Here is a 576,716-nt window from a genome sequence, read left to right as displayed (position 1 = left end):
CTTTTCTATTTTCTAGAAATTCTTAACAGATTTTAGATTCAAGTCCTTTTTCCAATACATGAGTTGAAAATATCTTGGGCTGGGGCTGTAGCTCAGTGGCAGAGCACATGCCTAGCATGTGTGAGGCACTGGGTTTGATCCTCAGCACCACATAAAAAATAAAATAAAATAAAGGCATACTATCCATCTATAACTATAAAAAAAATTTGAAAAAGAAAATATCTTCTCCCACTCTGTGGGTGCCTATTACCTTTCTCTTAAGATCCCTCTTTTTCTTCCCCTCTTAAGGTGTTGGGAACTGAACCCAAGCCCAGGACCTCTTGCTTGCTAGGCAAGTGCACTGTCACTGAGCCACACACCCAGCCCAGCCTATTTCTTCTCTTAATGGAGTCTTTTGACAAATGGCAGTTGTTAATTTTATGTGGTCCAATTTGCCAATGTTTTCCTTATGGCTAGCACAATTTTGTGTGTGTACTGGTTCAAGCGAACTTTGCTTACTCCAAAGTCATGAAGATTTCTCCAGTTTTTCTTTTAAAATCTATGTTGTTTTATTTTTCACATTTAGATCTGCAATCCTTCTGGAATCAGTTGTTTGCATATGATGTGAGATAGGCGTTAAAATATGTTTTTTTCATATGGATGACTCCCCTGTGCCATTTACCGTATTGAAAATATCATCGTTTCCTCCACTGTATGGCAGTGTCACCTTTATCACAAAACCAGGTGACTATGTCTGTATCTATGTCTTTCTATTTATCTAACTTTATCTGTGTTTGGACTCTGTTCTATTACATTGATCAGCTTATTTATTTTTATGTTTAGAAAACTTCACTAAAATAGTATTGGGGCTGGGGTTATGGCTCAGCAGTAGAGCGCTCACCTCGCACATGCAAGGTCCTGGGTTTGATCCTCAGCACCACATAAAAATAAATAAATAAATAAATAAAAGTTATTGTATACAACTACAAAAAAAAATTTTTTTAAATAGTGTTTATGAGTTTGAATTTTGCCTCCTGGAACCAAGACAACACTTGGGGTGTGATTTCTCACCTGCAGCCCTCGCCATGCCATGGCAATTATTAAGGCACCCATCCTGTGGGTATATATGCAACACAAAAAATAGCACCATCACTCTCTCCTACTCTTTCTTTCTCACCTTTACCCCAAGTCTTCTTTTAGTCTCCATCTTCTCTCTGTATGTGTTTGTCTCTCCATAATTATGAAAGTATGTTTTTATCGTTAATCTGTTGAATATCTTCTCTTATACATCATTTTAAAAGCAATTGAATACAGAATTTACCATATTATTTTTAAAAATGGAATTGAATTACACTTACCCATATAGCTTTCAGTGCATATTTTCTACTATAAATTCAGTGGTTTTTGATTTTATAAAAAGATTCTTCACTCTTACTATTCTTCCTCCTATGAGAAGGAGATTTTATTCCCATCTGATAATTTTATTCCCATCATGATAAAACTACATTCCATTTCTATTGTAATATAAACCCTTATAATAAAAATACATATTAAATATAATTGTGCCTTCCTAGAATGTGTGGAGATCATATTATCACATGTTGGGAATAGAGTCATGCAGTAATATAAAAAGCAGATTCCTTGTTGGAATGTCAGTTGTCTCAGTCTGGCTCACTTATGGAATAATAACCTGCCCAAAGCAGAGACTGTGGGTCATGCTCGACATTTCTGTATTTCTGTTAATTATTAATCAATTTCCTAGTTACCAGAGCTAAAATCCTCAGGACCATCTTTTACTCCTCCCTTTTCCCCATGGTGCAACGTTATATACACTTAAAAGCCCTTTTCACAGAATCTCTTGTCCAGTTCTTTCTGTGAATTCACTGTTACTATCTTCTCTTGGGTTGGTTGGTTTGTTTTTTAATCAGACTCTTCATATTGGCTTAAAAAATAAGAAAGGTCATTATCTCATAAAATAAGAAATGTACAGGTAGAATGACCTTTTCAGGTTCTCTGAAGTTCTCTTGGTCCCACCCTACTGGTCTGTTGACTCTGTACCCAACCTAGTACCAAGATGGCTGCACTGGTTCCAGGTTACACCCAGCAGACCTCATCCCATCTAACTTCTGATATCATCGACTTCGAACATTATAGTAATTTGTTGGTCAGGGAGCACAGATGTCTTCATTCTGATTGAACCTTGACCTCCCCATTTGAGATTCCCACCATCAGACTCCAAACTATCCTTTATCCTTGCTTCTCCCTAGTCCTTTATAACAGTGGTGTGGGCAAATGTTTTCTGTAGAAGTCCAGATAGTAAATATTTCAGGCTCTGAGAGTCATGTGGTCCTGTCACAAATACTTATCTCTACCCTTGTAGTATAGGAGCAGCCATATACATACAAGATAAGAAAAATGAGTGTGTCTGTGTTCCAATAAAGCTCTGTTTACAAAAACAGGCAGTAGAACAGATTTGGCCCATAGGCCACTCTTTAACAAGTCCTTCCTTATAAGATCCCACTCCTTACCCTAATAGGCTCTACACAGGTAAAAGCAACACCTTCCTGGAGCTACAAAGATGACAAGGTAATGGTGTAGGGAAGTCCCATGCAGTCTGTCAAGCAGGTTTGTGTTTCAATATAGCCGTGACACTATTTGTGGTTATTTGTAAATTTATTCAGTTAAATCATTCAGTTGATTCATAGGCCAAGTAATCCTCTAGAGCTGTTTCTTGATCTTCTTAGGCTGTGTTACATGTATTTGTTTTTCTAACTAAGAAAAATAAGTGGTTATTTTCCCACTACCCAAATAATATCTTGGCATGTCAGTAATTCAAACTCTTCTTCCCACCCTTATCCCCAGATCTATACCCTACTCAGAGAATCATCTCTCTGACTCCATATCCTTATTAAAAGACTGATGAAACAAAAGGAAGAAATGCAATAGTAATGCACCCAATATTACACCCCTAGACTTACACACACCAAGCTTGTTGACAAACAATGTCTTAGTGATCCAAGATAATCCAGGCCAATGTCAAAGTATTTCCCATGATCTTAAGAAATATAAATATGTTGGAAAGACTAAAATTTGGTTTGTATATTTCTTTAGCTAGTTGTTTTATACCTTTGTCAACCAAGAATTTAACAAAAGTCTATTAGAGAAATAAAAGAGTAGAGTGATTAAGAACATGGACTTTAGCATTAGTCTGGTCTGGTTTGAATTCTGGCTCTGCTACTTCCTAGTTATCTCACTGTGGATAAGTTACTTAACTTGTCTGTGTCTCTATTTCTGCATCTATGTAATGGAGTCAACAATACTATCTGACTCCTAGAGTTGTTAATGTTGCTGTCTAGGGGTGATGGATTTGTCATCTCTGCTCAGCAAAGAATTGAAGAATAGGACACAGAGATAGCAAGCAAGAGCAGGTTTATTATAAAAGCAACAGTAACAGACTTCTCCAAGGAAAAGGGGCACCAGAGCCAGGAGGCTGATGGGAGAATTTTGGCTTGTTCTTTTTGTGGTCTCTGGAATTTCCTCCTTTCCTTATTTATATTCCCCTGTCTAGGCTCTTCTTACTATTGATAGGTGCCTCCTGTGTCCACATGTCTATTTTATTTTTTCTATTGGATCCCCTGCTTAGGGGCATGAATACAAAAGTGACTATCTAATTGGGTCCCCACTTGTGTCCACAAGCACTTTCGTCAACCAGAAAGTTGACCTCATTAGAAAACCTTTCTATGCTCCTTTGTTCTGGTATTTCCCCCGACTATCTCATTTGTCATCTTGCCCTGGCTGACTGCACCCTTCTACACCTCCCACATTAGGACAATTGCATGAGTTAATATATGTTAAGAATGTATATAAGTTGATAAAAGAATACACATGTTCTGTTTTACACATGGAATAAAATTTATATATATATATATATATATATATATATATATATATGAATTTTTTTAGTAAATTTTGATCCTTCCATATTTATATGGAAGGATCAAAATTTACTTAGGCAGCAGTCTGCCCCATATAGTCATTCAAGGACTGAGATGGACAATGACTCTGCTATCTTTAACACATGGTTTTTATGTTTTCTTGGAAAGCTCCATGTGACTAGTTGGACTAGGAGGGCATAGAGAATCTCATTGGAAGAATTTTACAAGCTGGGTTTGAAAATAGTGCAGTTTCCATTAGTTAGCATTTAGTCACATGACCATATGTAATTGCAAGGGGGGCTGGGAGATGCAGTCTAGCTTCCCAGAGGGAAAGAGAGTGGGGGAAAAAAAAAAATATATATATATATATGGATGTAGATATATAGACAGAAAGACAGGCAGGGGAAAGAGGAACAAGAGTTAGCTGTAGCTGAGCATTTAAGCAACACCACATTGTTCCTGGTATTCTAATGCAGAGAACACATTAAATTGTAATGTCTATAACACTATTGGACTCTACTGAGGTTATTTTAATAAAATAACTTGTTTAAACTGATTATTGAGTATAGTATAAGTATATTGATGAGGAATCCTTCATTTCACTACATAGTGGACAGAGGACATTAGGAAAAATCTCCCTTTCATCTTAAGACCAAAATAGTTGTTTTATCAAGTAACAAGTTGCTTTGCTTTGACCATCAATCTTGGAAATTTTAATTGCTTAACTGTCCAAGATTGGCTTAGAAAGCTTAGAGATGATATTCTTTCATTCAAGTAATATTTACTGAGCATTTGATACATGCCAAGCTTGGAACAAGACCCTAAGGATACAAAAGCAAATAAAAGAAGACCTGGCTCCTACCTCATAAAAGTCACATTCCAGTCAGCAGGTAGGTATGGAGATACAAAGTAAACAAATGAGTAGCTATGTAAGTGCAAAATATTAATCAATAAAGATCCAACCTAAAGGATAACAGAGTTGGAAACCAACGTAAAACAGCATGGGTGGGACAGGGGCATCTCTGAAAAGGTGACATTTAAATGGAGCTAGCCATACTAAAGGTAGTATAGCCCCAGCAGGTAAGTGCAATGTACACCAAAGCACTAAGGTGGAGTTGAATTCAGCAAGTTTAAGGGAGAGAATGGAGACCAGGGAAGCTAGGGAGTGGTGAGCAAGGGGATGAGGAGCACAAACAAATATTAAAGCTCATCATATAGACCCGCAAGGACTACGATAAGAGTTCAAATTCTGTTCTAAAGGTGATTAGAAGTAGTTGAAGGTGCTAAGTATAGGAATGGTTGATCTGACTGTTAGGAGACCATTTCACTGTGATGTGTGGGGGTGTGCACTACAGGGGCATGGGAGCAGAGAGAACACTAGGGGTTTGTTGTCACAGTTTGGAAAAGGCTGACGGTAGTTCAGCCCTGGAAAGCCAGTGGGTCCTGGCAGCAAGCACAACCTCTTCTTGGTTCATGCCCAGGGAAAGGAGCAGGCTCTGGCTTCAAGTTCTGTTCTTATTTCCCTCCTCTTTCCAGCCCCACTTCTTATCTGTGCCCTTTGTTGCATATTATAGGCCACTGTCAATATCCTTAAATCTTTCTGAATATCCTGGGCAGTCCTAGAATCCTAGAACAGATTCTTTCTTTGTCCTCAAAATAACTTCATTATATTACCTGAAAAGAAGAAATGCCCTGCCAGGTATAGTGACACAAGCCTGGAATTCCAGCAGCTGGTGAGGCTGAGTGAGGAAGATCACTTGAGTTCAAAGCCAGCCTCAGCAATTTAGCAGGGCCCTAATTAACTCAGTGAGACTTTATCTCAAAATTAAAAATAAAAGATCTGGTGATGTGGCTTAGTGGTTAAGTGCCCCTGGGTTTAATCCCCATTACCAAAAAGAAAAGGGGGTCGGGGGAAAAAGAAAAGAAATGTCCCTCATGTTTCTCCAGTGTGTTGGTGTTTCTCAATTAAAAGTATTAAGTTGGGAAAACAGTTGGGACTTGAGAGAAAGTCGATCTATAAAATCCAAATTGCCACAAGGATTAATTGATGATTGTAGATGATAGATCTCAGAAAGAAGTTTCTCTTTGATATTTTTTCTGGATTATATGAAAGGGACACAATTGTGTAGACAGAATCAAGAAAGTCTGGGACTGGAGATATGGCTCAGTGATAGACTGCCCCTGTGCTCAATCCCAGTACCTAAAAAAAAAGTCTCAAGTTCTATTGCTATGAAGGGAGGAGCTACAACTAGAGAATTGAGGAATGAATGTGGACAGGGTGAAGTAAAATAGGAAGCTACTCCTTCAAAGGTCAGGGTGATTATGAAAATGCTTTGGTTTGAACTTTAAAATGTTACTGGAAATGAATCATTACACACGCATGTGTTCATGCATGCACCCCCACCCCCACCCACAGGCACACACATCAGAAAGAAGACAAACATCTTTTGTGAGTGGGCTTGTGTCAAATCAAAATACCATGATTATCCTTAAAATTTCTTGGGAGTGAATACAGAAGCTGTTTTATCCATAATAAAAATGTGGTCCCTCTCAAGACCAACCCTCCCAGCATGCCAGTCTCTTTCCTGTCCATTGCAAAATGGCTTGCTGGCTTGTCCACTCTTTGGTCACTTCTGTCTCTCTTCATTCTTAGTATATCCAGTGATGGCTCAGCCAGTCTGATGGGGTCCCTGACAGTTTTAGGTACCTCATTTGACCCAATCATTTATCTGTCTTGACAGTGAGGTCATAATTTCAAACATGGTATGGAAGTAAAATGTTTATTAAATTAGATGACTTACTAACACTTCTAGAGCATTAAAAATCTGTGGAGAAAATTTTTGTATGTCACACACACACACACACACACACACACACACACACACACAAATAAAACATGCACATACAAAACAAATCCATGGTGTGTCTATTGTATACAATGTAGTTGCAGCCTATGAAGAAAGGACACAAGAAACAGGAAGGAAAGGGGTAAGAAACTAGAGTTGACAAAGAGTAAAAGCAAAGATGGACCATGCATTCTACTTTTGGTGCAAATCCTCTAGCTGGAATTTCCATTGTTTTCTAAAGATGCTGTTGTCTTTCCCAGTCGCAGGCCAGGTAGGGCTCCAATCAGTACTCTTGTTGGATCAGTTTTTGATCACTTTTAGGAGACTTCACTTTGATCAACTGGCTCCAGATTAATCCCATTAAGTTCTCTAGAGTCACTGGCATATCTAATCTGTTTTTCTTGGGAGTATTTGATCAAAGATAGAATGACAGATGCCCATTATTACCAACACTAACATAATGAAAAAGAGAAGCAATGGTAAGTAAAAGGAACCTGAAACCAGATTATAGGGGTTAAATCTCAGTTCTCTCATTCACTTGATGTGTGACCTTCAGCAAATTGTCTACCCTCTCTTGCCTCAGTTTTCCTATTCATAAAATGGGAGTCCATGAGGGCATCTCCCTCCCAGGATTGTTGTGAGGGCTCGATGGATTAAAACATATAGGGCACTTGGAATTGCCCTGGTGATTTTGTTTTGGACCCCTGTAGATGTTAGCCTGAACTTCTGCTTTTGTCTTCAGTTGGGAATAACTGAAAGTGAAGGCAGGTAGCACATCCCACTGGTCCTCTCTGATCACCCCTCAACCATCCCAAGCCTGTGTGACACAATGCTTTTACCCTAGGTCTCTCTCTGAGGGGTCAGGAAGGGAGGCTGAAGAGAAATATGTAGACTGGTGGACTTCTGGTTTCCACTGGGGGCTCAGGCATTTCCTCCCCTCCCCCACCTATGAGAGGAGCCCTCAGGAGCTGGCCAAGCCTTGAGGCAGTCCTCCTCTGGCCTTTCCTCCCACTCTCTGTCTACCCTTTGCTAATCTTCAGCCAGTAGAAGCTGGTGGGCTTCCTGGCCACCACTGTTGTGTGTTGCTTCACACTCCAGCTTCATGTGCTGAGGAATATGCTCAGGATTAACTACCAGGAGATAAGGAAGTTTGATGCCTACAAAAATCTGCCCTAGGCTTGATTGGAGTAAAATACCCATGGACATTATACCCACAGAAGGTTCCTCAAAAGTTATGTGACATTTTTTCAACCAATTGAACTTCCCTAACCTGATTTCCTAGAAAAGCCAGAAATTCAGAGAAATTGTAGGGCACTGGACTGACAAAGAAGTCAGTAAATTCTCCCATAGACTTCCCTCTCAGGTCTGAAAATTTACCTGATAGCACAGGAACGACATCTCTGAAACCTATAGGCAAGGACAGATTGTAAGAAATTGCCCTCCCACAAATTGGCCATCAGCCCATGTGTGTTCCCACAGCCAGACCCTGAGTGGTTGCAAAAGCCACACCATGTCAGTTCTTGTCAAACCAGCTGACTAGCTGAACTGTTTTCCCAATATGTGAGTTCCTCTATTGGGACATGTGTCCATAGGTATCCACCCTTGATCCACTTACAGCAAGTTGCCCCAAGGAAATACTCAGACAAGTTCCCAGAGCTGGCTGTGCAGAGTTTTTTGTGGTCATTGTTTTGTAGTAGCAACAGTACTGTATTGGAAACAGCCTAGATGGCCACCAATAGAGAATAGCTTAAGTAAATTATGGCACACCGTACAATGAAGTACTTCTTAATCTCCACAAATAAGTATGAGATCTGTAACTATTGACATGAAAAGGGTCTATAGAACCTTTGCTGAATGATAAAAGCTGTTCATTGAATTGATTCTGATATAATGGCACTTATTAAAATTAAATTTTTATGAATGTGTCCAAAGAATCATAGAGAGTTATGTTTATAAAAATACTAATAGCAATTACCTCTGGGGCTTGTTATTTAGGTCATCTTTACTTGCTCTTTATACTTTTTTTTTGAATTTTAAAAATATTTCATAATAGCACAATGTGTTATTTTGTGCTCTTGGGAATAAAGAAACTTTTACATTTATATTCTTAATGAAAAAAAATGAGCTAATTTAATCATGGTTGGGGAATGTGATCTTGGGATAGCCACACCAACCAGGTAATAGCATAAAACTAAAATAATTAACATCTTGAACACTTACTATGTGTCAGCAGGCCCTATTTTAGGTACTTTTTCTGTATCCATTCATTTCATCTTCACAACAACCCTATGAAGCAAGTTTTTTATGATCCTCATTTTATAGATAATGAGAGAGGTACCAAGAGAAGAAGTCCTTTTTTCAAGGTCTCTGTGACTGGTAAGGGATAAAACAGATGGGACAAAGCTCTGCTTCCAAAATGTTTAATCACAGCCAGGCATAGTGGCTGGCGCATGCCTGTGATTTCAGTGACTCGGGAGGCTGAGGCAGGAGGATCACAAGTTTGAACCCAGCCTCAGCAACTAAGCAAGGCCCTAAGCAATTTAGCGAGACACTCTCTCAAAATTAAAAGACAAAAAGGCTGGGGATGTAGCTCAGTGGTTAAGCACCACTGGTGTTCCATCTCTAGTACCAAAAACAAGAAAACAATGTGTCTGATCATGATTCCTGTGCTGCTCAGCATACAGCTCACCTGGTCTATCTGCAGGAGATGAAAGGAAGGTACTCAGGTCTGAGCAGGAGCCAGAGTGATAAGGGAGCAGAGAAGGCAGAAGTGGCTGCTCTTCAATCTCCCACAAGCCACCTGTTTACTTGACTCCACGGGGTTTCAGATTCATCTTCTGTATAATGAAGCAACCTTTTCCAAGCCATTCCTTTTAAAATTAGTCACCTTACATACTAACTAGGGACCTATTAGATACATCTATTGTGCACCCCCCCCCACTACCACCAACATCCCATTGTTTCAGGCTATGAGACAGGTCCCAGTGTCCCTCAGAAGGCTGGCTGTCAGAGAAGGCTGAGAGAGGTATTCTCTGTCCTTGCATTCACCACCCTCTATGAAAATTCTCTTCATTTGTCATTCTCCCCACTGTCCCCTGGAGTCACGGACAATGTCTCATGAAGTTTTGTGTTCCCAGCTTCTGGAATATAACATTCAATAAACAAACATCCTCTGTTGAGTGAAGCAGAAATACAGTCGCATGGCCTTGTGATAACAGAGTAATAGGGAAAGCAGCACTTGCAGGCTGGCCAGGCATGGAGGCGAGTGCCTGTGATGCCAGCTACTCAGGAGGCTGAGGCAGGAAGATCACAAGTTCAAGGTCAGTCTCAGCAACTTACCAAAACTCTCAGCAACTTAGTGAGACCCTGTCTCAAAATTAAAAATAAAATGGATGGTCGATGTAGCTCAGTGGTAAAGCACGCCTGAATTCATTGCCCAGTACTGAAAGAAAGAAAGAAAGAAAGAAAGAAAGAAAGAAAGAAAGAAAGAAAGAAAGAAAGAGAAAGAGAAAGGAAGGAAGAAAGAAAGAGAAAGGAAGGAAGGAATTCTAGGAATTATTTACAAATTATAAGATATAATTTATAATTACAATGCTCTGTCTCTTAATTCAGGCATTTTAGCACCAAGAGGGCATCCATTTATATCTGAATATTTCCCTCCTCAACCTCTTACTACCATTGGTAAATTGCAAATCATGATACCAGCTTGTCTTGGAAAAAGAAATTCTAAGTATATACAGAGAAACATAAGCTACATCTTGAAATAGGCACAATTTGTCTTTGGATGTTCACCTTCCTTTTCTCCCTCTTACTTACTTCTCTTCAAGAATTGCTGTTACCAGCAAAATTAAGCCCAGGGATTACCTAATGCTGATCCCCAAACAAAAGCAGGGCTGATTATTTCAGAACCACCTGACATTTTGGAAAATGCAGATTCGTGGAACTCAGCCCTGGATATTTTGAATTAGGAGATTTTGGTAGTGCCTAGTAACTCTGTTTTTGAAGTTTCCTAGGGGGTTCTGATGTGCAGCCAGAAACCATCAGGTTTGGGAATCACTGACCTAATTTCAAAACACGAGTCAACTGGCTACATTTCACCTTTGACTGTAAAATTGACTGAAAAAAAAAATTTTTTTTTAATCTCAGCTGACACCAATGAGTCATTATGAGAACCTCTGGTTTCCTTTACCTGAATTTAAGTTTAGAATTCTCCATGGCCCAAGCACTTCACCTTTCGACCTGGCTTGCCCAGGTCAAAAAGCCAAGGGATGTCGGTCCAAGCTTCAGGAGATGAATTTCTTCCTCACTTTAATCCTGCGATCACTCGTAGTCCTGATTATCTCTGTCAAGGCAATACCTTGGGGAAGTGGCTAACTCTGGAATTCATCAGCCCCCAGTTGCTGGGCTCTCATCTTACAACATACCCTGATGTGGTGTTGATGTCCCGTCCCATGACTTTGTCTCCCTCTGGCCTTCCTGAGGCAAAAATCAGGAAAGAAAAGGAAAGGCTCCAGATCATATATTTCTTGGGTCTACCTTGATCTCACTGCTCTACAAATTAAGTTAGGCCTGGGTCAGCATGGCCTCCACTACTCATCCAGCCCTCTGATGTCACAGCCAGCCACTTGAGCAGAAAATGGATACATGGTTATCCAGCCAAACCTGAGGCTGGGACCACATCCCCGTCTGCAGAAGGGACTGGAACCAAGACCAGGATGCTAGTCAGGCCTGCTTTCTTTCTGTCTGCTTCTTTCTTTGATCTCTCTCTCTCTCTCTCTCTCTCTCTCTCTCTCTCTCTCTCTCTCTCTCTCTCTCTTTGTCTCTAAGCTACATCCTCAGCCCATTTCATTTTAAGAAAGGGTCTCACCAAGTTCCCTAGGGCCTGGCTAGGTTGCTAAGGCTGGCCTCAAACTTGCAATCCTCCTGCCTCAGCCTCCTGAGTTACTGGGATTACAAACATGAGCCACCACACCTGGCTTTCAGCATCTCTCATAGGTAGAGATGAGCAGAGGGGAAGAGAAACTCTGTGAACTGTGAGAGGTAGCAAGGGAAGCAGATGGCATTGGTATTACCTTATTTCTGACAGTTTCAAGTCCTTCCCATCCTCGTGTCGCCAATTGGACTGAAGGAACTCAATTCATTGAAATATTTTATTTTTCTAATAACTGTTATCAGTAGTATTCTGTCAAACCCTCCTAGCCTATAGGATAGTGAGTGACCTTCGCAATGTACAGGTCACTTATGACTCAGACCAGTCCCATGTTTCCTATGCTTTTGGAATATAATTCACATACCACACAATTCACCCATTTAAATGTTTTTTAGAGTTGTACAACCAATACTACAATCAAATTTTAAACATTTTCATCCTGAAATGAAACCTGGTACCCTTTCACATCACCCACACTCACCTACCTGCTTCCTCTCATATCTTCCAATATTAAGCAACCATTAGTTATTTTCTGCCTGTATGGATAGATCTACTCTGGAGATAAATGGGATGATGTAATATATGGTCTTTTGCAACTGGCTTCTTTCATATAGCATAATGTTTTCAATGTTCATCCCCATCAAGTATCAGAACTTCATTTTCCTTTTTAAGACTGAGTTATATTCTATTGTATGGCCATAATTCATTTTTCCCCATTCATCAGTTTCTGGACATTTGGGTTGTTTCCACTTTTTGTCTATTATGAATAATGCTGTTATGAACATTTGTGTAGACATTTTTGTGTGGACATATATTTGCACTTCTCTTGGGTACATATAGCTAGGAGGAGAATGCTGGGCCATACTGTAACTCCATGTTTAACATTTTGAGGAGTCCCATTTAACTGAGTCCCACTTAAAATTCTAATCCCGTATCTTTTCCAAAACTCTTTCCTCCCAAAACAAACTACACTGGTGGCCCTGTGGTCTTGGAGTGAGAGAGAGAAATATCCAGTCTCAGCCTGATTCCATTTACTGTTAGTAGCTTCTGATAAGCTCCTTGCTGTCTATACCACTGGCTTCCCTCCCTTCTGCATAACCCAGAGCCATACTGACTGTTAGTGTCTTGGTAGTTCCTAGGTTTCAGGTGCCTGGGATGAGAGCTGTTCTCATTTTCTTCATCCTTAAGTATAGGTTAAGTATAACCCCATATCCCTTCACACTCCCTGGCATGGCAGATACAGTGAACTTCCTACCATGAGAAAATTTGGGTAAAAAGTTAGTATTAATATATTTGTTAGGCACTCTCAAATTTTAGGGGTATATGCATAGCACCCCCTTTTTCTCTCCAAGAATGACAGGGGAAGAGGACAGTTTGCATCTTCAAGCACCTAGAACCTTCTCCCTGTCACAAGAGTCCACTCATTTCCTTGTTAAAGGCCAGTGGAACTGTTTTTCCTCTCATTCCCCCCTCTCTTCTCTTACCATCACTCCCTGCTCCACCCCTACACCTGAAAGACTCAAGAAATCATGAAATTTGACTTATTGAAATTTGGCCTTTGTAAGCTCTGAAAACTTTTTCTTAACTAAGAACTATCTCCCTGGTTATTTCTTCACTTTCAATGACTTGGAGGTAGGGTGGAGCTGGGACAGGAAGAGTGTTTCATTAGTGCCTCATCTCACTCCCTAACTTATTACACTTACAATAAATCTCCTTTTATTTTGAAGTTCTCTTCAATGAATAAGCCAAACCTAGACTTCTGTCCTTTTGAAAGCAAGCATCTCAATTGCTCTGACCAGAACTCCCACCCACACCTTTCCTTCCTTTCCCTTGACAACAGGTTGCAAAGACCTGGTGGGATCCCAAGCCTTATGTGCTTCAAGTGACTAACCCTACCTCCAGTTTCTGGGCTATGACACAAGGAAGGCCAGTTTTCAGGCTGGCTCTCAAGTGAATTCCTCCCTCCTCCTCTCTTTATCCCCAGCTACTTATGATCTTCTCCTAGCCATGAATCACCTGTCCCAATTTTCAATGAGGACACTGACCTTTTATCACATTTCAGATTAAATTCCCATCAGAACCTTGGTTCTTGACTTTGGAAAAGTTGCTAAGGCTAGTTCTGAATAAAGTGCTGATTCCTCAGCTGTTGCCCCTTCCTTAGGACTTGTTTGCCCATTTTCCCAAAACCTCAGTGCATTTCTTTCTTATCCTCGTCACTCTGTGTCAGACTATCTGTGTGCAGCCTCAGGCTCCACGCCCCCCACCCCACATGTTCAGGTGAAAAGGGAAAGACTGGACTTATTATTTTTCAGATTTAAACTAGTTGATATTGATTTAGTGGCTATGGTGTGGCAGGCACTGTTCTAGGTGCTTCACATAAACATATGCATCACATCACATTCCATTAATTGCATCCCTTGTATTGCACTGTGTTTAAAAACGAACACTGAATTTAGAATGAAAAAAAAAATTGTTGTAGCATTTTTTCTTCATGCTACAATACACTCGATAGGTAACAGACAGATATGAGCAGAGGGAACATGAAGTTAAAGGGGGTAATTCTATAGACTGGGCCTTACTCCTCACAGGGTTGCTTTTCTTTCTTTTTTTATTTGGTACTGGTGATTGAACCCAGAGATACTTAATCACTGAGCCACATCCCCAGTCTTTTTTTTTTTTTTTTTTTTTTTTTTGAGACAATTTCTCTAAGCTTCTTAGGGCCTCACTAAGTTACTAAGATTGGGTTTGAACTTGCAATCCTCCTGCCTCCATCTCCCAAGCCTCTAGGCATGCTTTCTTTTAAAAAGCAATTTACTGATCCTGTGTGGTGGCACACATCTGTAATTGCAGCAACTCAGGAGGCTGAAGCAGAATCAAAAGTTCAAGGCCAGCCTCAACAACTTAACAAGACCCTTAGCAATTTAGCAAGATCCTGCCTCAAAAAATAAATAAATAAATAAATAAATAACAAGAACTGGGGGATATGGTTCAGTGGTAGAGCACCTCTAGGTTTGATTCCAAGTACAAAAAAAAAAAAAAAGTCAATTTACCTGAGACCACTCTGGTCCTGCCTGGTTCAAGTCAATAGGCTATGCTATATTCCTCAGCAAACAACCTGTTATCTGTAGGAGAAATGCAGTTCAAAACATTCTTCCCTACTGATAGGAAGAGCACAAGTTACCCCGAAGTGGGCACTTTTGTGACTTTACACAGACCAGATTGCAGATTCATGGAGATAGGATAAGCAGAGCAAAACTCCCAACCATGGAATCTGTAAGAACAAGTTCCAACTAGAACTGGTCAGCACAGTCCAAAGTGACCCAGAGTTGCCTGGATCTTTAGCATGTCATTATAATAGTAAAATCTCCTCTCCATGTGGTAAGACCATGCACAGTGGGGACCTGAAAGTCTGACACAATCTTGCTGTTAGTCAAAAGTCAAAAGGTAGACCTGAGCCAGTTTTTGGGAAACGTCCTTGGGATCCCCCAATAAAACAGGAGTGTAGGAAGAGGGCTGCCCTCACCTCTCTGAGAGGACCCATTCTCTTCTTTTCTCTCTTGAGAGTGCCCCTCTTTTCCCTTTCCCTTTCCCTTCTAGTAACCCCGTATCCACGACTAAAGTGCAATGCCCTGAAATTCAGGCAAGGTTGCAAGCACTGGTGGTGGCAGACCCCACTACCATTAGACTCCAGGGCATAGCTTGCTCTCTAACAGAGTGAGCCTGGTTAAGCTCTGTAATTTCTCCATGCCTCAACTTTCACTTCTTTACACAGAAGGGGCCTAGTAGTCTGGTTGCGAACACCAATGAGATGATTATTATGCATATTATAATATGATGTTTTTATGGTCTAAATCCTAGTGTTTGTATTACCAAGTATCAATGCAGTATGAGGGTTCTAGTTCTACACACAATACACACAAACACACACAATAGCTATGCCTCTCGGTGACCTTCATTTATAAAGCGAACAAAGAAAAGAGCATATGTGTGTTTCTAACTTAAGAACTTAGCAAAGGACTTACGGATAGTTTATTAAGTAATTAAAATTAATTAGAAACACATAAACCCTTTGTGAGTTCTTAAAATGTTTTCCTAGCTTGTATTATTCAGTAATCTAACTATACTCTCCATTGCTGCTTTTTAAACATTATTTCTATGTAATTTGTGTTCATGGAGGCAATAAATGTAAGGCAATTTTAAAAGGCAACTGTAAAATCACATACAAGGCCTCTACTCACAAGTGCCCCCATCAACCCTTAGTATCTACCCCTCTGGTAGTTTTTCTAGACATATAGATTTTCTGAGGCAGGCCAGTGTGCTGAGACATTAGTTTGAGTTTTGTTTGGCCCTGATATGAAACTACCTGGGTTTTCCCTTGCTCCTAGATGAATCTGTTTCCTAAAACATAAGCATTTAGAAAAAGAGCTGAGTTGCCCAGAGGAACGACTATAGGTAAGATAGCCCTTAGGAGGAAGTTTGCAGTAGAGGAAGAGGAGAGAGGGGTATGTAGAGGGATCGGCACTCTGGTGGAGTGCGGTGTGGACGCCAAAACTCTAAACTCTCAGAATCAGGGACTGTGTGTCTATTCTTCAGCCAGTCACTGCCGCTGAAAAAGGAGGGTGGGGATCTCCAATCAGGTTCACACATAAGCCCTGGGTGGAGTCCCCAAAGGAAGGACAGCTTCCCAGAACAGGGACCCCATTCTTGTGGTTAAGGCAGCCATTCCCATTTACAGTCATTGCAGCAATGAAGAGTATAGTTATATTACTAAATAATACAAGCTAAGGAAACATTTAAACCATTTTTCTTGCACAAGGGATGGAGTGAAAAGAGGATACAGAACAAAGAGGAGAAAAAAAGCACTACTTTTTCAGAAGGAAAATAGAGGGTCCGCAAATATAATCAGTTTAGGTAAACTCATACTGGATTAGGGTGGGCAATTATCCGATGGCTGGTGTCCTTATAAGACGAGGAGAGGACATACAGAGATACGCAGGGAAGAGGCTATGTGAAGAGAGAGGCAGAGATTGGAGTGATGCCCCTATGAGCAAGGGACTCCAAGGACTGCCAAGTGAAGACTGCCAAGCACCACTTAAAGAGGAAGCCAGGAAGAGGCAGGGAAGCCTTCTTACCTAGATCCTTCAGAAGGAGCATGTGACACCTGGACCTCAGACTCCAGCTTCCAGAACTATGAGAAAATAAGCATGTGATGTTTTAAGCTACCCAGTTTGTGATAATTTATTATAGCATCCCTGGGAAATGGATAAAAACAACAATACAAAGTTCCTGGCACATGGCTGGGACCTGCTGGTGTTCTTTTTCCCCTCCCTTTCCCCTATTCCTGGTGGAGAAACTGATATACCAGTTTCACCAGGGACACAGCTCAAGGCCATCTGCTTGCAGAGAAGCAATACTGAAAGCAAAACTAACCTTGTCCCCAGTCCGGGCTCCCATCAGTTAGTTCCCCAGAACCTGTTCTGGTTTTAATTACCCTCATATTACAGGAAAGCAGAGCAGGGCTGACGTGATTGATTGCATCTTTTCTTGCTTACTATGTTAACCCCAAATTTTTACAGATCTTTATTACACCTCCTATATCCCAGCAAAAGAGGATCCTGGGCTGATGCTACTTCTCGCTGATTGCTTTGGTTTTGGTTTTGTCTACTCTGCTTGTTGGTTTCTTTAATAGAAATCTGATGCCGATAGCAACTCTATGTTGCTTTTCTTTTGTGTCTTTTCCTGAGGAGCTGTACACAGTGCCTATGTGAGTACTGAGTGGGTTGAGGTTTTCTTGTACTTTCTGAGTTTGTGTTGTAGACTGTGGTGAGGCTACTGTGGCGGAGGAGGTGTGGGCATATCTTTGCTCTCCATTGTTAGAGGCAGGAGGAATTCTGCCTCAGAAATTATGCTCAGGGGTATAAACAAGCAAATTTCCTTCTGTTCCCCAAATAATAGGATTTCTCTCACTTGCCCCAATGCTTATTATTCTTGTTGAACAGTTTTTTTGAGGTACAATATTTTCAATACCGAAAATGTGCACTCTAGAAAAATTTTTTCCTGATATATCTCTCATCTTAGAGGTTTTGAAGGGTTAATGGTTAAGAACTTAAAAATGTTTTTCTACAACTGACATCTGTTTGTGATTACCTTTTGGCAGACAGGCCATACTCTAGGCTGGCCTGTGTTTATAAGCAATGCTCTAAGAGTAAGCTGTTAGGAAACAAAACAAAACATAAAAACTATTATTTCACTAACTTATAGAGGTAACTACTATATAACAAAAGCATGATTTGGGGCCAACTTAAAGACTTATTTTTTTCATATAAAATGATCAGAGGAAAGAGAAAAATTAAAGATAATTTTAACTCTTGTTATTCTGGATTTACATAGTAGAGGAGTGAAATAATAAATTCACATGGGAGGGGGTGGAGGTGGAGAAGTGAAACTTGATTACTTACTAATCAGTACATCTAGCCCTGAAATTCTATGGCTCTGTGGAAGGGAATCACAGACACAAGTTGCCAAAATGCAGAGTAAAATCATTCAGTGTAAGCCATAATCAGATAGTTTTATCAGTGTTACTGGCATCTAAGTTAAGGGAAACTATCTAGATCTTGGTTGGCTGGATTCAGCCACCTCATAAGAAGTAAACAAATAACATAAAAAGAAAAAGCAAATTTTATGCAACTTAATCAAACTGGAGAGAAATACCTAATTCCTTCTTTTCTGGTCCTACAGAAGCAGTTACAATTTATAGAAACAAAAGCCAGGTGAAATAAGTATGTAGATCTAGCTGTGCTGTGCCAGGCAGAGAACATGTCACTGGTGCCCAGGTGGACCAGGGGACAGTACATATTCTCAGCATGAAGAAGTTCAGGAGCTCTCTGTTTCATCAGAAGTCAAATACTGATTGACCGTCCTCCAAGTTCTCTTACAACCTATAGTCCCACAAATGGATGAACAACATTGCTCTGGCCACTCTGGCCACAGGAATCTGGTCTGCGTGCCTTCCTTACTTGGCTTCCCACACATCAGCAGGCTCTTCCTGGCCTACTGCTTCCAGATGTCTTCTCCCCAGGTTCCAATGAACTGGAGCTTCTCAAAGACAAGGACCACACTTTTAAGATTTTCTGAGTCCCAACTACCTGGCCCATAGCAATACCTAGTCATTGGGAACTTGTTAAATTGCTGCAATAATTTATTTGGTCTAACAGCAGGCGAATTACCAAAATAAAATGTTTGTTTAATATACACATCAACATAAAAATATTCAATGTTTGATGTTGATGTTAAAAGGAGATGGTGGAAATGTCCTCAGAGATAGTATTATAGGTCATGTTTTACAATGCATTAAACACTGACCCATAGATTTTGTGTCATTTTTATTCCACATGCCAATGTCAAAATATACCATGTGCCTTGATTGTACCTTGCTAGGGTTACTCTGTAATGAGGCAATTGCAATCTCATCTCCTAAATTATCTCCCAGAATCTAGACCCACATTTTTCTTGAATGCCGTGACTCACATCCAACTCATTGCCTTCTTTCTAAAACCAACTCCTCGTTTTATATTTCTTTCCCCTACCTTCCACGATTCCAATATTGTCTCCATAGTCTTATCTTAAAAACAGTCTCTGTTTTTTGTTTTTTTGTTGTTGTTTTTTTCATATTTTGTTTTTTTTAAAGAGAGAGAGAGAGAAAGAGAGAGAGAGAGAGAGAGAGAATTTTTTTCAAATTTATTTTTTAGTTTTTGGCGGACACAACATCTTTCTTTGTATGTGGTTCTGAGGAGCGAACCCGGGCCGCCCCTGTTTTTTTCATATTTTGTATTTGTTCTTTTTAGTTATACATGACAGTAGAATGTATTTTGACATAACATGCATACATGGAGTAAAACTTCCCATTCTTATGAAAATCACAGTCTCTCTTATATGACTGATCAGTTGCCAGTTGTCCTGCCAGTTGTCTTATAATACGTTTTTCTTTCCTTTCCTTTGCTTTGCTTTTCTGACTCAGTGTCAGGGCTTGGTTATCAAACATGTGGATGAATACAGTGACCTCCTAACTGAGTGCATGGTTTCAGTTCCATCCCCACCCCCCAAAATCTTAAAGGTGTGCTCCTTTTTATTTTGGAAAAAAATAATAATAATCAGATTTAATCTTTTCCAAATACTTCTTTGGTATTGTAACTCTATTTTTGAGTGACTGTCACTCTCTCCATTGGAGGTTCTGCCTGGCATTAATCCCTTGACATTCTCATCTTGACCTAAATTTCATTGTCCCCTCAACTCCCCTGTGCATTTGCACCTGCAGTGACCACTGAAGTACTTTAACTCCAAATCTCACAAGTGTTTCCAGGGCCAGTTCAAATTCCACCCCTCTGGGAAGTCTCCCTTCCTATAGACAGCTTCCAGGATTTTTGTACTTCTATCGCTCTTTTTACACAGTTCTAGTAAGAATTGTATTCTTCATGTTTGCAAGGTTTAACCTTCTAACTGTTATGATATCTTCTAGGGCAGGAGACTCTTTCTTTTTTTTTTTAATTAATTTTTATTGTTGGTTGTTCAAAACATTACATAGTTCTTGATATATCATATTTCACACTTTGATTCAAGTGGGATATGAGACTCTTTCTTAGATGAATCTCTCTGTAAATTTTCCACAATCTAATATAAAGGCTTGCAAAAACTGGGAGCCCAGTATTTATTGACTAAAAAAATTAAGATGCAATTTGAACTTAAAAGTGCATCACGAAAGGTAGTCTCTTCCACAGGTGGTTTAAAGATCAAATAATTACATATACATCAATGAGAGGAGAGCACAGGCTCTAACAAAAAACTCTTAAAAACTTAAATGCTTATAGGGACTGGCAGGTAACAAAAAATATTTGAATAGAGCTAGGTATAATACAATAAGGAGTGGTAGAATCTGGGATCCATTCTGCATTACTTGCCTAAAGGCATTCAAGGTCAAATTATTTTAAAACATGCTGTACAATTTATGCCTTAAACACTTGACTTCAAAAACAGTGGTCAGTTCAGTTTGGTGTGTATTTACATAAATCTCCATTAATACCCAAGGCAGTACTGGACGCTTATGGAGAGGGAAGAGCCAAATGAGATAAGCCTGGCAATATTCAGTAAAGAATGAAGCATTAAGCAAACTTGTTCTGATCACTTCTCCTGTTGACTAACGCCAAGTGAAATGTGATCCTTTATGCTGGCTATCATTATACAAAGGAATGCTTTGCTAGGATTCTTGAGATATTTTCAGAATGTTTATACCTGAAATCATTGGCTCTGTCTTATTTTCTTATGTAAAATGGAGTTTGGCACATAGTAAAGAACAAATAAATGCTTTGAATTTAAAAAAAAAAAAAAAAGAAGAAGAAACGAAGAAGAAAATAAAGAATTCACACTTTCTACTGCAGCACAACAAATTTCATTGGAAATAGATTTCAGCAGACAGTAGAGAGAACACAAAGCAAGGCCTACCGAAAGCAAGAAGTGAAACTGCCAGCACCTATTATGATTTTGATACTTTGCAAATTGGGCTTGAAAAAGTTTTTCTCAGGTTCTGTTTACAAACCTCTTATCAGAATGTACCAAAGTTTTCTGGAATTCTCTGGAAAGATAAAAATTCCCAATGCAATTAAATAAAGTGATATTAGTACTTCTTGGATAGAAATAGGCAAAATAACAGCTAAAATTCTCCTAGGGAGAAAGTTGAATATAAACCAATAAATATAAAGCAGATAAAAAGAAATGCCCTAGAAGTACCATGGTTTAGCAAATATTTGCTTAGGAGAATCAGAGTAGGTTTAATGAAGGAGGTGGGGTCTTGTGAGTCTTAAAACCACGTAGTCTTTTTCCTTAGGTAAGATCTTAATGTGGCCAGTGAAAAACAGTGGTCGTATAGGAATTAGTGTAATTTTTAGATCAAAGATCACTAGTCACCCTCCTTTATAATTAATAATGACAATGAATGTGAAGAATGCTTTGCTGTTTACCAAGTATTGTCCAAAGATCCACAAGAATTTCTGTTCTATATCTGTAGTTTAGCTGAGAGACAGAGATGATGGACAACTTTTTGATTTACAGTCTCTACCCCCACCCCCATACAGTTAAGATGAAAATGGACAGCCAAACAGGAAGGGACAGTAAGAGACTTACTTATAAAACACAAGAGAATTTTAGAAGGGAAGACCTAGGAGGTGGAGTGGTTGTTTGAATTTGTTTGTTTTGTCTCCTGGAGAAGTACCATCACAGTGTTCATGCAGCTGAAGGAGTGCATGCTCTACAAATTATGTGATGAAGTCATCAATTTTGACCATGTATCTGATAAGTTCTCTAAAGAAACTCTTTCAGGCATTGCCTGCCTAGGTATTAAAGAGTTCATGCTTCCATAACTTTTTAATTTTATTTTTGCTTCCCTAACTTTAAAGGCTCCAAAAACCTACTCTTTCAGAAATCATGGCTCCCATAAGGAAACTGGAAACCCTGGCCAATCTGGAAAGATTTTATCTATATGAGATAAGGTTTTATCCAGATTTTATCCAGATTGGCCAGGGTTTTAAGATAGTTTGGTAGGGGGCTTGAGAAACCTGAGGAAACATTCTGTAACAGGAATTAGAGAGGCTGACTTTGCAAAAGCAGTGTCTCTTTATTTAGGCCTACAGCTGCCCAATGAGTTACTGAAAACAGCATAAAGCCTGAACTCTCTGCCTTCATTTTGTATTTCTCCTTTATAACCTTAAACTTTGTGACCTGCTTAGCTCTGCACGTAGGCATGTTGATCATTTAAGGAGTGTTCACCTAAACTGTTAGTACAAGGTTTATTAGCCCTAAATTTACCTCGTCTATCTTCCTTCAAGACTGAGACAAGATTTTCAGGAATATTCTAATGTCAGCTTTTACATCAGACCCCTGGAGTGCTACCTTGAGTCTTCAGTGGTTGTCTGACACCTTCTAGAAAATCCTCATGATGAACTTCCCCCTCAAGCAGGAGCAGTCAATTCACAGGAATTCAATTGCCCCTTTCAGAATCACAGGTCTCATAGATCATCCTGAGTAGCAAGTGGAAATTGCCTCCTTAAGAGACAAGAACTTTTCTATGTCATCAGCAAATAGTGATAGTTCTTCTTTTTCTATTTGTATCTCTTTAATTTCTTTTGTCTGTCTAATTGCTCTGACTAGAGTTTCAAGGACTAAGTTGAATAGAAGTGGTGAAAGAGGGCATCCCTGTCTTGTTCCAGTTTTTAGAAAGAATGCTCACAATTTTTCTCTATTTACATTGATGTTGGCCTTGGACTTAGCATAAATAGCTTTTACAATGTTCAGGTATGTTCTTGCTATTCCTAGTTTTTCTAGTGTTTTGAACATAAAGAGGTGTTGTATTTTGTCAAATGCTTTCTCTGCATCTATTGAGATGGTCATATGACTCTTGACTGTAAGTCTATTAATGTGATGAATTACGTTTATTGATTTCTGTATATTGAACCAATCTTGCATCCCTGGAATGAACTCGACTTGATCATGGTGCACTGGACTGGGGATGTGGCTCAAGCGGTAGCGCGCTCGCCTGGCATGCTTGCGGCCCGGGTTCAATCCTCAGCACCACATACAAAACAAAGATGTTGTGTCCGCCGAAAACTAAAAAATAAACATTAGAAAAAAACATTCTCTCTCACTCTCTCTCTCTTAAAAAAAATCAAATATGATAAAAAAAAATATGATCATGGTGCACTATCTCTTTAACATGCTTTTGTATGCGATTTGACAGAATTTTGTTGAGATTTTTTGCATCTATGTTCATCAGGGATATTAGTCTGAAGTTTTCTTTTCTTGATGCATCTTTGTCTGGTTTTGGTATCAGGGTGATACTAACCCCATAGAATGAGTTTGGCATGGTTCCCCCCTTTCCTATTTCATGGAATAATTTAAGGAGTATTGATGTTAATTCTTCTTTGAAGCCCTTGTAGAACTCGGCTGAGAATACATACTTTAATAAGTTCAGCAAGGTAACAGGATATAAAATCAATACCTATAAATCAAATGTATTTCAATACATCAATGATGAATCCACTGCAAGAGAAATTAGAAAAACTACCCCATTCACAATAGCCTTAAAAAATAAAATAAAATACCAGGGAATCAATAAACAAAAGAAGTGAAAGACCTCTACAATGAAAACTACATAACACTAAAGAAAGAAATTGAAGAAGACCTTAGAAGATGGAAAGATCGCCCATGCTCTTGGATAGGCAGAATTAATATTGTCAAAACGACCATACTATCAAAAGCATTATAAAAATTTAATGCAATTCCTGTTAAAATCCCCATGACATTCTTCACAGAACTAGTAAAAGCAATCATGTAATTCATTTGGAAAAATAAGAGACCCAGAATATCCAAAGCAATCCTTAGCAAGAAGAGTGAGGCAGGTGGCATCACAATACCAGACTTTAAACTATACTACACAGCAATAGTAACAAAAATGGAATGGTATTGACACTAAAACAGACATGTAGACAAATGGTACAGAATAATAGACACAAAGACAAACCCACATAAATATGGTTACCTTGTGTTAGACAAATGTGCCAAAAACATACATTGGAGAAAAGATAGCCTATTTAACAAATGGTGCTGGGAAAACTGGAAATCCATATTTAGCAAAATGAAATTAAACCTCTATCTCTCACATTGCACAAAAATCAATTCAAAATGGATCAAATACTTTGGCACTAGAACAGAGACCCTGTACCTAATAGAAGAAAAAGTAGGCCCAAATCTTTATCATGTCAGCTTAGGAACTGACTTCCTTAACAAGACTCCTAAAGTGCAAGAAGTAAACTCAAGAAATAATAAATGGGATGTATTTAAAGTAAAAAGTTTCTTGTCAGCAAAGAAAACAATCAATAATGTGAAGAGAGAGCCTACAGAATGGGAGAAAATCTTTACCACACACACCTCAGATAGAGCATTAATCTCCAGGATATATAAAAAACTCAAAAAACAACACCAAAAAAAAAACCACAATAACCCAATCAATAAATTGGGCTAAGGAAATGAACTAAGACTTCACAGAAGAAAAAATACAATTGATCAACAAACATATGAAAAAATGTTTAACATCTCTAGCAATTAGAGAAAAACTACTCTAAGATTTCATCTCACTCCAGTCAGAATGGCAATTATCAAGAATACAAGCAACAATAAATGTTGGCAAGGATGTGGGGAAAAAGGTACATTCATACATTGCTGGTGGGACTGCAAATTGGTGCAACCACTATAGAAAGCAGTATGGAGATTTCTAAAAAAAAAAAAACTTGGAATGGAACAACCATTTGACCCAAGTATCCCACCCAAAGGACTTAAAATCAGGATACTATAATGGCACAGCTACATTAATGTTTATAGCAGCTCAATTCACAATAGCTAAACAATGGAACCAATCTAGGTACCCTTGAACAGATGAATAGATAAAGAAAATGTGGCATATATGAACAATGGAATACTCAGCCTTAATTAAGAATGAAATTATGGCATTTGCAGGTAAATGGGTGGAGCTGGAGAATATCATGCTAAGTGAAATAAGCCAGACCCAAAAAACCAAAGGCCAAATGTTTTCTCTGATAAGTGAATACTGATCCATAATGGCAGGTGGGGGACAGTAGGGAATAATGAAAGAACTTTGGATTGGGCAGAGGGGAGTGAGGAAGCGGAGGGGGTTTAGAGGTGGGAAGGATGGTGGAATGAAGTGGACTTTATTACCCTACATACATTTATAACTACACTACTGATGTGACTCTGCACCCTCTTCAGCCAGAGGAATGAGAATTTATACTCCATTTGTGTGCAATGTGTCAAAATGCATTCTACCATCATGTATAACTACCTAGAATGAACTTAAAAATTCTTTAAAAAGAAGAGAAAAGGAATCAAACAATAAATCCATTTCATAAATTAAAAAACAAGGAAAAGAAAACTTTTCCAAAGCCACCTCACAGAACCAAAACTGAAATAATTATCCACCAGACAACAGTTTGACCAAGGGTTCTTAATTATGCATATCTCTTGTTCCCTGCCCCAATTCTTCCTCTGCTTATACCTAAAGCTCCTGTCAGCACCCTGAAGACAGGGCTAAGGTGCCAGACCTTGCTTTGCCTTCCCAATATGAACATATTAATCTAAGTTTCTTTCCTTCTTTTCACCATTACTTTTTCTATTCAGTTTTGGGGACAAGTGGCCAGACCTGATTTGTTAGAACCCCCAGAGTCAGGCCTCTGGCCTAGGACTGGTGACAATTTCTCTGGGTGACAATGTTGCAAGTTATCTTACTGTTGAAAGAGGATCACCATCCCTAAAATTCAACATTGACTGTTTTCTTCAGTTTGAAACCCTTGTTTCAACATGGACCCTTTTCTTAAAAAGTCCAGGGATGATGACCTCCCATCCCATTAGTGGCCCATTCCATTGCAAGTGGCACTAGTTGATGGAAAGTCCTCTCATAGGTTTTTCCAAAATAAGTAAATAAATTAAGGTTTCTCTTAAAGAGGAAGGAGCCAACCAAAAGTAAGTCTCAGACTCCTGAGTATGATGCTAAGTTGTCATGCTTGTTGAAAGCAAAAATAACCAGAACAAGGACAGATCTCAACAGATCAGTGACGACTTTTATTAAGTGGTGAAGTTAAGCATCAGAGGGCACATTTTCAGGAGAGAAAATGGCAACTGGTTACAAGAGGGGTCTGATTTTTATAAGGTTTAAGTGAGACTTGAATCATAGCAAAATGCATCAGTTGGATAAGCAGGGGTAACAGTTGTGCAAGTTCAAAGCCCAAGTTAGGGGAAGCAGTTGTGAAAGTTCAAAGCCCATTGTTGCTGGGAAATGGTAAAAGTGCAAAGCATATTGTTTTGCTTCTCTCCCTGGGACCCATTGTCCTCCTTTCTCCCTAGGGATAGTGGTTCCCCTTTTCCCCTGGGGAGTTGTTGTTTTCTATATCCTTCACATGCAACCATTCATTTCTTTGTTCATTCAACAAAGTTATGAGAACCTAATTCAGTATTAGGAGCTCTTGTTCTAGCAAGGATGACAGAACTATAGCAACTTATACCAGCAAAGAGTAAGGTACTAACACTAGAAGGAAATAGGATACATTTGAGGAGGAGGGGATCCTCTAAGGTAGTTGGAAGTAGAAAGATATAAGTCCTCTTAACAAAAAGTATAATATGCACTACAAATTTCTTTAAAGTTTATGATAAAACTGAGGTACAGGAAAAATAAATTAGTAAAAGTAAAGTGAGATTAGAATTTTCAAAGCAGCCATGAGGTCCTATTCTTAAAAAATGCTTATATTTCCATGTGCATGAAGCCAAAAGGCCAGATTAGGGAAGGTTTTGCAGGCCATACTAAGGAAGACTTGACTTTTTAAATAATGAGAGCTGTTAAAGTCCTTCAAGCAGAAATTACATCGTTGGATTTGATTATTCTGGACATTATTTTGCCTACTGTATAAAGGGGTAATTCATTCAACAAATGCTGAGGGCCTACTTACTGTTCTAGGAGATGAATGCATAACAATGAGCAAAGCAAAGATCACTACCCTCTTTGTACTTATATTCATATGAAGTATGATAGGCAACAATATCATAAAGATGTAAATTATATGATATATTAGATGATAATGAAAGCTTTGGGAAATTAAGAGATGGGTAAGGAAAGTTAAAAATGTTGAGGTGAGGGTAGAGTTGCTGTTGCAATTTTGCAAAATACAATATTACCAGAAAGAGCAATGAAAGTGTCTAGATTATGGAACCTGGTACACTGCAAGATCCATCCTTGGGAGATAGATCTTGGAAGGAAGACACATAGGCCTGGGAGCAGGCTTAGAGCCATTCAGATAGGGAATTTGATTGTGAGGGATGGGGGTGGGGAGGTAAAAGCTTCCAGTGGAGCCCTCTTGGTTCTTCAAACACCTCACACTGCAGGGAGAGGAATGGCCACAGTGGAAGCTTCCAAAGCATGGAGCCCGAGACAGAGGTCTCTCTTGCTTGGGCTATTGGAAGGATTTTGGACTCTTCACTGTATGAAATATTAAGCCATCAGCACACACGATTTGGCTCATATTTTTGAAGAATCATTCTGTCTGCTATGTTAAAAATCAACTTTAGAAAGCTGAAATTAGAACCATAGCATCCAGTTATCAGACGGTTGCAAAACCATAAGAGATGATAATGGCTCTGACTGATAAGGAGGCAGAGAAGACGGTGAGAAGAGGTCGTGTTCTGGATATAATCGAAGGAAGGGTCCTCAGGACTTGTTAGTGAATTAGATATAGGGTAAAAGAAGAAAAGAGTTGAGGATGACTCCAATGGTTTTGTCCTCTACTTCAGTGAATGGAGAATAGAGCTGAGGGAAGCAAGACAAGAAGGGAAAGCAGCAATGTAGGGTGAAAGAAGAAAAGAGTTGAGGATGACTCCAATGGTTTTGTCCTCTACTTCAGTGAATGGAGAATAGAGCTGAGGGAAGCAAGACAAGAAGGGAAAGCAGCAGTGAGGAGCCTCTGCGATGAGATAACGAAAAATGACAAGAAGATGAATGGAGGTTATGGTAATGGGGTGCAGAAAACAGAGGTCATCTAAGCAGCATCAAAGAGGTAGAAATGTAACCGGAAATTAAGCAGTTGGGTTCTTCGTCTCACAAATTCAAGGAATGAAATCCAGGGACACAAGGATGAGAGCAAAATAATAGGATTTATTAAATTAATAGAAAGAAGCAGAGCTTCCAAAAGGGAGGGGCCCCAAGAGGAATGCCAACAGGTATCTGTTGTCTCAGGGTTTTTAAAGGCATGTCTGATGACCCAGCAAAGGGTGATTGGTGGGTTGAGGGATATCAGCATGGACCAATCAAGCTCTTCAAGATCTGGGCTTAATAAACCAATCAGGAATGCATAATTTCAATCCTTTATTTCCATCATTAAGAGATCAGTTCTCACCTGGTGGTTTTTGACACATCTATTAGAGGAAGCATTTCAGGTAGAGGTCTGCTTGTGGTTGGCTGTTGCTAGGGGTAAGGGCAAGAGTAACTAAGGAAGGGATGCAGTGATTAAAGATGTGAAGAATAGAAACAGGTATTCTAGGTCAGAAGAAGATATAGTGGTTAAATGCATGGAGAGCAAGTCACAGGATGTCCTTCAGACCCAATGTCTCTTTCAGGTTGGCATGGTGTCCCCTGTCCTTCTTCAACACCCTTATCTTGGCTATTTATGGAAGATCTATCTTCCTGCCTTCGAAATAACAGAACCAAGGGATGGACTGGATTTGGCAGATGAGAGATGAGTAGGTTGAAGATGACCCTCAAGATTCTGTCTTGAGGTGGCTATTATTATTATTCCAGGAAAATAAAACACAGTTTTCACAAGTTGTCCAAGGTGTTAGAGGCTAATAATTTGTAAGCCCAGACTTTGAAACTAGATGTGTCTGATTTTAGAGACTGAGCTCTTAACCATTTCACGGAGCACATTTTTTTCTTAGAAGAAAGTTTAATACAGGAGAATTGTGGTTGGAAAGTACTTTTGTAACAATGTCTGTCCCTCAGTTTTGCCAAGGGCACAGTGTGTCAGGAAAGTCCCGTTGGATGGGCGAGGAAGAAGGAGAAGTTAAAGCCAGAGATGGGTCATCCAGGAGTCCTTTCTGTTACTAGCACTATGTTATGTCATCCTTTCATGTTCGAAAAATAGGAAGTTGGTAAGCGCTGCTCAAAAGTGCTTAAAAGTGCTAATCAGCTCATAATTGCTAAGTGCCTATGATGATACCTTTTCAAATTACATTTTCTTTAGTGTGGGGGGGGCGGGGGGGTACTAAGAATTGAATCCAGGGGCACTCTACCACTGAGGTACATCCACAGTCCTTTTTATTTTATTTTGAGACAATGTCTCACAAAATTTCCCAGGCTAGCCTGAAACTTGCAATCCTCCTACCTCATCCTTCCAAGTCACTAGTATTATGGGCATGTACTAGAGGGCCCAGCTGGTATACTTCCATTTTGATGAGGAAGAGTATTGTCAAGAGTATTGTCAAGGTGTGCCATGAGCACTTCCCTGTAGAAAGCTCCCATTTGTTACCTGTCTCATCCTTCTGAAAATAAAACCAAGAGTACAACCAACTGTGGACCTCACATTTCCCTCTAGTTACTGAATCATTTCTCTTCATGGTTTTGTAACACTCTTCTCTAAAGAGTTGGCTACATTCTATCATCTCCACATCTTTACCTCTTGAATGTTACTAGAACTTTCATGTGCGCTTGTCAAGATCATTGATGACTTCCATGCTACTAAAGCCAACTTGCAGCAACACTTACCTCTGTCAGTCGCTCCTTCCTTGTAGTGCCGTGTTTTAAAATGTTAGTTTTATTTGTTTTATTATATATATGGTGAGGCCAACAGATCAGGAGGCAACTGTCATTGATACCAAGCAAGGTCTCATTGCCTGTGTACATAAAAGCTGATATTATGGCAAAAAGAAATAGCTTTCTTGGAAGGTCACCTGGCAAGGAAGTCAGGAGCAGAGGGGGGAAAGGCTCAAATCTGTCTCCCTGATGCGTAAATTACATCCTTAATGATGTAAATTGTGTAAATGCAAATTTACAGAGAGGGAGAAGGGAGAAACTGCTTGTTGATTGATTGTCAAGAAGAGGGAGTTTGAGATTCCTCTGCAAGGCAAAGATGGTCACTGTGCCTCAGAAGGAACATGTTTCTTTCCTGAGGGAGTTATGTGCTATGCAGGGAATTTGGAACATTTGACGTCAAAAGGTCATTGACCAGGGGAGCTAGCTGCTTCTGCCCATGTCCATTCTTGAACAGCTGATCACATCGTCCTTGAGGGGATTCGGAAGGCTTTTCGTGAAAAACAATTTAAGCACTTTGTTACTTAAGGAATTTATGTCCCATGTGGCCAACCCTCAGCCATTGGAAAGATAGTTTGTTATACTCAAGATCCCAAGAAAAAAAGATGCAAGTGCAGGGGCTACATAGGGAAGCGCCAAGATCAGTCATGGGGCAAAGGAGGTAGGTGGGACACATGGGCAGGCACCTTTACTGTGGTTTCCATAGGAAGGAGCAGGTGAGACAAGGAAAGCAGATTCGTGGTTGACTAATATGAATGATTTTTGCAGGCCCTGGATCATAGGAGCTCTCTCTAGTTTACTGGGGTTGGGGTGATTAGGGCAAGTGATTGGTGACTGTAAATGTGGAAGGGCACAATAAAGGAAGTGGTTGAGAGTATGAACTCTGGGTTGGTTGGTTTGCAATTGAAAGGTGTGTTCATGTGCACAGTGTTTCCTACCTCTTGTAACTGGCTAACCTAGGGAAGGGCAACCCCTTTAGGATCAGCAAGCCTCCAGGAAATCAAAGCATTAGAATACAGAAAACGAAGGATATGGTTAATATTACTATCATTTGCCCTGTTCCCTTCTTCTCAGTCTTCTTTGCTGGTGCCCTCTCTTCACCAAGATCTATAAATGTTGAAATGCCGCACATTGTCTACTTTCACTTCCCTGTCTCTCCATAGGTAATGTCATGCAGCTTATGGATTTAAAGAACACTTATGTGTTGATGACTCTTAAGTTATCTCTTTCTCAAGCTTTAGACCTGTTACCCAACTGCCTCCTGAACACCTCCACTTGCCAGTCTAACAGACATTTCAAATCATACAAACATGAAATATAACTTGTAGTTTCTTCTCCTAAACCTGCTTTTCCTTCAGGCCTCTCCATTTTGCTCTCGAGACAGTCTACATTCTCTCTTGAATGTGTATCTTCTTCCTAGAAAAACTTCTGTCTATGCCTTTGTATGGCTCGTGCTGAAATTCTTTCCCATCACTTATGCCAAGAACCCTTCTTGTTCTGAGTTGAGTTCCCCTCTCCTCTGGGAACTCCTTGGACCCTTCTCCAGAGACATTTCTTCTCCTGTGACAGATCTACAGATTTGATACAATTCCTACCAAATTTTCAACTTTTTTTTCCTCACAAATAAACAAGCCCATTCTAACTCATATGGAAATTCAAAGGAGCCAGAACGGGACGGGGTGGGGTGGGGGGATTGAAAAAGAAGTACAAAGTTGAAGAACTCATACTTCCTGTTTTCAAAACTTACTGCAAAGCTATTGTATTCATTACTGTGTGGTACTCACATAGGAGAAATAGAGATGAAAACGGAATTGGAGGTCCAGAAATAAACCCACACATCTCTGGTCAAGCAATTTTTTGCAAGGTGCCAAGCCAACTCAATAGAGAAAGTATAGTTTTTTAACAAATTATTCAGGAACAACTGGATGTCTATGTACCAAAGAATGAGTTTAGAGCCTTACCTCATATCATATGCAAAAATTAATTCAAAATGAATCAGAAACCTAAGTATAAGAACTAGAATATATTTATTTCTTAGGAGAAAACATAGATGTAAATCTTTGTAACCTCAGACCAGGTAACAGTTTCCTTGATATGATACCAAAAGCACAAACAATAAAGGAAAAAAGTAGATCATTTGAACTTTATCAAAATTAAATTTATATGTTCTTTGAAGTTAATTTTAAATTAAAACATTTATGCTTGGAAGAATTCTATCAAAAAGCTTTGAAGACAATCTACAAAATGGGAGAATATATTTTCAAATATATGTTTGATAAAGAGTTTGGCAGTTCCTCAAAGACTTAAACACAGAGTTACCATTTGAGCCAGCAATTTCATATATATATATATATATATATATATATATATATATATATATATATATATATACACACACACACACACACACACACACATACACACACACACATACACACACACACACACACACACACACACATACACTATGTATCTGGATCTGTTATCCAACTGCCTCCTGAACACCTCCACTTGCCAGTCTAATAGGCTTTTCAAATGACTATTAGACATACACATACACACACACACACACACACACACACCACACACACACACACACACACACACACACACATATATATATATATATATATATATATATCCATGAGAAGTGGAAGCATATATACACAAAAACTTGTACATGGATATTCATAGAAGAGTTTTTCAAAATAGTCAACAAATAGAAAAATTTGAATATCAATCAACAGATGAATGGATAAACAAAATGCATTATATTATACAATTTAATATTATTCAGTCATAAAAAAAGAAAGAAGTATTGATGTGTTACAACACAGATAAAGTTTGACAACATTATGTTCAGTAAAGGAAGCCAGTCACAAAAAGCCATGCATTGTATGATTCCATTTATATGAAATGACCAGTATAAGCAATTGATAGAGACAGGAAGCAGATTAGGGGTAGTTAGAGGTTATGGAGAGAGGGACAGGAAAATGGGGAGTTTCTTTTAATGGTATGGCTCCTTTTAGGGTAACTGAAATGTTCCAAATGTAGATAGTGGTGTTGGCTGCACAACTCTGTGAATATATTAAAGACGACTGAATTGTATTGTAGAATTTTAAAAGTCTGTTTTAAACACACATACACACAGAGAGATTACTTTCTCTTTTTTAAGAAATTGCTTTCTTTTGTATGTCATCTATACTTTCATAAAGCTGTTGAAATTTTTAGAATAAACTTAAAAGACAAAGAAAAATGCATAAATGCTTCAACAGACCACTTGTCACCTTCATTAGCCCCTACACTTAATCCAAGCTATCACCATTTCTGCAAAGATATTCCTAACTGATCTTCCTGCTTCTAATGTTACCAACTGCCTCTCCTCCCAACAAGTTTGTCATCTAGCCAAAGCTGAGCCCTCTTTTAGAAATGTAAATGAGGTCATGTCATTCTGCTGGTCCAAAAGTTCAAATGACTTTCCATCACACTCAGAGTATCTCTGCCATAATTGCCTCAGATATATGGCTCCAACAGATTTTCCTTGAGAAATGATCCCTTTGCTAATAAAAGTTGTAAAGTCCCTTTGAGGAAAAAATAGCTGTGTGTGCCCTGTCTCTTTTCCCTTCAACCAAAGCCATCCTTTGGATGGAAAAAGCCTGGGATCAAAGGTAGAAACACAGGAGGTAGAGCAGGACCAAGGTGGGCAACCCCCATCAGAACCTACTCTCCATCTTCCCCATTTAAACCTCTTGGTAAGAGATAAGTCACATGATGGGCATATGGATTGCAGCACTCAAGACAGCTTACTATTCTACTCAGCCAACTAGCAAGTATTTACTGAGAACCCAGCTCTATTTCTACCAAACCCTGTTCTCAAATATCCAATTCCCTGATTTCCAATCCAGCTAGAGAGGGTGGTGTACATTATCCATTTGACAAGACACATCTGGTATTTGAGGGCCTGCTATTCGGGGGATGGGGAGTATGATGTAAAGTTTTGTGGCAGACATAAAGAGGTGCGGATAACCACCAGTGTGGGCAACTCATGAAAACTAGTTCATCTTCAGAAAAAGCCATTAGAATAGGAAGAATAGCTTCTCGTTTGGACTGAGAAAGACTGTCTCACTTCCTTCTACACTACATCCCCTATCCTCCAGACAGTCAAACTACAACTTCTCTTTGCAGTTCCGCTCCCCTGCCATTTATGCCTTCCCCCAAAATATTTATTTATGAGTCTTTACCCTATTCTCCGGAGTAAGCAAATCACCAAATCATGAGACCCAGAAAGGCTGTGTTAGGCTCTAAAACTTTCAATTGTCTATTTCAGATCAAATACAGAACATGTTCTTCCTCCTGCTAGTGTTGAACCTAGGATCGCAGCTTCATCAGGCAGCAGGTAAGAAAAGACAAAGGGAGGGAGGGGTCCTGGAGGGGAGCAGGTAGTGGCCCCTCACTCCGGCCAATAATGAGCCTGTGGTCCTCAGGCTGAAGGCTTTCTTTGAGGGGAAGTATGATCACTGGCTGCTTCAAGCAAAAGAATCGTGTCAGGGTGGCTTGTGTATTCTAATGTCCCTTTCTTATGAAAATGGGGACTGAGGATATTGATCCATCCATCTGCATTATCCAATAAGAGTAATGACAAGAAGGCATGACTACTCAGGCCACATGCATCTGAACTGATACTAGAGATCAGCAACTGAGTTTCTTTAAAGGTGAAATGCCAAGGGGCTTTCCCCTTCCATTGTGGCAGGGAGAGTGAGTAGACAAGGTCCAAAACATCTAGAGGACTTTATTAGTACAGAGTCTCTCGAAGACATTCTACCTATTATTATACTTTCATGTGAGTTGCTCTTTTAAAATGCAACAGTAGCAGCCTTTGTTCATTCTTACCTTAATGTGGACTACTTGAATTGAAAACTCAGAGTCTTCCTAAAGCCCCAGTGAACAATGCATCTGAAGGTTCTGCCTTTAGACTTGAAGATGGGTCATGTACTGAAGGATGTGGGCAAGTGGAAAGGAGCCATTTAAGAACTGATTGTTTTCCTGGCAAACAGACTTCAGACCCTTAGAGTGCACAGTAAGGATCAGGAGTGCATTATTATGGTCAAATGACAGGAGGTAAGAGAGAAAGAAGGAGGTGGAAAGGGGGATAAAGTCCTTGGTGGTAGCAGCCCTAATCCCATGGAAACCACCTAACATTCTGCTCTTGGTTGACAAATAATCCTTTGACACTTGATAACCTTTTGAAGAGCTTTCTTTCCCAGTCCAGGTGGCCCCAGATGGTTCTTTTCTCAGCTATGTTCCACTCTCTTACTTGGGCTGCCCAGCCTTTTCTGGTCCTGGAAACATAGATTTGGCACCCTCCTCAAAAGAAGACTCAAATATTCTGCCTCCTCCTACCCTGTGCCAGCAGTACCAGCTAAAGAAGCACTTTGTTTCCTTTGCAAGGAATCCTACTTGGCTGGGATTTTAGAGACATGCAAAAGGTGCAAGCACCCGCTTTGTACAGAAGGGCTTCAAGTTTCATAAAATAATTAGTGTGACCAGAGTTCAAAAGAAGGGTCTGAAACTAGAGTTCCCTGTCCCCCTGAGAGGACTGAGTGCTTCAGGTGAAACCTTGGGGATTGTGCAACCTCTGTGGGCTTGTAGTTTAAATGCCCAATGGTGTTTTTGTTTTTGTTTTGTTTTGTTTTGGTCTTTTCTCCTAGAAAAAAAAAAAAGAGATAGAATTTTTAATCCATCATTGATCTTTCTGAAGAGAAAGGATTTTTCTTTTTAAGGGAAACAGCACAAGGCAATGAGAAGGCACTAGCTCTCCATTAGGTATACTAAAGGGCATAGGGAATAGAGATCATATTTACTAAGGAGATGAACTAAATACCTGACACTATGTAGGCAATTTACCAATGTTATATGTCATGTCATCTTCACAATAACCATTGGGAAGATGGAGAAACAGACTTGAGAAAGTTATTTAATTTTCTTAAAATTACATAGTTTTGTGGCACATGAAAGATTTCAACAGATTTATTGTCCTTTCTACTTTACTGGGCTACGACAATGGCGATAAGCAAATATGGAAGACAAATTCATAAGTCTTCCAACTGGGGAATGGATTTTGTACATAGATCTGAATATAGATATTTATTGAAAGTTCATTCTGAACATTTCAAAAAAATAAAACATATGGATGATAGTTAACAAATTAACCAAAAAGAAGTTAAAATCATTACTTCCTTGATTTTCTACAAACTCAGAATTTTACTCTGTTTTCCACACTGCCGATAATTTCAGTTCAGACAAACATTAAATGCCTTAATTTTAGAATGCTTTCTCCTCAGGAGTTGGTTTAAAACCTTGTCATTTCACATCTCCCTAATTAAAGAATTTGCATTTCAAAGGAGAAAGAAAACTGAAACACCTAGAAATCAAAGAATCTGAGTGTTTACTTCTGGTAAGGGAAAAAAGATCTGGGATGCTGTAGAAAGGACAATTTTATCCATCATGTTTACTCATTTTAAAACTTTTAAACAAAAAATTGAATTTAGGAATTATTTGTAGCGTAAAAATATAATTTTGAAGATAAAAGAAAACCCTTAAAAAAGCATATGAGAGCAGTCAGGCTACCACATCCTGCTCCTGGGAGAGTCATACCTTCAGTGGCCACACTGAAGACCCCATTGCTTCATTGTTCCTTGTGCAACCTTCCACCTGCACTCTTCATTGAAAAGGAAAAACACCATATTTGAATTGTGTCAATATTATGCCTTAGTACTCTCTCTGCATACATTTCTATTTTTAAATTTTAAAAATAATGCTTATAGCAGCATTTCATCATTTCAAATAAAAACAAACAACCCAGGCATTCTGGAAAATAGATAAGGAAATTATAGATTATGAACAAAATAGAATATTATACTGTGAGCAAATAAATTAATTACAAAAACATGCCACTGGCTCTATCTATGTGAATTGCATAATGTTGAGCCTAAAAAAAAAGTCAAGCCCAGAAATATAGCACAATATCATTTTTATAAATAATATATTACTTAAGCATACTTATACATATAAGACAAAGCACAATATGCAGGTGTCAATTACCTCTGGTAGAGGTGGTAGATATGTCTTATTGGTAATGTTCCAGTTCTTTGGGTGGGTGGTAGGGTCACAGATGTACATTTTACTTAAATAAATAGTTTTTTAAAAAATATTTTTTAGCAGAAGATGGACATAATAACTTACTTATTTTTAGGTGGTGCTGAGGATCAAACTCAGTGCCTCACACATGCTAGGCAAGTTCTCTACCATAAACCCAGTCCTAATTAAATAGTTTTTTATAATTTTTCTTTTTAAAGCCTTTCTAGTGATAAAACATACCATAGATGCAGAAAACCACATGAAGCAAATGTAAAGCTTAATATTACTGAACCCTTTAATAAGTACCACCCTTGTCAAGAAGTGGATCTTTGCCAACTCCCCAGAATGTCTTCATCTGCCCATGCCTTGATTAATCTATCCAAACACTCCCCATAGCACTATCCTTTCTGTCCCCCTTTAAAAAAAAACTTTAAATGACTATATATTTCATTAAACATGCAGTGATTCACTTAACCAATTCCCTACTGATGGGCACTGCAGTAATTTCAATTTTTTCCTGGATTAATGCTCGAAAAACAAAATGTGCCTCCCAAAGACAGCAACAAAGGTTGACTAGAAATATGATTCCAGTAAACTACTAATCATTAACTCTTTTCTTACTTGTAGGCTCCAAACATGCTGTACTGAATTATCTATAAAGTCTGAAGTAAAATGTTAGGAACATTTTCATATTTTTAATTTTTAAGTTTACATACATAAAATTCATCTGTGAATTTTGACAAATGTGTGTAGTTGTATAAACCCCCATCACAATCAAGATCCAGAACAGTTCCATCATTGGCCAAATGAGAAATCCTCCTCCAAATTAAAAAAAAAAAATTACCAATACATAAACACATAAAAGATGTACATATTAATGAGATACTATGTAATGTTTGATACATGTATACATCATATAATGTTTAAGTCAGGCTAACCATATTTATTTCTTCAAACATTTATCATTTCTTAGCAGTGAAAACTTTCAAAATCCTTTCTTCCAGCTTTTTGAAATGTATACTACACCTATAGTCACCATACCACGCAATAGTAATCCAATGAGTCCTATCTGAGTCTTAGATATGTTGATCAACTCTTCACAATCCCTCCCCCTGCCCTACCTACCTACTATTCTTGGCCTCTGGTAAACATCATTATCTTCTCAACTTCTATGGAATCAACATTTTTTTAGATACCACATATGAAGACAAGTCCACATATGTGACACTTGTCTTTCTATGCTTTCTATGCTTTTATATCTTAATGATCTCCAGTTCAATCCATGTTGTTGAAAATGTCAGAATTTTTCATTTTTTATGGCTGAATAGTATTCTATCATGCACGTGTACCACATTTGCTTTATCTGTTCATCAGCTGACAAACACTTAGGTTGTTTACATTTCTTTGCTACTATAAATAGTGCTGCAGCAAACATGGAAATACAGATTTTTCTTTGACATACTGATTTCATTTCTTTTGGATTATACACCCAAAGGGGAACTGCTGGATCACATGATTATTCTATTTTAATTTTTTAAAGCAACTCCATACTGTTTTCCATAATAGCTAACTTACATTCCCCCCAAAAGTGTTCAGAGAATTCCCCTTTTTCCACATCCCTGCCAGCACTTGTTAACCTTTTGTCTTCTTGATACTAGCCATTCTTACTGGTTGAGGTATTAGTCATACCTCACTGTGGTTTTAATTTGCATTTCTTCAATGCTTAGTGATGTTGAGTCATTTTTCATGTACTTGTTGGCCGTTTGTAAGTCTTCTTTTGAGGAATGTCTATTTAGATCTACTGTCCATTTTTAAAATTGAGTTATCTGATCTTTGCTATTGAGTTTTTGGAGTTCCTTGAATGTTCTAGATATAAACCCCTTGTCAGCTGTATACATTGCAAACATCTTCCCCATTATGTAGGTTGCATCTGAACTCTGTTGAGAGTTTCCTTTGATGTTCAGAAGCTTTTTAGTTTTATGTTACCCCATTTGATTATTTTTGCTCTCATTTCCTGTGTTTTGAGGGTGGAGGACAAAAAATCCTTACCCAGTCCAAGGTCCTAAAGCATTTCCTCTGCTTTCTTCTAGTGGTTTCATAATTTAAGGTCTTATATTTAAATCTTTAATATAGCATGAGATGATCTTTGTGACTGATGAGAAATAGAGATTGCATCATTCTTCTGCATAAAATCGGATACCCAATTCTCCCAACAACATTTATTAAAAAAGACTTTGCACCTTTGTAAAAAATTCATTGGCTATAGATACATGAATTTACTTCTAGGCATTCTATTCAGTTCCATTGGTTTGTGTGTCTGTTTTTATGCCAATGCTGTGCTGTTTAGATTACTACACATCTGTAATAGACTTGAACTCAGGTAGTGTAATGTCTGCTGCTTCATTCTTTTTGCTAAAAATGACTTCAGCTATTAGGGTTTTTTTCTGTGGCTCCATGTAAATTTTAGAATTATTTTTTTCTAGTTACATAAAGAATGCCATTAGTTTTATTTTTCTGAGAAGAAGCTTTTCAGTTTGAATCCATCATATTTATTGATTCATGATTTTATTTTTTGTGTTTTAGGAGTCTTGTTAAAGAAATAGAGGCCTAATCCAAAATGATGAAGATTTGGGCCTACTTTTTTTCAATTAGACACAGTGTCTCTGGACTAATTTCTAGGTCCTTGTTCCACTTTGAGTTGAGTTTTGTGCATGATGAGAGATAAGGGTTTAATTTCATTTTGCTGTATATGGATTTCCAGTTTTCCCAGCACCATTTGTTGAAGAGACTATCTTTTCTCCAATATGTGCTTTTGGTACCTTTGATTAGTATGAGATAACTGTATTTATGTAGGTTTGTCTCTGTGTCTTCTATTCTGTACCAATGTTCTACAAGTCTATTTTGGTGCGAATAGCATGCTGTTTTTGTTACTATTGCTCTGTAGTATAGTTTAAGGTATGGTATTGTGATGCCACCTGCTTCACTCTTCTTGCTAAGGATTGCTTTGGCTATTATGAGTTTCTTATTTTTTCAAAAGAATTTCATGATTGCTTTTTCTATTTCTAGAAATGTCATTGGGATTTTGATTTAAATTGCATTACATCTGTATAGTGCTTTTGGGAGTGTGGTCATTTTGACAATATTAATTCTACCTATCCAAGAACAGTGGAAATCTTTCCATCTTCTAAGGTCTTCTTTAATTTCTTTGTTTAGTATTCTGTAGTTTTCATTAGAGATGGTCTTTCATCTCTTTCGTTAAGTTTATCCCCAAATATATATTTTTTGAGGCTATTGTGAATGAGGTAGTTTTTCTAATTTCTCTTTCAGAGGATTTGTCACTGATGTACAGAAATGTATTTGATTTATGGCTGTCGATTTCATATCCTGCTACTTTGCTGAATTCATTTAATAATTCTAGACGTTTTCTGGTGGAATTTTTCAGATTCTGTAAGTATAGAATCATGTCATCAGCAAGTAGTGATAGTTTGAGTTCTTCTTTTCCTATTTGTATCCCTTTAATTAGTTTTGTCTGTCTATTTGGTCTGGCTAGAGTTTCAAGGACCGAAAGTGTTAAATTTCAAGGACTTAACACCAAAAAATCAAATAACCCAATCAAAAAATGGGCTCAGGAACTGAACAAACACTTTTCAGAAGAAGATATACAATTGATCAACAAATATATAAAAAATGCTCAACATCTCTAGCAATTAGAGAAATGCAAATCAAAACTACTCTAAGATTTCATCTCACTCCAGTTAGAATGGCAGTTACTAGGAATATAAACAATAATAAGTGTTGACAAGGATGTGGGGGGGAAAGGCACACTCTTTCATTGCTGGGGACTGCAAATTGGTGCAGCCAATCTGGAAAGCAGTATGGAGATTCCTTAGAACATTTGGAATGGAACCACCATTGACCCAGCTATCCCACTCCTCAGTTTATACCCAAAGAACTTAAAAACAGCCTACTACAGTGATGCGGCCACATCAATGTTTATAGCAGCACAATTCACAATAGCTAAATTGTAGAACCCACCTAGATGCCCCTCAGTAGATAAATGGATAGAGAAACTGTGGTATATATACACAATGGAATATTACTCAGCATTAAAAGAGAATAAATCATGGCATTTACAGATAAATGGATGGAGTTGGAGAATATAATGCTAAGTGAAGTAAGTCAATTCCCAAAAACCAAAGTCCAGTGTTTTCTCTGATAATTGGACACTGATCCTATTAGGGATTGGGGACAGCATGGGAGGAATAGACAAACTTTGGATAGGGCAAAGGGGAGGGAGGAGGTGTGAGAATAGGAAAGATGGTGGAATGAGATGGACATAATTACCCTAGGTACATTTATGAAGACATGAATGGTGTGAGTCTACTTTGTGTACAACCAGAGAAATGAAAAGTTGTGCTCCATTTGTGTACAATGAATTAAAATTCATTCTGTTGGCATGTATAACAAATTAGAAGAAATTAATTAATTAATTTTAAAAAAGAATGCCATTGGTATTTTGATAGGAAATACATTGAATCTCTAAATTGCTTTGGATAGTATAGACTATTAACAATATCAAATCTTACATTAACATGGGATGTCTTTCTCCCTTTTTGTATATCTTCAATTTTTTTAATCAATGCTTTATAATTTTCATTGAAGAAATATTTAACCTCTTTAGTTAAATTTATTCCTAGGGATTTTTTTTTTGCAGCTATTGTAAATGGGATTTCATTCTTGATTTCTACCTCAGATATTTCACTATTGGCATATGTTACTAACTTTTGTATGTTGGTTTTGTATTCTATAACTTTTCTGAATCCATTTCTTGCTTCTAATCATTTTGTAGTGGAGTTCTAGGTGTTTCTATACACAAATAGTGAAGATTTGACTTCTTCTTTTCCAATTTGGATGCCCCTTATTTCTTACTCCTGCCTTATTGTTCTGCCTAGAACTTCTGGCACTATGTTGAATAAAAGTGGTGGAAGTGATCATCTTTGTCTCATTCCAGATCTTAGAAAGATTTTAGCTTATCTCCTTTTCGATATAATTAGCTGTTGACTTATTATAAATGTCCTTTATTATGTTGAGGCATGTTCTTTATATGCCCAATTTGTTCAGAGTTTTTACAAGAAGGGATGTTAGATTTTATTGAATGTATTTTCTCTATCATTTTGGAAGTCCATCTGTCCTTTATTCCATTGAAATGGTGTTTATGTTTATTGATTTGCATATATTGTACTATTTTTGCATCCCTGGGATGAATCCCACTTGATCACAGTGAATAATATTTTTAATTTGCTCTTGAATTTGATTTGCCTGTATTTTGTTGAGGGTTTTAGTATCTATATTCATCAACGATTTTAATTTGTAGTTTCCATTTTTTTAGAGAGAGAGAGAATTTTTTAATATTTATTTTTCAGTTTTTGGTGGACACAACATCTTTATTTTATTTTTATGTGGTGCTGAGGATCGAACCCAGCACCCCACGCATGCAGGGGAGCTCGTTACCGCTTGAGCCACATCCCCAGCCCGTAGTTTCCATTTTTTGTTTGTTTATTTAATTGTTTGTTGTTTTTCTTTTGAACTGGGGTTTGAACCCAGGGGCTCTTTATCACTGAGCTACATCCCCATCCCTTTTCATTTTTTGAGATAGGATCCAATTAAGTTGCTTAAGGCCTCAGTTACTGAGGCTGGCCTTGAACTTGTGATTCTTCTGCCTCAGCCTCCTAAATTGCTGGGGTTCCAGGTAAGCACCACTGCACTTAGCTAACAATTCTGTAGATGTTTGTTAGATCCATTTGGTCTAGGGTGAAGTTTAACTCTACTATTTTTTTTTATTATTATTTTCTGTCTGGAGGATCTGTCCATTGCTGAAAGTGGGGTGTTAAAGTCCCCAACCACATACACTGATGCTCTGATATTTGATATTGTCCTCTCCCAATTCTTAAATCCAGAAACCATTGACCTATTCTTTGTCCTTAAAATGTGAATCTTTCTAGAATGTCATATAAATGAGATCATTCATTTGAAATGCTTTTAAATCATTATCTTTTATTATTAATACAGATTAATGATACAAATTTATGGAATTTGCTGTGATATTTCCATACATGTATATAGTGTGTATTGTATATTAGCTTTTGTATCTGTCTTCTTTCACTTATCAAAATGCATTTGAGATTTATTCATATCATTGTATGTATGTATCAATAGTTCATTTCTTTTTGTAAGTATGTAGTAGTCTGTTGTATACAGGTACCATATTTTGTTAATCCATTCCTAATTGAGGGACATTTGGGTTGTTTCACATTTGGGGTTATTTTAAATGCTTGCATCTACATTTCTGTGTGAACATACATTTTCAAATCAGTTGGATAAACAACTAACATACATTTTCAAATCAGTTGGATAAACAACTAGGAGTGGGATTGTTAGGTCATATGGGAAGTATAATTTAATTTATAGAAAATTATTAAACCTTTCCATAGGTTTGATTTTTAGATTCCCAGCAGCATTACATGAGAGTTTTCATTTCTCCTCATTTTTCGCTTACATTGTTTTCTTATTTTACATCATTCTAATAGATGTGTAAAAATATCTCATTATTGTTTTAATTTGCATTTTTCTAATAACCAATAATGTAAGGCACAATTTCATGTGCTTATTGGCAATCCATGTATTTTCTTGGGTAAATTGTGTGTTAAAATCACTGAAAAAATTTTATCTGGATTGTTTATTTTCAGGAAAAGTTTTGAGAGTTTTCTATATTACAGATCTACATCCTTTATCAGATATGTACTTGGTAAATACTTCCTCACAGTCTGTGGGTTTTCTTTTCATTCTTTTACAGGGTCTTTGCAAAGATTTTAATTGTAATGGACTTGAATTTATGAATGTCTTATGTTTCATGCTTTTGGTGACATATCTAAGTACTCTGGCTAGCCACTGGACTAAAATCTAAAAGATTTTCTTCTAAACATTTTATGTTTATATATTTTGCATTCAAGTTTATAATCTATTTTGAGTTAGTGTTTGTATAGGGTGTGAGGTATAAGTTGAGACTTGTTTATTTTTTCCATATAGATATCCAGTAGCTCCAGTCTGTTGAAAAGTCTATCCTTTCTCCATAGAAGTGCTATTGAATCTTTGTCAAAAATCATTTGGTCATATTTGTGAGGATCTATTCTTATTTTGTTCTTAATTTGTTCTGATTAGTTATACATGACAGTAGAATGCACTTTGATACATAATATATAATGGAGTATAATTTCTCATTTTTCTCATTGTACATGATGTAGAATCATACCAGTCATACAGTTATAAATTTACATAGGGTAATAATGTCTGATTCATTCTACTGTCCTTCCTACCACCAGACTCCCTCCCCTCCCTTCACTCCCCTCTATCTAAAGTAACTCTATTCTTCCCTAGCCTCACCCCATTGTAAATTAGCATCCACATATCAGAGAAAACATTTGCCTTTTGTTTTTTGGGGGATTGGCTTCTTTTGCTTGGCATGATAATCTCCAGCTCCATCCATTTACCAGCAAATGCTATGATTTCATTCTTCTTTAAGGCTGAGTAATATTCCATCACATACATTTTTTTATCCATTCATCTGTTGAAGAGCATGTAGGTTGGTTCCATAGTTTAGCTATCATGAATCGAACTGCTATAAACATTGATGTGGCTGCATCACTATAATATGCTGATTTTAAGACCTTTGGGTATAAACCAAGAAGTCAGAGACTGGGTCAAATGGTGGTTCCATTCCAAGTTTTCTGAGGGATCTCCATACCACTTTCCATAATGGTTGCCCCAACACGTAGGCCTACTTCTAATATCTATTCTGCTCCACTGATTTGTATCTAGCCTTTTTGCCAGTAGCACCCTCTTTTGATTATTGTAGCTTTATAGTTGAATCTTTTTATTCTTACACATTTGTTCAAAACCCAATTATATCTTGTAACCCAAAAATGATTAAAGGGTAATATTTATTTTTACATTTTATTATGTCTTGAAGGGAAAAAAGCCTAGTCATCCTTCTCTCAGTTGATGTTTCCCTCTCTTCATCCTTCAGAGAATGAAAACAAGAAGTATTCATGATCATGGGTAACGGAGGTTACTCTGGGGCTGAGATTAGATCCTGGGTTGTTCTACTTGTCCTATCTTCCACTACTTTTACTGACTGCTGAGAGATAGAAAAGAGAAGAATCAAGTTGTGGAGAGGATTTCTAAGAGAGCAGGATTACTGTGTCTCCGTACAGTGCTCATACATGGAATATAGCATGAGTCAGGTGCACAGAGCAGGATTTTGTCCTAAACCAGAAACTGCAGAATTTTCTGAAGAATATAGCTGTGTAAAGCAGCCCTCCAGCCCCCTCTCATCTTTCAAGTACATCGTATAGGAAGTCTGAAAAATAAATTAAGCTTCTGATGTTAAATGAAAAATATATAATTAGCTTAAAGAGGAAGCTATCTTGGGAGAGAAAACTATTTGGGGAAATAATGCAAATGATTTGTTTTGTGTTTCCTGGAGATGGGACAGGTGCTGACTCTCATTGATGACTGGTTGCAAATAAAATGCAAAGTTTCCCTCTGAATTTTCAAAAAGACTACAGCATTATTCAAGTTAGCTGCTTTAATCTGACTAAGAGACTTGAATATATGAATTTTTCATGCTTTCACTAAGTCCTTTGCCCTTTCATTGATTTAAGAGCCCCAAATGAATGAGAAAACCTGTGTTGCCCACTAAATATGCAGTTGTAGAAACTTCCCAATGTTCTCATTTGTTAACTTCAGAAGTTAAACTAGCTTAATTTAGTAACTCATGTGGTGGGACATGAAGTGAAAACAATATCTTTTCTTTAACATAAAGCTAAAAAATATATTTATCTCACTCATGGGTATAACATACACATGCCAGTGGAAATATATCTATAGAGTCATTAGGAACATAGCGATGATGTGCATTGAGGACACACAAATGATTTTGAATCTAATTACATGGCCATCATTCTTTGACAATGAGTAAATTGTATCACTGCTTTAAGCCTCAGTTTCCTTATCTTTAAAATATGAATAGTAACTCCTACTTTGCAGAAGTGTTGGCAGGATCAAATGAGATGATGACATTAGGGTTAGCTTAGCAGTTGGCTCATTGTGTTTAAAAAGTGTTAATTATTACTCCAATTCCTAGTGGTAACAGTCCAGATGCAGACAGGTTTTATAATGCTGCTACTCAACTATTACTGTGCATATAAATCACCAAATGCAAGATCCTGATTCTCTAGATCTGGAGAAATCCTGAGATTCTTCACTTCTAACTAGTTTCTAGGTAAAGCTGAGGACAACCCTTTAGAAAGACGGTAAAAAGAGTTTGCAAGTACATGTATTTTATTAGTCTAATGTTACTCACTATTGTCTGCACATTATCTACTCCCAGGAAAATTGTTCTTAAAAAATTAATGCTGGCCCCACCCCTGAAATAATTTAATTGTAAAGGAGCCAAAGCAGAGTCTAGGCATTAGTGTTTTTTAGAAGCCTCTGCTATGATTTGGATATAGTTTACTCCCAGAAGCTCACATCCAGCAGGTCTGGTCCTCCATGTGGCGATGTTAAGGTGGTAGAATCTTTAAAAGGTAGGACCTAGTAGAAGGTATTTAGGTCCTGGGGACTCCACTCTCATGAATGTGCTAAGCCTGTGTCATGAAAATGGGCTGTTATAAAATGAAGCCACCCTGATCACTGTGCATGAGTGCTCGGCCTCTTGTGCATGCAGCCAGTTCCCTTTCTGCTTCTCCTCCACGTTGTGATAGGGCCAGGAGGCCCTTGCAAGGAGGCTGGTGCCAAGCTGCTTGGACCCTCAGGTCACCAGAACCAAGAGCCTCTTAATAAAAGACATGGCCTTAGGTATTCTATTAAAGAAACACTGAACAGACCAAGACAGCCTCTCAGTGATTCCAGGGTCAGCTGAGGCTGAGGCCTCTGTTTAGCGATTCTGATGCGCAGCCAAGCTTGAGAAAAGCCTCTTCACAGAATTGCTTGCAAAAGTGTTTTGATTTCCTATGCAATTTATAAAAATCAAGAATGTTTTAGGATTTCAAGTGTGTTGCATTTCCTAATCCCCGCATTTTATAGGAGGCAATCAAGCCCAAAGCTTTGCATATTGGAAGCTTTGAAACAAAGTTATACAAAAAATAACAATTAACCTCAGTTGTTCCAAGGTACTCATAGACATGATTTATGTTCATTCATTACTCTTTTCTCTTGTGAATACTAGCCAAAAAATATCACCAGTCTGAAAGGTAGCATACTTTATGTCTACAACCCTTAACATATACCCTGTACAAGGCAGAGGAGAAAAACAAGAAGAAAACAAACATTTATCTAGAGCTCAGGCAGTAAAGAGGGGAGTTCTGCTGTATTCTAAGGGGAATTCCAGAGGAAGTTACAGATGTTCCCTTGTTCGTGTGGTAAAGAAAGCATTATGTGGTAAATAAATTTGCTAAATGCAGTCAATAGAATCGACAACCAAATCTCTAATTCTTCTTGTTAATAAGACATAGCAACTAACTTTCCCTGCACACCCCCATCACCTTCCATTTTTCTTGCTTTATCATGTAATATAAAATAAAAGAAGGAAGTACTGAGAAGAGTGAAAGTAGTAGAAAATTCCTGAACCTGACAAACAGAAGATAGTTAATACATCTTTGATAAATAAATATGATTCTTTCAAGCAGGGTGTCTTAATTATAAGGGAAATGAGGATGTAGAGATGGTACCCATCATAAAGGGGTCTACCCTTAATAGGGCCCCATTAAGGAGACTATGGTCCCATTATGTGAAGCCTTGTTGTTACAGATGCAGGGGATTCTACAAAGTGGAATCATATAAGAAATCCTGAAGCACAATGTCCCCTTTCATAAATATTATCCCAAGGTCTTCTCTTCTGGGTCAGCAAGCACAGATGTGATTAGCATTGTTGTATATGAAAACACTCACCTGATAGCCTTGGCCTTGATCCCATCTTGCACAAAAGAACAGTGGTCACATGTGAACCTCCTCTCTATACCATAGATCTCTGTAGAAAGAGTCGAAGTTGTGGTTATAACAGGGAGTGTAGGCAAAATATAAACATATCTGTCATTTTTTTATTAAGCCCATTGGTTCAGATAACTATCGATTGTGCTGTGTGGTGACTGAGAATGCCAATTCATACCATCTCTGGTATTCATCCTTTCTCTCTCTCTCTTTCTGCCATTTATTTGCTAAACCCTTATATGGAACTAAGCATGTGTCAAGAACTGAGTGATATCAAAGCAAACTCAACTTGGTTATTGCCATCCAAGACTTTCAGTTCAATGGGAGGAAAAACTTGAATCCAAAGAAAATTGTACTGTGAATCATTCAAGCAGGAAACCCAAAAGTTACTGTGCTGTGAACTCTTGTCAGGAAAAAATTATCCTGATAAGTAAAAAGAATTTTGACTAATAAAGAATGGCCATGTTTTCATATATAGATTGCTACTTTCCCAAGAATTAAAACATGGTATGAAAGTTTGCCAAGTACCTACTAGTTACCAGACCTGAGCCCTACACATGTGATATCTTGTCCAGTTTTGACCATGATATTGAGAAGTAAATATTAACCTCATCTTACAAAAAGGAGACTGAGATTCATGGAAGTGTTGAGTTCCTGATCAAAGACTCCTAATCCTGAAAAAGGCAGAATTTGAACACACTAAGTGCTGTGCTCTTCCCATACCATGTTTTATAGAGAAATGGCCCTTGAAAAGCAAATGCTTAGGTGAAGGCCTCCCAATATTTTTTGAGAGAATGATTTGATTTGATTGATTTCAATTTGATTGAATAAATTCATGAATGAATGAAGCAAACTCTACTGAACATAATTTGATCTAATCTGTGATGATTCGGAAACTACTTCCAGATCTTTCCATACTCCATCATAATGATCCCTATTCATTAATGATGGAAGCAGTATAATTTGGGGCAGTGTCTCAAGCTTTATGATTGCAAACACTGCCTTCACTAGTTTTGCCATGTTTGGCTACTCTTTATACTATTGATTTTCACAGAATTATTTAAATCAATTCAGCTTTTTTTTTTTTAGCTAGACAGGATGCTCCTTTGTACTTGGAAATTCAGTCTTGCTTGTACTAATAAAATGTAGGCTAGAAACACAGTAAATGCAATTAAAATAAAGTAGTGTTGTTAAACTCCACCCTGATAACACTTATTTGCCTGGAAGCTTCCTGTTTTATTAAAAGGAAAAAGAACAAGCATTAAAGGTATAAGAGTCTGGTTATAAATTACGTGTACTTGAGGGATTGAAGTGCATTCTGAAAGGGGATAAATGTCTCTCTAAATAATTCTTTCTTTAGGCTTTGATTCTACCCCATCTAGAATTATATATACTTCTATTGATAGGTGCTTCACATTTGGGGAGATACTATCTAAGCAGAAACTACAGATTTGAAGTCAAACCCTGACTGGTTATGAATATTAACCTTACTAACTATATATCAGGAGCCAATTTCTTTGAGCCAGTTTCCTTAACTATTCAACCTTAATGATTATATGTTTTTCATGGTCATATTTTCAGGGTTAAATGATATAGTCATAAAGTGCCTAACAGTGCTTGGCACATAGTAAATACACATTAAACATTAGTTTCATTTTTTTCTTTCCCTTTATTAATAGAAAATAGCATCCACAGTGGGTTTGTATGATGTGGTGTTCAACAGCATTTGTGACTTAAAAAAATCCCTGGTCTGATCTTTGCTGTGCAATCTTGAGCAAGCTGCTTAACTTTAATGTGCCTCAATTTAATTTTCTAAAAAGAGGATAACACTATTGCCTACCTCACTTCCTGGGAAGTCTAAATGAGATAATGTGTCAGCAGAAATGTTTAAGAACTCTACAAGTGATAATTTTTATTACTATCACTGGCTAGGGAAGTAATATTTAGCAGGGAAAGGCATGAATTGATCTGTATAGATTGAAGAAAATGAGCCCAGATAATAGGGTGTGAAGGCCGTTAAGGACATGGACTCAGACTTTGATGGCCAGGGAGTCGGAAGGAGAGATTCTGTTTTCTCAAGAGGGACGATCTGGAATGACCACAGGGTACTAGAGAAGTAGGTGGGAGATGCTATGGAAAGCAACCACTGCTATCCATCAGAAGCTCATGTTGGGGTGCCCAGGAAAGAGCAGGAGGGCAATCAGCTACATGGGTGAAATGTTCACCAACTCAGAGCAATGGACCAAGAATTCCACCCTTGCTCTGCTGGAATGGGCAAAAGAGAAAGAGGAGCCCAAAAGAAGGCCCGGATGCCAATAGGTATCTCCCAGAAAATGGGGGAGGAATGGGGCTCAGATCCCTTTCCGGAAGAACTGAACCATCAAGTAGAGGCAGGCAACAGTGAGCTGACTTTCCCTTTCAGCTTTATTCACAGTGACAGTCCCGAAGAAATTGTACACAGTAGACCATGGCAGCAATGTGACCCTCGAGTGTGATTTTGACACTAAAGATTGTACGGAACCTGAAGCAATAAAAGCCAGTTTTCAAAGGGTGGAGAATGGTACATCCTCACCCAGCGAGAGAGCCACTCTGCTGGAGGAGCAGCTGCCCCTGGGGAAGGCCTTGTTCCACATCCCCCAAGTGCAAGTGAGAGACGCAGGGAAGTACCTCTGCCTGATCATCTGCGGGCTCGCCTTGGACTACAAGTACCTGACTGTGGAAGTCAAAGGTGAGTGTTTTCAAGGGCTAGAATTCATGGAGTCGCCTCTCCCGCTGTGTTAGCTGCAAATAACAGAAACCTGTTTTAAGGAGACAGCTGTTTCAGAGGGGGTGGAGGGAAGCACCTGCTTGGAAATGTTTTCTGACACCTGCATATAAAGCAGCTAAGTAAGGATAAACAGGAGTAGGATTTGTAGAAATAAAATGAGGCTAGAATAAGCCAGGAAAACAAGATCCCAAAAGGTGGGAAGGTGCCAAAGATAAGCTTTGCCTAATTCAGTTCTTTCAGGGAACATTCCCAGCTTAGTTAGTAAGCTACTCTTTGTAGTTATTCCTATAGTCCTGAAACCATAGTTCTCCAACTACAATTGTGATAAAATATCAAGTTAGTGAGAAGCAACCAGATGGGTGTTTCCTCTCCCCTCGCCCAAAATAAATAAATAAATAAATAAATAAATAGGTCAGAGAGTATTACGGAGCAGGGCTAAGTGTTATTTTAAAAACTCTTGTTTCTGGCTGAGCACCTTAGCAAGCCCCTGTCTTAATAATAATAATAATAATAATAATAATAATAATAATAATGTACGGATGTAGTTTAGTTGTAGAATTCCCCTGGGTTCAATCCCCAGCAGTATGAAAACAAAAACAATTAAACTCTTGTTTCAGGGGTGTGTGTGTGTGTGTGTGTGTGTGTGTGTGTGTGTGTGTTTTGAGTCATGGCTTAAAGATTTCTTTCCCTCTCTTTCTCACTTTGGGTTATAAAAAGTTTGGAAAACATTGTTCAAGCCCAACTCCTATCTATCACAGATGAGGCAACCAAAGTCCAGAGAAATAAAGTGGGTGGCCCAAGAGAGCCTGGCTAAGCCCATACTTGTCCCCGTTTCTCTGGTTTGGATCTCTTTCTACCCTAAAAAAGCCAGGAACCTAAATCTGAAGAGACTCTTCATGTTCTTGTTTATTCTAGGAAAGGTCATATTGAGCAAGACTCTTAACAACTATGAAAGATTGGAATCAGCTTGTTGATTGGCTTGTTGATAGACTTCTGAGCTAAACTGCCGGCAGCTCTCTAGCCCTCCCCACCCCACTCATTAGGCCTCTGAGGACCTGCCTTCTGGATGTTCTGTGGGTTTTGGCCCCCAAATACTATTGACCTAGACAGCAATGGTGTGACTATGATCCAGAACAAAGAAGGACATAAGAGAAGGATTAGGCACAAGGATGAACATTAACTTCACCTGTGTCACCTTTCATAACCTTCTGTTTTTCCTATCAGTGAGAGGATAATAGAAGCTCCTACCACATAGGATTGTTGTAAACATCAAAAAGATAATAAACACAAAGAACTGGACATGGTGGCTGGCATAGAGAAAGTATCCAGAGATTTACTTTTAAAACCCAAATCTTTTTTGACTATCCCATCCTTCAACCATCGGTGTGTCAAGAGGAAAGCCACATACCTGCTTTCTCTTTATTGCTTTTCCTACCTCTTGGCATCAGCATGGAGGAACTTGAGAACACTGATGTTAGTCTGAATTCAATTCATATGAGGAAAGAAAGCCGTGCAGTCTCAGGATCCCCTAAAGTCCTAGAGTATCTGCACCCCTGACACCACCCCCATGTTTATTGATCCCTATTTATGGTATGTCTAGGGTCTTTGAGAAGTTGGGGGATGGCTACACCATTCTTTCAGACAGACGGCTGCCTCTCATTCCTGGGGAGGCATTTCGCCTACTACCTCAGCTAGATCAGGGATTTCTCCAGTGTGGAGAGATTTATTCCTTAAGGCAATGCACATTGGAGCACATGAGGAACATGAAAACTTTCTAAGCAATGCATGAGCACAGTCAGTTTTAGGAAGTAAGTTTCTAGAGTCTCATCTTCCCCAAGTCTCTTTCCCAAAATTGATGAACCTCAGAATATGTCTTCCAGGCAAGGCTGTTGGGGTTCCCATAAAAACACTTCCTTTTTTTATTGCTTTCTTCCACTTCCTAAAAAGTTCACTTCTACCTCATCATAAATGTAGTCCATTGCCCCAGGGTTTAAACCTCCATAGTACCAAACAAGAGTGAACAGAAATACCCACACCTTTTGAAAGAGACGCAGGGCTCATGACTAACTGGTCATTTTGCAAAGCAGATGGTGTCAAATTTTCTGCTTTCAACAAAATGGATGAAAGCACAAATAGAATGATGATCATATAATCAAAATTGAGTAATTTTTACCATATAAATCATGTCATTCAAAGAATGACATTCCTAAGTAGAACAAAACCGTTCCCAGTTTCCATCAACTTACTCATATGAACAAGATCCCACAAATCTTCTAGCTACAGAAAATAAAAATTAGAAAGAGAATGGATACTGTATACTACCATGTTGGAGCAGTCCAACCCTAAGACATATGTATCCTCAGATTCAGAAATAATTTGAAAAATAAGCAAAACTTTCCCAGGAAATTTGTATCTTTCATGTTGAATAATTACCAATATTCATAGCATTTCACATTGTAATCATATATATGCTGATAATGGAAATTCGATTTCAGTGCAGAAGAAAACTTTGAGTACTTAAAGCCTCGTAGTTATAAGAAAAATATTAACTTCAGTAGCTATACATATTTTATTGCAAGGTGCATAAGGATAATAAATCAAAAAGCTGTCAAATATAAACATTTGTCTCAGCAAGATAAACTTCTGGAGCTAGGGGTGTGACTCAGTGTAGAGTGCTTGCCTAGCACGTTTAAGGCCCTGAGTTCCATCACAGCACTGGAAGGAAAAAAAAAATAACTTCTATGGGGAAATTAAAATAAGAAGTGAGATTCAAGAAAAGATACAATATAAAGCTCTGACCATTAGAAAACAATTTCTCTCTGTATTTTTCAGTGGATGATGGTGTGTAAAAAAAGACAGCTTTTTTAATATTTAGATGCCATTAGGTGCATATATAAGAATGAAATAGTTGTTTTACTAAAAAAAAATACAGTATAAATATTTATTAAAATTCTAATTTTCCAACATAGAAACTTATAAAAAAAATTCTAAGAATTAATGAGGGACCATAGTGTTTCTTAGTTCTTTTAGGAGTAATGCAAGCAAAATAAATAAATAAATAAATATTTAGGACCAGCACCTAAGAGTATCTTCTCCTGATCAGAGACTTCTAAAAGAAGCAGGATAGATCTGGTACCCCAGTGAGGGTTCCCATAAATGAAATAGGACTGGAGGAGAACAGACTTTTGCCTTAAAATTTATGGCATAAACCTTGAAAATAGGTTTATATTACCTTCTTTAATGTCCACACAGCAATTCACATTAAATATAGTGAAGAGAGAGTTGATTTCAAAGGGATAGGAGAAATGTGAAGTGTAATAGCTAGAGCATCCAGAAGAGGTAATAATAAAGGGCTGTGGTTTCTGAAAACCCAAGTGGTGACTATCTGACTGGGAGCAGTCTATGGCAGGAGGCCTGGCTGAAGCAAACAGTACACAAGACCAAACAGACCAGGAGGGGTATGATGCCAAGGACCCCACACAGGAACAGAGTAAGGTGGAGATGGGTACAGGAAAGAGCTAACACCAGGAATCTTCTGATGTTTTTGGAAGTACTTTAAGCCAAAAAAAAAGAAAGAAAGAAAGAAGCCCAAGATGGACAAGAGGGTAAGTTCAACAGGTACAGGAAGAGACAGCATGATTTTCATTTAAAGAACAGGAAGACCAAGGGCTCAGGACTAGCAGTGGAAGAAAAGCAAGGCAGACGTGAAAAGGTCAACTGTTAAGTCTCTAAGGCCAGGGAAAGCATTTGCTAACATGACTTACCATAGAGGTATATCTCTGTTCTCAATGTCTATTTTCCCTTGAGGAAACAAGATGATAAGGAAATTCGGAGTTAAGAAAATAATGTCCTGAATTTCAAAGGGAGAAAAGCCCTGGGAATTGCAAACTCTAATCAAATTCTTCTCTCGGGCTGTTTAACAAGCGAATGGAAAACAATTCTAAAAGATTTATTTCAGTGATTGCTAGAAATTTGCCTGGATCCTCAAGACCAAGACATGCAAAATTACATTTTTTCTTCTCATTTGCGTCAATGTGATAGAGAGTGAGACAAGGATCAAAGGTTCAAAGCTAGCCTCAGCAACTTATTGAGGCCCTAAGCAACTTAAAGAGAAAAAAATAAAACTGGCTGGGGATATGGCTCAGTGGTTAAGCATCTCTGGGTTCAATCCCTGGTACAAGAAGAAGAAGAAGAAGAAGGAGAAGGAGAAGGAGAAGGAGAAGAAGAAGAAGAAGAAAAACCCTCAGATTCTGAAGTCCATGTTGTCAATTACTGTGCTTACCTTATGTTGTTATATTAAACCAAATAATTACCAATGGGTTGAAGCTACAAAGAAACTTTGTGTAAGGATGATCTTCCCAATAAAAGTTTAACTTGCTTATTAGTCCTGATCAAGACTACCTAATCCAGGCAAAGACTGTTTCTAGATAAAAGAGGAGCTTCCATTTGAGGTTGTATTTAACCAAAAGTTAATTATCCATCTCATTACTAGGATTAGAAAAATAGGTACTACTAAATATAAAAAGTATTTCATAATGATAAAAGAATCAGTCCTACAATAATGCAATTCCATTTTTCAACAGTAAAGTGACTAAAATTTTAGTGCCATTGGCAAGAGTATTGAGGTAAATCACTCAAAGTCTTGGTAAAAATATTTAAGTCATACTCTTTCCTTTTTTGAAAATAAACTGCAAAACTACATGTTTGCAAAAAGACTTATGTTCAAATACGTTTGTTCTAGAATTATGTATTACCTGGGAACAAGAATCAACTTAACAAACTGGTATATCTATGTAAATGACAATTATGAAAATAAATGAAGTAAATATGGGAAAAAAGAGAATCCATCCTACAAGGAGACACAATCTTAAATGTGTGTTCATCCATCAATTTACTATCAAAATTTCAAACAAAAATTGGCAGACTGAAAGGAGAAAGAGACGAATCTACAATCATATTTGAGCTTTCAACTCATCTCTATTATAATTGAGAGAACAAACAAACCAGAAAATATAGTAGAAGAAGTTGTGAATGGTAGCCACATGCCTGTAATTCCAGCTACCCCAAAGCCTGAAGCAGGAGGATCCCCAAGTTTAGGCCAAGCTTGGCAATTTATTAAAATCCTATCTCAAAATAAAAATTTTAAAAAGCTGATGATGTAGCTCAGTGAAACAACACCTCTGATTTTAATTCCTAGTACCACACACAAAAAAATAAATAAAAGAAAGAAAAGAAAACATAGTAGAAGATTTAAACAATACAATTAGCAAACTTGAACTAATTGATATTATAAAATTTACACTCAGCAACTGCAGAATATACATTATTTTCAAGTGCACATGGTACATTCATCTAGATAGTTATCTAGCAGAGTTACTGAAGAAGATATTAGGAATTAGGAAATTAGAATTTTAAGACCACTTCCATCTTTGAAATTCTAAAATTTACTCATCTTTTCTGAAGAATATCAACCGCCATCCAGCTTCCCCATCATGTGTTGCTGATATAATACCTCTTCAGCCACTTCCCAAATAAAATAGAGACTGTAGAACCATCTTGGATGTTGTAATGTAGGATGTGGGCTTCTGTCTTTTCTCCAAACTTTGCTGATTCTTTTAGCTGAACCTTTTTTCCATCTGCCCCATCATTTATATATCTCAATTAAAGCTTCAGACAAGCTCCTAATTCCTGGCCCTCCTATTTCTGAAATCACCACTCAATGGTGATTTCACCTCAGCTGCTAAAATAAGCTTCTTGTCCCAAGCCACCCTATAGAAGTTAGCAGGACCCTCACACACAACACACTGCTCTAAGTTATCCATTTTCTTGACTTTGTTCTGCAAAAGACCAAAGAGTTTATAGAAATACAATAGAATAGGATTAAGTGATTATAAGAGAATCAAGAGAAAATAAATGTAGATAAATAACATAAGAGATAAAGTGAACACTCTAAATGCATGCTTCAGATACTGTGTGATTGCTAGAGATCAGCCAAAATTTGGCTCTAAGGAGACTGATGAGTCTAACTAGGTCAAGTCCTTTGTTTCAAAACCTAATTTCCTTCAGCTGCTAGTCCTGGGTCCTACTAGATCTCTCAGGAAAACAAATTCTTTTTCCTGTTCATGTTGCTCCACCCTAGGCTTCTGTAACTACATGAAGAATCATCCTGCAATGTGTTTCTAACGCAGAAGGCAGGAAGCATATACTCAAGTCCCCCTGATGTTTCTCTGTTTACAAACTAAGAATATGAATTTAATTTACCTCCAAGGTAAATTTTTAATATTTAATAGTTTAATATTTAATATTTAATAGTTTAACTGAGATAACATCTGTGTTATGGGGCTGCAGCCAGGTATTAGAGTCACTAACCCCAGCTCCTCTCTAAGTTCTGGAATAAGTAAGTGATGCACATGAGAATCCAACACCAAATGGGAAATGAACACCATGTCTGGTTTGATGAGCACATGATTTCCCCCTTCTCTTCTCCCTTGGGGTTTTCTCTGGGGTAATTTACACAGGAGAATGTGACTTAGAATAGGAAACCTCTTCTTTCTTGCTCCCTCATCTTAATCTAGGAACCCAGAGTTGCAGATCAGACTCAAAATTCACTATTCACTCATCATGGATAAGAACATCTGCCCCAGGGTTGGAGAAGTATAGCTCAGTGGTAGAGCTCTTACCTAGCATGCAAGAGGCCCTTGGCTTAACTCCCGCCCCCGCCCCCACCAAAAAAATGCTCCAAGCTCAGATGGAAGCCAAAGTTTAGTTTTTGGTGTTTTGTTTTGGCTTTTGCTTTTTGTTTGTTTGTTTTACCTTGAACTTGCTATCCTCCTATCTCAGCCTCCCTAGCCATTGGGATTATAGGTTAGAGCACACCCCTGTGAGGTTTTGTTTTCTCTCTCTCTCTCTCTCTCTCTCTCTCACACACACACACACACACACACACACACACACACACACAGTAGACCCAGTAGGGTTTGCTTGCCCCGTGGAGATTAGAATTTCAAGAGAGAGACCTAAGACCTATAGGCTATGAACAGTTCTTCATGGTGCAGAACTCAGTTCAGTGGGTGTCTTTGAGTATAAGGAATCAAATTAGCACATCATTAAATGAAGTACACAAAGGAAGGTTAGCAGAGGTCAAAATGTATGGAGAGCAAATATTTATTTCCTACCTAATAAAAGCCAATACTGGCTCCCTCACCCAAAATCAACAGTTTACTTTCCACATTCCCTGGTATCTCTAAATGGTGTTAATATTTATTTTCAGAAGTGGCCTAAGTTGTTGAATAGTTTGCCCTTATATCTTTCTGTCCCTTTCCATATCACCTTTGTCCATTTTAGATCTTAGTTTTTTAGAGGTTAGTGAACCATATGTGGTTAATTCACTTAGCATGAACTGCACAAAAGTGTGTGTGTATGTGTGTGTGTGTGTGTATGTGTGTGTTGAGAAGTACATAATAAATAAATCCAACTCTTGACTATAGACATTACCTACATATTTGTTTTTTCTCCTAATCTCAAACAGAATAGAGAAAGGGACAAATTATAAAGTAAATTTTCCATTGATTATATTCGAAAAAGCACTGAATAAAATGAGATATGGGATTATATAGTGATTTTGTTTATCTGCCCCTTAGCCTCTCTCCAGCCCCCAGCTGTGAGATAAGTTATAGCACTATATGAAGTCACATTTTATGGTAGCTTGGAGCGCTGCTCAGATCAAATCACAACCATCCAATATTCAAATATTGGTTCCCCCAGTTATTATCCCCATGACTCTGGGCATGATATTCAACCTCTCTATCTTCAGTTAACCTTAAAAAATATTCCTGTTCATGTTGTTCCACCCTAGGCTTCTGTAATTACATGAAGAATCGTCCTGCAATGGTGTTTCTAACGCAGAAGGCAGGAAGCATATACTCAAGTCCCCCTGATGTTTCTCTGTTTACAAACTAAGAATATGAATTTAATTTACCTCCAAGGGTCAGCATATAGTTTAATTTTTTATTGTATAGTAAGGATTAAATAATTCAATGTATGTAAACCAATATGATATTCAAGACAGAGAAAGGGTTTTTATTTTATTTATTTCTATTATTTAAACTTTATTTTTTTATTTTATTCATTCTTTTTAGTTATATATGATAGTAGAATCCATTTTTACATAATTATGCAAGCATGGAACACATCTTATTCTAATTAGGACCCCAGTACCTCTCCTTCTCCTTCCCTTTTCCCACCCCCCACTCTCTTCCCTCTAGTGTTCTTTTGGCCATTTACTCATAGTTTATTTTTTTAATTAATTTCTGTGGATGTACACGATGGTGAGATTCAATGTGGTGTATTCAGATATGTACATAAGAAAGCTATGTCCAATTCATTATACTGTCTTTCCTATTCCCATCTCCTCTCCCTTCTCTTCATTCCCCTTTGTAAAATCTACTGCATTTCTATTCTCTACCCCACTCCCCTTATTGTGAGTTAGCTGCCACATATCAGAAAACATTCAACCTTTGGATTTTTGGGGACTGACTTATTTCACTTAGCATGACAGTCTCTAGTTTCATCCATCTACTGGAAAATGTCATAAAGTCATTCCTCTTAATGGATGAGTAATACTTCATTGTGTATATATGCCACATTTTTTTATCCATTCATCTGCCAAAGGGCATCTACATTGGCTCCATAACTTAGCTATTGTGAATTGAGCTGCTATAAATACTGATGTGGCTGTACACAGTAATATGCTGATTTTAAGTCCTTTGGATATATACCGAGGTGTGGGACAACTACGTCAAATGATGGTTCCATTCCTAGTTTTTTAGGGGGAAAAAAAAAACCCTGCTTTCCAGTGCAGTTGTACCAATTTCCAGGCCCACCAATAGTGTGTGAGTGTACCAAGAATAAAAGTGAAAATATTATTAGTTAATATTAATAATTAATAAAATTAAAATAATTTTATTCATTTCACATGGTATTGGGTATACACACCTCTACCGAAATAAGAAATGAAAGACTTACTTCTTTTTCATTATTGTCCAGCTTCCTACAAGAAAATAGATACTGGCATCCTCAAGGTCACAGGGACAGATGAGGTGGAACTCACATGCCAGGCCAGAGGTTATCCCCTAGCAGAAGTGTCCTGGTCAAATGTCAGTGTTCCTGCCAACACCAGCTATACCAGGACCCCTGAAGGCTTCTACCAAGTCACTAGTGTTCTGCGCCTAAAGCCACAGCCTGGCAGAAACTTCAGCTGCATATTCTGGAATGCTAAGATGAAAGAACTTACTTCAGCCATCATTGACCCTCAAGGTAAGAGCTGTCCTGCCCCCACCTCCTAGCTCTATCAGAGTTCAAGCAAGAGCAAGGTGGCACACTCAAAGTAAGTCATTTGAGGAGGGTGTAATAAAAGGACTATTTATGAAGGTGTGATCAGAATTTAGGAAAACTACAAAGGATAGTGCAGGACATAGGGCATCAATATTGAGGGAACTGTTACCACTGTTGAAGAAGCTGCTGGAACCAGGAGGAGACAGCTGTAAGAACAGCATTACTTAGGAGATATAACCTTCAGAAGAGGGAGACTGCCAGCTGCAGCGACTACAAAGGGCAGAAGCTGGAAGAATGTCACTCCAACCTTGTTCTCCTCCCACCTCCAATTTCCTGCCAGTGCCTCCCATTGACTGAACCCATTGTTCTCTATTGAGAACAATGGAGTCTACTGATGGCTTCCATAAAGGTCAGCCATACCAGGTCTCAGAGCAGAGTATCGAAATGGAGAAAATGGATGTGGACAAGAATTAGAAAATACCCCGTCCCATAGCTAGACTAAATGAAAAGCAGAGTACATTGCCTTTAATAATAATTGTTCAATCAATGTTGGGTTGATGGGTTCGAGACTTGGTTTTTGTCCCATTATCTCAACTACCAGACTATATAGGAAGTCGGATCAAGGCAGCCAAATGATGTCCCGATTTGTGGCACAAATACCAGCAACAAAACCCAAAATTCACACATCCTCCAACAGGTGCCTTGCTTCTTTTTCTCAAAGCTATTTTCAAGTTTTCTTATGACTGTTCCCTTTCTACTCATTCTTATAAATCAAGCTGCTCACTGATGGTTGCTGTGAACCACCACAAGCTTCTCCAGAAGTCAATGAATAAAACACAGAAATGAGAGCGTGTGAGGTGTGCCTGAAACTCTAGCACAAATGACTGAACATCCTAACTTTCAATCAGAAGTTAGGGAGGAATGAATTCATTAGGATTTCTTGTGCTTAGCCAGTTATTGCATATTCCTTGGAAATGTAACTGGACTACAGCACAGGAAATGACTATAAAAAGACCTTTGTGGGACTGGCAGAAAAGTGAAGGCCTCCTAGGACACCTAGAGGTGACTCCAGGCAGTGGTCAAGAACATGGTCTCTAAAGTCAAGACAGAATTTCAAATGTTGAGAACTTGAACATACTACTTAGTCACCCTAGAAATTAGTTTCTCAGGTGTAGAATGAGGGTAAATAATGGTGGATACCTCAAAAGGTTATCATGATGATTTAGGGAAGTATCTTGGAAAGGGCTTAGCACTCAGAAAGGGAGGAAACAGGAAAAAAACATGGCACCTCTAGCAAGATTATGACTTCCTTATGAATGCATGGGACTGGGGTAAAACAAGACAAATATTTTTGCCACTGCATCATTATATCATTGCTAAAGAACTTTCAATTATTATGAAACAATCTACAAGGATATATCTTAGGACACAGCCTAAGCTGCTATAATGAAGAGAGCCAAAAATACAGTAACTCAAACAAGGCAGAAATATACTTCTCCCCATGCAGTATTATGAGATAGAAGGTAGTTCAGAGCAGCTAATCAACTACATCCATAAATCTATTCAATGTTCCGGATTATTTCTACTCTATTGCTCTTCCATTCTCAAGAATGTTGAATTGTCAAAGCAGAGTCACTGCCAAATCTGTGTTTCGATCCTCAAAAATGAAAAAGAATGGAGATATATCCAATATTTTAAGGCTGAGATCCAGAAGACCACTTCTCTGTTAACTTCAGTGGGTACCGGAAATACTGTCTCTGAGAAGCTATGTGTTCAGATAATGCACTAATACTAAGGAAGAAAGATAGGATGGTCTAAAGGGATAACCGTCAGTCTACCACAAGGTAACTAATAGCTAGGAAAATCAACTAGGTGGACTAGACACACAGCCCATCAATTTGGCCTGACAATTTTTATTGATATGTAAATACACATGATTGGTGCTACAGTGCAGAAAATTCAGAGGTGACTTAGATAAGGCCTTTATCCTCCAAATACTTAGAGTCCAAGTAGATTATGTCCTAGCATGTTCAATTTTGCAAAGTCTTTAGGAATGAGTAGAGTTTCTGCATGTGCAAGGAATTCTGAGGGAACCTGTCCAGGCAATGAGCAGGGACCTCTTCCATTGTGGGGACAATGAGGAGCCCAGTCTTCTTACTCGCAATGTTAAATGCAACAAGTGCCTCATAAGCACTTCCTAGACGTGAAGAAGATTATAGTCAATATGCATTATCCAACATTGCTTATCCAAACAGGTTCTTTATCCTTTTCTTTCTTAACTCTCACTGCCCTATGTTGGATGGGGATGGTATCTGAGGGGCCTGAGCTCTGGGTCAGACATGGCTGGATATACAACCCTGGCTCTGTTACCGACTTGAAAGTGAAGACCGCAGGTGGGTTATTGGGCATCTCTGAGGCTCCTTCAACTAAAATGACAGTCTTAGGACTAAATAATGTCTAATTCCTTCTCAGCTAAAACAATCTATGGTTTTCAGATGACACTTGGTCAGGACAGGGAAGGAAGAGGTAGGAGGGAGGCAGGTGGCAGGACTGAGCCCTTTCTCCTGAACAGTTTTGTCCAGCTTCTCCTGGATGAAACTGTTATGTTTATTCTGTATAGGTTGCTCCATGAGACAAAACTCAGACTTTTGAAAATGATATGACCTAACTTGGTAGTCTTTCATCTCCCTACTGTGAATACCCCTAAAGTCCTGTCCTTTATCCATCTGAGACCCCTGTTCTAACCTGTAGCTACCCAGAGCTCTCCCTCATAAGGCTTTCCACAGCCTCCAACACTGCTCTTCTCATCTCCCTCCTTTACTAAGTTGATATCTTCCTCGGTTCCATGATCTTGATTAGCCAAGACAAGGGTCATTTCTAGTCATTGTACTAAGGCAGGAATCACCAAATTTACTAAATTACCACTGCCTGGGATGTTCTACTCTTTCAAAAGGATCTTGTTAATCCTTGAAATTGAGCAATGGTAGAGATTCTAAGCACTTGAATGCTTGTTAGTGTGGGTGTAAGGGGGGTAGGGGGGGTAGAGATATTTTTGGACTGAAGGACTTTCCCACCAGAAAGAGGGAGGAAGGGTGATGATGATAAAGGAAAGGAGGAAAGAGAAGGAAGAGAGGGAGAAAAAAATAAAAAGAAAGTTGGTGGTTGGTTGATTGATAGATAGACAATAGATATATCAGAGTGGCAAAAAGCAAGGAGTCTGGAAGCAGACAGCCCAGGTTGTATCTGTCTAACTTTGGAAAAGTTCTCATTTCATCACTAGTAAAATTACAGTTAAGCCTACCTCATAGCATTGTCGTGAGGATACATGAGCTGAGATGCACAGAGCATTTAACAGTAACTGAGAAAAGACTCAACACAGTGGCCGTGTTGGTTAAAACCCACTCATATGGCAAACTTGGTGTCTATTTCTGAACTGCCATGTAATAAGATTCTGGTTCTTTCCTTCACCCAGGTCAGATGAAACCCAACATCCCTACTACTTCTCTGCTGTTCATTCTCATCCCTTCCTGCATCATTATTTTAATTTTCATAGTCACAATGATAGCCATGAGAAAACTACTCTGCCAAAAGCTGTATTCTAGAAAAGGTAAGTTTTATTTACAGTAATCAAGTGGGCTGGGAAGTCTGCATGAAATCCAATCAAGACAGGGCTTTGAGTTCATCCTGATGATTTTTTTCCCCTACAAGAAAATAGCTCTAGTCGTCAGAGAGGTAAATTCCATACACTGAGCTTTTAAAGAGAAAGTTTTGTTCCCATAGCTAACATGCTAGGCTTTATTCTTGGAGCTGAAAACTTTCATTAGACTGATGAGAGTAATGTCATTTTGGCAATGCAGACAGCAACGTGATCAGATGCAGGTGAGAGGTGTCCAGGAGTGTTTCTGAAGATTCATTCAGTTTTATACCTCTTTTCCCCATCCTGGGCTTGAGCCAGGTTAAAACTTTCCCCTGTCCTCCAGGAATCTGAATCCCCTGTTTGAGTAAAGGAAAAGAGAACCGATTGTGAGGCTATTTGAGGCTGGGGAGTCTCAGCAGTTCCCCCTGGCATGCCTCCTTAACCCAGTGTGTTCTCACCAAACCACTCCCATTCTGCTGTGCTGGCTGGCACAGGGCATGCTTGTAGTCTTTGAGCCCTGAACAGAGCATTTGTTACTCTTGCTTCTGTCCTTTTGTGTCTGACCTTGGTTTCCTTGGTGTCCTTGTCCTGGCTGCAAAAATCCCAGGATGTACGCAGGCCTGTCTGGCTATCCCTTCGTCAGCACCTAGTGAACTTCTCCCAAGATCTACACTGGCCTTGTCTATAGAAAAAGAAGTGACATACGAGAATGATTCGATAGGAATTTGGGGCAGCACTAGTGCAGATGGTTGGGCAGGTTTTTAGTGACTGTTATTCTACATTTACTTCTGTATTCTCATCTGCAATGAAGAATATAAAACCATCATCTATATTATCATCTATCATGCTCTGTTAATCCATTCTGCTATGCATATTAGCTTGAATGTGACCATAAAAACCCTCTAACTATAGAATTCAAGAAACTTTTATCAAAAGAGAGAGAATGAAGAAAGAAAAAAGTGAGAGAGAAGAAAGAAAAGAGAGGGGAGAGAAAGAAGGACTAAGGGAGGAAGGAGGAGAGGGAAGGAGAGAGGGTGAAGGCAGACAACGAAAGTGGAAGGGAAGGGTGCTTCGTGGCAAAAGAGGAAGAATTACAGTGTTTGTTCAATATATGTTTGACTTTTAAATAAAATCATTTTACAAATCTATGCTCTCAGAGGGCTGTGGCAGATGCGACTCACTAAAGTCTAACCTTCTGCCTTTCTTCTTTTGGCTCTTGAAAACAAGGTTCATGACTCTTGTAAACAAGGTTCCAGGCCTGAGACCTGCGGACCCTTTAGTCACTTCTATTCTGGCTATCTTTGGCGGAATGGAATAGAGTCACACTCAAAGCCAGAGCATGTTACTACCTCTGTCTTGAAAATTACTGAGGATATCAGTAGCTCAGAGTTACCGGAATATAAGACTCAACTGTGATTGAGAAAGCTTTGTTACTAATAAGAGTTAAGTGACTAAATTTGTTAACATTCCTTTTTAATGAACCAGAGGGAAATCATGGTTGTCCATCTAATAACACCCCTTCATATCTAGCTCATTTGCATTCAGATCTGCTTTCTTGTATGGAAGATACATGGATACATGTAGAAATGTGTCTGCCATGCACACAACCTTGAGTGCCATGGACTAGAGCAAAGAACTGTAGATTCTGTGGACAGATTTTCTAACCAGAGTCAGAAAGCTAGGCGGATCTGGCACTGCCATTTATTGGCCCTACAACCTTAAACAAATCATTCAACTTTGAGATGGTCTTTCTTTTATTTATTTATTTTTCTTTTGGTATTGGAGATTGCACCCAAGGATGCTCTATCACTGAGCTACATCCCTCACCCCTTCTTTAAATGCTTTTATTAGTACATTATAGTTATAAATAATAACTGGGTTCACTTTGACATAATCATATGCATGGAATTTAATTTGCCCCATTTTAGTCCCCAATATTTTCTCTTTCCCTCCTCTTCCCCTCTCTCTTATTCCCTTTCCTCTACTCTACTGGTCTTCCTTTTATTTTTAATTTATTTATTTTCAAGTTGGTGCTTTATAAACATAAAGTTGTAATTCACGGTGGCATATATATACATAGTGTAATTTTGTTAAATTTGTTCCATAATTCCCAGTCAGTTATTTATTTACTTACTTACTTTTACTTTTTTTAATATTTATTTATTTAAGACAGGGGCTTGCTAAGTTGCCCAGGCTGACCTGCAACTGACAATCTTCCTTCCTCAGCCTCCCAAATCATTGTGATTAAAAGTGCATTCCACCACGACTAGCTTGAGATGGTCTCTCTACGTGTAAATGGGAAGCAGCAAAAGAAGGAACATTTATAGCTTTTTAACACAACCTCACTGCCACATATGTGTTCAACCTGGACCACAGCAGAATTCTCCTAACTGATCTCCATGCATCTAATTCTGACACTTCCTTAATGATCTGTTCTTCCTTTCTAGATGAGAATAGGCTAGAATAGGCTTTAATAAAAGTCTACCATTCTCCTTTGTCCAACCTCTTCAGTGACTTCTCTTTGCTCAATGGATGAAGTCCCAATGAGCCCTGGGCATCTGACTTATATCTCCAGCTTTGACTACAGCACCATCACCCGCCCTTCTTGCCCAAGCTCTCACCATAGAGGATTTTCTAGTCCCCAGAGGCACCCCACTGTCAATTCTGAACTTTCTTTTATGATGTCCTCTGTTCTTAAAATGCCTTCTTCTTGTCTACCTCAGTTATAATCATCCTTTAAATTTCAGCTGTCATTTCTTCAGTCTCCCAATTCTACCCCCTTGCCGCACCTATTAAATTAAATCCTCTTGTTGTATGCTTCCACAGCACTGACTTCTTCTTTCAATACACTCAGCACAGAAGTAAATGTCTAGAACCTGCTTTTAATAGCTTTGGCTACAAATGCATTGCATTCTTTTTAGTTTTCTAATTAATCCCTCAAGCACCCACTTGCTCATCTTAGCAAGAAGATCAATGTCTCATCCCACACATACAGTATGCATTTCTCCACCTCCCACAAACTATCAGGAGGCCTTCTCAGTTTACAGGACCAGTGCTCTTCCCAAAGAGGCAGAAAGCCTACTGGAGAGCTAGGTCAGTCCATCAGAGAGCCCTAATTTTGTGCTGTTTCTGACTCTACTCTTGCTGTACAGAATTTTTGTTCTCTTCTGATGTCTCCATCCACTGCAAAAAGGTACCCTTGCAGGTCCAGATTCCCATGCAGACCATGATGATACCAGATTACAATTCCTATGGCTCACCCTCATGTGCTTTACCATTGGTCCCAAAGCAAGACCCTCATGGGCTAGAGAGGCAGGGGAGGCTTCCTGCCTTAACCACAGCTGTGCACAGCCAGCCTCTTCCACACTTGTCGTGTTGAACATGAGACACTTGTCCTCACTTCCTTCTCTTGAGTTCCTCTTAGGGCCATTGTTGTCCTAAACTTATTAATCCTTTGAAGACTAAAGTTGATAGGTAGTAGTCTCAATTTCTTTCTTTCCAGAAGGCTCCTTGACTCTTAAACAGATTTAGCTACCCAAGCCTCACCACCAACTCTGCACACTAAGGTGGATTGGGAGGGCAGAAATTGTTGGTCCAAATTGTTGGTTCTATTTACCATTTCCTCCTAAGATAACCATTAAGGGCCCCCAGGTGATCTGTTGTGTTCCAGAGAAGAAGCTAACAATTTCTGTTGCAAAAGTAGTGTCAATTTCTGCTTTCAGCTAGTCCTTAAGTTTCATGAATACAGGGACTGTGTTCCTCTCATTCATCAATATGTGCCCAGTGTTAAAGCATTATCTGACTTATTTAATATTTCAATAAAATTGTAAACATTGAACCTACTATATGCTGATGAATATGCCAGACCTGTCCTATCCAATATAATGACTATTTAAATTTAAATAAAAATTCAATTCATTAATTATATTTTAATTGCTCACACATTGTTACTGCTCAAGAGCCACTTGCAGCCAGTGGCTACCATATTTGACACTGCAAATATGCAAAATTACATCACAGCAGAAAGTTATTAGATGGCACTCAGACTCTTTAAAAACTTCTTTTTACTTAATCCAACCAAAATTGCTTGAGATGGAGGTGGTGTCTTTACAGATGAAGGAACTGAGGCTCAGAAAGGTTATCTGACATCCCAAAGTCATCTGGCTTGTATGTGAACACGGGTCCACAAGTGTGACTCTAAAACCTGTAGATTTTTTGTTGAAAAAAAATAAAAATTGGCTCAGTCTAAATAGCATTATCTTTGGGCAATTGAAAACAAAAGCAAGTTCTCAATCCAAAAGATTTGAGTGACTTTATCATTGATTTGTTGAGCTAATAACGAGCCAAGTTAGAATCCAGAAAGGCCACCTGCTATAGAATCTAGATCTCTGGAACAAGTATCCAGATCTTGAAAAGTGTTTCTCAAACTCTGTTGAAGGATTAGTTTGTTTTAATTTCCAGTATGTTGATATTTTATAATAAGCACTTACTAAAAAATGTAATGGAAGGAACAAAAGCATAAAACAGTAAACCTTATTTTTTATTAGATGCAATAAATATTTCAAAAAATGCCATCAGAGAAAATAATAAAAGAATTATTCCAAAAGTTTCTAAATGTTTACACTCAATTTCTATGTTTATCACAGACTGATAACAGTTTGCCCACACTAGCCTATAGACCAGACTCTGAGTGGCACCACCTAGAAGAATGAGCCAGAGCTTTACAGGAATCTATACTAAAAACCACAGCTGCTGGTTTATGGTTGCCATAGACCCACAGAGAATAGTGGCACTGACCTGTGGCATTAAGAGGCCTCCAATGAAAATGTCAGCATTCAAGATCAATTCTTCTGGGGTAACCACTGAATTCCTTTCAAATGCAAACATTAGGGGAGGCTACAATGCTGGGTAGAGTCCCTCAAATTCTGAGCAAGATCAGGATAGTTATGATGGAATTACTAAAAACCTGGTGAACAGAGCAAAAGCAGAAACAGTGATGGAATTCAGGAACCCAGGCAAGGGCAAGAGTTGAGCATCAAGCCCTAGAAGGGAATCAGAATGGAAACGACATGTAAAATCAGGGGAAGAAATGAAAGCAGGGGATTTAGTGGTGAGCAACGAACTTGTGCTTTTGCTATATTAGTCACTTTAAATCATCAGTCATTTACATCTTACTTCAAATTAAGCAACCATACATTCTGCTCTGTGCCAGGGAAGGAAGGCAGGAAGTGGCAGTTAAGATAGAAGGAAGGGAGAGAATATTCTAGAACCTGGCATTTCTGGGATTACATACCAAATTCGCAGCCCCTCATCATCTAAGTGCCTGGGGGAATCCAAGGGAAAACAAAAGAATAGAAACTTAACTATTTTTGTTGTTGTTGTTGTTCAGAGTGCTGGCCTAGAGTCCAGATTTTACATTATGTATTACCCAGTCTGAGGTCCCAAACCACAGTGGACATCTGGAACTCTATATATGGATTTACTTTCGTTCTGCCATAGTTTAATCTATAAACAGAATAATTTTCTCATTTTTCAACACCAGGGTTGCAAAAGCCCAATATAATGTTTACTAATCTCAAAGAAAGAACTTGGAGGACTCAATGGAGAGGGTTTAGATATTTTATTAATCACATGGTGTTCCTCAGCAGTAGCAGGTTGGGACAAAATCAGAGACCACAGCACATCTAAGAGCAAGGGGATGGTGTAGGGTAGGTTGCATGCCCACTACACAGATGCATTTTTTCAGATGTTTAATGAGGACATTCTTTTTCTTTACAACCAAGGTTGCCCTCTTTGATCCCCACCTAAAGATTGGAGACAAGGAAGTGGCCAGTTTTCCTTCTCCTTACTTTCCTTATCACATTCTTCAAAGACCTTCATATCTGATCACTAGGAACAACAGCTTTCCTAAGTACTGACTGAGGTTTACCCCAACGCTCATTCTATTTCTGGGATTTTTATTAATTCAGGCACAACAAAAAGATCTGTCACCACAGTAAAGAGGGAAGTGAACAAAACTGTGAGTAAGCATGAGTTTGCTTTTCTTTTTCACCCCCTTTTCTCTCTTAGTGTGAATTAAAAGATACAACGACCCCTCTGAATTCATAAGGGATTGGTTCCCAGGACCCCACACCCCACAGATACCAAAATCAGTAGATGTGCAAGTCTCTTTCATAAAATGGCATAATATTTGCAGATAAACCTGTGTATATCCCCCATATACTTTTAATCATCTCTAGATTACGTATAATGCCTAAAGCAATGTAAACGCTATATAAATAGTTGTTATACTATATTGCTTAGTGAATAGTGATAAGAAAAAAAGTCTGTACGTGTTCAGTATAAACACAATTTTTAAAAATATATATTTTCAATTCATAGTTGGTTGAACTCACAGACATGAACACCCATGGGTACAGAGGGGCAACTGCAAGCCTTCTTCTATTAATTCATGAAAGGCAACTGAATAGCTTCAGCATATACACAATCTCCCTTTTCTGTGGCATTTCCCCTAAGGCTTGATCTTGCTATCCTGCATTGCTCCTTATATTTCTTGGAGAACAAAGATGGTCTCTGATTTTCAGCCCCAAAGCAAGCATGCTATTTTTTGCTAGGTCTTTATTCCTAAGCTCTCCTAAGCCGTACTACACAAGAGGTCTGGGCTCACAAAGTTAGCATGGTTAAAATTTGCCAACAAAGAGTAGATACTCAATCTAGATACAGTCAACAACTTATTTTACAACAATGATTAAGAGGGCTATGATTCAAGAGCAATACTGGGTGAACAGAAATCTCTTCATGAGGCTAACAGGCTTGGAGCTGGAATTTGTGGAAGAAGAAGAATGAATGTGGAGGTCAGAAGAGGGTGCTGCTGAAGTCATTCAGGCTGGTTGAAAAGAAAATATAAACCATGTGGAAGAGGAGCTCTGGGGTCAGGTGGGCCTGGGTCCTGTTGGAAAATGGATACTTTGAGCTTTCTCGGCAAAAGCTTCCCTTCCTTTTGTGATCTAGGAATCCATGATGCATGGATTTACGTCATTCAAAATGACATAGGAAAATCAGAGAAACTTTAAATAACTTTCCACCAGTAACACAGAATATTCAGAGGTACTCATTTTAGCATTTTGCTGAAATATGGTGGAGCACACCTGTAATCCCCACTATCTGGGATGTTTGAAGCAAAAGGTTCACAAGTTTTAGAGCAACCTGAACAATTTAGCAAGACCCTGCCACAAAACAAAATAAAAAGGGACTGGAGGTGTAGTTCAATGATGGAGTGACCCTGTGTTTAATCCCCAGTACTAGAGGGATAAAAAGTGCTCATGATTCAAATTCAGGAGATTTAGATTTGAATTATTCTGTGAGCTGGCTACAGAACCATAGGTAAAATCTATTGCCTCTCTAGATTTTAGTTTTGTCATCTGTAAATTGAGAAATTGGGACCAAATCCAGAAAGGTAAATAGACCTTATCTCAGGCCAAGGATGCTTGAAACAAAAATGAGGATGGTGTGATGGACCACTTCTAGGTGAGGAGTATGGTGATGGATGAATGACATTGCCTTAGGTTTGGGACCAGAATAAGTCATGGGGTATAGCAATGAGTAGGTATTCTTTTCTTCAAAGATAACTATGTGCGCATTTATCAGTATTTTCATTCTTGTCATGTACATACATATTTTAACACTTATCTAATACATTTTGTGTTCTATATTGTTTCAGTTGCATTCAGTTATTTTCCGATTAGCCTAAGTCTTTGCAATCCTGTTTAGATCTGCATACAATTCAGATATTGATTAATAACCAGCAATGATTAAAAAAAATGGCTCGATTTAATTCAGAGTAATGTTTTATGGTTTTTGTCAAGACAAATACCAATGTGTTAAATTTAGTAGATACTTTTTAAGTTCCTGTTATATTATTCACCAGTCATTAACTCTTTGGCAAGAACTAATTTAGCATTTTGGCCGATATCTCCTGGGAAAGAAAAGGAACAGGATATGAAGATAATGATTTTGAGAAGAGATTAAATCTAGACCCTAGTATTTGAATAGCCAGGAAACTGGTGTCTGTTTTTAGGAGTCAAGGGCACCCCATAGAAATGGTGTCAATAGTGGGGGAGGCAATGGGAAAGAGAAGGACAGAGGGAGAGAGACAGATTGACTGATTCATTTTTAAAAACTGGTTCACAGATTGTGGAGGTTAGCAAGTTTGAAATCTGTGGGCTGGGCCAGCAAGCTGGAAATTCAGGCAAAATCTTCATGTTATAGTCTTTTTTTTTTTTTTCCAAAGAGAGAGTGAGGGAGAGAGAGAATTTTTAATATTTATTTTTTAGTTATCAGCAGACACAACATCTTTGCTTGTATGTGGTGCTGAGGCTCGAACCCGGGCCGCACGCATGCCAAGCGTGCACGCTGCCGCTTGAGCCACATCCCTAGCCCCCTTTGTGTTATAGTCTTAAGACAGAATCCTTCTTCTGTAGGAAATATGTTTTTGCTGTGAAGGCATTCAACTGATTGAATGAAGCACCTGTGTTATGGAATGTAATCTGTGTTAATTAAGAAGAGTTTAAAAATAAAAACTAGCTGATGGTAAATGTTAGTCACAGCTACAAACTTTCATAATGACATCTAGACTAGCTTTTGACCAGAGAACTGGACTCTGTGACAACCAAAATTAGGCAAGAGATGGGAGGTGGGAGGTTGTGGGGTGGCAATCTAGGTCTCAAGGTTAGCTAGAGAAAGTTGCCTGGTTAGACCTTTAAAATTGCACAAGCCTTTAAAAACAGAAGTTAAATAACCATCTATTATCTGGTCACTGTAATTGTCTAACAGGCAACTGTCTAATACCTGCTCATGCATGAACCTGCCACTCCAGATTTGCATGAAGATTGTTTGGGGTTTTATTTAGTTCAGCAGAATTTTTTTCTCACTGTCTCTCAGACTCTCAACAATAAGAAAACCTCTGTCATTCCAGAGTCTACTACATATTTCAAAAAATGAATATCTGAGTAAATCTAGAGGGGAGGAAAACTTGTAATCAAAAGGATTTGATAAAATCAAACCAAAATTTTGAAAATTATTTCTCAATAAAATGGATGTCATGAGATAGTTTGACTTATTTAATATTTTATTTTCTTTGACAACACCTAATGAGGATTTTAATTTTTTATAGAAAGTTTGGGGAAGAACCCTTAAGGGAGAGTCAGAACACCACTGCCAGATCCAAGCCCACCAAACCTTGTTTTCGTTATCATGTCAGTTTCTTCTCCATTTAGATGGACCAGATCTAAATTTCTTCCCAAGATTTTTCAGTCCTTTTGACAGCCACATTTTACTAAGTCAACTTCATCTATACCCCTCAACAAAAATTTTCCTCAATTCAAGCGTTCCCCACCGCTTCTACCATCGCCATCCTTACTCCTTCCCTTGCCAAACTCATTCCCACCTCTGCTTTTGCCCATGTTGGCTCTGCTGCCTGGAATGCCCTCCATGATCCTCTTGCTTACCCGAATTCAAACTTCTTGCAGGGCCAACTTTAAGATACCATAATAATTAACTTTATGTTTATAATGCCAGGCTACTGTTCTAACTACTTTGGAGATACTAACTCATTTAATCCTTTTGGCAATTGCTTAGGTACATACTCCTCCACCTCCACTTTATAGATGTCAAAACTAAACACAAAGAGGTTAAATAATTTCCCCAAGGTCTTGTAAGTACTAGGCCCAGCAAATTGACCCAAATACTCAAGTGCAGAAACCACACCTACCTACCACATTATCCTCCCTTGCTTAATCTATAAGACTGTCTCCCAGCTCATGCCTCTACCTTGAACTCACAGACTAGCCCACTCTGAAGCACATGATTACAGCATTATTTTCTGGCTGCAACCACGTTTCTATATTTTATGTTTACTTGGCCAGTGTAATGAAGTGAGATAGTAGTGTTAATGCAGCTATCTAAGTTTGATATTTTCCCATTATCCCTTTGCTGTGTATCTTATAATTTATTCTGCAAAAATTTTAAAGATGATTGATTTTGACTGAATTTGGCTCTCTACTATATATATTTTTTTCTGAGTATAAAAATGAAAAATAATGAAGGAAAGGGGAAATACTGAGGAACAATATTGAGCAAATTGTATTGTTATATTCATGTGCATGCATGAATATGTTACAAGGAATCCTACAATTATATATAATTATAATAAAAATAAGGAAAATAAAATAAAGAAAAAAATAAAAATTATAAAGTATTAAAATAAGGTACAGGGCTGGGGTTTGTGGCTCAGTGGCAGAGCACTTGCCTAGTATGTATGAGGCACTGGCTTCGATCCTCAGCACCACATATAAATAAATGAATAAAATTAAAGGTTCATCAACATCTAAAAATAATATTTAAAATAATATACGATGTATTTTCCAGAAATTGCCACAGCTAATGTTGTGATATTGTTTAGGCCTTGCCAGCCGTAGACTCTCAATCTCCCATACCCATTCTCTGCAACTCAGCTCAACTTGACCATAAAAATCCTCCATTGTGAGGAAGTGTCCACTTCCGGGCTGCCTGAAAGTCATTCTCTACCCTCATATTCTGACTCAGCATCATCTTGAGAGATGGGTTCTTGGAACTTGTCCTGGGCATGTCCATCACACATACTTCTGACAGACTTTTATTTAGGTGATTATTCTCCCTTCCCACTAAAGAAAGGAAGGGCTTACCAGTTTTACTTCACAGATTGGTCAGCAACTGAAGCCAGATCTGGTTATTGTGAGAGTGCCCAGCAGGGCTCAGTTGCTCAGTGGTGTTTTCCACTCTGTGGTTCTACCCCTAACTTTCTAGGTAATTCTGGGAAAATTGCTTCATGTTCTTATTCTTATGGAAATCCACTCTCCTCAATTTCCCCAGATGGACCTTCAAGGCTTTTATTTTCATATTGTAAAGGGAAAAGTCTCAAATAAAACTAGAGATTGCCAAAGAGATAATCCATTCTCATCCTCCTCCATGGTGGGCATGGAGGATGTTTGTGCTATTTCATCATTTCCTGCATCTCTTGCCTGTGTACATGATAGAATTGAACTTCCCTGCAATTGTAGTTATGTGGTCATGTTACTTGCTTTGGTAAATTAAATGAAAGCACCTGAGAGCCACTATGTGCTTTGCTGTTTGTTTGTTTTTTTTTTATCTGACTTAGTAACCTGAAATATTTGAGATAATAATTGCTATATCAGTCTCAGCCTCTTAGAAACTAAAAATTAGAAGAAAAACTTTGCTGACCTTCAGTTGACATGGAGCATGAGCAAAAAATAAAACTTTGTTTATTATATTGAGATTTTGGAGTTGTTTGTTACTGCAGCATAACCTCATATATCCTGACTGACACAACAGGGGAAAGCTAGAATCTTTACTCAATAAACTATATGTTGTCATTTAAAATTTCCTTCCTGAAGAATAATAATGTAAGAAAATTCTTTCTATGTAATAAAAAGTAGAAAAAGGTAGTATATAAAAATCTACTATATCATTTGTGTTCTATTAAAAGTGTTTACTTGTTCACCTTACCACTTTCTTCAAAAAGAAGAAGGAAAACTATGAAAATGTCAAGAATTATTGTCTTTGGGATATAGAATCTTGTATGGTTTTCTACTTTGTAAATTTTCTTCGTATTTTAACACATTTAATACATTTTTAATGTCCCAACATATTCTATTTAAATACCCAGGGATGCCTCTTAGGTAAAGAGAGATCTCCTACTCACCTCTCTATATCTCAGCAGTTAATACATTGTATAAGACTCTTCCTTAGGTTCCCTATCAACTCTAAAGAAGTCAATGTTATACTTTCTTTTAAAGATACAAACCATGTCTTAGTTTTCTTGCAAAGATTTCTAGCACAGCTACATTAAAAAAGATGAATATACTGCAAAGACATAAGAGATGAGGTGACTTGTATAAAATTATCTCAAAATTTAGGGGATAGAATTGGATCTGCCACACAGGCCCTCTGAGTTCTCATCTATAGTACAATGACCTTTGCATTTGTAGAAGTTATTTTTCATCTAACCTCACTTGTGCTTCTTTTAAGTTTATGCCTTCTTACTCTGATGTAGACAAGTAGGCTGTCAAGCAGTAATACTTTAGGAGTCAATCCTGATGCCATAAATATGTATCATGGGTCTTTTTAAAAAGAGATTATTCTGGTCGTCAAACCATGCTTTGTTAGAGCTTGTAGAGCCTGTAATCTAGCTTTCTTATTTTAGAAATAGTGATATTGGAACTAAGAAATAATAAGTTAATAACATAGTCATGGAAAAATAGATGCTGCAATTCTCAGGATAGTGCTATTCTTTCATTTATTCTTCTGCTCACAAACTTGTACTAAGCATCTACTATTTGTAAGACTCTGTTTCAGGTAATTCTTATGGAAATTATAAGAATGAATTAAGCATAATATCAGTCATCCAATATTCTTACAATCAAATATTAGAGATGATACTCAATAGACTATTCTCATTGGTATAATTTGGCTAAAATTCAAATAAAAGGAGCCAGCTTTCTATATACCCCTGGCAAAAGGCCCATTGTTTTGTTCTTCCACCTGGAACTAACTGCAACCTCAGCACTCTACCACCAGTGTTTCCTTTCTTCTTTCCTACTCCAGTGGTTCCCAATTATTTTCTTTTTCCATTACAAAGTAAATTATGAGCAGAAGTCTTATAGGAATGCAGATTTAAACAGTGGTAGAGGATACATAAGGAACTCAAACAACAATGGGAAGAATCTAACTTTAAAAATGGGCAAATAAACATATGAAAAAATGTTCAACATCATTTACCTCCAGAAAAATGCAAATCAAAACACAATGACATGTCACATACCTACAGTAAAAATGAATGACTCTTAACAAAAAGACAAAGTATAAGTACTGGCAAGGATGTGGAGAAAGGGAAACTCTTGCACCCTGTTGGTGAGAATATCAATTAGTAGAGCCATTATAGAAAATAGTATTCAGATTCCTCCAAAATCTAGAAATAGAACTACCCTATGATCTATCAATTACTCTACTGTGTATATAGCTGAAGGAAAGGAAATGAGCATGGTGAAGAGATACCAGCACTGCCATGTTCACAATAGCTAAGGTATGAAATCCACTAATTTTCCATTGATGGATGACTGGATAAAGAAAATGTGCTGTAATAAGCAATGAAATCTTATACAGCCATAATGAATGAATCTTGTCATTTGTAGGGACATGGCTAGAACTGGAAGACATTATATTACATAAAATAAGTCAGGCACAGAAAGACAAATAGTGCATATTCTCACATGTGGAAGCTAAAATAGTTCATAACATAGAAGTAGAGAGTAGAATAGTGGTTATTAGAGACTAATGATTATACATGCCATGCTTCATGGAGATCGAAAGAGAATGGTTAATGGTTAACGGTTGCATAGGAGAAATCATTTGTTCTATAGCACAGTTGTATAACTATGGTTGACAACAGTATTATATATTTTGAAATAGCTAGTGAGAGAAGTTGAATATTCCCAAAGCAAAGAGATGATAAATATTGGGTTATATTAATGGTAATGGGTATACTAATTACCCTGATCTGATCATTGTCCATTGAATATAATATTGAAAATCACACTGTACCCCACAAATATATCATTATTATGAGTCAATTAAAATTTCTAAAAAATTTTAATTAAAAAAGTGATGAAATTGGAGTAGAATATAAATACCCTACTATATTTTTCTGCAAGGGTCTTGAGCTACTTTGTGCTTCTCAGAACATATTTGGAAAATCATATAGCCCTCGTGTTACCCTTTTATTCCAAAGCCTACCTTATTTAGCCTCATAATCCTCAGAATTCCCCCCACACATACACACACACACATCAAGAGACTTCAAGTGCCCTTTCCTTTCTGTTTAGACCTAGGGAAGAGGAGCAGAAGTCATTAGCAACCATCTACAATGTCATCATCCTGGGGCATGAACAGGGAGAGTGGGTGGAGAATGGATCTGCAGGAATTAATAAAAAATATCTGGTGCAATAAGGAACTGTAAAGGATTTTCAAGAGCAAGCCCCATGAAATGTGCTCCAGTATTACTGAAGTGTCTGAGACTCTTATAACGGAGGGACAAGCTCCTACAATATATCTGGGAGGAGACTTGGACTAGGGCAGTGGTAGAAAGGGTGGGATGAAAGGTTTTGAACTATGCTGGTTCCAGACAGATGTGTGTTTTCTAAAGTAATTTCTTACTTCAGTCTATTATTGAGAGGTGATATATTTTTCTACTCAGGAATGTGTTTTGTTTTTTTTCCTAATTGTGGACTTTTCTCCCTAGATCTGAACCTATAGTCTTAGGAGCTGGAATGCTGATACCACATCTTCAAGAGTCTTCCAGAAACTGAACAAGGATCCCTTGGCAAGCAGAGTTTGCCATTTGCACTTTTCAAATATCTTTGGATCACCCAACACTTTAATCAAGAGCCTGCAGCAAGACTGGACAGCACCTAGCCATGGTGTACTTAGAGGAAGGAACTCTATAGCCCAGCCTTTCACTGCTTGGGGCTCTGCAGCCTGTGGCTCTGAACAAACACTACTACACTTTAGAAAGTTACTCCATGGAGTATAGGAAGGGCAGCAGAACACAACAGACACTAGTATGGCAGTATGTAAAAAAGTGGATGTGTAACCCATGTGATTCTGCAATCTGTATACGGGGTAAAAATGGGAGTTCATAATCCGCTTGAATCAAATGTATGAAATATGATATGTCAAGAGCTTTGTAATGTTTTGAGCAACTAATAATAAAAAAAGAAAATAATCTAAGAAAATCTAAATAAATGAAAAAAAAAAAAAGAAAGAAAGTTACTCCATGGGAATCTGGCCCCTAGTGAGTGTCCTGAGGCTCCTTCTTGCTGCTAGACTGAAAGCAAAGAGAATCACTTCCCCCTAACTTTCCAAAGCAAGTCAGAAGCAGATGTGGAAATTTCCAGTTATAGAAAAAAAAAAAAACAGATTGCCAGTGGTTATTTTTATCTATCGCTTCCGCTGGAGACTGGAAGCTCACAGACAGGGCTTTGTACCAAAATGCCATAACTGGCATTCTTTCTGGCTTCCCAGAATCTTGATAGTATTTGAAGTTGTTCTAATGATTAGAAAGCATTTAAGTATACATTAAGTACATAAATTATAGAGAAAAGGAATTGAGTCTTTTTTTATTAAGGTCTAAATCACAAAATATTTTTTAGTCCAAATGGTACCATGTAAAATGTTTTTTTTTAACTATATCTTCCCTTAAGAAAAATTTTCTTTAACCTTAGAAATAAATGGTATAAAGTAAAAATACTTAACAGGCAGAGACTTCAGATGAGTAGTAGTCAAAGCTCCAAACTAAGCCTCTTTTCCTGATCCTTTGTCTAATTTTAAACTTAGTTAAACTCAGTGACTCAGTTTCCATGCTGTTGAAACAGTGGTGCTCTCTAGTCAAGACGTTTGATGATTAGTAGTATGGAAACCCTGTGGGTTCCTATCATGTTTCTTGAAGGGAAGAGTGACTGGTCTATACAACAGGTTATTTGTCTTATATTTGGTCTTTATGCTGGAGCCACAAAGCTCAGGGCATTAATTGATCCATGAACTGTCCAAATGTGTACATGAACTAGTATAACAGTCTCAGGTTAGCAGGTCTAAAACACAGTCTTTAACTGATACATGGACTGAGCAGAATTTGGGTTAATATGAATGAAGGAAGGTGGAAATGAGTAACAAATTAACCTCCTAGTTTCTTCAGTGTTTGTCTATATAAGTCAGAAAATGCCTCTGAAGAATGAAACTTGGAATTTTTTTTTTTTTTTTTTTGTACCAGGGATTAAACCCAGGGGCTCTTAACCATTGAACAACATCCCCAGCTCTTTTTATTTTCTATTTTGAGGCAGTCTTGCTAATTTGCTCAGGGCCTCCCTAAATCGCTGAGGCTGGCTTTGAACTTGCAATCCCTTCTGCCTCAGCTTCCCAAGCCTCTGGGACTGCCAGGGTGCACCACCACACCCAGCTCAATTGTTCATTCTTCAGAGTGTTTTAAATGTTCTACTTTGGGCTTCATGGCTCCCTGAGGCCCCTTTAAAGTTAGTACATTTAATATTCTGTCAGGCCATTTGGCTCCCATTGATTTGAAAGCCTTGGAGACACTCTTCAGCAGCACCTTTTTCAGCAGAGTAGGGTTCCTGGGCTGCTTCCCAGGCTTCCCGTTTGGGGCTAGGAAGCAGCCCAGGAAGCCCATCCTGCTGCACTTTCCAGTGTCACAGAGAAAAGGGCAGGCAGACAAGGTTTTCTCCCTGGGAAATAAGCACATCCATACACCTCCCAAATATGTGCTTGGCATGTTGAAACCTGATTGACAAATCAGAATTAGGTGATTGTCTTTTACTCTAGGAACCCAACTACATAATGGATTCAAAATACTGCAATCTTTGGTCTTACACTGGGGCCATTTTCTGTACTACAATAGCAAAAGGAGTACTCAATCCGGTACCCTAAAATTCAGGATTGTCATGGGAGAACATAAGGCAGTGTGTTCCCATGTGAGAAATGCTCTATACCATAGTGTGCTATCTTAACATTCAATATTTATCAAGCACTTATTATGTGACCAGTGTTGTTAAGCACTTTACACATACTATTAGAATGAATTCTTTCAAACCTCACTGGAAAAGGCACTGTTAATGTCTCCACTTTATAGATAAGTTAAAGCTACCTGTTCAGTGGATAGGATAGAGCTGGGACAATGAAACTCTATTTATTATAACCCTTAATGTTCCCTGATTTCCTACCAGACGGGACTCTAAGGTGGGATTTTATAAGTCTCATGCATCCTGTGGTCTCTTCACTGGTCCAGGATTAATTTCACTTTTACTCTTTCTAAGAAGATGTACAGAAGCATGGATTAGAGTGCAGGTTCTAGCATCAGAAATTCAAACCCAAGATTCACTATACATGAGGTATACTACTTTGGATGTGTCAGTTGTCCTTTCTAGGCAACAATTTCCATATCTAAAAAATTAGCAGCATAAGAAAGGTACCAAAAAGAAGAACAAATCTACACCCAAAGCAGCAGAATATAGGAAATAATTAAAATCAGAGCTGAAATCAATGAAATTGAAACAAAAGAAACAATTGAAAAAATTGTTGGTTCTTGGAACAAAAAGTTGTTCTTGGAAAAAAATAAATAAAATTGACAGACCTTTAGCCATGCTAACCAAGAGAAGGAGAGAGAAAACTCAAATCATAAACATACATGATAAAAAAGGAAATATCACAACAGACACTACAGAAATACAGGAGATAATTAGAAATTATTTTGAAAACTTATACTCCAATAAAATAGAAAATATCAAAAGCATCGACAAATTTCTAGAGTCATATGATTTGCCCAAATTGAATCAGGATGATATACACAATTTAAACAGATCAATTTCAAGCAATGAAATAGAAGATGCCATCAGAAGCCTACCAACCAAGAAAAGCCCAGGACCTGATGGATACACAGCTGAGTTCTACAAGACCTTTAAAGAAGAACTAATACCAACACTCTTCAATTTATTTCAGAAAATAGAAAAAGAGGCAGCACTTCCAAACTCATTCTATGAGGCCAATATCACCCTGATTCCAAAACCAGGCAAAGACACATAAAAAAATCAGACCAATATCTCTAATAAACATAAATGCAAAAAATGTCAATAAAATTCTGTCAAATTGAATAAAAAACATATCAAAAAGATCATGCACCACGACCAAGTGGGATTCATCCCACGGATGCAAGATTGGTTCAACATACGGAAATTAATAAATGTAATTCATCACATCAATAGACTTAAAGATAGGAATTATATGATCATCTCAATAGATGCAGAAAAAGCATTGACAAAATACAGCACCCCTTCATGTTCAAAACACTAGAAAAATTAGGGATAACAGGAACATATTTCAACATCATAGAGGCTATCTATGCTAAGCCCCAGGCCAACATCATTCTAAATGGAGAAACATTGAAGTCATTCCCTCTAAAAACTGGAACAAAACAGGAATGCCCTCTTTCACCACTTCTATTGAACATAGTTCTTGAAACACTGGCCAGAGCAATTAGACGAAAGAAATTAAAGGGATACACATAGGAAAAGAAGAACTCAAATTAGAACTAATGGTTGATGATACAATTCTATATCTAAATGCATCCACAGAAAACTTCTAGAACTAGTAAATGAGTTCAGCAAAGTAGCAGGATATAAAATCAACACCCATAAATCAAAGGCATTTCTGTATATCAGTGACAAATCCTCAGAAAGGGAAATGAGGAAAACTACTCCATTTACAATAGCCTCAATAAAATACTTGGGAATCAACTTAACAAAAGAGGTGAAAGACTTATACAATAAAAACTACAGAACCCTAAAAAAAGAAATCAAAGAAGACCTTAGAGGATGGAAAGACCTCCCTTGTTCTTGGATAGACAGAATTAATATTATCAAAATGACCATACCAAAAGCACTATACAGATTTAATGCAATTCTGATCAAAATCCCACCTAATAGCATTCCTCATAGAAATAGAAAAAGCAGTCATGAAATTCATCTGGAAAAATAAGAGACCCAGAATAGCTAAAGCAATCCTTAGCAGGAAGAGTGAAGCAAGTGGCATCTCTATACCAGACCTTAAACTATACTACAGAGGAATAGTAACAAAAACAACATGGTATTGGCACCAAAACAGACTGGTAGACCAATGGTACAGAATAGAGGACACAGAGACTGACCCACAAAATTCCAATTATATTAGATAAAGGTGCCAAAAACATTCACTGGACAAAAGATAGCATTTTCAACAAATGGTGCTGGGAAAACTGGAAATCCATACACAACAAAATCTCTCACCATGCACAAAACTTAACTCAAAATGGATCAAGGACATAGGAATTAAACCAGAGACTGTGTCTAATAGAAGAAAAAGTAGGCCCTAATCTTCATCATGTGGGATTAGGCCCCAACTTCTTTAATAAGACTCATATAGTGCAAGAATTAAAACCAAGAATCAATAAATGGGCTGAAATCAAACTAAAAAGTTTTTTCTCAGTAAAAGAAACAATCTGTGAGGTGAACAAAGAGCCTACATCCTGGGAGTAAATCTTTACCCTTCACACATCAGATACAGCACTAATCTCTAGAGTATATGAAGAACTCAAAAAGCTAAACACCAAAAAACAAATAACCCAATCAATAAATGGGTGAAGGACCTGAACAGACACTTCTCAGAAGATGATATACAATCAATCAACAAATATATGAAAAAATGTTCATCATCGCTAGCAATTAGAGAAATGCAAATTAAAACTACTCTAAGATTTCATCTCACTCCAGTCAGAATGGCAGCTATCATGAAGACAAACAATAACTGTTGGCGAGGATGTCAGGGGAAAAGTACACTCATACACTGCTGGTTAGACTACAAATTGGTGCAGCCAATATGGAAAGCAGTATGGAGTACTGATTCCTTGGAAAATTGGGAATGGAACCACCATTTGACCCAGCTATCCATCTCCTCAGTCTATATCCAAAGGACTGAAAAAAAGCATGCTACAGGGACACAGCTATATCAATGTTTATAGCAGCACAATTCACAATACCTAAATTGTGGAACCAACCTACGTGCCCTTCAGTAGATGAATGGATAAAAAAAAATGTGTCATATATACACAATGGAATATTATTCAGCAATAAAAGAGAATAAAACCATGGCATTTGCAAGTAAATGGATGGAGATGTAGGGGATAATGCTAAGTGAAATTAGCCAATCCCCAAAAAAACAAATACTGAATATTTTCTCTGATATAAGGAGGCTGATTCACAGTGGGATAGGTAGCGGGAGCATGGGAGGAATAGACGAACTCTAGATAAGGCAGAGAGTTGGGAGGGGTGGGGAGGGGGCATGGGGTTAGAATGATGGTGGAATGTGATGGCCATCATTATCCAAAGTACATGTATGAAGACACAAATTGGTGTGAATATACTTTGTATACAACCAGATATATGAAATAGTGTGTTCTATATGTGTAATATGAATTATAATGCATTCCACTGTCCTATATAAATTTTAGAAAATTAATTTTAAAAAGATGTAATAGCAAAATATCCATACCTCACTGTTAGGAGTCTGGGGCTTCTCCTGGGTTCCAGGCTACCAATCTGTAACCAAAAAATCCAGGACTCTGTATTCTACAGTAAATGGGAGAAAAATAAAGATGACAAAGATATTAAGATGGCTACAAAAGAAGAAAGAAAGGAAGGAAGGAAGGAAGGAAGGAAGGAAGGAAGGAAGGAAGGAAGGAGGGAGGGAGGGAGGGAGGGAGGGAGGGAGGGAGGGAAGGAAGGAAGGAAGGAAGGAGGGAGGGAGGGAGGGAGGGAAGGAAGGAAGGAAGGAAGGAACTTAGCACCTTTCTTTATCAGGCACTTAGCATGTGTGGTGCATAGTAAATATCTGATAAATATCAAATATCACTGGTAATCCCCATACTTATCAGCCATGATCCCTTGCCAATAGGTAATGCTCATGACGTTATAAAGCTAATTTGTCTGCAGGGAATTTCTTCTAAGTCCTAATCCTAAGGGAACCTATATTCTCCAGGAAATTTCTAGTCTAACTGTATAGCATGGGGTTTGTTTCCCAGGCTCTCTGATACACGCCTCAACTTCCAGCAAAGTCAAAATGGTCACTGGACTGTAAGTATGCTTGTACTGTCCTCTCTAGCCAGAATACTTCCTTTCTTCAATACTCCCTGGAAAAATCTTGTCCATCATTTAGACATTATCTGTCAGTGAATATTTTCCAATTTTCTTCAACTATGAGCTCTCTTTCCTTTGGACACAGCAATGCTTTCTTTTCCCTCTCTGAAAAGCAGTTTTTTTCTGAGTTTGGGATCAGAGGGATTTGAGCACATGCTTTCTCTTCCCCCTGCACTCTGGAGGGTAAGGGAGAGAGTAGGGTTTTTTCACTCGCACAGTACCCTGTATGTGTTTAGTGCCTCCTGCATGATTGGCTCTGAGACTCGTTACATGTTAAGGAGAGCAACTATACTTAACTTTCTTACTTTTAATGACTTTAATATGATTGGTTAAAAAGTATATAATAGCAATTCTTTAAAAAGGTAGATGAGTTCTACATCTTTTTTTAAGTGTTTTTTACAATGGGAGCAAAAATAGTGTTAGGGAGAGTTTGAGGAATTGTGAAAGAGCAAGCAACAAAAACCACCTGATCTCATCGTCCAATCACAAGTATTTTCATTTTAGCTGTTTATTTTTGCTTTGTTCATCTATGAATATAAATTTAAATAAAACTGTAACATATAATTTTTTATTCTTTTAAAAATTTTGTCTTGTACAATAAGTTTATACTTAAGTTGCTGGCTAGTTTTCCTTATTATCATTTTTAATGGTTGCTTAGTATTCTACTGAGCGTCTGTGACACAGTTTAACCATCTCACTATTGATGGAAGGTTATGGTTGATGCTGATGTTTTTGCCACTTCAGTTGAAAGTTTTGGGACTGTATATTTTTCATCAGCCCCTGCAGATTCCACTCTCCAGCATTCTCCACCCTGCTCTATGCCCCGTGAGACTGACTTATATGGACTATGGACTATAACAACAGGATCTCTTGCCCTTTGGCTTCTGATTAGGTTCAGCCAATGGAAACACTGATAAGAGATCAGAGGATGAGAGAAAGGGGATGATGGGTATTTATTACTCAGGCTCTTCTTCTACTCCAGGATTATTCCTCTTCTACTCCAGGGTCACTCCTAGCTGGATAAATCTGTCAACAAACGGTCAGAACTCCTATCTGATGACCTCCTCTATGTGGATAACTCCTGTTATCTTTCAGTAACTGCTCCCTTTTCTCCCCTTTTCAAGCTTGGATGCCTGAGTAACACACACACACACACACACACACACACACACACACACACACATACTTTCTTCCTGCTAGCCCTGGGGTACTGCAGTATTCCTTGGAGTTCCCTGTATTCAGTCCATACCTTTGCAAAGAGTACCTTCAATTATTGCTCAAATTATCCAGTTCAATGCCCTCATTGATATATTATACTATTTCAGATAATATATGTCTTTTTACATCAAATTTCCTTAGAATGGATGCCAGAAAAGGGATTTATAGAGTTAGAGTATGAACACTTTTCAGGCTCTTGAGTCAGGTTATCAATTTGCTTTTGATAAGTATCCATTTACATTGTTATAGGCATATTCTCCCAACAATGGATTTTTTTCAAATATAATTTCACTATTTAAACAGGTTAAAACATTGATACTTCCTGGTAATTTAAGTCTTCATGTCTTGGGTTACTCTCAAGTTTTTTTCTAAATCATACTTTTTCCTGTGCCCACTCTTAAATTTGAAGTTAATTCATGCTTAATCTACTCCTCCCCTCTCCCACTCATTCTCTAGTTGTGTGATCTATTTACTTAATAATTTAATATTTTAGCAGATTATTTAACTTGTTTAAGCCTAATATCTTTATTTGTATATAGATATCCTAATAATAATACCTCTCTCACAGGATTATTTTATTGTATGCATCTAGTACTTAAAAATCATCAAGAAACATGATTTCCTTTCACCTTAATAAATATATGTTGAGCTCTGTTAATAAATTATGTCAATTTTTGCGCAAAATAATAACAGCTTTCTTTCAAGTTTATACAGCTATGCTGGTGTTATGTGCCGGTAATCCAAGCCCTCAGGAGGCTAAGGCAGGAAAATCACTTAAACCCACAAGTTCAAGACCAGCCTGGGCAACACAGTCAGATCTCATCTCAAAAAAAATATTTTTCAAGTTTATGTTGAAACTTACCTATGAAATACTAGTATAGATGATCTGGATAATTCAGGGTTATTCATATTTATTTTTATTTTTATTTTTTTATTTTTTAATTAATTTTTATTGTTGGTTGTTCAAAACATTACATAGTTCTTGATATATCATATTTCACACTTTGATTCAAGTGGGATATGAACTCCCATTTTTACCCCGTATACAGATTGCAGAATCACATCAGTTGCACATCCATTGATTTACATATTGCCATACTAGTGTATGTTGTATTCTGCTGCCTTTCCTATCCTCTACTATCCCCCTCCCCCCCTCCCCTCTTCTCTCTCTACCCCCTCTACTGTAATTCATTTCTCCCCCTTATATTTTTCCCCCTTTCCCCTCACCTCCTCTTGTATGTAATTTTGTATACCCCTGAGGGTCTCCTTCCATTTACATGCAATTTCCCTTCTCTCTCCCTTTCCCTCCCACCTCTCATCCCTGTTTAATGTTAATCTTCTTCTCATGCTCTTCGTCCCTACTCTGTTCTTAGTTACTCTCCTTATATCAAAGAAGACATTTGGCATTTGTTTTTAAGGGATTGGCTAGCTTCACTTAGCATAATCTGCTCTAATGCCATCCATTTCCCTCCAAATTCTATGATTTTGTCATTTTTTAATGCAGAGTAATACTCCATTGTGTATAAATGCCACATTTTTTTTATCCATTCGTCTATTGAAGGGCATCTAGGTTGGTTCCACAGTCTTGCTATTGTGAATTGTGCTGCTATGAACATCGATGTAGCAGTGTCCCTATAGTGTGCTCTTTTTAGGTCTTTAGGGAATAGACCGAGTAGGGGAATAGCTGGGTCAAATGATGGTTCCATTCCGAGCTTTCCAAGAAATCTCCATACTGCTTTCCAAATTGGCCGCACCAATTTGCAGTCCCACCAGCAATGTACAAGAGTACCCTTTTCCCCACATCCTCGCCAGCACTTGTTGTTGTTTGACTTCCTAATGGCTGCCAATCTTACTGGAGTGAGATGGTATCTTAGGGTGGTTTTGATTTGCATTTCTCTGACTGCTGGAGATGGTGAGCATTTTTTCATGTACTTGTTGATTAATTGTATGTCCTCCTCTGAGAAGTGTCTGTTCAGGTCCTTGGCCCATTTGTTGATTGGGTTATTTGTTATCTTATTGTCTAATTTTTTTAGTTCTTTGTATATTCTGGATATTAGGGCTCTGTCTGAAGTGTGAGGAGTAAAGATTTGTTCCCAGGATGTAGGCTCCCTATTTACCTCTCTTATTGTTTCTTTTGCTGAGAAAAAACTTTTTAGTTTGAGTAAGTCCCATTTGTTAATTCTAGTTATTAACTCTTGTGCTATGGGTGTCCTATTGAGGAATTTGGAGCCCGACCCCACAGTATGTAGATCATATCCAACTTTTTCTTCTATCAGATGCCATGTCTCTGATTTGATATCAAGTTCCTGGATCCACTTTGAGTTAACTTTTGTGCATGGCGAGAGAAAGGGATTCAGTTTCATTTTGTTGCATATGGATTTCCAGTTTTCCCAACACCATTTGTTGAAGATGCTATCCTTCCTCCATTGCATGCTTTTAGCCCCTTTATCAAATATAAGATAGTTGTAATTTTGTGGATTGGTTTCTGTGTCCTCTATTCTGTACCATTGGTCCACCCACCTGTTTTGGTACCAGTACCATGCTCTTTTTGTTACTATTGCTCTGTAGTATAGTTTGAAGTCTGGTATAGCTATACCACCTGATTCACACTTCCTGCTTAGCATTGTTTTTGCTATTCTGGGTCTTTTATTTTTCCATATGAATTTCATGATTGCTTTCTCTATTTCTACAAGAAATGCCGTTGGGATTTTGATTGGCATTGCATTAAACCTATAGAGAACTTTTGGTAATATCGCCATTTTGATGATGTTAGTTCTACCTATCCATGAACAGGGTATATTTTTCCATCTTCTAAGATCTTCTTCTATTTCTGTCTTTAGGGTTCTGTAGTTTTCATTGTATAAGTCTTTCACCTCTGTTGTTAGGTTGATTCCCAAGTATTTTTTTTTTTTTGAGGATATTTTGTGAATGGAGTGGTTGTCCTCATTTCCATTTCAGAAGATTTGTCCCTGATATACAGGAATGCCTTTGATTTATGCGTGTTGATTTTATATCCTGCCACTTTGCTGAATTCATTTATTAGCTCTAATAGTTTCTTTGTAGACCCTTTTGGGTCTGCTAGGTATAGAATCATGTCATCTGCAAATAGTGATAATTTGAGTTCTTCTTTTCCTATTTTTATGCCTTTAATTTCTTTCGTCTGTCTAATTGCTCTGGCCAGTGATTCGAGAACTATGTTGAACAGAAGTGGTGAGAGAGGGCATCCCTGTCTTGTTCCAGATTTTAGAGGGAATGCCTTCAGTTTTTCTCCATTCAGAATGATGCTAGCCTGAGGCTTAGCATAGATTGCTTTTACAATACTGAGGTATGTTCCTGTTATCCCTAGTTTTTCTAGAGTTTTGTACATAAAGGGATGCTGTACTTTGTCGAATGCTTTTTCCGCATCTATCGAGATGATCATATGGTTCTTATTTTTAAGCCTATTGATGTGGTGAATAACATTTATTGATTTCTGTATATTGAACCAACCTTGCGTCCCTGGGATAAATCCTACCTGATCGTGGTGCACAATTATTTTGATATGTTTTTGTATCCGGTTCGCCAGAATTTTATTGAGGATTTTTGCATCTAGGTTCATTAGAGATATTGATCTGTAGTTTTCTTTCTTTGAAGTGTCTTTGTCTGGTTTAGGAATCAGGGTGATGTTGGCCTCGTAGAATGAATTTGGAAGTTCTCCCTCTTTTTCTATTTCCTAAAATAGCTTGAAAAGTATTGGTCTTAGTTCCTCTTTAAAGGTTTTGTAAAACTCTGCTGTATACCCATCCGGTCCTGGGCTTTTCTTAGTTGGTAGTCTTTTGATGGTTTCTTCTATTTCCTCAATTGATATTGGTCTGTTTAGGTTGTCAATATCCTCCTGACTCAATCTGGGCAGATCATAGGACTTAAGAAGTTCATCGATGCCTTCACTATCTTCTATTTTATTGGAGTATAAGGATTCAAAATAATTTCTGATAATCTTCTGTATTTCTGAAGTGTCTGTTGTGATATTGCCTTTTTCATCCCGTATGCTAGTAATTTGAGTTCTCTCTCTTCTTCTCTTCATTAGCATGGCTAAGGGTCTGTCGATTTTATTTATTTTTTCAAAGAACCAACTTTTAGTTTTGTCAATTTTTTCAATTGTTTCTTTTGTTTCAATTTCATTAATTTCAGCTCTGATTTTAATTATTTCTTGCCTTCTACTTCTTTTGCTGTTGTATTGCTCTTCTTTTTCTAGGATTTTGAGATGAAGTATTAAATCATTTATTTGTTGGTTTTTTCTTTTTTTAAGGAATGAACTCCAAGCAATAAATTTTCCTCTTAGAACTGCTTTCAATGTGTCCCATAGATTCCGATATGTTGTGTGTGTGTTTTCATTTATCTCTAAGAATTTTTTAATTTCCTCCTTGATGTCTTCTATAACCCATTGATCATTCAGTAACCTATTGTTCATTCTCCAAGTGATGCATGATTTTTCCTTATTTCTTGTATCATTGATTTTCAATTTCATTCCATTATGATCAGATAAGATACATGGTATTATCTCTACTCCTTTATACTGTCTAAGAGTTGCCCTGTGACATAATATATGATCTATTTTTGAGAAGGATCCATGTGCTGCTGAGAAAAAAGTGTAACTGCTTGATCTTGGGTGGTATATTCTATATATGTCAATTAAGTCTAGGTTATTAATTATGTTATTGAGTTCTATAGTTTCCTTATTCAACTTTTGTTTGGAAGATCTGTCCAGTGGTGAGAGAGATGTGTTGAAGTCTCCCATGATTATTGTATGGTGGTCTATTAGACTCTTGAACTTGAGAAGAGTTTGTTTGATGAACATAGCTGCACCATTGTTTGGGGCATATATATTTATGATTGTTATGTCTTGTTGGTGTATGGTTCCCTTGAGCAGTATGTAGTGTCCCTCTTTATCCCTTTTGATTCACTTTGGCTTGAAATCTATTTTATTTGATATGAGTATGGACACTCCTGCTTGTTTCCGAAGTCCATATGAGTGATATGATTTTTCCCAACCTTTCACCTTCAGTCTATGTATGTCTTTTCCTATCAAATGCGTCTCCTGAAGGCAGCATATTGTTGGGTCTTGTTTTGTGATCCATTCTACTAGCCTGAGTCTCTTAATTGGTGAGTTTAAGCCATTAACATTTAGGGTTATTATTGAGATATGGGTTGTTCTTCCAGCCATATTTGTTTATTTATGTTACTAAACATGGTTTGTTTTCCTCTTTGATTATTCCCCCCCCCTTTACTGTACTACCCACGGCTGTTGGTTTTCATTGATATTTTCCATTTCCTCTTCCTGTAATATTTTGCCGAGGATGTTTTGAAGAGATGGTTTTCTAGCTGCAAATTCTTTTAACTTTTGTTTATCATGGAAGGTTTTAATTTCATCTTCCATCCTGAAGCTTAATTTTGCTGGATACACAATTCTTGGTTGGAACCCATTTTCTTTCAGTGTTTGAAATATGTTATTCCAGGATCTTCTAGCTTTCAGAGTCTGTGTTGAAAGATCAGCTGTTATCCTGATTGGTTTACCCCTAAATGTAATCTGCTTCCTTTCACTTGTAGCTTTTAAAATTCTCTCCTTATTCTGTATGTTGAGCATCTTCATTATAATGTGTCTAGGTGTGGATCTCTTATGATTTGGCACATTCGGCATCCTGTAGGCTTCTAGGATTTGGGATTCTGTCTCATTCTTCAAGTCTGGGAAGTTTTCTCGTATTATTTCATTGAATAGGTGGTTCATTCCTTTGGTTTGGACCTCTATACCTTCCTGTATCCCAATGACTCTTAAGTTTGGTCTCTTTATGTTATCCCATATTTCTTGAATGTTCTGCTCATGGTTTCTTAATAGTTTTGTTGAGCTGTCTATGTTCTTCTCCAGTTGAAATACTTTGTCTTCATTGTCTGATGTTCTATCTTCTAAATGTTCTACTCTGCTGGTAGTATTCTCAATTGAGTTTTTAAGTTGGTTTATTGCTTCCTGCATTTCTAGGATTTCTGTTTGTTTGGTTTTTATAACCTCTATCTCCCTGTATAATTGATCTTTTGCTTCTTGGATTTGTTTATGTAATTCATTGTCAAAGTGGTCAAAGTGGTCTTTCATTGTCTGATTTTGCTGTCTAATGTCTTCCTTGAGACTCCAGATCATCTGAAGCATGTATATCCTGAATTCTTTATCTGACATTCCATCTGCTGCAGATATTACCTCTTCTAAAGTTGAGTTGAACTGCATTGCTTGTGGTTCTTTCTTTCCTTGTCTTTTCATACTGATCGTGTTTCTTTCTGCTTGGTGAAACTGTTGTGTTATTGATTTTTCCCCCTATATATTTATATTGCTCTTGTCTAGTTGCAAAGTCTCCCTCACAGGCTTTTGCGGTGGTTCTGCCCCTCCTCCAATTGGGGCAATGTGCCTACCACGCAGGTAGGCCGCTGGGCCTGTACTTTCGGTGGGCCTGTTCTTTCGGTGGTCGCAGGTCTGCCTACCTTGCAGGCGCGGGCAGCGGCTCAGACCCTCTGCTGGCCGCTAGGCCTGTTCTGTCTGTCGGTTGCAGGTCTGTCTACCTAGCAGGCACTGGTGGCGGCTCTGCCCCTCCCCCAACTGGGGCGATGTGTCTGGCGGGCCACTGGGCCTGTTTTGTCGGTGGTCACGGTTCCACCTACCTTGCAGGCGCGTGGAGCAGCTGTGCCCCTCCACGGGTTTCTGGGCCTGACCTGCCGGTGGGTGGCAGATGCACCTACCTTGCAGGTGCGGGGGGTGGCTCTGCCGCTCCGCGGATCGCTGGGCCTGATCTGCTGGTGAGTCATAGGTCTGCCTACCTTGCAGGCGCGCGGCGGCTCTGCCCCTCCCCCAACCGGGGAGGTGTGTCTGGCCGTCCGCTGGGCCTGTTCTGTCGGTGGTCACGGTTCGGCCTACCTTGCAGGCGCGTGGGGCAGCTGTGCCCCTCAGCAGGTTGCTGGGCCTGACCTGCCGGTGGGTCGCAGATCCGCCTACCTTGCAGGCGCAGGGGGTGGCTCTGCCGCTCTGCGGATTGCTGTGCCTGTTCTGCTGGTGGGTCGCGGGTCCACCTACCTTGCAGGCACCCGGCGGCTCTGCCCCTCCCCCAACCGGGGCGATGTGTCTGGCGGGCCACTGGGCCTGTTTTGTCGGTGGTCACGGTTCCGACTACCTTGCAGGCGCGTGGAACAGCTGTGCCCCTCCAAGGGTTGCTGGGCCTGACCTGCCAGTGGGTGGCAGGTACACCTACCTTGCAGGCGCGGGGGTGGCTCTGCCGCTCCGCGGGTCGCTGGGCCTGATCTGCTGGTGAGTCGCAGGTCTGCCTACCTTGCAGGTATGCGGCGGCTCTGCCCCTCCCCCAACTGGCGAGATGTGTCTGGCGGGCCGCTGCATATTTGTTTTTATATTATGTGATGTTAGAAGATTTTTAATCCTCTTAGAATAAATTTCTAAAATCATATTTTAAAAATTTTTTATTAGATGTGAAATGGTTAAATAAAATATATTTTTATTCATACCAATTTTGTAATTGAGGAAGAAGCTCTGCTTTTCAACTGTGGCATGTCAGATCTGGTTTGTATTCTATAGATGAAGTAATGATTCAGTAGTTTGCTCATCTATTTAATTCTTAGAGCCAGCCACTACCAGAGTTCCTAAGAAATAAGTTCTCTAGGATTTCATCATTTCCACTGAAACCAGGAAGCCCATCTAAGTGGTGACATTTCCTGGCATCATTCTTGGCCCATAGAAAACAGACACATGAAAGTGTTTGGGTGGCCAGGGACTCCCCTCAGTAATTCATTTCTTGGTGCTTTAGTGAAGCAACTACTCATAGGCTCCTCCAGGGCCCAAAAGAGTGAAGAAAGATGTGTAAATTGCTCCACTATTTCTATTTTTTTATCCTTCACAATCCTTCCTGTACATTATTCCAGAAAAGTTCTGCCCACTCAATATCATCAAATGTAGCCTACCACTGAGTCCAAGTTTCAGCAAATACATCCATTTCTTTTCAAGTTAGTATATTTCTTTTAGTTAGTTTTGTTGCAGAACAAATTAAGTCACAGAAACTTAGTGACTTACAACAATTATGTATGTATTCTGCAGGTTAAGAACTAGAGCTAGGCTTAGTGGGAGCAAATCATTTCCACTCTACGTGGTGTGAGATGAACACACTGACATATTTGCAGCTAAATGACAGTTCTACTGAAGGATGGTGACCACACTTCTGTCTTAAGAGTTTGTGCTAGTTGTTGGTTGAGCTCTATGTCTCCAGTAGGTTAGTCCAGGTTTTTTCATCATGGAAGTTTGTCCAAAAATGAAAATAAAAGGAAAGTTGCAGTGTGCAAGTACATTTCAAGTCTCTACATCACATTTGTTAATGTTCTGTTGGCCAAAGAAAGCACATAGCCATGCCAAGAATCAGTGTGTTAAGAGATGACATGAAGACATGATACACAAAATAGTATGATTTTTTTCAGAGTCAGTACTTTAACCATCTACAGCATTAAATCCAAAAATCTCTGGAAAGTTTATTATATCAGGGCTACCTAAATTTGGTCCCAATCCAATATTATTGGTCTAATACCTGTAGGGTCCATCTCTACATATATTGTTACTGCAATTTTTTTTTAAAATCTTATGATTTTTTTTGGAATTTAAGTCTTTTTCTCCCAAGTCAAACTCTGCTCTTGTCCCCCAGAATATGCCTGGAACTAATTCTAGGAAAATACTGAAGACCATTGGAACTTAAAAAGAATAGGGATCTCACCAAGGCCATTGTCTCATACGTGCTTATAACAGGTTTCCAAGCAAGGGAAGGTTAGCATCTTCAGAAAAGAAAGAGGAGTGATGAATGCACATAAAACCAGTGGCTCAGGAGGCTGAGGCAATGAGGATCAAGAGTTCAAAAACCAGCCTCAGCAACTCAGCGAGGCCCTAAGCAACTTAGTGAGACCCTGTCTCTAAATAAAATATAAAAATGGCTGAGTATGTGGTTCAGTGGTTAAGCACCCCTGAGTTCAATGTACTGTAGAGGGAGGGAGGGAGGGAGGGAGGGAGGGAGGAAGGAAGGAAGGAAGGAAGGAAGGAAGGAAGGAAGGAAGGAAGGAAGGATCTAAGCAATATTCTTTGGGCTAAGATACTGGAAGTATCCAGATGCTTCTGTGGACTTCTGCCAGAATATATGAGAAGATGTATTCTTCTTACTCTAAGAAAAACATCACTATCATACCAGGACCCTAAGGAAAAACATTTCTATATTTGAGACAAATTATCATATTTTCAGAAGGTGATCATCCTATCTTTCCTGATAATGTACTTCTTACGTGTCATGGGATGTGGATGTGTTTAAGTGCTAGGAAAGATTTGGACCACACATTTCTCCTTGTTCTGGGATTGAAACATTAGATTGCCATGTTATATTGCCAATATACATCATGATTTTTAATTAAGTTTATCATTATAACTAACTTTCATACTATGTGATAGACATTGTTTGAGTAACTTTGCAAGAGTCATCATTCAAATTTCACAATTCCATGAGATAGGAACTATTATCGTCTATGTTGCACATGTAAGCTAACTAAGGCCTGGTAACATTAAATTACTCACATCATAAGTAGCATAGCCAAATATTAAGATCCTACAAGCCAGCCATGACAAGAGTTCAGATATCCTCAACCTGTAACACAGTTAAGCCCTCATCAGTTAGTATTTTGTAATTAGATTTGTCTTTTATTTCTACAACAGCCTGTGAAGTACCTAGGAGCAGGAATTACTATTTCTATTTATTTTTGTAGTCCCAGAGCCCAGTAAAATGATTAGCACATACAAGATACTCAACAAATATTTTGGAATTGAATTAAGGCCTGTATGCATGAGTCTAGGGAAAGAGGCCAAGATGGAAAAATGTAATAGTGAATCTTGAGTATAACCAATGGAGAGATGTCTCTCTACATGAGGACCACTTGTTCTACCACCTATCAGTGTTGATGAATGCATTGTATTCATGTAGCCTGATGAAATCAGCCATTAAAATCATTCCAGCCACAGCTGCCACCACCTCCACCCCATCCTGCTTATTCTATGACTTCTGAAAAATCTGATTATAATTTGACTTCTCATATAGACTTTTCTAAGGGACTGAGATATATCTCAGTGGTAGATTCTTACATAGCATTTGCAAAGTCCTGGGTTCAATCCCTAGTACCAGAAAAAAAAAAAAAGTAGAGGCTTTTCTATAGGAAGAGGATTCTGAAGCAACATTGCATCTGTATGCCAATGGCATTTGTCATTATACAAATGTATTTTAGGAGTTTGGTCAACACAATCCAGTTTTTGTTTGTTTGTTTGTTTTTTGTTTTTGTTTTTTGTTTTTTTTTTTTTTGTCTATTTATGAGTTTATTGACAGAGCAAAATTTTTTGACCTTTTAGAAAAGAACTTGAGATGCCATTTTTATAGAATCTGTTATTCTATAAAGATGGTATGGTAGACATCAGTTGCCTCTATAACATATCTTGTCTATATTGTGTATTCCCAAAAGCCAGAATCTTCTTAGGAGAAGTAAACTAAAAGAGAGTAGCATTTTTTTCTGCTGAGTTCTGTTTATCCTATAAAAATAGAATTCCATGTTAAAACAGCTGCAAGAAGTACAGAGGAAGCAAATGATGACCAGAATGTTGAATTATAGCTACTGAAGAAGAATGAAATCAGGCTGTTTGTTAAATCAGGCAACTTTCCAATATCTCAGTTCCCCTTACTTTAAAATTTTAAAAATGAAATGCTAAACTTCCCAATTTAAAATTTAAATGAGAAAAAACTTAAACAGGTCCTTTCAACCATTCTATTGGTAAATCCTTTTAAATTGCAACAAATAAATGCTTTAGAATATGTTGTTAAATTGGTAGACCATAAATTGTTAATCATATGAATCAGTATAATTCTTTTGGAAAACGATTTATAGATAGAGGCCATACAATTTTACATACCATTTGTTCAAATAATTTTATGCCTACAGATATATTTTAATCTAAGAAAATAATCCAAATATAGAAAAAGTAACAAACTCAGACAGGTTCTGTGCATATATATGTGTGTACACACACATACACACACACACAGAGACACACACACACACACACACACACACACACACTTTGCCATAACATTAAATGAAAAGAGCAAGGTACAAAACTCTTACCTTGATTACTCCTAAACTATATATTTAAAAAGTGATCTATAAAATATATACTTTGATATGTAGCAAGACCATGTCAAGGTTTTAGACCCAACTATACCCAGAAACATCATTTCAAGGATTTTTCTAAAGAAAATAAGTAGACCAAAGAGAAAGGAGTATTATATGAAAAGATATATTAATTACAGTACTATCTATATTTCCTCAAACTGGAAATAACCTCTCAAGTGAAATGAAAGTGAGTTGGTCATAGCATATCATATTTGTATTACAAACTACTACCTAGCCACAACAATAGTTATAAAAAATCACATAGAAATACAAGTGTTATATCACTTTTAAGTGAAAAAAAAATAGTTTCTATATATTGAGCACATACTGAGATCAACACAAAATTACAAACATTATCTATTTTCATCCTCACAACTCTGGGTAGAGAGGATATGATTCTCACTGCACAGATGAGAAAAGTGAGACAAAGTTGCTTTAAATTTTCCCAAGTTCACACTATTAGTAGAGCCAGATTCAAATCTAAGCTAACTAAGACCAAAGCCATGGCTCACAATTGTAATCCAGCCACTCAAGAGGCTCAGGTAGGAGGAAAGCAAGTTCAAGGCCAAACTGCAAGTGGCAATAGAAATAACCTATCTCAAAATAAAAATTGAAAAGAACTGGGGTATAGCTCAGTGGTAGAGCATTCCTGGGCTCAATTCCAAGTCTCACACACATGCACAAAAGCCATATCCTCTTATCCAACATATTATAAAAGTTCAGGATCCCAGAAGATAATAAGCAAAGGTTTTTATATAGATATATATGGAGAGAGAGAAAAGGAGGGAGGGAGAATGAATCAGTGGAGCAATGATGTGAGTGATTTTATAATTATTGCTTTAGAATCCTTTCAAGTACAATGTTAATTCCAAATAAATAAATAACAAATAAGAAAAAAATTAAGAATGGGACAAAAGGCCAGAAAGAAGCATACTAAAATATCAAGAGAGTTTTTTTTCAAGTAGTAGGGTATGAATTTCCCCTTAGAAGAATTATAATTTTTTGCAATATAGTTATAATACCTTAGTAAAATATTTTTATTAAAAATTTTAATTGTTTTAAATTATTTAAAATGTAAAATTTGGGGGAAATTCCTCCAGAGAGTCCTGTTTTAAAAGTTTAGGAAGAAAGTCAAAAGCTCATCTACCTTCCTTTTCTCCTTCCTTCTTCTCCTTTGCTTTCTCAACTATAAAATTAGAATGGTAAGAACAGTGACTCTTTGTCAGCACCATGAAATTGTGAGCAATTTTTATTTTCTTAATATTCATTTTTCAAAAAGCATAAAAAAAATCAAACATTTTTAATCTGAAAGAAATCTTTAAACAGTAAGTGATTTTTAAAAAACATTCTGACATTTTATTATTATTATTTTGTGTGTTGGGGGGGACTGGGGATTGAACATTCTGACATTTGAGAATTTCAGTGTCTGCCTATTGAGAATCAAAAGGGCACCCAAATACCAGATATAATGGGGTTTTTTGGCAAAGTTTTTATATGCTCAACTTGTGTTTTTTCCCTTCTGGCAGGCACAAGCTTTCACCCGTATTTTCACAAGAATCAAAAGAGAAACTAAAAGAAAAGTTGACCAAGTGAAAGTTTGAAAAGGCACTAGAGTTGCCAGCATCCTGCCTGCCTCATCAGCATTGCGTGGGGGGTAGGGGGGGGGTGCACACAATGCGTGACTGGGCTGCAGCAGAGCATATGAGGCCCATGTGACAGGAGGAGCTGCAGGCGTCCTTTCTGTGAGTGCTCTGGGGAGAAGTCCTAAAGAACCACCATGCTAAAGGCAGTAAATTCACAGGCTGGAGGGGGTGAGAGGGGTCTTCCCAAAACACAAAAACTCTTATAAATATTTTCAGAATGACATAAAGGAAAGAACAACTTCAATGCATGAGAGCTAAATTGGTGGAATGTGATGTTTGAAATCTATTAGTGAAAAATTCTAGCCTGACAGGCTCTAGCTGCATCCCCAGAAAGCAAAATGAAAAGTTTAAATCCTCCACTTAGACCACATACCTCAAATACATCACACATAGTTGGTTGTGTAAAAAACAAGACCAGTCACATCCACGTTTGACAAATGGAAAGAAATTTTAAGTCCTAGAAGAATTCAGAATGGGTGGGATGACCCTAGGGGAAAGAGCAACACAAGAAAGCAGAGAAGGGAATGAAAGATGTACTGAGCCGGAAAATCTCCACAGATGAGCAAGGTATAGATACGTAGTTGAGAGCTGGGCTGAAATTGAAAAACTCAGTAACCTGCCCAGCAGTGGCTCTGGCCAATCATGAGCACTGGCTTATACTGGAGAAGCATCCTGGAAGCTCATTACTGAGGCAGGAGTTACTCCTTTGTTTGATAGATTTCAAGGAAATCTGAGGGTCCTGGAGGAGGGACAAGACCCAGGGGATGGCCAGGGCAATGGAGAACACTCTGGGTGCTTGAGTTGGTCAGCACTTCCCATCCAATTCTATCTGCTACAACAATGCAGCCATGTCAGCGAATACCTGTTGAAAGTCAGCCACAAATGAGGGTCAATGGCAAAGCAAGAACATTTCAAACTCTCTTTCACGTATGGTATTTTATTTGATCTGCCTGTCTTTCTGTCTACTTATCTTTCTAACTATTCATCTGGCTATCTCTGTGGCCATCTGTCTGTCCACAACAGTACAAAAACAGGCAAAGATATAGAAGTGGGAATGAAGGCAACCTTGGCTTGTTTTTCATTTGGTCAGTTTGTCCTTGGAGAAATTCAGTGCCCTGAGTGCTGGGGATGCAGCTGGACACCTCCAAAGCTCCAAGTGGAGAAGTCAGTCCAGAGATGAAATTACCACATGGCAATTGTACCTCCCAGCAACAAGTCCTGATGCCAGGCCAGGTCAGAAACTGCAAGTGGCAATAGAAGGAAACAAGTAAGTCAGAATCTGGGTATGTGTTGGGCATCAGAGGAAACAGATTTGAGAAGGAGGTAAGGTAGATCAGAAACCCAGTTACTGATAGGCTGTCAGGCATTGCAAACAGGGGTAAGCAGGAAGCACAGAAAACCTCAACTAATTTCACTCAACATTAGTAACAAATCATAAAGATAAAATTTAGATTTCTGTGGCACGTTGAAGTTTACTAAGATTTTCAAACTCTAACACTTGTTGAGCCTCACTAGGTTCACCTGGTAAAGTGAGTAGAGCAAATATTCTTCTTCAATGGATGAGGAAACTTAGGTTTAGAGAAATTAAGTAACTTTCCCAACTTACTTCATCTCTCTCTCTCTCTCTCTCTCTCTCTCTCTCTAAGAATTTAACTTTTATTTTATTTATTTGTTTGTGTTGTTTATTTGTTTTTATGTGTTGCTGAGGATCAAAACCAGGGCCTCACTTATCCTAGACAAGCACTCTACCACTGAGCTACAACTCCAGTCCTCTGTTTCTTTTTAAGTGAAGTTGCCAGTTTGGTAGCTTAGCAAGATTTCATAGACACAAAATACCTCAGCACAGAGCTAAGTGTTGCATGTATATACTTGTAAATAAGTTAATATGGTTGAGAAAGGAGGTTAGGCTGATAAAGCAACTATTAAAAATTTGTCTTCTGTTAACCTCTCTCTTAGCAGTGACTTGGATGAAGACACAGAAAACGAGCTTATAACTTCTGAAGATTAATGAAGAAGGAGGGATAGTCAGTTGGACAGAATAGTTTCTCACTTAAAGTACCAGGTTGAGTCATTACGCCAAAACCAAGAGGTGGAATATAAAGTCCTGCTTTTGATCCACACACCTAAGATGGAAGAAGCTTGTTTGCTATCAGCTAACATGGAAAAGTTCAGGGCTTAATATAAAATAATACAAATGTATCTTACTTCTGAATTTTCCATACCTATAAGTGCAGGTCGAGTAGAAATCCAAATGCTAAAATAACTAAGGTGAACTTCAGCAACACTCATAGTAGAATATTGTTCAGAACTGGGAACAATATGTGCTGTACCTGGCACATCTAAGCCAGTCTGCCTCTGGGGTATTTTGTCACTTTTGGCCCCACTTGCTAATTGGAACATTAATAAATTGAAGTTGAGAAACTAATGTGACTCTATTTTAAAAAATAAATAATAGCAGCTTCTACTTCAAGGCCTGTCCTTGGAAAAACCCACAGAGCACTCCTAGGCACATACACACCCTACTGAGTTGTTTCTCTACAAATAACAGGAGAGATCTGCGGTGCCAGGTGTCCCTGACTCGGTTAGCCTAGATGAGGACCCATAGCAACCCCCCTAGCAACCTCTAATCAGCATGAGACAGGGAAAATACCTAGAATGCCAGATGACCCCCTAGTAGTTTATGGTGGTTGATAACATGTTGGGAAACCATGTAGTTTAGCACGTACACCCCTCGTGGCTTAAACCAATCAGTTCAAAGAAATCCCCTTCTTGTACTAACCAATCACCCCTACCCAACTTGTTCCCACCAGTGAATGTGTTAATCAATGTTAAGAGTTGTTGTTTGACTTTCCCCCAGTATGGAGTGATTTGCTGTGTGGTTATGACGCATAGAGTATCCCCCCAAAATCTATAAAATCTCACTGGACAAAGGACCAGGACTCACTCCCTGGGACTGCTTGTGAGTCCAAGCTTGAACTTGCAATGAAGATTCTTGTGTGATTGCATCGGATTCGGCTCCTGGAGGTCTTTTGGGGTCCCACGAATCTGGCATAACAGAGTAGATCTGGAAATAGGCATCCAATATATCAATGGGGCCATAAATCCCCTTTGACTAGGAATGTACTTCTCCTGGAGAAGGATTCTCAAGGGAAGACATAAGAACCAAGATTAATTGGTGCAAGTTACATTAAAGTAGAATTTCCCCAAAACTGGAAAGAACTCACTAACAACTGTTACTGTTCATCAAAGATTAACTTCCTGGTTCCTGGAAATATTCACATGGCCTAAAACTGACATTTTCTAGGATGTTCCAGAAGGTATTCTTCCATTAGGTGGTGAATTTATAAGATTTTCTTACCCTAAGTTTATATGATTCTTAAACAAGTCATTTTACTTCTGAGATTCAATTTCCAGAGAAGAATAAAATGAAATAGCCTGTAAATGCCCTCCTAGCTCTACCTTCCCCTGAAGACCTGGTCCTGGGTGTAGCCTTATTCATGTGTCACAGAGATAACAGAGACAGAAATCTTTGATCTTCGACTTGACTCTTAAGAGATTATCCCCAAATAAAATTTTCTCAATCAACTGAAGTCAGTGAGAGCCATATTGTTTTCTGAATATAATTCTTCTTTTTTCTTCAACTCCATTTTCAACCCAAAGTATCCTGATTTTAGCCTTCTTTGTAATCTAAGAATAAAATGAGGCTGATGAAGCAGGATGGGAAACTTATAAAGAATAGAAAATATTCATCTTTTACTATATGATGTCAGGGCTAGAAGAGTATGATGTGTAATTCTAGGCTTGGTTTTAAGGCAGTAACTAGGGGTGGTACTGCTTCAATGAATCGCCTGCAGGAAGAATCAGTCATTAAAATAAGTGACTACACCTGGGCATGGTAGCGGGCATGCTGGGACACCCCTGACCTTCCCCTGTACAGTCTCTTCCCTCATTTTTCCACTGTTATGCCTCACCACTCGGCTTCAGAGATAGTTTCTTTTAGGATTCCAAGTCTTTTTAGACTTTAAGAAGCTCTTTAGTTGCTATTTATTAGCCCCACAAGAGCAGTATATCAAGACTTTGGGGAAAGGACCATTTCTAGGTAAGTAGAGTCCAGAGCTATCCTGGAAAATTGCATTCATGCGAAAACCAGCCTATCGTCCATCTTCATTTGTATTTTATCTTTCATTTGTTGCTAAGCATTGTGCTAGTCACCAGGAATGCAGAGATAATAAACATCACTCATCTTCCAGGCTTGCTGATCGCTGATGACGGAAGAATTCTGGGATGTCCTAAGTTAAGATACAGGCCAGAGAATGGAAGAAGAGAAGAGATGAAAAATTCTTTTTAATTCAGAGTTTCAGCTAAATGAACCCATAAAAAGAAAAACTGTTCTATGTTCCTTTCCTGTAAGCTGAGATCAACCATGAAGGCAGCCACATTCTGCCTTTAGAATAACCAATCCAGAAGCAGCAAAAGCTTCTCCTTCTGGACTATCCTCGGAGTTTGCCCTCTTTTTGTGGTCCTGCCCCTCTTGTCCATAGCCAATATAGCTCAACATAAATGATTTATGTTTCTTCCCCCCAAAATTTCATCATAAAACACTCTGACTAATGTCCAGTGGACTTTTCCCAAGAGCTATCTGGCTAGGAGATTAGAGAATCAGTCACGGTACAGTCCTTTCACCTTTGGCTAGCATTTCTAACAGTTCAACAAACCCTTTATTTCATAGATCTCTTAGTCTCAAAAGTTCAATATAACCTTACAAAATCTCCCTCTCTGACCTTTTGTGTAGGTGATGTCTTACCATACCGTTGTCACAGGATGAATAAAATGAGCAAAGTAGCTGGGGGCCCCATTTCAGGCTTTAACCTGGTGAAATACTGGCTGTTTAGTCACTGAGGCTAGTGTAATCAATGGAGGCACCAGAACCAAGGAAGGAAAGGTGATCCTACAAAGACTGGAGGTAAGTCAAACAGAACCTTGTGTTCAGCTAAGTGCCATGAATTTCTGAGATAGGCTTCTGTATTTTCTGCAGGACTTTTATAGAATTAAGTGGGGTTTACCATGGGCAGTGTTGGTAACCATGAAGAGCTAGAATTTCTCAGAACTTTCTTTTGGAGCCTCAGACAAAGGAAGGCAGATTAGAGACGTGGCATGTTGTGGTGGTTCTTAGACATTTTACCACCCAAAACACTGAAGGATAATTCTACCCTCTCTCACCAGAAAAAAAAAAAATAGCTGACTTCTACAAAGATTCATAATCATTAACAGGTAATGTCAAGGAAGTGGGAAATGGGGAATCATTTCATAAAGCTTCTGGTTGAATCTAATATGACCCTTTCCCACTGCCTTGAGAATTTAAAGTTCAGACCTGGGTCTGCCACTAACCAGTCCCATGACAGGAGACAGCCCAATCACTCTGAACCTGAGTTTCCTCATATATAAAATAATAAAATTTACCTGGCAACATTAGTGGGAAGATTGAAGATAATGTACTAAAGAACCTATTACATTTAGTGGATAGCCATATGGACAGATCTCAATGCAACAATTAGCTACTAGTATAATAATTTGTCTAAAACAAACTATATTGTGGTATATCAGAGGCTGCTCAACCAGTCTTTATGTAAAAGTGAAAATTCTGGAATTTTCAGAAATACACTGTCAACAGTAAAAGCCCCATGAAATGAAGTACACCAGCTTAGACTGAGGCCAAATATTTCATGAAATTTTAATTGGCAGAATTAAGAAGTCGGGTGTGAGGGTAAAGAAAAGATATTATTTCAAGTTTTATATTATTTAAATTATTTATGTAGAAGGAAAATTTTAACCCTCTAAATAGATTTTTAAGTGTACAATAAGTGGGAAATTTAAAATTTACATTTGAGAATGATTGAGGGGAACAATATCAGTTGTTTTTAATCACATAAATATAAAGCCATGATCCTAATTTGGAATAGGCAGAACATTCATTCATTTATTCAACAAAAATTTATTGAGTACCTGCTGCATTCATCAGATAAAACACTGTACATAAAAGGCACTGATGATATAAAAAAAAATTGTCTTGGGCTGAGGTGGCTCAGTGGTAGAGTGCTTGCCTTGCATGTGTTAGGCACTGGGTTTGATTTTCAGCACCGCATGTAAATAAATAAAATAAAGGTCCATTGACAACTAAAAAATATTTAAAAAAAAAAAAGTGTCTTTACTGTGAGTATAATTGCCACACCAAGACTGTTTTCTCAGGGAAGGGGAGGCATGGTCAATAGATTCTTATTGTCTATAGGAACATTGATCCTTGCTACTTGATAGAGGGACAAGAGCTGAAGGGGACAGGAGCTGACAGGGCTTCCTATAATGTAGAGGTAGGGCGTATGTTAGAGGGCCCAGTTTGATATATTTTTTTCTCCCTTGTTATTTGTTTCCTTCTTTGTTTTTAAGAGAGAGAGAATTTTTATTTTAATATTTATTTTTTAGTTTTCGGTGGACACAACATCTTTATTTTATTTTTATGTGATGCTGAGGATTGAACCCAGCGCCCCACGCATGCCAGGCGAGCGCGTTACTGCTTGAGCCACATCCCCAGCCCCCCTGCTATTTCTTTATGCTAGTCCCACATCTCCCTCAAGGAAAAAAAAAATTGTTTTAAATGTTACAGTCTGTTCTCTGGCATTACAAGTGGAGCTACCAATGGGGTCCCAATAGTTGGTGGTAAGCATTCCTTAGGAATTCCTTGTGGAGAAGTCATAGACTGACCTTATTTCAGTTATGGAAGGGGATGAAGTTCAAAGTTATTTGGGAATTAATTAGAAGCGTGGCCCCTTAAAGGCTAGAGAGCTCAGAACACCTCTATTGCCACATGGGTTTTGTGGATGGTTTGAATCAAACTCACAAAGTAGCTGGGCAGACTTCCATGACACTAGGACCCTGGGCATTAAAAATACAAGTGACACATTCTGGGATACAATGTTCTGAACCCGCTCACTTGAAAGGACCTCAGTTAGCCAATCCCAGGCAATGTGCTCTCATCCTCTCTTTGCCTCTCTTCTTTACCATTCATCCTTCTCCCAAACTTTTGGGCCATAGTGCCCAGATGAAATGAATATGAAATTAACACATAAGGAAGCGTGCTATGCTAAATACAGAGTAGGGTGTTCTGCATGAATTATTTCATTTAACCCCTTACAACAGCTTGGCAAGACAAGTGGAATTATCTCAGTTCTGCTGATGAGAAATAGAAACTGAGAATCTATTCAAAAGTAATACAACCAGTAGGTAAGTAATTATCTGGGGGCCCAACACAGGTATAACCAGTTCCAAAGTTCATGATACCATCCCACAAAGGAAAATGTGTTTTAGAATTAATCTAATCAAAACATAATTAAGTCAACAAAGAGGACCAGAATCACAATATTTCCCCTAGTTAACAAGCTTAGGGTTTCACCAAACCTTTCGAGAAATTACACGACATGAATAGAACACTTAGGTCACTATCTATCATCTATCCACCTCTGTGCACATTATCTCTAGGGCACAAAACATACAGTCCCTAACTATACTCTGATAAATTGGGTTGTTTTAAATGTTTTTTTCCCATCCACATATATCCAGGTGGTTCTCTTATCTGTATCCTATAGCAGTTTATATTTAAGTTGCTAGATTGATGTACCATGGCTGCTAAGTTACTTATAGACCCTTTATTTCCGGTCTGAAAAGTTCAATGTTAAAGTACTGATTTTTTTCCACTGTGCATATAGCTCAAAGTATAGTTTTTCTAATTAACTTTTGAACTTTTTTTTTTGCAATTTGATGAGTTTCTCCTTTAAATTGTTATATAAAATGAGCTATTAAAAAATAACATGAGGGACGGTTCCATTTTAAAAATCATAATTAAGAAGAAAAATGCATTGAGAGAAATGCTTACTATTTCTAAGCAAACATAAATGGTTACCTGTCAGTGAACACTGACCTCAAATTTTAACTGAAAGTGCCCAGGTTCAATCAAACATTCCACAAAGGAAAAAGTCAGTTTTAGCCAGATCATGGCAAGACCTTGTAGGCTTTCTTATGTGATAGGCATAGAAAGGTGATATCTTTCTGTATTGGGGACTCAAAACAGTTGCCAAAGCTTAATTAAAAACCAAGGTTTCAAACACAAGTTGCTTTATACATCTGGACCTGACAACTTACGCTTACAAAATATCTTCTGCTCATTCAAAATTATGTTTACATGTAAAGGTACATTTGCTGTCATAGGTGGATAATTCATAGGCTTCCTATCATTATCATGATAAGAAGTCAGAGCCATTGGACATGGGGATGGTGTCCTCTGGTGTTGTATAGTGACATAGCCCTGAAAGCACAAGCTAGACTAGCCATCTCAAGTGGACTGTGGTAGAGAACTGTACTGGATTTTCTCAATCACCAATACTTCATAGACCAATGTTTATATAAATTACACTAAAAATAATTTATCAGAAAAGAAATAAGCCAATACATATAAAACAGAAACTTTCTATCATTAGATTCAGTAGACCTAAAATTGCTGTCACATCTCTTCAAAAATATCTAAACAGTTCAGTTTCTGCCCTTACATCTTTGTAGACCAATAAGTTATGGATAGTCATATACGCATGGATCACACTTGGACACACATTTTCAGTTACAACAGCCTTCCCACAACTTCTTTCTAAGGCGAACTGAGCCCCTTGACCCTCAACGTAGTCTCCATCCTCTACTAATTAGTTTTCAACTATTTCTTCCTGCTTTGTCTTTTTTTTTTTTTAACTCAAGCAATCTTCAGTCCTGTTTAAACAACTCTAATTACTAAAAATATTCTAAGGGAAATAAGAGAGATTTGAAGGCCTAAATTATATTTCTGTCTAATGATTGCTATGTAAGTGTTATTTTTAATCTTAAGAATTAAAATTGACTCTGGTGGCACTAGGGTAGAACCTTGTTATTTGCATGTTCTCTCCCTAATTTTTCCCTCTCCCTGGCCCTGCACACATACTTTTTAGAGAAGCCAGATATCAGAGGGAAAGAGAGAAAGAGAAACATAGCAAAACTACAAATTTCTGGTAAGCATTCAAAGTAGTTTTTTTGTAGTTTTATTAAAGAATTTGATGTAAAAAGCCAAAAACAAAACAAAACACTATACCCTCTCCTCTATACTTTTCCTTTGTTCCTGTTTTGTAGTAACGTGATTTTCTATCAGACTAATGACACTATTACAACCTTATGAGTTTTCTATGCTGATATTCCAGAAATTGTTTGGAGGGAATTAGTGTTATTTCTCTTTTGCTCTTTCTTTGTGCACCTCAAACTTACTTAAATTTCTTTGTGGGGGGGACAGTGGGGAAGTTACTGGGTGTTAAACTCAGGGGTACTTTATCACTGAGCTACACTTTCCCCAACCCATTTTTTATTACGAGACGGTGTCTAAATTGCTAAAGCTGGCCTAGAACTTGCAATCCTCCTGTCTCAGCTTCCCAAGTCATTAGGATTACCCAGCCTTCTTTTGAGGGAAATTAATCAATGGTTTGTAGGACATACCTAAGCTCTGACCTCAGTGTCCTACCAAAACCACACTATTCTCTCACTCAATCAACTCAAATAATAATCTCTCACAGGTGCTAAAGCTCTGCTTAAACCTGGATTTTTTCCCACTTCAGTTGAAAAAGAATCCTGGAAGTTCACATGTAGAGGATTTAGCAGAAAACAGAAACCTTATATCTTTCTAGATTAGTGTTTTGATGAGCCACCTGGGACCAGAGAGGAAAGTATGGTCTAGGAAGGGCAGGATGGAAGATGCATTTAGGGGCTTTGAGGAAGGGCTAGGGTCTCTTGGGAGAGCTGAAAGTGTAGAAAGTCCTGTGTTTACTAGGAAAATGCAGACATCATTGTCTGAAAAATCTGAGGTGTTCAATACATATGTTATATAATGAATGGCTGGATGAATGGACAAAGCAGAAGAGATGAGAGTGAAACTGAGCTAAGTAGAGATGACAGTCACCTTTCTTTCTTCCTAGGATATTTGAGGGATGTTTCTGTTTTTTTTGTCCCCAGCTGCCCCAGGTATGCTCAGATACTGCCTCCTCAGCTGAAGACTTCTTGATCATTCCTCCTTCCAACCAGAGTGATTTCTAGACTAGGGTTACTATTCCACCCAGGAAGAGATTCAGGTTAAACAAGGCTGGGCAGTAAGAAAAAAAGAAGGCGAGACGAGGAAAGGAAAAGCATAAAATTCTTTCATTTATTTTAATTTGCTTGTTCACTGTTAAAATCAAGTTAAATTCTTCATGTCTCTGTCTTTCATAACTGGGACTTACACTTAATTTCACTGAGATAACCTGAAGGTAAATCTACTGACAGAAGACATATGAAGAATAAGGGAAATTCAGTGTTTGGCAATACTGCAGAATATGCTTCAGAGCAAACCTCTGGTTTTTATAAGCTCTCACCTAAACCAGTGCTACTCAGACTTTAATGTGCATGTGAATTACCCAGAGACCTTATCAATATATAGGAGCTAATTCAGGAGGATTTGAGCAGGGTCCCAGATTCTGCATTGTTTTTAAGATTCTGCATTTCTAATAGGTTTCCTGGTGATGTCAGCGTTGCCCTGTGCCACACTTTGAATAGCAAGGACCTAGAGTCTGTGTCCTAGATCATTGCTATAATGTCTTCCAGCTTCATTTGGTAACCATCTCTCTCCCACCTTCATCCTTCCGCCCTGGGGATGGCATTCTAGCCATCATCAATGACTTGAAGAGTCCTTTAAATGCTTTCACACCTGTGAGGCTTTGTACATTCTCTTTACTTCGCTCCCTTCCCTTTCACTGGATGAGCTCCTTTGTGTCTCAGCTCAGCAGTGAAACCTCCCCTGGCTCTCCATCCTATCAATTAGACTCTCTATCTTCTGTGTTCTTCACACCACACTATAATACACTGTTTCCATGTCTGAGTCCTTAGCATGGTGTTGTTCAGATTATGCTCTACACAAGGGCTCTAGGCCAAAGAGGAAAGAAGGGACTAAAATCCATCCTGTTTTTCACCTGCCACGCCTGAGCCCTGGCACAGAGCTGCCTCCAAGAAGAAGGGATGACTTTGTCTAATTCACACTTGTTTTTCTCTACAAGATGTTAGATCCTTGAGGAAGCAATCAAGTCTCATCCATCTTTATGTTTCCATCTCCAAGCAAAGTGCCTGTCACAGTGAAGTGTTCAATGAAATATTTGTTGAATGAATGAATGATTAAAGAAATACAGAGCTACTGAGAGAATTCTCAGAAAATAATTCCATTTGGTCCTAAAGGTATGCCAACTAAATTGTAAAAGGTCAGGGACATGCTAATGTTGCAAGGCAAAGTCACCAAAGCTCCATTTTATGAAAAGGATCGTCATGAAGATCAGTAAAAAGAAGTATAAAGACCAAAGTCAGAATCTCTAGAAGACTCAGAACCAGCATAGAAATAGGCTGCCCAGGATCGACACCAAATTTTCATATCTCTTCAGATCTAAGGAAAGATGAAAAACTCAGAGGATGTTATTTTGGTCATAAGATTTAAAGTGTAATGAAAGCACTTTCTACAGCAAAGTATTCACAGAACTAGAAAAGGTGATCATGACAAAACTATGGGTTTTTTACATTAGAAATGAAAATTTATATTTTTATTCATTCATAGGGGCTGTGTGATGTCACAAGAAATATATATTTAGTTTCTGCTCCAGGTTCCTGATACATAATTCCTAAAACCCTTGTAATTTTCTGAATGATGGAGGTGTCAGGAGTATCTTACATAGTGCTCCTATGTCCCTTAGAGTTTCCTGAGTCCAGGAGCATCTTTTGTTCTTGTGAGGTGATTCTTGGTGGGTACCTAGGTAGCTTCAGGATGGAGGCTGATTCCCAAAAAAACCAAGTCATAATTAGAAGCTTGGAACTTTCAACCCCACCCCACCTCTGAGGAAGGGAGAGCTGCTGGAAATAGAGTTAATAATCAACCATGAACTGGGCATGCTAGCACATACCTGTAATTCCATTGCAAGTTTGAGACCAACCTCAGCAACTTAGTGAAGTTCTAAGCAACTAAGCAAGAACTGTGTCAAGTTTTTAAAAAGAGCTGGGGATGTGGCTCAGGGGTAAAGCATCCCTGGGTTAAATCCCCAGTACCTCCCCACACAAAAAAAAATCAATCATAACTATGTGAAAACGACTTCATAAAAAATCCCTAAGTGTGGGATTCGAAGAGCTCTGGGTTGGTGAACTCATCCATGAGCTGAGAGGACACTGTATCTCCATTCACCGGGGCAGAAACTCCCATGCTTGGGATTCTTTGAGATCTTACTCTATGTATCTATTGATCTAGGGATTCATCTCTATCTACCCTTTCTCATAGACCTCATAGTGAACAAGTACATGTAAGCAGTTCTTTCCCTGGGTTCTTGGAGCCAGTATAGGAAGAAATTAAACTTGAAGAGAGCGTTATGGGGACCCATGATTTGTAGCCTGAAATTAGCCTGAAATATTGAAGGCCTGACTTGGGATTGGCATTTGAAGTGAGGGAAGTCCTGTAGGACTGAACTCTTAACCTGTGGGGTCTGATACTAATCTCAGGTAATATAAGAAGTGAAGTAAACTGTAGAATACCCAGTTTGTGTCCACAGAGTTGGAGAATTGGTTGTTGACATGGAAAGAAAACCACAGATTTGGACACATTTGGTATCAGAAGTATTGTCAATAGTGTTATATACTTTTTCTTTTAGGTTGAATTTGGCAACAACAGAGAATTTGTTAGATTATAATAACTGAGTTTCCCCCAGCTGCTGAGGTTCTTGGCTTTGTTGAGGCACAACCCAGATGAATCAGTACCTTAATACAACCTTTAAATAGTCTTTATTTGGTATGCTTTGCAAGAGCTCCTCAGTTGTGTCCAGGTGAGTGTCTCTCCGAGAAGACTGTAGACTCTCAGAAGTTGGGACCATGACTTAGTCATCTTGTGTCTACCTGGGACTTGTGTGGTGCTCTGTGAAATGCAGAAGGCACTGGATTTGCAGGGAGTTTACAGCTATCAATGACGTTGATAAAATAAGGAAGTGCAAAAGGTTAACCCTCCTTGGCCAAAATATCCAGAACTTTACTTTGCAACTCTGAAAAAGATTCCTCTGAGAAACAAACTGACATCTTGCAAAACCCCAACCTGGGCTTGACTTTCTTATATCACCTCATTCTCCTTCAGGCTGTTTACTAAAGATACAACTGTGGTTCTGCAGTAAGAGGAACTGAGAATCCTGAATACTGTATATTATCATGTGACTTCAAGATAAAATATTATTCAAAACAAAACCCGAGTTAAATACGTTCCCACACACAGAAAATAAAATAGGGTAAAATATCAAAATTTCCATTTTTCTCTTTTCAACATTTAATCCCAGGTGTCCATAGCTTCAGAACAAGCATAGCAATCTATTTAACAGCACTTGGGACTTCATATTATCTCTTCAATCCTTACATCTAAAAGACTTTCTAGTCCCCTTTTCTAGGGGTAATATGAATGAATTACTAAAAAGAATAGAGATTAGATATTTTTGAGATATTAGCATTATGAAATTCAGCACTGATGACCTCCCAAGAACCTACCTATACTGGTATCAAGAACTGGACAATTGCAAAATTTCCTGTTTTTAAGGCAATGATAAATGCTGACTTCGTGTACTTATTTTCTGTGTCATTTCTAGAAGGCAGTCAAGTTAGTTCATTTCCTTTCTTCTTTTTTAAGAAAATAAGCCAAGTAGCAAATATTAATTTTTAAAAGTTTTCAATTCTTAAAAATGCTTGTTTATTTTAGAAAAATTTAGAAAGAATAGGAGGATTCAAAAGATAAGTAATCCTGGAAATGCCACCAGCTAGGCACAAACTCATCAATATCTTGCTGTAGCTTTTCAAGTAACAAAGAAAATCAACACACAAAAAGCCATGCTCCATATTCACTAAGTGAACCAAATGCAGCCCATTCTCTCATCACTCTGAGGATCAGTGGAATGGCGTAAATAAAATAATACAGAAATCTTACATAGCAAAATAAACAATTTAAAAATATGCCAATATTTGTATTTATTTACAATGGAAGAGAGTTCAAATCTTCTGTCATATGATTTATTTTTTTTCTAGCAGATTAAAAAGGTTTAATGGTTATTTGCTGTTTCTACATCTTGGAGAAGAGACAAGTAAAACTTCTCAGATACTATTGGGCAAACACCACACACACACACACACACACACACACACACACACAGACACACACATCCATTCGGGAAAGTTAAAGAAACCCCAGAACATTATTTAACAAGTAATTCAGATTCATCCTTTCAAAGAAGATTGGGTGGAAAATGTATTACTTATAATTCCAGTTATGATACATTTCTTCTGATTGTTGTAACATTTTCCTTATAAAGTAGCTCCTCTTTTTTTGCTTCTTTACCTAGTTTTCAGAAGAAATCTGAAGTGATAACTACATAATAGACTGCTGAATTTCTTCCTGTATGGCATGGAATTGCTTTGAAGCTGTATTCTGTATTCTTGACATGTAAAAATAGTACCAAAAAAAAACATTTTTTATTAAGTTCTTACTGCAAGTCAGGTGCTAATCTATGTGCTTATTTAATCTTCATAACATAATTGTCCTATGAGCTAGAAACCACTATGTCCCCATTTTATATATGAAGCATGGAGAGTAATTTTTCCCCAAGTCACAGAGCTAGCAAGTAGCAAAGCTACAATTGGAACCTAGAGGTCTATCTCCAGACAGAGTCCAACATTCCTCCAACATACTTGATCATCTCTTCTAGCAATCTATTTCCCCAACTGAAAAATCACATTGATTCCTTCTGCCCACCCTCCTCCCCCAATCAGCTGCTTAAGTCATTGAATGCTAAATTCAATAAAGTCTACTAATAATTCCCTTTCCTGAGGTCAATGGGAGAAACTGGCTTTTTGCCTAGGAAGCCTTGTTTCCTCCCCATCTGAGGAGATGAAGACTAATACTTTATTCTTGTTGCTAGAGGGAGAAAAGGGAGTTTTCTTTTTCATTTTGCATGAAGAGTCCCTTAGGTGTGGCATTTCCTTCCCCTGCTCTCTACTGCAGCCAGCCAAGGAAAGAAGGTCTTCTGGGTATTGATTTCACATGATCTGCCTCAAACAAAGTCAGGTCATGTGCTCCCAATATAGAAGTTCCTTGCGTGTACTTTACAGCTAATAGCATGTTTCATATACAGGAATTCACCAAAATGATCTTGAATTATTAAAAAAAAAAAAAACTGCTACTCCGTGACTTAGCATTTTCTCTGCTGAGCATGTGACCAACATTACTAAAGCAAAGAAAGAAATCTTCAAGACATTGTATGAAAAATTCTGTTCTTTGGAAGAGACAACATGAAACCTTGGGATAATAGAGCTGGAATGGAAATTAACATCATCCCCTTAGATTTTACAAATAAGAAAAATTGATGTGCAATGTTCATGATCAGATAGCTAACTTATAGCTTGAAAACATAATAGTTATTCCTTTTTAGCTTAATTTATTTTACAAAGAAAAAGAAAAAAAATTAACTAGCCTGTCTGTCCTTCTGGAAGTGACCCAGAGAATAAGGCTCGGGACATAAAGTGAGTATTTTTTAAATTACCTATGTATAAGGTTATTCCTTATAACAATGTTTATAATAGCAAATAACTGGAAATAACCTAAATATCCATTGATAGGAGACTGACTAAAAAGTGAGACCATATCTGTAAAATAGAATATAATGCAGCTATAAAAAAATAAGGAAAATTTTCTCATAGAATGATTAATAGGATGTTTTATGTGGAAACCAAACTATGGTACAGAACTGGGTATAGTATCCTATAATTTCTCCTTAGTTCATGTATGAGGAAAATGAAACTGAAAGATATTTAGTAATTTGAGTAAGTAAGGGTGAAAGGAATGTATATATTCCTTTTTGCTTTTTCTGTACCCAAATATAGGAAAGCTAAAGAATTTGTTGCTTTGGGAGGACAACTGGATAGGTATGAAAGAGAGAAGTGAAGGAGATTACATCAGTTAGGATCCCAACAAGAAAAACATGGCATACTCCAAAAGCATAACTGAAGAGGGTTTAATTACAGAATTATTTCCAAAGGTGTAGACAGGGCTAAGGCACCCAACAAAGGATGGTCACACACTCTCCACTGGGCAAGCTGGACAAAAATCAATGCCATCCTAGGTCCTAGGGAATGAGAGGAATAAGTAGACCTGAATCTAGAAAGAACTGTAGGTGTAGAAGAAGCTACTGGATAGAAGCCACAGGATCCCCTAGATGAACCCAGCCACTACTGACCCACATACTCTGTCCCCGTGCATTTATAACCCTTGGCTGTCATGCTAAGTGCTTCTCAGTGTACAAACATTTGTTAAATTCAAAGGCAGAGGGGATCATCAGTGCATCCTTTTAGATGAGCTTCTCATATGTGGGGTAGAGTGGATGTGGAAAATCATCCAGAGAATTCCCTGTGCCGACAGTATTGCCTCATTAGTTTGTAAGTTGCAAACTATTATGAATACATAACTTATAGGAAAGTATATGGTTTTTGTTCACACAAAAAAATTAAAAAACAAATGAGGGATTAGAGTATATGGTTTCCAATTCTCTTTCCCTTTTTCAAATTCTAACTATATTTCTTTGAAACACCAGTTTTTCACCTAATTGCAATCCATGGCTCCACCTAGTGTCAAGGCAATGCTTCACCCAGCTCTGAGACCCATTCTTGCAGGGGAATTCTGGGGCAGCCTGGCTGTCTCTGCCTCACATCACTTGGTATGTGAGTAGTTTTCACTGTGAATTACACCCAGTTGGTGAAGGATCTTGTCCCTTAAAAAGAAAAAATATATATATTTTTGGATGTAGAATAGGTGTTCTTTTTTCTTTTAAAATGACAGAGGAAATTAATTGAACAACAATTTCTAATTGTGATTTTTTTCCCCCAACATATTTCAAACTGTTAAAGGTATAATCTACATGTAATGCAGGACTAAATATTCTGCAACTCCACTTTTGAGCTTGTCACTCCCCTCTTCATTCGTCCTTAATATAGTGATTCTCAAACCTGACTACAAAATATCCTCAGTGAAGAAAGCTCCTACTGGAGATTCTAATTTAATTGGTTTGAGGAGAGACTTGGCACTGATGTTTTTTAAAAGTCCACAGGGGTTGTGATGGAGAGCTGGGTCTGGCACTTCTTGCTTAAGTGATTCCTTGCTGCCTGCAAGGCTTATTGCCCTCACTATACAGGTTGTGCTTACTTTGCTTTAGACAAACTAGGTTACTTATGAGCAATCAACTACCCTCTGGGCTCCTGCTCGTTGCCATACTCTGCTTCTTCCCTTGCCTCTGTCTCAACTGTCATAATTCTATTATTCCAGGGCCTGTTCAAGAACTCCCCACTAAGAGAATTTCTCTGCCCTGCATTCCCAGATGTTTCTTCATCTTCAAAAACCCCTGAAAAAAAATTTTTATCTTTATTTTTGGTACCAGGGATTGAACCCAAAGGTGCTTAACCACTGAACCACATCCCCAGCCCTTTTTATTTTTTAATTTGAGACAGGATCTCACTAAGTTGCTTAGGGCCCTGATGAGTTGTTGAGGTTGGCCTTGAACTTCCAATTCTCCTGTCTCAGCTTCCCAAATCACTGGGATTACAGGCGGGTACCACCCCACCCAGCTCCATTGAAGATATAACCTCTTTTTCTTAGAAGAAAATCAATATAACAATGATCTTCTTTTTAATTTATCACTTTATAACAATCAAAAAGTATATTTCTGTGAGGAAAATGAGCACTTTCTATATTGATAAGAGTATTGATTGGTGCCATAGCTTTTAAAAACAATCCAGCAATGTCGGCCAAAAATACATACTGTTTTACCCAGCAATTCCACTCATAGGAATTTATCCTACGCATATAATCATACATGTGAGCAAAAACGCCTGTAAAGGAATAATTATTGCAGCATTGTTCATAAAAGCAAGATATAGAAAACAACCAAAATGTTTCATTAACAGAGGACTGCCTAAATAACTAATGGTATATCATACAATGGAATGTTGAGCAGTCATTTTTAAAATGAAGTATATCTATATATGTAGATACAGAATAATTCCAAGATACATTGTTAAACAGACAAATGATCCAATGCAACATTATAGAATGTTTTCATTGTGATTTTTACAAAAGAATAAATGTGTATTTATCAACACTTACAAGTCTTCAAATATATGGAAGGATACACAAGTTCACAAAGGATTATTCTAGGGAATCAAACTACAATTGATAGGTTGAAAGTGGCAAAATTCTAAAATAAAAACCATGAACCCATCACTAAATGTAAGAATTAGAGCATTACCAACACCTGTACATCTATCCAAAGTCATGTTTAGCCCACCCAGAACCTTCGCGAAAATTAGGAAAAAGCCTCCCCCTCTTCTTTGGGTTGGATACAACCCTAAGCCAGGACTTATTGCTTGGCAAACAGAGCATGGGGTGTCTTTCATGCCTTTCTTCCACAGTTTTGTGCTTTTAAATGTGTGTAATAAAATTTTACCATATATATTTTCCTGGAATTTATCTTTTTTTTACTGAAAATTATGTCTATAAGATACATCAATATTGTTGTATGTGATATGTTCATTGTCACTGCTGTACAATATTCCTTTGTGTGGTTATTTTAATATAGTAGAATTAATCTTATATTTCATAATTCAATTACAGAATAGCAAAGGGTGAATGTGACTAAGCTAAGTGGAAAGTGAATATGACCTAACCCAACAGATAAAGGAACTTTGAATCTTTTATTATTATTTTATTTATTTATTTATTTATTTATTTATTTAGTAACAGGGATTGATCCCAGGGGCACTTAACCACTGGACCACATCCTCAGTCCTTTTTTATATTTTATTTAGAAATAGGGTCTCACTGAGTTATTTAGCACCTCACTTAGTTGCTGAGGCTGGCTTTGAACTTGTGATCCTCCTGCCTCAGCCTCCTGAGCCACTGGGATTACCACACCTGACAGGAACTTTGAATCTTCTATTAGAGAGAATGTTGGCGTGCTTTCATTTGATGAGGGATGGTTGTGTTACATGAAGGCATAGTGAGCTAGAAAAGAAGTGAGTATAATAATAGTAAATATCTGGGGCTGGAGATGTGGCTCAAGCGGTAGCGCGCTCGCCTGGCATGCGTGCGGCCGGGTTCGATCCTCAGCACCACATACAGACAAAGATGTTGTGTCCGCCAAATACTAGAAAATAAATATTAAAATTCTCTCTCTCTCTCTCCCTCTTTCTCACTCTCTCTCACTCTTTCTTTAAAAAAAAATAGTAAATATCTGGTGTTCATCCTTGTTTGAATCTTTCAGGTTTATTTTCATTCTTTATGGAAATGTCTGCTTTCTATGACAGTTAATTATTTTAATAATGTAGGAAATATTATAGTTGTATAACCTACAAATTTAAATAATGGGAGCACACAAGATGTGAGATTATTGAGAGAAGAGCTAAGATATGACTATAGCAGACTCTCTGTTCTAAACTTGGATTTACACAAAGCTGAACATAGATTTAAATTCACTGTAGCACATTTTCTTATTAGGCTAGGGAAACTTGGGTAAGGCTTTTTCTAAGGTGTTATAGTGAATTTTCAGATAAAGAGAATTTAAATAACTTCTAAACTGGAAAAGGAAAAAAACTGGAAAAGGAAAAAAACTGGAAAAGAAAAATACCATTATCAATGAGAAAGAAAGCAAGAAAAGAGAAAAAGAAACAAAATAAAAGTAGATAAAGTAGAAACTTGAAAATGGAATAATAGAAAAGTCTAAATATATTAATAATTGCAAACAATAAAAGTGCAAAAAATACTAAATTTTATGGTTTAACCATAAAGATAGCTTAGACCAAAAAGCAAATTTAAAAAAAAATCTCCAAATACATATTCTTTCAAAAGAAATACCCAAAACTTAAGATAGAGAAAAGATAAAAGTTGGGAAAAAAAAAAAAAAAAAAGGTCTGGGGAAGCCTGGGATTGTGGCTCAGTAGTGGAGCTCTTGCCTAGCACATGTGAGGCACTAAGTTCCATCCTCAGCACCACATAAAAATAAATAAATTAAATAAAGTTATGTGTCCATCTACAACTGAAATATATTTTTTTAAAAAGCAAATATTATCCAAAAAATAAGGTGGGAAATATTATATCTTAAAAATCACACAATTGACTTTGGGGCCGACCTGCACAGGAGCCAAGGCCAAGGTTTGGCCCAGGACCACATTGCCAACTGGCAGACCCACCCTGCAGCCCAGAACCAACCTGTCAACCTGCAGACTCAACCGGAGCCCAGGCCTAGCCACCTCCATCTGGGACACTACAGCCATTGCCATAGCCCTCCCCACGAAGTAGCTTTCACCTTGGGACAACAGATAGGGCCTGGAGGTTATTGCATCTTCAAACAGGCAACCCACTCTTTCAGCCCCATCTCTAAAAGTGGTTACAGCCATCTTGGGACACTCCCACTGCTATCAAGTTACCTTTGCTATTGCCTCCACCACCTTTAGTTGTAGTACCATTTATCTCGGAACACCAGCCGGGGACTAGAAGCCCAACATCAAGGTGAGGTGCAGGTAATCTGCAGGGACACTACAAGATTATAGGATAGAAACTGTAATACCTCAGATCCGCACTATAAGAAAGGGAGGAGACATATACAAAACATGAAAAAACAAGGGAGGAATGTGCCCCAAACAAAGCAAGATACAATCATAATAGAATCCATGGACAGCACAGTTGATGAAATGTCAGAGAAGGAGTTCAGAATTAACATAATTAAAATGATTTGCTAATTAGAGAATGACCTAAGTAAGCAAATACAGGCAAAAATTGATCACTCCAATGAAGAGATAAGAGAGCAAATACAGGCCACTGTTGATCACACCAACAAAGAGGTAAAGGAGCAAATACAGGTAGGAAAAGATTACTTCAAGAAAAAGGGATTCTGAAAAAAAAATCAGAAATCTTTGAAATGAAGGAAACAGTAAATGAAATAAAACACTCAATAGAAAGCATCACCAACAGAAGAGATCACCTGGAAAATAGAACATCAGATAATGAAGACAAAATATTCAATCTTGAAAATAAAGTTGACCACACAGTGAAGATAATAATAAACCATGAAAGAAAGAATAACCAAGAATTATGAGATAGCATCAAAAGACCAAATCTTAGGATTTATTGGGATAGAGGAAGGCACAGAGATTCAAAACAAAGGAGTGCACAATCTCTTCAATAAAATAATATTAGAAAATTTCCCAAACATGAAGAATGAATTGGAAAATCAAATACAGGAAGTTTGTAGGACACCAAATGTACAAAATTAAAACAAATCTACACCAAAGCATATCATAATAAAAATGCCTAGCATACAGAATAAGGATAGAATCTTAAAGGCCACAAGAGAGTCAAATCAGATCACATATAGGGGGAGACCGATCTCAAAAGATTTTTCAATCCAGACCCTCAAAGCCAGGAGATCATGGAACAACACATACGAAGCTCTGAAAGAAAATGGATGCCAACCAAGAATCTTATATCCAGCAAAATTAAGCTACACATTTGATTACAAAATACAAACCTTTCATGATAAAAAAAAAAAAAAAGTTAAAAAGAATTCACAGCAAGAAAGCCTACAACACAGAGCATTCTCAGCAAAATATTCCAGGAGGAGGAAATGAAAAACAACAACAAAAATCAGCAAAGTGAGGAACTACACTAAAGGAAAGGCCAATCAAAGGAAAAAGCAAGTCAAGTTGAAAACCAAAAATAAACCAAAATGACTAGGAATACAAATCATATTTCAATAGTAACACTGAATGTTAATGGCATAAACTCATCAATTAAAAGACATAGATTGACATATTGGATTAAAAAAAAAAAAAAAAGACCCAACAATACGCTGCTTTCAAGAGACTCATAGGAAAAGACAACCACAACTGAAGGTGAAATGGTGGGGAAAAAACATGCCAATCACATGGACCAAGCAGGGGTTTCCATCCTCATATCAGATAAAGTGGACTTCAAACCAAAGGTAGTGAAAAGGGATAAAGAAGGACATTTCATACTTCTTATGGAATTTATACATCAACAAGACATAACAATTATAAATATCTATGCCCCAAATGATGGGGCACTTATGTATGTCAAACCAGCCCTTTCAACTATAAGAACAAGATAGACCACAACACAATAACACTGGGCGACTTTAACACACCTCTCTTACCACTGGATAGATCTTCCAAACAAAAACTAAACAAAAAATTATAGAACTCAATAATACAATCAATAAATTAGACTTAACAGACATACATATGTGTGTGTGTGTGTGTGCATGTATATATATATAATCCAGCCAGCCATGAGCAAATATACTTTCTTCTTAGTAGCACATGGATTCTTCTCCAACATAGACCATATGTTATGCCACAAAGAAAGTCTTAGTAAATGCAAAAAATAGTTACTACCCTGCATTCTATCTGACCATAATGGAATGAAATTAGAAATCAATGATAAAATAAAAAATAGAAGCTACTCCAACACCTAGAGACTACACAACATGTTATTGAATGGTGCATGGATAACAGAAGACATCAGGGAGGAGATAAATTCTTGGAGCTAAATGAGAACTTTGATACAATTTATCAAAATCTATGGGACACTGATGGAGGCAGTGCTAAGAGAAAAGTTCATTGCATGGAGTTCATTCATTAAAAGAAGTAAAAGTCAATAAATAAACGACCTGACATTACATCTCAAAACCCTAGAAAAAGAGGAACAAACCAACACCAAAAGCAGTAAGTAGTCCTTGAAACTAGCCAGAGCAATTAGACAGATGAAAGAAATTAAAGGGATATGGATAGGAAAAGAAGAACTCAAACTATCATTATTTGCTGACAACATAATTCTATATGTAGAGGATCTAAAAAAACTCCACCAGAAAACGTCTAGAATTAATAAATGAATTCAGCAAAATAGCAGGATATAAATACCCATAAATCAAATGCATTTCTGTACATCAGTGATAAATCCACTGAAACAGAAATTAGGAAAATTACTCTTTCACAATATCCTCAAAAAATAAAATAAAATACTTGGGAATCAACAAAAGAGGTGAAAGACCTCTACAATGAAAAACTACAGAACACTAAAAAAAAAAGAAATTGAAGAAGACTTTAGAGGATGGAAAGATCTCTGCTGTTCTGAGATAGGCAGAATTAATATTGTCAAAATGGCCATATTACCCAAAGTGTTATACAGATTCAATGTGATTCCAATTAAAATACCAACATCATTCCTTATAGAAATAGAAAATACAATCATGAAATTCATCTGGAAAAATAAGAGACCCAGAATAGCCAAAGCAATCCTTAGCAAGAATAATGAAGCAGGAGGCATCACAATACCAGACCTTAAACTATACTACAAAGCTATAGTAAAAAAACAGCATGGTATTGACCCCAAAATAGACATGTAGACCATTGGTACAGAATAGAAGACACAGAAACAAACCCACATTAATACAGTTGTATAGACAAAGAAGCCAAAAACATACACTGGAGAAAAGATAGCCTCTTCAACAAATGGTGCTGGGAGAACTGAAAATCCATATACAGCAAAATGAAACTAAATCCCTATCTTTCACCATGCACAAAACTCAACTGAAAGTGGATCAAGGACCTAGGAATTAGACCAGGGACCCTGCACCTAATAGAGGAAAAAGTTGGCCCAAATCTTCATCACATCAGATTAGGCCCCAACTTCCTTAATAATACTCCTAAAGCATAGAAAATAAAATCAAGAATCAATAAATGGGATGGATTCAAACTAAAAAGCTTCCTTCTCAGCAAAAGAAACAATCAATGAGGTGAAGAGAGAGCCTACATTTTGGGAGAAAATTTTTGCCATATACACATCAGATAGAGCACTAATCTCCAGAATATATAAAGAATTCAAAAAATTTAACACCAAAAAACCAACAACCCAATCAATTAATGGGTTAAGGAATTGAACAGACACTTCTCAGGAGAAGATATACAACTGATCAACAAATATATAAAAAATTTTCAACATCTCTGGTAATTAGAACAATGCAAATCAAAACTACTCTAAGATTTCATCTCACTCCAGTCAGAATGGCAGTTATCAAGAATACAAACAACAAAAAGTGTTGGCAAGGATGTGGGGCAAAATGCACACTCATCCATTGCTGGTGGGACTTTAAATTGGTGCAACCACTCTGGAAAGCAGTATGGAGATTGCTTGAAAACTTGGAATGGAACCACCATTTGACCCAGTTATCCCACTTCTCCATCTATCCCAAAAGGACATACTATAGTAATGCAGACACATCAATGTTTATAGCAGCTCAATTCACAGTAGCTTAACTGTGGAAGAAACCTAGATACCCTTCAATAGATGAATGGATAAAGAAACTGTAGCATATATACACAATGGAATATTACTTAGTATTAAAAGAGAGTAAAACTATGGCATTTGCAGGTAAATGGATAGAGTTGGAGAATATCATGCTAAGTGAAATAAGCCAATCCCAAAACACCAAAGGCCAGATGTTCTCTCTGATACATGGGGGGGCATGGGAAAAATGGAGAAACTTTGGGCAAAGGGGAGGGAAGGAGGGAAGGAGTTATGGGGGCAGGAAAGATAGTGAAATATGATGAACATCATTACCCTAGGTATATGTATGGCTGCACATACAGTCTGACACTACATCATGTACAACTGGAGAAATGAAAAGTTGCGCTGCAATTATGTACAATGAACCAAAATGCATTCTGCTGTCATAATTATCTAATTAAAATAAATAAACAAATTTATTTTAAAAATAGAGTTTGACACAATAAGTATCATTAAAGAGGAGCCACCATTTAATAATAAAATGTTGTACTTATCAGAGAGATACAGCAAAATAATTTTTAAATTTACCCCTAGTAAAATGGTTTCAGTTATATGAAGGAAAAATTTATGAAACTACAAAGAGAAATTATAAAATCTAAAAACTGAAATGAAGAGATTCCAATATATTTCTCAAGTACTGGTGATTATACTAAGCAAAATATTAAAAATATAGAAGATTTGAAAGGAACAACAACTAAATGAATAGATTTTTTAAATCCTACATTTAATACTTGAAAAATGCACATATTTTTCTCAAATATTCATTGAGCTATTACAAAAAGTGCTCATTTATCATTCCATATAGGAAGTTTCAATAAATTATTATACAGAACTCATTTTGTGCTCACAAAGCAATTAAGTTAGAAAACAATAATAAAAGATATTTGTAAGTTTCTCCATAATTTGAAAATATTGAAACAAACTTATTTAATATATAATTTGGGTCAAAAAATAATGCTGTAAATTTTAAAATAGTAAAAACCAAATGCTAATGCAAATACTATCTACCATGTTCTGTAAGATACAGTTGAGGGATTCTTTAAGGGAAATTTATTAATTTAAATGCTTATTTTAGACAAGGAGAAAGGTTGAAAATTAGTAAGCTATGTTCAACTTAAGAAATTAGGGTGGAAACAATAGAATAAAAACAGAAAATCAAAGTAGAAAGAAATAGATTAAAAAGATAAAAACAGAAATTCACACACAAACACACAAAGTAAATAAAGAATCCACAAAAATTAAAAGCTTTCTTTTTGAAATATAGAAATTTTTGCTGAAATTAACCAAAGGGGGAATAAAGAGAAAGCACAGACAGACAATATTAGGATTTGAAGAAACATAATTAAAGGCAAGTCAAAGATTTTTTTTTCTTCCTCTCTTATTGTTGCCCAGACTGGCTTCAAATTTGCAATCCTCCTGACTCAGACTCCCATGTAGTTGGAATTGCAGGCTTGTGCCACTGCACCCAACCAAAGATTTATTTCTAATCAACTATTTTTAATCAAATTAGACCAAATACTTGAAAACTTGAGTGAAATGAAAAAAATTTCTGGAAAGATAAAACTTACGAATACTTACTAAAAAATAAAAGCCAGAATTTTCTTGTAACTACTAAAGATATGCTATCAACACTTTAAAATATTCCCACAAAGAAAACATTTAGTTCAGCTATTTTTAAAAATAACTTATACCAGGCTTCCAAGAAAGAGATTGTTCCAATTTTTAAAAACAACTCAGAAAAGAGGGGGAAGAAAGGACTATGATATAACTCATTCTATAAAATTAACATATCCTTGATATCAAAACCAAAGAACTGTGCAATAAAGAAATATTTTGGCCAGGTACAGTGACTCATGTCTATAGTATCAGCTATTTGGGAGGTTGGGGCAGGAGGATCACAAATTGGAGGCCAGCCTGGGCAATGTAGGGAGACTGTGTTTCATAATAGAAATTTAATAACAAAAGGACTGGGGTGTAGCTTAGTGGAAGAATGCTTGCCTAGCATGTGTGATGCTCTGTGTTCAGTCCCCAGTTCTGCAAAATAAATAAATAAATAAAGGAAGAAAGAGATTAAGGGCCAATCTTAATCATATATAGAACTGCAAAATTAAAATAAAATACCAATACAACAAATCCAAGAGTTTATTTCAAATAGATAATACACCACATGTTGAGTTTATCCAGAAATACAAGTGCAGTTAAACATTAGGAAATAGAAAAATAAAATTCATCACATTAACAGACTAAAGGGGGAAAGCATGATAATCTCAAGAGATGCAAAAAATAGTCAGAAGCAGACTCTATAAAATCAGTAACAAGACAAAAAAGTTCTACTTCTATTCAGTATTATTCTGGATTTTCTAGAAAGTGCCTTAAGGCAAGAAAAATAACAAAGATTGGTAAAAGAAGTAAAAGATAGAAGTTATCAAGTATCTTTACTTTTTAAAATAAAATTGTCTACATAGAAATTCCCAAAGAGTCAATAGATAAATTATTATTAATAAAATAATTAATTAATAAGAAATTTAATTTCTTATTAATTAATAAAATTAATAAGAGAGCTTATCAATGTCTGAATAGAAAACCCATACACGAATATATTTCTTTTTTTAAAATATTTTTTTAGCTGTAGATGGACACAATGCCTTTATTTTATTTATTTATTTATTTATTTATTATGTGGTGCTGAGGATGGAACCTAGTTCCTCCCACATGCTAGACAAGCACTGTACCGCTGAGCCACAACCCCAACCCACAAATATATTTCTAAGCATTAGCAACAAATAATCAGAAACTATGATTTGGGGGAAAAATGCTCTTAGTTCATAATAACAATAGAAAAGTACAAGTCAAATCTTATGAAGTTATACAAGCCCTATTTGGAATAAATTCTAAAACTCTATTTAAAACATCAAAGAAGTTCTAATCCAGAGATAAATAAAAGAATGTCCAATAGGAAGACTTTCTATTGTAAGGTTACAAGTTCTTCCCAATTTGCTCAATAGATTGAATGTAATTTAATTCCACATCACACTGAATGTTTTTCCTAAGAAACTGACAAGCTGATTCAAAAACGTGTATGGATGAGCAAAGATAAAAAGTACAACAAAGACTTTTGGAGAAAAATAAGAAGATTTACCTTTTGCTACTTAAAGACTTTATAATAATGAGGAGAATGTGGTACTCATGTTGCAATAGACAAGTGCATTAATAGATAATGGGAAAGAAATAAACCCACACATATGTGAACATAATATGCAACAGAGATGGTATTTTCTGTGTTGTGGAAAAGAAGGATTAGTTAGTAAGTGGTGCTGAGACAACATCAGGAAAAGGAAACGAACTCCTAGCTGACACAATTACATAAAAAGTCATTTCTAGATGTATTCAAACCTTTGATGTGAAAACTGATATTTTAAACAACCAGAAGAAAATATAGAGCAATCCCTTTATGATTTGTGGTAGAGAAGACGACAGACAAAAACGCACATATGTACACAACTTACCTAAAACAGAAGATTGACAATTTTGAATAGAGTAAGGGTTTATGTTCTTCAAGAGAATCCACAAAAGAATTTGTGGATATGCCAAAAACCAGGAGTAGATATTTGCAACCTATGTAACTATCAGTACACTGGTAAACGTTTACAACTCAGCTTTTGCTAGAGAGGAAAAAGGGAAAAAAAGTGTGTGTCTGTGTGTGTGTGTGTGTGTGTGTGTGTGTGTGTGGCGGGGTGGGGGAGGGGCAAGAACGGGGTTTAGTGGGGGAAGGGTTTCATGAAAATCCAAGGGAGATCAGTAGAATAGTGGAAAGAAACCAGGGAGTGGGAGCAGGGGAGGGGGTGGGGCGGGGGGCGGGGGGCAGGGCGGAGTGCTGGGGAGTGATGTTGACCAAATTATATTATTACATTGCGTACATGTCCAAATCTGCAACAACAAATTCTAACATATGTGCAACTATAAAGTACCAATTTAAAAATGTGAAGAATAAAAAAGAAAGAAAGAAAGAAACTTACTAGAATGCAATGTTGTGTTTTGTTGTTTTTGTTTGGTTTTGTCCTTGTTTTTCATTGGATCATATCAAAGACATGTATTAAAAATTTCCATAAGACATTAAAAATACTATCTGCATTTCTCCTCTAGCCACTGTCTATACACATAGACATGTACTATGCTTTATAATTAAATAATTTAAAACTAAAAAATAAAAAATATAAACAGAATACAGCTTTTTCAGAGTGGGGAGCTATTGTCTGAATTTGATGATTTCCAAAATGGAAAGACTTATTCCAAGCCACCAACATGATGGTACAGTTGGGAAGAAATACACAAAATCTCTCTGCGGAGATTGTTACAAGCCAGCTCAACACACCATGGCACAAAATTCCAAAAGGTTTGTTTCCAGGATATATTAAGAATGGTTTTTATATATCAATAATTAAATGGCCAACAATGCCACAGAAAAATGAATCAAGGGCATGAATAGTTATTTTGCAGAAGAGAATATATGAACTAATAAGGAAAATATTAAAAGTTTCTTCATTTCATTGGTCATCATATAAATGTAAATTAATGTTAAAAATAAAAATCATACTCTTCAAATGGATGAAAATTAAGAGGTATTGTGCTGGTTGTAGAGGCACACACCTGTAATCCTAGCAATTTGGCTGAGGTTTGAGGCCAGCCTGGCAATTTAGCCAGATCCTGCCTCAAAATGGAAAAAAAAAAAGGGGTGGAGAATGTAGCTTAGTGGTAGAGTACCCCAGGGTTCAATTCCTAGTACTATATATATATTAAGTAGCTGCAAAAACATCCTTCAAGGGGAAAACTTAAGCAATGCTAGTATGAGTATCTGTTGGCACAATCACCCTGTAATGTAACTTGGCAGTATCTTACCAAATTGAACATTTGCATATCTTACAATCCAGCAATATATACTCTCAGGTATGTATTATAGAGGAATTCTTGTACGGGAAAACACACATGAATATTTGTAGTAGCACTTCCTGTAATAGTTAAAAAATATCCCAAATGTATCAATGTGGTTTGGTTCAGAATTACTGAATCATTAAGAGAAACAGGCATAATAAGGGGTTTTTATTATAGCAATTTGGCTTATGCAATTATAGGAGCTGGTTATACTTCATATGTGAGGCTGTTGTTTCTGTGTCTGCCACTGGAGCTTACATCCACAGGACAAGCAATAAGAATGTGGAGTGGAAAATCGAAGACAGACTGGAACCCTTGAGTATAGATGGAATACTTAGTCCCTAACCTCCTCCAAACCTCTATTGCCATTTTTTTCAGTGCTGATGATTGAACTCAGGATTTTGAACATGCTAGGCAAGTTCTCTACCACCAAGCCACATCCCCAGCCTGTATTACCATTTATCAGGGAGTTAAACACACACCTGACCCAAGAGTTGGAAAAGATGAAGATCCAGAAGGAGTCAGCGGAGTCATGGACCCTGCACAGAACTCCTGAGTATAAAGAAATATCGTCATTTTTTATTTCCACTCTCCATGTTAGGCACAAAATGTCTCTAGAAGTTCAAATGTTCTATTTTCACACAAGAAGTCTCCAGGCCCAGAGAAGTGAAGGGACTTGTAACCTGGAAGCATATTTTTAAAATTTATTCTTATGCAACTGAAATTCTTCTCAAAGGAATGCATGTTAGTTATTTCAGATCTGGGTTCAAGCTATGCCTCCTTTCCAAGGGATCTTGCTGGCTCATGTGCTTGTGCCTGTTGCCTTCAGTAATAATACATAAGAGGGATTAGGGAGCTTTGCAGGAATAATTCTACTTATTATTCTCCAAAGGAAATTCTCATTCCATTACAAATAGATGTGAACTTAGGACTGATTTCTTCCAGAATCGTTGCAATTTAATCTTATACCTCAATTTGAGCACCCAAATGTCCACTTTATTTAAGTGTGGATTGCTAGATTTGAGCTAAGGCTGAGTTCACTATTCTTTATATAAATTTGACACCAATTTGGTAATCATAATCCATAGCTACTCTGTGACTACTAATCTCAGGTTAAAAGAAAACACTAACAGCAGAGAAAAAGTACTTAAATTTTATTTTCATGTTGTTGGCTACTCATCTACAACAAGGGCTAAATCTATTACCAAAATGTAGCTTTAGAATTAAGACTTTTTTGTTTAAGAAGAGAATAAGTCTTGATGTTAAGAAAAGTAAACTATTCATTTACTTTGAGCAATGATATTATAACAAATTTGGTTAATCTGAAGAACATCATAGTAATATTAACTTGAAGTGACTTTTTATCTAAAAACATTACATTAAGAGTAATTAATCAGAAATTGAATGAAATTTCATCTGAGATGTTTTTTCTGTGATGTTTAGATTTTCAATAACACTTTAAATCATGTCAGTGAGTGAATTTAGTTTCACAAAATAACAAATTAGAAAGCAATGATTTAATTTGCATTTTTCTGCAAAACTCTTATGAAATTTTAAATGATGAGATTCACTACTGCTTTAAAAGAAATTTTAATATGAAAATGTGGTTCATAGCCACCTCTTTCAGCAATGTGTTTTTTTTTTAACAAAATGAAATGTATCAGTATGTCTTTCACTTCTAATACTATGAAGTCACTATCCCTTTTCTTTTTTACTAAGTGATTTTTACTCTATTCCTAAGATAGTTTACAGAAAAAAAAACGTGTGGCCCCACATTTATGAATATTGTACTTAGTGTATTATAAACTGGTATGGTTACTATGTACAAGATAGAAAGGCAAACTTCCCCTCAAAGCAGTGATCATTAATATCAGCAGTCAATGGAGACATGGTTCTATAATGTCTGCTTAGGACTTTTCCTTACTCTTGCTCTTTGGGGCTTAGACTTCAGGAGTGGTACGTGCAGGTTGGCTCTGGGTAGCTGCCACAAATTGGGTTCTCAGGGAAGCAGCATCTGATACAGAGTTTAAGCCTGTATTACCATTTATCAGGGAGTTAAACACACACCTGACCCAAGAGTTGGAAAAGATGAAGATCCAGAAGGAGTCAGCAGAGTCATGGACCCTGCATGACTAGGGAGTGCTCCTGAGATCAGACCAATCTATTGTCTAGGCATATATCAATATTAAAGAGAGAAATCATTCCCTCCACTCAGGACCACGGGAAGACAAATTCAGAGGGATATAAGTTCCACCTCTTCCTTCCTAGGCAGAGATTCTCCTTCTAGTGCCAATTTTGGAGACGTGTTTATTTTTATTAAGAAAGGAATCAAGCCAGAAATGGTGGCATGTACCTATAGTCCCAGCTACTCAAGAGGCTGAGGCAGGAGAATTGCTTGGGTCTAGAAGTTCAAGCCTAGCCTGAGCAACACAGCTAGGTACCCAACTCAAAAAAATAAAATAAAATAAAATAGGGGTTTGTAAATATTAGACTCCTGATAAAATTTTTTTTAATTTGGAATTTAATTTACAGTCTTAATGATCAGTGACTGATTTAGAAAAATACTGCATTGAACTGAAATAAATTTGCTATATGTTCATTTCAGTCACTATCTTAAGAATTAAAAATTTAGTATTTTCTGTTCTTTAGAAAATATAATGAATTTTCTTCACCAAGTTCTCTTTTGTTGTAGTTTTTATGTCCATCATGAGGGCTTTTGTGCCTTTGTATCCCTTCTTCAAATTTGTTCTTGTTTTTGAAAGTACAAATGTTTAACAACAAAGCAAAATCTAAGCAGACCCACCCAGCTTTTATATCCTGCATGGCTGAGCTTTAATGAAAGCTTGAGTTTTTCCAAAAGTCTGGTCTGCACTGACTGGGAAGGAAATGCCATGAGCATATGAACCATGTAATTTCATTTGAACTAAGGAATTCCAAAAATATTTGCTTATTGAAAGGGCAGTTATGTTTTTGTGTTGGAACTCGTTATGGAGAAGGGTAAGTACTAGTTCTTTCCTCCCTTAGAAACAAAAAACAAAATTAAAGACTGAGTGACTGAGTAGGAAAATAGCATGGAGAGGGTGAGCTAGCCCACTCTTCCTTGGAAGATCTATCTACTTTACAGAACCCCATCCAGCTTGAAGCCACCCTCTCCCCCACTGATTTTAATGCAGAGCTCTATCTGGCCTTGCCTTTAAGACTACTTGAACTGAGACCCAGATGTTTTGTCAGATCTGCTCACTGATGCCAGTGTAAATGCTGTGCCAGTAGCAAGATTGGAACTTCTGGAACCCTGCTGGGCAACCTGGTCAAGCAAAGCACATTTAGGTCCTCTTCAACTTTATGTCTCTGCAAGATAATCAGGTGTTAATGATATTAATAATTAGCATTTGGGGGAATATGTGCTATGGTTGCAATCACAATACTGGGTACTTTTACATGAATTGCATCATTTAACCTCTAAGACAATCCTTCCTGAAATGTGTGGGGGTTTTGTTTGTGTACCAGGGATTGAACTCAGGGATGCTTAACCACTGAATATTCCCAGTCCTTTTTATACTTTAGAGACAGGGTCTTGCTAAGTTGCTAAGGGTCTTGCTAAATTGCTGATGCAGACTTCGAACCTCCTGCCTCAGCCTTCTGAGCCATGTGCTACCACGCCAGATTCCTTCATGCAATTTTGAAGTTTAGAGAGATCAAGAACCAATGTTTTAAAATCAGTGTGTCTCCAGAGCCTTTGATCTTCTTCCCTATTTTATAATCCCTGGCTTTGGATAGTGAATCTTAGTATACTAGATTGGAATCTCAGATACTAGTATAGCAGATATAACTGGTGCCCTTGCCATGTCTCTTGGGCCTTACCAACTGCTGGCATCTAGACTACCTTGCTTAATGACTTTCTCTGCTGAATAGAGCTTCAGCTATGGGCATGAGTGTGTGAAGAGGTAAAGCCCTTAACTAATGAATGATAAAAGTTGGTATATAAATTTTCCAAATTCTTTGCTTCTCTGGTGGATTATTCAGAGGCCTGGGTTCTACACTGGTATTCAGAATTCCCCAGAGGGATTATACCTCAGTTCCTATAGTACTACCGGGCTGGAAAACACTCCCTTCTTTGGTTGCCCTTTTTATTTGTCTTCTTTCCCTTTGCCAGCACTCCCTAGGATCACCACCAAATCAATTCTCCCCTTGGGATCTGCTTCTGGGGAACCAAAACTAAGATCATAAGTAAAGGAAAGATGGATCTAAGAAGGAGAAGCCAAGTGGAGGCAGTGCTGTGTTTCTTGAAGGAGAGCATGGGGTTGCAATAGTAGGAAGCAGCTGACGGATGGTTCCCTGTTCTAGAAGGTGACTGTGTCTTTGTGAGGAAGAAAAGAAAGGTTTTGGAGGATTATGGAATGTGGAGACCCTGTTGAGTCTTGCCTGGGGACGTATGGTTCTTGCTGCAGACTGGCTGGGCACAAAATCACGAGCCACTTAAGCAGGAACAAACTTTATTTTTGAAACTGCCGCCAATGCCCTGTACGCTCCCGGGAAGATTGCCGACCGACGTACGTGGCATTCTCCTGGATCCCAAGAGGAAGTTCCTCCTCCGGAATTCCTCCTACTGCACTTCCCCAACCAATGGAAACTCTCCAGGAGTCCCGTAGCAGGCAGAGGTGAACAGCAGGAGTCCCATATCCATATGAATGCAAATCTTAACATAATCCTATCATCTCAATGGCTTGCTGGCATCACCTTTCAACCAAAAATGCCATGCATCATATTACTTGGCTGTGGCTCTTAGCAGTTCTTTCAGAAGTCATCTTTTGCTCCATACGTCTTTAACTTATAGTTGTCCAAAGTTCAAAAAGAAGTAAGAGAACCCGGGAAATGCAACCATTAATAACTGGGATAATAAAACAAGATAGGAATGCCAACATATTACTAATAGAGCATTGAGGAGGGCATAAGTAAATGAACGAAGGATACACATATAATTTTGGAGTATTTATAACTGAATATGTTACTATCTAACATGTTTCATTCAAAGTGAAAACTGAATGAAGGTTTTTCATACCAATTTTACTACACTTAAAGGATTGTTTCTCAGCTTATGACTCTATGGCCTTTGTTCATTAATTGGACTTCCATTGGTTTCCAACCATTAACATAAACTTGTTTTTACCTGCTTGAACATAAAAGGACATGGGCTTAATGATAAAGTATATATAGGTAATGACTAACTTCTTTTTCTAACCCACACATGACTGATCTAAACATGTGGTTTACCTCACCTGTTCAAGACAAAAGGATGGAAGGAGTCTTCCCATCCTTGACAATTCTTTTGGTTTTTATTATAGATGAATCTTGATAAGATTTCTGAGAAGGTTGTGTTTGCTTGGGGTTGGAGAGGTGTAGGTGAGGGGTAGAAGTTGGGTCACTGTTCTTCCTTGGAGTCCTACAGAAGATTGCCCTCTAACGAGAAGCAATAAACAGTAGCAAAATAAGACAAAAAATATAATGGACTCCTAGGAAACTGGGGAGGAGTCAATGAGTATATTTAATGAGTGTCTTAAGATAGGGTAAGGCTCTTCCTTTGATTTATCAAACATTAAATGACACATTTGAATTAATGTTGCTAAATATATGATCTTAGCCAGGTACCGTGGTGGCACATGACTATAATCCCAGAAACTCAGAGGCTGAGGCAAGAGGATCACAAGTTCAAAGCCAACCTCAGCAATTTGGCGGGGCCCTAGCGACTTATCCAGACCCATCTCAAAAGAAAAAATAATGAAGCTCAATGGTAGAGCACTCCTGGGTTCAATCCCCATTACTCCCCAAAAAAGTCATGGAAATTGTTTATTTCTAGAGTTTTATTCAATGGGGGTTTATACTTCTTGAGCAATCAGATTAAACCTAGCAGAAAACACAAAATAATGGATAAGAACAGGACAGAGGCTAAAACTACTAAATTCTGGAATGGTTGTTAAAAATGCACAGAATTTGCCAGCCACAGTGGTTCACACCTATAATCCCAGTGGTTTAGGAGGCTGAGGCAGGACAGTCACAAGCTCAAAGCCAGCCTCAACAATTTAGCAAGGCCCTAAGCAACTTAGCAAGATCCTGTCTCAAAATAATAAATAAAAAGGGCTGGGGATGTGGCTCGGTGGTTATACACCCCTGGGCTTAATCCTTGGTATCAAAATAAAACAAACAAATAAAATAATTTGACATTAAGTTCATTGATATATACAGGAGACAGAGGGATAACACACTGACTATGAAATCTTGGCTAAATTAATGAAGACTTATATGTCTGAAAAGAGAGGGATAGGAATGAAGATTGAGAGAGGTGTCTGATCAGAATTATTGTGCACTCTCTGTTGTCTCATGTTATGGAGTTAAAAAAACTTTCTCTTTCCAACTCCTTCAGCTATTTTAATAAAAAATAAAAATTTTTTCATGTATTATACTGGGGAACTGGTTGAGACATGGTCAGACAGAACAACTGTTGTTGTTGGCTAATTTAAGTCTGTGTCCAACCAATTTTCATTTCTAAGAAGACCAAGTCAGGTGCTGTGGTGCCAGCATTCTGAGACTAAAGCAGAAAGATAATTGAGTCCAAAAATTTGACACAGCCCAGGCAATATAGTGACACCTGTCTCAAAGAATGAGGAAAACAGACCAAAGTGAAAAGAAAACATGGTAATTCTTTCCCCATTTTTCTAGGTTAGAAACCATAAGCTCTTCACTTTATTTTCTAATTTGGGCCAATGCTCCAGCCCAGAAATCCCATTTCCACCCACTAAGGCTTAATAATAATAGGCTGCCTTTATGGTTAATTAAGTGATTCCAAGTAATACTTAACACTCTGATCTGTGACTAGAATTGTGGACAAGATACATTGGTTAGTCACATGTAATCACAGTTACTGAGATACACTTTAAATTTAAATGTCTGCATTTTTAATATTGAAAAGTTTGCTTTTACCAAAGACCAACCAACTTGTGCTGTATTTGCACCATGAAGAAAGAGGCCCTGGTCATCACTGAGAACTACTCTAAGCACTGTTCTACACAAACACATACTTGGGTAAGGATATCACCATTATTAAGCAAGAAGTTCCACAACAATATAGCAGATTACATCATAGATCTGATGAAGTGGATTGAGAGAGGCCAGGTAAGGCATATCTCTATCAAACTGTGGGAGGAGAGATAATTATGCTCCTGAAATCTCCACCCTGGATCAGATCATCAGATCAAGCTCAAAATTAGCCTAGGCAACAGAGTAAAACCTTGGGGGGAGGAGGAGAGGAGGAGGAGGAGGAGGAGGAAGTGGAGGAGGAGGAGGAGGAGGAGGTGGTATCTGCAGGGGTAAAGATTCATAAACCAAATTAGTATCATCTTCAGTGCATATTATCATAGGCTATTATAAAGGTCCCCAAATATTAGAAGTGGTAGTCTCAGAACTAAAATCCAGCCACAGTTCTGTCATCAGAAGCCTATGAATGTACACAGGTCCTACTTTTAGTCTGGTGACTCAGGGGACCTTTTTATCCTAATCCTTCTCTCACTATTCTTGGGACTATGCCTGAAACTCCACATTACTCCCTTTGATTTGCCAGAACTGCAAGGCCTATTTAAAGCAGGCCATGTGGGACATTATCAATCATGAACAACTTCACTGTTTTAAATACCTTTTTTCTCATTACAAAAGTAACATGAATTCATTATAATTTGGAAAATATTAAAAATCCCAGGAAGGACATACTAAGCACCCAAAAGTCAAAGAACTTTTAAACACCAATAGAATTGTCTTCTTTTGGTAGGCATATAAATGCATTTTTTTTTCACAAACAGGGGATATTTTATGTCTTTATTCTGTTTTCAGTACTTTATAATATATAATAAATGTACTTCTATGAAATTATTCTTTCCAACACACTTTTAATTTTTTTTGCAAAACATATCATTGTAAGAGGATAATACTTGATGTCTTTTGGAAGACCAAATATTTTCTCTCACACCTTTGTGGGGTACAGTTTTAAAGCTACAACTCTATACATATCAGGATTGATTTCCTTAGAAAATAAGCATAAGAAAGAAATAGTTTGTTCCAAATGTATGCATATTTTTAAGATCTCTTTTTTATTTTATTTTTTGAGAGAGAGAGATAATTTTTTAATATTTATTTTTTAGTTTTTGGTGGACACAACATCTTTATTTTATTTTATGTGGTGCTGAGGATTGAACCCAGCTCCCCGTGAGTGCCAGGCAAGCGCACTACCACCTGAGCCACACCCTCAGCCCCTTAAGATCTCTTTTTTATATATAGAACACCAACAATCCTTTAGGAAAATTGCGCCAAATTATTCTCCCATCCACAATATATATGTATGTATATATCTTCCTTCACTCTTTAGCAATTTAAAAAACTTCTAAATAATTTTTATTGTTCTCAAGTTTGACCTCACTTCCCAACTTTACAATCTAATTCCCCTGCATCTCCCTTTGTAACATTTAAAATTTACAAAATAATTTTAATGCATTTGTTGCACATAACAAGTGTAGTAAAGGTGCATGATCCTGTTTCCATGAACTCTTACAAACATCATTTCTTGTAATAAAAAGTCTTAGTTTGACAGGTATAAATATGCACCATTTAACTTTTGCTTATCAACTTGAATCTTAGCTCAGAATGGAGTCCAATAAGTTTGACTAGACAGTGTTGGTGGTAGAATTCAATAAGTCTGATTAGACTGTATTATGCTCCTGTATTATGCACCCTGGATTAGATCATTGGAGTAGATCCCCATACTAAGGAAATACTGAAGGTTTTGGACTTCTGTTGTCTGTCTAAACTGCAGGTCACTCAGACTGAATTTTAAAACATCACATGGAGTCATTTCAATCTGTTTGCTATGCTGTGATATTTTCAGTAAATTTAGGACAAAAAGGTAAGTAGAAGAGGGGGAGGAATGGAAGGAAGAAAGAAAAAGAGAAAGGAAGGAAGAAAGAAGAGAGGGAGGGAGGAAGGAATATGCTCCCAGAGAGAAAGGTCTAGGTCTCCATCCCTCTCTTTCAATGACCAGAAACACCACCACAATTCAAAACAATCCGGTCAAAAGAACACTATATCTGTAGAAGATCAATTTCTTTTTCAGGTCATGTGAATATAGGCATATCCATCCCTCTGCTTCTATTTCCTTAGTAAGAAATTAATAACAACATCCCAGCAACCTTACCTATCTTGAAAGTTTACTAAGGAATTAAATCATACATATAAAATTATTTTGTAAATTTTAAATGTTACAATGGAGGATGCAGGGGAATTAAAGTTGGGAAGTAAGGTTAATATTGAGAACAATAAAAATTACTTAGTTAAGAGTGCAGGAAGATATTCATATTTAAGAAGCTCATGAGAACAAAGACTGTCCGAAGAAGTGCTAGGACAAATATGCTTTCTCGGTGAAACTGCCAGTGGAATTGCTGCACCTTTAACACTTAATTTCCTCTCTTTTTCTACCAAGGACACAACGGAATTTAAGATGAAAAGTATGATGCAACTTTGTTGTTATTCTACAATTTTACTTTGGCAAGTTAAAAAATTCCTCTGGGCCTCTTTATTTGCCTAATGGTGTAATCCAGCTGGGTCAGCATTTCATACAATGTTTCACTTATCAAATATTTTCAAAGTTTATGCTCTATTGGTTGGGGCAGGGATGGGGGGAGAGCACAAGGAAAGAGACACAGTCTGACCACAAGAGGCTGGTGAGTGGTGAGACAGTTCTTTTATCACTTTTACGGAATGCAGCAAACGTTTAGAGAAATTATGAAAAATTTCGTGTTTCGTTATAGCAGTTTCAATGCTGTATCTGATACAGATTGTTACTTTGTTTCCTTGTTTGCTCTTAATTTTGCTAATAGTTAATGTTGGTTAATTTTTTTAAAACCTTGGCTTTTTTAATTGAAAAACTAATATAAACACTGGTAAATTCAAACTAAAAAAAAAAAAAAAAAAAAAGACAACGAGAAGCAAATCTGTCTTCTATTCCAGAACCCCCTTTCTCCACTCCACAACCCTCTCCCGACTCAAGTTAAATACCAAACTACATTATCTCTAGTCCGTTTCAACTCTAAAATTTAAGTTCCTGTTTTTTGCAGAACATTATTGTGAGAGTAAAAGAGACAGTCTTGTCTTTGTCTCACAGAGTTGGTAGAGGGGAAGAATGCAAACTGAATTCCTGAAGTACAGAGGACATAACTCAGTACTTTCATGGTAAGATGGTTTATTATCTAATTGAGTAAAGGTCCTGTCTAGGACGTAAGCTCCATAAAGACAGGAACCTCATCACCAGCTCCCTACGTTGACCCTGCCCGGTACGCAAAAGGTGCTCACTGGATACACAGCTCTAGCCTTTCCCAGGCGGCTGCCGTGACCTTAAGATGGGAACCCGAGCGGGTGCCGTCACCCCCCAACCCCCACCCACGGCGTTGCAGCGTTGGGCCCGCCCCCAACCGGAGGTGCCACCAATCCAGAGAGGAAGTCAAATTTGGCCAGTCGAAGGGCGTGTTCCGCGGGCCGAGGTGCTCGGTCCCCACGTTCTCTCTCAACTCTGTCCACGGCAGCCCCGCCCCTGACCATAAGCTCCAAATTGCAAGTGGGAGGTGCAGAGGAGCAAGAACAAAGTTAAGTCACAGGCATGTGGACGCAGCGTGGCAGCAGCCAATGAAGATTGGGGCGGAGCTTCAGAAACCAGCAAGGGGGAGGGGAGAAGTCGCCAGAGCGCGCGCGCAGCGGCCCTCCCCGCCGACCCACGCGGCGCGGCGTGGTGACGCCCGCGCGGCCCGAGGAAGGGGCGGGGCCGGGGCGGGCCTCTACGCTCCTCCCGCCCTCTCTGGGTCCCGACTCTCCCTCCCCATCCCTCCCCCGTCTTCGGCCCCGTCAGCGCGGGGGTGCCTTCGTCTCGTAGCACCGAGTCGGCCTGGCCCGGCCAGGCCAGCGGGCAGATGCCCCGAGCTGCCGCCGTCGCCACCGCCGTCTCGGCCGGTGGCGGTGTGGGAGGCGGGCGACCGGCCCGCGGCCGCTGAGTGTGACAGACCGGGCCGGGGGCCGCCAGGGCTCCGGCGTCTGTGCCTTCTCTTGGACCATGTATTTCCTGAGCGGCTGGCCCAAGAGGCTGCTTTGCCCTCCAGGGAGTCCGGCCGAGGCTCCTTTCCACGTTCAGTCCGACCCTCAGAGGGCTTTCTTCGCCGTGCTGGCCCCGGCCCGCCTCAGCATCTGGTACAGTCGAGTAAGTAGAGCCCCCGCCGTGCTTCGCGCACTCTCCCTGGCGTCCTGGCACAGACCTGAGCCCGGGACCCCGGCCGCTTCGCGCCAGACTCTCTAGCTCTTGGTCCGCTCTCCCAGGTGGATGAAATCGCTGCCGCCGTAAATCCCTGCGCCTCCCCGCGTTGGACCGACAGCCGCGCACCGTGCAGACCCTGCGCGCTCCCTTAGCCGAGCCCAGACTTGCCCTCACTTCCCTTCCCTCATTCCTGAGGAGCAAATGTGTTTAAACTTTCCTCAATTAGAAATCCGGAGACTGTGGTCTTCCTTGCTTTAAAGGTCGTTGTTTTGGAGTTAGGGAAAGCCTGTTGGGCTTTCCCAGTGTCAGACTTTGCAGGCCTTTGATAACTTAATTCTAGGAATTTGCAGCTGGAGTTATTTTTAACCAAAGGTCTGGTTTTTCGACTCCCTGCTTTGCTCCTAACATCCCTTACCCACTTTCAGGCCAGGTCCCTCCCCCCCCCCCTTTTTTTAAACTGCTTTTGCACTCTTCAGAGAATTGGAAAGGGGTTAGGAGGAGCGGAAGTAGAACTCATTTCTGTCCGCGCTACTTACAACACCTGGAAATAATAAGACTTGGAGAGGGCATGGGACAGTGCTGTTTTTGCTTTGGATCTTGGTCATCTTTTTCCTTCTTGTATCTAATTACCGAGTAGGTAAGAGAAATAACTTGAAAAATAAGTGATGGATGGGATACTCCCTACTCTTCAAATGCTGCTATAGGTCTGTCTGTAAAGACAACAGAATTAAGAGTATAAAATACTTTTCTTTTTCCTCCAAAGAAGACAGTACTAATCGATGTTAGAATGAAGTTCTCTTCAAAGTTAATTTGACCATATAAAGATATTAGAACTGTGTGAAATACTGATTTAGTTTGGTTAACCCCCCCCCCACCAAAAAAAAAAAATCTTTATTACCTTTGGAATTCCTTAATGTCCTTGACTGTCCTCACAGCCTTAGTAAAACTGGTGATAGGATTTAGGTAATTCTTATTATCTCCTTTGATTATCATAGTTGGACTGTAAATCAGACTATTTGCCATAAAGTTTTGCCTTATTAGTTTTTAAGTATATATCAGAACAAAAGAGAATGTTATAAAGTCGTAATACCAGCAATAAGATAGTCTGTTCAGTGCTTAATTGCATTTTCAAATGTGTACATTGTACTTCATTTGGTTCGTAAATGAGATATTCATTTACAATGTATATGCCAGTTAAATAATTTTTAATTTTTTAGGTATATGCAGCTATTAGTTTTAAAAGTGCATGCAAAAAAAAATGATTACATGAATTTTAAATTGTTTTTTGAATTTAGTATGTAATTTCACTTGACTGTAACATTGTTTGCAAACTCTAAAATTTTTCTTATCTCTACAAAGGCAGACCTGTCATAATTTTAGATAAAAGAGAATTTAATATGAGGGATGAATAAACCAGAAGACTAAGCCACTTTGTCTCCCACAAAAGGAATATAAAAGTGGGCCTCCACTTTCTTAATGATGTTATGAATACTAAAAGTATCTACTATTTGGTATTTAGATACAATATAAATACAAGGAAGTCCTGGAATTTAAAAGTATTCATACTCCTTTTTCTTTAAAGTCCCATTCTATATACAACTCCTATTCGTGGAAATCTAGGGGGCCACTATTATTAAGATCTAGTATATAAAAAAAAATTCAGGTAATCAATGGGTTCAGAGGTAAGAAGTAAAATGAAATACAGGAATACTTTAGGCAGCGGCTACATGGTACTGTTGGTTTACATGATAGTTAACTCTGATCTCTGGGGCATAAGCTTTTTTTTTTTTTTTCCCCTTGTAGATGAACACAGAGTATCTTTTATTTATTTTTATGTGATGCTGAGAATTGAATCCAGTGCCTTACACATGGGAGGCAAGCGCTTTACCACTGAGCTATAGCCCAGCCCAGGGGCATAAACTTTTTCACTTAGAAGGATCAGATATTGAGCCAGATTTTTTTTTGTTTTTTTGTTTGTGTGGGTTTTTTTTTTTTGCTTTTAAATCAGAACTCCAAGATTTTTTAAAAATCTTTTTTCCATTTTTTTAATTGGTGTGTTATAATTGTACACAATGGTAGCATTTGTTGTTACATATTCTCTCTCTCTCTCACTCTCTCTCACTGTCTCTCACTGTCTGTCTCTCTCTCTCTCTCTCTCTCTCTCTCTCTATTTACTGTTTCCCTCACCTCTTCCCTCCTCCTGGACCCTTTCCTCTGCTCAACTGATCTCCCTTTGATTTTTATGAGCCTTCATTCCACCACCTTTTCCTTTTTCCCTCTAGCTTCCACATCTGAGAAAAACCATGTGACCCTTGGCTTTCTGAGTTTGGCTTACTTCACTTAACATAATGTCTCAAGTTCTGTCTGTTTTCCTGCAAATGACAAAATTGCATTTTTCTTTATGGCTGAATAAAACTTCATTGTGTGTGTATCACATTTTCTTTATTCATCTATCAGTGAATACCTAGGCTGGTTCCATAGTTTGTCTATTGTGGGTATGCATGTATCAATATGGTATGATAACTTTAATTCTTTAGGATAAATTCAGAGGAGGGGTATAGCTGCTGGGTCACATAGTGTGAACCAGATAATTCTAAAGTCTGTGATTATCTGACTGGGTTCGAGAGGAACAAGTGCCTTTCTGGGATGTCTTTTCTCTCACTGTGAAAGCTCCACTTTTATTTTCTAGATAATTTCTAAACTTCCTGAAACTATGTAAGTTAAAATAAATTTAGGTTAACAAGAAATTAAAAGTAAACTACCTCTAGGTAATTTAAGGAACTATTAAGTTATACTCATATAATTTAGAGTGAATTGGTTTAAAATGTTTGCACTAAGAACATGAAAGCTTTTGAGTTTTAGAAAGGTTGTAGATGCAAGTAATTTTATGGCATCAAGTGAATTTTGAAGATCTAAAGGGCTTTATGTAGTTGAAATCTTACAGCTGCTTTGGAGACAGGGAGAAACATGTTCAAAGAGATGAGAGTATATAAGATTTGCTTGTTTAAAATTTTATTAGAGCTCACTTAGTAAATTAAACTTGCTAAGGAGGAATGCGTTTTTAAAAAGAGAAAACTAGTTTTGTGGAAGGAGCAAACATTAAATAATCTAGACCATTTTTTTTAATGTCCAAAAAAATTGCTATGTGGAAATGTTGGTTACCCATGAGACTATGGAAACATTAAATTTAGTCTCTAAGAGTAACTTCTAAACATTTTGAGTCTTTGAACTTTTATGTACCTCTTATATCTACTATTATATATACTAAATAGCTATTGGAACTCATGTTATGGAGTCATATCTCTCCAGACTTATTTTTCTATCCCAAATATGAGAAATATACCATGGTGCTGTTAGAGTGTTTATGAACCAGAAGAGTTTCTGTAGATAGTCACTTGACTTTTTGATAGAGATCTTAAAATAGCATATTTTATTGTTTGAAGTTTTTATTGCTTCATTTTTGGTACGATGTGTTAATGTAAGTTTATTTTCTCTACATTGTAATTAAAAAAAAAACCAAAAAACCTCTAGAGTCTAAAAAAGTAATCATCCATATATTTTGAAGCCCAAAAAAGGGTGTTAAAAACAGGTATAGTATGTATATGTTAGTTTGAGGTGGTGGAGGTAGAACTTTATTGATGGAACAATTGATGTATTTCTGTCAAGGGTATTATAAAAGGGGTCTTAAGATGGATACAGCAGGGGTGCTTTCTGACCAGAGAAAAGACATAGACTGCTGCCTCCTGGCCTAAATGAAGGTGATATTGAATTGAATTCTGAAGATGAAGCCACACTAGAGAAGTCTGAACTGAACTTACAGGAAGATAAAGAGGATGGGACTCTTCAAGAAACAGAAATCTCAAATTTCTCTGCAGATGGACCAAAAATTGAAGCAGAGGCCAATGCAAATGCATATGGAGAGCGCCCATCTGGAATTTCCTTAAATTTGTGAAACAAATTTCAAGAGTTGCATAAAGATATTCTGAACAGAAAACCTCAAACTTCAGAGGGAAAAAGAGAAAACATGCCAGATAATGAACAATCCTTAAATGAAATCCAATGGAAGGAGCTTACTTATTACTTAGTCTTTGGTTGTAGTGATAGGTTTGAGCCCCCTGTTAAAAAGAAAAAGATTGACAAGTCAGGCCTTGAAAAGAAGATTGTCCAGGCTGTGGAGGAGTAAAATGTTGAGAAGCCTGAAGAGTTCAACAACTGGCTTGCTACTTGGAAGCTTGGTGTAAAAATTGCCAAAGCAGATGTTTGCCACAAGTTTGTAAAAGCCAAAAAGGAGGCTGGAAGGTCACAGGCTACTCAAAAAAAGGAACTTAACCGTGGGGGTTTGAAGCAATGAAGAGATAAAAAGCCAAAAGCAACATGGGATATATGTAATTTGTCAAGAGTTCTTCAAGATGCTTGTTAGACTCATGTGCTCAATTTACTGAAAAGATTTTCTTGACTACATTAAATATGTCAGGAAAGTGATAGAAATAGAAAAAAGTAAGCATAAAACTTTGGAGTTGATTATCAACTCTTTTTCAGTCTTTTTCTAAGGAGTTCATTCTATTGAAGTGAATGAAATGAAGCATTTTGTTACTTGTGTAAGAAATTTAAGCATATGTACAAGAAAAAAAGATAGGATTTTATGTGTATAGACCTACAGTATAAAATCAATTTTGCTTTTCATGTGTTTAGTAGCTTGTGATCTGGGAGGTCCTTGTACTTTCTTACTTGGCTAACTAACTTTTGGCTAACTACACTTTTTGTGAAATTGTGTTTTTAAGACTGGGTTTTGTTTTTAATGGATTAGTCATACATGCAAATAACCCTCAATTGATACTGTCCTCACAATGTCTTTAATTACCTTGATGCTATAAGAACTTTTTTTACTCTTAAAGTGTTGTAAAAGGATTCAACTTTGAGGATTAAGCTGCTCTGTAAAATGGGATATGGTTTATGATTGACAGGGTGTTGACTCCAGGGGCCTTAGGATTATTCCTTTAATATACTGCTTACCAGTGAATGTGAAGGTCTACATATATGAACTACAAAGTGATACCCTAGAGTGTTGTCATTCTAAATTAGATAGATAGGCATATCTCAGTTTTCAGGTCACAGATGATTTCAAATATTTATCATACCCTCAGAAGTATATCTGAACATCAGTTGTGAGAAATAGCATAAACAGGCAGTATACGAAAGGGATGAAGAGGCTATAATATTTTCTAATATGTAGAAAATATTATATTCAGAGATGTTAGTGTATTAATGTGATAAATCAAATTCTTGTGAGTGACTGTTTTGTTGGTTGCGATAAAAAGTTGAAATGTGCACATGATCACTAGGCTTATAAATAAATTGTATGTCTTTGAGTAACCCTTAACAGAAACTTACATTCCTTTTGATATGTTGTAATAATGGCAAAAACAAGAGATAGATATCTAAAGAACCAAGCTATAGGATCAGATATATGATTAACAGTGCACTCTCAGGAGGCCATTTAATTTATATCTCCATTTTCTCAATATCCCCATTTCTTGCTCTTTCAGCTCTATTCTGTTACTGCCTCCAGAGATCTTCTTTATAAATTTACTGCTCTGAAAGCCTTCCAGGGTTCTCTTTTTATTAAAGAATTAAAGCTCAAACTTGTGAGTTTGATACCAGAGATACACCCCTCCTGGGCTGTTCTCTTCCTCCATCTTTACCATTAGAATGTTATCTATACTTGGCTTTTGTTGAAGCCCTTCTTTCTCTATGAGTCCTTCTTACTATAACCATATGTTGATGACTACTGTTTTGTTTTTCCCCCAGCTTTTTGAGATATAATTGACAAAAATTGTATATACTTAAGGCATACTGTGTGATATTTTGATATATATATACACATTGTGAAGATCTATTCTCTTGGGCTGGGGTTGTGGGTCAGTATAGAGCGCTCACCTAGCATGTGTGAGGCACTGGGTTCGCTCCTTAGCACCACGTAAAAATAAACAAATAATAAAAAAAAAAAGAGGTATAAAAACAAACAAAATAGTTTTATAAAAAAAATCTATTCTCTTAGCAAATATGTATGTAACATATTGTTATTAACTAGTCACCATCTTGTGTGTGTGTATAAATATATATTTAATATTTTTTTAGTTGTCAATGGATCTGTATTTTTTTACTTATTTGTATGTGGTGCTGAGGATCAAACCCAGTCCATCACACGTGGGAGGCAAGCCCCAGCCTCACCATCTTGTATATTAAACCTTCAGAATTTATTTACTTTGAAACTGAAGGTTTGTACTTTGACCAAACACCCACCCTGCCCCATTTCCCCACCCTCTAGTTTCTGGCAACTGCTGTCTGTTGTCTCTTTATATGTGTTCACATATGAGATCATGCAACTTGTGTGATGATGCAATCTGTTCTGTGTTTGGCTTCCATTAATGTCATTATGGTTCACCCATGTTGTAGCAAATGCCAGGATTTCCTTATCTTTTTAAGGCCAAGTAATATTCCATTGTGTATATACTGTTGCAAAATGTGGATACTAAGAATAACAACTTACAGGGTTTTGTGTATCTTGATGTACACCACATTTTCTTTATTCATTTGTTTACAGTTCTTAGCTTGTTTCCTATTCTGTATGGAAATATTTCCATATTTGAATAATGCTACAGTAAATATGGGAGTACAGCTGTTTGAGATACTGATTGCAGTTCTTTTGGAGTACATATGTAGATCTATCTGTGTGCGCGCACGCTAGTGTATGTGTGTGTGTGTCCCTGAAAGTGGAATTGCTAGAGCATGTAATAGTGCTATTTTTAATTTTTTAAGATACCTCTGTAATGTTTTTCATATGGCTATACCAGTTTACAGTGTCACCAACAATGTGCAGGAGTTCCCTTTTCCTTCATCTTTACCAGTTTTTTTTTTTTTTTATCATTTCACTTTTTGACAAAATCCATTCTAACAGTTACGAGACAACATCTCATTTTTATTTGTGTTTGTATTTCCCTGATCATTAGTGATTTTGAACCCCACTGCCCATTTTTGTGTTTCAGGTCTTTTGCGTTTTTTAAATTTTATTTTATTTTTCCTCCTATTGAGTTGTATGAATTCTTTAAGTGTCTTGGGAGCTAATGCTCCCTATCAGATATATGGTTTACAGATATTTTCTCGCATTCCATAGGTTGTCTCTTCGTTTTGTTGGTTGTTTCCTTTGCTGTGCACTCATTCTTTAGTTTTATGCAGTTTCGTTTATTTATTTATGCTTTCCTTGGCCTGTGCTTTAGGAGTCATCTAAAAATTATTACCAAGGCCAATATGAAGGAGTTTTTCCTGTTTTCTTCCAAAATTTTAGTGGTTTCAGGTCTTAAGTGCTTATCTTAAGTTGTATATGGTGTAATATGAGGGTAGTCTTCTTCTTTTTCATATAATTTTCCATTTTTACCAAAATCATTTATTGAAAAGACTGGTTTCCTTGATGTGTAATTTTTTTTTTTTTTAGTTTTAGTTGTAGATTGACACAATACCTTTATTTTGTTTATTTAGCTTTTTTTATGTGGTGCTGGGATTGAACCCAGTGCCTCACGCATGCTAGGCAAGCACTCTACCACTGAGCCACAACCCTAACCCTGATGTGTAATCTTTTTTTTTTTTTTTAATATCTTTTTAGTTGTTGATAGACCTTTATTTATTTATATGTGGTGCTGAGAATCGAACCCAGTGCCTCACACGTGCCAGGCAAGTGCGCTACCGCTGAGCCACAGACCCAGCCTTTGATGTGTAATCTTGATAACCTTTGTTGAAGATTAGTTGACCATATATGCATGTATAGGCTTATTTCTGGAATGTCCTGTTCATTGGGCTGTGGTTTTCATTTCAATATCACACTATTTTGATTATTGTAGCTTTATAATATACTTTGAAATTAGGTAATGTGATGATTCCATTTTTTTCTTTCTCAAGATTGCTTTGGCTATTTGTAATTCTTTTTTGAGTTCTCTGTGAATTTTAAGATTGTTTTAAAATTTCTATGTCATTGAGATTTTGATAGAGATTGTATTGAATTTGTAGATCACTTTGGGTAGTATGGATGTTTTAGCAATATTAATTGTTTCAACCCATGAACATGGCATACCTTTCCATTTATTCATATATTCAGTTTCTTTCATCAGTATTTTAGCGTCACCTCCCTGGTTTATTTATTTTAAGCATTTTATTTTTGAGGACTAATATAAATAGTATTGTTTTCTTTCCCTCATTCTTTTTTTGGGAGAAGGGTGGAACAGTGATGGGAATCATACCCATAGTGTTGTACATGCCAGGCAGACACTTTACCACTGAACTACACCTCAGCCCTGTTTTCTTAACTTCTTTTTCAGTTTGTTGTTAGTATATAGATTATAGAATTATATAGTATATAGAGGATTGTAGATTTTTTATAATGATTTTGTATTCTGAAAAATTTAGTGTATTCATTTCAGATTTTTGTGTGGTCTTTAGAGTTTTCTAAAGAGCATGTCATCTATGTTCTTATATCTAGAGACAATTTTACTTTCTACTTTGAACTTTTGCTTTGTCTTATAAGTTTCACACTCATGCTTTATTTATCCAACTATATTATAAATTTCTGAAGGATAGAAATTACCTTATTTCATGTTATTCCTAGTGCCTCCCACAAAGCAAATGCTGAGTAGCTTTTTAGAAATTAATTCAAAATATATCACCTTTTGTGTAGCACAGAATTTTGAAAAGATTTAATAATTGGAAGATTTTTTAAAAATATGATGTAGTAACAAAAACAGTAGTACTAACTTACAACTTAAGTTCAGAAAACCTAAAATTAGAGTTTATAGGAAGTGATGGTGAATTAAGTGCAGTTTTGTTTCATGCAGTTCAAATTATATTAGAAAAGTGTTAAGTGATAAAAGATTCTACTTTAATTATTAGGTAATCTGTAGTCTATCAGAGTTTAAACTAGTATATTATAGTCATTCATATAGAGTCAAATTTCTGGTTCCAAGAATGTATTTTTATTGACCTGATTTATGGAAAAAGAAAAAGAAGTATTATAAACAGATTTAAAGAGGATATTTCAGCCATCTTCAGGTACTCATGAATCATTGACATGGTCCATATTATGGTTGAGCACTCATCTGGAGTTTACTGTTGACCAGAACCAAACTTAGTTTTTCCACATGCCTCATTCATGATTTTTGTTCTATTCTCATACCACCTATTCATTTTAACTTTTAAATATAGAATTCTCATTAAGCCAGGTTTCCTCCACACTCTTGTATTCCCAGCACTAGGGAGGCTGAGACAGGAGAATCACTTGAGCCCATAAGTTGCGACAAATCACGAATCCTGTGGGGAACTCCCACAAAATAATTTATACTTTTGTCATAAATGGAATGCTGGGACAGTTTACAGGAATAAAGATTACCATATGAAGCAACGCAGTGAAAACAATGTTATGAAAATACAGTTTCTAGTAGAGGCTCTTTCCTCTTTGTTAAAAAGGGGAATTAGCAGATAAATGTAAGGTGTTTATGAGTGAACTATCACCTTGTACAGATTTCCTCCTAAATCAACAGGATTGAAGGATTGAAAAAAAAATTCTCATTATTATGTATCTAATAATAGTGCTTTTATGTCACCTAAAATAGTGATATAGGAACTGCATTAAAACATTTTACCTAACAAAAACAAAACAATAAAAAATTTACCTATATTAGTTTATTAGGCAATTTAATTACAATAAATAAGTGTACAACTTAAAAATATTTTAAAATGTTTAGTTCACACTTGCCACAAAATGAGACAGTTCCTTAATTCAAATTTCTTACTGAACAGTAGATGTCAGTTGGTTGAAATCATGGAAGTTTCTTACTTTTAAGTTCATTATACTTGCTTTACTTGGAGTTGCTGTTTGTTTCTGCAAGGGATTTGCTTTAATTTCAGTCATAAATCATACATAAATTTGCATATGAATATCCAGATATAGTAGAATTCACTGTAGTTTCATTTTTTAAAACAGATTTGAGGTATATAAAAATGCATGTACTATAAGTGCTCAGTGACTTTTAGTAATTTTTAGAGTTGTGCAACTATCACCACAGTCTAGTTTTAAAACATTTAAATCAATCCCATTCTGCCCATTTATAATCAACCTCTGCTTTCACTCCAGCCTCAGGAAACCATTGGTTTGTGTCTGTCCCTTTCCATCTGGCTTTTCTGGAAATTTCAGCTCAGTGAAATGCCTGACTTTTATTTATTTATATATATTTAAATTTTTTATGTGTTCTTTTTTAGTTATCTATGACAGGAGAAGTATTTTGACATTTCATACATGCATGGAATATAACTTCCCATTTTTGTAGTCGTATTACATGATGTGTCAGACTTTTATTTAATATAATGTTTTTGAGGTATGTACAAGTGTAAGGCTCATTTTCATTACTGAATATTATTCCATTGTAAGGATGTGTCACATTTTTAAAAATTCATTCACCAGTTAATGGTATGTGGGATGTTTCTAGTTTTTTGTCATTTTGAATAATGCTGCTGTAAACATTTGTGTACACACCTTGTGTGGACATATACTATCATTTCTTCTGGTGGGACACCTAGGAGTAGAATTGCCATAAGTTTATGTTTAACTTCTTAGGAAAAGTGTCAAACTGTGAGCCAGAGTTGCTGTAGCAGTTTACATCTTCACCAGTAATATAGGAAAGTTTCTGTTTCTGCACACTCGTTTTAGTGGATTTGTAATGGTGTCTCATTTGTGGCTTTATTTTGTATAAATACAACTAATAGTATTTAGCATGTTATTATATACTTATTAATTGTATACTTTATTTGGTAAAAAGGATTTTGCCCATTTTGGATAATATAGATGATTTCTCTAATCTTTAAAATATTATTCTAAGTATCATTGTTTGTTTAAGAAAATACAACCTGTCCCCATTATTTTCCTATAAAATTTTATACAAATTTTAAAACTTACAGAACACCTAGTTATCACCTAGATCCCAAACAGTTGTCCACATTTTGCCTTATTATTTGCTTATATTTGTGTTTATGTCTGTATATTTGTAGAACTATTTAGAAGTTGCAGATATCAGGATGTTTCACTAGTACCTAAATATGTCCATCTTCTAATAATGACAATAATATGTAACCATGATATAGTTATCAGAAAATTCATCATTCTTTAATTTCTGCTAATATGTAGTTTAATTTGAAATTTCCCAAGATATTCCACATATTACTTGTATAGACTTTTTCTAAAAACTAAGGTATATACAAGATCCATTGCATTGCTATATATTTTTTTAAACTCTCAACCTAAAAAGGTAGTCTTTCCTTCTTTCTCACTTTGTTATAAAAATTGATTTTTGGTAAATTGGGCCACTTTACATGAAGACTACCCCACATTCTTTTTTTTTTTTTTTTTTTTTTGGCTTATTCTTTTTAGTTATACATGACAGAATTTACTTTGACAGAATTTGATTATACAAGCATGGAATACATCTTATGCTAATTAGGACCCCATTCTTGTGGAGGTACAAAATGGTGGGATTCACTATGGTGTGTTCATATATGTACATAGGAAAATGATTTGGCATTCATTCCACTGTCTTTTCTTTTCCTGTCACCCCTCTCTTCCCCTAATTCCCCTGAATATCTATTGAATATCTTCCCTCTTATTATCAGCAAAAACATTCAACCTTTGGTTTTGGGGACTGGCTTATTTCACTTAGCATGAGATTCCCCGGTTCCATACATTTACCAGCAAAGGTCATAAAGTTATTCTTTTTAATGACTGAGTAGTAAATACTCCATTGTGTATGTATACCATATTTTCTTTATCCATTCATCTGTTTAAGGGCACATAGGTTGGCTCCATAGTGTAGCTATTGTGAATGGAGCTGCTGTAAACATTGATGTGGCCACGTCACTGTAATATGTTGATTTTAACTTCTTTGGATATATACCAAGGAATAGGATAATTGTGTCAAATGGTGGTTCCATTCCTAGTTTTGAGGAATATTCATACTGCTCCAGAGGGGTTGAACCAATTTGCAGTCCCACCAGCAATGTATGAAAAACCATTTTCCCCACATCCTTGCCAACATTTATTATTACTTGTATTCTAATAATTGCCATTCTGACTAGAGTGAGGTGAAATTTCAGTGTAGTTTTAATTTGCTAGAGATGCTGAATATTTTTTTTATGCATATGTTGACCATTCATGTTTCCTTTTTTTTTTTTTTTAGAGAGAGAGCAAGAGAGGAGAGAGAGAGAGAGAGAGAGAGAGAGAGAGAGAGAGAGAGAGAGAATTTTTTTTTTAATATTTATTTTTTAGTTATCGGCGGACACAACATCTTTGTTTGTACGTGGTGCTGAGAATCGAACCCGGGCCGCACGCATGCCAGGCGAGCGCGCTACCACTTGAGCCACATCCCCAGCCCTCATATTTCCTTTTCTGAGAAGTGTCTGTTCAGTTTCTTTACCCATTTATTAATTGAATGATGATGATGATGATGATTGGTGTTAAGTTTTTGAGTTCTTTATATATCCTGGAAATTAACACCTTGTATGAGGCAAAGATTTTCTTCCATTCTGTAGGGCGCTCTCCACATTCTTGGAATGCTTCACAAATTTGCATGTCATCCTTGTGCATCCTTTGTATCACTCCAGTTTTAGTGTATGTGCTGCCAAAGTGGGCACCATCCCACAATCTTGATTTAGCTAATTGCTAAAGTTTTCTTTTATCTTTTTCCTGTTGTAAACTAAGTTAAACATATCTTATGTGAATACTTCATAGATGATGTTGCATAAATTTATTTTAAGAAGTTTATATTCAAAAGTATTTGTTAATGGATAAGTAGTATTTCATAGGATAAAGAATAGTGTAACAAGGTGGGTGAGAAAACAGCCTAATTTTAATAACAGCAAGGTAGACATAAAACAGGTTGAAAATGAGCTTTAGATATACTTTGAAAATTATTCATTTCTTGTAGGAGAGAAAAAAGTTACCAAAGATATTGGTAAGCTGTTTCTTATAAATGAAGTTGATCATCTCAGTTTAATGCCAAGAGCATTAGTGTTTGCATTGAGAAATTAGTCACAGTTGCCATTGGCTGTTTCCCTTAAAAAAAAAGGGCCTTTTGAAGATCGAGGAATGTTTGAAGTATGAAGTTAATTACTTGTCATTACTGATGAAGTGACAGTAGAAGAAACTGCGCAGTACTGATTCTAAGTGCCCTGTGTCTGTTTTGAAAGCAATAAGTAATGGATCATCAACAATTAACCAGAAAATCTTTTTGGGAAATCCTCTAAAGTATATTAGAAATCTTTCCTGTCTTTAGAAATAGCATTCAGTATAGTTGAATAATGGCTTATTTTTTGGGGGGGACATATCTTCTTAAGGTAAATATTATGTAATATGTGAAGTGTTGAATTTAAGTAAAGTTTGACAAGTGTATATACTTATGTAACCACTATTTCAATCAAGATTCAAAACATTTTCAACATTCCAGAAGGTTCTCTGTACCCATTTCAGGTCAGTCTGTTGCCCTTTCCTCCATGCAAATGGTAGTTTGCTTTGGTCCCAGCCCTGTACAACCGGAGAGTTTGTCCAGTCAAAAAGCTAGTAAACAAATGTCAGATCCAGTACTTCAATCTTGCATTCAATCTTTAGTCTGTATTCTTAACCCTAATATTGTATTCTCTAATGGTGTTTTGTTAGGGTCTGTAAACAAGTCGGGATGGCGCCTGGCATTTTGCCAGAGGGAGTGGTTTGTGAAGTAACGCTAGCGAGCCATTAAGTGTGGAGATTCCTTATTGGTTGACTGCTGTATCTAGTTTATGTTAATTAAGATAAGCTGTGTGTAATGTATATATACCCCTCTGGTCCTACAATAAACGGCTCCCACTCCTGCTGTATCAATGTACACAAGTTGTTTGTCACCCCCCAGTTATTTTGCTGCAGCCTGACTGTGGCAGATGGTGGCCCGTCCAGGGAGCCCCAGGACACTCGGGGGTAAGTGACAAAAAAAAGCTGCCCGTCCCTAGATAAGACGGGAGCAAATCTGCTCATCTCTAGATAAGGCGAGAGGAAAAATGGCCATTTTGAGAAAATGGAGAAGATTGATACAGTATGTTTGTGTCTTGTCTTGAAATGTTGTATTGTCTTTGTGACGAAAATATGGAAGGGGTGTTAAGTAAATTACTAAGGGAAGAAGGCACCCCAATGGAACCAAGAGCAGTTAGGGCATGTGTTGATAAAAGCCCAGGAACTCTAGTCAGAAAGAAGAAAGTTCAGAAGAAGAAAGATTATCAGGAAAAAAGTTGCAGCAAAAGGCTATTACCGGAGGGTGCGTGAATCGGTGCAGTGGCTGTCACATGCACGAGCCAGTCATGGCACAGCAAGGACTTTCCAAGCAGCGGCAGCCGGCTCTTCCCCACCCCCGCCCAGGGAGCGGGACTCCACTCCTGACCCGGAGTCAGAGTCTCTGAGGCTCTTGCTCCCTGTGCCCAGTGGCAGTTTGAGTCCGGAACACTCCCGGATTCTCCCCGGGGCCATCTGGGGCTGCCTGGGACTCTGCAGGCGGAAGACTGGCCGGGTCCCTGAAGTTTGATCATTTCCAAGGCCAGTAACTACAATGGTTCTCCCACACCTGGAAGCTAATGAGTAATGAGTGCCATTAAGGCTTATTTCAAATGTAAAAAACCTTGAGATAATGTACTAAATTGTTCAGAAGGTTGTTTTCTTAGTGCCTGCTGGACTACTACAGGATTTTCTTTAGCCATCCAGAGTTCCTGCCTTCGTCCCAGTGAAGACAAAGGTGGAAGAGTTTCCAGTGTTGCTGAGAACCGGATGAGACTTTGGATTAAGCTAGCTGCCTGCAGAACTTACCTGGACTGTGATTTACCTGGACTGTGAGTTAATCTATTGAGACACTGCTTTTTACCTGGATTGAGACAACAAACTAATCTACAACAAATTGTAACTCGGTATCTTTGCTAACGGTGTCATTGCTGGTATAATTTTTCCAAGGGCTTCTTGCATGGAGCCATCAATTGGCTTGGTATTGTGGCATTTTGTATCCTCCCCTTCTGCTTGTAGCAGATTGTTTGTGGTGTTTGTGTAAAAACCACTATGGTCGTTATTTAAATTAAACAAAAGGGGGAAATGTTAGGGTTTGTAAACAAGTCAGGATGGCGCCTGGCATTTTGCCAGAGGGAGTGGTTTGTGAAGTAACGAGCGAGCCATTAAGTGTGGAGATTCCTTATTGGTTGACTGATGTATCTAGTTTATGTTAATTAAGATAAGCTGTGTGTAATGTATATATACCCCTCTGGTCCTACAATAAACGGCTCCCACTCCTGCTGTATCAATGTACATAAGTTGTTCGTCACCCCCCGGTTATTTTGCTGCAGCCTGACTGTGGCAGTGTTTGTGGTATGAATAAACTTTTGTAAGCTGGCCAGGGAATCTAACCACCACATATAAGGAATTTTCTTGTAGAAGAAATTATCTTAAAGAAGTCCAGCAATCAACTTACAGATTCAGTTACTAGAACATAACCTCTCTTGAAAAGTTGGTTAACCCAATTTTAAAATGGACAATTAACTTGAATAGGCATCTTTAAAGATGCCTACACAAGTAGTTCAATATGTTTATATTGAACATAAAAGATTTCCAATAGCATTCATTTTTAGAGATGTGTAAATCTAAACTTCACATTCACTAGAATGGCTACCAAAAAAAAAAATAATAATAATAACAAGGGTTTATAAAGATGTGGAGAAGTTGAAATCCTGTGTATCGTGGAAACAGTTTTACAAAAAGTTAAACATAGAGTTATCATATGGCCTAGCAATTCCATGCCTAGGTATATATCCTAAAGAACTGATAGAAAGTATTCAAACAAAAACTTGTGCATGAACTTTCATAGTACACTATTAATAATAGCCAAAGGTGGAAACAACCCAAATGTCCATGAACAAGTGAATGGATAACCACAAAATGGTATATCTATAAAGGGGAATATTATTCAATCATAAAAGAAATTAAATATTGATATGTGGTACAACATGTATAGAACCTTAAAACATTATGCTAAATGAAAGAAGACAGACACAAAAGGCCATATATTTTATAATTTTATTTATATAAAGTGTCCAGAATTGACAAATTCATAGTCTCAGAAAGAAAGATTATTAGAAAAATTATTAGTTGCTGTGGGTCAGGAGAAGGAGGGAATGGGGAGTGACTGCTAATGGATACAGAGTTTCTTTGAAGGGGGTAATAAAAATATTTTCTTACTTGAACTAGCCACATTTCAAGTGTCCAGTAGTCACATGTGACATATCTGTTATATTGGAGTGTACCAGAGGTAAGACATTTCTGTTATTGCAGTAAGGTTTTATTGGACAGTGTTAGTAAAGACATGCAGTTTAACATACACACTAGGATGTTTTTATTTGCTCTTAATACCCCAGTTCCCAGTTATTATGGATCATTTACAGAAAATGTTATGAGTAGAATCATGATCACTCCCTAAAAGAGAATGTTGATATCCTAAACTGTTATTTCAAAATATGACCTTATTTGGAAATAAGGTGTTTACAGAGGAAATCAAGTTAAAATGACATCATTAGGGTGGGCCCTAATTCTACATAACTGATGTCCTTGTAAAAAGGGGAAATTTGGGCACAAACACACATATACATAGAAGAAAGACTATGTGAATATATTAGATCTCTCAGATAAAGGAAACAGAGCAGGACTGGAGGTAAATTTCTGAGCTAGTGGCTCACCACATCTCACCTCTCCAAGTCCAAGCAGCAAAGCTCAGTCCCCATCAGGATTTTTGGGACTGAGTATGCCAGCTGTTTTGTATGTGAACCTTGTAGCCTGCCAAATGTCTGGGAATGAAGAGGAAAATTCCTAGTGCTTGCAGTGGTGACAGCTAGGAGGTAGGAGTGATACATTTTCAAGCCAGGAACACTAAGGATAGCTAGTAAACACCAAAAAATAAAAAGGAAGAAGGGATCCTCCTTTAGAACTGTCAGGAAGCATGATTTTGCTGACACTTTGATTTCAGAGTTTGAGCATCCAGATGTTGAGAGAATGCAAATTTTTGATGTAAGCCACCCAGTTTTTGGTACTTGAACAGCAGGCCTAGGAAACTTCTACAGAGAACATACTCAACAGTTATATAATCTTGAGTGAACTTTTTTTTGGGGGGGGAGGGGAGTGCTAGGGATTGAACTGAGTGCCTTAGGCATGCCGGGCAACTCCTCTTACTGACCTACATCCCCAGCCCTTGAGTGAACTAATTTTGAAAATGAAGTTTGTTATTAAGATTTAAAAGATCAAGCTGAATCTCTTTTGCAGATATTCTCCAAATACAGCCATAACCTTAAATCTTAAAACATTAACAAAAAATACTAGTAGGCATGTAAATATCATGAATAACTGTAGGGTCATTTGTAATCATCCCATTTTACAGTTTATACAGTACATTGAATTGAACCACATGATTGGAGACCCCTAACCACAACATTACTCATTTAGAAATTAATTTTCTTTATCAGAAAATTTAGTTTGTAGCTGGTCATGGTGGCACATGCCTGTAATTCCAGCAGCTTGGGAAGATTGGGAGTTCAAAGCCAGCTTCCGCAATGGCAAGGCACTATGCAATTCAGTGAGACCCTGTCTCTAAATAAAATACAAAATAGGGCTGGGGATGTGGCTTAGTGGTTGAGTGTCCCTGAATTCAATCACTGGCACTCCCCTCCATACCCCTCCCCCGCCCAAAAAAAGAAGAAAAAGAAAATTTAATTTGTAAATTTCTTTCAGAATACATATCAACAGAATAGTGAGTAAATTATAGAAGCATATGTATATGATTTCAGAATTGAAAATAGTGGGTTAGTTCTCTGATAGCTACAGGTACATATATTTAAGAGTACTCAGGGAACTTTAGAGTTGTGAATAGCGAGTCATTTCTTAATCTGACTGGTGGGTTTTTAGGTGTTCATTATTTATCATTTGTATACTACATATGTTTATATCAAATATTTTGTCAAAAACTTTATACTATCTGAGTCTATGGAAAGAACTACATTGACGAAAGTGGTGTATTACTGGTAATTACAGATAGGTATTTCCTTTCATATTCTTTATGGATAATCAAAGAATATGGAACTCAAATATTAGTTGGTGTAACAAAATTAGTAAGAATGTTTTAATAGTATGAAACTTTACAGAAGGATTTGTGAATACTCTATAGAATATATTTTTATGTTGCAAAATTATGTTTCTTATTGAAAGAAACTGCATTTTAAAATAACTTTAGCAGACTTTACATACACATGTATTTAGAAATAGAGTGTTGTAGAGGGTAAAATTGCTTCTGAGAAAAGTTTTTTTTTTTTTTTAATAGAATCAACAATTAATTTAGAGGCTTTAAACATGTTGATTCTTGCTATTTAGAGAGTTAAAAATAGTGCTCATTAAAATCTGGGCAAAATGCAAGTCACTTAGGAAGAGATGATACTAAAGAATACTAGTTATCTGCTTTACATCAAGATTTAGTAGTCTTAGAAACCTACATTATTGTATATTATTCTGTTTGTTTCAGAATGGGTGTGTAGAGTAAAAACCTCAGATTTGGTGTGCTTCTGACTCGCCAAACTAATTTACTCTTTTTTTTTTTTTGGTACCAGGGATTGAACTCAGGGCAGTTAACCACTGAGCCACATCCCCAGCCCTTTTTTGTATTTTATTTAGAGACAGGATCGCCTTAGTTGCTAAGTGCCCAGCTAAGTTGCTGAAGCTATCTTTGAACTCTTTTTTTTTTTTAGTTGTAGGTGGACACAATACCTTTATTTTTTATGTGGTGCTGAAAATTGAACCCAGTGCCTCAGGCATGTTAGGCAAGTGCGCTCTCTCTGAGCCACAACCCTAACCCTGTCTTTGAACTCTGGATCCTTCTGCCTCAGTCTCCCAAGCTTCAGGAATTACAGGCATGTGCTACCATACCTAGCCTAAATTACTCATTTTTAAAAATAAAAAAATTATAACATATTTAAATATTGAAACAATAAGAAATGAGAAATTAGTAAATAGTAAAACATATTAAGATTTTTAAATAAGTGATTAAATATTGTCACTCAGTGCCAGACTAGTTTTATGTTTATTAGACAGCTTATCATTAATGCCAATTATAAGAAAGGTCAGTTTTTAAAAAACCCTTTTCTGTTGGAATTACTAATCTCTCCTTGGTCTAGTATTTAAAAAAAAAAAAAAAGCTTTCAAAATTAACAGGTCAAAGAATCAGAAAGTTGAAAATCACACACACACAACAAAAAGGTAAAATAAAAAAATAAAAAATAAATGTACTACTGATTGTATCTTATATATATTTATTGAAGTTAATACACAAATTATATCTTCTTTTTTAAAATTTCCATCTTCTCCTTTCTGCCCTCTCCTCCTTATGTACTAGTTCAGGTTTCTTTTCTAGACTTTTATAATAGATTCTAAATTGGTCTCCCAAGCAGTGTTTTCTTCTGTATTCAGTTTTCCAAAAGGCCATCCATAATATCTTGTTTTTAACTTTTAATAGCTTTCTTGAGATATAATTGACATAAGTTGTGCATGTTTCCAGTATAAATTTTAATAGTTTTGACATGTATACATATATCAAACCATTCCCATTATCATAATAGTGAGTATTACCCCTAAATGTTTCCTCATGCCCCTTTGTAGTTGTTTCTTACTGCCCTCCTTCCCCCAGGTAATCACTCCTCTGCTAGCTTTTTCTCTATATAAATTAGTTTGCATTTTATTGAATTTTTATTTAAATGGAATCATATAGTGTATACTTGTTTTTTGGTGCATCTTTCACTTAACAAAACATAAACATTGGTATACTATTATTAACTAAACTATAGATCTGATTGAAATTTCCCCTAATTTTTCAAATTGATTATTCTTTTTGTATTTTAGAATTCTATCCATGACCTCACATTGCATTTAGTTATTTCTTCTTTGTCTCTTTCAGCCCTTGTTTCTCTTATTCTCCTTTTTATCATTTTGAGCCTTTTTGATTATTTTGTAGAATGTTTGTCATCTTGGGTCTGTTTGATTTTCTCTTGAATGGACTGAGTTTATGTAATTGTTGACAAGAAGACAACAAAAATGTTCCTTCTCAGAGCTTATGATATTCTTACTGGTAGGTGATGTTTACCTAGATCACTTGGTTAAGTTGGTGTCTGCCAGATTTCTCTACCGTGAAGTTACTGTCTTTCCTTTTGTAGTTAAAATTTTTGAAAAAGTAACTTGGGGGGAGATAATAGGCAAATCTTATTTCTTCTGGAACGCCTTCCTTCCTTCCTTTCCTTTCTTCCTTGGAACCCCTTCCTTTACTTTTCTTTCCTTTCTAAAACCCCTTCCTTTCCTTTTCCTTTTCCTTTCCCCTCTTCCTTTTCTTTCCCCTCCCCTCCCCTCCCTCCCTTCTTTCCATTGAACCCAGCGAGACTCTCTACCACTGAGTCTCATCCCCAGCTGTTTTATTTTTTATTTTGAGATAGGATCTCACTAAGTTGCCCAGGCTAACCTTGAAGTTAATGCCAATGCCTATGCCTGGCTTCCTGGAACTTTTTCTTATTAATTTTAGCATCACTGGATCATGTCTGCAACTAATAATATGTGGTGGCCACCTAATTATGAATCTCGCCTTCCTCTTTCCTACTACGTTTACTAATTGGAATTCTAATGTGAGGATATGCTGTCCCTTCTCTTTCAGTTATTCCATTAGTTACATCAATATGGCTTCATAGATAATTTATTCATTTACTTATGTCAATATGGCTACATAGATATTTATTCTACCTGGGCAGAATCCGATACTGTAATTATTTTGTTTAAATCTTTTACCTCTATTTTTTAATTTTATTTTTGTGTTTTAAGAGTCTTTTGGGCTGGGGTTGTGGCTCAGCAGTAGAGTGCTCACCTAGCACGTTCGAGGCCCTGGGTTCGATCCTAGCACCACATAAAAATAAATGAATGAAATAAAGTTATTGGATTGGAGCCGGCTTGGCTTGCGAGCCCCGCTGAGGAGCCGGAGCTTGGGCCGCAGCAGCAGCCACCGCGTCCGCCCCTGGTCCCTGGCCCCTCAGCGACGCTGAAGCGGCCCATGGAGTTCGAGGCGGCGCTGCGCCTCTCTGCCCGGCCCCACTCCGGGCCGCAGGCCCCCAGACGTGGAGCCACCGCCTCCGACTCTCCAGCAGCCCGCCCCGCCCAGCAGCGAGCGGCGCCTTCCAACTCCGAGCAAATTTTTCAGAACATAAAGCAAGAATATAGTCGTTATCAGAGGTGGAGACATTTAGAAGTTGTTCTCAATCAGAGTGAAACTTGTACTTCAGAAAGCCATCCTCACTCCTCAGCACTCACAGCACCTAGTTCTCCAGGTTCCTCCTGGATGAAGAAGGACCAGCCCACCTTTACCCTTCGACAAGTTGTAATAATATGAGAGGCTTTTAAAAGACTATGAAGATAAAATTCGGGAGGAGTATGAGCAAATCCTCAACACCAAACTAGCAGAACAGTATGAATCTTTTGTGAAATTCACACATGATCAGATTATGCGGCGATATGGGACAAGACCAACAAGCTATGTATCCTGAAGCTTTCTTGCATTATCTGGGTACCAGGTTTGACCTCAAGAGATGGCTGCTGTATACTTTTTGCAACTGGTTTGATATCACATTTCAGCTCCAAAACTTTGCATCCTGAGAACACTTAAACCTTTCTGCAGGTCCATTTTATACAACTTGAAAGACCTTAAAACTTTTTGGTTGCCACAAGCATATCTATCTTTTCTGCTCATCCAATAAACAGCTGTGCCCTACTGTGATAGATTTTCCAAACAAAAATACCTGAAGCAGCAGTTTAGCAAAATATGCCTTCAGTGGCAGCCAACAAATGGAGTTTCCCTAAGCACAGTTCTGTAAGAAGTGTATGTGAGAGTCTGTGTATGTGTGTGTATGTATGTATATTTTAAGTTATTATTTGTATTGTGCAAATTTCTTTTTTGATCTTGGGGATTCTGGCTGTGAATTTGATGCACGACAATTGTGGTTAAAAACATTTGCTTGGTCTATAGAAGACCATTAATGTTTTGTGACCATATAAGTTGTAACAGTGGATTGTTTTATGTGTAGGTATTATTGTTAAATACAGGGACTGTTTCCAGGCACAGAATATGAATCATAAGTTAGGATGGACATTACATGTGATTATGATGATATAGCAAAGGTCTCCTAGATCTACAAATGTGTGGTAAGAAGTTAGAACAAACTGGAGACAGGCCATTGACACATGGACTCTACCTAGTCATGTTAGGGGAAAAAAAAAAAATCTTTGACTCCAAGCCTTAAAATACCCCGTGGAGTCGCAGCTCACCTCATTTATACAATCAAAGAGCTCCCTGGACACTGAACCTCTAAAGGGAAACAGTCTCTCCTGGAGCAGAAGCATTGGGGTTTGCTCGGGAGCATAGTATAAGTGAGCAAGGGACTGGGCCAGGCCCCAGCAGCACTGCTACTTGGGAGGACCACTTCACCTTTGTATTAGTTATTAAAAATACAATTCAGATTCTTTGGTCAGGTTCCCCCAAATTCTTCTGAGGTGTCCATGTTAAACTGCTTGAGCTTTGTTTTGGCAACCTCCTACCCGAAGTTGCTTATAGGCTGTTCTTCACCTTGTTTCCAAGGCTGCAGAGCAGAAAGTAGCCTCTGTTTTGAGGAGGTGGAGTTAAATATACGTTTATTTTTTACTGTGACTTGTTCAGAACCACATTTTACAAAATGCCTTGTTTCCTTTATTGTTTCTGGAAAGGAAAGTTCTATTAAAATTGTTTTAGTTTGAACATAGAATAGTTTTTTAAATTATGGCTTATTTTGAAAATTTTTGAGTTTAATTCAAATGTATGCCAATACCTTCCAAAGTGAGGTAATATTCAGAGACAGTTGTTCTGATCAGATGGCTTAGAGAAATTTCTGGAATATTCACATTCAAAGATTCCTTATTAATGAATGTCTGACTTAAATCTAACCAAAAACTGCAACATTATTCTTTGTACATTTTCATTATATAGTGTTAACAAGCTTAGTTGCAAATAAAATACTTAAGCTAAAAAAAAAAAAAAAAGAAAGAAAGTTATTGGGTCCAACTACAACTAAAAAAAAATTATTTATTCATTTTTTTTACAAGAGTCTTTTATATATTCTGGGTACAAGTCCTTGATGTAAATATGTGGTTTGCAAATATTTTTTCTAGTCTGTGACATATCTCTGTCAATAATGTGTTTTGAGGAGAAGTTTTGTTTGTTGTGGTACTGAGGATTAAACACAGAAGTACTAACCACTGCACCACCTCCCAGTTCTTTTTTATATTTCATTTAGAGATGGGATCTTGCTGAGTTGCTAAGTACCTCGTTAAGTTGCTGAGGCTGGCTTTGAACTCACATTCTCCTGCCTCAGCCTGCTGATTTCTGGGATTACAGGCATGTGCCATGTTGCCCAGCAGGAGAAGTATTTTTTATGAAGATCATTTTGTCAGTTCTCACTTTTAAACCAGGTCTTTTGTGTCTTATGTAAGAAATCTTTGCCTAACCAAAGGCCACAGAGGATTTTCACCTGTATTTCTGAATTTCTATGGATTAGGTTTTACATATAAATCTATAATAATCTATAAATTGATAGGTGCATAGAACAAAGTATGAATTGAAGTTCATTTTTAGAAAATACATTACGTGAAATATATTTAAATATATCTATATATTAACTGTTACAAAATATAGTATATAGATGTCTTATTGTTCCAGCACCATTTGTTGAAAAGATGCTCTTATGACCATTGAATTAGCTTTGCATCTTTCTATTGATTTTTCTATTTTTTAAACTATTCTGTTTCATTGTTCTGTTTGCCTCCCTTGATTGCCAACACCACACATTCTTGATCACTCTAGCTTTATTAAGGATCTATCCAGGAAGTGTAAGTCTTATAAGTACTTTTTTTTGGGGAGGGGGGTACTGGGGATTAAACTAAGCCCCCACCCTTTTTTAAATTTTTTTTTTTTTTTTTAATTGAAACAGGGTCTCGATGAGTTGCTTGAGGCCTTGCTGAGTTGCTAAAACTGGCTTTGAACTTGTGATCTTCCTGCTTCGTCCTCCCAAATCACTGAGATTACAGGCTTGGGCCACCATGCCTGGCTTTAAGTACATCCTTTTAAAAAGCTGCTTTGTTATTTTAACTTCTGTTGCAGAGTCAAGTTTCTTTTCTAGATAGTTACAATAAATCCTGATTTCTATCCCAAACTATGTTCTTATTTTCATCTTATGCAAATGACACCCAAAGTACTTATTTTTAACCTTTACTTGATGGCTTCTTAGAAACTTATATATTTCACTTGCAGAGATTAACAAAAAGCCTTTAAAGGATGACCTGTGAAACATGGAAAACAGTATTTCAACTGTTTATTGTAAGGCTAAAATAAAAGAAATACACAAACACCACATTCTAGTAGGCAGATTTCCCACAGGGATGCAGTTAGCCATTCAAAACAACTTGATGTATATACTAGGCTTGAACAAAGTAAATAAATTGTGTGAAATTAGAGCAGGGTTTCTCACTGCCAGAAACTACAAATAATCAAGGGGACATTCTAGAATGAATGCTAAATATTCTGGATTATAGTCAGAGATGATAGTAGGAATTCCTGTGAGATACACACGCATACATATACACACACATACATATACATATATATATATATATATATACATACACATGAATAATATATTTGCATATAGAAAAATTAATAGATCATGCATTGGAATATTTTCACCACTGTGCTACATCTCCAATCCTTTTTATTTATTATTTTTGGAATTTTGAGACAGGATCTCACTAAGTTACTTAGGGCCTTGCTAAGTTGCTGAGGCTGATCTCAAACTTACAATCCTCCTGCCTCAGCCTACTGAGTTGCTGTGATTATAGGTGTAAGCACTGTGCCTGGCTTCAGATCTCATTTCTAAAAAGTATTTAATAAAAAGAAACAGAAAACTGGGCACAGTGGTGTATACCTATAATCCCAATGACTTGGGTGGCTGAGGCAGGAGGATGGCAACGTGGGCATCTCAAAATAAAAAATATGAAGGGCTGGAGGTGTAGCTCAGAGTTGAGTACCTCTAGGTTCAAAAGAGGACTCCCTGGAAAAATGGCTGACTGAAGGGCTAAGGCAGGGAAAGTACAAGATGACCTTAGAGCACATTATGGTGCCAGAACCTTAGAAAATGAGGGTATGCTTAAGGGAGACCCAGGAGTCAGCCTGAAGTATAATAATTGCTACAGAGAAGATCTATTAATGAATTCTAAAATTAATGTCTGTGAATTTATAGGGAAAATGGGATAAGAAGATCTATTAATGAATTCTAAAATTAATGTCTGTGAATTTATAGGGAAAATGGGATATTTGCATAGGCTGAGGGGCATTCTTTAAAAAAAAAAAAAAAAACTGCCAGAACTATACTCTTTAAAAGTGGCAAAAGTGAAAGACTATGAACCTGTAACAAATTTGATCTTAATTAGTGAAAACCATAAGTGATGTCAGGATTTAAATGACTAAGAACATCTTATATTCTTCTTGAGCTAGGAAAGTCCTAAAAAACTAAACATTTGGTTCAGTAGGGCAACAGAGAGAAGGAATCTTAGCAGGGAGTAATAATAAGGGAATGAATGACAGAATAGTGAAGGGTTGACACAAGCTGTGGCTTTGGTGGCCTGTTTTTGTATAGCCTGGAAGCAAAGAATAGTTTTATGTTTTATATTATTTGAAGAAGGAAAAGAAAAGAATATGTGGCAGAGTCTGTATGTGTCTCACAGAGCCTGAATTGTTTGCTCTTTGATTCTTTTCAGAAAGTTTGCAGGCCTTTGACACAGAAGAATGAATGAACATGATTGTAATTCTTCTCCAATTTTATAAAATTACTGGGAGAGGGGTCCTTGATTATAATTGTATATATTTTTTCCTTTTAATGATGTTATATTCTTTTATATATTTTGAAACTTTATTAATAGACATGTATAATTGTTTGCCTTCCTAATGAATTTACCATTTTAATAGGAAATTTTTCCTTATATGTAATGATGTTTCTTAAATTAAGCACTATTTTTTCTGAGTTTAAACATTCCAGCTTTTTATGGTTTACTGTTTACATGGTACATATTTTTCTATTTTATTTTTGATCCTTTTGTATTATTGTATTCAAAGGCCATTTCTTATAGATAACATATAGATGAGTTTTAGTTTTTTAAATTATATTTATCATAAATATTGTTATGGTTAACTGTAGCTTTCTGTTGCTGTGACAAAATACCTGACATGAACAGCTTAAAAGGAGGAAAGATTTGCTTTTGCTCATGGTTTCAGAAGTTTCAGTACATGGTCAGCTGACTCTGCTGCTTTTAGGCCAGTGGTGAGATAGAACATCATGGCAGGGAGAACATGGTGAAGCAAAGCTGCTCACCTCATGATGACTAGGAAGCAGTGGGATAGAGGGAGGGTAGTAGGCACTGGGGACAAATAAACCCTTCAAGGACATGCCCCCAATGGATTACCACTTCCAGCTAGTCCGTGCATCCTAACATTTCCACCATCTCTCAATAACACTACTAGCCGTGGACCAAATTTTCAACATATGAGCCTCTGGGAGACTTTTCAGATCCAAACCATAACAGTCTACCAATTTGCTATTTATTTTCTAATTATCTCTTCCTTCCCCCCCCCCCCCCCCATTACTTTGGATTGCCAGAATATTATCTTAGAATTCTACTTTAAATTTCTTGGTTGGCTGTTAAATCTGTACTTCTTTGCCTTGGGAAGAGAGGTGGTGATGGTTGTGATTACAGTATAGTTCATTATCACCCTGTATTTAGAAATAACGTTTTTACTGTTTAACATAAAATATAGGAACTTTGCATTAGTATAGTTCCATTTACCTCTCTTTTGTATGTATATGTGTAGTACATATATATACATATATATATATATAATTATATCTCTTCAATTTTTTATCAATCCAAAAATTATAACAGTTTTTTCTGTTCACCCATATTAATCATTTCTGGTATTCTGTTTCCTCTTGAGGATCTGAAAAATCATATTTCTGCCCCACTCTCTTTTTTCTTCTTGGACTCCTTCTATTAATATTGCTTGATATGATCCCTCTTGTTTTTAACAATGCTTACTTTAGTCTTTTTTTTCTCTGTGATTTTCAGATCAGATAATTCCTACTAATTTTAATACAGATTCAGTCTATATAATTCATAAAATTATGAGTTTCCCTGTATATGTTTTTCAGCTCTAGAATTTCCATTAGATTCTTATGGGGGGAGGTATGAAAAGTTGTTTATGAGGGGAGGAGCAGATGAGGAGGGAGAGCCAATTTCTTTTGTATGGTTTCATTTTCTGTTTTGAGATTTCTCCCTTTGTCTTCACTCATTATGAGTATTTTTCCTTGAACATGTTTATAATACCTTGATTTAAAAATTTATGTTAAGTTCAACTTCTGGGCCATACCTCTTTATCAGTTTCTCTTAACAGTTTTTTCTTTTAAATATGAGTTATCCTTTCTTGCTCCTTCACATGCTTATTAATTCTTGACATTCTTTATAAATTATAAAAACTAGATTTTGTTGTGTTCCTCCAAAGAGTGTTATGTTCATGCAGGCTGTAACTTTTATCTCAATTCAATTATCTATTTCTCTTATGGTAGGCAATATCTAGTATCTTCCTTCATTTCTCTCAACTGCCACCTGTTGCTTTTTCATCAGATGCAGTTTAGTCTTTCCCATGAAGGGGAAAGTCTTTCCCATGTAGTTTAGAGTAGTTTAAGTGTGATTTTTGAGATTGATTTTCCCTGAGGCACCCGTTCTTTTAGAATTTCCTCCAGAGCTTTCCAGCAAGAGTAGCAGGTCTGAGCTTTATTTTCTGTTTTTTGCCTCAAGTAATTAAATCTGCCACTTTTTTTACCCCTGAATCAGATACAGATTGGATTGCAAATTTAGGCAAAAAGCAAGATTTATAAAATATATATAATATGTTTATATATGTATATATTGGTAACACAGATTGAACCCAGGGGCACTTATTCACTGAGTTATATTCCCCCCCACTTGGTCATGGTGCATAATTCTTTTTATACATTGTTGAATTTGATTTGCTAATATTTAAAAAAAATTTTATAGTTGTCAATGGACAGAATGTCTTTATTTTATTTGTTTATTTTTATGTGGTGCTGAGGATGGAACCCACTGCCTCACTCATGCTAGGTAAGTGCTCTGCCACTGAGCTACAGCCCCAGGCCTGTTAATATTTTTTGAGAGTTTATGTAACTATATTCCTGAAGGATTTTGATATGTAGTTTACTTTTCATGTAATGTCTTTTTCTGGTTTTGGTATTAGGATAATGGTCGCCTCACTAACCTTCTTAGCGCCTCCCTAAGTTGCTAAAGCTGACTTTGCACTTGGGATCCTTCTGCCTCAGCCTCCTGAGTCCCTGGGATTACAGGCGTGTGCCATTGTGCCTGCCAGATTTACAAATTTTACCTGTGGCGTGTCATGTCTTTCAGGATAGCTACCTTCCAGTTTTTGCCTATTTTAGGTTGATTTCCAATGCCTTGAAATACTTCATTTTCTAGATTCTTGTCCGTATGTCCAGGAGGGTTAGTTCAACCAAGTTTCTCTGGCATTGCCTGAAGCCTCTTCTAAACAAACAGCTTTTGAATTTCCTTTTCTAGATTCTTTACACATATATAAAGATTTACATAACTTTTTGTACCTTTATTTTATTTATTGATTTTTTTTATGTGATGCTGAGAATCAAACCCAGTGCCTCACATGTGCTAGTCAAGCACTCTACCATTGAGCCACAACCCCAGCCCTCTAGTTTCTTTTCCACTTTTATAGTGCAGATTATTAGTTAAGTATGTTTTATTTAGATAATACTCTTTGCTTTAAAGTCCAGTTTATCGATCATTTCTTTCAACATTGTGCTTTTGGTGTCATTTACAAAAAGCCTTTGCCATACCTAAAGCTGTTTAGATTTTTCTACTGTTTTCTTCCAGGGGTTTTATATTTTACATTTAGGTCAGATTTATTTTAAATTAATTTTTTAATTAGATTTATTTTCATGAATGTTGATGTTCATTAATTCTAGCACTATTTGTTGACAAGACTATCTTTTCTTTCTTATATAGCCTTTGCTTCTTTGTCAAAGATCAGTTGAGTGTATTTGTATGGGTCTATTCCTAGACTCTGTGATCTTTTTCTTTGATTGATTTGTTTCTTCTTTAACCAGTAAGTTTTGAAGTTAGGTAATAATATCATGGTCTCCAACATGTTCTTATTCAGTATTGAGTTGGCTCTTCTTCATCTATTGCCTTTTCATATAAAATTTAGAGTGCATTTGTTGATGTCTACAAAATAACTTACTGGGATTTTGACTGAGATTACATTTAATCCATAGATCAAATTGGGAAGAACTGACATGTTAATAGTATTGACTCTTTTGTTTATTAAAGTAGGATATCTTTTATTTAGTTCTCAGAGTTTTATGATATTCCTCATGTAAATGTTATATAAAGTCTGTTAGATTTATACACCAAATATTTCATTTTTAAAAAGCTAATATAATGGGAAAATATTTTTTATTACAAATTCCATTTTTTCTTTGCTGGAATATATGAAAGTGATTGGCTTTTTTATATTATCTTTGTATTCTGCAACTTTGCTATCATTGCATATCATTTCCAGAGGTTTTGATGTTCTTTTGGAATTTCTACATAAATGATCATATTACCTTATAAATAAAGATAATTTTATTTCTTCCTTCCCAGTATGTATATGTTTTATTTTATTTTCTTGTCTTATTAAATTAGCTAGGACTTGTGCTATTATGTTGAAAAGCAGTGGATAGCAGGAACATCCTTGCCTTTGTTCCTGTTCTTGGTGGAAAAGCTTGGAATTTCTTACTACAAAGTATAATATTAGTTGTGGATTTTTTGGTAGGTGTTCAGATTGAGGAAGTTCCCACCTATTCCTAGTTTGGTGAAAGGTTTTTGTTTGTTTGTTTTTATCATAAATGAGTGTTGGAGATATTAAATGCTTTTTCTGCATTTATTGTTATAATCGTGAGTTTTACTTCTTTAGCCTGTTGATGTGATTTATTAATTTATTTTCTAATGTTTGGCCAGGCTTGTGTGCCCGGGATCTAGCCCACTTGGTTATGGTACATAATTCTTTTTATAAATTGTTGAATTTGATTTGTTAATATTTTTTTAAGAGTTTATGTATCTATATTCCTAAGGGATTTTGGTGTGTAGTTTACTTTTCATGTAATGTCTTTTTGTGATTTTATTATTAGGATAACAGTGGCCTCACAAAATGTGTTAGGAGGTATTTTCCCCCGTTTCTATTTTCTGGAAGACCTTGTAGAAAACTCGTATAATTTCTTCTTTAAATATTTTGTTGAATTCACCTGTGAGCACATCTGGGCCGTTTTTTTTTTTTTTCTTTTCTGTTTTGTAATGTAATTTTATTAATTATTGACTCCTTTTCTTTAATAAATAGAGGCCTAACACATTATTTTTCTTTTTGGTTGATTTGCTTAGAATGTTGAAAGCTGATAGTTTAATATTAGATTGTTTATTTCTCAAATACTTCATAGTGTTCTGTTATTTTGTTTGTATGTGTTTTATGGGATTAATAAAAATACAACTATTTTCTTCCAGCCTAGTGTGTTAATTGTAACCTACAAGGAACCTACAAAATCATCTACTCAGTTCGGATCCTACAGACAAGCTGAATGGAGACCAGATAGTACCATGATAGCTGTGTCAGTAAGTAGATTTTTTAATTTAAATAGTGTTTTCTTATAAAATCATTATATTGCATCTACACTTGATTGTCTTAAATGACTTCTTTCAATTTTCCACACATCTAAGTATTTATCTTTTCATAATAGGAATTGCTGTATTGATTCTTCTATACTGCTACTGTGTTCTCTATTCTTCCACCTAATATATATCTTTGTTGATTTTACCACTTCCTGTCATCCTTAAATATAGCATCTGTATCCTTTTCTATGTAATCATCTTACTTTCTTGTTTTGTCCTTGACATCTAATCCAGCTTTTAAAAGATTTGTCCATATTCACATGGTACTTCTGAATTTATATTTTAAGTTCTGCCTTCCAGTTTTGGAGGATATCCTATAAAATAATAAGCTTTGTTTCTCATATCTATTGGAATCTATTTCTGCATTTCCATTAGATGTGCCTAGAAGTGCTTCATTTTATCTTTTCAATTTTTATTTTTTCAGTATCATCTTTAGGGATGTCATTATCATCTAATTTTCCATAGTAATAATATGTATGGTTAACATTTACTGAGTCTATGTAAGTACTATATTGTAATAAGTTTACATGGATCATCTCATTTAATCTTTAGGTCAATGCTTTGAAGTATGTACTGGTATCCTTTATAATAAAAGAGTAAATTGAGACTATGAAAAACTAATAAGTCCTATCCAAGATTATACAGATAGTGTGTACCAGAGAAATAAGATATAAACTTAGGAACACAGATTTTGTGTACTAGACTACGACTAGACTAATCTCTCTCTCTCTGTTTTCAGTCTTTTTCTAGTCTGTGCTACATTATGCTGACTATATTACTTATCAGAAAATGCCCCAAATAGACAAAAATATTAAGTAGTTCTGTACTGCTTATAGCAGGAGTTGACAGACAACCACCACATATTACCAGATCTATCCTGCTGCCTGTTTGTGTGTAGTCCATCAACTAAGAATAGTTATTACCTATTTAAATGATCAAAATAAATCAATCAAAATAAATCAATTTTATACTTGAAAATTATATGATAATTTAATTTCTGTGTCCATAAATAAAGTTTTATTGAAGCACAGAAATGCTCATATATTTATGTATTGTTTGTGACTTCTTTGAACTATGATAGCAGATTGAGTTGAATAGTGTGGACAGCAACCATATGTGAGGCTCTCAATGCTTTACTCTTCTATTTGGTGTATTATAAATTATAATTATACATTATGAATTAGGTGGCAAAGTATTTTGCTTATTAATGCAATGAATTACACTGTAGCTATGCCTAAAGAATAAAAGTTGATATTACCAGACTAAGCACTCATCACAGTATTTACTGTTCAAAGTAATAGTCACAAAATTAAGGTATTTAAAATAATAGTCACAGAATTTATTCACAAAAAATGAAATATAAAAAGTGCACTCAATATAAGCTTGATTCTTGGTGAGTTAATAAATGTTAGAATTGCTTCTAGTTTATTTGAATGATCAATGCTGAGTGTGAAGTAACTGAGAATTACTCTGAATAAATATCCTATGTGGAACAACTTCTGATGAAAAATTCTCAAAGAAGTTGAGAAAACTCTAATTCAGTACAATCTGAAGAGGAATCCACTAAGGTGTGCCTTAATTGATGTTGGTAAAAATACATGTAACAGAAAAAGACTTAGTTGGGCAGACTTACAAAGCTTGTGAAAATGTAAGGCTTTTTAAAGCCTGTGGTTATTGTAAGCTTTTGTCAGAGATCCAAGGTGAGTACCCTGCCTTGCCCCACCCCACAGCTACCTCCTAGATGGCCAAGAAGGAATAAAGGATTATTGAAACATTTTTAGCTTATGACTGAAAATGAGATTTTTCTGAACTTGAAAGAATCACCCAGCTGGGTTTGGTGATGCACACCTGCAATCCCAGTTGCTCTGGAGGCTGAGACAGGAAGATTATGAGTTCAAAACCAGCCTCAGCAACTTAGCAGGACCCTATCTCAAAATAAATAAATAAAAAAAAAAGGACTGGGATGTGACTCAGTGGTTAAGCACCCCTGGATTCAATCCCTGGTACCAAAAGAAAAGAATCACCCTTCACTACTTAACAGACACTTAATAATAGCTTTTTTACCCTAGAGCTGGGGTAGAACTTAGGGACTCATATATGCAGAGCAAGCATTCTAATGCTAAACTGTATCCCCAGCCCAGAAAATAGCTTTTGCTGCAGACTTGACAGAATTTCCTAATGAATTTAATCTATAAAGCTATAAAGCAAACAGTTTTATCTGTGAAACTTATTTGTAGTAAACTCATTTCAGTTAACAATTAATAAAATTGTTCGAATTACAGGTAATGTCAGGGTGTTTTTTCTTTTCTTTCTTTTTTTAATAGTTTTAGTTATAAATGGACACAATACCCTTATTTTATTTGTGGTTTTTTTTTTTTTAATGTGGTGCTAAGAATCGATCCCAGTGCCTCACATGTGCTAGGCAAGGACACTAACACTGAGCTGCAACCCCAGCCCATCAGGCTGTTTTTTTATACTTACAAATTTAGAGAAGATCTCTAACCCACACACATTAGCAGTAGATATATTTTATGAGCTCAAGCCACAGTTGTAATAGCATTTTAAATTTTTGTATATAAAACCCAGTTGTGCAAAAGAGAAGCTTCCTCATAACCTTCAATTAGAAATGATTAATCTTCAGTGTTAAAGTAAAAAACCAGGAGAAGAATTCTAGAATACCCTACAAGGTGACATATATTCAGTTAAAATTACATACTCATAGATTGATATCCATATTTGGCTGTACTTGTATGAAAAAAATTTTCAGATATGAAACCTATAAGTTCTCATTACTGACCTGTATTAATAGATAAAACTTTACAGTAAGTTTTGATGATAGGAATGATAGGAAAAGGTCACTTTAATCACTAATTAGTTAAAAATGTTATCATCATAAAAAGAATTCCATTCTCTCTCATTAGTGGATGTGTACTACCAAAATATACACACACACACTCTCTCTCTCTCTCTCTCTCTCTCTCTCTCTCACACACACACACACACACACACACACACACACACGGTTGTCATTATAATTTTATTTAGACAATCATTACTAAAACTTATACAATTTTGGTTCTTTTCTTTGTATTTATTTTTTATTTTTCGGTATTTCATTTTGACATCTTAGGGCTCCCTTGTATTTGGACAAATTACACCCTCCTAGGAGTAGCCTATTTCTAGAGATAGTAAAGGACTTGCCTACAGCTGTACCTTAGTATGCAGACCAGTCTATCCAAAGCCCATGCTCCAGCCACTTTTATCATCCTTACCATCTCTGACACTCTGGGCCACTATTCCCCTCTCCTACTAACTGCAGGGACAGGTACTATGTAACTAAAGACCACTACTACAGTTTAGAGCTCACTGAAATTATTCAGACTTACCAGTACTAACTCTCTTTACCTGTTTTACTCATTCCTTCTAATGGAAATCACAGTAAAGGCTCTTAACACGTTTTCCCTTTGCTCCTGTTGCTTCCTTGCTGACCTTGGTACTTCCCATGTAGCCTTTTACGTAATTTGTCATTCTTCCTCCTCCTGGAACTGAATAAAATTCTTAAGTGGTATTTGCCTTCTGACCTGTTGGCCTCATCATACCTGCACAATAATAAAACTTACCTTTTAAAATACTGTCGTGGTAAGCTGGGGTTGCGGCTCAATGGTGGAGGCCTTGCCTAGCATGTGAGACACTGGGTTTGATCCTCAGCACCACGTGTAAATAAGTAAAATAAAGCTATTGTGTCCGTCTACACTAAAAATATTTTTAAAAAGCTGGTTGTGATGTGTTTGCCTGTAATCCCAGCAACTTGGGAGACTGACGCAGGAGGATCGCAAGTTCAAAGCCAGCCTCAGCAAAAGTGAGGTGCTAAGCAACTCAGTGAGACCCCGTCTCTAAATAAAATACAAAATAGGGCTGGGGATGTAGCTCAGTGGTTGAGTGCCCCTGAGTCCAAACCAAAAAACAAAACAAAACAAAAAAAACAACTGTCATGTTATATAAGTACCTATCTAATATCCTTGGTTTTCCTTTCTTGGCTCAGAGATCCTAAAAATATATACTATCTAGCCCTTCACAGCTAAAGTTTGCAGTTCTGTGTTCCACATAATAAAGTCCAGGCTTCTTAGCATTGCATTTAAGGTCCTTTAATCCCTAAAACCCTACTTCATTATTACTTTTCCGATGTTATTTTTTCATTTTTCTTCTTCAGGGACTTTCCTTTAGCCAACCTGGCTTCTTTATTATTCATAGGAATATCCAAGGGAAAAAAAATTTGCTAATTGTAGGGAATAAATGAATATGAGTAGTTGAAGATGACTGTGGTTTCAAGCTTAGATGAGTGTTAGGAGAATGTTCATGGCAATTAGTGAAAAAATGTAAGAAGAAAAAGCAATTTCATGAAAGAAAATATGATATTCTGTACTTGGTCTCATTTTTGGTATACTGCATAATAAATTTTTTAAAATTGTAAGGTGTATATAGCATAAAGTTGCCATTTTAAGTGTGCAATTCAGTGTTATTAGTCACATTCACTGCATTACACTATCACCACTGTTTTCTTTATCATCACCCCAAACAGAAACTTTGTAATCATTAAGCTTAAGTAAGCATTCCTAATTCCCTCCTGCCCCTGCCCCCTGGTAACTTCTAATCAACTTTCTGTATCTATGAATTTCTCATACCAGATACCTCTTGTAAGTAGAATCATAATATATTTGTCCTCTTGTGCCTAACTCATTTCACTTAGAGAAATGTTTTCAAGGCTCCTCCACATTATGGTATGTGTCAGAACTTCATTTTTTTATGTCAGAGTTATATTTCATAATATGTATGTAGCATATTTGTTTATCCATTGATCTATTGATGGGCATTTGTGTTGTTTCCAACTTATGACTATTGTGAATAATACTCAATTGAACATTATCATAGAAGTATCTGTTGGAATCCTTATTTCCAGTTCTTTTGGTTGCACACTCAAATGCAGAATTGCTGGATCAATTTCACAGGGGTTGCACTGTCTCATTCCCTTTGGCAGTATAAAAGTTCTGATTTCTTCTTATCATCCTTAGCATTTATTTCCATTGTTTGTTCTTTTGAGTTTTGAGGAGTTTGAAGGTGTATCTCATTGTAGTTTTGATTTGTATTTCTCTAATGACTGATGATGTTGACTATTTTTTCATCTATTCTTACATATTTAGAGAAATTTCTATTCATTTTTTTTTTTATCACTTTTTAAATTGGATTGTTTTTGCATAGTTCTTATCTATAGTCACCCTATTGGGCTGTAGTATAACAGAACTACTTACTCCTGTCTAACTGTAATTTAGTACTCTTTCATCAACCTTTCTGTATCCTTCCCTGACCTCCTTATTATTTTAGTGTCTCTAGAATCTATAATCCTGTTACTATTCTCTCTCTTGTATTTAGTTTTTTTTTCTGATCAGTTTGAGTAGAGGCATGTCAATTTTAGTGATTTTCTTTTCTTTTTTTCTTGTGATTTTCTTTAAAAACTCATAATTTCTTTCATTGATTTCACTTTTCTCTGTTCCATTCCATTTCCACTCTGATCTCATTATTTTTTCCCTCCTGCTTAGTTGAGATTTCATTTGGTATTTTGTTACTAGTGTAAAATAGAAACTGAGATCATTGGTTTTTAGATTTTTCTTTCTTTCTTTTTATTTATATATGACAGTGGAATGCGTTACAATTCTTATTACACATGTAGAGCACAATTTTTCATATCTCTGGTTTTATACATAGTATATTCACGACAATTCATGTCTTCATACATGTACTTTGGATAATAATGATCTTCACATCCCACCATCATTAATAACCCCATGCCCCCTCTCTTCCCCTCCAACCCCTCTGCCCTATCTAGAGTTTGTCTATTTCTCCCATGCTCTTGCTCTCTATCCCACTATTAATTAGTCTCCTTATATCAAAGAAGATATTTGGTTTTTGGGGAATAAGCATTAACTTCTCTAACTCCATCCATTTACCTTCAAATGCCATGATTTTATTCTCTTTTATTGCTGAGTAATATTCCATTGTGTATATATGACACATTTTTTTAATCCATTCATCTATTGAAGGGCATCTAGGTTGGTTCCACAGTTTAGCTATTGTGAATTGTGCTACAATAAGCATTGATGTGGCTGTGTCCCTGTAGTATGCTGTTTTTAAGTCCTTTGGGTATAGTCTGATGAGAGGGATAGCTGGGTCAAATGGTGGTTCCATTCCCAATTTTCTGAAACATTTCCATACTGCTTTCCATATTGGCTGCACCAACTTGCATTCCCACCAGCAATGTATGAGTGTGCCTTTTTACCCACATCCTCGCCAACACTTACTGTTGTTTGTATGCATTCTTTTTTTCTAAACAGGTATTTAAAACTATAAATTTCCCCCTAAGTACTGCTTTAGCAGAATCCCACAAATTTTGGTATGATTTGTATATTTTTTAATTTCCCTTTTGATTCCGTCTTTGATCCATGAGTTAGTTAAAACTATATATTTTAGTTTCAAAACACTGAAGGTTTTCCAGAATCTTATTTTATTGGTCTCTAGTTTAATTCTGTTGGGATTAGGGAACGTACACATTTTATTTTACCTATGGTATAAGCTCCAGTATACATTTCTATTATTATTTAAAAGAAAATTGACATTTTAAAGAAATTTAAGTGAAGGAAGTGAATTTTAATTAAATTCAATGGAAATATAAATATTATCATTTGGGGACTTTTTGTGTATATGCCTTTTGGGCCATATGAAGTTCCACAGTTTGTTGATCCCTTTCTGTTTTATTACTTCTTTTCTGTTTCATTGTGAAAAATTTTTATTGCTATACTTTTATAATCAGTAAACTTTTTTCCTGCAGTGTCCAACTTATTCATCCAATCCCGTATGTTTTTTGACTCTCATATTTTAGCTTTTATCTCGAGTTCTGTTGGGTCTTCTATATTTTTGTAACCTTTTGAAGGTAAGGAATATAGTATCTGTTTTAATGCTCTTTTGTGCTAATTTCAACAATCTTATTGCATTATGGATTGTTAAAATTGGTTGATTTTTCTTTTCATTGTGTCTTTTATTTCCAGCCTCCCTATATCTTTTAATTAGATATCAGAAGTTGTGACTTTACTTTGTTATATACTGGGTACTTTTGCGATCCTATAAATCTTCCTGGAATGCAGTTAAGTTACTTGGAAGTAATTTGATGTGTTCATGTCTCATTTTAAGCTTTTCTTTGTGTATGTGTGTGTGTGGGGGGGGGGGGCTGGATTTAGAGCTCAATCCTGAGCTAGTTCTTGCCCACTACTAAGGCAATACCTTTCTAGAATTACCACAGGAAGACCTGAGAACTGCTTTCCCGAGTATTCTATCTAGTGTGCTGTAAATTATGACTTTTCTTTAGTCCTGCTTATGCACTGTTTACTTTACCAATTCTTTCAAATTGTTCTTTCTTCTACCATGAGTAGTTTCCTCACATATATGTCCTTGTTGGTATTCTTGAGTACTTCTGTATGTAATTCTTTTCTCTCTATTATGGTACTTTGTCACATGAATTTGAGTTGCCTTACTCTTCTAGAACACCGAGCTTTAACTTCTGAAGCCAGAGAGTCTATTAGGCTCTGTTTCAGCTTCCATTCTCAGTGCTGTAACCTGTAAATTATCAACAAGGCAATAAACTGGGCAAGAGGAGTAGGGCTCACCTTCATTTCCCCTCTGTTAAGGATGACCAGCTTTCATTGCTTGATGCATGTTTTGAAAATCATTGTTCAATATATTGTCTGATTTTTTGTTGTTGTTTCAATGCAGCATAAATCAACTTCAGTTTAATATATTTTGGTTGGAGTCTTGCTATTTTTGTTGTTTGTTTTGGGGGTTCCCCCCCTTCAAATTAATGCTCTGATTTAAAACATAAAACAATGTGGTAATATTAGGAAAAATAATTTTGAAGGGTATGTCAAAAAAACACTCTACCTACATTTAAGAGTGCTTGTGATTTATAGTCTGTAATCATTTACCCTTTAAGTATAATCATTGTATGTATGTACAAAGTCTAGAAGTTTATACAAAAATATTAAATTATTATCTTGGTATGATTTAGGGTAACTAATTTTGTTTTTTCTCATTTGAACATGTGTCATAAATAAAAACAAAATATCATTTATAGACCAGTGTAAAGAATTTGAGTGCTAGTCTCTTATTCCATCCTTATTTGAAGACTGACATAACAATATGTTGGAGTAGAAGATATATATATATATCTAAGTCTTCAAACCCTTTATCTCTTAATTGTATCTTTGTGATACATCATTCAGGTCATTGAAGCTAGATCCTTAAATGTGTCCTTAAGAAGGAAAATGTATTTAAAACAAGTCATGATAACAGGAAAAAGAACTTCAAGATTATTTTTTCATTTACTTAAAAATTTAGGTGACAGTATTTATGTATGTAAGAAGAGGATGGTGGGATTGTTTCCTATAGATTAAGTAATAGTCATGCTTTATTTGCATTATTTTGGGAGCATGAAGAGAAAGAAAGATAAGGTCATTATAACCCTATATCGTGACAGATTCAGTGCAAATTAAGAGACTGCTTTTTAAGGATAGTTTACTCCCGACTTTTTAATTTGTTCAAAATCAAGACTGTTTAATAAAAGATTGGTGATAGATGGTCATGAGATCCAGAATTATTTGGCATTTGGTTTACATATTAAGTTGATATAAAATATCAAAACAGTAAATCAAGATATTATTTGTAATTTTACCTAGTATTCTATGTATATAAAATTTCCAAATGCTAGTGCAAAATGCTGTGTTCTTCCTGACCTTGTAGCCTTTTAACCACTTAATTTGATTTATAATATTAGCATTTGATACTCTGAAATGTCAAACTTTTGGCCTTCAGTGACTGATACTTGGGACAGAATTTGTATGTCAATGTTATCCATGATATCATACTATGTTACTCTTGTTATGTTACTCTATGTTACTAAGGTAACAGTACAGATTAAAGTTTTTGAACAGTCATTTTTTCTGTAAAGGAACAATGATATGTTTGTATATTTGTATAGTTTGATTTAAAGCCATTTTCCTTTTGTTTTCTTGTTTTCCATTTGGTAAGAACATAAAACTGCTTGTGAAGATTTAGAAAGGTGATCTTATCTGAACAATCTTCAACCTTTTTCTTTTGTATTCTGATAAATTGAACTCTAGTTTTTGAGAGCACATTAAAAAATAGTTAAATTTATAGTTAAGAAACAGACCTGGCCTTGCTGAAGAAACTGAGTATTTTTTTTCTTTGTCCTTTCTCTAAATGAAAAACAGGAAGTTAGTACTGGAAAGAAATTTGAAACGTTGATCTTTTCTTTGGTTCTACTTTGGGTAAATGCTCACTTGCCTTTAAAATGATAGGAATTCAGTGTTAGTATAAAAAAGTTTGGGGAAAACATTTGCCACTTTGTTCTGTTCTGTTTGAAAATGTTTGGTTAGAAAAAGCTGTATATAGTATTTCATATATAAATGTAAAATGGTTGCTTGAGTTTCACAAGTCACAGATGTATGCTTTGATCATATAATGGCATTGTTTGTTTTTAATATAGCTTCTGTCTTAAAAATATTTTGTTAACTTAGGAAAAAAATGTTATTCAGACTATGCTGTGTCCAAGTACAAATTTACCCAATGTGAAAACCTGCATATATATAATTTAACACACTAATTAAAAAACAATGATAGAAAGGAGATCAGTAGAGTAGAGGAAGTAGATCTGGGGAGAGAAGATTGGAGAGAAAGGAAAGGTACTGAAGAATGAGATTGATCAAATTAGTGCATATACAAATGTGACATAATGAATCTCACTATTAAGTATAAATACAGTATACCAATTTAAAAAAGAAAAATGATGTTCAGTTTAATGTTCAAATGTTTACATTTTTGGAAATTAAAGTTTAGCACTGCTTTTCTTTGATTTAGACTGTATTTTATATAAATCGATTGATTTTGAAGTATGTAAATAGGCTATTTTGAGATTAGTGTTATATAAAGTTTATTTGGCCAGAAGCATTTTACCTACTGTTACTTGCTTTAAAGCTTGGAATAATTATATGCTATATTATTGCAGAATAATAATTTACCCATTCAATAAATGTAATCATTGGAAAATATTCACATTTAAAATGAATATTTAATGAGCAACTGATTTCAATTATACATTTCTGAAATATTTGTAAAACCTTTTTTTCACAATGGATTATATTAAAACAAGTTGTTTTATTTACATACTTAGGCTAAAATTATTCAAAGGAAGTTTCCTAAGAATGAGATTTTTTTTTTCATAGTAAGAAGATATAAAATTAAAATTTAGCGGACCAGTCATAGCCTTATTCTTTAATTCATGCTTAATAAAATTTCTCTTTCAGACAGCAAATGGCTACATCTTATTTTTTCATGTTATATCTTCAAGAGGTGACAAGTACCTTTATGAACCAGTATATCCCAAGTAAGTTTGTTGGCTTTTATTTTTTTAATATAAATCTGCATACTTTATATTCACAGAAACATTAAAGTTTTGGATTGTCTGAAGTTATTAAAATAAAGATAAGCCAGCATTTCCAAAATAGCATTTCAGAAATTACCAGGTCTTTGAACCATAATTTCTTGATTAAAGAATTCTGTAATTAAATAAGTTTGGAAATCATTAGGAATGTATTGTATCCTTTATAGCCATTCACAATTACTATTAATATACTCCAGATCTGACATTCTGCAGTCTTTATTAGAGAGGAGCTAAGAAATCCTGAGTGGAAGAGGTAAAATATGATTACTTATATGTACTTTTATAAGTTATAAGTACTTTTGCCTGTATAAGTTATAAGCTATAAATATAACTTTTATAAATTATAAGTACTTTTGCCTGTATTTTTGTATATGCATAGATTTAAAAAAAAAGAAGAAAAAACAAATGTCTAGGGTTCTTTTTTAACTCTTGATTAAAATTTGAGGGAACATGAACTTTTGCTCTTTGTGTAGTTATGTATATTTTATGTTTTTTCCTCCATAGCATGCCTTATTTTCAAAATAAAAGGATGTATAGGTTTAAAGCTTGACATCGTTTTTAAAAGATCAAGTTTTGAAGCTAGGTATAAAATATTACTTATCATGTTTCTAGATAATAGAAAACATCCAAAATTTAATAGGTATGTAAGGAATTAATGAGAAAAATAGATTTTACTATTTGAAAAGTTTAAATTTCTGAAAATTAACAACAAAATTAAAACATTAAAAATCAAATAACAAACTTGGGGGAAATATGTTTAGTAAATGGGGCCTCAGCTTATTGCTTTTAATAAAGGAATCATATAAATTGTCAATAAATACAGTCTATAATTGATAAAACAGTCTCAAAAAGAGGAAATGCAGTTACTATAAACAGAAGAGAAACTGTTCAAGCTTAAGATTATTCAAATAAAATATCAAATTCAACAATTTTTTTTAAAAAAACTCAAATTTTAATATAAAAAAAGTTTGCTGAATTATTGTTTCACTAGCAGAGGTATAGTAAATGTTGTGTTGCTCACTTTTGATAGATGTTATATACCAAAGTATGATAATAGGGAGTTAGCAGGTTAATTGTAATACATCCTTCTCAATGATGTAGTTATTAAATATAAAGTCTCAGAAAATTTTGTGTACTCAAAAACCTGATCATATTAAAATAAATAAAGCATACACAAAATTACATGTATAATATTACCATAGCTATTTAAAACAAAACAATAAGAATCATAAAAAATCCAGAACAATATAATACAAATTTTTATAGTATTTTGCCCCTAAGTGATAGAACTGTAATATAGATCTTTCTTTCTTTTTTTTTTTTTTTTTTTTTAATGGTTTTGGGCATTGAAACCAGGGTCTTGTGCATGTGAGGCAAAACACACTCTACCAACTGAGCTATATTTCTAGCCCTGTAATACAGCTCTTTATAGTATTTTTTGCTCCTAAACGGTAGAACCAGAATGATTTTTCTGCTTTCAATTCTAAAATTTTTTTAAACATTTTTAAAATATGGAAATTGTATTTAATTTTGTTAAATTGGGTTTGCAAAATCCCAAAGGAAAAGAAACCCATGATTTCCCAAGAAAATGGTACCATGGAAGTTTTTTGTTTCTGTTTAAGAAACCTTTGTTAATATTCTTGAGAATACAGCTTTGAAAAGGCTAACTAGGTCATTTAGAATGTAGGTCAGATTCTTTTATCATAGATTCTAGAGAACTATCTAGACTTGCCTAATGGAAGAGCCACTTCTTTTTGTGACAAATATAGTGTTAATTAAAGTATTAGCTGAGTTTTGGAAAACTTTTGTTAAGTACAGAAAAATTTTAATGATTTGGTTGTTTTTCAATATAAAACTTTAAATGAAGAAACCCTTTCAATATTGCTTATGGTATACTTATATACCATAATGGGCATTATGGTATATTTAGAACTTTTATATTCTTTTAAAAAATATTTATTTTTTAGCTGCAATTGGACACAATATCTTTATTTTTATGTGGTACTGAGGATCGAACCCAGGGCCTTGCACATGCTAGGCAAGTGCTCTACTGCTGAGCTACAACCCCAGCCCTTATATTCAGTTTTGTGGATATTAATAAAACTAAATTTTTTTATTCTAAGTGATAAATTTGTGAAATACTTTTGTAATCAATGTCTAAAATTTTATTGACTTGTGTATTTTGAACTATTGTGTCTGACTTCTTTTTTTTGGCTTGATTCAGACGTGTTCCTGTAAATAAAAAGCAATAATCACAGTCAACTGAATTTAACTTGATCAGTCTATACAACTGTGGGCAGAGTACAGAAATAACTTCTCTTAAGATAGTAAAAAGACTCTTTTCTTTAGCTCACTAATATAATTTACATATATTTACATGTTTCAGAATAGTACTTTTGAGACCCACTTTTTGTATCACAGAATTTTAAAAAATAGTGTCTTACCTTTTGATTCCAAAACTACACAAGATGCCTCTTAACTGAATCCTGACAATGCATAATCTTTGCTGTGCTTAACTATGTGTGTTGGGGTAGAGAATTAAATAAAGAATATTATTCTGTTTTCAGTTTGGACATTATTTCCTTATATTGAATATTTGGGGTTTTAATACCTGGGCTCAATAAAATGTTCTTAGAACAACATGAATCTTGGTTTAAGAGATAAGCTTTGGTGGCAGATAGACCTGGAATTGAACATCAGCTTTACCATACCTGATGTATGATTTTTTTCAAGTTTTTAATACTGCCCCAAACGGTTTCATTTGTAGAATGGGATAACAGTACAAACCATTTCATAGAATTAAATGAGATCATTTATATTTTTTGCTTGGATAAATACCTGGCTTATGAGAAAATTAACAAAGGACAACTGCTGTAATCACTAATGTATTTTTCTTTCACAAAATTTTTACTTCATTTTTAAGATTTTAAGTGATTAAAATATATATACATATAAGTAATTTGTTGATGCTGTGCCTCTCTGCTAGCATATAACTTCTAGTAAATGCTACATAAAATCAAATAATATCTCATATACAAAACAATTTTGTAGGATACTCAAGTCTATTACAGATTTGTGCATTGAACTACTTTTAGGTTAGGTTAGTTTAATAAGGTCCCCCCTGCCCCCGCAGAAGTCATTTGTAAAATGGAAATAAAAATATCTTAAATTGTTAGATGTTCATATATTTAAAACCTGAAAAATAGTGGTTATATAAGTAAAAAAAAAAGTTTGATTTTGACAATATCACTTGTACCATTGTAAACAATTATGTAGTTCACAGACACTGTTGTAAGTACTTTCACTACTCATTTAATTTCTGTAGTAACCCAGAGAAGTAATTAGGTACAACTAGTATACAAACTATTACACAGAGAGGCCAGGTGACTCATCATAGTTGTATTCTTAAGTGGCACAGCCAAAATTCAGATATAAGTGTTATAGCTCCAGAGTTTGTGCTTTTAATCATTACTACTATACTGCTCCAACCTTGTTGTGCCCTATCTAGCCATCTACTAGGACTTACTGGGGGAATAGGGATAGAATAAAGGAGAAATGATCTGGAGTGCTTTATAATGGTCCTGAAGAACAGAGGTAGCATAGTTAAGACCAATAGTTAATTGTCTTCTCAATTATAGAAATGCTTTTATCTCTTATTTCACTTCTCTAAATCTTAGCAGTATATCACATGATTTTTTTCTAGAGGATCTCAGCTTTCCTGTATTATATGATAGCATCTTAACTTCAGGCTGCGTATCATTTTCATTGTGTTCCATCTGAGAACACAGGTCAGATACCTCTTTGATCTTTCATAGTTTCCACCTATAGTAGTTGCTAGCATCCTTGTAGATACAGGGAGTCAATCTTTAAAAGTAATGGCAGTTTTATTAAATGACTGTACCTCAAAGATCACTCATTTATAATAACATTTTCTATTTCTTTGTCTTTCGTGTCTTGACAGATTGCATTCTGCATAAAATATGTCTTCACATTAGTCATACAAACCAGTGTGCAGGCTGTTGAAGCTTATCTTTTTTTTTTAAATTTCATGTTTTAGAATATGTAGTGAAATTAATGAAAGAAACTGCCAGGGATAAATCAGAAAAAAAATTGTTTTTAGATGGGAATGTGTTCATGTACTTGTATTTAAATGAGTTCAGTCAATCTTGAAATTGCTAATTATATTTCTTCATAATGAAAATAATTTCAGGGGTTGGGATTGTGGCTCAGCAGTAGAGCACTCGCCTAGCATGGGCGGGACCTGGGTTCGATCCTCAACACCACATAAAAATAAAGGTATTGTGTTGTGTTCATCTGAACTTAAAAAATAAAAAGGTATTTTTTAGAAAAAAGAAAATAACTTCAGCAAATATATTATAATGTATATTTTGTTGAGAGCAGAGAACCTCCACACTTCTCTCACTTCTGTTTCTCCACCAGTACCATTAAGTTCTCTCTCTCTCTCTCTCTCTCTCTCTCTTTTTTTTTTTTTTTTGGTTAAGAGACAAGTCTTATTGAGGCCCAATTACAGGAGCTGGTGTTGTAGTTCAGTGGTAGAGTGTTTGTCTAGCATCAGTTAGGCTCTCGCTTCAATCCCCAGCACCACTGAAAAGAAAAAAAAAATTACTAAAATTGAGTGTACTTAATTTCAAATATCTAAGTTATAGATCATCATCTTCTTCATAGAAAAAAAATAATCACGCCAAACAAAAGAACAAATCTCCCTCTCCTTTACTCCTTTCCTCCCCAACATAGTTTATCTTACAAGCTCTCTGTTAATGAATTAGTACTGACTGGAAAGGAAGAAGAGACTGAGTGAGGCTATAATTTCTGATTTCAATAGTTTAGCTCCAAAAATCCAGTTTTTTTTTTTTTAAGGAAAATCCTATATCATAAGTCATAAGCATCTGCTGAATCACATCAAATGTACAGGAGAAAAGACGTCTGAATTAGTCATAGAATGAACATTTCCCTCAACATATATTTAGTTGTGCATTGCTTAAGAACAGGATAGTTCTGACAAATGCATCCTTAGGTGATTTCATCCTTGTGTGAACATCATAGAGTGTACTTATACAGATTTAGATGTTATAGCCTATTATAGATGTTTAGAGCTTTTGTATTCCAGGCTACAAACCTGTATAGCATGTAACTGTACTGAATACTATAAGCTGTTATACAATTATAAGTTGTTTGTTTATCTAAACATCTAAAAATGGAAAAGGTATAGTGGTTGGATTTTTTTTTTGCCTTTGTATTCTTATACAAGTGGTTTTGATATCTTCAGATTTCCAACACCAGAAGCTGTGAATACACTTTCCTATAACTGGCACCTCAATAGGTTTGTTTATACCAGCATCACTACAAACATCGGTAATGAATGTTTTGTCTCCTATGACATTACAGTAGCTGTAATACCACTGGTTGATAGGCGTTTTTTATCTCCATTATAATTTATGGGACCACTGCTCTGTGGAGTCTACCTATTACAGTTTAAATATAAGGTATCTCCCAAAGGCTCATGTCTGAGACAATGCAAGGCTGTTCAGAGATGAAATGATTAGACTTGAGACTTTAACCTAATCAGTGGATTAATCCACTGATATGGATTAACTGGGTGGGAACTGTAGCCAGGTAGGTTGTAGTTGCAGCACGTAGATCACTGACGGCATGTCTTTTGGGTTTATATTTTGCCCCTGGTGAGTAGAGTGCTGTCTGTCTCTCTTTGCTTCCTTGTTACGATGTTCTGAACTCTTTTTTTCCTGCCATACCTGTGCACCATGATGTTTGGACTCACCTTGGGCCCAGAGCTATGTTGTTGGCTAATCAGGGACTGAACCTCTGAAATCATGGGCCAAAATAAACTTTTCCTCCTTTACATTGTTCTTGTCAGTTCTTTTGGTCACTACTGTGCAAAGCTGACTAAAATACCACCTTTGATTGAAATGTTGTGTGTTGCATGACTCTCTGACAGCATAATGATATGAGCAATTGTTAATAGGATTGGTAAGAATATTTATGTTTAGATTCTGGGTAGTGCAGTCTTTTCCTTTATTAGCCACACTTTGAGTATGACACCTGAACTCGGAGGATAAAATCTAATGATCTGTACAATTCACTTGTTTAAACTTTTGTAGTCTATTTTTTGATTTTTAAAATTTGTTTTAAATGACAGTAGAATACATTTATGCACTTTGATATATCATACATGGATGGAATATGATTTCTTATTTTTCTGAGTGCACATGTTGAAGAATCATATTGGTCATGGAGTCATATGTAAACATACAGTAATAATGTCTGTTTCATTCTACGATCTTTCCTATCCCATATCCCCTCCTCTTCCCTCCCACCACTTCCCTGTACCTAATCTAAGGTAACACTATTCTTTTCTAGTGCCCCCCACTTTATTGTGAATTAGTATTCGCATATTAAAGAAAACATTCAGCCTTTGGTTTTGTGAGATTGGCTTATTTTGCTTAGCATGATATTCTCCAGCTCCAACCATTTACTGGCAAATGCCATAATTTTACTCTTTTAAGCTGAGTAGTATTCAGTACAATTCAAAGAGCCCTGCACATTGTTATTATCAGACTGAAGGCCATTTGATGTGTTCATTTGCAATTTTTTTGGATTGGGGTGGGGGTAGTTAATAAAATATCCAGTAGTCAGAGTAATACCTCTTTAAGAAAACTCTTCCAAAAATTTTCATGCATTTAAGAAGTATTCAGTTTTGTCAGGCTTTAAGAACTATTGTTTATGCTAAAAAGATGCATCGGTTAAGAAATGGAACAAAAAATCCTCCCTATAGAAATTGTATTCCCCTAGTGTAAAGGATGATAAATAATATTTCACAAATTAGAAAATACATTTTAGGCAAAAATATAAAGCCAGATAAGGGAATATGAAGTTGGATCATAATTTGATATAGGGTCTTCATTAATTTTCACTGAGAAGATAACATGTAGAAGAATCTTAAAGAGTTTTGAGGGAACAAAACAAACCTAGGAAAAGAGTAATTCTGAGTTGGCGAGATTTACCAGGTAAGAAAATTCATAAGAAAAAATTGTGAATAAATTCCCTTGAAGCCATTAAATAAATAAAACATATAAGTGCTCATGTATTTATGATGTCAGTTAAGGGAAGCATGAAATATGCAAAGTTCTGCAGCTAAAGATCATAGCATATACATCTACAGAATATACACATAATGAAATCAGATTCAACATGATGTTTCAATAGGCGCAAAGGGAATAAAAAATATTGAGATCGCTAGTGTACATTATCAAGTTCAAGAACTGAACACAGAATAATGTATGTTAGTCTATTCCCATAGAACTTTCTTTTTTTTTAATATGTATTTTTTTAGTCGTAGGTGGACATAATACCTTTATTTTATTTTTATGTGGTTCTGAGGATCGAACCCAGTGCCTCATGTGTGCTGGGTGAGCGCTCTACCACTGAGCCACAGTCCCAACCCAGAACTTTCTAACTTTTTAACTGGTAATCCCTGAATCTCATTTAAAAAAAAAAAATCAAACAGTTATATAAAGAGAAAATATGGACAAATTGTCTGCTTTTTCAGATTGTAATCTTGTGTCACTGTCCAATTGTCTTAAATCTCTTGGGTAAATAATTAGGAGTAGAATTACTGGAACATATCATATGCCTAGTGATTGTAGATTGTATGCTAGACATTATTAGTAGTAGTCTGATTTTTGTATTTTTCCTTTAGAGAGTGTTGAAACTTGTTTTGGATGGCAGTTGTTCGGCGTTCTTGATTATTTTGATGTGTGTGTGTGCTTTTTAAGGGTGGATTTAAAATTCACTTGGGCTAATTTATCCCCCTGAGGTCTTTAATAAGGTCTCTCCACTTGAGCCAGTTAGAATTGAAATTCTTTCAGCCCTATATGAGCTGGACAGCCAAAAACCTTAGCAGTTGCCAAGCCTTGTGGGGTGTCATAATATGTTTTCATAATTTAGTATTCGGTAAGACTCAGGAGAATGTGGATTTCTAGAGCCCTTTATATAATACCTTCCTGGTATTCTGCTCCATAAATTGCTGCTTCTGCTTCCCTGAATTTTAATCTTGCTCTCCTCAACTTTTACTACCATCCTATGTTGGATTCTCTCACCCTAGATGATAGTCTGAAAGTGACTTCTGCTAGAAAACCTTATTTGCTTACCTTTGCTCATGATAACAATTTTGTGCTACCTGTTATTTAATTTCTAAATATAGTTGTTTCATATATTTTGTCCAGGTTTGTTTCTAGGGGGCTAGAAACTAATTATTCTATTAGTGGAATAATGAAATGAGTACTTACATGCTCATCAGTCAGCTTCAACAGTTTTTGGTCTTTTTCCATTAGAGTATATTTATGAACATCCAAGAAATCATTATTTTATTTCACCCAGAATGCTGTCATTATTATGGGCATATCAGTAAAAATATTGCAGTGGTGTGGCTCAGTGATAGAGCACATGCTTAATATGTGTGAAACTCTGAATTCAACCTCTAGGAACCCCTTGCTTCTCCAGTTGCATTGTCTGCAACTATGAATGTAAGATATGGGAAAAGAGATAATTCTGAGCCTTTCTAGAACTATGGTTGGAGAAGCAAAGCCTCTTAGTCCCAGAGTTCACCGAGGATTGCCAGAACCCCCTATATCAAGCACATTCTAGAATGAAAACCTAGAATTGGATTCATCCTCATTGCTATATTTAAACTTATGCCTACTATCATTTGTAGACATTAGGTACATACTCAGGCTTAAGAGATATGAAATACTAATGAAAATAAATATTTAAAGTTAATGGCAATGTAAAGTGACAAATGACAAGTGAATGAATATTATGAAAAGTTACAATAGTAGTTCTGGGAAAGTGCTCACTTATTAGGGGAAGCTTTCTTTAAACTTTATTTAAACTATATGCTTAAAGGAAAAGATAGGCCATAGATAAGTTACGTTAAACAATTAATAATTAACTATATTCTTGAAGTTCCTGTATCCCCGCACCCAAAATCTATCAGTTTATCTGCCACATTATTTTCTTTATCTTGTACTTAGAGTATTTGAGATCTTTTACAAAAAAGAACTTGTTGAATCGTATAGTAACAATTTTCTGTATCATCTAGTGTAATTCCCAAAGCATATTTAACATTTGAGAGAACTGTGGTTTGGTTTGCAGGTTTTTTTTTTTTTTTAATCAGTTTAATGGGAACTTATTCCCTTTTCCAAGGATATGATAGTAAATTTGAATAATAATTGATATCCCATTAAAGCATTTCAGTTTTTATTGCCCTTTATTGACATGAATGTCTTGTGTCATTCATTAGAATTGGTAGGTGGAAAATGCTACTTTTAATTTATATAAAATATATTAGTAAAATAAATCTCTCAAACAAGTGTTCTTGATCAAAAGCAAGTCTCAGATTGAGTCATGTATTAAATGTAAGCAATCACAAACTTGACTCTTCCTGACAACTTTATTAAGAGTATTTGTTTACAAATACTTGAAAATGTAAAGTGTTGACAAAGATAGCTTCTTTAATAGGGATAAACTCTTATTACCAATAGCTGTGTACTTATATTACCATAACTTGCTTATTTGCATTAATAGTTGTTCATTTAAATAAAGTTAATATTATAACATTAAAACTTATTTACTGTATGTTAAATATAAAAGTGGAATTTTATGAAATATTCTATGGAGACTTCTATGCCAAGTGGTAAGGGCAACCTAGTCTCTAGATGTTTTACTTCATAAACTGAATTTTAACAAATCTTAGATAAATCATGTTTTTTGAATTAAGATTGTTGGACTTTTGCAGAAATCTGACACTCAATAGTTTCTGATATTCGCCCACTTTAATTAACTGAAACTAAATTAACATTATTATATTTCATGTATCAAAATTAATGGCAGTTTTCCATGATTAAACTTTAAAGTATATTCAAAAATTTGTTTGTTTGTTTATTTTTATGAATAACCTAATTGTCTGCAGAGGCTTTGTGAACTTCCACAATTTAAAATGTTAAGGAAACAGTCACATAGTTGATCTGACATTACATTGAGAGGAAAAAAAAATCAAAAATACTTAAATGGTAACTTCTTATCATTTCCTTTATTCATTGACTATTTTATTTGAAGAACTATTTATCAAAAACTCAAGGAAGGGCTGGGGATGTGGCTCAAGTGGTATCGCGCTCTCCTGGCATGCGTGCGGCCCAGGTTCGATCCTCAGCACCACATACGAAGATGTTGTGTCTGCCGAAAAATAAAAAAATAAATATTAAAATTCTCTCTCTCTCTCTCTAAAACAAACAAACAAACAAACAAAAAAAAAAAAACTCAAGGAAGAGGCTAAGGCTTACTCCATTTAAAATTTAGAATGGATATTCTTTTGTATGCAATGAACAATCCTTTCAACTTTTTTTTTTTTTCCTATTATTAGTTTCTTGATCCTCAGGTTACCAGCTCTCCTGGATTGCCACCCCCACAACCCATTTGCAAGAAGTTCATTTGGTTTCCTTTGAAATTTCTGTCTCTTGTATCACAAGTTCCACCATAATTTGCAGGGGGAAAGCACCTGATTGAACTATCCAGTACTGAACTGGGAATGATTGAGCTCTTCAGCTAGTTACACAGATTTTTAGTTTTGTTGGCCCTATTCAATCTTCACTGGATAGAACTTTAGGACATTGTTGAGTCATTATATTGAAATTAAGCCCTTTTTCCTATCCCTTAATTCATTCAGCTGTTTTTCTCTTTTTGTTAATATGTGATTGTGTTTCAAGGTCAAGAATCTGCACATTAATTCAGAATTTTGATTTAAAAAATAGATAATTTATTAAAGTTTCAATATAAACATAGCTCTTAAACTTTCAAGTTCTATGTAAAATTATTATATTTATAAATCTATCAAATTTTAATAATTACTTTTAGAGAGAACTTTTACAACTTAAATTCTCTTAAGTATATTAAGCTATGCTGTACAAATTTTATTTATTGTATTTCTTTATAGTCCTTCATTATCTGACTAGCAAGCTTTTTAACTTTTCATTTGTAGTTTTTTTTTTTTTTTTTTTGGCTAATGCATGGAATGCATTAGGTAAAAAGTTTCATTCCGCAAAATTGCATGTTAAAACCAGTTTGTGGGAAAATAACTGGAGATTACTGAAAACATTTTAAAACTGAATTAGAATATTCACAATAACATCCTAATAAACATTCAAAGATAGTGTTTTAAATATAGGTCTTAAAAAGAGCAAAGAACACTTTATGAGTAAAGGAATTTAAGGAAAGAATTGAGCTATTAAATTATAGTGATAATTGCAAAATGTACAAAGATAAGCATTTGAGCTAAGAGGAAGAGAGTACTAAGTTCACTTGCATCTTTTGTTTCTCGGTGTATTTTGCTTTTAGTTGATAGTGGTGCAAAGCATTAGCAAGATAGGAGAAACTCTCTTAAGGAAGTCTGTGAAATTGGCAGTGAAACTTTGCAGATTTAGATGAGAGGATTCATCTAATATATTTAGATGTCTTATAAGATTTTTCTTTTCCATGTAGTTTTAACAAGACACTTAGAAATTTCATTTTTTAAATTTAAATAGATAGAAATTGATTTCCTACTACTGTTTTTCTGTTCATCATATTCTTTTTCCCCAGTTTAGCTTTTCAATTCAGATCAACTCAGAATTGTAGAGTCAAGTGTTGTGTTTCATTTTTTTCCCTCTAAATTTGTCTATTGTAAGACTTGTTGACTGGGTTCTGTTTCATTAATACAAATTAGCAAAAAATTTGTTATAACACATTCAAAAAGTCACTAGCTGGCTATTCCTTTGGGACTTGTAGGAATATTTTGAATTGTTTTATTCTATTCATCAAAGGATGTGTACATAGCACTCCTGATGTATTTGTCTCTTTTTAATGGGCAGATATATTTAATCCTCTTATAATAGTTTAATTTAAATACAAAGTGTAACTTAGAACTAAATTTTCTTTTGAAAGTTTAGGTTTTTGTTTTGATATCCATCTTCCTTTCCTTTAAATTTTAGCTCTGCAGAATTTACACCATAATGTTGATTGTGGATGTGGTAATTATCACATATCAAATTTTTTTTTGGTTTCACCAGACAATTTGTAATTTTTAGTGATAAAAGCTAAGGTAACTAAGAATATCAAAGCCTTTTCGTTTTTAAAGTTCATGATTGGAATAAAAAAATAAAATGAATAATTATTAATATTTAATAAACCAAAATGTCACAAAACATTCTCATTCCGCTTATAGAAGGGTCATATACTCAGCATTCATCAGTAATCTGGAATAGCTAAGACCCAAGAAATGAGGCCTCAAAGAGGATACTAAGCAGCAGAATAAATATATTTATCCCATAAATGAGGTGCTCCTCATCATTTGCACTGCTGATAGCATGGATTATTTTTTTCCACTGTGCAATTCATAGTTTGTTAAGGAAAAAAAAATTCAGATAATATCAAGTATACTATAAATATGATGAGAACAACAAATGAGGTGTAACTTAATGGTAGAATACTTGCCTAGTATGTGGGAGGCCCTGGGTTTGATTCCCAGCACTGTCCCCTCCCCGCAAAAAGGGTCATCCATTTCACTTTAGCTATTTGTTCCCTTGATTACATAGTTTGACCTTATCCCCCTCAACAACATTAGCTCTAATTATATATATATTTTAAACATTTCATTTGCTCTAAAATTCCCACTCTAATAATTCCTCTGTCTCGTGGAGACAGCAGTCTGTTTTCACTATCTTCATACCCTTCATGTTTGTGTGCTTCACTCCTTGATTAAGTGACTTTTATGCTGGGAATTGTGTAGCATACAGAGATGATTTTGTATATTGATTGTATCAGAAGGGTTTTAAGATACTTTGCAAGGACACAGCCATGACTTTGTAGCAAGAAGGAAAAAACAAGGATGACAGTTTCAACCAATGGAGCTGGAAACTGGTTATCCACATGTAGAAGAATGAGACTAGATCCTTCTCTCTCATCCTGCACAAAAATCAACTCAAATTGGATTAAAGACCTAGGAATTAGAACTGAAACTATGCAACTCCTAGAAGAAAATGTAGATTCAACATTCTAACATAAGAGGCACAGTCAACAACTTCCTCAATAGGATTTCTAAAGCTCAGTAAATGATAACAAGAATTATTAAATAGAATAACATAAAGTTTAAAACCACCTGCACAGAAAAGAAAACATTTAAGAATGTGTAGAGAGAATCTACAGAATGAAGGAAAATATTTGTTAGCTATTCTTCTGACAAGATTAATATCCAGAATATATAAAGAATTCAAAAAACAACATACAAAAACTGAATATTCTAATTAACAAGTGGGCAGTTTAAACAGATACTTTAATTCTAATTAACAAGTGGGCAGTTTAAACAGAAGAAATAGCAAATGTCCAACAAACATGAAAAAATTTTTCAACATCTTTAATAGGGAAATGCAAATTATACCAAGATTTCATTTCACTCCAATTAGAATGGCAGCCATCAAAATACAAGAATAATAAATGCTGGAGAAAAAGGAACACTTTTACACTGTTAAGATTGTGAATTAGTTCAACCCATGTGGAAATAGTATAGAGTTTCCCCAAAAGACTAGGAATGGAACCACCATTCCTTTACCACTCCTCAGTATGTATCCTAAAGAAATAGTTATCATACTATAGTGATACATGCATTCCTGTGTTTAGAACAGCATAATTCACAATAGCCAAACTATAGAACCAACCTCGGTGTCTGTCAGTGAATGAATGGATGAAGAAAATGTGGTATATGTACACAATAGAGTTTTATTCAGTCATAAAGAGAAGGAATGAAATTATATCATTTGCAGGAAAATGGATGGATCTTGAGAACATTATGTTCAGTGAAACAAGCCATACTCACAAAGTCAGAGTTTGTAAGTTTTCTCTCATATGTATAAGCAAGGTTCTCTTCAAAATTGAAGAGAGATCAATGGAATACGGAAAGTTACCAGGAGGAAGGTGGAGGGGAGGGATGGGGGGAAACTGGTAAACACTATTGACCAAATTATATCGTTGAATCATGTGCATATACAAATCTGTAGCAATGAATTCCACCACAATGTATAATTATAATGGAACAATAAAAAATATGGGAAAAAATACAAGGGTGACAAAATAAAATGGAGTCAAGAACATGACTTTAAGAAACATACATACCAGGATTTCAAGATGGTGGGATAGAGGAGGTCGCTTTCCTGGCTGCTCTATGGCATGAAAGCAAGAAAGAAGAGATGCAGCTTCTCAGCAAGTAAGGTACTAGAAACTTTCAAGGACACTATAAGTCCACAAGATAAAAACTCTACTGTCTCAGATCCATACTGTTAGATGGGTAAACACACAAACAACATGAAAAAGCAAGGGAACAAATAGCCTCAAACAAATGAAGGTACTCCAGTAATAGAATCCATCAACACCACAGTGGAAGAAATATCAGAGACAGAGTTAGAAATGTATATCTGTGAGGTAAAGGATTATATAAGGAGTGAAATCAGAGAGACAATACAGGAAGTGAAATATCACTTTAATAAAGAGATTCTGAAGAAAAAAAATACTCAAAATGAAGAAATCAGTAAATCAAATTAAAAATTTAGTTAAAAGCATCAACACAGACTATACTTCATTTAGACAATGAAGACTATAAATATTTAATCTTTGATGCCACTCACTTTCTGGGAGGAGTGTTGATTAACTGAGTCCAACAATTTGAATGCTAATCTCATCCAGATACGCCCTCACAGAGACATATCCATAAATAAGGTTTAATCTGAGCACTCTATGGCTAAATTGACACATAAAATTAATTTGTCAACTATGCACCCATGCACATCTCTTTAAGCCATACTGATCCCCAAATAATTACAATAACAAGGTCCTAATTGTGCACAATGTGAAACAACTATTCTGCCTACAACCAAAAACATGCTTTATCTCTTTTTTGAATCTATGTGAAGAGTTACCTCTGTTGCTGCTGTTGTTGATAGACCTTTATTTTATTTATTTTTATGCAGTGCCTCACATATGCCAGGCAAGTGCGCTGCCGCTGACCCACAGCCCCAGCCCGTTTTTGTCTTTTGACAGTCAAATATAATGTGTCTCACTGCGGATCTTTTCAAATTTATTGTATATCTAATTTTTCTATATCTCAGACCACATAGTTTATAAAACCACTCATGTAGGGCTGGGGATATGGCTCAAGCGCACTCGCCTAGCATGCGTGTGGCCCGGGTTCGATCCTCAGCACCACATACAAAGATGTTATGTCCTCCGAAAATTAAGAAATAAATATTAAAAAATTCTCTTTCTCTTTCTCTCTCTTTCTCTTTCTAAAAAAAAAAACAAAAAAACAAAAAACACTCGTAGAATAGTTACAAACTATTAACTTGGTGTTTTGTTTTGTTTGCAGCACTGGGGATTGAACCCAGGGCCTCACGCATACTAAGCAATAGGCAAACACTCTACCAATATCCCCAGCCCTTTTAATTTTATTTTGAGACAGTCTCACTAAGTTGCTCAGACTGACAATTTGTAATCCTCCTCCAGCGTCCTCAGTGACTGGGATTACAGAGCAGTTTGTTTTCCAGTGCAATTTGTTGGGTTTTACTGGACAAAAGTCTAACAACAACAGCGTTCAGTTATTTGATTTAGTATGCTGTGTCATTCAGCCTAAACTAAATCCCTATCACAGAGTTTAAAAACAACATGGTGTACAGAATAGCAGATCTTAAATCTTCTACCTATAAGGAATACAAATTCTTTATTCTTATATTTTGACCAAAGTAATTATGGGGCCATCCCTAATTTTAAGTAGGCAAGTAACCACCATATTTGTTTGTGCCCAAATGTAGAAACGTAACTGTCTTCTAATTAGTCTACAATCTCCACTCCCTCTCCTGTTTCATCCCCATCTATTCTTCAGCATTATCTCATTATTTATTTGTGTAAACAAAGGTTATCACGTTTCTTTCCTTAACTATAATTTTCATTTGCTTAGAACCTAGTACTGAACCCAAAAGCTCAATTGTCAGCTCCTTTACTTATTAGCTCTGTGACTATAAAGTTCTCAGTGTTTTTAAGTTTTAGTTTTTTCTCTTGTTAGAAAAAAATTTCAAAAATTAGAATAATAAAGCTTATCTCAAAAGATTATAAATGGTTGAGATAATGTGTCTAGAACATTTTGTACACTGTTTCATGCATAGTAAATGCTTGAGTTATTACTATTTTCCTAGCCTTTAGTGCCTTTCATAATCTGGCTTCAACTTATCCTTTCATCTTCAGTTTTGTCTTCATCTTCTTTGACTCTCTTATAACCATTTGATGGTTATACTTTATCAAATTATTGATAAACTATAAGTAATAGTATTTTTATTGTGTGTGTTTTTGTTTGTAATTTTTTTTTTTTTTTTTTTTTTTTGGTACCAGGGATTGAACCCCAGAGGCATTTAACCACTGAACCATATTCTCAGCCCTTTTATTATTTTTATTTTGAGACAAGAGTCTCAACGTTCCTTAGGGCCTTGCTGAGTTGCTGAAGCTGGCTTTGAACTTATGATTCTCCTGCTTCAGCTTCCCAAGCTGCTGGTATTATAGGCTCACACCACTGCACCCAGATGCTAATGTTGTTATTATTTAGTTGTAGTTGAACACAATACCTTTATTTTATTCATTTTTATATGGTGCTGAGAATCGAACCCAGTGCCTCATAAGTGCCAGGTGTGCCTTCTATCACTGAGCCACAACCCCAATTCTTGTTAATGTTGTTTTTGATTTTGCTGTATTTTAGTTTGTTTAGAAGAGAGAATGGAATTTTTTCTGTGAAATTTCCCACTGATTTTATAAGAAAAATCAGGATTTATTTAAAATTTTTTCAGAATTCTTATAATACTTCACTATAATAGAGGAAAGTATTTATATAAAGAAAAATAGGCTTCCCTGTTTTAAGATAGATAGTGAGGTAATTTCCTCTTGAAAATCAACAGAACAAAAATTTGAAATATTTTTTATCTTTAACAACATTTAGAGGTCATTAAAGGTAGTCATTGACCTAAAAATTGGAAGAAAAAGAGTAAATGACTTAGGAAGAGTTAATTAAACCTGAGGGCTTAAACCTGTAGGATACAAAAATCACTTTGATTCATTCATATACCCAAAAAAGCTCAGGAGTTAGATGGACTAGTAAGTACCACAGACGTATTGCTTTTAAAATTCAGATATGGATAAGGACCCATTGTTTTCATCTCTTGGGGACAGGAAGTACATTGTCTGGTTGAACCAGAGGAATTCCAAACACAGAGTGGGGTAAGTGTGAGGCACTGAACTAAAGATCAGGATTAAGTGAAACTTGTCATACTGAATAGTAGTTCATTAAGCCTCCCTTCCCTGCTTGGCTCCAGATGTCTGTCTTTCATGCCTAAATATCTTAGGCACAATTAAGAGCTCTTTCCTATACAAATTGAACTACTGCAGAAAAGCTGCTTAACAGCTAACTAGTATTTGAAGACCTCAGCAAAAAAGCCAGCTGGACATCACCCTGAAGCCCATAGTCGGCAAGCCTGGCCTATACATATATACACAGCATTATTGTTAGCTTTTTAATGTTGACCCTTTGAATAGGAGCAACCAACCAAAAATTGTTAGCTATCTTAGGAAATTTTCTAATATAAAAGAAAGATACATAACAGAAAGCTGGGGGTTGGGGCATTTTAAAGGAGCACACAATGCAGGAAACAAAAATAGTTAAAGAAAATGAAAATCAATTACCTCAGACAGTATTGCTTCATGAAACAAAACATGATGCCCTAAGAAGAAAAAGGAGAGAGCAACTAAGAAAGTTTGTGGGATGAAAAGAAAAGCATGACACAGTTGAAAGGCTGTCTCTGGACATAGAATTTAGAACAAAATAGAGAAAGAGGTTAATAAGAGGCTCAGTATCTAATTGAACAAGAGTTCCAGAAAGAGATAACAGGAAACAAAGAATCCTATTAATATATTAAGGAAACAAATATGTAAATTTTGTAGACCTAAAGACATCATTGGTTTAAACAGGTCAAGTGCCCAGCACAGTGATATAAATTCACATACTTGTGTAAAGTACATCATTCTGAAAATTCAGAACGGATAATAAAACAATTGTAAGAACTTTGAGATAGGAAGAGGGGAAAAAAGGGTGAAGTCTATGAATATGAATATCATTGAGGGCTAGGGTGGATCCCTAACACTATAAAAAGAAGGGTGTGTGTGAGATTGAATCCCATATCCACTCCTGAGAATATAAGACACTGCAACAAAACCTTTTAAATGAGGAGGGAAATATATTGTTACAAAATTTGTAAAAATATACACTAGAAAGAACAAATGAAAACCCATATGTTCATCTCCCAGAGTCATTAGCCTTACCCTTTCCTCTATGCATACTTATAAAGTTTTAAAGCAAATTTCAGATATTTTATCATTCAATACTTACTACTTCAATTTTATCTGTAACAGATATTTTAAAGAAACAAAATCACACTATTACTAATCTAAAAATATAGGAATTTATTAATATCAAATATTTAGTTTTTGTTTTCTCCAGTTTAACTCAAAGCTGTCTTTAGGAGTTGGCTTGTTCTAATAAGAATCTCATGCATTTAGTAGATATATCTTAAATTTCCACTGAAAAGACTACCACTATGTGTATATATATATATATTTTTTTCTTTTTCACAAGCCTTCTAGTAATATTTGAATTTTAAATACTGTCTCTGTACTACTTTGAAAAATACAAATTAACTCCATAACCAGTTATACTTAGAGAATGTCTCAGGAGATTTACCAGAGTATATGATTAGCAGTTTAAATGTTACCCATGTGTATTTTACAGACTTTCATGTTGATCAAATATTAGTTGTACATGAGCTTGTGTAGCTAACTTAATTGGCTCAGCCATTCAGATATAGAAACAAATATTCCATGTTGTTGCAGTAGCAGGACAAGATGGCAAAAAGCCACCACCAAACATGTGAAAAATAGTCCAGAAATAAAAAGTAAGCAAGCAAAGTTTCTAAGCAACAAAATTTTCACAAAGCCAGGAACCTTAAAAGCCATTGGGTCTGTTCAACTTTTGCATGTAATTTTAAATAGTACCAGGATTGTAAGTGAGTGGAAAGGAAGAGAGGTGATGTCAGCAGGCTAATTATTGCCAAAATTGATAGCCAACAGTAAGAAAAGGGACAGATTATATTAAATCCCAACTCAGGCATTGAGGAAGAAAAGTAGTGTAGTGAATAATAGCCTGCTCTTATGCCACATGGAGATAAAGAATCCAAATCAACTCATGTAGTCCTTTTGAGGGGGGTTATATGGCAGCTCAATAATGTTGGCGTTGACCTAGCAACTATAGTGCAGCCATTTAACACCCATGGGTTTTTTAAAAATTTAAGATATTTTGCTTTTTATTATTACCAAATAATTTTTGAAACATCTAATTATATTCCTGAATCTGACTTAGTTCTAACATAACCAAAGAACAGGAATGAAAAATGAAGTGTGGAGTAAGATTACATGAAGTAACAATGTGGATCTCTTAGAACATTTACTATATATGGAATAATACATTTCTTCCATTGTTTTCCAATCCACAGAGTTTCCTTAGTCATTTTAAACAAAATGTCTGTTGGTTCTCTTGAGACTTCACTTTTATTTTAAGTGCCCCCCACACATGGAATCTCAACTTTCAGTTCTCCAATATAAGTTACATTGATCAAACTTAACTTTTTTCCAATTAACAAATAGATATGTCTATTACAATAGAATTTATCTGTTTTTCTTTTTTTTTTTTTTTTGAGAGAGTGAGAGAGAGAGAGAGAGAGAGAGAATTTTTTCATACTTATTTTATTTTAGTTATCGGCGGACACAACATCTTTGTTTGTATGTGGTGCTGAGGATCCAACCCGGGCTGCACGCATGCCAGGCGAGCGTGCTACCGCTTGAGCCACATCCCAGCCCAATTTATCTGTTTTTCATTTGAGAATCTAAAGGATAAACACCTGACTTTTAAGTTTAGTTATGTTTATTTAATTGGGTGTAAATTAGCCACAATATTTCTCTTTAACCCTGTGCTGTTTCTTTTAGAGGAAGTCCACAAATGAAGGGGACACCCCATTTTAAGGAAGAACACTGTGCTCCAGCATTAAATTTAGAGATGAGGAAAATATTGGATTTACAAGCACCCATCATGAGGTACAGTGCTTTGGTTAAATTTGGCATTTTGTAATGATAGTAGACAATGTAGTGGTTAATAACATGATCAGCAGGAAAATTGCTTGCATTTCTTATAATTCAAATGGAAATGCTTAAGACATTTGAAGTTTTACAAATAGTACATTATTTTACTTGTGACAATAAAGCTCATATATTGGGTAATTTTACTTTGGAATTTACAGTTTTTGATAAGGTCTAGAATTGTTTGACTAAATAATATTATCCATGTCCCTCTAAAAAATACTGATAAAAATCATTATGTAATCATAATTTAAGGAAAAGAGAAAGTGCCTTTGTTTTCAAAGCCTTCATATATTTCTAGGAAATGTATTTGCATTTAGAAGAAAATTAAGCTTTCTGATCCAAGTATGAATAAAGATTTTATGACAAGTCAGCCAAAATACCAAAAATCTGTTTTTACACCAAAAATCTATTTTTACATCTATTGATGAAATAAGTGGTCTTATTTATAATTTGACATTATTTCTTAAAGTGCTTCATGGTTGACATTTTAGCTGCCACTTAGTTTAACTGCATATTGTTGCCATTGTGTAAATGTAAGAAACTGTTTTTAAATAATGTGCAGCTGTGAAAACAGTGAGGATATTCTTTACTGAAAAAAACTTTCTAACTATATTGGTGAGTAACAAAAAACAATGTGAATATTATAATATATACTTTTAATATTAATATTATGATATATATAAGAGAATATGGTAGTATTAGAATATTTATTGTTCTAGAAGAATACATAAGAAACTGGGGATGAGAACCAAGTAGCCTCGAGACAGGTTTGGGAAGATATTTTTACTGTTTACTTTGTAAAAATATTGAGCCATATGAATATAATATGAATATATTGAACTGTAAAAATGTAATACATATTTTTTGAAAGATCCTCTTGATTTACAATTTTAATGAAATGGCTTCTTTCACCATTTCTCTTATTAGAATTGAATGACACTGGAACATATTACAGAAAAATCGTGTGCAAGTGGTTAGCTATTGTCCGCCTTGCTTAGTCCATCTTTTTTATATTCTCATAGAAAAGAATGCTGTTATTTTCTTAAATGTGGAAGTGTCACAAAATATTAGAATTCAGGATAATCATCACGTTCATCAAAAGGTTACTCATCGCTTAAGATTTTATATATTTCAGCATTGAAATCCTTTTTAAGAATGTAACTTGATGTAGAACAGATTTTTTTGAGGGTTGGGATGATTACTGTTTTATTGCATTAGAAAAAACATTAGCAATGATGACTAATTTATTTCAGTACAGTTTACAAAAAAGAAAAGTGGTGCTGTAAAACAGTTACAGTATAGTTTGCTTTGACAATGATCATCATAAAATTTGGAAGCAATATCTCTTTTCAGGATAGATTATTATGTAGAAGGAATTTTGAACGTATGGGTACCATGCGAGGTGAAAACTACAAACTTGGCTTTTTACGTCCACTTGGTGGTAAAACCTGTTTGGTGTATGGAAATAGGATAGAAAAAGAGCCTATAAAAAAAAGAGTCCCAGCACAGTGGCACACACCTGTAATCCCAGTAACTCGGAAGGCTGAGACAAGAGGATCATGAGTTCAAAGTCAGCCTCAGCAAGGGTGAAGTGCTAAGCAAAAGTCAGTGAGACCCTGTCTCTAATAATAACATTTTTGGAGTTTTTAACATGTGAGTTATATAATTCATATAATGTTTAAAATAATTTTGATTAATCAGAAACACTCTTCTACTTCAAGGTACACATGGAAGCATATATGTATTATATTGCTCTCTAACCATATTAAATTCTTTAGAACTCAATAAGATCCTAAATTTAAAAATACATACACATATTTGGGATACCAGATAGTTGTTATAATGCCCATGCAGCCAGTGATTGAAGAGGTTTTCTGAGGACATAACTTAAGTGTATTTAAATGTATCTTGTATGTACTTAAAACCAAGGATGATATTCAGAATATTTGAGAACCCATATAGCATGAAAAGTTGTGGGTTATTGGTACAGGGTCCTGACATGTATGCCAAGAATTAATCCTTTAATATACTAGATCTTCATGAGGGCACTTGGATGGTTTAGGGCAAGCCCTATATTTGCCATCATTTATGAAAATATTCATTACTTTAACAACTGACATCAGCCTTTATTTTAACAATTTTGTTTACTTTTAATTAAACAAGCTATATGATGTATCTGTCTTTTCGTATAGATTCTTTATCATCTTTAAAATCATTATCCGCTAATTCTATTGCTCATTTATTATTTATTTATTGATGTGTTTTTCTTTTGAAATTTGGGTCACATTTTCCTGTTCATATGTCTGGTCATGTTTTGTTGCGCCATTGTTAATTTTAATGTAGAGATTATATATGCTATTAATTTTCAAGTGTATATTCACTACATAAGGCTATTAGCTACTATTATAAGATAATACCAATAGAGAACATTTGCATCATTATTGAAAATTCTTTTGGACAATGCTTGAGTATTATTACCTCCACAATCCATGGCTCTAGATTGTCATCCTGTTGTTAATGTCTGTTCTTTTTATGGTTTCCCCTCCTCTTTTCCTTTCATGTCATTTATCACTTGTGCTTCTCTTTACTAATTTGCTGTTTCAGCATTTCTAGTTTTTAACCCAGTTCATCAAGTTTGTAACTGTGGCTACACATAGTCCATCATTTTTCCCTGAATTTCTGAATCTAGATTGAATTATACATAGGTAAAAGTCATAGCTAAATTGCATATAAATGGAAATGTCGTGATTCTTTTGCATTAGCCTTTTCCAGAGTAATTATATTCATAGTCATTACTTTCCTAGCATGTTTTTAAAAGTGATTTAAGTTGCTTATTTCCCTACAGTTTGCAGTCTGTACTGGAAGATCTTCTGGTTGCTACTTCTGATGGACTTCTTCATCTTATTCACTGGGAAGGAATGACAAATGGAAGGAAAGCCATTAATCTTTGCACAGTACCCTTTTCAGTAGATCTGCAATCATCTAGAGGTAATTACACTTTCTACAGAAAGTAGAACCAGTTGTTTAATATTTGATATAACCTAGTTAGGTATTTTCTTTGGATGAACATTGATTTTAGTTTAATTGTTTAGGGTCATTAGGTCATAATTTTTGTCATTTTAACTATTTTTAGAGGGTTTGCAAGCAAACGTGTGATAGTTTTATTATACTCATAAACCTATTTTGTGCACTTATTTATTCCTCAGTAGGTTCATTCCTGGGCTTTGCCGATGTGCACATCAGAGACATGGAATACTGTGCCACACTTGATGGATTTGCTGTTGTGTTTAATGATGGTAAAGTTGGATTTATTACACCAGTGTCAAGTAGATTTACTGCAGAGGTATGGCTTATTTACTTTGAATATTTATTTTATTTTGCATTTAATAATGTTAATCTTTGTTATTAAATCCTTCCCCATTTTCTATTTTCATATAAGATTTTAGGAGTTATTAATTTTTAACTATATACACATATATATAAACAATGTGTGTAGACAAAATTATATTAGACATATTGAAGAAAATTAATGGTTTCTATCCAGAGGCATATGCCTTTTAATTCTTGTACTAGTTATTTGGATATTTCCTCTACTGCTCTGAGCATTTTCTTTAATTTTAGTTTTTAGTTTGTGTTATTGACTTTCTCCTATGGAAAATGGCCGGCCATTCACTTCCCGCTTCCCTACTCCCAACATACTCATATTCTTTCCATATTCTCAATGAAGTTTTGTCTTTTTTTTTAAGATATTGAAGGACTTTTATTTTATTCAATGAAGTTTTATCATTTTGACTTGTTTACTATTCATTTTTTTAATATTTTTATCAGTATGTAGACCCTATTAGTTCCTGAGCCCTGTTGTATGTTTAGTTTTCATGTATGATTTCTTTTCATTTCCTGCAGATTTTCTGTCCCTCTAGGAATTAATAAGTGTTTTTTACATTATATGTATTTACCACTTAACTCGTTTATTCTTTTAACATAGCTGTTTTTTTTTTTTATTTTTCATCATCATCACCCTGAGGGTTCCCATTACTCTTTTATTTATATGAGATCCTTGGATAGCTAATGGTTATTATTATATAGATTTTGCTGCTGTCACAGAGACCCAAAATAAAACTGGATTTATTGAAAACTGAGTTTTGGTGAATTTGGTTATATGATCTTCACTATGGGATAATCTTATTTAGTTATTTACTTGGGGAGCCCCCTATCTTTATGTTCATTACTTTTTCCTCTCCCCTTCTTTCTCTTCCCCTCCTCTTCAATCCCATTATCTTTCTTTCTCCACTATTCCTTGGAAGAGTCTTAGTTCTTTCCAGTGGATGTATACCTGGCTCCTGTAGTGTTAGAATTTGAGTTATGAAAGAGTTAGGCTAGAGGGTCCAATTTCAAGGTGTGAATTTTATCTTTGACATTCCTGTTTTTCTCCAATGAAAAATGTCCAGTTTTCTGTTGGAGTATAGATTATGTATTTCTTGGCTGCACAGCATTGAGAGAACCAGGTGCTTCTTAAATGGGCTTTAAGCCAGTTCTAATTTAGTTTCCAAGCCTTTCGTGTATACTACAATGTAAAGTTAGCCATTTCTCAGTATTCTTTACTGCCAGTGAAGGGCTCTACTTATCCATATGCTTCCCAGCTTCCAAAGTTGTCTAAAAATTCTGCCTTCTCTCCCATTCTTTGTCTTTGTCAGTTTATGCTTTTGAAAAAAATCTTGTATGAAAGTTTGGGCTTTAGGAGTTATGGACACTAAATATTCATTTTCAGTCTGCTCTCTAATGGTAAAGAATTTCAAGTTTTTAAGGGGAATTTTGTTGTTGCTCTTCTTCAAATAGTAAGATATTACATAATGAATTTTTGGTAGCTTAATGTTAACATACAAATAAAAATAAAAATCTTTTCTACAAGATGTATATATATTTATATTTAGAACTTAAATGTTTATACTGAAAACAAAAATATTTGAGCTGAAATGGTAGTTAATATTTTTCTGAGTATTTAAAATTAGTTCAGTTATTCTCATCATTTATTGGTTATGTGGTTAAAGAAATTTCCAATAAGGATTTAAAAAATAAAAGCAGAAAAACATTATTAAATGTTATAACTGGAAAATATAAATTATAAGAGTATAATACATATGGATTACTGATAATTGGGAAATACACAAAATGACATTTAATAAATGTGTTAAAATGCATACATTATACCATTTCTCTGTTCAATAGAGCTAGAAAATTAGGGCAAAAAATCCTGCTGAGGATCCAAAAAGTTGGATTAAAACTTTAAAAAATATACATGAAGACTTTCAAAAGGTAACATAATAATAAAGAATTACCTGGTTAGGGGAGGCCAGAGACTCAATGAGCTAAACCCAGTGTTTAAGTGTATAGTAAACTTGAACAAACAATGCTGTGTGCAACAAAATAGATCTCACAAGCATGTTGAATAAAAACAGACCTGTGATTTTATTTTACACAAAAGTAAAAGGAAAGTAAAAATATAAGCAATTTTAAATTAGAGAGTACATGGAAATATGTTTAAGGGGCAATAGTCTAAAGGAAAAGGGTTGTGGCTCAGTGGTAGAGCGCTTGCCTAGCATGGGCTAGGGACTAGGTTAGATTCTTAGCACCACATATAAATAAATGAATAAAATAAAGATCCATCAACATCTAAAAAAATATTAAAAGAAAAATAAGTAAAATCTCTACAAAAGAGCAAATATAGTCATGTGCTACATAATTACATTTTGATCAATGATATTCCACATATATGATAGTGGTCCCATAATATTATATCACCTAGTGATGTCATCACAATCTAAGATTGTGAAGATATACACTGATATTTGCCTGGTGATAAAATTGTGGAACAACACATTTGTCATTCACACATGACTGTTCTCTGTTGAGATAATAGATTATGCAGTTCATTTGGAATTGAATAAAATCTGTAATAGTAAAGTTAAAACAGTTGTGATTATATTGTATGCATCTTCTAACATTTACTTTGGGGATCATTAAAAAACAAAGTGCACAAATAAAATAAATAAATAAATAAAGTGCTTTATTATAGCTCTACTTTGTGCTTCTAAACTAATGTCATGACCTTTCCTTTACAATTTATAAGCTAAATATCCTTGTTTTGGCAAATAAGAACTAACAACTATGGGCAAAATTTATTCTGTATATACAGAATTAAATAGAGTATGAAATTAATAATAATTTCATTCATTTATGGAGTACTTAAATTATTGAATTGTATGCATTGTACTAAGTAGTGTCTATGGACATTCTCATTTAATCTTTGAGCCACACTGTGAGGTAAGAAATTTAGAGATAAGAAAATTAAAGCTTGGAAAGGTCATTTGAGAGAATCACCTGAAATAGATTTGCGCTTTTCTGTCAGGCTGTTGGATATAATGCCATTAGCCTTACTACATAGTAAAGAATAGTAAGCAATTGACAGATAATGAATTGCTTCTAATAAGCCAAGTAATATTCACTACTTTCCACTGCCTGGGAAGTTAAACATTCCGCTAGGTAGTGAGAATATTAATATTGAACAAGAGAGATGCAGTTTTTGTTATCAAAAGCTTTACATTATAATAAGCAGGTCATTGTTCATTTAGTTTAAGTTTTGAGATTGGATATTCATTTTTTAGTGTTTTAGATTGACTCTTATTGGATTGAGTTCACTTGGGAATATTTATTGAACAATTAATGAAAGATTTGACTTTTTTAAGGGAGAATATTCAGATGGTAGGTCTGATGGGATATTTCCTATGTGATGAAACCAAATAAAATTTTAGGAAACTTCATGTTTATTGGAGAAGAATTATACTGGCTACAGTAAATTTGAGGAAATACTTTTTAAGCTTTAACCATTTTTCTTTGTTATAGCAGCTTCATGGAGTTTGGCCACAGGATGTTGTTGATGGAACATGTGTAGCAGTAAATAACAAATATCGACTAATGGCATTTGGTTGTGCAAGGTATTTATATAGATTTCTGAATTTTTAAGTTATTATCAGAAATAATTTTTTAGACTTAAAGTTTCTTTCCATGAATGAATTAAATATTAAATATAACTTTCCCATATTCATGTATGAATACATGACCAGTGTAACTCCACGTATGTAGACCACAACTCCACGTATGTATGATATATCAAAATACATTCTATTGTAATGTATAACTAAAAAGAACAAAATTTTAAAAAGATGTCTTTCCACACTTGGAAACTTTATCATGCCTATTATAATTTATCATAAAGTCTAAAGGTATTAGATTGAAACAAAGGTAAAGGGGCAGATTTGAGAGGTTGGACATTTTAATTTGTAAAAGCAAGCTTTTCTTTAATTGTAGAAAATTGAATTACAAGTTAAAAAGAATAAATCAGTTAAAATTTAGGTTTTTTATTGTTAAAAAGAGGATCTGAACCTGATACAATGGTTTATTCTTATAATCCTTGCAACTCAGGAAACAAATGCAGGAGGATTTCAGGTTTGAGACCAGCCCTGACAACTTAGCAAGAGCCTGTCTCAAAATAAAAAAGACTGGGTTTGTAATTCATTGATAAAGTACCCCTGGGTTCAATCTCCAGTACAGCAAAAATAAATAAAACTAGAAGATGTTTATTTTTTCTTAATAATCCCTTTTAACACATCAATGTTGCTATTGCCTTTTTAAATTAGTAGATGTGCCTTAGTTAAGAAGTGTATTTAAAGCTTAGACGCAAAATCAATTTCTTAGTTTAACTTTAATGTAATAGAGGTTTTAAAAATAAAATGGAATAAAATTATTCAGTTAAACAATGTCTTATGTGCTTATCATGTATTGGACATGGGTCTAAACACCTAGAATACCTTAAAAAACCAAGGATTCCTGACTTTGAGCTTATACATTAGCTTAAATTGAAATATTTAACATAATTTTTTAAAAAATTTAATTCAGTCAGTTGTAAAACTACATTGCAATGTGTATAGTGCTTTTTAAAAACTTTGTTATATATGAAATTCCTTTTTGCTCTCAAAATGAGACTTAATTATTTTATAGCATGTGCATCTAGTCTGGTCTCCAGCCACATCATTTCCACCCAAATAAATATCAAAGATGTTTTTATTACAAATCACTACCTTGATTACACTTTCAGTAACCTTTGTAGAGTGAAGGCTCTTCATTTTATTTTTATTTGAACTTGTTCTGAACACATTGCTTCTCATTGAGTTAAATGTAGATATACAAGCATTTTTTTATAGTTGTAGATTCAGTTTATTCACATTTTTTTGAGAATTTTAAAACCTATGTTCATGAGTACATTTCCTTCATCTAATACTCCTAGTCAAGCAAGGTTATAAAATAAGTTGAAGAAGGGTTTCTAATTTTTCTCTGTTCATCTTTGAATATGTGGCAGAATTTGCTAATGAAGCCATCTAGGCCTTAATTTTCTTTTTGGGGTAATTTTTGGTTGCCTGATTCAATTCAGTTTTTAAAATATATTTAAGAGGATTTCAATTTCTCTAATTTTGGTAAGTTATGTTTTTCTATGAATTGGTTTCTTTCATATAATGTCAAATTTATTGGCATAAAGTTTATAACATTCCTTTTCACTTTCATATTATAAATTAAAAACATACATTCAGAATGGTATGTAACCCAAATATTCGCACTTTAAAAGGTAATTGTAGCAGATGTGGTGGCACATACCTATAATCCTAGCGGCTTAGGAGGCTGAGGCAGGAGGATTGCAAATTTGAGGCCAGCCTCAGCAAATTAGTGAGGCCCTAAACAACTTCGTGAGACTGTCTCAAAAGAAAAAATAAAAATGGTTAGGGATATAGCTCAGTGGGTTCAATCTCCAGTACCAAAAAAATGAAAAAGTAATTTTAATATAAACAATCATCTATCTGTTCACAACTAGATTGCTTCTAATTGTAACTCTACTCCTTCCCTAACTTAGTAACAGTATTTTGGCTTTTTTGATAATCATTTATTTTTCATTATGGTTTAGTTACCCATGTATACATTCCTAAAGACCATAATTTAGTTTTACCTGTTTATGAACTTTAGAGAATCACATTTTACATTTTTTATCTTGTTTGTATCAGTCAACATTGTGAATTCATCCATAGTATTTGCCAATAGCTATAACCATTTTTAGTTGATTTATGAATAATGTATCATATTCATCAGCTTTTCTGTTGGTTGACCTTTATATTATGTCTTGGTTTCCAAAAAAGAGAGACATTTTTCTAACATGAACCCACTATCTTTATCACATGCAAGTGATTAATGATAAGTACCTAAAAACAATACCCTAATAATATCTAATATCATGTTCAAATTAACTCAGGTGTTACCCAAATTTCTTTTTATAACTGCTTTGTTCTAAACCAGAATCAGTCAAAATTCATGAATTATATTCAGTTGTTATTTCTCTTTAGTTATCTTTTTCCTACAACAATCCTTATGCCTTTTTTCTTATTTTCATGGCATTTACTTTTTTAAGTCCAGATCAGTTCTTTACAGAATGTTCTACATTCTAAAATTTGCTTCATTGTTTCCTCATGATGGTATTTAATTAGTTTCTCTAACACCTATAATGACTAACTTGAAAACTGGTTTTGTTGAGCAAATACAGTTAAATGACTGGGAAGCTCACACAAGTTTGGAACAGCATTTAGAGAAAACTGACAGAGACAGGAGTAGTGGTAAGTGTGCAATTCTTCCATTACCTGTATTCAGGTCTGGTACCCAGGGGTCTAGCAGAGCCAGACGTAGGATCCAGAGCTCTGGAGCTGACGTGTTTAGAGTTCTGTAGAAGCCAGCTTTCTTTTAAGATGCCATTTTGCAATAGATCAGTCTTGGACAACCTAGTTCTTCACCTTTATATTTAATGTCTTAACCATTTAAGTAAATGGTAAAAAATGTTTGCCCAGAATCCAATAATAATTGGATTCTGGGTAAACATTTTTGTCCTGGTTGATGATATGTACTTTCTGTGGCATCATTCAACAATAATATCAAGTTGTCCCAATATTAATGATGCTAAGTTTGATCATTTTTGTTAACAATAGCCATATTTCTATCATAGAGATGTTTTTTTCAGTTGCTTTAGGAGCAGTAGTCTTTTTTTGGTATAATAATCATAAGTAAATATGAGGTGCAGCATGATATTACAACAGATGTTTATGTGTACTAATCAAATCGGGATATTAACATTTTCATTTCCTTATCATTTCTGTGTTTGGCATCTTCAAGCTCTTCTAATTCTTCATTCTGGCACTCATCTGCAAAAGCAGACTTGTACTAAAAAGTATTTTGAAAACAAACTTGTTTCTCTTTTTCATTTTAATTTCATTGTATAAGTAATGTAACTGAATTAGCCAACTCACTTTCCAAAATGAGTGTGTGTTGAACTTTTGAAGTGAGAATAATCCTATAAACACAAAATGATGCCCCCCTTTTTAGAAGTAATATAGAGATTTTAGTTTTGGTTTTAGGCCCTTTGTAAGTTTGAAACGTATAAATATTTTTAAATGAACTATTTATATATATCATATATACAGAATAACATATATAACAATAAGAATCTGTATTACCCAGCATAAGAAACAGCACATTGCTAGTACTAATAAGCCTTCTTTTTGGCTTTCTTTAATATTCCCCTTTCTCCATCTGGGCAATCACTTATCTGAAATTTATGTTTGTTAGCTCCTTGTCTTGCATGTGGCTAAAGTTCATTCATTTTTTTTTCCAATGCTCTATGGTATTAGCACTATATAAATATGCCAGTTTATTTTCCCTTACTCATGTTGTTTTATAGTCAGTTTTTTTTTCTTTTACAATTACACCTAGTAAAGTGGACATTGTTCATGTCTTGTAATAAACATTAGACAAGAGTTTCTGGGGTATATCTAGAAACAAAATTGCTAGAATACAGAATATGCAACTGCGTAAAGTCATGAGGTGACTTGAAATTATTTACAAAACAATTTTGTTCTACTTTTTATTCAAATTAGCAGAACATAAGAGTTCTCATAAAATGCTCTATTTATATTTGTCTTTTTTCACAAAAAAGTTTTTTTGTTTGTTTATTTGTTTTCACAGTGGTTCTGTACAGGTTTATACAATAGATAACACCACTGGAGCCATGCTGCTGTCTCATAAATTAGAGCTAACAGCAAAACAATATCCTGGTAAGTATTTTTTTAAGAGTGTTTTTAGTTTAGTCCTCCTCTGTCTATAAGGAATACATCCCAACACCCCTCCTCACCCTTCCAATGCATGCCTAAAACCATGAATAGTACTGTATGTGGTTTTTTTCCTATATGATAAAGTTTTACTTATTAATCAAGCATAGTAAAAGATAGTCAGATTTGATAATTACACATTGATTAAATGTATTGAATTGTCTATTCCATAAGTATATAAAATTTAAAATTAATAAAATATTTTTTAAAAAATAATAAACTGGAACAATTATATACTGAAATAAAAGTTATGTGCAAGTGGCCTTTCTCTTTCCTGTCTTTCAAAGTATAATTTTTGTTTTTGAATGTGAGGTTTAGTGCTCTAGACATTATGCTTGGCTTTAAATATATGCCCTAAGATATTGCCACTTAGTACCAGAGTTATTCTGCCTTTCTGTGTTTTCTGCCCTGGTACCTCCTTTTTACAAGTTCTTTGGGGCATCTTACTCCAGTAAGCCCAGTTTCTTCTCAACTGAAGATTTGCTTTGAATGGTATTCTCTCTCCTTGATCAATTTATTCACTTCTGAATAATGCAGCAGCAGCTTCTTCATTGGCAGATGCAGCAGATCCAGTAATGTTTATTATTTTTCAGTCCAAACTTCTTCACAAATCTGTGTAACCATCTCTTGCTTCCAGTAAATGGATCATTATCTCTTCGGAAAGAGGATCACTTCTGAATTCTTCACATAGGCTTCAATGCTTTCTGGGGCAACATGATGCTGTTAATTTTCTGTTCATGTATTTCACAAATTTAATATCTTTTCCATCTTTGTAGTGCATATATTACATATTCCAAAAATAACTTTTGTAGTTTGAGGTGCAACAGCAAAATTAATACAGATTTTTTCATTACTGTTTCACAGATAGAACATTGATTACTATCACAGATCTTAGCGACCTCAGCATATGATTTTTTCCTTTCCTGAGAACTTTGACCTTCCCATTAGAGGAAACATTTTCCAGCTTTTCTTTGGTATATCTGAATTTCCAACATTACTGCTTTTGTGCTTTGGGGTCATTATTAAGTAAAATAAGGATTATTAAACACAAGCACTGAAATACCACAACAGTCAGTCAAATAGTTGAGATTCTACTAGGTGACAATGAGTAAATAGTGTACACAATGTGGACATAATGGACAAAATGATGATTTATACCCTAAGCAGGACAGAGTGAAATTTTATCATGCTACTCAGAATGGTATGCATTTTTAAATTTATGAATTATTTATTTCTTTAATTTTCCATTTAATACAATCAATCAATAAGTATATGAAAAAATGCTCACCATCTCTAGCAGTCAGAGAAATGCAAATCAAAACCACCCTAAGATACCATCTCACTCCAGTAAGATTGGCAGCCATTATGAAGTCAAGTAACAATAAGTGCTGGCGAGGATGTGGGGAAAAGGGTACACTTGTACATTGCTGGTGGGACTGCAAAGTGGTGCGGCCAATATGGAAAGCAGTATGGAGATACCTAGGAAAGCTGGGAATGGAACCACCATTTGACCCAGCTATCACCCTTCTCGGTCTATTCCCTGAGGACCTCAAAAGAGCATACTATAGGGATACTGCCACATCAATGATCATAGCAGCACAATTCACAATAGCTAGACTGTGGAATCAACCTAGATGCCCTTCAATAGATGAATGGATTAAAAAACTGTGGTATCTATACACAATGGAGTGTTACGCAGCACTAAAAAACGACAAAATCATGGATTTTCCTGGGAAATGGATGGCATTAGAGCAGATAATGCTAAGTGAAGCTAGCCAATCCTTAAAAAACAAATGCCAAATGTCTTCTTTGATATAAAGAGAGCAACTAAGATCAGAACAGGAAAGAAGAGCATGAGGAAAAGATTAACAAGTGGGGTGGGAGAGAGGGAGAGAGAAGGGAAACTGTATGGAAATGGAAGGAGACCCTCAATGTTACTCAAAATTACATATAAGAGTTTGTGAGGGGAAAGGGAAAAAAAAAAGGGAGAGAATTAAACAACAGCAGATGGGGTAGAGAGGGAAGATGAGAGGGAAGGGGAGGGGGGATAGTAGGGGATAGGAAAGGTAGCAGAATACAACAGTCATTAATATGGTATTATGTAAAAATGTGGATGTGTAACCGATGTGATTCTGCAACTTGTATTTGGGGTAAAAATGGGAGTTCATAACCCACTTGAATCAAATGTATGGAAGATGATATGTCATGAGCTTTGTAATGTTTTGAACAACCAATAAAAAAAAATTTTCCATTTAATATATTCAGACCATAGTTGACCTTGGGTAACTGAAAATATGGACAGCAAAATCTCAGATAAAGGAAGGTAACACATAGTAGTAATAACTGTGTCTAACAAATACTGGCTTTAAATTAAATGATACCTGCTATATGTAAATATTATTAGAACATGTAACAAGGTTTTATGTAACCCAAAGATTTCTGTGTAACAGGATAGACTGCTAAGATTTTTTTTTTATTCCTTCACTTAGTTCTTTCTATCCTTAGTTTTAACCCCTGTATTCTTTATCTGGATTTTGCCATAATCTCTTCCCTGATTTCATTCCCACTGTGTGTCTTCCAATTCAGTTTTAAACAAATACATGTTAGACACTTCTAACTGATGGATACATAGCAATAAATAAGAATTTCTTTTTGAACCCTTTATTCTCTGCTATTCACAAAATTAAGCCTAAACTTTGCATCATTGAAGATGCTTTTGACTAAATTAGCAGAAAACCCAAATTACTGTGGCTTAAACAAATAGAATTTATTTTCTCAAAGAGCATAAAATCCAAAGGCAAGCTTCTACTGACCTTCATTTGAACTTTTTGGTGGTCACAAGGTAGCTCCAAATCTCCAGCATAATGCATTTGAGTCAAGCAGAAAAGATGCACAAAATCTGATTTTTTTTTCTTTTTAATGAGAAAAGCAAAAGCTTTCCCAGACATATCCCTGCCTCCTACTTACTTCAACTGTCTTCTACTTTCATCTCCTTTATGGCCATAAAGCCTGGCTACTTCAGGCTTCAGAGAAAACTTGGAAATGATAGCTTTTTCTAAGCCTTTATTAGAAGTGGAGAAGGTAGATGTCAATAGGTATTGGGTTAACTGACCAGCTGGGCTGAAAATGTTAGCTTAGTGGTAGAACACTTGCCTGGCATGCACCAGACCCTGGTGCCAATCAGTATCACTAAATAAATATACATATAAATTATATATGTGTGTGTGTATGTGTATATATATATATTTTTTCTTATAAATGGAAACATTCTTAAACATAGGTTTTATTTGTTTATTTGTTTGTTTAACTAATGGAGTGTGTATGCCTTTTGGAGACTGCACAGTCTCAACCATCCACATTTCTGGTTTCACATTGATTTTCACAGAATACTTACTTTGTATTACAGCAGCTCCTGAAAACCCTTCTTCATGAAGAGATAACATCAAAATGAATTGCAGTTGTAAACTACTGCAGCTAGGTATTTACATTGTGTCCAACACATGCTGTATATCACTATGTTTCTTTTGAAAATTATTTTATAGCACCTCTGTAAGTCTTTTGCCCTTTTCTGGTATACATTGGCACACAGGCTGGGAACTATAGTCTTACACTTTACTTAGTTGGCCAAACTGTCTACAGATCCTTGATACCTTTATATCTCCATGCTGTTTTATACCTTTGATTCTCACACTGTTCTCTTGTCTAAAATGTAAAATGTTTCATAAACCTACATGGCAGACATATCGTCATATTTCCTGACATAGTTTAAATGAAATATCTTTTTGTTAACTAGTTAGAATACTATTCCCTCCTTTGTTTCATTATACTTTGCACATTAAGTCTTTCTTAACATCTATAATGCTTTACTGAAACTTAATCGCTTACAGATATTTCCCCCTTCTCAACTATAAGCTTGAGTAGAGAGTGGTTCTTATTTCTTTACACCAATTTGATTCAGTATAGTGAGAAACACATAATTGACATGTGATGAATGAATCTATTTTTAAGTCAAGGCCAGTTACCTTTGCAGAATTGTATATAACAGCAGTATAATCTCATTGCTATATGTCTTCTGAATTTTGTAATGTATTATGCCTGTATCCATATTAGTAATTGGGAGCCTTAAGATGTTTGGGATCAGAAAGAGGTTGAGCGTACCCATGTAAATCTAATCAAACTTATTAATAAAAAAATCTTATTAGTTTCAAGGAAGAAACAGAGATATCTTACATTAAAATTTCAGTTAAATATTAGAATACTTAACTTTTCTTGTTGACTTAGTTCTACCTCACATACTTATACCAATATTTTTGTCACCTCTCTTTCTTACCTTCTTAGATCATTTTCTGCCTGAAATACATCCATCAGAATTTCTTTCAGTGAAGTTTTTGTTTATTTGGTCTTAATGGCTTATTGCACCCTGTGACTTAATTATAGCTTAGCTTGTTATACAGTTTTAGTTTGAATTATTTCTTTTATATTCACTGAAATTCCATTGTCATTGGGTTTTCAGTGCTGCTAACTTAGAAGTCTTCAGTCAAGTTATATTCCCTTTTCAGATTTGTTGTTTTTTGTCTAGCTACTTGTAAGAGTTTTTCTTTGTCTTTTGTGTTCTGTGATTTGACTATGATGTGAATGGTGAAGGATTTTGTTTTTTAATCCTGTTTGCAATTCAGATTTGCTGGATCTGAGGATATCTTTCATATGTTCTAGAAATTCTCCATCATTATCCTTATTTATTGCCTCTCCTGCAGCTTCTTTTTCTGGAACTCTAATATATGTTATGAATTTTTATGTATTTATTTATTTAGTTAGTGTGTGGGTTTGTGTGTATGTATGTTTGTTTTTTTTTATATATACTGGAGATTGAGCCCTTTGAGCTATACCCCCAGTTCTTTTTATTTTTTTATTTTAAGATAGGATCTTACTACGTTGCTTAGGGCCTCACTAAAGTTGCTGAAGCTGGCTTCAAACCTTGATTCTTCTGCCTCAGTCTTCTCCCGAACTACTGGGATTACAGGTGTTCACCACTATACCCAATTTTTTCCCATGTTTCTTAACCTGGCTTTTGAATTTTTAAATTTCTTTTATTTCTCTGAACTGCATTTTAGAAAAAATTTCCCTGTCAATCTTTGTTTCACCAATTCTGTCTTCATTTTTATCTAATATGTGGCTAGATCTGTCCGTTGAGTTTTTAATCATTTTTATCTCAGAAAGTTAAGTTTTTTCTTATCTAGGCTTCCTGCTCCAACTTTCAATCTTGTGTTTCTTTAAAAGACATGCTTATATTGTGTCCATTAATTTTAATATCTGAAATCTTCCTAAGTCTGTTTCTTGTACTTGGTTCTTTAGGTTCTCACTCGTTTCTTTATTATTTTAGGATTTTTGACTGAGAGCCAATTATTTTTCTTGAAAGTTATTTATGTGAATACTTTGAGGCCTGGATTACATTTGACTTCTACCAGAGAGGATTTGTTTGTATTTCTGCTGGTCGTTTGAGGGTACTACAACAATCTGGAACACTTTGCATTTTGTAGTTTGAGGGTTTTTTTTTTTTTAACCACACTAATGGCACAAATTGCAAATCAGGGCGAAGGCTGACTTGTGGCTGAAGATCATCAGGGAGCTTTAGTTTTTATTCAGTACCATAGGTGAAACATGGAAGTGTTTCTTGCTATTTCTTTTTCTTCTCCTTGGCAGGTTTTTTTTTTTTTTCAATTGCCTTTGTACAATGGATATTGTTCTTTACAGTCTTAACTTTACACAGGTATCTTTTATTAAACTCCCTGCTGGGGCAAGCTCTTGAGTTTCTCTCCTATCCCTTGCACACCTGAGTCATCAGAGGTGGTAGTCAAGCTTCTCAGGGCTTAGCAGATAAATTCAGGTAAAAGGAAAAAAAAAATTTTGTTCCAATATTTTTGGTTGTTTGGAGATATTTAAATATTTTATTCGACATCTTAGTTGTTTCATTGTAGAGTTTTGGGGCATCATTTACTTTACTGCCAGAAATAGAAATTTGCCATTCTACTTGTATAGCCTTTTCAAAGGCCAGCATATATTTTTCTCTAAATATAGTGTTTGCTTCAACCTTATCCCTGTTCTACACAAGCTGATTAACACAAACCAAAGACCAAAGATTACTCAAGCTAATAGCGGCCAGAAACATCTTTCACTTCTTGCAATCACCTGTGCACTGAGTTCGTTCTGATTAGATCAGGCCAAGACTGGTGGTCCTTGTTTTAAATAACTTTACATGGGCAGATTCATCTCATTGTGTGAAGCAATGATGCTTCTGCTTGTTTATATTTGAAGATATGGACTATAAAAAGTACTTAGTATTTTTGACGCAATTGTTTGTTTTTTAACCCTTCTCACTGTTTCTTAACAGACATTTGGAACAAAACAGGAGCTGTTAAATTGATCAGATGGTCTCCTGATAATAGTGTTGTAATAGTGACATGGGAATATGGAGGACTTTCTTTATGGAGTGTGTTTGGAGCCCAGCTGATTTGTACACTGGGAGGAGATTTTGCGTGAGTCAAAAAAACAAATTTAAATAAAATAACTTCATTATCTCCCAGACAGTATATGTATACAGAAACCTTGGATCATGTAATTACCCTTTTGCCTTATTTGACACTTACCCCAAAATAATTTGTGAGATTCAGAATTAGTTTGTTCAGAATGTATTGGTTCTCCAAACATCACACTCTTAAAACTGACAGTCCAGTCAGTAAAACTTACTTAACGATCCCCAACACTGAAAAAAAATTCACTTATTTATTGAGCCCTGTTGTGTATTTGACCTTATGTCAGATTTAAGGCTGAATCAGACAAGGTCCTGCCTTCAAGTAGCTGCTTATACAGTATGAGTGATAAGCCACATACGTAAGTAACTAAATAGGAAGTAGAAAGTTACATTATCTCATTGAGTTAATGTAGTTTAACCCAATGGGTTAATAGTAACGGGTTGATTGATATGTCTGCTATCTTTATATTTTATATTACCTTTAGCTACAGTCCTGATGAAGTGAAATACGCCTTCCCAAACTTCATGATGCTATAAGAAGTTAGTTGAACCTAGAAAATATGGCTGAGTGATGTGCCTATGTATATTATCCTACAACTTTTTATTTCATGCATTGTGTATTTCTGTTTTGAAGGAGCAAAATTAATGTGGTTTCTAAAAAACTAAAGCTATTGTGTGTATTATAGATAATTGTTAAGACCCTTTCAAATTAAGTTTCTATTCTGTTTTAGGTATAGGTCTGATGGTACTAAAAAAGATCCCCTTAAGATCAACTCTATGGTAAGTACTTTCTATTTAATTGGCATAGTATAAAGAATGTAGATTTCTTTTCCTTCTTTTCCTCTCATATTGGTCTGATAGAAATCACAAAGTTATTTTAATCTTAGCACAGTGTTCCTTACAGCTCTTGCTTTAATGAAAGGTGTTTTTTGTTTTTTTGTTTTTTTGCTTTTTTTGTTAATTGGTAGCTGCCTGATTTTTCAATTTTGTTTAGAAGTGTTCACTAAGTACCTTTACAAAGATGACTGTTCAAACAAGGCTCTTCTTTTTTCAAAGCATACTTCCCATTCTTGTGTGACTCACAGGCACTCACTCTTACGGCTTCCTTTCTTTTAAAATATAGTAAAATGTACTTTGAGCATATTTCCTGGAAGACATGTACCTGTGCATTACTTAAACACATTCTTAAAACTTTTCATAGATGTTTGTCAAGAGAATTATAGTCACTATTGTTAATAATTAATTTATTACTTATTTTCAAATTTCTGAAAAAATAATGATATATAACCCCTGTCTTTACATAAAACTATTTTCTTGCTGCATAGCATCTCTTAGTATTATCCTTATGAAATTAGTGGCTATGAGACTTATCATTAACCTTCTATTTTATTATACAGAGGAAGGCATTTTCTAATCTTGGATTTCTCCAAGAGTTAAAATCACTATGGTTGCCATTCACCACCAACAAGCCCTTTTGCTGTTTCACCTTGCCTCCTTATTTTATTTTTATTTGTTTGTTTGTTTATTTACTACCAGGGTTTGAACCCAGGGGCATTCAACCATTGAGCCACATCCCCATCCCATTCGATTTTTATTAAGACAGTGTCTCACTAAGTTGCTGAAGCTGGTTTTGAACTTTCGATCCTCCTGCCTCAGCCTCCTGAGTTGCTGGGATTATAGCCCATCTCCATATTTAAAATAAGTTTTCTACCAGAGAGAATTTCTGTGACTGCTAGTCAGTGCTTCTGAATGGCATATAGTAGTGTTATCAGCCTTGCTGAGTTGATATTTTAGCTACAAACTAAGAATCTGAACATTTTAATTAGCTTGTATAAGTTTATCATGGGAAAACATAAAAATTCTGTTAAGATCTTGAAATTTTGCAAGACTCCCTTCCTGCCTCCACCATTACCATTTTCTTACAGATCGAAAATAACTAATCTTTTAAAAATTATGTCATGAAATTTAGTTATAGAATATTAAAACTGAATATGCCTAGAGAATTTTATTTGAAACTTCTCATTTTACAGAGGAAGAAACACTTTGATAAACCAGATAGCCTGGCCATGATAATATAACAAAAGCCCATCTAAAATGAAAACTGTAGTCTCAGCTTCCACTCCACTGTTCTTTGCTCTATATAAAACTATGTCTTTTGCCAGGTGCGGTGGCGCACACCTGTTATCCCAGCAGCTAGGGAGGCTGAGACAGGAAGATCATGAGTTCAAAGCCAGCCTCAGCAAAAGCCAGGCACACTAAACAACTCAATGAAACCCTGACTCTAAATAGAATACAAAATAGGACTGGGGATGTAGCTTAGTGGTCGCATGCTCCTGAGTTCAATTCCCAGTACCAAAAAAATAAAATAAAATAAAATACATCTTCTGTATTTAAGAGGTTAACTAAATTCAATTAATGGAGAAGTTACAGAAAGCAATAGGTATTCCTTAGGATTGTGATACTGAAATTGAAGCTAAGAATGGTATTTAGTGGTTTGACCATTCTAGGTAGAGGACAGTGGTAATGATTTCTCTGAAGATAGCTAAGGTGTACTAGAAAATATCATTCTTATCTGTCATGGGTTCTGCAACTTTCAGAAGTCAGTGCCTCATTGGTTATTTCAGATATTGACTAAAGTTAGGGAAGGATAACAAGACCCTTTTAATGCTTTTGCTTTTTTTCTCCCCCTTCCTCCCTGCAAGAGCTGGGGTGCAGAAGGATATCACCTATGGGTAATCAGTGGATTTGGTTCTCAACACATTGAAATTGAATCTGACCTCAGAAATATAGTTAAACAGCCCAGCATTCTGCTATTTCAGTTTATCAAGAGTGTCCTCACTGTAAACCCTTGTATGGTAAGTGTATTTAAAACTCTGGTTTCTTTAGTGTCTTTCAAATCAGAATTCAGACCTTTCTTCATAATCCATGGACAGAAGTATATTCCTAAAATTGAATATTACCTTCCTTTGTGCATATTCTTGTGATTCTTACACTTTATAATAAATTTATACCAAAATCATTTCTGAACATACTTCAGAGTTTTGGTTTTTTGTTTGTAGGGTTTTAGGCAGGGTGGGGGGGTTGTTGTTGTTGTTTGGTATTTTGTTGTTTTTTAAATAGGGTAACAAGTGGGAAAACAATGTTTGTGTGTTGAATAACTTTAATAATTTAGTCTTAATCGGAATAGAATTTCCCAAAGAATTTCACCACACTACTCATGAAAAATATTAGCAGTTCCATGGGATTTAAAGAAAAAAAAAGTTCCATTTTTACCTAAGTATGAAATAAAGGCCTTAAGACAAAGCTGTAGAAATGTAATTATTGAAGGGATCAAGAGTTTCAAATATGCTCATATGCATCATGAAAACCTAGGAGTTGAAAATATAAAAAAGCACAGTTACATCAGGCCCAGTCATTCATGCCTGCAATCCCAGTGACTTGGGAGGCTGAGGTTGGAAGATCACAAGTTTGAGACCAATCTGGGCAGTTCAGTGAAATCCTTTCTCAAAATAAAAAGCAAAAAGTTAAGGTAGTGTCACTACCTCTGAGTTTAATCCCCAATACTTAAAAATAAGTAAATAAAAGACAGTGTTCCCCATGCCTAATCAACCATCAATTCTTAATGAACACTTGGAAGAAAGTATGTCTAACATACTGCTTCAGGAAACATTGTCCCAAATTATAAACTCCCCATGCTTGTCAATCTGAAATAATATATAGTAATATTATATATTGCTGATATATAATGATAATATAGGTTACATGTTGGGAATGCAAATCTTAGTACCTTAGTATTAAGGGCTGTTTAAAGATGTTTAGTAAAACAATTGAATTGAATTTGCATTTATAATACATTGAAAAATATTATTAAAAAATAGTCTGAATCTCAGATCCCATTATTGCAGTTGAAAATTAAGAAACCCCAGGAAAATAAGAACAGAGTATTTTCCCTCCTTAACAGTAATTTTATAGCAACCTTGAGTTTTATGTCAGTATAATATTTGGACTATAATGGAAAGGTGAAGGGATAGGGTGCCAAGAATCTACCCACTTGTGAATACACTGGCCCTTTAATTGAAAACCAGAACATATTAAAAAGTAAAACTCCTTTATTTGTCTGGCTATTCTTAGACCTGTAAAGTGTCCTTGACACTAACTAAACATTCACTGATATTTGAATTTTTCTGATCCCAAACTATAGGCTTAGGCTTTTCCTCTTCCGCATGGTTTAGAAGATCCTCCAGCATCCAATTATTCCTGATCTATCCCCCTTGTTACATGTAAGCACATGGATAAGAATACAAAAAGAAACACATCTTTGATCAGACAGTTTCTTAAAAGCATACTTTGTCTAAAACTAATTTGTAAACTAAATAATGAGTAGTCTTATTCAATTTTTCAGATGTAAAAATCTCTTATCATTGCTGTTTTCAAATAGTAATGAAAGGTACTATTATAGCAGTTATAAACTTAGGCATGTTTACAACTATATAATAAAGCAGACTTTAACAAAGATTTTATTTACACTGGAAAATAAAATTAAAACATTGCCTATTCTCTCTAAATATAACTGTGCTGAGATCATTATGTAGTCTTTGTCCTCTGTGAAGAAAATTAACATTGAGGTACATAATATGTTTTCTATAATAAAAGTGAATCTATGCATTACTTAATTTTCCCTTCCAAATATTGGGTTATTTTTATTTGCTTTTCTTCTTTGCTCTTCTTCTTCCTCTTTCCTTATCTAGAGTAACCAAGAGCAGGTATTGCTTCAGGGAGAGGATCGCTTGTACTTGAACTGTGGAGAGCCCTCTCAGACCCAGAATCCCAGAAGTTCTTCACACACTCAGCATAAGCCAAGCCTGGAAAAGAGCCCATTTGCAGATGGAGGTTTAGAGACCCAGGGTTTAAGCACTTTACTTGGACATCGACATTGGCATGTTGTACAGGTAAGTGTTTATTTACTGATTACTAGTGATTCATTCCTTAGTAAGATATCACTTGGAACAGATTTTTAAGTATTTCATTTGTTGTAATTTTAGAAAACTAAATATTTTTAACCTTTTTGACTATCACATCACTCTTCTGCTTTTCTATGTTCTTGTCCTCTTGTCTTCTCTTTCCACTTGATACAAATTGTTTCCTCACCTGCTTTTAAATTCATTACTGTCAAAAACTGAAAGTTTTATTTTGCCCTCTCATTGAAGATAACTATTTTATTTTCAGGACCTATTTTACATAAGATAACTCTGTGGATTTACAGAGGCAAAAGTGTAGTCACTGTGAAAGTGGCAATGTTGACCCTCTACAGCTGACTTTATAATCCTGATGGGGCCAAATTGAGGTTAATCACCTGACAGTGGACCCAAATTGTAAAAATTATGATCATTTTAGAACTTTATTATTGATAATTTTACTAATATTTAATCTTGTTCCAAATTATTCACTCATTCTGATCACTTTTAGCAGTTTCTTTTAATAATTCTGATAAATTGGCATTTAACATGAAGATTAATTCTGAATTTTCATGACAATTAAAATTAAATTGGGGAATTCAATAAATTGAAGTTTTTTAAGAGAAACTTGCATATATAATTTCAAAGACCTGAATGTTTTTTTTTTTCTCCTTTTATACCACAATGCCTCAGAGCCTACTCTTGGATGAATTTACTTCAGTTACTTTCTATTTCCACAATTCTTTGCCTTCCGTTCTCTATACCTATACCTAACTAGCTTACTTCAGCTTTCATATTATTTTCAGTTGACTTTGGAGATAATAAGAGACAGAAAAATGGTTATTACGTGAAAGGTCAAAGGAGAAATATCTCCTACATTGACATGTGGTATACACTAGAAGAAAATGTATTTAATTTACATTAATAAACAGACTCAAACAATGTACATACCATTTTATAATTAGAACAATTTTTAAATAGAACTGCATCAGCTACTTCCTTGACTAAAATTTTCCACTGCTCCCTTCTCTCCTATAGCCATTTCTCTGCTATTTTCATTTCCCCATACTTTGAACTATTCATTCTACACTGACCTAGCATCAATGCCAGTTCTGCCTAGCCAGGTCTGTGTTACCAGAGAGCCAAGTAGAGCAGAGGATCAAAGAAGGTAGGTCTGGAACTCAAAATCCATGAGGCAATAACAAATTTGAATTTCCTTCCAGCTCAAAAATTCAGTGATTCTAGCCATCTGTGAGTCATCCAATAAGAAAAGCATATGACACTGATTTTTGAAGACTTTAGATACTAACAAGATTTCTTCTATCATTCTGTTTGTTAGGGGAAGACATCTAGAAAGATAAACTTTACAAACCTGAGTTTTAACTCAGTTTTCCAGTTTCCTAGAAAACATTGCTACAGTTGTACTTCCAAAACAATTAAATTATAATAGATTCATAGAATTTTTAGAGCTGGAAGGACCTTAGAAATCATAGTCCGACTGGATTTTATACATGAGGAAACCAAAGCTCAGGGAAGTTATGTGACTTAGCAAGGTCACACAGCAGAGTAATGGCAGACCTATCTTTACTGTGACCTAACAAGTCTAATCTATATTCAAATGTAGGTACTAAATGTTGAATCATATACTATTAACCTTGGGCTAAAACTTAGAATTTGCCTAAAAGGCAATATGTTTATTTGGAGTTGCCCTATACTTTGCTAACACAGTGATTCAATGCAGAGTTAATGGTGATCTTTTAGTAGGGTGCTTTACAGTGTCTGCATAATGCTAAATCTTTACTTTCTAGGCTTTAAAGCCAGTACTGATGACTCTGAGGAAACATGAGTGCCTGGTTTGATTCCCCTTTCAACATATCTTTTCTAGGATAAGACTACATTCTCCATCAAAGTTGATTTGTTTGTGTGATTTGTTCTTTATATGCTTCTTGAATAGCTAGAGTTCATCTAATGAGCCCCAACTAATTCTACTGCTGTTTCTGTTCCTTACTTAGAACACTGGATTTTTTCTTTTTAAAGCCCTATCTTGTACTTCGTAACTTCCTTATTAGAAGACTCTATGTTCATTGTTTTCCTTTAAAGATAAAACAAAAAATACACCCTTGTCAGAAGCAGTGTTCATAGCTGGCAGCAAAGCATGCTTTTATTTGTTTGTTTACTTATTTGACCTGATTTTTCATGGTTAAAATTTTAGAAAGTAATGAGAGCACAATATGAAAAGTTTTAAAAATGAAAACCTGGTTTTTTTGAGGGGGAGGGGGTACCAAGGATTGAAGTCAGAGCCACTGAACCACTGAGCCATTCTCAACCCTATTTTGTATTTTATTTAGAGACAAGGTCTCACTGAGTTGCTTAGCACCTCAGTTTTGCTGAGGCTGGCTTTGAATTTTCCATCCTCCTGCCTCAATGTCCCGAGCTGCTGGGATTACAAGCGTGCACCACTGTGCCTGGAGAAAACCTTCTAGTTTTAAGCTATGTTTCTTCTCAGATGCCATTTATTTTAATGCTCAGTATTTTGTATGATTTCTGAAAGATGCATTAATTATTATCCAGTATTCTGTGGTTATCGGTTTTTGTTAACTGGCTCTAATACCTGGAAAGAATAACCTTCACAAAATGTGGGTAGTACCAATGGTATATCAGACACCATGTTAGGTATGTCAGCTGTGGATCTTAAAGGCTGTTTTACTTACAAATGATTAGCTATCCTGCAATATGTATCAAGTATAATAGGTGTGGTATTTGTCACAGATCAAATTTGCTAAAAGGCTGGGTTACATGTCTCACCATTTATAAAACTAGTCTAGGCAGGCATAGAATTTTAGAGAATGGCTTTAAAGAGAGAGAGAGAGAGAGAGAGAGAGAGAGAGAGAGAGAGAGAGAGAGAGAAAGAGAGAGAAACTGGAGGCTGGGGATATGTAGCTCAGTGGTAGAGTGCTTGTCTAGCATGCATGAAGCCCTACGTTAAATGTCCAATAACTACCCCCCACCCCACTATAAAAAAGAGACTGGAAAATCATACAGTAAGGGTAAAGATTCTTTCTGTACCTTAGCACACAGTTTCCCAATGATGTGGCATGACTTTTGAGCTCTGAGTATGTGTTCTTGACCTCTGTTTCTTCATTATTCATTAGCTACATCTTATTTCTACCATTTCCTATTCTCCATGTTAGGTATAGAGTTCAGAGTTCAGATGACATGTAGATCAGTAAAGGTGACCTACTAGGGAAAATACAAGTTTTTGTTCCAGTGTATTTTATAATATCTTTAGACAAATACCTGCATTCATTTTAAACTTATATATCTTGAGTTTTAAAAATAAACCATTTGCAGTTTTTGGTACTTCTTACTTAGACTTTTTTTTTTTGTATCAGGGATTGAACCCAGGCGTGCTTAACCACTGAGCCACATTTCTAGCCCTTTTTATAGTTTATTTACAGACAGGATCTTGCTGAGTTGCTTAGGGCCTCACTCAATTGCTAAAGCTGGCTTTGAACTTGTGATCCTCCTGCCTCAGCCTCCCAAGGATTACAGGTGTACACCACTGTGCCCAATACTTCTTAGACTTTTTCAAATTAAAATAATAAATTGTTTTCATGTATAAAATATTCATTGGAGTGCAATCATTTGGTAAGGTTTAACTTTGACTTCCCATAATTAGAAACTTTATGTTATACACCACTTTTGCAATGAGATTCCAGCACCTGCATTACCCTCTCTCACATGTTTCATAAGTACTAGTGATACATCAAAGTTTGGGTAGTTACAGGATTTTTTTTTTTTTTTTTTTTAGCATCTTGGGTAACAGGGACAATTGTACTCAAGAACATCTATTATATCCTTCTTCACGTAACTATTGTTCTTTTCTTAATTTTAAGGGAAAAAGGGAGTTTTACTTACAGGCTAATAAAAAGTGCTCTCAACTGGGGCTGAGGATGAAGCTCAGTACTTTTTTACTTGCCTACATGTGTAAGGCCCTGGATTCAATCCCTAGCTCTGCAAAAGAGAAAATTGCTTTTAACTTTTATTTTACCACCATGTTATTACCTCAAGTTTACCATTATTCTGCACTAATTTTTCCCATCATAGTGAATTTTACACTGAACAGTGTAGCATATTTGTTAAGATTCAAGTGAAGCATTCTTCTAGCATATATCAATGACACAATTATCTTTAATTCTATAAGTAGGCTTGCACACACAGTACTGGGGTTTAAGAACTTCCTAATGTATTAACAGCTATTTAATTTAGTTAATTTAGTAGCCAAGAGAAGTTTAACAAATAGTTTTATGAATAAATTTTATCAAGGTTAAATACAGTTTCAGCATTGTTGTTACTTGATTTTTATTTTGTCTTCACATTACACAGTTTTCTTAGATTTGATTCATGTAAACATGGCTTTCTAATTTTGAGTTCTTTTTAAAATTTGTATAATCATTTTTTTCCTGAGTAAAATTAAATATGAATGAATTGAAGCTTTTTTTTTTTACAGGAGCTGAAGATTCTTCCCTTTGTTCTATTTTTCTGTTAATTTACATTCCACTCTCACAAGTGCTCATGAAAATTACGGAATTAGTGGGCCAGTAAAAGATAGGAGTCTCAATAGAACTAGAATTTACTTAATCCACATTTATGTCCCACAGATAGTTTTGTTACAATGATACAAGGATACCACCATGTACGAAGATGGAAAACAGATAACATGGAAAATATATTTACCAATGACGCTGAAAGTAAAAACTTATATCTGTAATATATATTAAGAGTTCTTATAGTTTAAGTTGAACATTCCAAGAAACTAATAGTAGCTTAAACATACTCTTACCTTTTTACAGATGTTTGTTTAGAGGATAGATTAAAAACTAACTACTAGTTGTCCCTAAGCAACAATTTTATTTTGTACTTTGTACATTTTTGTATTATTTATTAATCAGAAAAACACAAATGTAATCAGAGTATTTCCATTAAAAATCAAAACTCTTGCTGAGGCAGTAATTTTATTTGATGAGGTTGTGGAAATTTTTCACGTTAGCAAACCAAAACTGCTCATCTGTGCAGTTCATGGCTACTCTCAGGAATGCTTCTCTAAATAACTCATTGGTCTATGTTTATTGAGTTTAGTACTACCCCCCCAAAAAAAAGCACTGTGAAGGGGAAAGATGAAAACTTGATGTCTAGAATTTGGAGCTGTTTAAGACATGAGATGAGAAATATTGACTCATATAAAATGGTAAATTCCAAGTGCTCTGCTACTAATAGCCACTCTCAGGAAGCCGAATCTCATATTGTGATAAATTAATGCTTTAAATTTTAAATATAATTCATAAATCTTACCAAACTGATGTGTTATTTTCTGTAGATTTCCAGTACCTATCTAGAAAGCAATTGGCCTATACGGGTGAGTTGTTATTTTGTTGGTGTTAACTTTGTTGAATAGCATTTTTTGCAAGAGGCTTTCTGAGAATTGAGCCCTTCAGTGGGTATATTGATAAGAGTAAAATTTTAATACCTGATCTTTTATACATTTCTAGGGTATTAACATCTAATTTTGTCATATATTATTATAAATATTTGGATTTTTAATTTAACATTTTATGTAAAATTCACTTAGCAAGCACTTATTAAGTCTGTTTACCTTACATAGTATTAACCACTGTATGCCTATTAAAGTGTATAAGTTTGCAAAGAGTTCTTAATTTTTTTTTTAACAGTTTTCAGCTATTGATAAACTTGGACAAAATATTGCTGTGGTTGGCAAGTTTGGTTTTGCACATTACTCTTTACTCACCAAAAAATGGAAACTTTTTGGAAACATTACTCAGGTTAGTATTTTTGAAATTAAAAACCAATTTTCCAAAGTATAGAAGAATTATAATATAAAATAATTATACTGTACAGTAAACTACTATTTACTGAAAGTCTTATATGAGAAACTGATGTTGGATAATATCTGTGAGCTGATTTTAATAAAGTATTTGATAATTTGATAATGGGTCTTGTATTGAAATGGCTTAATTTTTATTCTTGTTAAGATCAGTAACAATAATTATTTAGTTTAAGAATTTAATCTCAATATTGTGTCTATCAAATGTAATGAGAATTAAATTTCCACAAAATTTTGAGGTCATTCTCTGCTTAGCTGTGTGATGTAATTGTAGAATATATATATGTATATAATCACACATACATATGTGCATGAAGTTGGATTTTGCAAGAATCAAATTGGAAGAAGAGAAGAATATGGGCCGGGCATGGTGGCACATGCGTGTAATCCCAGCAGCTCAGGAGGCTGAGGCAGGAGGATTGCCAGTTCATAGCCAGCCTCAGCAAAGGCACAGTGCTAAGCAATTTAGTGATACCCTGTCTCTAAATAAAAAACAAAATAGGGCTGGGGATGTGGCTGTGTGGTTGAATGTTCCTGAATTTAATACCTAATACCCCACCCCACCCCCCAAAAAAAGGGAAATGGCATTTATAGTTGCTTTTTTGTGTCAGTCATTTTAGGGTCCTTTCTGTATATTATCTCAACACAGGGCATTATTGTTATTCACCATTTGATAAAAGAGAAACAGGTGTTGCTCATCTGATGAATGATAAAACCAGAATTTTAACCCATGTTTCTTGGATGTGGAATAATGATGCTAAATGATACATCAGTGTATTTGCTTCCTTACAGAAGTATTTATTTTTAAACTTAGAATATGAAGCGTTATTATTAAAGTTCCTGGAGTAATAATTCAAGGGAGAGAGAGTAAAGCAGAAATAATTTGAGCTTTCTTTGCCTAAGAATACTTTGTTACTTTATAGTAATTTCTGGTAACTTAATTAAAGTAAAAATATTTTTTAAATTTTTCTTTTAAGGAGCAAAATATGATTGTGACTGGTGGTTTAGCCTGGTGGAATGATTTTATGGTACTTGCATGTTATAATATAAGTGACCATCAAGAAGAGGTAGGTTTTATTTTCTCTTAGAAATAATAGATCTTTATATTTTAGACCTAATAAGCACTATGTAATTTTATATAGAAGATAACCAATTGAAAACTAAATATTTTATTTTTAATTAATAATTAACATTTTAGCTAAAGGAATTATTTTTTCAGGTAATATATTTTAAATTTTTCAGGTTACTATATTTTTAAAATTTTTTAAGTAACAAATGGGATTTCTAAGATAGCCTTTTCTAAGGATTGTATCTCATAGACATCCCCTATAAGATTTTTTAAAAATTGTTTTTAGTTATAGATGGACACAATGCCTTTATTTTATTTATGGTTTTTATATGTTTTAGGCAAGTGTTCTTACCACTGAACTAAAACCCAGCCCCTCTCTATAAGATTTTTTTAATACCTTTATTTATTTATTTATTTTTATGTGGTGCCGAGGATTGAACCCAGGGCTGCCGCCGCCTTCTTCTTCCTTCTCCTCCTCCTCCTCCTCCTCCTCCTCCTCCTCCTCCTCCTCTTCCTCCTCCTTCTCCTTCTCCTCCTCCTCCTCCTCCTCCTCCTCCTCCTCCTCCTCCTCTTCCTCCTCCTTCTCCTTCTCCTCCTCCTCCTCCTCCTTCTCCTTCTCCTTCTCCTCCTCCTCCTTCTCCTTCTCCTCCTTCTTCTTCTCCTTCTCCTCCTTCTCCTTCTTCTCCTTCTCCTCCTTTTTCTCCTCCTTCTCCTCCTTCTCCTCCTTCTCCTCCTTCTCTTCCTCCTTCTCCTCCTTCTCCTCTCCTCCTTCTCCTTCTTCTCCTTCTCCTTCTCCTTCTCCTTCTTCTCCTTTTTCTTCTCCTTTTTCTTCTCCTTTTCCTTCTCCTCCTCCTTCTCCTTCTTCTTCTTCTCCTCCTCTTCCTTCTCCTTCTCCTTCTTCTCCTCCTTCTCCTTCTCCTCTTCCTCCTCCTCCTCCTCCTCCTCTTCCTTCTCCTCCTCCTCCTTCTATTTCTTCTTCTTCTTCTATTTTTTCAATTTCTTAAAGACAGGTTTGTTAACCAGACACACACCTGTAATCCCAGTGATTCAAGAGGCTGAGGTAGAAGCAACACAAGTTTGAGACCAGCCCTCAGCAACTTATCAAGACCGTGTCTCAAAATAAAAAAGAAGGAGGCCTGGAGATGTAGCTCAGCAGTAAAGTGCCCTGGGTTAAATCTCCAGTACCAAAAATAAATAAATAAAAGATAGCTTTATTAATTTATTGATTATATGATTGTTTTGAGAAACTGCTGGGTTCATTATATTAGATCTAAATATACAAGTCTAATAAGAATGTCTCATAATATTGCATTCACAGTTTTGATCACTTTATCTTTTATCTGTAAAATGAGCCTAGCTTGCCAAAATATAAACAGGACTCATTTATTGTTAAAGCTTTCTTAGATCTTTTAATTATTACTTGAAAAAAGTAAATAAATAAAAAGCAGTTTGGGGGACTGGGGATATAGCTCATTTGGTAGAGTGCTTGCCTCACATGCACAAAGTTCAATCTCCAGCACCACCCCCCCACCAAAAAACACCGATTTGTCTAAAGTATTTAGCCATTTCATTTTTATAATTTTCTTCTGCAGCTCAGAGTATACTTGCGAACATCAAATCTGGACAATGCCTTTGCTCATGTTACCAAGACACAAGCAGAAACATTACTGCTGAGTGTCTTCCGGGACATGGTAATAGTATTTAGAGCAGACTGTTCAATATGCCTTTACAGTATTGAAAGAAAATCTGATGGGTAAGTTATAGTATACGACAAGTCACTTTCTGTTCCTATTTATTGTTTTTCCTCTGTAGGTTTGTTTTTTTTTCCCCTCAAAACAGTTTTTCTATCTTTGTATTTAGTTTCCCTTTTTTAGAAGTAAAAAATGCAAGGAGTTTTAATTAGTAATATTTATGTAGTAGCTGTGAAAAAAAAAAGAAAAAGAAATAGCATAGCCTGCTCTATCTTCAGCTAATCTTCCTGGATTTATTTTTTTTAAATCTAGTTTCAGCTGAGGTAAACCCTAAAATGCTAAATTTTTCACAGCCTTGAAAATAAGTTCCAGACACTTGGGAAATTTGAAGGCATTCCACGGTTTTATAGCTTCAGGAAGCATATACTTAGCATACTCAGTTTCATTTCCACTGTGCTAGATGATAATAGTCTAGAACAGGATAAAGCAAAAGTCCTGCTGCTATTACAAATGGCCTCATATTGTTCTTGGCATCTGGTCCAACTTGCAGCATTTAGACAACATCTCTTGAGTTTTATTTTGTTCTTGGAGGTATGCTTATTTGTTTACATAGCTGTGAAGGATGTATTTGCTGAAGTAGCCCAGTGATTGGTAATGCACATATAAAAATTAAGATATATTATTAACCTCAGTAATTCAACCTTTGTCCTTCCTCAACCATTCAGTTTTTATCCCTTAAATATTTCTGTTTTTACAGATTCTTCCTCAGTTGTTGTTTTGTTTTATTTTTTCCTTTACTCCAAAGTCTTGTCCCTTCCCCCCCGCCCACTCTTATCCCCATATGTGTTCTTTGGGTCTTTCATTATTGAAGGACAATATTGTTAATCATTTTTGAAGGACATTTAGGGAGGAGAGGACAATAGGAACTTTGGGGTCTTTCTAAACATGAATTCTACTACTATATAGTAGCAGAAAGGAAAAAAAAAAAAAAACATTGTTAGCATTGTTGAGCTACCAGAGTTTCTTTTTGTTTTTACAGTTCAAATACTATGGCTGGTATTCAAGTTCTTCAGGAAGTCTCCATGTCACGCTACATTCCTCACCCTTTCCTGGTAGTATCTGTCACTCTGACATCAGTGAGTACAGAGAATGGAATCACCTTGAAAATGCCACAGCAGGTACCATCCCATTATCAAAACTCCTTGAAGTTTACATCTCAGTCTTTAGTATTTTAAGTTGATCATAGAAACTATTTATTTGTTCAACAAATAAATATTAAATATTTAGAATGTATCTTGTATGAATATGCCAGGTTACAGTAGCAAATTAAACAGACCTGATTTCTGCTCAATATTAAATTACACGAATAATTAATTGTTCTTGTAATATATCTATCTACGTATGTATGTCTTATGATGTTTGTGTATATGTGTGTATTATATATTATATATATATATATATCAAAAAGTAAAATATAGGTTACTGTGAGAGAATAAACCAAAAACCTGATATAGTCTGAACAATCAGGATTTCTGTACCATTTAAATTGAAACCTCAGCTGGAAGTATAACTCAGAAGTAACTGAGTACTTGCCATGCATGCAGAGGCCCTTGGTTCAATCCCTAGCACCACCAAAAAAAAAAAAAAAGAAAAAAAAAAAGAAAGAAAATGTAAATTGAAACCTAGAGAATGAGTAGAGATTGTTTAAGCAAAGAGGAAGAATTTCAGGCAGAGGGAACAGTAATGCAAAGGCTTATAGACAAGAGAACATTACACATTCTGGAAGTTAAAATTTCTGGGATATAGGGTATGCGAGAGAATGTGAGTCTTATAGATAATATTGATAACTTTAGACTTTATCTTCAAGTTTAAAGTGTTTTAAAGTTTTATAATGTTTGCTCTAACTGTAAAGAAATGAACTGGGCAAAACTGCATGAAGGAAGAGCAGTTGGGAGACCATTATAATGATCTAGGTTAATGGTAGTGGGAGGCTGAGGCAGGAGGATCACAAGTTCAGGGCCAGCCTCAGCAGTTTAGTGAGGCTCTAAGCCACTTAGCAAGACTCTGTCTTAAAATTAAAAAGACTGGGAATATAATTCTGGCAAAGCACCCTTCGATTCAATCCCCAGTACAAAAAAAACATTCAATCCTCAGTATTGCCAAAAACTAGGAACTTTGTATATTCCAGATATAGAAGGCAATCAGTGGTATCAGTAGTACTGGATACACCATTTTAACCTCTTAAAAGAGGCCTTTCTTGAAGAGAAGATGCTTAACTTATGAAGAGCAGATTAAGTAGTAAGTTGAAATATAACAGAAGTGAGACTGTTTATATCTGGTGTGGGAGGAAGACCAAGAATACTACAGCAAAGAAAGTCTTGATTTAGTAGTAAAGATTTTAAAAAGTAGTAACAGTGAGAACTGTTCAATAGTCAAATAGCCTGTTATGAGAGAGTGAGCTCCTTCTTGAGCTCCTGAAACTCCCACAGAGAACCATCCACCTGGAAGTTTTTAGGCTAAGAAATGGTGTTTTGAGTTCCTTCAGATTTAGGATTTTGAGCATACAGATACCCCTGCTTGTTCTATAAGTTCAATAAGGTTTCCTGGGAGTACTATTGCATATACCTATAATATTTTCAATAGAAAGTACTGATTGAGTAAATACTAATAATATCTACTCTGTGAGGAAGGAGCATCATGAGTTCAAAGCCAGCCTCAGCAAAAGCGAGGCATTAAGCAACTCAGTGAGATCCAGTTTTCAGATAAAATATAAAATAGGGGGCTGGGGTTGTGGCTCAGCGGTAGAACACCTAGCACGTGTGAGGCACTGGGTTCAATCCTCAGCACCTCGTAAAAGTAAATAAATGAAATAGAAGTATTGTGTCTACGTACAACCAAAAATATATTTTAAAAAAAATAGGGCTAGGGATGTGGCCCAGTAGCAAATGCCCCTGAGTTCAATCCCCAGGACCCCCCGCCCCACAAAAAAGTCTACTTTGTAAAGAGGAGAGAAGTATATTCTTTTTTTTTAATTAAATATGTCAAATGTAGTGGTAAAATCTATCATCTTAAATTTTAAGATGGTCATTATGAATATTAGTCATTATTGTAGTGCATTTCAGTAAAAAGTTTTTAGGGTCTTTTTGAAGTATTTGAGGGATATGACTATATGCCAGTTCCGACAGTCATCTTGATTCATGTTTGTATTTATGTTTTTCCTCTATCATCTAGCTACTTTTTACTAAGTGCTTAACTCTTAGAGGTGCTCTACTTTTTTCCTTTACTGAACCCTAGGTAATACTGGCAACTTAAATTCATCCAGCCAGCAAACATTAGAGCCTGGGAAATAATCCTACATCTTGTGAATAGTTACTCTTTCCTTCCTGAAATTCTTTCTTGTTTTAGTTTGTGTGCTATTGTGCTTCCCTATTTTTCTTCTTGCCGTTAAAAGCTCAGACAATGGCCCTCTGCTTTCTACCTCTCACCTCCATATACTTTGCCTCATCTGTTTCCTTCGGTTTACCAAACTTACCCTTATGCTTATTATGGTGGCATGTTCAACTCTGATCCAGTTGTTACTCACAATAGTTCTACGAGAAAGTTGCAAGGTTCTTTCAGTTTAATGGAATGTGAAGGAACATACTTTTTCACTCCCCTGACTTGTCTTTTCTAACTTGTGTTGGTGATAACCTGAATTTCTGTGGTACCTCACCTAGATTCAGTAACTTGAAATAATGTTTGGTGCAACACTCTTTTTCTACCTTTCATGCCTAGTATAGCAGTAAATTTTTGGTTTTTGTTTTTAAGTCAAAATGCTTTTCCTCTTTTTAGGCGAAAATGATTTCATCTGAGATTTGCTTTGAAACAATGCTTCTCAAACTTTAATATTCATAATTGTTTAGACTGGGTCATAAGTTTCAAGAGAAAATCATTATGCTAGGCTCTCTAAAATTAAGCTGTCCATAAAAGAGACAAAGAGAAATCCCTGTCAACACCCCTGGTGTCTTCTTCTCCCCAGTAATCCATCCTGATTAACTCGGATTTTTCATTAATTCCCTTATTTGAGAACCATACATAGTGAGTTCTTTCCTGTTACTTTTTTACCTGGATTTCTAAGCCCTTGAAGATCTGTGGCTCTCCAGCTTTATTTTCATAATATCCCTAGTCTTGCAAAATTGTTCTCACTTTACCATTAGAGCTGTTCTATCCTAGCTCCATGTCTTCATTTACATTTCATGCTTTAACCAGAGTACCAACCCTTTCTCTTCTACCCATGTATGTTTTCTAATCTTTCCCACCTCATCCTTTATGCCTTCTTAAGCAGTGCCAGCTAGAATAATAAAGTGATATCTCATTTTTTATGAACTACTTAAGTTCTCTTAGATTTTCCAAGATTCAGCTCTACTTTCAATTTTATGTTCACTGGTATGGTTCATTAATTAGCCTTGTTCCACTCTAGCCAGAAAGCACCTTGTATTCCCACAGAGCTTATTAGTACAACCTCAATCAATACTGTTGGTTGTTTCATCTATATAACTTATGGATTGAGGGGACACCAAAAAAAAACTATAAATTGGTATGAACCCATTTTTCTTTTCTAAAATTTCAGGCACGTGATGCAGAGAGCATTATGCTGAACCTTGCAGGGCAGCTCATCATGATGCAGAGGGACAGGTCAGGTCCTCAGATCCGGGAGAAGGACAGTAATCCGAACCAAAAGAAACTTGTGAGTAAAGGGAAGGTCATTTCAAATCTTGAGAAAGGTATGAGATTAGGGTGAAGGAAAAGAATTAAAAGAGTATTGTGATTTAGAAACTGAGAAAGTATATAAAATTTAGGTCTCTGGGAATAAGGCTGTTTGTGAAGAATAAGTCCCCAAATGACAATAAGATGTCCTGAACTCCAGGCAAGACATTACCTAGGTATTGTTAGTTACAAAACTAATGGGAAATTAGTGATAGTTTGGTGGAATTTATGGGTTTTTTGCTTTTTAGATTTAAAGTTATATACTTTAAAAGGCAGGGTACTATTACTAACTCTGTTTTGGTTGTTAGTTATATTGCTTTGGTTTTCTCAAAGTTATTGTACTCTCATTTTGGCGGGGGGAGGGTGGAGGGGTGGGGGGGACTAGTACCTACAAATAAGGACCTGCAGATTTAACAGGAAAATACCCTGATTCTTGTGTCTCCTTCTCCAGCTGCCCTTCTGTCCTCCTGTTGTACTAGCCCAGTCTGTTGAAAATGTTTGGACTACGTGTAGAGCAAATAAACAAAAACGTCACCTTCTGGAAGCCCTCTGGCTGAGCTGTGGTGGTGCAGGGATGAAAGTTTGGCTCCCCCTCTTCCCTAGGGATCACCGCAAGCCCCATTCCTTCTTGTCCCAGAGAATCATGCTGCCTTTCCATATCAATATTTATCCATTGGCGGTTCTGTTTGAAGATGCATTGGTCCTTGGTGCTGTCAATGACACTTTACTCTATGATTCTTTGTATACTCGGAACACTGCTAGGGAGCAGCTGGAGGTGCTCTTCCCTTTCTGTGTTGTGGAGAGAACCTCTCAGATCTACCTCCACCACATTCTACGTCAACTTCTGGTCAGGAACCTCGGGGAACAAGCCTTGCTCTTGGCTCAGTCCTGTGCCGCATTACCTTACTTCCCTCATGTGCTGGAGCTCATGCTCCATGAAGTGCTGGAAGAAGAAGCTACCTCACGGGAACCCATTCCCGACCCACTACTTCCCACTGTGGCAAAATTTATCACCGAGTTCCCCCTCTTCCTGCAGACAGTTGTGCATTGTGCTAGGAAGACTGAATATGCCCTGTGGAATTACCTTTTTGCAGCTGTTGGAAACCCCAAGGACTTGTTTGAAGAATGTTTGATGGCTCAGGATTTGGACACAGCTGCCTCTTACCTTATTATCTTACAGGTAACAATTCTATTCTTATAAAGATACAAGAATAATGAGCTTAAACTTAGAATAAAAGAAATGTTCTGTTTTGGTACTGTGATTATGTTTAAGGAATAGTCAGATTTTCTTTACAGTTTATATTTTTCATTTTGAAGAACTCAATCTTGCCAGATTTTTCTTAATTGTTTTGGTTGTTGTTTTTGTTTTTTGGTACCAGGGATTGAACTCAGGGCCACTCAACCACTGAGCCACATCCCCAGCCCTATTTTGTATTTTATTTAGAGACAGGGTCTCACCGAGTTGCTTAGCACCTCCCTATTGCTGAAGCTGGCTTTGTACTCGAAATCCTCCTGCCTCAGCCTCCTGAGCCACTGGGATTACAGGCATGCACCACCATACCCAGCTTTTGTAGTATTATTAAGGAGCATTGAAGGGTATTTTATCCTGTTTTGTTTTGTTTTCATGTATAAGCCTAAAACAAATCAATTCCAAGTATTATTTTAAATAAGATTGAAGAAGTGTTTTATTGTATGTAAAACATTGCTATGTACATATTACATAGGAAATATAACATTTGATTACTAAAATACTACATAATAATGAATACTACTACATTGTGAAGAAACTTTGTTTTGGACATTAACATATTTGTCTGAACTCCCCACAAATAATAGATTTGTTTTCTTATAGTGTGGAATTGCTAAGGGAATTCTGATTGTACCTCATTTATAACACAACACCTATTTTTGGCTTCACATAGCAAGCTGGAGAGACTCAGGCCTGCCACAGTAATGACCCTCATCACACATGATTTTTCTCAAAATAATTCATTCTTTGAGACTTCTGAAAATTTGTTTCATTACATATTTGACAGATAGGCTTCATAGTTTGTTATTCACATAAATCTTGTATGTATTTTATAGTCTACACTTAAGGTTATTTAAATTACAGCAAAGTTGTTTTCATTGATAACAAGCTAACCATAAACTTGATTTGAACTGCAGATTTTACATCAGCTTATTTGCTTTTTGACAGCTGATTAAAACCAGCGAATACAGTCAAGCAGAGATTAGTGGCCGTGAGATTCTATGGTTCCTTGGCTAGCCCTAAAGAACATGGGGGAATTATAGAAACTGATCAAAATAAACAACACACAATAAGCAGGGGAGGGAATAGTTCATTAGATTAGACAAAGGGGAATGAAGGGAAGGGAGGAGGGATGTGATTAGGAAGGACAGTAGAATGAATAAGACATTCCAATGTTTACATGAATATATGACCAGTGAAATTCCGTATCATGTACAATCACAAGAATGAGATCCTATTTAGAATAAGTTATACTCTGTGTATATATAATATGTCAAAATATACTCTACTGTCATGTATATCTAAAAAGAACAAATAAAAGAAAAAAGAAACTACTCAGGGATAAAGCAAGGGTGTGTGTGTGGTGGTGGTGGTGGTGGTGGTGGTGGTGGTGGTGGTGGTGGTGGTATAGGTGTAGGTGTAGGTTTACTGTTTGAAATTGAATCTCTTGATTAAATTATAATAAGTAGACTTCAATTTTCCAATTACTGTATCTCCAGTAAGTACAGTTTGAGAAACATTTGTAATATTACATTGATCAATGTTTATATTATTTTTAAATGCCATGCAAAACACACCTAATGTAAATTGTTAATTCTATGATATCATTGAAATGGAATGATCCATTAATCTGAATAAAATTTGATGTAATGCCTAAATATAAATATATACATATATAAATGCTGCTGGCATTTTGTTCTAGGTCAATCCTTAAACCTGCAGCAATCTCTGTAATGAAATTGGAAATTTTTTCTCCAGAATAATTCCTAAATGAAATAATGTATGTAAGATATCTGCATGTCATGGGAGTTTAGGAAATCATAGTTCATATTATAGCAGCAGAGACCTGCTTTACTTTTCCTTGTATGGTACTTTTCAATGCTTCTTTAAATCTTATTGTTAAAATAAGCCCACAGTACCCCACAGTATTGTAGGTACATTCCTCAGGTTTAGGTTAATGTGAAGAAAAGAAGTGCTCAAACATTCCGAAATCATGTATAAAAGTGATGCTATCTTCCTTGCTTGTTTCTGTAGAATATGGAAGTTCCAGCAGTAAGTAGGCAACATGCCACCCTTCTGTTCAACACAGCATTAGAACAAGGCAAGTGGGACCTATGTCGACACATGATTCGATTTCTTAAAGCCATTGGCTCTGGAGAATCTGAGACACCTCCATCCACACCTACAGCTCAGGTTAGTTGTAAAATTGTATAACTTCTTTATGCCATGTACCTACAAGGCATCTTTGTCTAACTTTATTGCACTTTGTAATCATAGGAACCCAGTTCAAGTGGTGGATTCGAGTTCTTCAGGAATCGAAGCATCAGTTTATCCCAGTCAGCTGAAAATGTTCCTCCTAGTAAATTCAACTTACAGAAAACACTAAGTATGCCATCTGGTCCTTCTGGAAAAAGGTAAAAGAATAAATAGCCATTACTGATTTAGGGTATCTGTGACACATTGCATTTCAAGGCATTTATAGAATTAAGTCTATAATCCTAGAGACTTGGAGTTTGAAGTAGGAGGATCATAAATTTGAGGCCAGCCTAGGCAACTTAGTGAGATTGTGTCTCCAATACCCCCTGTTTTTAAATTAACTATTATGTAAGTTAATTAATATATCATTATATAAATTATATATCTTATGGAAACAACTACTTAATCCGAGTGTGAATCCTTTTTTCATTCCCAAAAGTAATAGAGACCCCACAAAAAGCTTCCATTTGTCCTTCCTCCAGAGTTAATTTTTGTACTTTTGTATAATTTCTGTGCCTTTGTACTAGAGTAGGACTTGATATATCTGTTCTGAATGCTACTGACTTTACCTCTGATGACAGAGGACCAGACAGTCCACAGATAATCCAAAAGCAGAACATCAGTAGTTTTACCCTTCTTTTCAACTACATAAAGTTCTTGACAAAAAAATAAAAATTTTGTGCCCATGTATTTGACGTTCATGTAACTTTTTGATTAGAGAAGTCATTAAACAGCCAAAGGACTTGTGTTCTGCAGACCAACATGTACATCACCCAGAGTTAGGTTATTGTTCTCCAGAAGGGTGACTATGAACTTACACTGAACCTTATAAAATCATTAGAATTTCCTCTGGTATGTAAGGTCTTTTGTAATCCTTCTTGTGTTGTTACATGTTCTTTTGTTTATCTCTTCCCTAATCCTTTCTTTTATGTAGTTTGTATTCTTACTACAATACCTGTCTTTAATGTAGTAAGAATTTATCGAACATTTTTTACAAGTTTTTTAATAAGAAATGAATAAAGCTGGATTTTTCCCCACAATCAAAATACAGAACAAATGGAAAAATTATAATATTTAAACTTCACAAGTCTGAGTCTCCACAAATAATATAGCCCACTTTTACATTTTTGACAGCCCTTCTTTATACATTCTGTCTTCTTCCTCTTGGTTCCAAGTTTTATCATTCCCAATTATGCCAATTCCGTTGTTATTTAAACAGAAAAATTGAACACTTTTATCATGGCATTTTATTGCTCTTTTATCACCATAAATCTCCCCACCAACACACAGAATTGTGGACTATGTACAAGTAAAATGTAGCCATGGAGGGCTATAAACAATTGGCAGGAAAATAGTATCTTTTCAGCCGAACCCTGAATTTAAATATTGGTTAATAACGTATCAAGTGCTCACTATGTGCTGTTCTAAACATTTACATACATCAATCTTTTAATCCTTAAAACAGCTCCATAAGGGTTGGTACTCACTGTACAGATGAAGAAACAGGCTCAAAAAAACAAACATAATCACATAACAAATCAGTGTGTTGATTTGCTATGTAATTATAACACATAACAAATCAGAGTGAAGATCTGAATCCAGACAGTCCTACCGCAGAGACTGGGTTCTTTACTGATCCACTGTACTGCTTCTCAGTGACAGCATTTATTTATTGCTTTTTTCCTTCAACCACTCACTATTGCTTCCTGGTCCTGTTTCTTCTAGTCCATATATTCATTCCACATATCAGTCTTAAGAACCTACATGCTCCAAGTTTTCAACAGGTCATGGTATATCATCACATCTTCTTCCTCTTCAGTCAAATAATAAATAGATCACTAACCTTCTTGTCAGTTTTATCAAAGCTACTGCATAAAATTATGTGAAGTCCTCCAATAAAGATTGTTTTATAGCTTTCTTCTGTTACCACTTATAGATGGAGCAAAGACAGTGAATGTGCTGAGAACATGTATATTGACATGATGCTCTGGAGACATGCTCGGCGTCTCTTAGAAGATGTGCGGTTAAAGGACCTTGGCTGCTTTGCTGCCCAGCTAGGCTTTGAACTAATTAGCTGGCTCTGCAAAGAACGTACCAGAGCTGCCCGGGTAGACAACTTTGTGATAGCCCTCAAGAGACTCCACAAAGATTTCCTGTGGCCACTTCCCATCATCCCTGCCTCTTCTATCAGTTCTCCTTTCAAAAATGGAAAATACCGTACAGGTAATGTAGACTTCTTGCCACTTTTATAAGGAGAATTTTATTTTACTCTAAGTAGCTGACGTTCATGGAAGTCTTCATTTCACCCTCAAGCAAATAAAAGCCAACTTTCATTTTGAGTTAACATTCACCATTTGGCCAAGGATATAAATAAAGGAGAATCTATATCTCTGTGCCATTTGACCTTTAAGTCTAATTCATAAATCTAACCATTATCTTAAACTATAAACAAGTTGAGAACTGGCTGAATGTAAAAGCTACCCACACTTACCTTATTGTGGGAAGGAATTTTGGAACTGATTAGTCATGGACCTCAAGGTAATTTGTGATTTACCTCATGGAACTCATTCCAGGAAAATAGTAAAAATGCATCTTTGACTTCTTGGGTCATATTCTGCACTAGAAGACTAAGTAAAACTATATATTTGAGTGAAATAAAAATTTAAATATAACATTTTTTTAGTTTAAGTCATTTTAGGAGGACTGTTAAACAAAAACTTTTATGGTATTTGGAAACTTCGTGTCACCTTACGAACCAAGGCAAGAACCTTAGAACTTTCTCATAGACCTTAGAACATACCGTAGATATGACTTAAATGTTTTATATGGTCACTCTCTTTTGTTATAATTCCATATTTTTAGTTGAATGAATGAAACAATGTAGGATAGTAATTGACTTTGCATTGCTTAGTATTGAGGAGCAGGTGGGGGAAGGTAGAAGATCTGAATTGGAAATGACAGTGGGTAAATCTTTGAGGATTCTCCCCACCTCCATCTCTTTGTTTTTGTACCTACCTCGCAGTGGGAGAGCAGCTGTTAAAGTCTCAATCAGCTGACCCTTTTATGAACCTTGAGATGGATGCTGGTATCTCTAATATTCAACGAAGTCAGAGCTGGCTCAGCAACATTGGCCCCACCCATCATGAGATAGACGCAGCTTCATCCCATGGACCACAAATGCAAGATGCTTTCTTGTTACCTTTATCTAATAAAGGTAAATGTCATTTTAAGTCCTACTTCTTCTTCAGTTTCTTTGGAAAGAAAGTATGTGTGCTGTAGCATTTCAGAGAGATACCGTCACTCTTTTTTCAGTATCCTAAAGGAGTAGTCAGTAGTGTCTGCTGGAGAGGTGCTCAGGAACTTGATTGTATTTTGCCTTATTTTAGATAAATGTAAGTAGGTAAAAATCTCAGTACAGATCATCACTAACAGATGAATCTTTGCAATAAGATAAAGAAACATTAACTTTTAACCCCAAGTAAGCAAAATGTTATCTCCATAAGAATTCCATTTTTATTATAAGTAGACTTGTGTCACACACACATACACACAAAAAAAAACTATTATTTTTTTTTAATTTCATCAACAAACTCCTGTGGGAATTTGTTCTGTATGTAAGTTCCTCATAATATCCTTGATTTTGCCTCTTAGCCTTCAGAACATTTGTTTACTGGCTGGATATTTAACAAAAAACATACACCAACCTCTGCTCTGCAGTAATGGGTAAAATACAGAGGTTTTTAAGCAATTTATTTTGGCAAAGGGTTATAAAATACAGGAGTTTAAACAGTAATTGGTTTGATATTTCTTGTTTTCTTTTTACAATCATTTTGATGACTAGGCATTCACCTAATGTTTGGATACCTGAGCTGCCACATGAGGAGGCTTATAACAACCATTAATTAAAATTGTAAAATACACATAAAATTTATCATCTTAACCATTTTTAAGCATACAGTTCAGTAGTGTTGATTACTTCTATCCACACTGTTGTGCAGTCACTCTCCAGTTTTGTCTTGCAAAACTGTAAACTCTTTTTTTTTTTTTAAACTGTATTTTTATCTTTTTATTTATTTTTACCATGCACAACAGAAGGCATGCTCAGTATTACAGGAGTGGGTTTGTGCATGCTTATTTCATGTGATCCACAGCTGTAAATTCTTTATATTAACTCCCAATTCCTCCCTCCAGTGATAGCCACTGGCAACCTAATTCTATTTTGTTTCTATGAATTTGACTACTCTGGGTACTTTATATATGCTGTAGCATGTATCAGAATTTCCTTTCTTTTAAAATCTAAATAATATCCCACTGTATGTATGAACCATTTTGTTTGTCCATTCATCTATGGAGGGACACTTGGATTGATTGCTTCCACCTTTTGGCTATTGTGAATAATGCTGCTGTGAATGTAGGTGTACAAATCTCTCTTCGAGATTTAGCTTTCAAGTCTTTGGAGTAAATACTCAGAAATGGGATGACTGAAACATAGTAATGCTATTTGTTAACTTTTTAAGGAATCACTATAGTTTTCCATAGTAACTATACCTTTTTACATTCCCACCAAGCATTAAGAGTTCCAATTTGTCCACATCCTCACCAACACTTATTTTCTGAGGTTTTTGTTGTTTTGTTTTTTAAGTATTATGATTCGCAGCTGTTTCATAAATGTTACAAATTTTTAGTTTTTAATGAAGATCCAAATAAGATTCAAACATTGTGATTGTTTTTAATTTTTAAGTGATTAGAATGTTGCTTCTGTGGATTTATTCATGAAATGAATTTTGCTGATTGCATCTTCATGGTTTGGTTTAAACCAAAATAGTTTCCGCTATTTCCTGTAAATAAATAGTTGAACCTAAAGACTTGATCAAATTTGAGCTAGAGGCTTTTGGGGACCAAGGAAGACTACTTCCTAGTGATAGTATGTCTTTCTGTTCCAAGCTTTATTGCTCCACTGATTTTTTTTTTTTTAGTATTTATTATTGTTCATATGACATGGCTATTTTAGTAGATTTCATGTTTTGGTTTCAAAATCCTAGGAGAGAAATCAACATCTGAGAAACAGCTAATATTTAAGGAAAACATTTTCTAAACTAAACTGGTTTATAACTTTGGGAAATTCTCCATCAGGTGATGAATGCAGCATTGGTTCAGCCACAGACTTAACTGAGAGTAGCTCCATGGTGGATGGGGACTGGACAATGGTGGATGAAAATTTCTCTACACTCAGTTTGACTCAATCTGAGCTAGAACATATCTCCATGGAGCTGGCAAGTAAAGGCCCTCACAAATCCCAAGTCCAGCTTAGGTGAGTTTCTCAGCTATTTGAAAGTACAGAAAGCTTACTCAAGGTATTTGTATAAATGGAGTACTGAAGCCACTTTTCTAATAATCATTGCCTTCTCTACACTTGAAGATCCTTTTTAGCATAAATATTTTGCTTCTGCTTCATTTATAGGTATTTGCTACACATTTTCATGGAGGCAGGATGTCTGGACTGGTGCATTGTAATAGGCTTGATTCTTAGAGAATCCTCAATAATCAATCAGATTTTAGTTATTGCACAGTCTTCAGAGGTAGATGGAGAAATGTTACAGAACATAAAGACAGGGCTGCATGCGGTGGACCGATGGGCCTCTACAGATTGGTAAGTGCTAATGTCCACAGGCTTCTTGTATTCCTTTGGTGATCTTTGGTAATGTGTTCTTTCACATTAAGGCTTAGTTGTAGTTTGGACATTTATTTTTTTATTTTTTCAGGCTAGTAGGATAAAATTGCTTATATATTTTTGTTGTCATTGTTGTTTATTGTACTGGATGTTGAACCCAAAGGTGCTTTACCACTAAGCCACATCCCTAGCTCTTTTTATTTTTTACTTTGAGACAGGGCCTTGCTAAGTTGCTTAGGGCCCCCCTAAGTTGCTTTGTACTTGCAGCCCTCCTGCCTCAGTCTCCTGAGTTGCTGGGATTGCAGGTGTATGCTATCATTTATTTTTATTTATTTTTATGTGGTGCTGAGGAGCGAACCCAGGGCCTTGCACATGGGAGGCAAGCGCTCAACCGCTGAGCCACAACCCCAGCCCCATCTCTCATGTTCACTTTTTTTTTTTAATATTTATTTTTAAATTATAGTTGAACACAATATCTTTATTTTATTTATTTATTTTTAGGTGGTACTGAGGAGCGATCCCAGGGCCTTGCACATGCAAGGCAAGTGCTCTACCACTAACCCACAATCCCAGCCCCTCTCATGTTCGTTTTTAAGGATACTTTAATAATCATTCTATACCCAACCATTTTGTTAATGTAATAGTTGGATTAATCTGTTTGAAAAGACAAAAACTTACAGTTGTGTTGATTTTTAAACTAATAGGAGTAGATCAGAGTTCAGAACCTTGAACTTTGCCACCAGTTATATATGAATTTGGTTCTATTTATTTCCCTTATTTAGATCTAGTTTTCCTATTTGCCAAATACTATGTTCTCTAAAGGTCATTTTTTTTTAATCTAAAGTGGTAGTATGGTCCTTCAACTATAAAAGTATTTTTAGTTATAAAATGGCCTTAAATGTCAGTCCTTGCTCCTACTGCTCAGGAATGTAAGACTCAGCCTATGCTATGTACAGCTCCCTCTGTGCTGCTAGGGAAGGCACTCAAGAAGCCTTCTTTTCCCTCATAATCTTTTATTTTCCTTATTGTATCAATATTTAATAGTTTACCCATAACGATTTACCAAGTCTTTTGAAATATGGCAGATGAGAAATAGTTTTTTTTCTCTCTACTTAGCCCTGGATATAAGCCATTTTTAAACATCATTAAGCCGCAACTGCAGAAGCTCAGTGAGATAACAGAAGAGCAAATCCAGCCTGATGCCTTCCAGCCAATTGCTGTGGGTAAGACTCCTGAACAGACCAGTCCCCGGACAGAGGAGAGCAGAGCCTCCTCCAGCCATGGAATCATCCCCCAAAGTGAAGTTGGTGTTAGCAGTATGGTCAGCAGGAAAGAAGAGGACACAACCCGAGCACAGGAGGAAGAACCGTTTCAGGATGGGACTTATGACTGTTCTGTGTCCTAACAACATAGAGGTAACAACATGACAGGCAGTATTAATTAGCAGCAGTGTGCAACCATGAGTACATTGTGACCTAGTTGAATTATTTAACGGGAAAGAACTCAGCTCAGAGACTATGGTTAAGTATTATCAGATTTTAATGAACTCTTTCTCTAAGAAATATCTTTGACTCCATAAAAATGTGATATCAAATAAAGTATCTTTCATAAAAATTTTTAAGCTACAGTGGAAAGTAATAAAAGAGTATTGTACAGATGTACATGAGAATATTTTGATTTTATTCAAAGGTTGGGGCCTCTTAAACTATGGGATTGTTTTGCTCCAGATAAGCATACTTTTTCAGTACTTACAGATTCTATGTTTTCTGGTTCTGTGTGTGTAGAATGCTTTTTAAAAAATAAATGCTGAGGTGCTTGCTGTAGCTCATTGGGTTCTTGAGCTGCCTGTTTGCTTCCTTGAGTACAGCCTGCTGGACTCCGTAATTGGTCCTTTTGAGTAGAGGGCCTCCCCTTGCACAATATGTGCCAGTGTGATGGAAACATTCTTTGGCTTTACTAGCCTGTTAAATATCTGGGAGTTAATGTGCCTGCTTCAGCAAGCTTGATTCCTACTAGATAATGTGGGCAGAGGTGTGAGGGGTTCTTATCAATTATGCTGATACCACTAAACTATTTTGTATCAAAGAACTATCTTTTTGTGAATATTCTTATGTAAATATACTCAAAGGCACTATTCATATTTTTTAAGGCTTGTATCATAATTTGTAAGGTTTTATGCTGGATTCTGCATGACTATAGTAGATGCTCTTGGAACAAAAACTGGGCTCGCTCTTCTTCCAAGAAATAAGCAGTCTTCATAAAGGAATACAGATTTATTGGCTCAGTCATCAAGTAACAGCAATGGTCCCATTGATCATGAAGTATAACAGGTTTCGTGCAAATTAATGTAATTTCTTATTTATTGCTTTTTTGTAAATTGAATAAAAATAGGCTTTTATGTAAATAGATTACTGAATCCTGTATTATCACAGCTACTAAAAATTAGTATGTAAATAATGCATTCTTCATTGTAAACTTTAAAAAGATTTTATGTGTTTCTAGATATGACTTAAATTTTAGGTTTTTTTACATTATGAAAACAAAACTGCATACTCCTTAGCTGCTTCAGACTAAACACATATCCACTGTAATTATAATTACTTAATAACAGTATTAATTTAGATAGCTTGTTTGTACTGTGCAATTTGAACAAGGAATGCAATGTTATTTTCTATGAAAACTTGTTTATTTTTATAATAACAATGTATTTGATGTGGACCAAATTCGTACCACTATGTAAAAAAAACCTCTTTTCTCACAGTACAGTTATAATTTAGAAATAAAACTTGGTCCTCTGTCCTTGTTTTTAAAAAGTAAATAGTTATCTTAGCTGAATTTCCTTTGAAGGGAAACTCAAAATCATTTTAAAATTGCTTATTTCAAAATTCACCAACCATTTAAAATTATTGTTTGGTAATTTGCTATCATTTACTTTTTACAAGTGCAATAATTTCACATAATAAAATTCCTGAATAGGTGGAGTGTGTGACAATTGGTACCTGGTCCTTCTGGTGCTATTTTTATTTAAGTCTTTGTTTCAAACCGTCTTTCCTCTGAACCTTTTGACAGAATATGTTTTTGTGTGAGTACATGCAGCACACCAGGAAACTAAACTGAAATTTCTTCAGTCCTGTTCCATTAGGGAGATGAACCAGCATCTTTTGTGTTTGGTGTGAATAGTCAATCAATAAAAATGGTTTACCATTATGAACAGCGATCTTTTCAAATATTCTAAATAAAACTGTGCTGAGTTCATCTCATTCTGGAAAGCAGAGCACCAATCTGTTAATGTTATTTCCATAGTTGAGACTGTAAATGAGTATTTTCTTCTATAAAATATTCACTTTTCAGTTAATACAAATAGGAAGCCCCAGGGCAAAAAAAAAAAAAAAAAAAGGCAAGTTTATTGAAATTTTCTGTTTGGTATATAACCACTTAATTCTTTTTAAAAACTCATATTTTATTTTGCTGTACTGTTTGATTTATGTATATGAACTGTTTAAGCCATAGTTTTAACCAGTGAATTTAAATATTTGGTATAATGATTTGAAAGGTTACTGGATACAATTAAGTTATTTGCTGATACCAAAACAAGAACTCATTGGGGGATAGAGTCAACCTTCGCTTGTAATTAAAGCTGCTACTTCTGTAATGTGTATTTTTTACTTGGCAAAGGGCAATAAAACTATTACACAAACTTCTGTTTATTTATCATCTCAGGTTACAGCAAAAAGTATATATATACATTAAAACAACAAAAATCTTCTTTTGATCCAGGTGTGGTGGCACAAATCTGTAGTCCCAACTACTGGGCAGATTAAGATGGGACAATCTCTTGAGCCCAGGTGTTCAAGATCAGCCTGGGCAACATACCAATACCCTGTCTCAAAAAAATTTCTTATTTTTACAATTTTACCTGGAGTTTTTCCTTATGAAATACCTATAAATTCAGGCAGATATATTTAGAATATTCATATGTAGATGTAGAGCTGGCAGCATCCTAAATGCCAGACAACAGAATGTTAGAACAACAGTTAATATAACATGGAAAATGTTCAAAATATAATAAATGATAGAAAATTATGCCATATGACCTCATCGAGCAAGCAATTTTATATTGAAGTGTACAGGAGACTGAGCATCTTTCTCTAATATGGGGGATTAAAAATTATTTTGACTTTCCCATTTTTCTGCATTCCTAAACCTGCTGTTGCTATGAATTTGTTTATTCTGGACATTTCATGATCATATAAAACATGGACTTTTATATCTGACATCCTTTACTTGTGTATCCTTTACTAAGGTACTATTTCATTGTATCAATATAATTAATTCATCAATTCAGCAGTTGAGGGTTTACTTGGGTTTTTTTTCTTCTTTGGGGCTATTATAAATATGAACATTCAGATACTGTAAATTCCCCCCCTTAACTGCAGTTTTACTTTGAGTCTTCAGTTACCATCAGTCAACTAGACTGAGGTCCAAAAATATTAAATGAAAAATTAAAAGAAATAGTTTTAAATAACATTATTATAATTGTTCTGGTAGTTATTAATATCTTACTGTGCCTAATTTATAAATTAAAATTAGTCATGGGTGTGTGTATGTGTAGAAAAAACATGGTGTAAATCAGGTACCATTATAATTTCAGGAATCCACTTCGTAGGGATCTTGGAAGGTAGTCCCATGGATAACAAGGGTCTGACAGTGGAACTGTGGGTCATATGATAATTGTTTAATTTTTTGTTGTTTTTGGAGTACCTGCACTAACATTCCCACTACCAGTGGATGGAGGTCCCAGTCTCTACAAAAAAAAAACTTGTCGTCTACCTTTTTGGTCAAAGCCATTGAAGCTGTAAATGAAATGGGTATGGCAGTATAATTTATATTTTAACTTACTATTTACTGATTACATCTTTTCATATATCATTGAATTGCAAGAGTTTTTTCTATATTTTGAATACTAGGCCCTTACCTGATAAGTGATTTGCAAGAATTCACACACTGTCTTTTTTCCATTGACAGTGGAAACAATTTCCCTAATTCAAATTACATTTATTTATGTTTTCCTATCTATAAAAATTTTATAATTTTAGCTTGTACAGTTAGATTTCTGAACCATTTTTAGTTAACTATTGCAAATGGATATTCAGTTGAGCATCATTTATTGAAGAGATTTTTTTTTTCTCAGTGAATTGCCAAAAATCAATTGACTCTAAATGTCTAGGTTTATTTCTAGACTCTCAATTAACAGTCATCTGTATGTTACAACGATCTCAGTGTTTATTCTTTACAACAGTAACGTGCTGTCTTTCTTGACTGTTCTTGCTTTCTAGGAAATTTTGAAAGTGTGAGTCCTAACTTCATTTTTTTTTTTTTTTAAAGCCATTTCAGCTATTCTGGGTCCTTTGAAGTCCCATATGAATTTTAGGATCAACTTGTGATTTCTGCACTAAACAAAAAGTCAGCTGATTGATGACAGGTGTTATATTCAATCTACAAATCAGTTTTAGGAATACTGGTCTTTAATTTCTTTTAGCAATGCTCTTTGTAGTTTTCAGTTTAAAGGGTTTGTGCTTTTGTTAACATATTCCTAAGGATTTTGTTCTTCATATTCTTGTAAATGAAATTCATTTTTGTTTTATTTGTATAGAAATTGATATTGAAGACCTCAATAACTGTAAGGTTGTTGTTCCACTGGTGTGTGTATGTATGTAGATTCCTTAGATAGATAGATTTCTATATAGATTGTGTCATTTGCAGATAGTTTGAACTCGACCTTTTCAATCTGGATGCCCTTTCTTTCCCTTGCCAAATAGCCATCAGGACAACAATGAATAACAATGGCAACAATGGACATCTTGTCTTCTTCCTGATCTCACAGGGAAAGATTTCAGTCTCTCATCATTAACTATCATGTTAGCTTCAGGTTTTTTATAGCTGACTTTACCACGTTGAGTTGCCTCCGAAGTTTGTTGGGAATTTTTTTCATCACTGGCAGGATTTTCTATTTGTAAACACTGTTGCATCTACTGAGATGATCATGTGTGTTTTGCCCTTTTTTAGATTTGATTTTGAACGTTAACCCAACCTTGCATTCCTACTTGGTCATGGTGTAGAGCCAAATTAGATAAAAAGAAATTTTTTGCATATCAAATATGGAAGTAGTAATTTCAAAAAAAATTGATGTACTTCAGAATTCCATAAATATTTCAACTAAACAGATACAAGGCACAAGTACATCTTGAGTTTATTTGCCCTAAAAGAAAGGGAGGTATATTAAGAAATTGTCTGGCCATTTCACCTTGAAAGAATTCACTCAGAAAACCTGAATAGAGATCTTTGAATCAGAAGTGTGTGCTCTGTTTTGGTGAATGGTGCTGCCCTTCCCTTGGCTGGAGATTAAACGGTGTGTTACTACTGTCACTGAGAAGTAATTTCTTCCCTCTCTCCTAGACCTACCTCCCCTCCATCATTCATTATTAGCCCTTTGATGATTTAAAACTCCTAAATATGCTACAATTCAACATTTACCAAACAATTTCATTTAAGTTCTATAAAATTCAGATGCATGAACTTCATTCCAAGGTATAAAGATTTCACCTGAAATAATCTGAGTTATTTGCTCATTTCATTCATTGAAATAGCAATTATACCCATATAAGCCATGTCTTTAGCATTAATTAAAAGCTACATAAAACATGAAATAACCAAAATATGGGGATAAAGTAAGCAATTAACAAAGTTTTTTTCTATTAAGAAGATACTAACCAGTATGTTAAAAAGTTTATTTCAGTAACATTGTAAGGCAACAATTAATCCTCAACAAGTCAGCAAACCAGCAAAAAGAAATAGACAGAAACAATCAGTCATCCGAAAGCTTCCTGAGTCAGCAGGCTAGCTTGTGCACCCCACCCTACCCCACCCCAACCCTTGGTGGTAACATCTTAAAGTATCCTACCTTGTTTAATTTCATCTGCTAAACTGGGGAAACAAATACCATGCAACAATCATTCTTAGGTCACATAAGAACTACTTTGAAATCAATTCTTCACACTTTCCCTGAATGTTACAATACTGTGCTACTTTTAAGTTTTGTAGAAAATGCTTCAGTTAGAGTTTAAAAGACCCTTTTAGAAATGTTATTCAAATGATCAGATAAAAGCAGGGGTGGACCTAACAGGTTTATTAGTCCCAGAAGTTACTAACATGATACATTATGTTTACTAACAGGACTGAACACTAATTACTTGACCATTTCTGCATTAAAACAACCTCCCAGATTATTAAGCAGGCAGTAAGAGTAAGTGAGCATCTTGTTATGGGCTTTGCACAATATAAAAGCTTCATAATGCTAAATAAAACAATTGTTTGCCTAGAGAAACAACCCCGAGGCAAACCATGATTATTACTGAAAGGAGAAACAGTAGCCTTCCCCATAGTGGGGGCGGGGGAATCACAGAGAACAGATTTTTCATAGTGTTCTCAACATGGTGTTTTACTTTTTTCTATAAATAATCTCTAATAATCTATTTCAGATTAACCACAGGGACAGACTATATGCTTAATTTTGAAATTCATAGAGAAACTATCATTGTGTTACTTTTTCTCTGAACGATGATTCTATACAAGCTATAAGTCCTGCAAACCTTATGTACTACTAAGCATATGCAGCAGGAGCCACACACTTCAAGCACTTGAGTCTGATAAAATGATTTTTACTAACTCCAGGAAAAGCAATGACTCCAGTGTTAATGCATGTGAAAGCTCTGGCCAAAGCCCTGCTACCTACACATGAGCACGGTTTTTAGGAAGTCATAAATTAGGCAATCTGAGGAGCATGATTTAAGAGCACATTGTACACATCACACAAGCAATTTCAAGAAAGTTATCTCTTGTGATGCACACTTAGTATGTTCTTGCTATGCAGACAGATCTCAGGGCCGCTTTTCAAGAAGCATTCCTCTTGTTCCTGCATCACCTGAGAATTTTTTTTTTCTATGGCTTTCAACTGGTTTTGGCCTGTGCTTACTAACACAGAATTTGTCTTATTACGTCTTAATGAAAAAAAAAACAACTTTAGTGCTATTTACCAATTATCTCACCACACTCTATTTGTTGCTTTGTTATACCTCACAAGCTAGACACCCCCCCATCCATCTTCAAAATGAAAAGCACCTTTAAGGCCTAGTGCTGCCGTGATACAGGATTTGAACACTAACAGTTCTAGTGGTCTCATTCCCATGTAAGCCACAACTTCAAGTCTCAGGAAAGCCAGTCTCACTGGACAGTAAGTTATCAGGAAATTATGCAACTGGCTAGAAAACAAAAAAGGACCCAGTGTATCAATAAAATCATCCTAAAGGATTAACCTTGTATAACAAAAGACTCCTACAAAACAGAATATTTGTAAAATACCCACCATTCCCTATCCTCCCCACAGCTCGCACCCCAGAATAGCCACATTGGCAACTCGGTGCTCTGAGGAAGGATATTCAGGCTGTATACTTCCATAATTTTTCTGAACCAAAAGAACCATAAAAACCCAGAGGGAAATACAGCTGAGCAAAATATTCCCCTTCTCAATCTGCTAAGATGGAAGCAGAGAACACGTTTCAGAGGACAATAGGAAACCACCTCAGGAAAGTAGCATGGCAACAGCTCTGACTATTCGGCTAGCTCTGCACAGGGCTCCACATTTACACCAAGCACACTCTACAGGCTGTCTGAAGAAATACAATACTTAGGGCTTCCAGAGTCCCACCCTTCTTCCACAGTCCTTATGGGAGTCATTACCATAATGAACGGTATTTTTACCCACCTCTACTAATAAAACAAATGATCTTGGGTTTTAAGTAGAAATGACTTTTATCTTGTTAATGGTGGTCTGACAGTCTAAATTTTGTTGATCCTAGAGAGGCAGCTATTGGAACTGGTTTGTTGGCTCTTGTCCTTAAGGTCATAAAAAATGACATTATGTGTGTAATGGCAATACCCACATGTGATTAAGTACCAGAAAATGGCATTTTCAAGTGTCAAAAAGGTCACACTTCACAATCCCAATTTAACCCATACAGTGGCTGGCCCTAAAGAGTGTTAACCCAAAAAGCTTTTTGAACATATGCTCATTAAAATTCATTGACTTACGTTACAAATATCCATGTAACTGTCACATGAGTATCCCTTGGGCACGTACTTAAGAGCTTATCCACAAGATTAAAACACAAAGAGACTGTAGGTGCACACCCAAGCAGAGGGAAATGTCCAATCTGGGAATTTCTCCTTCAGAGCATCTAACTGAGAGGATCTCTTGTCTTCCCCAGATAAATAGTGGGCAGCAATGGCTACAGTAACCATTCCTTCAGGCTGTTCTTCTACGACCTGCCGGAGATAATCAGTTAGTTCTCTGAAGCCAGATAACTGAATTCAAGGTTTTTGTTAAATATCACCTGGAAAATTCCAACCTGCACTTCTATCCAGAACTGCCATGCAGAGGCTTGGAGTCCATGGGAATAAAATACAAAATAGTCACCTCCTTTGCTTGTGACTGGGGTACCATTACCAAGAGACCACTGGAAAAGTGTTGACCCTTTGTGGGGTCTAACATAGAATGACATATGGCTTGGTCCTATAAGAGAAGAGGAAGAAAGAACAGTTACATCTTTAAAAAAGCATCAAGAAAAGGCAATAAACCCACCTCCCAAACTCTACTATGAAGGTGCGTGCCTTGTATCACTTTAAATGTATTCACTACAGACCTAATGGAGGCCTACCAGTTTGGACATTTGATGCATTATCCAACAAAGTTAAGCAATGAAGCACAGCAGAAAGGGCAAAAAATCTAAACAAGAAAGCCTATGTTAAGTATTGATACTGTCAAGTGCTATATGATATTAGGAATTCATTTAATCTCTTCATCTATGAATTTTTTGAGAGGATTATATTAGAAAAAGCATGGGAGGGCTGGGGTTGTGCCTCAGCAGGAGAGCACTCACCTTGCACGTGTGCAGCCCTGGATTCAACCCTCAGCACCACATAAAAATAAATAAATTAATAAATGTATTGTGTCCGACTACAACTAAAAAATAAATACATATAAAAAAAGAAAAAGCATGGGGAAGTTGGGAAGACTTCAAAGTATTATAAAAGTACTGAGACAATTATGAATCAAGTTGTAATTTCAGAGAGTTGATATTAACAATTTAAAATAGTTGACACTAGGGGCTGGGGATGTGGCTCAAGCGGTAGCACGCTTGTCTGGCATGCGTGCGGCCCGGGTTCGATCCTCAGCACCACATACAAACAAAGATGTTGTGTCTGCCGAGAACTAAAAAATAAAAATATTAAAATTCAAAAAAAAAAAAAAATAAAAAATAAAATAAAATAGTTGACACTAATTTTTCCCTTTTTGCAGTACAATGAAACAGTTAAATTTTGATAATTTAATTAGCACTAGATACTTCCAAGAAACTAACAACAGTGGTTATCAAACTAAAAATAAAACTTAAAAAAACCACCCCCTCAGCCAAATTTTAACTTTATTTTCAAATTTGACTGAGGGGGTGGTTTTTTGTAACTCAAATTTGAGAAGAATAAATAAATAAATTCATATGCTCCTGCCTGCCTTGTTCCTGCTACAAGTTTTGTGGCAAACAAAGGCAGACCAAGCAAGTCCACCCTAAATCTGAGAATAGCACATGACCAGTTAAAGCAAAGTTTATGGGGAAGCTACTTAAAGGACACACTATTTGACCTATCAGTTTTCAAAAGCGAAGCTTCTAAGGGAGAAATAAAGCAAAGAAAAAAAGAAAGGAAAAAGAAACCAGGGATGGGAGGGTGGAGGTGTAAAGAAACAAAAAGGGCAGATTTATGGTCCAGCAAGACCAAAGCAAAATAGAAACGGGAAGACATAAAACCTATCCACACCAAAACGAATTCAAAAATTTATTAAAAAATCTAAACTTTGTTATACTGACAGAAGAGCAACCCATTGGCTAGGAGTCTTACAAACACCCAATAACCACAAAAGTGAGGAAGAAAAGGACAAACAGGACTATATAGCTATTAGAAAACAAAATGAGAACACACCTCAAAACAACCATTAAGTAAAAGAAAACTAAGCCAACATTCTCAACTAAATATGATAACAAGAACATTTTGGATCTATGGGGAAAACAGTAGCATGAATCAGAAATTCTAAACCTTAGAAATGCATATACTACAAGGAAAAATTAAAAGAATTGATAGAACTTCCATTTCTTTTCTAAGGTCTAGAAAAAGAAATGGAAGAAAAGGTAGACTAAATTATAACATGCCCAAGGCAAAAGAGTCTCCAGATCTAAAGAAAGGTAGCAAAGTACTAAGAAAAGAAAAAGGAAAAGAAAGAAAGGTCAAGAGAGGTAAAGATGGAAGGTAGGTCAAAAGGAAGCAACATTCAATGTATATCACTAAAGAAGAAAAATAAAACAATGGAACATGGTCAGTATTCAAATCGGTAATCCAAGGAAACTTCCCAGAAGTAAAAGATCTGAATCTACACGTTACAAAGTCTTACTGGTAACCTTATTATATCAACCTAGAATGAAAAACCTAAAAAGAAAAAATAGCAAAGCAACCCCCAGGAACTCCAGAGACTTGAGACAAGATTGCAAGTTCAAGACCAGCCTCAACAACTTAATGAGACTGTCTCAAAATAAAAAAGAAAGGATTGAGGATGTGACTCAGTGGTAAAGTGCCCCTGGGTTAAATACCCATTAACAAACAAAAATTCAAGGTCTTCAGTAAAAGCATCAAATACTTTATAGGGCTAAGAGAATTAGACTGGCATCAAACTGCAAAATCAATATACAAAGCAACAATGAGAAGAATTTTTTAAAACAATATTTTAGAGTATGAGCAACATTTTTATGTCCACCACTTGTCCTTCAAGTATCATGCTATATATAACATCACCAGTTTTAAACAAACACACCTAAACATAAACACAGCACTCAAGAGCCCCTAGTTGAGAAGGCAAGAGGATAAGATTCATCCAACAAAGAAAGAACTGCAAAAACTGCAACAAAAGCACTTAGAGTGGGTGTTTTAATATTTCTGAATGCATTGCTAAAACATACTCAAGTGAAGTTGGACAAGACAGATATTACATGTAACACAAATCAGAAGAAAACTGAAGAGGCAAAGAGAAAAATGGAATAAGCAAATTTTGTAGGAGTTAAAATAATACACCATTTAAAAACCAACAGATAGTAAAAGGTCAAATAAGGGCTTAAAACAAAAAAATTTTATAAATGCCAAGTTTTTAATAAGCAAAGAAGACATCATAGAAACAGGTATATGGCAAATAAAATAAACATAATTCCATGAAATCATGACAGTAGAAACCAATGTATCAATCAGCTAGAGGCAGAAGAACTGGTATAGCAGAAACAGAACTATATTTGCAGGTGATATGCAGTAGTCAATAAATCCCACCTGAGGTCTATTTTTTTAATGGGCCTCAGGCTAAGAATGGTTTTTACATTTTTAAAAAGCAGTTAACCAGGGCTGGGGTTGTAGCTCAGCAGTAGAGTGCTTGCCTTGCAAGCAAGCAGGAGGTACTGGGTTCAATCCTTGGCACCACATACAAAAATAAAGATATTTTTTTTTAAAAAAAGCAGTTAACCAAAGAATTAAAAAAAAAAAAAATCTGTGACAGATATATATGGCAAAGCCTAAAATATTTACTATGTGGCCCTTTAGAGAACAAAGTTGAATAATCCCTGGTACAACTGAAGAATCTGAGAGTATTAAGGATAAAACTAGCATAAAAATAGGTAGTAGGATATAAAACTGACAGAAATAAACTGCCTTCATACCTACAAAAAAACAACGTAAAAGGATATAATGATAGAGACAGTCCCCAATTACAATACCAATAAAATCTAGATGAGGAAAAATTTAAAACATTCCTGAAAGACATAAAAACATCTGAACAAAAGACAAGTCACTCCCAGTCGATGGACAGGGTGATTCAATAACAGTTATCCTAAAGTTAATTTATGAATTTATCATGGTACTCCAAAAAATACCAATAAGCAATAAGGAGTTAAGACAAATTATTACTAAAGCTCATGTGGGAAAACATAAATAGCATGAAAAATAATGGGGGGGATTACAAATTTAACTCTTCAAATCACAAATTTAAACTTTATAAAGCTTGTATAATTAAAAGTGTGATAAATGGTACACAAATAGATCCATGCAAACACAGATAATTGTTGGCAAAGGCACCAAAGGAACTCAATGGAGAAAGTGTGTTCAACAAATGGTGCTAGGACAACTGAATATCTATAGAGAAAAAAGCCTTGAACCTACACCTCACACCATACATGAAAATTAAAAGTGGGTCAGAGGCCTATAAAAGCTAAAGCCATAGCTTCTAGGAGAAACAGTCTATTTTCATGACTTCTGGGTAGGCATAGATTTTTTTTTTTTTAACACAGAAAATCCTGATAAATTAGGCTTCATAAAAATTTAAAATTTCTATACACCAAAAGATAAAATTAAGAGAATGAGTAAGAAAATCTTCACAATGTGTATCTCATGAAGGACTTTATCTAGAAAATACAAAGTCTTACAAGTCAATAAGCAACTCAATTTTACAAAAATGGGAAAAGACATAAAGAAACAAAGCAAGATATGTGAGTGGCCAATAGTACTTGAAAACATGTGCTACACTATTATCAGAAAAATGCAAGATACACCCCCCCACTAGAAATGATAAAATGAAAAAGACCATGGGAAGACTAGAAATTTCATATATTACAAGTTGGGAGTGAAATGTAGAACAATCTTAAAAAACTAAACATGTCTACCTTATGAACTCAGCAATTCTAATATATATTTGTCCAAAAGACACCTATGTCCAAAAAACACCTATTTCCCACCCCCCCCCAAAAAAAGCTTTATACAAGAATGTTAATAATAGCCTTATTTACATCAACCCCAAACTAGAAACAAATTAATTCAAGTGTCTATCAACAGGAGAATAATAAACTATGAGATCTTTGTATGACTACTATTCAGCAACAGAAAGGAAAAAAATACTGATACTCAAATAACATAGCTGAATCTCAAAAGCCTTTGCTTAATGACCTAGACAATTACATACTGGATGATTCCATTTATTTAAAGTTCAAGAACAAGCCAAATAACCTGTGAATGTAAAAATCAAAATATGCATTAGTGAAGTTCAGAGAGACTGGAAACATGCATAAAAGAAATATTCTGGGCAATGGAAATTTCTGTATCTTCATGGGGATGAAGGTTTCATAAGTAAATATATGCTTTTACCAAAACTAATGAAACGAAATAAGATCTTCATATTTCACTGTATGTAAATTAGGTCTTAAAAATACAAAGTGAAGGGGAAAGTCATATTTGAAAATACTTTTCAATCATGAATATTCTAGGCATCTTTTTTTTTAATTGGTGCTTTTTAGTTATACATAACTAGACAACTTTCTACCATGTGAGTGGTACTCAATAAAGAAAGTACAGAGCAGAAATTGTGGAACCAACCCAGATGCCCTTCAGTAGATGAATGGATAAAGAAACTCTGGTATATATACACAATGGAATATTATTCATCATTAAAAATATAATCATGGCATTTGCAGGCAAATGGATGGAGTTGGAGGATATTATGCTAAGTGAAGTAAGCCAATCCCAAAAACCAAATTCCAAATGTTTTCTCTGATATAAGGATGCTGATCCATAATGGAGATGGTGGGGAGCATGGGAGGAATGGAGAAACTTTAGATAGGGCAAAGAGGAGAGGGCAGGCGGGTAGAAAAGACGGTGGAATGAGATGGACATCATTACCCTAAGTACATGTATGAAGACATGAATGGTGTGACTCTACTTTGTGTACAACCAGAGACATGGAAAATTGTGCTCTACAAGTGTACTATTAATTGAAATGCATTCTGCTATCATATATAACAAATTAGAAAAAATTTTTTAAAAGGGATGTAGTCCAGTGGTAGAGTGCTTGAGTAGCATAAATGAGGCCCTGGGATCAATTACCAGCACTGCAAAACTTAAAAGAAGGTACAGAGTAAACAACTATACAAGTGATCCTAGAAAAACAGAACCAACTAAATGTATGGTGAGTATTTATTTTTTAAATTTTGCTGACATGATTGTGGAGGCAGGCAAGTCCAAAATTTGCAGGGTAGGCCAGCAGGCTCAAAACCTGGGAAAAAAATCCTACAGTATGAGTGCAAAGGCAGTCTGCTGGCAGAATTCCCTGGTAGTGATTTCCTTAAGGATTTCACTGACTGGATGAGGTCCTGAAAGTCAGTCAATCTGCTTGACTCAAAGTCCACTGATGTTCATGTTAATCTTATCACAAATATTTATTTTACAGAAATATCTAGAATAGCTTTGTCCAAATCTCAGGGTTCTGTGACCTAGCCCAAACTGACACATAAAGTTAACTATCACACTTCCCAAAGACAAGTCACTAGAAAGGGAAACAAACAATCCTCATTTGCTTATTCTTGTTTTTTAATATTTATTTTTTAGTTTTAGATGGACACAGTACCTTTATTTTATTTACTTATGTATTATGTGGTGATGAGGATTGAACCCAGTGCCTCGCACGTGCTAGGCAAGCACTCTACCACTGAGCCACAACCCCAGCTCATCATTTGATTATTCTTTTTTTTTTTTTTATAGTTTGCTTATTCTTAAAAAAATAGCTAGTAATCATGCAAACTCTGTCAGCTACTGAAGATGAGACAAATTTCCTATATCATATATTTCTCTTCTTTGTCAAGCATCTGTCTCCCTACTAAGAGGAAAATGTTCAAGCAGGCTGCTTACTTAAGAGAATAAAACTGCCAAACTAAATAATTCAATGTATTTGGAGTACTCTTTAAAAGTACTGGATGCCAAGAATAGAGAAACCATCCACATCTGCCTCCCTTGAATTCTAATGGAAACAAAAGCATGAATTAAATAATTAGTGCTACCACAGAGCTGTACAAAGGAAAGAAAAAGTGGAAGGATGGCACTTGCTCACTTTGATGGAGAGGAAGACCAGAGAAGTCTTCGTATTTTACAAAGCAGAGAAGGGTAGAATTGGAATAGAAGGTACTACCAAGAAAGTCTCAGTGGGGTGCTTAAAAAAAAAAAAAAACTTCAAACATACACAGTGGCTAGACTGCTGAAGATATGGACTGTCAGAGAGTTTGAACCTATTCAGCAAGCATGGAACTTCAAGTTTTTTACATAAAGAAGCAACATTAGGGCTGGAGATGTGGCTCAAGCGGTAGCGTGCTCGCCTGGCATGCGTGCGGCCCAGGTTCGATCCTCAGCACCACATACAGACAAAGATGTTGTGTCCGCCAAATACTAAAAAATAAATATTAAAATTCTCTCTCCAAAAAAAAAAAAAGAAGCAACATTATCAAATTTATTTTTGAAAGGATAAACTGGCAGCACCATAAAGGATATCCTAGCAAGAAAACTTATAGGCCAAAACATCAACAGAGAAGGTAGAAGAGCTAACTACCAGTTTTTGTTTGTTTTTTTTATTATTTCTTACATACATGACAATAGTGGAGTGCATTACATTTATAATTATCCATTCACAGCACAATTTTTCATAACTCTGTATATAAAGTATGTTCATGCCAAATTATTCCATTATATATGAGCTCTCTTATTTTTTTTTTTTTGCATATAATTCTAACTACCAGTTTTAAACATGGAGATGGGAAGAAAATGTACTAAGAAAGGTAAACAAAGTCATAATATCTACCTATGCCAGTTCAAGTGCTATTATGGATCTAACAATGAACCAATATCTGACACTACAAAGTTCTTCAGCAGAGTTCCCTAAAAGTCATAACCAACCTCATTTTCTTTTAGAGACACGATAAGCTCCTAAATTGCTAGTTATTGTAATAAATTTGATGAGGAAAACCACATGCAACTTACTGTAAAGTTTAAGTGATGGGTCAAAGAAAAAAGTGTCATATGACCTACCAGTTGCTTCAGAGATCAAGTACATAAAACCCCAGGGAGAGAGGAATCAAGAATGCTATGTTATAAAGCATCCGTACTAGCCAAACAGTTCAGTGTTATTTGAAGGTGGACTTATTACAAGCTCTAAAGCAACCATTAATTAAAATGGAGATAATTGATTTTCTAAGAGAGTAAATAAAAACAGAAAATACAAAATCCTCAATTAAAACTTGTATAATATAGGAGTAACTTGGAGTTAAATGAAGAAAGGAAGAGCACTGGAGAGGAAACAAGTGAAGATAAAAATTTTCTCATTTTTCTTATTTTAACTGATCTAACAGATAATAGTTTGCTCAAGATAACAGTGGCAACAATATATTTTATTATGTATGCTTACATGGTTACATTTGAATGACAAAAATGATATAGGGGAAACAGGAAAAATTAGGATTTTTTCATTATTATAAAATACTCATACTACTCATGATATGTAGAGTGTTATTTGAAAGTGGGCTTGGATTAGCTGTAAACATACATAGCAAACACTAAGGCAACCACCAAAAAAAAAGTTTAAAAAGAAGTATTACTGATTGCTAAAAAAGTAAAGAAAATGAAATCATATAAAATGCTCAATTAAAACTATATGGAGCAAAAAATTTTAAAGAAATGGAAGGCATAAATAGAAACAAAAACAAGGGCAATAAATATAAAACAGTAACAAATATGGTATATTCTAATCCAAATATCAATAATCATTTGAATATCAATAGTCTAAATGTACCAATTAATAGATTTTCTGACTGGATCAAAAAACAAGACCAAACAAGAAACATACTTAAAATATGAAGACAAATATATTAAAAAACTGGAGAGCTATATTAATTATAGACAATGCAGACTTCAGAGCATGAAAAATTATCAGGTATAAATGGGCATTATATAATAATAAAGGGTCAGTTCTATAAGATGACATAATCTTTAATGTATATGTATCTAAAAACAAAGCATCAAAATAGGTGGAACAAAAACTCAAAATTAATAAGGATATAGTTGAACTGAACAATATCAGCAATCACACAGATCTAAGTGACATTCATAGAATCTTCACCCAATAGCAGTAGCATACATTTCTTTCTAAGCACACATGGAGCATTCCATAAAAGACCATATCCTCACTGTACAGCACACCTCAGCAAATTCAGAACAGAAATTATGCAAAGTATGCTCTCAGATCCCAATGAGATTAAACTAGAAATCAATATCAGAAAAACAACTGGAAAATCTTGAATTATTTGGAAATAACATATTTCTAGGTAATAAACAGGTCAACAAAAGTCATCTCAAGGGCTGGGGTGTAGCTCAGTGGTATAGCACCACTGGGTTTTAGGGGAAAGTATATATGCAACTTATTTAAAAATTTAAGAAATAAGGACAGAAGAAAAAAACCTGTTATCTGACTTACCCGTTGCTTCAAATGTTAACCTTACAGAATCCCAAGGTGTCTGTTCTTTGGATATAAGTCTGAAATAAGCAGGATTTCTTGGAGAAACTTCGGGGGCAGGAAGATACCAGTTTTTCCTATTTGGAAAGGTAGCTTCAATGTTTGGCATATCTTACTAGTTGACAGCTTCTATAACTCATGAAGTATTCATAATACATGAACACATTCTTAGATATGAAAAAAAACTGAATAATATTATAACACCAACTCCTCTGAAACCCAGGTTATTGTATAATAAAACTTTCCCAAATTTAAGAAGAGAGGAGTTACCTAGCTGATCCATAATGCATTCTATTTCTTCTCATCTAATCCTTTACTACCAAATCATAAAAACTAGAAATAAAATCTGAGATTGATGCTTAACTGCTATCCATTTTAATAACTAGGAGGGTCACCCTTTCTAACTACTCACAATTCTATAGACTTTTTAAATTTGAAAAAACAAAAGTACTTTTCTGAGTGCTTAATCCCACTAAAGAACAGGAATTTTATACTAATAGAAAAACAGTATAATCAGCATTTGACTTTTGGGTTAAGGATAAAAGTTTAAGTAACAAGGTACTGACAGAACTTGAGAGCAAACTAACCCCTACTTAAACAGGAAAGTAATGAACCAACCTGATCAAAAAGTGTACTGGAAGATACCACGGGAACCCACAAAGGGGGGCATTCTCCTCACAGTGAGCCCGGATGGTGTCATTGATCTCAGGAACATGAGGTGTTATGTGAGACATTCCAGTATAATCAAACCCATTAATCCATATTCCAGAGTCTCTTTTAACTATGTTTCCTTCCAAGTCATGAAATGTTCTAGTCATATGCTGAAAAGAACAAGACTTATGAGAAAATTCTTTCAACTAGTTCACCCACGTTCCCACCCCAAATTAATAAATAGTTAAATATGCAACAACAAGTGCTGGCCAGGATGTGGGGAAAAGGGTTCACTTGTACATTGCTGGTGGGACTGCAAATTGGTGCGGCCAATTTGGAAAGCAGTATGGAGATTTCTTGGAAAGCTCAGAATGGAACCACCATTTGACCCAGCTATTCCCCTACTCGGTCTATTCCCTAAAGACCTAAAAAAAAGCACACTATAGGGACACTGCTACATCCATGTTCATAGCAGCACAATTCACAATAGCAAGACTGTGGAACCAACCTAGATGCCCTTCAATAGACGAATGGATAAAAAAAATGTGGCATTTATACACAATGGAGTATTACTCTGCATTAAAAAATGACAAAATCATAGAATTTGGAGGGAAATGGATGGCATTAGAGCAGATTATGCTAAGTGAAGCTAGCCAATCCCTTAAAAACAAATGCCAAATGTCTTCTTTGATATAAGGAGAGTAACTAAGAACAGAGTAGGGATGAAGAGCATGAGACGAAGATTAACATTAAACAGGGATGAGAGGTGGGAGGGAAAGGGAGAGAGAAGGGAAACTGCATGGAAATGGAAGGAGACCCTCAGGGGTATACAAAATTACATACAAGAGGAAGTGAGGGGAAAGGGGGAAAAATATAAGGGGGAGAAATGAATTACAGTAGAGGGGGTAGAGAGAGAAGAGGGAAGGGGAGGGGGGAGGGGGGATAGTAGAGGATAGGAAAGGCAGCAGAATACAACAGACACTAGTATGGCAAAATGTAAATCATTGGAGGTGCAACTGATGTGATTCTGCAATCTGTATACGGGGTAAAAATGGGAGTTCATATCCCACTTGAATCAAAGTGTGAAATATGATATGTCAAGAACTATGTAATGTCTTGAACAACCAACAATAAAAATTAATTTAAAAAAAAATAAAAATAAATAAAAATAAAGCATAATGGTAGACACTCAAAAAAAATTAGATAAATAAATAGTTAAATATGACCAATGTATGTAGATAAAGAGCAGAAATACAAGGGGAAGGCACTCAGGGTTACTAAGTTACTGCTATGATTTTTTTTTTAGCTCAATTTTTTTTTTAACACAATGCCTTTATTTTTATGTGGTGCTGAGGATCGAACCCAGGTCCCACTCTCCGCCGAGCCACAATCCCAGCCCCTATGATTTTTTTTTTTAAACAGGATAATGGATAGTTACATGATTTTTATTGTATCTTACAAATACATTTATCTATTTAAATTTTACATAAAAATGTTTTGGCTGGGCACAGTGTGTGTGCCTATAGTTCCAGCTACTAAGGAGACTGAGGTGGGAGGATCACTTCAGCCCAGGAGTTTAAGACCAGTCTGGGGCATATGGAGAGATCCAGTCTTAAAAAAAGAAAAGAAAAAGCCTAATACCCATAATCCTAGAGGCTCGGGAGGCTGAGACAGGAGGATCCCAAGTTCAAAGCCAACCTCAACAAAGATGAGGCGCTAATTAAGTAACTCAGTGAGACCCTTTCTCTAAATAAAATACAAAATAGATCTGGGGATGTGGCTCAGTTGATGGAGTGCCCCTGAGTTCAATCCTGGGTACCAAAAAAAAAAAAAATTTTTTTTTAGCCTATTTCAGATTTAAAAGACTTGAATTAGCTAGAACTCCTTTTAGAGAAGGATTTAAAACAAATACATCCTAAGCACATATATATCCACACTCATTTCCCCTTCAGTGTGTTACATGAAGCTAATTCATACGCAGAGAAAAACAAGAATCGTAGCTCAACACTACATGACAAGCTTGTACCTAACAGAATTCTATGAAAAGGTACCATTCTCCAATTGGAATAGCTCTATTAACAGCAGTAACCAGCCTGAAGAATATGAAACAGGAAAGAAAAAGGGTTGCATAGGGCCAAAGGTGAAAACTGCAGCTGATGGGTGAAATTACCCACTAATTATAAATAAGGTTCTACTGAAACACAGTCAAACTCACTAGCTTAGGTATAGTCTACAGCTACTTTTGTTCTATGAAACAGATGAGCTATAGAGACTGTGTAGCTGACAAGGCCTAAGATATTTATTACTTGCCACTCAGAGGAAAAGTCTGCCAATTTCTGGTGCAGAGGGGAAAAGAGAACCCTCTGGACTTTTTAAAAATAAAAATCTAGTTTATTCTAAGTAAATACTACTGACATGATTATAAAAATAAGCATGTCACTGAAAACCACAATGAACCTCCTAAAAATTATTTATTCTTCACTAAAGGTTGTGCAAATTGTACAACTCATATAAAATGTATCAGTTGTGTCCTTCAGGACTATTTAAAAAAAGAATATTTGACCCCTTTTTAAAATTTCCTAACTTCTAGTATTTTTAATTTTTCTAGTCCTTGAATAATTATCCAGGTTGTGAATGCTTGGGCATTCTGTTGGATTACTCCACAACCCCTAAGGCAGAGAACACATAAATGAAGCTATATCTTTATACTACCGGCTCTAAAAGTATAGAGAAAAAACCTGAAATCTAAAGAACATTCTAAATCTCAATTTCATAATCTCTTAAGTTATTATATTTTCATCATTACATATTACTTTGAATGTTATTTAACCTCAATTTTACTAGCAATTTATAAATATCTATTTTATTTTGCTAGTTTAGTTTTAGTCAGCCTGCAGACAGTTTTGCAATCTGTTTTTCTAAAAGTTCATTATTCTGATCTATATTTGCCTGTTTTTGAGTAGTTTTACAATTTGAATAGTAATAAAAACAACAGGCAAGCATTTACAATTCCACCTCTTGGGAGAAGTACATCTAGCTAATAAGAATGCCCCTTGATTGTCAGTCTTTTCCTCACTGCCATATACACAAAAATATCAAGACCAACTAATTAGGTCAACAGCAAAAAGGTCAGTTGAGTTTCCTGTTCCCTAGTGAAGCTCAAAACATACAACCTGAATTTCCTCTCTTGAATCTCATATCACCCATGCAAAATTGCTCTTACCTGAAGAAAAACTCTTTTTGGCTTTGGATTAGCAGGATTGGAGCTGTACGGAAAAAAAGTTCCACTGCAAACAAGGAGGAATGTAACTGTACACACCAAAGTTAAAGTTAGCATAGTTTTTTTTGTGCTTCTGGCAAGGTAAATGAAGTTAATCTGAAACACAAAAATAGAAAAATTAAAAATTCATATCAGTGACAAGATTTTTTAACTGTATTTTGTAACAGTTATTATCTAAGACAGAAATGCAGAAAATTTATCAGCCTGTGATAACATATTCCAACACACAATAAAATAAAGCACTAATTCTAGGGAATTGAAAATTCCATCACAAGTCAGTACCTAGAAAATGACAGATGCTTCCAACTAGCCAAGATGGTACCTTTTGACAGATAACCAGAAAGCAATGGGAAAAAGATTAAGCAGTGTTCCTATGCTCGATTAAGCAAAGAGAATGTAGATCTGACACTCACCAAGCCATACCTTATATTACTTCTGATTCTATTAATGGCCTTTAATAATTCACACTGCACTGCAGACACCACTGAACTGCATCAAACGTTATGGTATCACAGGCTTTCACTAAAGTACCAAAGACAAGCTTTTTAAGCTTAAGTAGTTATGTTTCAATAAAACTCAAATTCCACCCATAATCCTTTTGCAATGTAGCAAAGAGTAAACTAAACTAGTATTTAGATGTACCTTCAGGGCTTTGCCTGTGGACCTGCATTTGAGGGGGAAAAAAAAATGCATTACAAAGTAAGTCTGTCCCTTTGTGTATTTCAACACAAACAAAACAAATCTAAACATGGGCAATAAAAGGGAATGGCTCAGCCTCAAGGTTGGCATCCATAAAATACTAAATAACAGCTTTTTTCATTATAATCAAGTCCCTGAATTAAAAACTACAGAAAACAAAACTCAGATAGGTCCCAGTTCCCTCAAGGGTTTGAGGTGGTCTGAAAGACACTTGGAGAAACAATGACCTAAACCCAGCTGCCACTTTTGCCCTTTTCATCTAATTGCCCACCTCCAGGTTTAGTAAGTAGAGAAAAACAAGAATGCAAAAATATTTTTGTTGAGATGAAAATGAAAATGTAAGGCCAGGCAAGGTGGAGCATGCCTATAATCCCAGTGACTCAAGAGGATGAGACAGGAGGAGCATAAGTTTGAAGCCAGCCTCGTAACTTAGACCCTGTCTTAAAATTCAAAATTAAAACAAAAGGGCTCAGGATATAGCTTGATAGAACACCCCTTGGGTTCCATGCCCAGTACTGGGGGTATGGGTTGAAGAGAGGGGCAATTTTGTGATTAATATAATTCAAGTATTTGGGGCTAGTGGTATTACAGTACTTGCCCAGCATGCATGAGGATCTGGATTTGATCTCCTATCATTTAAAGAAAAAAATATATATGTATTAAAAAAATCAAGAAAATTAAACAAATATTCATAATCTACTAGGCAGAGTTAAAGAATTTTCATCTCTGAAGTATTCCAATATCCCATTCAAGGTAATTTCCAACAAAACAGCTCCATTCCTAGGTGAAGGGAATTATGTTTATACTGTGAGTACAGAAATAAGACAAAGCACCCTGGATTTAAAGCAGTAAGCTAGCTAAACACAATTTGTAACTCTGTTTGCTCTTCTACCACCGAGTCACAATATGTAAAATGCAGTTCCTTAGAAAGTTTCAAATATACTGCCAAGTAATGAGTTTCCCCTCTATTGGAAGGCTGGTAAGTTTAGCCATGGAAACCCTCCCTGTTATGTAATACTTGTTTTCTGCATTCTCAGGTCAGCTACTACCAAAGTTGCCCTAAAACCTTACTTAAGCTATCATTTCCACATTCAAGTTCCCTCTTGCCCAAATCACAAGGTTCATCTTGTGACTATTCCCCAACTTCTAGAAGAGGTTTGGTCATGACAATAAATGGAATGGCAATCACCAAACAAAGAACAGGAGGAAATACATAAATTAACAATGTGTTTGGATTTCATGGTTAATCAACTTAACAGTTCTATCTTAAACATTGCATATCCTATGTCACTTTAGGTTTTTAAATGTTTACAAAATAAACTAAAAAGGAGCATTAGAAGGACTCTGAAACATCCAGTGTGTGCCAATGACTGAGCTGTTTCTAAGACTCTTTCTGATCCCATTCCTAGAGATAGTCCCATTTCAACTCTCACCCAATCAATATAACTATAGTGGAACAGCAAAGTGTAACCTAAGGAAACCTGTTAACTGATCACTTGACAGGAATTAAATGCTTTCCAAAATATATTTATTAAATCCCCAAGGACTGAAGGAAAAGTTATCCGAAGTAAGCACTATGGTTTACTTCTCCATTACTCAAGAATAATTTCTCTATTAATAAGCCATTATGGAAAAAAAAAAAAAAAACACAGTAGGGCATGGTATCAAACAGTTACATAATCCCAGGCAACTTGGAAGGGAAAGTTTGAGGCCAACTTCTGCAACTTAGCAAGGCCCTGTCTCAAAATAAAAATAAAATATAAAAAGGACTGGGGGACATGATTCAGTGGTAAAGCACTCCTGGGTTCAATCCCCACTATCAGAAGGGAAAAAAAAAAGTGACTATTAGTAAAATTAGTAATATTGCTGCACATACACAAGAAAATGAAGAGAATGATATCCCGTGGCATCAACAATCATCAGGGTGGTGGTGGTGGTGGTATTAGGAATTGAACCCAGGGGCACTCCACTGCTAAGCTATACTCTCAACCCTTTTTATTTTAAAGACAAGGTCTCACTAAATTGTGAAAGCTGGCCTCAAACTTAGCAATCATCTTACCTCAGCCTCCTGAGTCACTGAGATTACAGGTACATACCATCATGCCTAGCCCATTCTACATTTTCCTTCCATTAAATGCACAGCCATTCCCCATTTAGTTTACCTAAGACCTTTTCAAAGAATATGTAATGAGTTTAGCCATACTAAATAACATTGTTTTAGTTATCTAGTATGGCTAAACTCATTACATATTCTCACATAAAAAAATAAAGGAAAAAAAGAAACAATTTTTTTTCTTACAAAATAGGAAGAGAGAATCATGGTACAACCAGCCAAAATGGATGCCAGCACAACATCAGGTGGGATTTCCGAACCACTTCTCCCAAGGATAGGGGTAAACATCTCAAATACTGCCCAGATGAGGTATAGTGCATAAAGATAAGGAATAAACATCCCCAAAAGGTAAAAGGCAATAAATTTTCCTTGGGCACCTAGGAGAAAAAGAGATACAAAACACTTATCTATGGAATTCTAAAGTGAGTTGCAGATTTTATAGTATTGCCACATCTTGGCATCTAACAGAAATTAGATTAGCTATGAATCTTACCCTTTAGGTACATATTATCTACTTCAGATACATATTATCTACACTTTCACTCAAGATAAAATACTTTTAAGTATTTAAATACTTAATTTAATTACTTACAAGTAATATATCAGTATGTGTTCATAAACACAAGAATGGGTTTAGGTATAAGGAAAAGGGAAAAATAGTCTCTGGAAGCTTTATATATTTTAAGGTATTTTCCCACTTGTATTGAAACTAAAAATACCCTACCATGTTGCTGAAAGTCCTTGTGCACGAAAAGCTTTGTGAGCAACGGAAATGCTACCCAGACTGCACTAATGAATGCGGAGCAAAGTCCTTGATAAGTGAGCATTACGAGAAAACCACAATGCACAAACAATGAGATGTCAAAAAACATTTCTCCCAGATACTGGTCACTGGCATTCTGAAAGAAAATAATAATAATAATAATAATAATAATAATAATAAATAATAATAATAATAAAACAAGTAGTCTCATTCATGGGTCATTCATAAAGATCTCTTATTATAAAACAACTTCCACTGCTTAGGAGAACTACATTTTGTTTTAAAGCAGGTCTACCCTTTAAAACTGAAAAAGGTCAATCCTATCAGAAGTAATAAATTACTGCTGCATAGGAAAGGACAATTTAACAAGATGAAGTGAAAGCACTATTCCTTGTATCTAATCTGTGCTTTTTTTCCACCAGGTAAATAAAACCTTTGGAAATGTTCCAGAATTTAAACAAGTACCCTCCTACAAACATCCATTTTTCTAAGCTTAGAGTGTTTCAGACAAACTAGAGAATGACCTACCAAGGAACATTATCAACTGCTGCAGCACCACCAACAGCACACCTGGAAAACTGCATGCCCTTTGAAGTAACAGCTGTGTTGGGTTTGCCTTGATTTTCTGGAGTCTTTTCTATCTCCAACCACTCACCTTTGCCCCTTCTTATATTCCTGTTGTATTCCTCTTGTATTCATATTATAAAATCTGAACTACATTTTTTGAGACTTAAATCCCCAGGACTCCTGTGCAGCACCTTGCACTCTTCAGAAGAGGCAGCCTTATGAACTTAATACTTAAAAATGAGTGCAAGAGGGATTCTATCAACACAAATATGAAAGTTATAATTCCAATGCATATATAACAAAATGAATATACCTATCTTTAAGTTTCTCTTAGCCTTTTCATTTCTGCTCATCCTAGAGCATGTTTGTTTTAAGGGACCCTATTTCAAGAGCTCAAGATTTCCTGTTATATATTTTCCAAAGAAATTTAGGTTCATTTGACAACTCCCTCTTGCAAAAAAAAAAAAAAAAAAAGGACAGGCTACAACTGTTGAATACTTATGTGTTCAACAATATTGATCAAGAGACTTAGTACTTAAAAAGAAGAAAATGGTTCTGTGAAAATATTTTATAAGTGCCTAAACTGTTCCAGAAATAAACAAACATTCTTAAATCTATTTTCATCATCACCTCTATTGTCCATTCCACTCCTGCCTTATTCCAATCCATTACAATAAAAAAAAAAAAATCTGTCCTGCTAAGAAAATTTTAATGGTGGTCACATTGATTTTTAGGGTCCTGCTCCAACTTCATACTGGTCAACTTTTCAGTTATTGTGCTACAACCTTCTCTTCACCACACTGTACTTTTTACTGTGACCCAAATTATCAGGTACATTCCCAACTTTGTACCCTTATCAACCTATTCGCTCTCTAGTAAACTTCAACTCATGCCTCAAAAACCTCATTTGAATATTATGACCTCCTTCGTCAATTTTTCCTGACTTCCACAAGCAAAATTCATCTCTCCTGCCCCTGTATTCCTATTGCACTTTGTATGTGTCAATCTATTTCACATTGTCCCACAATGTACTGCAATCATTGTAGTCCCTACCTATTCCCAAATAAAACTGAGCTCTTCAAAGAAAAATATCACATTCTCACAAATCTCCACATCACCATGCATTGAGTGCTTGAAGAATGTTTGTGAAGTGAAAATAAAATACATTACCCCTTTCAATGTGTTTTCAGCCTCAAATATTATGATCAGACCACTGAAATTAGTGAAAGTTAATAGACTCTTATTTCTATCTCACTCCTACCCCAATCAATAATATTCAACCATACTCTGGTTATATACACCTGCACTAAGAATAAGCATGTCAAACTAAGCCCCAGGAATGATTCTTTTGGAAAACAAAGCCACTAAGATAAAAACATAAGTTCAACTGTAAAAACATAAGTTTAACCTCAAAGAACCTGTTTTCAATAGGCCCTGCTAACATGGAAGAGTTCCTCAGACCATCTCACATTTACTAAAACTCAGTCAAGGTTCAGCAAATAGACATCCTAGTGGAAGGACGCTGGTTTGTAGTCTTACATATCTCCATTCTAATACCCTACAAAGACAAACTGAAGAAAAAAACAAACAGCAGCAACAACAATAACAACACAGATATCTACTTATTGTTTTGAAAATAAACTAAGAAGATTTTTCCCTTTAATACACTTAGAAAATCAGAAACCATGACTTCACTGTACTTCATTTTTAGTTATATTATTTCATAACCCCAATTCCCATTTTACCAAATTTACACAGTTGAAACCATAACAATATGACAATATTCTCTAAAACTCAGTTTATCATTTGGAACCCTATTTCCCTTTCCACTTTTTCCATTAGTAATGTGTCTTAATTCTGATAACACACATGTATAATTTGCATCAACATCATTCAGGTAAAAGAAAAAAAGGTGAAGGAAAAACTGAGAAAACTTTAGGTGCAATATTCTTTTAAGCAACAGTACTTGCTGTGTGGTTCATGCTATATGCCAGACACAGAGAATACAGCAATGAATAAAACAATTTCCACCCTCATGAAGCTTATATCCCAGGGGAGATCAAGGATATCCAAACAACAAACATAACTGGGTGAACTCAGGATAGGTTGGTAGATGTGAGAGCACAGTTACAAAAACTACAGTAAATGCAACAGAGGCAGAGGGCTGTGCAAACAAGTCTTGTTGTCACTACCATCCTAAATACTACTTATGGAATAGCTTTCATTTTAATTCTATAACACAACTTAGAATAAAAAACCTAGCAAATTAACACAGTTGTGGAAGCATTTTCTATCACCATGCTGAACAATTTCTGATAATAGCCTGAAAGACCAAATACAATGAATCCCACCTGAGTTTGTTTTCTTTTCCTGAAAGCAGCAAAAAAGAAATCAGTAAATATGCCTAATACTTACCACATAATAAAATCTTTTTGCAAGGGTATGTATGAAGATTATTTTGGCTACTGCTGCAGTTCCATACAGACAAACGGAGACATAGAAGTGGTTATACCATGAGAGAGACTGTCCAATAAGAGAGATGAACACTGCTATAATGAGAACCATAACAAGGCTAGTGAACCAGCTAATGAGAGTGATGCCAAGTCCACACAAGAAATCTTTCGTGTAGTTAACAGCTAATAAAGAGAAACAAAAAGTTGAAGTCACTATCTTCTCAAATCAATTACATAACCAGTTAGCAAGCTAAAAAGACAAATGTTTAAAAATCCACCAACATAACTGAAAATTACTGAAATGTCCTAATGTTGAGGACTATTAATTAAATGTTGGAACTGGAAAAAGATAGAAGAATGTTATCAATAAATCAGATGTCTTCTAAATTCAGGTATACCCTTACTAGGGAAGTTGGTCATTTTAATCTTTTTTTTTTTTCAACTGGATTTTAAACTCTGGGACACTTAACTACTGAGCCACATCCCCAGCCCTTTTGATTTTTTATTTTGAAATAGGGTCTCATTAAATTGCTCAGAATCTCACTAAGTTGCTGAGGCAGATTTTGAATTTGTGATCCTCCTGCCTCGGCCTCCCAAGTTGCTGGGATTAAGATGTGCACCACTGTGCCTGGAGGTTTATTTTAATCTTTAACACCTTAGGGATGCTTTATGTACCAAAATATTAACCAGGAAAGAAGATAAAGTTCCATATAAAATTTTCCTAAAAGAAACTGACATAGGAAGGCAAAATAGCATGGGAAAATAGCTAGTAATAAAAAATTATTTTAATTTGTTGCTAAATATTTTATTTTGTAACAGCACATAACACCTTAGTCTCAGAAACATTTCAAACAGAAGGGACCAATTTAAACAAAGACAATTTGTTCATACTTCACAACAGTGTGCTATTAGTCTACAGTGTGATCAAGACTTTTTTTATATAATGGGACTTTTCATTAAAAATAAATCTATAAATAGGGCCTGGAGGCATACACCTATAATCTCAGCTTGTTTCAGAGGCTGAAACAAGAGGAATGCAACTGGAAGCCAGCCTGGGCAAATTACCAAGATACTGTCTCAAAATTTAAAAAAAGGGGGAGGGAGTGTAGCTCAGTGGTAGAACACTTTCCTAGCATGCATGAGGACCTGGGTTTAATCCCCAATATAGGAAAAAAAAAAAGTCAATCTCAAGAAATCATTTTTCAATAGCTCCTATGTGGCACTTATATAGAGTACTTTTATGGAGTAAAAATGTACTTCACAAAGACTTAAATGTATAATAAGCATATCAATTTAACATTTATTTAGAAATCTCTTATAATATAAAATCAAGCATTATTTTCTTAAGATTTTTTAATGTTCTGGAAAGATATAAGTACAGTAACTTTTTAGCAAATCCTACAACAGTGTTTGCAATTTTAGAGGAAAATACTTACTGTTATGTTTGGGTTGCCAAAATTTTTTGCCCAGGTACAAAACAACAGCCATTGCCACCATGTAGTTTATTATTGAGCCAACACGAGATGGGTAGGCAATGACAAATAGGCCAAGTACATCAAAGAAAACCATGTTTCCATGTTGATACTCTGAAGAAGTAGCCAGCATATCAGATGTAGCTAGATATCTAAGAACTGCTAAAATGTTATCACCTATTAGTAAAGAGAAATAACAAGGTTGAATCAACTATTTGAAAGAAATTTATATGTAAAACAGAAATAAATTATTATTTGAATAAGAAATTAACTGGGAGCCAGGCACAATGACACACACCCTAATCCCAGCAACACGGAGGCTGAGATGGGACAAACAAGACTTTGAGATCATACTCACTAACTTAGAAAAACCCTGTCTCAAAAAATAAAAAAAAGGGCTGGGATGTAGGTCATCAGCAGACCTGGATTCAATCCCCAGTACCTCCATAAACAACAACAACATCAAAAAGGCTAGGCACACACCTGTAATCTCAGCTCAAGAGGTTGAAGCAGGAGAACACAAGTTTGAGGACAGCCTCAACAATTTAGCAAGACCCTGTCTCAAAATAAAATCTATAAGAGGACTAATGGTACATGTGGTACAGTGGTAGGAGGCTTGCCTAGCATGCATGAGGCCCTGGGTTCCATCCCAAGCTCTGAGAAAAGGAGGGAAGGAAGGAAGGAGGAAGGGGCTGAATGTGAATAGACAAAGCTTCCTACCTCCTACTGCTCTCCCATTTTTCTTATTAAGTTTCTCAAGTAAGGCCCATATTCCCTATTTTACTGCCTCTCAATTTGGAAGCAGACTTTGTCTTCTACTAGAACTATTCATTTTTGCAAAGAGCTCTAATACCACATCTGTTTCATCAGGCTAGTTCAGAGACCCCTATATCTTACTTACCTCTCAGAATTCAAGTTCTGCTTCTCCTGTCCACTGCCAATATAAATAAGAATCACCGTCCCACTTTCCACTATGGTCAATGGCATTCCATTTCCCTAGTCAGCTAAGCTTTATACTTTGTCATCTTTACTGCTGTCCATCTGATTTATCCCTTCTATCCAACTTGTCAAGTCTTGCTGAATTTACATTTTAAATGCATCTAATTCTCCATCCCTCCCCTTTGGTTTCTATCTTTTATCAACACCACCACAGTCTATGTCCCCCTTATTCCACATGAAAATCACTGTCAGAACAACCTGTCTCCACACCATCCACAATGCATTACCAGATCAACAACATTTAAAACTGTCTTAATGAGTTCATGCATGAACTCAGACCTTCAATGATTCCTCATCCCTTTGGCATCTTCTTACTGATTTTTAAAAAGCCTACAATTTTTCTCTCCCTCATATACTTTTACCTCATCTCCCTATTTCTGAAAATATTTCTTCTACTCCAGTCTGACCACCTACTCATCAACAGCCTCCTACACACAAACGTACTCTACTCATATTATGCTTACTTGGAACATCCTCTTTTCTCTGCAGACCAAATTCTACCAACTCTATGGCTCAGCCTCAAATTTGTATCCTCTCATTCTGGACCTTTCCAGAAAGCACTTTAATTCCCTGACTATTAAGCCTCTCATCTACATGCACCACCCACCCAATCAGGGATCCAAGTTAACTATTTTCTACACTGGGTAAGCTGCCCACAGCTGTGTCATAATGCCACCTCCAATGTATGGCTTTTCACCCACTCTGGCTACAGATTTACTGCTCAACAATCCTACTGTAACCCTGGGTCAACTCCCTTTGCAAATCCTTGTAATGAATATTTCTATGTTCTTAACAGCTAAACAGGCAGCAAGACTAACATTTAAGCCCTTATCTCTCCAATTCCAAATCCCTACTTCATTCTACCACATACTGCCTCTCTAATGCTCAAGCCACAGAATTTTTATAGATTTTTACAGGTCATTACTAAAATTTCACCTTATTATACATTAAAAGTAGAATTTGGAATACCAACCTGCTCTCTGAATGGAGTCTGTTAGAATTCTGTCTGCTGTGTCATACTTGGTGTGATAAATATATCCATTTTCAATAAAAGCTAAGTCTATTCCTAAGACATACAGAAAAACAACAACAACAAAAAAGTCATTTTGTTTTAAATATTAAATTTGTTTTAGACTTGTTTAACATATTAAATTCCTAAAAGACAAAATATCAAAGGGGTGGGATGATTGCTTTGTCATATTTATTAGTGAATGATATAAATTCTCTTCTACATTCTTACAAACTCTGTACATATGGTACATATATAATGACTGAGGAAGTACACTACTTCATAGGAAGGCATTATAAGTCACACAGCAGGAGGTAGGGATGCTAAGTTTGGGCAGTCATCGAAACTTTGCCATCTATATCCTTGCTGGGCCGAAGTCAAATTTTAACTTCAAATAGCTCTATAAGTCCCCAAGGGAGTTGGCAAAGCAAGACAACAACAATGAAAGTCAAAGACCCCTGAAGGATCTATTACCATCTTTTGGGAATGAAGTGCTAAACAGTTCTCCCCTGTTTCTTCTGTCACACTGTGGGGCAAGATGATATATTCTAAAGGAGGCAAACATTTAAATTAGTATGAAGTTTTAAAAGGAAAACATTAAGAACTCTACTTAATGAGTCAGAATGCACAACTCTCATACAGAATATACTCTCAGAAAATGCTGCTTACTCATAACTTTCAAGAGGTAAAGCTTGCTTTTGAAAAAAATCAATGTTGCACAATAGCCTATAACCATTGACAAAATACCTGGAATGTTCCCAAAATCCCTGAAGATACGGAAGTCAGTATCTGAAGGAATGATTCCACTCTGAAAAACCTCCTGACCCACCACAGATGCAAAAGGGTGTTTAGCTGCTGTTACATAAGCTTGAACCAACCAAGGATTTTCAGGACCTGAAATGAAACATGACAATATAATACAAGGTTAACCTAATAATTTTTTTTTAAACTTACAATACTAATATTCTTTTCTTGAGGGATGGGGGTGGAGCAGGATCAGGGAGTGGTGCTAGGGATAAAACCCAGGGCGTAGGGGCAATCTAAGTAGGCACTCTACCACTAAGCTACATCCCGGATCTAGAACTAATATTTTTAACATACCCAAAAAAGGAACGTAGTGGCTTTTTAAATGTATTATTTTTTAATCCCTTTTCTATATTTTCAAATGTTTAATATGTGTGTGTGTATGAGTTTTAAAATGAAAAAATAACCTTTTATAAACAATTTAAATATAAAATAACAACAGTACACAAAGTTTAAGTCTGAATCTGGGTTTTGGTACACACCTATAATCCCAGCTACTCAGAAGGCTAAGGTAGAAGGACTGCAAGTTCAAGGCCAGCCTAGGCAACTTAGCCAAGACTTTGTCTCAAAAAATAATAGGGGTAGGGATATGGTTCAGTGGTAGAGCATCCCTGGATTCAGTACCCAGTACTGAGAAGAAAAGTAAAAGAAAAAGTTTAAGTCTATAAATGGAAAAAATCATTCATAAGTCTATCATCCTAAGATAACTACTATCAATTTTATATCTTCAATTTTCTTTTTTTTAATTTTTTTTAGTTGTAGATGGACACAATATCTTTATTTTATTTGTTTATTTTTATGTGGTGCCAGGAATCAAACACAGTGCCTCACACATGATAAGCAAGTGCTCTACCACTGAGCCACAACTCCAGTCCATGTATCTTCAATTTTCTAATGTATGAATGTGTATAAATAGCAACAATATACAAAGTCAAAGGGTACACTTCATACATTGTTGTTTCACTTAACATTATATTATAAAATTTCCTATGTTGCTAGATATTACAAGGTTCATTTTAATAATTCCTATAACATTATACTGAATATACCATAAAGTACCTTACTACTGCTTATAATTTATCACAATTAATAATTCTGCATTCCCATCATCATTCTTTTTTTTTTTTTTTCAAATTTATTTTTTAGTTTTCGGCGGACACAACATCTTTATTTTGTATGTGGTGCTGAGGATCGAATCCGGGCCGCACGCATGCCAGGCAAGCGCACTACCGCTTGAGCCACATCCCCAGCCCCCATCATCATTCTTAAACACCTTTTTCTAAATTGGGAGTTCTTCCTTTAGAATTATGGGATAAAGTACATTATTGCTCCAAATTATTCACTCTTTCCTCTCTGAAAAAGAATTCTATATTTCTAACCTTAGCACATAATGCCTCTTCACATGATCAACTGCATGCTTGGCCACATGATTTGCTCTGACCAACAGAGTGTGAGTAGGAATGATGTAACCCTCAACATAGGAGGAAATCTAAAAGCCATTCCATCCCTCTCTTTAACTTTAGCCATGAGGTCACTACATCTCTGATGGTGGCTTCTCCTTTACTCTAAATCCCAGAATGAATAAGACACATGAAACATAATAATCTTGGAATGACTACAGATACCCAAAACTGAAAACATGACATGAACAAAAACTAAGCCTTTGCTATTGTAAATCACTGAAATTTTAGGCTTCTTATAACAAAACTTGGCAATACATTGATTTAACAGATAAAATAACTATTTCAGAGCATCTGGGAATATTGTTTTCATAACTTTATAAACAGATTATCCTACAATAAAAAGATGACTGAACAAAAAGGGGGAAGGCACTATAAACAGACAGAAGAGATTCATACTGGAGTTATCACACATAGATTTTTAAATAATTATGTTTAATATGCTAAAAAGAACAAAAAGAAAAAGGAATGGAATATACAGAAATGTGTACAAGAAACATATGAGATCATTAAAAAGTCTATCCAATGCATGATCCAACTGCAGTCCTAGGAGAACAGGAGACAAAATGGAGCAGAAGCAATGCTAGATGCAGTGGTACACACATATAATCCCAGCTTTCAGGAGACCAAGGCAGGAGGACTGCAAGTTCAAAGTCTGTCTGGACAACTTAGGGAAACTCTGTCTCAAAATTTCAAAAAATAAAGAAAAAGAACTAGGTATGTAGTTCAGTGGTAGGTAGTACCCCTGGATTCAGTCCCCCATACATAAAAAAAATAAATAAAATAAAAAAAGTAATGTCAGTAACAAAACATGTAGTCTACAAAACAAAATAAAAATATATGAAATACCGAAATAAACATATTTCAAAAGAGAGAGAAAGAAAGGAAAGCCTTCCTTCTAGTATAATTCCAACTATTTAATACAATTAGAATGATGAAGACAAAAAAACCTCAGTAAATAGTACAAGTAGTAAAAATTTCTTAGGGCAAGAATTATGTGATTGCTAAAACTAGGATCAAAATTAGGTAAGTAATCTCAAAGTAGTTACTACGAAGGGGAAAAACAGTAATTTGTACAAAGAGAAACAGTTGAAAACCCTGGAAAATACCTTAATCAAATGAGAATAAGTTAATATTATCAATAATAAAGACAAAAAGATACTACAGGCCTCTTGATGTGATGCACTAAGGACAAAAATACAAATGGAAAAAGAAAAGCAATAGTGGGGAAACATATGAGACCCTACATTAATAAAATTAACCCTACATTATTATAATTAAACCATTATTAGTATTATAATTAGATATTGATAATTAAAATCATACTGAAAAACAGGTAAAGCTCAACTATAAAAAGTGATCATCACTAAAATCAGAATAACAGTCTTAGATGGGAAGGAAATAGTTCAGTGTAGAATACCTGCTTAGCATGAGGCAAGCCCTGTGTTTGATCCTCAGCATGAAAGGAACTGTATTTGAAGAGGCAGAGGTGGAAAAATTTGGGAGGAAGAATGGCAAGAGTCTACACTTGGTCATGAGGTGAAGACAGAAGGGTGTTCACCTTATAATAAAGTTTTATACTTTGTATAAATTATACAATGGCTATGATATATTTACTAACACATGATAATTAAATGCTATGCTTGATATTAGATTGGAATCCAGATTAAAACAACAAAAACTGTTAAGACAGTATTAGAATGCCTGAAAACAATCTTAAAATAAATTTTCACTAGATAATAGTTTTTATATTATAATGTTACATTTCTTAAGTATGATAAATGTATTATCATAGAGGATATCCATATTCTTTACTTACTGATATGATACTGAGATTACCAACTGACATGATTTTTCTCCTTTATTCTGATAATGCAGTGAATTATATAGATTTTCAAATATTTCAAATATAAATCATCTTGTTGCTTAACTTGGCTGAAAAGTACCTGTTTTGTATGTATAAACTACTGGATTCAATCATTAATACTTTATTTAGGACATGTGCATCAAAGTTTGATGTTATACACCAAAAATCTCCAAAGTTAAACACATGCCATACCTTATAACTCAGCAATTCTACTCAGAAATGAACATACACATACATGTGTACCATAAGACACCTACAAAAACACAGCAGGCCCATTTATAAGAGGCAAAGACTGAAAACAAACTAATGTCATCAGAAGAATAAATATAGTTGTATAATGAAATATTATTCAGCAATGGAAAACAATGAACTACTGCTAAACAAAACATAGATGAATCTTACAGCCAGAAGGTTGAATGAAAAAGTCATACACACAAAGAAAATATAATGTATGATTTGATTTATACAAAGTTCAAATACAAGCAAAATTAAATCAAGATATGTTGATGTATTGATAACCTTTGGGGGCAAGAATGACTGAGAAGGCCACAAGGTACCTATCATATTTTCTGCCTTGATCTAGGTGGTGCTTACATGATTATATTACATTTGTTAAATTCATTAAGCTGAACATTAAGAGCTGTGAACTTTTCTGACATTATAATAAGAGATGAAATAAAGATACCATTTTATGCTCTGTACCATAAAAACTACTTGAGAAAAACACAAGGCACATTAGTAGGAAAGGGATTTACAGTTTTAAAGATCTACTACCTGATCTCTAACCCAGTATAGATTCCACTGCAACATCCAAGTGCTCTAGCCCTACTCCAGCCTCTCATGGATCATCCACTGCAATCTACAGGTTCTGGACAGGTCAACTTTGGGTATAAAAAGGGAGGGTAGGGAGACTGGAAGGGGAAGATAGATCAGCTTCTGAGTAAGATAATCCCCATGGTATAAACAAAAGGGAGCCCTTTAAATGAGAAATTCCCTGCCTTGATCTGAGTGGTTCTTACCACCCAGATATATACCTAAATATTTTATACTACATTGTTATTAATCATAAGAGGTAGGTACAGGTATAGCTCAGCAGCAGAGCGCTTGCCTTGCACACATGAGGCACTGGGTTCAATCCTCAGCACCACATAAAAATAAATAAATATTAAAAAAAAGAGGTAGATACAAATAGTATCCCATTTTTATAGAGGAGAAACTATAGCTTGAAGCAGTTATAAAATTTGTCCAATGTTCAGTGCTTACAGCATACTGCCACTAAGGTTGTGAGGTTTGAGCTTATGTCATTTAATTACAGACCCTGGACTCTTCATCACTCCCCTATCTCACCTGATCCCAAAAGCTTTTATCTTAGTTATCCTAAAAGAGAAAGGTATCAGACACATTTAGAAACATTTTCAATTTGCATTCTATCTCTTGCCATCATCAAAATCCTTCATGCTTCCAGGTTGTGTGTATCTGTAAATTACTTCTTAAAGAATAAGCCCATACCTATAATCCCAGTAACTCAGGACACTGAGACAGAAGGCTAGAGACCCTCAGCAACTTAGGGAGACTCTGTCTCAAAAAAATTTTAAATAGGACTGGGTATGTAGCTCAATAGTAAAGCACCCCTGGGTTCAATCCCCGGTACCAGAAAAAAGAATGAGTCACTTTTTTCATGCAAAGAGTTTAGGCATATGTGTTGTTGAAGGGAACTAGAATTCAGTGAAAGAATGAAAAGTCAAAGCTCCCTGAAGTGAAGTGAAAGCAGAGCTACATCGTCATTGTCACAGCTCTACCTCTTCACATTTGGGTGGTGGCACTGGCACCCAGAGAAACAAAAAAAGGAAACTCAATAAAGGAGAAAAAATGGCAAATATTATTAATGAAGCCAAGAAAGATAAGGCCTGAAAACTGGACACTGAATTTGCCACAGCAACTTTATTAACAAGAGTAGTTTTGGTGAGAAGGCTAAAGCTTACAGAACTGGTCGAAAAGCAGAAACAAGTCACTTGGAGAAAACAACCATAGATCAGTCTCAAAAGAATTTTGCAGTAGATGGTCAGAGAAATAAGGCAGTAGAGTTGGGTTGGGACAAAAAGTGGTCTTCTTTAAGATGAGAGAAAGAGTTCATTTCTCTAGAGAAGAAAAAATGAATGATGGAAAAACAAAAAAGAACTTAAGAGAAAAGAATTTAAGTCACCATCTATATAACCAGCCTCCTACTCATGAACCTTAAAGTTAATTTAAATGTTTCACTCATAAAAAAGCCAAGCCAGGTGCGGCGGTGCACACTTATAATCCCCAACTTGGGAGACTGAGGCAGGAGGATAGTTCCAGGCTAGCCTGGGCAACATAGTAAGACCCCATCTCAAAAAAAGTCAAGAAGACTATGTAACACTTAGCCCTATGTGTCCAAGTCAACTATTTCTACAAAATAAATTCCCAGAATTGAACCAGCTAGACAGAAGAATCTACATGTCAAAAAGTAATACATATACCCTACTGTCATGTATATCTAAAAACAACAACAACAACAAAAAAGTAATACATAGTCAGGCATGGTGGCCTGACTATAATTCTAGCAACTCCAGAGACTAAGGCAGGAGAATCACAAGTTCAATGCCAGCCTCAGAAACTTAGCAAGGCTCTAAGCAATTTAGCAAGATCCTGTCTCTAAATAAAAAATAAAAAGGTCTAGGGATATGGCTCAGTGGTTAAGCATCCCTGGGTTCAATACTCAGTACCAAAAAAATATATAATTCATATTGACAAAATACATCATTCTACATTTCTACCAATAAATAGTGTATAAAAGATGCCTGTTTCTCTAATACTCCAAATGTCCATCAGATAATGAAATTAATAAACAAAATGTGATAGATCCATATACAATGGGCTACTCATCCATTTAAAAGAAATGAAGTACTGATACATACTAGAACATGGTAGAACCTCAAAAACATAATAAGGAAAAGAAGCCACATACAAGATGCCATGTTATTTGTTTCCATTAATATGAAATATCTAGAATAGACAAATCTGTAGAAATAGAAAATTGGCAGGTGGTTGCCTGTGTTTGGGACAAAATGGGAATGAATGCATATTGAGTATAGGGGGTTTTTTCAGGGTAATAAATACATTTTATAATTATGATGATGATCACTCGACTCTTGTGGATATATCTAAAAACCACTTAATTTTACACTTTTCTCTGAATTATATCTCAATAAAGCTATAATTTAAATAAAAAGAATGCATTCTAAAGAAAAATATAAAGCAGAGTATAATCCTGTGTTATTTATATACACACATATACACACATACAAAAAAAACATATTCCAAAAGGATGTAGACTAAACTGCACTGGTTTGCTCTAGGTGGTAGGAACAAAAACATGAATATTTTCACAAGAGAAAATAAAAGATTCTGTGATCCTTTTTGTTTATGGGCTTTCTTGCACTCAAAGTTGGTAGTATATGAAATTCTTTTTTTAACAAGGAATTTATATTACTGATCTAATCTGTCTAAATTTTAAAAGGATGGATTTTAAAACAACTTCACTATTATTAAATCAAGCCTTCCCAACTCATTAAATCATTGAGCTGATAAATCAGTCTTTCTGGCCCTTCTTTAAGAAATTAATAGTAATGATATTCTAGTCACTAAAAACTCAAATAGAGGCTGGGGCTGGGGCTCAGCAGTAGCACACTTGCCTGGCATGTGTGAGGCACTGGGTTCATTTCTCAGCACCACGTATAAATAAATAAAATAAAGGTCTATTAACACCTAAAAAAATATTTTAAAAAAACCCTCCCAAATCAACATCTCTCAGAAGTGACAACAAAACTAGAGAGTACAGACTGTTTTAACTGAAAAGTTTCTAGGACAGGACAAGTAAATTATTACCACACAGAAAAAGGGCTTATTTAAAACACAAAGGACAGAGCCATCTGCCTTATGCTTTCAAGCACAATTCCAAATGTCAAGGGGCAGGCGGGGGGAGGATTTATCCGTTTTTATTTTTATTTTTTTTTAGTTGTAGATGGACTTTTATTTTATTTATGCATTTCTATGTGGTGCTAAGAATCGAACCCAGTACCTCACACATGACAGGCAAGCACTCTACTGCTGAGCCACAACCCCAATCTGGATTTATCCTCTTTTAGTTAAACATGGAAACGATACTAACTTTCAGAAAAACGTATCCACAAAAGCTAGTCTTTGTAGGCAATGGGATCAAAAGTGAAAGCAATACTGGGAAAGGTACAAGAATTTCAGAAAGTACTCAGAGGAAGCTTTCAGGTATGCAGTTTAGCCACAAGAATAAGCTCCAAAATTAGGAGGGGAGGGAAACAGTATAAAATTTCATCCAAATCTTTTGTTGATGATCCTTCAGAAATATATTACTTTCGAAATATGAGGGTTTTAGAATGAGTAAAACATTTAAATTATATATAAACATTCTGCTATTGAGTCCTAAGTCACTTTTTTGCTTTATTATTAAAGTAACATATGCACTGCAAAATTTTAAACAATTCAGAAAGTAAAATAGTAGTGACAATTCTTGTCTTATTTCCTGAAGTAGTATAGAGCTCAAACTGCTTTTTTACATTTTGCCTCCTCTCAGCTCCAGGCACAACCTCCCTAGTTCCACCAATAAATACCCACTATTTAACTGTGACCATTATTAAATTTATTTATAGCCTTCCAGATAATGCAATTATTTCTAAAATTTATGTAGCTATAGAATATTTAAATAAAATACATACATTAAGTGAAGAATAAGGACTTTGGGCTAGTCAGACCTAACAACAGCAAGTACTGAATAAATATAAATAAATAAAGAAACTGACTTGGGACTCAACCTGACTAACCCTAGGTAAATGTGCTTTCAACTGTTTGGGCTTCACATATGTAAAATATGCTAATATATATGCACACAGAAAAAAATTCAGGAAAGCTACAGACTAGCATACAACACTGGATTATACCTGGATAGGAGAAATATGGGGATAGGGTGCTGTGACAATAACTAAAAGCATGAATATAAAGGCACTTAGCATACAGTATACTTATGACAAGGAAAACATACAGACATGCTACTGTTCATGTGAAGCCCTGAGATTTTCAAAAGAGGAAAGACTGACTTAAAGTCCTCTTTCCTTACAAATTTTCTGCTACCGCTTTTTTATTTGGTCATTGTTGAATGTGTTCTTCCTACCCTGAATGACATCCCAGAGGTGTGAATAAAATGTAGCAGCTACTTACTCCTATGTTAGAATCCAGCTTCTTCTCATTAGTTAGATGAAGAGGAAGCAATGAGGTTTGAGAGCTGAAAAGAAAGTAAAAACCTCGCTGCTTTTAATCTTATGACCTTGAGATTCTCAGAGGCTTAGCTTAAGTAAAGCACACATCCATTTTGAAGCATAAAAACTTAAGTTGGATGGATAGTAAGTATGTACTGCTCAGGTTACAAAAACACACTTAGCATTTAGCATAACTTCATAACTTAAACAATATCATGTCTTTCATGGGTGCTATAAAACAAGTTCCCATTATTACCTTATTCACTTCCCTCACCAATCTCACCCAACACACTACTCAATATTAAAAACTTCTGGCAAATGTTTATGTCTGGATAAAATACATAAGCCAAATTTCTAACAGAGCAGGGAAAAGGCATGGAACTTCCATTGTCAGATTTTAGTAGACCCTGACTAAATAAATCTATGAGTTTTGAATTAAGAAAGATGATAATTGCATATTTATCAACTGTAACTTTTTAGCATTAAAAAGCTTAATCATAAAATTTAAAATATTTCACTGGGAATGGTGACACACACCTACAATATCAGCTACTCAGGAGTATAAGGCAGGAGGAACACAAGTTCAAGGTGGCTAGCCTCAGCAACTTGGCAAGGCCCTAGGCGACTCAGTGAGAAGGGTCTCAAAAAAAAAAAAAAAATTCAAAGGGCTGGGGATGTGGCTCAGTAGTAAAGTACCTCTGGGTTCAATCCCCAGTATCAAAAAATCAATTAAAAAAATTTTTTTAAACATTTCTCTGGTGGATTAAATATTATTGGATTTCTTTTTACATTCAAATTAATTCAATGATAAATTTAAATACCTTAAACTACACATAAATTCTCTCATTTTAATTCATGAAATGATTCTCATTTAAAGTTATTTATATCATGATCACCCATAATGAATAAAATGTTCACTACCTACATCACATTCCAAACCTGAACTGCCTAGATTCAAATCCTGCTCTGCCATTTACCAACTCTGAAAACTTAGGCAAATTTATACTTTTTTATATTCTACAAAGAATGCTCATTCAAGACATACTTCATTAAAGATGGTGGGTATGTTCCTCAGTGAAAAGAGCACTTGCTGAGCAAAAACAAAAAACAAAGAGATTGTTTAAGGAATTACTTAAGTTAAAAAACTTTCCACTTTAAAAAAAATCAGAATTGCATTAAAATACACAGAGCATGGTGTTGCATACCTGTTTGGAACACAAGTTCTTTCCCTCCTACTCCAGCTGCTTCCAGGTTAATAAATGCACGAATCAGGCTGGCCCAGGGGTGCTGAGTAATGAAACCATGACTGGCCTTAATGAGAAGGAAAGAAAATAAATACAGGGTAAATGATCAGAACCTAAATTTTTTACTGTACTTATTTAAAAGGACAGATTGGCTATCTTCATGAGGTAAAGAATATAAGAACAAAAGAATCATTTCTCAAAGGCAGTTGCTGAAGACATTCTCTGTTTCTCTTTACATCTAATGGCTGTGTGCAGTCTATTGAGTTTTAGAAAGTCATTTATCAGAGAGGCAGACTGAGTGGTGCCATGAGTGGTGCCAAACAACATCCTTGGTAAATGTGAGGCTGGGCAAAAGAAAGACAAAAAGAACAAGAGTAAGGAAGAGATAATTTGCATGGCAGGGCATTATTCTATATGCCTGTCTGAAAACATCTCTGTAACTCCAAAGAAAACTAAATATGAGTTATTATGCCATCAAAGAGCTCTCAAAAGAATCAAACACTGCCAAGATGAACTGTTCTGAGTTGAGTTCTTCATATACTGAATATGTTAACATCAGTGGATTTTCTAAAGTACTGGCAGGTACAATATGTCTTTTGCATACCATTTTATAATACTATTCATATGAATAATAAAAATGCATAAGTGTTAGTTATTGTTATTATTCTCATTATTACTCAAGCCTGGTATTTAAAACAGTTCTCACCTGCAAGACATTTTCTTCAGCACCATTGAAGAGAAACACCACAGCATGCCGTAAGGATTCTGAAGATGTTGATAAGACACGAAGGACTTCCAGCATTACTGAACAACTAACTGCATCATCACTGGCACCTTCAAACCAGAAAAACAGATTTGCTTCTCAGATTTTAGAACTTTTACATTATAATTGTAATGCCTAAGAATGGAATTTTTTCCCTCAGAGAAAAATCACAAAAGCTGCATGATCAGAAGCATAACTCTGAAGACATGGCTCAATGGTTAAGCATTCCTGGGTTCAATCCCTGGTACCAAAAATAAACAAAAAATTTAAAACAATAAGTTTAAAGAGTATTCCAAGTAAATAAACTCTATCATAACCCAAGCAAGAGCATTTGTGGATCTACGCACTGGGAGGCAGTGTGCTCCAGTTTAATGGCTATTTTAGAAAAGGAAAGATTAGGAAATAAATTTTAGCCCTTGCTTTACTCTACTATTTTCCAGTCTAGGAAGCAGAATAATGACAGCCACCTCCCAGGTTTGTTGTGAGGATTATACAAGGCAAACCTGGTACCTAAAACCTGGGAGGCATTCCATGTTAATTTTTCCTTCTCCTCTCAGTAAACTTATTCCATGAAGTTCCAAGTTTTCAATTCTGGGAACTTAATGTTCAAATATCATTTCAAAGTGGACATAATTAATATATTTATTGCTCAATTTAAGTTTTTATGGCTGCTCCACATCTGACACAATGAGACAAAAGGGGTTAAGGATGCCAGCTAAAATAAAAATGCTTGTTTGGGCTTTGTTAAATTCTAGATTCAATTCCTACTGAAGAAGAAACACTATTAACAATTCTTGTCTTGGTAGTGATTACTGAATTGTGGTATTAATCAAAATGAAACAAAGTAATAGTTATCTAATTACTATTCTGCAAGAATATGTTGCCATTACTAAAAAGTGCCACCTTGGGCTGGGGATGTGGCTCAAGCGGTAGCGCGCTCTCCTGGCATGTGTGTGGCCCAGGTTCCATCCTCAGCACCACATACAAACAAAGATGTTGTGTCCCCCGAGAACTAAAAAATAAATAAATAAATAAACCTCTCTCTCTCTCTCTCTCTCTCTCTTAAAAAAAAAAAAAAAATGTCACCTTTGGCTAGGTATGGTGGCATGAACCTGGAATCAGGAGGGTGAGACAGGAGGATGATGGTAAGTTGGAGGCTAGCCTGGGCAACTCAGCAAGACCCTGTTTAAAAATAAAAACTAAGGGTTGGGAATGTAGCTCAGTGGTAGAGTGTCCCCGGGTTCAATCCAATTACCAACAAAAACAAAAAAGGGCTGGGGCTATAACTCAGTGGCAGAGCACTTGCCTAGCATGTGTGAGGAACTAGGTTAAGTCCTCAGCATCACATAAAAATAAACAAATAAAATAAAGGCATTCTGGCATTCTGTCCATCTACAACTACAAAAAATTTTTTTTAAAAAGTGCTGGCCAGAAATAAAAACATTTTTTTAAACATTTACTTTTTTTTTTCAAAGATGGACATAATATTTTTACTTACTTTTATGTGGTGCTGAGGATAGAACCCAGTGCCTAACATGCATGAGGCAAGCGCTCTATGGCTAAGCTATAATCCCAGTCCCAAAACATTTACTTTTACTTTGAGGCTGAGAATCATTTTATAATAAAAAGCAAACAATAAAATTTTTCTTTATTAAAAGTAAAAGGGAAATTAAAACATATTTATCATTATAGGGTTGATTAGTAAATTATGCTGTCCATTTATCTTCCCTTATTTTAATGGTTCTGGTATCTTAGGAGAGAGAAAGGGGAGTAGTTGACCAACATACCTTTCTGTTTAGAATTAACCCCAAAATTGAAGCCACCCCCCAAATAACTCAAATAACTCTTCTACCAATGACTGAGAACCTCACAGCAGACTCAAAAAGATAATTAAGGCTTTTGTGTGAATAAGATTACTCCTAATTGGTACTAGTTCCTGAGTTTCAAAAACAATAGGGCTAGGGATGTGGTCAGATACCCCTGAGTTCAATCCCCAGTACAAAAAAAAAAAAAAAACTTATATTTCAATTTCTATCCCACAAGAATAATTTAGGTAATAGTCTATTTGATGAATGTGCAAAACCTTATTTTATTATTTTTAACAACTTCTTGACAGAAATTTCCTTGAGACTATTGGTATAGATATTCTTATAAAAATTTAGGTAAAAATAGATTCTAATGGCTCACAAAAATACCATTCTTTAATTAGCACACTACATATGCAATTTGTAACACTTGGCCCCAAGAGTAACAGAATATGCCACTCCAATATATGCCACTTTGGCATAAGGATTATTTTGAGCTGAAGGCAACTGAGAAGTGGATAAATGCTCTTGCCTTCCTCCTATTTGCCTAAATTAGGCAATAGGATATAAATTTATGGAGGTATTCTACCTTCCCTCTCTACCAAGAAGGTCAAAGGCTAATCACCAAAGACAATTTTAGACCCTTATTAACCTAGAAACTGCAGCAGAGAAATCTAAATAACAAACTTTACTAACTAGCTTTATCTACAATATATTTATATTCAAACAATTTGCTGGCCATGGAGTCCTTTTCCTTTGTCCTGTCAATTCAAAAGGCAATGTGTTTTTGTTGAAGATGCTATATAAGCCAGAGTTCTAAGCCACCTCTTTGATACTTACTCATTTTCCCTGGATACCTTCCTTGTAATACATGGTAATAAAAACTTTGATTCTTCTCTTTTCAATCTATCTTCTCAGGCTAGGGATATGGTTCGGTGCTAAAGTGTTTGCCTAGCATTCACAAGGTCCTGGGTTAGATCCCCAGCACTGCCCCCCGACCAAAAAAAACGATCTTTTTGTTATTACAGGAATTCAATCCGTCTAAGAACTATGAAGGACAGAGGGAAAATTATTTTTTCTCCCTCTACATTTACTTATGTACAAATCTTTCTTATATAATATCCTTTAAACAATTATGATACTTATTTGCCCCTTCCCAGAACTGATGTATAATAGAGGGTGATGCTTGTTTTATTAGTGCTTTTATTCTGACATAAAAGACCACTGGTTTTTCTAGCATGGAGGAAAGTACTCCAGCTTTTACATAACAAATATGTGCATACTGATTTCTGAAAAAGCCAAGTACATTCTAAATGATAACATTGTAAAATGCTATTTTCTATTTGTATCTATCCACTTTTCCTACTTTAACAATTGAAAACAATTTTCTGAGGAATCTTATTTTACAAAATGAAAGTTCTATTTAGGAGATTTTCAATCTTTTGGAAAATATACATTATATCAGGCACTGTCCTAAATATCAAGTATCCTATTTTTCCAGGTATTTCAGAGCAAGATTTTAAATTAATTTTGTACTCTAACAGCAATGGCACACAAAATTCTCCCTTTACAAGTCAACAGAAACTGCCAGAAGTGGTATCCTCCAAATCATGTATCCCTTAAAGGCAAAGACTATTCTTTATGAAGTATCCCCACTACTTTTACAATACCTAACTAAATAAACACTTGAAGTGACAAACCTGACTCTAGGACACAGGACACAGACTGGTAACACTGATTAGGCTGCTTCAGTCTACCAAAAATGAAATTTCATGATTGGGCTACCAGCATTAATATTTAAAAAAGTAATAATAATGAAGCACATAAGAGAAAACTGAATGGTTAGATCTTAAAACTGATACCTTCCATCACAACAACAAAAAGACTTGTCCAAGAAAATGGTCCCCAAAACTGCCCAAACATCTTCAGGTTGTTAAATAAACTCTCTTAGCTATTAAGTCTTAGAATGTCTGCAAAACAGGTACATACCTGGTGAATTTGCCACTGAGTCAAAATGACAGTTAGCCAGGACAGCATGCTGGGCTCCATCTCTGGGTTCCAGTTTTACCACAACATTGGTGATGTTGTCATAGTAGCTTGTAAAACCTCCCAAGAAGTCAATGCTAAAGGAGCCTGTAGGCCGTTGTACATCCACTGAAATCTTGTGAAGTCTATTACTTTGAACTTCAATCAATTTAATCTGTTCTAAAAGGTAGTGCACAGTCAGGATTTCATTTTCTGGACTTCCTGTAGTCCTGGGGCCAATGGATGTTATATGTTCAAGATAATCCCTGGAAGCAGCCAAAAGAATGATGATGACAAACACTTGTAGGCTTAAAACTAACACTTAGAACAGAGCAACTTTTCTATTACATGCCACTTCTTCCCCCACAAAAAGCATAGTTCTTTGGTTTCCTCCTATTTAAAAAAAAAAAAAAAATACTGCTTTGTTATGAAATCAAGCACTTATTTGCAAGCACTCTACCACTGAGCTACATCCCCAACCCTATAGAACAATCATTTGTAAAATTCCATCATTTTATTTTGCCTCCCAAGAGTTAATGCCTTCAGTTTTATCTACCCATCTGGCTTCCAATTTCTCTCAATCTCCATAACAAATCAATAGAAAGACAGGATCATATTCAAAATGTGTGAACACTGAAGGCTGGATAGGAGAGAATACAACTTCAGAGTGCCACCACTCCTGAAGGTTATTAATTCTGGGTTTCCAATTCTAAATGGCAGAAATCAATAAGCAAAGACAATCAAGTCAAGAGGGTAAATAAGCGAAGAAAAACATTTGGTGAGGAATGGACTCAACCTTCCTTCTGTGCACACAGGACCTAAAAACTTCAATTCAGGCCACAACAACTCTACCCTAAAGCAAAAAAAAAAAAAGTTTCAATGCATTACAAATAAGGAAAAAGAGAGGGTTAGGGGTGTTCCAGAAAGTCCTTAAAAAGCTTTCAGCACTTTGCAATCAAAGAAAAAGTTTTTAAAACACAATGATTGTTGAAAACTGCTGACTTATGATTTTATTAACTTTCAGACACCTATTACAATACCCCCAACTTAATCACCTTTCCTAACACACCTAAAGGTCTTTTTAAAAACAGTCACTAACCTAGGGCACCCCCAAAGACAATTTGAGAACTTCTGAAATTGTGTGCAAAGTTTCGAATGGGTTTTCCACTGAGACTCCATAGCTTTCAGATTTGGGGGCTGTAAACCTCAGAAAGAACACTACACTAGACCCTTTCAACAATGCCCCCCCAACACACACACAAAAAAACCCCGAATTTATAGTACAGTCTGGACACATATTATTTCTTTCTCATTCATTTCATTTTAAAAGTAAGAAAGCTAATCAAGGCAAAAAGTGGAAGTTGCTCCAGAAGATGTGGATACCACTAACAACCAATCATGTGCAGGGAGAGCACATGAGTAAATGAAAAAGGCAGCTCCACGTGTAAGTGAAAAAGGAGGCTCAATCCACCCGGCCACCCCCAATCTGTACGTACGTACCACGAGTTAAACAGGAGACCAGACAAGTCCCCATCCCGGCAGTTCGGACCCCAGAAGAAGGGCACCTAAGGCAACCCCACTCCACGTGCACCTGCGATGTGGGGACTAAACCTACGTGTCCCGCACCGGCAGGTGCGCGCAGGTACCGTGCCCTGGCGCCTGGGAAGAGAACGCAAAGGGACGCGCGGGCAGTGCCGGGCGAGAGCAGCCGGTACCTGGCATGGCGCGCGTCGAACTCGCCGGGGTGCCCAGAGGTCCCCCGCAGCACGAGCTGCTGCAGCGAGAGCTGTACCAGAAACCGGAGAGCGAGCAGGTAGACAGCGATCGCCACCACTGCGCGTGCCTCGGACAGCCCAGTCCACGCGCCCCGGCTAGCGCCGCCGCTACCCCCCGGGCTCCTCTTCCGCGTCCTCGGGCCTCTGGCCGCGTCTACCAAGGGCTCCTGAGCCGAGGCCTCCCTCTCCGATTGCGACGGAGCCTCCAGTCCTTCCCGACGCTCGGCTCCGACGCGATGCCGCCTCACAGCAGCCGGCTCAGAGCCCCACTCCATGGCCACCAGCCTTAGCCGCCAGCCCAACAGACCCAGCCCGCGACGGCCCCGGCAGCCGCCGCTGCCGCCGCCGCCGCCGCCGCTGCCGCCACCGCAGCGCCTCCTAGTGAGCGGACGGAAACTGCAGAGGGCCAAACTTCTTCTGATTGGCCAGTCCGGCCGCGTCGCGACCAGCTACTTTGGGCAGACCTCTGACCACGGTAGGGCAGGCCCAGACTGAGCGTGGTAGGTATTTCTTCTCCTGTATGGTTTCCCAACCTGATGGGGAACAGAGATTTCCTAATGGAAAAACACCCATAAGTCTAGAAATGAACAACCCAAACAAGAGAAAAGTGAGAGAGAGAGAGAGAGAGAGAGAGAGAGAGAGAGAGAGAGAGAGAGAGAGAGAGAGAGAGAGAGAGAGAGAGCGCTTAAATAAAGAATGACGGTGGCTTTTATGGTGCACCTGGTGGATGAGGGAAACAATGGCCCGACTTTCGTAAAGAGCATTAGAACAGGCTCAGAAAAAGTAGATTCCTGACTCTTAAAATGAGTAATAGGGCTCATTTTGCTTTCACATGAACAATCTAATCAGATCTTTATAACCTCGTGTCTTTTAGGAGTTCAGGCTAAGAATCAAACACTGTGCCAAGTACTTTAACAGTGTCTTATTTAATTCTAAGAACCCGGAAAAGGAAATATTTCTATTTCTATTTAATACCAGAGAAACTTAGAGGTAGCAGATGAAGAATTGAAATCTAACTCCATGGGCTTCCAAAACAGCCTTTTGTTCCTCTACTACAAACGACACTCTGGAGAAGAAGATCCAAAAAAGTTATTCGTTTTTCAGTGTCACCCTCCGTGGTAAGAAGCATAGTCTTGGTTTTAGTGTGAATCCTAGCCATTAGTCTTCCCTCTTGCTTGTGCAGTGAGCCTCTCTTCTTCTTTTGTGTAGTGAGCCTCTCTGCTTCATTTGTGTTTCCCGGGCATGCAGTTGATACAGTACCATGAGCCTTATCTAGAAACCAACTGGAAAAGCACACTGCACAATTTTGACTTAATACATTTGTCAGATACAATGCACTATGGTTTTCCTCCTACTTCTCAGCCTACTTCTCAGGCTCCTCTGCCATCAGAATGCTTCTTATTCCCAGCTCTCCAGCCGCACTAGCCTCTTTCAGACTTCCTGCTTACCATCTTTTCTTCTACAACATGATATTCTCATATGCTATTTGGATTACCTAGAATGTTTTCCTTTCCCCCACTGCCTAGTTAATTTCTAACTCAGTCCTTCAAATCTCAGTGTAAGTGAGAAACAAGGCCACATAAGCCTGGGAGAGAATGGGTAAATGGTACTTCCTCAAACAAGAATCACTTAAGAAAATTAAGCCTGTCTTGTTTCCCTTATTTGACCAGATATGCACAGGATTATTTAATGTTTCCCTCATTTGACTGTAGGTTCCATGAGGGCAGGAATCATATCTGGTTTTGCTCATTGTTGTCTGCTCTTAACACAAAATTTGCATGTAGCATATAATCAATAAATAATTCTTTTTTTTTTTTTTTTAAGGTAGGGTCTCACTAAGTTGCTTAGGGGTCTCCCTAAGTTGCTGAGGCTGGCCTCTAACTTATGATCCTCCTACCTCAGCCTCCTGAGCTGTCAGGATTATAGATGTATGTCACTGCACCCAACAATAAATAATTCTTGAGTAAATGTATAAATGAAAACATAACAATTTTATGGAAACAACATAATTTTAGCTCTGTGAGATTCTTTCGAGTCTGTAAGCTCTGTGAAGCCAAAGACAATGTCCATCGTATTTATTCATCACCACATCCGTAGTGCTTAGCTCTGTGCGTAGCCCATGTCATCACTCAATAAGTAATTATTAAATAAAAGAATTGAGTATATATTGCCTTCTAAGAGAACCAACTGTTTTTGCTATTTACTTCCTCTGAAACCTAGACTTTCTACCATCTTTGAAAGACCTCAAAATCAACTGTTTCCACTGTATAACAAGATGTGGAGGTTTCTGGTGCTTAAGGGAAGGTCACATATGTCTCAAAGTCTTTTATGCTTTACTTATTTTGTGCCATCATTTGCTGGGCTGATTGGTATCAGAAATCTAGGGTCAAAATAGCTATGTGATTGAGTAAATCACTTGAGCTCACTCTTTCTGAATGAATACTGCATGGTAAATGTCTCTGACCAGACCCTATGGGAGACAGTGTGTCATAATAGAAAAAAAACTGGCTATTGAACTCAGGAATCTGAGTTCCTGGATCTGGTACCTTCAATACACATGGCATTATTTAAGTTATAATTTTACCTAGACCAGTTGTTCTTATCTGTGCTAATGATATATCTGCCTTAGTGGGATTCAAGGAGGATTAATCAACTAATATATATATGAATAATCTCACACATAATTCTCATTAAAAGCTATTTTAGAGAATTTTCCTTAAATAATCCTTTATAGAAAAGAAGTGATTTTCCTATCATGATAATCATAGAGCCCTAGGTAGTGCAAATGAAGCTATAATTGAGTTCTTAAAAGGCAGTTTTTCTCTTAGACTTGTATATACTATGGCATTCATATTTGAATATTTTTGAGCTACCATATGTGAGATATCTACTCTGTCAATTACTAATCAAGGTGGGGAAACAGAAGAACAAATCAACGTTCCTGCCTTCACAGAGGTTACATTCTAACAAAAGGAGTATACATGTATGTGAATAAAATGTCAGGGCTAAGTGCTATGAGGAAAATACAGCAGGAAATTGAGAATGACAGAAGCTGCTGTTGTATTTCAGTGATCAGCAAAGGTCTTTCTGAGTAGATGACATTTGAGGTAACCTGAATGAAGTGAGAAATAGGGCCACATAAGTCTGAGAGAAAATGTTCCAGGCAGAGGAAATTGAGCTGGTATGTTCAGAAGCAACACTGGGAAAGGCCTGTAACAAAAACAGACCAAGCCATGGGGCCAGTGGAAAAGAGAGGTCAGAGTAGCAGACAGGGACCAGAGCAAGGAGAGCTCCTGGTCACAGCAAGGACTTTGGCATGATTTTGAGCATGAAAGTTTATGGTCTGAGTGATATTTCCTAAGATCACTCAGTCTCAACCCCAGGCAGAGCAGGAATGATCACACCTAGATCACAAAGGCTAACAGACCTTGATAATGTCTGGCCTTTGAAGCTTTTGAGGCCACTTGGATTTATGTGCGGAAAAATGACCACAGTGTATTGAAATGCAGGCTCTAGTTCCCATGTATCAAATTGCTGATAAAGACAAGATGGATGCCCCATAAGGTAAGCTATTGATCACTGGGGCTAAATCCATTCATTTAGTTTGTCAGACAAGTGTGTGTTTCTTGTGTGTCCCTTCATGACAAAGTGAGAGCTAGAGTGACCAACAGGCACAGAGATGCCCCATGACCCTTCTCTCTCACCATTTCTTGGATATTTCCTAGTAAATTAGCCAAAATGAGTGGAAGGGCATGTGACCTGTCAGGATTCAGATGAATTGCCAGCCTCTGGCTCCCACACAGGCTATTCCAAAGCAGATGTGCCCTAGAAGGAAACCACAGCGTACTTTCTCCTTTCTTGGAAGAGGGCCTGTCAGGGCGGGGGTGAAGTTCCCTGGGACTGAGGCCTTTTACCTGATTGACATTGAAATTAAGTGAGGTTCCAAGCCAAAGGTGAGAAGAGAGTCAAAACTAAATGCAAAAGACAGAAGCAGATGTCAAAACCTGAAAAACAGTGAGTCAAAAGATTAAAAAAACAAGAAGAGCAAGGGTTACAAATGCAAATAAGATCTTGTATAAATATTGTAGAGAGGTTCTGTTGCCCATTGCTGGGTTTAATGTGCTCACTTAGGTAGAATAAGGGTGGGCCAGTTTGGTTTAAAGGACCAGGGATGGAGCTGAGGTTCAGGGAACGCCATTAGTTTTTTGGTTGGTTGGTAGGTTGGTTTAGATCCATTAATGCTAAAGCTGAGGCCTCAGGATGCTACTAGACAATTGATATTCCTAACTATGAATCTCTAAATTTTTAATATCTGGTGAAAATGGTCAACTACAGGGCATACCCCAATAGGTCAGACTGCCTAGGAACCATCAGGAAAGGGTATTTCAAATGGCACAGAAGCCAGATATGCAAATCTGACTTCTCTTTAGAAGTTTGCTACCTGCCCCCCATGAGCTGAGCTGTCCATGGGGCCTAAAACAGCATACCCCCTCACCTCCCCTGCAAACCTGAGTTGGACCCCTGCTGTCTAGTTCCCTGTATCTAGGGAGGCAAGAGGAGTTAGGAAGCAAGTCCAGCTGTGTCTCACTGAATCTGTCACAGCCAGTTTTCTCTTTCCATGGTCAATTTTAGAAAGATATTCTCTAGTATATTGATTTTAAAATCAGCATACTAAGTGATGCAGCCACATCAATGTTTATAGCAGCTCAACTCATAATAGCCAAGCTATGGAACCAACCTAGATGCCCCTCAACAAATGAATGGATTAAAAAAATGTGGTGTATATACACGATGGAATAGTACTCAGCCTTAAAGAAGAATAAAATTATGGCATTTGCCAGTAAATGGATGGAACTGGAGAACATTTTGTTAAGTGAAATAAACCAAACTCAGAAACTCAAAGGCCATATGTTTTCTCTCACATGTGGAAGCTAGAGAGGAAAAATGCAAAACGATGTTCATCTATAAAAGTCAAATATATGGAAATGACTTTAGCATAGAAGGAGAAAGAAAAGGTCAAATTATATTACATTCAGAGTTTGGAATATCATGTAGAATTAAATGCCATATTACCAAAGTCTGGTACAAAATTGAATAGATAAGGGCATACTATATAAATAGTAAATATGTAGAAGGTAATTCACTGGACAATGCCAGTGGTTACCTCTGTAGGATTTTTCCTCCTCTTTATTCATTTCTCTCTTTTCCACCTTTCCTACTATGAGTTCAGCATTTCCTTTAGAAGCCAGGGACCTGTGTGCAGGCTCCAGCAGCTCTGTGCCTAGGAAAGCACCTGTCTATTGAGCACCGTCATTTTAATCTTTAGACAGTTTATAAATTAGGCCCTACATGGATGTGATACGATAGGGGAGCATGGTGTCAAAAAGTTAATCTCTGGTTTTGGTTTTTCTCAAAGAACTCTTTTTTTTTTTCTTTCTGGGGCTGGGAATCAAACCCAGACCCTGGTACATGCTAAGTAAATACTCTACTGCCAAACTACATCCCAGCTCCAAGCACATTTCAACTAAAAAGCTTAGGGGGAAAGATTCAGTAATTAATCGATTGCTGAACCAACAAATTTTTTAAAGAGTTTTCACTTAATTATCATTTCTTAAACTCAGCCTGTGACATGGAGAAGAGTCAGTGCACATGCTTTTGAATGGCTTTAGATTCTGAATTTTCTTTTTCTCCTTCATAGAACCCAGGATGTGAAGGTTTCTGGGGACTTATTTCAAGGCCACACACTAAGGGCTTTGTTTGCTTTCTCCACTGGGCTGCAGGAGCAGGTGACTTAGGACAAAAGGGTATGACTCAGCTGTTTGGGGGCTGGGGAAGCTGACTTATGTGAATTTGCTCCATGCTGAAACTGGCTGTTTCAGTCTATTAAAACATTCATGAGGGTATGCATTGCCAGAGCTCAAAGCATTTAGGAGTGCAGATCCAGCCCCATCTCTTCCCCACCCCCATTCTAAGTAGTTAAGCACTTCATGCACCACCAGGAACCCCATTCCTAGGCTCTACCCAGGACTGGTTTCACTTGGCCTATGAGCTGTGACCTTCTTTGGGTCCTTGCTGGCCCAAAATAGCCTCTGCAGCTGTTGCTTTTCCAAAGAGGAAAGAAACAACAGTGGATCTTGTATGAAACTGACAAATGTCTTTCAAATGTGGTCTGAGGCCAGATGTGGCAATGTACACCTATAATCCCAGGAACTCCAGAGGCTGGGGCAGGAGGATCTAAAGCTCAAGGACAGCCTCAGCAATTTAGCAAGACCCTCATCACATTAGGAAGAGACCTTCATCAATTTAGGAAAAACCTCTCTCTAAATAAAAAATAAGAAGAATTGGCAAAGTAGCTCATTGATAAAGTACCTCTGGATTCAATTCCAAGTAGGAAAATAAATAAGTAAATAACTGCAGTCTGAGGACCACATAACATGAGAAACACCTGGGGACCTGCAAAAATCGCCTTCCTGTGCTCTACCCACCTATTGAAGCAGACTCTCTGCAGGTAGGGTCCTATAACCTGTGATTTCGTATGCAGGCTAAAATGGCAAACCATGGTGTCATCAAAGGTCTTCTTCCACTTCTGTTCCATATGTCTAAGAGGGCACAGAGGCAACTGTGGTGGAACCTGGGCCAGATCCTTCCTTCAGCTTTATGAATGGCAGGTTTGCATTGCCATCTTCCCGTCTTCTCCCTTCCTGTGCATCCCCCATTCCCATCCCCAATGACCAGAACCATGTAGTACCTTGTCACATGTGTTGTAAAACAGATATATCATACAGTGGTTCACAGGATGGGCTCTACCCTCAAACTACTGTAGTATGTTTTGCTCTATGACTAACCTGCTGTGCAACCTCTGGTAAATTATTTAACTGTGCTGTGTTTCAGTTTCCTCATCTGAGAGTGGGGCTGCTAGGCCCTGTACCAGGAGACCTGGGTAAAGCTCAGGATGTGTTTGTTCATTGCTATTATTCTGATGTTCTGTGGTTGGCATCTTCATCTGCATGGTAGTTAGGAAACTGCATGGCTTTAGGGAATATACCATCTTCCAATGCTCCAACCCCTCCACAGTTGGCTTGGTGTAGGTATAAAGAAATAGTCCTCTTACACCGACCTAATTTTTTTTTTTTTTTTGGCACCAGGGACTGAACCCAGAGGCGCTTAACCCTGAGCCACATCCCTAACCCTTTTTTATTTTTTATTTTGAGGCAGGGCCTTGCTAAGTGCTTAGGACCTCTCTAAATTGCTGAGGCTGGCTTTGAACTTGTTATCCTCCTGCCTCAGCCTCCGAGCTGCTGGGAATATAGGTGTGCACCACTTACACCATGCACAACAATCTAATTTAAAGTTGCCAAAAGGCAACTTGCAGCATAAACTTGAGGGAAATTTAACTTGCATATTTACTTTAAGTAAGGCAACCACTTAATTGTTAAGTGTTTCTTCCTACTCTACTCTCTCTACTCCTGGAAATAGTTTTATGTCCCTACCTGTGTATATCTCTTTAAAACTACTTTCTTGGTGAGAGGCCTTGTAAATAGAGAACCTGCTTTCCTCTGTCATTTCAAGTCTTAATTCCCTTTTGTATATTAGCAATCAATGAGCAAAAAGCCAGAAGTACCAAGAATAGATTCTCTGTTTTTTAATTAAAACTTATTCACAATATCATTCAGCCATTAAAAGGGATGAAGTTCTGATACATGCTATAAGGGGGATGAGCTTTGAAAACATTAAAAAGAGTAAAAGAAACTAGACAAGAAAGGTTACATATTGTCTGATTCTGTTCATATGAAATATCCAAGTAAATCCACAGAGATGGTAGTTACCAGGGACAGGGAGGAAGGGAAAAAAGAATCAACTGCTTAACAAGAATGAGGACTCCTTGGGGGTAATGAAAATACTTTGGAACTAGATAGAGTTAGTGGTCTGTGTAGCACTGAAATGTACTAAATACTTCTAAATCGTTTACTTTTAAATTTTTATATTAGGTAAATTCCACCTTAAAAACTGTATTCACGGGCTGGGGATGTGGCTCAAGCGATAGCGCGCTCGCCTGGCATGCGTGTGGCCCGGGTTCAATCCTCAGCACCACATACAAACAAAGATGTTGTGTCCACCGATAACTAAAAAATAAATATTAAAAATTCTCTCTCTCTCTCTCTCTCTCTCTCTCTATTTCTCTCTCTCCCTCTCCCTCTCTCACTCTCTCTTAAAAAAAAAAAAAAACTGTATTCACTATATAGTGTGCATAGCTGACTGTAGTAGGTAGAATTTTAAAATAATTCTTAGTTTCAGAGATAGATACTTACCCAAGTTCAGTGTCAATAGAGCAATTTGCTACTCTGTTGCTATTGTCATAAACTGTAATGATAATAAATGCCTTGGGCTTCAGTAGCCTCCTACTGTCAAACAATTCAAAGTACTTACTAAATTAGAATTTTCACCCTTAGTTTTTTAAAGAAAAAAATCAAAAAACAGATCTGTGGCAGGTATTCTGAGTCTTTAGAAAAGTCAAAGAAAATGGCTTACTTCATAGCCTAAAGTTTTTGAACCATTTTCCCCCTGACTCCTCCATGGTTCCAGCATCCTAACCAGAGGAAAAGTGAATCTGTGAGATCCTGCAAGGTTGGGAGACTGAATTGAGAGATTCAGAAATAAAAGTCCAAGTTTTTCTGTTATTCCAAAATGGTGTTGTGTCAGCAAAGTAGTCAGGAAACCAAACAAAGCATTTACCAATCATTTCCTGAAATGGACAGAAGAGGTAAGAGAATAAAGCAGGTCAGTTTAGCGTGGTGAGGACAGGTGGGTTGACTGTGTGTGTGTGAACTTTGTGGAATTTGGGACTTATAGGAACCAGAACTTCTATTTTTTTTCCCAAGAAATGACAGTAATATAGATATGTATTTGAAACATTTTGCTCTGTTAGTGTTGGAAACTAATTTTAAAAGAGAAAACCATTGCAAGTGCCAAATAAAACAGATCTGCAAACTGGATCCCACCCACCAGCAGCCAGTTTGAAACCTCTGAGCCCTCACCTTTAAGCCCTCAAGGACACACTTGCTAAAGAGAAAATATTTCCGTGTATGAGAATCAGGTTATAGGCGGGATTCTTATCGCTGGATTTGGGGGAAAGTTTACCGGCTAGAATTTATCAGATACAGTTAGCCAGGTCTCTTTCTCTTCCTCTCCAGGTAGGTATGAAGGTGAGTCTTGCCAAATGCCTCATTCCCCTCCCCCATCTGTGGCACTGTTTGGTGTATTTTAAATGAACAATGATTGAGTAGGACGGCCCTTTCTGACATTTGTGCTGATGCAGAGCTAAAGATTTCTATGTGCAATGAATGTTCTGAAATGGATTATTCCCTCTCATCCCCATCCCTAAACACTGACAGGATAGAACACACTGGGTCCCTGAAATTGAAGCACAGAGTTACAACTCCATCCCATCCCCCTAGACTTGGGGCTAAGCCTGAAATAAGCAGCTGTATTTACTCTTCTTGTGTGTCCTGTGGGGAGGAAGGAAGGGAACAGGAGAAGAGTGTAAGGGCCTAGAATAAAGCCAGCAACTATGGAGAACAAGGAGCACTTCTCTACCCAGGGGACAATCCTGGTAGCAAAGACTCCCAATTTGAGGTGTAATCTGTAAACTCTGAAGGCATTGCCGAGAAGTGAAACTCAATCAAACCTACACATCAGTTCCTGTCTTAAGAAAAAACCTTCCTTCTTAGGAAGGACTTCTTAAGATTAGACTTCCTATCTTATAAGACATTGGCATCCTAAATCCTGAGGTTTCCTTCCTAATTCTTCCAGCCCTTTCTGCCCAGTCTCAGATATAAGTGGCCAAGTAGTCACAGGTTTCCCAGCAGGGGAAATAAAACTCAGCTGTGAGAGCTAAAGAGCAATCTCTACTGCCAACCTTCTGAGACTTGTCAAAGAGCCACTGGATCAGTCGAGAAGGACTCTCCTAGAACAAGCCTGGGCATACAATCTACAGTCCCATCCCTTTCTAAGAATGGGTGGATTTTTCAACTTTATCAGATTTGCAGAAAACCATGAATATATTCCAAGTTTACACGCAAGACTTCTGGTGGGATCAACCCAGCTCTTCCAAAGACACCATTCTTTACAGAGATAACAATCAACAAATACCACATTCTTCCCAACTGGCCTATCATAAATTAGGGCCGGTTTGAGTATGTTGGCCTTTCGATCTCCTCTGGAGTGTAAAACATATTCTGGCCCCTGCTGGGGGTATAGGTATGTTTCCTGCCAACAAGACCAGGGATGCCCTCCCCTGCCACCCCTGTCTTTGAAATTTAAACTTGTACTTGCTAGGTCTTAAAACTTTGGCTTGGTGTTTTCCTAGTTTCTGTTTTCATCAGGCAAATTTCAGGGTTCTTTTTTGTTGTAGTGGTTTTAATTGTTTTTTAATCATTGTTTATTTTTTAATTTTTAATGCCTCTGACCTGGGAGCCTGAAAGATTTTGACAATTTTTGTGCTTTTAAAAATGATGTTTCTTAATGTTTAAGGGGTGGAGATGAGAATGTAGAGAAAGCAAGAAAGTGAGAGAATAACTTTTCCAAGTTAATTATCTGTTCTCTTTTCTCTCCCCAAACTAACCCCAATTGATTGATTATCTGGGCCATTTTGACTCCTTATCTTCCTTCCCTCCCCTTGCTGCCAATATGTCTTGCTATTGCTGCCACAGATTCTCATAATTGAGGGGAAGGAAGAACAAATTGCTTCTCTTTGATTATCCCAAAGAGAAGTTGCAGACTCTCCTAAAGAAAACAATGAAGCCAGATCCAACTTCTTAGGAAAACATGCTGTGCTAAGGACTTTTGTGAGGAAACTTCCTGGAGTAGAATCTTTGCTAAAGTGACCAGATACCAGCAGAGGCTGGAGGAGTTCTGAACCTATAAAACCAGTGACCTGTAGGGGAAAGTTCTGAAAGGAGAGAGGAAATGAGTGGAACTCTGTTGCTTAGGCCCTGACCATGTTTTGCAGGGAGAAGGGAAGTGAAGCAGCCACTTGAGAGTATCAGTCAGGCCTGGATGATCAAATTTGACCAAACTGTACTTGTTAAACTTGATGTTGTACACAGGAACTATCTGAGATCTGAGGCTGGAGAAGAGGTGGGAAAAAATGTGGCATTTCTGATAGACTCCCTGAGGACACTCATACTCTTCTTTACCATACTAGCTAGCCACACTTTGTGAAGTAAGATGGTAGAGTTTGGGAGAAACTAGAAATAGTTCAAAAGTGAGGAAGGAGGCATTAAGGCAACAGATGGACTGTCTTATAGGGAGATAGTCAAAAGCAGAACAGGATATGGGTTCAAATCCTACCTGTGTCATTAATTTTCTGTGTGACTTTAAGAAAGTCATTGCATCCCTCTGAGCTAGTTTCCTTATATGTAAACACAGATTTAAAAAGCCTATCAACCATTTCAAAGGATTATTGTGAGAATTAAATAAAATATATATAGAGATGCTCGTTAAAGTCACCAAAGAACTTAGCAAATTTAATCAATGGTATATCAGATATTTCCTTGTGGGTAACAGTGCAAAGTTTCACCTGCATATGAGTAATAGTTACATGTAACTACATTTCCCAAGGAACTGGGTGAGCAAGTAAGAAGAAGAACCTATATTTATTTCCTTATCTTTCAAAGCTTTATGACTGGTCCATATTCCTGAACCTTCTGGTTCAACATCAGTCATTTCACTTGTTTTATAGGATGACTATTCCTCCCATTTGGACCAACTCACATTTCACCTATACCCTTGGGCAGAATAGTTAGTTTTCCTGTTTGACATGGAATGAGAGGCCCTTTATTTGGGAAACTCTAAATGAAAGGCTTCGAAGATGCACTGTAGATACAGCCTCCTGTATTTTTATTTGCTTCAAGGGGCATGACAGCCTCCCTCCCAGAAGACTCAGCATATTCTCATCTGCATCTGCTCAACAGAACACAAAGACATCTCACTGGCAGCCCTCAGCTACCAAGAAGTCCAGGAATGGAGGGAAGGAACTCTGAGATGTGGAATTTGCTGTTTAATTCGTATTACATCTGGAAAAATGTTTGTTTTTGTTTTGAAGGGGTTTGTGATCATTTGTTTGGCTTTGTTGGTAGTGCTGGGATTAAAACCTAGGCCTGATGCATGCTAGGCAAGAAAGTGCTCTGCCACTGAGTTTCACTCTCTTTTCAATTCTTATAGCTAAAAGATCTCTATAAAACATCACTCTTCAATGTACTACCTTAATTAGAGGACTTCTGTGAACAATTACTTAATGTCTTTGAGGATTAGGGTTTTGCAACATTGTTTTTTGAAGATTAGGGTTTTGCAACGTCTGAGTTATCATCCTGAACATTTACACTTAACACAAGTTTCAGACATGATTAACTTACGGTCCGTAAGATGGAGATATTATCCTGGATTATATCTAAGGGAGTCTAATATGAACAAAGGATTCTCCTAAGGGAAAGCAGGAGGTAAGGGAGCCGGAGATGATGGAAATAGAAGCTGGGTGATGTAGGACCCCAGGTCAGACTGCCTCTTGGAGCTGGAAAGAGAAGCAAAGGGATTTCCTAGGACCTCCAAAAAGAAATAAGCTCTGTCAAGCCGTTTTAGACTTCTGACCTCCAGAACTACAAGATGATAGATCTATGTTGTTTTAAACCACCAAGCTTGTGGTGATTTCTTTGCACAGTCATGGGAAACTAATATGCATCCTGATATAAGTAGTAACAGAAAGGAAAAAGCATCAGTAGTTGTCTCGGTGATTCATTTCTATGTTGCTTTTAGACATTTCTGATTTTCCATGTGGATTTAGGGAAGTGTAATTATTTTTTTAGTGTTCAGTGCCTGAACTCAACCACTGAGCTGAATGACCTCTCTCCACTTCCACCCTACAAAAGGCCTCTTGTTTAAAGGTTGTTCGTAGCCAGAATTCTGGTTTAACAGTTTTACAATCTGAGCTTCACAGCCTATTGGAGAGATAAAGAACCTTAGAGGTAATCATTCAGTCTGTCATTTTACGGCTGAGGAACCTGGTCTTGGGTGGGGAACTGACTTGGCTAAGGCACACAATGCACCCAACCTAACCCGGCCCAGTCCTTGCTCTGCCCATTTCCCTTATCTCAGCACTTGGTGCTGTTTTGTGTACTCTAATTGGACATTTCACATAAGCAAGGTCATGGTTTGGTTACTATTCAGAAGGTGCTATTTGTAGATAATCTCTCATATCACCAAAGTGATATCCAGACTTCAGTAAATTGCCCTTCCTTCGTTAAGAAAACCCATGCTGTTATAATAAGTTTATTTCAGAGCTACACATGCCATAAGAATATTGTTCTCCTGTAGCACTGTTTTAGCATGTTGGGCTCTTATAGAAGTATTTATGCTGGCAGTGGTAAATTTCACCATCTTCCGGTTGGATCACATAAATCTACCCACATTTTGACACGAGATAGTAGAAACTAGGCCAAAGGGCACTCTTGTGCCAGGCCCCAAACTCACATACATCACTGCTCTCAGCAAATAGACTTGAAATTAATGAACCTAGAAGTCCAGGATATCCAAAATAGGTCTGTGGATTTCAGTCCTTCTCCGTGAACACACATACACATGTGCACACACCTCAAGTAAGAATGCATATCTGGTGCCACAAACGTATTTAATCCTTTCTAATCTGATTTCCCAAATATGAGCTCATTTTCAATCTAGTTAGGTGCCTATTGTGTACAAAGCACTGACCTACATGCCAGGGATACAAAAATTAACAGGCCCCCATCCCCTTGGAACTCCCATTTGAGTTGTATTTTTTTGTCATGGGGATCAAACCCAGGGTCTCCTACATGTTAGGCAACTGCTCTACCACTGAGCTACATCCCCAGCCCTGCCCCCATTCTAGTTAGGAATCAACCAGAAATCTTTACAACCATCTTGGATGTAGAGTACAGCAGAATATTTCTCCAAGCATTTTACCAGCAAGGAAACAAAGTACTTAACAGGCCAAAGGTCCCATGGCCCACTGTGGTCAGATCAGACTGGTGACCAGTCTCCTTTACACTTTGTGGACTCTTGTGTCTGTGGGTCAGCTGCGTCAGAATTTCCTGGAGTTCTTGTTTAAAATATGGAATTCCTGGCTCCAGGTAGCTGGAGAGACAAGGAGATGGAGTGCTGAGGAATGGGAACATTGAACAAGTTGCTCAAGTGACTCTGATCAACAGTCAAGCTCTGTAGATCGTAGAGAATGCCCAGCTGTCGCTCATTCTCTACTCCCATTGTACATACAATTTGATGGAGCATTAAGACAAAATAAAGAATCCCTGGGCCCATTCCCACTGGTCTGTATTCCATTAATCTGGGTGGTACCCAGACAGTTATATAAGTTGAGAAGTTCCCCCAAATAATTCTAATGTGCAGTCAAAATTGGAAATCCATGGCCAATGTGAATAGGAACAAATACTATACCCCCAAAATAGGGTAACCCCGAAGTAAATCAACCCAACCTTCTGTCTATGAGAAGGTAGTGCAGGGCTCAGGAGAGGGGAAAATGAGGAGGAGCAAGACTGGGTCCCCCTAGAACCCCAGAGCATTGGATCAGCGACTTCTTCCTCAAATCAACTGGGGAAAAAGCACCCAAACCCCAAAGGCCTCCCTGAATGTGTTCCAACTCTTTTAGGTCCCTAAGGACTTGTCTTCGACATCTCTCTGCTGAGCAAAGCCTAAATTGTGGACAAGTGAATCCTGTCATTGATTTGTTCTTAGCTGTGTACGGTAAAGCTCAGAGTCAAATCTGAAGCTTGCTTTTAGAGCTACACAGTGCCTTATGGCATGGTATACATTTTATATGACTTTATATCTGGACCACATCTTATTTTCCTTCCATAGTTTTTCTTTCATTTTTTTTTTCTGTTTACCCCCCCCTTTTTTTTTTTTGCCAGACAAATGTTCTTTTCATTTATTCTGACATGCTATAATAGAATAAATAAAAGACATAATTAATATGCTTTTTTTTCCTTCTTGGGTCAGAGAATGAAAAGGAGCTCACAAATAAGATTGAGAGAGGAAGCCCATAGGCACAATCTTCAGAAATAGGCAGGGACGAAGGCGCTGGAGATCATGTGACCCTTACACAGCCCGCGGAATTATGGTCTCTGAAGGTGAATCCATCTGCTTCTAGCTATTTCCCAAGGATTTTATGGAACCTCCTTTTATAGTCAAACCCTTTAATGTTTTCATTAAACCAGACAGGCTGTTAAGTTTGTGGCAGTAGGAGTTACAATATCAAAGCCTGGCAGCTGCAATACTAGGTATGGTGACTATGACTCATCAAAAACAGAAAAAAAAAAAAAAAAAAAGCTGGGAACAGAGCTCAGTGATAGAGCACTTGCCTCCAATGTCTGAAGCCCTGGGTTCCATATCCAGCCCTGGAAGAAAAAATCCTTTTCTCCTCTTGCTCTCTCTCACACTCACAGCCGTGTTCAATTCCAAGATGCTAACTAAATTTCTGTGATAGATATGCTATTTAAAAAAAAAAAAAACTGCATAGAAAATGCAGAATCCTAAGGATAATCTAGTCATTATTAAGTTTTTCTTAAGTCTTCACTTTAGATGTTGTTACTCCTGGTATATCCTTCTGTCAATTAAAAGTCAAGAGGTAAACTTGGGTGGGAAACTTCTCTGGTATCCCCGATAAAACTTCAAGGTTTTTCATGTGCTCAAACACTGGAATGTTCACTTGCTACCATATCAGCAAGAAGCTAATCATTTTAAAAATGTTTTAAACAAAAACTTGCAAATCCCAGGGGCAACTATTAATTTTTTAGCTTTGTTTATATGTATATTAATAAGAAATTTGCTTTTTAAAACTTTTTTTGGTAGTTGTATATGGACAGAATTCTTTTATTTGTTTATTTTTATGCAGTGCTAAGGATGAACCCAGTGCCTAACACATGCTAGGCAAGCACTCTGCCATTGAGCTACACAGCCTCAGCCCTCAAATTTGCTTTTTGAAATCAGGGAAGATATAGAAACATTAATAAAGTAATAAGCGATTCCATTCAGAACCCTAAGACAGGTTTTTGTAAGTGGGATGAAAATTCTTTCTTTTTCAAATCTACAGGGCCATCTTAACTGTTGGTTCTGATAGGGGACAGATAGATGCAAATGGTGAGCTTAAGGGAATAATTCTATCTAATGGGCCTACTGTGCTAATGTTCAAGAAGCAATTTACCTGCAGCCCTGCCTGGCTTAAGTAGACAGGATATGTCACATTCCTCAGCAAACCACCTGTTATCTGCAGGAGAAATATAGGTCCAAAATAATGTCAATAAGAGGAAACCAATTTATCCTGAAGGGGGGGAGACTTTTGTGAACTTTTTCACAAACCAAATCCCAAATCCCTTTTTCACAGACCAGACCCATTTATTTATGGAGAAAAGGATAATTCCTCCTAACCACAAAATCTGTAAGAATTTATAGTTAATAATCTAATTAGAACGCAGTAGGGACTTGAAAGTCTGATGTCATCCTTCTGTCAATTAAAAGTCAAGAGGTAAAGTTGGGTGGGAAACTTCTCTGGGATCCCTGATAAAACTGGAAGGCAGAAAAGGCATGCCATCCCTCTCCTCTCTGAGAGGACCCACTCTCTCCCTTGAGAGTATCCCCTTTCCCTTGTCCTATCCCTTCAGTAAACTCATGCCTGTTACTCTAAGCAACATGTCTAAAGTCTTTCTGACTTGATCACAAGAATTGGGATTTGAAGAATAAATGGTTTTCATGCTGCTTTGGTTTCTGGGAAGACCCCAGGTCTATAACAGTTTTTCCCACTGTGGTAGGGAGAAAATATCCTTTTTCTCTACTCTCTTAGGTTCAGTGGACTGGGACCTAAGAATTAAACTGATAAAAGACAAATTAACAGGGGAAAAGGCATCCATATGGATGTTAATATCATTACATACATGGCAGTTCCACAGAAAAGTGAAAACCCAAGGAAGCAGTTAGATTTGGGGGCTGTTAGATTTCCTCTTGCCCTGTGACTGAGCTTACAGAAGCCTGGCATTTTAGTGTTGAGCTTCCAGAATAGCCATGTGTATTTTAGAAGGTACCATGCTCCACTGGTTAAGAAACGCTACACCTAGATTGGGTGCAAAGGATTCTGTGCTCCACATTGTATGTGTTCCCAGGTGTGGCTTAGCCTAGAGGAACAAAGGCCAGGAGAATTAAAATGGTAATTCAGCAGGTGGGAGTTAGAGGCCCTGGAAAGGGTCCTGAACACTGCCCCATGCCCACCTTCCTAATCCCATACCCACCAGTACTTCAAAAAGTGACCTCAAACCTGAGGGTTCATAGGAATCACTAGAAAAGCTTATGAAAGAGACAATTCAGAGATTCAGATTTAGTAAATCTAGGATGCCCAGCAATTTGCATTTTAATAGGCTCTTAAGAGGTGACCCTGCTGCTGATCAGGGGCCCTAATCAAGAAGCTCAATCCTAGGGTTACCACTGTTCATCCTCCAGGGGAGCAGGAGTGTAGTAATGGGAGCAAGGAGCTGTAGTGATGAAGTTTCACTGGGAATGGGTGGGAAGAGAGGGGACCATGTTTGTGTCTGTTGTGTAGGTGCTAGAAAGAATACAGCTAAAGTTTTCCATAAACTGTGTTAGTTAGGATTCTGGCTGGAAACAGATGGTGTCTTTTTAGAGGGGGTAAGAAAGGAGTCTCAATAAAGGGACTGTTTACAAAGGTGTGGGCAGAATTCAGGGAAACCAGCAAGAGATGATGAATCATTTGGGGCTAGCAACAGTAGGAGCCTATTATCACCTCTGGGCCCACAGGGACTCAAGATGGAGGAGATTACAAGAATACCAAGATGATAGCTGTAGTTCCAGAGAAGCAGCACAATAGGAGTTGATGGCTTTTGGTGGCTGGATAGAGGTAAGCTCATGTCGACTTATTATATAGAATATTCCTGGGCAATAAGTACAGTTAATTCTCATTCTTTACAGTAGTTGTGTTTTATCAAGTCATTGTAAACACTGAATTATTGAATACTGAAACATTGTTCTTATGGGAAACACATGATTAGGTTCCTGTGATTTTCTGGCCTCATTGATATATAACCTATCAATATATAACTTTTGTTTCATATGTTTTTATGCTTTAAGATACTTTGATATATATTATCAAGTAACTAACTTTGAGTTCCTGTCCCCCACACTATAATGCATGCCTAAATGTAGTTTATCTAACACACATATCTTCTATGTGGGCACACCATGGCCCTCTTGGATTTAAAAACTCTGGACAGTGCTTCAGAAACCAGTACTACCCTTGGGGGCCATTTTAAATGTTAAAATCACCAATGAAAAGCACAAAATGTGGCAGTAAGTAGACCTTAGAGTAATTCTTTGCAAAATGAAAGCTTAAACAAGAAAGCAGAGCATTGGCTGTTCAGTCTCAGCTGGGAACATGCCCATTAGGTGACTCCAATTTTTCAGGGCTATGTGCATGTCCATCCCCAAAGCACCCTGAGTAGCACTGATTTTAGGATTACTAAGATTTTAGTAAGTGGGCAAATTCACAAATACAGAATCCACAAATGATGAAGATCAACTATTCCTAGACTTCACTCTTCTCCCTCCCTGGTAATCTACTGGTGCCTCCTATTGACTGAACCCAACCAGAGAGCACAAGAGCTTGTTGGTGCAGACTGATAAAGGTCAACTGCCTGAGCACTGAGCAGATGGTCAAGAGTAGAGTGGAGATCTAGAAAATATTTGGCATATCCTCCCCTGTTATTTGTAGAATAGACTGAGATGCCTAAGGGATCTGCCCATTTTAAAAGACATTCATTCATTTACCAGCATTTACTGAGCACTTAGGCCTAAGGCATGTACAATGATGTATGTGGTAAGAAAGGTCTAAAAAGGCTAGAAGACACAGTCCCTATTTTCTAGGAATTCAGGGTCCAGAAAGGACAGCTAATAGTCAACAGACAGATGTTTAGCACCTCCTACATCCTGGACTGTTTTGGGTGCCCAAGATACAGCAGGACCCAACACAAATCTTTGCTGTGGCAGCAGGTACAGACCAGAGGAGAAGGATGTGTAAAGAGTTCACTGCAGGATAAGTACTCTCATTGGAGCATCTACTTGTCAGAATAATTTTAGCATAGAAGGTGACTTTGGGTTGTTCAATGAGTGCATCCTGGAAGCAGGAAAGTGTGTATTCAAAGCCAGTGCCTGCAGCTCAGATTAGGGGAAGAATGGTGAGAGATGAGAGCCCATCTAGGCACAAATGTGATTATATTAAAAGTCCCATTGCTGAAAAGTACCAAAGAGAAGGACAGATAGAGCACTTTAGGAGCTCACAGGATGGTTAGATTATATTGAACCAACTCCATATAGATGAGCAAGATTTGGCCATGCACAGAGAGAGAGTATCCAGATAGGATATTCCAGAGCTCCTGGAAAATATAGAATCTGGCAAAAAGCAGAACTGAAACTTGAATCTACTACCTCTGACTCTCAGTCATATCTTCTCTCTGTGCTTTTTCTATTTTGCTTCCTCTTTTCCTTTTCCTTACTAGTAAAATGGAAGTGCCTTTGAAATAGGATATTTTCTGTCCTGAAGAGGACTAAATAGAATTCTGTCCTTGGCAAAGATAGTCTGTCCATTCATCTGTTCGTTCATTTCTCTCTCTCTCTCTCTCTCTCTCTCTCTCTCTCTCTCTCTTTCTTTTCTTGGTTGTACCTGGGGTTTAAACTCACAGGTACTCTACCATAGCCTTGGCCCTTTTTTTTTTCAATATTTTTTAGTTATTGGCGGACACAACATCTTTGTATGTGGTGCTGAGGATCGAACCCAGGCTGCACGCATGCCAGGCCAGCGCGCTACCGCTTGAGCCACATCCCCAGCCCCAGACCCCCCCTGGCCCTTTTTAATTTTTTTGTTTTGAGACAGGATCTCACTAAGTTGCCCAGGATGGCCTCAAAGCTGTGATCCTCCTGCCTCAGCCTTCTGAGTCACTGGGATTATAGGCATGAGTCACAGCTGGTCCACAATTTTTTTTTAAAATGTTAATATAGACACTTTCGACTTCTGGGATAATATTAGTGGTGGTAGCTTTCTTTGTGCATGGATGCAGGCAAATGTAGTTACAAATGCCAAAGAGCAAAAAGCCATGAGCAATGTCCTAAAAGTGAAGGTCTTCTTCATGTTCCAATTCAAGGCTGTTACATGTGTGGCACTAGCCTCTGTCCTAAGGGAAGGAGAATGAGGGGTTCTAAACTTGAGATGTTGGGTAAGAGGAATAGAAAACCAGTTCACCTGAGGCACTGATTTCAAAACATGAGTTTTGCTTGGCACATGCAACAGGAAGGGAACATCCTAATATCAGGACATGGGAATCCCACATAACACTGAACGGTATTGCATTCCCTCCTTATGCAGGGCTGTGAGCAATCCTAGGATGGAATCATGCGGAGAGGACAGACAGTGTGATGAAGGCCATGTCAGGCACCAACTTAAGAAGCAAGAAATATCATTTTTTAGTTTCTCAATTCAATTTCTATCTCAAATGCCCAGTTCCCAGGGATACTGGGAATAAACCTTATTAAACAGGGGCTCAGGCCCTGCCACCATGTCTTTGCCAATTGCTGCTCAGGTGCTTGGGTTCTTGCCTTCCTGACACCTTCAGTATTTCTACTCCCAGTCTGCCATGCGGTGGGACCCAGGAGTCCTGCTTTCTTGTGCCTCTAGGGAGTTACTGAATGCACCTGAATTACCTCCATGGTGGTCCCCTATTAGAGGTTTTGCCCAGGTCCCTGTCTAGAATCAACCCACTTCCCTTCTGTCATTCACACTCCCCTCCTCGCACTCACACCTGTTTTGGGTCAGGGAATCTTTTTCTAGTTGACTCCTGCTATGGTTGAATGTTTGTCCCTTTCAAAACTTACATTAAAGCCAGTTGAGGTGGTACACTTCTGTAGTCCCAGTTACTTGGAAGACTGAAGCAGGAGGATCTCTTGAGCCCAGGAGTTGGAGACCAGCCTGGGCAGCAAAATGAAGTCCTATCTCAAAGAAACAACAACAAAACTTCAGCTGGAATTTAATTGCTATTATAATAGTATTAAGAGGTAGAGCTGTAAAGCGGTACTTAAACATTTAAGGCTTCACTCTCATGAATGAATTAATGTCTTTACCACAGGACTGAGTTCTTTGTCAGGGGGAAAATTTGGTGCCTTCTCTCTCCCCCCACTTATTCTCACACCCTCTCTTACCCCTAGTATTCTGCCACCCTGATGACAGAGCAAGAAGGCCCTCACCAGATGGCAGCACCTCAGTAATGGACTTAACCTCAGAACTCTGAGCCAATAAATTTCTGGTCACCATAATTATAGTCTGTGGTATCCTATGATAGCAGCACAAACCAAACCAAAACCCTGGCTTAGTAAAAAGCTATGCTCTCTGTCAATATGATTTTGCATTTCCTGAGAGGCAACAAATACACAATGGCTGTGTGTGTGTGTGTGTGTGTGTGTGTGTGTGTGTAAAATCCAAAAGCAAAGCATTGGGGAAGGAAAAAATTGGTTAATAACTTAATAGCGTTTTCCCAGGACGTCATCATTGTCCTTAGGATGTGCTGGATTTGGGGAAACAGATTCTAGCATTTTTCTACTCAAAATATATGGTGGAATATATGAAGGCCATGTCAGGCACCAACTTAAGAAGCAAGGAATATCATTTTTTAGTTTCTCAATTCAATTTCTATTTCAAATGTCCAGTTCCTAGGGATACTCGGAATAAACCTTATTAAACAGGGGCTCAGGCCCTGCCACCATGTCTTTGCCAATTGCTGCTCAGGTGCTTGGGTTCTGCTTTGGGGAAACAGATTCTAGCATTTTTCTACTCAAGGTATATGGTGGAGTTTTCAAAATCATACTTGCTGATTTTTACTTTCAGTAAAATCTGTTTTCCATTTTCACTCCTTATTTTCAGTATAACTTTTAATGAAGAGGAAGCGGGAGCCACTTATGTCAGTTTAACTACAAATCTATTTGTCTAGTTCCTGAGAAGGCACTAAAAACAAGTTCTTTCCCCACGGAAGTGGGCAGTTGGGAGCCTCAAGCACATAGAACAGGCTCCGAGACCCTGTGAGAGAAGGTGGGAGGAGGTGCTGAGCCAGTGAGCAGCCAACCATTCTCCTCTCTCCAAAGCCACCAAGCTCATGCTGACCTTTTTTTTTTTAAATTTTTTTTTTATTGGTTATTCAAAACATTACAAAGATTTCAGAATCACATCGGTTACACATCCACATTTTTACATAATACCATAATAGTAACTGTTGTATTCTGCTACCTTTCCTATCCTCTACTATCCCCCCTCCCCTCCCCTCCCATCTTCTCTCTCTACCCCATCTACTGTAATTCATTTCTCTCCTTATTTTTTTCCCATTCCCCTCACAAACTCTTATATGTAATTTTGTATAACAATGAGGGTCTCCTTCCATTTCCAAGCAATTTCCCTTTTCTCTCCCTTTCCCTCCCACTTCATGACTCTGCTTAATGTTAATCTTTTCCTCCTGCTCTTCCTCCCTGCTCTGTTCTTGGTTGCTCTCATTATATCAAAGAAGACATTTGGCATTTGTTTTTTAGGGATTGGCTAGCTTCACTTAGCATAATCTGCTCTAGTGCCATCCATTTCCCTGCAAATTCCATGATTTTGTCATTTCTTAGTGCTGCGTAGTACTCCATTGTGTATAAATGCCACATTTTTTTATCCATTCATCTATTGAGGGGCATCGGGGTTGGTTCCACAGTCTAGCTATTGTGAATTGTGCTGCTATGAACATCGATGTGGCAGTATCCCTGTAGTACGCTCTTTTGAGGTCTTCAGGGAATAGTCCGAGAAGGGCAATAGCTGGGTCAAATGGTGGTTCCATTCCCAGCTTTCCCAGGAATCTCCATACTGCTTTCCATATTGGCCTCACCATTTTGCAGTCCCACCAGCAATGTATAAGAGTACCCTTTTCCCCACATCCTCGCCAGCACTTGTTATTGTTCGACTTCATAATGGCTGCCAATCTTACTGGAGTGAGATGGTATCTTAGGGTGGTTTTGATTTGCATTTCTCTGACTGCTAGAGATGGTGAGCATTTTTTCATGTACTTGTTGATTGATTGTATGTCCTCCTCTGAGAAGTGTCTGTTCAGGTCTTTGGCCCATTTGTTGATTGGGTTATTTGTTTTCTTATTGTTTAATTTTTTGAGTTCTTTGTATACTCTGGATATTAGGGCTCTATCTGAAGTGTGAGGAGTAAAAATTTGTTCCCATGATGTAGGCTCCCTATTTACCTCTCTTATTGTTTCTCTTGCTGAGAAAAAACTTTTTAGTTTAAGTAAGTCCCATTTGTTGATTCTTGTTTTTAACTCTTGTGCTATGGGTGTCCTATTAAGGAATTTGGAGCCCGACCCCACAATATGTAGATCGGAGCCAACCTTTTCATCTATCAGACGCATAGTCTCTGATTTGATATCAAGGTCCTTGATCCATTTTGAGTTAACTTTTGTGCATGGCGAGAGGAGGGGATTCAGTTTCATTTTATTGCATATGGATTTCCAGTTTTCCCAGCACCATTTGTTGAAGATGCTATCCTTCCTCCATTGCATGCTTTTAGCCCCTTTATCGAATATAAGATAGTTGTAATTTTGTGGATTGGTTTCTGTGTCCTCTATTCTATACCATTGGTCCACCCGCCTGTTTTGGTACCAGTACCATGCTGTTTTTGTTACTATTGCTTTGTAGTACAGTTTGAAATCTGGTATCGCTACACCTCCTGATTCACACTTCCTGCTTAAAATTGCTTTTGCTATTCTGGGTCTTTTATTTTTCCATATGAATTTAATGATTGTTTTATCTATTTCTACAAGAAATGCCGTTGGGATTTTGATTGGCATTGCATTGAACCTATAGAGAACTTTTGGTAATATTGCCATTTTGATGATGTTAGTTCTGCCTATCCATGAACAGGGTATATTTTTCCATCTTCTGAGATCTTCTTCTATTTCTCTCTTTAGGGTTCTGTAATTTTCATTGTATAAATCTGTCACCTCTTTTGTTAGGTTGATTCCCAAGTATTTTATTTTTTTTTGAGGATATTGTGAATGGGGTAGATGTCCTCATTTCCAGTTCAGAAGATTTGTCGCTGATATACAGGAATGCCTTTGATTTATGCGTGTTGATTTTATATCCAGCCACTTTGCTGAATTCATTTATTAGCTCTAGTAGTTTCTTTATAGACCCTTTTGTGTCTTCTAGGTATAGGATCATATCATCCGCAAACAGTGATAATTTAAGTTCTTCTTTTCCTATTTTTATGCCTTTAATTTCTTTCGTCTGTCTAATTGCTCTGGCCAGTGTTTCGAGAACTATATTGAATAGAAGTGGTGAGAGAGGGCATCCCTGTCTTGTTCCAGATCATGCTGACCTTGGAGAAAGGATGAAGGTCCTTCCTGGTCTGCCTAGCAGAAAAGCAGCCCAGGTCAAAGGATCTCAGTAGAAGCAATAGCAGTGGCAGGGAGGAACATTGCATCTTCTACTCTGTGGCCATTCTGGGGAGAAAGACCCTGGTACCTCTCTATTTATGGGGCCAGTTGGATGTCATTCTTCCCCTTATCAGAAGTGACCAAATGTTCAGGGATTGCCCACAGAGACACAGGCCAATCACCAATCCTTTAAAAACGTAGAGTTAGTTAAAAAAAAAAACAAAATATACTTTTTATTTCATACTTAATTTTGACACCTAAAGCCAACCTCTTGTGTTATAATCAAGGAGTGATTAATCATTAGGGCCCACGTCTTTAACTTTTTCAGGGCACAGACTGACCAAAGCAAGTTCTCATTATTAAGGGTGTTTCCTTATTTGGGGCTATGGGAAGGGCTCAGGCCCTCTAAAGGGTGACATTCCAGGGCCTCACCCCTCCCTCCTCCAAGACATTGTGTGACAACTCAATGAAATGCAATAGGGGAAAGCCAGCATCTGATCAGCTTTCTTAAATATGAGTCAGTGAAGAAGAGTTTTGTCTAGAAGAGAAAGAAACTCAAACATCTATTTCTGGTAGCACAGGTATTCTGAGAAAACTTCTTTTGAGCCAATTTTTGCTCTGATTTAAAAATCCCAGATCCTGGGACACTGGAAGTATGCTTATGGTAGTGAGAAATTCAGTCCTCAGTGAGAGAGCCACCACCCCATTGTCTTAGACTAATGCCAGTTTAAAGGTATTAGTAGAATTGGAATGGTAGAAATGTCACCTTTCTGGCACCAGGCAGCTCAGTGACTTTGCACTTCACTGCAGGCTGTCGCAGGGGAATTTAAAAGCAATACGAGTCTCTGCAAATGCCAATGACTTTAAAACACACTGTAGCATAAACTGGGATCTGGCAGATTCTAAGAATTGCCTTTCCATAAGCACCACATTTTTATGATAAGCCCTAGAAACATCAGTTTCCCATTTTCACTTCTTGCCTCAAGATGACCATGGTTCTGGGGCTGGGGATGTGGCTCAAGCGGTAGCGCGCTCGCCTGGCATGCGTGCGGCCCAGGTTCGATCCTCAGCACCACTTACAAACAAAGATGTTGTATCTGCTGATAACTAAAAAAATAAATAAATATTAAAGTTCTCTCTCTCTCTCTCTCTCTCTCTCTCTCTCTCTCTCTCTCTCCTCTCTCACTTTCTCTTTTAAGAAAAAAAGAAAAAAAAAAAAAGATGACCATGGTTCTGATAAGGTCAGAAAAATGAAAGTGATAAAAAGCAAGGAGCAAAAACCTGCCCCACCCAGCAATGGTAACAATGAGGGAGGGTCTAGCAGAGGAGAAAGTAGAGCACCCATATGACCTGCCTCCGGGCTGGTGCTGTGCTCTGATTTGGCTAAGTGCAGCTATATACCCACTAGCTTCACTGTTCAAACTGGAGGGAAGGTCAAGGGCATGCCTGGCAGTGGGAAGCTTCTTGAGCCTTCAGAAACTAAAATATTTTTTTAATCATAGAAGCCATACTTTTTCATCATTGAAACTTATAATAATTATATCTTTCCAAACATATTTTCCTTTTATTGTTTTTATAAAAATGGGATCATTGTATTTTATAACTTGCTTCTTTTACTTAATATAGTATGGATGTTTTTATTGCTCTTAACAAATATTTACCTATATCATTTTAAAAATATTTATGTAATTTGTTCTTTTTAGTTATACATGACAGAGTATATTTTGAACATATTTATACAAACATGGAGTACATCTTATTCTAATTAGGATCCCAGTCTTGTGGTTGTACATGATGTGGAGATTCACTGTGGTGTATTCATAGGAAAGTTATGTCAGAATCATTCCACTGTCTTTTACCTATATTATTTTTGGTGACTGAGTAGTTACTTGGTCCAGTAGTTTAGATCTGTTGAACTTCATTTGAAATCTTTATCAGGTATTTAGATGGTTTCCAACTTTTCACTTTTTTTTTTTTTTTCCCTTCAGTTTCTGCAGAATCCAGGCTAGGTAAGTGCTTTCCTACTGAGCTACATCTTCAGCCTCCTAATTTTTCTCTTCTATGAAGGACATTGTAATGGCCATCCTTGTAAAATACCTTTCTGTATCTATGCCCTTTTTTTGGGGGGGGGCACTAAGGGTTGAACCTAGGGGTACTCAACCACTGAGCCACATCCCCAGCTCTATTTTGTAGTTTATTTAGACACAGGGTCTCACTGAGTTGCTTGGTGCCTCACATTTTCTGAGTCTGGCTTTGAACTCGCAATTCTTCTGTCTCAACTTCCCAAGTCACTGGGATTACAAGCATGCAACACTGCACCCGGCTGCATTTTTGAAGTTTTGAACAATAATCATGTATTACTTTTAGGATAATTTTTAATCAAAGACGTTATGAGTGAATAAGAGCAGATTTCAGAAATGTAAGCTTGCTACACACATATACATAGTATTAGAGTACCCCAGGGCTCAATCTCCAGTGCCATAAAAAAGAAAAAAGGAAAGAAGGCAAAGAAAGATGACAAAATCTCTTAAATAGCACACTCTGCACATGTATACATATGTTATCTCTTCAAACAACCCACTTTTCCCAACCTTTGAGAATTCTATGCACCTTCCTTACCAGGAGGTGGCTGGCCAGCCTGAAGGAGGTGATCACTGGACAGGAGGCCTGTGTTCCAGAACCCTCTGCACCTCAGTTCTGAATTTCATTTGGAAAGTAATTGGCAAATTTCACTGTAACTATTGATGTCCTATGTGTGTTATGATGAGGTTTGTTTTGACAGGTCCTGACATTAACAGGGATTCAAATACTCTTCCTTATTCTTTTTTTGCATTTTGAAGTTTTTTGTTTGTTTTTGTTTTTTTGGTACCAGGGATTGAACTCATGACCCCTCAACCACTGAGCCACATCCCCAGCCCTATTTTGTAGTTTATTTAGAGACAGGGTCTCACTAAGTTGTGGTGGAAAAGACTCAGAGGGAGCTTGTAGAAATGAGAGTCCTTCATATTGGGTGAGTCTTTCTTTCACATGGGTTTGCATTAGTGTTGGGACTATGTTGTTTGTTGAACTTTTCCCAGGTACCTTCTTTGACTTTTAAACTACACCAAACATGTTGTATGTATGGTTCTGTTCCAGGGCTTCACAGAATAGTTCCTCACACAGCCCAGATGATATGAGAGAACACTCTCAATAGAGATGATGACAAAATGACAGCCCAGAATGTCAGATTGCTTGATGCTTTCAAAATATTTTGCCCATAGATTATCTCACCTCTCTCTCTCAACCACTCTAAAAGGCTAATTTGAGTCAGGGATGGTTGAACTTGTGATTTCATAGAACTGGAAATATAAGAAATCAAGGAAACCTGCAATCAAATTTGAAAAACTATTCAAACCCAAAATACTTGATTTGAGTTGATAACATTATTAAAATGTTTTCCACAAATGTGCCTGGTGGATGAGGGGTCTAGGAATGAGATAACCATTAGATATGTGAATAGAGGGTAGAGATGGAGGGTAAGGTGAACATGTGCCTGCTGTGCTTCCTATTCCTTTTCTAGCTGCAGGAACTTTAGTTTTATAAGCTCACTCAGCCTCATTGGCCTCCTCTGTAAAATGGGTCTAGTAATAAAAGTGGGTTGTTTGAAGAGATAACATATGTATTCATGTGTAGAGTGTGCTATAAAAGTGGTGGTTTTCATCTTTCTTTGCCTTCTTTCCTTTTTTCTTTTTTATGGCACTGGGATCGAGCCCTGGGGAACTTTACTACTGAACTATATTCCCAGCCCTTTTTTATTTTTTATTCTGAGACAGAGTCTTGCTAAATTGCCCAGGCTAACCTTGAACTTGCTATCCTCTTGTCTCAGCTTTCTAAGTCATTGGTATTACAAGCTTGTGCATTACCACACCCAGCCTTATTTCTTTTTTTCTTAAAAACCAAGAAAACCACATTTTCTTACTTCAGAATATAGAGCCAAGAGCAGTGGGGGCGTTGGGGAGCCCCACAGCCCGCTGACTTATCTTAGAGAGTCTGGCTGGCAAGAGGGCCTGAATCACTCTTGGTAGTTGAGAAGGGGGAAGAAGAAGTATAGAGCAGGGGTCCCAGGGGCTGACTTTGGGCACCTAGAGGACAGGGCATTTTGCCAATGAGTCACTACAGTCAACTGACCACCTCTGACTAGGTTTGGAATGAAGAGAGCTGAAACCCACTGCACTGAGAAGCAATGGAATGGGGTGGTTGATGGCCTAGATTCAACAGCCAGTTAAGCGAGGTTTATGTCTCTGTCCCTTCACATCCCAGTTGTCTGCACTTGGGCAAGTTACTTAGCCTCCTCGTACTTCAGTTTCCTCATCTGCGAAAGAGGGATGATGATGATAATAGTACCTAATTCCAGGGTTGTTCTGAACATTAAATGAGTTTTTAGAGAAGCATTAAGAACTGTGGCACCAGGCACAGATTTGCTCTTTTATGGAATGAACCAACTGTTTGGGTCAGAAAAGGTGTTTGAGATTATACATTGTGAGCTTGGGGACCTTGGTGCCTCTCCTGGGTGCTTGGCACCCCTGTGTAGCTACATTCATGAATTCAGGCAAAAGTCTGTCCTGGTTGTCAGACATCAGCTCCCTAATTGCTGTGTCACAGCTGGGGGACCCCACAATCTATCTATAGCTCCCTACCTCTCCTGGAAAAAAACAAGGAACAGGACCTGCAGTTACCTCAGGTGGTTTGGAGACTGTGAATTAGTTCATGTGAAAGGATGGATACTAGTTTGATGCTAAAAGTCAACGGTCAACTGAAAAAACAACTCTGCCCTGGGGTTTGAAACAGCAGCCTCCTGAGCCAGCCAGGCAGAGCATTCCAGAGATGCAGGCAGCCTGAGAACACACTTTCTAGATGGAGGAACATGACTGGAAATGGGGCCTTACCATTCCTGCTGGTCATGTAACTGATAAAGTCTGAGAACTAACAGCAGAGAAAGAAATCTGATTTTTTTAAATAGCAAAATATGCTCTATGAATAAAGTACTGATCTTTTACATATCATTTAATATAAAAGATTATGGCCAAATGTACCAAAATTTAAGAAACCAAATGTGCTTGTCATAGGGACTGGGATGTAGTACAGTGGTAAAGTACTTGCCTGGCACGTGAGAGGTCCTGGATTTGATCCCTGGCACAAGAAGAAAAAAAAAGTTCATTATAAACAATTTAGGCTACAAGAAAATAGAGTGAAGAAAATAAAATTTTCTGTGGTTCTTTTTGGTCATCTGATAATGTATACATAATATTATTGAACTTGACACAATTAAGGTTCTAAAGTGTATTCGATTATATATCTTGGCTTTCACATATCATGGCACTCTTTCATGTCATTAAATAATCTTCAGTATATCATATTTAATAGCCATAATGCATCCTATTGATGGCTGGGCCATTAATATCTGAACTATCATTAGATATTTAGGTCATACAAACAACTACAAAGTTTGGCAGTTTACAGCTGTGATGGAACAACCCCAGACCTAATGTGCACACTTCTGATTACATATTAAGGTCAAAAGCCTTTAATGCACTAGTTACTGGGATTCTACATTCTCCTCCATTATCAAGAACTCAAAGCTCCCCTCCCAGGGCCCTGGAATTTAGGAGGAGAAAGATGGGAATAGTTGAACAGATCCAGGCAAATCATTGTCAGGACACAATGCTGAAAGTTGAAGCTTTCAGTGAAGATAGGTTGAAATCTCAGCTGCTCACCTGGGGCCTTTCTGTGTGTTGCCACTTTTGGAGATTCTCTTCTCTGGGCTCCTGGCTTGCCATTTAGAAACTTATCTCAACCATCCTTAAGCAAAAAGAGGAGTCATTTAGGAGGATTCTGAAATATATTCTGTAGACAAAAGAAGGGCTTGTAACCAAACCACAATAGGGCAGAGATGTAGCTGGGCCTCAAGGGAAATAGGAAGTAGGGGACAAGTGATGTCAGAACTTCCCCATCAGGAACACTCAACTAACCAACACAGATGGATGGCAGGTTCTACACAAATATAACCCCCACATCTCCCTCGAGGAGTGAGGAGGGGTTTTCAGAAGAAGGAGGTACTATTCCCTGGAGAAATGAAATGATAATGGACTCTTGGTTTTTCCCTTTGCAGTGCTGGGGATGGAACCAGGGCCTTGCATATGCTGGGCAAGTGCATTTCCACTAAGCAACACCCCCAGTCCTTTTATTTTTTATTCTGAGATTGGGTGTCCTAAATTGCCTAGGCTGGCCTCAAACTTGCCATCCTTTTGCCTCAGCCTCCTGAAGGGGATTATAATTGTGCACCACTGTGCCTAACTTAGCCTCTTTTTTCTAAAGGGTTGAGGTTGCAAAAGGAAACCTGGGGCTGCCTCCCACTTGTGATGCTATTTACCCATGCACTGGAAGAGTCTGAGAGTCAGGCACTTAGTCTCAGTTTTGCTTGAGCCCTTAGGGAAAAAATATTTTTCTTTTGGGTTGTCTTTTCTAATTTGTTTCTGCTTATAGTATAGGGTAGTATGTCCTCCTTTTTTTTTTTTTCATTCTTTTTTGGTACTTGGGATTGAACCAAGGGGCACTTTATTTCTGAGCTACATCCCCCTCCCCTGTTTTTAGAGACAGAATTTTACTAAGTTGTTCAGACTGGCCTTGAACTTATGATCCTCCTGTCTTAGCCTCCCAAATCACTGGGATTACAGGCATACACCAATGAGCCCAGCTTAAGTTTCTTTTCTTTTTATATTTTTTCCTGAATATAGGCAAAGCATCTGGATTGTAGGCATTCTGACTTCTGTTGTTGTTTGGATTTTTAGGGCTTGGGATCTATTTTTTGAAGCATGGCCAAATGTGGATGCGCATATCGAAAGTGTTGCCTACCGTGACTTCTTTAAGCAAAACATGGTGTGATTGGAAGTGGGCCCATGTGAAGGGCTCACACCACTAACCACAAACTAGTACAGCTGGCACATCTAGCCCTAATGCTGGGTAGCTGCATGACTGAATCAAGGAGTATTAGAGCTAGAAGGACCCTCACAGCTCATCTATTCCACCCTCTCCATCAGAATCTACTCACTTTATAGATGAAGAAACTGAGACCAGAGAGAGGAAATCAGTTGTCCATAGTTACACATATAGAATTAAGCAGAGACAAGGATAAGGTGAACTATTTACTGTTAAAAACTATTTACTGTTAAAAACTATTTATTGTTAAAAAATCATGTACCTAATGAAATTATCCTTCAAAAGTGAAGAAGAGACTTCCACTTTCAGTCCACCTTGTAAAGAGTTTAAAAATCATCACTCTATCCTAATAAGAAGTAAAAAGCTAAACAAACAGAAAATTCAACTGCTCTTCCTAGATCCATCAGAACAGTGAGGTATAGTGTAAACTGCTTTCCCCAAAATTATCAGACAGGCAGATGCAAAGACTCACAACTTACTGGAACAGAATTCCAGGAGCAAAAATGTCTGCAGGAATTGGTGTTGGCATAGGAAAAGCCTGAACTATAATGACAAACTGGAAACTGCTGGAGGCTCATTGTTGACAGTTTGAGTTAAAAACACCAAGAGGCCACACAATTTGTGAGTTTTACTTAACAAGAGCTTTAAAATTCTTATAATGAAAACTGGAGGAGAAGGGCATTCCCTTAAGCTTCTGGAGGTAGAAGGGAAGGAAACTGTTTTAAAATATGCCAAAGCATTCTGTTCCTCATAACAAGGGCTGACCTCAAGAAAAACTATTTTATCAGAGCCTAACTACCTTGGGAGAAAGGAAATATTCAACTGGTTTCTTTTAACATCTTGTCTCACAATAGCAGGGCAGGAAACTGAAAGCCCTTGTGATGTCACAGCCCCAAGGCACAGGCTCACTAAAACACTGAGACCTAATCATAGGACCATACCATGCTACAGATGCTTCCCTGTCACATCACCAAAGGAGCCTTCTTACTGTAGTTCATCTCACTCAGTACATTATGTCTGTCTTACAACAAAAAATTACAGGGCAAAAGGCAAAAAAAGAAAAAAGACAAAAGAAAGAGAAAAATCATCATTGAAGAGACAGAACAAACATCAGAACCAAATTCAGATTTAGCAAGAATGTTCAATATCAGACCAGAATTTATTTTTTTGCAGTACTAGTGACTTGGACCCAGGGTGTTCTACCACTGATTTACATCTCAACATTTTTTATTTTGAAACAAGACCTCACTAAGTTGTCCAGATTGACCTCAAACTTGTGATCCTCCTGCCTCAGTCTCCCAAGTAACTGGGATTATAGGTGTGCACCATTGTGCCAGGTCAGACTACAACGCCAGGTTAGAAAACAACAATGACTATTTATTTATTTTTGCAGTGGAGATTGAACCCAGGACCTTGCTCACATTAGGCCTTCCACTGAGGTATGCCCCTAACCCCTATGACCAATATTCTAAGGACTCTCAATATTCATCATGCAAGATCAGATGGTTACTGTAAACAAAGAGGTGGAAATTCTAAGGAAGAATAAAATATAAATGCTAGAGATCAAAACATAATATAGAAATGATTAATGTCTTTAATGGAATGGACACAGCTAAGCGAAGAAATCTCTGAGCTTGAAGATGTGTCAATAGAAATTTCCAAAGCTAAAAAGCAAAGAGAAAAGCACTGAAGAAACCAAACAGACTAGTGTTTTCTTAACCGGTACCCAGGAGCTGTTGCTGCTGTTTATTGGGGAACTGCAGTTTGTGAACCACTGAACTATGGAGTATCAGAAGGAAAAAGATAAAGGAACATAAGAGATATTTAAAACAATAATAACCAAGAATTTACACAAATTAATTTCAGACAACAAACCACAAATACAGGAAGCTTAAGGAATGCCAAGCAGTATAAATGCCAAAACAAACAAACAAAACAAAAAAACTTATTAACATCTAGGAATTTAATATTTAAACTGCAGAAAATCCAAGATAAAGAAAAAATCCTAAAAGAAGCCAGAGGGGGGAAACCACAGAGAGGAGAAAAAAAATGAGAATTACATCTAACTTCTCTTCAGAAATCATGCAATCAAGAAGAAAAGGTGAAATATTTAAAGTATTGAGAGGCACTCACCTCCCTCCCCACCATGACCCACTTCTCCAGCTACACCCTACCAGCCTACAGTTGCTTTAATCCCTGTCAGGAAATTAATTCACTGATTGGGTTAATGTTCTCATAACCCAATCATCTCACCTCTAAACTTTCTTGCATTGTCTTACATGATCTTTCAGGGGGCACTTCATATCTAAATGATAAGATTTTGCCTTTGGTCCCCAAAAGCTCATGCCTGTCTCACAATGCAAAATACATTTAGTCCATTTTCAAGAATCCCCGTATTCTCAACAGTTTCAGGTTTTTCCAAAAATACAAAGTCAGAAACTCAAGGCAAACTTCTCAGCATGAGCCCTTGTAAAACTCAAAAGCAAATTACATATATTCAATATATAAACAGCACAGAGTAAACATTTCCATTCTACAAAGGAGGAATAGGGACATAGAAAGAAGGTATGGGACCAAAGAAAGACTGAAGTCCAGATGGGAAAACAAGTTCTGTATCTTCACATCCAGCATCTGGGGCACATGACATCGTGATGTTCTCACCAAAGGGCTGTGTAGTTCTGCCCCTATGGCTTTTCTGGTTGCAGCCCATATGACATCTCTTGGCTGCTCTCTGCTTTATTCCTTCAGCATTCCTCAGCAGACATTCCATGGTTCTGGCATTTCATAATCTCAGGGCCCTTCACTGCAGTTTCAACTTTCTTCTCACATCTCCATGCATCATTCTCTCAGGGGCTGCCCTCAGGGATTCCAACCCTGCTGCACTTTGCCTGACTCCCCAGGCTTTCCTTTGAAATCTTAGTGGAAGCCTTTATCACCCTCTAACATCCTGCATTCCTGCAAAACCAGCAGCAGGAATGAGGTCTGCTGCCATCTGAAGCAGTAGCCATGCCTTCAGGGATGATGACTGCAGCAGTCTCTGAGTGCCTGGGTGGCTAAGCACAGTAAAACCATTTTCTAGGACCCCTGTGCAAAGAGGGTGCCTAACTGGTCTCTTCTCAAAATATTTTTCACTTTTATACCCTTGAGCCCCAGGTGAGTGTAGTCTTGCCTACTGCTAAGGTACCCTCAAGCTGTCTTTCCTATTGCTTCTGGGCAGCCTCTCTTTAGTGTCTATAATCTCTTTAATTATCACAACTTTCTTATTACTAATTTTACACCCAATTTTCTGGCCAAACTGAAAGATTTAAAAAAATCAGCTCTGCTTTCTGTTTCTGATTATTATAATAAAGTTGGCTAAAAGCTGTCATCAAAACCATGCCACCAGCCATCGTGGTGGTGCACACCTGTAAAATTCCTCAGGAAGCTGAGGCAGAAGGATCATGAGTTCAAAGCCAGCCTCAGTAACTTAGTGAGACCCTGAGAAACTCTGTAAGACCCTGTCTCTAAATAAAATATAAAAAAGGGCTAGGGATGTGGTTCAGTGGTTAACTGCCCCTGGGTTCAATACCCAGTACCAAACAAACAAGAACAACAATAAACTTTCATGCCATTGCCTGAAGGCTATTCTATCTAAAAATTTCTGCCAGATTATTTAGTCCATCACCTTTAAATTTAGCCTCACAGAGAGTTTCAGTACATGAGCAAAATTCAGACAACGTCTTTTCCAGAACATAACATGAATGGCCTCTAGTCAACTTCCAATAGAGTCCTCCTGTAGCTTTGAAACCTCCATAGTCCTATCAACACCATGGTCTTCTTAGCTCCCACCAGAATTACCCATTAAGCTCCACTTACAACATTCTAAAGCTTTTGCAGCTTCATCATTAAACTTTACAAAATTCCTCCCACAAATTCTAAAAAACTTCAAAAGTTTCTGAACCACATGGTCAGCTTAGTCACAGCAACAAGCTCACTTCTTGGTACTAATTTCTGTTTTCTTTTGTGTGTGTGAAAATTGTGATAATTCACTACTGTGACCAAAAGACCTGATGAACAATTTTAGAGGAGGAAACATTTATTTGGGGGTTTGCAGTTTCAGAGGCCTCAGTCCATAGATAGCTGATTCCATTTCTTAGGGCTTAAACTGAGAGAGGACTTCATGGTAGAAGAATGTGGTAGAGGACAGTAGCTCAGAATATTGTGCCAGGAAGCAGCAAGAGAGAGAAACTCCATCACCACAGAGAGAGAAACTCCATCACCACAGACAAAATATATACCCCCAAAGGCATACCTCCAATGACCCGCCTCCTCCAACCATACCTTACCAGTTTATAGTTACCTCACAGTTCATCCCTATCAGGAAATTAATTCACTGATTGAGTTAAGGCTCTCATTATCCAATCATCTCACCTCCAAACCTTCTTGCATTGTCTCACATGAGTTTTTGGAGATATCTCATTTCTAAACCATAACACTGGGTGACTTCAACACACTTCTTTCACCATGAGATAGATCATCCAGATATAAACTAAGTAAAGATTCTACAAATATAAAAAATATAATTAATAATATGGACCTCACAGACATCTGTAGCATATTTCATCCATCGATGACTGAATTTACTTTCTTTTCAGCAACATATCAAATATTTTCTAAAATAGACCATATTTTAGGTCATAAAGCAAATCTTATCAAATACAAAAAAATAGAGATAATTCTTTGCCTCCTATAAGTATAATTGAATTCAATTGGAAATCAATGACAAGATAAAAAAGAAACCATTCTAACACTCAGAGATTAAATAATACATTTTTGAAAGACAGATGAATAGCAGAAGAAGAAAAAGAAATCTTAAAAACAAATGTTAATATTGATATAACAAAAATCTCTGGGACAGTATGAAGGCAGTTCTAAGAGGAAAATTTGTAGCACTGAGTTCATACATTAAAAAAATAAAAAGATATCTCAATAACTAGCAAAATGAGAATAAATCAACACCAAAATCAGTAGAAGAAAAATTAAAATCAAAGCCAAAATTCAGTGAAATTGAGAATAAAAAAAATACAAAGGATTAATGAAATTAAGAGTTGGTTTTTTGAAAATAAACTGATAAACCCTTAGCCAAACTAACCAAAAGAAAGAGATGGAAGCCTCAAAGGTTAAAAAAGGAAATATCACCATAGGCACTATAGAAATCCAGAATATCATTAGAAACTATTTTGTAAATTTGTAGTCTAATAATCTAGAAAGTCTTGAAGATGCTAGCAAAATCCTACAGAAATATGACCTACCCAAATGGAACCATGAGAATTCAGAAAACTTAAAATAATGAAATTGATACTGCTGTCAAAAGCCTTCAAACATAGAAGGTTCTCATCAGAGTTCTACGACCTTTAAAGAAGAACTAATACCATTCCTCCTCAAAATTATTCCAGGGAATAGGAAAGAAGTCAACACTGTCAAATTCATTCTATAAAATCAGTATCACCTTAATACCAAAACTAGAGAAAGATACATCAAGGAAAGAAAACTTCAGGCCAATATCCTTGATGAATATAGATGCAAGAATTCTTAATAAAATATTGGCAAACCACATACAAAAACATATTTAAAAGAGAGTGCACCATGATCAATCAAGTGGGTTTCATCCCAGGGATGCAAGTTTGGTCTGATATACAGAAATCAATAAATATAATTCACCATATGAATATTTTTTTTAAAATAGTCGCATGACTCTCTCAATAGATACAGAAAAAACATTTGGCAGTACTTCATTCATATTTAAAACTCTAGAGAAAGTAGGGATAGAATATTGTAAAGACTATATGTGACAACCCCAAGGCCAACATTATAGTGAAAGGAGAAAAACTGAAAATATTTTCTCTAAAAATAGGGACAAGACAAGGATATCCACCCTCACTACTCCTAGCCAACATAGCCCTTGAAACTCTAGCCAGAGTGATCAAGCAAGAGAAGGAAATTCAAGGAAAACAAATAGGAAAAGAAGAGGTCAAATTATCTATTTACTGATGACATTATCCTATATTAAGAAGACCCCCAAAATGCCACCAGACTTCTAAAGCTGATTAACAAATTTAGTAAAGTACCAGGATTCAAGATCAATACACATAAATAAATCACTTTCCTATACTCCAATAATGAATCTGCTGAAAAAGAAATTAGGAAAATGATCCCATTCAAAATAACCTCAAAAAAATAAAAAATACTTTTAATTAATCCAACAAAGGAGATAAAGGACATTTATAATTAAAACTATAGAAATTGAAGAAATAAATTGAAGAAGACCTTCAAAGATGGAAAAACCTCCCATGTTCTTGGATAGCCAGAATTAAAATTGTCAAAATGGCCATATTACCAAAAATGTTACACAGATTCAGTACAATCCCTATCAAAATACTGATGACATTCTTCACAGAACTAGAAAAAAAATCTTAAAATTAATTTGGAAGAAAAAAAGACCAAATAGCCAGTGCCATCCTGAGCAAGAAGAGCCATGTTGGAGGCATCACAGTACGTGACCACAAATTATATTACAGAGCTGTTGTTACAGCATGGCATTGGCACCAAAACAGACATGAAGACCAAGAGAACAGAATAGAAGACACAAAGACAAACCCACATAAATACAGTTATCTGATAGTAGACAAAGATGCCTAAAACATGTGTTGGAGAAAAAATAAGCTTTGTAACTGGGAACTGGGGAAACTGGAAATCCACATAAAGAAAAGTGAAACTTGTTCCCTATCTCTCACTCTGCACAAAATTAACTCAACGTGGGTCAATGACCCGTGAATTATAAATTTTGCAACTGCTGGAAGAAAATGTAGGCCCAACATGCCAACAGGTTGGCACAAGAACCAGCTTCCTTAACAAGACTCCTAAAGCACAAGAAATAAAACCAAAAATCAATAAGTGGAATGGCATCAAATTAAAAGGCTTTTGCACAATAAAGGAAACAAGAGCATGAAGACAGAACCCACGGAATGGAAGAAGATCCCTGCCATCTACTCCTCAGATAGATCATTAATATCCAGAATATATAAAAAACTTAAAAAGTTTAACATCAAAAAGCCAAATAACACTTAATAAATGGGCAAAAGAACTAAACAGACTCTTCTCAAAAGAAGAAATAAAAATGCATTTGCAGGTAAATGGATGAAGTTGGAGAATATAATGCTAAGTGGAGTTAGCGAATCCTAAAAAATTAAATGCCAAATGTTTTCTCTGATATAAGGAGAATGATTCATAATGGGATTGGGAGAGGGAAGATGGGAAGATTAGATGAACTCTAGATAGGGCAAAGGGAAGGGAGAGGACATGGGGTAAAAAAGATGGTGGAATGAGATGGACATCATTACCCTAAGTACATGTATGAAGACATCAATGGTGTGAATATACTCTGTATACAACCAGAGATATGAAAAAGTGTGCTCTATATGTGTAATATGAATTGTAATGTATTCTGCTGTCATATATAACAAATTAGAATTTAACAATTTTTAGTAAAAAAGAAAAAAAATGACCAACAAAATACATGAAAAAAGTTAAACATCTCTAGAAATTAGGGAAATACAAATTAAAACTACATTGAAATTTCATCTCACTCCAGTCAGAATGACAATGATCAAGAATACAAATAATAATACATGTTGGAGAGGATGTCGGGGGAAAGGTACGCTTATACATTGGTGGTGGGACTGCAAATTAGTGCAGCCACTCTGAAAGCAATGTGGAGATTCCTCAAAAAACTAGGAATGGGTTGGGCAATGTGCTGCATGCCTGTAATCCCAGCAGTTTGGGAGGCTGAGGCAGGAGGATTGTGAGTTCAAAGCCAGGCTCAGGAACTTAGCAAGGCCCTAAGCAATTCAGCCAGACCTTGTCTCAAAATAAAAAAAATAAAAAGAACTGTGGATGTGGCTCCAAAAGCTTACCTTGCATTCAATCCCTTGTACAAAAAACAAACAAAATAAAAACAACTAGGAATGGAACTACCATATGACATCCCACTCCTTGGTATGTATCAAAAGATCCAAAATCAGCATACTATAGTGATCCAGCTACATCAATGTTTATAGCAGCACAATTCACAATAGCCAAGCTATGAAAACTAATCTAGGTGCCCTTCAACAGATGAATGGATAAAGGTAATGTGGTATATATTCACAATGGAGTTTTATTCAGCCATAAGAAAGAATGGAATTATGGCTTTTTCCAGTAAATGAAATTAGTCAGATCCAGAAAATTTCTGATATGCAGAAGCTAGTCCAAAATAAGGAAAAAGAGAAGGAGGAGAAGGTGGGGGGGGGGAGATTTTATCAAAATAGAAGAAAGATCAGTGGAGTTGAGGATGGGGATTAAGGGAAAGAGGAGAGGCAAAATAAGGGAATAACAATGGAAGGAACCTGCCTAGGTACATATATGAATATGCCACAGTGAATCTCATCACGTACATCCATAAGACATTAACTTAAGAAACATATATATAAGTAAATTAATAGAATAGAGGGAAGGGGATGGGGGCAGAAGGGGGGGAGAGAAAGGGGAAGTACTAAGGACTGAATTAGAATAAATCATATTCCATGCTTTTATAATTATGTCACAGTGAATCCCAATGTTATATATAATAAAAAGAACCAATAAAAATAAATTAAAATTTTTTTAGAGAGTGAGAGACAGAGAGAGAGAGAGAGAGAGAGAGAGAGAGAGAGAGAGAGAGAGAGAGTATTTTTTTAATATTTATTTTTTAGTTTTCAGAAGGCACAACATCTTTGTTTGTATGTGGTGCTGAGGATCGAACCCGGGCCGCACGCATGCCAGGCGAGCATGCTACCACTTGAGCCACATCCCCAGCCCTAAATTAAAAATTTTTAAAGGGGGTTGGAGACATAGCTCTGTGGTAAAACACACCTGGATTTAATCCCCAGTGCCAAAAAAAATAAAAGAAGAAGAGAAAGAGAAATAAAGACTTTCTCAAACAAAAATTGAGGGAATTTTTCATCAGTAGAACTATCTTACAAGAAATATTTTATTTGTACCAGGGATTGAACCCAGGAGTTCTTAACCATTGAGTTACATATCCAACTACTTCTTTTTCTTCTTCTTCTTCTTCTTCTTCTTCTTCTTCTTCTTATTATTATTATTATTATTATTATTATTATTATTTGAGACAGGGTCTCACTAAGTTGCCTAGGGTATTGTTAAGTTGCTGAGGTTGGTTTTGAACTTGTGATCTTTTGGCCTCAGCCTCTGAGTTTCTGGGATTACAGGTGTGCACTAGCATGCCCAGTACACACACAAAAAAATGTTTTAAAACATTCTTTAGAAAGAAGGAAAAAGAGACAAGGTAGGCAGATCTACATAAAGAAAGGAAGAGCAGTAGAGAAAGCACAAGTGAAGGAAAAACTTCACATTCCTTCAGTAAAGCAAGAAAAATAAATAAGTAAAACCCCCAAATCTTCTGCTCTTAGACTGAGCACATGTGGCTGGAAGAAGGAAGATGAGCTGGATGAACTCTTTGGGGCAAGGACATTGCTCTCCCAAGAACAAGGGATGCTGGGAATCTCCTGGGGCTAAAAGAAGGGCACATGACTTGGCCAACCCTGGATGAAGAGGGGCTGCCTCTATTTGGGTGGGGCCTGGCACTCTTCTGGGTGGGGAGAAAAGATAGAGGAAGGTGGGACCTGCTTGCCAGGTCTGTGATGAGAAAAAGTCCAAGAAAGGACATCTCACCCTGCCAGAGGCCTGAGGGAGGCAGTGCAGCCACAGGATGCACCAACACTGGGGGGTCAGCGAGCCAGTGGCTATCTAGTTACCTGGTGGGGACTGAGAAACAGAGGTCTAGGCATGAGATCTTGAAGGCAGCTCAGCTGGGAAGATACTGGTGGGCTTTTATCAGCAGGGGCTTTTCTCCTTCAGCTTGCACTTCTGTCTAGGCCAGAGAATGAATAAAGCCAGTGGTTCTTGATCTTCAGCTCATGTTGTAACTACCAGCAGAGCTTGGTTAAAACAGATGTCTGTGTCCCCATCTCCAGCATTTCTGACTTAGTAGGTTGGGCATGGGGCTAGGAATGTGTTTTTCTAAAAAGTCTGCAGAAGCTGTTGCTGTTACTTGTTTTGAGGACTACACTTTCCAAACCACTGAATTATGAAAGACAATTTAATGTGACACCATGGTAGCACTGTATATGTATCATCTCATGTAATGCTCACACAGCTCTGCTGGGTAGATGCTGGATAGTTTGTGAAACTCCGTTATGGGATGAATTATGTCCCCTCCTTTACCCCAAAATATATTGATGTTCTAATCCCCAGTACCTCAGAATGGGACTGTATTTTGAAATAGGGTAGCTGTAGATGTAATTAAGATGAGCTGTTAGTGTAGGATAAGCCTTTAATTTGATATGACTGGTGTCTCTATGAGAAGACGCAGAGAGGAATGTTTAGTGAAGACAGAGGTACACAGCAAGAAGACAGCCAGGGAGTGATGGACCTATAACCCAAAGAATGCCAAATGTCTCTAGCCACCACCAGAAGCTAGAAGAGGCATGAAAAGATTCTCCCCTTCAGGTTTCAGAGGGACCATGGCCCTACTGAGGCATTGATTCTGGACTTACGGCCTCTGAAACTGTGAGAGAATAAATTTCTGTTGTTTTAAGCCCCTACATCCACCCCAGTTTGTGGCAATTTTATAGCAACTCTACAAAAGGTATATACCCTCCAAGTCAAACTGACCGTGGGCTGTTCTCTCTATGGATGACTTTGCTATCCCTGGAGTGCCATGACACCAACTGAGCCAAATATGGACATGAGGTGGTGTGGAGCAAAAATCTTGTCCAACGGGGGCACTCCATTCTGGATAGTGACAAACCAGCCCAGTCAGCTCCTTTACATGTGTGAAAGTGAGGAGGAGGCAGCAGGAAGTATCAGAAGGAGGAGGGCACCCTTTCCTGACAAGCCACTTCAGTCACAGTCCTTTGCTTAACAAGGATGGGCTTTGGAAATATGCTGTTTCTCCTAACAGCTCATCTCCCCACCTCACCTGAGACTGCTCACTTGTTTCCTTTGCACTCTGAAAGGACCCGAACAAACAAGAATCATCCTAAATTTAAAAATTTTAAAATTACTATTTCCATTTCACAGTTGAACAAACTGAAGCTCCAAAAGGTTAGGTAATTTACCCAGGGTAACGTGGCTAATAAACTGCAGAGATAGGTCTTGGTGGCTTCTATTCTACCACCATATTCAGATTAACTATCATCCTTATGAGTTTAATCTGGGGTTTCCATAGCAGAGACTCTTGGGATGAGGTGGGGTTCATTGTTAGTATTCCATATTTCAGTTCATGCTCCCTAAAGAGTACAAAATAGCCACACACGGGCCCAAGTAGGGTATATATTAGGTAGTGATCTTGATAAGCCACTAAAAATGTGATTGCTCCCTCTCTTAATTTGGGGCCCAGAACTGACTTCATTCTTGCATTTCTACATGCATTCATTCCATTAATATTTACTAAATACCTTCCATGTTTTATAGCCTTTGTGGATTAGTGGGTTCATGCCTTTTTGTTTTGTTTTTCTTTGGTGATTGAACTCAGGACCTCACTCATGCCAGGCAAGTGCTCTAACATCGAGCCACATCCCCAGCTTAGGTTCATGCAATTCATTAATTTGAGGAATTATCCTTCCAATCCTTAACCACTACTGCAGTATCCCTGTCCCTAAGCAACAGATATGACATTTCCTATAGAGGAATTCACACAGGAAAGGGAGATATGCCTAAAGTTATTCATGTATAATCTGAGGAGACAAAATATTATCACATAACATGGAGCATTAGAGGTATAGGAAGGGCAAAAGCAACTCAAAATGTTTTGGTGATGACTGAATTAAGTCTTTTGCATATTGTAGGTGCTCAACCAGATGTTTATTGACTAGGTGAAAGAATTTTGGCTATGTCCCAGTTAGGAATTACTTATCATGATGAACAGTTATAAACCCCTTTCTTCAATAATTTATTATAATAATTATTTTTATTAATTCTTCTTTTGCAGTATTGAGTATTGACCCAGGGACACTCTATCACTGAGCTATACCTCCTAGCCCTTTTTATTTTTTTTTATTTTGAGACAGAGTCTTGCTAAGTTGCCCAGGCTGGCCTTGAACTTGGGATCCTCCTGTTTCACCTCCAGAATCACTGGGATTACAGGCATGTGTCAGCATGCCCAGGTCATTCATTTTTTATTCATTAATTCATTTAAGAAATATCTGTTGGGCCCTATGTGCCAGCAATTGATAATGCAAAGGCAAATAAGGCAGTCCCTGCCCTTGAGAAGGTCAAAGACTAATGGACATGTTGCTAAATAATAAATGACCCTGAGGAAGAGAAACTAGTCCTAAAATGCCTGAGAAGTGTCTTGCTAGAGGAGGCACTGTGTTTAAGGATGGGAGTTGGGCTGTTTGCCAGTTACTGTCCATGTGACCTTAAGTTAGCTTAGCTAAACTTCATGAGCCTCAGTTTCCTCCTCTGAAAGGTAGAGGTAACAATAATACCCACTTGACAATGCTGCTATGAGGATTCAAGGAAGAAATGAAATAGTCCATGTTAATTACCATTTTGCTTAGTTTCTGGCCCTTGGTAATGATACATTTAGTGTGTATATTGGCTGAATTCCTCATGGAAAGAGACTGTATTTTAGACTCCTTGTTGAATACTCGAATGAACAGGCCAACCACATAAGTGGTAGGACCCATAATCACTCTTCATAGTGATATAGGATAAAGGGTTTTCTTTGGAGAGCTGAGGTCAGAAAAATCTTCATTCCTGATAAAATGGTCTGAGAAATTCTGCTGGCCATTGTCTTCTCTTGAAGATTCATAAGGAACATTAACATATTAAATATGTTAAAAGAATTACAAAGAAGAAATCTGTTTATTAGTTCAGAATTTTCCAATCTTATTGGATCAATAACACACTCTAGAAAATGTGAAACTCCTGAAGTTTAGACTTGAAGGAAACTCTGGGCAGGGAGAGATGGTTGAGGCCAGAGTTCTTGCCTCTCCTTTGGGTTTTTCCTTCACATAGTTGTTCTCTCACTGTACTTTCTGCCATTGCCACTCCAGGGCTGTTCTGATGCCTTATTAAAACTCTTTAGTTTCCCATAATACAGTTGATAACTGCCTGAAATATTTCAAAGACTTACCAGGCCCTCTCCAGAAAGACAAAGAAACATCAAGAAACACATCAACAGCCTGATGTGAGTCCTTGGCCCCATAGCCAGCTGCTCTCAGGCAGTATCCCCTGAGACTCTGGCTGAGCTGCCTCCCTTTGATCCCCAAAGGGCTGGCACAAATCTCTAGGCACATTAACTCGTGAAATGAAATCTGCTAGGGTTTCTCACAGTTAGGATAGTAGATATGCTTTATTCAGTTCAGTTATGCTAGTTCTCTTGATCAAACACAACCCTAATCCCCCAACCAGCATCCTTGTCACTGGTTCATCAAGGAACCTTTCCCTTGGGGGCAAATGACACTGGTCTTGGGGACCACTACTGCCTCTTTAGGACTGGACATCAAGTGTGGACCCAAAAAGTTGGCTGGCTGAATTAAGTTAAAGGACAGATAACTCCAGGGAGGAGATACAGAGATAGACAACCAGATTATCGGCCTCACATGGTCAGTGTCTCCAGGTTTTAGTTTGATTTCCAGTAAAATGCCAGGGATGATGGAATTATCCAACCCATAATCATAATTCCAAAAAAGCCTATAGCTGGGCTCTCCCTGCCAGAAGATAATCAAATCAACTGCATTATTTTTTTAACCTAACAAAATAAAATGCTACACTAAACTCACTTTTAAAATCAAACTGGAATTTAGTTTTTTAATTATGAAAAAAGTGATTTAGCCAACATTTTTTCCCTCAACAGCCATAGTGAATAAGAAACTACAAAGCATAACTCTGACCTCGGCCTATTTCACTTTCTATCTCTTCCCTTTTCCTTTTCCCAGCAGCACTCTTGAGACTGGGCACAGTGGCACACTCCTGTAATCCCAGCCATTTGAAAGACTGAGGCAGGAAGACCACAAGTTCAAGGCCAACCTGGACACCTTAGTGAGATGCTATCTCAAAATTTTAAAAAAGTAAAAAGGGGATGTAGCTCATGGTACCAGACACTCCAATACTCGGGGGGGGAGGGGAAACACCCAATATTACTCTTGGAATCACAAGATCTTACCTTAGATAGAGGACATTGGCTAACTCTCCATGGCAGGGACAAGGAGTTTTGTCAAAGGATTGCTTTGTTCTTTCCACACATAGAGTTTTTTGTTTTTTTTTTTAACCCTGAGATTGTTAAAATTTTCGTCTGTTTAAAGTCTGGGGGCTGTTTCCAGGTATTTTAGTGTACCAGTAGGAAGGCAGAGTTAATGAGCAGGTTAATGAAAGACCCAAATGTCCTTCTTAGTAAAACAGAGTCAAAGTCTTCAATCAAAAACAGTCATTGTTCCTAAATACAAAAACTAAAGGAATCTCAAAAATGTCCTTAGAAACCAGGCCTTGTGGGATTGTAGGTTTGGTCACTACACAGGGAAGGCTGGAAAAGTGCCTCCAGAGGCAGAAGGGAGGCCAGCGAAGAGTATTTAAGGTGTGTATTACTGGAAAACATCTTCCTAACTCCTTTAGCTCTTTAAGGCTACAGAGCAAAGAGGGAGGCTTGCAGACCATGGCTATCACCCCAGGTGTGGCCCTCAGGGCTGCACTCAGAGCCTGTTCCCTTCTGAGTCCTGCGTATGAGAGGAACTGCTGAATGCTGAAAACAGTGATCATGCCTTTCATTAAACCTTCACCAAGCCTTCAGAGCAATACCGATCAAACATTGCCGCAGTCTGGCTGGGCACAAATCACGAGCCACTCAAGCAGGAACAAACTTTATTTCCAAACTCCACCAGCTCACTCCCTGGGAACTCTCCCCAACACCACCCCCGAGGCTCCTCCAGGAACACACCACACACCAACCGGAATTCCCACCACCGGAACTTCACCAACCAACTCGAACTCTTCAGGAATCCCCGTGAGAGCTCAACCCAAACTCAATGGGAACTCCGTGAGAACTCAAAAGTCATCATCTTAATGGCTCGCTGGCGTCACCTCTCAATCACTACTTCTGGCAAAAATGCCATGCGTCATCCCGACTTGGCTGTGGCCCTCAACAAAACAAGGTGGCGATTTAATTGCCACTCCCTTTCTTGTCCTTGGAGCTCCAGCCACGGAGAGCTCCTTTCAGTTCCCCAAACCCACTGGGCATTCCATGCCTCTTCCTGACCTCACCTCCTCATCCTCACCCCAAGTTGTGATGGACGAATACCTGTTTATCCTCCATCTGGAAGTGCTCCCATATCGCACCTGGCGAACCCCTGCTTACCTTTCCAGACTCCAGGGAAGCCTTTCTTCCCTTGAGTTTTCCTTGCCTCCTGCCCCCACTGAGAGGAAGTACCCCCCAACACACACACACACACACACACAGCCTGGGCATGATTCAGGGTGGCCCCAGTATAATCTGATAGCACAGCGAACATTGAGGTTGACCCCCCAGTATCTTCCCACTCCAAAGGTGAAGACGCCGTTCTTCTTGATAGTGACTACTCACAAGTGGCCACATAGTTTGTGCTTTTCTCTGCCCATCTGAACAGCCTTGAGAACTGGGTCACATGCACGCATGAGCCAGCTTCTGTGCACATGCGTCAGGTGGAGGCTGGTTCACCTGCAGCAATTTTCTTACTGGAGTGGGAACTGATGGAGCCCTCCCCTGCTCCTTCTTGAGAAGGAGCCAAAAATGAACCCAGCAGTAGCTGCTTGTCACACAGGGGCTCAGATCCAGGAAACAGATTTGGGGTCCCAGCAGATGGAAGAAGACGCAAGACACAGTTAGGATAGGACATGCTTTATTCAGAGGTGGTAACAGTTTCTAGCCTCCACCCTCAGCTTTAGCCCCCAGCCAGGTCCACTTTAGTCCCCTATTTAGCCCATAGGTCTTTTTTATATGCAGGCCAAACAAAGAAGATTTGTGCCAATAGGTTTCACAAAAGGGCACATACTCACAAGTTAATATTTATGACCTTGTGTGTGTGTGTGTGTGTGTGTGTGTGTGTGTGTGTGTACTGAATCTGAGTGTTCTGGCCTTGACTAACCATAACATAACCAATTCCCAGTCCTAGCTACAACTACAAATAACATAGCCCACCGGAAGGGAGGCAAAGGAGCCTAACTACAGCCATTTGGGGCCTACCCAACACTGCTTCTCTTGCTTTTGGGTGTTTGGGGGGTGGAAGACAGGGCTCTGTTGTCTTCTAGTTGACCCCAGGCTTCAGGATTTCCTCATTAGGCTCCACCTGGACAGCCTTCTTTCTGCTCTCTAATCTCTCCCTCTCCACCATCAGACCTCTCTGATGTCTCTTTCCTCCACAGGCAGTAACTAACTTGTCAGCACTTACCAGTGGTCATGAGCTCCCAAGCTTGCCCACCAGCCCTTTCCAGCTGCTTCCACTCACAGGAAATCCACAGGAGCACTAGCCATTCTCTAGCTTCATTTACTTGCCAGGCACTGCATTAGATGATTTATATTCATTACTTCCTTTAATTCTCATGACAATTCTGTAATTATTCTTTATTCCCAGTTTGCTGATGAGGATGCTGAAGCTCACAGGAGTGAAGTAACTTGCCAAGATCACACAAGTAATAAGCAAAGGGAGCTGGGATTCAAGGCTCTTGTACAGCACAGGGAGGGAGCACTGTTGCAACCTCACTCACCACAGAGCTGCCTACTTGCCTTCTCTGCTTCCCAAGGGCCAGCTCTTTTCGGCTTCTACAAAAGGTCTCGGCAGCATCAATCCACATTGACAGCAATAGCTCTGGGGTCTGCTCACAATCTTGTGGAGGGAACTGAGGGTTTCTAGCCCCAAGGAGGATGAGTAAAGAGAATTCTGTCCCCTGAGCACTGTAAGTAGGATGATTTTGGAAAAAATCAGATGTCTCCAGACCCTTTATGAGATGGGCCTGTGATGCAAGGGGCACCATGCTCACTAGGTGGCAGCAGAGAACCAGCAGTGGCCAGCAAGGTACTAGGGTTCAAGTTTTAACCCTTGGGCAGGTGTAAGGGATGTAATAGTGGTCTGAGCTGGGACCAAGAGGTAACAGATGGGCAAGCACACTTTACCAATGAGCTACATCCCCAATTCCTCTTTCTCTATCTTTTCATGGCTGACCCCTTGTCATTTAGATCTGTTTAAATCTTTCCTTCTTTCAGAAAGGTTTTCCTTGTTTTGCTTAATAAGGATCAACTCTTCTTTTTCTGTTTTTTTTCTCCCATTACCAAGTCCAGTGATGGCTATTGAAGTATCCAGTTTCCGGTAGAGTGATACTGCACTCACACAGGGTAGTTCCTGTCCACAGACCAGCATGGAAACTGGAAAGGTACAGGATCTGAAGGGAATGGGGTCAGAGGGCTCAAATGTTAGGGTGATGGGAGCTTTGTGGTCACTTAACTCAAGTTCGTGGCCAATAAGAACTCTCACATTCCTTAATTCTGGAGGGACTTTTGTTTTGAGGGTCTTTGATGGCCACTTAGCAAAGGTGACTACAGTGTCCCACTGAAACACTTCTGGAATATCTACATTTGACTCCCAAGGTAGATTTGGATGTTAAGTGCAATTATCCTGGCTTCAGTCAGATTCATAGTAGGTCATATTCCACCTTGAAAAAGAAAATTTAATCTTCCCTTTGTAAATGCGTGGAAACTCACTGTCCCCACTGGGAAGTTAACCCCAGGTCATCACAAAGAACTCAAGGAGCTCAGCTTGGAAAGTTTTATAGATCTTCTAATTCCTCTTATTGGATGTGAAAGTGTGGGACTGGATGATCTCCAGATCTGAACTTACAGGTTCTTCAACTCTTTGAGGTAGAGATGAGGGAGAGTCTAGGGTCCCCAATTAAATTTGGATTTCAAATAAACAAAAAAAATTTTTTTTAGTATATGTCCCATGCAGTATGTGGGACATATTTATACTAAAAAAAAATATTACATGAGACATAGTTATACAGAAACATTATTCATCATTTATCAGAAATTCAAGTTTCACTGGGTATTGTACATTTATCTAGCAATCCTAGAGAGAACCAGCATTTAAAATAAATGACTTCCCTAGTCATTTGATGAAGCATTGAAACTGGGGAAAACAGAGGCCACAGTGAGCTGTGGTGTTTTTTTTTTTTTTGAAGGTGTAATGAAGTCTGTTTCTTTCATGCCAAATAAGCAATTACAGACGACCCCGTCAGGAATTCAAACCCGTGACTATCATGGGACTCAAGACCAAGGCAAAAGAAAAAAAAAAAAAAGTTAAAAAGATTAAGAGCCAGAGAAGCAATCTTCACACATACGGCCAGCGAGCAAGCGAAGGACTAGCTCATCAGGGACGGTAAGGACATTCCTTTTCACTGTCATTGTGTCCTATTCTTCCAGAACAGGGCCTGGGAAATGCTGGTGGACCTCTCTGCTGTCCTCATTGCCTACCTGGTTAATTATTAACAGGATTTCTCCTCAACATGTGTACTTCTCCAGCTTCTGGGTATTCACAGTCTCTTCCTAGATTCTCTCTCTGTCCTCTGCAACTTTTGAGAACAGTGATTATTCCTGGCGTGCAGGACAGTCTGCTGGTGACTAGCAGCTCCCTGCCTGGATGTACTCTCCTGCCATTTGCAGGACCACATCTCATATTTGAATGGGATGAGGTGCATTTGCTGTCCCTGTACTGTTTGTTGAGGCTCTGAGCTTGAGGTATAGATGTACAAAAACAATTTAAGCAGAATTAATTGGGTTTCTTGTCTATAATTTTGAAGAGCATTCACCCCTACATTATCCACCTGAGGTGATCAATGAGTTCAACTATAATTTCTTTTTTACTACTGGGAAGGGCAAATTACACATAAAACGCCCCCAGTGGAAAGGAGTCATGTGGTAAAACCCCCACTCTGCTCTCCATTCTCTCTGATGTTCAAACTGGAGCCCATTAATATAACTCTGTGGGGATCAGGACTTTGAAATTCACAGAACAGCGAAAGGGAAGAAAAATACACAATAGTAAGGAGAGAAGTTTCCATTCTTGGTTTTTAATGAGCTCACTTTAATTATAACCACTGCAGTTCATGAACTTCTTATTTTTCTTTGTATATATTACAATATTTTAAAAAAAATTGTTTTAGGGCTGGGGATGTGGTTCAATCCTCAGCACCACATACAAAGATGTTGTGTCTGCCGAAAACTAAAAAATAAATAAATATTTTAAAAAATTCTCTCTCTCTCTCTCACTCTCTCTTAAAAAAAAATTGTTTTAACCCCATCCATGAGTTGTGAACTAAAGGGAAGCAGAAATTAATCTAGGTGAAAGGGAAAAAAATTGTCAGACAAAGTCAAGTCCTGAGCTTCCTTGGCTTATTTTGGGTGATGTGCACAGGGCAAGCTAAGACATGTGCGGGGTGGAGTTGGAAGACACTATGCTTGGTTGCTCTGCTTTACACACCCATGGCCCAGCTTGAGCAGGGGATGCTTTGAGAAATACACATTATCTCATCCTAGCCACTGTCCAGTCCAGGGAATGATATAAAATACTAACTCTGGAGCGTTACTAGAAATTATAGTTTAAAAATTATCTCATTAATCACCTCAGGTGGGTAATGTAGGGGTTACTAAGAGTTACTAAGTCTTGTTTTATTAACTAGTGTCCTAGGTCAGGGAAGGTCGAGAATGAATAGAAATGTGTTCTTTTTGTTGTTTTCTTAAAATTTTTTTTAAATATTTATTTTATTTTAATTATCGGTGAACACAACATCTTTGTATGTGGTGCTGAGAATCGAACCCGGGCCACACGCATGCCAGGTGAGCGCGCTACCGCTTGAGCCACATCCCCAGCCCTGTTTTGTTTCTTTTTGCTATAAGTTTATATAGAGAGTCAAATTGAAGACAAATGAAGAGCATTCCCCCCAAAAATAACTTGGTTTGAAATATTTTCGGCTTTCATATGTAGTTTCTTCTTCAAGATTAATTTTCTGTTAGTGGAAGGGACTTTCTAAAGTCCTGGATGTTAGTGAAAGAAGTAGATACAAATCCTCTCAGAGAGAGAAAAACCAGAAGGTGCCCCAGTCAATTTCCATCACCTGGCAACAATGTCTTTGTGGATCTTTATGAGATATTGCATAAAAACACTTTAGATACACTAAATGATGCCCATGTGCCTCTCTGTTAGGTGTCCTGTGCCGTGACCCCACAAGATGCCACAAGAAGAGGCTCACTTCATCTATGGTAACCTCAGGAAGGGGCACAGTTATTCTTACATAACAACTGAAGAGTAAGTTCAAAATAAGACCCACTAGGATTTTCAATTTGCCAGACTGCTGACTCCACCTACACAAGCCTGTGTACTCATCTCCCTGTGTTTATCTCCCCAGACAGTAAAAACCCTGACAATAAAAGGAGACCTTAGGGTCCTATAAGGGGCTCTCTCAAGCGTCTCTCAGGCCAAACAGGAAGGGAGATAAGTTGGATCTTGCTGTTCTCCCCCGCACCGCCCAGACATCTTGCTATTCTTGTCTACATTCTGGGGTCTTAACTGTAGGTTCCCAAGCTGGAAAACACCTGCCCAGGATCAAGATGCTTTTTCCCTCAAACCTAGTTCTGTCAACTCCACTCAGGCTCCTGAAGGTGCTTTGCAGACAGAATAAAGTTGACTTGCCAAACAGCCCATGGGGATGAGGTGCAGGTGTGTGGGCTGATTTCAGGATGAAGATTGTGGCCATGACCTTTGCATCGTAGCCTTATCCTACAGAAGGGTGTTTGGTATTATGAGTTAATTAAAAATAAGTATTTATGTGATTAGCATTTCCAAGTGCTAGGCATTGTATACCAGCCCAAGAGTTAATCTCAGCAAGTGTAAGTGCTGTTAAGGGAACACAGAGGCTGCAGGACATACCCTGTGAAGGGAAGGTGTCCAGGTGGAAGGGTGGGCTCCACCCTCTGAGCAGGGACTCCAACAGGTCAAGGAGCCAGACTTTTATTTGGACCATCTTTTATGTGGTCTATTAAAAACTCCCTGCAAATCTCTACTTTTGGAAACAGCTGTTGAAAAATCTTCAACAGACCCAATTATCAGGAACAAGCAACATGAAGAATCTATCAGATACCAAGGAATAATTCAGGCTGGGAGCATTTCCTCTGAAGACCCCAGTGAGAGTCTCTCATTCCCTTTATGGTCAATTAAGGAAGGGGGTGGTGGTAATATCTTTCAACAAGTTGTCCCAAGAATAAAAATATGCTCATTTTAGAGTGAAGTGGAGGATGAAGAAGATAAATTGCCCATGGAATTATTTAGGATATTATTTCAGCTACTATAAGATGACTTGACAACCTCTTCTTTAAAATGTAATTCTGACTGGGGCTATAGCTCAGAGGCAGAGCACTTGCCTAGCATGCATGAGGCACTGGGTTCAATCCTCAGCACCACATAAAAATAAACAAATAAAATGTAATTTTGTTAATCTCCCATGTAGTAGTCCAAGTGTATGAAATTCAAACTGGCCAGCCTCCTTCTCTCTGATTACTCCCCTTGGACATTGCTTTTTCTACATGGTTAGAAACGGTATGTCATCATCTCTGTGTCTCACTAATAGAAAGGGGGAGATAAAGGGAAGGCTAGGGACATTCCTTTCAAGTGACAGGCATCCACTGCTCACCCACCATTGGTGATGCTCACCCTATGTTGTGCTGTATATGAGGAAAGTCTTAGAAAAAATTGGAAATGTGTATCTGGCCATGATGTTGGGATTTAAATCCAGGTTTGTTTGCTTATAAAGCACTATGCTGCAGGCCAGCAGAGGCAAATATTTGCACAGTCCCATCCAACAAGAGGCTAGGGCAGAGATCAGAATGTCTACTGTGAAGCCAAAGGCTGGAGGCTGGAAGTGGTCAGCTCAGTAGGCTTGAAAAGAGCTGTTTTTTTTTTTTTTTTTTTTTTTTGCTTCACATTGTTGTCTCTCCCAGCTGGGGAAGCTAATGGCCAGGTGGCATCCACAGCCCAAACAGAATTGCTCTCAGGGTCTAATCAGGAAGACAGAAACCAATCAGGCATTTCAACCTTGGTATAAGGAACTGGTTAAACAGATGCTGGGCCTGAGGAAGCAAAGGAGACCCAGAGAGGACCCAAAGGCAGGAACTGCAGGAGGCTGCTTCCACACCTGGGGCTGGGCGAAGAACTGCTCACCCTGGGTGGGTGAGCAGTGGATGCCTGTCACTTGAAAAGAATGTCCCTAGACATTGGATGGGACTATGCAAATATTTGCCTCTGCTGGGAAGTGCGGGGCCGTCGGAACTTGGAACAGAAAAGGGACCCCACAGAAATGGGACCCACAGTTCTGAGGAAGGATTTCTGCTTAGTTGGTCCTGGGGCTTCAGGAACTTAGAGGAAGGGCCTATGGATTAAATGCTCAGACCTCTGTGGTGGGCACTGATCAGCTAGTGAGAAGCGTAAAAGGCCTGGTCCTGGAGTGGCAGAAGTAGAGTGAGTGGGACTAATGGTGAGAAGAACTGCCTCTGGGGCTATGCTAACTGGAGGGAACACCCCCTTCTTCCTCTTCCAGTCCTAGTGGACTCCCTCTAGGTGCTAATGGGAGCCAATGAGCCAAAGAGAAGTGGGGTTTGTATTTCGACCCCAGCACCTCAGAGCAGAGCATAGAAAGGTGGGTTTGAAGTTGGGGAACAACAGCTTAATAAAAGGCATATGGAGTTTATTACCATCATCATATAAAGGAGTCTCTGACTGAAGGCCTAAGCTTTCTGTCTTGCATCCTGAACAAAGGACTGATGCAGAGTCAGGTGGATTCTCTGGTAGCTTCCCTGAGAACACAGGGGAGCCTCAGGCTCTAGCCCTAAAAACAAGTGAACAAACAAACAAAACCCCAAAAACCCCATTTGACCTGTACGTGTGGGAGTGGTCTTTGCACAAGCAGAATGCCATTTCCTTTGACATTTTGCTGTCTGTACGAAGGTCAAATGACCAAAGCTCCCACAAAGTGACTTTCTTAACCTCAGTCTGTGTGGGCAGGAACTATTGAATACATAGAACGTCATGATTTTATGCAGGGTAGTGAAAGACTAATCACTTCTGCATAAGGCCACCAATGTCAGGACTTACCCTCAGCTGACCTCCTGTAAACAGGTGGATGGAGATAGGGAAACACGGACCGCTGTACTGCAGCAACAAGTCTCTGAGATTCTCCGAGAATATTTATCCTTCTCACAATCTTACCACCAGATAGACTGAGGAAGAACAATGTGAAGTAGGCAACCCCAAAAAAGGCTTTGAAACCTCAGTAGATAAGGGATCCCACACTGAGTGGGCATAAATTGTCTACAGAGCTTGCTTTTAAATTAATCTCAGCTAATTCTGCTGCAGGTGGTGGTATCTGGGTGACACTTGGGAACCCTGTTAAGATGGGCAGTGGGTTCTTCTGGTGTTCCTTTGTGTTTTATGCACTCAGTCACCTGGGAATGTTGTGAATACAGTGTGACTGTGCATAAAGAGCTAGAACAGAGTTTTCTCTGTTCTAGGGAACATTCTAGGGGAACTCCCGGGATAAAGTTGGAGCACAGACATGCTGGGAATTTGATCAGCTGCCTCTGGTCATGAGAGCACGTTGTACACTCTTGTGACAGCTTCATTTTAGGAGAGAGTGATTTCTGCAGGAAGAACACTGGCCTGGGAGACTGAAAACCTGGGTCTGGCCTAAATTCTAAAGTTCCTTCTTTGGGTGACTAGTGCCAGTTACTATGATTGCTGAGTCTGCCACTTACTGGTTGTGCAACCTTGAGCATTGTACCAGCCTGATGTCAGCCATAAAACAAACGTCATATTTACCTCAGAGGGTTGTTGTGAAGATAAAATGAAAGCGCATTTGCAGGGTGCTTAGCATGGGGCCAGACACAAATTAGTACTCAATGGATGGATGGTACAGGAGTCACTAGGGTGGTAGTGATGCTGATGCTGAGAGATCTTAATAGGTCTCAGCTTCATGATCTAGAAAATGGGTAGATTGATCTCCATAATTGGGTCAGAGCTTCCATAAGCTCTGCAATTGTGTGGTTCTCTGCATCCCTTTTGGAGATGGACAGGACATGTTTGATACCTCAGTAGCTTGGAGCTGAAGGTGGTGGGGCAGGAGGTACTAGGCAGAACTCTCTCCAGAAGTCTCTGTTTAACCTTGCTTCTCCTGTAGCTGCTCAGACACTTGTAGATCACCCAGATCCAAAGAGCCTTTCTTAGCAAGTTTATAGCCACAAGTAACACACAGTACTCTCAATTTTGATTGGGCTGTTGTGCGGAAAATCAGGGAGATGCTAGCTAACTGACAATCTTATGCAGGCAGTGACAGCCCCAGGCCCTGATTCCAGTGCCTTCGTGGTAACTGTAAGGCTTCCGGGGGGTCACAGGACTCAGGGCCCCCAGGCTGGTTTAATCCCAGATTGGCATTCCATGCTTAGGATCAGATCCTTCCATAAGAAACTAAGCTCTGCTCTAGGTTTAGCTTAGAATCCTCTCCCCAGGGTCACAGGGGATGTGGGGAGAGTATGGGGCAGATGTCTTTGCCTCGGGTAGCTTTGTCATTTGCTATCTCTGGATAACCATGGATGAGAGTGGCATCCACCTTTACAGGGTTATTATGAGAATTAAAAAAGCTAATGCATGTAGAATGTTCAGTGCAGCACCTGACTTATTGTAGATGTTCAGTTAGTGCTAATTTATATTTCCTTTTTCTGGACTGAGTAGGAGAAAATGCTTTAAACCAGTCCTGATGAGAAGAAAAGATAATTATGCTCCAATAGACATATTACCCACATGAGGATCAACTGCTAGGGCACTTCCTGTGCCTAGAACTTGGGGGCTTGGGTCATGAAGTTAGCAGTGGTCCTGTGAGTACACACCTGAGAGGCTCCTAGACTGGGACCTGTCTCTGATTCGGGAGCTGAAGGCCTGGTGGGGGTGCACTGTGTTGGGGATGGCAAACTGCCTGGGGACTGAGAGGTGATTCTCTGGGCTATTAAAGCCTATATGAAGAGAGAAGAGTGATTTATATTTTATTACAATCTGAAATAATGTTTGTATGCCAAGTTGGACTTGTCTATCTCTTGGGCCAGGGCTGCAGGGATTGGCTTCCTGATAGTGATCCTGGGAATTTCACTGCTCATCGGCTGCTGGTATTGTAGAAGACGAAGTGGATACAGAAACTTGACGGTTGGTAGAGTTCCCACTGCTGGGGGATCCTTTCAGATCAAGGACTCCTTTTCTGCTCCTTTCTCTGAATTTTTGGGGAAAGGGATAAAACATTCTCATGATCATCTCTAGCTTTGATTCCTGCTTCTGATTAATCTTTCCATACTTTATACTTCTGGGAATTCTTCCTTTCCTTCTGCCCAGGCATGAACTCCAACCAGGAACTTGCACAATTTCTTTGGTTGTACTTGAAGCAAACTTGAGAACTTGGCTGCCATGAATAGCTGAGTACTAGTGTTCAATGGGGGCACATAGAAAGGGGCTTGTGATCACCTGAACAGCAGGACATTAGACTCCTCAGATTTACCAGTGCTTTGGGATATTCTCCCTGGTTGTTACTCCCTGTAGCGGACTGCTTCTCCTATCTTGTCTCTTTTACATCTTTCATCTGGGTAACCTAGGAAATTCCAGGTTCTCCTAACTTTCTTACTACATAGCCTGGGTATCCAAAACCCCTCTGGGCATCAGTGCAATGAGAAAACCATCCTCCTCTCAGAGGTTCAAAGCATCCCTATTTTATTATTTATTTTTAACAAGCTCCATTCTCTTTAGGTGATCAATTTGGTTTAATAGTTATCTTTTTCTTCTTTACCCCAACAAACAGGATGCTAATACAACAACCCTATCTGCTCTTCTGGTACTGGGTGCTTCTTCCCCACGAGTGGGAAACATCGACTGAGTCTATAATTGTAATTCTCCCTCTCTTATTAATACACCTGGAAACTTTGGGAAAGTATTGTCTTTACAGAAGATGATGAAAAGTCTCATTCTTTATTCAGCAAAGGTTGTGTGAACGAGTGCAGGATTGGTGCGTGTGGGTCTACAGCTTGGCAGTATGAAGAAAAGGGGGAGAAAGCAAGAGATGCACCTTCCAACACTTTCCTTCCTTGGCAAGACACTGGGCAGTTTTGTATCTTCTTTTCCCTAATGCCCTTCTTACCAGTGTTTTTCCAAATACAAACCATGAAAAACTGGGCAAATTTGGGTCTGACACATCACAAGCAGAGCCTTCTAGTTGTGTTCATATTCAGTGGGAAAGAGGAGAAGGTGCTGAGTCTGAATAAGAGGACTGCAAATCAACACTGGATCAGGAGGTTAGTGACAGGACTGGGGCTCGTGTGACAAGTGCCTCTGCACTACAGTTTAATAGAGGGACTTTGCTTTCTGTCATAGAACTTCATTTGTACCTCTAGCATGAGTGAATGACAATAACCCTATAATTGGTTATTTACTTTTTGCCTCTTCCACCCATTCACAGCTACCTTCTCCCCTCAATTTATGAACCAGGACACTGTACCTCCAGTGCTTGGCACATAGCAGTCATACAGTTGTGCGGCATCAGTATTTGGTCTCATTGCCTACCCTTGACTTACTTTGCAACCTTAGATTTTAATTTCTCCAAGCTTCATTAGCTCTATTCTACACTTAGACATGGTAGAAATATGTGATATAATACAAAGTTTATCAGTTTTTATTTAAATTTATTTCTTCTGTTTTTGCTTCATCATATATTTGTATTTAAAAATCCACAATGGTTTAATCTTTCAAGGAGTATGGCTACACAAACTTAATATGTTGGTATGTACTTCCTAACCATCTGCAATTATTAGCTTGATGTAACTGAACACAAAGAATGATTTTTCTCCTTTCCGTTTCAACACTCATTTTAAATTCATTCAATTTGCAGAGTAACAGAGGATCTTAATGCCATGTGCTCAGACACTGTGAACATTTTTGGTTGGTAAGGTCCAAGTTCAATTTCCATTCCTCTAGGATTAAATCAGTGATTCAAAGAGTTTCTGAAAAAAAAATTTGGTATGGGGGGGGTGTTGGGGGAGTGGTACTGAGGATTGAATCCAGGGCCTCACACATGCTAGGCAAGGGCTGTACCACTGAGCTCCAGACCTTTTTTAAAAACATCTATTTTGAGACAGGTTTTGCTACATTTCCTAGGCTGGCCTCAAACTTGCCAACTTCCTGCCTCAGTCTCCTGAGTAGCTGGGATTGCAAGTAGGTACCACCATGCCTGGCTTGGAATTTTCATGAGATAAAAAATTCTGTGTTTGAATTCCATGATTTCTCCAGTGCCTAAAAAAATTGCTGTCATACTTGTTTTTAAAATTAACATTAAAATCTTGTTTTGAGACTTTCATGTCTCTAGGAGAGCCAGGTTGGGAATCAGCAGTCTAAGATATTTAGGTAAAATTATGAAAGATAGTGCTGTAAGTACTGCAATTTAAGTACATAATTACCTCCCTTTTTCTCTTCAGTGATTCTATTTCTATTTTAAAGCAGAAGAACATAAATGACAGTAAACACAAGCTTTGGGTACCTGAGACTTCAGCCATCTTCACTTGGCTTTGAAATGTGTAATTTACAACTTCCATTGACCACAGTATGGTAGCAAGGTTGGTTAAAATTTAGATCACCTAAAATTTCTCCTTTGGTTAACAATTCCCCTGAGTCCCGCAGATCACCTTTTGAAAGGAAAGACTGCTTCTGGCAGCAACATGTTTCCACATCAGGGAGTGGGAAATAATTTTTGAGGAACTGGACACTGGTTTTTACATACTTGTTTTACATCTTCACTTGGAAATTTAGTTTAGTACATAATACTTTTGAATTGTGGATTAGAATTTCAAGGCCCTTGCTGACAGCTCAATTTACATTCCTGTCTCAAGGTACTAGGTTTCTCAATGCATGGTCGGGAGCCACCTGCACTGAAATTATCTGGAATTCTCACTAAAATGCAAAATCGGGGAACATCTGTGGTGGTGGGATCCAGGAATCTGCATTTTAGCATGCACATTGAGTTTGAATGAAATGCAGAAAATGGGTAGTAAACTGGGAAAGTGAATCACACTCCTATTCTATGGTAGTTCAGAGACTTAGAAGAAAAGACATCAATAATTGATGAAGGCAGTTTTCTTCTTTTCTTCTCAGTATGCTTTTTATTTCCCTTTCTTGTTGCATTAGCTAGAACTTCCAGTAGATGTGGAAAAGTAGTGGTGAGAAAGGATATATTTACTTTGTTCCTGATATCAGTGGGAAAATTTCAAGTTTCTCATCATTAAGTATAATGTTAGCTATGTTTTTTGGTACATGTTCTTTAGCAAAGTTGAGAAAATTTCCCTCTGTTCCTAGTTTACTTACAATTTCAATCATGAATAGGTATTGGATTTTGTCAAATGCTCTTTCTAACATCTATTGATATGACCATGTGATTTTCTCCTTTAGACTCTTAATGTGCTGGATTACATGAATTGATTTAACATGAACCAAGTTGCTTGTATACCTGAGTAAATCTACTTGTTTATGGTGTCTAACTTTTTTTTTTTTTTTAACACATTGTTGAGTGTGATTTGACAATATTTTCTTGAGGACTTTTGAATCCATGTTCATGAGAACTAGTTTTTTTTTTCTTGTCCTGCTTTGGTATTAAGGCAATACTATTTGGTATTAAGGCAATAATATTAATACAGTGGATCTTGTTTTTGACTCACACTCAGAGAATGAGTTAGAAAGTACCCTTCTGCTTCTTTCTTATGAAACAGATTATAGGGAATTGGAATAATTTCTTTCTTAAATGTGTGGTAGAATTCACCAGTGAACCCACCTGGGCCAGGTGCTTTCGGTTATCGAAGGCTAATTATTTTTTCAATTTTTATGATGAATATGGGCCTAACATGATTTATTTCTTCTTGTGTGAGTTTTGAAAGATTGTGTCTTTCAAGGAATTGGTGAATTTTGTCTAGGTTTTCAAATTTGTGAGTATAGAGACGTTCACAGTATTTCTTGATTACCATTTTACTGCTCACGAGATCTTTAGTAATGTCCTCTTTCTTTGTGTTTTCTTTTTCTCTCTTACTTACCCTGCCTCAAGGGCTTTCTTTATTAACCTTTTCCAAGAAACAGCTTTTGGTGGAGAAAATTTTTCTATATTTTTCATGTTTTCAATTTCATAGATTTCTGGTCTACTTCTTTTCTTTCATTTTTTGTTTTTTGTTTTTCTTCTGCTTGTTTTGGATTTAATTTGGTTTCCTTCTAGTTTCCTAAGGTAGAAATTTAGGCAATTGATTTTAGATCTTTTTTTTTCTTTTCTAAAGTATGCATTTAATGTTATAAATTTTCAGGTAAGTACTTTCACTGCATCCCACAAACTCTGATAAATTGTGTTTTCAATTTCATTTAGTTCAAAGTACTTAAAAGTTTCTCTTGTAGAAGTTTGTTGTTTATTCTTCAAGTATTTGCAGGGGTGGGGATTTTTCAGCTATCTTTCTGTTTTCTTTTTATTTTTTTATATTAGTTTTTTGTTTTAATTAGTTACACATGACAGTACAATGATCTTGACATATCATACATTTGAATCAGTTGGAATATAATTTCTCATTTTTCTGAGTGTACAGGTTGCAGAATCATATTGGTTATCTTTCTGTTTTCTAGATTATCTATCTTGCTGATTTCTAGATAAATCCTGTTGAAATGTAAGAGAGAACTGCATGATTTCTATCTTTTTTTGTGTGTGGTACTAAGGTTTGAGCCTAGAGATGCTCTACCACTGAGCTGCATCCTAAACTCCTTTTAGTTTTTTTTTTTTTTTTTTTGAGACAGGATCTCTCTTAACAGAATCTTTCCCAGGCTAGCCTTGAATTTGAGATCCTACACTTCAGCATTCTGAATCACTGGGATTGCAGGTGTGTACTGCTATGCATGGTTCCTCATTTGTATTATTTTAAATATGTTAAGACATGTTTTATGGTCCAGAATGTAGTTGATCTTGGTGAATTCTATGTGACCTTGAGACTATGTATATTCTGCTGTGTTGGATGACAAGAGCATCCATTAGCATCTAGACTCTAGGTCTATCATATCTACTTGGATTGACAGTTTTGATAGGTTTAACTGTGTCCTTAATGACTTTTTGCCTGGTGGACCTGTTCACTTCTGATAGAGGGATGTTAAAGTCTCCAAATATAACTCCACAAACATAGTGGATTCAGTGGTGGTATCTCCTTGAAGTTCTATCAGTTTTTGTCTGTGTATTTGCTGCTCTGTCATTAAGTCTGCATGTTAAGTTTTAGGTCTTCTTCTTTTTTTTTTTTTTAAAGAGAGAGAGAGAGAGAGAGAGAGAGAGAGAGAGAGAGAGAGAGAGAGAGAGAGAGAGAGAGAGAGAATTTTTTAATATTTATTTTTTAGTACTTGGCGGACACAACATCTTTGTACGTGGTGCTGAGGATCGAACCCGGGCCGCACGCATGCCAGGCGGGCCCGCTACCACTTGAGCCACATCCCCAGCCCCAAGTTTTAGGTCTTCTTGGAGAATGAATCCATTTATCATCGTGAAATGCCTTTTTTATTCATGACTTTATGTGTAGTCTGCTCTTTATGAAATTAACATAGGAATTTCCACTTTCTTTTCTTGTTTTGTGGTACTGGGGATTGAATTCAGGACCTTGTGCATGTAGGTGAGAGTGCTCTACCACTGAACTATATCCACAGAACTTTTTATTTTGAACAGGGTCTTGTTAAGTTGCTGAAGCTGGCTTCAAACTTGTTATCTTCCTGCCTTAGCTTTCGGAGTTGCTGGGATTATATGTGTGCACCATTATTCCCCCTACTCCAGTATTAGGGATTTAACCCAGGGACACTTTAACACTGAGCCCCATCCCCAGCCTTTTTTATTTTTTGATACAGGGTCTCTTTAAATTGCTTAGGGCCTCACTTAGTTGCTAAGGCTGGCCTTGAACTTGTTGATCTTCCTGCCTTGGCCTACTAATTTGCTGGACTTAAAGGCATTTGTCATTATTCTCAGTTTCCTGTTTTCTTTTGATTAGTGTTAGCATGATATATCATCTCTCTCCATCCATTTACTTTCCACATACATGTGTCTTTTACGGTGGATCTTGTTTTTGACTCACATTGACAATCTAATCTGTTAACTAATGCATTTAAACCATTGACATTCAAAGTGATTATTGATGTAGTTGGGATCAGTATCTACTATATATGTTACTGTTTTATATATTTTTTGTCCTTGTTCTTTGTTCCTATTTTTGTCTTCCATTCTTTTTCTGCCTTATGTGGTTTTAAATGAACATTTTATGTGATAGCATATATGGAATTTCATATATGATTCTTTCTTTTCTAAGTATATACCTTTTAAAATTAAATTTTTAAGTGGTCGCCCTATAGTTTGAAATATACATTTTTAATTCATGTCCCCTTTTCAGGTAATGTGAATACCTCATCCTAACAAAATCACCTAGTATTTCCTTCTCATTTGTTGCATCATTTCACTTATATATAAGAATACATAATTAAATACATTGTTATTATTCTAACTAGTTGCTATGTCTTTTCAATTAAGAATAAAAAAATAAGTTTTCACTTTACCTTCATTTATTCTTCAATATTCTTCCTTTCTATATGTAGATGTGAGTTTCTGGTCTGTATTTTCCTTCTTTCTAAAGAACTCAACATTTCTTGCAAGGCAGGTATACTGGCAATGCATTCCTTCACCTTTTATTTGCCTGAGAGAGTCTTTATTTCACCTTCATTTTAAAGGCAATTTCATAAGAGGTTCATTTTATAGATTCAATCTTCTCCTTCCCTTCAAAAATATTAATAGGTTACCAACCTGGTGACAAGCACTTCACCAATGCTTTTCCTTTAGTTAATTCCCACAACTCTGAGAAATAGGTGGTATTATCTTCCTATTTCTGATGCAAAAACTGAAATTCAGAGAAGTAAAGTGACTAGCTTGAGGATACAGAGCAAATAAATTGCAGAACCTCGATTAAAACTTATTCTTAGCCTCATCTTTTATTTAACAGACTCAGTTATTTCTTGCTCATTCACTTTTATGAATTTCTATTGCAGGACAAAAATCTTCATGCTGGAATTCAAACTAACTTGAGGGAAAGATGCCCATATGAAGGGCTTGGTCATCAGGACAGCAAACTGTCTTTTCAAAACCAAAACTGTGATCCTCAGGTAGGCTGAGATCATGCATCTGAATATTTTTCCATATGATTGCTTTTAGCTCAATTGAACAAACTGATTTCTACTGAAAAAGCAAGGACAGAGTAAACATATTTACTGGTATTAAAATGTAGATCTAAAAATGATCAAAATGGTAAATTTTGTTATGCATATTTTAGTACAATAAAAATGAGTTATCATAAATAAAAAAACAAATTATATCTTTTAAGTTTTATTTTGATACTGGGGATTAAACCCAGGTGTGCTTAACCACTGAGCCACATCCCCAGAGACAGAGTCTCACTAAGTTGTTTAGGGTCTCACTTGGTTGCTGAGACTGGATTTGAACTCACGATCCTTCTGCCTCAGCCTCCTGAGCCACTGTGATTACAGGCATGCTCCATCATGCCCAACTAAATTGTATTTTGCATACTCAGATTTTCCAGGGTCAATAATGACAGCCCTACACATAAGACCCAAAGAAGAAACTGGTTTTAGATAAAATATCCTTATGTTGTATGTTGTGTTTTTAGTTACATTTGCCCTTTTCATCAATGTAGATACATAGAGAGGAGGAAAAAAGTATCTAATATTAATTGCAAAGAGCTGTGCTTTAATGATGCAGTAGCCACTAGTCATGCATTTTTATGGATACTTGGAACAGTAATTTGAATTAAGACATACTATAATACACATCCTATTTCAAAGACAGAGTATATGAAAATCATTAATGATTTTACTATTGATTACATGTTGAGATGACTATGTTTTAATATGGCAGGTTAAATAAACTGTTTTATCAAGATTAATTTTTATCTGCCTTTAAAAATGTAGTACTAGAAATTTTTAAATGGCATATGTGGCTGGTACTATATTTCTATTAGATGGTACTGGTAGAGAAGCAATGGAACATAATGTTTGAAAGCACTGACTCTGGAGCCAAATGACTGTATTTGAGAATTAGCTTCATGTCTTACTGCTTATATGATCTTGGGTGAGTAACTTCTCTGTGCCTCAGTTTTCCACTCTGCAACATTTCCTAAAATGTTGAAGGACTGACACATTTTTGCTCAGTTGGTAGTATAAATGTATCTTTGGACACAACTACAAAGATCTAGGTGGTAAAGATTCAGTGCATATTATCTGTAAACAGAGTTCAAGTATTCATTAGTTAGGACTTGGGACTTCTATTGACATTAATTATCCAGGTATAAATAGACTTTCAGGTTTTGAGAAACCCCTTAGTCCTATTTTTTTTTATCCTTCTCTCTGACAATGTTTCAATGTATATATTTACCTAACTGGGTGGAAATTAGATGTGAACACTCAGAAGTTTCAGTCTACAGCAGAAATATAAACATGATGCTCTTTTGACTTAATGCCTCCCCAGAAATAGACATGTTTGCCAAAGCCCACGTTCTCCCTTTCTCATTCTCACAGGTCCCTGAGGCTCCTCCTGCTTATGAGAAACTTTCTACAGGACCGTCACCTCCACCTTACTCACCCTGAGAGCCAGCAAAGCCATCTGAGAAGTGCTGAAATGCTTTCCCTCACACTTTTGCTTTAACTTACTTTTGACATCTAATGTTCTACTTTAAAATGAACAACAATGTACATCTCTAATAGGCCACTGTTAAATTATTAACAGGACAACTAGCAGTACTAATCAAGTGAGGAAATGATGAAAAATATTAAAATGGAAAGGCTTCATTAATATATACTGTCTGTACTAGTAGTAATGCTATTAAATCCATTATTTTATGAATAATAGAACTCAAGTGAGTGTTCTGGGACTATCTATTTCTTTTAAATTGAAATTCAGCTAACTTATAAACTTTTATTCAGATTTTTAAAGTAGCAACCTCTTGACCAACATGAAATGTACAGAGAATTGTGGCAGGTGTTATAGCCTGCTCACAAAGGACACTTAGAAGCTTAAAACTAAGAACTGAAGGACCTACTGATCTGATCTGGACCATGTCAGCCACACCGCTTCATATATAATAATACACCCTAAAGATCCCCACCTTCAGTAATATATATAATGAAGTTATAATTACATTTTACTTTAAGGGTCAATGTTATCATAATTAAGGATAAGAATCTTCTCTTAAACCAAAAAGTGGTTTAAGGATTTAAATAAGCAAAAGTCACTAAAGTTTGACTCTGTCTGTGTACAGTCTTAAGTGTCCCCATGGCAGTTTAGCTATTTTCAGGTTCCAGAATCTCTCAAACAAGAACATACAAAAAAAACCACATAAAGGATAAAAGATTATGGAGCCGTATCATTATTTGTATAGCAACAGTGCAATTTGCTTTTCTGCATGTTCACATATCACACTATTATCTATTTTTTTTCAGTTAGCACATTAAATAAAACATTTGGCCAAAATAAAATAAAAAATAAATAAAATATTTGGTCAAAATTTATACCCACTACCTTAAATGGAAAACTAGCATCATTTTCCATAAACAGAGGATAACTATAAAAACGAAGATAATAAAAGCAGATTATTTTTATTAAAACCTAGGAAGACATTGATGGTTGTAGAAAGCTGTGAACCTGAGACCTGCTTTCTTGGCTAAAGAGGAAGATTACCAAGAGTCAGAGAAAACTTACAGGCTGCAGTTGACATAATCAGAAGGTTTGCAAGTTTTAAAACAATGGCTTTATCACTGTGTAATCCACCGTTATTTAATGCTGAGTTGCTAAACCACCTAAAATCATTTTGTGTCACTGGAAACATAAGCATAACATTAACCAAAGAAATTAGGCTGAAGGAAAATAATGGAATAAAAAAATGACATTCAACAAAACATGAAATTTTTTTTTTTTTTTTTTTTTTGCCTTTTCCTGATTCTTTCAGGACTTACCACTTGATAATACTCCCCTTCCCTGCCCTCTTTTAAAAAAAATCCAAATAGAGAAAACTTCATTAGGCATCTGGCCATCTCCTCCCCTCATTGGAAGGTCTCACCTGAGCTGCAATCCTCCACATCTACAGAGGACCTGTGGCTTGAGTCCTAGACCTCTCCAGGACTCCCAGACTGACACCCACTGATGGTTCACTCCTTTCCACATTGAAGGTCTGTTCTCACAGAGTCCCTCAAACAGTGTTCCAGGTGATGGACATGGGGGACTGGGCTGAGTGCGCCAGAGAAAAACTGTGAGAGTGAGATTTTATTGGAAGGAAAAAGAAGTGCAAGATTCAGAAAGACCAGCTCTCCTCACAGGGGAAGCTTCACGTCTGCAGATAACTTCCTGGACTGGGAACCAGGTTCAGGGCAATCCTGGGAGGCACATGCTAAAGATGGAAAGGTCAAATGACGCAAGGAGCCTGGGTAGTGACCACTGAAGGAGAGTCTTCCTAAACTGGGAATGCTTAGATTGAAGGGAGAAACTAACTGGCCTCATAGAAAATTCATGAAATGTTCATTGACATTCTAATAAGGAAAACCACGGCTATTCCTACATCTGTTGAGGCCCTTCAGTGTTCTACACCTGCTACTGAACTCAGAGAAACAAGGAGGGGAGTCCTCATGGAAGGGGATCCTGTGACCTTTGTGTAGGTTAGGATCAAGTTTCCCTGCTGTTGAAGGAAACTTGAACTCAGAATGAGCCTCCCTATGCACACGGGTACAGGAATCCTCAACTGCAGCATGCCCCACCTTTCTGCCCTGACAAGCTTTGGGGCAGAGAATGAGGGACGACATGACAATACTTTAATACTCAAGGCCTCCTGCAGGGCCAGGTGGGGACCAGCCTGGTCAGAACTCATGACTGGTCTTTCTCTACCTTTGATTGGTGTTTTCCACTTACCCAAATGCATTGTATAAATCCCACTTTCTATTTGTGCAGTGAGTGGAACAGAGTTAACATTGTTTTATAGAACCTCATCTGCCTCCTCCTCCACCATCCTCAATGGTGTTGTCTGATGTTAGAATCAAGGTTCAAGCTTTTCTGGATTTTTTTTTTTTTTTGGAGATACTGATATAGTTATTATAGTAAACAGCAGGCATAATTTTAGGAGGGGAAAAACTAGCCAAAAGACTTTCTGCCCAAATTAAGTTAGTGAGATTAGACTAGTTAATACACTGATGACACCTTCAAAGTTACCTCTTCTGAAGTTACAAACATTGAGTTTGGCAGCATTTAGTAAGGTCCACTTGACACTTTAGAATACTGTAGACTTTGTCTAAAAAGAACAGAAAAATAGTCCCCTTTCATTTCATGGCTTTACTTCAAGGGCCCAGCCACTCAAAGAGGCATCAAAAATTCCTCAATCTCAAGAGATGACAAAAGAATTTTAAAATTTAGAACTTCAGAGGGATTTCCCCCATTGATGGTTTAAATGAAAATACTCATTTTTAAGAAAATCTAAAACTGCTCTCCCAAGAAGCTGTGAGGATAAAGAAAGAATGTGGAAAATTGGGGAACAATTTTTTTTAAAGCCCAACAACTTGAAAATATGAATTAAAGAGGTTATAAATGATAGCGCCCTTTACAGCCACTGGGGGAAAAATACCACAGATGATCCCTGCCTGCCCTTGCTAGAAAAGATTACACTGCTGGTGGCAATTTGCAATTAGACCAAGAGAAAACCAGAAATTTGAGAGCCTCTAGATTGCCAAACAAAGGTCAATTTGAAGAAATACATTGATGCTGTTAAACATTTCCTTGAAAATGATTGAGGGAGAAAAATAAGGACTATTTAAAAAGTTAAGAAAATCAAATGAATCACAGTTCAAAGGAATGGTCTCCAAACTGAATAAGTATCATCGTAGACTGCAAAGTGGAGTTAGTCTTTTTTTTTTTTTTTTTAATTTGGTAAAGGGGAATTGAACAAGGCACTTTACCACCGAATTGTATCCCTAGTCCTTGTTTATTTTTTGAGCAGGGTCTCACTAAATTACTCAGATTAGCCTAGCTTCTAGGAAGAGTTTGGTTTAAGTGAGATTCAATAAATGGATGGTATCAAACTAAAAATCTTCCTCAAGCAAAGGAAACAAGAGCATGAAGAAGGAGCCTACAGAATGGGAGAAAATCTTTGCCACCTGCACCTTAGAGAGGGCATTAATTTCCAGGATATATAAAAAACTCAAAAAGCTTAACACCAAGAATTACAAATAACCCAATTAATCAATGGGCGAAGGAACTAAATAGACACTTCTCAAAAGAAGAAATATGGTAAAAAAAATATGTAAAAAATTTTCAATATCTCTAGCAATTAGAGAATGCAAATTAAAACTACACTGGAATTTCTCTTCACTTCGTCAGAATGGTAATTATCAAGAATACAAGTAACAATAAATGTTGGTGAGAATGTGGGAAAAGGGTACACTCATACATTGCTGGTGGGACTGCAAATTGGTACAACCACTCTGGAAAACTATATGGAGATTCCTCAAAAAACAAACAAAACAAAAACTAGGAATGGAACCATCATTTGAACCCAGTTAACCCACTCCTTGGTATATACTCAAAGGACTTAAAATCAGCGTACTACAGGGACACAACCACATCAATGTTTATAGAAGCTCAATTCATTAATAGTTAAGCTATGGAGCCAACCTAGGTGCCCTTCAACAGATGAATGGACAAAGAAAATGTGATACACACACACACACACACACACACACACACTGGAATATTACTCAGCTGTAAAGAATAACGACTTCATGACATTTGCCTGTAAATGGATGAATCTGCAGACTATCATGCTAAGTGAAATTAGCCAAATCCAAAAAAGCAAAGACAAATGTTCTCTCTGAGATGTGGATGCTAATCCATAACAAAGGGCAGCAGGAGGGGAAGAATAGAAGTTCACTGCATTAGACAAAAGAAAAAGAAGAGAAGGGAGTGGGGTTAGGAATAGGAAAACAATGGAATGAATCTGACACAACTTTCCTATGTACATATATGAATACACCACAGTGAATCTCCACATCATGTACATGCACAAGACTGGGATCCTAATGAGAATAAGCTATATTTATGTTTGTATAAATATATCAAAATAGATTGTACTATCTAAAAAGAATAAAAATTTAAAAAATTTATTCCCCATGTAATACAGTATAACAATTATTCACATTGTATGAAGTATCATAAATAACCTAGAGATTAATTAAAGTATATGGAAGATGTGTATATTTTATCTGCAAACACTATACCATTTTTTATAGGGTATTTGAGCATCCATGGAATTTGATAGCAAGGAATGATGGTACTTCAGTCAAAACAACATATAACAGATTGAATGAAGAATATGGGAATCTAACTCTTTTCTATTAAGCCAAACATTAAAGAGATTTGCAAAAATGTAAAAGAATTCCTCACAATTTTGGGGGGAGAAAAACATATTAAACATATTCCTTCCTTTAAAAAATCTTCTAGTTCCATCAATTTTGTTGCAATGACAGGATTTCACAGTTTTTTTAATGGCTGAATAGTATTCCTTTGTGTATATGTACCATATTTTCTTTATTATTTTTGGTACCAAGGATTGGACCCAGGGGCACTTAACCACTAAGCCACATCTCCAGATCTTTTGGGGGGAACGGGAATCACTAAGTTGTTGAGGCTGGCTTTGAACTTCAATCCTCTTGCCTCAGTCTCCTGAGCTGCTGTGTCTGGCTGTATGACATTTTCTTGATCTAATCTGCTGTGGATGGATATTTAGGTTGATTCCAGAGCCTGGATATTGTGCATAGTACTGCAAGAAACATGGGAGGGTAGTAGTTCTTTTCAACATGTTGATTTCATTTCCTTTGAGCATATTCCTAGAGTGGGATTGTTGGATCATTATGGTAGTTCTACTTTTAGTTATTTTTTAAATCATATATCATACTACTTTTCCATAATGCCTGTACTTACTATTTTACATTCCCCTCAACAATAAGTGTTCCCCTTTCTCCACAGCCTTACCAGCTTTCTTAGAACAGGCATTCTGACTGGGATGAGGCACTATCTCACTGTGATTTTGATTTGCATTTCTCTATTGACTAATGATATTGAGCAATTTTCATTTTATCTGTTTGCCATTTGTATTTTGCCTTTTGAAATGTCTATTCAGATATTTAACCCATTTTTAAAAACTGGCTTATTTGTTATCCAATTCCTTATATAGTATGGATATTAAACTCTGGTATTCTATAGCACAGTAAGGTGAATTAACAATAATGTATTATCTATCTCAAGATAGAAGAATTTTTGAATGTACTCATTATAAGGCAATAATAAAACTTTAATGATATGTTGATCACTACTCAGTATATTCATGAATCACATCACATTGTACCTCATAAATGTATACAAATGTCATCTTGCAACGAGGAAAAAAAGCTCAAGAAAGTTGGTTGGTTGGCAGCTTAACTGATTGAGACAAATCATAAGAAAAGCAAATGATCACAAGAGAAAATTGACTGAAACAAACTTTAAATTCAGGTTTCATGAAGTGGTTCCTGCTGTTCCATATGAAACATTAGAGAATTCCTTAGATCATCAGTTCTCCAAGGAAGGTGTAGAGTTAAGCTGTGAGGGCTCAGGTGCCTGAGTTACTGCAGGTTTGATATTTACAACCAACTTCCAATATCCACTGGAGGACACCTCTTTTCTTTAAATATAATGTAATCACTTTTTGGTTTAACTGTTTATTTTTCTTAATTGCTACTAAACTTACTTAAATTGAAGTCTGATAAAATTATAATTCCTAAAATGGCTCTCACCTTTAGTACTGGGGATTGGAACTAAGGGTGCTCTGCCATTAAGCCACATTCTCAGCCCTTTTTATTTTGGGGAGAGGGTCCAAAAATAAAATAATTTGCTGAGGTTGGCTTTGAAATTGTTATCCTCATTTCAGCCTCCTGAGTCGCTGGTATTACAGACATGTGCCACTACACCCAGCTTCTGTATGGTTTTAATAATACTTTTTATGGCTATTAGATCATTTCATTAGACCCTCAGAATTAGATGCATATAAATATTATATTTAAAATTAAATTGCCTATTATTTACACTACAACTGTTTTTATGATCAGGGAGAGATATGTAAATAAAAAATAAAGACCATTTATTTATATGAGCTATAAACTGTTAAATAACTGTTATAGCACTGTAAAGTCAACTTACCATTTATCTCAGTAAATTTGTTTAAAAAACAGTAACCTCATCCAAAACAAATATCAACTAAATCTATTCATATTTTTATAAGTTTAGTGATATTTATACATTTAGGGGAGGTAACACTTTGTTCATGACATTTTTTTTTCTTTTTGCTGTCTAAATGTTTCTAAATTTTATACAGTCAAAAGTTTTCCTTTAAAAAGTCCCTTTCTCTGGGGCTGAGGTCATGGCTCAGTGGCACAGCACCTGCCTAGCCTGTGTGAGGCCCTGGGTTCGATTCTTAGCACCACATATAAATAAAGGTCCATCAACAACTAATAAAATATTTTTAAAAATCCCTTTCTCTATTCTCATTCTTAAGTTTTATTTTTTTTCTTCATCTCTCTGTTGCCACCTCTACTACCATATATCAAATCTTCACACCTGATATCCTAATTGGGTTCCCTGTCCCCATCAGATGAATGATAGAATAACCATTTATTATTTACTAGCCACTAAACCAAATATTTTACATGAATTATTTCATTATGACCAGGGAGAGACATATCAATCAGTTAAGACCATTAATTCTCATAGCGATACTGCAAGGTAACTTTATTTCATCTTGTATGTGAATGCTACTACCTTTTCTTCAGAAGCTTTGGTAGCTTTCCTAATTACTTTTGATTTTTTTAAAAAATAAATTTATTACAGTAATATATTAAAACATTAAATAATAATACCCATAGTAGCTACTGCAGTTTTGAAGTAATGCTAAGCATAAATATTATTAAATATATATGCAAAAATTGTAATTAGAAATAAGATTTTTTTCGTATATATGCAATTTCTTAAAAAAAAACAGCTTTATTGCAGTAAAATTGACATGCAATAAATATTAAAATGTTCATATTTATTTTGAATATTTTTTACTCCTATATCATCCAATCTATTTTACAATCATTCCCCTGTGGTTCTCTTAATCTATAGTATTCCATTCAAACTCAATTACTTGTGCTCCTTGAGCTTTTCTGAGACTGTCTTTGCAGATTCAGTTCTGCACAAACTTTCAGTCCCATCACAAATGCCAACTCACTGTTGAACTCTTGTAGTTCATTCCTCTGATATTTACTTTTAACTTGTTTTATTCTTTTTTCTATTGGGTACAGGAATGGGATCTTACTCATTATCTTCTACATTATATAGTTCTCAGTAAATGTGTAGAATGACTTTTTACAATTTTGGAAAATACTTTCATGTTAATTACTTTTAAATTATGTTTTACATACATTAAAAATATGCCCTGTTGAGTTTCTAGCACTTCTTCATATGAACTTTTAAAACTATGCCATGCCCTTGAGCATCTCTAAGCACCATGTCATATATAATAAATGCCTAATGAATAAATGAAGAAGAATAAATGGATAATTAAAAGCTCTATGGCCACAATGAGGTTTCAGACTCAGATGATGGCAAAATGGCTTCTGGAATGACTTCAGGTAAATTGTTTATCATCTGTAAGTTATAATAGTATAAGTTTTTTGGATAGTTAAAATCCCCAACAAAATTTCTTAGGTTACTTTCAGAACTTGCCATCTTCTCAAGCTTTTAATATTAAACTTTTCCAAATTCAGTCTTTTATTAAGTTAAATGTTCTACTGAACAAGTAAACATTTTCATTGACCTTTGTGTAAATATTATAGTCATCATTACTTTAATCATAAAACTACTGATGTCACTTACTACATACAAGAGGCTTGGAATTAAAACAGGGATCTAAAAAGTCACTTAGAAATATAGGAAATTAGAGGAAAGGGAAGAGCTAACACATCAGAAGTTGGCATGTTTTAACTTAGTATTTAAAATGATACTGATGGAAGACATTGCCACATTATGCCACATTGGCATAATTCTACTGTAGTAGACACATTAATGTAGACATAAAGCCTTTAGTACTATGAACCCTTTTAGGTAGCACTGTGGTAACTTTTCTTTCATTATACATTATTATATGTATTTCATTATACATATTTCTTTATAGATGACTTTTAATGAATACTTAATGATAACACTGAGCACAAAGAACTGGGGAATTAGGCTTTGTACTCATTAACTAAGACTCCAGATAACTACATGAGCTACGAAGCTGAAGGCAAAGGCAAGAAATTTAGCTTTTTCAATCTGTACCTCAATTAATTTAAATTTCTAGTGAAAAACAGGAACTATTAGTTTTAAAAAGTAAACTAGACCTTAAATTAATACAAGAAGCTCTCTAGATTTCTCACTCATTCAACAAAAATATATAGTGAATACCATGTGCCAGCTGCTGGGGTGATAAAGATGATTGATGAGGTTGTAAAAACAAAGATATTAAATGATTGCAAGCAAATAATTACACTGGTAAAGAAGTGTATGTCCTCCTCACAACAGTGACTATAATAGCATGAGTGTGGCAAGGAAAGCTGCAACGTGTAGTGAGTACCTATAGTGAAACATTAAGTTCAAGAGGACAGTGGGGAATGTGTTAGGACATGTGTTTCAAAATTTCTAGAAATTAAAAACCAGAGTGCTGAAAACAAGTGGGGAGAGTAGATTAAAATGAAGGGGAGGCAGGCAGGAACAGATTGAAGAATTTTTAAAGCCCTAAGTGGAGGTTTCACTCTTAATGGTTCACCAGCTCACACAGAACTTTGAAGGCTGCATTAGGATTTTGAATTTAGGAATTTAGTTACAATAGATTTAGTGATAACTTAGGTTAGGCCCTTCACTGGGATTAAAGTTAGGCCATGAGCAATTCAGCAAATTAATTTCTGAAAGTGGTTTAGAGAATGCTTTTGAGACCAAAGGTGAACAGCTCTAGATTACTTTGTTTTAAAGGCCAAGTATACGTTTACAACTGAGCACCACCTATGTGCTACACAATGCACTTTAACCATCACACACCCCTGAAATCCAAGGGTCTTTTAAACTAATGAGAGACTAGAGTAGAGCATAGACTTGATTGGCAAATGTAGGATGGTCTTAGAGCACAAATATACATTTTTGAGACCTTGGAGCAAATTTTCAGGAATATTCCCACTGCCTTCTCCAATTTGATAACATCATTTTGATGTAGTTTCAAAAGAAGTCTTTAAGTCTACTCTTCCTAACATTTTCAACTTCAAATTATAATTCCATGTGATGAGGCTTAACAATATAAATAAAATGTACATATAATCGGTATCTCAAATAAGATAATAGATATAAAGATCCAATAAATATAAAAGCTACCTTTTATTTAAAATGAGGCAGATTTAGAAATGCTACAAAGTCAAGCCCTGAGAATCAGCTGAGCCCCCCAAATTTGCTTTACAATGGAATATAATGTCTCTGTAGTTGGAATAAAAACAAATGGAAAGAGCACTGGTGTCCATATTCACTTTTTACTCTAAACTAAAAAAAAATTCATTTTCTTATATATCATTTTGGAAAAATCAGTCACTATGAACCAATACCTCAATTTGAAATTAAACATCTTGGGTAAGCAAGGTGAAGGGTACATGAAAACTCCCTGTACTACCTTTATAATTTCCCATGAACCTAAAATAATTTTAAAAGTTTTAAGAAATATATTTGGGGTATATAAATAGAACAAGTATACTGAAAAAAAAATTCACTTATTTTGGCCCATGTGGAAATTTGGTGGTGGACTTCTAAAAGAAATCTAAACCTGTGAAGTCTAGAATTAAAAAAAGAAAAATTAACAGAGGTAATGTAGAACTGTGAGAAAAGGATTTATAGCATAGGGGTTCAAGTAATGGTTCTGCTATAGATTAGCTGGGGAACCTTGGTTGTATCACTTAATTCCTCAAGAATATTTTGAAAATAACAAAAGAGATACATGCAAATAAACTTTGAAAACTGTAAGGCCTTGTGCAAACACTAGTTATTAGTAACAGAAATTTCCCAGCCTTCCTTTTTATTAAGGACTATTTTCATTTGTATCATGTATTCTTTTAATGGAACAAGAACACACTTTAAAAATAGTATTCAAACAAAGAAATACAGCAACTCAGTTTATTACATGCAGATTCTTCTGCATTGTTGCTAACAGTTCACTGGTCCAAAATTACTAAAATACTTAAAAAACTATACATTATGTAAACAAAACATAAATAAGACAGCATAGTTCTTTGTACATATATTTAGTACAGGTTGTTAGGGATTTAGGAATATGTACAATTTTACACCATTGACTGCATTTCACAATGCATAAATATATATATATATATATTTCTTTTTACAGAAACAAAAATAAGATTTCACTAATGACACAGAATGCTATAGCATAGACACGCTGCAATAGTCCAAATTCAAGAAACATGTCAATGTAACTGTGCAAAAGGCTAGCTTACTCTAAACTAGTCAAACTTGACTTTGTTCAATTTATGTTATTCAGACCATGTATTTTAAACAAACCTTTGAAAACATCCTTATACCAATGAGTGAAATGGAACACACTTTTCCCTCCCCAAGAACGTCTCTCTGCAAGCTAATGAAAAGATACATTAAACACACACACACACACACACACACACACACAAACACACACACACACACACACCTATGTATAGTATGTTTTCAACAGTATAATAAACAGTTAAAAATTTTTATGGGAGTTAAAACAATGCCCCATTATTTAAAAACTGGCTCGTTTAGTCTAAACTCAAGATGCAGCTGTGTCAGGCTTCTCTAAACCAGGTGACTGGAAAGCAGGGAAGACAGAGGCTGGATTTCGACTGGCAGATACAACAATTTGAGAGAGAGATGGAGAGAGTGAAGAAACCTTAGATGCTGGAGTATTTATGGTATTCAAAATGGCTCCTTCTGGGCTAACCAACAATTTTTTTACAGATGTGTCCAAATGAAATACCGAAGTGCTATTTGGCAGTGGAGGATTACTGGAAGAAATGGCAGAAACCACAGATGTTGTAGACAAATGTGAAGCTGGCGGAGGCTTAATTACTGAAGTCAGTGACACTGTTGGTGCAGGAAGTGGAACAGAAATTTTAGCAGCTGTGTTTACAAATTGTGATGTTGTATGTATTGTGGGTAGAGAACTTACATTCCCCAGAGAATTTACAATCTTTGTAGAGCTTCTTAGAGAATGTTTTGCAGGTTGCCCACTTAAAGAACTGTTTGATGCTAGTGTGATCTTCTGAACAGCATTATCTATGGGTGTAGGCTGGATGCCTTGGCCACTATTAAGAACTAAGGGATGCCCATATTTTGGGTTAGTAGATATAAGGAGAACATGGCTGCCAGCTCCAAGACCTTGTGGTGGGACAATAAATCGGGCTCCGTTAATCATGATCTGAGTGCCAGGTGCCAAAGGTGTACTGGTGTTGATGACTATTTTTTGCTGAATGCAAGGTTCATTAACTGGACCCCCTACTGAACTAGTTACATTTGATGTTGCTGTAGCAGTGTGAATGGCAGAGCCACCTGGAACAGAACTGTAACTGGGGGTTGATTTTACTAAAGCAGGGGACATTTGCTGGTTTGGAAGAGAAGCAAAATTGGAAATACTAATTATTTTACCTGGACTTGGTGAAACAGATGACAACTCAGCTTGAGGTTTATTTGTGTTTACATTTGTTGGCACTGTAGTTGAAGTCCCTGGCGAATGAAACTGAAGAGGAGTTCGAGATTGTCTTTTAGAAAGAGATACGGAACGTGTGGATCCTGGTACTGTTGCTGAATGTGTAACTGTATTGATTATTTTGGGGGATGCAGTCACAGGAGTAGGCAAGGCAACAGTAACAGGGATTTGCAAAGCTGATGTCAAACATTTAGGAGACACTGTTGGTTGTGTAGTTGAAATCAGAACAGAAGATGCAAGATGTCCTGTTTTCACAGTTGAGATAGCCACAGTGTTTCCAAGATTCGATGTGCCAAGTCTATTTGACAAGATAGGCATACTTCTTGAGGAGGTTTCATTTCCACTAACTAAAACAGGAGGCCGTGTCCCAACTGAACCAGAGGATGAAGTCACTGAAAGGGAACCCAAAGATACATTTGCTCCTGTTACTGAAAACATATTTATTGTTTTCGCTGCAGAAACCACTGATTCATTAACAGGAGTAATAGTTTGACTCACAAAATTTGAGCTTACTGGAATTGAATTACCACTTGATGACAATGGCAAAACATAGCCCTTGCTACTTTTGTCTTCTTTTGGGGTTACATTTTGCAATATATTAATTGATGGTATAGTTGGCATGGTGCCTGAAGGATTTACAATTGCTTGACCTATGTTTAGTCCAATTTTCACATCTTTTATCTGAGATACAGTTGGTGAAGAATTTATTTTTATTGGTGCTCCCACTGTAGATGGAATTAGTACTATTTGGGGTTGCTCTGGAGTCTTAACATATGTCTTATTCAAGGTGGGAGGTAGAGTTTGTTTTAATGATTCTGCAACAATAGCTGGGGTTGAAGTGCCACTAGGAACGGAAGCATTAATAAAAACTAATTTTTGGGTAGAAACACCTGTAGATGTCTGTGCAGGTGTTACATTAATTGCATTTCCACTGCCAGAAGGAAGAATAGATGGGGCTGATACTAGCATAAGTTTCTGAACTGGAGTTGCACTGATGACATCTCCATTTGTTGCTGTTGTTGCTTCTGATCTTGTAACAGGGTAACTTTTTGTGATACAATCTACTTGTTGCTGTTTAGTTGGAGTATGAATAACATTTGTATTGGTTTGTCCAAAGTTTCCTGCTGATATGCTAATTACACTTACTGAACTATTTGTTGTTGATGGTAGTACAGTGCTGGAACAAAAAGAGGACTTCAAGGGGGAAGAGGGCATGTGTGAAGTTTTCTCTCTCATGTGGCCCATATTACCACTGCTGGAGGGTTGGCCGACGGTAAGTTTGAGATTTTTACCTATGGATGAATTAAAGCCACATGGAATGGAAACAGAAGTTGGTGTTTGGCTGAAAGGTGGGAGACTAGCTGTAGTAGTCATTCCAGCTACTTGTGAAAAAGCAGAGGAGGATGAAGTTATTGATTTTGGTACTAGAAATGCTTGAAATTGAGGAGCAAAGGTGAAAACTGAACTTGAAGATAAACTGTTGGGTGAATTTTGATCTGGATTGGTCTGTACTTTTACAACTCCAGTGTTCCCACCTCGTGTCCTAACAAGAATTGACTGTGAATCTCTTATACATACAGTTTTCAGTTCTTGCTTTGCTTCAGAAGAATCAGCAGTTTGTTGTGCAAAAGAGTTGAGGGAATTACCAGGATCTGTAGATCCACTTAGTGTTGTTGCTGACAACAGAGGCTGAACTGTTACTGTTGAGGAAATGGTGGGTGAAGCAACAGGCTGAGGGAATGTGGCTGTTAAAACTGCATTCTTGACTTTTCCTGCCTCACTCTGGCTAGTCTTAACTGGTGGTATTAGTAAATTGCTCACAGAGGTTACAGGTGACAAAGGCTGTGGTCTAGCACTACTCACATTTGGTAAAGGTGTAATCGTCTTATTGAAAATAGGTAGTTGGGCAGAAATAGTTGCTGTTGAGTTGACAAGAACTGATGATAAAGAAGCGTTTATACTTGCTGTCTGCGGTAAAGATGAACAACGTTGTTCTGTACCTTTTTGTTGAAGTGATGGTTTATCTTTTGTAACTGCTTTTCCTTCCTTGTGCTGAATCACAAAATTCTTAGGCAAAATAAGAACTTGCTGCATAAGTTTTTCTCCTGTTTTAGGATCTACCATAGGTTGCACCTGAATCTTCACAGAGCTATTATGAACATCTATTGGCAACCACTGAGTACAGGGCACTTTGTATACCATCTGTAAAGGACTTTTTGTACTGTTGAGGCAGGTAAATGCTGGCTTTACGGGGCTTGCTTCTGGAGGAGATATAACTGGCTTTTCCACAGCAGGAGCACTTTTAACTGTGGAAGGGGGCAGTTGATTTGTTAAGGTCACTTTGTTCCCAATATTCTTTGCAAGCAAGGCCTGAATAGGTTTGGTCCCTTTCTGGAGAGTAGACAATGGTACTGAATCCACCGAGGCAAATGACTCTATATGCTTTGATTCACTCAAACAGTCAATCTGCATATCACCTTCTAAATTCTCAGCAATTGTTTCATTTGTGCTTAACTTTGCTTTCTTCCTTGGGGAAAGCTCTTTTGTGCTATCATCCAGATAACTAGTTTGTTTGGACTGTCGTTTAAGTGTTTTAGGCAGTGTCTTCAGTACTTCTTTAGAAGGCAATTCCTTTTTCAATACCTTGCTTCTAGCCATAGGAAAATCTACTTCTGACAATTTCATATCATCTGAAAAATTATAAAAACATGCGCTTTGTTTATAGAAAGTAGCAACTAAATAGCAATAACACCAATAATAAAAATGAAAGTCAATCTTTCAGTTGGAAATGTATTAAGAAATCTAATATAGGGTAGTTCTAAAGCTTTAGCAACACTGGAGATAAAAGGCAAGGGGTCCTCTATCATGGTAATACTGATAACATAACTATGCTCAAGAGCAACCTGTTACAGAGAAAATTATTTTTGATATAATTCTTTAATTCTGCTGCAAATATAAGTACAAAAGGAAAAATTTCATTTTTTAAAGAGATATTAGAGCCAACAATTAGAGCTCAGAGTTTAATTTGAAAAGGAATCTAGTCTACTAGCTTTCTTTCTCTAGACATAGAAACCTTGATACCAAAGATAGTCTAAAGAATGAAAATGTCTATCATTTTCTTAACGTATATCCTTATAGTAAAACATTTATCTGGTCAAATTGGGTTGGTAGGAATTTATTCTTACAATTCACCAAGACATGGAAAATAATAGGTTAATACATTTCTAGCCACAAACTTTCATATTCATCTTATAGAATTAAAGAAAGTCACTAAATTAGATTTAGAGTTGAAGTGAAACACATCTAATCTGACCCAGCCACCTATTATTATTAGAATAATGTGTTTACTCTGGTCTTATTAGGCCATCAACCTTGGTCATTCATTAAAAAAAAAAATCTTCATAATACTAGGAACTTGCTAAATACCATTTAAAGAAAACTTCAGAAACAGAGTTTCAAAAATAGTAATAATAAAGAAGAGAATGAAACAATTTCAAAGGGATTGCAGGTTAAGGATGTATAGTCTGTAATGAGCAATGAACTGCCTACATATGGAATCAGGGATTGGCTTCAGAAACTCCTAAAAATGTAATAATTACTCCCAAAAAGTTTCTTGTAAGGACCTGGACAGTACTTCTTTAAAACATTCCAGATTTCCCCCAAACAATATACAATAGCCAGATTATCTTTTACTTTCAAAACAAATAGAAACTTCTCTTTGTGCACTTAATGTTGGTTTAAAAAAGTTTTAATGCATACCTGAAATAAAGTTATCTTTTTCCAGGATATCTAGAGGCTCTGTTGAGTCTATAGGCTTACTGATTTCTACTTTAGGAGATTCTTTACCAGGATCTCCTTCACATTCTTCAGTAGTCCACAGTTCTCTAGTAAATTTATCATGATCAGGTTGTCTTCTGAAATCATCATAGTCTTTCTTTAGGCGGCTCCTTAAGTAAAATACCCAAAATAATAAATATATATATATTTAACTCTGAGAAGCTAAACTAACTTTTTAATTTTTAATATAATGTAGTTATACATAAAAGTGGGGCTCATTTTAACATATTTATAAATACATATAGCATAGTTTTATCCATTTCAACCCTCAGTAAAATCCCTTCCCTTTTACCTCCCAGACTCCTCCTCTACTACTAGTCTTCATTCTATTGATTTATTGGTTCATTATAGTTATATATAAAAATGGAAAGCATTGTGATATATTCATACATGCACATAACATAATTTAGTCACATTTATTCCCTACTGCTTCCCATTTGCCTCCACTCCTCCCTTATCCTTGGTTTCCTACTTCTATTCTACTGCTCTCTCTTCTATTTTCGTGAGATACCCTTTTTTAATTCTTTTTCTTTTTCTCTAGCTTCCATATATGAGAGATAACATTAAAAAATATAGAATGCGTCATAAATTTGCCTGCCATACTGCAGGGGCTATGCTAATCTACTTTAGGAGATTCTTTACAAACTTTCATATTAATCTCTTATAGAATTAAAGAAAGTCACTCAACTAGATTTAGAGTTGAAGTGAAACACATCTAATCTGACCCAGCCACCTATCCTTATTAGAATAATGTGTTTACTCTGGTCTCATTAGGCCATCAACTTTGGTCATTCATTTAAAAAATAAAATCTTCATAATACTAGGAACTTGCCAAATTCCATTTAAAGAAAACTTCAGAAACAGAATCTGCTCTGTATTGTTCCAATTTTAGTGTACGTGGTGTTGAAGGGAACCTGCTAAACTAACTTTTAACATTTTAAATTATATATTGAAATATTTTCAACTGTCACTAAAAACTATGCTTTATGTTAAGTGTATCTAAGATGTTTAGTTCAGTCTTGCTAACAATTAACTGCTGAAGAAGATGAAACCTGGGGTATAAGAACAAGAAATTTAAAAGGTAACGTGCAAATTTCTGAATAAAGTTTGAATATACCACCTGTTTGTCTTTCTAAAGGCTGTTGTCAGGCTTATTAAATAAGAGAAAGCTATTTTTTTCCTAGATGAATTGAAAAATGGTTTTGAGACAGTCTTAAAATTACTAATTATACTATACTTTAAGATTATTTTAAAGAAGTTAAAAAATTCCAAGCAACAATATTGATTATTGTGACTATCATACAGATTGTAATAAGTAAATCTATCATTTAATCCTGAAAATAATAGGTGTTTTGTGTCTTACTAGAATTAGTCCTTCATTAAGCTTAGGGCAGTAAAACTGAAAAATAATCTAACTTTCAATGAAATCTTAGCTTTGTTTCTGAGAAACTATGGAGAGATGGAAACATTTCTAAATGATTACATGGTATTTTAGAGATCCTTCTTTTGCTTTCAGCCAATTTTCTGCTGTACCCTCAATTTCTATGTTTTAAAAAATAATAATAAATCTGAGCCAAGTTCAGTAGCATATGCCTGTAATTCCAGCTACTTGGGATTCTAAGGCAGGAAGATCACAAAGGCCAGTTTAGGCAACTTAGCAAGACTCTGTCAAAATAAAATGAAAATGGTTGGAAGATGGAGCTTACTGGGAGACTACTGGGTTTCACTACCTGTAACTATGGGGTGGCGGGGGTGAGGGGGTGGGGATCTGAACATACATTCTCCAACTTATTTTTGCAACAAATTTTTATTTGTGCATGTTAGAATTTAAGTACTACCTTTATCACTTACTAGTTCTAATATTGGGAAAATTCCTTAATCTAAGGCATCACTTTATTTAAAAATAGTACTTACCCTCATAGTATATGTGGCACATAAATATTCAGCAAGTGTTAGTTAAACTGATTTTGGTTTTGATTTATTGCTTAAGGATGGGGCTGTGAGATGCCAGTATGGGTTACCAAAATATAATGATAAAATCAATTTCCCTTTCAATACAAATGATTGGAATGGTGAAGTATCTATGTGGGGGTAGTATGAAGCTCCTTTCCCTTCTTTTTTCCAGTCTCAGCTAATGACAATTCCTTATTTCATGGAAAATGAAAGCAACTGAAAAAAAAATTTCACTTGCTCATACCTTATCTGCAATTTACCTTAATTTATACTCATATATTCTGTCTCCCTATCTAATCGAACACGTCCAATTAAATGCTAACATACCCTTTCTTCTCTATTCAAGGATCACTCTATTAAATGTACCTTCCTTGAGTCCATTTTTGTCTCTTAGATTATTTCTACCAATAACAAAACATATTCTTTCTCCATTAATAAAGACTTAACAATAAAACAAAAACAGTGCTCTCTTAATCCAAACTTGTCCTTTCAGGTACTTCCCTATTTCTCTATTCCACTTCACAGCAAAATACCATGAATAAAAAGACTCTTTAATTCCTCTCCACTTATTCTCTTGAATAGATTTAAGATTTTTGTCCACTTCTCAATAATTAATTCTTTTTTTATTTTTGTGGTGTTGAACTCAGGGCTTTGCATGCTAGGAAAGTACTCTACCAATGAGCCATATCCTCAGTCCTTTAATAATGAATTCTTATTCTTTATCTTCCACAACACATCATGAGCAGTCCTTTTTTTAAAAAATATTTTTTTTAGTTGTTGATGGACCTTTTTATTTATTTATTTATTTATATGTGGTGCTGAGGATCAAACCTACTGCTTCACATGAGAAGCAAGTGTTCTGCCACTGAGCTACATACCCAGGACACCTTTCCTCCTTGGTTATCCTCCTATCTTGCTAAGTACTACTTCAAAGTCTCTTCCGAGAGATTCCTACTCATATATCTCACCTCTAAATGTTGGAATGTCCAGTGTTTAGGTGACTTCTATCAGTTTCTAAGCTTTAAATATAATCAGTATGTGGATAACTCCAAATTCACATCACCAGTCTGGCTGACTCTCTTGAACTCAGGCTCATACATCAGATGTTTAGAAAGTATATTAAACTTAATACATTGATATCCAAACTACTCAACCCCCATTACTCCCAAATCTGCTATTTTGTCATTCTTCTCTATCTTAGTTAATGGCAAATCTATAATGCCAATTGTTTAGAGTAAAAATGTTGGGCACACTGATTTTATTTTTCACCTTCTTTTATACCCCATATCCAATCTTTCAGCAAATTCTACCGATCCTACTTTTGAAATATGTAGAATCCAATCACTCCTTGGTATCTGCACTGCTACTATCCTGGTTTAAGCCACTATCATTTTTCTCCTGAATAGGAAGTGCCTTATACGCAGTAGGCACTCAAAATTATCTGCTGAATTACATATGAATGGAAAACTACTAAATGATTCTAGGATATCTTCCCAGAAATCATAAATTAAGAGCTCTAAAATAAGGTAAAATAGATTATAAAGCTTTAATTACCTGTTCCTTTGAAAAGCCTTCATTAACTTTGGTTCCCATGGCAGCAATTCATTTAAAAGACGTATCAATGTGCTATGTAATTCTTTTACAGCTTGTCTCCGTTGATACCATTTGCCCTAAAAACACAAAAATTTAAAGTAAATTCCTTAGATTTAATCTAAAAGTCAATGTCAAGCTCTATCTTTTGAATAAAAAAACCAAAATGCCAAAAAACTATCAAAAATTATTTTTTTTCTCAAACTGCAGAAAAGGGGAAATATCCTGTAATGAATATTATTTAATATATTTAATGATTTTAATTTCTATGTGAACTCTGAAACCTGTGTCATCTAACCAGGATATAAAAATTTTTTAAAAAATTAGTTCTGTCAGCTGTAAATGTTTTAATAAATCATTTACTAAACCCAGGTAAAGAGCCCTGGGTTTAATTGCAGTGCCACAAAACAAAACAAAAATTGTAAAGATGTAAAATATATATAAATTAATTATATAAGTAAAAGATATAATTCATCTATAAAGTTTTTGTAATTTTCCGAAAGAATAAGGAAAAAAACGAGAAAAGCTAGGTTGGTTATTATATTTAAAAGTAGTCTTCTTCATAAATTTCTTAGGAAAATTTACAATTTAAGAGACTAGTACAAAAAGCAAATACAACAGTTAACTGTTTTCAATATCACAATGCTACACTAAGAATTAATAATTATTGATATCCCACCATTTGCAAAACATTATCCTAGGTATTTTATGAATCCATCTACAAAGAGGGGGTGGGGTGGGGCGCATAAAGAGTGGGGGGAGAAAGACTAGCATTTATGAAAACCCTTTTGAAGTGGTATGTGTATTGTTATATTCACTTTACAAGTGATGAAAGTAAGGTTCAGAGAGATCAAATGACTTGTTTAGGGTCCTATGACTTGAATCTGTATCTGCCTGATTCTTAAGTCCAAGCTCTTAGAACTATATTCCTACCTAAATAAATTCAATCTGATGTAGGTTATAAAAATATTTGGTGAAGATATACCTCACAGTATATGAAAAACGAACTGAATGCCATAGAAACAAATTTACAGCAATTTAGTCAACCTCTGCTTCTCTATAATGTTAGTGCAGAGCTATCATCATCATCATCATCATATACCATTATATAACCATGTTGTATTTTTTCTGTAATAGCTTTGAAAAGATAATTCACATACCATACACTTCACGTTTTATTTCTAGCAAAAGACAATTACATAACCTATGGATCACATATGGATAAGATGTATAAAATTGGACTTCATCCTATAAGGAACTATTACAGCAAGTCATTTGGTACATATGTAGAACAGTAAGAAAAATTACCAGTATCTAGAGCAAAATGTATATTCTAAATGTGTGCATGGATTTCAGTTTTACATATATAAAACCTTCAATACTCCAGTCACAGAAAATTTCATCATATATAAGCCCAAGTGTTTAATAGTACGGTTTCTCCCCCAAAATTTATACACATAAACAGCCATTATTTCTCTGTTTTTGGTACTGGGGACTGAACCCAGGGGCACTTTACCACTGAGCTATATCCTCAGTCCTTTTTATTTTGAGACAGGGTCTCACTATGTAGCTTAGGGCCTTGCTAAATTGCTGAGGCTGACCTTGAACTTGCAATCCTCCTGTTTCAGCCTCCACTGAGATTACAGAAGTACGCCACCACACCTAGTTTAAGCAACTATATTTCTACCTCTGAGGTTTTTACATCTTAGAAGGGGAAATACTTATTAAAAGAATAGTAAGATATAGTATATATGTGCATGTGTGCATAATAAATATGAAACCTACTCTTATTATTTCTTGCCTTCTTATTAGCATGACAACTTATAATATTAAAAATTTTTTCAAGGAAAGTAATTTTTATTTCATATAAATATACAAAATAGATCTCTTTCTTGTTAAATGTGTTCTAAATGTACATACAGAACCCAAGTTAACAATGGGTTTTACCTTGAAAGTTTGTTTTTCTCAAAGAAATTTTATAAGATTATATAAAGTGCTTATTCTAATCCATAAAAATTATTAAACTGATATACAATAAAACTGAGCAAAAAATAACCTTCATTAAGGGAAAGCATACTGCAATTGAGGAAGACAAAAGGGCAGACAGCTGATGGCCATCCTAAATTCTTCATGGAATGAAGTAGAATTTTGTTTCAATAAATAATAGGTAGATTTTTCCCTTTAATAAGGCTATACATTTTTCCACTCCTCAACTATTATTTGGCTCAAAAAATGAGCTGGTAAGAGTGAAAGCCAACTTTTATTAAGCTAAAAAGAGAAGAAAAAAGAAAGGTACAAAGGTAAGGAGACTATCCTCTTTGTGGTAAAATTAATTGGGGGAAAAAAGAGAGAGAGACTGGGGAGAGGGGGAAAGAAAATAAGACGGGGAGCATCAAACATGCTGAATTCCTCACTGGGGGTTACAAGGAAGAAAAGAGTTGAAGAATTAACCTGAGTTGTATGGATCTGTCTGGATTAGCATGGTGGCAGTGGGATAGGGGATGCATAAGACTTTAGTTAGGTCTAGGTAGATGAGGAACAGGAAGGTTAGACTCTTTGTAGCTGGACAATGTTATCTCAGGACATATGTCAGATGTAGTTGTGCCTCTGCTAAATTACAAAATCAATTTTTGCATAAAAGTTTAAAAATAAGATTTTATGTTTTGATTAATTTTCAATTAATCCAACATCTAGAAAATATGCTACTGGACCAGCAGACTATATTATATGCAACGAGGCTTAAATCCTAATCTGAGAATATAGTTCTAACTTTCACACAACTCTTGTCTGACCCACTGATCTGTTTTGAAATGTCTATGGCCTAACTTCACATGTGTTTTGAAGGTTTTCTTCCCTTTCTTTATTTTATGTTATCCTCCACTCAGGGCAGTGATGGTATGGCATTCATTTATAATCTGAGAATGCATATTTATCATTCTGTATTTGGAAAATGAACCAAATTTTTTCTCCATAACACAAATTATTGAAAGTAAAGATCTATAAAATGTTTTGCCTTGAAGATACATAAAAAGAATATAATGACCTCAACAAAGGGCACCCCTGGGCCTTCCATGGGGTATGTGAGTCCATATTTTTATTTTGATTTATAAAGGGTGCACAGACTTAAAAATGTTGAGAATCACTGCTTTGAGACTGATACTTGAGGTAAGGTGCTTTAACTACTGATAATAAAAGGGAAACTCACACTGCTTGTTTCATGTATCATCTTCTTTGGTCAAAACATGATGCTTACAACCCAAATGGAATTAAAATGATGACACTGTCCCTTTCTACTAAGTTGTGATCTCAGAGTTTCATAGTATACAATGGAACTAAAGTAAAGAGAAGAAAAGTTGTGAATTTTAAAAACAAATTAAGAGTTGGTAACTATCTGCCTTATCCTGGGATTAATACAAATATCTACTTAAACAAATATTTATTGAACTTTAAAGGAGGTCATTAACTCCAAGTGACCAATTTTTTTTTGACTGACCAACTTTATTTATATACACAGATAAGGGGAAAACCAAGAATAATCATATTTCTTCTTAGATGAATTCATTAAAAGTTAAAGGGGAACTCAGAGGGCATATATATATACATGTGTATTTGCATATATGTATATATATATATATATTTTTTTTTAAAGAAAACTGTCTAAAGTCACAAAGGGAAGTACTCATGGACAGAAATAGACTTTAGACCAGAATTCTCTCTTAAATGCTAAAATTCACTCTCCCTCCACCACATAATATTGTTGCTCTTGAACCCCACAAAGATAATTCCTAAAGAAGAAATAGATTATTGTATAAATATCTATATTTACTTACAGATATCTTTGTAATGCAAGAATCAAAATCTCTAAAATTAATTTTATTAATTTAAAATTACAAGAGTAATTGAAATTATAGTGACCTAAAGATTAAAAGTGAATTAAAACAAAAGGAAACAGCAAGCTCCACCTTCAAATACAGAAAGATTCTTACAAACTTTTATCTGCACTAATCATACAGAATTAAAGATAAAGATGGTAGATACATTTATTAGTAAAAGTTCATTTGTGAAGCAGTGCTATAACATTCTCTAATAAAAATAATCTAATAATTTTTATACATATAATTTTAGTCCTGACTTTACAAACAGGTATATGAATATGGGGACAAATTCACTGTTTTTAGATTTTTCATGAATAAAAATATCTTCCTAATATAATACCAATGTATTATGTGAACTTGATAATTATTAAACAAACATTTATCAAAGGTCACTTTAAAGAGAAGTAGTACTTTTATCAACCTACTAAAAAGTTCAACATAAAGTATGAATTTCAAATATATAACATGGAACAAAAAGCATCCAATATATTCTAAATTTGAAGCTTACCTTTCATTGCTTTCTCATCCAATGTCCATAGCAGCTGCAGATTGCCAGCTCCCTTTCCATTAGATGCCCCAACTACTAAGCCATGCAGGTTTTATAACCCCATGGGGATTACTACAAAAAGGAGCTGATCTATGATCACAAGTAAGTCCTTTACTATATTCTGCAGTTTTATAAGTTTTCAGGTAGGAGAAACTAATAAGGAGTTATAAGGAAAAAACTTACAAAACTACATAATATTGTAAAATGAAAAAATGCACCTTGATAAGTGTGAAATGAGTGTGGGGGAACTTACCTTGTAACTAAAGAACAACTCCATTCTGTTGCAGTAATCTGGGATGGGTATGACAGCACCAGCAAAATGCTGGTGAGGGTGTTGCAAAGAGAGAGAGCTGGCAATCTACTGATGCTGGGGACATTGGACACCTAAAAGGAAGAAAAAGAGGAAAATAAATAAATTCTAGATTTATTAAGTGTCTTATCAGCACAGATATATTTTGTACATTAATAAATTTAGATACTTTGTTAAACTTAGGTGTCGTCTGCTTAAAAAAAACCATCTAGCTACTTACACAAATTTTCTTGATATTAGAGTTAAACGAAACAGGTCTCAACAGTTATATGATTAAAATCATATATATATATATATATATATATATATATATATATATATAAATCGTATATTTATTAAAATCATATATATAAATATACAAAAAATGCTTTTTTAAATTGAGAAGATATTAATTCTGTACATAATGAATAAATATAATTTTATATGTCACTTAAACAATTTATACAAAGATGACATATATGCTAAAATATGAATTGTAGTTTGCTATATGTTTTTGTTCATAGATGTTGTTAGGGCACAAAAATGTGGATCACAAAACAAAATAGTTTTTATTATAGGCTTGCTTCTTGTCACAGACATAAATCCTGTGGTGGAAAGGGATTTAAGTATCAACATGTTTTGCTTTTCAAATAAAATACAAGTAAATTTTAGAAAAGCTAAGAGAATCTCTACACAATATCTCAATTTAAAATCATTAATAACATCCAAAGGCAACTTGAAAATAATCTAGATTTGTATACAAAAATAATACAAATAAAAGTATGTATTTTAATAAACTATCTGACATTCTCAGTTTAAATAATTCAATGAAAAGTAATATTATTTTTAATATGCATTCCCTTTTCTTTAATTGCTTACCTAGAGAAACTACTACCATATTCACATACTCCTTCATATCCACAGTTTAGGAGATAAAAACACCACATTAATCTTGTTGGTATATGGTCTGTTGAAAAAGTACTAGTTTTGACAGTATAGTGAAATGTTTGCATTTAACACAGAAAAAGTTAAAAAGCATTTTAATACTTCCAGAGGTATTATATATTATATACTACATATACTACAATATGCTATTATCTTGAGATACCCTCATCAATTTTTACATAAGATTAACAGGAAATCATTTGCTTTTTATTCTAAAGGCATCTCAATGAATACATTGAATAACACGTATGTTCTCATTATATTTCTTAAACTGAATAGTATGTTTAATATTTCCATTATATTTCTTAATTAGCATTGAAACAAAAGTATAAAGGCACATAATTAGCACTATAATGATAACAATGCAAGTTTCTGTGTCTTCTGGCTTTGTACAGATAGAAAAATCTGGGTGACAGATCACATTCCCACTGAGGTAACTTACTATTTCTGGAGAAGAAAATCTAACAATATACCTTTAACACATGATATACTTATCATTTTCATTTATAAAGAAGAAAGAAGCCTGGGCTGGAAATTAACTACAAATTCCTTTTTGATCTTTTTCAGTAAAGTGGGTAACGTAGAAAAAAAGTTGAGGAATTTTATCAAATCTACACATTCTATCAACAAGGTGGGTTCTCAAGCAATCTCAAGCAACACACTAAATTGCTAAGTAAAGCTATGCTTATTTGGCACCATCAGGACAGAAAATTCCACGAAAGTGAAATTTGGATTTTTGCTGTACTGGGAATTAAGCCCAAGGTCCTTCTGCATTCTAGGCAAGCACTCTACCACTAAACTATACCCCCAACCATTTTCATTTTATGTTGAGACAGGGTCTCCCCAAAGTTGCCAAGGCTAGCCTTAAACTTACGACCCTCCAGCCTCAGGAGCTGGGATTGCAGATGTACACCACAAGGTCCAACTGGCCTGGATGATGTTAGAAGCAGGGTCAGTGTCTTACTTATTTTTATTTTCTCATACTCTATCACAATGTCTACCACAATAAGTATTCAACTATGTAAGTAAATTTCTTAGATAACTGACGTTTCCTCCTTACATACAAAATATTTTTTAAGAATGATAGAAATATTCCTAAATTCATCATGTCTTTCAGATTTCCTGGCCACACAATGAATATAATTTAACTTGGAAAAAATTTGGGTCATCATTATGAACAGTTATAGTGTTATGCTTTAACACAGTGAATCTCAGGCACTGTTAAGGTTTCTGATGCTATTACCGATGTTCCTATATTAAATTGGTCTTCTAAGATCTGTTTTTGTAATTTTTTAAAGTTCTTAAAAAACTATCAGTATTTCATGCTATCTATAAATCTGTTTTAAGTGTCTCTTGTCCTAATTAAAAGCAGCTGCTACTACTTGTTAGAATCATATTTACATTAAAAGAATGGTTCCATGGAAGGCCTTTTTCTATTTTAAGGTATTAGAACATTTACATGTGGACACTACACTCAATTCTTTTGCTTCTTTGCTGGATTCTGTTAATTTTGCTTCAATATTACAATGTATCAGCAGTTTTTCTTTTTCTATAAAATCTGATTAAATGGTAGGAAAATTTTGTTAGTATTCCTTTCAGTTTTTTTATATTATTATTCCCCAATTCACAAAAGGCTTTGAACTAAGGGTTTTCCAAGGATTTTCTTATCTTTTTAATAAAAATGTCAGAATGATTTAAGTTTATTTTCTAGCCTTGAACTCCCATTGATTTAAGTTAAAACTTTCAGAACAGCAAGGTAATAAAGCAACTGTAAAATTCACATTAATTAGAACTTTGAAAAATATATAACATTTAAAATGTTATTTATATTTGAATAAGTGTAAGACAAATAATTCAAATGGGGTTAAAGCAAATTATAAAACCCACAATATGAAGCTCTTACTACAAAAGTATCTGCCACCTGGTTCAACTCTTCTCAAACTTTATTCTAAGATGGGAATATACAGTATTTAGTCTCTGCCTGATGTAAGAATATCACACAATCTTTCCTTTTAACTGGAGCTTTCTTTGGAGAAAAAAAGAGAGGTTTTTGAATATTGTTTTCATGATAATTTCCCTGCCAACCTTTTTTCTGTCTTTTCTTATTGGTTCTTTTTAGTTATACATAACATTAGGATTCACTTTGACATAATTATAAAAGCATGGAATACAATTTGTTCTACTTCCCCTTTCCTTCCCCCTGTTCCCTTCCTTTTAATTTATTGATCTTTCTGCTATTTACTTACAGTTTGTTTTTAATTAATGTCTTGTGGATATATACATGATGATGAGATTCACTGTGGTATATTCATATATGTACATAGGAAAGTTAGGTCAGATTCATTCCACTATTTTTCCCTATCCCATTTTTCCTCCCTTCCCTTCATTCTATTCCACTAATCTTTCTTCTATTTTTTTTTTTTAACCTCCGTTCCCTTATTTTGGTATAGCTTCCACATATGACAGAAAACATTCGCCTTTTGACATTTTGGGAGTGGTTTATTTCACTTATCATGATAGTCTCCAGTTTCATCCATTTACTTTAAACTATGGCTAACTGCAGTAAGTAGTAACAGTGGGCTCTATTAAAACAGGTTAAAATCTGGCATTTAATTGAACAGGGTAGTTATTAAATGTCAAAAAATACCCCAAAGCAAGACTTACTGTAGATAAATAAGAAAATATACTCTCAAATCACTCAGTGACTAATTATTTGAAGCTTTATTTGCCCTGCCAGTCATATACTATTTTGCTTGACAATTCCTGTCATCTAGCTTTCCTTTCTATAATTTTGAACATGTAAGTTTATTTCTGAGTGTTCATAAAATTCATCTGCTTACTGGTCATTCCATCTTACAAAACACATAAACAGATAATTAAGGGCAGTGAACAAGAGACTAGAGTGTTGGGTGACTTCTGAATAAACACAATTTGAAAACAAAAATATAAGCTTATAAAAGTACAGGGAACCAGGTGCAGTAGTTCACACCTGTAGTCTTAGGTATTCAGGAGGCTTAGGCAGAGGGGTTGCTTGAACCCAGGACTCCAAGCCATGCCTGGTCAACACAGTGGAACCCTATATACTGGGAAAAAAAATAATAGTACAGTTACTAGGCCAAGTAACCCAGATTAAAATTAAAAACTTATCCCCAGGGTTTAGGATAAAATTCTAAACTCTGTAAGTGAATTCCTTGAAGATAAAGACTCCTTATCAAATCTCTGGTAGTATACAAAACAGAAGACATTCAGGAAATACCTGCCTAGTGAATAAGACTAGTATCTATAACTAAGGTAAGAGAAAACTTAGTTTATCTCCTGCTGTGTAATGTTTCAAAAAGGTCATTTTAATTTTTTGAACTTCTAAATGACTAAAGACAAAGTGACTCCCTTCTATAGCTGAGATGGTTTTTGGTCTTATTAACCATTAACTAGTTTACCAGAAAGAGCTACAATAAGAAAACATTATAGGGCTGGGGCTGGGGCTAAGGTAGAGCACTTGTCTAGCATGCATGAATTGAACTGGGCTTGATTCTCAGCACTGCATACAAATAAATAAAATAAAGGTCAATCAACAACTAAAAAAATTAAAAAAGGAAAACATTATATATATCAAAACCTTAAATAGGGTTGCAGTTGTAGCTCAGCGGTAGAGCACTTGCCTAGCATGTGTAAGGTATTGGGTTTGAACCTTAGTACCACATAAAAATAAATAAATAAATATATTGTGTCCAACTACAACTAAAATTTTTTTTTAAAAAATATTAAATAAAACAATTTTAAAATGGTTAGCAATTACTACAACCATATTTACAACCAAAGCCATTAAATAAAGTCAATCAGGGTTTATTGAGGACTCTGATGTACTTAAAAGTTTCTTACACTGCAGTAAAATAGATTTTGTACTGTTTAAAAAAATGTTGATTTGATACCTAACTACATAAAAATGGAATATATAAGCTGGATGTGGTGCCTGTAATCCCAGTGGCTCAGAGGCTGAGGCAGGAGGATCACAAATTCAAAGCCAACCTCAGCAATTTAGCAAGGCCCTAAGCAACTTAGTCAGACCCTGTCTCAAAAATAAACAAATAACAAAAATAAAAAGCACTGATGATGTGGCTCAGTGGTTAAGTACCCCAGGTTCAATCCCTGATATTCAAAAAAAAAAAAAAGGAATATATAATGGAAAGGGAAAAATCTCATAATCCTTCATCATAATAGAGCTAAAATTTTCTTTTTTTATGTGATAGAAAATAAAATTAATGTTTGATAATTTCTTTGACTTCTATCAGGCTTTTTGTATATTCAACAGTATTCTACATGTTGAGTCCATATAAATTCATGCAATTAAGTAAACTTTAACATGATTTGACAATAGTTTTCTATTTACCTGTGTATCATTCCTCACTATATTTTAAGTTTTTAACTATACTGTATTTTTAAAAATGAATAAAGAAAATATATATACAACCATATTATTTATAACTATGAATCCTCTACTAAGGAAGCTAAAAGGTAAAGAGTGAACATATTTGTCATAAATTATAATGAGTTGAAGACAGCTAAGACTGAGTGGAAGCTAAGGTTAAGAATCCTTCTTAAGGGTTGGGGTTGTGGCTCAGAGATGGAGTGCTCACCTACCACGTGTGAGGCACTGGGTTCTGCTAAGAGCCACAGCCAAGTAATATGATGCATGGCATTTTTGGTTGAAAGGTGATGCCAGCAAGCTATTGAGATGATATGATTATGTTAAGATTTGCATTCATATGGATATTGGACTCCTGCTATCCGCCTGCTACGGGACTCCTGGAGAGTTCCCATTGGTTGGGGAAGTGCGGTAGGAGGGAATTCTGGGGGGGGGGGAGAACGCCGCCTGGCGTGTAATCTTCCCGGGCTCCTAGGGAGCATTGGCGGCAATTTCAAAAAATAAAGTTTGTTCCTGCTTGAGTGGCTCGTGATTTTGTGCCCAGCCAGACTGCGGTAGGGTTCGATCCTCAGCACCACATAAAAATAAAATAAAGATATTGTGTCAATCTATAACTAAAAAATAAATATTAAAAAATATATACTATCTCATGGAATTATGAAGAGTAAATAATGATACTGACATTTAAAAGTTTCATCAAATACAAATCTAAGTTAGAAGTACACGATGTAATCCCATTAGAGGATGTGGTATTATTTCACTGATTGTCATTAACTTTAAACACATCAGCTTGTTATCTCCCCATAATAAGTTGACAGCAGCATAGGGAATAAAAGAACAGGGTACTCAGCAAATACAGAATTATACTACAGTATTATAACCTTAGTACAACTGACATTTGGGGCCAGATGATACTCTGTTGTGGTAGAATGTCATATACATTGTAGGATCATTAAAATGTAAGATATTCAACAGTATCACTACCCTTTATCCATTAAAGGCCAATACAATCTCTTCAACTGTGACCAAGAACTGTCTTTAGACATTGCCAAAAGTCTCCTAGTGAGGGGAAGGGGAAAGATAATCCCTAATTGATAACTACTGGCTTATACAGAACTCTGTGACCCCAAAACAGGTGCCATCATTTCTCATCTAATCTTCTGACTTCTCTAATATTTACTATATTATGAATTTAAATTATTTTAGAAATATTAACTATATTCATTCAAAATTCCTTAATAATTTTAACACCTTTTTACATACTATAATCATCATGAACATATTATTTTGTATGTTCTTAAAATACAACATTTCACAAATATTTTCTTGTAGTAACAATGTCCCACCAATATTTCATTTTACTAGTATATGATATACCACTGTATCAATATTATAGTTTGGTTAATCATTTGTCTACCACTGGACATATGAGCTATTTCCAAATTTCCACTATTAAAGGTAGTTTGTTAAACACACAATTGTGTATATCACTTCTGGGGGCAGGAGAGGAGAAATTCAAAGAATAGAATTAGATCCCAAGCATTATCCCCGTATCAAAAAGCAAAGGCAGTTTTATGGCTTTTCTAACATATTGATAATAAAATCTAGTAATAATTGTAATTTGCCTTTTATACTGTTCAAAGTTGAGGTACTTGAAAGTTAAAAGATGTGTTAGAAAAGATATGGTCTTATATTTAAAATCTTAATTTTTCCATATTGATAAGATTTTGATTATCATTATATGATCTAGGCATGGCTTCTTCTTTTATAAATAACATCTTTTTGTTGCCAAATTTTAACCTTTCCTTATAACCAATCTCTACATGAATCCTTCCTTCCTGTACGATTGAAACCTTTTGAAAATCTAAACTATGATGTAAAGCAGATAAGATGAAAAACTAGCTCACATGAATGCTTGACAAATCTTCCAGTTTTCACTATCTATAGAGAAATAATGTGTAACAAATTTCAAACACAATAGCATCAGGTAAATTTATCAATACCTTAATTTTCTATTTTTCTAGAAAACAAAAAATTTCCTAGATTGGAAAGGATATTTTTCCAAGTGATTAAGCAAAATACAAATTTGACTTCAATTAAAACAAAAAATGAGGAGCTGGTTTTATAGCTCAGTGGTAGAGCGCTTACCTCACATGCATGAGGCCCTGGGTTCGATCCTCAGCACCAAATAAAAATAAGCAAATAAAAATAAAGATACTGTGTCCATCAAAAACTAAAAAAAATTAAAGAAAAAGCAAAAAATGTGATTTCTCCTTTAGATTTCTAAAGACTCTTATGATCTAAATAATGATGAGAAAAATTAAAGAACTCTGTCAAAATATTTTAATTTACCTCAACCAGAGGCTTCACTTTAAACCAATCTCAGGTAGATAATTAAGTTAGTACTTCAGGATCCAAAGAATGTTGAGTCACTTCTGAATTAAGTGATGTGATCAAATGAACTGAGTAAGCTCAAGCAAAATTAAAGCATTTTTCTCTTTACATGATTAACCATAAAGGGAATTACCTGTCTTGCAAGAATGAGTACACAATCTAGATTTTAAAAAACTGTACATCTTCCATTACAAAGCCTCTTAGAGGTTAAAAAAAGAAGTTTAAAAGGTTTTTAATATTAACATAATAAAACTGTTTTAAAATATGAAGTCTGTTACTGAAAAAAAAAAACTTTTTAAATGAAATGTTGACCCAGTAGAGAAAACAGCACCATTCTTCCTTGTTGTTTTGAAAAGAAAAACTATCTTGAAAGGCTCTGCAGAAAAGAAGTCCTCTGAAGCAGCTAGTTGTTTATATGAATCTGTATTAAATTCTCTATCATGTGTAATTTCTATCTTTAGTAACGACATATAAAACCAAAATTTATATGGAATATATATTCTTTGTTATTGGTGCTATTATTATAGATATGAACAGTGATAATGAATAACAGAATTGCTTGTGCTTTAAATACTATTTTAGTTTTGACATTGATATCCTCTAATGAAGAGCAATATTAATAGTTTATTTGTCTGGCAATAGTATACGAAGTCCACAAGACAAGCAATCAGTCATAACAACTATCGCTATCATTGAGTTCATACATTTCATTATTAAGAAAATTCCTCAGGGGATTTTCTGTGAGTCCAATTCTAACAAGTACGGTTACCTGCTTTTTTAATCCACAATGCATCAGCTGGAGTAAATATATGTACGTACACAAGAGATGACAACTGACAGACAATCTGGCAATGAAGAAAGACAGAACAAAAGCCAAAAATGGAGAAGACATACAAAATCCTTTAAAATCCACAGGATAAAAGTCTTTTGGTGAATGTTTAATTAAAGCTACTGAAATCAATAGATTTCTTTTCCTTTTCTTTCTTCTTCTTCTTCTTTTTGTACTGGAGATTGAACCTAGGTGTGCTTTACTTAAGCTATATCCCTAAACCTTGTAATTTTTAAATTCTGTGTTGGGGTCTTGCTAAGCTGCCCAGGCTGCCCTTGAATTTGTGATCCTCCTGCCTCAGCCTCCCCAATAGCCGGGATTATAGGCAGGTGCCACAGAGCCCTGCTGATATCAATAAAGTTTTTAGAATAACAACACACTTATTGATATTCATGAAGATGACCCTTTAGTCATCAAAAAGGCTTATATTGTCTTCAATATAGTACAAGTAAGCAAAGAAGTTAAGTGATTAAAATAAAGATTTTAGTAATAAAAGTTTAAGTTTTATCTAGAAAATTCAGTTAAGTGGAATACCTTATTTCCAAATGATGCCAAACAAACCGGTATTAAATATTAACAGAAACTTTTAATAAAGTCAATTCGAGCAACTAACTCAATTAGATTCTGTAAAATAGGAAATACTACTGAGATGCAAACTTTTATAGTCTTATTTGCTTTTTGGTATGTGGCCATTTCATTGTTTGAAATAATATGTTCATGTAAATAATCTTTTAGGAAGTTTATATCATAGGGAAACAACTCACATGTTGGTAATCTCAATAAAATTATCCCTGCTAAGTATAGTTCCAAGAATTTCTACTTCTTGAAGGATGGAAAACATCCTTTATTGAAAATATGAGGGACCATGAATAAATTGTTTAGAGACCCCAAATCCAATCAATTACTTGATATGTAATCTAAAATTTTCTGATAAACATGCCTTCAAGGACTACAGTGTTAAATGTTTGTAGTTTTTTTCCTCTTATTTTTCTTGTACTTGATTCTGTGAAGGAAGGCAACATGCTTGTACTTCACCAATAAAATGAGGTGGATGGTTTTACCGAAAAACCCTAGGATGTTTTCAAGTCTTTTTCTCTTCTAAACATGCTGTAAGTCAGTCAAGTATGCTTAAAACTATGCATTAAAAGCAAATAAACTCTTAAACTATAATGTGGGGACAAATTAAAGTTATGTTTAACTGTAGCATAAGAAATTTAGCAAATTTATTTAATAGAATTCTGTTAAGTCATGAATTATGGAAAACTAAAAACAAGTAACTTCTACAAAAACAATGAATTATATGGATTTTAAAAAGAGACTATTTTTTCTACCTCAGAAAATAATGAGTATTTTATGAATATAAAACATTAAATACATTAAAAATTACTCTAGCTGCAGAGAAAATATTCTCATATTTTTTTGAGAAATATATCACAGCAGTAAATTTTAATGAAATAGTCTTCCATATCAAGAAACTTTCCACATACCTAATGTATGAAAATACAGGGGTCTAAGCCATCTTTAATGGAAATTTTATGTAGTATATAGTTTTTCTCATTCTCAGTATACTGAACACAGTCTTCTTGCTAATTTATGATTATTATTATGAATATTATTTTACCTCTTAAAGTAATATTCTCAGAAGTATCCCATGAGAGACTTCTGAAATGCTTAAGGTTCTTTCACTCTAGTACTGAATAACTTCAAGAGGTTGTACTTTTGTGGTGTTTCAGCCTCCTGCCTCAGACTAACAATATGGCTTTCCTACTAACATGTAAAGTGATTACTACAAATCTGCTAATATCATACTTGTTGAATCATTAACCATATTTTATACATATTTACATTAACAGATTCTAAACAAAGACACAGAGTGGTTTCATGACATTCCTAAGACACAGAGGCTTTTTTTTTAATGACGACTAATTTTCTTCAATGTTTAAAACCTTTCCATTTATTTACTGGATGTGTTTCAAATTTATGACATAATCTAAATGTAAATGCCAGTTAAATAGGTGTTACTCATTTAAAAAATAACAAAATTGAGTGTTTTACCAAGTTGGGAAAATAAACATAATGCCCTTATACTATAGTCTCTGAATATCAATAAAATATCAGAAAGGGAAAGTAAAGATTAATTATTTAGAATATGTAGTGAAAGTTAATTTTAAAAATCTTTCAGCTGATAAAGGCTCTTTAAAAAGTCATACTGTTAAGAATCAAAACTATCTGGGGCCCAATTAAACAATTTACATCTATTTTCATGTTACACTTAATTAAAAGTTTGTTACTAATGCAATAAACTTCCATTAAAAGCATATAATTGTTAATTTGCAAGATAAGCATTATCTAAAACCACTACCAGTCAGAAAACAATCAGTATATTGGGAATTATCTAAATCTACACCTGGTATAAACCAGGCAAACAAATTAATTTACTTGCCCCGGCACCATTTTTGTGTATTAAAAATAAAAACTAGACCACAGGAGAAATAAAAGAAATAATGTTTCTATCTTTCATTGCAAATTTTCAATGTAATCCAGGAGAACAAAATTTTTAAAAGGCTTTAGAAAAAAAGGCAGGAATAAATTTTAATGCTGACAATAATAGACAGAACTTTTGGATTAACACCTACCGATTTTTTTCTACTGTTTTCCAGATCTTTGAGTTCATTCTCGATTTTTGTGATTAATTCCCTGAGTTCATCAAGATTAGTGCAAATAAGCTAAAATAAAACACAAAAACACAGCTTGATAACACATAATATAAAACACCCAAAATGTGGTAACAGAAGTTGTTTTAACACACACTGAATTCACAAAATTATTTTTCTCTGCAATAAGTGAAAGCTCTGCAGTTTATATTTTAAGAGATATTAACTTATTATGATGTAGGAACTTCAGTTTAATATAAAATAAGCTGAAATCTCAACAATGGTGATTTCACCCCACATCCCCACCTCTTAGGTTGCTTTATAATCCAGGTACTTTCTAAACATTATTAACTTTCAGCCCAGAATGACAAAGATCTGGAAACTCACCCTACATTTCACAGGTTACTGAACCTCCTTTCAGAAGTACTTCATCAGGCAGTCTCCAGGTAGGTGACTAAATGAACCCCTGGAGAACTGTCATTATACATTTACTTTGGTTTGCTAACTATATAATTTGACAAACTTTAATTATTGCTGTTGGGAGTACCAAAGAAGGGTTACAACTACATGTAATATATTCTAAGACTTGAACAAAATTAAGTACATATTCTTAATATGAGCTTAGTATTTTTTAATAAAACCCCCCTCACAGCATCTATTTCCTTTCATAATTGTGTGGCTCATTTTATTTTACCTTGATAACTTTGGCAAATGGCCAAAATAATTGGTTCTTAGTTACTAACAACTGAACTAGCTGGGTTTAATTACTGAAGTTTTATATAGAGAAGTGTCAGCAACAGTAATAAAAATATTAACTACATTTTAGTTCTTGTAAAATTAGATAGAATGAGTTTGTCCACTCAGTTCAAAATATTTAAATTTTCCTATAGCGATTTAAGCCATTTGAAAGCATCTGATGTGAAAAACAAATAGAATACCTCTGAAACAAAACTGCAACCACAGAGAGGAAAAATTTCAGATTAAAGAAAGCCTTTTGCAACGTTGATATTGTGTAATAATTTAAAATCCTGTACTAATAAATTGTTAATTTCACCATTAACTTGTTACATCCATTAATTTCTATGGAAGGGCATTGTTTTCCTAAAATGCATACTTTTTATTAGAGAAACAAACAAACAAACAAACAAAACAACAAATGCAAAAGCAGATTACAAGTTAATTCTTATTGGCTACTGAATGACAGAAATAGGAGTTGGGAAGCTCCTTAAATTTCCTTTATTATTTATTAGGTTAAAGCATACAAAATTGCTGATATACTTTTGATCTTAGAAATGGCTACATAGTTCAACCTAATAGATTAAGAAAAACTGTCACAGATATCATTATAACTAGTATTAATAATTACTTATTAGAAATATCTATACAACTTCAAACTCACAAACTTGACAAAGTAGGGAAAATATGTACTTAAGTAATACAAATAAAAAAATTTCAGGATTGGGGTTGAAGCTCAGTGGTAGAGCACTAGCCTAGTACACATGAAGCTCTGAGTTTAACCCCCCCCCCCAAACACACAAACAAAAACAAAAAACAAAACTCGAAACAGGAAAACAAACAGCCCTCCCCAAAGAAAATTAAACACAGTAATGTAATAGGAAAATAAAGTTGATATTTATTAGAACATTCCAATTTGCCAAATCTGGTTGTGGAAGAAATGTTGATGGTCAAGCAGTGGACTGGCCAATTAAGTAAGTGCCTCTAGAACTAGATAATGTCTTCAGCTTCTATTATATCCTTAAAACTATAGAAAAATGTTGGCCCTATAGCAGGCTTTTAGTAATTAATTACTCAGTGAGGACTAAACTTCTTGTAGTATAATCTTCCATTATGACAACTATGTCAAATTTGTCCCAGACCTGCAGATGGCTCTCTTTCCCCTGAACTTGTTGTATTGGTTAATATCATAGCACAAATTTCTCACTTGCATACAGAATGCTCAGAGAATTTTTTGCTTAGATCTTCACTGCATCAACAAGGAGTAAAGGTTTATTTTACATGTAGCTTGTAGAAACTTACAGGAACAACAGACATACACTCATATAAGTAAACACATCCTAAAAAAATGTTAAGACCTTTTACTTATCGATTAATCATGAAACCAACAAATATTTATATTCCATCAAAGGAATAGACAGCACTGTTCTAAGGCCAAACCGTGAATGACTTCCAGATCTCAACAGCTATATAACACTTTCAAGAAGCTTACAGAGTTAGTAAGTTGTACTAAATCAGTGCTTCTCAAACTTCAACATGTATAGAACTACACTGGGATCTCATTAAAACACCATTTTGACTTAGTAGGTCTCAAGTGAGACCTTCTGTTCTGCAAATGTAACAAGTTCCTAGGTATAGTCTGCAGATCACACTTTTGTGTAGTAAGGTACTAAATGATTATGAGTTATAAATCGGTATGGCTACTGAAACATTTTGGCACTATGAAGCTATTGAACATAAAAAGTTGAAAGATTAATTTCCAAATATGGGATGGCATATTAAGTGCATGATAGTAGGACAAATATTAAAATAAGTGACATGACTCTTTTTGAGGGTCAAAATATTTTTAACAATATTTCTTTGAAGCTATATTAATATTTACATAACAATTTATATATTTGTATTGTTATATTTGTTGTTTATATAGGAATTTATGTTTATATGCTAATATGTACATTCTTTCTATAAATACATTTAAGATATACCTAATATGCAATATATAGAATCAGGTAGAAAATTCTTCTATAAGGACATAATTAATTTGACTTATGTCAATTCTATGTCATATGCAACTCTATTTCCTTTTTACAAAGTAAAGAATGTATGTGGACTTTAAACTCAACACAATTTGGAATGGTATTTTAAAAACAGAATCAATTCAATAAGTTCACCTTAATAAGGAGAACAGATGCATTTTTGGAACAAAGCAAAACACTTTATTAATACCTCCTCATTAGCTAGAATTCGAAAAACATATTTGAGGTACAGGACCTCCAGGGACGAAAAAGAAAGGCTCCAGCTCAGATTACAGTCAAGTCACATTGCCAACTATGTTGAGAGGAGGGTTTTCAATCATACTGCAGAGTTACAGATACCCTGATACCCCAGACAAATCTAGGTTAAAAAGTTATATCTCCAATTCACATCACAATTAATATCATAGTAGAGGAAACCATAGAACTCAAAAGACTAATCCTTCTACTATATTCTTTCAGGGTTTTTTTTTTCTTTGTTTTTTTTTTGGTAGTAGTGGGGGAGAGTGGGGATTGAATCCAGGGGCACTTAACCACTGAGCCACATCACTAGCCCTTTTTTATATTTTATTTAGAGACAAGGTTTCACTGAGTTGCTTAGGGCCTCACCAAATTGCTGAGGCCAACTTTGATCCTCCTGCCTCAGCCTCAGAGCCACAGGGTTTATAGGGATTGTCACTGTACCTGGCTCTTTCAGGTTTTTTCCCTAAATGAAACAAAATAAACACAAATTCCTAACAAAAATTGAATATGTATTATAGTTTTATGCCTCTCCTCCCCTATCACTATAATGGCAATCAAATGAACACCAAGATTACATCTCAGAAAAAATATGTAATAAATAATTCCTTAATTTATTGCTTAAGTTACTTAAATTCTGCCCTTTAGGTAGAAATTCAATATGTTTAAAAGGTATTTATTTGTTACAAAAAAATATAAGGTAGCATACAAAATACAAACAACATGGTAGATTTTATTTAAAAGCAAAGCCAAGAGAAAATTATGTAAAGTAAAATTATATCCAAACAAATGGATCACATTTGTTTCCATTCTCAAAAAAAGATCTTATTATTTATTATACAATGGTAAACACTAAATGTATAATGCAAATTCAAAATTTATATTGTATTCAAATTAAAATTATGTTAATATCTGTTAAAACGAAATGGAAGGAGACCCTCATTGTTATACAAAATTACATATAAAAGGATGTGAGGAGAAAGGGAAAAAAAATGAATTACAGTAGATGGGGTAGAGAGAGAAGATAGGAGGGGAAGGGAGGGGAGGGGGGATAGGAAGGGAATGGGAAAGGCAGCAGAATACAACACACACTAGTATGGCAGTATGTATAAATGTGGATGTGTAACCAATGTGATCCTACAATCTGTACACGTGGTAAAAATGGGAGTTCATAACCCACTTGACTCAAATGTATGAAATATGATATGTCAAGAGCATTGTAATGTTTTGAGCAACCAATAAAAAATAATAATAAATTAATTAATTAAAAAAAACTATCCAGACAAGCTGGGGCATGGTGGTGCACACCTGTAATCCCAGTGACTTGGGAGGCTGAGGTATGAGGATGGCAAGTTTGTGGCCAGCCTGGGGAACTTAAAAAGACTGTCTCAAAAAGCGGGGAGGGGAGCGGGCAAGGGGACCAAAGCTATGGTAAAAGCACCTCTGGGTTCAATTTCCAGTACCTAACAGAAAAAAAAAAAAAACAAATAAAAAACCAAAACAACAACAAACAAAAACCAAACCAACGAACAAAAACAAAACAAAAGCTATGCAAACAGGAAAATATTTCTTAAGATCACCATACCAGCAATAACGAGTACATCAAAACCTGCAAATAAGGATATCATTGTGGCATGAAACTTGTTAACAAGTTAACAAAATACTTTTTACTACCACATAATTAAAAATTGATGTTTTGGGCTGAAGATGTAGCTCAGTATGGAGTATTAGCTTAGTGTGCATAAGGTCTGGGTTCAGTACCCAGCACACAAACAAAAGCTGATGTTTTTTTCAATGCACTGTATTTTAAAAATTGGAAGCTTATTGGGGCTTGATACACTGTTTCAAAAATACTTTCTATGACATTTTGTAATAATTACATACAAAAGAATTCATACTAGATTTTTCAAATACTAAACAGACTGATTATAAGAAAAGAATTTTGGGGTAAAAACAAATTTATTAGGAAAACTGACATTTAAATTTCAGTGTAATGGTCTTATGTTAGAAACTGATAAAGAATACATAATATCGTCCATGTAACAAAATCATTATCTGTTAATTTGCTATAAAAACCTAATTTATCATAATACAGAAGTAAGGATAAGCATAAGTTTTTACTATATGGTCAAATATATTATTTGTTTTTTAAAAATTATTTAAATTAATCTTTTAAAGACCACTTTTAAAGTCCAAAACTTAGATTTAATTCAAGGTCGTTAGCTGGAAAAAGTGCTAGGGTCAATAACAGATGTTCTTAAGCCAATTCTTAATTGATTTTCCAACTTGTAATACAACATTTTTCATCAGAAGCATCTAGCATGCTTATTTGAAAAAATAAATAATAAGAATAGCTAAAATAGTAAGCTATACAATTTAATCTTCACAACAATACTATGAAGGTATTATACCCCTCTGTACAGATGAGGAATTGGAATCACAGAGGTTAACTAACTTATTCAAGGTTTGAGTCACTAGGTACAACGTAGAGCTGGCATTCAAACTTGAATAGCCTAGTTCAAGAATCAATGTGTTTAACCACATGCAGATTACTGGTACCCATCACAGTTTCTGGAGGATAGAAAAACAGGAATTTCAAACATGAATTCTTCCTAAAGCAAATAAGGAGGCAAGTTTGATTTTTAGCTTTTAAAATGCCAACAAAAACACTTTCAAAATAAGGTCAAAACAGGTTTCATTTATTTTGAGGAGTGGTGGTGGTGGTGGTTGTACTGAGATTTAACCCAGGGTCTTGCACATGCTAGGCAAGCAACAATACTACTAAGCTTCATCCCCAGCTTTTTTTTTTTTTTTGAGACAGGGTCTTGCTAAGTAGCCCAGGCTATCCTTCTCCCTCAGCCCTCCCAGTAGCCAAGATTACAGATGGACTGACCTCAGCCACGTTTCACTTTTGTAATAGTATTTAAAAATAAACTTCACAATTTTATCCCTTGTGTCTAATTATATTTTCTGTCAATTCAAAGAAGACCAGTCTTTGGCAAATAGGTCGAATTTTCAAAGGGGGTTTAATATTTAATATTCACCAACAGTTTCATTATTTTCAGCAATAAACTGAATATATTTTAGATAACAGGGGCTATATAGTGGTAGAAAGCTCACTTAGTATATGCAAAGCCATGGGTTTCATCCCCAACACCAGAATGGAAAAAAAAAATTAGGATGGAAAATATGAAGAAAATGTTAAATATTTCTGTATTTTTATGTTTAATACTAGAAACAAGATATTTAAAATAACTCAGCTAAATAAGTCATTTGTATAATCTGAGGTTTTGAATATCATATTACTAGAGCTTTTGAGAAGGCAATAAATTCACTTCTTTATTGATAATAACTTATTCTAATATGAAGACAAAAGTTTTTTTTTTTTTTTGTTATTGTTTTTGGTACCAGGGATTGAACTCAGGGGCACTCCACCACTGAGTCACATCCTCACCCCTATTTTGTATTTTATTTAGAGACAGGATCTCACTAGGTTACTTAGTGCCTTGCTTTTGCTGAGGCTGACTTTGAACTCATATCCTCCTGCCTCAGCCTCCTGAGCTGCTGGGATTACAGGCATGTACCACCATACCCAGCGTAGAAGGACAAAAGTTTTGTAATCTGCAAAGTTTACTATGACTAATGCCATCTCCTATTAATGTATTTATTTGAAGCAACTGACCTGTTTCTATAGGAGACAGTTACCAAATTTTCTTAATGAGTAATACCATGGCATTCATACTATAAATTTGGCATAAGATATCTTGTTCTCATGAGACTATTCCCCATCTCAGCTTGCCAGCCAGCCAGCCAGTCTGCCAGTCAAATACACATACCTTCCCCAGCTACCTGCCAAACCTTAAGAATCAGGAAGAGGACTTTATTTATTTTGAACAGCTCAATCTAGAAAAAACTTGTACTTTTGACCTTAAGTTTCTGAGAATGATAAGTAGAAGAACAATAACTAAAAGTATCACTTAAAAGAATGGTTTTCAAACATTTTTTGTCTATGACCTATAATCAAATAAAATACATTTTATAATGCATGTCACTGTGCACACATACATAACTAAAACCAAAGTTTCATTAAACAATATAACTATATGTATGTACATTACTACATGTGACACACTTACTAAGCATGATACACTGATAATATCTTTTCTATTTTAATTTTGTTAGCTTAAAAGATAAAGTGTGGTCATGCAATCCACTGAATTGATTTCATGCATCACTAAAAAAAATGCCATGTGAAATTAAAAAAAAATATTGCCTATGCAATCTATGTCACTTACTAAATGTAAAAACATCTACACACCAACATACAAATGGAGAAAATAAAAATAGGCCAGCAGTGTCCTAAGACCTATATTTCTAGGATTAATACTTTGGGGAATTGAGAAAAACATGAATGGGAAAAACAGCAAAGGCTAGCATGACATAAGTGCAAGCATAATGATACAGTATGAGAGCATTAAGTGTTATAGGCAATTGATCATAGAGAGGATTCCAAGTAAACAATAAAATCATATTTTTAATTGAATAGGCTGGGAACCAAGGTTATATATAAGATTCTGTAGAAATATTTGTAATTCATTCAAACATTAAAAATACTATATTCATTAAAGTCATTAAAATAGTTTATTCTAAAATACTGAGATTAAAAACATGCCTAGGGCTGGCGATGTAGTTCAGTGGTAGAAAACTTGCCTAGCATGAGTGAGTTCAATTCTCAGTACCACAAAAAATAAAAAAAAATTTGAAAAATTGGAAAAAAAGTTATTTTAACTGTTCATTTAAAAATATTTGATCTTTACCAGTTAGCAACTTACCCCAAATAGGATTTTTTTAAAATCCGAGAATAGATGTGTCCATATTTTCTGAATATATATAACTGATAAACTCATATAATATTATCAATATTTTCATAGTTATTGCTTTTTTATTTTTATTTCTTATTGGTTTGAGACCCACAAATTCATCTCAACATTCATTATCTTTTGGTAATAAGGTATGAACTTATAAAACTTTAGGAAATGGATTAGGCAGACTACAACAAAGAAAGTGTCATTTGTTGAAAAAAACACGTTTTCTATAAAACAGAAAATATAAGCGTATGTAACTAAAATAAGATTCTCTCCTTATCCCTAGTATCAGCTACAAACAAAAACTCTTCATATATTCATATGGCAGTACATATGATCATTATTTTGTAGAAAAGACCATTTAATTTAACCTTTACTCAATATTCTTCCTGAAGCTCATATATAGCTAAGAATTAAAACATCTGCGTTTTAAGTTTATAAATCGACTATTCCATACTGCCCAAAGAAATGAGAATGGATTATCTAGGCAATATTATCATGTACAAATTATGATTTGTTCTTGACTTTCATTTTCATATTTGCTTAATACATACATAGACAAAAAATACTTGTATGCACATATACAAATATATACATATATTTCCATTAAACTACTTCTATGAAACGCAGTATAAGTTAACATATTAAAAAATGGTTGTTTTTTTTTTTTGACTATCAAGAAACAAAAAGAGGTAAAAAGTTGTGATACACTAGCAGATTAAATCTTGGTTACGTATTTGTACTTGCAAAGAAAAAAACATTGTCAGAAATACTCATTAAAAGTATGTTACAATTTCCTGAAACTCAGCCAGTCTCTCAAAGAAAATATAAACACTGACACAAAAAAATTAAACCAAAAAATTTGAGACAAAGTTAAAAAATTTACCTGAAATTCTGGTACAGTAGGTGACTTTGTGACAGTTTTCCTCTTCTTTGTGATTGCTTTTTTAGATATGGATTTTTTTCCTTTCAAGATTAAAAGAGAAAAGCTTCATAATGCTGTTTACAGCACTTCATTAACAAAAACCAAATTACATAGAGCCTTGAAAGTTAAATTATAACTAACAGATGGCTGTTAGTGAGTCAAATAAAAATGATGAATCAAACAAGCCCAGCAAAAGCAAACATTAAACTATAACTACCTGTAACAGACACATTAACAAATGCTGTCTTGTTTATATAAGAACCAACTATTACTATTCCCAATGTGTTATATAAGTATAAGAATTCATTGTAATAAGATTAGGAAAAAAAGTCACAGTATTACTATTCAGTTACTAACTACATTCACAACTTAAAATGAAATGACATTCGGGGAAAAAACCTTACCTTTAATAATGACTTCTGCACTCAGGAACTTGCAATAAGAACTATATCTGAAGATTATGGTCTCTAGACAACCTAATGTGAAAATCTCCTCAGTAGCTTAAGAAACAAAGGTTTTTCTATTCCTTTAAGCTTTGCATTCACCTAATGGGCTTCCCTTGGCAGTATTCAATCCACAGTTTAAAAAGAAGGTAAATATCTCCCTTTAAAGTGTACCTAGTAATTTGTGCAATCAGAAATCATTGGGAAAAATAAATGTCATATTCTTAAAGAAACCCAATTTGTAGCACACATTTAAAGTCTGTTTCTTTGCATTTAACTTAACAAAAAAGGATACACACAGAAAACTTTTTTGTATGTTTTTCCACATTTGCAATTAGCAAAAATCAATTAATAAATTGCTGTTAATTATTCAACAAATGCTAGATATAGTATACTATAATTTATGAATACAATTAGAAATTATAAACTGAAGGCCTTGTCCTCCAAGAGTTTATAATCTAACAAGGGCAAAAAAAATTAAGCGATGCTTCTATGTTAATTTTGGCTCATAATCATTTGTAGGCAAAAATCAACTTAAAAGTTATTTTTTCAAAAGGGAAAAGGAGTAAACAGAGTAAATTTGCTTTACATAATTTTAAAGTTTCTTATTTTCCTAAATAGATACAATCTCAGATGAAAGATTCAGTTTTTATTGCAACATTTTATTCAAGATAATAGATAAAATTGCAGTAAACAATATAATTGCACTATTTTCTGTATTCCTTTTTAATCATATCACAGAGCCATAATTTAAATAATTTCCAATTTTTGATTCAAAATGTATGTATCTGTTGAGATTCACAAATTTAAATGTTACTGTCTTGTTTTAATAAGTATTAACTTGCTGTCATTTGACATTTGCTTTTATTTAAAATAAAGTAATCTAACATATATTTCTTTTCTCATCACTGTTATTTGCTCTGTGCTTACACTGTACCTATAATAAAACTAAACTTGTATGAAAATAGGTGAGTGGGTGGGTTGCTTAAAAGAGCAATACTTGAGGAGAAGTAATTAAATTCTTGGTATCTCTATGATACAGCTATCTCAAGGGAACTTGTGAATCTGAATGTCAGGATGCCTTTTCTATATACATCATCTTTATTTAGCATTTTAAAAAAATTATGGGAAAAGATTTAATGAACTTGCTGACCTTAATCAAAATAGCAATTTGAAGGAAAGGAATTCTTCAGTGTAGCCCTCTGACCTGTAGTATAGCTCTAATTACCTTTAAAAAATTATTTGATTCTGTATTTGTTTGTAAGTAAAAGTCACGCTTGATAGTTCCATGAATTTCTTATTGTTGTCACATAGGTACTAAATTCTCAGTTGACTCTATCAGCCACTCTATTTTAATAGGATCAGAAGCTGAAGTGGTTGCTAGTTATTTCAGTTCACCACTACAGCATTAGGATGCTTCAAAACTATTAAGTTACTGGAGGCAGTATTCTATAATTATGCAGTGGTTTTAAGATTGAGTTGTGGAACTAAATTACATGGGTTTGAATATTTGCTATAACCACTTACTGGCTGCATGACCTTGAGCAAGCTGCTTTATTTCGTTGTGCAGTGTTATTATCTGCAGAACAGGAATAATTTTACCTAATCTGTGACAATTAAACAAGTTACAACATGCAAAGAGCTTAGGATATTGCTACTCATACGGCAAATGATCCATAAGTTATTGTTTCTGTTTTAGCTTTAGTGAGAAGAATCTAAGCAGAAAATCTTTAACTTTTCAATTCTTTTTCTTACTCCTTTATTGTAGTTCTTGGTCATATGTCCTCTGTGCTATTACTCTACTTTCTACACAAATTAATGACTGTAATATTTAATCATAGAATATTAAAACTATTTAAATGTTTGTCTTCCTTACTATGTTGTGAGTTACTGGTGATAGAAATCATATTATTCAATTTGTATATGGCCCATGATAAATTCTGAGAAGTGATTCTTAAATACAAGAATACCACTTTTTATCAGAAATTTTGCCTGTCTGGGGATAGGAAAAAAAAATAATTATTCACAATTATTTTCATCTATCTGCCCATTTAATAGTGAGGACAACATTTATCAATGACTTTAAATAATTTACACTATTTACCAGTATTTTACAACATGACCTAGCACTGGCTGTAGGAAGACTAATATTTTTTGAGAGTCAACTATGTGTCAGATACTTACTAAAGTGATTTATATAAATTATCTCATTTAATTCTCAAAGCAACCCAAGGTAGGTGAGGCACCCTATTGTAGTATGGAACAACCAAAGATTAATTAATGTTCTCAAGTGTCACACAGTAAGTATGTACCACAGCCAGAAATTCTAACTCCAAAGTCCAAGCTCCTTTCATTATATAATTCTACTTCACAAAAATCCTAGTTACCATTTCCTGACCAATTCAATTCCGACCACATACTAGGCTCCATACATGCAAGATTCTATGCATTTGCTAATCTAATTAATCTTTATAACAATATAGCAAAACAGGTACTGTATTGTCTCTTTTTTCATGGATAAAGAAACCAACTATAAACAAAGAAATTAATGAAGGACTTGTAGTTAATATGCAGTGAAACATATACTTGAATCTAGATCTGTCTTCACTTCAAAGCTGTGCTTTTTGATGGTAAAATACTATATTCAAACTGCTTCTAACTGACTTCAGTTTTCCTTTTGACTAGGGATAGAAGAGCTGAATATTCATTGTACTTAATACCTTAAGTCTGTATCCTCAATAAAACCCCAATAATTTGAATTCAAATTTTCCTGCATTTTAAAATAAAAAACAGTGTTTACTTTTTATTAAATATTATTTTTGAAATGAAGCATGTGATATTACAAAATCACACAATCTTTATTTGGTAATATGTTTTTGTTTCAGGATAAGACATACACTAGGCAAATTACATACTGCCCCCCAGTGGGCTTTCACTCCCCTACAATTTTCTTGATCATACCCTGGGTCTTTTATTCCCACGGCCCTAAGTCACCTAGTCTTTTAAAATCTAATATAATTCTCAGACCTAGGATTGTGCTGGAATCAGAGATCAGTTTAAAACATACAAGAACTTCAAGAATGGTAAGAGGTATGAAGTTTTAGTCTCACACCATTCTTAAGCTTAAAACATAAACGTGCAAAAATTGTCAACTTGTACTTGGAAAATGCATAAAACTTATTAATAAGCCTTAATAATAAAACTTAGTAATTAATATTACAAAAGTATATCTAAGAAAGCTTTCTAAACACTACTCTCAGAACAGAAAAAAATGATGCTTAACTTGAGAGAAATCATGGATAAAAATATATTTTATACTATAACTGAGGCACAAAACCTTAGTCCTCTAAAATCTAGAAATATGTCTCATATTATAGATATGAAGGTACTTATCATCTTCATTTCAACTTCTCTTTCCTCGATTTCTTATTTTTCATTTTTAATCCTAGACTCTACCTGGTTTCCGTTGTCTGTCTTCACTCTTGAGCCTCTGGGGCTACTCAAAGACTTCTACCATTTCAATGCCTTCCTAGATTTAGCTTTCAGTGTTTTAAAATTATCCCAACACAGTCACTACTTGCTCAGTGTCTTTATTTTAGAAATATTAATAAGCAAGTAGTTTAAAAAGACATTAGTTTCTGTTAAAAGTAAAAACCTCAAGGGCATTTGTATTATTAAATAGTGAATCTGAGAAGTTCCAGAGATGTGAAGCCATAGAACTGGAGTCTATAATTGACCCTATTTACTAACATGCATGCCTTTAGCTAATATTTATAAACTGCAGAAGTTTCTGAAATGTACTGTTTCTAATCTATTTGATCTCAATAAAACAGCTGATTTTCCCCTCTGTTATTCTTACCTATGAGCAAATTTTTCATTATACTGGTAATTCTTCAACCTTATCACATAATACAGTAACTCCTTAACACCCTATTTTCCCGGTTATCTTAAATATTGAATCAGATGCCAAATTCTGCTACTTGTTTTAATATCTCTTAAAATGGAATTTTCTTCTGTCAATATGATAAAATAGCCATATTACTCATATGGATTTAAAAGTCATCGTTCTTTATCTGGATTTAAATTTCTTCTTCTTCATTATCTTCTATCTCTTCATTCAAGCCCTGCCAGCCTCTTTTCATACTTTTTCATGGCATCTTCATTATCTTGTGAGATCTTTTTTCCTAATCCTGCCACTTATTAGCTGTGTAAGCTTGGACAAATAAATCAATCTCTGTACCTTAACTTTTTAAATCTATAAAATGGGAATATAATAGCATTTACTTTTTGGAGTTTTTTGAAGGCACTATTATATAAGGCTTACAGTGCTTGGTACACAGTGAGCATTATATTAGTTTTTGGGGGGGAACAGAAGGATTTGAATAATAAAAGGCCACAGAATATAGCCAACTCTTTCACTCATATCTTGGAATCTCCAGTTGGTACTCAAAAAGTTTTCCTCCATGAAGATAACCATAGTTAGGTTCTAAAGTGCTATCAATATAGACTACTATAAACTTTTCACACATATGGACCTGGAAGTAATCAAATATAAATAGCATTGTTTTCTCATTCATTTTCTATTAAGTAGCTCACTGCTTTTTATACATCTGATGTATCTTATTTCTTTTTTTTGGGGGGGGGGGGTACCGGGGAATGAACTCAGGCATTTGACCACTGAGCCACATCCCCAGCCCTCTTTTGTTATTTTTTTTAGACAGGGTCCCACTGAGTTGCTTAGCATCTCTCTATTGCTGAGGCAGGATTTGAACTAGTCACCCTCCTGTCTCAGCCTTCCAAGCTGCTGGGATTACTGGTGTGTGCTACCATGCCCAGCTCTTTTTTTTCAATATATATATATTTTTAGTTGTAGATGGACACAATACCTTTATTTTCTCTCTTTCCTTATTTTTATGTGGTGCTGAATATTAATCCCAGTGCCTTCTTGTTCTTTTTTAAAAACATGCTAGGCAAGTGCTCTACCACTGAGCTATAACCCCAGCCCCCTGATATATATTATTAGTTCAAGCTCCTGTAGGCTCTTGATTAAATTATTTAAAATAGTACCACATGCATAGACGTATATCCCCCAAACGGCATACTCTCATTACTCAAACAACTTCTAAAACCTCAACTTTTCCACGAAAAATTTTCATTGTGCTAATTGTTTCAGTTACACCTTGCTTAATTATACCAATACTTTTGCTTGCTGTTAATCTTTTTACCTATTGAATTTCTATTACTCTTCAAAGTACTTTATTCTCTGTATAATCTCCCCAGACTATCACAGTATACATTAATTTTTCTTCTACTTGATCTTTTACTATGCTGTCTTTACCTATATTTAACAATTATTAAATTGAGAAGGCTATTTACCATTTTGAACCTTAGTTTAAGTTTCTTCAACTCTAAGAGAATAAGACCATTGTCTTACCTACTTTAACCAATTTAGAGGCATTATTATAAAATAATTTGGTTGAAAATAATGACTATTTGAGAGGGGAAAATGTTCCAAAACAAACTTATTGAAGATGAATAACTTAAAATATCATAAACCTTTTATCATTGTGAATCCATTTTTTATCATATTTGTCTATTTTTTCAGGTTTTATACAAAGTTTCCAAATTTAAAAATTTCAAATTAATTTTAGCCAGCTTTACCTGCTCTATGCAGTCTATGAAAATATATTATTGAAATTACCAAAATATCCACTAATGACATTGGTTCAATGAACTACAAAATATAAACAGAATCCTATGCAGCCATTTAAAATGATGCTGCAAAGATCTATTTGTTGCACAAAATTGCTTATGATATACTGTTATGTGGGAACAAAGCAGGCTGAAAAATAGCATTTTACTCAAAATGCTATTTGAAAAAGATATAAAGACACATAAAAAAGGGCTAACCTTCTTTGTACAAACCATATTATATGTGTTCATTTATTTAATAGATTCCTACACAATTGTGCTAGGGATGCAAAACCAGATATAATCCTTCTGTCCTCAAGAATGTTATAGAGGACCCCAAATCATCAAAGTACCTAGAAATAAATGTAACAACAGTAAATTCAATGAAGGAGAAGTGCCTGGTGCTATAAGTACACACAAAAGGGAAAATTTAAATAGAAAGATAATGGGAGATTTCCTTAAGGAAGTGTTAAAAAAATGAGTATTTAAGGAAAGGGCTATTCTTGCTTGTCTCTGTGATCTATAAAGAAAATGTAATGCTTTTATAATAAGAAAATATAAAACCAAAGAATCTGAACTTTTTTCTTTTAAAAACTGGGCTTTTTTCTTTTTTTTTTTTTCTTTTTTCCGTATAGGAGACTTTATTCAGAATACTCAAGGACAAGGACAGTCAACGCTTCTGACATAAAATCTCTCTGTTCTACACTAGACACTCACTTCTAAATGACCTTTAAATCTGCATGGGCTTTTTTCTTTTCTTTTCCCTTTTTTGTTCTTTTGTTTAAAGAACAAAATTTTCAGGAATTTTTAATTTGTAAATAAGTTACCAAGAAAAAATTTCTAATTACCAGATTGCACTTTTCTTGTTCTTTTTTAAAAATATTTTTATTAGTTATTATTAGGACCTTTATTTATTTGTTTGTTTATATGCAGTGTTGAGAATCGAACCCAGATCCTCACACTTGTTAGGCAAGCGCTCTACCACTGGGCTCCAGCCCCAGCCCCTGTATTTTTCTTGTCCTAATGAACTGAATAAATCATATAAGAGAGAGCAGTAGATGATGGACATTATATTATTTCCAATGATTTCTATTTATTTTATAATGCTTCCAACAGAAAAATGCCTAAATGACTAACGATCAATTCAAAATTTAAAAAGCAGAAGAAAACTCTAATTCTGAAAAATAGATTAAAATGCTTAAAAGTTGCAAAACTGCTTGAGACTACATTTTCAACTAATCTGTTTCTGTACCTTTTATTAAAAAGCATCTCCCAACACTCTAGGGCATCTTACTAAATTTAGAGATAACCTCCAAAAATCAAAGCCTGTAGTAATCAACATATTATGGACCAGATTAATCACATGTAGAGGTTAGTCCACTCAAAGTGCAAATTCATAAATCAATCATGGATAACACAGTTTATCCCAAAGTATATTCTACAGAATACATGGGCTTTTGGTAATTATTACCTGAAAAAGGCTCTGTGTTAAAAAAAAACTTGAAAAAAATACAAGGTTAAATAAAACTGAACAGTTTTAAGATTTTGTTCAGAATCCTTAATGGTTCAAAATCACTTAACCACAATTCTCAAGTCCATAAAGTTCTGAAATCTAAAATCCTAAAAGTAATGTATATGGTAACAAAATCTTCCCTGACTTGTTATGAGGTTTCTTAATAATATTCATTTCATGTAGTCTATTTATACTTTGTGTGTGTGTATGGTACTAGGGATTGAATCCATGGGTGCTCTACTACTGAGCTACATCCTCCATTCTTTTTATTTTTATTTTGAGATAGGGTCTCATTAAATTGCAGAGGCAGGCCTCTAATTTGCAATACTTCCACTTCAGCCTCCTGAGTTGCTGGGCTTACAGGTGTATGCCGCCGAACCTGGCTATCCATATATTTTTCTGTAGAAATTTTGTGTTTGATTTTATGGGGGGTTACCCAGAGCCCTACTGGGGATGTTATTTAATATACCATATACATCACAATACCCTTGTGAAATCTGAAGATTTTTGAATGTCAAAATGAAATTTTGCAATTCTCAAAATGCACTGTGAACCTGTACTAATACACAATGTGAATATGTAAGAGGTACATTTTTCACATCTATGATCGTGGGAGCTCACTTTTTAAAAAAGCTGTGAGAAAGGAAACACTGTATTAGAATATATGTCCTAAACTGACTGCAAAACAGGTCACCATGTCTCAATGCCTAATCAAGGAGTATAGGGCAAACCCTCAGAAAGACAAGTGGTCTGAAAATTATGTAAAACAAATGTACTATCATTACTCTTTGAACACTTTATTTAATATTGTTATATTAGTTAAGAGTTACTTAATATCTGATGACAATAGGGAATAGGACTATGCTCACCCCATACTAATGAGCAAGGGAAACTGTATTTGTCAGATCCAAATATTTTAGTCACTGAGGGCTTGACTTTCTAAAATTTGCTCTGAGGATAAAATGAAAGTATACAAACAAGTGCATAAGATTCTTCTATTTTATGAACATAAGCCTTCTCTATCCAACCACACAGGCTCAGAGGGAATATATAAGCATTTGCTACATTTGCCTTTTGAGTATTTTCATTCACTTGTCTATAACTGAGAATGAAAAACCCATAAATTTTCTCTCCCAACACCCTGAACTTTGATTTTAAAGAATGTAACATTTTATTTGCTTACAATATAAATTTATTTTAACCCACTGTTTAATAAGCATTTTTATGGCCTTTTATAATATGTAGGAGATATCTAATCCTATCTTACTGACATAAGTTATAATTGCCTTTGAATACATGAATGGCAGTATAATAAACATTTAACAAAAGGTTTTAGGTGACAATGATATTAATAAAACAATACTATAAACTTTTGTATTTTTTAAAAATTTCAAAATTTAAAATATTATTTAATGTGTTAGAGACTAATATTTCAAAGTGAGCTGGCAAATCAGGTCAAACTAAATCTATAAAAATCTAGTGGATTACTATAATTTAAAAGGCTTATTTTTGAAAGCTACTTTAAAAAACACTAACATTTTATCACCTGTGTTGACATGGAACACTTTGAAATTTTCACTCCAACAAATCAAGCCTATTTTTGGTAATAAATTTTATAGTACTTCTTTCCCAATGATTTTACTATATGCATGTTTTAAGATATACTGAAGTATATTTAATGATTTAAGTAACTACAGTACAGCACTAACTATAGTAGCCTAACAAAAGCTCACTCACTCATTTGCCAACTCTGTAACAAACTGTTGTCAAATTTTAATTAACTCTGCTACTTAAGAGAAGGAAAAAAAGCCCCTGAAATCCACAAATACTGATGAACCACAAGTCATTTTGGCAAACAATTCTTATTTTTTCCCTAATAAAGCCAACTTTTTACAAAGGTTAATAAAGTTGATCAGATGCTTTTGTCTGTCCTCATGATGAGACATAAACTGATTCAAAGACAGACAACAGGTGAAACAAAAGCACTGAGTACAGAAACCAACCACTGAAGATGATTTTTGTTGTTTAAATATGCTGGTGACAAGTATATAGGATATTTAAGTTTGATGAAAGATTTATGAATTCTTTCACATATATTTAATGCCTTATTGATATAATTTCCTTCTTATAGTTCATATTTTTTGGTGTATTTTTTATATACCAAAAAACAGATCTGAAAACTGTATATGGGAAAAAAACAGACTCAGAAAGATCATCTGGCTACCCTTGTTTGTTAGTTGTTATGAATCTGAGTCCTGGGAATGATATCTTCTGATAGCAGTGTTTTTCCTACTACATTTGTATTGCACTTAACCTAGGATAAACCCCCAAACATTTACCATAAGCAATGGGAAGCACTGCAGAGAAACTGATGAAAATCTAAAAGTAAAAATATGAAGTCCAAATGTGTTCAAATTCAAAGTGAAATTAAAATGTACTATATCAATTTTTTTTGTTAGCGTATAAAAATCTTTTCTAAGACTCTGGGTTTTCTAATCATAGAAAATAAAACAACAACAACAAAACTTGACCCTTACACAAATACAAATGTGCATTTCATTCTGCAAAGCAGAGCTTCCATGATGTGTAACTGAAAGAACTGGAAATACACTTAAATGTAATTCTTACCCATCTGTGTTAGCTTACCAGATTTGTGCTTCTTATGTTTTGCCTTCTTTTTGATGATGAATAGCTTATTCTGGATCTCAGGTTTATAAGACTTGAATGCAAGAGAATGAAGACCTTCACGCTTTCTCTGTAAATTTTCATTCAAAACGTCTTTCAATTTCTTTTTTTTCTTTTTCTTCTTTTTTGCCCTCATTTTAGTTAGTTTGAGTTTCTTGTGGCTCTGCAGTGACTGCTCTAATAAAATATCCCTTACAACCTTATGGCAGTTAATTTCTGGATGATCAATGTGACTTCCATTTATGTGTATTTGGCAAGATTTTAGAGAATTTTCTTTCAATGGAGTGGGTTCAGTCTTTATTTTGGAAGTTTCACCATATTTTTCCTGATTTTCTATAAACCTTATTTCACCTGGACTAAGTGGCTCTCCAAAGCCAGTAACTTCCCCTGGACTCCCTGGTTTTTCCAAATTTTCTTTACAACAATCAGTTTTTTTAATTTCACAGGGCCTGCGAATTCTCATTTCACAGTTGGACTTTATTTCCATTTCAACAGAGATGTCATGATTATCAAAGTTCATTTTAGCAGGGCAGCAAGCTAGATCAAAATTAATTTCCTGCTCTTTCTTGAAGGTAGAAGGAAGGCCTTCTCTACCACACTTATGTTCTCCATTACTTGTACTAACATAGTCACACTTGAATTTCTCCAGTTTAATCCGAGGTACTCTTTGTATTTTAATGGGTGGAACTGGAAATTCTGGGGCCTGAAAAGGTCTCTGTTTATAAATCCGTACATCTGCACCACAGAACTGTGGAAAATGTACATAAGCGTTCTCCAAATAATCATAACCAAGGATAACTTCTCTGCATTCATGTATAGGTTGTCCAAGCACAGCATCTTGAACTTCTTTTTGTGTTTCATAAACAAAGTCACAAAGACCCTTAAGTAACCACACTTTTTGGTAGAAAGGTAGTTCGTGAAAAGGTTTTTCTTCCAATGGATTAACTTCTCCAAGAACTTTAAAAAACTGAGGACACAACCCAAGTTTTTCAGCACAGTTATCAGGATTTTCAGTCTGTCCTACAGCAGTGTACCACTGCTGCACTTTCTGTCTCAGTGCTGCTTCCCAGGCCCTATAAGGCAAAGTAGGTCTTCGATGTAAAGTAGGTCTACGATGGGGAGGACTTAATAGAGAAGTCATTATTTTTGATAGAAAAGCATTACACTGAGGCATCAGAAGACAACGTTCCAATTCATAAAAGACTATTTCTGGCAAATTTAGAATTTGCTGGGCTAAACAAAGGAAATGCCCAATGGCTGGAATTTCCCACATGTTCTCCATAGAAGTTGGTGCTGCTTGAGCTAGAAGTTTTCTTTCCCATTCTTCTATTTCCTTTTGACAAGCTTCTTCTGCTTCTTTTTTTTCCTGCTCCCGAAGCCTAAAGGAAAATTCAACAAATTATACTGTTACTTAAAGTAGAAAGTAATATAAAACATTAAATTTAAATTAGGTTATAATTTATCTTTAAATATTATATCTACCAATATTATATATAGGGAAAAAATAAAATTAATTATTAAGAAACACAAGAAACTACAATAAAATTTGGGAAAAAAGGCTATAAACTATGTAGTCTTAAAAACTGAAATTATAAATATAATTTAATATAATTATAATTATAAATATAATTTAATATAATTAAATATATAATTATATATTTAATATAATTATAATTACATAATTAATTTAATATAATTATAAATATAATTATATAAACAGAATATGTCAGAACACAACAAAGCATCTACTTAACAAATAATAGTAATAATGAAAATAAGCAAACATTGATCAAGGAGACAATGGTATTGCAAAAACAAATAACTTTTTAGATAACGAGATTATGAATGATGTTTTTCTTTAGAAGTTTCTTTACTGGCACTTCTATAAAACCTTCTTAATTAAAAAAAGTAAGCTAGATGAAAATATAAGCATACATTTTTATGATCTTAGATTAGGCAATATTTCTTAAATATAACACCCAAACATAAGCAAGAGAAAAAAAAAGTACCTAAATTGGACATCATCAAAACTAGAAACTTCTACTTTTAAAAGATAACATTAAGAAAGTAAAAAAGACAACCGACAGACTGAAGAAAATTTTGTAGATCATATATCTAATAACAGACTTATTTGTCGAAGGAGAAATAGCCCAATTTTAAAATGTGTAAAAGAAACTATGTAGACATTTCTACAAAGACATAAAAATGATCAAGCACACAAAATGATGCTTTCAACATTGCTATTCATTAGAGAAATGCAAATCAAAACCACAATGAAACATCACTCTATATCCACTAGGATGGTTGTTAGAAAAAATATAACAAGTATTGGTGAAGAAGTTGAAAAACTGAAGACCTCATACACTATATATGAAATAAGTGTTTTGAAAAACTGTGTAGTTCTCAAGAACCTTAAACATATATTTATCATGTGATCTAGCAACTCTACTGGTACAGGTATACAACCAAGAGAAATGGAAACATCTGTCCACAAAGAAACTTGTATATGGTGCTCCATCCTGTACAACCAGAGAAATGAAAAGTTGTGTGGCAATTGTGTACAATAAATCAAAATGCATTCTGCTGTCATATATACCTAATTAAAATAAATTAATAAAAAATTGTATATGGATATTCACAGTAGTATTCTTCTTTTTCTTTTAATATTTTTTTTAGTTGTCAATGGACATTTGTTTTATTTATTTATATATGATGCTGAGAATCAAACCCAGTGCCTCACACATGCTAGGCAAGCACTCTACCACTGAGCTACAAAACCAGCCCCTCACAGTAGTATAATTCTTAATAGCCAAAAAAGTGGAAACAAATCAATATCTGACATTTCTTATACTATTAAGACAAATACATAGTAAGAACACTACTTTAGCAAATATTGAGACTTTCTCTCTTATAGAACAAGCCAACTTTTGTGGTTTTGGTCAGGAAGTCATATTATAACTACTTTGCTATTAGATACAAGGGGCAGCCTTATTTCATTACCTAAGATTAATAAGGAACTTTAAGCAGTGACTTTGATATAAAAACAATGCTAAACATTCCTAATAAATTTGACTTTTAAAAAATCTGCTTTCAACTTTGAAAAATTTTACTTTTTACTAATGGGAGCAGTAAGAGACTGGTAGAATTTGGCTTCTGATATACACAGCTGGGATTCTAAAAGTCCATACATTCAGTAGATGGTTTTATTAGAAACAATGTTCCTTCCTCCTGTCCTCAACTAGGGAACTATAAGGAAAATTGTGTCTACAATAGAAGTGCTGAGTGAGAAACTAAAAAGAACTTCTAGAAAAATTTAAAAATTTTAAGAAAAAAGAGAACAGATTTACAGTTAACTTCTAAATAACAAACAGTGGAAGCTACCACACAATGGAATACCTTTAATATAATTAGAAAATACTGTCAAGATAAATTTCCATTCAGAGCAAAAAATCTTCTAAATTTTTTTTGTAGTTGTAAATGGATAGAATGCCTTTATTTATTTATTTTTCGTGGTGCTGAGGATCAAACCCAGTGCCTCATGCATGCTAAGCAAGCGCTCTGCCAGTGAGCTACAGCCCCAGCCCCAGAGCAAAAACATCTTTAAAAAATAAAGATAAAAATATTTTCAGACAAAAAATTAATATTTGTAACTAAAAGACCCCTTATGTAAGAAATTCTAAAGGATCTATTTCCAGTGAAGGACACGATCTCTGACTAAAGAGCAAAGAGGGGAAAGAGAAAAAAAGCTGTAATATATGTTAAACTACATAGACACAGCATTAAATAATGATAAAACTGTTCAGTTTAAAAAACATTACACAACAACAGCAAACCAATGGGTGAGAAATGATTAAAGTTGAAAGCATTTCAAGGTCCTTCTATTAATCAGGAAGACCTAAAAATATTGATTTCAGACTTTCATAAGTTAATAATGAATGTGAATATTTCTAGAGTAGCTATTAAAACATAAGACTTAAGGACATACTCAAATTAGTAGAGATGGGGACATGGAAGGTAAAAATAACAAAAGGTAGTGGGAAGAGAAAAAATATAGGACAAATGAAAAGAAAAAGATAAAGCAGTAATCTTTTAAAATAATGATGAGGATACAATAAGAAGAAGCAGGGGTAGGAATGTGGTTCAGTGGTTAAGTGCCCCTGGGTTCAATCCCCAGTACCTGCCCCCCCAAAAATAAATAAAAGTTTTTTTTAAATAGGTCATACAGATTTTATTAAGATATTTATGAAAACCTTATGCCAAGAGACAATTTTTAAAAATATTTTTTATTTGTAGATGGACACAATATCTTTATTTTATTTTATTTTTATTATTATTATTTTTTAATGTGGTGCTGGATCAAACCCAGTGCCTCATGCATGCTAGGCAAGCACTCTACCACTGAGTCACAACCCCGGCCCCCCAAGAGACAATTTAAATGGAAGTTCATTGTATTAGACAAAGGAGAATGAAGGGAAGTGGGGATGGAAATAGGAAAGACAGTAGAATGCATTGGATATAACTTTCCTATATTCATATATTGAGCCACGACCAGTGGCTCCACATCATGTTCTACTTCAAGATGAGATTCTAATTAGAATAATCTATACTCCATGTATAATGTCAAAATACATCATACTGTCAAATGTCAAAATATATCCTGCTGTCATGTATATCTAAAAAAAATACAAAAAAATTCCCAAATACAACAAAATAACTTCTACAGTGTCTTCTGCTTCTACCCAAGATCAAATCAAATTTGTTCTCTCTTGAAACAAAACAACAAAACCCCAAAACAACAACAACAAAAAAGTGAAAACAAAAAGTCAGGCAAAATATACAAAAACTGTTTTTCAAGAACCTAAACGTCAGTGACACAAAGCTGACTAAAACACCAATCAATAAAATTGATAAAAATGACCCAAGAAAACAATAACAACTAAACAAAAGCATTAAATAAAGGATAGTGATTTCTAAGAGATGAGAAATAGACAAGCTGAGTCTATCAACTGCCCCAGTCTAACATTGCCCTAATAGAGTTTCCAGGCCATGAAGGAGAAAGAGAGGGCAACCAGGCAAAGCCCCATAGACCCTCTGAATTGAAAAGCCAAGAGTACAGAGAAACCAGAACAGTCGAATACCAAAGAGAAACTAGAGATGCAAAAGGGCAAAAGGAGTCTGTACCTCTGGAGTATCCAGAGTACTGATCAGTGCATGCATGTAAAGAGACAGAGAGAAAGAGAGAGAGAGAGGGAGGGAGGGAGGGAGGGAGAGAGAGAGAGGGAGGGAGGGAGAGGGAGGGAGGGAGGGAGGGAGGGAGGGAGAGAGAGAGAGAGAGAGAGAGAATGAATGAGAATGAATATGAATGAATGAATATATATCCAAAGCAAGGTGAGGGAAAAGCATACAAAATATTGGAGAACACAGTGCCTGTTTCCACAAGCCATACCAGAAAACTAGACTCACAAGTCAAAGAGGTTGGGTAGAATATTCAGGAGGGCTGTGCCTTGTTAGTAAAGAATAATTTGATTTAGAGAATTGTGTGGGGCTGGGGTTGTGGCTCAGTGGTAGAGCACTTGCCTAGCACATGCGAGGCCCTGGGTTCAATCCTCAGCACCACATATAAATAAATAAAATAAAGATATTGTGTCCAACTACAACTAAAAAATAAATATTAAAAAATAAAAAGAATTGCTCTGAACACAAGTAACAAATTATAAAAGACCCAAAATTATTAAACTATTTCCAAGTAACAACTGCATTCCAGAGAAAAATCCATAAAGACTTTCAGGACTTCCAAAATATCCAGCATTCAGAAAGGTTAAAATTTATAATATTTGATTATCTAAATCAAGACTATCAGGCATATAAGAAAGCAGCAATACATGACTCTCAATGAGAAAAAACAGTCAGAACTGACCCAGATGTCAGAATTAGCAAATAAATTAAAGTAGTATTAATTTGTTTGCTCATTAATTTGTTTGATTAAAGTAGTATTTTGTATGGCCAAAAAGTTTACTTAGAAGATATTTAGAAAAACACCCAAATTGAACTTTTAGAGGTAAAAACTGTAGTGTCTGAGATTAAAAAAAAAAAAAAAAAAAGGAATAATGGGCTGGGGTTGTAGCTCAGTTGTAGAACACTTTCCTAGCACATGTGAAACACTGGGTAAGATCCTCAGCACCACATATAAATAAAATAAAAGTACTGTGTTCATTTACAACTAAAAATACATAAAAAAGTGGAATGAGATTAATGGTAGTTTAGACATGGAAGAATAAAAGATTAGTGAACTTGAAGATAACAGCAAAAACTATTCAAACTAAAACAAGAGAAAATACTTCTACAGGATATACTTGAGGAAGAAAAACGATCACAGAAAGATACAAGGACTGGGAACCTAACATTACATTAACAAAAATAGTAGTAATGTCTACTTTGGGAGTAAAAATGAGATCTGAATTATTGATTAATTAACAAAAACATATAAGATGAATGAGGCAAAAGATATCAAAGTTAATAACAGAGAGCACACAACTTTTGTATCAGTGGAAATAGCTGTTAAAAGAACTAAATCTTCATTTTCCATGGATGGATATCAACAGATAATGCCGGCCTAAAAAAAAAAAAAAAAAAAAAAAAAGGGAATAAATCAAGAAATAGCAACATAAGCAGTGATTTAGAAGTGTGGAAATAATTACTAGAAGAAACAGATAAGAGTTAAGGTAGATGATTCTGAATCAGGGGCTTGAAGTTGAGTTGGAATGAGACTGCTCTCTTTTATCAGAAGCCTTAACAGTATTGTATGAGTTTTAACAGCCTGTAAAATTAAAAATCCTTAAATCAATTTTTTCAAAAATTGAAGAATTGGGGTTTGGATTGTGGCTCAGTGGTAGAGCGCTCCCCTAGCACGGGCAGGATCCGGGTTCAATCCTCAACACCACATAAAAATAAAGGCATTGTGTTGTGTCCATCTACACCTAAAAAATAAATGTTTTTTAAAAAATGAATGAATATTAGTCAAGTGATTTAAAGTTCTTGTTTATGTTAGAACTACAGATAATGTACATCTTCCCATGAAACTGAGTTTCTCTCTGCTTTATATAGAGAATTGTAGAAATTTCATTGGTACAAGTCAAGTGTCCACATCAGAAATGCTTGAGACACGAAGTATTTTTGATTCTGGAACATTTGCATACCTGAGAGAGACCTTAGGGATGCAATCCAACTCTAAACATGAAATTCATTTATATTTCATGTATACCTTATACACATAGATTAAAGGTAATTTTTTTTCTTTAAACCCAGGGCCTCATACGTGCCAGACAAACTCTACTACTGACATACATCACCATCCCTTTTCATTTTTATTTTGAGACAGGATCTCACTAAGTTGACCAGACTGATCTTGAGCTTTCCATCCTCCTGCCTCAGCAAATTCCACCAGATGTGGAATTTTCCTTTTGTGGTATCATGTCAGAGCATTTTGATTTTTGAATCAGGGATGCTCAACCTATTAAGGAATACCAAATACTAGAAAAGATGCAAAGAGTCAACAGTAAATAGGGAAAAGGATAATAAAAAATCATCTTAAGCTCCTAAAGGCAATGCACAATGATTGATATCAATGAAGTACTCTGATGTTCTGATAGAGAAGAGTATTATATCTTTCTGCAAAAGTGAAAAAGTAACTAATTATTGGGAAAGAAAAAGTCAGGGCAAGTTGGAGCAAAAGAAAACTTTAATGGACTTGTTTTTGCCTAAAGCAGTGATAAGCAACCTTTAAGCATTACAGATTAGTGACCTGGTAATTTCAGAACTAATCATGTGATAGATACACTAAGAACATAAAGAAGAGTGAGAAAATAAATTCACAGACTTTCATAGAAGGTCAGTGTAAGAGCTAGAAATACACAGAGTTTGCCTGTAGGCCAAAGTTTAGTACCAACTGGCTTATTCTTGGAAAATAAAGACTATTAGTCAATGATATAAATACACATTCTGTTAGATGCCTGGAAGGACCATGACACAGTTGAATTGTGATGCTGGCATCTATGTGCACTGTCTAAAGTTATGTAAGGTCTGCTACTCACACTGCTGTCTCTCATAAACTGTTCCTTTCAAGGAAGAAAGATGGAATCTAGCCTTAGATTACAGGTAGTAAAGAGTTGTGAGAAGGAAAAAGAAAGTATATGACTGGTATAGACCAGCAGGGCAGAACAGCCCTTTGGAAATAGGAATATGGAATCTCTCCTGATCCTCAACAGCATGGTGATGTAATAATTTCACTTTCAAAAGTCCTTTTTAGAAGACAGACTTCCAATGAATTTTAACACAAAGTGTAAAAAAGAAGTGTTAGTTTACTACCCTACTTTTGTTATATATTGCAGCCTCTTTAGTATCTAGAGACTAGATTATTATAAAATTAAGATTCATTTGTCTGGTACACAATATATAGAGGAAATAAGCTCTCAAAAAATGAGAAGCACCATCTTGGTGCTCCTGCTTGGAGAGCATTTACCCATTACTATGTAAAATAATAAGAGAAAGTGTGATTAAGGTTATTTTGGTCACACATAACTTGGCAGGCACACTGCTAATGGGTGAACAGCTTTGGGGAAAAAATTGTTTTAAAGTCTTCTATCAGTTTTATAAACTTTTATTGACCATTTACCATGTGTGAGGATATAAAGAAGTGAAAAAATATGGACCACATAAGAGAGTATAATCTAGAAAAACATAATCCACAATAATCCATTAATTGAGGAAACAATACAATGCAAGCAAATTGGTGGCATAAAAAAATGAAAGTAAGACATTTATGTTTTCTAAAATGTGTTATACGTACTGTTATATTTTAGGCAAATCAACCATTCATATCAAGTTTGTCAAGAAGAGGTTTCTAGTTAAAACAGAAAAGGAATTTAAAGATTATTAAGGAACTTATAGAAGCTCTGTTAAGGGTTAGAGAAACAAATTTACAAGATGTGAAGACAAAAACGTCTCAGTCATACTCAGGAACTTCTCCAGAAAAAATTAGATGGCCAATACTATTTAGTACCTCTGATACTAAGAACCTAGGACAACCACAAGCTTCTTCTATCTTCATCCTTATCAAAAGACAAACTCTCTTGTCCATTACTGCCACCTGATTGCTTCTATGTACTTCCAAGTAAGAAGTATTTGTCTGGTTATGTGCTTCTACCTTAGCTGTGAGTGGGTATGAAAATATAAAGGTTTGGCATCTCTTTGGTGGTGACAGGATTTGTAATAAGGGAAATTACCAAAAGGTATGAAAGCTATCCAAAGTGCTGAGCGGGCACAAAACACAAATGTCTATTTCATTAAGTCACTGTTATTATTGTGTAATACAGGTTCTGGAAATAAATCACTTAATTATAGCTAGCTTTTATTTTCCAAAAATATGTCACTTATTGTCTTAACACCAGTGATTTCCAAATGAATAAAGTATCAGTAAGTTCATACAAACATGTAAAATAGAGTATTAAAAAATACACAAAATTTCTGATTATCCAGTTTTATAAAAATTAATAGTGAATATATCCAATATTTTAAGATTTTTTTATTGGTTCATTACAATTTGTGCAATAGTGGGCTTTGCTGTGACACAGTCATACACACCTAAAATTTGGTCAAGAAGTTTCTAGTTAAAAATTCCTATTACCTCTTCTTTCCTTCCCCTCCTCCTTCCCTATGGTCCCTTTCCTCTACTCTACTGATCACCCAACTATTTTCATGAGAAAACTCCCCTCCTTTTTTCTCCCTAGCTTCCACATATGGAAGAAAACATACAACCCCTGACTTTCTCATTCTGGCTTATTTTGCTTAACACAATACTCTAAAGTTCCATCTATTTTCCTGCAGGGGACATAATTTTGTTCTTCTTTAAGGCTGAGTAAAACTCCATTGTAGATATATACATTTCCATAGAGGTTGTACTAATTTACAGTCCCACCACAGTTTGTATGTGTTTTGCCCCCCATATTCTTGCCAACATTTTTTTTATATATTTATTTATTAGTTTTCGGCGGATACAACATCTTTGTATGTGGTGCTGAGGATCGAACCCGGGCCGCACGCATGCCAGGCGAGTGCGCTACCGCTTGAGCCACATCCCCAGCCCCTCTTGCCAACATTTATTATTTGTATTTTTGATGACTCCCATTCTGAATGACATGAAATCTGTGTAGTTTTGATTTGCATTTCCTTGATTGCTAAAGATTTTGAAGACTTTTTCACATATTTGAGAAGTGTCTGTTTAGCTCATTTATTGATTTGGTTATTTGTTTTTGTTACTTTTGATGGAGGTTTTGAGTTCTTTATATATTCTTGATATGAATCATCTGTTGGAAAAGTAGCTGGCAAGGACTTTCTCTTATTCTCTAGATTCTCTCATTCTCTAGATTCTCTCTTCATGCTTTTGTTTCCTTTCTGTGCATAAGCTTTTTAACTTGATGCCATACCATTTGTTAATTCTTGGTATTATTTTCTCAGTTTTAGAAATCCTACTAAGGAAGTCATTGCCTGAACCTATATATGTTGGAGTGTTGACCTTATGTTTTCTTCTAAGAGTTGCAAGTTTCTGGACTAATTCCTAGGTCTTTGATCCATTTTGAGCTGTCTTCTGTGCAGGGGGTAAGAGAATGATTTAGTTTCATTCTTCTACAAATATTTCTAGCACTTCTCTGTTAAAAAGACTGTCTTTTCTCCAGCGTAGGGCTTTAGAGCTTTTATCAAGGATCAAATGACTGTATCTTTGTGAGTCTATCTTCTTTTCTATTCCATCGGTCTATGTGTCTGTTTTTAGGCTAGTACTATGTTTTTGCTACTGAAGCTCTGTAGGATAATTTGAAATCAAGTATTGTGATGATTCCTGCATTGGTGACTTACTCTTAGAACTGCAATGACTGTTTTGGGTCTTTTATTCTTCCATATAAATTTATGGACTGTTTTTTCTAGTTTTGTGAAGAATGCTATTGGTTATTTTGATGGAGATTGTTCTGAATCTTCATAACGCATTAAGTCATATGACCATTTTGACAATACTAATACTGCCTACCCAAGAGCATGGGAAGTCTTTCCATTTTCTGTCTTTGTTTTCTTTCTTCAGTGTTCTGTAATTTTCATTGTAGAGGGCTTTCACCTCCTTGGTTAATTTTATTCCTATTTTTGCTTGAGATATATGAATGTTTTTTTCTCCTAAATGTCTTTTTCGTGGATCAATTACTGTTGTATAGGAAAGCCACTGATTTTTGAATGTTGATTTTGTATCCTGCTACTTTGCTGAATTTGTTTATTAGTTCTAGAAGTCTTTTGGTGGAGAGTTTTGTATCTTCTAAGTATAGAATCATCATCTGCCAACAATAATTTAACTTCTTTTCCTATTTGTATCACTGTTATTTCCTTTTCTTGCTCTGGTAAATTTCAAGCATTATATTCAGTAAATGTGGTAAAAGTGGATATCCTTGTTTTATTCTTAATGTGAGAGGAAATGTAGTCAATTTTTCCCCATTGAGTTTGTTTTCAGTTTGTTGCATATAGCTGTTATGACATTGAGGTAAGCTCCTTCTATCATTTGTTTCTTCAGTGTTTCTATCATGAATGTGTGCTGAATATTGTTAAAAGCTTTTTATGTACTTGTTGAGATGACTGTGTGATTTTTTCCAGTGATTCTGTTTGTGTGGTGAACTACATTTATTGATTTGCATATGTTGAACCACCTGTGCATCCTTGGAATGAAATCAACTCTATCATGAGATATAATCTTAATGTGTTTTTGAATATGGTTTGCTAATGTTTTAGTAAGGATTTTAAAATCTATGTTCATTGGTCTATTTTCTTTTCTTGCAGTGTCTATATCTGATTTTGGTATCAAGCTTCACAGAATTAATCTGGAAGTGTTCTACACCTTTCGACTTCATGGAATAATTTGAGAAGCATTGGCATTAGTTCTTCTTTAAAGGTCTGGTAGAATTCAGCTGGGAATCCATTTGGTCCTGGGCTTTTTTGTTGTTGTTGTTGTTGGAAGGCTTTTTTATTAGTTCTTTGGTCTCACTGCTTGCTATTGGTGTTTAAGTTTTCTATATTCTCTTGGCTCAATTTTGATGATCATATGTTTCTATAAATTTATCCATTAGACTAAACTGTTGAACTTCAAAGATTTTTTTAAATAATTTACTTTTGGGTTAGTGCATGCTCAGATAATCAGCTAAAGATTAATAGATGCCCTGATACTTATGGAGTTCCTTCCACTTATAAAATATCAGTGGGGGAATTAAAGAATTATCTGAGACAAAAATAAAGATAATTAATAAATAAAATTGTCAATAGACCATAAGGAAATTAAAGTGCTATATTAAAATCCTAAAATCTATAAGAAAATTACTCAGCTTGCTTTTTTCATTTAAAAAATTTCTAGCTCTAATTTATTCTACATGCTTGTTTTTTAAAAATTTTAATTTGTTATATATGACAACAGAATGAATCAATCAGCTTGCTATCTTGATCTTAAATTTTTAAGGGGGTTTTAACCTATTTAACAAAAGGAAAACTTATCCTCTCACTTCTTATGCCAAAAAATTTAATTAAAAAAAAAAAAAAGCTAAGTCTAAAGCACAACTGTAGTAATTTTAAGATCTTTGGCATTCTCCTAGTTTTCCAATATGCTTTCAAATTTTCTTTTCAGATCCAAATGTACATCTACATTCTCAACTAGTCTCTGACTTGAGATTGCCAGAATTGATAGGTTAATAGAATTTTAGGTGCCGCAACAAAATACAGGATAATTATATATATGCAGGGAGGCTTTGTCTAGCATTCCCATATATCAAACCACAAGTTACTGCCTAGATGTCAGATTCTTCTGAGGTCAAAAGAGAAATCTTGGGATAAGCTCAAAAGACATTTACTAAATTGCATATACAAATTTTAATATACAAGTTTTAAGATTTTTAAGATTACATTTTCAATTACAGAAGAAAAGCATGCTCATTTTAGAAAAATTAGAACATATTGGTTAAAAGAAAACGACAGTTTTCTATTTTATATGCACTTTTATATTTTATATGCACTTTTATGTGAACTTCAAATTTGGATGCATATAAAATCTAGAACACTTTCTTGACATTGAAGAGAGGGAAAGAAGACTACTATGGCAAGAATGAAGGACAGAATGACATAAGGCAAGATTAGAGAGATAGGGAGAGATCAAAATATGAAAGTAAGGTCTTATAAACTAAATTAAGGCATTAAAGTTTCTGTATGGTTTACTTTGTTTTAAGGAGATGCTACATTAATAGGTGAGTGGAAGATCACATTTGCATTTCAAAAAGTTTACTCTAGTTTTAATGTGGAAAATAAGACTGGAATGAGGCAAGCATGAACACTGTTAAACCAATTAAGTGAAGATCACAGACATCTAAGTGAGAAAGGAAGGAAATAGATGAAAACAGAGAAGACAAAGAGAAGCATGCATATTCAAAAGAGATGAAAGAAATAAAACTGTCCAGAGTTGAGGATAGATTTGATAAGCATCTGAGGGAGAGGAATATGTCAAGAATGAATACGAGTTTTCTAACTTGCACAATTCAACTGATGGTGGTGCTACTGACCAAGACAGGAAGCACTGCAGTAAGTCTTAGAGGAAAACCTGGTATATTCACAGTTAATTTTAGATATAATAAATTTGAAGAACATATCTGTACTACATATCTTTTGTTTGCCTCCAGATCTACTCTCCATCCCCTTCACTGTATAAATTTTTCTGTCTCAACAGGCAACCTCATCCTCTGGCTTTCCTTGAGTTCAGTCAATGGAAAGCCCTGGCAGATAATCAGAGTAAGGCAGAAAAGTAAGGTGAAATATTTATTCCCTGGGTTTCCTCTCTGTGAGGCTGCCTTGGGCTGTGTCCTTCAATAGAAGGTATCCTCTCAAAACAAGTCTTTTTGTTTCTCTCTCCTGGGTAGCAGTAACTATTCCCTCTGTTTATCTTGGTTAGCCTTACCATTTAATGTTCTGCTATATTTCAACTCCTTTAAAAATAAACCTTGAATTATTCTAAATTGAATACATGTTTTCTGACAGATGTGAGATACTGATGTGACACTGATAGCCCATCCAGAGAAGATAGGCAAGTAGGTCAGAAACTTACTTAAAGGAGAAATTTGGGCAAAAGACATGTCTCCATGGGGAAAGGAGACCCTAGGACAAAAAAATGAAATGTGGCAACATTTAGGCAGTTAAGAATCAGATGGCACTAGACAACAATGGCGCCTATGAGTAACTGGAGTTAAAAAGTTCAACGATTCATATGTTTTCGAGAAAAAGAGTAGCTATATTTACTCTTCAAGTCAAGGATGCATTATAAGACATTTTAATGCTATAATTTATTGAACATTTTATACAAAACACATGTGATGATAACTACATTATCAATACAACTTCCTCACAACTCTAATATCACATTATTTTGGCAACATACCATAAAACATTAAAGAAGTTGTCATAACCATATGATTACCAGTATGACACACATATGCACGAACAGACATATTGTGTAGCTATCTCTATATCCATTTTTAAGTGATACACATTGTAGCATTCTATAATAACAAAATACTAGAAATAATCCAAAGTGTCCATCTCATCTGGTAAATGGATACACAGTGATACAGTCACATAATGTAATACTATTATAACAGCACTGGCAATAAATGAAATAGTTTAATATGGATAAAGCTCACATACATAAATGTTGAATGAAAACACAGTTGCCATTTATACAAAAATTAAAGACATGCAAGCAATGTTTATGTTATCTGTGAATATACATATGTAGTCAAAACATAAGAAATGCATGGAAATGATCATTTTCATGCATGGAAATGACCATGATGAAATAACTGGATCACACTTACCCTTCAACTGTAAACAACCACAAACTGAACAAAATATATAAACCAAATGTTTTCAGACATTGAAACAAATAGAGCAGAACTGTGATCATTAAGATAAGTAAAATAAATGAGGCAGCCACTATAATAGTCCAGTTTTCTGACTAAAGGTATTTTTCAGACTATGAGTTCATGGAAAAGAATAGAGAGTCCAGTGGAGTTGAGTTCCAGGGATGGAGATTAGCATTCAGGAAGGATGAAGCACCTAGAAGTTGTAAGATAATTCCCAAAAGAAGAAAGACATACAGAAAAAGAGCTTCATAAATCTATATAAGGGTCCTTTTGAGACTCTGCTGAGTAGTAGCCTACGAATAGAATAAAACCCTACAAAGTTTGGCAAAAATGACCAATCATCACTTAGGATACTTAGTGGAGATCTCAGAAGAATTATGCCATAGTAAGGATGAACTAGAGTAAAAGCTATATTCTAGACTCACTCTGGAACAGCTTAAAACCTGGACTTCAAAGGATTATCAAACCAATCCGCAAGAAACTTAACTGCCTGAAAGAAAAAACGGAGTTAAAAAAAAAAAAAAAAAAGCCCAGATACCAAACAAAGAAACATTCACAATGTCTAATTTCTAATAAAAATTATTGGACATGCCATGAAGCATAAAAATATAATTAAGACCAGAAGAAATGTCAGTAATTTGAAAGACCTAGAAACGACAAAGATGATGGAGTTAATAGAAAAGAACATTAAATAAAATGAACATATGATGAAATAAATGATACACACGCATACATATATATATATATTATATATATATATTATATATATATATATATAATTAAATATAACTTCTAGAGATGAAAAATATATATGAAATTTAAAAATCACTGGAATGAACACTGCAAAAAATCATTAATATTGAAATTTAACTCAGAGGAAAACTAAAAAACCTATGGGTCAGAGAAATAAACTGAATTTCAAGCAAGATAAATGTACACACATAATCCCATACCAAGTGCACAGCATAAATAGCTAAAAAATAGTAATAAAGAGAAAGTCTTAAAAGCACTTAGAGAAACAAGATCTACATTAAATATAGAGGAACAAAGATAAGAAGCATCAGCAGACTTTTCTAAAACACTGCGTGTTAAAATATGTCATGTTTCAAATGCAGAAAACAATTTGTCAATATAGAGTCATAAATATATGTGAGTGTACCTGTATGTGTGTTTTCAATCCTTCAAAACATAAGGCAAAATAAAAACTTTTAGACAAGGAAAAAAATTCTCTAAATCTAGAATTCATTTTTGGTAGAACCATATCACAGGAAATATTAAAAGAAAATTCTTTTTTTCTTTTTGGAACCCAGGGGCACTTAACTACTGAGCCATATCCCCAGCCCTTTTAATATTTTATTTAGAGACAAGGTCTCACTGAGTTGCTTAGGGCCTTACTAAGTTGCTAAGATTGACTTTGCACCTTTGATCTTCCTGCTTCAGCCTCCCAAACCACTGGAATTACCTGGGATTACAGAAATTCTTTAGGCAGCAGAAAAATGACACAAAATGGTATCAGGGATCAATACAAAAGAAGGCAGACTATTGGAAAGGGTAAATGTATGAATACATATAAAATTCTTTTTCTCTTCATTCTTAAATTTCTTCAAAAAATAACCAGCTGTTAAAGAGCATACACAGAAACTGTACTGGAGGTTTGTAACACATATACAAAGAAAATGTATGACAACAGCAGCATGGTAGATGGGAAATGGTAAATAAAAGCATACTGTAAAGTGTTCAATCGTTATTTCAAGCAGATGTTTGTAATACATTAAAGCATATCCTGTAATACCTCAAATTACTTAAGAAATTCAAAACTGACCTATCATTAATAAGCCAATAATGGATATAAAATGAAATATTTAAGTAAAAAGGTCCAAAACATTCAATTCATTAAACAAAAACACAAAATCACAAGTAAGTCTGTATCTAATAGAATTTCAAATTACATGAAGCAAAATCTCACAGAATTGAGAGGAAAAAACAAACGGTCACAACACTAAAAATTGTATTTCTGTATATATTACCAGTAAATAATTGCAAATTAAATTTTAAAGTGATTTACAATTGCATCAAAAACATGAAAAATATAAGGGAAAAGTTAACAAAATATGCAAAAACTGTTTCACTGAAAACTATAAAATACTGCTGAGGGAAAGTAAACAATTACCTAGAAATTAACAAGTATCCATATATTCTAATTGAAAGTCCCTCAGGCTTATTTCTTTTTCCTGTGTAAATTCACAATATGATTCTAAAAGTACATGGAAATGTGAAGATCTTAATATGACCAAATTTGGGGCAAAAAAATGAAGACTCATGTCATTAATTTCAAAGCTTACTATAAGGCTACAGTAATCATATAAAAATATTATTAACATAAAGAAAGACCTATAGAAAGATTCATATATATATATATATATATATATATATATATATATATATATATATATATATGTCTAATTGATTTTCAACAAAAATGCAAAGGTAAATCAGTAGTGAGTCTCCCCCTGCCCGCCCTAAATAAATGATACTGGATATCTCTGGGGGAAAAAAATAAACTTTATCCTAACCTCACACATCATACACAAATTAATTTCAAATAGATAATAGATAGAACCATAAAAACTGAAATTTAGAAATTTATGGTGGGGGAAAATTTTCATAACCTTGGTTAACCAAAAAATCCTATGGTAGGTCACAAAAAGCACAAAATATTTTAAAAACTGATGAACTGAATTTTGTACACAAAAATTAACTTCAAACAGATAACAGACATAACCATAAAAAACAAAACTTAGAAATGTCTGGTTAAAACCGATTTTTATAGCTGGGTATGGTGGCACATGCCTGTAATCCCACCGGCTCCACAAGATGATACAGGAAAATCACAAGTTCAAAACCAGCCTCAGAAAATTAGTAAGGTCCTAAGCAACTCAAGGAGATACTGTCTCTAAACAAAATATTAAAAAGGGTTGGGGGTCTGGTTCAGTGGTTAAATGAACCCTGGTAAAGGGTTCAATCCCTGATAACACTCCCCACAAAAAAAGGATTTTTATAATTTTAGGTAAGCTAAAATTTAATTTTGGGGGGGCGGGAGTACCAGGTATTGAACACAGTGATGCTTAACCACTGAGCCACATCCCCAGCCCTTTTGTGTTTTTATTTTGAGACAGAGTCTCACTAGGTTGCTTAGGGCCTTGCTATTGGCTTTGAACTTGGTATCCTCCTGCCTCAGCCTACTGTATCACTGGGATTACATGTCTGGCTGGGTAAGCTAAAATTTCTTATAAAAATCACATACACACACACAAAAAACCCCACAGATGGTAAATATCTGTTTTTTCCCCCTAGGTTAAAGACAGTACAAATACAGAAAAAACATTGATATTAGAAAATATCATTCCCAAGACTTAAGTTCACAACAATAACAAACAAGGACAATCAGATTATCATTCTGAGTCTCAGTTTTTTCCCATATTTTTCAGCACTCTGTTTTCAGTATATATTTTATATTCCCCCAGATGTGATTTATAAGAAGAAAATTACACCAACTAATAAGGCATTAAGCAAATGTCTGTGAAAAAATTTATAAATCTGTCTTTCACCAAATTTTAATATCCTAAATATACTTTCAGCAGCATAATTATTTATTTTTTAGTTGTCAAAGAACCTTTATTTATTTATTTACGTGAAGTGCTGAGAATTGAACACAGTATCTCATACATGCTAGGCACACGCTCTACCACTGAGCTACAACCCTAGTCTTTGCCAACATATTTAAACAACAAAAATCCTATAAAGTTCAATGGTTGGTTGTTGCATTTTCAAAGAGATAAATTAAATTCAAAAGTAAAAACTTTTTGCTCTAGAAAAACACTGAAAATAAGAAGGCAGGCAGGTCATGGACAGGAGAAAATATTTATAAGACATATACATCTGGCAAAAGACTTATATCCAGAATATATAAAGAATTTTTACAATTCAATAATAAAATGCACAGGAATAATAAAAATTCAGGATAGTGGTTTCTCCTAGGCATAAGAAAAGTATAGGGAGCTTTGCTTATACCTGTGCTTAATTTCTTTTAAAACTGCTGGGTTGTGGGTCCATAGAGTTTCACTGTAATCTTATTTACTCTTTGCTTTATGTTTAAAATATTCTACAATTAAAAATAAAGACATTAACCCTATACCTGAAAAGATAGCTCAATTCATATTAACCCACTAAATTATAATAGTTGTTAAGACATTAATAAACGACTTTTCTCCCATGGTTTATTCTCCCATGCTTATATGGTGTCAAGGCACATATAAATATATTAAAGACTGGAGAAAGGAAGAAGACTTAGTTAAATTTCTTGTTTCCTACTAGCCACTCCTACTAGGATGCTTAAATATTTCCATAATCACTTCAAAACACTTATTCAAAATATGTTCACTGTTCTTTTTCTACACTGGACTCACATTTTCAAGATTTTTCATTTTCTTTGCTGTCTTCTACCCCTTTACTCCCCCCCCCTTTTTTTTTTTTAAACAAATCTTAAGGAAAGCTGCTTAGGAGCACAAGATCTAGAGCTAGAATAGAGGGTTCCAATCTTAAATTCACCATTCAAAAACTGCCTGACCTTGGGCAAGTTACTTATCTCTGTGTGACTCAGGATAAATGTTGAATACATGTAAGTGTTTAGAGCTAATTTGGCCCAGTAGTCATGCTTAATAAATGCTAACAATTATTTTATCTTCTTGTTACTATTATTATTATTAATACTTTTAGAGTCATTTTTTTGTCTCTTCCTTTGTTCTCCCTATATCAAGGAAGGTACCCAAATCCTGTTAATAACAACCTGACTTCTCCCTGTTTCCAGTAACTAGTAGTGAAGGTCAAGATTACTACAGACTTCTTATAAGCCTTCTTTTTTTCCCTAATTCTACCCAGTCAATCTATCATATACTACTATTAGATTTTTATCCCTTTCCATTTGCTCTCCTGTCCTACAACAGGAAAGTTCTATGGGGCTCTACACAGGAAAAAAAGTATTTCACAGAGGGTTCCAAAATTAATAACTGCTATAAAAGCATGAACAGAAAGTTTCAAGGATGAGTTTTAATTCTACAAATATCAAAGCAAATTACATTTATTAAGAAAAGCAACATTTCTAATGGGGCTGGGGATATGGCTCAGTGATAAGAGTTGCCTGGCATGCATGAGGCCCTGGTTTCAATCCCAAGCTCCACCAAAAGAAAAAAAAAAAAGTAGCAATATATTATAAATTGCCTTTTGACTAGCATTAGCAAGTCCCTATTCTATCAGCAATCACTCCTAATACAGTTAACTTGAGTTTCACTTACCTCTCTAGGCCCTAATTTCCTTTTGTTGTAAATAAAATATAAGTGCCATCACTCTATGCTCCCAGTACCTAGAAGGTACCACTAATTGAGCATAACACATTTTCCTGATAAATCCAAAATAAGCTCAGTTAATCAGGAAATGTATATCAATGGAAGAACTGGTAGAGGTCAATTTATATGTTATTCTTGAACTACATAATTTCTGAAGTTTCTCCTAATTTTAAAGGTCTGTGATTCTATTTTAAAATTATAAATCTACATAAAATTCATCTAATCTAAAATTCCTTTGAGGTAGTAAGAGAAATCTAGAAAGTATTATGAAATCTTTTATAGAAATTATTTTTTATAAGCTTCAAGGTAATTTGTTTTATATATTTTTAAACAAATTTCACTGTGCTATTTCATTATGAATTTATACTCTGGTGATATTGCATTTTGAAGTACTATATAAAAGGACCCAGGAATTGGATATGGGTACAGAAAAGTTATGCAACCTACTCTTTGAAAAGTAATGCCTGGAAATCTGAACATCATGTAACTCTTTTTTTTTTTTTTTTTTTTTAACATTTACCTTTTTTCTTCTTTTGCTCTCAGCTGTTCTTCCTGTCTCAAAACTTGAACCATTATAGATTCAAAAACTCCACTTGTCAAGCCTGCCAAACTTCGAGGTGTTGACCGACGCCTTGTTGAAGTACATGCAGTTCCCTTTTCATCCTCCAATCCATAATAGCCTCTAGATGTAACTGCTATCGTTGTCTTTTCTCTCAAGTGCCTTGGAGAAGAATAAGTCAATTTATAAGGTCAAATCTTTGGGATAAGCAATAAACTCACTTTAACAGCATCTTAAGAAGAATCTTGTTTTCTACCTACATTAAAAGTATTTAGATAAACCTATTTTTTATCCTCCCCACATAATTTCTAACTTTCTTTAATCACATCATATAATTAGTCTGTCAGTCCCTTCTCTATATTTAAAAAATATTGAAACTGAAATATTAAAGTTAACACTTAAAGCACTATATTAATTCTTTAATGGAAAAATTTATTGTTTGAGATATATTTCATACTACATTGGTATGAGAAAAAGTATAACAACATTTTGGGAAAGAAAATTTACAATGATACATGAACACTTTGAGGAAATTATTTTAAAAATACAGCTTTACAATATATGATTGTAGGTTGAAATTTAGAAAACTTTCAACTAAATTGTTTAAGAATTTAGGAACCTACATTTCCTCTTCAATCCCATCATGTCTCCTTCTATGTTTTTATTAATACACTGGGATACTAATCTAATGCTTAAGAATAATGATAAAAAAGTTTCTTAGAAGTTTGCTTAATTATTCATGAGTCCCTTAATGAATTTAAAATAACTGATTAAAAACATTTACAATGAAAAGAGAAACAGTACATTAATCTTGGGAAGTTTTAAAATCCAGGCTAACTCCTGATTTCTGGATTAGTATCTATTATATGAGGGTTAATTATAAAAAGCTTCCAGGAAAACATCAGCTCTTCCACTTTTCTAAGATATGCCAGAGCCTCTGAAGGTTTTGTACACATTGTTTCCACAACAACAAAATCAAGTCAATACTCAAAAGTAAGCAATCAACATATTGGATAGGAATTTACATGAATTAAATGTTGACCTTATATTTCTCTGCTTTCCTATAGATTGTCTAAAGGTCCACTAAAACATAAATCTTTATGGCATAAAATAACATTTACATGATTTATAAATGAATGTGCGTACTCTGGGGATACACATTAAATTTGTTTTTCTGCTCATGAAGTTAGTTTGAAAACCACTATTCTCATCAGGTAGTTTATAACTACCTGATAAACAAAATGTTTTCATATTCACAAAAAATAATTTGTCACAAATTATCAAACTTCTACAAGATCTTGATCTTCTATTCTTCCAATTGATATTCCCTCTGAAATTCTTCTTTATCCTCATCTAGATTTCTGGTTCCTTCTTTGACTCATTTGCTGTAATACAATTTAGCCTCTTTTAGTTATTCATGTATTTAAATAGTTGAAACTCAATACATGAGTAACTTAAATCATCTCCCGTACCAATTATCTTTTCTATCTCAGGTACTTAGACTTTCTCTTACATCTCAGCCCAAAGCCTCTTTACTCCTTTAACTCCATTATTAAGCACTACAGTGAAAATACCTTGCAGTCTGTTTTCTAACTATACACACAACTGGGCTCAACTGCGACTAAGAAGACTTCTTTGAAGGTGGGCAGTTTCCTCTTTTGTTCTCCAGAACAGCAATTTCTAATGTCATCCTTATTTAAAAAACTTCACCACATTACCCACTATCACTTGGAAGTTGACTCTGTCCAATATTTATTTCACAGAAAAAATAACAGTAAGAGCTCCATTCTGAAGTAAGCTCAATTAACTTCCTGCTTCTCAAAAACAAAATTATCTAAATATAGGCTCATCCTTACTTTGTTTAGCGAAAAATTCGCCTCCAATATTTTGATCAAAAACTAATCACTTCAAAGGTCTTCAGAATTTATATTTTATTAAATGTCTTCTTTCTCTAACTGCTGGGCGCCTTTAGCATATAAGCATGTCCAAGTTGTATTCCCCTTGAAGAGTCACATGTCAACTGATGATCTACTTCAACTTTCATTCACATCTCAATCTACTATAATATGGCATTTGTCTATAACTACTCTAATGAAATTATTCTCCCCAAATAATCTTACAGTTATGAAGTTCAAAGAATATTTTAAAACTCTTATTTTACTCAACCTCTCTGTACTATCTTGTATTCTCTTGTCAAGAACTTGTGCTAGATTTGGCAGAAAAAACAGTTTTAGGTAAGCAGAAAGAGAGAAGCTACTAAATAAAGACAAAAATACCCATTCATACAACTTTAAATAATTCATTTAATATATTTACTGAGCAACAGGAACTCAGCAATGAATATGACAGTTTGTACAAATGGAATGAAAACTATGAACATTCAAGATGACTAACATTCAACTTGAAACAATGATGACACCTCTAATGAAAACCTTAAAGTAGAAAAAAATTTAGAAAAATTAGGGAAGAGATTTGGGTTAGAAATACTTCATTTTTAACATTTGATATAATAGTTACACAACTGTGACTATTACATATTTCTGTCCATGGAATTTTGTAGTCAAAGTTGTGTAACTATTACATCAAATGTTAAAAAAGGAAGGACTTAAAATACTGACTTGGGAGTGTTAGTGATAAGGAAGGCCATAAAAAATAAACAATATCAACAGGAATAAGTATAGGGATATAAGATATAAAAGGTATAAATTTAGGAATTATTGAGGGTTACAAGTAAGAACACAGTAAAAGAAGGAGATTAAAAAAGATTAAAGGGGAGCTGGAGCTGGAGCTCACTGGCCTAGCACAGGTGAGACACTGGGTTCGATCCTCAGCACCACATAAAAAGTAAGTAAGTAAAATAAAGTCATAAAAAATGTTAAAAAAGATGAGTTACAGAATAACAGAAATTAATAAATGGAATAACAGAGGCCAAAAGAGAAGAGCTTAAGTGCTTAAATACTAAGTGCTCTAAACTGTTTAATTTTCCAGGTAGAATGAGAAAGGATGAAGTAAAAGCCAAGGATTGAGCAAGAAGGCGTTCATTAGTAAAATTCAAGATGGCAACTTTAGTAAGGGATTAAGTGAAAAGAATCTTAGGAGTTAAAAAACATTTCAAAGCCTTTGTTCATTTCTGAAGTGGCATCAAATATATAATGCCCCAAAGAAAAAATGAAGACAACTAGAGCTATTTTTCAAAACCAAATACATTGCTTAGAATATATTTATTTCCTGATTTTGTTTTGAATTTAAGGACAGTACAAAGGTAAATGTAAAGTTTTTATTTAAATAGAAGTGGTATTTGAAAAGTGCCTTACTAACTTTAAAAAATTTGGTAAGCATTTTGAGTTGAGTTAGGGCTATTCTTTTTCACATTATCATTACTGCTACAGCTATCCCTTGCCAACAGAAAAATTCAAGCATTCTCAAAGAAGGCAGAACAGAAGTTCCCTAAGTCATTCTCACTGTCCAGATATTCATGTTTCCCACAAGACGATAAAGTTGTGATGAGTCTGCAAAGAAGACAGGCAGATACCCTGGCTGCCTATTTCTGGCCAACTCTCCTATATATCTGCCAAAAAAATGATGAGGCTCTAAAGTAGTAAATCGTAAATTGAGGACACTTTCAGATTCAGACAATGGCACAGATATGAAATATAGGGTGAGTCCTGCCCCGTCTACCTGAAATAATAGATCTAACAGTGATACTGAAATCTGACAAGAGCTGAAATTAGGAGGATGTGACAAGTGGATGTTATAGTGTCCATAGAAAGAAAGCAATGTTACCAACTTCTCTTTTCATTTAATGAATAGAAAGAATATCATCCTTACATTCCACAAACCTATAATTTCTAATGTTTTCTCATGTATTTCTTATGCCAAGTGATCAAACATGGGTGAAACAATGTTGATTCCACTACATTATTAAAAAGCTACATATTTCATAGAAAAATAAACATTAAAAAAACCTGGGGGAGACATTTTAATAGAAGACTCACTTTATCAGATGTTAAAATAAATTTTAAAGTAATGACAATAGGGCTGGGTTGTAGCTCAGTGGTAGAGCACTTGCCTAGCATGTGTGAGGCACTGGGTTCGATTCTTAGCACTGCATATAAATAAACAAACAAATAAATAAATAAAAAGAAAGGCCCGTTGACAACTAAAAAAATACTTAAAAATAATAACTCATCAGAAAATGAGTCAAGAGCACAATGGAGAAAATTTGAAACTAGATCCATTTATACCAAAAACATATCCTAAAGATGGCATTTCAAAACAATGGAAAAAAGTAATGTTACAATTGGCTGGACATTTTAAAAAAAATAAAGTTGGACTTCAACCTCTCTCCTGACCCAAATTCTAGACAGATCCATTCATTCATCTCATTTATTTCTTCATTAAATATTAAGTGCATGGTAGTGGGCTAGGTGTTGGCATCAACATTTACAGGCAAGACTTCTGTTCTTACTGAGCTTAATGACAATAAAGAAGATATATAAAATGCAAGTAAACAAATATGGACATAATATACAAGTTCTAAATTATATACTGTTAAGTTCTGTGAAGGATAGTCAAGAATTAGGAAGTTACTCTGAGGAAGTAACAGAAGGAGGAGCAGGTCATAAAACAAAAAAAAAAAAAAAAAAATTAGGAACAGAATATTCTAGATAAAATATCAAGTATAAAGGCCCTGAGAGGGTGGATTTGTGGCTCAGTGGTAGAGCACTTGCCCAGCAAGTGTGAGGCACTGGGTTCGATTCTCAGCACCCATGTAAATAAGTGAAAAAAATTAAGGTCTATCAACAACTAAAAATATATTAAAAAAATAAAAATAAAGGCCCTGAGATGAGAAACATTTTAGCAGGTATGTAGGAAGAAAAGAAAGTCAAAGTCCTTTTACTGTAACCTAAGTGTCAATGAAGCATTTAGTTTTAAGATGAGTACTGACTTCTTTTAATGTCTACTTTAAAAATTCCATTCTGGCTTATCAGCAGAAAATAGAGTAGGAGGAAAAACGAGAAGCAGGATAAGTTAAGAAACTACAGCAGTATTTCAGCAGATGATAATGGCTTGTACTCAAGTGGTAACAGTAGAGAAAAATATACAAGATTGATTGAATGATTATTATTTACTTTTGGTGCTGAGGATTGAACCTAGGACCCTAGGTATGCTAAGTGCATGCTCTCACCACTGAAATACACAAAATTTAAAATATATTTTAGAGACAGAAAGCTCACAATTGACATATTCATATGGGGAATAAGTGAAAAGAAGAATCAGTGAAAAACACTAGCTTTATGGCTAGAAACACCTGGTAGTTGGTAAAATCTACTAAGATAAGGCTTTCTAAAGATTAAGAAAAAAAACAAACACATAAACCAAACCAAAAGTTCAATTTTAAACATGTTAAAAGTGAAATAACTAGTAGGACACCCAACTGAATATCAGAAACTATTAAAAATAGTAGCCTCTTAACAGCAGGAGCCCCTGGAACTGGTGAGAGAAGGACCTTTATTTTTCATTGAGTTATTTCTTGAACTGTTTATTTTTTGCCACCAGATATACACATTATTTTTAAAATTAATAAACTATTAATAGTACAAACACTAATCACTGGATTGCTAAAAAAATCCATATATATAATAGTTACATTTCAACCATTTCCTTTAGATTTATAGTTACATTTTATATGCATAATGATTTTTAATTATCTATATTACAAATACTGTCAATCTTATTACTAAAGGTATCTGAATGTTCCTTATTCCCTGAAATTTCTTATGATCCTTTTCTCCAGTCTCTCTCTCAGTAGAAAAGACCTCTTTCTCTCCATCCTTAACAGCTATTCCTCATAACAGCACAGCACTGATTTAGATGCCTGGGCTCTGGAGTCAACTGGATGGATTCAAATCTGCCATTAATTAGTCTGGGCAAATTAATTTTTCTGTACCCCAGTGTCTTCATTTGTAAACAGGTTATATAAATCAACAATCATCCAGTGTTCTGAGGATTAATTTCATATGCCTAAAGCACTGCAAACAGTTACACAGTGACAATAAATGTTAACAATTATTAAAATTATAATAAAACAATTTCAAATTTTCTGCTGGGTTCTAGTTCTAATCCTTGCTCTAGACTGATAAACCAATTAACTGCTGAAAAGTACAGTTAAAAAACACAGTGAAGTAATGAAAACATTAGAAAACGAGTTGTGTGATGTGAAAAAACAAAAATATTTTTAAGGTGAAGTCTTATTTTAAGTCTCACAAACTCATCATGGCATAACTGATATCTCAACCTACTTCTTAAAAACAAAACAAAATATACCTAATCCACAATGACAAAAACTAAAAATATTTAGGAAAAAGACCCTACCATTCAAATAAACAAAAAAAACTACCATAGGGTCCTACGGCTATTAATGTAGAACAGAAAATGCTGAAATAAAATAATTTTCTGCATAACAACATTTACACAAGTAAAATAAAATCTTTATAGGTGATAAATGGGATATAAAAAAGCATATATGTGAAATCAAAAATTATACTGATCCAGGCAATGGTGGCACATGTGTATAATCCCTCCTGAGCTGAGGCAGGAAGAGTGCAAGTTCAAAGCCAGCCTTAGCAACTTAGCAAGTCACTAAACCACTCAGTGAGACCCTGTCTCTAAATAAAAAATAAAAAAGGGTTGGGGATGTGGTTTAGTGATTAAGTGCCCCCAGGTTCAATTCCCCAGTACAAAAACAAAAAAAATTATATTGAATTTTGTGTAAATAAATAACATATATGTATATAGATAGGCTAAAGAGGCTGTTATAACAATTACCTCTATATAATGAGATGGGTGATTTTTTTTCAATCTTAATTTTTTGATAACTTTATATTTTCCAAATCTTCAAAGAGCTTTCAACCACACTTAACAGAGTATATAGGATATTGAAAGAAATGTTAACTATCAATTGAAAAAGAATTTAGACTGTTGATAAAAAAATTAAAATTTCAGCTACCCTATAATTTAAATATTCTTGCCATAAAACTTTTAAAATATGTCTTTTAAAAAAAAAATTAGTTTCTGACAGACCTCTATTTTATTCATTTATTTATATGAGCTTCTGAGAATCAAACCCAGTGCCTCACACATGCAAGGCAAGTGCACTATCACTGAGCTACAAGCCCAGCCCTAAAATATAAGTTTTTTAAAAAAAATTTTAGTTATAGATGGACACAATACATTTAGTTATTTATTTGTAAGTGGTGCTGAGGATTGAACCTAGTGCCTCACATGTGCTAGGCAAGCACTCTATCACTGAGCTACAACCCCCTCTAAAATATAAGTCTTAAAAATAACCAATAGATTTTGAGAGCCACAGCCAGAAGGGGCCCCAGCAAACTCCCAGCTGCCAGCAAACTTCCAGCTACCAGCTGATGATTGGCTCACAGTGGCCCCAGCAAACTTCTAGCTGCCATCTGATTGGGTCCTCTGCAGTGATGCTCATTGTGCTGTTTCCCCGCCCTTTCAGACCACAGAGCTGCTCACTGGGGTACTTTTTTTGGCTCCGCCCACGAGACCCAGCCAATTGGCCTCAAGAGCAGGAGGAGTGGGGGGGCTGAGAGGCTTGTGGGAAGCCAGAGGTGGCAGTTGGGCTGTAAGGGAATTCCTGAAGAGCTCCTGTGGTGCAGCATGTGTGTTCTAAAAATACAGTTAGTTTCTGCTTGATAAGTGGCTTGTGAATTGTACTGCGGCATTTGGTTGCCCTTACTGGAATGAACCCGCAACCTTGGCATTATCAGCCTGCAGCTGGAAGTTTGCTGGGGCCCCTTCGGCTGTGGCTCTCAACAAATAACCTTTGACTTAAACTTCACTATCAACCAAATTCCCAATCCTAGAATTAGTAAATAGAGGAAAATCACCAATGTACTAGCAATTGCACTATAATCAGGAATTTAGATTAACTGGAGAATATAGGTCTCATAATTGTTCTGAAATACCTTGAAATATTGTTATATTTAATTTTTTCTTACTACCTTCTATTAGCAATGTTATATATATTATTTAAGTCTATGTTCTTTTACGTATTCAATTATTTGTTACCAATATGGGTATTGTCAAGAAAAACTAAAGTGTCAAATTACACATAAGAGCTCACATTGCCAATATGCCTACAATTCCTTAATAAAATTTGCCATAATCTTGTTTTAGTTATTGGCAGACAAACGTTCTGAAAAATAACTTGGTAGAACAGAATAACCAGTTAAACAGAAAAACTTCAGATTGGTAAAATTCTGGATTTAACAATTTTTTTTTCTGAGAACTGGAGAAGACTAAAATTATTCAAGTATAGAAACAAAACCACTAAACCCAATCTAAATAATATAGTGATGTGAATCTAGCTTATTACCTATTCTGGCAAAAGAAAGTAGTCTTTCTTTTATTTCCTAGCACAACACCAGGATTTCTTTAACATTTAAAACAAAAATTTCCATACACATTTGTACACACAATCATACACCAAATCTAAGAAAGTCAATGTAAATCTTTTAATTTGGAAGTCAAAGAATAAGATATGCTGAAAATTAAGGGATGAGAAAATACCAAACTGATACTAGTTTTCTCCTCCATTTCACATGTGCTCCTTATAATTCCCTAATGTAAAAGCTTTTAATACAATAACTTCTGATATGGAATATCAGACTATTAGCACAGCATATTAGGCTCTCCTAATACTTTTCTATATTAAACTACACTCTAGCCAAACTAACTGTTGACTATTCCCTAACTATCCAGTAGTATAATTATATACAGGCTATTTTCTCTTTGCACTTTTAAATATGCTATTCTTGTTGCCAGAATAACCAAAATATCAACTTCATATCAACTCTTGTCTTTCTATATTCATCTTTGAATTCCCCTCTAGTGTGTATCAGATAATAAGCATTATAAATATGTTAAATGTAAGAGCCGTATCTATCATACCACATTAACCATCTACTATCTATTATGCTTTTGAACACATTCTCCTTTAAGGGAGAATATGATATCTCTACTCAACTCAAGAAATATCTATTGAACTCCTTTGCACTACAGTTTCTACATATACAAAAATGTCTGAGAAAATCTTAAAATGTAGCAAGGTAAAGAGGTAAACAGACAACTTCATTGTCATTTTTTAAAACTTCAAAACAAATATGCACTCAAATGGTGGGTTCCATAAAAACAGAGGAATATAGCAGAGATGGGCAAAGAATTTTTCCTGAGGAGATAACAACTCTGTTTTGTCATGAACAACAAGCAGGAATGTGGGCTTAATATGGCAATACTATTTCATGTTGTATATGCCACAAACCCTAAAAAATGCAATGAATAAGACATATCGTTTGCCTTTATAGAAATTCTAATCCAGATAGACAGACTGATCCTTAATATAATATTTTGTGTTTTGTTTTTAAGTGCTATAAACAGATGCAAAATAAAGAATCATAGAGTACAGAGTGGGGGGCGGGGAGCAATTCATTCTCTATCAGACTGTACTGAAGAGATGATATTTGAGCTGGACCTCAAACAATGATTAGAATTTACCTACATGTAGGAAGAAAAAGTAAAGGGGCTTCCTAAGTAGAAAAGAGAACATTTCAAATGTTGTGAAATTGTTCTGTATATTATGAAGTTAATGACCAATGAATGAAATTCTAGAGAAAACCAATATCTTATTCAATATATAAGTGTCACTGGCAAAACAAGAAATAAACTCACTTTACTCACAAAGGTATGATGTCTACAATATAAAACATTGTAGTCACTCTTTCAGAGTCCTAGAATAAGAAGAGGGCTGTTTCTAAATTTTTTTTCCTTCAACTTAATGCAGAACAAAACTATCATTTAAAGGTCAGAATTAAACTCTCTTTCTAAACAGTTCATAGTACAATCTTGGACACAATATAAGAATATTTATCTTCAGATACTATTCACATTCTGTTATTTCTCTTAAAGGCCTATTTTTTTTCTTCGGTTAGTTAAATTGAATTTTCTCCACTGTAACCACACATCATCATGACTTACTGGACATTTGTTAAATCTGTGGTCTAAACCTTTGGTTCTTATTTTTTCTGAGTCTGACTTTCTGATAACCTATTAACTCTTTGTATCTTCTCTCTTAAAAAATTAAAAAATGCATACATGCACACATACACACACTACTGTGTACTATATTTGAGTGGAGAAATGGTCATAGATGAACACCTTAAAGACCTATATAGGCTTGGAACTCATACTGAACTATAAAAGAGAAACACAAAATTTAAAAATCATCCAAACGGCTCTGAGGTCAATAAATATAATACTTTGCCGGATAAGTTATCTCAGAAACTCAGGAGGCTGACGCAGGGGAAATCTCAAGTTTGAGGCCAACCTCAGCAACTTAGTGAGACCCTGTCTCAAAAGATAAATAAATAAATAAAAATAAAGACTGAGTATGTAGCTCAGTGGTAAATCACACCTGGGTTCAATTCCCAGTACAGAAATAAGAAAAAAGAAATACTTTGCCTGATAATGTGCAAAAGCATTACTATGACAGTTAAACCTGAACCTCTTTAATTATTCCCCAAAATCAAAAGAGGCAAATAGAAAGTAGTATTATTACTCACAGCAAATATGTAAGATCATACAAATAAGTTTAAATGGATTAAAAACATAGGGCCCTGTTGAGGGCCACAACCAAGTTAAGATGGCGCCTGGCAGTTTGCCAGGAGATGATGGAGATTCCTTATTGGCTGATTGCTGTATCTAGATGATACTAATTGAATCAAGCTGTGTGTAATCAGTTGATTATATATACCGCTGTTGCCCTGCAATAAAGCAGTTCACGTTTCAACCTTCAAGTTGCTTGTCACCTCCCGGTTATTTTGCCCAGCCAGGCTGCGGCAGGGCCCAGTGTCTTTGAGTTTAAGCTAAGGCTCCCTTTTATTATTTTTTTTTTTAACGTTTTTTAACCTATCACCTATCACCTCTGTGTAACAGGATTTACTCTTAGAATTAATGTTTTGATATAACTCTAAATTAAAATCATTTTCTCAAATTAAAAATAAAATAGCCTGCCATGAAAATTACTTTCATGTTCTAAACTCCACCAGACGATGAAACTATGAAAAGATTATTTGCCATATAGTCCAACAGTTGAATTTTAACTGTATAAAATAAATGAAGAGCTGGAGTTGTGGCTCAGTGGTAGAGCGCTCACCTAGCATGTGTGAGGCACTGGGTTCGATCCTCAGCACCACATAAAAATAAAGTATATATAAGTCACCATTATATATATATATAAGTCACCATTCATTCATTACCTTTCATTTTATCGCATTTAGAAAAATTACATCCTTAAAAACACCATCCCTCTATTTACCAGTTACTTTAAGCTCTGGTTCCACATTCATCATGTTAGATCTAATAATTGATTTAAAATGTAAAACCAAAGCCTGATGGATGAATACAACATTACCTAAAGAAATAGTCCTGCCCACCACTCTGCCTCCAAAAACTGATCCTGAATTTGGTGAATTTCCTAGAACCAAATCAATTGATAGGAAAAACAGAGGACAACCAAACAGAATTCTATCAGCGGAATCTAAGACTATAGGAAACTTCAGATAACAACCTGGTTTCTTCAACATGATTTTGCTGTAAGAAGAGGGTGGATAGTAGTGAGAGGAGGGATAGGAAAAAAGAGACAGAGAAAGATTAAAAGACATAACCAATCATGATATGTGGCCTTAGAAATTGTGATTAGAAATATATTTTAAAAATACAATTTCTGAGGGGCTGGGGATATAGCTCGGTTGGTAGAGCATGCACAAGGCCCCGGGTTCAATCCCCAGCATCACCAAAAAAAAAAAAATGCAAATTTTGAAATAATCAGAAATGTTCACTGACTGTATATATGTTATTAATAAAAATAACATGTTGTTCTAGTCATATTAAAAATGAAAATGTACTTATCTCTGAGAGTTGTAATCCAAAGCATTTACAGAATCATTTGCTATCAGTGATTTGCTTCAAAATTATACCGAACAGGGGAAATATACAGAAAGAGTAGACCGGGCAAAACTGGTCATAAATATTGTTGGAGACTAGGTAAAGGATGCAGGAAAGTTCAAATATTCTGTTTTGCTTTTATATATGTTCAAAAATCTCTAATAAATAAAATGTTTTGAACAATGTAAAACCAAAGAATGCTTTGTGTAATAGCCTATGCCAAACTCATGATTTTAGGGGCTTCATGCTTTTTCTGAATGATAAAATGGACACCTCATATCACATCTCCTAACTTAATACCCTTCAAAACACCATCCCTCACTATTTACCAGTTACTTAAAGCTCTCTTCCACAAGAAGATATCTGCTTCTCATTTCTCTCCCACCATTCCAACTATAACCCAAAACACAAACTTAATAAGTGCTAACAATCATAAAAGTAGTGCTACAGATATACTTCAATAAAAAAAACTAAATTGTAAAGTAAAATCATACATTAAACAGGTACTATACCCTGAAGCACCAGTCTTCAAAACTTTATTATGCATAAAAATTATCTAGGTAGTTTAATATTAATTACATAATAGTATAGTACATACTTAGTTACAATAAAAGTCATGAAGACAAACAAAAGAGGTTAAAGGGGATAGGTAATTACCAATAAGAGGGATACTATTTTGTTTATTGATTATTTTTAATATCTTCAAATTTTAAAAATCAGATATATCAAAAATTTTGTTTGTGGACCAACATGGAAACAATCTATATTTATAATTGCTTTTACGGAAAATGTTTCTATGTAAAGCTTTTCAGATGGTCTATTTTTTCCACATAAAATGGAGTCTGTTTTTATTTTTAGAACAAAGATGAGGGAAACCCCTGAACTCTCTAGGAATCACTTAGGCAAATTTTGGAATCCTTTACTGTTTTGGAATCCCTTACTGCTAGACAAATTACCACTGACACTGAAAAGCAGTTTTAAAAACAAAAAATATGAAATGCCAAAGGGAAAAAATATTCTACCTGAGCATGTATTTTGTGGAAGAGATTTTATTTGATTATCTATCTCAAAAGACTGAGAATGTGCATTACCATAAAAGTCAGTGTACTGTGCTAAATTGCAATTTCTTTAAAAAACTGCTCATCTTTTAAAAACTTTGGTAAATTAAAACTGTTACTATAAATTGGGGTGTTATCATTTGAAATAAAATTTATATCTAGCAAGAGATGTATCTAAAGGAGGGAGCTATACTTTGGACAAACTCTCACAGAAGAACTACATAAAGTACCCAGAATAGCAAGAGGTTTATATGGTCAAGCAGTGTTATCTCAAACTACTAGCTTGTCTTCTGTATATCCTAACCTTTTCTATCTTTTAGTGGGATATGTACACAGATATTAACAGATGTGAATTCTAAGACAAAATGACATTTAAAAAGACACAAAAGATGCTATCAGAAGAGTGTTTTGTCTGAAGGTACTTTCAGATGGTTGTACTCAAAAGCTTAATACTTAATACTTAATAGCAACTTAATACTTAATACTTAAATACTAACATTTGGGGTGATTTCTTAGTACTAGCTATTCCAAGTCCTTAGAACCACACCTAGAAAACCTGTGTATCTTATATTTTGAATGGATTATAAAAATAACAGCAATACATGATCACTGCAGAAAAAAATAAACATTAGAGTGGAAAGAAAAATTAAAAATCATCTATGGTCCACTACCTAGTTACATATGAGTGCACTACCTCACAGGCTCAGAGATACATAGTTTTAAGCCAATTTTTAACTATACAGTTTATTCAAAATTGTAAATATTAACTTCCTTTCAATGAAAAAATCTTATTTTACTATAAAAGTGATATGCTTATTGTAGAAAATCTAGGATACACATATAGAAAAGTTACAAGAAAATGAAAACTGCCCCTTATCTTTCTACTTAGCAACAACCACTAACCACTATTACTAGTCTGTTGGTTTTCCTTAGTATTTTTAATCAAAGTGTACATACTTACTATCCTGATTTTTAAGCATGATTAATAGTTTCATTCATAGGTCCCAGGTGGAACCCAATATAATGAAAGGTTTGGGTGATACATAATATTTTCATTGGGGCTTATTAGTCTTTCCTCATTAAAACAAAAAACAAGCCCTCAGGTAATATGAATTTTAAAGATTCATAATATTATGCAAGTTCTTGGGAAATGAAAATGACTATTATTTGTTCTAGGCAAAGCTAATTTTATGGAGATAACCTAAAGATGGTTTGAAAGCTGAAGTACAACATGAACACCCCCCATAATTTTTTTGCTGCAATGTAAAAATAAATCCAAGGGTACAAATACAATGAGAAACAGACAAGTCAAAATGCATTAAACTTTATTAAGATATTTTAATTTTATATGCAATCTAAATTGTTATTTAATATTTTCAAATATTTTAGTATTTTCAAATGGAATAAAACCCTTTAATAAAGTTTGTAAGTTTATAGTCTTTCAAATACCTTTTACTTATACCAGAATAAACTCTTTTTAGCTTCATTAGTTGCTTTTTCTAATTGAGCTGTTTAGCTTTTAATGTACATTATAAATAGTTTAATCATAATTATTCTAATCATCTTTTTCTTTCAAGTTTGAAAACACATCTCATAAAATGTTTTGCTTTTGGTTCCCTTTATTAGATGCTGTCCTGGGCAATCTCATTTCTTCAACCACCATCATTTTGCAGGTTAATCCTTCATTAAACATCTCTAGCTCTCATCACTATGCTGAGCTCCATATGTACCTTTCTAAAAACTCTCAGTTAGATGTCTTCAAATGAATGCCTCCCTATCATGTTCCCTCAGCATCATAATTACCTGGGCACAAATGATCCAATTTCTCTGGACATCATCTTCCCCTCACATCCTATATCCAACAGTTTGCCACAGTACCTGCTGACAAAAAGTCTATTTTGTATCCTCATTCACTTTTCTATTCCTACTGCTTATTATCTCTTAATGGAATTAATTCAAAGCTTTTTAACTGATTTCTTTCTTTCATTTCTGCCTTGGAACCTCAAAATACTAGTAAGATCATCCTGTCACTCCCTTAAATCAAAAACTGTGATTAATTTATACTGCCTAGATCCAAATTCCCACACAAGCATTCAAAGTTCTCCATAATTAGCTCCAACTTATTTTTCTAGACTTACTTGCCACTCTTTGTCCTCTTTATCCTATACTCTAAACACTGGGTATAAACCATTCCTCCAGAATGCTCTGTACTCTCCTACTTCTATTTCTTCAAGAGTATGTGTCTATTCACCTATTATCTTTAAGTAAGGAACAAGGTCATGCTTACCATTTTATATTTAGGGCTTTGCATATTATCCAGCACAGAATAGTTAAAATAATTGTTCAATAAACTTCTCAATTTTTCCTATCAATATTCTATCCATTCTTTCAAAAGCTAGCTCCAAACTATAACCTGTTGAATAAAATATAACAAAAAATTTTAATTTCAGCTCCTCCCATCCACATAGTAATTATCACCTGTCTACACTCTCCTAATACTGTATAACATAGCTCATCACAGTAGACCTAAGATTATGCTCCCCTGGAACATAATCATTTCATAAGCTGAACCAAGATTATAAAATATCCGACAGTGATCTTTGAACGTGTTTCCCTAATTTATAGTGTTTGGGGGGGGTACTAGATGGGATCTCTTTGATTAAGGGATTCCTTCCATAATTTGTTTTAAATCATTTGGACCCTTTAGCAAAAAATTCTGTGATACATCTAGATATATCAATGTTTCAGGGTGCTGTGTAGATAGTACCATCACATCAAGTAGTCTGAAAATGAATCAAGTTCAAGAATCACAGCCTCAATGTATTTTATTAACTTTTACAAACCTGTATATGTGTCTTCCTAATAGCCTGTAAGCCCTTTGGGAATAGGGACTGTCCCCTAAGTCCTAAAAAGCAAGTGTTCAATAAATAGCTTATTAATTGAACCCTTCTACTTTCATCATTGCCCTTAAATATTTTCGGGACCTTCTTTAAAAAACACTGTTTTGTTGTTGGTGTTTAAGAATGGCTATTAAGTGGAATTTATTATCATGTAGTTCTCTACTTCTGAATAAGAGGCAAATCCAGATTTTCTACTTACAAAGGTTCCCAATTTTTAAGGATTTATGTAAAGGAGACAGAATTACAGTTCTTAATGAGAGCTGGGAGGAATTAGACTACTTGGGAAAAATAAACCTCTTGCTAAAATTCCCAATTAATTTTTAACTTAATTGAGTGTAAGCAAGCCAATAAAAATGCAAATTTAACTAGAAGATTCAAATCTGTACAGAATTCTTTTTATCCAGTTAATGTATCCATGTAAATGGATACCTCTATTTTTAAAAAAATTTAAGACTTGATAAGAATGCTTTGTATTGTCATCCCCAGGAAAAATATTCTGTCCACTAAGAATCAATTATGAACTAATATACAGCTGTATGTTAAGAACAAACTTTTAGCCCCTACATGTACCATTTTTAACAACAACTTAACTGAAAAAAATCAAAAAAATTTTTTAACAAGGATACTCAAGATTATTTTCACCAAAACATTATCTTAAATGACCAAGATTAAAATTTTAATTCAGTTCTTTTAGTGTCTTTTATAACCTTTTAAAACCAGGAAAAAAAATCTTTTGGCTATATGGCAATATTCTTTTTCTTTTTTTTCTTTTGTACCAGGAATCACACCCAGGAGCACTTAACTACTGAGCCACATCCCTGACCCTTTTTATTTCTTATTTTGAAACAGCTAAATTGCTGAGGCTGGCTTTGAAACTGCGATCCTCCTATGCTGCTGGGATTACAGGCATATGCCATAGGGCTCAGCTACAGCAATATTCTTAAAGCTTTCAAAAACATTCGCATCTTAAAAGCAATTTTGGAAGAGGTAAAAATTCTTATTAACATATGACATTTTCCAAATCTCTGTGCATGACTTTCTATTATTTTCCATTCCTTTCCACTTGGGTGATTTTCTCCATATTTAACTGCAGTTTCTTAGTTGCCTCAAACAAATGAATGAAATCTCTTCAAAATGTAACTTTCCAAGAATAATTATGTCATATAATAGAGAAAGTAGTATCTTTAGCAATGGGTGGTCAACAACTGTATTTTTAATATTAAAATTTTAAAAAGATATGTTGGGCCCTTCAAAATATAGTGTCACTTTAGAAAAAAGCAATGCACACATTAGCTCAATATGGAATTCTTTTGAGCAAATATTTAAGCAAATATTTAAATATTTGTACAATTCACTAATGTAGCCTCTTATAGATGTAATTGAGACTCAAGATATACAACGTGTCCACAGTACTAATACCACTGGGCTACTCTCTTAATGATTGTGTGGCATGCTCTTTACCTAGTATACCTCATTTATTGCTCACTAAGAAGCTATAAAGTTATCTCCAAAACTTGAAATTTAGCGTTTTACAAATATACAGCAGAAGACAAAAGAAAACTTAAATAATAACAACTGAGTGATTCACTGGTTTATTATTAAAATACCATCTACCACTTTAAGATATTTACAAATAAGGTTTATGAGTCATCGGTTTGCTAAAAACCATATTCACATGAACAATCTATACAATATCGTTCTGGAACATCTACATATTTAAATTGTATTCCAAATAATTGTAACCTACACTTTTCTCAAAGATGTACCCACTTAAAACACTTTTATAGTTATTACTCAGATGTTAGGCCAATATGAAAAAGAAATGATTTCTTAGTATGCCAAGTGTGATATATAGCAAACCTATTATTCACAAAGTGTTTGCACACATCAAATACAGGTGCAAGACAAATATAGGAATTTAGAACTTTGTCTACTTCATACCATCATATTACTTTCTGCTATAAATACAAGAATTTTTTCTATCATTCTTCCCTGAGGAATGTCAACTATGCAATGTTATAAGTTCAATTCCTAATTATGAAGACTAGTAAAATCACGAGGAAATATGTTTGAGCATTAGCCACTGGGAATGATTTCAAACATTTAAAAATTTACCTTTATATAAAAGAGAAACAGTCACCCTCCCCTTTTTTTAAGACTAAGATTTGCTAAACATGCAGTGCTTTGAAAACATCTATAATTCAGTCAAATCTATATACTACTTCTTAGCCCCTTCAGTTATTCTCTTGCCTTATTCTAAATCCTTGCTTCAAAACTGTAAACCTAGAAAGACAAGAAGAACTTTAAGGTTCCATCCAAGTCTAAAATCTTTTGACATTAATTTGAATGTATTTTACTGCTTAAAAATAATGACATGTAAATGGATTGTTTCTTATGAATCACAGTCAAAATGCACTTGAGACAGTAACAAACATACTACATAAGAATCAAATCACTAAATAAAATATTAAAAGTAATTTACAAATCTAATTTGTGAATAATTATTCTATTACCAAACAATTCTACTTCATGAAAGAACTTAAGAAGAGGCTTCTTAAAGAGTTCCTCTAATGTGTAAATTACTGTTAACATTTTAATGTAATAAGTCACTAGCAGTCTTGAAAATAGCAATATGTGAGGCCAGTAACAAAGACTCAATTATTTTAAATTAAAATTATAAATCAAGAACCAAAATATTACCACAATTTTTGAGGAACTAGTCCACAAAAGTACAAGTAAAATGCCCAGGTTCAGATATGAGGTATATTCTCATTTCATTCAACTACCACCACCACTACTATTATTATGGCTAATTCTTACACTGGGCTGTGTGACGAACACTGTTGGCTTTACATTTTTTAAAATTTATTTGTTGATAGACCTTTATTTTATTTATACACAGTGCTGAGAAACGAACCCAGTGCTTCTCATATGCCAGGAAAGTGCTCTATGGCTGACCATTTTTAAACTCATTGAATCCTCACAACAACTGTATGACATAGGTAACATTATTATAACCGTTTTACAGATCAGAAAAATGAAAAGATTAAATGATTTCATTGTGTTCTCTCAGCTCGAAAACACACACCTATCCACTTCAACTATTATTTCTAACAACATTTAATTATTTTTCTATTGCTTAAGAATTTAAATTAAATTGGTTTATATCAACTATATAACAATTTTAAAACAATACATTTACTTTAGTATGCACCTGTGTTTATTTTCCTCTTCTTGAGTAAATTAATTGGAATTATGGGTGATGTATACCAAAAACACATAACTATCTGAATTGCCCATGAGTTCTGGCAGGAAAACAAACCAAAACCAAAGTCTAAGGGCTGGGGATGTATCTCTGAAGTATAGCGTTTGGCTAGCATTAGCTAGGACCTGGGTGCAGGGAAAAGACACACACACACACAAATGTCTAAACTTAATTAAAACGTTGTACTGATGTATTCCCTTATTGCAAAAATTATTTGCTCAGATGAAAGAAGGAAAGTATTAGGAGCATGGCAGAGTAATCATTATCCATTTAGTAACACTATAAATCTCCGGTGGCTGAAATAGGTAGTAAAAGATAAAATTATCTTTTAGTGGTTCGAAACAATCACCTTCTATATGAGGCAAAATTGTTTTTCTGAAGAGATTTCGTCCTAAAAACCATTAAATAATGCATTGCTAAAACTGTCAAAGTTGTGGGTTCAACTTTGATCCCACAAAAGCTTTTCCTCCGCCTACACGTGTTCTTTCTTCTTACAGGAACCATTCCACTTTGCGTCTACAAACTCCATGTGCTCCGATAAAAATTTTAGGCATGGGAAATTTGGCTCCCTTCTCAGCCTCCCTTCATTTGGGTGTAAGCTGCTTTCAGCCCACACCCACCACAACCCTCCGTGCCCTGGCCTAGTGCTGCTCCTCCTCCTGGGGTTCTCCGGCACCGACTCAGCACCTATCAGAGCTGCCCCCCGGCCCCAGGCCCAGCCCATCCTCGGACACGTGTGAGGGTGTGTTTGTGTCAGTCTGTCAATCCCACCGGGGACCGGGCTCGCTTACCGAGAGAGAAGCGCCAACTTTTGCTCCAGCAGCATCTCCAGCTTCTGGCCCTGTTTGGAGATCCAGTGGTCCACTCCGTGCAGGCGGTAACAGGTCTCCAGCATCAACCTGAAGTCCGCCACAAACTCGGTGATGCCCGCGTACTGGCCGCTGACGAACTTCTCCTCCATCTTCAGCAGACACAAGCCCTGTCCCGGGTGCTGCAGGAAGGTGCGACTGCCCCGGCCCCCGCTTCGCTGCCCCTCTGCCACCTCCTCCTCCCCGGTGGCAACGCCCCCCAAGGGCTTCAGGAAAGGGGCGGTGAGGCCCCGGTGCTTCTCCTGCAAGAACTCGCCCAGGATTCGGTAGCCTTGCTGCAGCTCGTAGGTCAGCTCCTGTTCCTTGCAGCCACCGCTCGAGACCACCATCGCCTCCGCTGCAGCCTCCTGTTCGTCCGCGTCCTCCAGCGAGGAGGCACTCCTCCGGCGCGCCGGCCCTGAGGCCGGGGCCGCCGCTGCCACCTCCTCCTCCTCTTCCTCGGCCTCTGGTGGCGGCCGCTCCTCCTCCCCCGCCGGCTCCATCTCACCCGGCGTCTCGGGCACGCTCATGCCCCCGGCAGGCCCAAGCTAGATTGTGCGACAGGGCCACTCGAGGCGCCGGGGGACGCGTGATCTTGGACAGCTTCCTCACGGCTCGGCCGCGCCGCGTAGCCCCTGCCGCATCGAGCCTCCGTCTCCCTAGCCGCCGGCTCGAATCCGTGCGCGCGGGGGTCTCAAGCTCGCCACCGGCGGGGCGGGGTTACATGGCGCGCGGGGGAGGGGGGAGAGAAGAGGAGAGCCTAGGTGCCCTCCTCTCCCCTCCCCCCGGCGGTGGCGCGCGCGGCCCTCGCCGGCTTCACCCCTCCGCGCCTCGCCCTCCCTCTCTCCACCGGCCGGGCCCAGCCGGGCGGCCGCGGCCTCCGCGCCCCACCCCCTCCCGGACCGGCGGGGGACTGGGAGGGGGCGAGGAGTAAAGGGGGTTCTCCTCTCGCCTCCCTGGAGTGGGCCGCAGCACTGGGCCGCGGCGGCTCCGGCTCCTCCTCTCCCTCACACCCCCTCCCGCCCCTCTCTACCTGTGGGGGACCCGGGCAGGAGGAGGCGGCGCACGGACGGGGCCTGGCGACAACTGTCAGTTAGAAGCCCCGCTGGGCGGGGGGGAGGGGGAAAGGGGAGGGGCGGGGAGAGAAGGGGGAGGGCACTCAGCCCCCCCGGTCGGGGAGAGCTGTGGTAAGAGGCAAAGAAAGAGGCACCGTCGCCATCCGGGTGCGCATGCGTAGTAGAACAAAATCCCCCCGCCCCCTCGCGTCCCGCCCCGCTCTGCGAAAGTAAGGACTTCAGCCCAGCTACAGGCCCCGAAGCTGGGCTGTGGCGCAGAGCAAGTATGTCATTCACTTGCGACGATCGTAAGGGGCGCGATGGGGGGGAATCAGAGCGCCTGCGCAGCAGCATTCGCCAAGGGACCAACCAATATTCCGATAGGTTGCTCCTTTTGCAAGATATTTGTTAGACCTAAAAGCTAAAATTTTATCCTAAAGAAAGTTGCTATATAACTTTGTTAATAGAAAAGAAATAGAAAACACCAAGTGGAAATCCTCTTCATTGTAAAACCTCCATCCCCTTTTTACCCTCACTTTTTTAAAAAAATAGAATGTTGGAAAGTATCCAAAGGAAATTAAAGGACTTGACTTCACGTGCAAGAGAAAAGGAGGTGATTTATACAATTCTAGCTCTTGAAACTACTGTTACTAGTTCATAACACCAATTCATATTTGAAAACATCCCAATTTTACATTAAAATTTAAAAAAATCTCCGCCCTTTCTATATTCTTGTGTTTGGGGCGGGGGAGGGGGGGTCCTCCTGCTTCAGGCTCCGGGGTAGCTGGGATTGCAGGCGTTTGCCGCCGAGCCCATCTTAAGAATGAAGGCAGGCAATGAAACCTGAAGAAGAAGAAAAAGATCTAGGAAGCTGGGCATCGGAAGCTGAGGCAGGAGGACTGTGAGTTTAAAGTCAGCCTCAGCAATTTACCTTAGGCAATTTAGCGAGACCCTATCTCAAAATAGAAAATAAAAATGGATAGGGATGTGGCTCAGTGGTTAAGCCGCCCTGGGTTCAATCCCCCAAGCCAAAGGGGGGGGAGGGCGGAATACAGATCAGTGAAGTAGAGGAGGGAGATGGAGAGGGAGGAAGGTTTGGGAAAGGAGAGGAAATATGGACTGACTTTAACCAAATCATATATATACGTGAATATATCGCAGGGATTTCACCTTTACGTATATGTAGAAGGTACCCAACATAAATAAATAAAGGAGCCCGGCGGGGTGGCGCACACCTGTAATCCCAGCGGTTTAGGAGGATCGCGAGTTCAAAGCCAGCCTCAGCAATGGGCGAGGTACTTAGCAACTCAGTGAGACTCTGTCTCTAAAAAAAAATACAAAATCGGGCTGGGGATGTGGCTCAGTGGTTGAGTGTCCGAGTTCGATCCCCAGTACCAAAACAAACAAACAACAAGCAAATAAATACAGGAACAAGGGAAAATCAGTAGAGTAAGGAGAATAAGGGTGAGAAAAAGTCCCTCTTTAATTGATTAAACCCAGGGCGGCTTAACCACTCAGCCACATCCCCATCCGTTTTTATTTTCTATTTGAGACAGGGTCTCGCTAAATTGCCTAAGGTAAATTTGATTGAAATAAAATTCCATGCGTATATGATTTTATTAAAATGAACCCCACTACTATGTATAACTATAATGCTCTAATAAAAATAATCCTCCAGGCTAAAAATCCATCTCGAAATATTTCAAATCTAAGCTGTACAGCATTAAATAGTCATTGGTGTGACTTTACAATCTCATTATACGGTTTAAAATTTCTATTTAAATGACTAGAAAGCGGACGCATCATTTACATTAATTTACATTAGATTAAATGTTGTTTAAAATCAGTCTGTGTGGGGAATTAATGATTCCCCAAAGCAGATACTACTATTTTCTGACATATACCTAATACACAGATACTACTATTTTCTGAAAGATACACCTAATACACAGAACTCTTGCTTAAAACTTGGAATTATTTAAGCACAAAAACAAAATTATAGAAATAACGTATTTTAAAGTAAAATTATAGAAGTAAATGGTTGAGACAGTCTGACCTTTGAGATTGTTTTAAGTCTTGTGTGAGGTTTAAAGGACTGATAAAATTTTAAAACTATTTTTTTTTTTTTTTTTTGTCCAGCAAGTTAAATGAGTTGTAGGTAACATGGTGAAATGTAAGTTTTTAGGGCACTTACACTCTCCTCCTCTGCACACAAACTCATCTGGTATTCAGGGTCTCCTCTTATTGAATCAGACATTAATTTATTAGACATTCCTCAGAGGCTGGACGCGTACTTCAGCTTGCAGGAGGAAAAGGGTAGGGACCAGACCTACTTAAGCAACTAGCAAACTAACATATGTCCAACTGGACATTCCTCATTTCCTTCCACAAAGCCCCCAAATTTGGAGCCTGCCCTACCAAAGCAAATATCCCTTCCTCCTTTTTAGCAACCAATCATATTTCATAACTCAGATAATGGCTACTATTTTTTGAATCCTGTGCCACTAAGCACTTCAGTCATTATCTCCTTTAATTCTTAAAATGATCTTATAAGCTAGGCATTATCCTCATTTTATAAATGAGAAAACTAACACTTAGGTTAAGAAAATATTTGCCTAAATTCAAATCTAGGTGTAGTATTCAAATCATACTTCAAAAACTTCAAATGCCAAAATACAAGTCATTTGGCAGAATTTCTAATTCCTCATGCACAAGAGTATAGGGAATTGCCAGAAATATTGACCAAGGCTTTCTTAAAGTATATAAAAGAGAAAGACGTGTGGGTGAGTAGAACCAAGCTTACTCTAGTTCATGCAGAAGCCAACTTGATAGTAATCCTAGCTATTATGAAAGTAGGATCAGGCCCTTGAACTTAAATACAATAATACTTTATTACATAATAAATATATTGATTATAGATAAGTTAGAAAATATACATAAGTGAGAAGACTTGTCACTTAGTCCCACTCTCCAGAGAAAACCTCTACTAAAACTTCAGTAGAATTTTAAATTTATTCATCTATACTTTTATTTAATTAATTAATTTTTTGGTACTGGGATTAAACCCAGGGGTACTTAACCACTGAGCCCTATCCCCAGCCCTTTTTATATTTTATTTAGAGACAGGATCTTTCTAAGTTGCTTAGGTCCTTAATAAGTTACTGAGGTTGACTTTGAACTCATGATCCTCCTGCTTCAGCTTCCCGAGTTGCCGGGATTATAGGTGTGCACCACAACACTGGCTTTATTTAAATTAAATTATGACCATACTAAATGTAATGTCTTTAACTTTTTCCTCTCCCCTCATTAATAAGTAATTGTATGGAATAGAGAGGAACTGTATGTGTAAGACAACTTTATATATCTGTCTAGAGTGACCTAGATTGCTTGTCCATCTGAATTGGTAGGGAATGAACTGGGAAAATTCCAATATAAAAGGAATTCCAAGGTATTTAAAAAAAAAAAAAAAAAAACACAGTAGAAGTACAAACAAGGGCAGTAACAGTGATGATTTATTGAGCGTTTACTAGGTCCTAAATATTTGCTAAACACTTTACACACACAGTACTCACAATAGCCCCAGGAAATCACAATAAATGTATTTGTTTTTAAGTTTTGGGTTGAAAATTTGTTGAATAGAAAGCTTTTTTTTCTACCCTACAAAAGCTCAACATTAAAGACTGACATTCCAATTAACATAATTAACCCTAGATTTATACAACTGTTTTCTTATAATACACACATACTGATAAATGACCAGTCTCAAAGCTGTTTTCTTTTTAATGTTTAAAGATAAAACTAAGTTGTTTTGCTTTCATAACAGAACATCCTTCAGTGCTACTAAAAGAATCTGTTAGGGGTATTTGAAATAGAAATCTATTTAAGCCCCATTCTGAATTCAGGCTTCTCTTCTTATTGAGCTGCTTTGCAGGGGGGAAAATGTAATACATACACAAAGCAATACTCTATTGAAACACATAACACTGACAGACTCCCATAAATATTGATTACTTACTATTTGTCAAATACTATTAGAATATTACATACTACCAATGTTAGATGTACCAGGACTCCCTTTTCTGTAACCATGATTCTTGGAGTTCTGGATAACTTTAAAAAATGCAAACCATGTTGGTTAGGAGATTTAAAAGTTCTCATAACTTTCAGCAGAACACTTTGGGAACTAGAATATTGGTATGTCCTGCCCAATTCTCAAGAGTCTTTACATTATTTAAAAAGTTCACATACACTATAGAGAAAACTTCCACATCCATTGCAATATCTTAAAACTCTTGCTTAGTTCCAGCAAACTACCATTACATAAAAACCAGGAGTACTATCAAGGAGGAATAAGCCTGTCACTATATCTATCATCCTCGAGTCTAAAGATGTTTGTCCTGGAAATTCTCCTAGCTTATCTTTGTAAGCTCTTAGCATCTTGTGACAATCACCATGACATCTTGGCACCAAGTATAGCAATTGCCCAGCATCAATTGTTCAGACAAATAGTAACAATCTCTCTACTTCACACCAAATAGGGAAAAGGTGACAAACATTCTAAGACAACTGGAAGCATAGGTTATCACCAAGGTCTATGTTTAAGAGATAAAACATGCAAGGTGAACAGAAGGCTTGAACATTAACTAATCTTGGAGAAACATGGGGAAGAAATATAAACTGCTTAGCAGGGAGAGAAGTTTTCTCATTTTATAACGGAATTCACTCACAATATTTATTTATAGTTACTTTTATGATAGATAGATAGATGATATGTAAGTAATATTAAAGTGCTTCAAGCAAAATTTAGCAATTCCTGTAAGGCTTCCTGCTGTTCATTATCAAGTTGTGATATACATTCTAACCATAATTCTTCAGATGTTTGTACCTGACGAACAACATTAGCAAGGCGTTTGGCACAAGGATCTTCATAGCTAATAGTCTCATTAATTTTTCCTTCTGCAATTATACTAATTATTTTGGGGAGATTAGAATTATTTGGACCAACTACAACTGGGTGGTTACTTTCAATTAAGTCACAGAGAAAACTCAAAGTCTGAATCGCTTCCTCTTTATCTTCATGCAGTGGAAGCCATGATAACCAGTGTGGAAGAACTTCATCTACATTTACACAGTTAGGCTTAAACTTCAAAATCTTCCCTATTGCTGAGATACAGTTCTCTGTCGCAATGACATTTTTTTTAGTTTTGGAATTTGCACACTTAATAACTTTTACCAGTAGTGGAACAGCTTCTGAACATAGAGAACGATAATCATCTCCACCAAACTGTGCCATAACACCCAGGCCATAAGCAGCAGCTTGCCTGACTTCAGGGTTGTTATCTCGCATATTTAGTAGCATTGGCCACCGAAAATATTCTACATATTTAAATGAGGTTGGGCTGCAGTGCTCTATGATATCATCAAATATGCATAATCCCCACTGTCTGTCTGGCCATGGTCTACTTGAACATATTAGATTTACAATTAATGGAAGTAGCTGTTCAAACCATGGTAAAATCTTTTCTTTATAAGTACTAAATAATGAGTGCAAAATATCTGATACTTTGGTCAGAATATAAACATCACATTCATCCTCATCTTGCAGAGACATCTCAACCTGTTGGTCATAGTTTTCTTCTTGTCTTTTAACCTGTCGTAATTCTTGGTTTTTAAAATGTCCTTCAAGTTTTGCTTTCAGTATTCCTCCCAGTTCTTCCAAGTGTTCATCATTGAGGCAACCATCTCCCATTACCTCAATGGACTTTGCAAAAGAATTCATTATTTCTGAGAGTACATCAGTATCAGGTTCAGTTCCTATAGCCTTGATTAAGGGGTCACATATGAACTGCCACATCTGTGAAAGATACTCTGGACCACGAATTCTTGAACATTCCAGGAGAAAAGGCATGGACTCTGCAGCTGCCACTCGAACATTGTCATGGAAATAAAATTTCAGTAAGGGAACCATTAATTTCACAACTTGTTCTGTATACTCCACAAATCCTTCTCTTAACTCCTTAGCATAGTAAACCAACATCTGGCAAGCAGTTGCTTTTGCTTCAAGTCCTGAAGTTTTAATTCCAAAACTTTGCTGGTCTCCAAGATTTACAAATTGCCATCCATCATCATCACTCATATTCTCTACATCTTGTGTGTCTAAGAGAGCGACATCAGGTTTAGCTGAAGCAGTCTTAATAAGAGGCTCAATAACCAGTGGAAGGTACTGTTGGAAATCTTTTCCAAGAATTTTACACATTCTAGCCCAAGCTGAAACCATGTAAGAGGTCTGAGGGTCATCATCTTCCATATTATTCAAGTCTAATTGTGTCTTCAACAATAGCTGCATCACATTTGATGCATCTTGCATAAATTTTTCCTTCCCAACAGCAAGACCAACATGGCTAATGCACTCAATAGTTTTTCCTCTCAGAAGCTTGAGTTCCTTCTGAACAGCAAGCTCAACAATATGCTTTAGTGAGGGCATAAATATGTCATAATATGGAATAAATTTTTCTTCTATTGTATCTGCAACTGAGGCAATGGTTGTCACAAGCTGTTCCAAGGCCAACTTAGTTCCATTCCGAATCAACTCTTGAAGTTTAATCACCAAGATAGAATGAAGATTTTTCACCATACTATCCAAATAGAGAACTAGCAATGACTTGGGGCAATCTTCAATAAAAATAATAAGAGCAGAAGCTGCATGAGATTGTACACGCTGATTACCTTGATTTTCCATCGTACGCAACAAAGCTGCAATCACTGTTTCATGGAATTTCTTTTGGAAACTAGGTGCAAAATCTGTAGCCATTTGTCCAAGTGTAGTACAGGCTGCAGCCCTCACCCTTGGATGAGGATCCTGAAGAAAAAGTAAAACAGAGTTAACAGTTTCATCTAGAATTGGTTCCATTTGCTGATGGCAACCTTCTCCAATGGCAGATAAGGCCATTAATCCAGCATGTCGATATTTCCAGTCAGGGCTCTGAAGCATTTGCATAATATGCTCCTTGGTCATTGGTAAAACAACTTTTCCACCAAGCCCACAAGCCAGTCTGTCTAGAGCACTCTCAGCAGCAACTGCATTGCTGTCAAAATCATCTTCTTCCATTTCATCAGCATTTACCCAGTCCTCATCATCCTGTAGATCAACCATCATTGCCAATATATGAGGAACTGCCTGTGCAATAATATTTGTATGTTTTTTCAACATTGGAGTTGCAGTTTCAGACAAGGTCACTATTACTTCAAGGGCCAGCTGGCGTTGCAGGTTACTAAGTCTAGAATCTCCACATAACTTCAGGCTCAACTGTAGAGTATCTTCTAAATAAGGACCCAAATACTTAGGTACTGTATCAGCAATCTCAACAAGGGATTCTAGCACTGAATCATCATCCTGGTAGCATGAATCATTGACAGCTTGTAAGATTCCAGGAAGCAAGTCTGCAAAGTCTTTGAAAAGAGCAATATTATTCTCATTAGCAAGTACAAATGCAGCTGCAGCTCTAGCAGATAATGTCCTGATTGCTGGATGTTCTTGATCTTGAATACACTGATCCAACAACCTTTTGATGATATCCAAATCGTGCCGATCTTGGTTCCCAAAAATTCCAGGAAAGTGCCAGAAGACGTGAAGTGCAACTTCCCACAGAACCACATTTTTAGAGTAGATCGAATCAATAAGGAACTTCAGACCTTCTGGCCAATGGTTAGTGCCATCCTCATCTATCAAATTCCTGGCCAGCACCGCAAAAATATCACAGAGCTTTTTCCTCATGCTAGCATGTGTTTCTAACTTAACAGCCAGTATCAGTTCAATCTTGACATCTCTCTGAACATCAGAAGGCAGATTTGGGTAAACCTCCTCAAACCCAGAGGACAAAAGCCGGCGTAGCAGTGCGGCAGCCATTTGTCTCACCTCATAACCTGCTCTTCTATTTCTGACGGCATCTAAGAGGAATGTAGTCTTACACAGACCTGGAATATTTTCATAGATTTCCTCTGCTTGCCTCCGCACCATGCAGCTTGGATTGATCAGGTTCTTCAGAAGCTGGTAGAACTCTTGCTTTTCCGACACGATCGCCGGCACCCCTGCAGACCCGGCCGCCGCCATCGCGCCCTGTCAAAGCTACGGCTACCGGGAAGAAGGGATGGGGTCTGTGGCTCCAAGCAGTGACGTAAAAGAAGCGCCAGCAGGGATGGGCGGGGGCGCTTCTCCCTCCCCGGCCTGGGCGCTCTAGGAGCTTTTGGAGGAAGGCAAGACTTGGTTTCACAGAGGTGAAAGCAGGGTTCAGGTAAAGGGCATCCTCCATTTGTTTTCTGATCTGGTAAAAGTGCACCTTCGGGGATGGGGGGAAAAGGAAGAGAAAGAAGAAAATGACACTATTGATTATATTGGAAAGGGATTAAGAGTGATTTTTAAATTTATAAACTATATTGGTGTTACTCTGAAAATTCTAAAATAAGTGCATCTTTAGAACATGCTAAGAAGCTAATCACGAAAGACCACATACAGTATGAGTCCCTGTATATGAAAGGTCTCGAGTAAGCAAATCTGTACAGGCAGACATTAATGGTTGCTATAAAGCTGGGAGGAGGGAAGAACGGAGCATGACTGTTGTCAGATGGGGAGTTTCTTTGTGAGTGATGAAAGTGTTCGATCATTGTGATAATGGTTGCACAATTCTATAATTATACTAAAATTATATAAGAGTCGTGCAATTAAATTGGTGAATTTTATGGTATATGAATACTAACGAAGTCGTTTACAAAATAATGATGGGTAGAAAAATGACAATAATGATTTCTGCTCCACTACCACATCTAATGCAGTCTAAAGTAGTGCTCAACGTTGATTGTGTACCAGAATTACTTGGCTTGTGAACTGTAATAAAGAAGGGAGAGACAAATGAGTAAAGTATGGTGGAAAGTGATCTGGACTGATAATCAGAACACTTGAACCCTGGTCTTTTCTCTAAATTAATTTTGTTTTCTTATCATGCCACTCAAGATTTTCCTTACATGGTGTCTAAACTGTAACATTAAGGGGGTTCAGTGATTAGAATCCCAACTACACTTCAGTAGGAAGCTGCAGAGTTTACTTCAAGAAACAAATGTCCCTGAGACTGTTTCTTTAATGCAGGCAGATGTGTCAATTGAAAGCACAATGATCAGCTTAACAAAAATCAGGTTGTACTGTGTTTTAGAAGGTAGCCACACTCATTTTGAACCTTATACAAATTTAGAAGGTTGGAAGGATAGGTATAATACTAATTTTAGATAAGAAGCGGAAACTCAGGGAGGTTTGGGGATTTGCCTATGATGATACATCTGAGTTTCAACTTCACCTCTTTGGAAAGTGACACCAATGTTCTATAGTGCTTCCCATATTGCTCCAAGTTTTACAACATCATTAAAGGCCCTGAATTAATGCAAAGTCTGTCTTAAACTTCTCCAAATAGGCTTATTTTTAATTTTGTAAATTGCTGCTACATGTACACACAAAAATAGAAAAATTATTGTTCTCACATTAATCAGATGACAGATGAAGTAGGTAGTCTCATAAACTACTTTGTGATGTAGTTCTCATTCTGTAGACTGCATCAAAATCACTTGGGATACTTATTAAAATATAGACATTAGAGCCCAACATCTAGACTACCAAATCAAAATTTTTGGGACTTCAATGCAAGCACATTGGTTTTCTAGAATACCCAAATTTGAGAACCATTGATGAGATCTATTCTGGTTCTGATTCCAAGATCTTGACAACAGTACTGTATTAGCATGTTGCCACATTCATAGTAAACCTTACACAGATTTATAATGTTGGTAAACTATGTATAATACTAATTTAGATGAGACATTTCTCACTTTTTTATTTTACTGTTCCTTAAAAAAAAGCTTACCTTAAATCCTTTGAATTTGCTGTTTTAGAAAATATTAATGAATTTTGTGAGAAAAAAAGGATTCTCTTAACACTACATCCATCAACATATTATGGATTTATTAAAAATCACAATGAGATGTCACCATAGGTGCACCACAATATTTTAAATGAAAATATATGATAATACCAATATAGATGTGGGACAATAGGGAACTCAGTTATATTTTTGTTAGGAGTTTAGATATTAGTACAAGGACTTTGGGAAAATGTTTGAAAATTGTTGTGTGCAAACCTTATTGAGGGTATACTCAAGCATGCTGCTCGATGCCAGGGGTAGAGATTGCACACATGAGAAAGCTCATGAGAGATAGTGTCCCATAGTGTAGGGATCACTGTGGTAATAAGTCTACCAAGGAACCCATGGAATAGTGGAGGCAGCTAATGTACTCTGGATGTGGAGGAGGTCAGGTAAAACTTTCCAGAAGAGGTGATCAGAGGTGATTTTTGAATAGAATGAATCTTCATTTGTCAAGAAAGAAGTTGGTTTAAGTGGAGAAAACAACATATTGAAATGAAAAGGACTTAGAGCATAGAGTGGTCAGGGATCTGTCATGTTTCAGTATTTCTGGAGCATTGAGTATGGGACTTGAGAGATCCTGGGTATGACACGGGAGGCAGCAATGGGGAAGATATGAAATTAAATGGAGATCAGATCATCATGAAAGGTATTCTACTCCATACAAAGAAATTTGGAGTTTTTCTAAAGGTAACAAGGAGCCATTTAAGGATTTTAACCAGGGACTATGAAATGAAAAAAAACTTTTAGAAAGATTACTTTGATAGGAATATAAAAACTAAAGTGTGAAGACTGGCGACATTTAGAAGGCCAATAACCTAGTTCAGTTACTATTGAAAGTCTAAACTGTAGCAGTAATGGAGGAAAAGAAGGGGAAAACTGGAGAGATTTTTTAAGTATTATCAATAGTATGGCATGAGGAACCCAAGAAATCTCCTAAGTTTTGGCCTGGGTATCTGGTTGGAGGTGTTTCTATTCACCTCTTTACATACCTCTAAAAGAATAAAAAAGGAGTGTTAATGGAGATCAAAAGACTACGAACCCTTCTGGAGGAAAAAGAGGTTTCCCCAAGAAGGTAAATCCCAGGACCCATATATTTTGTTCTTTTGTTGCTCCCACATGCTATAGTGGTACTTATAATTTCAACAGTAGGAGCTAAACTGAATCCACTTTAGGAAAACTATTTATGATCCTTTACTTTAGAACACAAATTTTGTATTGTATTTTCCTAAGGAATAATAGCATTGAACACATTTTGATGTGCTTTGTTTGCACATTTGTATACCTTTTTGGTTTAAAATCTTGTTTCCTTTTTAGATTGAACATTTCTATTTACTTTTCTGAATTGTCATTCCCCCTTCCCACCCCCTTTCTTAGACTGTACATAATACCCAAGATTTCAAGACTGGACTTGCAGATTTGGTTAGAGTTGAACAACTGTATTAAATTTTGTGATTAATACTGGCTTTGTTTGCACTGGTGGAGAGATCATCTCAAGAATGTTTCCACAAGGTGGCTCAATATTAGACAATCAAGGTGTTAATTTATTAGCAGTTCATCAAGCAGGGAAAGTTCAAGGTAAGTTGCAAATTTTTTTCCAAGAGCTGAGAGATTTGAAGTCAAATAAGAAGGATTGAATTAACTTGAACATACCTGACATTTTTACAAGGATAATCCAGAACAACTATCAAAAAAAAAAAAAAAAACAGAAAAAAAAAAAAAAAAACAAAATGACACAAAGCACAAAAGCTTCAGCTATCGTAATATGGGAAAATTTGAATATCAAAAAGAATAACACCTGTAATAGATTAAAACATTAACTATATAAGCAAAAGTGATGATTTTCTAATATTAAAAAAGCCACTAATTCATTGATCACCTTTGGAGGTTGCTAAGACCTCAACTCTGAAAATAGCCAAAATTTTATAAGGGAATGTTCTTTTTTATAGAATTCCAACTAAAAAATGCATAAAGAAAGCTAAAATCAGAAAACTGCTGTGCTATAACCCTGAATGAAATAATGAAGCTAGGTAACTGTAAACAATGGATGTTAAAAACAGTAAGTGAAACATTGATTGGGAATGTTTAGAGGGATTACTCTAAAATTACTGATTGATTTTCATATTAGTAAAAAATGGGATTAAACCAGAAGTTTCATGTTCTCTTTTAGCTCTACACCCACACTGTCTATGATCTGTTCTCTGATGCTAAGATTAGCCTCTGAAAACAAAATTCTCCTTTCACAGTTAGGTCTATGTTTAAGTTCCACCAATAGGAACCAATAAAGATTGGAAATGAAAAAAGGGAAAGAAAAGGGATTGATCCTTGTTCTTTCTGTTGTTCTCTAAGTTGTCTCAGCAGTGGCCCTTCTTTTGGGGACAGCAGCTTCCTGCCTCTTGCAGCACTATGAAAACCCCAACTACACCCCCTGTCTCTAGAGGTACCTGCAGTGGCCTTGGTATACCTTTTCCTCAGAGATTTCACCCACAACCCTGGGAAGCCCCTCCTCTGAGCTCAAAAGGGACAGTTTCATTTTATTCCCTCAGCTTTAGGGGTGATAGCAGATCCTGCAGTTACCATCTTTTGCTTACATTTGCATTAGTGTTATTTACTCTTTTTTGCTTTCTCACACTCATATAAATCGAGTCTCCCCTTGAAATAAGTCATGTGGTTTCTGTTTTCCCACTGGACCATGACTCATGTATCAAGAATTAAGTGATGAAATAGGACTAGCACAACCTATGAAGTATTTTTATTTTGTTGAGGTACAATTTATATGTAATAAAATTCACCAATTGCAAGTATATAATTAGATGAATCATGAGTATAAGCATATATAGGTCATTTTCAATTCCATAAAAAGTTCCCTTGGGTTCTTCAGTAGCCAGTCTTCCTTCCCTCCCCTGGCTCCAGGCAACCACTAATTTCTATTGGTACAGCTTTATCTTTTCTAGAATTTCATGTAAATGGAAGCATTCAATATGTGGCTTTTTGTATCTGGCTTTTTTTTTTTTTTTACTTAGCACAAGCTCAGACATTCATCCATGTTGTTGTATGATTGTCCCTTCATATTCATATGTCATGTGAATAAACCACAATTTATTTATGTGCTCAGCAATTAATAGACATTTGGGTTGTCCCCAGTTTTAAGCTGTTATAAATAAATCTCCTATGAACATATGAACAGAACTTTTTGTGTGAAAGTATATTTTCATTTCTCTTGATAAAAACCTAGGAGTAGAATGGCTTAGTCATATGTTAGGTAGGTTTGTAAGAAGCTGCCAAATGCTTCCCAAAGTGGTTGTACTATTTTTCATTTTTCACTCCTACACAGCAATGTAGTAGAGTGCCAATTGCTCTACATCCTTGACAATACTTGATATCCTTGATTTTAATTGGTCTAGGGAGTAAATCGTGGTATCTGATTATGTTTTTCATTTGTATTTTCCTAAGGAATAATAGCATTGAACACATTTTGATGTGCTTTGTTTGCCATTTGTATACCTTTAGGGATGTACATATTTAAATATTTTTTCCCACAAAAATTTAGCTTTTTTGTCCTTTTACTATTGAATTTTAAGAGTTCCAAATATATTCTGGATACAAGTCCTTTAGTGGATATATATTTTCAAATAGTTTTTTCCTTTTCTAGATAAGTCTTTTGAAGATTAAAATGATTTTATTTATAACGTTCAGTTTGTCAGTTTTTTATTACAGGGTTTGTGCTTTTTATGTCCTATTTAAATATCCTTACCCAACTCAAGGTCACAAAGATTTTGTCCAATATTTTCTTCTGTAAGTTTTATGGTTTGGGTTTTGCATTTAGATCTATAATCAATTTCAAGTTGATATCTATTTGTGATGTGAAGTGTGGATTAAGGTTCATTTCATTTTTTTGCTCCTTTTGTTTTGTTACTTTGTACTATACATTCTGTTATTACAAAGGTAATTTAGTGGAAGAATTTTTTTTTTTTTTTTGATATTTGAATCCTCTGAACACAAACAGAACTATACATTAAAAAACAAACAAACAAACAAAAAGGGCTGGGTATGTGGCTCAAGCGGTAGCGCACTCGCCTGGCATGCGTGCCGCCCGGGTTTGAACCTCAGCACCACATACAAACAAAGATGTTGTGTCCGCCGAGATCTAAAAAATAAATATTAAAAAATTCTCTCTCTCTCTCTTTCTCCCTCCCCCACTCTCTCTCTCTCCCACTCTCTCTTTAAAAAAAAAAAAAAAAAAAAAAAAAAAAAAAAACCCTTACTTGGAAAACAGTAAAGTTAAACAACAAAATTTTTTTCCTTTACTATTGGTGGAGACACTGAATTGAACAAAGCCCTTAACTGCCTTGTTCAACTGAATTGGCCCTAATTTGGTTTTCTTTTTAAAAGATTCCAAAGACAAAACACAGTTTAAAACCTAGCTAAGATGAATTTAAACATTTTTTTCCCTAAACTACTGGTTGAGTACCAGTAGTTTAGCACCATTTTCTGTTTACTGTTGCAGGGTTTTCTTTGTCTTTTTCTTTTCTTGCTCTTCTCACTGGTCCAGCTGTATCATTTTCATCATGTTAATTATCACTATCAAATTTTGTTTTTCTTGCCCTGAAACTTTACTTTTCCTTTAGCAGACCCAGGCTGGGCAGCTTTATTTCCTTTTTTTTTTTTCCCCTTAAATCTGTACCTCTTGATTTCCATTTGTTTAGGGGTTCTGTTGGTCTTCTATGATTTTTTTTCAAAGCTGCTTTTCTCACCTCTCTAGTACTTTCCAAGTCACTTCTTTGCTCCTTAATTGTAGATTACCATTGTTAGCATCTTTGGCTTTATCCTGTGCTTCCTTAGTTCATTAGTTTGTTCTTTCTTTCTTTCTTTTTTAAATTAGTTGCTCAAGACCTTAGTTTTTTCTTTAAAGAGAAAAATTCCCTTTTTTGCTTCTCTGACAAAGTCTATCCATTTTATTTCACCATGATGTGAGAAAAGGATGTTCAATTTTCTCTGCAGGTCTGATCATCTAAGTCAATTGAAAATTTCAGCAAGCATCCAATCTTTTCTTCTAGAGATTTCATTTCAGCATCTTCTGCTAAGTATTGTTTTTTTCCTTGCTCTTGTTTAGCTCTTAACTTAGCTTCCACTTTGTTTTGCTTACTTTCTTCATTTTTTTGAAAAGTAATCTTCCTTAAAAACTATTAACAGATCTATGTTTTTGTACTTTTGGCTAGGGATCTCTATAAACTTCTTAGCAGATCAGTGCTATCAACCAGCAAATATTGAGCCCTTAACTGCTTTGTTCAATGTTCTTCTTATCAGAATATTTAGTAATTAACCTTTATCTTTTATCCATTCTTTAAATGTCACCAAGGGTTGTGTCGTTTGGGAAGCCTTTAATATAAACAATTTTTTGCATAATATTTATACTCATCTGTCACAACTGGGAGGGATTTGCTTAGAGATCTTCTGATTTTAGTTTTGTCTTCACTGATTTCCATGAGTTATGCCTTAGATTTGCTTAATGCTTCTACTTTTACATTAAAGTCTGCTCTTTGATGGTTTAATCTCAATTTGATGACAGATTTTTGATCTCCAGAGCAGCAATTTTCAGCCACTGTAACTGTCTTTTAAGATCTAGTACCAAGACTCCACAGGCTCACTAACAAGACAAAATGTCTCCACTTTGCAGCACCACGAGTTGGCTACTCACTCCAAGATTGATTTCTTTTTGCTTATACATTTGCTGTTGTTCCACTTTTTACTCACTGAATTACCATGGATCCTTCCTTGAATATCAGCTAACTCTGTGTGTGTGTGTGTGTGTGTGTGTGTGTGTGTGTGTATGTGTGTGTGTATTTCTATTTCTAAACCTCTATCCTGTTCCAGTAATCTGTCTGTCCTTACTCCAATAGCATACTGCCTTGAGTTCCTCAGCTTTATACTAAATCTAGAACCCAAATGATTTCAACTTTCATTATTTTACTTCTTTTTGAAAATGGCCCTGTTTCTCTGTGCAACTCCTAGAAGAAAACATAGTGTCAGCACTGCAACATATAAGCACAGGAAATGACTTTTTCAATGGGACAACTAAAACCTAGGAAATAATGGCAAAAGTTAATAAATGGAATGACATCAAATCAAAAAGTTTTTGTACAGCAAAGGAAACAAGAAATGAAAAGAGAACCTGCAGAATGGAAGAAAATCTTTTCTAGCTACTCTTCTGACAAAAGATTAATATCTAGAATTTATAAGGAACTCCAAAAACTTATTTTTAAATTTATTTATTTACTCTAATTTGTTATACATGACAGCAGAATGCATTTCAATTCTTAGTACATATAAAGCACAAATTTTCATGTCTCTGGTTGTTCACAAAGTAGAGTCACAGCATTTGTATATTCATACATATACTTAGGATAATGATGTTTATCTCATTCCACCATCTTTCCTACCCCCATGTTCCTTCCCTTCCTCTCCCTCTACTTTGCCCTATGTAAAGTTCTCCATTCCTCCCATGCTCCACCCCCCACCCCACCCCCCCACCCCCATTATGGATCAGCATCCACATATCAGGCAAAATATTTGGCCTTTGGTTTTTTGGGATTGGCTTACTTCACTTAGCATAATGTTCTCCAACTCCATCCATTTACCTGCAAATGCCGTGATTTTATTCTCATTTAATGCTGAGTAATATTCCATTGTGTATATATACCACAGTTTCTTTAAACATTCATCTACTGAAGACTGTCTAGGTTGGTTCCACAATTTAGCTCTTGTAAATTGTGCTGCTGTAAATATTGATGTGGCTGTATCACTGCAGTATACTATTTTTAAAGTCCTTTGGGTATAAACCAGGGAGTGGGATAGCTGGGTCAAATGGTAGTTCTATTCCAAGTTTCCAAGGAATGTCCATACTGCTTTTCATATTAGCTGCACCAATTTTGCAGTCCCACCAGCAATGTATGACTGATTATGCCTTTTCCCCCACATCCTCGCCAACACTTATTGTTTGTATTCTTAATAGCTGCCATTCTGACTGGAATGAGATGAAATCTTAGAGTAGTTTTGATTTGCATTTCTCTAATCACTAGAGAGAGATGTTGAATGTTCTTTTAGATATTTGTTGATTGTATATCATATTCTGAGAAGTGTCTGTTCAGTTCCTTGGCCCATTTATGGTTATTTGTTTTTTTGGGGTTATTTGGTTTTTTGGTCTTAAGTTTTTTGAGTTCTTTATATATCCTAGAGATTAGTGCATGTGGTAAAAAATTTTCTTCCATTCTGTAGGCTCTCTATTCACCTCACTGATCGTTTCTTTTGCTGAGAATAAGCTTTTCAGTTTGAATCAATCCCTTTATTGATTCTTGATTTTATTTCTTGTGCTATAGGAGAAATAAAATTATTATTCTATTTCTTATTAAGGAAGTCGGGGCTTAATCTGTCAAGATGAAGATTTTGGCCTACTTTTTCTTCTGTTAGGCTCAGGTGCATGGTGAGAGATAGGGGCTTACTTTCATTTTGCTGCATAAGGATTTCCAGTTTTCCCAGCACCATTTATTAAAGAGGCCATCTTTTCTCCAATATATGTTTTTGGCACTTTTGTCTAGTAGGAGATAACTGTATTTATGTGGGTTTGACTCTGTGTCTTCTATTCTGTACCATTGGTCTACAAGTCTGTTTTGGTGCCACTACCATCCCATTTTTGTTACTATTGCTCTGTAGTATAGTTTAAGGTCTGGTATAGTGATGCTACCTGTTTTACTCTTTTTGCTAAAGATTGCTTTAGCTATTCTGGATCTCTTATTTTTCCAGATGAATTTCATGATTGCTTTTACTATTTCTACGAGGAATGTCATTGGGATTTTGATTGGGATTGCATTAAATCTGTATAGTGCTTTTGGTAGTATAGTCATTTTGACAATATTAATTCTGCCTATCCAAGAATAAGAAAGATCTTTCCATCGTCTAAGGTCTTCTTTAATTTCTTTCTTTAGTGTTCTGTAGTTTTTGTTGTAGAGGTCTTTCACCTCTTTCGTTAGGTTGATTCCCCAATTTTTTTTTTTTTTTGAGGCTATTGTAAACAGGGTGGTTTTCCTAATTTCTCTTTCAGAGGATTTTTCACTGATGTACAGAAATGCCTTTGATTTTGGTGTGTTGATTTTATATACTGCTACTTTGCTGAATTCACTTATTAGTTCTAGAAGTTTTTTGGTAGAATTTTTTGGATCCTCTAGGTATAGAATCATATTGTTGGCAAATAGTGATAGTTTAGTTCTTCTTTTCCTATCCATATCCCTTTAATTTCTTTCATCTAATTGCTCTGGCTAGAGTTTCAAGAACTATGTTAAATAGAAGTGGTGAATTGGGCATCCCTGTCTTGTTCCAGTTTTTAGAGAGAATGCTTTCAATTTTTTTCCATTTAGAATGATGTTGGCCTGAGCCTTAGTATAGATAACTTTTACAATGTTGAGATATGTTCCAGTTATCCCTAATTTTTCTAGTATTTTGAACATTAAGGCGTGCTGTAGTTTGTCGAACTGTTTTTTTGCATCTATTATGATGATCATATGATTCTTATCTTTAAGTCTATAGATGTGATGAATTACATATACTGTTTCTGTATATTGAGCCAACCTTGTATCCCCAGGATGAACCCTACTTGATTGTGGTGTACTATCTTTTTAATATGTTTTTGTATTCATATTCAATTTGCCAGGATTTCATTGAGAATTTTTGCATCTATGTTCATTAGAGATATTGGTCTGAAGTTTTCTTTCTTTGATGTGGTCTTTGCCTGGTTTTGGGATCAGGGTGATATTGGCCTCATAGAATGAGTTTGAAAGTGTTCCCTCTTTTTCTATTTCATGAATTAATTTGAGGAGTATTGATATTAGCTCTTCTTTGAAGATCTTGTAGAACTGTGTATCTGTCTGGTCCTGGGCTTTTCTTGATTGGTAGGTTTCTGATGACATATTCTATTTCATTACTTGAAACTGATCTGATTAACTTGTGTATATCATCCTGATTCAGTTTGGACAAATCATGTGACTCAAGAAATTTGTCAATGCCTTCAATATTTTCTATTTTATTGGACTATAAATTTTCAAAATAGTTTCTAATTATCTTCTGTATTTCTGTAGTGTCTGTCCTGATATTTCCTTTTCCATCATGGATGTTAGTAATTTGAGGAAATCAAATACAAAAACATATCAATATCTCTCTCCTTCTCTTAATTAGTATGGCTAAGGGTTTATCAATTTTATTTATTTTTTTTCAAAGAACCAACTTTTTGTTTTCTCAATTTTTTCAGTTGTTTCTTTTTTTCCAATTTCATTAATTTTACTCTGATTTTAATTATTTCTTATCTTCTGCTGCTTTTGGTGTTGATTTGTTCTTTTTTTCTAGGGCTTGGAGATATAATGTTAGGTCATTTATTTGTTGACTTTTTTCTTTTTTTAAGGAATGAATTCAATGCAATGAACTTTCTTCTTTTTCAGTAGCATATTATTTAGTCTACAGGTGTTGGAGTAGCTTCTATTTTTATTTTATCATTGATTTCTAATTTTATTCCATTTTGATCTGATAGAATGCAGGGTAGTATCTCTACTTTTTTGTATTTGCTAAGAAAGAGTTGCTTTGTGGCATAATATATGGTCTATTTTAGAGAAGGATCCATGTGCTGCTGAGAAGAAAGTGTATTCACTCATTGATGGATGAAATATTCTATGTATGTCAGTAAAGTCTAAGTTATTGATTGTATTATTGAGTTCTATAGTTTCTTTGTTTAGCTTTTGTTTGGAAGATCTATCCAGTGGTGAAAGAGGTATGTTAAAGTCACCCAGAATTATTGTGTTGATCTGTATGGCTCTTGAACTTGAGTTTGTTTGATGAATGTAGATGTTCCATTGTTTGGGTCATATATATTTACACTTGTTATGTCTTGTTGATGTATGTTTCCCTTAAGCAGTATGAAATGTCCTTCTTTATTCTTTTTAATTAACTTTGGATTGAAGTCTACTTTATTTGATATGAGAATGGAAACCCCTGCATGTTTCCACAGTCCATGTGAGTGGTATGTTTTCTTCCCAACCTTTCACCTTCAGTTTGTGGATGTCTTTTCCTATGAGATGAATCTCTTGAAGGCAGCATATTGTTGGATCTTTTGGTTTTTAAATCCAGTTTTCCAGTCTATGTCTTTTGCCTGGTGAGTTTAGGCCATTCACATTCAGGAAAATTATTGAGACATGATTTGTATTCCTTGTCATTTTTGTTTATTTTTGGTATTTAACTTGACTTGTTTTCTCTTTTGATTCCTTTTTCCTTTAGTGTAATACCTCCCTTTGCTGATTTTTATTATTGTTTTTCATTTTCTCCTCATGGAATATTTTGCTGAGGATGTTCTATAATACAGGCTTTCTGGTTGTAAATTCTTTTAACTTTTGTTTATTATGGAAGGTCTTTATTTCATTATCAAATATAAAGCTTAATTTTGCTGGACATAAGAATCTTGGTTGGCATCCATTTTCTTTCAGTGTTGGGTATATGTTGTTCCAGGATCGCCTGGCTTTGAGGGTCTGGGTTGAAAAATCTACTGAGATCTTAATTGGTTTCCCCCTATATGTTATCTGATTCCTTTCTCTTATGGCTTTTAAAATTCTTATTCTGTATGCTAGGCATTTTCATTATAATGTGTCTTGGTGTAGATATGTTGTAAATTTGTATATTTGGTGTCCTGTAAGCCTCTTGTATTTGATTTTCCAATTCATTCTTCATGGTTGGGAAATTTTCAGATATTTTTCATTGAAGATATTGTGCATTCCTTTGGTTTGAATCTCTAGGCCTTCCTCTATCCCAATAAATCTTAGATTTGGTCTTTTGATGTTATCCCATAATTCTTGGATATTCGGTTCATGATTTCTTACCATTTTCACTGTGTGGTCAACTTTATTTTAAAGATTGTATATTTTGTCTTCATTATCTGACGTTCTGTCTTCCAAGTGATCTAGTCTGTTGGTGATGTTCTCTATTAATTTTTTTTTACTGTTTCCTTCATTTCTGGATTTCTGATTTTTTTTCCCAGAATCTCTATTACCTTCTTGAAGTAGTCTTTTGCTACCTGTATTTGCTTCCTTATTTCTTTCTTGTTGTGATCAGTGGTTGCCTGTATTTGCTCTCTTATCTCTTTGTTGGAATGATCAATTTTTGCCTGTATTTGCTCATTTATATTGTTCTTTAATTCATAGATCATTTTAATTATGTACATTCTGAACTCCTTCTCTGAAATTTTATCAACTGCACTGTCCATAAATTCTATTACTGTATTATCTCAGTTTGTTTGGAGCACTTTCCTCCCTTGATTTTCCTGTTGTCTATGTGTCTTCATTTCTTGCAGTGCAGATCTGAGGTATTACAGTTTCTACTCTATAATCTTATAGTGTCCCTGCCGATTACCTGTACCTCACCTTGTTGTTGGGCTTCTAGACCCCAGCTGGTGTCCCACAATAAATGCTCCTGCAACTAAAGGTAGTGGTAGCAATAGCAGAATTAACTCAAGATAGCAATGGGGGTGTCCCAACATAGATGCAACCACTTTCAGAGATGGGGCTGAAAGGGTGGGCATTTCAATGGCTTTGGACTGACTATTCTGAGATGCAGCTGCCTTCAGGCCCTATCTGTGTCCCAAGATGGAGGCTACTGTATGGGGAGGGCTATGGTAATGGCTACGGGGTCCAAAGATGGAGGTGGGGTGGGCAGGGTTCTGTGTGGGTCTGCTGGTGGGTGGGTGGGTGTGGTCTGGGGCCGGAGCCTAGGTTCCAGCCAGTTTCCTGGGCAGTCCTGGAGAGTGTGGCTCATGGTTAAGCACCTATGGGTTTAATCCCTGGTTTAAAAAAAAAATAGGCATGGAACTGCCATATGACCCAGCTATACCACTCCTTGGAATTTATCCTAAAGAATTAAAGTCATCATACTATAGCAATATATGCATACCCATGTTTACAGTAGCACAATTAACAATAGCCACACTATGGAAGCAGTCTAGGTGTCTATCAACATATGAATGGATAAAAAGAATGTGGTAAGTGTATATACATATACATACATACATACACACACAATGGAGTTTTCTTCAGCATAAAGTAAAATGAAATTATGTCATTTGCAGGAAAATGGATGGAACTTGAGGACAGTACGTTAAGCAAAATATATATGACTCTCATATATGGGAGCTAGCAAGGGAAAAGGAAAAGAAAACTGGACAACCCATGAAAATCAAATGGAGATCAGCAGAATAAAGGAAAGGGACCAGTGGGAGGGAAGAGGAAAGGGAAAGGAGAAATACTGGGGAATTATATTTGTCAAATTATAGTTATATTACATGCATATACAAATATGTAACAATGAATCCCACCATTGTGTACCACTATAATGCACCAATAAAAAAAAATGTGGGAAAAAATAAAATTGCCCAGTTTCTCATCCAAAAAGGGAAGGACGTTTGTTATAGAAGTAAAGACATGAGAGGCATAAAATTTGTATCCCTCATGTCATTCCCATTGAAATGTAAACTTGGAAAATGTCTACTAAAGATATTCATTGTTCATTTTTATTCATTCTAATAATGCCTCTTTTTGTTATTATCTCATCTCAAAAAAGTTTCTAACTTTGATTTTAAAAATGGGAAACATCTGTAACCTAATATATTAACTCAACTGTTTATTTTCTAGCTTTATTATGAAGAATAATTATTAAATAAAATACCCCATAATCACTGAATACTATAATTCTTAGAAAGTGCTTTCTAGATTGAAAGAAATTTAACATAGTTTGAACTAGTCAAAAGTCCATAAAGTTTGTGAAATTTGTCTATAGTAACTTTTTACAATCTATACTGTGTGTTGGAAAATTAAATACTAAGTTAGGTAAAACTAAAAACAAATTTCCTCTCTTCAATGTAAACATATTGATTCAGAATAGTATATCAACTTTTCCACCATATCTAGATCTTTCTCAAAAACTAGGTGAAGAGAAAGATATTCCTAACATTTGAGGCTGCAACTAGAAGCAGCATGTGTTTTACTTAAAACTGCTTTGTGAATACAATGTTCCAATTGCTGAATTTTCAAGTTTTTTTCATATGGAATTATTTTCTAAGTCTTCCACTTCATTCATTTGTTCAGCAAGTATTAAGTACCCACTATGTGCTAGGCACTTTCCTAGGGCATTGGGGATGGCAGGCTGAGTAAAACAGACAAGAAGGCCTAGTCTCATAAAGTTTACAATCTAGTCTGGAACTCCTTAGCTCATGTCAGGAAGACCAATCATATTTAACTAGTGGTATTGTGTATTTCCCAGTATATTATCTCTTATCCCCATGTGTATGGGAAGAACAGTAGTAAAACACTGTTATTGTCTTTAGGAATTGCATGGCTATATGTCTGAGATGATAGATATGTCAATTACTCCTATCTGATCACTACACATTGTATGCTTGTATTGAACTGACTGCCACAGTACCAAAAGGATTGGGGAGAGGTTCATGAAAATTGAAGGGCGATCAGTAGGGAAGAGGAAATGGACAAGAGGGAGAGAAAAGGGGGGGAAAGGGCAAATACCAGGGAATGAATTTGGCCAAATTATATTGTTATATCATGTGCATGTATGAATAAGTAACAATTAATTCCTCCATCATGTCTAATTATAATGTACCAGAAAAATATAAAAAATTGCCACACTGCATTCATAAATATATAAAATTACTATGTGTCATTTAAAAATATATTAAAAGGAGAATGGCATGACAATCATTCTGAATTTCCAGAGTTGAATAAGAATATAATAAATTGGAAGGAACAAAAAACTCCCTATGTGAGTACTCAGCTGAAATCTTCTCCAGATGGTTAAGATATTTATATACAATGTGAAGCTATTTATTGACTTAATTCTCATACTAAATGAAGATAGGGATAAATTTTAAACATTTTTTAAAAACCTTAGATTAAATACCTGTCTCAGAAGAAAGTTATAGTAGTGATGGAGGATATCAACCACCCAGATGTTTAATGTTCACTTTGTTCCCCTAAAATGAGAATGTTTTGGTGCCTACTTACCAGGGATAGAAAGTGCTTAGTACAAGCAATGGCCAGGGGTAGGGGTGGTGCAAAATGAGAAACCCACTCTAACCAATGAAAAATTATATAGCCACAAATTTTAAAAAGACACTCAGGAAAATTATAATAAAGAAGATATATTAAACTACAATATAAAGATAAAGCATCTTTTTGTAATGATAATAATGTTAGGTTTCAAAATTAAAATATATCTGATTGAATAGAACTACTGTTTGAACAATTTCTTGTGTGACAGACAAAATATAAATTACAAAAAGAATCTATCCAATTGAGTAGTATACTTGGTGAAAACATCTTCTAAGATGCCAAGACATTTTTTTCTGCATCTTCAGCTGCTATAGGAAATAATTCTGACTTTCTAGGTAAGTTCAAGAAGTTCTATCTCCAGCAAGAAGTAATAAAAATGATGAGATAATAACAAATATCCACTGAATTAGAATTCCTATTAGTGTAAAACTCGCATTAGTGTATTGATCTGTTTTGCAGTCATTATATCATGTGTTGATTTATTATTATGATTTTACTTTTAAAATATTGGTAAAGAGACCAGGTGTGTGGTAGTGCAACCCTGTAATCTCAGTTTCTTGGGAGGCTGATGCATGAGGATTGAAGGTTCAAGGTCAGCCTGGGTGACATAGTGAGATGCTGTCTCAAAAAAAATAAAAAAAGACTCAAAATGTAGCTCAGCAGTAGAGCACCTCTGGGTTCAAACCCCAGTACTGCCCCCCCCCAAAAAAAGATTGATGAAAATCTGATGTATTAGAATTATGGAGAGCATAACTGGTAAAACTTAGAACATAGTAACCAGCTGTCCTGTTTTACCCAGAATCAAGGTTTCTTGAAATGGAAGACTGTCAGTCCTGGGACAGTCCCAGGTAAAGAGGAACAGTTGATTCCTGCAAATTTCAATTAGTTTTTTTTTAAAAAAAATATGGTTTGTAAAAAGATATTAATTATAGAGAGATCCAAGATGGTGTGAAACCAATAGAGCAGACAGGTAGCTTCTCTACAAAGTGGGTGAACAAAACAAAAAGGAAGGGGGACTTTACTGGAACTTAAAACTGGTCACCCAAAGCAGACCAGGTACATACATAGGAGGTTGGATATAATAAAATAAGGAAAAAATCCCCAATAGCACAGCCACTGCCAGAGCCAGGCCAGAAACCCTAGCCAGAGGGGGTCCCTCCATGAGCATAGTAGAGGGATAGGGAATTAAAGGAATCCACATTCTGGGGAGGCCTGAGGCGTGTCTTGGTACTGAGTGTTTAGATACTAAGGATATTGCCCAAAAACCTGAAGGACTTACTGCAAGATTTCCATGTGGTGTGGGGAAAGAAGCCACCATCTCCCCAGGCAGCATTGGAGGACAAAGGAAGGAATCATTTTGCAGCTTTGGGTGGGTGGGTTGGGGGCACGGTAATGGAGAAAGCAGATTCCTGGCAAAATCGAGTTTGGCCTGAAATACTGGCCCAGTAAACAGATGCTGCACGACACAGTATGTACTTAAGTGACCAGAAGAAAATCACATGTGGGAAGAGATTTATACAGGGGACAACTGGTCCTGGAAACCACCCAGCTCTTCCCATACCCTGCTGGGAGAGATGTTTCTGACTGGGAACTTGAAAAGGTGGAGGTGGGAGAAATTGTTTGGAGATTGAACCAGAGGCCAGTCAGAAACATCTCTCCCAATAGGTCCTGCAAGTAGACTGGAGTGGGAAGGGAGATACCTGGCGTAGAATCTTATAGCGTGGACCAGCAAGTACTGGCTGCTGAAACTGTGCTAATTCAAATCTCCAGACCAATTAGCATTCAGCTAAGAGCCTGGAGCCTGCCTAAACCTAAACTCTGCCTCCAGGAAACTCCAACTACAGGATTACCTCTCTCACTCCAGTAATCCATAAGATGGAGTATCGCCCTCCAGAAGACCCCACCTGAAACTGCTAAGAGAAGCTGAGAATATTTTGAACTCCACTAGAAAGAATGCTTCAACTTTTAATCAAGATTTTTTTTCTTTTCTTTTTTAAAATTCTTTTTCACTGTATAATTGTCACCTTAATGGTACATGGACATTTATACATTTTCGTATTTTTTTCCTTCTTATCTCTAGGATTTTTGAAGGCACTTATTTTACATGGATTAGTTTGTGTGTGTGTGTGTGTGTGTGAAGTAGGATGTTTGATTAGTATATTTTAGTTTTGTTTTCTTTTATTTTTTTCTGATGGGATATATTTTTATTAATTTTTTATTTGTTTTACTTAGTTTTACATGACAGTAGAATGCATTTATGCACTTTGATATATCATACATAGATGGGATATAATTTCTCATTTTTCTGAGTATACATGTTATAGAATCATATTGATCATGCAGTCATACACACACACACACACACACACACACACACACATAGTAATAATGTCTGTTTCATTCATCTTTTCTATCCCCTTATCCCCTTCCCTCCTCTCTCTTTACTTCCCTCTACCTAATCTAAGGTAATGCTATTCTCTAGTGGCCCCTGCCTTATTGTTAATTAGCATCTGCATATTAGAGAAAACATTCGACCTTTGTTTTTTTGGCATTGGCTTATTTTGCTTAGCATGATATTCTCCAACTCCATCAATTTACTGGCAAATGCCATAATTTCTATCTTTAAAGCTGAGTAATATTCCATTGAGTATATATACTACATTTTCTTTACCCATTCATCTATTGAAGGACACCTTGGTTGGTTCCATAGTTTAACTATTGTGAATTGAGCTGTTATAAACATTGATGTGGCTGTATTACTGTAATATGTTGATTTTAAGTCCTTTGGGTATAAACTGAGGAGTGGGATAGCTGGGTCAAATGGTAGCTCCATTCCAACTTTTCTGAGGCTTTTCATACTGGTTGTACCAATTTGCAGTCCCACTAGCAATTCATGAATGTACCTTTTCCCCCACATCCTTGCTAACATTTATTGTTGCCTATATTCTTTTTTTAATATTTATTTTTTAGTTGTAATTGGACACACTATCTTTATTTTATTTATTTATTTTTATGTGGTGCTGAGGATCAAACCCAGGGCCTCACACATGCTAAGTGAGTGTTCTATTGCTGAACCACAACCCCAGCCCCTTGCCTATATTCTTGATGATTGCCATTCTGACAGAAGTGAGATGAAATCTTGATGTTGAACGCTTTTTCATATATTTGTTGATTGATTGTATTTCTTCTTCTGTGAAGTGTCTGTTCAGTTCTTTAGCCCGTTTATTGATTGGGTTATTTATTTTTTTGGTGTTAAGTTTTTTGAGTTCTTTATATATCCTAGAGATTAATGCTTTATCAGAGGGGCATGTGGTAAAGATTTTCTCCCAATCTGTAGGCTCTCTCCTCACATTATTGATTGTTTCCTTTGCTGAGAAGAAGCTATACTATAGAGCTATAGTAACAGAAACAAACTTATAGACCAATAGTACAGAATAGAGGACACAGAGACAAACCCACATAAATGTGGTTATATCATACTAGACAAAGGTGCCATAAACATTCACTGGAGAAAAGATAGTTTCTTCAACAAATGGTGATGGCAGAACTGGAAATCCATATGTACCAAAATGAAATTAAACCTCTATCTCTCACCCTGCACAAAAATCAACTCAAAATAGATCAAAGACTTAGGCACTAGAACTGAGACCCTGTGCCTAATAGAAGAAAAAACAGGCCCAAATCTTCACCATATCAGCCTAGGTATGTCAGCCTAGGATCTGAATTCCTTAACAAGACTCCTAAAGTGCAAAAAAATAAAATCAAGAATCAATAAATGTGATGTATCATTTTATTTTTATTTTTAATTAAAAAAACTTTTACTTTATATATTTTTTCTCCTACCTGTTTCCCTTGATTCTCTCTTCTGCTAACAGTCAATCTCTATTATTCTCTTTCACTCTTCCTTTAATCTTTTACTTCTGTCTTCTCTCCTCTTCCTTCATAATCTTCACATCCTATATCACTTTCTCCCTGTCCACTGTTTGAAAATGCAAATCCAGGGTTAGGTTTGTAGCTCAGTGGTAGAGCATTCCCATAGAACTTGTGAGGTACTGGGTATGATCCTCAGTACCCCATAACAATAAATAAATAAAATGTACTGTGTCCATTTAAACTAAAAAAAGATTATTTTAAAAAAGAAAATGCAAATCCATTTGCAAACTTGCTGATTTATTACAGGCAATAACCGATCCTATCATTTCTGTTTATTATGATAATTAACATTGTAGAAATCATAGTAGGAACCATTTGATTTAATGCTGTAAATTGTTTGCATTGGTCATTTTTTAAATTTGTCTACCCCTAAACAGTGAGGAACTGGAAAACTTCTGGGATACTATAAATCCACAGGGTAGAAACTCTACTGTCTCACATCTATACTGGAAGATGGGTAGAAACATAAACAATATGAAAAATAAGAGAAAGGATTGCCCCAAGCAAGCCAAGATACTCCAATAACAGAATCCATCAACTCCACAGTAGAAGAAATGTCAGAGAAGGAGTTTAAGATATATATAGTTAAATTGATCTGTGAAGTAAAGGGTGATTTAAGAGATACCTGTAAGCAAATACAGGAGCAAAAGATCACTTCAATAAAGAGATAGAGATTCTGGGGGGAAAAAACAGGCAGAAATCCTCAAAATGAAGGGCACAGTAAACCAAATTAAAAATTCAATAAAGCATCACCAACAGACTGGACCACTTGAAAGACAGAACCTCAGGCAATGAAAACAAAATATACAATCTTGAAAATAGAGTTGAACATGGAGAGAAGGTGTTAAGAATAGAACTTCCAAGAAATATGGGATAACATGAAAAGGCCAAATTTTGGGCTGGGGATGTGGCTCAAGTGGTAGCGCGCTTGCCTGGAATGCGTGCGGCCCAGGTTCGATCCTCAGCACCACATACAAACAAAGATGTTGTGTCTGCCAAGAACTAAAAAAAATAAATATTAAGGAAAAAAAAAAAGAAAAGGCCAAATTTAAGATTTATCAGGATAGATAAAGGCATGGAGATACAAACCAAAGGAATACACAATCTTTTCAATGAAATAATACATAAAATTTCCCAAATCTAAAGAATGAAATGGAAAATCAAATACAAGGGGCTTATAGGACCCCGAAAGTGCAAAATTGCAACAGACCCACATCAAGGCACATTATAATGAAAATGCCTATCATATAGAATAAGGATAGAATTTTAAAGGCCGTGAGGGAAAAACATCAGATCACATATAGGGGGAAACCAATATGGATCTCAGCTAATTTCTCAGCCTAGATCCTCAAACCCAGGAGGTCTGCAAATGACATATACCAAGCTCTGAAAGAAAATGGATGCCAAACAAGAATCTTATATCCAGCAGAATTAAACTTCAGATTTGAAGATGAAATAAAAACCTTCCATGATAAACAAATATTAAAAGAATTTGCAACAGAAAGCCTATACTTCAGAAATTCTCAACAAAATGTTCTGTGAAGATGAAATGTGAAAAAAAGTGAAAACCCACAAAGAGAGGAACTACACTAAGTGAATAATAGTCAATCAAAGAGAAACTAATTAAAATTAAAAACTAGAAATAAACCAAAATGACTGGGAACACAGATCATATCTCAATAATAACCCTGAATGTTAATGGCCTAAACTAATCAATCAAAAGTCATAGATTGGCAGATAGGATTTTTTTAAAAAAAAACCCAACAATATGCTGACTCCAAGTGACTCTCCTCATAGGCAAAGACATTCACAGACTGAAGGTGAAAAGTTGGGAAAAACCATCACTCACATGGATTGCATAAACAAGCAGGGGTTTCTATCCTCATATTTGATGAAGTGGACTTCAAGCCAAAGTTAACCACTAGGGATAAAGAAGAACATTTTATACTGCTTAAGGGAATAATATACATCAAAAAGACAGAACAATCTTAAATATTTATGCCCTAAACATCTACATAGCATCCACGTACATCAAACAAACCCTTCTCAATTTCAAGAATCACATAGACCACAACACAATAATACTGGGTTAGAACACTTTTATTCATATATATGAATACAAATGTGAATATATATGTAAAAATACACATGAAAATATTTAAATGGATATGGATATTTACACTTTTTGGTAAGATATAGGATATGATTATGTAACTGAATATATATGAAAATTTATGGGTAGGATTTGGGTTGCCATAAGGGTGTGTGTGTGTATATATATATATATATATATATATATAAATGTATATAAACATATACAGAATATATATGTGAAAATATATATGGATATTCAGTAATATAATTTTTGTTTAAAAGGCTCATGATTATTGATAGGGTTAGGTTTAGTTCTGAGTTACAGCTTTGGTTTAGGAGATGGGTTGCCTTTGGAACATATATATCAATATATATGAATATAAATATGAATATAGAGGTAATATCATATACCAAAATTTATATATATATACTTTAATCTATGGATTTTTTAAGGTAAGCAATATTGTTATGTGTGAAATCTGGGTAAAACCTATGAAAATGAGCTTATATATAAAATATCTTTGGGTTTTTATGTGAATTTATGAACCTATATCCCCAAATACATAGGTACATTCATGTAAAATGTTATGGTTTATATGAATAGAGGTTTCTCAGAGGTGTATTGGTAGGTATAGGACTTTTATAGAAAAAATAGGGTTAGTTTAGGGATTGAACATTTTTATGTATATATAGAAATACAAATATGAATATATATGTAAAAACATACATGTTTAAATGGATATAAATTTGTATATACTTATTTTTCTTTTGAGATAGATGTTTACAGTTTGTTTTAATAATAGTTTATAATTATGTAAATTAAAATGTATGAGTAGAAATTTGGTTGCTGTTAGGGTATATTCATATATATATATAAATGTATGTAAACATATGTAGGAATATATATGTGAAAATACATATGGATTTTCAGTCTAAAAATAAAAAATTTTAAAAAGATATTTATTATAAAGGCAAAATTTACATCCAAGAATCTTTAATAAGGAATGCTATATATTGCATTATACCAAGATGCATATAATATTTATTTTGCTCTCTGGTTTCTGTTGGCTTAACCTAAGAGAGATATCAGAGAGCTAGTGTATTTATTCCCCATCTCTTCATCTTGATGCAATTTGGTTACTGGCAGAATTCTATGGTCATATTTCTTATAAGGGAGCCTCACTTCCATACTGTAAACTCTCATATGCTAGTTTTTCCCCATATCCCTTTTAGACCTAAAGGTGGTAAATGCATATAATTGCTACTAGACCCTATACCTCATTATTTTCTTTTAACTTTGCCTACATCTCTGTAAATTATTCCTTCAGTACACTCTTTTTGGTAACACTCTCTAAATATGCTTTTTGTTTCCTGCCAGGATCCTGACATGAATAGATAGATTTAATAAATTTTTATAAGGGAATAAACCCTAGAAATTAATTAAACCAAGAGTTAGAAAGGTAGTTTAATAAAAAAAAAAGTTTCTCTAAAAATAAATTTTTAAAACCTTACATTTAAAACCATTATAAATCATAGAGAAACATTAGAGCACATTAGAGTGTGGTCCCCTAACCACCTGAAATAATTTCCATATTACCATACAAGTTAAAACAATATCAATGAAATGCCCTTCAGGATTTTATAGAATCTGATGACACAGTAATAGAGAAATTGTTTTGAAAAATAAAAGGTCAGATACTAAAAAAGGTTAATATGTTTAATCTTTGTACTAGAGTATCAATATCAGATATTGTTTTACAAAATATAAATAATAAAAATTGGCATTAAATTAAACCCACAGAGAATGGAATAGCTTAAAAACAAATTCCAACTATTATAAGAATTTGGTGTGTGCAAGTCAAAAGCAACATAACAACAGGGCTCAACATGAAGGATTTAGATGAGTTGGAAATCTGAGATATGTCATCTGTCAACTGGATTCTATCAGGTGACAGGTTTCCTGTGTAATCTGGGACATGTGTCACCAGAGGTGTGTGGTTTAGCAATTAGAGATATGCAATATTTTATGATTAGTAATAAAGAATAATTAAGGACTAATTTTAAATATTTAAAATATTTATATTCATTAGGTTCTTTTGTTTTCCTAAAAAGTTTCTTAGAGTTCTGATTTGTTGTAAAGATGTTGACTTGATTTACATAGCAACTTAGTGCAACATTCTAAAGTTTGTGGCATTTACTCAATCTTTGCCTATGCTATTTTTTTTTTTTTTTATGGAGAAAATGTACTTAATCCAACAAGAGTACAAGTGGAAGACAAGGAAAAGGAGGGAAAGTCTGGGAGAAAATGCATGTGAGATGAGCTTACAGTTAAAAGTGGGAAGTAGGCAGTAAATGAAGAAGTTTTCAAAACTGAAAATATCTACTACTTGGTGAAGCCACTGGTTACAAGTGAAGCAATAAAAGTTTGAGGAAAGAATCAAAGTTTTGGAGAAGTCATGAAAACATTAGGTAAAAGAGATGAAGAAACATAAATATGAAAAGAAAAAAAAAGAAGAATTGCCAACCTTTCTCCAGTTGAGATTAAGAATCCAGAATCTACATTAACAATCCCGCAGCCAAATGGATTTTATTCCATTTTGTATTAAACAAATAAAAACACCTATATATGTGTATAAGAATATGACCAGCAACTCCAGAGGCAGAAGGATCACAAATTCAAGGCCAGCACTTGGCAATTTAGTGAGTCTCTATCCCAAAATAAAAAATAAAAAGAACTTGGAATATAGCTCAGCGGTAGAGCACCCCTGGGTTCAGTCCCTAGTACCAAAATAAAAAATAAAAAAAGAATATATGTGGACCTGGGATTGTGGCTCAGCAGTAGAGTTCTTGCCTAGCATGGGCGGGACCCAGGTTCAATCCTCAGCACCACATAAAAATAAAATGCATTGTGTTATGTCCATCTACACCAAAAAATAACCTTTTTAAAAAAGAATATATACAGGAAAGTGTCTAGTATATATACCTATTTGTTAGGAGGGAAATGTGTTTGAGGTTTGGAGCACTTTCCCTTTTACTCTACATACTTCTGTATGAATTTTTATGACAGCAGTGTATGTTTGCACTACCAGTGTAAAACATGGGGAATGTAAAGCAATGGTCTAAAAAAGGCACTAAGTTCCTGAGCTGGATACATATCCTTATCTCCATAGAGATCATCCAGAACCTATCTACATAACTTGAAGCTTCAGAGCCAGCAAAAGTCCCACTGGGGATCCTCTCAGCACAGCAAAACAGAGCCAGCCTGAAAGGTTAGGAGTATCTGATTCCACTGCTGTTGCAGTGGGGGTGGGGGTTCAACTAGCCAATAGTGCTTACTTCTGGCCAATTAAATCCATCCCAACCCAGAGAAGATCTGGAAGGCTCGTAAAATTATATTTGTCTTGCTGCTAAAAAGTCTGCCAATAGGGAATCTTCTTCCAGCTGTCAGAAAGGGATCCAGGTTCTATTTTGACACCTGCAATAAGTGGCAACAGCAGAAAATTCCATGGCTGGCCAGAGTCCCTCATTATATTGCTATTTTAAGATAGATCTAAAGCAACATTGTTGATTTCTTGAAATATTACTATTATTATTATTATTATGGTACTGAGGATTAAACCCAGGGATGCTTAAAATATTGAACCATATCCTCAGCTCTTTTTTTACTTCAAGACAGAGTCTTACTAAGTTGCTCAGAGCCTCACTAAGTTGGTGAGGCTGGCTTTGAACTTGCTATCCTCCTGCCTCAGCCTCCCAAATCACTGGGATTACAGGCCTGTACCACTATACCTGGCAAATTCTTAAGAGCAAAGTAGATAGAAAGATGCTACTAAAAAATGGAAAAACACTGAATAATCAATATTCTTCTCTTGATAAAGGAAACAAATTCAAGATGGAAGGTCAAGAATCAAAATGAAACTGTCCATACTGATTACATAGTATTAATTATGAAAAGGGCTAGATTCAAATTTGAGCTTTATTACTAAATTTTTTAAACTACAGTTGGCTCATTTTTAATGGGGAATAATAAAATCTATTTCAGGTAGTCTTTGTGACATGTAATTGAGATAAAAATTAATGTACAATTTTTTGCAATATTAATCAATGTGAGATTTTTCTCTTTCTGAACTTTCTAAGGTCGTTTGTGTACCCTTTCCTTGGGGATTATTTATAAGGAGAAAAGCAATTGTTGAAAGACAAAAAGGTGGAGGCTGGGTTGTGGCTCAGTGGTAAAGCGCTGGCCTCGAAAGTGCGAGGCTCTGGGTTCGATCCTCAGCACCACATAAACATAAATAAATAAAATAAAGATGTTGTGTTCAACTACAGCTAAAAAAAAATAAAATATTTAAAAAAAAGACAAAAAGGTTTTCTGTGTTTTCCAAAGCTTCAACTTATCAAGGAGATTGTCTTGGGGGAGTGGAGAGGATAGGAAGGTAAGTGGGAATCCTTTCAGGGAAAGAAACATGAATAGAGAATAAGTGGATGTACATCAAGTTTATAAAAGAGATAAAGGCAGTTCCATGATGGAAACTACTGTTCTTCTGGTGGCTGGGTTTCCACAGGTGAGAGGTACATAGGGGAAATTGAATGCTAATACTGCTATCAGCCCTGGTAAATGTAACTGCCCAAAAGGAGGTGGTATGGCAAATGCGTATTTCCGAGAGACTAAAGAGTTTGGGTAATTAATATCTCTGTGGTGGCCCATGTGAACCAAAACCCAGAGAGAGTTCTCCAATTATGTTTCTCTTGATAAGATCTATGGGACCTTTTATATAACTCATTGGATGGGAAAGTATCTTTGCCTATTTTTCCTTGAAATCACGGGTTAAGAGAACTTGGATGCAGGTAATTTATTTGGGAAATGATCCCAGAGAGCAAGAGTTTGGGAAAGGAAATTAGAAGAAGTTAATAGAAGGTGTATTATTGAGTTGGTTACTATCATGGACTCAAATCAAAACTATCCGTCAAAGGAAATAGGAGAAAATTATTTATTTATCTACTTCTACCTGCTAAGAGTTGGGTTATTAACACCTGTAGTTTGCATATATGTTAAATGCTGAGTAGGCACCTATGGATAATCACAGCAAATCATCAGAGAATGCTGAGGTAGGAAGTGAGAGAAAGAAGGCAGAGTCTGAAGTGAGGTGCCGTCAGTGCATAGAGGGTAGAACTCTGAAAGGACATTTTGCATGACTGGAATCAGATTTGAGGCCTAGAGGATGTGCAGTTGGGTTCCAGGTATAATAACAGCAAGAGAGGCTCAATAATGACTAACCATTAAGAGGCATAAAAACTTTAAAAAATTATTTTCCTCCTAATTAAAAAAGTCATACAAACATTTCTGGAATAAAAACTAATTTTATTTGATTAATTGCAAATGGAATTTTCTTGATGTATCTTTACTTGAAGTTTAAGATTTATTTTCACTGCTGCAACATGATGCCTAACAGGCATGTTAAAACTAGGTTATTTGTCTGTTGTTTAACAAAGTTAGTTGCCTTCCTCTTCACACATCAATATACATGTACATGCAGGCACACATATTTATACACACCCCTAAAGAATAAGAGGAAAAGTTCTTAGTAATGTGATTCCATTGTGAGTTTGTGCTTGCTTAATGTTAGCATTTGGCTCCAAACCTCCAAGAAACTGACCAAGGATCTTTCCCTCCAACCAAAATTGCTGGTTTAGAGTTTGACCATTACCTCATTCATTATTCTGCAGAAAATCATTATAAGGAATATTATTCCATTCAAAGCACAGCTTCTCAAACTTTAATATGTATATAAATCACTCAAATAGATAATTATCTTACTTCTCTGCTTCTTTGTGTTTCCCTTTACCACTTATCTTCTAACATACTACATATATAACTTGTTCATGTTTATTGTTTGTCTCATCCACTATAATGTAAGCATCATGAAGGCATGGATTTTTGTTTATTTGTATGCCTGGCTCATACTAAAACTCAAAGAGTAAGTGAATAGTGAAAATAATTCCTCAATGAATTACATTTTAAAAACACATCAAGCATTCTGAAGAGTGCCTGTGGAATATCAAAATAAAATAGCACTGGGTACTCTTGGATTCTGAAAACATGGCCAGATTAGATATTCTTGAATGTGACCTCTTCTGGCTTTCAGTGAATTTAAACAGGTTTGTTGAATGATTAGTTCATGATATAGTAATGAATAATTCCCAAATACCTATAATTTAAGAGGACATTTATTTCTTAATCATGCTACATGTCCACTGTGGGTCAGCAGCAGGTCTCTGCCCACTCTGGTTACTTAGGATTCCAGACCGACAAAATAATTACAATATTGAATATTGTCAGTCAAAGGGAAAGAACTCTGGAAGATGTGACACCAACAATTAAATGCTTAGGCTATAAGAGGTTCATGTCACTCTTGCTGACCCAATCATTTGGCCCCACCCACTTATAAGAGGGCCAGGGAAGCTCAATCCTTCCATGTGCCCAGTATATGGCAGAGACTAAAATACTTAGTAAGTCCTTCCTATTGCTATTTCCTCACAATCTGCAATGTTAACTGTCCAGTTAGTTTATTGTTCCATAATTCCCCTCTCCTGACTGGCAACAGAATCTTTACAGTGCCCTCTAGTGGTACTTAGAGCTACCGCATTAGTTCTCTAGAGAACTGAATTCTGAAACTGCTGGAACTGAGCTTAACCCCGCTGGAATGAATTAACAGCATCTGATAGTCCAGTTAGCCCAACTTTGTAAGCCTAATAAAGGTATGCTGGCTAAACCCTAATTCTTCAATACCACTTTCTCAGGTACACTGTGGTATATCTTTTCTTCCTGGCAAGACTATCCAAATTTCAAGTATTTAAGATACAAAATCCAACATTTTTTCACTGTATAAATGGTTTTTATTGCACAGAAACTCTGTCTTCAATAAACTTTCTCTTCTTTTAAAGTATATAAATATCATGATGAAGCCAAAACGTTATGTAATTCCTGAAGTCTATCTGCAAACTCAACTGGAATAATGATTTTTTTTTTAATTACTAGAATGACAGGATTTGTTTCTGAGGGAAGCATAATTTCACGTTTCTGGTCTCTTATTATTGCTTTCTAACTGGAATCCATGAACCCTTGGCTACAACAGTATTTTCATATAACTAGTTTCCTTTATAATGGTATGTATTTTGTTTTATACATTGAAATCATTAACCGGAAGCAGGATCCAAAACTTCAACAGTCTGCAAAGGAGTTACTGGCATGTTAAAATCTATATAGAGAGCAAGTTCTACCAGTATGAGGAAACATTTAAAAATCTAACACATGGTGGTGCTATTGCTTTAAGAGTAAGGAAGAGTAAGGCAAACTGGTTGAATAAGAATATAAATTTCTTCAGAGAAGCTTGAGGAACCCTAGTGGTGATGTGGTCACAGAAAGTTATAGTGGTTTTAAATCTTAAGACATTTTATGAATTCTTAGCAGATAAAATACAAGTTCATTAACTAAGATAGTTGGGGGTCTAATATATAAATATAAATAGATATGGATTTTACCAAAACAATATGTAACCAAAAACAGTAAGTGTTTGAGGACTTATTAGCCAATCAATTCCTTAAACATTTATTGTACACGAGATTATGGATTTTCTTTAGTACACAGATGGCTCACGCACTTCAGTGCATACTTCACATGCACCGAATTCTAGCCTGGTATAAACATGATGATTAACATGGCAAGTTCAAAAATGAAAGAACAACTCCTGAATAGGAACTGATTATCAATGATGGAAATTGCACAAAGAACCAAGGAACCAACATAATATAGAGCTGTTTATACTGGCTAAAATAACATTTACTTACAGATGAAATGATTTACTTATAAGAAGGGGGAAAAAGTGGTAGTGGGTAGTGGTAGAGATCAAATCAGATGACCATATGATAATTGTTAAAGCAGAGAATGAGTAAATGGGAAATCCTTAAATAATCCCTGTATTTTTGTATATATTTGAAACTCTTCATTAAAAAATAAAATTAGCATATACATAAAATAACAGTGCTAAAGGGTTGAATTTTTGGTGATCAGTCAGGTGTGTGAGAATATACACCAACCAGAGAAAGGTATAATACTGAGTCAATCCCCCAATTAGATTTGTGTTGTCTTCCCCCCTCCCCCGCCTCATAAGGAAAAGATTTTGCAACATTGTTCTGTAAGATCTAAAAAATAGTTTTTTAAAGAAAATTTCCTGACCTCTTATTTAGGGGATGGATGGGAGTATTGTCAAAGAATCAGGTATTTGAAAGATAAGAGACTAGCATTTTTAGGCATAAGGAACTGAACAAAAGCTGCTATTTTCTATCTTTGTAAATTCTTAGACTTTAAAGGAGAAAAGTTAACTTATTTTTATTAACTATGGTTCACTTAAGATATATGTTTAAATAAATCTGTTTCATGTCCATTGACAAAAGAATATTTTCCCACATTGTTATAAGTGCATACCTGTGGGATTTAATATTTTTGAAAAGCTTAATGAAAATGCTTTTTTTAAAAAAATCCATTAATGCCTCCATTTATGCTCTAATCACAAGAGGAAAAAAAACTCGAAATTGATCTTTTTTAGCATTTAGAAAACCTCTATTTTTTTTAGGATAACATAAAGGAAAGCATTTCTATTTTTAGTTTTACAAAGCCAAGTAGGAATCACAATATTCTCTGTCAAGACAAATGTAGTACTCTATTCTCCTGAATAAAATAAAGAATTATTAATGGTAATGCAATGCATTTTTCTTCAAACTAAAAAAGACCTATAACCCAATTAATAATGCAGTTGTTCAAGTTATCTCATTGATAAACTGAATATTTTTTCTCCCACATCCTGTCTACGATTAAGGTTTGGCTAAGAGATTAAGTCTAGAAGAAGGAGGATATGACTCAGAGGAAATGGAAAGCCTGAATTTATCCTTCTGTACTAAAAGGATTGTGGCAGAGAAGAGAGAAGGCAGATTGAGGAGCAATGAAGGCCTCTCCCTCAGCTTTGGCCAAAATGGGAACACCCATATCTGAGGACTCTTCCTCATTCCATGTTTGAGGCTTCAAAAGGAGGTTATCCACTGACCTGGTAGCAGCTTCAGCAAGGAAATCTTTGGTACAGGCTCATTGCAAAGAGTATGGGTCTGAGTTCAACTTTCCTGAGTTGTCCTTGGTTTCTAGATGGATAAGATGGAAGGTTCCTGCATTTCCTTAAAAATGGCTTGAGGAAATAGTGAGTTTACATACTATGCATGAAGCTGGAATCAAAAGCAGGTACAGGAAACAGGAATTTAGCTCAGTAGAGTGAGTGGACACTGAGGGGAGCTATCCTAGTAAGCATGAGTTCAAAAGAAGGTCAAAGCAGAATTAATTACTGCCTATCATAGGGCCAAATCAACTAAAACAGCTGAAATCAGTAAATTCCTGAAGTTTCAACAGAAACATGAGGGATTTTTCCTCCTCATGGGCTTCCTCAACTCATGAGACAATCATTAAGAAATAGCACAAATGTGTGTTTGTTTCTTCTGCCCCTTCCCCCATCTTGCTACTTAGTATGCTGATAACAAAGAGGTCAAATCTACAGAGTGGAGCAAAAAGATAGAATCTGGTTTCTGTATCATGTCATTGTGTACCATACTACCTTTGGATCTCTTATATGAACTTTACTTTGGAAAGAATAATTTTCTATGCTTAATAATTATTGTTTTGTTGATGACTGCAGTTGAGCCTAATCCTAACAAATTAATAACACTTATAATAGGTGGAGTTTCCCAAGAAGCAGACTGAAATGGAGAGTGGCATGCAGAAGTATATTGGAGATACTTTTGGAATCCAAAATTGTGGAAGGAAGAATACAGGATTGGGCAGAGGGAGAAGAGGAGCTGTGATGTAGTCACAATAAGACCTCTCAGATGACCCCAAGAAGAAAACTGATGCTGGCATGGCCATTGATAGTTGCCCAGATTATCCACATTCAATATGGGCAGCCTCCAGGGAAGGAAGTGTGATTGTGGTTGATGTGCATATCTATAGTCAAGGCCAAAGAGGGAGGACAGCTAGGTCTGCCAACCATTTCACAGGATCAGAATAAATGATCTCACAACAACTCTAACCTCCTTCAAAGACTGACAATTGTGAATCCTTACAAAATCCTGGAGTCCTGTGGAGGGCTCAGCTGTCTTGACAAGGAAACAAGAGTCAGACGGTTTAATGAGACCAACCCTCTCATCTTCCAGATATGTAGCACTGTGTGGTACAGTCCTATTAAGCCACTGGTTTCCCATGTCTACCAGTTCCTGATACAGAACATTTTTTACAATTTTTTTCTTCACCTTGATATTATTTCATCTTGTAATGTATATTCTCCAGTAGTGGTCACACAATAGAAATGCAAATTAAAACTATACTGAGATTTCATCTCAGTCAGTATGGCAATGATCAAGAATATAAGCAACAATAAATATTGGTGAGGATATGGGGGAAAGGGTACACTCATACATTGCTTGTGAGGCTGCAAATTGGTGCAACCACTAAGTAAAGCAGTATGGAGATTCCTCAAAAAACTAGGAATGGAACCACCCTTTGACCCAGTTATACCACTCCTAGCTATATATTCAAGAGAGTTAAAAACAGTGTACTATAGTGATGCAGCCATATCAATGTTTATAGCAGCTCAACTCATTAATAGCTAAGCTATGGAACCAATCTAGGTGCCCTTCAACAGACAAATGGATAAAGAAAATGTGGTATATATACACAATGGGATATATAAAAAAGAATGACTTTATGATTTTTCCTGGTAAATGGGTGGTTCTGGAGACTATCATGCTAAGTGAAATAAGCCAATCCACCAAAAGCCAAAGGTCAAATGTTCTCTTTTTATGTGGATGCTAACACACAAGGGGCGGGGAGGGGTTGGCAGGAGAGGAAGAATAGAAATTCAGTAGATTAGATAAAGGGAAATGAAGGGAAGGGAGGAGGTGTAAGAATAGGGAAGATAGTAGAATGAGTCAGACATAACTTTCCTATGTTTATATATGAATACGCCACCAGTGGAACTCCACATCATGTAATATCACAAGAATGGGATCCTAATTAGAATAAGTCATATCCATGTACATATAATATGTCAAAATACACTTTACTGTCTTATGTATCTAAAAAGAACAAATAAAGAAATTTAAAAAATCAAACAGAATCTCTCATTTTAGTAATTTCTACATTATGTGCACCACCTTCTCAATATAGAAAATGAGAAAACTTACATAGATTCTTTTAAAGAAAATATAAACTTGTGTCATATATTCCACAGTCATGTAAGACTCAGATTCTTCTAAATGCAGTGTAAGGAAATGGCCACAGGTAGCAGGTCTGTTCTTCATATGCAGAGAAGGGACTTCTGGCGTGCTATCCTAAACATCATCAGTGCTAAAGGGGAGTGGTAGTGATATGCCTCCAACACCCCTGCGTCCAACGAAAGTGTGTCCTAACCATCTTTGGCTTTGGAGTCTCGGAATCTGACCTCTCTGATCCTCCAAGAGACTCTCTGAGCCAACAATTTTCCTTTAACAAATCTCTTTACTTCTTTATTTTTAGTGTCTTTTGGTTAACCTAGCTAGAGAGGATTCTATTATAGGCAGTTAATATCCCCAAATAAAATACCCCAATAGGCAAATGCAGTCAGCAAAGGCTCATATAAATCAAATCCCATCTTACATATATTAATAATTTTCTGATATCTTCACTTTACCTGACTTCTGCTTTAACTCTATAGCCTCAAATTTGTATCTTAGAGCCAGGTGCAGTGGCACATGCCTGTAATCCCAGCGGCTTGGGAGGCTGAGGCAGGAGGATTGTGAGTTCGAAGCCAGCCTCAGCAACAGCAAGGTGCTTAGCAACTAGTGAGACCCTTTCCTCTAAATAAAATACAAAATAGGGCTGGGTATGTGGCTCAATGGTTGAGTGCCCCTGAGTTCAATCCCTGGTACCAAAAAAAAAAATTCATCTTAGATCTTACATTAACTTTCCCTTTCCATAGGAAACAAAGACTTATGACACAATGTAATGGCCCACATTGTAGTGATTTCTAGCTGGAATATAGAAGAAGTAGGGTGTTACTAAAGGGTTGAATTTTTGGTGATCAGAGTCAGGTGTGTGAGAATATACACCAAACCATGGAATTAATGGAAAAATCAATGCAGAAGAGGTTGTAGGTTGTATTTTAGGGTACCCACAGAATATGCCTCAGCTTTACAACAAAGTTTCATAATATGTGTAATAAGAATTGTAATGCAAAAAAAAACAAGTACATGTATAAAGACATGAATTGGTGTGAACATACTTTATACAAAGATATGAAAAACTGTGCTCTATATGTGTAATAAGAATTGTAATACATTCTGCTGTTGTGTATTTTAAAAAATAAAATCAATAAAAAATTTTTTTAAAAAAATGAGACAACTTTGCTCTACCTTTTGCATCTGTTTTTTAAAAATATTTTTATTTATTTACTTTAAATAAATATCTTTATTTATTTACTTTTATGTGGTCCTGAGGATCAAACCCAGTACCTCACACGTGTAAGGCAAATGCTGTACCACTGAACTACAGCCCCAGCCCCTCATCTATTTTGTTTTTAAGGCAGATAGTTGTTAAGAAAACCTTCAAAGAGAAGGTACATTACAAGACCAAAATTTCAGCCATAGTTCTATCATGTAAAATCTTGACCACTAGAAATGTCATTTAAGGTCAAAAGTAGATATCAAGAACTTGACCTAACTTCCCTTTCCACAAGTATTTCCCTGAAATGCTTCTAACTTTCACGATAACAACCACCACTTCCAGCCTGACACCCAGCCCAGAGGGAATTCTTGACTTTACTCTTTTAGGATTCAATTGAAACTGCTTTTGACATTGGGTAATGTTGAGAAAATTGACCTATTGAGAATATATTCTGAAGTTTTCCTTTTTCAGAACTACTCTAGAAGTAATATTGTGAACATTCTCCAAAGATGTGCTTTTGTTGCAGTGATCATTCAAGTATAAAGAATGATAGCACTTAGAGGTGCTTACATTATAACTCCTTGTGAGTAATACATGGGAATGTGATCCAGGAATGAAGAAAAGTTATCATAAACTCAAAATTTTGAATGGATTTGGGAGGACCAGGTTAATATATTTTTAGTTTACTTATTGTAAGCTTTCTTAGAAATTCCACATTTTCATCATTTTAAATGATAATTCTTTGTAAGATTTTCAATGAAGAATTCTAACAGAAGTATCCACATTTATAATCTATAGTAGATTAAATTTATGGCCCCAGTTCTTCATCTTTCCCTGTATTCATGCCCTAACTTTGCAATTCTTTCAAGCAGGGTTTATCAATCTCACTACAACCGACATTTTGGGGGATTTTTTTTTTCCTGTGGGAGGGCTGTCCTGGGCATTGTAGGATGTTTAGCAGCATCCCTGATTTCCACCTAGTGGATGTTAATATCATTTCTCACCACTCACAGTGTAACAACCAAAAATGTCTCCAAATATTGCCAATGTCCTCCTGTGAGAGACAGAATCACCTATATTTGAAAACTACTGCTCTAAAGTTGGATAGTTTTCACAATGACTTTGCCTCAATCAATGTGACTTTCTTTGGTCAAGAAGGAGCTTGAAATATGTATGTATAGTAAAGCTTGCTCTGTCGTGTCTCTTCCAAACACCTGGAAAAGACTGTCTCTGGGTAGCTGCTCCCTTTCAACATGGGCCCTTGAATGACACATATGAAGCATAGCCATCTCATCTGATCCAAACACTGTGAAGTTGAGTTGCTATAGACTGAAGTAGAGTTGCCTCACTCATAATCAGATTATATGAGAAATAGATGTATGTTTTGTGCCACTGAGATTTTGTAATTATTTGTTACACAGCAAAAGTAGACTGATACAGATCCCTTAGTCAAAGCAAAGTATGTCCAACTCTTAACTATATTGAATTGTTCTTTTCAGTTGCTTATTATGTCTTTAGACTCCCCCTCATTCCTTTTTCTTTTCCCTGATTTAGCTAACCCTCTTCATCAAGGTTACTTCTGCTTCATATCAAGCTAATCTGTCTAATTCTCTTCTAAGAGCTTCCTGCAATCACCTGACCATCTACTTAAAATGAATTTAGGCAATGAAACTGGATTGTTCAGGTTTTTAGTATTAAATTTTATAGGAATTATTTATATATTCTGTATACAGACCCTTTCTTAAATAAATGAATTAAATATTTTTCCCAAAGTGTGCTTCTTTTTCATTTTATTAAAGCATCTTCAGTTGAGCAAAAAATTAAAATTTTGATGATACCATTCAATCTTTTTTTTTTGTTTTTGGCTACCAGGGATTGAAGGCACTTGGCCACTGAGCCACATCCCCAGCCATATTTTGTATTCTTTTTAGAGACAGGGTCTCACTAAGTTGCTAAGCACCTCGCTGTTGCTGAGGCTGGCTGTGAACTCACAATCCTCCTGCCTTAGCTTCCTGTGCCACTGGGATTACAGGCATGTGCCACTGTGCCTGGCCATTCTATCATTTTAAAAAATATTTATTTTTTTAGGTGTAGATGGACACAACACAATGCCTTTATTTTTATGTGGTGCTGAGGATCGAACCTGGGTCTCGCCCGTGCTAGCGAACGCTCTACCCCTGAGCCACAATCCCAGCCCCCCATTCTATCATTTTTTAATAGTGCCTTTTTTGATTTAAGAAATCTTTGCTTAGATTGCAAATATCTGGTTTTTTCTATAGTTTTAGATTTAGTGTTCAGCTTTTATAGTTTAGCTTAATAGTTTTAGCTTTTATATTAGAGCTATGGTATATGAAGAATTCTTTTCTTGTGAATGGTTTGAGTTGTGTCAGGATTAATTTTCATCCATGAAAATACCCAGGCTTCATACATTTTTAAAACCTTTCTTGTTTTCTTAAATTTTTCTTTTTTAAATTTATTGGTTCTTTTTAGTTATATATGACAGTAGAATCCATTATGATACAAGCATGGAATATATCTTATTCTAATTCAAACCCCATTCATGTATACATTGTAAAGGTCAGGCGAGCGTCGGAGGAAGAGACCACCAAGAGACTATCTCATGCAACGGCAAAGGGTTTATTGACCAGCATGCTGGGGCTCAGAGCTCACTTGAACAGAGCAAAGAGAAAGAGAGAGAGCAAAGAGCCCTGATAACAGCTTAAGCAGAGCTTATATACTTTCCTTGGAGAGGGCAGGGAGGAAAGTTACATTCTGCAGTTTGGCAGTTGGGGACAGCACATTCTGGTAACAAGATTAGCAAACAGTTTGCAGTTGGGGACAGCACATTTTGGGAACAAGATTAGCAAACAGTTCTTAAGATTTCAACAGTGTTTTGTTAAGCATACAGAAAAACAGAGTGACAAGTACCTATTTTATTAACCTTTCAACATGATGGTGGGATTCTTAAGAATATTCATATATATACATAGGAAAATAATGTTATATTCATTCCACTGTCTTTCTTAATCCTGCCCCCCTCTCCCCCACCTCTTCCCTTCATTCCCCATTGTTTAATCTACTGACCTTCTCCTCTTCCCCTCCCCAGCCCTTTATTGTGGTTTAGCTTCCACATATCAGCAAAAACAAATTTTCTTTGGTTTTTAGGGATTGGCTTATTTCACTTAGCTTGATAGTCTCTAGATCCAGATGAGCTATAGAACCAATCTAGATGCCCTTCAAAAGATGATGGATAAAGAAGTTGTGGTATATATACACAATGGAATATTAATCAGTCATAAAGAAGAAGGTTTCATAAATTTTAATAAAGTATTTCATGTTATTGAAAACAAAGTCATACATAAAATATGTTCTTTAAGATCAGAGTAATTTTTAAAGGCATAGAAACAAGATTGGAAATAATCACAGACTAATTAATATATTATTATTGGTAGAACTTCAGATGATGTTTTTCCTTCTTCCTTCTTTTCTATATTTTCCAGGATCTTTTTTTCTTTTTTTTTTTTTTTTTTTTGCAATAAACTTGTATTGATATCATAATTGGAAGAAAAGGTTTTTTTTTTCTTTAAAGGATTTCTGTTAGCTTGCTAGGTGCTTTGACTCAATTACAGGTGCTCTGCAAATTTTAAGAACCTCTAAGTTGGTCCCCCCAGAGTCTGGAGTTAAGATTAATGTGGATCTTGGGCTTCTGTTTTGCCTGTGGCATGAGAGGGGTGATTAATATGTTCACTTCCAGCTCAAACATTCAAAATCTGAGGTAACAAAGCAAAAAAAAAAGAGAAGGAAATCTATTCCAGAGTAGATATTTTAACTGAAAATTGAATGAATGACAGGAGATAGTATTGGGATTTGATAATTCAGCCTTACTACTTCTGATTTCCTAAAGCTTCAGAAACATGAAATGTATTACTAAAAACTTGTTTTAAAGAAGCTTAGGGTGCCAATGACATACCTTCTGTACTTAGTTTGGACTGTGGACAAAGGAGATATCACAGAATTTTGTAACTAAGAATGTCTGCGTCTTTCCCACAGCAGTCAGTAGTCCTCAGCCTTTGCAGACTTCTTTATTTACTCTTAAGTAGCTAACCCTGATTTTAATAGTCTGTATCTATCCCCATGTACTTTACCGAGGCTTTGCTAATTCCTCTCTCCCTAGACTTCATGGTTATTTCTAGTATATTTGTTCTATTAACTTGACTTCCTATTCTCTTATGGTTTACTCCTTGACAGTGCTAGCTTCCTAAAGACATAGTACAAGGACATGTAATATCACCACGTGTCATCTATGCCCAGAAAATAAATGGGTTCAGGAACAAGATGAGGAGAGAAAAATTAGTAAAAAGGACAACATCCACAATTAATACCACCATCATAGCAGCAAAAAACAACACCAGAATTACAGTCTTGTGGAGAATCTAATAAACAAAGGACAGCTTGCTTCCAGAAAATATTGAATTTTAAAAGGCTCTAATCCGGGCCAATGAAAACAAAGCAGGGCTTTTAAGTAAAAAAAATGGAAAAAGTAGGATATCATATAAAGCCAGGTCATGCAGGGGGAAATTGTGAAAAACTATCGTTTTGTTTGTGTGTGGTATATATACACAATTGAGTTTTTAAATTTTTTAAATTTGTTCTAATTGTTTAATTTGTTCTAATGACAATAGAATGCATTTTGACACATCATACAAAAATGGAGTTTAACTTCTCATTCTTCTGGTTGTAATATGATGTAGAACTACACAGGTCTTATAGTCATATATGCACATAACGTAATAATGTCCGATTCATTCTACTCCTGCCCCATTCCCCCCTCCCTTCTCTTTCACTCCTCTCTGTCTAGTCCAAAATACCTCTGTTCTCCACCTCCCTTATTGTGAATTAGCGTCCACATATTCGAGAAAACATTTGGCCTTTGGTTCTTTGGGGTTGGCTTATTTTGCTTAGTGTAACATTCTCCAGTTCCGCCCATTTTTGGCAAATTCCATAATTTCATTCTTCTTTAAGGTTGAGTAATATTCTGTTATTTATATATATCAGTTTATTTATCTATTTATCTGTTGAAGGGCACCCAGGTTGGTTCCATAGTTTAGTTATTGTGAATCAAGCTACTATAAACTTTGATGTGGATGCACCACTATAGTATGCTGATTAAAGTCCTTGGGTGTGTATCTAGGACTAGTATAACCAGGTCAAAGGGTGGCTCCATTCCACATTTTCTGAGGAATCTCCATTCTGCTTTCCCTAGTGGTCGCACCAATTTGCAGTCCCATCAGCAATGTATGACAGTGTACCTTCTACCCCACATCCTTGCCAACATTATTGTTGCTTGTATTCTTGATGATTGCCATTCTGACTGGAGTGAGATGGAATCTCAGTGTAGTGTTGATTTGCATTTCTTGAATTACTAGAGATGCTGAACATTTTTTCATATATTTGTTGATTGGTTGTAAAATTTCTTCTTCTGTGAAGTGTCTGTTCAGCTCCTTTGTAAAATCTGGCTATCTTAAATGGAAAATTGGGCCTTGTTTAGCACATTCCTCTAAATAGTTTTCTGATTCTATGAGGTTCATGCCTTTAATTGCCTTTGAGCCATTTTGTAACCATAAATTTAAACAATCAGTAGTAATGCAAATGATTCTTCTCTTTCTTCTTTTTTTGTACCAGGGATTGAACCCAGGGATACTTAACCACTGAGTCACATCCCCAGCACTTTTCCCAGCATTTTTTTATTTTTTATTTTGAGATGAGCTCTCATTAAGTTGCTTAGGGCCTTGCTAAATTGCTGAGGCTAGCTTTGAACTTGCAATCCTCCTTTCTCAGCCTCTTAAATCATTGGGATTACAGGTGTGTATTACCATGCCCAGCTTGCAAATGATTCTTGTTCATGATGTGCAAATGAATTCTATCTAGTGAAGGGACAATTTATTTCTCTATTTCCATTCCCAGTTGGTTTGTTTCATTAGTCAATTCACTTCAGAATTCCTCTTTACCAACATATATGTCTGTGTATGGGTCTTTAAATTCTCGTTGGAACTGGATATAACAACTTTACTTGTTCTTTGGTTAAAAGTTAACAAAAGAAAAACAACTTTGATACATGTTCCTTTAGTGTTAATATGGCAGTCATGATTCTGCCTTTAAAAATTATCCTTTGATAGTCATTCAAGGACACTAGTGGAAAAATAAATCCAGGAGGTGTGATGGGGGTTAGAAGAAATGATGGTAAAACACAAGTCTCAGTTTGAATCTGGAATCCTCATCCCTACTCCAACTGGGTGCCAGGACCCTGGGGCTATAGAGAAACATGTTACTCCAGAAGTCAGGTTTTGGACAGTCATACAAGACATGTGAACTCCCTACTGAGGCATTCAAGGGATCTTTTATCTAGTAGCATTCTCCAAAACTTGGGGCTTCTGTTTGCCCTCAGTCAAGGAGCAGCTATGCCATTATCCTTGAGATTTTGGCAAACTATTTTCATTTCAGTAAAAAATGGTGCAGCCTTCAAATAACTGTAATTAAAGCTGAAATGGAATTGTGTCCATGCAGGGATTCACTCACCTTTCTGACTTTTAACCCTGGAGTGTATAGTGTTATTCCCTTCCTTTGTTCTATTCCTGCTTTCAGAGTTACAAATGTTCCTAAAAGAAATTTTAGGGGCTGGGGTTGTGGCTCAGAGGTAGAGTACTCGCTCAGCATGCGTGAGACACTGGGTTCAATCCTCAGCACCACATAAAAATAAAGATATTGTGTCCTCCTATAACTAAAAACTAAATATTAAAAAAAAAGAAATTTCAGAATCGGGCAGATTGAAATAATTTCATGCTTTTCATTCTACCTGAATGGTCTAATTGAATTGAATTCTTGGTTGTATTTTTCATTCATCTCTACTTCCCTCCTCTAGTTTCTTCTCACTGCCCTTTCAACTGACAGCCTTATCAGGCACAATATCCTCACACATTCCCATGCATCTTTCACCTTTCTATGCTTACTCTTGGTCAGCCTAGACAATTCCATTAAGTCACCAAAACCCCAACTACCATAGTGAACACTACATAAAGGGGGAACACTCATCTCACTCAAAAAAGACTTAGTCCTAAAGTACTCTCTTCCACCTATTCTCCACTTCTCTTGCCTTTATTGCTTTCTAATTTCTGACCCTTCTAGCTATTTGCTGGACTGCTATCTTGACTTGTATCTTTTTTTTTTCCCACTTTCATTAGTTCTTAGCAACCATAATTTTCCAGTTTGCCTGTATGGCCTTCAAACCATCTTGAATACATATCCTCTTTTTAAAAAATACTTATTTATTTTTAAGTTTTAAGTGGACACAGTATCTTTATTTTACATTTATGTGGTGCTGAGGATCGAACCCAGTGCCTCATGCATGCTAGGTGAGCACTCTACCACTGAGCCACAACCCAAGCCCCTAAATATCCTCTTAATTTATTTTATTCCTCAAATCACTATCCTCTAATCCTGCATTCAATGGCAAAAGCTCCTACCAGCTTATTCAGGGCTTAATTAGAAAGTAGTCATTTCCATTCCATCTCAGAAGAACCTTCTAGTCCAGTGTGCTTTATATGTATGTGAACGTCAGTGATGTTAATGTCTCCCCAAGACAAAATATGGCTGCCAGGAGTTCCCAAATAGAACAGTATCTCAGATTTTCTGTTATTTGCTTAACTTTCTGCAGCCAACTTCTGATTTGGGAATTTTATTCCAATAGCTCTTCTTTTGAAACTGTCACCAGATGAAGTTTGAGGAGGTTCCAGAAGGTAAAAGGGGACCTCATCCCAGCTCTGGCAGGTTCTTGACTTATAGAGAAAGGAATTTCAGGATGTGTCAAAAACATGCAGAAGTACAGATTTGTTTGGGAAAGCAAGGGAATTTAATAAAGAAGGCAAACAGCAGGACACATACTCAAAGGGAGAAGAAGTATGGGCACTCAAGAGTGAGACATACTTTAAGAGTCTCAGGCATCTTTTTAAAAGGAAACTTTGTAAATGAGTGACCATCAGAAGCATATGGGGGTGGCATCAGCCTAATGAGCTTGATTTCTTGATTGTGGAACACAGAATGGGCCACAGTGGTGGGGTCCTTCTCAGAACCTCAGGTTGATGTTATTTACTTAATAGATAGCACTTGGACTATATTTCCCACATCATGCATCTCTAATAATAGTTTTCTCTAAATTTTTTAAAATTAGTCTAAAATACATTCTGGGAGGGGGAATGGGGGTAGGAAGGATGGTAGAATGAGACAGACATTATTACTCTATATACATGCATGATTACACTACTGGTATGACTCTACACCATGTACAGCCAGAGGCATGAGAAGTTATGCTCCATATGTGTTCCATATGTCAAAATGCATTCCACTGTCATGTATAACTAATTAGAACAAATTAAAAAATTAAAAATAAGTAAATACATTCTGTAAGTAAACAAGGTATATAGGGCCTAATAAACTGTATTCACAGTGCTCTAAGATTTATTGAGCCTTTTAAGAATTTAGGCCTGTTCCTACAGACCTGGGATGTGAAGGTGAGAGGGTTCCTGGAGTTTTTAGATTTAAAGTTCCTCTTCCCTTCCATGTTTGTTTCCTTTCTACTTATGCTTATTTCTTCTATCCTACCTCAGAACCATTACCTCCTTCTGCAATATACAGGTATCAAGTAGGACAATGATTTCCCAATAGTCTTGGGATCTAAATCTGTGTTCTGTTGCTACAGCAGAATAATTGGGACTAACTAACCCAGACCTAGAAGAATTAAAATTTACTCACTCCCTCAAGAATTAATCCAGTCCCACCAGAGCCACATTAATTTATTCATGAAGGGGGTGCCTCTACAACCTAATCACCTTTCAACATTGTTACACTGGGGACCAAATTCCAACATTGAGTTGTTGGAGGGGATGAGCCATATTAAAACCATAGCATCTGGTTATGATACAATCATTCTCACCCTACAATCTTCCCAATAATGCAACATTTTCTCTTGATTCCACCCATATAACATGACTCCTCAACTTGCACAGAGCCATGTATCATTTCTTGATTTATTTGTTTTTCTTCCCAGAAACATTGACAAAATTTCAAGACTTCCTATAGATTCTAAATCAGAAAAGTCTCATTTCCTCCCCATTTATGAATGATATTATTCATCCCCCAACAAAATCAGAAACTGAGTTCTAGTCAAAGTCTGAAGGTCTGAGAACTGAGAAGGCGAATGGTGTTGTCAGGAACAAGACTCTGGAAAAAGTGATATCTCTGTTTGAGTCCAAACACAGGAAAAAAGCTGATGTCTCAGTTCAAAGGTGATAATACAGGAAAGAATTCTTCCTTACTTGCTCTCTGTCACTGTAGATTGATTTTTATTTTCTAGAATTTTATATAAATGGATCATCCAGTTAATACTTCTTTATGTCTGGTTTTTACTTGATATTTTGAGATTCATCCAAGTTTCATGGCTTAGTAGTTTGTCCTCTTTTATTGTTAACAGTATTTTATTGAGTGGATATACCATATTTTATATCATCTATTAGTAGGCATTTATATTGTTTTCAGTTTCAGACTACTATAATTAAAACTACCATGAATATTTTTGTACAAGTCTTCGTGTTAACATGTTTACATTTCCCTTACATAAATACCTAGGAGGGGAATAGCAAGTCATATGGTAGTTGTGTTGTGTACCTTTTAATAAACTGCCACAATTTTCCATAGTAATTGCCATTTTTGCATTTGACCACAAGTGTATGAGAATTGCAGTTGCTCCATACCAACCCGTAGTGTATTCAGACTTCTTTTTTTTTTCTTTTGAGGATTTATTTTTTTATTTGTTCTTTTTAGCTATACATGTGAGTAGAGTATATTTTGACACATTGTACATATATGGAGTTCAACTTCCTATTTTTGTGGTTGTACATGATGTGGAGTTAACACTGGTCACATATTCATGTATGAACGTAGGAAAGTATGTCCGATTCATTCTACTCTCTTTCCTATTCCTATCCTCCCTCTCTTCCCTTAGACTTGTTAATGTTAGCTATTCTAATAGATGTATAGTCATATATAAGTGGTGTTTAATGTTCATAATAATGTTGAACATCTTTTCATGTGCTTATTGATACAAGGACCTTTAAAAAAGTCTTTGTCATGTTAAAATATGTATGTTAAAATACTTTGCCAATTTTCCAGGCATGGTGTTGCATGCCTGTAATCCCAACAACTGGATCCTTTTAAGTCTTTTGATTTATCTTTTGTGAAGGTACTAGTGGTTGCCTGCCTGATATTCATCCTTCCCTATTTCTAAGGACAATGATGATTTATTTGTGGGTGGCAGTGTACACAACCCAAACCTATATTTCTCAGCCCACCTTATAGATAAGTATGGCATGTAACACAGTTTCTGTTTGTTGCAATGCAAGCAGGAGTTTTGGGGTGAGACTACTAAAAAAAGCTGTTAGGAAGATGAGAGTGGGCAGTCTCAGTTGGCACATATCTTGAAATGAAGATGTGAGTTTTCCCATTGGAAGAAAATGTATAAATCATGTGGACTTAATACTTTAGGTCCCTATAATTTTAAGTTTCTCATTGTAAATTGATAAAATGGCATTCTGGTTCATACTTCAGACTTCATGTACTCATTTATAATTTACCTTGAGAGATAAATCCAATCTCAGCATATTTTCAAACTAATTTTCTTAGATTGCAAGATTGAGGATGAATCTGTGAGAAATTAGCCATTCTCTGTGAGGCTTCTTGGGACCAAGACACAACCAGCTTCACCAGGCAACAATCTAAACACACCAAACTTTTCTTTTGAACATAAAAGGATTATATATTTGTACTGACAATACACAAATGCTCCACTAAAAAGGAATGGAATCTGACCCAGAGGCAACCCACTAGGAGGCATGAAAACTTCCTTAATAACAAGACTATCATATATTTGTTTATATATATTCTCTACAGGTGGTAGAGAAACAACACAGAAAGAGAGAGTAATGTGGAGAAAACTGTGAAAGTAGGTCAGTGAAGTCCTGAGTAGGCAGATATCATGAGTAAGCTGATAACCAGTCGCACAAATCATGTAATATCCTGATGATGAAGGAGTAATTAACACAAGTATCTCCTAAAACTATTTCTTCATTTTCATGCCCATTGCCTTCATCAGATTAATTCATTCTTACTCATATAGATGACTGGAATAATAATTAGATATTCCTGACTTTCATTTTTCATCATGTAAGGTACTTACCGTGTCACTCTCTATGTGTACATGAACATTGCATGTTATACAATAATGTGTCATGGGGTTGGCTCTACAATGGTACCACTCTGTTTGCTTATGACTGAGAGACTGAGACTGGAGGAGTCATATCATATCCTTTTGGGAAGAACCTGAGAGCCCAGAAAAGCCAGAGGTCTTTTTGTTCACTCCTCTAGCTTCCAACAGAAAGTACATGCCGATGCCTTCTTCTTCAAGGTCTCTCCCCTCTTCTTATCTTAGATGCATATAGCCAACTATTTACCCTGCATCTCCATTAGAAGGACATAGAATACATAAATCTTTCATCCAAGTACTAACCATGTCCAACTGTGCTTAGCTTCAGATATATCAGAGGAGATACAGTGTTTTCAGAGCAGTCAGTATAGCTGCATGCCTGAATCTCAGCATATCTAAAACAAAGCTCATCAACTTTCCCTGAAAGTGATTTTTCTCTTTATAGACTGAAATCACAATTTGTTCAAGCTAAAAAACTATAAGTGTTCCTCTCTTCCTATTCCTTTATTTTCATATATAAGACAACAGCAAGTTTTTAAGTTCTTTTTAAAGTTTTTTGTTATTTTTAATTGATACATAACAATTATGTAAATTTGTGGGATATAATGTGATGTTTTCATATGTGTATGAATTGTGGAATGATCAAATCAAGTTAATTGGCTAATTATCATTTCTTTGTGATAAAAGCTTTTAAAAACCTCCCTTTTGGGTATTTTGAAATAAACATTATAATATTATTAACTATAGTCACTGTGTTGTACACCAGAACTTATTCTTCCAATCTAATGGTAACTTTGTGCCTGTTGACCAACATCCCTCTTCCTGTGCCACTCTCGTCCCGTCTCCCTACCCCGAGCCTTTGGTAGTCACTATTCTATTGTCTGCTTCTATAAGTTCAACTTTTTTAGATTTTACATATAAGTGAGATTTTATTTTATTTTTCTCTTTGCGCCTGTCTGGCTTATTTTGTTTAATATAATGTTCTATAGGTTCATATGTATTTTCATAAATGAGGGAATTTCTTTCTTTTTTTCTCTTAAAGACGATTAGTATTTCATTGTATATATAAACCATGTTTTTTTTTTAAAATACATTCATACATTGATAGACACTTAGGTTGTTTCCCTATCTTGGCTGTTGTCACAAACGCTGCGTTGAACATGAGAGTACAGATATTTCTTCAACATACTGGTTTCAGTTCCTTTGGATATATGTCCTGTAGTGAGATTGCTGGATCATATGGTAATCCTATTTTTTTTATATGTATATACTGGTGATTGAACTCATGGGTACTCTAACGCTGATGTACATCCCCAGCCCTTTTTATTTTTATTTTCAGACAGGGTCTCACTAAGTTGCTGAGGCTGGCCTCAAACTTGTGATCCTTCTGCCTCAGTCTCCTGAGTTACTGGGATTATAGGCATGCAATGCTGTGCCTTGCATATGGTAATTTTATTTTCAGTTTTTAAGGAACTTCCATATTGTTTTCTAAAATGGATGTACTAATTTACAACACTATAGCAACAATATACAAGAATTTCCATTTTCCACATCCTTGTCCACACTTTTTATCTTTCATCTTTTTTTTTTTTTTTTTTTTTTGGTAACCAGTATTACAATGTGAGATGATAGTTCATTGTGGTTTTAATCAGGGGCACTTGGGCAATGAACCACATCCCCAGGCCTATTTTGCATTTTATTTAGAATCAGGGTCTCACCGAGTTGCTTAACACCTCACTTTTGCTGAGGTTGGTTTTGAACTTGTGATTTTCATGCCTCCTCCTCCTGAGCCTCTAGGATTACAGGCATGTGCCACCATGCCTGGCTCTTTACCCATTTTAAATAGGCTTATTTGTTTTCTTGTTATTGAGTAATTTGAGTTCCTTATACATTTTGTATTTTAACCCATTGTCTCATGTATGATTTGCAAATATCTTCTCCCAGTCTGTGGGTGGGTGGTATCTTTATTAATTCTTTGCTAGGCAGAAGTTTTTTAGGTTGATGCAACTCAACTTGTCTTTTTTGCTTTCATTGCCTGCATTTTGGGGGTCATATCCAAGAAATCTATGCCAGACTAAAGTTATGGAGCTCTCCCCCTGTTTCTTCTAGTAGTTTTTTTTTTTTTTCAGGTCTTACACTTAAATCTTTAACTCATTTTGAGTTGATTACTACATAAAGCAGGAAAGAAGAGTCTATTTTCAATCTTTTCTGTTAATTTCCAGTTTTCCCTGCACCATTTATTAAAGAGACTGTTTTTTCCCTATTGTGTATTTTTGGTAGCATTGTCAAAAATCAACTGACCACAAACATGTGGGCTTATTTCTGGGCTCTCTATCCTGTTTCATTGGTTAATATGTATTTTTATGCCAGTAAACATGCTGTTTTCATTACTGTAGCTTTGTAATGTATTTTGAAATCTGGTATTGTGGTGCTTCCAGCCTCGGTCCTATTTGTCAGTTTGGCTATTTGGAGTTTTTTTGTGTGGTTCCATATGAATTTTAAAGGATTGTTTTTTTCTATTTGTTTTTATTTGTAAAGAACAACATTGGAATTTTGACAGGACTGCACTGATTCTATAAATCACTTTGAGAGTTATGGTTTGTATATAAGGTGTCCCTCAAAAGTTCTTGTTTGTGCAGGAGATAAAATTGGATTATAAGAGTGTAATTTAATCGGTCCATCCTAGTTTGACTGACTGGGTGGTAACCGTAGGCAGGTGGGATATGGCTGGAGCAGGTGGATCATTGAGGGTATCCCCTGGTAGGTACATCTTCTCTGTGGCCCCTTTCCCCTCTCCCTCCCTCAGCTTCCTGACCCCACTATAAGCCAAACACCTTCCCTCTTCTGAATCGTTCCCCGATGATGTGTTGCCTCACCTTGGTCTCAGAGCAATGGAGTTGGTCTTCTATGGACTGAGACTTGAGTATGAACATTTTAACAATATTAATTGCAATCCATGAACATGGCATATCTTTCTATCATTTGTGTCTTTTTCAATATCTTTCACTAATGTTTTCTAATTTGTAAATTATAGATCTTTCAATTCCTTGGTTAAATTTGGCCTTAAATATTTTATTGGCTAAGTTTTGATGCTTTGATTATAAATTTGGATTGTTTTCTTAATTTTTTTCAGACACTTCAGTGTCAGCAAAGAAATGCTATTCATTTTTGTAAATTTGTTTGTATAATACAGTTTTACTGTATTTATTTATTAGTGCTAACAGTTTTCTGGGGGAGTCTTCAGGATTTTCTATATATAAGAACATGCAAAAACAGTTTCACTTTATCCTTTCCTATTTGGATGCTATTTATTTCTTTTCTTGTTAATTACTCTGGCTAGGACTTTCAGTATTATGTTGAACAGACATGGTGAGAGTTGGATTTTTTTTTTTTTTTTTTTGCATTATGGAGGATTAAATCCAGCAACACTTTACCACTGAGCTATACCCCCAGCCCTTTTTATTTTTTTAAATTTGAGAAAGGATCTCAATAAGTTGGAATCCTCCTGTCTCAACCTCCTGAGTCACTGGAATTACAGAAATGCATCACTGTGCCCAGCTAAGAGTGGGCATTCTTGTCTTGTTTCTCATCTTAAAGGAAAAGCCTTGAACTTTTCACCAATTATTATGATATTAGCACATGTGGAATTGTCACACATGGCCTTTATTGTTTTAATGGGCATTTTTTCTAAACTTCTTGACTTTATTTTAATCATGATATGATGCTGAATTTTACTAAAAGATTTTTCTGAATCTATTGCAATGATCATGTGGTTTTGTCTTTCATTCTGTTAATAGGATGAATTCCTTTTATTTGTTTACAAATGTTAAGACAACTTTGCAGCCCAGAGGTAAATTAGACTTGACCATGGTGAAAGATCCTTCTAATGTATTGTGGAATATGGTTTGAAAGTATTTGTTTATGATTTTGTATCTAGACCCATCAGTGATATTCCCCTGTAGTTTTCTTTCCTTGTAGTGTTTTTGTCGGGAATTGGTGTTAGGAGTAATGCTGGTCTTATAAAATTGGTTTGGAATTATTCCCTTCTCTTCAAATTTTAGAAAGATTGATATGAGTTCTTTAAATGTTTGGTTGAATTCAGCCTTGAAGTTACACGGTCCTGAGATTTTTTGATGGGATACTTGATTCAATCTCCTTACTCACTGGTCTATCTAGTTTCCTCATGATTCACTCTTGGCAGTTTGTTTTTAGGAATTTATTCATTTCCTCTAGGTTGTTCAATTTGTTAACATATAATTACTCATAGTAGTTTCATATGATCTCTTATATTTCTTAATATAATTAAGAAATTAATTATTAATTAATATTATTAATCGTAATATTTCCTCTTTAATTTCAGATTTTATTTATTTAAGAATTTTCTCTTTTTTTTTTCTTAGCTAAGGGTTTGTCAATTTTGTTTAGCTTTTCAAAAACACCAACTCTTGGTTTTGTTGCTCTTTTTCATTGTTTTCCTAGTCTCTGTTTTGTTTATTTCTGCTTTGATGTAGAAATCCAGATCTGGAAAGCTCAAACGACACCAAATAAGGTGAATCTAAAGAGATCCACACTGAGACACATCTTAGTCAAAAGTTATGAAGAGATAAATTTGAAGGCAGCAAATTGTTACATAAAAGGGAAACCTTATAAGGTTATCAGTGGATATATCAACAAAAACTTTTCAGGTCAAAAGGGGATGGGATGATATATTCAAAATTCTGAAAGAAAAAAATTCCCAACCAAGAATACTCTATCCAGCAACCTTTTCTTTTTAAAATGAAGAGTGATAAAGACTTTCTCAGACAAAGAAAAGCTTTAACACCACTAAAACTGTGTTATAATAAATGCTAAAGGGAGTTCCTCAAACTGAAGCAAAAATATGCTAATTAATAATATGAAAGCATATGAAAGGATAAAACTCACTGGTAAAACAGGAACATTGTCAAATCCAAAACACTCCAGTTCTGTAATGGTCATGGGTAAAACAATTATGCCTTTATTATAAAAGGCAAAACCATTGAAAACAACTGCCAGGCTTGGTGGTTCATGCCCGTAATCCCAGCCATTCAGGAGGCTGAGGCAGAAGGATTGCAAGTTTGAGGCAAGCCATGGAATATAGTGTGACCCTGTCTCAAAATAAAAAATAAAAGGGGCTGGGGCTGGAGTTTTAGCTCAGTGGTAGAGTGCCTCTGGATTCAAACCCCAGTACCACAAGACAAACAAACAAACACAAAAAACAACCTAAAGCTATAATAATTCATTAAGGGTACAAATTGCTTTTTAAAAATGCAAATCATAAATGTAAAAATGTTAATTGTGACATCAAAAACACAAAATGTGGAAGGAGGAGGAGGAATAAAACTACTGAGTTTGTATATGTGATCAAACTTATTTATCAGCTTAGAATAGTCATAAGATGTTTTATGTAAGCTTCAGGATAACCACAAAGCAAAATTTTATCACAGACACACAAAAAGATCCAAAGCATACCACAACAGAAATCCATCACTGACAAAACAAGAAAAGAACAAAGGATCTATAAAATAACTAGAAAAACATTAATAAAATGGCACTAAGAAGGCATCACCTATCATTAATTACTTTAAATATAAATGGTTAAAGTTTTCTAATGAAAAAGTATAGAGTGGTTGAATGAATAAGAAAATAAGAATCTACCATATGTACTATAAGAAACTTGAAAGACATTCATTGACTAAAAATAATAAAACATTTTAGATATTCCATGTAAATGGTAATAAAGAGCAAAGATAACTATGCTTATTTCAGACAAAATAGACTTTAAACTAAAAACTGTAAAACAGAGACAAAGAAGGCCATTGTGTAGTGAAAGGAGGTCAATTAATCAGGAAGATAGAATAATCACAAATATACATGCATCTAACAGCACAGCATTTAAATATAAGAGGTGGGAAAGAAGAGTGCAGCAAAACAGTAGTGAGGGACTTCAATACCCCACTTTTATCCAGAAAGAATATCTTTCTGGAAGAAAGAAACAATGACTTGAGCTACACTTACACTTAACAAGACATTTATAGGACATTCCTTCTAATAGCAACAGAATATGCCTTATTCTCAAGTGTACATGGAACAATCTCTAGAGAAGATCATTTGTTAAGCTACAAATATAATACATTGTAACAAATTCAAGAGGACCAAAGTCATATCACATAGGTTTTTGGGTTTTTTTTAATGGTATGAAACAAGAAATAAAATAGTTTGGGATGTAGTTCAGTGTGTTACACTTGCCTAGCATGTGTGAGGTACTGAGTTAAAAAAAAAAAAGAGTCATTTCAAGCTAGTTCCTTGAAATAGAGATTGTGTTTAGGAGAAATTAAACTGGCAATAAACTTTTCTGGGAATTGTCAAAAGTAATTTTACAGTAGTATAATTGGCTTTCCTATTTATGTTACTGAAAAATTAGTAATCTGATATGTTTAAAGAAAATCACTTATAAGGCAAACTCAAGTTGTGAAATTAACCATAAATTAAGAAATTGTATTTCTTCTATCAGTCAAGACCAGTTTTTCTTAAGCAGCCATGGAGGTGGGAAACTGAAAGACTCATTTTGCCTGTTATTTTTATCTCTCTTTTAATTTCATTTACAAGATTTTCAGCACTGAAGCTTTTTAATCAGCCTTTCTCTTTTCTTCCTTTTTCCAAAAATTGTTAAGAAAAATGTTTATTTCTACCAATATCTATGTCAAAATTGTATAATATTATTTTTTATTAGCAAAAAATATTCTTATAGAGGGCTTCTTTGCATGCTATGCAGCACCGTAGACATCTTAGAAAATCATGTGAAAAGATAGCTGATTCACTTTGTACTGGTATTTGATTGCTTTCAAGTTCTCAGAGAAATTTATGCTTTGGAAACTATTTTCCTGTTTTCAAGTTATAAATTAAAAAAAAGGAACCAGTATGAGCATATAATAAACAATTATTGAACTTCTACTTTTGTGGTCAGTAAATACATGCCTGCTTATAACATATCACTGCACTTTATTCCCTGAGCTGAACTACAAGTAGTAACATGCCCTTGCTTTGTGCCTTGTCCCACTGATGCCAAACAGTGTTTTCTAAAGGAAAGGTAGGAAATTTGAAGTTAGAGGGATTGGGTTTGGATTCTGGCTCTGAGGTTTCTTCATGCTCCTAGAGAAGGTTAACTATTTAATGCCTCTAAGATCAGTATCTTGATCTGTGAAATGGGAATATAAATACCTGCAATATTGAGTTGCTGGAAAATGTAAATGAGTCAGCATCTGAAACAGAGAAAGTACTTCATAGAAGTTGGTTCCTGGCCTAGACCTTTCCTCCTCCATTTCCTGCCTTTGATCATGGTAGGACTCTTCTGTTCCTATTACATAATAGAGAAATGTTCTGTTATTACAAGGATACAGTGAAGAGTGCAGGGAAAATTTAGGACCAGAAAAAATTTCTGGACTAAGCCTACTCTCATGTCATGAACATTACCCCAAACTGGATCCAGCTGTGTCTACATATTTCAACTTAAAAACTCTCTGGAAGAAAAGAACCACTAGGGTTCTTTTGGGTAGATATTCTGGGCTAGGACTGACTTTTCAATATCAAAAAATATTATTTTCAGGCTGGGGCTGTAGCTCAGTGGTGGAGCACTTGCCTTACACATGTGAGGCACTGGGTTTAATCCTCAGCACCACACACACACTCAAAAAAATAAAACAAAACAAAAAAAAAACATAAAAAGATACTGTGTCCATTTACAACTAAAAAATATTTTTAAAAATGTTATTTTCAAGGGCTGAGTCTATAGTTCAGTGGCAGAGAGGTTGCGTTGCATGTGTGAGTCACTGGGTTTGAAACTCAGCACCACATAAAAATAAACAAATAAAATAAAGGCATGCTGTCTCTCTAATAGCTACAAAAAAAATTAAAAATATATTATTTTTGGGCTGGGGTTGTGGCTCAGAGGTAGAATGCTCGCCTACCATGCATGAGGCACTGGGTTCGATCCTCAGCACCACATAAAAATAAAAAAAAAAGATATTTTTAAAAAGCCACTTTAAAATATATATATTATTTTCAAGATAGAGTTGCCAATTTTTTAATTGGTTATTTTAGAGTGCTTTAGAAGACACACCCATGATTGTTGCTATAAGCCTAAAACAAACCCTTGAGTCAGCAAATTGGAGATTTTAAAGCTTTCTTGAAAACAGATTTATATATAATGTGTCAATCAGAGTCCAAACAGGAGACAAAAAACACACTAGTTACTTGAACAGAGAGAATTTAATGAAAGGTTGCTTAACTAGGCAACTGAAGGATAAAAAAGAAGGTATCATGGCAGTAGTAACTGCAGGAAGTAGCTCCCACCCTGGGGGCTGGGAAGCAGAAGGGGAGTAGCCAGAATTATTAAAACTTAGAAATGTTGAGAAGGGGCCCCACAGAGGTAAAACTCAAACCTAAAACAAAGCTGTGTCTCAGGTTGTGCTGTGTCCCTGGGCTGGCATTAGGGGCACTATGGGCCTATGACCAAACTTTAAGTATGTGGTACTGGTTCCCTGGTGTCTCTGAGGCTGGGAACATGATGAGGCTGGTTTTGCAATTGTTGGAAAAACCGCAAATTGGATTCAGCTGCTACTATGGTTAAGCATTACTGTTGCTGGGTGAAGATGACTTGCTGGAGTGATCTTACACAAACCACAAGCTGACGAGAAACCTATGATGAACAAACAGAAAGGAAACACACCCTTTCTCCCTCCTCCATCCTTGTTGTCTTCCTCTAGCATCTACTGACATAGCTAGCAGGAGCAGCTAGCTACACAGAAATGATGTTTTCAGAGTTCCAGGGCCAGTAGTGCAAAACTGTGCAGGAAGGGTAATGACAACAACTTAATGTGTAACTTGCTTGAAGACAGATCTCTATATGCAAAGGTAAGAAAGATTAAGGAAGTAAGTGATATTTTCTTTGTTTCATTCTTTCCCAACTTCTTATTCAAGACTTAATTTTCCACAGTGTAATGGGATTTGGAAGAAGATGCAAGACTGCGTGCAATAGTCAGCTTTTTGTTACTGTGACCAAAATACCCAACAAGAACAATTTAGAGGAAGAAAAATCTATTTTGATTCATGGTTTCAGAGGTTCAGTCCATGGCCATTCAATTCTATTTGTCTGGGCCATAGGTGAGGCAGAACATAATGGTGGTAAGAAATGGTGGAAGAATGCTGCACCATTCATGATGGACAGGAAGCAAAGAGAGGAAGGGGAAGGGACTACAAGGAAGATGACCTCTTCCAAGGCACTCTTCCAGTGACCCACCTCCTCCAGCCATACCCCACCTGCCTACAGTTACCACCTAGTTAGTCCATTTAAACTAGGATAAGCTAATTAGGTTATAGCTCTCATAATCTAATCATTTCACTTCTGAATATTCCTACATTGACATAGGCACTTTGGGGGACACCTCCTATCCAAACTATAACGAAGACCAAATGTGACCCAATATTTCATCACCACTTTTCCATGACACTTTTTAAATTCATACATTTGATTTCACAGAATGTCAAGTTTTCTATATTTGTGGCAACAGACTTAGAGTTGATTGCTTTTTATTTTGTCAAGTGATGCCATTAAGTACTGCCTATGATTTCACTCAGAGAACATTTTACGCACCAACACTCAGGAAGAACATAATCTCAGAGTAAAGCATAGTTCTTAGTTGAATTGTTTTGAAAAACTCACTGCATGGGTTCTCTCTCATCCAGCAAGGATGTCCATGGAACAGGATAGAGGAGAGCATGGCTGCAGAGTCACTAATCAAGACCTCCGGAGACCAAGCAGAAAGAAGGTATGATTTTATTCGAAGTTACCATGTATATATACTCAGGCAGTGGCTAAGCAGATTATAGGCAGCCACCAATACAATTTCTGGCCAACTGTCCTTGCAGGAACCAATTAAGGAGTGGGCCGTGGAACAAGTACAGGGACTGCAACTCATGGCCTCATGCCCAGGGCTGATCCTAGAGGGTAAGCTGTTTGTGGCTCACATGCCTAGCACCAGGGAGTGGTTTGCCACTCAGAAGCCTTAATGTATGCCATGTATGCAGTACTCCATGCACTTGTCCTCACATCTCACTGTTGAAATACAAATACTGAGGGAAGGTAAGAAAAATATTGATGTTTTCACATTTGTGTGGATTTTATAGTAATAATAATAATAATAATATCATTGAAAGCTCACAACAAAATGCAGTTATGATGAACACTACATATGTATCAATTACTTAACCTTCCCCTAATGTCTCCTGGTGCAACCCATTATCACTTCCATAACACATTCAGATAAATACATATTAGTGAAGACGTGTACTTAAGGTTACACAACTAAGTGGCAGAATAATGCCTAGCAACCAATCTTCTGACAACAAATCTGGCTGAATTCCCTGGCTACCTGCACCTTTTCTCTGGAATTCCTTGTACACACCTCTTATATGGGTCTAGGCTAAAGTTATGGGCCATGGGCCCAGACATCATTGATTTTATCACTTAGCCCTACTCTCCTGGCCAAAATTTATTCTACATTTCAAGATAAAATTTATATAACTTTCAAGTGCAACCTGATACATGTTGTTTTCTGCTCATGCATTATTTGAGTTGTATCCTTGACATGTTCATGATCAAACCTCTCTAGGCTTAAAATATTGGGTTTCCATTCCTTCCATTTCTTCCATTACATATACACACATACGTGTGTACACAATCCTTGCATGAAGTGTTCAAAGTCTCCCTCCCAGTGGGTATCCTAGTAAACTTAGGAAGTCAGAACTGCTGCTTCGTAGCCTGTCTTAGTCTGCTTTTTCACTGCTGTGACTAAAAGATCTGACCAGCACAACTGTAGGAGAGAAAAAAATTTATTTGAGGGCTCACAGTTCCAGAGTCTTAGTCCAGAGAAGTCTTAGCTCCATTCTTTGTGGCACAAGGTGAGGCTGAGCATCATGGTGGGAAAGGGTAATTGAGGAAGGCAGCTCATAGAAGAAGCAGACAGAGAGACTCCTGTTCCAGATACAAAATATATATCCCATAGCCATGCCTTCAATTTAACCATTTCCTCCAGCCACACCCCACCTGCCTCTAGTTACCACTCAGTTTAATCCCTTCAGGTATTAATTCAGTTTAATCCCTTCAGGTATTAATTCACTGATCAGGTTAAGACTCTCACAATCCAATCATTTCTACTCTGAAACTTCCTGCATTGTCTCACACATGAGCTTTCAGGGGACACCTCATATCCAAACCATAACATAGCCCAACATCATCTAATTGATGCTGAAGCTGAAGAAGAGGAGATGGAAACTGGTTTGTAGCTTTCTGGCTTTTTCTGGTTCAGTGGCTATTTGCAAAGGGAGCTTCTAAGTTGGGGCTCAAGCCCTAAGGGTGGAAGATTGCCGAGAGCCAACTATGAGCCCTGGGTAAACTGAGTGATGTTGGAGCCATTAAGCAGAAAATCCTGGTATCAGGAACTCCCAGTAGGAATCCACAGGTTCAAGAATCCCTGATTCATGTGGTGCCCTGCATGAGCAGGTCACTCACCGGTCAAGATATGAGTGACCTGCTCATGCATTATTTGAGTTGTATCCTTGACATGTTCATGATCATGTTTCCAAAATAGCCTCTCAGAGGTGGGTGCAGCTTGTCAAATGCTAATCAATCTGTTTACTGCAAGACCCCTGCCACACCAAGAAGGAAGCACCAAACAAGACTCCTCCTGCTGAAACCTTATCCCTGCCTTTGATGTACTCCCCGCTCTTAAATAAAAATTTGGGGCCTTTTTTAGTTGTTCAGTTCCAGCTCCTATCAGAACTGGAAGATCCATCAGGCACTCCTCATTTTATATCTAATTTCTGGTTCTGTCTTTATTTCTTACTGATTATTTCAGACTTTTTATTTTTCTAGGCAGCTCACAACTGGGCAGGAACCTGCTCTATCAGGGTGCTGGCCACCTTGATAGAAGATGAGCTCCCCCGACTTTGTGTTAACCTACTCCCTCTCTGTGTTCTGCACAGTGGTTCTAAACTATCTGTTTGACACAAATGTGCAATGTTTGATGCCTCTTTAATGAATGTTGACTCTGGTGGTAGAAGGATTTATAACTTAGATCATAGACATGGAGGGGATTTATGATCAGACACAAACCCAAAAGCAGTGAATTTAAGATCTCTTCATGGAAATTAATCAGAAAGTCTCTAATATCAACTTAGGGTATTTTTTTATCTGCTACTGTGAGGTACCTATTATTTTGCCTTTCATAAATGAGGAAACAGGTACAAAGAACATATGCTCCAGCTATCACAGCTACTGGCAGAACCATTATTTGCATGGAAGAATTCTGACTTCTGATCCAACACTGCACTGTCTCTTGGCAATAAGATCATGCATTTATCTTTATTTATTCAACATGTATTTACTTGAAACTTTTCTGGAGAACTCCACAGAGAGCAGAACATTCTGGTCTTTGATGTCATGAGGACTGCAGTCTTGTGTCTGATCAGACATTAATCAAATAATAATGAAAACTTACAAGTTTTCCATTAGAAGCAAAGAAGTGGTAGTGCCAAGAGACATGTAATAGAAATGAAAAAGCAAGAATTTAAATAAACATTAAGCACACATGTGCACATTCACATGTGTGCATGTGACACATGCAGAATTCTCTATGAAATCAATTGTCATTTACCAATGATCAAGAAGACTTCAATGTGCCCTACAGTGCTACAAGAAAAACTTACATATTTTGTTATCTGTGGTAGCTCCAATCAGATAACAGCTAAAAGGGGCTGGATTGTTAACAGCTGTCAGCTGCTTTGGACTACAGAACTTGTGGTTAATTTGGGTACTTAGGAATACAAAATTCTTTTTAAACAAGTGGTTTATTCTGATTTCTTTTAGCAGAGGCTTTTTTTCCTTTCTCCTTACCAGGCAAGTCTACTTGAATTATTCCTTTATGTTTGACTGGGCTCCCCACTGCAGGTCTACATATTCACTCTACAACTGGCTCATTGATAGCTTTCATGTGAATGAAGAGCTAAGGAGCATTTCCCCCCTCTTTACAAAAGTAATACAGGTTTAGTATAGAAATATAGAAATCACTGTAAATAAACCCAGTTTTATTTGTTTACCACTCAAAAAGGCTGAGGACAAGTTGTTGGGGTAAGGAAAAATATTTATTTGAAAAGCTAGTAAACCGAAGAAGATGGGAGGCTGTTGCCAACAAAGAGCATCTTGGGGAACTTAGGAGTGCAGAGTGGCTTTATTGGGAGAGAAAGGAGAAGCAGAAGGGCAATGAGCAGGAAGGCAAGATGCTGAGTGCCTAGTGGTGACTTCCTCCTCCAGGTCCTATATTTTCTTTTCTTTCAGAACATCCCTGAGATATCAGGTCAGTCCTTATAATTTTTTTGATAGACACAGTATTTCCCTACAAGTTAAGCATTATTTTACTTTTAATTAAAGAACAAAATTATCAAATCCTTGATTCATTCTTTTATGTTATCTGAAGACTATCAGCTGTTCTGGATTTTATAAATCTAGAAGAAACTTACTAATGAGTAAGTTTTACAATGTATGTCTTTTTAGTTCCTTCTTCCAGGAATAGCTAAACTTACAGTTAATTATTAAGATGTGAAATGTATCTTTCACTGGACAACAGAGGGAGATAAAAGCAAAAATTTTAACTTGTACAATAGTTTCTCAGTCAGAGGTATGTCTCATCTACAGCCAAACTAGTTGGAGACTAATAATATATTGCTCAGCCTAATGATTTCCAAAATTAGTAATTTTTAAAGTCAATTAAAAGCAAGTAAAACTGGAGGGCTTATTTAGGATTTCCCATAGTTATATCACCACTCACTGGTATCAAGGTCCTTTTATTCTGTTTTTCAAAACTGAGAAAGAATGGAAGTTACATATTCCTAAATCTAAGATTCTTTTAGATCCTCAAAGCCCACCTGATCTTTCTGTGTGTTAGACCCTTTTTGGATAAAACAGGTCAGTGGAAAATTGTGACAGTGGGTTGTTTTGGAGGAAGAGTGTGGAGGATGTAGGTTTTGATCTTGTTCTTACTCTACTCTGTACTATGTGGTCTCTCAATGTGGAAGAGAAAACGAAATCCACGGACTGGCAGTTCAGGGCTGTACTAATTGTTCCATGTAGTTGCCAGAACTCCTTCCAGTTCATTACTCTCCTATCTTAAGAGTGTGTTCTTCCACTATGGAAAGCAGTATGGAGATTGCTCAGAAAACTTGGAATGGAACCACCATTTGACCCAGCTATTTCTACTCCTCAGTTTAAACCCAAAGGATTTAAAATCAACACACTACAGTGATGCAGCCACATCAATGTTTATAGCAGCTCAATTCACAATAGCTAAACTTTGGAACCAACCTAGATACCCTTCAACACATGAATGGATAAAGAAAATGTGGTACATACATACAATGGAATATTACTCAGCTTTAAAGAAGAATGAAATCATGGCATTTTCAGGTAAATGGATGGAACTAGAGAATACCATGCTATGGTGAAATGAGCCAATCCCAAAAGACAAAGGCTGATGCTGATCCATAGTGGGGGAGGTAGGGAAGAATGAAGGAACTTTGAATTGTGCAGAGTGGAGTGAGGAGAGGGAAAGGGCTGTGGGGATGGGAAGGATGGTAGAATTACCCTATATACATGTATGATTACACTACTAGTATGACTCTGAACATATATAGCCAGAGGAATGAGAAGTTGTGCTCCATTTGTGTACAATGTGTCAAAATTCATTCTACTCTCATGTATAACTTATTGGAAAAAAATAAAATTTTTTTTAAAAACCACTTAATTAAATGATCAAGAAACTCACCTTCAGTTCTGATATTTGCTATTCTAAAACTGTTGTAATAAAGAATTCAATCTAATTAATTTTTATATGAACTCAACCTACCCTGTACCAGAAATTGGACAAAGAGGTAGGGATATCTCTATAAAGCATATACTGTAGTTTAAAAAAAAACACAAGGAATTTATACCTTTTTTGCTTCTTATATGAATGCTTTCTGGCTCTCTACAGAACTGATTTTCCCTCAAATATAAATATCTTTAATAAATGTTTGCTTTGAGTTGGATTGAAAGGAAAAATAAGGTTTTCATTGCTAAATTGTTTTTTAAATGATTTATTTATTTATTGGTACAGGGGATTGAACCCAGGGGCACTCCAGCCTTTTTAAATATTTTATTTAGTTACAGGGTCTTGCTGAGTTGCTTAGGACCTCACTAAATTGCCGAGGCTGGCTTTGAACTCACAATCCTTCTGCCTCAGCCTCCTGAGCCACTGGGATTACAGGTGTGCACCACCATACCTGGAAAAAACATTATTTACTTTTTTTTATTCCCCTATTATTTTTCAAATTTTAAATTTGTATTGCTTTGATATAAATTTGTCTTTGCATTTTAAGATAGATTTCATTTTAAAAATTATATATATATATATATATATATATATATATATATATATATATATATATATATCTGTGGAGTGTATTTTTGCTTACTGTACATTATGTAGTATAACTTATTCTAATCGGGTTCCATTCTGTGGTTGTACATGATGTGGAGATTTACTGGTGGTGTATTCATTTATGAACATAGGAAAGTAATGTCTTATTCATTCCACTATTTTTCTTATTTCTATACCTCCTCCCTTTCCTTCATTACCATTTGCCTAATTCATTAAACTTTTATTCTTCCCCCCTCCTCTTTGTTGTGTGTTAGTGTCCACATATCAGAGAGAATATTCAACCTTTGGTTTTTTGAGATTTGCTTATTTCACTTAGCATGATTGTCTCCAGATCCATCCATTTATCAGCAAATATCATAAAGTCATTCTTTTTTCTGGCTTTGTATATATACCACATTTTCTTTATCCATTCATCTGTTGTGCATAATACAAAATGGTTTGAAATAAAAATCTGTAACCCCCATCTCATTTTTCCCCACTTTAGTCACCACAAGCAACCTCTTCAAATATTGAATGAACTTTTAGACTTTATTTTCATATGTAAATGCCTTAAAATTTTGTAGGAAAATTATGTTAATCCTAGTCATACTAATAGTCAAGTGGAATGGTAAAACCAAGGCATTTTTAGATGCACATAGTATCAGTCTTAGAATTTCTCTTATGGTAATAAGTTGAATAGCTCCTCCCACCTCCATTTGTGTCTACCTGGAACCTCAGAATGGCACCTTATTTAGAAGTAAGATCTTTGTAGATGTAGCTAGGGATATTGAGACAAAATCATCATGGATTCAAGGAATTCCTAATTCAATGACTGGTGCCTTCATAAGAAAAAGAAAGGATACATAGAAACATGGAGAAAAGGTCATGTAAAGATAGAGGCAGAGATCAGAATCATGTTGTCACAGGCCAAGGAATTCCTGGGGCCATAAGAAGATGGAAAGAGGCAAAGAAGGATTCTTTTGCTAGAGTCTTCAGAAGGAGCATGGCCCTGATGACACCTTGATGATTCTAGACTTCTAGCTTCAGTAACCGTGACAGAATCGATTTATCCTATTTTACCTCTCAGTTTGTGGTACTTTGTTATAGTAGCCCTTGGAAATTAATGAAGTGAGTAAAGGACCAGCTTACTGGTACCCAACTTACCTCAGTCCATTTCCTTCATTCTCACTCTTGTTCTTCTGTTCCCACAAGTTTATTAAAAATAATTTTCCTACAAAATTTTAAGGCATTTCCCAATGCATTCTTTATTTAGGAATACTATTGGGAAATTAGATGCTTTTCTAGTTTCTGTTTCATTGTTTATGATTCCCTTTGTCCCTGAAAACTTTTAGTGACTTCATTTACCCGAAACATGAAATATTATGATTTATCTTTACATGGGTGTTTTTTAATCTTTAATTTCTGCTGAATGCTAGGCAGGCAGCCCTCTCAGTATGGAAATATATCTCTCAGTTCTGGGAAGTTCTCTCATCTTCTTTAATAGTTTTCATGTTTCCTCCAGGGTTTGTGAAATTGATGTTAGTCGGATATTTGGCTTCCTTTAGTGATGTTCTATTCTTCCTTTCTTTTCACCTCAACTTTTAAAATTAAACATTTTGGTTTGGAATACTACCATGTATATGGAAATCTTGTGAAGATAGTACAGAGTTCCCACATACCCCATATCAAATGTCTCTAATTACTAACATCTTATGTTAGTATGGTTCTTTTGTTAGAACCAATCAATATTGGTATTAAGTAACTCCATAGTTTTTTTAGATTTCATTAATTTTCATGTAATGTACCTTTTATATTCCAGAATCCTATCCAGGACAACACATTACATTTAGTCATCACATCTCCTTATGCTCTTTTTTTATTAAATATTTTCTTAGCTGTCAATGGGACTTTATTTATTATTTATTTATATGTGATGCTGAGAATTGAACCCAGTGCCTCACACATGCTAGTCAAGTGCTCTATCACTGAGCCACAGCCCCAGCCCTCCTTTATGCTCTTCTTCGCTTGACAGTTTCTTAGATATTCCTGGTTTTAGATGACTTTGACATCAAAGGAAGATTGCTGATCAGATATTTTATAGAATATTCCCCAACTGAGATTTGTATGATTTTTTTCCTCATGACTAGATTGGAGTTATGGGTTTGGGGGAGGAAGACCACAGGGGTAAAGTACCATTCTCATCACATCATTACAAGGGTAGATACTATCAATATATCTTACTACTGTTGATATTAAGGTAGTTTTTCAGGTTTTTCTACTGTAGAGTTATTCTTTGTTCCGTTTTTCCATGTTTCACTTTCTGAGAGCAGAGCGTGTACAGAACTTAATTAGAATTCTATATGGGTAATATTCTTTTTGCATGAGAGATTTGTCTATTTTCACCCATTTATTTACTCAATCTATCATATGTATCAATATGGAATCATGGATATAGATTTTATATTTGCCTATAATCCAATACTATGTTATGTATTTTGTTGATCAAATTGTTCTAGTTTCAGTCACTGAGAACTCCTTCAGTTGGCGTCTGTGTCTTCCTTTGACATACCCCCATTATTGTGCTTATTTATTTATTTATTTTTTAGTGCTTTTTAGTATTTTTAGTACTTCCTTACTTTCTGGAACTACAAGGGACTCCAAACTCATCTTGCATATTTCCTACCCCATTCTTAAATTCTGTCATTTCTTCAGTGATCCCTGGTTCCTTTTAATGGGAAATGGTATTAGATACCAAGACCTGTATGTTAGATGTGCTCATTGTCATTGGTGTTTCATAGCTTCTAGTTCTTTTAGGCTGACCTAGCAAGGAATTCATGTAATCTAATCTTAATACACATATCTATAAGAATTTCCATATGTAACTATGTATATTTACACTGAGCTAAACATGAGTTTATATAGATGTCTCAACTAATCCATTATGAAACAGATCATTCCAGCTCTTCCCTATGCTTCTCTGTAAATTTCCATTCTGATAATTAAGAAACTTGGTTCCCACCATCTGCTATCTACTTACTTAATTGTTCAATTCTAGAGTACATGTATAGCAGCCACCTGAGTTTTTAATTTTTATCTCTGTGGGAAACAATTCTGTCAACTAGAGTGTACTGCTAATGTCTAATTCTTTTGTTTTTAGTTTTATATATTACACTTAATTTCAAACTTACTTCAGCTAGCAATTTCACTCATACCTTTGAGTAAGGATGGTTCACACATTTGTAATATATTTAGATTATCTTATCATAGCCAGCATCCCTGCTGAGATCCCCAACCTCCTAATTTTTAAAAATTTACATACATTAAGGTTTTCTTTTCATGTTATAAGTTCTATGAGTCTTGAAAACTGCATTGAGTCATGTATTCATCATTATAGTATGATACAGGACAATTTCACAACCCCAAATAATCCCCTGTGTTTCATTAATTCAACCTTCCACCAACCTTATATTATGGCAACTGCTCTATTGTTTCCCATCTCTATAGTTTTGCTATTTCTAAAATGTCATAAATGGAATCATAAAGGATATAGCCTTTGAAAATATGCATCTGTGTATGGCTTTATAGCTCATTCCTTGTTATTTCTGAATTATTCCACTGTATAGATGTACCACTTTTTGTTTACCCATTTCCCTATTAAGGACATCTTGAGTACTGCAGTTTGGGGTGACTGTGAATAAAACTGATTCAAGCATTTATGGCAGGTTTTTGTGTGAATGTAAGTTTTCATATCACTTTGGGTAAGTATCTAGAAATAAAAGGGCTGAGCTATGTTGTAAGAATATGTAGTTTTGTCAGAAACTGCTAAATTGTCTGCAAAAATGGCTTTATCGTTTTGCATTCCCACCAGTAATAAATGATTTCCTTCTTTTCACATCCCCTTTAGCATTTGGTGGTGTCAGTGTGCCATATTTTAGCTATTTTAATGGGTATGTAGTGATATCTGATTGTTGTTTTTTTTTGCATCTCTCTAAAGATAAATAATGTTGAGCATCTTTATATCCTTGTCATCTACCTATCTCTTCATTTATGAAGTGTTTATTCAGATTTTTTTTGTATTTTTAAATTGGGTTGTTTGCTTATTATTGAATTTTAAGTGATCTTTGTACATTTTGGATACAAGTCCTCATCAAATACATATACTGCAAATTCTCCTAATGTATAGCTTACATTTTCACTCTTTCAACAGTGCCTTTTGTAGAGATGAAGTTTTTACTTCTAATAAAGTCTAACTTTCATGGATTATGCTTTTTTGTTGTATCTAAAAACTCACCAACAAACCAAAGGTGACATAAATTTTCTCCTGTGTTTTCTTTTAGAAGTTTTATTGTTTTGCATTTAGATCTTAGATCTCTTTTTAGTTAATATTTGTGTGGGTATAAGGCCTGTGTCTGTGTTCATTTTTCTGTATATGAACATTGAGTTGTCACCATTTTCAACACCATTTGTTGATAAGACTATCCTTTTTCCATTTAATGACTTTGTACCTTTGTCAAAAATCATATATGTATGATATTATTTCTGGATTTTCTATTTGTTCCACTGATCTATCTGTCTATGCTTTCCTCAATAGCACACTGTTATGATTACTATAATTTACAGGAAATCTTGATATTAGGTAATGTTAGTCATTCAATTTATTTCTGTTTCTGTTTGTTTCAGTCCTATCAGTTTTTGTTTTATATATTTTTACATTTTCTTGTTAGATGCATTGACATTTAGGATTGCTATCCTAAACAGAGAATTAACTCCTTTATCATTATGAAAGGCCCTTCTTTAACCCTAATAATCTTCCTCCTTCTGAAGTTTTTGTATGTTTTTGTCAATTCTTTTCATGTAGGTTTTCCACATAGATAACCCATGTGTGTATGTATTTCTGCACCTTTTTCTGCTCTTTCTTTCTAATCTGTGTACTTTTAATTTCCTTATTGAACAAGTTCAGACTTCCAGTATGCTGCCAAATATGGGTGGTAATATATGACCACTACTGTTTTGCTCCTGATTAAGATGAAAGCATCCATTTCTCTTACCATTAAATATGATTCTAGTTATAGGTTTTTCACAGATATTCTTTAACAAGTTGAGAAAGTCCCACTCTATTGCTAGTTGGGGGGGGGTCACAAATGGGTGTTGAATTTTGTCAAAATATTCTTCCTGTTTTTCGTCAATTGATATGATCTTTTTTTTTCTTTTGCCTGCACTATGGTGTATTACACTGACCAGTTTTCAATATTGAAACACTCTTGCATATTTAGATAAGTTCCGTTTAGTTTTGGTATATAATTTCCAGGCATTTTGGGGTTGATGTGCTAGTATTTTGTTGAAGATTCTTGCATCTATGTTTATGAGATATATTTGCGTATAGTTTTCCTTTAGTGCAATGTCTATATCTAGTTTTGGTATTAATATAATACTTGTCTCATAGGTTTTATTAAGAAGTGTTCCTTTCCATTCTATTTTCTAGAAAGAAATTGTAGAGAATTAGTATTATTTTTTTCCTTATATGTCTGGTAGAATTTACTAGTGAACCATCTTGGACCTTGTGCTTTCCTTTTCAAAAAAATTAAATAATTAAAAATTAATCTCCTTTAATAGATATGGGACTATTCAAGTTATTTATTCCAGCTTGCTTGATCTATTACTGACTTAAGGGTATTGAAGTCCTAATCCAATAAAATAGATTTATCTTTCAGTTTTATCAGTTTTTGTCTCATATATTTTTACATTTTCTTGTTAGATGCATTGACTTTTAGGATTACTATTCTAAATAGAGAATTAGCTCCTTTATTATTATGAAAAGCCCTTCTTTAACCCTAACAATCTTCCTTCTGAAGTGTTTTGTATGAAATTAGTATAGGCCTCCAGCTTTCTTTTGCTTATTTTTAGCATGGTATCTCATTTCATTTCTTTATTTTTAACTTAATAAATTCTTCATCTTTAAGGTGGTTTCCAGTAGATGACATATAGCTGGGTCTTGTGTTTTTTTCTTCACTTGTTTTTTTTCTTCACTTAGACCATTCACACTGAACGTGAAGTAATATTTACCATGTTTGGAATTGTTTTCTATTCATCAAATTTCTTCTTTATGTATTTTTGCAGCTTCTTCTGCTTTTTCTTGATTTAACTGAACATTTTATATGATTGCATTTTATCTCTTCTTTTAGTTTATCAATTATTTTTCAAAAAGCTTTTAAGTGGTTGCCCTGAAGTTTACAATATAATTCTAATTTAAGCCCCCTTCAAATGACTATACTTTTTATGATTAAAATACATTATAACAAGAGTTATTATTGTCCCATGTATTAAATTTTTCTTTTTTCCTTTGGTTTTTCATAGTTTAAATATGATGTTTAGTTACTTATGTAGAATTTTTTGTGTTGTTTAGTTTGATCTATTACTGACTTAAGGGTATTGAAATCCTAATCCAATATAGATTTATCTTCAGATCTATGGTTTGTCTGGCATTAATTTTGGAAAGTACTTGGTCATTGTTACTTAAAAGGTTTCTTCTGTTCCTTCTATTTCTTTTCCATCTGGTATTCCAATTATATTTTTGTTTTACTTTTTGATAATGTTCTTGGGGTATAGCTCTGGTTTATTTCCTTCCTTCCTTTTTCTTTTCTTTGCTGAAATGCTTAGGAAGTTTCTACTGACCTATCCTTAAGCTCACTGATTCTTCAACTATATAGGGTCTACTGATGAGTAGGCATTCTTTATTTATGTTACCTTATTTTTATTTCTAGCATTAACTTTTTGGGGCAAAGGGGGGAAGCTGCAATCAAATTCCAGGAAGGGATTAATATAAAAAAGGGTCTAAATCTGAGGGTATGGGCCTGGATGTAGCTCTGGACCTGTGAAGCAGTGGAATCATCAGATGAAGATCTCAGTTATGTCCAGGGGAAACAGAAGAGGTGAAGAAATTCTAACCAAAGGCAAGTACCAGGGATGTTAGATAAATGGAAAGGTAGTAACTTTGTAGGATGCATTTTGATTGCTGGAAAGGCCGACTCTTCTGGCTCAGAATTTAAGTTCTGTTGTCCCAGGCATTCACACCACTCCTATAACCTTGACCACCCTATGAGAACAGGTTTATCAATGCAGTTTTCAGCTTGGATAGCAGTGCCCAATCACCTAGGTCCAGGTAGGAAAACCATGGCACCCTGTCTTATCCCGTTTTCTGTTACTCTAATAGAACACCTGGGTAATTTATAAAGAAAATAACTTTATTTTGGCTCGTGGTTCTTAATATTAGGAAGTTCAAGATCAGATAGCTGCATCTGGAGAAGGCCTCATGCTTCATCATAACATGGTAGGGGAAAAAAGTGGGAGCACAGGGAAAGAGAAAAAACATGAAGGGTCACATTGCTTTATACCAACTTACTCTCACATTAACTGACTCAGTCCCCAGATAGTGAGGGACTCACTTTTCTCTCCAGAATGCATTAATCTATTTATGAGGGCCCTATGCCTGTGACTCAAATGGCTTCTGCTAGGCCCCACCCTCCCCAAACTGTCATATTGAGGAATAAAGTCTCAACATGAACTTTGGTGAGGACATGCACTCAAAATATAGCACAGCCCAAACAGGGAAATTAAGAAGAGAACAGAAGAACCAGTTACTAAAAGTTGGTTGGAGTGAAGGAAAATCAAACAGAAAGATACAGCTTTCTGTCCTGAAGGGTCAAAAAGAAGGGAGCAGGGACTTAGCCCAGAGTACATAGCTCTAGGAAGGGACTTCCAGGTAGTAACTGGGGTTCAGTAGAAGGAACTGGCCAAGTTAGAGAGCCCTGGTAAGAAGGGAGTCCAGGAATTTAAAGCCCTGACTCATTTTCTTTTTTTTTTTTTTAATGTATTTATTTATTTATTTATTTATTTATTTTAGTTTTCGGCGGACACAAATTTTCATTTAGTCTTTTAGCTGTGGTCCCTAGAGGAGAAGACAGATACGTAGAATAGAACTGCAGTGTCCCTGCAGCCTGCAGGTGAACCACAGAGCCATAGACGTGCTGCTGATCATCAGTCCTCCTGTATTATGAGAAAGAAATAGATATTTGTTGTAACAATCTAGGCTGTGTAGCATCACTGGTGAAAGCTCACTAAATTCTCCCAGAAATCTAAGGATAAGGTGACTGAGTGGGGCAACCCAGAAAGTCAGCCTCTGTGGCCACAGAGCAGTGTTGAGAGGGGTGGAGAGCACACCTGAAGGGATTAAAAATAAGACATCCATCCCAAAGGCCAGGTTTCCATGTTTTTTGACATCTCCCTGGGGTAAATACCATGTCTGAGGCACAGAGCTCTAGCCTGAGGCACAGCTCACAGTATGGCCCCTGGTTCACAAGCCATCTTCCCAGACTAACATTCCTTCCTAGAAAAAATTCCTAATGGTGTCTCATTTTTTATGTATACTTTGTAACCAGCACCTGCTCATGGAGATGTAATATATAGGTGCCAAGTACGTATAGAACCACTCATTTCTGCCACACTGTTTCAGAGGATCATATTACATAAGATATGCTGGATAATCTCTTCATCTGAAAAAATTTTCCCTTTATTGAGCAAAGTATGGCCTCACTTGAACATTCAAATAGTTTCTGTAAATGCTCCATCTTGAATTTGAAGATCTTACTTCTTATCTTTCAATTCTACAGAAATGAAATTATTTAAAAGTTGGTCTTCCCAATGGTACAGAATAGAAGACAAAGAGGCAAAACCCACGTATACACAGTTGTCTCATACTAGACAAAGGCACCATTAATATATGTTGGAAAAAAGATAGCCTCTTCAACAAATGGTGCTGGGTAAACTGGAAATTCATATGTAGCAAAATGAAATAAACCCCTATCTGTCACCTTGCACAAAACCAATTCAAAGTAGATCAAGGACCTAGGCATTAGATCAGAGAACCTACACCTACTAGAAGAAAATGTAGGTCCAAATCCCCATCATGTCAGCTTAGGAACCAAGTTCCTCAATAAGACTTTTTTTAAAAATATTTTTTTAAGTTGTCAATGGACTTTATTTATTTATATGTGGTGCTGAGAATTGAACCCAGGGCCTCACACATACTAGGCAAGCACTCTACCACTCAGCCACAATTGCAGCCCCTCAATAAGACTTTTAAAGCACAAGAAGTGAAATAGAGCATCATAAATAGGATTATATCAAACTAAAAATCTTATTCATAGCAAAGGAAACAATCAAGAATGTGAACAGAGAGCCTACAGAATGGGAGAAAATCTTTGCCACCTGTATTAATTTCCAGGATATATGAAGAACTAAAAAAACCTAACACCAAAAAAAAAAAAAAAACCAAATAGCCCAATCAATAAATGGGCAAGAGAACTGAACAGACAGTTCATAGAAGAAATACAAATGTCAACAAATATATGAAAAAATGTTCAACATCTCTAGCAATTAGAGAAATGCAAATTAAAACTACACTGAGATTCCATCTCACTCCAGTTAGAACGCAAATTTTCAAGAACAGAAGTAACAATAAATTTTGGTGAGGATGTGGGGAAAAAGGTACACTCATATATTACTGGTGGGACTGCAAATTGTTTCAACCACTATGGAAAGCAGTATGGAGATTCCTCAGAAAACTTTTGGAATGGAACCACTATTTGACCCAGTTATCCAGCTCCTCAGCATATACCCAAAGGACTTAAAATCAGCCTACAGTGATGCAGCCACTTCAATGTTTATAGCAGCTCAATTCACAATAGTTAAGCTGTGGAACCAACGTGGGTGCCCTTCAACAGATGAATAGGTGAAGAAAATTTGGGAGATACACACACACACACACACACACACACACTAGAATATTATTCATCCATAAAGAAGAATAAAATTATGGCATTTTCCAGTAAATGGATGAAACTGGAAACTATTATGCTAAGTGAAATAAGCCAATCCCCCAAAACCCAAAGGCCAAATGTTCTGTCTGATATGTTGATATAATAATACACAATGCGGGGGGGATAGAAGTTCAATGGATTTGACGAATGGGGATAAAGGGAGGGAGCAGGGATGGGAATAGGAAAGGCAAAATTACAACTATCTTATATTAGACAAAGTTTCCAAAAACATGCACCAGAGAAAAGATAGCATCTTCAACAAGTGGTGCTGGGAAAACTGGAAATCCATATGCAACAAAATGAAATTAAACCCATATCTCTCACCATGCACAAAATTTAACTCAAAATGAATCAAGAACCTAGGAATTAAACCAGAGACTCTGTATCTTATAGAAGAAAAAGTAGGCCCTAATCTTCATCATGTGGGATTAGGTCCCAACTTCCTTAATAAGACTTCTATAGCACAAGAATTAAAACCAAGAATCAATAAATGGGATGGAATCAAACTACAAAGTTTCTTTTCAGCAAAAGAAACAATCTGTGAGGTGAACACATCAGATAGAGCACTAATATCGAGGGCATATAAAGAACTCAAAAAGCTAAGCACCAAAAAACAAAACAAAAAAACATAACCCAATCAACAAATGGTCCAAGGACCTGAACAGACACTTCTCAGAAGAGGATATACAATTAATCAATAAATATATGAAAAGATGCTCATCATCTCTAGCTATCAGAGAAAGGCAAATCAAAACTATTCTAAGATATCATCTCACTACAGTCAGAATGGCAACTATTATGAAGACAAACAATAATAAGTGTTGGCGAGGATATGGGGGAAAAGGTACACTCATACATTGCTGGTGGGACTGCAAATTGGTGCAGCCAATTTGGGAAGCAGTATGGAGATTCCTTAGATATCTGGGAATGAAACCACCATTTGACCCAGTTATCCCTCTCCTCGGACTATACCCAAAGGACTAAGCCAACATGCTAGACAGTTGGTCCTCTTTTTTCTTCTAGTAGGCAGAGAAACTCTGGTCCTTAATCCATTTTGAGTGGAGTTTTGTGCAGGGCGAGAGATAGGGATTAAATTTTATTCTATTACATATGGATTTCCAGTTATCCTAGCACCATTTGTTGAAGAGGCTACCTTTTCTCCAATGTATGTTAATGACACCTTTGTCTTATATGAGACAACTGTGTATATGTGGGTTTATTTCTTTGTCTTCTATTCTGTACCATTCATCTTCTTGCCTATTTTGGTGCCAATATCATGCTGTTTTTGTTGTTGTTGTTTGTAAGTTTTTGTGTGTGTTTTTTTAAAACTATAGCTCTATAGTATAATTTAAGGTCTGGTATTGTGATGCTGCCTGCTAACTTTTCTGGCTAACGATTTCTTTGGCTCTTTTGGGCCTCTTATTATTCCAAATGAATTTCATGACTACTTTTTCTATTTCTATAAAGAATGTCATTGAAATTTTAATAGAAATTGCATTAAATCTGTACAGCACTTTTGGTAGCATGGCCATTTTGATTATATTAATTCTGCCTATTCAAGAACATGGGAGATCTTGTCATCTTCTAAGGTCTTCTTCAATTTCTTTCTTTAGTGTTCTATAGTTTTCATTGTAGAGATCTTTCATCTCTTTTGTTAGGTTGATTCCCAAGTTGTTGTTTTTGTTTTTGGTTTTTTTGAGGCTATTGTGAATGGGATGATTTTCCTAATTTGTCTTTCAGCTTATTCATCATTAGAGTATAGGAACACAATTTATTTATGAGTGTTAATTTTGTATCTTGCCACTTTGCTGAATTCATTTATGAGTTCTAGAAGTTTTCTGGTGGAGATTTTTAGGTCTTCTAAATATAGAATCATGTCTCAGCAAACAGAGAAAGTTTTAGCTCTTTTTTTCCTATTTGTATTCCTTTAATTTCTTACTTTTGCCTAATTGCTCTGGCTAGCAATTCAAGGACTATGTTGAATAGAAGTGGTGAAAGTAGACATCCCTGTCTTGTTCCTGTTTTTAGAGGAAATGCTTTTAGCTTTTCTTCATTTAGAATAATTTTTTATAGTTTCAAACTCCTAAAGGCCATGCTCACTTTATTTTCTCCATTTTTATAATATCACTCACTTGACTTCTAATAATATCCAATAAAATCCCATAGAACTCTTGACTGAAAATGTTAAAAAAGATAATTAAATATTCTTACTAGAAATTTCAAGTACTCAGAAACTCATGTATATATGAATTATACTGAATCTACCATTTTATACACAGAATTTGATTCTTTCACCCTTTAACCCTTTTTATTTCAAAATATAAATCTATTTTTATTTATAAATAAAATATGTGATTTTAAAAATATTTTTATTTCATTTATTATTTTATTAAGAGAATATGAGTATATTCACTATAAATAGTACACATATGACATAATTACAAAAAAAATAAATATGAACACTAAAATGAAACAAGACAAAAAATGAAAGTGAACAGAGAAAGCTTAACTTAGAAAGCTTAGCTTGTTTAAAGCAATCTCCTGCACCATCACTGTAAAGGACATTAAAAACTTTGTTTACAGTGTCTCTGATAACAATTGAACTAGAGGCTATTAAGTACTTTGGGAGACCAGACAAATTTATTAGCATTAGCATCAGTAGGCCCTGTTAGATTTTTTTAATTTTAATTAGGTATATATGATTGCAAAATGCTAAAATAATTTTTAAAAGTTGCAGACAAATAAGTGTTATCAAAATCTTCAGCCCAAGAGATAACCCTTCAGTGCCATTTGAAATTTTGATTCTTCTAATTTCATGTCAACTTAAATATATAAGGTTTTGCAAATTTTTGACAGTTTTTTAATTTTAATGTTTTTGTTTCCATTCCTCTGATTGAAATTGGCAAATGCTGATTGAAACAAAAAATTTAAGTCATTAAAGTTCATAAAATGTAATATAAAAGAAATGTAAGTGGGCTGGGGTTGTGGCTTAGCAGTAGAGCACTCGCCTGACACCTGGGAGGACCTGGGTTTGATCCTTAGCACCACATATAAATAAATAAATAAAATAAAGGTATTGTGTCCACCTACAACTTAAAAAAAATTTAAAAATGTAAGTAATTAAGCTTTCAAGTGATATTGTTTTATCAGTATTCAGCATTTACATTTCTAAGATAAAGCTAAAAGCTTTGTTAAGAATTTTGAGGCTATTTGTATTTCCAAGTCAATTGACAAAACTTTACTGTATCTTTTTAACCACTGCATAGTTTCTTTTGAATGCATATGCCACAATAAAAGACTCAGGGAGAACTGTCTTTGGTTACTAAGTTTATGAATCCATGATTTTGTCATTTTTTAGTGCTGCGTAATACTCCATGGTGTATAAATGCCACATTTTTTTAATCCACTCATCTATTGAAGGGCATCTGGGTTGGTTCCACAGTCTAGCAATTGTGAATTGTGCTGCTATGAACATCGATGTGGCAGTATCTCTGTAGTATGCTCTTTTAAGGTCTTCAGGGAATTTGCAGGGAAATGGATGGCATTAGAGCAGATTATGCTTAGTGAAGCTAGCCAATCCCTAAAAAACAAATACCAAATGTCTTCTTTGATATAATGAGAGCAACTAAGAACAGAGCAGGGAGGAAGAGCAGAAAGAAAAGATCAACATTAATCAGAGACATGAGGTGGGAGGGAAAGGGAGAGAAAAGGGAAATTGCATGGAAATGGAGGGAGACCCTCAATGTTATACAAAATTACATATAAGAAGTTGTGAGGGGAAAGGGAAAATAAACAAGGAGGGAAATGAATTACAGTAGATGGGGTAGAGAGAGAAGATGGGAGGGGAGGGGAGGGGAGGGGGATAGTAGAGGATAGGAAAGGTAGCAGAATACAACAGATACTAATAGGGCATTATGTAAAAATGTGGATGTGTAACCGATGTGATTCTGCAATCTGTATTTGGGGTAAAAATGGGAGTTCATAATCCACTTGAATCTAATATATGTAATACGAGATGTCAAGAGCTTTGTAATATTTTGAACAACCAATAAAAAAAAAAAGTTTATGAATCCAAAGATTGCTCCTTTTTTCCTCCTTTAATCAGTAGAAGTGGGTTTGGCTAAGCTGGGACACATCTTTTGGAAATGTAAGTGTCTGTGGCAGTTTGGAAAAGTATAGAGGACTATGAGGCATCCCAAGACAAAAACCTGTACAAATCCTGCTCACATGAGCATAGTGAGAGAACTCCATTTCTTCAATATATTGGGTCACAGGTGCTGATGCCATAAGAGCTAGAGGTAGGCAGAGGTGTGAATCAAGGAATCCATCTTCCTAGATGCTTCTACCTTAAAAAGAGGTACAATAGTTCAGGGTGCTTTTGCTAAGCTAGGAGCCATGCTTTATCAGAAGATTCTAAAAGCACAAAATCATGTTTAAGAACTCTTACAAAGCACACTGGTGCAAGCCTGTAATACCAACTACTCAGTAGGTTGAGTTAGAAGGATTATACACTCAAGGTCAACATCAGCAATTTAGCAAGACCCATCTCAAAAGAAAAAAAAAAAGTCTGAGGATGTAGCTGGTAGGTTTAATCCCCAAACCTCTCATTAAACCTTAGGTGAATCCTATGAAACAACTCAGTAACTATTCAAGCATTACTTGGTCAACAGACCAAAACTAAAACTGGCAAACCGAGCATCAAATAAAGTCAACAGCTACAACAGATAGAAACACACTGAATATTTTTTAAACCATGAGTTCATAATGAAATCCCTTAAATTCTAATTACTAACCCTTGGAAGATGCTTTATTTTGAAAAATTAGCCAGACTCAAGCATTTTTTTCTGCCTTTACCAGATAGTTCTCCTGGATAGCTAAATATCAGATGAGGGAAAGTGTCTCTTGATATAACGTGCCAAGTAAATAAAGATGAAATGATAGAATTGAAATGTCCATATTTTGCAATACCAAATGAATTAAAGATATAAATACTGAACATCCATGGTTGCTAACAAAACAAACCAGACAATGGGTGCCTCTTGGTTAACAGGACAACATCTGTAAAGCAGTTTTCACTCTAAAAAAAATCAACTTTGAAAATATAGAGAACAGAGATGCACAGTTGGGTGATAAAACTAAATAAAATAAAGGACATGATTCTCAAAGTTGTTAGGATAGTGGCTATTCTCAGTAGAGACACGTTAGGGGGTTAAATTGTGGAGGGAGTTCAAAGAGAGCTTCTGGGTTGGTTGGCAGAGTTCTACTTTTATGGATGGTGGTTTAAAGTAATGTTTCCTGGGGCGAAGGGTGTAGCTCAGCAGTAGAGTTTGTGCTTAGCATGAATGAGGCCCTGGGTTTAATCTCCAGAATCAAAACCAAAATGAAACAACAACAACAACAAAACCAAAAAAAAAGAAAGAAAGAAAGAAATAATAAAACTCTTGATAATTCATTAAGTTTCATATGTAAGACTTTTTCTGTTATTGTGCTATTTTAGCACTAAAACACTTTTAAAAATCATTAAGTCTGAGGCTGGGGTTGTGATTTAGCGTAGTGTGAGGCAACATCCTGATCCCAACATAAAAATAAATAAACAAAATAAAGGAATTGTGTCCATTTACAACTAAAAAAATTGTTTTAAAATCATTAAGTCTGAAGGAAGTAATAGCAGATTTAGGTTTGCAATAATATGTACCCAGGAGCTGGGCCAAGAATCAGTTCCAAGAAAGCAGAATGGAGAGAGTATAAACAGAGTGAAGAGAAGTATGGTGTTCCATGGATCTTCCAGGAGGCAAAGGGCAAGTTCCAGCTGCTTCCTGAGAAATAGAAGCTATGATCTCCATCTCAGGCTCTTAAGAACAGATAATAGAATTTTGGGAACCACTGGCTAGAGGGAAATTGGTGAAGATATGGTCTGGCCATCCAAGATATTAGAAAGACAATATGATAAAGCTTTGGTTTCATTAGTAACCCTACTCCTGCTCTGCAAGCAGCTTGACCATTTCTCAAAAATTTAAACATAAATTTACCATATTTTCTAGCAATTCTTCTCCTAAAGAATAATTAATTAATTTAAATTAATTAATTTAAACTAAATTAGTTAATTTATTTAACCAATACATGTACATGCATGTTCACAGTAGAACTTATTCACAGTACCTCCAAGGTGGAAATAATCTAAATGTTCATGAAGGGACGAAAAGATAAACAAAATGTGAAATACATGTATAGTGGACTACTACTTGGACATGTAAGAAAATGAAGTATTGATGCTTGTTACAACATGGATGATGCTTGAAAACATTACTCTAAGTGAAAGAAAACAAATACAAAGGGTCACTTAAATGATTCCATTTATATGAATTATCCATAGCAGGTAGATATAGCAAAAGATAGCAGATTGGTAGTTGCTGGAGACTGGAAGGCAGGGGAATGAGGAGTAACTATTTAATGAGCATGGAGTTTCCTTTTAGGATGATGTTTTTGAACTAGACAGAGGTAATACTTGTATAACAATGTGATGTACTTAATGCTAATGAATACTTAAAACGTTTAAGATGAAAATTTTTTTATATTATTGTATTTTACCAACTTTACTTACTACAAATGGTTAAAATAAAAATAATTTTTAAATTCAGAAATTAAAAATAACCATATTCCTTTATTCATCTAATGTCTATTGAGAAACTCTACATTCTAGGAACTACACATATGAAAGACAAATGATCCTAGCCTGGAAGGTACCCACAATCTAGTCCAGGGGACAGACAGCTAGAGTGCATACAAATCCCAATGCATAAAGTAAAAACAAGTGATTATTTTTTTAAAGTCAACCTCCTTTTTATTTGAAACTTTCATTTTATTAAAGTAACAGAAACAAAATTTCAGCAAATTTAGGATTCTTCTCTTTTTTTGCCAGAGCTTTTTCTAAATTTCTGAGGCTTGACATAGTGCACAAGAATGAGAGATGGAGTAGATACACTTGGGTCTTTCGTCTTTAGTCTGGAATCTACCTCCCAGACAGCTTCAGCGACATCCAGAGGCTCAACTGGTTGCTGGACTGAAAACACTGATGCTGAGATAGTGATAATTACAGCTTATCCTTTTATAGTACTTGCTATGTACCAAGCATTACCTAAAAATTTTGCATGATAATTTAAACAGCAACCCTTCAAGTTGGTTTCTCTTTTCTTCTGTTTTACAGATAAGGAAGCCAAAGCACATAGAAGTTACTTATTTGCACAAGGTCACACAAGCTAGTAAAGGACAGAACTGGTATTGGAACCCATTGAGTCTGTCTCCTGAGTATTCAAGTTTAACAAGTATATCATATCATCCCTTGTGCCCGTCAGTGTGGCTCCCTTGAGGTGACCAGCAGTCTCTGCTGTTTCCCTTACACATTTGGGGTCTCAAGAATCCTCCTGCTGCTTCTGTCTCTGACCCCCTTTCCTAGGTATGCTCTGTTTGTTAGCCAGGTACTTTTTCAAGACATCAGGCACAGGGCACTTGACCTACAGTGACCACCTCCTTACCCTTTATTTCCTCCTGTCCCTGGGCTATCCTTTCTACTATGTAAGGGGAAAAATATCACCTCTGTTAACTGTGTTGCTTTCTATGAATATTTTATTTTGTTTCATATATTTATTTAAAACAAAGCAAGAAATAGATAACTTAAAATATGTAAGAAGTGTGAGGGAGAACTGTGGAAGGTTGAGAAAGACAGGAGGAGATATCTAAAGACACTAGAAAAAGAAACTAGATTAAAAAAATTAAAATATTCTGCCTGTGTGGCTTCTAGTAAAAGCTGCTAGATTGACCACCATGTTTATTGTCATTCTTTCTGAATACTCCTAATTTTCTCAGGGCTTCCCCTAGGATGTTTTATAAGTATTCTCAACCAACCATTAGCAATACTTTATTTTCTTCCCTAGGGCCACTGGATACATATTTATATAGTTTTATAGTGTACATGACTGCCATCTCATCTCTATTGTTCGTGTGGGTTTAATCATACTTCTCTGTCACAGCATTGAGATTTAAAAAATAAGTGTTTATTTATGAAAAAGCAAGAAGCTTAGTGAAGTTGATTGATTACAAAATGGCCTCAGTTTTCTCCTGCCTCTTGTGATATAACACTGCAGCTATTCTCATTAAGACATGGAGTCTGTTTCCCATTCCTTGAATCTGGGTTGTCCTGAAGTTGTCTAAGCAGCAAAAGTGTCTTCAGTCTTAAGTCTAGACTTCAAAGTTCTTGCACACACACTCTCTCTTCTTTGTCTTTACCATGGGAACATGTTGGAGCTTGGCATCTATTGGAAGATGGAGAAATATGGAGCAAAACCATACTTCCTAAGCCAAGGCCAGCCTAGATCAGCCAACCATCAGCCCACAACTAAGAGAGAAGTCACAACTGTGGTAGAAGTGCTGTCAAAATCAGCAGAACCACCTCACTGGCCTGTAGATTTGACATAAATGGTTGTTAATGAATCGTTGAGTTTTCAGATGGCATTATTGTGGCAACAAAATGTGCTCTGCCATGGTTTGAATATGTACCCCAAATTTCATGTATTAGAAACAATCCGTAAACTCATGTTAATTGTTATTAAGGTTTGAATCTGCAATGTCCCACAAAGGCTCATGTGTTGAAGGATTGGTCCCCAGTGCAGCAATGTTTAGTGGTAGAACTTTTGGGGAGTAGTTGGAATAATAAACAAAATAGGGCTGGGGATGTGGCTCAGAGGTCCAGTGCTCCTGAGTTCAATCCCCAGTACATTCCCCCCTCAAAATGGACAATTGTTAAGTAAGCAGCAATAAAAAAGTCCCAGGGTTTTACTGAACTATAAAAAGTGACCACAAGGATATATTGCTCTACTGGAGTTACCATCCATCTCTGCCAAAACGGCATTGCCTCCATAGCAGTTGCTGTGACTTTTCAGTGACCTGAAGTTATCAGACAATACATGAAATATTTTATTAAGGTGTTCTTTGCCAAACTTGAGGGTTCCCCCAAATTGAGAAGATATGATATGATATTATACAATACACTAGGACTTCTGAGCTGAAAGACGATGTGGATTTATTTGCAGAGGTGGAGAAAATAAGTTTGAACTGTTTGCTAACCTGTTTTTAGGTCATTGACTTCCCCAGGAATTTTCCTCAGATGTTGTCCACCTTTATGCTAGAAAGAAAATTATGACCTGGCTTACCTAATCTAGTCCAGTCAATTCTCTCCCATAGTTTGTCATTGACACTGAGATACTTTCTTTGGCTAAGGAAGTGTCAAGAAGAAATTGAGAAAGCACTTTTCAATATCAAAAAGTGTTCTCAGAGTAGGGCACAGTGGCACACATCTATAATTCCAGCTACTGGGGTGGCTGAGGCAGGAGGATTAAAACCCTATCTCAAAATAAAATCAAAAGGACTGGGGATGTAGCTCATAGTAGGGAGTTTGTCTAGCATGTTTGAGACCCTAAGTTCAATCCCCAGTACTGCCAAAAAAAAAAAAAAAAAAGTAGGTTCTCAGCATGTTTCTCTTAGCTGAATCGAATAGCTTCTTCTTCACCTTGCCTCTCCAAAAAAGAAACTAGGCATCCATTAGGATTCTTAGCCTAAAGAATTAATATATCAGAAAATTATATCAGGTAAACCCCTAAAGAACCTACAAACCGAGAAGCTATAGTACATAAAATTATTTGAGGTGATTCCATAGATGGATGTTTTTGTTTTAAATACTTATGCTGATTAGTTTACTGTCATGTATTTCAATAGAAAATGTTTTTAGGACATTGGACTCATCACATTATGATCATTTGAAAAAAGGCCTACTCTATGTAAGAAAAAGATGTGTTTTAAGAAAAGTATTACATAAATCACATAGTTAGAAAATAAGAAAAAGATCATAACAGTGAGTCACAAAAGTTCAGCTATCCCCAAAGTGTTTTCAATAAAAGTAACTAAAATGATAATGTCTTTGATCTCATTAATAATGAAATTTGAAATACAATGATTTGTGATTCACATAATAAACCAATGGTGAAAGCTCTGAAGGCAATTGCCTTTAAGAAACTGCCTTGGAGAGGGATAGCTGGGTCAAATGGTGGTTCCATTCCCAGTTTTCCAAGAAATCTCTATACTGCTTTCCATATTGGCTGCACCAATTTGCAGTCCCACAAGCAGTGTATGAGTGTACCTTTTCCCCCACATCCTTGCCAACACTTAATGTTGTTCATATGCATAATAGCTGCCACTCTGACTAGTGTGAGATGAAATCTTAGAATGGTTTTGATTTGCATTTCTCTAATTGCTAGTGATGATAAACATTTTTTTCATGTATTTGTTGATTAATTGTACATCATCTTCTGAGAAGTGTTTCTTCACATCCTTGGCCCATTTATTGATTGGATTCTTTAAAAAGCATACTACAGGGACACAGTCACATCAATGTTTATAGCAGCACAATTCACAATAGCTAAACAGTGGAACCAACATAGATGCCCTTCAAAAGATGAATGGATAAAAAAATGCGGCATATATACACAATGGAATATTACTCAGCAATAAAAGAATAAAGTCATGGCATTTGCAGGTAAATGGATGGAGTTAGAGAAGATAATGCTAAGTGAAGTTAGCCAACCCCCCAAAATCAAATGCCAAATGTTTTCTTTGATATAAGGAGGCATCTTTCCCCATCACCCTTGCTCCTAGTTACCCACTATTCATAGTGGGATAGGGAGTGGGAGCATGGGAAGAATAGATGAACTCTAGATAGGGCAGAGGGGTAGGAGGGGAAGGGAGGGCACATGGGGTTATTAATGATGGTGGAATGTGATGATCATTATTATACGAAGTACATGTATGAAGACACGAATTGGTGTGAATATACTGTGTATACAACCAGAAATATGAAAAATTATGCTCTATATGTGTAATAAGAATTGTAATGCATTCTGCTGTCATATATAAATTAAAAAAATATTCAAACTTCAGGCAGTTATTAGTATTCAAAAACTTGTGTAAGAAAATAATGACTTGGAAATGTGTAAACAAATTTCAAGTTACCTAGTTCCTTTTATTTAATTAAAGCATAAAACAACTCTAGACCCTCCTGGAATATTTAAAAGAAATAAAAAATTCATTGAAAGATGAAAAAAAGAAACTGGCTTGGATTATTTCAGAATGAGTAATAATAGCTAATGTTTTTAGAGTGTTAGGATTTACCAGACATCATTGAAGCATTGATTCCTGGAACAAGTTTATAGGGTTGGTGATTAATATTATGCTCACATTCCATATGGTTAAAAGGGATATGGAGAGGTTAGTAACTTGCCTGGTTATCTGCTATTAAGTCACAAAGAACCTGCTTTTTTCTTGAATAAATCTCACATCCCAATCTACTTCCTTTGAATTTGAGCTAGATTTTGGTTTCTGGGTGCTATACCTTATTCATTTTTAACTTACCGATGTTAGCTAGGCATTAGCAAAACTTCAACTAATCTGCCTGGAAAACACAATATAAGCTGAGGATTTGACTTGCCTCTGATGCTTTAAAAGGTCCACTTTTGCCCCTGATACCCCCTAGCCCTTTTAATTTGACTATTCCATTGATGTCACTGTTCTTTCCCCATCACCCTTGCTCCACTAAGAATCTTCCTAAGACCTGGAAGAACTTCCAAATGGTCAGTTCTACCAAACGCAAGTGTAAACTTTCATATGGTTGTGACGGTTAATCTGAATTGTCAACTTCACTGGACTGAGAGGTATCTAGGAAAGGCCTAAATCTGAGACTTCTTGGTGTGTCTATGAGGATGTTTCCAAAGATGATTGGTATATGGGACAGCAAATGGGAAGACTTGCTCTGAGAGTGTAGGGCACTGTCAAGTAGGCTGGGGGTTCAAGACAAAACAAAAGACCAAAAAAAAAAAAAAAAAAAGAGGAGGCAGTGGCAGCAGATGCAAGCTTTTTCTTTTTGAGCAGGTGCATCTGTTGCTGCTGCCTGCACCTGTGGACATCAGACTCCTCTCTTTCACTTTTCCAGTGAAGATTCTCATCAGTGATTCTCCAGTGATTTTCCAGGTCTTCAACCTTGGACTGGGTTTGCATTATTGACATCTCTTGTTTTGAGGCTCCCACTTTGGACTGAACAGCTACTGATTCCTCCATCTCTACGTTGTGAGACTATCCAGCTTCTGATTGTATAAAGCAATATAATAAATTCCCTTATATAATCATAAATATGTATATTCTATTGATTCTGTTCCTCCAGAGAACCTTGACTAATACAGATTTTGGTACCAGGAAAGGTCTAGAGAAAAAGAATTTTAAAGATGAATTTTTTTTGATTCTGTGGTTTCTGAAGATGACTCTCCAAATTGGATAGGCCTAATGTTGCTAAAGACTCACCTCCTGGAAGGATAGAAAGCACTGATAATCCATGGCATGAAGTGTTAAAACAGATATGCAGGGCTGGGGTTGTGGCTCAGTGGTAGAGCGCTTGCCTAACACATTCGAAGTCCTGGGTTGAATCCTAACACCACATAAAAATAAGAAAACAAAATAAAACAAAGAAACAAACAAACAAAAAAGCAGATATGCAAAGTAAGTGTATTTCATGTTCCTAATTCATCACTTGTGAGAGGTAAGGACTTTAGTGACTGTACATGATATTTTTGAACATTTCTAGAGAATTAAGGAATATAATGATGTTGGCTGGTTCCTTCAGGCTTCAATCCACAAAGTAACAAGGGACAAGAATAAACTCAGAGATTCAATTTCTCAGCTCCATATGCACATAACCAAACTAAAGTCTTCTTGGTGTGCTCTGAAGGAGAATATTCTCTCTTATAGTGATAGGGCTAAAGTTGCTGAAAACCAAACACAAACCCTCATCTTACAATTGGCTGAATTACAATGCAAGTTTAACTCTCAGCCTCAAAGGATGTCTGCAGTTAAAGTGAGGGCACTGACCAGAAAAGAAAGGGATCGCGTCAATGGGAGGGAGATGTATGGGAAGACCCTGATGAGACTGGGGACATGAAACTCCTACATTCTTTTCAGATTATTGTGCCAAAGGAAATGGCCTCCCCACCCTCTGTAGTATTGGCCTTTCCACCTCTTTTTCAAGGAATGAACCCTGCAATGCCATTGGGAACAGTGAAGACTTTCCAGATGGAATTGCTGAGCGGCAGTGCAACTGATGATGCAATGCTGACACTCCTCTGGACCCACCCTCACCACCCAATTTTGCTCCTACACCTATAACTAGACTGAAATGGACAGGCCCTGCCATCATCTGCATACAACTACTCTTACTTTGTGAAGCAGCTCTGGTCTGTGAGTGGCCCTTAGTTGAAACTGAACACTTGAACACTGGCCACCAAGTTACCATGTGATCCGAGTTGCCCATTGTGAACTTGGTGTTATCTGACCCACCAAATCATAATGTTGGACATGCACAGCAGCAATCCATCATCTAATAGAAGTGGTTATATATACCACCACACCCAAGAAGGTCTTGAAGACACAAATAAGTTAGATGAAGAGGTGGCCCAAATGCCCATGGCTCCTACTCCTTCTGTAATGCTTCTGTCCTCCAGAATTAACCTATGGTCTCATGCAGTATACCCTATAATCAATAAAAAGAGGGAAAAGTAGGGCCTGTTTATAGATGGTTCTGTATGACACACAGGTACCACCCAAAAGTGGATAGCTTCAGTATCATAGCCCTTTTCTGAGATGTCCCTGAAGGGAAATCTTCACAGTAGGCAGAACTTTGGGCAGCCCAGTTGGTTGTAAATTTTACCTGGAAAGAAAAATGGCCAGATGTGCCATTACATATCCATTTATGGGCTGTAGCCAGTGTTGTGGCTCAATGGCCAAAGATTTGGAAAAAGTATGATTGGAAAATTGGTGACAAAGATATTTGGAGAAGAGGTATGTGGATAGACATCTCCAAATGGGTGAAAGATGTGAAGACATTTGTTACCCATGTAAATGCCCATCAAAGGTGATCTCAGCAGAGGAGGATTTTAATACTAAGGTGAATAGGATGACTCAGTTTCTGGATAGCAGTCAACCTCCTTTACCAGCCACTCCTTCAATACTCAGTGGGAACATGAACAAAGTGGCTATGGTGGCAGGAATGGAGGATATGCATGGGCTCAGCAACATGTCATTCCACTTACTAAGGCTGATCGGGGTTCAGACACTGCTGAGTGCCCCAAATGCCAGTAGCAGAGACCAATACTGAGTTCCCATATGGCATTATGCCCTAGGGTTATCAGCCATTGACCTATTGGCAAGTTGATTATATTGGACTGCTTTCATCAAGGAAGGCAGCACTTTGTCCTCACTGAATAGAAACTTCTTCCAGGTATGAACTTGCCTTCCCTGGATGTAATGCATCTGCCAAACCTACCATCCATGGACTTACAGAATGTCACATTCACCATCATGGTGTTTCACACAGCATTTTTTTTATAATCAAGGAACTCATTTCACAGCCAAAGAAATGCAGCAATGGAATCATGCTCATGGGGCTCACTGCTCTTACCATATCTCCCACTATTCCAAAGCAGCTTGTTTGAGAGAACTATATGGCCTTTTGAAGATTCAGTTACAGTGCCAGGTAGGTGGCAGTAACTTTCAGGGCTTGGACAAGGTTTTTCAGAGGCTGTACATTCTCTAAATCATAATCCAATAAATCTACTGTTTTTGTCATAGATAGGATTCATGGGTCCAACAATCAAAAGGAGATATGGGAATGGTACCATTCACCATTACCTTTAGTGAACCCCCACAAGCATTATTTCTGTTTTGTGTCCCTGCAGCCATATTCTCTGCTGGACTAGAAATCTTAGTTTCACAGTGGAGAATGCTTAACTGGAAGTTAAACCTTCTCCCTAGCTACTTTGGGCTCATGCCTCTGAGTCAACAGGGTAAGAAGGTAGTTATGGTGTAGGTGAGGGTGATTGATTCAGATTACTAAAAGGACTATTGGACTATACTCCACAGTGGAGGTAAGGAAGAAGATGCTTGGAATGCAGGAAATGTTCAACATGTCCCTTAGTATTACCATGTCCTTTTATTTAGGTCAATGGGAAACTACAATCACCAACCCAAGCAGAATGGCAAATGACCTAGAGCCTTCAGGAATGAAGGGTAAAGAACAAAAAGAAGGTAGTTATAAATACCAGCTACAATGACATGACCAGTTACAGAAATGAGGGTGTTAATTGTCATGAGTATTTCTTTCCTGTTTTGTTAAGAATAGGTGTGTATATGCATAAACATAAGTTAAGTGGATGTCTTTGTTTTCTCTCCTTTATTATGTAACATAATATTGATTGGCTTAGCATCAGTACTTAAGTGATGTTAAATGTACATGTAGATTTTAAATTGTGGGATGTCAGGAAAAGAATAGGCATCACTCAGAAACTTTGCTTCTATACCGGGAAGGAATTAATGCATTTTTGTTTGTATGCAGGATAGTTATCTCAGGTTAGGCAGAATTATGGCCTTGTTATTGTATTTAAATCATACTTAATCTCCAAACAAACAGAACCACTGGGTGTCAAACTGACAAGGAGTGGATTTGTAATAGTTCATCTGGATTGTCAACTTGATTGGATTGAGATGCCTCGGAAATGCCTAGTAGTAAGAGACTTAGGAGTGTCCATGAGGGTATTTGCAGAGAAGAGACAGGCGTGTGGACAGCAAAATGAGCTGGGAAGACCCACCCTGAATGTGGGTAGTATTCTCCAATAGGCTGGGGGCCTAGAGGAACAAAAGGTAGAAGGAGGAAGAAGTGGCAGCAAATGAAAGCTCAGTTCTTCTTGAATGGGTGCACCTATTGCTGCTGCCATCACCTGTGGACATCAGACTCCAGCTCCTTCACTCTTTCAACTGGGACTCTCATCACTGTATCTTGTAGTGTGTTTCCAGGCCTTCAGCTCAGGACAGGGACTTCATCATTGGTCCCTCTTTTTCTGAGGATCCAGTTTCTTGGAATTAACACCTACTAGTTCCTCCAGCTGTCCAACCTGCAGACGGCCACGGTGGGATTATCCAGTTTCAGAATGTGTAAGTCAATTTAATAAACCCCTTTTTATAGTCATATATATATATATATATATATATATATATATATATATGATTATTTATAAATATATGCAACAGATCATATATGTATGTATATATGATCTGTTGTATATATTTATATATATGATTTCCCATTGGGTGTGTGTGTGTGTGTGTGTGTGTGTGTATATATATGTATATATATATATATATATATATATATATATATATATATATATAATATATATGATTTCTGTTGTGTATGTATATATATAAATGATATATACACAATCATATATATATATATATATATATGATTTCCCGTTGGTCCTGTTCCTCTGGAGAATCCTGACTAATACAGTGGTCAAATAATTTTTAGTAGTGGTGCCAAGACCAAGAAAAGGACAGTCTTTTCAACAAATGGTGACTAGGAATACACATGTGAAAGAATAAAATTAGAACTTTACTTAGTCATACACAAAAATTAAATCAATGAATCAGGATCTAAATCTAATACCTGAAACAATAAATGCTTTAGGATAAACATGGACAAAGCTTCACAACATTGAATTTGGTGATAATTTCTTGGATAGGGCATCAAAAGCATAAACAACAGAATAAAAAATAGACAAGCTAGACTGCATGGTAATTTAAAAGTTTTATGAAAGGACACTATCAACAGAGCAAAAAAGGTAACCCACAGAATTGGGAGAAAATATTTGCAAATTACAAATGTGATAAGAGATTAACACACAGAATAAACAGACAACACCTCAAGCTAAAAAACAATAACAACAAACCCCAAACAAGAAGATTAAAAAATGGGCAAAGACTTGAATAGACATTTTCCAAATGAAAATTTGCCCAACATCACTAATTAGGAAAATGCAAATCAAAATACAAGATAACAATTCACACCCATTAGAATGGCTACTCTCCAACATAAAATAAGAAGTATTGGCAAGATGTAGAGAAATTATAATCCTTGTACTAAAAAATGTAACAGATAAATGGATAAAGAAAATGTGGTATATATACCTAATGGAATATTACTCAGCCTTAAATAAGAATGAAATTATGGCATTTGCAGGTAAATGAATGAAGCTGGAAAATATCATGCTAAGGGAAATAAGCCAATCTCAAAACATCAAAGCCTGAATGTTTTCTTTGATCTGTGGATGCTAATTCACAATAAGCTGGGGGTGGGAGCTAGGGAAAAATAGAGGTACTTTGGATTAGGCAGAGGGGAGTGAAGGGAGGGGAGAGAGTATGGAGGTAGGAAGGAGAGTAGAATGAATCAGACATTATTACCCTATGTGCATATATGATTACATGACTGGTGTAATTCTACATCATGTTCAACCATAAGAATGACAAGTTATACTCCATTTATGTATGATGTATCAAAATACATTCTACTGTCATGTATAACTAATTAGAATAATTTTTTAAAAAACATTAATCATGGGACTGGGGTTGTGGCTCAGTGGTAATGTGCTTGCCTGGTATGCATGAGGCACTGGGTTCAAGTCTCAGCACCACATACAAATAAATGAAATAAAGGTCCATCAACAACTAAAAAATATTAAAAAAAACATTAATCAGTACCTAGGAAAGCTTATGGTGAAACAAAGACTGTATAGAGTATGATAAGAAAGGAAATGGAGAAGGGAAGTTGGCACTTCCCTTACCTCCAATCTTTAGGTGACAATCAAAACAGTGACCCTGGCTGTAAAGTAAAGGACTGTACTCAAAAAACATCTGGACAAATCCACCTGTGCAGTGGGCATGCAACCTATCCTATATATTCCTCCTGCTTATAGGCATGGTATGGCCCTCTATGGTCCATCACTGAGGATTACATGAGTAATAAAACGTTTAAAACTTCAAAAAAATGTAAATTGCTCAGTCATTGTGGAAAAGGTTATAGTAGTTCCTCAAAAAGTTAAAAATAAATTTATTATATGATCTAGCAATTCCATTTCTGAGTATGCACTCCAAAGAACTGAAAGCAAAGTCTTGCAATATCTGTATACCCATGTTCATAGCAGCATTATTCATTACAGTTAAAACATGGAATCTGTTGACAGATGAATGGATAAGTAAAATATGGAAGATTCATACAATGGTATGTCGATATCATTCAGTCTTAAAAGGGAAGAAAATTCTGCAATATACAATAACCTGGATGAACCTTGAGGATACTACACTAAGTGAAATGAGATAGTCACAAAATAAGACAAATTCTATATGATTCCATTTAATAAGGTACTTAGAGTAGTTAAAATCATAAGAGAGAAATTAGAATATCCAGGTCCTGAAAGGAGAGATGGAGTGTTTCTGTCTAATAGGTACAGATTTTCACCTTTATGAGATGACAAGAGTTAGAGTTGGATGGTGGTGGTCACTGCATTACATTATGAATATATTTAATACCACTGAACTCTACACTTTAAAATGTTTAGGATGGTAAATGCTATGTGTACTTAACCACAGTTAAAATATTGGAAACAATACATAACCTGCCTAATTTTCATTTCTATGCTCTTCCTTTTTCCCTCCCTCCCTCTCTCCTTCCTTCCCTCTCTCTTCCTATCTCTCCCGCTCCCTCCCTCTCTCTCCTCTCCTTCTCCCTCCCCACCCCTCTTCTTTCAGTGCTTTTAATACAGATTTATTTTTGGTATTATTTAATATCTAATCATGAATTGCTTCATTCTCATGCTGTCTAATAATGCATTACTAAAAAAACAAACATGATAAATAATGTGCTTCCTCAATATGTGGACATATTTAAAGAATTAAATCTGAAACTTCTCAGCCATTATCTCCTCAAACTTGGCTTTTTTACTTGAAAAATTTCCTGGAATGCATCTTTACAATATCCACTCGACCTGAAAGATCCTAGAAATATGTTTTAAATTAGAGACAGCTTATTTTAAAAAATAAATTCCTGCAGCTCTATTATAAAATATATCTGTGTATATCAACAATATCTCATTTATTTTGGACGGACTTTTGATTTGGTCATGCATATTTTACACAATAAGAAATGAGAGAAATATTGCCTTCAGATTTTCTGTGACCTTTAGTGAAACTATTTTAAAAACTTATTTAATGACCTCATTGACTTCAGAAACAATGGTTTTTTGTTTTTTTGTTTTTTTTAGTTGTAAGTGAACACAATACCTTTATTTTATTTGTTTATTTTTATGTGGTGCTAGTGATTGAACCCAGTCCCTCACACATGCTAGGCAAGTGCTCTACCACTGAGCCATAACCCTGGTCCCTGAAATAGTGTGTTTTTAGGTGATTTTTTATTTTTTATTTTTTGGCCGGGGTACCAGGGATTGAATTCAGGGGCACTCGACCACCAAGCCACATCCCCAGCCTATTTTGTATTTTATTTAGAGACAGGGTCTCACTGAATTGCTTAGCGCTTCGCTTTTGCTGAGGCCGGCTTTGAACTCATGATCCTCCTGTATCAGCCTCCCAAGCTGCTGGGATCACAGGTGTGCAACAACACCGCACCCCTGCCGAAACAGTGTGTTTTTAAAGTTCTGTTTTGGTACGCATGACACTAGCTTACCAAAATCAAGAAGGAAGTTGAGTTTTTTTGGAATTCAGACCAGCCTGGGCAACATAGCGAGGCCCTGTTTCAAACAAAACAAAAACCTAATTTTTTGGTAAAGAGGAAGAAAGGTATTAAAAACTAAGAAAAACAAGGCATGTCCTATGCCCTGAATTGAAAAGAAAAATAAAAAGAAATCAGGGTTTTAGCAGGTAGATTCTTGATTGGAAGGAAAGACCCAAGACAGGATTTCCTTCCTTCCTCCTTCATTATGTAACATAATATTGATTGGCTTAGTATCAGTACTTAAGTGATGTTAAATATACATTGTAGTTTTAATTTTTTTTTTTTTTTTGCCAGGGGCTGGAATCCAAAGGATTGGGTAGATACTGTTAGGACTAGCCTAGGAAGGCCAATAAGATCACTCACATTACTAACTTTAATAACCACCAAGGGAAAGCAAGGGAAGAAAGTTTTACAAAAGTTTCAGATTTTAAATAAACAGGAGGTCCTGAAGCTTGAGAAGAACCATGAGATCTAAATTTTTTAAAAATTTTATGATGAATTGGAAGGTATCTTTATGGTCATTCCATGTTGGGGTAGAAACTAATAATAACTAATAGCTGTACTTATTTTGAGTTCTAAACATCATATACAATATAAACTCATTAATTTTTACAACAACTTCATGAAGTAGATATTATTATCATCTACATGTTATATATAGGGAAATTAAAGCATAGAAGTTAGGTAATTTACCTAAGTTCATGTAATTTGTAAGTGGTGGCAGTAAGCTCCAGAGTCTGCCTGAGGAGCCAGGGAAGTAATGTGGCCAGTGGCTGATTTGGGGTAAAGATAAGTAAGAAGGTTAAATAAAAAGGCAAATGTTGGGGAGCTGGGTATGTAGCTCAGTGGTAGTGTGCTTAACTGACTGACTTTAAACCCAACACCAGAAAAAAAGAAAGACAATGTGCTGTGGATGACGAAGAGCATGTTGACTAATCCAAGATGTTTTGCGGGGAGCCACCCCTGAACTACTTGAGGGTCTTCACTCAGTATGGAGCTAGAGATTTATGTTTTTCCTCAGGAACTATACCAGCTCCCCTGTGCGCATCAGATTGTCCAAGGCAGGAGAGCTCTAGGGAGACTGCTTCAGGAGTTCTGGAGTTGGGTGTAACCCGGTGGGAACTAGTCAGCCCAACTCCTATCTTATTTGGCAAAAAATGTTTTGTTGAAAATCTTTGATGTTCCCCCATATAAATAAAGCAAGCATGGGCTCCAATTCTCTCTTTCTAATGTGGAAGCTTGATCCCTAATATTGGCTAGCTGTCCTGCCCCCACTTTTTAAAATTACTTTCTGTGTCCTGGTTTCCTGCCTCTACCCCCCCATTTTCTCTTTCTTAGCTTTTATAACACTGCCAGTCTACTCTACCAAGAGGAACCTTCACTTCCACAGCCCACGTGGGACGTGGGCAGGACTGTTTGGCTTTAAATCCCCACTTTGTTACTTATCAGCCCTATAGCTTTGAGTTGATTCACTCCCACATCTCACTTTTCTCATCTGTGCCTACTTCAAATAATGCTATTAGGACATTCTATGAAATATTCAAATCTGCAGAGATGGTAACTTTTTTGGTACCAGGGATTGAACTCAAGGGTGCTTAACCACTGAACCACACCACCTGCCCTTTTTATTTTTATTTTGAGACAGGATCTCACTAAGTTGCTGAGGCTGGCCTCAAACTTGTGATCTTGCTGCCTCAGCCTCCTGAGTCACCAGGGTTACAGGTGTGCACCACTACACCTAGCTGTTAACTTTTTTTTAAAGCATCTTATTCCACTGTAGGATGATTTTTATCAATTGTAGAAAAACTTCCAGAAGAAAATAATCACTTTCTCAAACCTCACCTAGTCTCACAAGTTCCACCTTAGTGAGAAGAACTTGTCCTAACTAGTTGTACAGGCAAACAGAAAGAAACATACCTTCAAATTAGTGGGGCAATGTCTCATATCATGAAAAGAAAATAGTTCCAACATGTCTAAAAAGCCACCTTAACTGGAATCATAGTCATTACCTGAGTCTCTGCCACTTCCACTTTCTCCTAAGGTCAAAAGTGCTGGCTTCAGGGCCCAGAGAAATTCAGATGATAGAGCAATAGAAAAAACCGGGTGGTTATTTCCCAAGAGATAAAAATAAAAACGTGTCAGAAAGTAAACATTGACTCTTTCCTCACTACCTTTTAAATTTGTTAAATTTTTGGCCTCTCCAGAATCTCAGTGCCCTATAACAAGGCCTTCATTATTCTACCTTAGCTGTGATTCTAATATTGGTAATGATGAAGATTTATAGAGTGCATAGTACAGGTTAAGCACTTACCAAACACTTAGCATTTATTAAGACCCAGGGAAGTGCCAATGTAGCCAAGAGGTCTTAAATAACTTGCCTAAGTTTATATAGCCAGCAAGTATCAAAATGAAAGTGGATCCAGAAAGCCCAAAGACTTAAATGTCACATGGCACAGATTCTCTGTGTAGTAAGGGTCAACCAGTTAGAATGTTAAAGCTAAAATGAATCTTAGTAATCCCCTAATCCAACGTTTCACAAAGTGTGGTACAGATATCTCACCTGGTATGAAAAGTGACTTTAAGGGGTTGTAGAGATAAACACTTTAAATTCCAACATGTATATTTTTATATTAGTATATAGTAGAAAATATAGATAAGGCACCAGACTGTGATTTCATAATGATGATGTGTTAATAAATACAAAATACTTGTATGTCATAAGTGTATAAATTTTGCCATGATGACAGCAGTACACAGATATGGCAAAATATCATAAAATTGATTCTTAAACCACTACAGTTTGGAAATGGTAAATTCTTTCAACCTCTTTATAACAGAACAACTTTGAAACTGTTCAGAATTATTTGACTGAGTCATGTGAAATCTCCACTTGTATAGCTAAAATATGTTCAAGTGTTGAAAATTTTGTGTGGTTCAACCCATTAGTTCAAGCCTCTTTCTGCACTTACTAACTGTGATAATGTAGGAGAGTTATTTTATCAGGCAATGAAAATGATTCCAGCTCTTTAACTATATTAGTTATCACTGATCATTTTGCTCCTTTTTCTAAATTTCTGGTCCTCTGCTTTCTGTCATATCCTGCTCTGGATGGGTTCAAAGATGTCCAGTAGTAGTTCTATCCACTGACCAAAGGTATAACCATAGAGGCTTTCAGTATTATTCTCAAGATCATAATACTTAGTGTGAATACTGCAGGCCTTCCCTAACCACCTCCTACTGAGAGTACGACAAGCAACCTTGGGACAATCTCTGTCATTCATGAAAATTCTAAAGGCTTGACCCAGTTTTGGGGAAGCTAATTCTTTCTCACCCTGATCAGGTTTGATTTGCCTTTATCAACTCACAGTACAAGCCACCACCTGCCATCCTTCTTACTCTCATTTAATACTACCCAAATAAAAACCCACCTGGAGGCTGTCATACTATCATATGTCAGTTTATGCCCTAAACATTACATTCTCACATCTAAAACAAAGGATCCCCAAAGTCAGAATAACACTAAGCCTGCACCATTCTATCTTTGGGGAGAAAAAGAAGGGAAAAAAATTACCTTCTCATTTTTATGTTAGCTTCTTATATTGGCAAGAGTTTGACTGGAATTGATATCTGAAGGTATCCTGCTACCTGGGCATTTCTGTTAGTCTTGGCATGATATGAATAGAACATTATTTCTATTTATTTCTGATCATGGCTGGAATAGGCTTCATTATTCATAAGTCATATGCACATGCAGTTATTTCCCTTTGTGATGATCCAAAACTGATTGGGAAGGCAGCATTTCTTTCTTGTAAACTAAGTGAGAAAGACACATGTAGAAAGTAATCACATCTTGCTAATAAATGACTCAATCAATTGTGTTCCATGTTTGAGGGGAATTAACTATCAAGAACCTTAATATGCACTATGGACACATTCCAAGATGATCATAAATCTCAAATTTGTGAAAAGAGCAATGTTTAGGCAGGTTCCTGGCTTCCTCCCAAATCACAGTTCCCACTGACAATTTCATGTTTCCTGGGCATATCCTCATACTGCAAAGGAAGATCCCTTTCAACTCTGTCCTCTAATAGCCATTTTTATATCTACAAAAAACTTGCTTCCATCTTTTCACTAATGTAGTCTACTACAATGACTGCAGTTCAACAAAGGCAAGACAAGACTTTAGATGTTGAGTGGTCAGCTAGGTACACTCTTTGTCAAAGTAACCCCAAACATTTAAAATACCTCTCATTCAAACATACATCATAGGAAAGTGTGACCACTTATAAATATTTATAATTGAAAATGTTAAATTCATAAGAGCCACCTGTCTACTGCAGCAAATTCTATGTACCAAGTAAGAAAATAATGGTTTAAAAGTGGCTGAAGAAAAAAATAATAAAAATAAAAAACCTGCTTGAGGGGCTGGGGTTCTGGCTCAGTGGTAGAGTGCTTGCCTAGCACGTGTGAGACTCTGGGTTCAATCCTCAGCACCACATAAATAAATAAAACAAACATATTGTGTCCATCTATAACTAAAAAAAAAAAATATTTTAAAAAAAGACCTGCTTAATGTCCTCATGATCTAGTGCCTCATATGCAATTCAGACTACAGAACAGCTCAGAAGTCTGGAAGCTGCTAGAGTCAGAGGGTACAGATAAGCCAAAGGAGAGAACTAGCCAGAGCTGTTGGAAAAACAACACTTTGAACTAATTATAATAGCACTTAAAGAGATTAATCCCCCACTATCCTTTGTGAGGGATTAATACACTATTATTTGTGAACTTCCCCTCCTACCCAAGTGATATCATTTCTGTGTGACAGGACCTTCCCAATCTAAGGTTAAATCTATTTCAATATCCAAGATTCTGTTTTAAAATGTAGAAACCTAGCTTTGGGAGTTCAATGAAAACCCTTTTATTACCATGGATTTTCAAAAGTTTGCCTTTAAACTATTCATTAATAATCAGTATAGAGGCTAAAAGCACAAAAGAACTTTATTTGGAGTCCTAGGAATTATTATTTGGGAGACACAGATTTAGAACAAAAGAATGTTCTAAAGAGGAGAACAAAGAGCTGGGGTTTAAGAAAGCTAAAACCTACAATGATTGGTGCAAGTAAGTGTTAAAGTCCATGAGCCCATAGCTAAGTGGTCAATAAGTCTCCAGGTACAGATCCCAGACTGATTGGCAAATTGTGGTTATAGCTTCAGGTAGCTGCAAGAATCAGATGATATTCCAATATTCTACTTGGCTTGGTTCAGAGTCAGCCTACAAGCTGCCTGCTTGTCAAATGATTTCTAGATTCCCTTTTGGAAGGCTCTCTCTCTGACTAAAGTGATTCCATCTTAGAAATTTTCATGATTTCAAAAAAATCAGAGCTGGGTTCTCTATTCTGTTCCTTTGATCTATGTATCTGTTTTTATGCCAATATAGTGCTGTTTTTGTTACTGTGCCTAGGCAGTATGTCTTAAAGTCAAGTATTGTGATGTCTCCCACTTGCCTAGCAGGCTAGTCATTATTATTTTATCATATATTTGTCAATAGAATGAAAAATTAGGTAAAAAAGTGTACAAATATTAGAGAAAAAAAAAAAACCAAACACCTCAGAGCTGATAAATGTCTTCCTGTCTACACAGTATCTGCCTTTCCTTCTCTGGGGCTATTAATCCTGGGCTCATACCTATTTTTTTTTTTTTTTTTGTACCAAGGAGTTAACCCAGGGGAGGTTAACCAGTGAGCCACAGCCCCCAACCCTTATTATATTTTATTTTGAGACAGGGTCTCACTAAATTGCTTAGGGCCTTGTTAAATTGCTGAGGCTGGCTTTGAACTCACAATTCTCCTGCTTCAGCCCCTTGAGCCATTGGAATCACAGGCTTGCACCACTGCACCTGGCTTAAGGCCTAAAATCATACTGTTAGAGGAGCTGTGTGAAGAAGAAATTAATTATCAGGAAAATACTTCAGGAGATATTTCAACACCATTCCAGAACAAAAGAAATTATTGTACCCAGTTCCCAGATAAAATCATATCATGAGCACTTTAAATCTTCATACACTGGGGCCTGGAACTACTTCCTCTTAAAAGTGCATCAGGAGGGAGATGAGGTCACTCAAAATTCTTTCTTCCTTGGGTCAAGGGCATAAGATTCCTCCTTGAATCTGATTGTATGACCTTGAACTCAGGGACCATATTTCATTTTGCTTGGATATTCTCTGTGCCCCAAATAGCACCTTGGTGTTCAGATTCATACAGAAACCATTGCATTTCTGATACACTGGGTTCAGGGAATTCAATTAGTTTTCTTAATCCTTGTCTGTCCAAAGAAGAGACTTTTGATTAATCCTTTGCTAAAGAAGCTAAGAAATAAATTTGAATGTGTTATTCTTTCCATGTCAAAATATTTCTTGGACCAATGATAAAGTTACTTAAATTATTAGCTTGTTCAAACTTTTATTGCAAAGCCTCAAACTGGTGTTACTGGCTCTTAGAATTCTTATTCTTGTCTATTTCTACAGAAGGAATGATTACTTAAAGTCCAATCTACCTTTAAAGAAAAATAATAAAATTTATAATGTCTGTGGATAATAAGAATAGGAGGCAATAAAGTTAAAAATTGAAATCCTGCATCAGATACTACTACTAAATTTCATCTTTCCCTCTCTCTTTCTCTCATTTGTTTGTTTGTTTATTTGTTTTGTGGTGCTGGGGATGGAACTCAAAACCTTGCACATATTAGACAAGAACCAGAAATGTGAAGTTTGAAGTGTAGTAAATGTACTATCTGCAAGATGAAGTAAAAGAAATGCATCACTACACAGAACAACAACAAAAAAAATACACAGGGAAGGATATTCTAAGGAAGAAAAAACCAAGAGACTAGATAGACTTAACCCATGGTTAACTAAAATTTGAGAATGTGAAATAAAATAGAGACAAGGTAATAACAACCAACTATCAGATAAAAATTTCCCTGACATTAAAAAAATTATATATATATATATATAGAAGTGTTCCAGTTTGAACAGGAATACTAAATATACAGAAAAGTTTATTCTAAAATTTTAGAATAAATGTAAAAGATTCTAGACAAAAAGAATATGTAATTACTATATTCATAAAGATGCTTTTGGCTGTGAATATCAGACATCAAAATGACTTTTAAAAATAAGGAAAATTTATACAAAGCCCAAGTATGAGATCACCCTAGAGTGATGCAAGTATATCAATAAAGAAGAGCCATTTTTTTTTCCAAATTAATTTGTCTGTCTTCATCTTCACACAACCTCTTTCATGGCAAAAGCTCCAGCACCATGATGTCCAAAGCCAGAAAATAAATTGTCTCTCTTCTCATCTCTGTTGCAGTTGCTGTAGTCTTGTCTAACCAATATCCACCTCTTCTTTGTTTTGGGATAAAATTAACATTTTAATTCATAGAATAAATAGATTGCCCTCCATTATGTGGACAGAACTCATCCAGTTACTTGAAGGATTAAAAAGAACAAAAAAAATAAAAATAAAAAAACAAAAACAGGTTCTTCTAGAGTAAGAATTTTCCAGCAGTATGCCACTAGGGTTCATCTGTGACAATGGCACTTCCTGCCTGGTTGTCTTTGAGCTGGGATATCTGCTCTCCCTGCCAGCCCTCTGGACAAATTTTGACTTGCCAGTTTCTACGACAATGGGATCAATTTTTCATTACACATACATATTGTTACTTCCAAGTGGTGTATGTTTAAGGAATCTAAGGGTGTGGTCTAAAACCAATACTTTAATGTCATTCATTACAACAACCCATGAAAGAAAAGAAAAAGTACATGACCATATCAATACTGAAAAATCACTGATGAAATTCAGCAGCCTTACCTAATAAAATCTCTACACAAAGTAGAAATAGAAGAAAATCAATGAAAAAGAGAATCAATGGCAAGTATATGAAATATAATAAATGTTCATTCATTGAATAAAAATTTAAGTTCCTAACAGTAGCAGACAGTTTCTGGGATTACAATAGTGATTATAATAGATAGAATCTGTGCTTCCCACGGCTTTCAGTACAATGGGAGACACAGGCAGTTTGCTTAAGACTTTGGTGTGGAAGTTGGATATGGGAACCCAGGAGAAAACATTAAGCCCAGTCAGGGCCTATAAGGCAACAAATTAAGATCTTAAAAGTGATAAGATGAGCCAGACTAAAGAAAGATTGATGGAAGAAACTATCTGGGGGACACAATAGCTCTTAACAAAGGCATGGATGTTAAAGAAGTATAGAATGAGAGAGGATGAAGATTGTGATAAAACTCATGAGGAATCCCAGATTAGGAAGGCTCTAGTAGACATATTTAAGAGCCTGGACTTTATCTTATATGCAAAGGGAAGACATTGGTTGATAATATGCAGAAGAGTTGTTCAGTTTGGTAACTGAACAACTGATTCAGATCCATTCTCTTCCCTTCTTGGATCCTGCCCTGGAAAGCTATTATCCCTATAGGGTCTGTCACCCAGACTCCATTACCTAGATGGGTTTATAGATATTATATAAACCCATATATATGAGGTGCCCATGTCCTGTGCTCACTCATTCCAGTGCTACACCTCTAACAGTGGAAACTTCCCTCCTTGACCACAGTTTCCTACCAGCTAATCCTTTTGTGGCTCCAGCTTTCACTGAATAAATATTTCTTACTCCTTCAAACATACAGATGGATAAGACTTCTCATTTCTAGTCTCTTAAATCCTACCCATACCCCCTATAAGTGGCCCCATCATCAAAGCTTTTCATTTGAACCATCTGAGTTAAAATTCTATTTCCTTTGGGGACCATGACTGCTACAGTTGTTTTTGTCATATTGTGTTTTATAAAGATCTCTTTGGCTGCTTTATGGAAAACAAGATGGAGGGTGGCAAGACTGGCTTCAAGGAGACTAGTGAAGAGGATGTTGTAATTGTAGAGGGTTAAGATAATAAAACTAGGGTTGAGAAGTGAGGAATCTAGCCCCTGGACAAAACCATATGTGTGATCTTTCAGGCCTGATCACAGACAATGACAAAGGTCTTACTTGGCAGGCCTCATGGAAGAAAAGCTGTCTTTTCCACACCAGAAATGGTGCACAGCCAATGCAAAGCAGTCTCTGAAGGGAATTGCAGTTAAGGAATCAGGCCTCCCTGACCAGCCATGCTCTGTCTTACACATAGCTGCATTCCTATCCTAGGCACCTGCATTTGGAGAAATTTTGCTTATCAACAGACCTGGAAGACACTTTTCTCACTTTGTCAGTAGTCCATATTTTTCCACTTCTAGCCCTCCTGCCTCTTCTGTATCTCTGGCTTCAGGTTTCAGTCCTTTGTCTGGGACTCTCTTTATCAGCACACTTTCCTGCGGGAAAATAAAGGGTGGGAGTCTGCACTTCCTCTGCTTTTAGCCTCTTCCTTAGACTATTGCAGTTAGGTTATTCAAGATTTGACTGTTAACTTTCATTTGTTCATTTTTAGTCAACTACTCTAACTCCTAATAGCTTGTCAGCTCCTAGCAAAGACAAGCATGTAGATTCCAGAGATGTTTGGAAGACAGAGCTGACAGGATTTGGCTACTGATTAGATTGAGGTGGGGTTGGTGGGTGGAGAATAGTAAGGGAAATAAAAGATCAAGGAAACTGCCTGGGTGTTTATTTGGGCGATCAAGCGTATGATGGTGCCATTCAGTGGGGCATGAAACAGGAAGCAGTGGCAGAGTGGCAGGAAAATACTTTGATTTGGAGCATGCTACTTTAGAGATGCCTGTGGATCACCCAAGTCAGATATTCAGAAGATAGGTAGATATGTGAAAAGGAATTTAGTAGAGAAGTCTGGATTGGGACATAGATTTGAAAATCATTGATTTATACAAGGCAGTTGAGACTTGGGCATAGATAAAATGGCCATGGGAGAATCCAAAGAATAAGAAAAGATGACCTGAGACTGAAACCCACTATGCTCTCTCTTAAAGGTGACCTCTTGGGGTCTCTAGACATTCTCCAATGATGTATTTTTCTATAACTCTATCAAACCCCTTTACTGAACTTAATAAAACAGAGACAAGAGGTTATGACAGGAAGCCAAAATTTAGAGTCAGGATGTACTGAGTTCAACTCTTAAGTTTTACTTTATTGGAAAACAGAGAGAATAAAACACCTGCTTCACAATATTGTTGTCTTCAAAGAGACAATGTAGATAAATCAAAGTACCCACTATAAGAGCTTGGAACATTCTTAATACTCAGTAAATGGAAACTCTTTCTTTCTGTATCTCTCAGGTTGTATTAAGAATCTTGATGAAAGTATCGGATTAATGGCAAACCTGTCTAGATGAAAGCAGCTATCATCATACTTGCAGCTGTCATTAGGCATTTTGTGGAATAATGAGTTCTATATATGTACTCATAGCATCCGTCTCAAGGATTGTTTCTTTTGGTTCACAAATTATTTCTCCTAAACAACAAAGGGTGTCAGCTCTAAATAAAATCTGACAAAACCCATGCAGGGATTATGTCTCTGGATGAAACTACAGAGTAATTTCTTAAATTTTTCTAATTTAATTTTCCATTTTCTACTGTCAAGACTGAAGAGAGACTAAATTCCAAAGAATCCAAAAATCACTGTGTATGCCCTTATTCTAAAATACCGAGATTAAATAATCATGAAAAAGGGATTTCCTGCTTTTCTAATTCTGTTTATATTTTCACATCTTTTCATTTTGTCCTACATGTTCTCTCGAAACTAAGACCTGGAAGGAAGCTTAAGGAGACTTTCTGATCTCTCTTTTATCTCCTGTACTCACATGGGATGATGTACTCCCACACTTCTATAATAAGATGTTTTAGATTCAGGCTGACTTGGTTTCAATGAGTTTTACGTTTAATCAGATATAAAACCTTGGATCAGCCATGTAATTTTGCGAGTCTTATTTGTGCTATCTTTGTTATGAGAAATTATTCAGGGTTCTGGTGTGAATTAAATGAAGTAATGTGCACAAAACCCCAGAAAGGAAAGAGGTACACAAGAAATGAGAGCCAAAATGGTATTTATTATGGAGATTAGACCAGTCAGAAAATGAAGTAGGCCAAAAAACATCCCTTCAGGGGAAAGAAGAAGAGAAAGAAGAAGGTATATACAGAATGAGGAGAGAATGCTGGGCTACCACTTAAAAACCGTGGTATACAATAAATAGAACCTACCTGATCTTAGATATAATGTTAAATTGTTCTGTGAACTTTTTTTCTTCATTTTTAAAAATCATTCTGATTATTTATACATAACAATAGAATGCATCTTGACACATCATACATAACTGGAGTATAACTTGTCATTCTTCTGGTTGTACATGATGTAGAATTACTTCAGTCATGTAATTATCTATGTACATAGGGTAATAATGCCCAATTCATTCTTCTATCATTCCTACTCCCATGTCCCTCCCTTCCCTTCACTCCCCTCTGTCTAACACAAAGTACCTCTATTCTTCCCCAGCAGCCTCCCTTATTGTGAATTAGCATCTGCATATCAGAAAAAAACATTCCGCCTTTAGTTTGTTGGGATTGGCTTATTTAGCTTAGCATGATATTTTCCAGCTCCATCCATTTACCTGCAAATTCCATAATTTCATTCTTCTTTAAGGCTGAGTAATATTCCATTGTGTATATATACCACATTTTCTTTATCCGTTCATTTGTTGAAGGGTATTTGTTCACAGAGGTGAACTTTCCTTAAAAATTTTAAATATTTAGTTTTCATTGTTTATACTATTTAGTTTGAATTTAAAATTGTGGGCTGGGGATATAGCTCAGTTGGTAGAGTGCTTCCCTCACATGCACAAGGCCCTGGGTTATATCCCCAGCACAACCACCACCAAAACAAAACAAACAAACAAAAAACACCAAAAATGTTTTATATTGTAACAAGGGTACTTTATTTCTTGTAAATGTTTCACTACAAATAATTATGTAAAACTTCCCTGCTATACAAAGCAACTTTCTCTGCATAAAGAAAGTTTTTAAAAAATTATGAAAATACAATAAATTGGTAATTTCTCTCTCCTTCCCTCTCTCTCTCTCTCTCTCTCTCTCTCTCACACACACACACACACACACACACACACACACACACAGAACCCCAAAACAATGGGGCTGGGGTTGTAGCTTAGTGGTAGAGCGTTTGCCTAGCATGTGTGAGGTACTGGGTTCAATCCTCACCACCACATAAAAATAAATTAAATAAAGGAACTGTGTCCATCTATAACTAAAAATATTCTTTGAAAAAGAACCCAACAACAACAAAAATATTATATTCAAATTTAAGCAAAAACTGAACTCCTCTTAAGGAATCCTCTCAAAAATTTTCAAGCTAAAGCAACTATTTGCTTCAACAATATGCAGATACCTGCTCTGGTGCTCAGAAGACCTGTTCAGGAGAAAAGTGGTTTCTAAGCAGTAAGTCCAGAGTAGGTCACCAAACTCCAGGCCACAGGCTAGGAAAAAAAGATAGAACTGCAATTCCCAGGAAGGAAGAATGGATACAAATGGTCAGAAGACTATAGAATGGACTCAGGGTGGAAAGAAGGGAAAGAGAGAACCAAATCTGGCCAAAGGGGAACTTCAAGGACAGCCAGTCTTGTTTGTATGTTTGTTTGATGCCCAGGAACCATTTCCATATCTTTTGGGTGAAAGATCTCTTTATTACTTTGGAGAAATTGCCTTTCTCAGTGAAGGTGCTATCTTTCCCAAGGTTTATCAATTCAATTCTCTTCCTTTGGACTTTGAATTTTCAGTAGAGATTTTAAGATGAAAATTGGTTTAAATGAATTCGTTAAAGCAAGAGTGATCTGCAAAAACACTACCTCATCATTTCCTACTTTCCAAATTCTGTTGTTCCTTCAACTGGTTTCTTCAGGTTTCTTGCATTTCTCTGAGTCATCCAATATCCTTCCAGTAAATGCCTTTCTTGTTTAAGAAATGGAGACCCAGTCGCTTAGCCATGGGAGTCTGGATCACAACACAGTTTATACAAAAAGAGGCTTTTAAAACTCAGGAAATAATACAAATTAATACAATGATATTAATCTGTGGGAAAACGAAATTTTAGCTTTATCCCTGTCCTACAACATTCTCTTCTAAATTGCAGTGTGTTGAAAAATCTGCAAACTATATTTCCTAGGTTTCCTTGCTCGGCAGTCGCCAGTTAGATTCTGCCAAAGGCAGATCTTGGGAAAAGACTAGAAGGTGGGAAGAAGAGAGAAGCCATCCCTCCACCCCCACCCCACCCCCATTTTCTGCCTCCGGATCTGGCAGTAGCAGCAGGCAAACATATGTTCCAGAAGTCTCATCAGTGAGTAGAATCAGTGGGACTGTGGGCTCCCAAGTTCTTGCACCTTCAGTAAGATTGCAGATTCTTGGTTTCCTGGAAGATGACAGCAATAGTTGCTTAATAGCAGCAGCAGCAAAGACAGAAGTGCCCTAGTAGTCAACTAGCATGGCCCTTGTGAATGCTGGTTCCTTTTGACCTTCTTGGATTTCCTTTCTTGCATTTGAAATGTCTAGAAAAATTGCTTTTCTATTTGGACACTGACTGAAAACTGAGAGCAATTTAATATTAAACTTTTGATAGTAACACACAGTAGAAACAGCCAGATGCAGTGCAGGTAGGAAGTCCTATGTTTACATATATTTATGTAAATATATATATATATACACACACACACACACACACACACATATACATGTATGTATAACATGTATATATGTATAAAATGATATAACATATATACATATATAACATATATATGTGTGTGTATAGATATAGATATGATGTATGAAAAGTGCCTGGCACTTAATAGGCACTCAACAAATTTTAGTTTCCTATATCTCCCTCTCCTGACACCAGTGCATGGTTTGAGTACATGAACATAGACAAATACTAGAGATTTCTGTTTCAGTAAAGTTTATCCTAAGAACTAGGATACAATAGAAATGGATTCTATGAGGAACTGAGATATAAAGGGGAAAATAAGCACTTCCTGGCAGGAAGTGGTAAGTGAAAGTTTTAGAAAGACTGTTTCGTAGCTGGGTATGGTGGTACACGCCTGTAATCCCAGTGGCTTGGGAGGCTGAGGCATCATCGTGAGTTCAAAGTCAGCCTCAGCAAATATGAGGTGTGAAGCAATTCAATGAGACCCTGTCTCTAAATAAAATACAAAATAATGTTTGTTGGTTATCAATACTGCAGCAAAGTTGTAAAAAATATAAAAAATAAAATGTTAGGAAAAAGGACAGGAGTAGATGATTTTTGTATGTTTTTAACGGTGACAATTAATATAAAAATAAATAAGTTTTATATATTGAAAAAATGTGTTCCATTAAGTATGCACAAATATATGCATAATAGGATTCCACAGGATAGAAGACAATGGAGCAGGAAAAAAATTCAAAGAGATAATGGTCAACCTTCCTTAATTTCATCAAAAATGTCAGTCTACATATCCAAGAAGCTCAATGAACTCTAAGTGGGATAAATGCAAAGAGATGTATGGAACAAATTAGTAAAAATTTAAAAATCCAAAGCAAAAATTTGAAAGCATAATAGAAAACCACTGCCCATATGCAATGAAATGCCAATAGAATTTACAGCTTAATTCTCATCAGAAACATTTTGAAAGTACTGAAAGAAAAAAATTGTCAGTAAAGAAATTTATGTCCAGCAAGACATAAAGACCACATAATGAAGGTTACATTTTCTGATTCCATTTACATGAAAGTTCCAAAACAGGCAAATTCTTTTGGAGAAAAAAGTAGATTAGTGGTTAACGAGGTCTGGAGTAGGATATAGGAAGGAACAGCAAGTGACTGCTAATGGGTACCTAGATCATGAACATGTCCTGAAATTGATTGTAGAGATGACTGCATGACTCTGAATGCACTAAAATACCATTGATTTATATACCTTTACATTGGAAAATTATATGTACATAGATTATATCTCAATAAAGCCATTATTTTTAAAAACTGGTGATTAAAGCAACCATAGCAACCACCCACAGCCTTATCCCTTACATTAAATGGCAATGCCATGTCTCCTCCTTCATTCCTTATTTTTATTTATTTATTTATTTTTATTTTATTTATTCTAATTTGTTATATATGACAGCAAAATGCAATTCAATTCATATTACATAAATAGAGCACAATATTTTATGTCTCTAGTTGTACACAAAGTAGAGTCACACCATTAATGTTTTCATACATGTACTTAGGGTAATGATGTCTGTCTTGTTCTACCATCTTTCCTACCCCCATGTCCCCTTCCTTCCCCTCCCTTCTCCTCCCTAAACTTTGCTCTGTGTAAAGTTCCTCCATTCCTCCCATGGTCCTCCCCACCCCCATTATGGATCAGCATCCTTATATCAGAGAAAACATTGGCATTTGGTTTTTTATATCCAGAGGACTTAAAAACAACATAGTACAGTGATACAGCCACATCAATGTTTATAGCAGCACAATTCACAATAGCTAAATTGTTGAACCAACCTTGATACCCTTCAGTAGATGAATGGATAAAGAAAATGTGGTTAATATACACAATGGAATATTACTCAGATTAAAAGAGAATAAAATCATGCACTTGCAGGTAAATGGATGGAGCTTAGAGAATATAATGCTAAGTGAAGTAAGCCAATCCCCCAAAAAACAAATGGAACACATTTTTAATAGCTTTTAGAAATCTTTTTCTACTAAGTCCATTTAAGCCCTCTCATAGGCAATTTCTGTTCCCTGTTCTTTTTCTGGTACATGATCATACTTCCTTTTGTTTTTACATGTCGCATTTTTTTGTTGAAAACTGGTCACTTGTAGTAACTCTGTATATTGGTCCCCTACGCTGAGTTTGTTGTTAACTGTTGTTTGCTTGTTTATTTACTTGCTTTTACTATTTCATGGAAGTCTTTGATGTTGCTCCTGAGAAGGCTCAGCCTTGGGCGTATGCATGGTCTCCCTAGGATGACAGTAGTTTTAGCAAGGTTCTCTTCAACTCTTTTCCTATTCTGTTAAGTTGTTTGCCTCATTTGATACCATACTCATCTTGTAAAGGTCTGGCGAACGTCGGAGGAAAAGACCACCAAGAGACTATCTCATGCAACAGCAAAGGGTTTATTGGGGGTCCAGCATGCTGGGGCTCTGAGCTCACTTCAGAGGAGCAAAGAACAAAGAGCCCCGAGAACAACTTGAGCAGAGTTTATATACATTCTTTAGAGAGGGCAGGGACTTTACATACATCATAGCATCCTTTAGCAAATCATCACATACTGCGGGAAAATCAAATAACAACTCTAAAACATGATTAGCACATTCATTGGCGGGAACAGGTTAGGTGGGGGTGATTGGTCAGTACTAAGATAGGTATACATTCAAATTGATTGGTTTAAGCCCTGAGGTGTATACGTTCGGGACTGCACGGCTTCTCAGGAAAGGTGGTTGTTCTCGTTGAGCAACTAGGTGGTCAGGGGAGATTTCGACACACATCTAATGGGCAGTTCCGGGAATTGTTTTACTGCCACATGAATTTCAGGTTCCGAATGCAACTTAAAAACTTTTCAGGACAAACCTTATCCTTTCAATCTGTTAGGCTCTATTAATAGGAAGCTGATTGTCTATTTTTTTTTTTATATCTCTGAGGTATAAAAAAATTGTTCCACACTCTCATATGATTAAATTCATATCTCTTAGCAGTGGTAATCTTCATTGCCTAAATCTCTGTACCTCTGTTCTAGAGCTCAAGACAGGCACAGTAGTCTACTTCTCAGCTTTATGAGCAGAGTGCTGGGCAGGGTAGCCTAGTCTTCTCAGCATGCCTTCTCCAATTTGGAAGCTATACTCTACAAGTAAGGTGTGGTAAGGATATATGGGCCCCCTGCTTTCTTAGTCATGCAAGGAATCAAGCCTGTGCCTCAGAATAGGGCTGCGTGCTAAGAGAAGGAAAGGAGAATCCGAACTCTTGGCTATACTCTACTGTTAGATTTTGCAACATAAAACTGAAAAGGATGAGGAATGCCAGTAATCTGTTCTTCCTAGGGAAATGCCTTGGGAAACAGAGGAAGAGGGAACACCATATTCTTTGCCACATCTGCTGGAAGTGAGCTTCCATTATGCTGATCTGGGGATGGGGAAGAGATGAGGGAGTGGATCATGGCACATGTTCTCAGACTCTTGATGTTCTTATCAAAATTTAGTAAATAGGGAAGAGACAACCCATAGGATAGGAGAAAATATTTGCAAACTATACATCTGATAAGGGCTTGATATCCAGAATATAAAAAGAACTCCAAAACCCCAACAGCAAAAAAACCAGGCAGTAAACCTAAATAAACATTTCTCAAAAAAAGACACACAAAAGGCCAATAAGTATGTGAAAAAAATGCTCAACATCACTAATCATCAAGGAAATGCAAATAAAAAACACAGTGAGATATCAACTTATCCTAGTAAGAATGGCTATTATCAAAGAACAATGGTAACAATGCTGGCAAGGATGTAGAGAAAAGGGAACACTTGCATGTTGTTGGTGGGAATATATATTAGCACAGACATTATGAAAAACAGCATGAATGCAGCTCTATTTACAATAGCTAAGAAATGGAAGCAGCCAAAGTGTCTATCAAATGAAAATGTGAGATACACACACACACATACACACACAAAATGGGATACTGTTGAGCCATACTATTCAGAGGATAAAATCTATCATTTATGTCAGAAATCATTAGGATAACCAAGATCAATTAGTCACAGAAAGAACTGCATGATCTCATTCACATGTGGAATCTAAAAACGCTGACCTCAGAGTTGAGAGTAACACATTAGTTACTAGTGGCTGAGGAGAGTAGAGGGAATAGGGAACAAGGAATGGTTGACCTATGGATAGTAACTTACAGTTTAGGGGCAAGTATTTCTAGTGAGCTATTAGACAGTAGGGAGATAATGGATAACAATAACTTACTGTACATTTCAAAAAGTTAAAAGAAGAGATTTTGAAAGTTTTCACCATAATTAAATATTTCAAACAATAGATAAGTCTAACCTGATTTAAACATACTATTTATACATGTATCAAAATATCACATGATACCACCAATAGGTACAATTTTCATATAACAGTGAAAATTTTTTAAAAAAATTTAGTTGTAGATGGACAGATGCATTTATTTATTTATTTATTTATTTATTTATTTATTTATTATGTGATATTGAGGATCAAATCCAATGCCTCACGCATGCTAGGTAAGCACTCTGCCACTGAGCTATAGCCCCAGCCCTAGCAGTTAAAATTTTTAATTTAATTTTTAAAACATTTAGATTTTCCCTAATAAACATTTCTCCATTTATTCTATGTCTCTAGGAAAATATCCAGAAATTTTAATTTTATGAAAAGCTCACCAATTACAGTTACTATCAAGCTCTTTACTCTACCATTCCAAAGTGCTAACAAATTTTTAATGCTATATTAGAACTAAAGGAAATCCAGACAATGTCAACTCAAATGATTATGAAGAGATAGTAATTTCTATATTTCATTTCCAAATGAAAAGCTTGAGAATAAAAAACAACTGATGCTTATAAAGCGCTGTGAAGCATATGACATCAGACTATTAAATCTATCACACCACTTTTTTAAAAAAAATTAGCCATATCTCATCATTCTAGTTGATCCTTCTTCTTCTTCTTTAAAGATTTGATTAACTGGCTTAAAAACTTGCTCTTCACCACTAATTCTGTCATCATTATTGATTATTTCAATA

General features: G+C 35.9%; 6 protein-coding genes and 3 pseudogenes across 14 annotated transcripts; 5 read left to right on the top strand and 4 right to left on the bottom strand.

Moving 5' to 3' along the window:
* Positions 1-17,306: 17,306 nt before the first annotated feature.
* On the top strand, positions 17,307-78,819 carry Pdcd1lg2 (programmed cell death 1 ligand 2). Its single transcript, XM_076843435.2, has 6 exons — positions 17,307-17,454; positions 34,424-34,492; positions 50,702-51,007; positions 60,092-60,361; positions 63,852-63,986; positions 78,370-78,819. The coding sequence occupies exons 2-6, from the start codon at positions 34,438-34,440 to the stop codon at positions 78,381-78,383; spliced, it is 780 nt and encodes a 259-aa protein (XP_076699550.2). The 5' UTR covers positions 17,307-17,454; positions 34,424-34,437; the 3' UTR covers positions 78,384-78,819.
* Positions 78,820-139,387: 60,568 nt separating this feature from the next.
* Positions 139,388-250,747, top strand: Ric1 (RIC1 partner of RAB6A GEF complex). 4 transcript variants are annotated; one of them, XM_076845998.2, is made up of 26 exons: positions 139,388-139,742; positions 170,665-170,772; positions 181,254-181,333; positions 201,578-201,685; positions 204,576-204,718; positions 204,940-205,073; positions 208,631-208,722; positions 212,840-212,928; positions 219,371-219,515; positions 220,243-220,291; positions 222,214-222,366; positions 224,260-224,460; positions 229,844-229,882; positions 230,196-230,306; positions 231,346-231,435; positions 233,030-233,190; positions 234,168-234,306; positions 237,738-237,854; positions 238,326-239,054; positions 241,158-241,316; positions 241,401-241,537; positions 243,316-243,602; positions 244,402-244,593; positions 246,513-246,690; positions 246,841-247,029; positions 248,167-250,747. In XM_076845998.2, exons 1-26 carry the CDS (start codon positions 139,599-139,601, stop codon positions 248,453-248,455), a joined length of 4,263 nt encoding a protein of 1,420 aa, XP_076702113.1. In that variant the 5' UTR covers positions 139,388-139,598; the 3' UTR covers positions 248,456-250,747. The 4 variants fall into 4 exon arrangements, with proteins under 4 accessions (XP_076702113.1, XP_076702114.1, XP_076702111.1 ...); XM_076845999.2 differs by having other exon boundaries at positions 204,937-205,073; positions 208,634-208,722; XM_076845996.2 differs by having other exon boundaries at positions 204,937-205,073.
* On the top strand, positions 142,298-144,185 carry LOC143392083 (protein FAM204A pseudogene; annotated as a pseudogene).
* LOC143392081 (akirin-1 pseudogene) lies at positions 157,915-161,601 on the top strand (annotated as a pseudogene).
* On the bottom strand, positions 250,737-297,021 carry Ermp1 (endoplasmic reticulum metallopeptidase 1). The gene is made up of 15 exons (XM_076846001.2): positions 296,566-297,021; positions 294,815-295,116; positions 290,964-291,091; positions 290,219-290,324; positions 280,321-280,467; positions 279,538-279,630; positions 277,530-277,742; positions 276,056-276,276; positions 273,035-273,209; positions 272,497-272,687; positions 269,442-269,594; positions 266,186-266,388; positions 265,529-265,644; positions 256,515-256,678; positions 250,737-256,431 (listed from the first exon to the last, which is right to left on the bottom strand). The coding sequence occupies exons 1-15, from the start codon at positions 296,898-296,900 to the stop codon at positions 256,267-256,269; spliced, it is 2,712 nt and encodes a 903-aa protein (XP_076702116.1). The 5' UTR covers positions 296,901-297,021; the 3' UTR covers positions 250,737-256,266.
* A 66-nt stretch (positions 297,022-297,087) lies between these two features.
* Mlana (melan-A) lies at positions 297,088-362,630 on the top strand. Of its 3 annotated transcripts, none has more exons than XM_077108825.1 (6): positions 297,088-297,125; positions 345,545-345,641; positions 346,481-346,642; positions 353,407-353,503; positions 360,422-360,535; positions 361,964-362,630. In XM_077108825.1, exons 3-6 carry the CDS (start codon positions 346,524-346,526, stop codon positions 362,030-362,032), a joined length of 399 nt encoding a protein of 132 aa, XP_076964940.1. In that variant the 5' UTR covers positions 297,088-297,125; positions 345,545-345,641; positions 346,481-346,523; the 3' UTR covers positions 362,033-362,630. The 3 variants fall into 3 exon arrangements, with proteins under 3 accessions (XP_076964940.1, XP_076964939.1, XP_076699549.1); XM_077108824.1 differs by having other exon boundaries at positions 346,446-346,642; XM_076843434.1 differs by lacking the exons at positions 297,088-297,125; positions 345,545-345,641; positions 346,481-346,642 and adding an exon at positions 348,492-348,568.
* Positions 362,631-372,612: 9,982 nt separating this feature from the next.
* Brd10 (bromodomain containing 10) lies at positions 372,613-458,493 on the bottom strand. Of its 3 annotated transcripts, XM_076845993.2 has the most exons (8): positions 457,718-458,493; positions 437,638-437,838; positions 416,696-418,113; positions 406,364-406,443; positions 397,587-397,676; positions 381,613-381,728; positions 378,028-378,215; positions 372,613-376,958 (listed from the first exon to the last, which is right to left on the bottom strand). In XM_076845993.2, the coding sequence occupies exons 1-8, from the start codon at positions 458,302-458,304 to the stop codon at positions 373,333-373,335; spliced, it is 6,306 nt and encodes a 2,101-aa protein (XP_076702108.2). In that variant the 5' UTR covers positions 458,305-458,493; the 3' UTR covers positions 372,613-373,332. The 3 variants fall into 3 exon arrangements, with proteins under 3 accessions (XP_076702108.2, XP_076702109.2, XP_076702110.2); XM_076845994.2 differs by lacking the exon at positions 397,587-397,676; XM_076845995.2 differs by lacking the exon at positions 437,638-437,838.
* Positions 458,494-462,323: 3,830 nt separating this feature from the next.
* Positions 462,324-466,958, bottom strand: Ranbp6 (RAN binding protein 6). 2 transcript variants are annotated; one of them, XM_076845992.1, is made up of 2 exons: positions 466,804-466,958; positions 465,540-465,688 (listed from the first exon to the last, which is right to left on the bottom strand). In XM_076845992.1, the coding sequence occupies exons 1-2, from the start codon at positions 466,937-466,939 to the stop codon at positions 465,618-465,620; spliced, it is 207 nt and encodes a 68-aa protein (XP_076702107.1). In that variant the 5' UTR covers positions 466,940-466,958; the 3' UTR covers positions 465,540-465,617. The 2 variants fall into 2 exon arrangements, with proteins under 2 accessions (XP_076702106.2, XP_076702107.1); XM_076845991.2 differs by having other exon boundaries at positions 462,324-466,958.
* A 6,404-nt stretch (positions 466,959-473,362) lies between these two features.
* LOC143392080 (lupus La protein pseudogene) lies at positions 473,363-480,632 on the bottom strand (annotated as a pseudogene).
* Between the last annotated feature and the right edge of the window lie 96,084 nt (positions 480,633-576,716).

Source organism: Callospermophilus lateralis, chromosome 2 (assembly GCF_048772815.1).
Source record: "Callospermophilus lateralis isolate mCalLat2 chromosome 2, mCalLat2.hap1, whole genome shotgun sequence".
NCBI classification, from domain to species: domain Eukaryota; kingdom Metazoa; phylum Chordata; class Mammalia; order Rodentia; family Sciuridae; genus Callospermophilus; species Callospermophilus lateralis.
The sequence above is the reverse complement of the archived record's forward strand: the minus strand, read 5'-3'. Positions and strand labels throughout refer to the sequence as shown.

What these genes read in the sequence shown, in the direction of transcription:
- Pdcd1lg2 (XM_076843435.2), top strand. Translation starts at nt 34,438, where the DNA reads ATGTTCTTCCTCCTGCTAGTGTTGAACCTAGGATCGCAGCTTCATCAG. An exon ending in CCTGACTGTGGAAGTCAAAG is followed by an intron (nt 51,008 to 60,091) that starts GTGAGTGTTTTC and finishes ATTATTGTCCAG; the next exon opens with CTTCCTACAAGAAAATAGAT. An exon ending in AGCCATCATTGACCCTCAAG is followed by an intron (nt 60,362 to 63,851) that starts GTAAGAGCTGTC and finishes TCCTTCACCCAG; the next exon opens with GTCAGATGAAACCCAACATC.
- Ric1 (XM_076845996.2), top strand. Translation starts at nt 139,599, where the DNA reads ATGTATTTCCTGAGCGGCTGGCCCAAGAGGCTGCTTTGCCCTCCAGGG. An exon ending in TATGAACCAGTATATCCCAA is followed by an intron (nt 181,334 to 201,577) that starts GTAAGTTTGTTG and finishes TGTTTCTTTTAG; the next exon opens with AGGAAGTCCACAAATGAAGG. An exon ending in TAAGTGACCATCAAGAAGAG is followed by an intron (nt 231,436 to 233,029) that starts GTAGGTTTTATT and finishes TTTCTTCTGCAG; the next exon opens with CTCAGAGTATACTTGCGAAC.
- Ermp1 (XM_076846001.2), bottom strand. Translation starts at nt 296,900, where the DNA reads ATGGAGTGGGGCTCTGAGCCGGCTGCTGTGAGGCGGCATCGCGTCGGA. An exon ending in GGATTTTGGGAACATTCCAG is followed by an intron (nt 279,631 to 280,320) that starts GTATTTTGTCAA and finishes TGTATGTCTTAG; the next exon opens with GAATAGACTTAGCTTTTATT. An exon ending in TGATTCTCTCTTCCTATTTT is followed by an intron (nt 269,595 to 272,496) that starts GTAAGAAAAAAA and finishes TTTGTGTTTCAG; the next exon opens with ATTAACTTCATTTACCTTGC.
- Mlana (XM_077108825.1), top strand. Translation starts at nt 346,524, where the DNA reads ATGGGACTCAAGACCAAGGCAAAAGAAAAAAAAAAAAAAGTTAAAAAG. An exon ending in GTGGATACAGAAACTTGACG is followed by an intron (nt 353,504 to 360,421) that starts GTTGGTAGAGTT and finishes TTTCTATTGCAG; the next exon opens with GACAAAAATCTTCATGCTGG. An exon ending in ACCAAAACTGTGATCCTCAG is followed by an intron (nt 360,536 to 361,963) that starts GTAGGCTGAGAT and finishes TCATTCTCACAG; the next exon opens with GTCCCTGAGGCTCCTCCTGC.
- Brd10 (XM_076845993.2), bottom strand. Translation starts at nt 458,304, where the DNA reads ATGAGCGTGCCCGAGACGCCGGGTGAGATGGAGCCGGCGGGGGAGGAG. An exon ending in CTACTGTACCAGAATTTCAG is followed by an intron (nt 397,677 to 406,363) that starts GTAAATTTTTTA and finishes GTTTTATTTTAG; the next exon opens with CTTATTTGCACTAATCTTGA. An exon ending in AAAACAGTAGAAAAAAATCG is followed by an intron (nt 381,729 to 397,586) that starts GTAGGTGTTAAT and finishes TTGTGTTTTTAG; the next exon opens with GGCAAATGGTATCAACGGAG.
- Ranbp6 (XM_076845991.2), bottom strand. Translation starts at nt 466,939, where the DNA reads ATGGCGGCGGCCGGGTCTGCAGGGGTGCCGGCGATCGTGTCGGAAAAG.